We start from the raw sequence: 467534 nt of genomic DNA on the forward strand, positions 1-467534 counted from the left end.
TGTTTCCAGTAAAAAAGCAAAGATTCCTGGGGAACGTCAGAAATGGAGATTTGTGCAAGATTTGAAATTAGTCAATAAATCAGTTTTATCGTGTGCAGCAACAATGTCAAATCTGCACAACATCCTTTCTCAGATTCCTTCAAATGCAGTTTTTTTCCAGTGGTGAGCCTTTCAAATGCATTTTTCTCGGCACCCGTGGATCCGAAAAATCAGTTCTGGTTTGCTTTTGAATTTATAGTGCTCCTAAACTACAGACTGCTCCTAAACTACAGACTGCTCTTAAACTACAGACTGTTCCTAAACTACAGACTGCTCTTAAACTACAGACTGCTCCTAAACTACAGACTGCTCCTACACTTGGCATTCCTGATCCAAACAAACTGTTTGTTCAAACAGTGGATGAAAAGAAAGGCTGCAAGACATCCGTCCTGCTGCAATCACATGAAGGAAAATTGAGACCTGTTGCATATTTTTCAGCTAAATCAGATCCTGTTGCTGAAGGTCTTGTTGGTTATCTATGTTCAGTGGCAGCTGCAGAAAAAGCTGTTCTTGCATCACTTGACATTGTGGGTTATGCCAACCTCACCTTGCTGGTTCTACACTCTATCGTACGCTATCGTACTCTATATCGCACGCTATCGCATTTATCGCTATTTATCGCATTTTATCGTACTCTATCGTGCTCTATAAATCGCTATCATACGCTATCGCATTTCTATCGCATCTATCATCGGCCATCGCATTTATCGTACTCTATCATCGCACGCTATCGCACTCTATCATCGCACGCTATAAATCGCATTTTCATCGCACGCCATCGTACTCTATCGCATTTCATCGCACTCTATAAATACTCATCGTATATCGCACTCTATCGCATTTCATCGCACGCCATCGTACTCTATCGTACTCTATCGTACGCTATCGTACTCTATCGTACGCTATCGCATTTCTATCGTGCGCTATCGCATCTATCATCGCATTCTCTATAAATCGCACGCTATCGTGCTCTATCGCATTTCATCGCATTTCATCGCACTCTATCGTACTCGCATTTCATCGCACGCTATAAATCGCCATCGCACGCCATCGATCATTTCATCGTACGCTATCATCGCACGCTTATCGCATTTATCGCATCTATCGCACGCCATAAATCGCTATCGTACTCTATCGTACTCTATCGTACTCTATCGTACTCTATCGTACGCTATCGTACTCTATCGTACGCTATCGTACTCTATCGCATTTCTATAAATCGCTATAAATGCTCTATCGCACGCTATCGCATTTCATCTATAAATGCGCTATCGCATTTATCGCATCATAAATGCACGCCTATCGTACTCTATCGCACGCATTTCATCGCACTCTATCGCACGCCATCGCACGCTATAAATCGCACTATCGCACGCTCATCGCATTTCATCGCACTTATCGCACGCTATCGCATTACTCTATCGTATTTATCGCACGCCTATCGCATCGCTATCGCATTACTCGTATAAATTTTTCCATGACTAAGCCAAACATTAAGAACAATTTCTTAAGCATAATGTTAAATGTTTTAAAGTATTGAAACCTTTTATCTAGTATCCAAAATGTGCAAAAAATGTATTTATATAATTTATTATATTAATATAAATGCATTTTATTAAATTTATCTTGCCTATTAGGAATATAAATAGGCATTTGTGATCTAATAATAAAAGCAAAACATGGCTTTCTTGTTTTTGCAATAAATAAGTGAATACTTATTGTCTTCTTCATACTGTCTGCTAATACTTGTTTTAAATTTAAAAAATCAATTTATATCTAACTTTAGCAAAGTAGAATAAAGTAATTTAAACGTGAACTGGGAAATAAAAGTTTCACTTTTATTTTAAAAGCCAAACAATTCTTACAATTTTTTTATGACCACACAAGATTTACATTTCCATGAACCTCACAGACTAACACCATCTCCGTCAACCTTGTAAAACAGAACATGTCAAAAGTCCATGAGATGTGTGTATGGTCCATCAGTGTCCAGCTGAAGCACCTGTCTCTGTCCATATGTTCCATGTCTCACAGTGACCTCTGATTCCCTCCCCGTCTCTCCAGCAGCAGCCATCAGTTCTTTCTCACACAGCGAGATGAAGGAGCTGTAAAGCTTCAGTCCATCCTCTTTGTTGATGTTATTGTGGTACTGCATGCCTTTCCCTTTGGCTTTTCCACCCAGCGTGGCCTGAGGGACGATCAGCAGGCTACCAGGAAGCTCCAACAATGAAACCCTCTTTCCAGAAGGCAGCTCACACAACCGCAGGTTCAGCAGCGTGGACACTTGACACGAGGAGGAAGAACATGGGATTTATAGAGACGTTTACATTTCTTAATGGTTCAAATTTGGTAAAAAAAAGATTGAATAAAACTAACCCATCTTAGGTAGGATGTCATCTGTGGCTCCCTTGAAGAAGCAGATGTAGATCACCATTCCCCTGTTGATCTGAAAATTAGCAAGGATAATCTCAGATATTTGATAATATTCAGATGTTGCTATGGTGGCACACAGAGGTGCAGCAGCATCTTGAGCTGCCAACATTAAGCAATACTTTAATTTACTTGAGGCTGCTTTGGGCACAAGTTCAGTGCCAATTTTTCAGCTGAAATGCAGCTCAGCCGAGCTGATTGCCTTTGGAGAAAATCACACTGTTAATATATCAGAGACTGAAATCCACACTTGGTAGGATTTCAGGTTCTTGAGGACGATGGACTGGCACAGCAGAGTGCAAAGAGCAGCGGTCAAATGGAAACGGATTTGTTCCAAATGAATACAGAGATAAGAACTGTTCTGTTCTTTGCCTAACAGAAACCTGACATAACAACATGCCAGACTCAGCCTTCCAGATCAACGGTCTTCAGTTGTTCTGAGCAAGCTGTGACCACTGGTCAGTAAAAGCACGTGGAGGAAGAGCTTCAAGATGGTAGCATAGTGAATAACCACTTTCTTTTAAAAACCCTTACTTGTAAAAGCTGTGATCAAAGTTCAGAATAGACAACACTGATATGTCTAAAGCTTCATCTGATACAAATATACCCATAAGAGACAGTTTATAATACATACACACATATATATATATATATATATATATATCACCCCTCACATTTCTGCAGCTATTTAAGTTTATCTTTTCATAGGATAAGAGTGACAAAATGACACTTTGACAATGAAAAGTAATCTGTGTGCAGCTTATATAACAGTGTAAATTTATTCTTCCCTCAAAATAACTGGATATACAGCCATTAATGTCTAACCCGCCAGTAACAAAAGTGAGTACACCCCTTAGTGAAAGTTCCTTAAGTGTGGCCACCATTATTTACCTAAACTACCTTAACTGTCCTGGGCCTGGAGTTGACCAGAGCTTGGAATGCTTTTCCACTCCTCCATGATGACATCACAGAGCTGGCAGATGTTCATGACTTTGCTCTCCTCCACCTTCCACCTGAGGACACCTCAAAGATGTTCGACTGGGTTTAGGTCTGGAGACATGCTTGGTCAGTCCATCACCTTCACCCTCAGCCTCTTCAGTAAAGCAGTGGTCATCTTAGATTTGTGTTAAGGTCATTATCATGCTGGAACATTGCCCTGTGATCCAGTTTTCAGAGGGAGGGGATCGGGGTTTTTCTTTTACTTCCTCGACTTTCTGGTTTTTGCTGCCATTTTAAAGCATTTGAACAGCAGGACAGCCAATCATATTCTGCACTTTTTTATAGGTTTTCCCCTGTTTCATGAAATTTTTCATCAAAGAACACTCTTCTTGTCAACTTACTCAGACTTGGGCATTATAAATCCTAATGGCTACAAGTAGAAATGATTTTCTGTGGTTCACTTTGGCTGGATGAGTTGATTAATGTTGATAAAACTCATTTCAGCTGCTTGTATCCATGACCTCATTCATTCAGTCATGACCCAAAGCTCATGACCAAAGAAGACAGTAGGAATGTAAATTGACTGGTAAATCAGGAGGTTTGCTTTTTGACTCAGCTCTCTCTTCTCCATGACAGACCGGTGCAGCGCCCACTTCACTGCAGACACTGCGCCGATGCGATATATCGATATATTGCTCCATTTTCCCTCATTCATGAACAAGATCCCGAGACACTTAAACTCTTCTACTTGGGGCAGGACACCCCCCTGACCCGGATCAAGACAATGGCCTCAGATTTGGAGGTGCTGATCCTCATCCTGTCTGCTTTTCTTTTGCTTGAGTAAAATTATTATTACTCTTACTTGAGTAGATTTATTTTGCATCTAATGAAATAGACTTCAGAGACTGGAAATATCAGATTGCTGTGATGTATGAGCTAATGTTTGAGAATAATTACTGAACATTTTATACATGTCATTGTTTACATCCTTTTTGTAAACAGTAAAGATGTTTATTTTACTTGAAAGGTTACATAAAGGTTTATTTATGTATTTATAAAATAAAAGCTTGTTTAGTCAACCTGCCAACAAAATAAACCAATGCTAAACTCTTTTGGAGCTGGGGATGCCTCTGACTGACCACTTACTTACTTGCTGACCTCCACCAGTAAGCCAGGCAGACGAAATGCCTTGCCCAAGGTGAGTGGAGTGTTAATGATTAAGATATCCAGTTTCACAACAATTGGCTACTATTTTGTTTACCTTGAGTATAAAAAGTTGAACCATAAATTTTTCTAGTCTAATTTTGCTCAACAGTTTTTATTTTAAAATAAATACAAAATGAAATGTGTTTATTTTCCATTATTGAAACGATAACCCATAGAATTGCGTGTGCTGACACTGTTTAATGCTGCTTAATGTTTACATATTTGCTTAAGAATTTTGCACTGCCTCCTGTAAAACCGATTGTAACTTTACAACTGGTACTATACAGTACTATTGATTGATCATGTTTTTATATTTTCACATAATTGTTGCTGTCATATTATTTATTTAACATTATTTAGAGTGATTCTTCAATCCTGACTGGATATCAGTTCTTTATCTATTGGAAAAAGTCTGTAATTATTTACCGTTTCAATGAAAATGCGTCTAAACGTTTTCTTTAGGTAAATATTAGGGTTTCTATCCCTTACATCTAAATATTGCTTTGTGAGATTTGTACCTGCACGTGTTGAGCCTCCAGCTGTTCATCCGCTTCTTGAACCTGCAGTCTGGCGTGCAAACACTGCTGCAGCACCGTCCGAACCAGTCCGCCGCCTTTTTCTGCCATTTTTCGCCTTCCTTTACTTCCTCTTCTTCTTCTTGGATTTACTGGCGGTTGGCAACAAACCTTTAGTAGCATTACCGCCACTTACTGGTATGGAGTGTGGTTCGTGATAGTATATATATGTAAAATCAAATTATATGAAATAATTTAAGGGTTGCACAGTGGCGCAGTTGGTAGAGCTGTTGCCTTGCAGCAAGAAGGTCTTGGGTTTGATTCCCGGCTCGGGGTCTTTCTGCATGGAGTTTGCATGTTCTCCCTGTGCATGGTGGGTTCTCTCCGGGTTCTCCGGCTTCCTCCCACAGTCCAAAAACATGACTGTCAGGTTAATTGGTCTCTCTAAATTCTCCCTAGGTGTGAGTGTGTGTGTGAATGGTTGTGTGTCCTGTGTGTCTCTGTGTTGCCCTGCGACAGACTGGTGACCTGTCCAGGGTGACCCGCCTCTCGCCCGGAACGCAGCTGGAGAGGAACCAGCGACCCTCCTGATCCCATTAGGGACGAAGGGTGAACAGAGAATGGATGGATGAAATAATTTAGTTTTCTTTAAAAATTGAATAACTATTTGTATACGTTTACTCCCCAAATTCTTCCTCAAAATATCTAATAAATTAACTTTATCCTCAATACATTCAAACTCTCTCCTCATATCTTCTGTCTCTTTCATATTTATGACATTCTAATATAACATGTTCTACTGTTTTATATTTTTCACAGTGATCATTTGCCAGTTTTATACTTTTGTATTTTCAAAAGTGTATAATTAAGTCCTGCATGTCCAAATCTTAACCTTGTTATCACTCTTTCCTGCTTTCTATTTAGTCTTCCATTTCTTCTTTCTCCCACTATCTTTTGAATTTTGTGAAACCATCTTCCTGTTTTTTCTTCATCCCACCTTGTTTGCCATTCTTTCATCAGTTTTTCTTTAACAACACTCTTTCCCTCAGATTTACTTGTTTTAACTGTAAAACTAATAGGATTATGAATTGCCCTTTTTGCCATTTTATTGGCCCTCTCATTTCCTTCTACTCCAATACATGCTGGAACTCACACAAATATAACTATCAAACCCATATTTTGTATTCTGAATAATGTATGAAATATTTCTAATGAAATGTCCGTCCTACTATCTGATGGATTATATTTTAAACTTAATAATGTAGAGCTTGAATCTGAACAAATTACTGTTTTGTTTTTTTGTTTTTTTCCCCACCAGGGGGTCCTTTTTGTGGGTTCTAGTGTCCCATTTTTCATAGTAGGCTGACAGGAAAGGGGGAAGACATGCGGCAAATGTTGTCGGGTCTGGGAATCGAACCTGATGGCCTCCAAGCGTGGGGCGCGCTAACCTCTACGCCACCGGAGCACGCCCCCAAATTACTGTTTTTAATGGTTTTATGTCTTCTACCCATTGTAAAGCTAATAATGTTGCCAACATTTCTCCTGTCTATACTGATAATCTGTTTATAATTTGTTTTCCTATTTATCCAGTTATTTTTGATGCATCTGTATAGATTTGAATACATTTAAACATACATATATGTTTAAATGTAACTGTACTGAATAACCATCTACAATGTAAGATTTATCTAGTTTTTTTCCATTATTGACATTTCTACTGTTGGTTCTGGTAGAATCCATGCTGGTAAAATTGATATTGATGTTGTTTGAGTAATTAATTTTCTTTCCTTGTTTTAAATTGACTTTTATAACTTTATGTAAACATCAATAAAAGTAAACAGAAACAACCCACACGAGATCAACAAGGAGCACTGCAGTGTCCACATAAAAACATACATACAGCCTTAATACACAAAATTCAGACAGACATTCCCAGGCCTGGTTCAAAGTAGTCGAAACTGTCGGACAGACAAATGAATAGAAAGAAAAAAGAGAAGAAGGAAAAAAGGGAAAAGATTAAAAATACATAAAAAAATGACATTCTCTGTAAGAAAGATTGCAGTAGGTTCCAGATCCTCCAGAATTTGTCAGACCTTTGATGAAGATCATAGGTCAGTTTTTTGATAATAGCAGAAATTTGTGATATCCACATATCAACTGTAGGGGCCTGTGGTACTGACCATCTCAGTAGTTTACATTTCTTGGCCAGAAATGAGAGGATTACAAGCAAATGTTTAGTATCTGCATATATCAATATAGCCTAACCTTTAAGTTTCTGTCTGTTAGCAGTTAAACATCTTGCATTCCATTGTAATATGTCTTTTTCTATAGAAGCATGTCTGCTTCAGATATTTATGCACTCAGTTTAAAACTTGTAGTGCAGTATTTTAAACATAACTTTGCTTAAAAGAAAAGGGATTTATTTGATTTTGCTTATTCAAGTAGCTGTCTCTGTAAGAATTTTGTTTAACAAAAATTCACCATTCTGTAAAATTCCACATTCATTTAACACTACTGTCCCTTTATTATAGTATTCGAGAAATAAATCCCCATTTATAACTTTATGTCTGGTTCCTTCATTCTACCAGGCTATAGAATGATCTCGTGTGGGTTTTATACAATTATATATATATATATATATATATATATATATATATATATATATATATATATATATATATATATATATATATATATATATATATATATATATATATATATATATATATATATATATATATATATATATATAATAATAAATTAATTCCTTCTCACCCACGCTGGTGGTGATTCTTCTTCCTCTGAGCTCGGGTCCTCTACCAGAGGCCTGGGAGCTTGAGGGTTCTGCGCAGTATCTTGGCTGTGCCTAGGACTGCACATTTCTGGACTGAGATGTCTGATGTTGTTCCTGGGATCTGTTGTAGCCACTGTTCCAGTTTGGGGGTGACTGCCCCGAGGGTCCCGATGACCACAGGCACCACTGTGGTCTTCACCTTCCAGGCCCTCTCCAGTTCCTCCCTTAGGCCCTGGTATTTCTCTAGTTTCTGATGCTCCTTTTTCCTGATGTTGCAGTCACTTGGTATTGCCACATCCACCACAACGGCTTTCCTCTGTTGTTTATCCACCACGACTATGTCTGGTTGGTTCGCCCTCACCATTTTGTCTGTCTGGATCTGGAAGTCCCACAGGATCTTAGCTCGGTCATTCTCCACTACCTTCGGGGGTGTTTCCCACTTTGATCTTGGGGGTTCCAGTCCATATTCTGCACAGATGTTTCTGTACACTATGCCTGCTACTTGGTTGTGTCGTTCCACAACCAAGTATATATACATATATATATATATATATATATATATATATATATATATATATATATATATATATATAATTACATTCTGGCACTTCATTTTTTTAACTGTGTAATCTTTTGAATTTAGGTAATGTACGGTGGCCGTAATGCAGTCAAAATATGTAAACTAATATCCACGCATAAACTTTGTTAATTTTTTTTAAATAATTAAAACGAAAATTTAAATTCACATCACATCAGGCTAATGTACTGCTGTTTTACATTGTCGGTACAAAACTACAGCTCAGAACTCTGACCAGCTTCACTGCTTTTCTCTTTATTACTGTCGGTTCTTCATAGAAAACGACCATTAACCCTCTGAGGAATAAAGTAAATACTGTACATCTGTATATTTAAAATAGATTATTTATTTTTTTAGAAACATAAATGCCTAAATAGTGAGAAGTCTCGCTATTCTGGATGTCAAATTTATGACACCGAGGGGTACTGTCCCAATTCTCATTTTTTTTGCACGCTAGTAACCTGCGCACTCGAACTCTTCTGTCCACTTTGAGTCCATACTTCATAGAGGGACGTAGGGTGCAGTGGGAGTATTCTGACCGGGCCTTTAAGTGGAGTGGCCAGAGACGGAAGCTTGCAGCCGGATGCTCTTTTTCTCATCTTGGCAAGTTTCACAGTTTCGATCCATCCCGTCAGAGACACTAACACATAAGACAATACAAAAATAATAAACAAACAAAAATTACAGTAGGTAAATGAAATAGATTTAAAGAAACAAAAAACAAAACAAAAACGACAAACAAACAAATAAATAAATAAATAAAATAAAATAAAAAATTGCTGGCGCGGACATTAAGACTTTTCTTTTGAAAATTTTCTTACCGGAAGTCACAGGTTCACCGTTGCTACCTAAAGTCTTCACGGAACCAAATGCTAAAATTATTCATTGTTTAGTATCAATATATGTTACTTTTGACAAATTTGATGTACTTTTCGATTAAGAGAGTGAAAACTGTTCTACACGACAAAGATTTGGCTGAAAAATGATGAAATACGTGCTGGGATTTGATCTAAAGTTGCTTTCGGTGTTATGAAGATTGTTGTTGACCGGACGAAAGACGTTCTAAGGTGGGAATGGTTAACAGTTGGAAACTTCTACATTTGAATATAAAATGGCACTGCACACTAGCCAGGTGAAGCACTAGCTATTATGGACTCAAATTTGAGCTTTTTACCTTTTAGTTCTGTGCTCCATGGGTGGTACTATCATTTGTTGGTCAGTATTTTAAACATGGTAAGCTGTAGTGGAAGTTTTCTTGAAAATAGGGTTATATTAATGTTATTTGTCAACCAAATACATAGCATTAAGACCTCACCTGCCTTGCAGTTATAATATGTTTCACTAGTTCTACTTGTCTCTCTCTTCTTTCTTACAGATGCCTTCGTTTGGGTTTCTGGATAAATTGGAATATTTTTTTCAAACTGGAAAGTTTGGAGAAAATTCTTCTAAAAGTTTAAAAAAAGGAATCAAAGCTGCCTGCAAACGATTCATCTACAAAGGTACTCCAATTAGTATTTGGAATGGTGACAAAAGTGTAAAGTCAATGAATGAGGCATTGCATCTTTACCCAATTTATTCCAATATTAAGATAACACCTCAAATTAGATTGACCTGGATTGGTTAAAACTCTTTAACAAGTTATTTCTTTTTAGTTTAAATTCAAATTCATCATACAATAATTAGCAGAAACATATTACCAGAATGCGCATTATGCCATTTGACAGTGCTATAAATTTGTGACAGAGGTGAAGGCTGTTAAATGTTTTAATTTGATTTTGATTCAGTCTGTTGTGAGTTTCTTTGTGGCAAATTCATCTTTTGCAGTTTCTTGTTAATCTTTCATGAAAGCTAAGGTGACTCACATAAAACACTGTTTTCAACCAGCATTCTGTTAAAGATTCAACACAGACATGATTTGAGGAAAGTTTTTAAGTTGCTCACCAGTTTTCATAATGTACTGCTTAGGATTGATATCTCTCAACAGTTCTCTGTTTTATCTGCTCTTTACATCTACCTTAACATACAATAAATGAAAATTTTAAATGATACACCTCTGTCCACAAGCCAAAAAGAATTAAATCATTCAAACTAGCTGGGACTAAATCTGTAAAATAATCTCTCCTCCAGATGGCCTTTTGATGCGACCTTATCGAGGCCGCCTCCTTCGTGTTGTCAGAAGTGAAAAAGAGATTCGGGAGATTCTGACACGTTACCATGACGACAACAACCATGCCGGCCGAGAACGGGTAGTGAGAGAAATAATGGTGAGTGGAATAATGCGTCATTTATCTAAAACTGTAGTAAGTGTTAAAAACTTACTACTAGATTTTATCTTTGTGTTTTTCTAGCTGATGTACTACTGGGTTGGAGTGACGGAGACTGTGAAGAACTGGGTCAAAGCTTGCCCGGTTTGTCACAGCCGCCCTCCTCCTCCTCCTTTCCAACCAGCTGTTCTGTTCTGCCTGGTTTATGGCTGCGATGCCTCCAGCTACGCTTTCCCTGAGCTCACCTTTCACAGGTCAGACCTTTAAAAATATAACAAAACACTCTCCTCAGCACTACATTCCCTGATTCAACAGAATGTTAAATGTTCTTCATCAAAATCACACTTCAATTCAATTAATTACATTTCTAAAGAGGGATATTAAATGCATTCAAGTATCTTCAAAACGTTGCCGTGGATGTGGATCTTGTGGGATGAAATTGTTTCCAGTAGCAACCAGTCTTGTAAAGAATCTGAGAGGTCTCTGGCTGAAAACTGGAGCTGTATGACAACAATATTCCACAGCAACAAGTCCCTGAAGAGACCATCATTTGTTTTCAAGTGCAGCTAATCCACTTCATTTACTCTTTCTGCTCCTTTAAATCTCTGTCTGACCAGCTGCTTTGAAAACTGGGCAGTGAGATGTATTTAATTCATTCATCACTCATCATTGATATAATGTTGACAATAAGTCAAAGAGAACCATGAACCCTATACACAAAGCTGTGTGTTGTTTGTTAATTCAGTAAAGTTGGTTCTCCTTTATGCCCTGCAGGTTTCCTAAGGATGAGGAGCAGCGCAAGAAGTGGCTGCAGGTGGCTCAAAGGGACGAAGCCTCGCTACGCACCAACTCCTACATCTGCTCCAGACACTTTGAAATGTCCTGCTTTACACTCACTGAGGAGGGCCAGCTGGTGCTGTCTCCGGATGCTGCCCCAACCTTACTGCCTGTAACAGCCCATGGAAATGAGGTGACACTGTGGTGCTGGAGCATTTTAATCAGTCAGGGCAGATGACGCAATAAAATAGACGCTAACAATGATGAGAGAAAATCAGTTTGACTTTCCTTTATAGTTGTTTTATTGGTAATAATATTTTTATGGTCAAAATCGCTGAATTCATGTGCTGCTTGTTGAAATACAAGGAATCTATAGTGCTGAGCCCTGCAACTACAAGAGTTGTTGTTCTTCTACTCATTAAGACATTTGACAACAACTGGAAAATACAGAAAATAAGGCCTGTGTTCTGTCAGATCGTCATACATGTAGCACAAACCGACGACTATATGGATCAGAGAAGTAAATGCTGTGATTACAATGTGCTTTTATTTAATCAGCAACATAACATTAGAAGTTACAGTGCTGCTTGAAAGTTTGTGAACCACCCGAACATGGTCATTGTTTTCTAAAGAAAAATCATTATAATCATGTACAATAAACATCCAAATCACAAATTGTAAAGCAGACCTTCCAAATAAGGGAAACAAAGACAAAAATATACATGTTCTCATTATTTATTCAATCAAAGTATTTTATTGGTCAAAAAACAGCAAATCTGCCAAGTGCAAAAGTATGTGAACAATTTCAGTTAGTACTTCGTGGCAGCTCCTTCTGTAACCACAAACGAGTGTCTCACATCTGCTTTTTGGGATTTTTGTCCACTCCTCCTTGCAGAACTCTGCCAGTTGAGTGAGGTTGGAGGGACATCTGGCATGTACTGCCTCTTTCAGGTCTTGCCACAGCTTTTCTATGGGATTGAGATCCGGACTTTGACTGGGCCAATCCAGAGTGCCAATCTTCTTTCTCTTAAGCCATTCTTTGGCATTTTTGCTGGAATGCTTTGGGTCGTTGTCTTGTTGCATAATCCATTTCCATCCCAGCTTCAACTCCCTGACTGATGTCAGGAGATTCTAGTCAAGGATTTGTTGATAGTCCTGGGAATTGATGGTTCCCTGTATTATATGGAGTCGTCCAGGTCCGGAGGCAGAAAAGCAGGCCCAGACTTTCACAGTTCCACCACCATGCTTCACTGTTAGGAGGAGGTTCTTCTCTTTAAATGCAGTGTTTACTTTTCTCCAAACATGACGCCTGTGATTGTGGCCAAATAATTCAATTTTGGACTCATCCATCCAGAGAATGGACTTCCAGAAAACCTCTGGTTTGTCCAAGTGCTCTCTGGCAAATTTTAAACAGTCGGATTTGTTCTTTCTTGAGAGCAGAGGCTTCCTTCTAGCAACTCTCCCATGAAGGCCATATCTATTGATATTTCACCTGATTGTAGATGCATGCACATTTATCCCAGACGCTGACAGAGAGTCTGCAACTCCCTAGAGGTGATGCGTGGCTTGGCCTTTACCTGCATTATTATTTTTCTGGTGCTTCCTTGTGTGAGTTTTGATGGCCGTCCACTTCTGGACAGAGTTGTGGTGATGCCTAGTAGTGATGGTCTATCTGAAGCCAGGCTTCGAGGCTTGTACCGAGTAATAAGGGGGCGTGTCCGATGAAGCCCCGTTTCGAGGCTTGTGTCGTCTTGTTGAAAACCACGTGACTGGCAACAAATTAGGCCTCGCATTGCCTGGGTCACGTGACTGCTTCATTTTGCGTGTCGGTTTTCAAAATAAAAGCGTGATGAGCCGCTGCTTGATCGCATCAGTATTTGTCTTCAGTAGTGGCCAAAATAAAAGGAACCTTTTATAATTCATGTGTATTAATGATTTTGATGATGGCACTCATCAAAATGTAATGTTTGTTATTGGTTTTCTCAATGGTTGATTATGGTATATTTTGTGACTTTATATTTGTGTGTTTTTTATTATGTAAAGCACTTTGAAACTGCACTGTTGCTGAAATGTGCTACACAAATAAACTTAGAGCCAGCAAGAAGAAAAATATCTGAGATCAGGGAATACTTGAGATGATTCACTCACAACATTCTTAAATAACAATAATTAAACCCTTCACCTCAAAAAATTCTCACCTTCTTGAAATTTCCACTATTTCTTTGTTTTGCAAAAATATATCAGTCTTAAACAGCAGAAACAGACTTAAAGCTGTTGGAAAAGTACAATTCTGGCCTGGTGAGTAGAAATATGAGGGATCAGATCAGAGAGCCAATAGAAATCCAAGAAAAAGAGAAATTTTGAGAATTTTAGTTTTTCAGGAGGCAAATCAAAACTCAAAGAAAACTGTCTGCCCCAACAAGCTGCACTCTGAATACATTAAAACAAATGTCTATTGTCAAATCAGTCAGGGACAAAAGAAAACAGCCACTGACAGTAAACATATACCAGGATTGACTACAAATAATTTTAATAACTAAAAACATTAGTTAAATAGGATTTAATTAACTCTCCTGTTACTAAACGTGAGTTTGACAAAAACCTTTGTGACAATATTGCATTAACTAATTGTTTTTAAATATGTCTGTCTGAGTAACAAGGCTGTCACAGTTTGAACAGCAGATGTCACTAGTGAGAAATGAATGAAGCATCGAGTGATGAACCTTTGGGTAAAGCAATGGACCGGGAAGCTTCATGAGGCTTCATTTGACCATCACTAATGCCTAGTGCCCTCCATTTGTAAATGATTTGTCTCACAGTGGATGGATGAAGCTGGAATCTTTTGGAGATCGCCTTTAGCTTTCCCCAGACCAATGGACTGTCATCACCTTCTTCCTGATGTCCTCAGATGTCTCCTTTCCTCTCGGCATTGTTGATCTGGTCTTTATGCCTTGACACAACAGTGGTTTAGTTGGTTTCCTCCCCTTTTAACCAGTGCACCTCAAAACCTTTCTCAAAGATGTCTCATTTGATTGATCTGCTTAACTGATTACTCGAGCACTCAAATGTGTTTCACCTGAGTCTTTTACCTGATTGTCTTTACCAGTGCAGCTGTGGTTCATTTACTTTTGCAGATGCTCTGATTCCATGTTTCATTTAGTCTGCTTGCAATTCACACATTTCCCTCAAAACAAGCAAATGGAATCAATGAACATAACGCTGACATCTCGTATACAAAAACTGGTTACGAGAAAATAAGAAAATCATGGTTCAAAAAAAGAAAAATCTAAATTACTCAACTAGTTCACAAACTTTCAAGCAGCACTGCATATCGACATACACTTTAACAGCTGTATGACATCCCATCTCAAAGGTTAACTAGTTAGACCATCGAACTAACTAGTTAACCACAAACAGGGAGGTTTTAAATGGGGTGTGTTTTGCACAGTGTGTTCCAAGTTATTATGCAAGTGATATTTTCTCACATTTTCTTAAATGGTCAATGCAAATGATGGTGTCATGAAGTGTGGTGAGTGGTGGTGAGGAAAACACTGAGGACCCATGTTGGGATGAAGTATGATGATCTTTAATGGAGTCCAAAGTACAAAGTCCAAAAAACCAGGCAGCACAACTGAGCAGAAAGCTAAGGCTCAACGCTGGTAGCAACTGGTCAACAAATGGACAAGACGACAAACTAAACAACGCAACAGATAGACAGGTAAGACAAGACGAGACAAGGACCCGACAAAGACACAGAAATACAGGTAACATTAAATACACAGGAAGTAATCAGGGAACGAGACACACCTGGGAACTAATCAAGGGGAGGACAGGAAAACACAGAGACTCAGAAGATACAGAAACTTAAACACAAAAAAACTCAAATCATGACAGATGGTCAGTATAATTTTCAAATCATGAACTAATACAGTATAAATCAAATTTTACTGAACAAAGCTCCCATTGAGAACAGTATTATTTTCAACAAAAAAAAAAACCCTCAAAATGCTCTGTTCCAAATTATTTTGCACAGCAGATTTTCTAAATGTTTTCTGGATTCTAAAGAACTGCAAACATTCGTTCTTTGAATGTGCAGCATTAAGTGATCACATGTACTAAAATTAAAAGCTATTTCAATCAAAAACATCTTAACAGACCGAGTTCCATATTAACATAGAACCTTCTTTGATATCACGGAACAATTCTTGATCCATTGAACTTGAGAGTTTATGGAAGGTTTCTGCTTGAATTTCTCTGCAGGATGTCAGAAAACCTTCCCAGAGCTGTTTGATATGAACTGGATTCCATCCTCAGATCTTCCGCTTGAGGAAACTCCAAAGGTTCTCAATAGGGTTGAGGTCAGAGGTCATAGGAGGATGGTGACCACACCATGAGTTTCTCCCCTTTCATGCCCATAGCAGCCAATGACACAGTGGTATTCATTGTCATGCATAAAGATGATTTTGCTACTGAAGGCACAGATAGGGTTAGGTTAGGTTAACCCTAACCCTACCCTACCCTAATATCTAATGTTTTCATACCTTGTCATTCGGCACTTCACTATCTGATGATTTTGGTCAGCAGAGATCCTTTCTCTTTCTCATATTGCTTGAAACCTGTGGCCTGCTTAATAATGTGGAACATCCTTCTTAAGTAGATTTCTTTTAATTGATCTCACCAGACAAACTGATCAACCAGCTCTCTGACATTAATTATAGTGATTCAAAGAGTCCTGACACACAATACCATCTATAAATTTAATAGCACAACAAAAAATTTGATCTTTATGACACTTAGATCAAATTTGCTTAATAATTTGGAACACGGTGTAGTTGACTGCAGCTGTAGCCAGTCCCTGCTTTAAATACACTTTGAAACCATGACAATGCATGTATATCCATCTACTTATCATTGAAACAATTTATTGACTTATTTTTATCGTGTCTTGTTGACAGTTTCTCTAAATGTCGCAGAACTCTTAAAGCGTTTGCGTGGATACGTACTCATTGCATATATGTTATTCTGACAGCCTGTGATGATCTGACAGAACACCAGAATAAAACCATTCAAGGACTCACCTTCTTATTAATCATCTTCATTAAAGCTGCCAGATTTTTCTAAATGAAAGGAAAATGAGAGACAAACAAGAATATTTTTAAGACAAAGTGACAGTGATATTTGTTGAGAAGGACAGGTGGATGAACTTCATATGAAAATGAAGCAAGATAATACAAGATTTTCAATATTATTCAGAAAAGAGACATCAGCCGAGGAAAACACTAAAACAAAAAAAATTATTTGTTAGGTTAATCTACATCTATCTATATATATTTTGCAACATTGTTGGATTGTATGGAATAGATTAAAGCTTTAATCAGTTAATGTCAACACTGAAATAAAGGATTTCATGTTCGATCTTGGATTTATACATCCAGTTCTGGGGAAGTTGTGCCTCATTGATCCTGACTGTCACTGCACATCACTGAGTTTAACGATGCATTTGGCATTGGTGGGTCATTTAAGGATAACATTGATGATTGGTCCTTTCTGTGGTGTCACATTATAGCACAGTTCCTCAATGTTGACTTTGTACATAAAAACTGAACATTAACAATGGTAATAAAATTAAGACCTGGATTGGACTTGGGATAGGAATTCTTGTAAATCTGTATTAGGTAATTCTCCTTAATGTTCAGGTGTCTGTGGAATCAGATGAAAATTTCAGTTATTCCAACATATGGAAAGATGAACTCAAAGGAGCCGCTGCTGCTGCAGTCATCGACCACAGCGCTCATCATGTCAGTCTGTCTGAAGCAGCGCTGCAGCTTCAGGAACATCAGTACTGCCTGCCAGGCCCAGCACCGGACTGCAGGGCTGCCAGAATAATGAATGAACACCGAAGGAGGACAGCTGTTGAGCCAGGCTTCATTACTTACAACCATATTGCCAGGTATAACCATTGAATAATAACAGAGGACCGATGCAATGTTTAATTTCATTTGATCCTGTTGGTTTATCACCATACTGTAGGTACTTAAGCACCAGGGTACTACCTATGCAGGGCAAAAGAAGCAGGTCAGCTTTAAAAAGAATGGCCAAGCGTTTCAGTCTGATAGGTAAGTGGAGACAACACCAGGCTGGAATATGTGATTCATACATTATTAGAATTATTTCATTTTAGAAGAAGTAAAACAGGGATTCAACTTTCTGTTTCAGACGGACTGTTGATGTACACCAGAGTCTCTCCGCCTCTCAGAGTCCCACGCAGCAGAGAAGAGGTCAATTAAATACCAATGGATCAATCAGTATTGCGTAGGATTTATAACAGGAGGCGTTTCGTTAATATTACATAGTCAAGGTGTGCAGACTGGAAGTTGCTGTGGTATGATTTCAAATAGGCACAGAACTACGAAGCACCAGACTGCTAAAATGTGTTGTATATTTTAAACAAGAAATGTTGCAAATCCAGATACGCAATTATACAGCAACACAAACCTCAAGTCTGAATCAGAATTAATTAAATTGCTATAGTGCACGAAAGAAAGCACAATGAAATTTAAAAAATAGCAACTCTCAAAGGCAAGTTAAATGATTGAATAAAATAATAATAAATAAGTAATAATTCCAGCATTTACAAAGAAGTGTAACATGGACAAAGCTAAAAGCTGTCACGTCTTCCAGGTCAATTCCATCCTACAGCAGTTCCATGACAACCAGGGCCACTATGGGCAGGGAATCTGCCAGAGACAGATCTCTAAGCACTACTACTGGGGTAGCCTGAGTCGAGACCTGGCCAGCTGGATCTCCAGCTGCCAGACGTGTGTCAACAGATCTAAAAGGAAGATGATTCGCTGCAGTGTTTCCAAGTGCACCAACCGCTGTGGCCCAGTGGAGAGAAAACTTGGACTTATTTTCCACAGGTATGACTTCTCAGCAACACTAAAATCGGTTATTTCATTTATTTTCTTGGAAAAATCTTAACCATGTTGTGCTTTTCTAGTTACCTTCAAAGTAGTTGTTTTTTCTGTATTTTCATTGGTGTTTTTAAGCAGGTATTTTATTTACAATGTAACAGAACATTGATAAACTTGAACAGCAACAGTTAAAAAATAAAGTTGACTAAAAAAAGTAAAAAGTACTCTACAAAAGTTGGTTGGGAGGGAAATGCATACAAATCTTATCAGTACCAGGCAAAATGTTACCCATATCTGTAATCATCAACATGACACAGTCACATCTGTCTTCCATAGACATGGTTAGAAACAGAGCCCATCTCAATACAGCTCAATGTGCTAACTGTTTATCCACCATCATTGGTGGCCACAATAACTGGCCTTAGCATTCATAGCAGGTGAATGCTATAGATGGTTTGTTTGTAAACCATCTATAGAGTAACACACAGAAAGAGGGAGGGTATGAGCAGCACATACAGTAGGTTAAGTGACAGTGCTGAGATCTTCCTCTGATTGGTTGTTTTTGGTGGAGTTGTGTATTTCTGTAGGTGGCAGCAGGAAAAAGGCAAAGGAACTATTTGTTTTACAGAGTATCTGTTTAATGGTGTACTATCAGGACATAATGGTAGTTTTACAGGTATAACAAATATGTAACTCCCTCAAACAAACCCCAAGATGTTTATAAAAGTTACAAGCTGCTGCTCCAAAAGACCCAATTCTTCAGCTGATGCTCTGCTTTAAGGCCAATGGCAATTATTTTATTTAAAAATATTAAACTAAATTAAATAAATACAATTGATAGGAATGGGTTAATTATTTTTATTTTTAATGCAGATAATATTTTTTTGTTTCTGATAAAGCAACTCAAGTCTATTTTTCTTTAATTGTGCTTCTAAATCACAAGTAGTCCTATATGTTATTAATGACTAACACTTGGCAGTAAAGAACAACTTCTTTTTTTATTTCCTTGTATTTGACATCATTAGAAAGTTGACTCCACATTTCCAGAATCTGTAAATAATTCAAAATACCCAAGTAGATGTGGTCATGGCTTTGTCATGGCCAGTCACATTTACCAAACAGCAGCACTCATTAGTATGAACAAAGAAAAACAACAATATGTGAATTAAGAGACTAATATTTTTATTTCTGGTTGCATCATATATTAAGATATATGATGTGCCTCTCCTGCACCACAGCTGAATAGAATAATTAAGGCTCTGGAGAACTGATCTACACAAGGTGGAGGTAATTAAGTCATTTCATTCCAGTGTTTTGTACCTGTGGCACATCTAAAAACTGCAGGACTGCGGCCCTCGAGGCCTGGAGTTTGAGATCCCTGGTCTAGATGAACAAGTCTAGAAACACTGGTCTAGATGAACAGGTCTAGAAACACTGGTCTAGAAACACTGGTCTAGATGCACAGGTCTAGAAACACTGGTCTAGAAACACTGGTCTAGATGCACAGGTCTAGAAACACTGGTCTAGATGAACTGGTCTAGAAGCATTGGTCTTGATGAACAGGTCTAGAAACACTGGTCTAGAAACACTGGTCTAGAAACACTGGTCTAGAAACACTGGTCTAGATCAGTGTTTCCCAAACCTGGTCCTCAAGGCACACTGCCCTGCATGTTTTAGGTATTTCCTTGCTTCAGTGCAGCTGATTTCAATTGATGACTGATTAACAGGCGTTTGTTGAACTGCAATCAGTTGAATCAGGCACATTAAAGCAGGGAAACCTCTAAAACATGTAGGACAGTGTGCCTTGAGGACCAGGGTTGGGAAACACTGGTCTAGATGAACTGGTCTAGATGACGTTGGTCTAGAAACACTAGTCTAGATAGACTGGTCTAGAAACACTAGTTTAGATGAACTGGTCTAGAAACACTGGTCTAGAAACATTGGTCTAGATTAACTCGTCTAGAAACACTGGTCTAGATGAAGTTGGTCTAGATGAACAAGTCTAGAAACACTGGTCTAGATGAATTGGTCTAGAAACATTGGTCTAGATGAACTGGTCTAGAAACATTGGTCTAGAAGAACTGGTCTAGAAACACTGGTCTAGATGAAGTTGGTCTAGAAACATTGGTCTAGTTGAACTGGTCTAGAAACATTGGTCTAGATGAACTGGTCTAGAAACACTGGTCTAGATGAACAGGTCTAGAAACACTGGTCTAGAAGAACTGGTCTAGAAACACTGGTCTAGAAACACTGGTCTAGATGAAGTTGGTCTAGAAACATTGGTCTAGATGAACTGGTCTAGAAACATTGTCCGGCCCTCGGCTTGTAGCTAAATTTTTTATTTGGCCCTCCGTCCATTTGACTTTGACACCCCTGGTCTAGATGAACAAGTCTAGAAACACTGGTCTAGATGAATTGGTCTAGAAACATTGGTCTAGATGAACTGGTCTAGAAACATTGGTCTAGAAGAACTGGTCTAGAAACACTGGTCTAGATGAAGTTGGTCTAGAAACATTGGTCTAGTTGAACTGGTCTAGAAACATTGGTCTAGATGAACTGGTCTAGAAACACTGGTCTAGATGAACAGGTCTAGAAACACTGGTCTAGAAGAACTGGTCTAGAAACACTGGTCTAGAAACACTGGTCTAGATGAAGTTGGTCTAGAAACATTGGTCTAGATGAACTGGTCTAGAAACATTGGTCTAGATGAACTGGTCTAGATAAACTGGTCTAGAAGAACTGGTCTAGAAACACTGGTCTAGATGAACTGGTCTAGATGAACAGGAGGATTGCTTCCTCTGCCACCACTAGATGTCAGATGTAGAGAAACTTTTCAATGTATCAGGAAGAGCGGGATATCAACTGATTCGCTGGCTGGTGCTCTTGTAGTCTGTCATAGTCCTGAGTCGCTCACATATATTCTGTGGCTTGTTGTTAATAACAACAGTAACAACCATTGCTTCTCAATGCGTTGCCTGTACCTACGTTTGTCCTGCCACATTCTCGTTTTCAGATCTCTTTCAGGCTTTCCTGTAGGCTAGTTTGTCAGATGACTTGTAGGCACCATCACAAGCTCTGAGGAGAGACTGCACAGTTCCACCAGTCCACAGTTTAGGATTAGAAAAAAAACCTTGACTGTTTTAGTGGATAGGGCAGCATCAGTGCAGAACAGCGGATGTATAGCTCTCTACATCTGACCCTTTTTTGAAAACTTCCCAATAATTAAGCTCAAAATAGTCCTTGACTGAGGAGGAGGCCAAGTGGTGTTTTTGGCCCGGTGACATTGCACCACATTTCCACTAGTCCAAAATACCCTTTCTGATGGGAAGCCAGCCACAGGTACACACATATACTTTTTTTTGCCAATCTTTTCACATTCTGCAATATTTTTCATGGCCTTTGAAATAAATTTGTCATACTGCTACATTTTGTGGCAATGGGTTTCTGACACGTTTTACAAATTACTGTATTTTGTTCCACATCCTCCTTAGAAAATCCACACCATTACCAGATTACTGAACCAGTGCTGTTACTCTTCGGAACTAGTTCATCTTACTCTGTTTCTTTCTCATTTAGCCTCTTACCTGAAACGCCCACTGTCGCCATTTCTACTCCTCTCTCCGAATCTATATGCGCATGCTCCAAGCAGCATGTCAGGCAAAAATTTTCAGGTTGGGAGGGGGGGGGGGGGGGGGGTTGGAGGCATTCAGATTAATGATGCATTCATGCCATATCAGATAAACAACACTGGCTATTTATTCTCTATGGTTGTGATAAAGCCATTTTAACAATCTTAAATTGAAAATCACGTGATACATTGAGCATACTAGTTAGATCGTCCAGCCCTAATCCTAGAGACGCAATATTCAAGTCACAACGTGGCAATAGAAGCACAGTCAATTCTGCGTGATGGAGACTTTAAAGAAAGCCACTTTCCAGACATTCACATTAGTTTATAAGTTACATAACTTGATGTATAAATATCATTTTGGAAACCTAAATTATCATGCTCAGCAGCAATCAACATTTCTCCAACTTAGATCGGTGTTTCTCAACCTTCAACCATTTGTGTGCCAGCGCCCCCTTATCCACCATTCAGATCCCTCACCGTTCCCCATCAAAGAAGATGTAAGCTACTTGCACTGAATATTATTTTATGATTAATATTGCTAGCATTATTGTTGCTGTCTTGATTTGTTTCTGTACTTATCATCAAAAATCCTTAAAAGAGAAACACATTACTGAATTATTAGTTTCTAAAGAACAAAAAAGCCTTGGGAATAAAAATCTTTTTTAAAGGTATGTAAGAAAAATGCAGTGAAAGGGCATTCAACTTAAAATCAGCAGCCAATCAGAGTGGAAAACTTGTTCTGTGACATTTTCTGATGTTTGTTGCTAAGTCTTCCACAAAATGACCAGATAAGATGTAGAGCAATGCCAGTTTAAACTTTGAAATGTTGCAAAAAGACTGTGTTTGCAACATTAGAACATGGGTAGAATTGCAACTATATTAATCAGAACTCCTCTTCAGAGTTTCTGTCAGGTTCTAGTGGTGCAGCTCTGTTCTGCCTTCAGGAGAATGGGACATATCATCCATAAAATTTCACCCACATGGCATTTACTGTGTAAACCAGTGCTTTCAGTAGAAAAACAAAAGTTCCAGATCCCTTTAATGCCATACAAATATGAGACAGAAACATGGATTATATCTTTATATAGACCTGTCTGTTGATTTGTAAGTTAATAGTTTTACTAGACAGAAATTACACAGAACAAAGCTGGTTTTTAATCAAGTCCTAATGAGTCAAACTGAAAGTGACATGGAGTCACCTAACAGCATCATGACACTAACACTGAAACATAAATAAGTGATAAGTTCCTTACTGTTATGGTCTGTAAAATATCTTTCTTAGTACTAGATATGGTCCTAACAAACCCATGTCACAATATTATTCTACCTTTCATCTGAAAATAGTGTCAGTTTGTTCTTTGTCGGATTCTCTGTTTTCTTATACTAATTCACATCTAGTTTGTTGCTCCATTCTATGTCCTATGTCTATTTTCCTGTTTCTGAACTTTGCGCAACGTGCATTGTACTGTTATCCCTACGTGTTGGATACACCGTGTATGTTAACGCAGATTAACAGCAAACCAAACTCAATTTTCATGAGCCAGGAAGCCGAGAGTCTCCCGGTACAATTTTTTACAATTGTGAGGGAAGCTCAATAAAAGCATTGAGTGAAACTATAAACAGAACAGAAAATAAAATATGCATTAGCTCTAAATGCACAGAATAAACTTCTAATATCAGAAAACATAAATTTGAATTAACCTTAGCTGTTGTTAAGAAACAGTCACATTAGCAATCATTACTATGCAAAAAAACTTTTGGGACATGTCTAATTACTGGAATAAACACATTTAAAGAACGATCTCTAAATAAATGCTAATAAAACATATAACACCAAACACAACACAGATTGAACTTACAGCCATTTCTTTCGGAGGTGTTAGATAAGATTGACGACACAGGAGGCGAAGTTTGTACATTAATAGGCAGGCTTTCTCTCCACAAACACCTGTTCCTAACTGCCTCTGCTACCCACAATGCACTGCTATCTCAAAATTAGCCTTCAAAATAAAACACAGATGAACCAATACTATAGAAGTTTTTAAACTAAATTATCAAGACATATTTCTAACTTCTAGCTTTGGGCAGATCACTCCCCGCCTGGCATTACCGACGCCACTACGTTTCATCAGTCACTTCCGTATCTAAGAGCATAACAACATCTGAGATGGGACGCAAGTAAGTCTTAGAGATGCCCTGGAATGATGTCCTCACTTCCACCTTCCTGACTTTTCTGTCACTGGTGGAAAAGTGGTTGTGATGATGACCATTGTCCATTTGTTTCTGTGTACTTGAGTTTGCTTTAACAACACAATGTCACCTGGCTGAAGGTCACGGTGCAATCTATGCCACTTGTGTCTTTATTGGAGGGTGTTGAGATATTTGTTCCTCCAGCAACTCCAAAACCCATTGGCACTTGCTTCCACTGACTTTTGAGCATGTCTTTTCCACAAAACATTTCCTGGTGGAGAAGGAACTTGTTGCTTCTGGGTCAATATCATTGCAGGACAAAGTAGGAATGGTGAGGAAGGATCCGTTGAGATAGGAAACAAGGTTCTTGCATTGACTATAGACCATACTTCAGCCATTAGGGTACAAAGAGGCCTGTCACGATAAATCAATAACTCATACAATAAATTAAAACTATCAACGTCATTTTAATTATCGGCTTTATCAATCAATCAATCAGTCACATTTTATTTGTATAGCACATTTCAGCAGCAAGGCATTTCAAAGTGCTTTACATCAAATCAAACACAAAAACACAATGCAACATAGAATCAACAATCAAAACACAATATCAAGTCAGATTCCATCAATAAATTTGCAATTGATTATGTTTCTAATAAAACTCTAAACAAGTGGGTTTTTAGTTGAGATTTAAAGGAAGTCAGTGTTTCAGCTGTTTTACAGTTTTCTGGAAGTTTGTTCCAGATTTTTGGTGCATAGATGCTGAATGCTGCTTCTCCTCGTTTGGTTCTGGTTCTGGGGATGCAGAGCAGAACCAGAACCAGAAGACCTGAGAGTTCTGGAAGGTTAATACAACAGCAGCAGATCTTTAATGTATTGTGGTGCTAAACCATTCAGTGATTTATAAACTAACAACAGTATTTTAAAGTCTATTCTTTGAGCTACAGGGAGCCAGTGGAGTGACTTTAAAACTGGTGTTATGTGCTCTATCTTCCTGGTTTTAGTGAAAACACGAGCAGCAGCATTCTGGATCAGCTGCAGCTGTTTGATTGATTTGTTGGACAGACCTGTGAAGACGCCATTACAATAATCAATACAACTGAAGATAAACGCATGGATGAGTTTCTCTAGATCTGGCTGATACATTAGTCCTTTAATCCTGGAAATGTTCTTCAGGTGATAGAAGGCTGTCTTTGTAACTGTCTTTATGTGGCTCTGAAAGTTAAGGTCAGAGTCCATCACTACTCCCAGGTTTCGGGCCTTATCGCTGGTTTTTAGTTGTAATAACTGAAGCTGTGCATTGACTCTAGATCTGTAACTCTAGATCTATAACTCTAGATCTATAACTCTAGATCGTTCCTCTTTAGGTCCAAAAATAATAACTTCAGTTTTGTTTCTGTTCAGCTGGAGGAAGTTTTGGCACATCCACACATTTATCTGTTCTAAGCATCTGTTCAGTGATTGGATGGGATCAAAGGTCACCTGGTGACATCGTAATGTAGAGCTGTGTGTCATCTGCATAGTTATGGTAGCTAATATTATTTCCTGTTATAACCTGAGCTAGTGGGAGCATATAGATATTGAATAAGAGGGGTCCTAGGATTGAACCTTGAGGTACCCCACATGTGACCTTTGACCTCTTTGATGAGAAGTTTCCAATTGAAACAAAGAAAACCCTGTTCTTTATGTACGATTCAAACCAGTTAATCTCTGGACCGGAGAGTCCGACCCAACTCTCCAGTCCATTCAGTAATATGTCATGGTCAACACTGAGGTCCAACAGAACCAGAACTGTGGTTCTCCCACAGTCCGTATTTATATGGATGTCATTGAACACTTTGACTAGGCCACTCTCTGTGCTGTGGTGAGATTGGAAACCAGACTGGAAGGAGCCAAAGCAGTTGGTTATCGTTAGGAAGCTATTTAACTGTTTACACAATTTTTTCAATAACTTTGCTGATGAATGGGAGGTCAGAGGTCAGAGGTCGGCCTGTAATTCTGCATTAGTGATTTGTCTAGATTGTTCTTTTTTATCAGTGGTTTGATTACTGCTGTTTTCAAAGCCTGGGGGAAAACGCCTGATGAGAGCCATGAATTACTATTTGGATCAGATCAGTAGCAACAACAGGCAGAACTTTCTTAAAGAAATGTGAGGGTAGGACATCCAGACAGCAGGAACTGGAGCTGAGTTGACTTATAATTTCCTCTAGGGTTTTATAATTAAGTAGTTGAAATTGGGTCATTTTTCCTGTATTTGTTTTGTTTGGGTTCAGTGTTGGTTCTGACTTTATAGTGGATGTGCAGATTAATCCTCTGATATTTTTTAATTTTCTCTGAAAAGAAACTGGAAAACTGCTTGCAGGCAGCATTAGACTGAAATTCAGGTGGTAACGTGATAGGAGGGTTTGTGAGTCTGTCAACTGTTGCTAATGAAGCTGGAGCATTGTTAATGTTTTTGTTTATGACATCTGCAAAGAAAGCCTGTCTTGCATGTTTGAGTGTTAAATGATAGTAACGTAGTTTTTCTTTATAGATATCATAATCAACGTGAAGTTGAGTTTTACGCCATTTCATTGTCTTGCAGATCTAACTGTTTGTGCATTTCTCCATGGAGATTTCTTCTTACCAGACACAACCTTCATTTTAATTGGGGCAATAGAATCAATGATATCTGAAACTTTAGACCAGGGGTTTTCAAAGTATGAAAGGGTGAGCCCCCCTCCAAGGAGCACAATGCCTGCTGCGCCCCCCCCACACATGAGCTCCATGTCACAGTTCAGTTGCAATAACTCCCACCTTCAGCCCCGCTCTGGCCAAAACCAGTGATGGCATAGTTACTTTGAAAAGGTAACTTTAATCGGACTACTGATTACTCCTTGAAAAAGTAACTTAGTTATATTACTGACTACTTGATTTGGAAAGTAACTAAGTAACATTAAAAGTAACTTTTTAGTTACTTTCAGCAGCTGCTGACAACAACGCTCCGCCTCCTGTGAAAATCACATTGAGCTTTGCTAATACTTAATTGTCAGCTATTTTATAATGGTAACATCAACAATGTGTCTCCACTGATAAGGTTGAACTGAAGAGGAGATTGTACAAAAAAAACAAAAAACATGGGTAATTTGTGTGGTTCACTGTTGTATGGAAAACTCTAAGAAGGATTTTAAAGCCCTCTCTCCCCCCAGCCTCCAGATTCTGCGTTACGGCCCTGCGTTTGGTGTCAGCGCACAGAGCTCCTCCTGCAGCTCCACAGCTCAGATGGTTGCACAGATTTGTGACACTTACCGTAATATTAATAATTATAACGGTGCTAACTTGCCATTATAATTATTGCCAACTACGGACACGTTTATTCGTGGCTGTTTTCACGTTTATTGCGCTGTTCATATTGGTCTCGATGTTTGCGGTTTTCTGGAGCGCAACGTGAAGCTCGACGTCTTTCAGAGGTAATACATTAACTTGACATTAACAAAGACACAGCGGGACGGATCATCCGGAAAATGATGAACAAGGAGAGACTGAGTAAGACTCCCTTAATGACGGACAAATTCTGTGATTTATTGAGTCTCTGCTTATTTCCAACCCCAAATGAGTAACTTCACGTTCAAAAATGAGCCCAAAAAGGAGCAACCAGCAACTCGTAAAATTTTCAAGCGACTTTAAAAAAACAAAAAAAGCCCAAAGCCGCTTATAATAATCGGACTTGTCGACAGAAACTCAAACTAGTTCCAGTTTTTCCACCAACAAAATGCGCATCTCCCTCCATTGTTTACATTTCTGTCGCACAGAGACGTCATCGGTCACTCGACAAGACGAGTAGAGGAAATACGATTAAATAACAAAAGAAGACAGTAACGCACAGTAACGCAAAAATGATTTTGATAAGTAACTGTAGTCTGACTACTGGATTTGAAATAGCAACGCGTTAGATTACTCGTTACTGAAAAAAGTGGTCCGACGTCAGTAACGTTACTGACATCACTGGCCAAAACATCCTCTAAGGTGGGAAACATTTCCACTGATCCCCGCTCCACACGCGCACCCCACAGTACCAACTTTTTCCTAAATCCACAGAGTTGATCGTGTATGCGTAAAGACGCGTTTCTCTCACATCAGTAGACAGCAAGCAGATAGCTTTTCCGGTTTATTTTTTCCCTCGCACCGCGCCTCCCCTAAAGTGCTCTGGCGCCCCCCAGGGGAGGCGCGCCTCACACTTTGAAAACCGCCGCTTTAGACAGAAAATCATCTACCAACTTATCTACGTCATTACAGCTTAAAGATGAGGAGGAAGAGTAGATTTGATTAAATGTTTCTGCTGTGTTTTCAGTGAAGAACGTTTTGTGATGGTTGCTGTTTGTCCAAGTGGATTAAAGCAGTGGTCCCCAACCACCGGGCCACGGACCGGTACCGGTCCGTGGACCAATTGGTACCGGGCCGCGCAAGAAATAATAAAATATTTCCGTTCTATGTATTGAGTCTGGAGGAGCTTTTATTTTGAAAATCGTACACCGGATGCCGAGGGTTGAGTCTTGCGACAGCTCTTGCGCATGCACCCCCCCCCCCCCCGGTCCGTGAAAATTTACGAAGGCTTTGACCGGTCCGCTGTAATAAAAAGGTTGGGGACCACTGGATTAAAGGATAAACAACTTTCAAAGATAACAGGAAGTGATCCGACAGGGCGACATCAGTTACAGAGACATTGGAAATATTCACACCCTTACTGATAATCAGGTCCAGTGTGTGTCCTTGAGTGTGTGTTGCTTGTTTGACATGTTGTGTTAGACCAAAAGTCTCTAAGATATTAGAGAGCTTTTTAGCCCGTCTGTCTTGGGGGTTGTCAACATGAACGTTGACAACCCCCATCTCTTCTGGCCTTTTTCTCTTTCTGTTGATGACACTGAATGAGAAAAGGCTTAATTCCGGTGCTCTCCACTGACCCTCCGTTCCTTATATCCTCAGTGTAATGTCCAGTTCACACTACACCATCTTAGAGCTGTCAGCTGATTGTCGGTCCATTTTCAAAGCATGAGAGATCACACATTACCCGACAGAAATCCTAGGTGTAATGTTCGATCGTGTTCGATCGTGCCGTGTGGTGTCCAACAATGAACACAAAATAATGGCTACAAGTCCAGTTAACTAATTGTAAAACCAGGCATTAATCAATGCTTTACCTGCAATGCATGTGGCTCTAGTGTCAGTGTAACATCCTGACTGAATGAAAATCATTATAACCTATTTATGTCACGTTAACATAAAACAGCTGAGAAGTTACCGGGTTCATCAACTGTGTAGCAATTTCACTCCAACTCCTCCCATCGTCATTTCTATATTCTTTGCACAAAATGTTTTATAAACATTAATGTTGTTTCCACATATCATCTCCAATGTCCACTGGACTTCGGGTTGGGCTGTGTCAGCTGTTTGGGATTCCCCTCTGTAATTTCCCCTCAGAAACCAGGAGGAGAATCCGGCTTTCTGATTGGCTACCTGTCACATTCAACAGACTGCGTTAAGCCCCCAGTCGGGGAAAACCCCTGATTTAGATCGGAGTGGCCACAACGATCTACTGTAACACACCACACACTACAGGATGATCGGTTATGAAATCACAAGCGACAATCATAGAACGATCAACGTTCTAAGATTGTTGTAAGGGGAAAATGTAGGTGTGAACTAACGTGTAGTGTGAACTATTGCATCAGGTCAGGTCAGATGCGTCCATCTTCTCTATTTAAATCTAATGATTACTGAAGGGCAATATGGTATACAGACAAAATATTCTGCACTCTTTTGGTTGAATGCAGTATTTATTTCCTCTTTGGTATTTTTATTCAAGTACATTTTTGTTTTGTTTTTGGTTGTTTTGTTTATTTTATCAGTTCCAGCGTTAACTGTTCTTTTGAAAATAAAGTGTATCTATCTTTGGCAGGACATCACATGCATTATTACGTCATTTCCATTAAATCCGTGTAAAAAGGTCTTCAAACAATATTATCGTTTATCGCAATAATTTTGAGACAATTGATCACTCAGCAAAATTTGTTATTGTGACAGGCCTAGGTGCAAAGCACTTCATATGTCAGACAGGTGTGTTTGTTCAGCAGGAACATGGAATCCAGTATTCTGCAAGTTACACTCCAGTCATTCTTTCCCAGACACCACCCATGTAGGAGGCATGTGGGGGATTGAAATCCTATGTGCAACCGTTAGCGTGAAGATAGTTGACAATGTTCAGAGGGTTTTTGCTTGCTTGTGTCATTCCAAGCTCCACACTCGCTGCAATGAAGTTGGTACCCCTATCTGATCGCATTTTTTTTTTTGCTGTACCTTGTATTGCAAAGAATCTGTGTATTGGGTTTATGCAGCTGGAAGTGTCCATGGATTCTATGACTTCAATATGTACACCTCTTGTGGTCACACACGTAAAAGGTATTGCCCACCTCTTACTTTTTGCTGCTCCTCCTCGTGTGCGTCAAGTAGCCACTGACCAGGGGCCGAACACGTTTAACCCGACATGCGAAAATGGAGGACAAGTATTGAGTCTCTCAGGTGGAAGATCTACCATCTTCTGAGTCTCTAGTTTTCCCCTGAGTTTCTTTTACGTTATGCAATGGTGGATAACAGACGAGACCAGTCTTTTGCATCCACAGACCAGCTTGCCTAATTGCACTTTCTGTGAACTGCCTTCCTTGATGCACAATCATGGTATGATAGTGCAGGACAAGCAACTTTGACACATGATGTTTGCTTGGGAGAATGATTGGATTCTTCGTCCAATGAAGCATGTTTGAGGCGGCCTCCTTGACACCTTCTATGACACCTTCATCCATATAAGGGTCAAGAGTTACGATGGAGCTTGAGCTATGGACTATTTGATTGGCTTGGAGAGAAGTGTATTCATCAGGAAAAGCATTCTTCTGAACAGACTGGAGATTAAGGGGGGGTATTGGGGGGTATGCGCTCGTTGTAAGGACCGATGCCGTTGTTTCTTACAACGGGGGCAGGGGTGCGCGTTGTAAGGACCGAGGTCGATGCCTCATTCTGCGGCATGTTGTCGTGCAAGACGTAACCGACAGCATCCGTTTTGGGATTTTCAAAATAAAGCTCCTCCAGACTCAGTACATAGAATGGACACATTTAATTATTTCTTGGCCGGCCTGGTACCAATTGGTATCGGTGGTTGGGGACCACTGCTCTGAACCACATTGTGTCCATGAGCTGGGATTCAGGTATTGACCTGGTGGCTAGATCGGCTGGGTTCTTCTCTGATGTGACATAGTGCGACTGCTCATGGGATGTAGAGTGGCGTAGTCTGTGAACTCGATTATGCACGTAGACATAAAAGCGCTTTGCATCGTTGCACACGTACCCAAGAACTACTCTGCTTTCACAGTAGAATTTAACAGCGTTTGGTTTGTGGTCAAGTTCTTCCAGCATGAAGTCTGCTATCTCCACTCCTAGAACTGCTCCACAGAGTTCCAGGCGAGGTATTGTAGGTTCTGGTTGTGGTGAAAGTTTTGCCTTTCCAAGCACAAGTCCAACCTCACACTGTCCCACTGCATTGACTGCTTTCAAGTATGCTACTGCTGCAGTAGCCCAGCTTGAAGCGTCACAAAAAACACACAATTCAGTGTAGGTGGACTTGGAAAGGGAGACTGGCACATAGCAGCATGGCACTCTGAGGCTGCTCAGATCTTGGTGGGATAATTTTTATGTTTCCCATGTGTCCATTTTATCTGCAGGTAGAGGAGCATCCCAGTTTTCAACTCCATTTGAGAGTTCATGTAGCAAAAGACTGCCTTTTATTGTGACTGGAGATGCAAGTCCCAAGGAGTCAAAGATACTGTTAATTACTGAGAGAACCCCGCGGCAGGTGTAGCGTTTGTCTTTAACAGCTACCTTGAATGTGAATGTGTCAGTGTCTATGTTCCAGCACATTCCTAGGCTTCTCTGATCTGGTAAAGGGTCATACCAAGACTCAAGTCTTTGATGCCAGAGGCCAGATCTTCTGATTTGAAGGCTTGCATGACTGAGACACTGCAATTTTGTGAAGCTTGAGGTTGGACTTAGCCAGGGATTCAAATGTTCATTTGAGCAGATCGATGGCTGCTGATTTAGTAGGAATCGAAATCAATCCATCATCCACGTAGAAGTGTCTCTCAATAAAGTGTCTCGTATTTGTTTCAAACTTTGTCTCGCCTTTCTGAATGGCTCTTCGTAGGCAATAGATGGATATTGCCGGTGAAGGGCTGTTACCAAAAACATACACCTGCATACGGTACTCCTGCACCTCCTTTGACAAGTCATTGTCTTTATGCCACAACAACCTCAAATAATCTCTGTGGTCTGGTGAGACTAAAAATCTGTAAAACATTTGCTGGATGCCAGCAGTGGCTGCAATGAGCTCTTTCCTAAACCAAATCAGCACAAGAAGGAGGGTATTATTAAGATCTGGGCCCGTTAGCAGTAAGGAGTTGAGTGACACACCACACTGCTCTGCACTAGAGTCGAAAACTACCTATATCTGGACGGGCTTCTGGGGATGGGCAGGTACCAGCATTCAGTGTTGTCGACGGTGGGTGGAGCAATCTCTGCATGATGGTTCTTGAACAGCTTGTCCATAAACTCTGAGAATTGTTCTTTCATTTGGGGTTTGTTGTTTAGGTTGTGTCTCAGTGAGCTGAGTCTAGACAGTGCTTGATCTCTGTTATTTGGAAGTGGCAAGCGAGGGGACTTGAACGGTAAAGGAGCGACCCAGTTGTTATTTTCATCCTGATGAACTTCCTTTTCCATTATCTTTAGGAACGTCTCATCCTCAGAGGCTAGGGCACGCTGGTTGTCATTCTCTGTGCGCTCGAAAACTTTCTCTCCAAGCTTTTCTTCTGCTGCATGAAGTTTTGAGTTGTGTTTAACAAGGTTATTCTTGTGCTCCCCGCCGTAGCATGGTTTTTCTTTGAGGCTGATGCTATTAGGACAAGGAGTGAAGAGAAATGGACATCCATTGGAGAGAATGTGCGTTTTGTATATGTTGACAGTTGGCTTATGAGCGTTGAGGCATACTTACCCCACAATTACCCAACCCAGATCCAGGCACTGGGCAAAGGGAGCGCTGGGATGTCCATTTACTTGTTTTCGTGCTTTGTGATTTCTCTGCATAGTAAAAGTGCTATCTCAGCATCTGGATCATACTTTGGTATGAGAAGAGCGAGGTGTTTCAAATGAGCATGGGCCAGAGCAACTTCAGGCGTAGGTATTTCATCTCTATTAAACACTATCTCGTCACATTCAATGAGAGTCTTTTTTTTTTTTGTTTACCTCCTACAGCGAGTTCCTGTCGGGGAGCATATTGATGAGGAAAGGCAGACTGACGTAAACCTGTTACAACAACGGAAAGCTCCCTGTATACTGACGAGCGAGATTTAAAAGTCCTGGTACCACCGTTGCATACCGGACCACATGCAGCACCATGGGTGATACCACATCAACACTCTCTATTGTGGTATCACCCATGGAATGATTTCGTCATTTAAGTGGCTTCATTTTTCTTGGGGATACACAGTGATCATGATTTTAGTAATTACATGTTTATAAGAGCGATATGCCATTGTCCTTCCCAGGAAGCATGCAGCATCCAGACCAACATTAAAACACTTTTCCTGTGAACGCCCCACGGGTGGGCGGTACCACACCCGTTGAGAAATGCTAGCTTAGAGTAGCTCATTGATATATTAATATAGTAGCCAGGTAGTACAATAGTACTAGCTGGCTATAACGTCAAACATCCAGATGTTTTAAGTTTTATTTTCAAACATTATGAAGACAAAAAAACCTCAAAAACGTACAGAGCCAATCATGAGAATCAACACATTTACAGTTAAAACTCAGTTTCACACAAATACAAAGATGCTAGCATAAATATTTGGCTGTTTGTTACGACTGGCTCAAGGTCATAACAAAAACGGGAGACCATGCAGTGGTTAAAGTGCATAAAAGGAATATTTATTAATAATAACAACAATGGTTTGTGGATGTCAGTATCAGTGGTGTAATGCAAATGCATGGATGTGGTCTGTGAGTGCATGTGGAAGTGTTGAAGTGCAAAAAAAAAGACAAACTCAAATGTGCAAAAGGAAGGGAGCTGAGGCCTGGCACCAAAACACCACAAGCATCAAGCAGCAGAGTGGACACTGAAGGCGACCCAGAAGCTGGAGACGTCCAGGTTTAAATGCTCTGTCCTCCAAATTAACAAATCAGTAGCACCTGTAAAGGGAAGGAGCACAAAGACAGACAACAAGACACCTGCAACCAAGCCCATAAGGCCCAAGGCCGTAACTGGACCATTCCAGGTCGTTGTCGAGATAATTTTCTATTAATAGCGCCAGAAATCTTTTGATAAACATTACATTACCAAGAGACATGAAGACAATACTTTTATCTTGGCTTTTTTCTGTTCGCCCCTTTTTTCTCTGTCGCTGAAGGATAAGTCTGTTTTTGCAACATTTTTTTTCTTATCTTCAGCTGGTGCTTTGAATATGCACTCCACATTGCACGGCGTGGCCAGAGTAGGTCAAGGGCAATTTATTTTTTCTTTTTGCCCATATAAGAATTATTTTTACATGATCAAATATATATTACTGTAAAAAAAAATCCTAACTTTATAATGAAATTGTGTTTTTGTTAGTATAATAATGATATAGTATGGGTGTATCTCCATCTGAGATCCTCTTCTTGCAGGTTTTGCATGTTTCACTTTGTATTTTGTTGAATATTTCATAATTGATGTATCCAAAAGAAATTACTTGTGGGACCATATCTGCTTTGAGCATTTTTTTGTCTTTTGTTTCCCCCCTCTTTTTTTGTTTTATTTTTAAATTTTGATAATTTGATTGGTTGTGCTGTAGCTTATGCACACATACATACGGATTGTGGAAAAACAGAGGGACGGTCTGCCTTTGTTAATACGGAATGGGTGTAATGAGTTAATGGGGCCCGCTTTACAAATATATGTTGTAAACTTTGGATTTTGGGTAAAAAAATATCAAGTTTTTTCATGTAAACAGCCTCAAGTCCCAAGTTATTGATGTAAAAGTCCACATCTGAACATTTTTTCAAACTAAAATTAGAGGACATTTGGCATTATGCTATACTATACATATATAGTAGTTGGAAAACAAAAATCTGTTAACTTACCCTGCAACATCTGGGCCACCTGTTTTCCTTCAGCTGCAAGGCGGAAATCCTTCTCACCACATTTGCAGCCTTCCTCCCACTGCGCCCTTTTTTGGACATCTCAAAAAAATCGAAATCAGACTGTAAACAAAAAAAAACAAAAAACTTAGCTGTCTCTTCTTCTTTGTTATTCTTTTGTCATGGAAAAATAACATCTCATGTTGTGGTAGCACGGTAACGAAGAACAGCACAAAGCACATGGAGGCGGTGTGCTATAACCCCCACTGCCAGGAGGTGTCACCCAGACACAGACCAATCCGGGTCTGTGGAAACGGGTTTACTTTGTCATAGAGCCGATCCAGGCCGGGCTGAGTAGAGCAGATCTGCTGAAGTGGAAAAGAGGCAAAAGATAACAGTGAAATGATCAAACAGGGCAACATCAATTACAGAAACCTTAGAAATATTATCACCCTTAGTGATAATCAAATCCAAAACATGTCCTCGTTTGTGTGTTGGCTATGTAAGATGTTGAGTCTGACCAATGTTTTCAAGTATATCACACAGCTTTTTTGCCACTCTGACCTTGGGCTTGTAAGCATGGATGTTGAAATCTCTCACAATTATTGAACAGTTATAATAAATACACAGTTCCTCAAACCTCGGTCTAAAACCTTGGGTTTGATTTTAGACTGCTGCAAGTAGTTTTTCTGTTTTTTGTTCATTTTCTTTTAATCACAGACCTCATTTTGAGGTCATTCAAACTGATAGTCATGTTTTTGACCAGTGGGCTGGGATTCAAATCCAGGACCTTCTTGCTGCAAGGCAACAGTGCTACCCGAATTTCAGAATTTCTAACTTTTGTTTGGCCAGATCATTTGCTCCAATATGAACAGTATTCAGCTGATCAAAGGTTAGAGAGAGAGTATTTTTTTCTGTTATATGAGACACTGTGTCATTGGGAAAGGAGAGTACTTTTGTGCTCTTATTATTGCAATGACTGTTTCTGTTTATTGCCTCATCATCGACAATAAGCTCTTTTGGTATGTCTTCTGTTTTCTTGGTGTTCATTTCGGAGGGTGAATGTGTTGATCTTGCCTCATACCTCTTGTTGATGTGTGAAGGTGAGGTTTTCAGTGGAATTCCCATGCAATAAGAATGTGTTATGGCTCATGGGTTAGTATGGTTTCAGTTGGTTGCTTATTTTCTTTGGTGCAGCAAGTGTTGAGCTTGAATGTGGAGCAGTTGTTGATAACAGGGGGATATTATGGCTCAAAGCTGGCCATGGTGATTTGTATAAGTCAGGGGTTCTTCTTCTGTTAGTCATCTCATCAGATTCAAAATGTGAAACTTTTCTGTTGGCTTATCTCCAGAGAGTTCCAGGGTGTGGTGCATCCAACCTCTCTGTTGTCTTAAAGAAGAGTTGTTTAATTTCAAGAATATTTAAATCAATATTGACCTCTGACCGCTGAATCTTTATTTCAACTGATTGAAGTGTTTGTTGATGACACTGGTGTCTGGGACATCAGCAGTCCAAGACTTATCCAAGATTTTAAAATCATCCAAGATTTTAAATACAAGGTCCTGACAAGATGGAACAAAGTCTGGGTTTTGTGTATTTTTGACTTTTTGTCTTTAATTACTTGCAAATAGACCAAAGTCTTTAACATTTTCTAAAGAAATGTCCAAAGCCATTGTATAAAATCAAATGTTTGATCAGCAATGATTTAATCCTTGAAATTTATTGAACATATTGATTTTTCAGGGATGACAATTCACTTGAAATGACTGACTCTTCTACCACAACTGTCGATGTGACCAGTGCAACTAAAATGTAAACAGACAAATGTTTTCTTTTCTCCTGAACATCCAGGTTTCCTCTCCATAATCTGCCTCTGCTGTCTCAGTGGCTGAAGGCTTGCGGCCGGGGGAACTGGCATCCTCGGCTCTGGTCCTCCATTTGTTCTGCCCATTTCACAGAGAAATGCTATGACAGGAGTGGGGAAAAACACACCCTCCTTCCAGAAGCCGTGCCCACGCTAAACATCCACAACGACTCAAAGGTGAGACACATAGAGGCACAGATGTGACTAATTTCTTTCATCTGAGCACACAGCCTGTAACAGTTCTACTTCCATCATCTCAGGCAGATGGTTTGACCTCACCACCAGCAGGGGAGGAAGTATGTAGCCAAGTGGGGAAACTTTTGCCATAGATTGTATTATGTGATAAAATTTCAATAATAATGTTCTGTGTGAACAGGCCTTTTTTGCAAAATATAATGCAGTGGAGCTCTACATCAGCAGACGCATTTACCCTCCTGGACTAACCTATGTAGAGAAGAACACCTTCAGGAGGTTCTGCAAAAGATACACTATCATAGGTGAGGAATCACCGTCTCCAAAGATCATCTTCATCATAAGGGTCCTGCAATTTCCCATCACTCTTAGTGTTTTCCACATCTTTATGTTTACCTGAGATGATTTCCTGATCTATACTTACTTAAGTAAAAAATTTATACTGTGTAGAACAGCATCCAGTTTAGAGTCTCTCTGTTCCATTTTAGATAACTGACAAGTTACAGCTCTATCAAACCTACTAGATTAAAGATGTATCACTAAAAGTGGTGCCTTAATCATCTAAAGTGGTGTGCTGAATTCTTTTTCCCAGTTGCAATAGTCCATCTGGTGTAAAGGTTGTCAAACAAAATGGATCCCAGAACTTGACTAACCTGGACACGGGTCACTGGGTCCCCTTCTATAGTCAGGCTTGGAGGTGGGGGACATTGGTGAGTTCCTGGTGGCGGGGCTTTAACCCATCCCCATCTGGGGATTTAACCCGGCTGGGCATAGCCTGAAGAGGAAATATGGGTCCCCTTTCCCATGGGCCCCCCACCTGTGGGAGGGACCAAAGGGGTCGGGTGCAGTGTGGGATAGGTGGTGGCCGAGGGTGGAGACTGTGGCAATCCGTTCCTCGGCTATAGAAGCTGACTCTCAGGACGTGGAATGTCAACTGACACATCAGTTCAGGAGTCTGAACTGATGTGTCAGGTTGAGAGGTTCCAGCTGGAAATTGTCGGCCTCATCTACGCATGGCTGTGGTTCTGGAACCAATCTCCTTGAGAGGAGGTTGGACACTCTTCCACTCTGGAGTTGCTCATGATCAGAGGCTCAGGGCAGGAGTGGGCATACTTCTTTCCCCCCCATTTTGGTGCCTGTACATTGGGGTTTACCCCGGTGAACAAGATAGTAGCCTCCCTCTGACTACAAATGGGGGTACAGGTTCTGACTGTTGTTTGTGCTGACTTAGCAAACAACTTCAGATTGCCCATCCTTTTTGGAGACTTGGAAGAGGATATTGAAGAGTGGCCCTCTTGGGGATTCCTTTGGTCTGCTGGGGGCCCTCAACACTCACGTGGCAAGACCTGGAGGGATGTGGTTGGGAGGGGCGGCCTCCCTGATCTGAACCCAAGTGTTGTTCTGTTGTTGGACGTCTGTGGTTGCCATGGATTGTCCATAATGAACACCATGTCCTCCAGATCAATTTTAAAATCCTTAAATATTTGATCATGTATAACCAATGCAGACTAGGTTAGATAGTATACATCCAGCCTACTGCAAATAAATAGCTCATAATTTAGATTCAATCCTTTCATTTTATTACTTATAATAAAATGAATTATAAGTAATTCATTTTACTTATAATTCATTTTATAAGTAAAATGAATTATAAGTATTGATTTATACTTATAAATCAATATAAGTATATTGATTTATATATATATATATATATATATATATATATATATAGCTATGCCCTACCAGTAATCAGGTACCCTGCAGGAATAATTAGCTGGCCAAAGGAGGAGATACAGGCCACAGATGTTAAGACCCGGAAACTACTAACAATGCACGGAGGGTTCCACCCCAAATCCAGCACACTGAGACTCTACACGAACCGCAAAGAAGGAGGCAGAGGACTAGTGAGTGTGAGAACCACTATCCAAGACGAGACATCCAAGATCCATAGATACATCAGGGACAAAGCCTCAACAGACAATGTGCTCAGTGAATGTCTCAAACAATGGGGAACAGAACCTGAGGTGCCGGAGGAACCATCATGGGAGGACAAGCCCCTGCATGGGATGTACCACCGGCAAATAACCGAAGTGGCTGACATCAGAAAGTCCTACCAATGGCTGGAAAAAGCTGGACTGAAGGACAGCACAGAGGCCCTCATCATGGCCGCCCAGGAACAGGCCCTAAACACCAGAGCAATTGAGGCCCAGATCTACCACACCAGACAAGACCCAAGGTGTAGGTTGTGCAAGGAGGCCCCTGAGACAGTCCAACACATAACAGCAGGGTGCAAGATACTGGCAGGGAAAGAATACATGGAACGACACAACCAAGTGGCAGGCATAGTGTACAGAAACATCTGTGCAGAATATGGACTGGAACCCCCAAGATCAAAGTGGGAAACACCCCCAAAGGTAGTGGAGAATGACCGAGCTAAGATCCTGTGGGACTTCCAGATCCAGACAGACAAAATGGTGAGGGCGAACCAACCAGACATAGTCGTGGTGGATAAACAACAGAGGAAAGCCGTTGTGGTGGATGTGGCAATACCAAGTGACTGCAACATCAGGAAAAAGGAGCATGAAAAACTAGAGAAATACCAGGGCCTAAGGGAGGAACTGGAGAGGGCCTGGAAGGTGAAGACCACAGTGGTGCCTGTGGTCATCGGGACCCTCGGGGCAGTCACCCCCAAACTGGAACAGTGGCTACAACAGATCCCAGGAACAACATCAGACATCTCAGTCCAGAAATGTGCAGTCCTAGGCACAGCCAAGATACTGCGCAGAACCCTCAAGCTCCCAGGCCTCTGGTAGAGGACCCGAGCTAAGAGGAAGAAGAATCACCACCCGCGGTGGGTGAGAAGGGAATTTTTATTTTTTTTTTTATATGTGTATGTGTGTGGGACTGGGCTGGAAATGCAAAAAAAAAACCAAATATGCTCAGCCGGCTTTAAACCCAGACTAGCCCAGTCCGGCTCTGCAGTGCAAAAAGGGCTTGAGGGCCATTTCTCCACCCCACACCTCACACCAACTCATCCTTCCTACCCCTTGTTGCCATTAGTGATTAGTGGATTTTGTCATGTGCTGTGTACCAGGAACCAGGCCAAATTTCACCTGTGAGCTTCATTTTGACATCTGTGGTCCACATACACAAGGTCTCTTGCATGATGCATTAAGCTTAAAATTAATGCATCCTTAAGAGTCGGGACAAATAAAATCCACCTAGACTAATACAAGTAACAAATAATTGATACCAGTATTTTAGCTTCTCTGCTACAACACTGATGATTTGACCTGTTGACAGATGACAAGCTGCACATTGTGACAGGAGACCAGATGCGCTTGGTTCTGAGGAGTAGGCAGCAGGTTGAAACGGCTCTTTTGGACTTTCACAATGAACTTAACCACCTCAATGTCAACAAATGTCTCAGACTGCTCAACGAAAGGTTTTTACATGTTTATTTTTCCCTACATGTCAGAAAATACTTGTAGTTATCATGCAATCATTGTTCACAGTTTGATGTTTGACAGGTATTACTGGCAAACAATGAAGCCTGATGTGGTTCAGTGGATCAACAACTGTTCTCGGTGCAGCCTGAAGATTAAACAAAAGCCCTGTCGTCGAGCAGAGGCAGATAGATCTGAGACGCAGTCTCTGACTTCTGCACAACATTCCTCACACAGGTGATCTGGTTCCAGCTATTATATTATTGTTGAAGGCAGGAATATAAAACTCCCAACACCTCTGACAAGCCTAGAAAACTTCATTTTTACTGCATTATTCATGTACAGGCTGCTTTACAGGACAACAAAGTAAAACATAAAATACAGTAGTAAACATTTACGCATCTCATCAGATGCATTAAGATTAGGGGTTTATTGATACCAGTTTTTTTCAGACCAAGTATGAGTACTTCAGTTTAGGTACTCACCAATACCAAGTAATTAACGAATTAATACTCATAATCCACACAATAACTTTTGAAAACAAGTTCATTTTATTTAGAACAAGGTGGTTTAAAAAGGCATCTGCAAGTACCTAAATTGAAGTACTGGCTCTTGATCTGAAAAGACTATTTGTAGAATTTAAATCTACAGCCTGGCCTGAATTTTGGGTTAACCATTGGTTCATGTTCCACATGTTCCAGAGCTGTTCTAGCTGCCATGTCTGTTGTCGTCTCATTCCTGGTCTGGTAAAACTCACAATCACAGTAACAGTCTCGCAATAACACAATAACATTTCTACTTTACAAAACATAAAAAGCTTTGGAGTGCACCAGCTGAACCAGTGCTGCAGGATTATTCTCCCACTGAGGGGAGTGTGTGTGACAAAAATCAAGTAACATTCAGAGTCTTGCTGAATTCTGATCACTTCCGTTGGTGAAATGTTACGTGTTTCCAAAACTTTGTCATTGCAGAGAAACAGTTAAATGTGTTCAGCTTGGTGATGACATTATGTGGAATATCAAGACACAACCAATAATATGCAAATTAACACAAATGGTAAGCTAAGACTTGGTCAAACCAATAGCTGTCTTTTTCCTTTATTAGTCAATCAAACTTTAAAACACTCTCCATACTGTGACAACCTGCTTCTTGTACAGAACTGACTGCTTTATATTCCTCTCTCCTTTGGCCCCTACCATCCTCTCTCATTTTAAGATGAGCCCTGATCACGCCCAGTCTCTCCATGGATTGCCCTGATTGGTTCAAACGAGTTTCTTTCCTGTTTGTAAAGATGTCAGTTTCTCTCCAGAGTGTCGCATAGCAACAGCCACCTCCACCATTCTGTCAGCATACAGTCGCATACACAGAAGTCATTAAATTAAACCCAAGGCTGTTTTACCCCTCGTGTTTGTTAGCGTCTTTTGCGCTGCATATGGCTCTGGGTTGAGAGTTTTTTGCATTAGCACTTCTAGCCTGGTCCCAGCCTGCTCCCTGGAGCCCTAAGAGTTACGGTTCCAATGGAACCAGCCAGACGGGGCTGGTTTGGAGTCAGCTGTTAATTGGTGCATTGGAGAGGGATAGAGATGAGTTGTATTCCAGGGGCCTTGTGTAAAGTGTGCGTAAACTTAAACAATGAAACTGAACCTCATTTATTCTCACACTATCACACAAAATTAATAGAATGAAAATAAAAGTGGGAAATCCTCACTCAAATGTAAGTGGTAAATGTCTTCAGTTCTTGTCACATACCAATGTAACTGTCTGTGTGCCGAAGCTCATGAAATGCATGTTATCTGTGGGACACTTTCATTCTCACTGAAAACGAAAACGGGGTTTGGTCAGCAGATTAACTCCAAACATGTCAGGTTTGATTATTTTTAAGGCGGAAAAGACAACCACACATATATAAGTAGCTGCGGAAAGGTGTGCTGTGTAACTGACCCTTGACACTGCTGGAGCAGTGGACTCATCAGCTGTGTGTGTCAATCAATCAATCAAATTTTATTAGTATAGCACATTTCAGCATCAAGGCATTTCAAAATGATTTACATCAAATCAACCACAGAAACACAATGCAACATAGAATCAACAATCAAAACACAACAAGTAGTCAAGTTCCATCAGTAAATTTGTAATTGATTATGTTTGAAATACAATCCTAAACAGGTTGGTTTTTAGTGGGGTTTGCATCCATAAAAGGTTTACCTGTTACACCCCTATGGAACAAAATACCTGTTGCTATTTTTATTCCACTCACGCTCACACAGTTTAAAACCATGTAAACAGCCTTTCAAAGGGCTTCTAGCACCAGGATCCATACATCTCTTTCACTGAATGTCGAGCAGGGACTCCGCCGTCCCTCATGGATTTTAGTGCAATTCTATGGTTCCTGTTAGTGTCTAGAATTTACAGGGTTTGTGTTACGCGCAGTGATTCTCGGTCCCTCGCCGTGTTTCTTCGGCACGAGGCTCCATATACCTCTTTCACCTCTGTCACTGGTCTGAGCCGATCCCATAGATGGACGAGCCGGATGTGGCCATCTTGTGCTGGAGATCATAACAGAGATTCTATTTCTGTTCAGTACACATGGCTGTATGTGACACAGTCATATGTAACACAAACAGCTTCAGATCACTGAAGACCTAATGACAAAATATTTATGTTTAACATCATTTCCAGATGAGCTGAACTTAGCAGAAGTACTAAAACTAAGCAATAATTCATAAAAACTAAAGTGATTTTATTGACTTAGTTGGGAAAATAGTAAACATGAATTAATTATTATAATTATATTTCTCTGAACTTTGTTTTTATGTCCATCACCTGACTGTTTTTTTTCCATAGTGGGGATGGTGATGATGATGATGATGATGATGATGATGGTGACGATGACGATGATGGTGATGAATATGATGGCGGTGATAATGATGATGAAAGAGGCTGTATAGATGGGGTCGTAGAGGAGGAGCATACGCTGGAGTCCGTGGAGACAATGGTGGGTTTCTTCGTTCACCTTGATAAAGTAAAACTAGCAACAAATTGTACAGCAGGGTAGTGGTCTCTGAATGGCTACAATGATAAAAAGAAAGCAAAATAAAGGTGTAGTGACTACAATGACAATCTAATAACTCAAAGTGATCAAACTAAAAAGTTAATGTAACTCAGATATTCACTTGATACAGTAAAGGTTTCTGGTTTACACAGTTTCAGACAAATGTCCAAAATGCAGTTCTGTGTTGGTTTCTTCCAAGATTCCAGGAAAACTACATTGTACAAGTTCACAGGATTCTTTGCTGCTTTTCCTGCTCTGGGGCTTCATGTGTAAAAGAGTGTGCAGCTTTCATACCAAAAACTGGCGAACGGACAAATTGTGAAAAGTCCAGTGCCCAAAAATAATCAGATGTGTAATCAGGTGCGCAGGTATGAAAGGTGCACATACCTGCGCACCTTTACTTTATAAATCCCAATTTTGCGGTACATAGAGCGCAGCTTCTGGTCAGACCTGTCGCCACCCATAAATACATATTTAAATTAGTAGAAATACCTGGAAGGCTGTCACCACACAAAGCGGTAACCTTGGCAATGATCCTGTCTTTTAGCAATGTAAGTATTTATAATAATGGTTATTATACATTTAATTAAAATGTGCTTTCAGAGCACAAAAAATAAAAATAAAAATTCAAAATAGACAAAAAAAAGAAAAAGAGCTGTCCAAACGCAGGATTTAAAGAAAGATGGAGTGCCATAGATTTCTTTGCAGTGACAAGAGGGTGTGTGTATTTTATTAAATGGAAGAATCGTGTGTATAACTTGCAAATGTATAGAATGGAGGTGCCTTTCTTGAACCTGTTCAGCTGTCCAACTGTCTGCCAATTTGCTCTTGAACACAACAGATAGTGACGGTTCATTGCAGTGAACAAACATCAAGGCCACCTCAAGTATCGGATGTCACCTTTACTTTTTCTTTGGCGCTGGAGACACTCCTCAGCTATGTCAGCTGCCTTATTCAGATAATCTATGGGACTCTCATTAGCTCTGGGAAGTGTGCAGTAGAAGTCAGCAAGAGGCATGCATGAGTGTGTGATGTCACTGAAGTGTTTTTTGAGAATAGCATAAAGTGCTTCAGGCTGCTGTTCAACATTGAGCAAAGGGTCACTGTGTTTGTCTATCCTCACTACATCTCTGGCTCTTCCCATGAACTTGTCCATAATATATATATATATATATATATATATATACACATAGAGAGAGAGGAGTGTATTACCCCTCACATTTCTGCAGATTTTTAAGTTTATCTTTTCATAGGATAAGAGTGACAAAATGACGCTTTGACAACGAAAAGTAATCTGTGTGCAGCTTATATAATAGTGTAAATTTATTCTTCCCTCAAAATAACTGGATATACAGCCATTAATGTCTAACCTGCCAGTGACAACATATATATATATATATACATATATATATGTATATATATATATATATATACATATAAAAGTATATATATACATGTATATATGTTTTTTTTTTAACCCCTTCATATATGAAGGGGTTAAAAAAATCCTTTGTGTCAGGATTTTTTTCCAATTGATCACCTGTGGACAGTGATGGCATAGTTACTTTGAAAAAGTAACTTTAATCGGACTACTGATCACTACTGAAAAAGTAACTTAGTTATATTACTGACTACTTGATTTGGAAAGTAATTAAGTTACATTAAAAGTAACTTTTTAGTTACTTTCAGCAGCTGCTAACAACAACGCTCCGCCTCCTGTGAAAATCACATTGATCTTTGCCAATACTTAATTGTCAGCTATTTTATAATGATTAGATCAACAATGTGTCTCCACTGATAAGGTTGAACTGAAGAGGAGATTGTACAAAAAAACAGTACAAAAAAAAAACTTGAGTAATTTTGTGGTCCACTGTTGTCTGAAAAACTCTAAGAAGGATTTTAAAGTCCCCTCTCCCCCCAGCCTCCAGATTCTGCGTTACGGCCCTGCGTTTGGTGTCAAAGCGCACAGATCTCCTCCTACTGCTCCATGGTTGCACAGATTTATGACACTTATATTAATATTAATAATTAGAATGACGTTAGTTGCCATTATAATTATTGGCAACTCCGGACACGTTTATTCGTGGCTGTTTTCACGTTTATTGCGCTGTTCATATTGGTCTCGATGTTTGCAGTTTTGTGGAGCGCAACGTGAAGCTCGACGTCATTCAGAGGCGTAACCCGCCACTCATTAAATTTTCAAGCGACTTTAAAAAAATGAAGTCCAAAGCCGCTTATAATAATCGGACTTGGCGACAGAAACTCAAAATAGTTCCAGTTTTTCCTCCAACAAAATGCGCATCTTCCTCCATTGTTTACATTTCTGTCGCATAGAGACGTTGGTCACTCGACAAGACGAGTAGAGGAAATACGATTAAATACAAAAGAAGATAGTAACGCACAGTGATTTTGATAAGTAACTGTAGTCTGACGTTAGATTACTACTGAAAAAAGTGGTCCGACGTCAGTAACGCGTTACAAATTAACACGTTACTGACATCACTGCCTGTGAATCAGGTGATCAATTGTAATTTTCTCCAAATACAAAGTTGTTATTTGAAAAATGCATCAGTAGTATTGTTCTCTGATGTCACAGTATTTTTTTTTTTACCTGTCTACAGTAGAAGGAGGGACCGGGTCGGTTAGCATGCTGTTTTGTCTGTCGGCTATATTGGTTTTAACAAAAATAATTTCTTGCTTTTGCAGCTGATGGCCAGTAGAGAATCACTTCAGAATTCACTATGCAATACACTATTAGATAGTCTATTTTATGATGCATTAGTGTCCACGTGAGTGTCTGTGTGCATTTATAACAAAAATCCACAAGAAAGGGGAGGTGGAGGTGAAGTGGAGGTGCGGTGGAGGTGGAGGAGAGATGAAGTGGAGGTGAGGTGGAGGTGAAGGGGAGGTGGAGGTGAAGTAGAGGTGCAGTGGAGGTGAGGTGGAGGTGAAGTGGACGAGAGGTGGAGGTGAGGTGGAGGAGAGGTGAAGTGGAGGTGAGGTGGAGGTGAAGGGGAGGTGGAGGTGCGGTGGAGGTGCGGTGGAGGTGAGGTGGACGAGAGGTGGAGGTGCGGTGGAGGTGGAGGAGAGATGAAGTGGAGGTGAGGTGGAGGTGAAGGGGAGGTGGAGGTGAAGTGGAGGTGGAGGTGAAGTAGAGGTGCAGTGGAGGTGAGGTGGAGGTGAAGTGGAGGTGCGGTGGAGGTGAGGTGGACGAGAGGTGGAGGTGCGGTGGAGGAGAGGTGAAGTGGAGGTGAGGTGGAGGTGAAGGTGAAGTGGAGGTGAGGTGGAGGAGAGGTGGAGGTGAAGTGGAGGTGAGGTGGAGGAGAGGTGGAGGTGAAGGGGAGGTGAAGTGGAGGTGAGTTGGAGGTGAAGGTGAAGTGGAGGTGAAGTGGAGGTGAGGTGGAGGTGAAGGTGAAGTGGAGGTGAAGTGGAGGTGAAGTGGAGGTGAGGTGGAGGAGAGGTGGAGGTGAAGTGAGACCGAACCTCAGTAACTGAAACTGCAGCTTCAAGGAGAAGCTTTGTGGAAATAAGTGAAGCTGTGTGAGAGCAAGCGTTTAGGCACCCCACATGGTTGCCACAGGAGCTTGAAGGATTTGTCAGTCATGCATGAAAGACTGAAATCAGCAGTCTGTTTTTTGAAAAAAAATTTATGAGAGAGTAACATAATAAAATTATATAGGATTCAAAAAAAGGCGATTTTACATAAAATCTTTTTTGTGTAGCCAGAGTTAAAGAAATTTAAGTGCTTGTCGGTGACTTTTATTCTCATAAATGGTTCAGTGTCAGAGTCTTATTAAACAGTATTTTTTGGTGCATATGCTATGGCATTGTGATGCTTGTCATTGTAAGTTTCAAACTGTAAAGAGTCGTGCTAACAACTTTCTCTTGCTGGATATTCTGTCTCTAATCAGGTTTAGTAGGTTCTAATACATACAGTAGTTTGAGCTGGTAATCTATTCTGTGTTCTTGTCCTAACTGGTAATGAACATCTGATTTTATTAGTTTTTAAAAACTCATTAGAGCAGAGTTAATGTATCATCATGAAGCTGATACTTTTGTTTTGCCTCCTAATCCAGTCTCTGGAGACACCGCCATTCCCAGTTTCCTCCAGTACGCTTTCCCCCAATCCACAGCCAAGAATTCCCATACTTATCCATCTGAAAACTCCTTGTCAACTTCAGAACAAAGCATCTATCATTCTCCAACCCAGGATTCCCAACTCGACCTTTGTTGCCAGGATGTGGCCCAACAAATTGATGGCCACTGTACATTCTGACACATTCAGGAGCTGTGAGGTTCAATCCAGTAACCAGAGTCTGTCAAAGGATCCAACTGAACCCGAAGATCCCAAAGGAACAATTAGCTCTGAAAACATTATTAATGTGCATCATTTCATTAAAGAGCCGAGTACAGCTGGCACATCCTTCGTAGAGCCACATCCTCCTTCTGAACAAACTCAAACTCCAAATAACAGTCATGGACAAAAGACCAAAAAATCCAGAGATTCCCAGAGCCAGCGGCTCCACCAGTGTTCCGCAAAGAGAAAGAAAGGTACACAGGGAGACAGTTTCCTTCAAGGGAGTTCCAGCTGTGGTCTAGAGCCAGTTGTGGCCCCAAGCTCCAAACCCTGGCCTGTTTTCACCATCGCCAACTCTGCAGTGGCACAGGAAGCTCAACTACCTCCCAAAGTGGATGGGTAGGATACAAAACTACTCTTCTGCTGTATTTTGCACTTTTTTAGTGTCAAGTCATCTTTACACAACTTTCCTTTGCATTTGTGTGTATCAACAGTCCACCTGTGCGTCAGAAATCCAGAAGTCTTCAGGCCCGGACCATTATCCAGCAGTGCAGCCAGGCCAAAGTTAAGGTCAGACCAGCGGTAGATGGTACTGATGCTGATTGGGTCCAGGTGAGTGAGTGATTCTGTAATGGCTTCAAATATGCATAACATAAGTTTACATTTATGCACTGTTTTTATATTGACATTGATGAACACACACACACCTTCTCAGGGGTGTATTCATATACAGGCACAACTCCATAGTTTTATGTATAGTATTAACCATTTCAGTAAAACTTACATTTTTTACATTTTAGGTATTTTATTGTAAATTCAATAAACTTTGACAAATACGTCATTGTCAAACATTAGCTTCTGCTATGGACAGTAAACAATATGTGAAACTGCCTTAATACACAACACATCGGAACCAGAAAATGTGAAAAAACTATATATACTATGTAAATATACAATAAATATTATTATAATTATTTAATCATCTTTGTTTCTGTATAACATATTGTATTATATTGTATATGTATAAATATGTATTGATATTACTAAATAAATTACACACACAGACGTATATATTTTTCTTTTTTTTTCTTTAACACAGTTGTGTTAGAAATAATAGCAGTCCCACATCACTGTTTTTGTTGGAATTTCAACTTTTACACTTTAGAAGTTTTTTGAAGGTAAATGGTAAATGTAAATGTTTAGAAAACCAACAGGCATAATCAAAAAATAGCAGTGCTGAGTTCAGTTGGTGAGGTCAGTGATTGGGTGAAAACAACAGATATTAAACAGGTGACCCTCATGTAAAGACCAGAGCAACTGGAGCAGCTGGATGTGGATTTGTTTGTGAAAAACAGAGGAACATGGATCATTCAAGACAATGTTCAGAAGAAGAGTGTTCTTTGATCAAAAAATTAACAAAAGAGGGGAAAACCTATAAAGAAGTGTAGAAAACAATAGACTGTTCAGTTAAAATGATATCAAATGCTTTAAAATGGCAGGCAGGCAAAACCAGAAAGTCCAGGAAGAAAAAGAAAAACAGCTATTCAAATGGCAACGGCTCAGCCAATGATCAGCTCCAGGAGGATCAAAGAAGATCTGTGATTGGCTGAGTTCTGCAACAATCAGACAACATCAATCTGGAGCCAAGCTGCCAGCAAGAAGCCCCCACAAAGTGCCATTGTTAAAAACAGACATGTTATCAAGCGGCTACAATTTGCTAAAGAACATATTGACTGACCTAAAAAGAAATGGCGTAATATTTTGTGGACTGATGAAAGTAAAATGTTCTCTTTGGTTCTAAGGGCCACAGACAGTTTGTCAGACAACAAGCAAACTCTAAATTCAAGTCACAGTTAAACATTAAATATTAAATAACATTCTAAATGTAAATGTTAATAACATTATTAACATTAAATAATATCTACTCTATCTAAAGTCAACAACATTTCCCTCACAATTGACAGATTTTGACACATTTAACCTTCAGGTTAAAGGTCTGGGTGTCTCTTTTCACTCTCATATTAATAATAATATCCAGTCTGTAATATTAACTGACTTCATCCATCCCTCTCCCTGCACTCTGCTTTCTTTTTGGTCCAATTTCTCAAATTAATTACTGTGATTCTGCCTCGTAAATCAATCCGTAAACTACAACTGGTTCAAAACGTTCCCATTTCACCTCATCACTCCAATTTTACAACAACTTCACTGGCTTCCTGTTTTGTTGTTGTTGTTTTTTCAGAATTCAATTTAAAATCCTGTTGTTTGCATTCAGATCATTTCATAACCTGGCCCCTCATCCGTCTGATCTTCTGCACATCACCACCTGCTCACCTTCCCTTCCTTCTTCCTCTTCCATCCACCTCAGTGCCTCTTGTTTGTCTCATCACCATGGGAACAGAACCTTCTCTTACTCTGCTCCCCAACTCTGGAACCTGATATTGACTCTGTTCTGACCTTCAAAGCACAACTCAAAACTCATCTGTTCACGTTAACCTTCTCACTTTAACTGTCTACTTATTTTGTGCCCAAGTCACAAAACTGTTTAATTTGTGTTTTTAATGTTGTAAAGGGTCCTTTGGTATTTTGAAAGGCGCTGTCAAATAAAATGCATTATTATTATTATTTCCAGGAAAATAGTGTGTGTGTATTTAGCGAGTTATAAATGTGCTGATACTTCACATCAGCACATTTACATATAACGCTGATTGGAGCAGTCGACCACTCCAACATCACCTCAGTGACAATAGACAAGAACAGTCCATGTTCCTTATATATATATATATATATATATATATATATATATATATATATATATATATATATATATATATATATATATATATATATATATATATATATATATATATATATATATATATATATATATATATATATATATATATATATATATATATCTTATATATATATATATATCTACTGTCTGACCTGTCCTCCCAGAATCCTCTGGTCTTTAATGCATTTCTCTTCTCATTAGCTCTCTCTTATTAGACAGTATGGAGAAAAGTTAGCTAAGCCAAGAAAATAACAGTTACTGCAGGCCAACTTAGTTACATAAGAAATATTTCTTGGTTGTTTAAAAGCTGGTTTCTGGCCCCAAAGTCAAGAAATTCTGTTCATAAAATTCCATTATTATTCTCTCTCATTCTAACTTCATTGCATTGAAAGATGATGCCAATGGATCCAGTTTGTACTGTAAAACGGTTGAAACAAGTCCATGCAGGAAATGAATTATGGAGCTACTGCCACATTCAAGATGGTGCCAATGTAATGTAGGCGCCAGTGTTTAATGATGGGTCTATGCATTCATGTCTAGGTCTCCCACCTTGACTCCTTGGAGACTGGTGACCCATCTGAGCTTAGAGCACACATCACCCAGATGTCCATAGCTGCCTGCAGAGAATTTAGCTTGTTAGCTTACAAGGTGCCTCACAGGAGCTCATGTTGCAAACTTGGTCACTCCAGTTGAGTAGCAGTGCAGCACAATTCAGACACTCTTCATGTTTTGTTCCACAGTGTTGTAGAACTCCAAGAAACTCCTGAAGACTCAGTTCTTCAGGGAGCATCTCCAACCCTGTGCTTCCCTCTATGCCTGACCTTTGACCTGTAGTTTTCCTGCTCAGTAATCTGTTGTTAGCTTAAATATTGCCAACTCTGTTATATCCCAGTTAGTAAGTTTCTTTGGATAAGTGTTTACTTTATGCATAAATAAACTCGTTTTTTAATTGTTTTCCTTCCTGTTTCAGTTTTAGAAGATGCATTATTTTTTTTTATGATCACAAATGACTGTTGTGTCTCTCTGTAGATCGAACAGGGCCTGGTTGTATATGTGTGCTTCTTTCAAGGAGCTACAGAGGACGTCACGCATGAGATGGGTGAGATATCTTTCAAATTCACCTTTTTTCATAGGAATGAGTTGTTACTTTCTAACTTAAAGAATTGTCTTTAAATTTGATTTCAATTAACATTCTTTGTAGATCTGTGTAAAGAATATTATACTGTATCATTTTTGCTTGTCACTAACAGTCATCTTGCCTCAAGTGTAACTATTGAAACTTAGAAATGTTGACAGTTGCCTTAAACAAGTCCAGGTTTCATCCAGACTTTTTTTCTCATTAAGCGAGTTCATTTGTTTCCTCTTATTGATATAAAAGTACATTTCAATTGATTAACTGTTAAAAACGTCAAGTTTATAACAGAATTAATATACCAACTTAGTAATGTACCACTAAAAATGTCTCAATTGGCTTTAACTTTGTACTCACCCCTATCGTTTCCATATTTTTTCAACAGCCAACAAGTTCATGTCCACTAAAGTTTTTCGAAAAGACAGACACACTGTGTCCGTTCTTGACCTTCCTGGGAGTGTTTTACTGGTTCCCCAAGACTCCCTGGTTGGTCAGCCACTGGTCAATAGAAGAATGCAGTACAAAGACAGATGTGAACCTTGGCTGGGGGCTCAGCTTTTCTCAAGCCTAGTTGGAGCCTGCAGACAGCTCATGTCAGAATCAGCCAAGTGCACAAAGGAGGGCATGAAGGTGGAGCATGGAGTCTATGGGCAGAAACAAGAGATCAGCCTCAGGTCTCTGGAGCCGCTGTCGCTGCTCCTGGAGTTCTGAGGCTCACCTGGAACACATGAGACTTTCCTACAACTTCAATCCTGTCCTGAAGGAAATGTCTCTTCATTAAACCTACAGTCAAAACAATAGAGCTTACTTTGCTGAGCACTACAGAGGACTTGCAGAAAGAACATTATTAGATTCCATATCAAATGTGATCCTATCTTCAAAGCCTCTGTGCATCCTTGTAGTGTTCTGTTTTGTTTGGTTAAGCTGCACCGGCTGTGCTTATTGTAAAAAGCACAATTGCTCTCAAATTTCTGGCATGTCCAATGTCTACCTCATTGTTTTGCACATGGATCAACACAAAAAAAGGTTTTCAGAGGTTTAAAATACGGTGAGAAGTTCCAAACATCAAGTGAGGTAGAGAGAAATCCTAAGGATAAATGTATATTGTTCTTTATGTTCATACTTGACTATTTAGAGAAAATCACAATGTTCAAAATTTGTTGTGAAAATGAAAATACATTCTGAATTTATAGTTATTTACACCTACAAAACACAAATACATGACCCATGTTACTTTTATTAATCAACTTGAAATAAAATCCATTCTTGATTCATAAAGCTGCTGGTATAGATGCCAGGAACGGCTGCGTGTATTCTATTAAATATGAATATAAATATTCTGAATGAGAATAGAGTGGAATAAAAAAAACGTGAAAATAAATGACATTTTTCTTCATGAAATGTAAAACTTCTCTTAAAAGTTGAAGACACATTGAAGGTTGTACAATCTCTAATATCCATCTTACAGTGGGAGGAAAACAGTTTCTGATGCTGCACTGATTTTCCAGGTTTCTCTCGTTACAAAGAACAATAAGGTGTATTCATAAAACATCCAATCTGAAAATAATGAAAAACAAAATGTGTCCAGTTTTTAAAGGAGGACTGTATTTGAATAAAATACACATGGTGCCATTTTATTCTAGTAACCAAATTGCCTTCAGCTATAATAAAATGCTATAAACACTTTAAAAGAAGTTCCTCTTTAAAAATTATTTAGTGCTTTGAAATTGTGTGTATATCTCTTTAATGACCTCCTGGTCTTCAGACACTCCGCCTTCAGCACATCATCACAACGTTTCTCCATAAGCCGTTTAAAATATTCCCAGGAGCGTTGAGCCGACTTTTAGCTCCACCGCTAGCAGTGATGTCAGTAACGCGTTAATTTGTAACGCGTTACTGACGTCGGACCACTTTTTTCAGTAACGAGTAATATAACGCGTTGCTATTTCAAATCGAGTAGTCAGACTACAGTTACTTATCAAAATCACTGTGCGTTACTATCTTCTTTTGTTATTTACCGTAATCGTATTTCCTCTACTCGTCTTGTCGAGTGACCGACGTCTCTAGCGACAGAAATGTAAACAATGGAGGAAGATTTTGTTGGTGGAAAAACTGGAACTATTTTCAGTTTCTGTCGCCAAGTCCGATTATTATAAGCGGCTTTGGGCTTCAGTTTTTTTAAGTCGCTTGTAGATTTAATGAGTGGCGGGTTGCTCCTTTTTGGGCTCGTTTTTGAACGTGAAGTTGCTCATTTGGGTTTGGAAATAAGCAGAGACTCATAATAAATCCCAGAATTTGTCCGTCATTAAGGTAGTTCAGTCTCTCCCTGTCCATCATTTCCCGGATGATCCGTCCCGCTGTGTCTTTGTTAATGTCAAGTTAATGTATTACCTCTGAATGACATCGAGCTTCGCGTTGCGCTCCAGAAAACGGCAAACATCGAGACCAATATGAACAGCGGGTTCATATTAAAATCCTTCATAGAGTTTTCCAGACAACAGTAGACAACACAAATTACTTACGTTTTTTATTTTTTTTTACTGTTTTTTCTACAATCTCCTCTTCAGTTCAACCTTATCAGTGGAGACACATTGTTGATGTTACCATTATAAAATAGCTTACAATTAAGAATTGACAAAGATCAATGTGATTTTCACAAGAGGCGGAACGTTGTTGTTAGCACCTGCTGAAAGTAACTAAAAAGTTACTTTTAATGTAACTTAGTTACTTTCCAAATCAAGTAGTCAGTAATATAACTAAGTTACCTTTTCAAGGAGTAATCAGTAGTCCGATTAAAGTTACTTTTTCAAAGTAACTATGCCAACACTGACCGCTAGTCTGAGGAGCCAACGGGGAGTTTAGAGGGCGGCTGATCTGAGAGCCGGAAGCTGAGCTGAAAACTGCAGCGCAGAGAAACTTTGTGAAGATATGGGGTGTGAGAGCAGATGAGGCACCCCAAAATGGTTGCCATGGGAGATTCAAGCATCCCTTAAACGTGCTTTAAAGAATCAAAGAAACACTCCAGGTTTGTTTTTGATTAGGGAATATCAAGACAACACGACACAGAGGTTGATTTTTACTAAATACCAGAGATGGGACCAAATCAGGGTTTTGAGTCTCAAGTCTTAATCCTCAAGTCCCGAGTCTAAAACATGAGGACTCAAGTCCTTTTGAGTCTTTTCTCCCCCTTTTTTAACAATGTTGCAATTTTATGTTAAATGTAAATAATAAGCCATTTGTTTTTAAATCTATATTTATTTAAAATCTTGATTAAAAACATGCAGCTGAACACAAAGTGTAAAAAACCCCAGTAGACTACAGTAAACAATCTATTGTCCTGATGTCTTCAATAGGATGGACGGTGGTCCATCCTGTGATGGAACTGGACCCAGTTCATCATTATGATGGGCCCTGAGTTCAGGTCCAGAACCGGCTTTCTGAAACGGACCCCCGGCTCCAGAAGAGTATGGGGGGGCATTGGCTTATTTTGGGGGGTGTGAGGGTAAACTAAACAACCGTTTGCTTTTAATAGAATTGCATAAACAAATCTTTATGTAACTTTTCAAGTAGGATAACTGTTTATTGCAAATTAAACAAGATATAAACAGTGACATGTATAAAATGTTGAGTTATCCTCAAATTTGCATAAGCATTAGCTCACGTTGCAGAAATGTAATATTTTCAATTTCTGAAGTTTTTTTTAAAATGTAAAGTCAGTCTACTCAAGCAAGAGTAGTAAAAATAATATTACTCAGTACAGTAAAAAAAACTCTTAAAAATACCTTTTCCTCCCAAAACGTTACTCAAGTAAATGGAAACAGTTCTACCCACTTTTGAACATCAACAATACTAGTAGCCTATTGTTAACATCCAACAGCAGTAACCTGCTAGAACTGAGTGAAGCTCTTTGCCTTTTGCTGGTTTGCTGCCTGTGAAGTTCTGCACATCTTGGAGCTCATGTGTTTCTATATGACTGAGTGTAATGAATTAATGGGTCTACTTTATAAATATGTGTTTTACACTTTATATTTTGGGTAAAATATCAAGTCTTTTCAAGTAACCAGGTTCAAATCCAAGTCTGAAGATTTTTTCAAGTCAAGTCTAAAGTCTTAATATTAATCGATTCAAGTCCAAGTCATGTGACTAGAGGTCCCACCTCTGCATAATTTAAATTATGCTGCTTGTTTTGTATCAAATGAGTCTTCGTGGGTCAATGTTTACTCTCATAATATAACATGTAGAAAAACTTATCCCAGGTTTTTATACACAAGAATTCTGCAACACACAGACTATGATTTCTATGATTGCTGCATTGCTCCATGAGGAAAACTGGATTTTAGAGTTCGAGTCCCAGAAAAGTCAAGTAGTTCACTTCAGGAGATGCTTCTGACAGTCACAGAAATCTGTTAGAGCCTGTATTTAATCAGCTAAATGGTCACTATGAATCCTCAGCCATTGACATGAATGTCAATTTATTAACAAAAGCATACATACAGAATCCAAATGTTTCATTTTAGAAAAACTGGCAACCACTGCAGCTTTGACCTCTTAACCTTTTTTGACTCTGTCCTTTGAGCATTGCACTTTATGAACTGTGTACCTTCTTGTCTGGCCCTACATAAAGCACATCAGTCCCCCTCCCACAAACAGTCACACTCTCTTAGAAGGTTTCTCTGGCGCATTGTGGTGATAACAGTGATCCTGTTCTCTGACAGATCCCGAAGCTCATTGATGAGCTCCTGCACACAGGGGCTGGGCCAGGGGTGGCCGTTCAGGTAATCCCTCAGGATGAAGGAGCGTTCAACCAGGAGCTCCAGCTGCACCAGGTGTCGCAGTTTGTGGAGACTGAGGAGATCTTTCTCTGGCTCCCGGCGGAAAAATCTGCAGATGAGATGGGAAACATGTTAAAGGTTGAAGAACATAAAGCTGTTCATTTTTTAGGGATTGTTCAGATCACATCTAAAACAGTGAGAGGCACTGAATTGTGGGTCAAAGGGTCATTGAAAGGTCAAAGGTCATCCACAATGACATGGGATACTGATTAAGCCAGATACTGGATCATTGGGGTTACTGAGTTTATCCCTTGATAATTGTTGCTTTGATAGTTTTCATCACAGGAAGATTTAGATTTTTCTATGTCATCATCAAGATTCGATGGTCTGGTGACCTGTCCAGAGGTGACCTGTCCAGAGGTGACCTGTCCAGAGGTGACCTGTCCAGAGGTGACCTGTCCAGAGTGACCTGTCCAGAGGTGACCTGTCCAGAGTGACCTGTCCAGAGTGACCTGTCCAGAGGTGACCTGTCCAGAGGTGACCTGTCCAGAGGTGACCTGTCCAGAGTGACCTGTCCAGAGGTGACCTGTCCAGAGGTGACCTGTCCAGAGGTGGCCTGTCCAGAGGTGACCTGTCCAGAGGTGACCTGTCCAGAGGTGACCCCACCTCTCGCCCGTTAACCGCTGGAGATAAGAACAGCACCTCTGGGGACTCGGCCAGGGATGGATGATAATGGATGGATGTCATCAAATGTCACAGTTATTAGAAGACTAATGGAAATATTCATTTGAAGAAAAGTTATGTTAAAGCTTTCTGCTGCACTTCAAAATTCTTTAAGGGGCAGTATTGTGTATATCCAAGAACATAATGCCATCTTATAGCAAGTAACTGTTATCTTCAGTTGCTGTAAAATGCTATATTAAAAAAAGACATTAAAGAAATTTGACTTTGCAATTTGATGCCTTTAAATTGGGGCTCTGTCGCTTTAAGAAGCTACTCTTTCCGACCCTCCGCCTTTAGCATGGGTTCATAATAATGCTAGTCAATATGCCATTTACAATTACAACCATTCTTAGGAGCACTGAAATGAGAATGAGTTTGTATAATTAGCTCAGCAGACTCCTAGTTCCATGAAGCGTCTCTTAATTGCTGCTGCCGCTAGTCTGAAGGAGTGAATGAGGTGAGGGGTACTTTGTGAGGTGAAAGTTCCGAGAATGAGCTTAGTGGAAATAGGCACGTTTTTATGAGAGCAAGCATTTAAGCATCCAGAATGGTTGCCACGGGAGATTCAAGGATTTCTCAAACATGCATGAAAGAATCAAAGCAACTCGTCAGGTATGTTTTTGGTGGGGGAAAGCATTTTACCATGTTCCAAATTATTATGCAAGTGATATTTTCTCAGGTTTTCTTAAATGGTTAATGCAAATGATGGTCAGTATAATTTTCAAATCATGAACTATTAAAGTATAAATCAAATTTTACTGAACAAAGCTCCCAATAAGAACAGGATTATTATCCATCCATCCATTCTCTGTTCATCCTTGTCCCTAATGGGATCAGGAGGGTTGCTGGTTCCTCTCCAGCTGCGTTCCGGGTGAGAGGCGGGTCACCCTGGACAGGTCACCAGTCTGTCGCAGGGCAACACAGAAACACACAGGACACACAACCATTCACACACACACACACCTAGGGAGAATTTAGAGAGACCAATTAACCTGACAGTCATGTTTTTGGACTGTGGGAGGAAGCCGGAGAACCCGGAGAGAACCCACCATGCACAGGGAGAACATGCAAACTCCATGCAGAAAGACCCCGGGCCGGGAATCGAACCCAAGACCTTCTTGCTGCAAGGCAACAGCTCTACCAACTGCACCACTGTGTCCTCAGTATTATTTTCAACCTCAAAATGCTCTGTTCCAAATTATTTTGCACAGCAGATTTTCTAAATGTTTTCTGGATTCTAAAGAACTGCAAACATTCATTCTTTGAATGTGCAGCATTAAGTGATCACATGTACTAAAATTAAAAGCTATTTCAATCAAAAACATCTTAACAGACCGAGTTCCATATTAACATAGAACCTTCTTTGATATCACGGAACAATTCTTGATCCATTGAACTTGAGAGTTTATGGAAGGTTTCTGCTTGAATTTCTCTGCAGGATGTCAGAAAACCTTCCCAGAGCTGTTTGATATGAACTGGATTCCATCCTCAGATCTTCCGCTTGAGGAAACTCCAAAGGTTCTCAATAGGGTTGAGGTCAGAGGTCATAGGAGGATGGTGACCACACCATGAGTTTCTCCCCTTTCATGCCCATAGCAGCCAATGACACAGTGGTATTCATTGTCATGCACCTGAAGGTTCGGCTCTTCTTTTTGAACCATGAAATAAAGTGATCAGTCAGAAAGTCCATAAACTTTGCTGAGGTCATTTTCACACCTTCATGGACTCTGAAGAGGCCGGCCAGCTCTCTCTCTCTCTCTCTCTCTCCCCCTCCCCCCTTTGATCTTTATGACACTGAAGTCCAATTTGCATAATAATTTGGAACACGGTGTATAACATGATGGAAAGCTCACAAAGGCAATTTTATAAGCGCTCCAATTGTTTTTTTCAACATATGATGTTAGTTTTTTAGATTCCTTTAATTGTGTTCCACAGAAAACACAAGGTCTGTGTTTTCACTGATCTTGAAAATATGATTTTATGAGTTCTTACATTTTTTTCCCCCATTCTGTGAATAAAACTATAAGGTTCAATGTAGCAATAGTCAACATATTAATGATTTTATCTTTAAATATAATCTGCACATTAGTGAAGTGTGCATTTCAGTAGATAAGTAACAAGTGTCCACATGTTGCCACTCACCGTATCCTAAGAGTCTTGAGATGAGGAAATAGCATGGGGATCCGTCTGCAGAGGCTTCCACTAGAACGGTTCTGCTCAATGTCCAGGTGCTCCAGTCCTGGAACTTTAGGAGCAATGGAGTCCATGTCTTTCAGAGTTATGGCCACTCGCAGTGTCAGCCTGGTCACACTGGGTGGGATGGTGGTTGTATATGTAGCAAGGGAGTTCCCACCTTCAGAAATATTAGAACATTTCCTCTCAGAACCAACACAGTGATTGTGCCAAATTCAATGAAAACATCAAATTCTAAAATCTCCCATCAACAGGACTTTCAAAGACACCTGCTAATGGAACCCAGAAGAAAGCACCAGATTTCAGATAAGCCCAGGGTTTCTGTGTATCTAACCAAAAATGACATCAGCACATGATTCTAAAGAACTTCCCTTTTGCCAATTCACTTTGGCTGTTTCCACTTCAAGTTTGAGCTGCACTCTTCTAGGCAGAGGCCTCTGTTGTCTGAAAGGTGCAGCTTCCAGTTCCCCTACTAGCAGAGACGCCTGGACTCTCCACTGTTTCTCTATTTGAGGCTTCAAACTCCTCATGTTGTGGCTGCAGCTGTTCTGAGTGACAGCTTTCAGGAAACAACTAATGTGTTTTAGCAAGGCTGAGGTCTGGACAGTCTCAGGTCCACTGCATCAGCACGAGACGTTTACCTGGGTGGTGGGATTTTTACAGCATGATGCAAGCTTAGCTCTCTTTGTGTGGAATGACCCGACACAACCTGTGTGTTCTTTAGTCTGCTGATATAATGGCAGCCAGGAACACAGAGGAAGCAGTGAATGGACCTTCCAGCTGTTTTTATACCACAATCACTGGACACGCTGTGGGCTCTCAGCTGAGTTCTGTTACACTGACCAGCAAGCTACAAACATTTGATATTAAAATCTGAAATATTTTATATTAAAATGTATATAAAGAACATTTGAATATTGTGTACTTGTGATTTATCCATCCATACATAAATATCAGCATAAATAAACTGCAGAATGTAAAACATGCTGAAAGGCAGCAGAACTCACCGATGATGGTGAGTGACTCCAACTGTCGCAGAGGGGTCAGCCAGGACCGGAGTCGACACTCAATCCCTTCTCTGATGTACCTGTAGCGGACAGCAAGAGACCGCAGTGAGGTCAGACTCCTCAGAGCGTTTTCAGGGAGGATAGTCTCAGGATAGTCCACAAGCTCCAGACTGGTCAGCGCCGGGCCGCCGTACGAAGACAGTCCTGCAGCAGAAAGGAAAACGTTAAGTAGCCGATCCAGGAGTGCAGATTATGGCTTTAACACATGAGAGGTTTAGGAGTTTTTATCAATTGAAATAACTGAAGCAAAGTGATAGTTTATGTATTTTCCAGCTGGAAAATCTATCTATAAAACTGCTACTGGCTGTTATTGTTGTCCATCTGGTGAAAATGTATACAACAGTGGCCATGATGCAGTCTTATGTTAAGAAGGACTTCTGGTTTGATAAATATGAAGCTGTAGTTTTGAACCTGTGTCCTGGGAACTACATTGTGACGAAAATACAGGGAAAATATGACTTATTGTTGTTGCTTGTTCTCCAAATTAGTATATTTTCGCTATTTAAATGGGACTGAACGTACAGTGTATAATTCGGACTGTCACCTGAGAATCTATGACAGCAGGCATAAGGAGAAGGCACACCTGGCTGTTCTGGATTCGGTGGACTCAAGTAGTCGTCAGGAAGCGGTTCTGGTGGCTCCCCCTTCATCCCCCAGGAAAGGTGGATCAGCTTCTTCAGCTTCAGCAACATGGCGTGGAAGTCGTTGCGGGGAACAGGCCTCACCGTGTCCAGCCCGTAACCCTCACTCTGCTGGTGGAAAAGGAGGAAGCGCAGGTTGACCAGCTGGGACACAGTTTTTATAAACTCCACAGTGTTGGGCAGCCGCACGTTGCACACGCTCAGGTGTGTGAGGCGCTCCTGAAGGTGTTCCGTTAGGCTGTGGCCAAGCAACGCTTCATCCCAGGTAGCGTTCCGTACCCCGAGGTCCCGTAGGTTGGGAAATCGGGCAAGGTTGTCCATGTATTTCTCTTTATATTGTCGCCCGCCATCTACAAATACTATGGCCGTGAGCGACGGGAGGAACTTTACCAAACGTCGCCACTCTTTTCGCCGCAGGTGTCGCACAGCCACCCGGGTGAGCTTACGGTAATTCAACGTGTGCCAGAAGCCGTAAGTGTAGCGGCGAAGTTCGGACATCACCACAGTGTAGTCCTTCCATAGGGATGGATGGTCGATAAGCTTCTTTAAGTGCCTGCAGCAGGAGCGAACCGTGTGTTTTTCCTCTGTGCTAAGATAGCTAAACACATAAACCCAAAGTTCAGGTGGTAGCTGCGGTGGCCCTTCCATTACTTCATACACTCAACGTATAGAACAACTGTCAACAAACCTAGTGCGTAAATATACGGTTAATAATTTAGGCTTTTTAATGAATCGCTATTTTGAAGTTTTCGGCGAATTTATTCCAACTGCAGCCTTATGTTTACACCGGAAGACGGTCGATTTCTTTTAGCGTTACACTAAGAACCGTCCGGCGGCAAACATCCTATAGGGGCCGACCTGGAGAGTTGATACGCCCCTGTCCCAATACTCGCATTGTACCCTCCGCCCCTTTATGAAGTGTGTACTCAAAGTGAACAAGGGTTCGAGTGTGCAAGTTACAAGCCTGCACAAATTTGAGAATTGGTACCATGTGCTCTTCATGTCAACTTCGACATCCAAATTGGCGGACCGATCAGTGTTTAGGCATATGTGCTGCTAAAACTCACATATAGGAGATATTTGGCTGACCAAATGGGTTTTGCTATGACTTGTTGAAAATAGAACAAAATTTGATGGATTCACAGTGAAGTGAAATAAAAATTATTTCAGTTCTTTACATTTTAAAACACGGCGTGCTCTGTGAACTTTGCCGTATTTTTAATGGCATTTTTTTGTATATGTTGATATGATGATTTTGTCCCAAAAAATATATGAAAATATACAAATATTCAATTAAACAGCATAGCAATCTGCTATGAAATATCTGAAATATGATTCAGCTAAAGGTTAGCTGAATAGCCGTTACTTAAAAAGAGCCATCACTGATTATGCATGACTGTAGGGACAAAAAATGTTAATTCATGACAGTCATTTTCCCCCTCTACCCTGACAAGAAAACATTTAAGAATCATGATATCTTTAAATAAGATCCATATACCTTTCTTTTCCATCCATCCATCCATCCATCCATTTTCTGTACACCCTTCGTCCCTAATGGGGTCGGGAGGGTCGCTGGTTCCTCTCCAGCTGCGTCCTGGGCGAGAGGCGGGGTCACCCTGGACAGGTCACCAGTCTGTCGCAGGGCAACACAGAGACATACAAGACAAACAAACATTCACACACACACTCACACCTAGGGAGAATTTAGAGAAACCAATTAACCTAACATGTTTTTGGACTGTGGGAGGAAGCCGGAGAACCCGGAGAGAACCCACCATGCACAGGGAGAACATGCAAACTCCATGCAGAAAGATCCCTGGCCGGGAATCGAACCCAGGACCTTCTTGCTGCAAGGCAACAGCTCTACCAACTGCACCACTGTGCAACCCTTCTTTCTTTTCCACTCACACAAAAAATTAAGAAATGAATTTCAAAATTATGTATGACTTTTCCCTATTATGACTTTCTGCAAAAGAAATTCAACACAAATATCAACTCCTGTGCATTTTGTAGCAGATATTGAGACACTTTCTTTTAGATTGCAACTTCATAAGTATTTTTAGAAGATTATCAAAACTGGATCTTGTACAATAAATCTATTCTTTTAAGTTTTGGTATAATAAAAGGTGGCCTTTTGTCTTAAGGGGGTGAAGAATGAAATTAAGATATTAATAGTTTAATCCACTGGCTACATTTTTATTCATATATGCCCTTTTCTAAAAATCACCTCCATTTTTAGTGTTTTTAATCCATCCACCCATTTTCTTTTGCTTGTCTGGAGTCAGGTCGCAGGAGTAGCAACCTAAGTAGGGAGACCCAGACTTGTCTCTCGCCAACTCCTCCGGGGAAGCCCATGAACACCTCACTAGGGAGGCGTTCAGGAGACATCCTCACCATCTGGCTCCTCTCGTCATGGAGGAGCAGCAGCTCTACTCTGAGTAGACTGAGCTTCTCACCATGTCTCTAAGGAGAGCCCACACACCCTACAGAGAAAACTCATGTCAGCTGCTTGTCACCATGACCTCATTCATTCAGTCTTGACCCAAAGCTCATGACCATAGTCAACTATGGTCAACTATGGTCATCTACCCTCCAAGCCTCAAGCTAGGAGGGTAGATGACCAGTAAATCTAGTTTCACTTTCTGGGTCAGCTCTCTCCACCATGACAGACCGGTAATTAAAACTTTTAACTGAAACACATTACAATAACAAAAAAGCCTCATCTTTATGCCAATAACAGTGTAATTTAGAGAAAAGAATAAAACTTAGGATAACTTACTTTTGTGTGGGTAGCCACCTGGTGGTGATGCACTTAACTAAAATTCAAAAGGTCTGTTCTGTTTTAGTGCCATTCAGCATGCAGTGCATCTTTAAAGATTTCTCTTTAAAGCCTTAAAGTGCATCTCTCTATATTCACTGCATTCATGGGTCACATGTTTAAAAGTGGGCTTTTGGTATATTAACATCTGAAACTATATTGATAATGAATTATGTATCCCAAAAAATAAAAAAAGGAATAATAACATTTTGTTTACAACAAACCATAATTTCATTGTAGCTCTGGTGGTTCCAGATAAAAACAATGAAATGTTGCAACACATTGAGCCAGAGACAGGAAACACGGCATAATTTCATCCAAACGTTTCAATGTATTTTAATGATAATGTTGAACAGTCATAAAAACAACTTATTCTTGTGTCACGTCGACTACTGATCCTGGGAAACATTCCTTAATCCCTCTAATTACAAAAAAGAAGGGAAAAAATTTATGCTGACAGTAAACACAAATAAGAAAAAAAAACATCCATGAACTTCTCTGCAGCTGTTTCCCTATTTTGACTTTTTCTAAAAGAAGTTTAGAACATGAAATATGAAATATCTCAGTAGTCGCCCATGTTTAAATATGGAAATTCAGGTTTCTCTTCCCAACATAGCAAAAACAGTCCTGTCAGTTTCCTGGTGAAAATGTCAATATCATCCACCCAATCACAAAGTAGAAGAGAAACACTGGATATACCACAAGTGCCTTGCGGTTGGTCAGGTGGCTGTCAGCAAGGAAGGCTGTAGAAGCAAAGGTAGACCAGCCAAAAGATGCTGTCACCACTGCCAGTCGAACCGCAAAGCTCACGTTCCCTGAACCACTGAGCAGGACAATCCGGCACACAATGAGGGCCACTGTCAGAGGCAGGATGCAGTATCCCAGTACACACAGGCTCTGGAAGAAAGAGATTGTGCCACCCAGGAGCTTGGAGTTAAGAGTGATGACGATAGAGCCGAACCAAATGATGACAAAGACCTGGGATGAGAGACAATTTGAAAAAGTACAGTTGTAAGTTATTGGGAAACTTGTAAACTCAGAATTACATTCAAAACAACATTCCTATGGCCATGGGTACCTGGATTACATTGTAAAAAAGGGAAGCAGTAGTTGGAAAATATTTGAGAATCCCCCTTTGGTAAATTCTTATTTTTTGCTCTTATATGCTGACCAATAGTCAAACTTTTGTTTGCAACAGTCCCTGTGATAGTGAGTAGCCATATAATGGCTAGTCACAAATCTACACACACAGTACCATGAAATATTTTCTACTGTATTTTATCATATGTATGGTGAGTGTGAGATGCAGCACTGTTTTATTGAAACTTTCCTGTCCTGCCTGACTGGGGAGATTAGTTAAGAACAACTTTTTTTTTTTTTAAACCAAATCAGACTATACAGAATACAGACTGATTTCTATTGAAGCCACTAGTGAAGATGGATGAGACTAGACTTGATCAGTTACTTCCAATATCAGTGTTTTACTTACTAAAAAAAATCTCCTGCAGTTGTTTGACTTGCACCAAAGGTCAGGTGATAATACCTACAGTTTACATTGATTTTAACAAGATGAAACAGAAAGCTCAAGAGTGAATAGAATAGAATAGAAGTACTTTATTCGTCCCAGCAGGGAAATTACTTCGTAGTTGTAGCATAAAGACAAGACACAGTAACAACTAGTTGTAGATAAAATAAAATAAAATATAAAATGCAACTTAAGAGCAGTCCTTGCAGAGATTCAAAAAATGCAGATATGTAAATGGAAGCATATGTACAGCATCAGAGTAGAATCCATTTCACTGTTCTACTAGTCACTCTGATACATTTTTCTTGTTATAATATAGAAAGCTGTCCGTTTTAGAAAGTCATGTTTTTGTATTAGGTACTTTGAAACACCAATGGGTTCTGAGCACATGGTGTGCACATCAAGATGCATTTTGGGGGTTGAATCCACTGAATCCACATTGCTTGAAGTTCAGGGTGAAGTTTCCACATTATGAGTGACAAAAGTTATTCAACTATTTCACAATATTAGAATTTTTAGATCCACCTGTAAGAAAGCCTTTTGGTTGAGAACTGAATCATCTTAAAGAAACAAACAAGAAGTCCAGCTGTTTTCTATTTGAGAACAAGGATTGGCCTGACAATCTACACAAATCAAAAATAAATGTTTGAAAATAAAATTTTGTACAGCTTGACCTAATAATGATATCAACCTGGTGAAAAGAGGACAATAAAATTAACATTTTTTTTTTTTATCTTTGAATACTTTTATCACCTAATAATCAATTATTTTTAATTGAACTGAATCAGTGAGAACGCTGGTTTTTAAAAACTCTCCCTTTAGAAAATAAGCACAAAGACTTTTAAATGACAGTCCTGGTAAAGCTTTGGTTGTTCTAGATATTCTACCAGCACCTTATTCATTTGACCAAAGTTGAGTTCAGAGATGAATTTGTGTGGATAAATCCCAAACAAAGCATTGCTAAAACACAAACATGAGATAAACATTTACTGCTTTGATCAAAATATTTCCAGTGGTTGTGTGTAGCTGATGTCTGGGTAAGGTGAAAAATCCTGCTCCAAAAATTCAGTATCTGAATACGAGTTGATTCTATTGACGCTGGAGTTAAAGAAGTCAGACTGAAGCTTGGAGATCACACAACCCCTCCAGGAACCCCTCCACAACCCCCACAACCCCTCCACACCTCTCCAGGAAAAATGTACTTTACGGTAAATTGCTGTGATTATAATTTAACAATGAACTGACAGTGAGAAAATCTTCCATGGTGGTAGTATACTTCTGCTCTGTTTGGAACATGTTCAACTTATTCATAATATGCATTAGAGTCACAATTTCAAACTGTACTGACGTATAATTTCTGTCAGGGTGCCTAGCCATTTTGCGTGCCTGAACTTCTACGAAGCTAAAACTTCGTAGAAGTAACTTAAATTAGTTGCAGTCTCAATAAAGTAGCCTCATACATAGCTGAGCTCCTGTACATCCTCACTTCACCTCGTATGGAGAACGGCCAAGAAGAACACTTCAGAGGATTTATAACTCTGATATTAGAACTGATCGACTGAATGTTTGAAAAAGCTTGGTTACCTCGGCAAACTGCGGTCCTCCCTGGTCATCGCTGTCGGCCGCGCCGCCTTGAAGCAGCAGAGCCAACGTGACGCAGAGCAGCAGCGGACCCCACAGGTCCCAGTCACGCAGCAGAGCCGAGCTCCGCTTTGGATACAGCACATGAATGAACTTGTTACCCACGGCTCGGAGGTCACGCACAATAGTTTCCTTCACCGGCTCGTCCAATGTGGAAAACTCATCGTCTCTTGTGGATGGGCCGACGGGGACAGCAATATCTCCTTCCACTGGTATCTCTTCCGATATGGAGACGTCTGACAGCCCAGCGAACGGCCTACTGGCCTCCTCAGCCGACGCCATCTATTTTGCAGTCGAGCTTATAACCAACACCACGTTTACTCAAAGCAAGTTCTCTGAATGTATGCGAACCACAGCAGTGACTAAATGAGCTACTGTTCTATTAAAGAATTTAAGGCGTTGAACTGACAAGAACCTCACTCCACGTCCGCTAAGAATTGTTTACTTCCGTACTACGTCAGCTGAAGACGTGTGACTTCCGCACTACGTTTTGTGGTGCATTCGAGTATTCATGTTACTGTTCGATTCATACCTATCAAATCTCCCGTTTTGGCCGGGAAACTACCGTATTTTACCCTTCTGTCCCGGCGTGCTCTCACCGTTTGCTCTCGTATTAGCATTGTCCCGTAAACTTCCCGTATTAGAGTAATTACGTCGCAAACCCCCGACCCCCAATCTGACGGAAGTTACTCTTCTGAAGCCAGGCTTCGAGGCGTGTACCGAGTAAAAAGGGGGTGTGTCAATGAAGCCCCTTCTTCTTCTTCTTCTTCTTCTTCTTCTTCTTCTTCTTCTTGATTTTATTGGCGGTTGGCAACAAACTTTAAGTAGCATTACCGCCACTTGCTGGTATGGAGTGTGGTTCGAGATGGACTATCAATTTATATAAATACTTGTATACTCCTACACATACTATTAATAGATAAATTAAATAAATAAATTTCAGATTTATATATGCATACATACTCTCATCCATTTTTATACATATCTTTATAATCCACCCCTCTAGATCATGCACACATTCACACACACACCTACTATAATCAAATTCTTTGAAATAATTTAGTTTTCTTTAAATATTTAATAATTATTTGTATATGTTTACTCCCCAAATTCTTCCTCAAAATATCTAACAAATTAATCTTTTCCTTAATACATTCAAACTCTCTTCTCATACATCTTCTTTCTCTTTCATACTTATGGCATTCTACCATAACATGTTCTATTGTTTCATATTTGTCACAGTATTCACATTTTCCATTAATATGCTTTTGTATTTTAAAAAGTGTATAATTAAGTCCTGTATGCCCAAATCTTAATCTTGTTATCACCCTTCCCTCCTTTCTATTTCTTCTTCCATTTCTTTTCTCTCCTACTATTTTCTGAATTTTGTGAAACCATCTTCCTGTTTTTTCTTCATCCCACCTTTTTTGCCATTTTTCCATCAGTTTTTCTTTAACAACACTCTTTCCCTCAGATTTACTTATTTTAACTGCAAAACTAATAGGATTATGAATTGCCCTCTTAGCCATTTTATCTGCCGTCTCGTTTCCTTCTACCCCTATATGTGCTGGAACCCACACAAATATAACTATTAGACCCATATTTTGTATCCTGAACAATATATGAAATATTTCTAATAAAATGTCCATCCTACTATCTGATTGAATATTTTTTAAACTTAATAATGCTGAACTTGAATCTGAACATATCACTGTTTTTAATGGTTTTATTTCTTCTATCCATTGCAAGGCTAACAATATTGCCAACATTTCTCCTGTGTAAACTGATAACCCATCTGTGCTCCGTTTTCCTATTTTTAAATCGAATTCTGGCACCACAAAAGCTACTCCTATTTTTCCATTTATTTTTGACGCATCTGTATAAATTTGAATATATTGATAATAATTGTTTAAATGTATCTGTACTGAATATCTATCTACCATGTAAGATTTATCTTGTTTCTTTTCTATTATTGACATGTCTACATTTGCTTCTGGTAAAATCCATGGCGGTATTATTGACATTGGTGTTGACTTATTTCTAAACTATTAATCTTAAATTCTTTTGTTTTATTTCCAATATTCCATCCAAAACTCCTCATTTCTTTCTTTTCTTTTTCCCAACATGGACTTAAAATTTCCCAAGTTGGATGATCAATTTTATTGCTTTGTAAATTTAACCAGTAATTTATTTCTAGTTTTGTTCTTCTTAAGTTTAATGGCATTTCTCCCATTTCTACTTCTATTGCAGCTGTTGGTGTGGTTTTAAATGCTCCAGTACATAATCTTAATGCCTGATGTTGAATTATGTCTAATTTATTCAGATGTGTTTTAGCTGCTGAACCGTAAACTATGCAACCAAAGTCTATGTTAGATCTTATCATTCCAGTATAAATCTGCTTCATTGATTTTCTATCTGCTCCCCAGTCACTGCCAGCCAAGCATCTTAAAATATTTAAGATTGTTTTACACTTATCAACCACTTTTTGAATATGTATATTCCATTTTAGTTTTTCATCAAACCATATTCCGAAAAATTTTATACACTTTACTTGTTCTAATTCTTGATTATATAATTTTAATTTTATTTCCTTGTTTATTTTTTTTTAGTAAATATCATTACTTTTGTTTTTTCAACTGAAAACTTGAATCCCCATGGCAACGCCCATTTTTCTATTTCAATAATAACTTTTTGTACTTTCTTTACAATATGATCTACATTTTTCCCTCTTTTCCAAACAGCTCCATCATCTGCAAATAATGAACATCCTATTTCTTTTCCAATACCATTAAACACATCATTTATCATAATTAAGAACAGTAAAGGACTTATAATGCTTCCTTGCGGAGTTCCATTTTCTACTTTATATTTTTCTGAATACATTTCCCCTATTCTAACTTGTATTTTTCTATTTGTTAAAAAGTCTTTAATCCATTTAAATAATTTTCCTTTAATATCCAACATATATAGTTTAATCAATAATCCCTCCACCCACATCATATCGTATGCTTTTTCTATATCAAAAAATACTGCCACCACACTTTCTTTATTTACTTGTGCTCTTCTAATTTCATGTTCTAAACATAACGTTGGATCATTAGTGCTCCTCCCTTTTCGAAACCCACTTTGGTACTTTGATATATCTCCTTTACTATTTAAATAATAAACCATCCTATTGTTAATCATTCTTTCCATTATTTTACATTAATTGGATGTTAAAGCTATTGGTCTGTAATTTCCTGGGTTTGAATTTTCTTTTCCTGGTTTTGCTATTGGTATTATAACTGATTCCTTCCAGTTCACTGGTAGTTTTCCCTCCTCCCAAATTTTATTATATAATTGCAATAATATATCTTTTGATTTTTCACTAAGTTGTCTTATCATTCTATAACAAATCTGATCTTTACCTGGTGCTGTATTTTTTGTCTTCCTGAGTGCAGAATTCAATTCAGTTTTTGTGAACTCAACATTTAACAAATTATTTGTTTCTTCAACATTCTCTAATAACTCTTTATATTTAAGTTTTGTATTTTCTCTCCCTCTCCTTCCCTCTTCACTTATATTATTTGAACTATGAACTTTACTTAATGTTCTTGCCAATATTTCAGCTTTATCTTCATCTCTTACTATATTTATATTATCCATTTTTAATATAGGGTATTCAAACTCTTTCTTTATGCCATTCATTCTTTTAATTATTTTCCATATTTTTTCCATTTTGGTTTCTCTCCCTATTGTACTACAGAAATTCCTCCAATAATCTCTTTTTGCATTCTTAATAGTTTTTCTTACCATTGCTTGCTTTCTTTTATAATCAATTAAATTCTTATAAATAGGGTTCCCTTTTAATACCTTAAATGCTTTATTTCTTAACTTTATTGCTTTTTTACATTCATCTGTCCACCATGGCACCATTTTCTTATCATTTCTACATCCTGTTTTCTTTATTTAATTATCTGCTGCTTCCATAATTATTTTTGCAAATTCCTAAATTGACATCATTTATGTCCCTTGTCATATCTACTTTCTCTAAGTTTATTTGACTCAAATACCTAAATTTAATCCAGTCTGCTTTATTAAAATTCAGTTTTTTATTTACCTTTATATTCTTATTTATATTTAATCCTACTTTAACTACGATGGGATAATGATCACTACCTATTGTTGTATTTTTATCAATGAACCACTCGCATATACCAGCTAAAACATTTGAAACAATTGTTAAATCAATAACTGATTCCATCCCTGTTCTTACATTGATTCTTGTTCCCCTCCCATCATTAATACATACAAGATTTTTCATTTCCATTAATTCTTCTATAACTTTTCCATTTTTATCATTACATTTACCCCACAATGTACTATTTGCATTAAAATCCCCACACCAAATTACTTTCCCTTCCAAATATGCAGTTAACTCCTCCATTATTTCAATTGATAATGTTTTGCATGGATTATAAAAATTTATTATTTTAAATTTACTTTCTTGTTCCCATATTTCAACTACTATATATTCAAGTTATTTCCCTTCCCTAATACCTGATATTGTATCCCTTGTTTTATAAATATTGCACATCCTCCAACTTTTCTGCTCCTCTCACTATTATTTTCATTTTCTCAGTTTTATGCTTGGCTTGGTCACTGCAGTTGATAACATATGCTATAAATAGTATTAATTTTTCTACTGACACTGTGATATTTTCTTCTAACTGCACTTTGCTTTGCTGTGGGATTTGGTTCACTGTTTGTTCACTCTTTCTTGTTGTCTGTTCCTTCACATTTTTAACAGCTTCTGCATAACTAATGTTTTTAATTGTTTTAATCTGAATGATTTCTTTTGCCTTCTTCCTCACCTCACATCCTCCATACGTAACTCTATGTTGCCCTCCACAATTACAACATTTTTCTTGTGCTTCTTCTTTACATTCCTCTATTTTGTGATCTTCACCACATTTTGGACATCTCTGCTTCCCTTTACAAACTGCAGCTATGTGTCCATACCTTTGACATTTGAAGCAACAAAGTGGTGGAGGGATACAAGGTCTGACCTGAAAACTGAGATATCCTATTTTGATGTTTTGTGGTAAATCTTTCCCTTCAAATTAAATGAGAATTGACAAACTTTCTACTCTTTCTCCATTTATTGTTCTTGACAACCTCTTCAAGTTATTCACTTGTCCTCCTGTAATATTCTTCTTAATTTTCTCAAGATATTCCTCTAGAGGGATCCCATAAATCACTCCTCTAGTTTTTTTATTTTCGCCTACTATTTTTTTTTCCATCACAGTTTTTTTTACATATATTATCCACATTTAAAGCCTTATTTTTTTGTTCTTCATTTTTACAAACTACCAATAAATTTCCATCTCTCAATATCTTCACCATTTCAGCATCTCCGATTTTCTTTTTTACTTCTCTTGACACCACAATGGGGCTGATGTTATTCTGTTCTTCATTTTTTAGTTTTAATATTATTTTAACTTCCTCCCTCACAACTTTCCTTCTCACTATCCTTTCTTCTTCAGAGCTACTTCCTTCCAGTTCTCTTTTATTTCCTTGAATATCACTAATACTCTTTCCTTCGTTTATTTTTTGTCTTTCCCGTCCTCTCCCTCTTCCTCTTCCCACTGGCGTCCACCCTTCATATTCCATATCTTCCTCATTTCCTGTCTCCATTTCCATCCGAACCATTCACATACCAGCTTATGCCAAATCCGCCTTTTCCAACTCCAATATACGTTTTCGTTTTGCCGCGCTCACAACCGTCCAACCACCTCCGTGTCCACGCGACTGTCATCTACAACTGCCGTTTTCCAATGAAGCCCCCTTTCGACGCTTGTCTTTATGCTGAAAACCACGTGACTGGCAACAGCGACGCCTCGCAATGCATGGGTCACGTGCTTCATTTTGCGTGTATTTGGTTGGTTTTAGTGTGATGAGCCGTGCCGCTCCACGGGTTGTATTTGATCGCCCATCAGAGGAATATTTGTCTTCAGCAGTGGCCGAAATAAAAGGAACCTTAATGGTTGATTATGGTATATTTTGTGACTTTATATTTGTGTGTTTTTTTATTATGTAAAGCAATTTGAAACTGCATTGTTGCTGAAATGTACTACACAAATAAACTTGATTGAAATGGAGCCAGCAAAAGTAAACAATCTGACATCTGGAAAAACTTTGAGATGATTTGTCAAATGATTCTTAAATAACAATAATTAACCCTTCACCTCCAAAATTCTCACCTTCTTGAAATTTTCACTATTTCTTTGTTCTGCAAAAATTCTAATTATTAATCAATCAGAAAATAAGCAAATAAAAATAAGCTAAATAATCCAAATTCTCTGGGACGCTGCTGAGGGTGTAGAGCTGGTCCAGTGTTCCACGATCAGGACAAAAACCACACTGCTCTTCCTGAATCCGAGATTCGACTATCCAAAGGACTCTCCTCTCCAGGGCCACTGAATAGACGTTGCCAGGGAGGCTTTAGAGTGTGACCCCTCCAGACAGTCAGCAACTCTCACCACAGGTCAGAAAGTGGAGACATTGTTGGGTCTTCTTCACTATCGCCATGCTCATAGAGCTCCTTTTGGGGTCTGCATCTTGTGGACACCTGGAAACTTGAAGCTTTCCTTTTAAAGATTCCCCTCTCTCCACACATCTTGTGATGATGGTAATGTGCTGTAGGTCAGACCTTCACCTTTAGAAGGCAGCAATAATCTGTTCAATGATGTTGTTAATGATCAATTTATCAGCACATCACCCCACCAGCCTGGTGAAAGCATATTCACCTAAATAAAGTTTTAAGATTTTATTCAATTATTTATTGACAGTTTTACAGGTTCAGATTTTTCAACATGACAGAAATGGTGAAAGGAACAAACAAAAAGACAGAGTGAAAGAAAAATAAAGAAACAAAGAGAGAAAGAAGTTTTTAGTCATCTGGTATGTTCCTCTAGGCTCTGGATCACAGCAGATGCCACCTTCCTGTAAGCCTCAGCCTGGATGTACAAAAACAAAACAGAAGAAAACTTTAACACAGATAACTGAAGTTCCTCAAACTAAAAAGAAAAACTATTAGCAGATAATATTTGAATAACTGTCTGTTCATAAACAACATGTTTATGAACAGACCTACATCTTTATTTTTCTAATATTTGACTATGTGGATTTTATATAAAAGCAACATGAAAAAAGGAAGCAAAATAATAAGAATAGTATATAAGTAAGTAATAAGTAAAAACTATGTCCTGCTGTGTTTTAGAACCTGTAGAGTGATATGAAATCTCCTTATTCTGCCATCACTTTTTGAAAGTTACACAGAAGCTGGCAGCCTCATTCAGAAGCTGTCTTGGTGCATGAGGTTTTATTATTTTACTCAAACACCACCTAGCTTGCCGCTAAACATATTTTTGGAGAGCTTTCTAGTTCTGTCCAGTAGCAAGAAGGTAAAGTGAGAGTTTGATAAACAGAAAAGTCTTCTGACTTTGATAGGAAAGACTAGTATAACTTCAGTATAGTAATATTAGTAAACTGGTCACTAAGTGGTAGAGTAGTACACACACTTTGAATCAGCATGGATCTACCGATTACTTCTTGAGCAATTTCTACAAATATTTAACACTAAGAAGACCATGATGGGCATTAGTGTATACAATAATGGTTGGTTTAAATTAGTGAGAAAGACCCACAGTGTGTCATTAAAGGTCAGCAAAAAAAGCTATGCAGTTTCTATAGATGAGGGATTTTACCAAACTGCTACATAATTTTGGAGGAAATTTCACACTATTACTGAAACTAACTGAAGCAGTCGTATAAAAATAGAATAATGTAGAAACCTCTGGACTGTCAGGAGAAGAGACGACTATGGGTTGTCCTTTGTCTGACGTCTCTCTGATGTTTAGGTGAAGAGGGACGTCACCTGAGAGAAAAAAAACCTGACTTCTGGTTCTAAGACTTGGTAAGAACCAGAAAATTGCTTTATGGCAGAAAACAGAGAAATTTTACAACAAATCCACAAGCTTTTCATGAAATCTACAACATTTTCCAGAGAAAACCAAAAGTCACACCATCATGATCTGGCTATCAGGTTTTAAATGATGCTTTTGACCGTCTCACCCAAAAACTTGACACTGATCGTCTCGGCAAGTTGCTTTGCCCCGTTCGATCCAAAGATGTGGGTATGATGATGACAGTTGGGACACTGGAAGACGCTCATGTTCTGAACCAGACCCAGAACCTGCAGGAAGAAAACCTGCTGTCATCCAGACATTACCAACAGATTCTGTTTCTGGCCTGATAGAAAGATTACCGGCACGTTAAGTTTTCTAAACATCTCGGCTCCTCTGCGAGCGTCCAGCAGAGCAACATCTTGTGGTGTTGAAACGATGACTGCCCCTGCACAATGCACATAAACACTCTGGCAGGTTAAAAAAATGATCATACAAAGAGTCTTTTTAGGGTGTGTTTACACACCTGATAGTCCGATACACTTGGTTTGATTGGGGACCAAAATTTAAACATTTGTTACAATTTCAACTGCAGAGGTTCACATTCACACTGCACTGTCAAATGATCCAAACTAACTGAAAAACCTGTTCCCCCCATCGCCTGTAGGGGCACAGGTATATATATATATACAGTATATATTTCATCCTATGTGATGAATGCATATTCAGACAAACAAGGTAATTTAGTTTTTGTCATTTATTAAAGATTTAAAAATTGCAGCAGCTGCAATGTGCCACAGCAAATGGAAAATAAGCTGATAAACAAGTGTAAATAACAAGTGTTTCCACTTGTTGTTTACACTTTCTATCCAATGTGGATTTTTTTAATCAAATCCACATTACATTCTGCTTTTCTTTGCTCTCTGTGACAGCACGTAGATCCATTGCCATAGCAACCCACACAACATCTCTGTGAACCTGCAGGCACAGAGTAATATATTGACCTGGAGCAGTCTCCAGTCCAGTTTCATTTACACTGCCTTCCAACCACATCAGAGTTCACTTCAGCCGAACTGAGGCCGAGGATTTTAGGCGGATCAGAGGTAGCTTTTTTAGTCTGTTTTGGAATTTACATTTCCATTCACTCCCCCCAAACAAATTGGAGTTTCTAGACAAACAAATTCGAGTCTGATTAAAGCAAACTAAACAGGGCTGGTGTGAATACACCCTTAAAGGAGAACTGACCTGCAATGAGAATGTTCTGAGTGATGGACAGCTGGACGTCTCCCGTCCCAGGAGGCATGTCCACCACCAAGTAGTCCAGAGAGCCCCATTCTACCTAAAAATGCATTAGAAAATATCAATATTAATGAGTGACAGAATGGGGAAATAATAAATATTCTATCTAATTTTTACCTGTCTGAGCAAGCGCTCTATAGCAGACATTACCATCAGTCCCCTCCAAACTACTGGGGATGCATCCTGCACCAGGAAGCCCATTGACATACTGACAGAAGAGAGAAGTTATGTTAGAGAACATGTGAACACACCCACACATGGTTGACGTATATGTTCATCCACACAGGTGACCCCATAACTCTGTTTTTTAAAATTTAACCATGACTATTTTTAAAAGAAAAAAAACAACTCACCATGGGACACCATAGTTGATAAGAGGAATCATTCGATTATCTAAAAGGAAAGGGGAAAAAGCCCAACTTCATGTACAGAACAGAACATCTAATTCATTATCAACAAGGCTCAGCTAAACAACAGACCATCGTTGAGCTCTGGGTTTCCTTTCAAGTTCATCAGTTTGGGAACGGAGGGCCCATAGATGTCAGCATCCAACAGACCAACTGACTTAGACTGAGAGAGAAAGATCAGCTCCATTAACCCGACCTTAGGCATAGCGTGATCCAGCAGCAGAAAAATCAGTTGATTATTTTCTCATCAAATCCACATTTCTGACTGTTATACCCTTGTCTGTAAGTTTCATTTTAAATAAATAAAAAAAGACATGAGTGATATCTTACCTTGTCAATGGCCATTAATCCAAGAGCCAAGTTCACTGCAAATACATAAACACACTAGAACTGAGTTTTATCATAATCTTCTAAAGGTTTTATCTTAAAACCTTTTGTTTTAAAATAAAGATAAAATATTTACAATAATAAGTTTCCATAGTTCAAAAATATAAATTTTGAACTATGAATTCAAACTGAATTCAGTTAAATCAGAAACAAATTAAACAAATTTAATCTGTTCAGATAAAATTTGTTTAATTTAATCTGAAACATAAAAAACCCAAAAACAAATTCAATGTTTCATCTACACTGTTTCTACAACTTGTAGATGTAGAAAGAAACACACACACACACACACACACACACACACACACACACACACACACACACTCCTGCTTTTACTGGGAATAGTCATCAAGGTGCCAGATAATCATTGACAAAAACGTAGGTATTAAATTTTTCTGCAGAGCAAGTCACCAGTACCTGCTGTTGTCGACTTGCCCACGCCGCCTTTCCCAGAAGCAACAACAATCACCTGTTTGACGTCTCTGATGGGCTTCTGCTTAGGAAGACCTCTGGCCATTTGCTGTTTCTGCCTATCCTGCAGACCTTTTTTGTTCATCGACCCATTTGACTGCATCCCCAGAACCAGAAAAAAAAAACATAGAGAAACAGCATTTAGTTTCTATGCACCTCTAAGTAATTTTCAGAAATCAGGAAAAGCCCTGAAACACTGAGTTTCTTTAAATCAAAGCTAAGAACCCACATGTTTAGAGTTGCATTTGATTAGTAGTAAATGGAACATTTATCAAGATACTTGATGTGAATTTACTTGATGATTTTGCTGATGGCATTTGACAAAATGTAATATTTATGGATGTTACATAATTGGTTGCTATATTGTTTATATGATGTAAAGCACTTTGAACTGCTTTGTTGCTGAATTGTGATGTACACATTAACTTGATGTGACCAGTAGGGGGAGATGTTTTTAAAAGTTATGTACAAGATGTACTGGAACACAGACTGAATAGTAAGTACACAATATCTTATTAACAATTTTCTTTAAACATTTCTTTTTTTAAAAACATGGCTTCAGGCCTACTACTTGGTCCCTGGAAAGAAAAGGTGTATGGTGAGGACAACTCTTAATTATTCCAAAAAACAAAAACATGCAAAGCAAAAGAAAGCAAAGTAGTAAATCAAACCAATAAAAGGAAACAAATTAGTAATTTCAATAATGCACAACAAAGACAAAATGTAAAAGAAAATCACTTCAAGCAATGGAACAAATTGCTGTTGTCCAGTTTTAGAGCCCTTTCAACGGGGCTAGAGGAATCATGCCCCATCCACTAGCCTGCCCAAGCAGCAACAGGTTCAGTCAAGAGCGGCCCAAACAAACACCGGCAAGATAAGACAGCAGAGCATCCAAAGAGCTGCAGCTCCAAAACAATCATGCGCCCAGGAGTGGAAAGATAGCCCACCCAGGGAAGGAGCGGATCAGCAGGCAAGGACTATATGGACGGCGCACACCACAACAACCTCCAGCTGCAACCACCAACGCCAGCAGAGCAATGGATCTCAGATGAGCCGATTAAGCACACAAGCCACACAGGCAGCCAACATGTACCAGGAGAAACAAAGACACACACACCTTGCAGAGCTGGGTTCAACTACAAAGCCATCTGCCCCACGCACCAATCACAAATCTGCTTCTGGCTCCACCTTGTGCACAGAATGGGCAGGGTGGAACACCATCCCATCACATTGACTTAATGTCCATGAAATGTAAGATAGAAAACAAAATTGATGGCCTCCTCCCGGTGGGATGTGCCTGGAACACCTCATCAGGAAGGCGTCCAGGAGGAATCCTGACCAGATGCCCGAGCCACCTCAACTGGCTGCACCTCATTTCGGCTGCTTGTATCTGCGATCTCAATCTCGTCATGACCCAAAGCTCATGACCATAGATGAAGGTGAGAATGTAGATCGACCGGTAAATCGAGAGCTTCGCTTTTTGGCTCAGCTCTCTTTTCATCACGACAGACCGGTAGAGCGCCCGCTTCACTGCAGATGCTGCGCCAATCCGCCTGTCGATCTCCCGCTCCCCTCTTTCTTCATTCGTGAACAAGATCCCAAGATACTTGAACTCCTCCACTTGGGGCAAGACACCCCCCCGATCTATGGTCATGAGCTTTGGGTCATGACCGAAAGACCGAGATCGCGGATACCAGCAGCCGAAATGGGTTTTCTCCATAGGGTGTCTGGGCTCTCCCATAGAGATAGGGTGAGAAGCTCAGTCATCCGGGAGGGACTCAGAATAGAGTCGCTGCTCTTTCACATCAAGAGGGGCCAGTTGAGGTAGCTCGGGTCAGGATGCCTCCTGAATGACACCCAAAGCACAATAGGTCAGCATCCTCGGACGGCAACGCTCTCTCTTTGGGTAGCTGGATGCAGGTGGTGGAACAGCTGCATCCTCTTCTTCCTCAGAAGCTGTTTCTACAGATGGCTCAGGAAGATCCTGGTGTAGCTCCATGTCTTGGCCTCCATCTTCTTCTTCTAGTATGTTGTCCATCCAATTAGCCTGAGATTCATTCACTTTCGGTGCATTGTCTTGGTCAGGGAAGTCTGGTGTAAATGGTTCAGCATCTGGGTTTAAGCTGACAGCTCGGTGACCACTGTGCTGAGCAGGAGGAAACTGGCACACCAGCTCCATTTCCTCATCCCTCTCACTGTCTGAAGATTCTTCTCGTTGACAAAGATGACATGGAGATGTATTCGACTTAGTCTTTTTAGTCCTTTTAGTCCTTTTTGAGTCTATTTCTGGGTTGTCGATTGGCAGACTGTCACAAGGGAGCAGGAGGTTCCTATGCAGCACACGTCTTTTGCCACCTCCTTCTGGTACTACTTCATATACTGGGCTGATATCACTTCTTCTCTTCGTGATGATGTGCACTTTATCTTCCCAGAAGGATCTGAGCTTACCAGGACCTCCTCTCTCTGATAAGTTGCGTACAAGCACACGCCCCCCCCCGGCTGCAGGTCAGCTCCATAAACTCTTTTGTCATATCCTTTTTCTCCTCTGTTCGATTCACGGGTGGCAGTTTTGGTTGCGATCTTGTAGGCTTGCTGCATCCTGCTTTGCCAATCCTTGACATGCTCAGCATAGCTTTGCTGTGTTTCATTTGGCTGTATGTTAAACAGGAGATCTATCAGCAGACGTGGGGATCGCCCATAGAGTAGATAATATGGAGCAAAGCCAGTGGTGTCACTGCGGGTGCAATTATATGCGTGCACCATCTTACATAACGACTTTTTCCAGTCAGACTTTTGGGCACTTGTGAGCGTACGGAGCATAGACAGCAGGGTTCTGTTAAATCGCTCCACTTGTCCGTTACCCTGTGGGTGGTAGCAGGTAGTGTGGGACCCTCGCACGTGACAACACCTCTGTAGTTGAGCCATCAACTGGTTTTCAAATTCCTTCCCCATGTCGTGGTGGATTTTCTCCGGGAAGCCAAAGCGAAGGGCAAAGTCATCAAATAGCTTTTCCACAACTGTTTTTGCGGATTTGTTTTTTGTGGGGTCGGCCTGTGCAAAGCGAGTGTAGTGATCCATTATAACCAGAATATACTCATAGCCTTGCTTACAGGCCACTAGATGCAGAAAATCAATTGAAACCAGTTCGAATGGACGTGTTGTCACAATTGGCATCAGTGGTGCTCTGGCTGCTCTCTGTGGTCGTTTTGACTTTAGACACTCACACACTTGGGTCACAAAATGTTCTGTATTCTGCTGCATTCTGACCCAATAAAACCTGTCTCGGATCAGATTCAGAGTCCTTTTGACCCCCAGATGACCCATCTCTTTGTGTAATTCTTGAAACACTAACAGATGATGTTCTTTTGGCAACACTAGCTGAGACTTATTTCCTGCTTTTCTGTATAAGATCCCATCATCGCTGATATGCAGATTTCGCCACTGTCTCAAGAGCTCTTTGACATCTGCAGGCTCGGTTTTCACCACTCCTCTGGGGGGGAATTGATCTTGGCTTTTATAATGCATGACTTGCTTGATGAGAGGATCTTTCTTTTGACTTTCTCTGATTTGTTCTGGTGTTAGTGGGGCAGATAATGAAGGTGAAGATGCATCCCTTACTAAGTCCAGTGTGTTGATCTGAGCTGTGGTCATCCAGACAGATGGGGCATCTTGAAGCACAGTCACTCCCTGAATTGAAGCACTAATCACATCCTGAGTCACTTCTTCTGTACATTGCTGCAATAAGTCATTTATATCCAGTGGCATGCGAGAGAGGCCATCTGCGTCTGTATTGTGTATTGGTCGATATTTAATGGTGAAATTGAAATCTGCAAGTTGGGCAACCCACCTGTGACCCGTGGCACTCAACTTGGCTGTGGTGAGAATGTAGGTCAGGGGGTTATTATCTGTATATACAGTGAAGTGAGGTGCATGGTACAAATAATCTCTAAACCTTTCACATATTGCCCACTTGAGTGCTAGAAATTCCAATTTTCCTGAATGCATGTGATAATTTTTCTCAGGTGGGGTCAGTGTTCTAGGTCCATACCCGATGACAACCATTTTGTTATTCCGTCTCTGATACAGAACTGCTCCCAACCCTTCCTGGGAAGCATCAACATGCAGAATAAATGGTTGGGTGAGATCTGGATACCCAAAGATGGGAGGCTCAGTGAGTTTGTCAATAAGAGTGTTTATTGTCTCTTGATGGTTCTGTGTCCAGTGAATGGGAGTGTTTGATGGTGGGTTACCTTTATTTCTTGCAGTGTTGGTGTTCCGTCTGTCTTTTTGCCTTCCTGATGGTGGATTTTCAGGTTGATTTTCCGGTGGACTAGCCAGAAGCTGGTAGAGGGGCTTAGCTATTCTGGAGAAGTTTGGTATATATGTTCGATAATAGGAGAGAAATCCCAGCATTTTTCTCAGATCTCTACAGTTCTGGGGGTTCTCTCCTTCAAAGCTTGAACCGGTGCCACTTCTGCTGGATCCATCATGTAGCCCTCACCAGAGACAAGACGTCCCAGAAATCTCACTCTTCTTTTGAACACCTCACATTTCTTTGGGCTCAGCTTCACTCCATGCTTCTGGTATCTTTGCAACACAGTTCTCATGTGGTTGAGATGATCCTCAAAACTTGGGCTGTGAGCCAAGTTGTCATCCAGATAGGGCTGGCATATCACATCCCTTAAACCAATCAGACATTCCCCCATACTTCTTTGGAACTCTGCTGGGGCAGCACTCAAACCGAAGGGGATTCTGATCCACTGGTACAAACCCCAATGTGTTATGAAAGCAGTTAAGGGCTGACTTTTTTCATCCAGAAACCCTTGATGGTATGCCTTCCCCTGATCTAATACAGAGAACCAGGAGCTGCCAGTTAGAGAATCAAGCATGTCTTGGATTCGGGGAACAGGGTGGCGGTCAGGGACAGATTTTTTGTTTAATTCCCGGTAGTCACAGCACAACCTCAGACCCCCATCTTTCTTTCTCACACACACCACTGGTGATGCATATGGAGAACGTGACTGAGTTATCCAGCCTCTATTCAGTAGATCTTGAAGGTATTCTTTAACTTCCTGATGTAATGGCTTGGGAACTGACATATATGTTTTCTTCACTGGAGTGGTGTCATGCAGAGTGATTTGAAGTTTCAAAGAGGGAATTAAACCTATGTCATCTTCATCATAGGCGAATGCATGACACTCTTCTCTCAGTATCTGTCTCACAGTCTGTCTTTGGCTTTCCGTTAAGTGGCTGAGGTCAACTGGAGGATCCCACTGTGTTGGCGTCTGTTTTTCTGCTTTGCTGTTGATAATCAGGGACTGAGCTGCAGCTGGCTTTGTTCTGGGTGAAGGGTCATCTTGTTGTTGTTCACCAACAGTGATGTTCAACTGTTGTGCATTTACAGTATAAGCTGTCTTTACTGCTTCTAGGTGCCCCAGGACTGCACGCTGATGTAGAGTAACATTATACTTATTGGTGTTGGAAATTGGGATTGATACGAATCCTGAGCTTTCTGTAGGAACTGTCATGAGACCCTCCTCAACACTGACACCTTCTGGCAGCACAGAGTCCTCCCTGGGAACAAACAGAAGGTCCTCTCCTCTGAACTGAGTTCCAGTATTAACTTTAACATGGATGATGGTGATTTGTTCAGCTGCTAATTTGATTCAACTTCTCCCTGTGTGCACAAGACCCACATCAACCTGACTATCTGATGTCTGAATTAGTTTGACAATTGTCTGTGCAGTTTGGACAGTGACAGCAAAGGCTTCACACACATTTTGGATGACTTCAGGTTTCCGGTGTTTAAGTGTGTTGTCTCCTAGCACTTCCTTTATAACATTGTAGCCAATTATTGGCTGTTGTGTCGCACTGGAGTCACTTGACACAAGTACTGGTACCAACAGGGGTTCTGCTGAGAGGGAATCTTTACCCAGTCTAAATTCCACTTCCACCCAGCCCAGAAAAGGAATTTGTGTCTGATTTGCTGCAAGCCCAATAAGTGTATCCACCTCCAGTAGTTCATTCAGAGGTCTAACTCGCTGGTGTGGTAAGTGTAATTGTCTCCATTCTTCATTAATGAGACATGCCTGGGCACCAGTGTCCCATAATGCTTCTACTGGCGTGGCATCCATCCAACAATGAACAATGCATCTCTTACCTATGAGGTTCAGAAGTTTCTGTCTGCTCCATGGATTCATGTAGTGAGCTGTTGGGGTAGATGAAAGTTCTGTATGGGAGCCTGGTTTGTTTGTGCTGGGACTGAGTGTTTTGTGTGGGGCTACTGAGGGTCCCGGCCCAGCAGCCCTGTCCCGTTTCCCTGCTGTCCCCTGTTCTGACGGCAGCCTCTGGCAAGGTGTCCTCCTTGACCACACTTATAACAGTGAGTGCACATCTCCCCTGACTGTGCTTCTAGACAGGCTGGGCAACCTCTGGGTCTGCTGTAGCTACATGTGGTAGCTCTCTCTGTCTGATGTTTCTTAGTAATCTCCACTGTTTCCAACACCAGTTTCTTTAGTTCTAACATTTCAGCCTTCAGTCCTTCGATGAGTTTAGTTGTTCCTGCTTCCTGTTCTGTGTTTCGATTTTTCTTGGCCCCTCTCAGTACATCTTTGGTCATTACTGTGTCCCCTATCTCACCTCTGGTTGTAGCTTCTTCCATGGAAGGAGGTTGAAACTCATGTATGCCTCCTTCAACTCTCAGTTCATTTATTTTTGGGAACCTACTCATTGCACTTTTTCTCATTTTTTTTGTCTTTCTTGCTCTAAGTTTGCAGCTTCACTCACCCGCTCAATTAGGACCTCATCTGATACTGCAGGATTAGTCAGGTAAGGTTTTAGTTGGAATTTTACTGCATCGCTTAGCAGTCCTGTGTCTATGGAACGCAGAAATTTCCTTTGTATCAGTTCTGGGCTGAATTGTTCGCTTTCATCCTCTTCTTTTGATTTCCAGAGCATTTTTTCTTTCAGTTCTATAGCTCTAAATAAGAAATTCTGTGCAGATTCTTTTGGATCTTGTGAGATGTTCATCAGCTGATGAAGGAGGTCAGAGGAAGAGTCCACTTTAAAAGGGCTTTTTAGGACAATTTTCAGAGTGGACAGTGTCAGTCCTCTTTTGATTTCCAGCATCTCTCTCAGGTGAAGCCCTGGGCTTATGGCCCGTATGACTGCTTCCAGGATCTCAGTCTCTGAATATCCTTTCCTCTGCCCAGATTCAATTTGGTTGATCAGGCTCGTATAGGACAATTTATCCCTCTGACCAGCTTCTCCAATCTGCCCACAAATCCGAAACTCCCGCCTGAGGGTCACTTCTGGTATGTGAGGTGATGGAGCACAGTGTGGTTCAGTCTCCTCCATATGCACTGTCATGCTCAGTTTCTTCTCTAAAACCCCAATTTCCTCCTCTATACGCTGTCGGGCTTTGTTATGTTCTTCCTGGAATTCCTTGTACTTGACTTTTAGTGAGTTTAATTCACCTTCGTCAGCTTGTGTCTGTTCTGGTGTTCTGGGATCATCCAACGTCCAAGATTCCATTAAGGTGATTAAATTCTGGAGAAACTGTTGAAACGATTCAGGTTCTTCCTCATTTCCGATATTGTCCAGTGTTGTCTCTGCTAGTCTGATGAGGGAACGCCGAGTTTGGCCAGTAAACCCTCCTGAAGGTTCATCACTCTTGAGGTGTTTACAAACTAAAATTAGCTCTGACTTCGCTAACATAAGCAGCGTTCTGCTCACTTCGTCTTGAAGCTGCTCCATCGGTAGTTTCTCCTCCGTCTTCGGTTCGTCTCGTTTGGATTAGTTACTTTTAGCTGAACTCCTCCTGGGGCTGGCTCGCCAAAAATGTAACAGTGGCAAACAATCAAAAGAGAGATGGAGATTGAGTCCGCAACATTTTAATTTAATGATTGTTACAAAGTAACTTCGTTAGCGGTATCGGGTTTTTTTAAACAGCCGTTAGAACAGAAAAAAAAGAACACATCCACTTCCGTTCCACAACCTTCGTTTCCTAGCAACGGCGGAGTGATATTGACCCCCCTCCGCAACCACGTCAAACTGCGACACCACTAGTAAATAACACACACAACGAAACACAAAACAGTGTTAATAAACACAAAACAGTATCAATTTACCTCGACTATTCCATCAAAATGGCCTGTGTGCCACATAAATGTTAATTGTTTTAACATTTGAGATGTTTTACAATCATTATATTTACAATGTGTTAACATTTTTAAGACCTCTGAAAGATTAACTTAAGACATTTAAAGGATAATTAATGCCTTTTTTTTAATTGATGAATTCAATGGCTTTTAAGACTTCTCCAGGACCCTCAGGAGCCCCGATTCAGATTTTCTATCTTTTTTTGGAGCAGCTGACTCCCGAGGGGTAAGCGGTAGTAGAGGGAAACTTTAATCATAAAAGCTGCTCCAATGTTCAATATGATTGTGACAGCCTTCCATGTGCTCTCTTCCGTTTAGTCTTAGCAGATATATTCCTTTGTAATACATTTGGGTTCTCGCTCAAACACTTACTGGATGACTGAAAAATTCCACAGTATGCAAAACGAAGACAACTGTAGTATTATTAGTAAAAAAAAAACAGCAGATTGGCACATCAAGCTGATTACAGGAAGTGTACATGCTGCACCACCTTGCAACCACCACCGTCCAATGTTTAGAATTTCAGCAATGTGTACATTTGTTTTTCCATCCCCACATGGTTGTCATGACCTACAGTTGCATTCTGTTGCAGTAGGAAACAAACCGTTGACAAAAGTATCCTATCTATGTTGCTAAATTATAATATAGCTACAATGTGTAGCTAGTAGCTACAAGGCAATGCAGCCGCCTACAATTTAGAAACATCTGCAGTGCGCATCGGTTTCGACCAGTTAATCTAGCCACCAGTTAATTCATCACACTGGGCCTCAGCTCCAAGTCTGAGGATTTTCTAATTTTTAACTCCCTCTACAGATTCAAGTCTTTCCACAAGCGAGGTCACTCAAAAACTTTCCAATTACTTCCAGTCAAAAGAAACATGTTGGTAAAATTAAAACATGACTTTAAATTTAAATCTGCCTCAAGTTAAGAATAACTAGAGTGACTGTATGCGTTATATTCATACCAAATAGAGTATGGTTAAAAAAACACACACAATAAGAAGGTGGAAACTGATTACCTAAAATCACAAATGACTCCAGCATTTAGTTTTAGTCTTTTATAATCACCACTACCACTGTGGAGGAAGCGATAATCCAACATTTAAACAAATAAAAGCGAGACATACACATTACACTAACCAAATCAAAGTCTGTGTTGGAATTCATTCTTTTTTGTCTCTGGGCTCAACCAGGGTCGTTAGCAAGTTTTAGGACCAGAACCCCTCAGTGTAAATGACCTGGAGAAGTAATGAGATTTGGTTAGATATAAAAACAGGCTTCAATGCTGAAAAATGATCAAGCGTTACAAGCCATTCATGTCATACAAATGGAACAGCTACAGAGTTACATGCACCATCCAGCGCTGGGCCACACTTGGTTCACCTTGTGGATGTAACCAAGTGAAGCAAGGATTGTAGCGCAAGTTCAGCTTTTTATTCTTCTCTGCAATCTGTACCCTCCCTAAAGGTAGAGCTGTCTAATCACTTTCAGTCTGTTTACATATGACTGGAAGGGTTATGGATTAACTGGTGGCTAACTGGTTGAAACCTATGCGCACCGCAGATGTTTCAAAATTGTCAGTCAGTGACTGTGTCGATGCCTGTTGAATAATGCTACTTGTGTGACAAAACCCCTTGCAAAACTTTACTATAAATCCGATTTATAGTAAAGTCGCATGTGACTGTTGTTAATATCACATGTGAAAATTATGTTTCAAAACAGGTTTCTACAGAGCTGCGTTCAATGCGCTTAAAAAACACCAAATTTGAGCATAACCACATCAATGAGTAACACGACAATACCAATCAATACCAATCACATTCAGGTTGACCAGAATAAATGAATTTCAACTCATGAATACCTGCAATGTAAACCTAAGTGGCAAGTTTCTGCTTTTTGTAACCAGCACTGATCAGAAAAACATAAGTATTGACTCCCAAGTCCCTGTAATGTGAGTTGCTTAACACTTCTAGCTTAGTCTATGTTTTTGGCTCAGATCCTGCAACGCAACCGCACTGTTTCTGAACTTTTATTTTTAAGTGACATTACCCACAGTAAGTGTCACTAAACAATAAGGTTGGTGTCATCATATTTAATAAAATTTAAATCACATACCTGATGGTGTTGCTTATGTTGTTTGTGTCCAGAAGAGAGGAATATGAAGTAATGTTGTTAAGTTGTACTACAATAAAATCTCATCTAAATGATATAAAGTTAACCGCCAATGTTGTAGTTGGTGGTGATATCCAAATTGACAAACCAAAATTTAAATAATAATAAACATTCCTGCATTACTGTCAGACACCAGCAACAAATGATCTGTTGGAGAACACAGTATTACTCTGTGTTCTCTACTGGGAAATAGTTTGCAGGCTGGTGACGAGGGGAAATAAACTTAAAAACAAAACGAGCTGCATTAAGACCTGGATTAACTAGTGAAAGCTAAACGGGGTCCTCAATGCAGACGTTTGTAAAAAATTAGGTGGCCGTCTCATTTCCTGATCAAAACACAACAATCATAAATAAGCGGATTTGAAAATGTCTACTTTTTCTAAGATATCTTCAAAACATAGTAATTATTTGTATGTGAAGGAATATTCAAAAATATATTGAAATATCACCAAAATATACCACACTTAAAGAGGAGACTGTACTAAACAGTCAGAATTTGTACTATCACCCAGCATTGTTAGAGTACTGATGATTGTTTTACGTCTTCTTTGTCGTACATTGACTGACATGTTCTGCAAACTTATCAATAAATAGAAACAGTTCTGATAACATGCAAACTAATTCCTTGTTCATTTAATGGAAGCCACATTGTTTTGTTTTATACCTCAAGACATCTCTGGGCTGCAGACACATGCTGTGCAACATGAATGTGTCCTTACAGTTAAAGTTTGCCTGGCAAACCTGTTAAATAATAATAACTCCAAAAACGTTGGCACAAAGTGAATATTATTTTTTTAGACAAAAATAAACTGGTCCAAAAAGTGAATTAGACGACTCGTAACTCGTACCAGCGAGTTCCGCTAGCGCCGTTTTATCCATTAAACTGTAATGGCAAACATAAGTCCAATAATCCTACCTGTCATTGATCCTCATCCAACTTTTAGAATCTCAGTTTGAATGAAGATTTTAACCCATTTCTGATGTAAAAGCATATAAGACTATTGTTTTTTTCAGCATTGACTCTTATGGTTGAGTATTAGGGTCACTTGATGAAAAGAATAAAGAAGTTTAGTTAAATTATGAGAAAAACGATCAACAACAAAGAAGAAATGACATTGCCACATAAACCTGTGGTAGCCATGTCTTCTGTAAATGAACTAGGAAATAAACTGACGTTACAAAAACTGTGTTTAAAAAAATCTTTTTGCTATTGTTTGTGTGGATATCTAATTGAAATATACAATATGAGGGAGATGTGAAAAATAACATAGCCAGTCGATCTTTCTTAACATTTTATTTTAAATTCCTTGGCTCTCCAACATTTATGTTGCCTTTCAGGGATTAATCTTTGCTTTGAGATCTGCTTATAGCATCTTGAGATCTATTTCGATCTTCCTTGACGAGTTTCAACCTCTGAAGCAACACAGAAATCAGGACAAGTTTTGCGTAATTTATGGGTTTAGCAGATTCATTTAAAAAAAAGGCACAAACCATAGACAAATAAAAGTCTTTCTAATTAGCAGTGACGTATCTAGGCCTGTTTTAAAGGTGCTTTAGCAACCCTGAATCAGGTTGCCACCCTTCCCGTAAAATACGGAATCGTCCCATATTTGGCAGTTAAATGTGCGTCCCGTATTGAACTGATACATAACTGTCCAATAGCAATGCCTCTCATACGCACATCAACACTAAGTTTAACAATAATGACCAAAATAAAATACAGGAAATATTAAGGTCAGCTAAATGCTCGTGGCGGGAGCTAAAGGACCCCAGAACGCTACGGACCAACGCTGAACGTCACCGTTGCCTAGAGACGGACACTACATAGCTGTGGTGAGCTGCTCTTTTTAAAACGTCCTCGACCGATTCCATGTCTTTAGAAGAGGAAACGCTTTAAAAAATACAGATGTGAGTGAAAAGACGCGCATTATAAGCTTAATAATTTCAGAGAGGATGGAAACTGGAAATCGAAAGACAAAAAAATGATAGACAAAATGGATCAGGAGAGGAATTGCAGACCAATCAGAACCTTCAGAAACAGAAATCAGCATATCTTCATCCTCAATCATCTCCTGAGGCTGATATGGTACAGAACATTTAGTTATGATTGATTAAATTTCTTATTGTAATTTTTACTTGACTATTATGGTTTGATTATTTGCTTAGGATGTCGAGTTTGGATGAAATTTAATAAATAATAGCAATAGCCAGAATAAGTGGCCATTTAAAGAACAAATCATACGAATAGATTAACAGTAAATACATAAATATTTCCTACATTATATTACTTTCTGTGTGTTTTATTCAAAAATGTTGATATACAGTATTTTATGAATAACTGTCCAGTGGTCATTTAATGTATTATTTCACTAATATTTTATTAATGTGGTTTACTAGTTTGGATAATTTGACTTCCTATCAATGAAGAAAAAACATGATAAGCAAAAATACAGCAGACCTGCAGTCCAGGGCCGGTTCTAGATGGGGGCCAAGAGGGGTTCTAAAGGAATTATACTGAATAAATGTCTTTTTTAAATATTCAGTGGTAGATATTTTTTTCTTCACAATTTTCTTTTTAAGATATTGTTAAAAATACATTAAAATTATTTTTAATAAAAATAAATGTAATGAATTAAAAATTATAGTACTGCTCTTTCAACTGCTATATGGAGATGACCACACTTTCCATCTACTGAATCAGAGATCTGCAACCTGAATCTCTGGTGACAGAGATTCACATTATTAAATGATGAAATATGAACCTGTTTTTGTTTAATTCTTTTTCAAGTGTCTCCATTAAAACAGTCTGCACGGGCCCCTGTGGTAAATTTGGTCTAGAACCAGCCTCTAAAGAAAACAGTAAAGACCATTAAATATAGATTTTTAACCAGCTACAAGGGGCCAGACTTGTATCATCAGTGCCTTTATTCAGATGGCAATTTGCTAAATATTATGCTTAGTGATTTTATGCAATGGGCAATGCAGTACTTAATTAATTTAGAATTATTTTGACATTTATGAATGAAATTGTGTACAGCATTGGTTTATTTATTTGAAGAGTATTTTGTAGTTCTGTACAAAATGCTGTATATGTGCAAAATATTTGGATAAATAATGGGTTAGTCAGATCCTAGTCCTTAGCCTTGTTAATTACTGTTATTGGCCTTTTTTGAAGTTTGATTAGTGACTGTTATGTTTTGTAATTAATTTCCCAAATCTCTCTGGAGTCACTTAAATAAGGTCAAACTAAAGAACAGTACAGAATGTTGGAGTTAGGCTGGTTCTTTGTGAAGAAAAAGGTGTTTTGTCCTGAAACTATGATAGACTCACTTGATGAACTGTGAATTGAAATAGTAAAATCCTGACTCATAATTTCTACTTTTCCATAGATGGACATTCATTCTTTTTTAAAGAAAAAAGGCCAACAGCCATATAACGTTCAGATAAAAATAAGGGTAATGCAATGACTTTCAAACAAAGTTCAGGTTTATGACTAGTTTTCACATTGTTAGCAGGTATGATGTAATCTTGAGATTCTGATTCAAACTGACTTTATACACCTCTGGGAAAAATGTAAAGTTTCTCTGATTTTACTCTTTATGAGTATATGTTTGAGTAAAATGAACATCGTTCTTTTGTTCTGTGAATTACTGACAACATTTCTCTTAATTTTCTTTGTGAATGTTTGTAAATAAGCAGTTAGATTTAGAAAACTGCACCAACGAATATCTTCTCATGGGTCTTAGAATCCTGGGGGCTAAGCACCCCTAAAAGTCTGATCCTGGAATCACCTCAACTAATTAGTTATTCTCGAGATATTAATGGGTGTCTTAGAGAATTGGATAGTATTTTTGCAAAAAAAAATGTAGTTCTTTAAGCTTACTGCATTGTTTATATCCTGGTTCAGTAAATGGGTCCTAAAAAACCACGAGCACACAAATATCTGTCTTTCCCAGCTGCCGCCAAAAGTTAATTTAGCCACCAGTTAACCCAGTGGTTCCCAAAGATTTTATGGGCCCCTCTATGGATTACAATAAAATCCCCCACAAAAAAGAAAAAGAAAAATCAACTGGGCACACATCGTTCAAACCAGACATAAACTTAAACGCATATTTGGTTTTCAAACTCCACTGAAGTTTATTTCACACTTCAGGTTGCAACAAAACACACTACGAACCACCTTCACAGTTTTTGCGTAACTGATTTTTTCCCCCATTCATCCATACTTCCCTCTGCAATGGCACGGCGCTTCCCTTGGAGGTGGTGCCCCACACTGAATTAACACATAACACCGGCAGTCACACATAAACATGGTGATGTAAGCTGTAGCGTATGTAGTGTAAGCAGTTAAAAGAGGCTAAAAGAGATAGAGGAAAAGAGAGAATCTACCACAGCCTGTAAATGTTCAAGTCATATTAAAGAAGTGGTGGATTTTATGTCCAATTATTCTCCGAGTTTTTCATGTTATTCCTTGCGCTCTCCATATCCATTCAGCCAACGATGCTAATATAAGAAACCGTAAACTAACTGTAAGCCATGTTTAGCTTACGGTTAGCTTGCGCTTACGGTTAAGCGTAAATTAACCTCATAGCTAACCTCCCAGGAGAATCACAGACACAAATCTGACCTGGAATCTTTTCAGCTGCACACAGCAACTTGCTCCGTGTTTTATCTCGGTCCCGTTTCGGAAGACTGAAACTTTACTGCCTGATATCTTCAGTAAATGGGACAGTCTGGAGTATGTGCACAGAATCATGTTTAGCTCCGAGAGCTTTCTGCGCATCAGGTTTGCGCATAGTTCCCATGTTCAGCGTTTCTTTTTCTTTATTTTTTTTTTTTTTTTTTTTTTTTTTTTTTTTAAATCTTTATCAGTAATCGTCAAAACATCTACAACATCGACAGAAAGAAAATAAAGAACTGTCCCGGGGAAGAGACAGGGGGTATAACCAACAAAATTTTTTACAAGATATTAAATTTGTGTAATAAAATTACAGTTTTCATGGCTTTTGGATTATTAGATAAGATGATGGTACCAAATTAAATCTTTTTAATAAAGGTCTGTTTTTGCTGAACTTGTATTTGTGTATAAATTACCTAGCAACAAGTAGTAATTTAAGTATATAATGACACTGATGACAAACAAGGAGTCACAGTTCTTTTTGTCAAAAGCAGTAAAGCCAAGAATAACAATTTCATTACGGAGGCGAGTTTGTGGGAAAATAGAAAGTATAAAGCTCCTGATATCATCCCAGACTTTTTTGGTATAGTCACAGCTCCAAAAACAAATGAGTCATGTCTTCAGTTTGTGGCATAGAAAGAGCATAACATATCAAAAGTTTTTCTTAAATCTACACACACACACTGTTTATTAGGGTAGCATCTGTGGACAAATTTATAAGTGACTTCTTTAACTATATTAGTGGAAAAATAAAATTATAAGGTAGAGACCAAACCTTCTTTCAGTTAAGAAGGTTTGTTGTAAAAGCAACCCTGTGCTATTTTAATAAACAACAGCACAAGATCAGGAAATTATTTACTGTCAAAAAAGGGGACAAATTTTCTTGTTTTTGGAAGTAGACACCAGACTAATGTTAGCAATAGAAGTATCCATTATATTGTATAAAATAGGAACTGGCTTTTGATTGATAATGCCTTTCATAAGCATAACAAGGCTAGAGGGAATGGCATCATTCCTTAGCAGTAGTTGGAAATTTAAAATGAGACAGAAATTCACTGTAGCTGAACAATGACCATTGATTATTAAAATAGTTGTCTTACATACATTCTATTTTTTCCAGGTGTCATTGTAGAGCAACTTATTCTTTTATAGAATATCTTTATTATATCAGATCATATATTTGTGAGGAGAATAGTTGTGCTTATAGATGAGTTTCATAATTAAAGTTACAGAGTAAAAGAAAATCCAGTTCACCAAATTGAGAGAATATAAAGAGAGAATATATAATTAGGAATGAAATTCCCACATGCGGTGGGACATGACATGACAGATATTGTTTAATCCATCTGACTTTCAGAGTATTATTTAAGGTAAAAAAGTCCAGGAAATCATTTGGATTCATGATAACAGACTTTTTAATGTAATGGATTTTGTGCTTCAAAAGAAAATTGAATAATAACTGGTCAATCCTTTTACAGGTGCTGTTGTCTACAAAGAAAGGAGAGGCCAAATAAACCAAATAGAGAGGCCCTCTGCCTTAGACATCAGTGTCCTTCCCCTCAGAGTTAAATCTCTGTGCAGCCAGAGGTTTACTTATTTTTATGGTTCTGTTAACAGTAAGAGATAGAGAGTTTTCAACACATCTACTTTTATGGTTTTTGGTGAAGGTAATTCCTAAATATACAACATTTTGTTTACCTTCTTCCAACCATCTTTTTCTAGACCGAATGAAGGCCCCCTCTACTCTAACTTTAACTCTAACAATGACTCTTGGTTATTAAATAGCTGTCTTACATACATTATGTATATTTTGTCCAGGTGTCAATATAGTGTGACTTATTCTTGTTACTCTATATGCAGTGTTGGCATAGTTACTTTGAAAAAGTAACTTTAATCGGACTACTGATTACTCCTTGAAAAGGTAACTTAGTTATATTACTGACTACTTGATTTGGAAAGTAACTAAGTTACATTAAAAGTAACTTTTTAGTTACTTTCAGCAGGTGCTAACAACAACGTTCCGCCTCTTGTGAAAATCACATTGATCTTTGTCAATTCTTAATTGTAAGCTATTTTATAATGGTAACATCAACAATGTGTCTCCACTGATAAGGTTGAACTGAAGAGGAGATTGTAGAAAAAACAGTACAAAAAAATAAAAAACGTAAGTAATTTGTGTTGTCTACTGTTGTCTGGAAAACTCTATGAAGGATTTTAAAGCCCCTCCCCCCCCCCCCCCCAAATGCCCCCAGCCTCCAGGTTCTGCGTTACGGCCCTGCGTTTGGTCTCAAAGCTCAGCGCCCAGATCTCCTCCTGCAGCTCCACAGCTCAGATGGCTGCACAGATTTGTGACACTTATCGTAATATTAATAATTATAATGGCGTTACGTTCCCATTATAATCATTGCCAACTACGGACACGTTCATTCGTGGCTGTTTTCACGTTTATTGCGCTGTTCATATTGGTCTCGATGTTTGCCGTTTTCTGGAGCGCAACGCGAAGCTCGATGTCATTCAGAGGTAATATATTAACTTGACATTAACAAAGACACAGCGGGACGGATCATCGGGGAAATGATGGACAGGGAGAGACTGAACTACCTTAATGACGGACAAATTCTGGGATTTATTATGAGTCTCTGCTTATTTCCAAACCCAAATGAGCAACTTCACGTTCAAAAACGAGCCCAAAAAGGAGCAACCCGCCACTCATTAAATCTACAAGCGACTTAAAAAAAACTGAAGCCCAAAGCCGCTTATAATAATCGGACTTGGCGACAGAAACTGAAAATAGTTCCAGTTTTTCCACCAACAAAATCTTCCTCCATTGTTTACATTTCTGTCGCATAGAGACGTCGGTCACTCGACAAGACGAGTAGAGGAAATACGATTACGGTAAATAACAAAAGAAGATAGTAACGCACAGTGATTTTGATAAGTAACTGTAGTCTGACTACTCGATTTGAAATAGCAACGCGTTATATTACTCGTTACTGAAAAAAGTGGTCCGACGTCAGTAACGCGTTACAAATTAACGCGTTACTGACATCACTGTCTATATGACAAGAATGTAGTCATTCTTGTCTACATTCTTAGATGTTCTTACAACATCTAAGATGTTCATCATCTTAGATCAGTGGTTCCCAAACTTTTTCTGGGCCCCTCTATGGATTACAATACCCACCCCCCAAAAAATAAATTCAACTGGGCACACATCGTTCAACCAGACATAAACCTATGTCTGGTTGAACATAGGTTTATGTTCAACCAGAAAACAAACTCAGTGGAGTTTGTTTTCAAACTCCACTGAAGTTTATTTCACACTTCAGGTTGCAACAAAACGCACTACGAACCACCTTTACAGTTAAACACTTTTGTGTAACTGTTTTTATTTTGTTGTTTTTTTTTTTTTTTATTAATCCATACCGCTTCCCGCCCCACCCTGCTTCCCTGCAATGGCACGGCGCCACCCCTAGGGGGCGCGACCCACACTTTGGGAATCGTTAATATTTCATCTAAGATGTTCAGTAATTCACTGACTTCTGGGAAAGAGTGGCTAAGTTGGAAATTATGGAATCTTCAGTTAGTCATTTTTTTCTCTAGATATATCCTTACCACATTTTCTTAAATATGTTCCCATTTCAAATTCAGAAGTTCTCAGTTCAACCCCAAAACATTCTCGCTATCAGCTTTGGACCAGTATCTATTTATCCAAGATTCAAAGGTGTGGATAATATAATTCTATTTTAAAAGTGAGTTGTTCAGTTTCCAAAATGTGAATCTCTATTAACTGCTCGATTGAAAGTTTAACTTGATGTTTCTGGCACAGTGATCTGCAAGGGAAGTTGGAAAGATACTACTATTGGATATTTTTGATAAATGGTCAGACACCAGCCAGTAATCAATGTGAGGTTGGTGTGATCATTGCTTATTATGCCATGTGTATATTCTTTTTGTACTAGATTAAAGCATTCTATAAAAACATTTAAATAGCTATTAGTATTATTAGAGTAGCGCAGTGGCCATCTATCAAATGCATTATCAGGAGTAACATTGAAGTGCCCTCCTATTAGCATCCAGATATGTATTTAACCAGTGTATTAGACGATTTTCAAACTGGCAAAATATATACATATATATTTTAGTTTTGGTCTTTCTAAATTCTCCCTAGAATTTAGAGTGTGTGTGCATGGTTGAAAAAGTCTGAAAAAGGCAACCCACTCACCAACACTCTGACAGATCAGTAGAGCAGGTGTTAAATGGGCTAAACAACCATGGATGTGTTCAGGGAATCATTAATGATCGCAATATATACATCAAGCCTGAAATCAAAACAATGTAAAGGGCTGAATGTTCTGCTTTGTGGTTTTTACTTTTTTTGTGTGGGAAATATTTTTGTGGTTGTCTCATCCATCTTGTTCAGCACCTCTGCTATGTTGACATTTTTTCAGAGCCATTTTCTTGACTTACGGGGGTGTTCATCTTAGTTATCAACTACATAGGGCCACAGTGTTAATTTCTTTATAAATAAGACTGTAGTTATCAACTGTTGAGGAATTATTTTCTTCTGCCTAAATGTGAGAAGGCATAGTACCCAGCATACCATATAGAACAACTCTACTTTGGAGGATTTAAGGCACAACCTAAACCAATCAGAAAATCATTTTCTGCACTACTTTTCCGAACAAACAGAATTACTGGAATGATTATATATTTGATAATTGTTAAATATTTAGAAATAACTTACAGTGTCTTCAAGTGATCCAGATTTCAGCAGTTCGGCTTCTAAAAGCCACCCAGAAGTGTGACCATATAAGTCAATATTGGCCTCCTTACACTGGCTGCCTGTTTCCTATCAAATAGATTTCAAGTTTATTTTAACAACTTATAAAGTTTTAAATGGGTTAGCCCCTCCTTATCTTCAGGATCTTTTAAAACTTCATTCTGTGTCCAGGGGCCTCATGTATGAAGTGTGCATACGTACAAAAAAAGTACGCGCCATATTTTATGCACAATTCGGCATGAACTTTGCGTCAAAGTTTGCGTAAATATACACACTTTTTCCCTGGTGTGAAAATGTGTGGCAGCTACGCAAACTTTTTTTGTGAATAATATTATTATATATATTATATAGACCCTGCGACAGACTGGCGACCTGTCCAGGGTGACCCCGCCTCTCGCCCGGAACGCAGCTGGAGATTGACACCAGCAACCCTCCCGACCCCATTAGGGAAGAAGGGTGTAAAGAAAATGGATGGATGGATGGATATTATACAGACCAATTTACCTGACAGTCATGTTTATGGACTGTGGGAGGAAGCTGGAGAACCCGGAGAGAACCCACCATGCACAGGGAGAACATGCAAACTCCGTGCAGAAAGACCCCGGCCGGGAATCGAACCCAGGACCTTCTTGCTGTAAGACAACTGCTACCAACAGCTCCACTGTGCAGGCCATGGCTTCAAACATAAAGATGTAAAATTTGTATTATTTTGTGAAGAATCAACAAGAAGTGGGACACAATTTTGAGGTGGTATGAAATTTACTAGATATTTAAAACTTTTTTAACAAATAAAAAACTGTAAAGTGGGGTGTGCAAAATTATTTGACTCCTTTACTTTCAGTGCAGCAAACTCACTCCAGACGTTCAGTTTGGATCCAATGATCCAATGTTGTCCTAAATGACTGATGATGATAAATGGAATCCACCTGTGTGTAATCAAGACCTGTATAAATGCACCTGCTCTGTGATGGTCTCAGGTTGTGTTTAAATGCAGAGAGCATCATGAAGACCAAGGAACACAATATTGATGGGTAAATGAGGCGTCATGCATCGTTTCACCCATAGCAAAACTGTATTGATTAGTGATGGTGAGATGAAGCCTCATGAGGCATTGTACCACTTGAGCCAAATGGTTCGAGAAAGGGTTCATTTCTTGAGGCTTCATGTGCACACGACACCACCTACTGGCCAGGTGTACAATCACAGCCCGCTGTATCTTAACACATGTGATGCATTGAATTTTTGTCTATTATGGGTCTTGGGAATGACTTCACAAAAGGTGTACATATGTGTACAATAAAATATTGTTTGAACAATAAAATATTGATTGAATGTATTCTCTGTGTGTAATTATTCCCAAAACAGTAGTGTCATGTGATATGGCATGTTGTGTAATAATGTTTTTCTGTGACTCTAGAAAAATGGCATGAGCTTAATCAGGCAGAGGACAGTGAAAGTGCTTGTGGAACGAGGGAGGGGGTAGTGAATAGGCTAATGCTTGTGTAACTTGGATGATTTCATTCATTTTTATTAAGAAACAACAATTTCTCCACAGTTTTAGGTTTCAAACGATTTCTCTTTTTTGACACTACTTCTCCAGCCTTTGAAAAGACACGCTCACATGGCACAGATAATGCCGGGGTGCATAAATAAATAAGTGCAAGTTTGTACAGATTGGGGTACAGTGACCGATGATTATAGTATAGTAGCTATATAGTATAGTAATGAAATACCTTGGCTGGGTGAAGTTCCAGTTTCCTCCCTATTCTCATGCAAGGCACGGTAGTGTCTTAGCATGGATGAGGTGTTATTATTGTACCCCAACTCCTTGGTGCACAATAAACACCTCACCTTTACAGAAAATAAGAAACAGTGAAAAATACAGTTCCTCATAAGCAAACCTAATGCATCTGCAAATGTTCAGTTCACCTTACCTCTCGCTGGCTCCATCCTACTCCTATCCTGTCTTCGCGCTCCTAAATCTCCTATCTATCTATCTCTCTCCTAAACTCTCCAAACACCAAACTAACTGTCTCAAACTAAATAACCACTATCCAAACTCTGCTATCCAAACTATCAAAACTCTATCCACTCTCTCAACTGACCGCAACTCGCCTACAACAACCCACATTTTGAATGGAGCCTGTGGGGTTTATAAAGCTGTCAAACCGCGCGACAAAATCTGAGCCATTTCCCGAAGCAGTCACGTGGTACAGCCGGGCAGCGAGGCCTCGGACGTCATCGTTTTCGGCTCCTCCCCTAAATGAAGCAAGCCTCGATACGCGCTTTACGGAAACGCCCCCTCCATTACTCGACACACGCCTCGAAGCCTCGGCTCATCACGTAACATCACTAGTATTGATACTATGTTGATACTGTGTTACTGAATACTTACACCTGCTGGACATTAAAAATCCCTACAGGCAACTGAGTTGACAGACTGATTTAATGACCTAGTCTATACAATAAGATTTAAGTCATTGTATTTTATTGTATATTATATATTGTATTATGTCATATCTTCAGTTAAATTGAAAATATATTTGATATTCTTCGATACAGTCAATAAATAATGTGAACATGTACCAAGTGTACCACGATGGGAAAATTAAAATTGAAGTTATTTCTCAGTGGACCAATTCCATCACCTCAATGGGGAGACGAAAAACACTCCAGGCTGGGCATGATAAACAAATGGCTGATTAAAACCTGCTCTGCCAGCTCAGTGACCTTCATCGATAACCTCTGGATCTACTGGCAGCACTTTCACCTTTTTGGAAGAGGCGGACACAATCTTAATAAACATGGAATAAATATACTCAATGCAAACCTTTTTTATTTTAACAACAAGGACAGCAACGTCATCGTTGCTTCAGAAGAACAGGCTCGAGGACGTCTGATTAGGATGGCACCCTCTGCATATCAGGAGCCAAAACAAGCTGATACAACATCGACTGGAGACGGAGCAACTGGTTCCCTTCCTCCTCCGCCCCCTTCTTGCTCATCCACTCATTCACAGGATTCACAAGACACTTTTGGAGAAATGTCTTCTGGACCAGAGTTTCTTAAATTTACAGATGGAAGGAATCAACAGGTTCTACTTGGGACGTCTCTCCTTAGCACTCATGTAACAGACCTCACTTCATTTAAGCCACCTGCCTCTGATTTCTCAGAGGATCCATCACTCTGTGTTTCTGAGGTCTGAGGCCGGGGTCCAGATATTGTTTTTACACCAGTCTTCCCCAGAATGTATCTGGCCCCCTGGCACTGCAAAACAGGACGTTACCTGTCCGGATCACTACAAGAAATGTTACAAAAAACAGAAACATAAAATACAGCAGACCTAATTCAAACCTCAGACTGAAGAACTTTTGGCCTCCAAGTTACTAAAACTGGCTCTTTTAAATCCCAGATCTCTCTGTGCTAAAGCTCTATTAATCAATGATTTCATCACTGAGCATAATATCGATGTTATGTTTCTGACAGAAACATGGTTGAATGACAATAATGAACTGATCGTACTAATTGAATCTGCGCCTCCTAACTACAATTTGTTAAGTGAGAAAAGAAAACATAAAAACCCCACTTGGACAAACAGCAACCATCACAAAACGTTCTTCACTGAAAACACAGCAGAAACATTTAATCAAATCTACTCTTTTTCCTCATCTTTAAGCTCTAATGACGTAGATAAGTTGGTAAATGATTTTCAGTCTAAAGTTTCAGATATCATTGATTCTATTGCCCCAATTAAAATGAAGGTTGTGTCTGGTAAGAAGAAATCTCCATGGAGAAATGCACAAACAGTTAGATCTGCAAGACAATGAAATGGCGTAAAACTCAACTTCACGTTGATTATGATATCTATAAAGAAAAACTACGTTACTATCATTTAACACTCAAACATGCAAGACAGGCTTTCTTTGCAGATGTCATAAACAAAAACATTAACAATGCTCCAGCTTCATTAGCAACAGTTGACAGACTCACAAACCCTCCTATCACGTTACCACCTGAATTTCAGTCTAATGCTGCCTGCAACCAGTTTTCCAGTTTCTTTTCAGAGAAAATTAAAAAATATCAGAGGATTAATCTGCACATCCACTATAAAGTCAGAACCAACACTGAACCCAAACAAAACAAATACAGGAAAAATGACCCAATTTCAACTACTTAATTATAAAACCCTAGAGGAAATTATAAGTCAACTCAGCTCCAGTTCCTGCTGTCTGGATGTCCTACCCTCACATTTCTTTAAGAAAGTTCTGCCTGTTGTTGCTACTGATCTGATCCAAATAGTAATTCATGGCTCTCATCAGTCGTTTTCCCCCAGGCTTTGAAAACAGCAGTAATCAAACCACTGATAAAACAGAACAATCTAGACAAATCACTAATGCAGAATTACAGGCCGACCTCTGACCTCTGACCTCCCATTCATCAGCAAAGTTATTGAAAAAATTGTGTAAACAGTTAAATAGCTTCCTAACGATAACCAACTGCTTTGACTCCTTCCAGTCTGGTTTCCAATCTCACCACAGCACAGAGAGTGGCCTAGTCAAAGTGTTCAATGACATCCATATAAATACGGACTGTGGGAGAACCACAGTTCTGGTTCTGTTGGACCTCAGTGTTGACCATGACATATTACTGAATGGACTGGAGAGTTGGGTCGGACTCTCCGGTCCAGAGATTAACTGGTTTGAATCTTACATAAAGAACAGGGATTTCTTTGTTTCAATTGGAAACTTCTCATCAAAGAGGTCAAAGGTCACATGTGGGGTACCCCAAGGTTCAATCCTAGGACCCATCCATCCATTTTCTTTACACCCTTCTTCCCTAAATGGGGTCGGGAGGGTTGCTGGTGCCTATCTCCAGCTGCGTTCCGGGCGAGAGGCGGGGTACACCCTGGACAGGTCACCAGTCTGTCGCAGGGCAACACAAAGACATACAAGACAAACAACCATGCACACACACTCACACCTAGGGAGAATTTAGAGAAACCAATTAACCTGACAGTCATGTTTTTGGACTGTGGGAGGAAGCCGGAGAACCCGGAGAGAACCCACCATGCACAGGGAGAACATGCAAACTACATGCAGAAAGATCCCTGGCCGGGAATCGAACCCAGGACCTTCTTGCTGCAAGGCAACAGCTCTACCAACTGCGCCACTGTGCAGCCCATCCTAGGACCCCTCTTATTCAATATCTATATGCTCCCACTAGCTCAGGTTATAACAGGAAATAATATTAGCTACCATAACTATGCAGATGACACACAGCTCTACATTACGATGTCACCAGGTGACCTTTGATCCCATCCAATCACTGAACAGATGCTTAGAACAGATAAATGTGTGGATGTGCCAAAACTTCCTCCAGCTGAACAGAAACAAAACTGAAGTTATTATTTTTGGACCTAAAGAGGAACGATCTAGAGTTATAGATCTAGAGTTATAGATCTAGAGTTATAGATCTAGAGTTATAGATCTAGAGTCAGTGCATAGCTTCAGTTATTACAACTAAAAACCAGCGATCAGCCCGAAACCTGGGAGTAGTGATGGACTCTGACATAAAGACAGTTACAAAGTCAGCCTTCTATCACCTGAAGAACATTTCCAGGATTAAAGGACTAATGTATCAGCCAGATCTAGAGAAACTCATCCATGCGTTTATCTTCAGTCGTATTGATTATTGTAACAGTGTCTTCACAGGTCTGTCCAACAAATCAATCAAACCTAACCCTGATCCAGAATGCTGCTGCTGGAGTTCTGACTAAAACCAGGAAGATAGAGCACATAACACCAGTTTTAAAGTCCCTCCACTGGCTCCCTGTAGCTCAAAGAATAGACTTTAAAATACTGTTGTTAGTTTATAAATCACTGAATGGTTTAGCACCACAATACATTAAAGATTTGCTGTTGTTGTATCAATCTTCCAGAACTCTCAGGTTCTGGTTCTGGTTCTGCTCTGCACCCCCAGAACCAGAACCAAATGAGGAGAAGCAGCATTCAGCATCTATGCACCAAAAATCTGGAACAAACTTCCAGAAAACTGTAAAATAGCTGAAACACTGACTTCCTTTAAATCTCAACTAAAAACCCACTTGTTTAGAGTTTTATTTGAAACGTAATCAATTGCAAATTTATTGATGGAATCTTTTTTTTTTCCTTTTTTTTCTCCAAAGAGTTTTTTTGGCACTAGTGGCTCATATTTTAGTGACAGTAGGCAGACAGGAAAAAGGGGGGAAGACATGCGGCAAAGGTTGCCGAGACTGGGAGTCAAACCTGCAACGTCTACGTCAAAGACTAAGGCCTCCAAACGTGGGGCGTGCTAACCTCCTGCGCCACCACAGCACGCCAACTATCTTTAAAAAGACCTGCCAATTTGGGTTTTGGATGTTTTGTTTGCAACAGTGAATGGATTATTTGTAAGTGTACATGTGCAGCCATGACCTGGTGGGCAGATCTCTCAGTCAGTCCTCTATTCCTTCCTATAGGTGAATAGGAAATAGTGGATGATTTCCAGACCTTCATGGAGGTAGATAAGATCAGTGGATAAGATCAGTTTCTTATGTAAGTATCCACCGATTGCCGCTTTCCCCAAACTATGGAAATCAGATCTGATTTAGCTGTACACTCCTACTTCAGGTGTCTCCATGTGTAATTTTAACCAGAAGCTTCTTGTTGCAACTGTATTCTTTGTCAGGCTCTTGACCAGAGGTAGGTAGGGTATACCTAAAAATTGCACTCAAGTAAGAGTAGCACTACTTCAACATATTTTACTCAAGTAAAAGTACAATGTAGCTGTCCAAGTAATTACTCAAGTAAGAGCAGAAGAGTAATTGGTAAAAACTTCACTGACGTACTGAGTGACTGATCAAAGTGTTAATCACTTAATATTTAAAAATTACATTATCAGATGCACCAAAATATAAAGTTACCAAAATGTCAATAATTTATATAAGTGACAAAAAGTAACAAAATCAGGCAAAAGAAAAGTTTTTCCAGATTAGTTTCTTATAAAACTTAAGAAACTTCATCAAAAACCAAATGTGTTTGTCTGTGTCTGGTGAATATTTGTTTAAAACTTATCTGTCTTTCATCCAGTGATGATAGAGATAGAGAAATTTTACTCAAGTAAAATTAGCAAAACTTCATTATAAAATTTCTTAAGAAAAAGTAAAAACCATAGAGTAATAAAAATACTCCTAAAAGTTTTTTTAAAGGAACTAAAGTAAATGTAATTGAATGAATGTAACTAGTTACTACCCAACTCTGCGTATGACTATTCAGAACTTCCAAAGAGACTTCTCTTGGTTAAACATAAATATAATATGGTATGCGTATTTGTGCAGAGATAAGGCTGCAGTGCACTCACATTTTAACCAAATATTTTTTTCTCGTACAAGTTTCATTAAATTATAAATAACCAACTCTATAATTAGTAGTTTTACGCTATGAAGTTCCAATCGAATCCAGTATAACTAAGTTATCCGGTCTACTTTTATCACTGATAATTTGACTCGCGAACACAGTTTGTTGTATTTGCATGCTGGTGAAAAAGCCTTTACATAAATTACGTACAATCTGAACATGACGAGGGAGAGAGGGACAGGTGTGGGTGAACCGGGATGAAAAGGGATGGGCTGATATACGTAGACATACAGGGCGGGGGAGCAGGGAGCGAGTGTGTGTCGCCATTGCCGCTTGGCAGTGCTGTTGGGAGAGAAGGAGGAAGTCCGCAAAGCCAGCTTTCAGTTTTCAGTGGATACCAGGCTAACATGGACAAGAGTAAAATATGGACTTGTCGGTTGTAATGACCTAACAGTATTACCCCTCCGATCAAAGCTGACTTTGGAGTTTTTTGTTTTTTTTTGAGAACCCGACTGCCGACAGAAGAAGGGATATATATATATATATATATATTTTTTTTTTTTACCTTCGAATGTGGATATGCTTCCTTCTGTTTTCCGAGGTATATGGATCTAGGAGCCACCATGTTATTAGGTGGGTAGGGGAATGTATCTGAGCCGACTTTATGAGCTCACCCAGCACTCTCATTTAAGGACGAAAGGTACCGACACGTCTGTAACTTAGAGTATTCAAATAAACCAGTACCAGAACACGACCTGGTCCGGTTAACTAGCCTAGATTGTGTTTTTTACTCGAGCAGTCTCCCTCCGGGTTGGTGCTAACGCTAGCTGTTAGCTAACTCACTCTGCTAGGCTAACAGTGTTTAGCTAACGTTGTGAAAGGGGATTAGAGGTGTGTATTTTTCCTCTCTCCTAATTTTTTTTAGTGCGAGATCGATATTTTACGACTGTGGAGCAAAGCTGCAGGTCTGACTACTGAAGGGAGCTTTGTCGCATTATTCTAACTGTCTCTTATTTCCACTTTAATTCCAAAGGAATCCTCTCTAACCTGTTTATTCCTGCTCTAACACTTCTTTCCTCCGGTAAAACCATTGTCATTAAACCCACACATTTACCTTCTTTGTTGCTGTTTAGATAGACAATCTGAAACATTTCTAAAGAAAGTTTATACACTAATAAAATGTTGAGTTTAACAGACAAATTATGCAACTCTAAATTACTTACTGAACTAAATTAGTACAAGTTGAAGGGATGGTCTTTAGGTGGTCCAAATCTATCAACATTTAAAGTAAACATCTTTTCCCTTAGTTTGTTGTGAGTAGAGTATATTCACACACAAGCTATTTCTCACTAATGAGAAGTTACAATCAAAAATTTGAACTGAAAAAACACATAGTTTTGTTGCGGTAGTGAAAGGTAGTAAATTAAATTAGCTCAAATTAAGGCCAGTAAATGGCAGTAAGAATGAAGGCCAGTAACTAAAGGTAGTAAAAGATAGTACATTTTTTATCATCCCTTCATAATAGTTTAAATCTTCCATTGATGCTCACTTACTGTTTTAAGTTCGTTTTACTAAAATCTATAAAAATATTCTAACTACCAGACTGGCAGGACCTGAGCTGTCACTGATGGACTCCAAGCTGCTGTGCGCATGCGTTGTGTTGGAACCGCCTAACGCAAAGGTGGGCACTCCTGGTCCTGGAGGGTCGGTGTCCTGCAACTCTTAGATGTCTCCCTGGTGCAACACAGCTGAATCACCTCCCAAGTGTAGTCAGGTTCTCCACAGTTCTGCTAATGACCTCATTATTTGACTCGGGTGTGTTGAAGTAGAGATACATCTAAAAGTTGCAGGAGACCGGCCCTCCAGGACCAGGAGTGCCCACCCCTGGCACCAGTGGCACAAAAGGTGGCTATGCAGCGTATGCAACACATAGATGCGCTGCACTAGAGGGGGCACAAAAACGATGTGGGGAATTCTTTCCTAGTCTGCATTTTATGTTCTTAACAGCTGTTTGTGTATGAAAGGATCAATAACAGAGGAACACCACTGATTAGGCGCCCCTCCCCTCCTGCCAGCCGCTCTCCCTTCCCATACAGGTAGCTGGGCAGCGTCCCTTCGAGAACTCGCTGAGGCGCGTTTTTCTTTTCATTTAAATTTGTAGTAATGCCTCGACAACAGGGAGCTAAAGTTATAAGTTTTCACAACTTTGGCTTGATGATCCGAGATTCAAAGACTAGCAATGACCGAAAGGCATTTTGTAAAGTATGCAGAAAAAATAAAATCTAAATTTCACCTGGAACGACATGACGGAGATCAAATCAGACCGAGCGGAGCGTCCAGCATTCATCAGCAGCGGATTCCTGCATGGGTTGAGGCTCCACAGTGGAGCAGATCCCTGTTTCGTTTTTTGGTGCTAAATGAAGCGATGCATCTGCAAGCTCAAGCTCAGATACGAGCTAAAGTTTTACCAGCGACGCGACGGGAGCTGCAGGCAACAGACCTTGCTGACTCTAAAGCCAGTGTTCAGAGCTGAGCTGCTCTGAACACCGCAGCAGCTAAAGTAAGTTAAATAACACCAACTGCACGGCTAACAAACTGCAGTGTGAACAATCTCAAAATGAAAATTTCACTGCAATTGTAGGAAAAGTGGTAGAACTTTTACGTACAAGTTTATCATTCATTATTAGCTGATACCATTTAGGCATGTTTCAACTTATTGTTTACATCCGGATATTTTGCGAAGGCAAAAAGGCGATTCTTTTCCTTGCTCTCTGTAGCCGCGCTGCTGTGGTAGAACGGTTCCGGTAACTATATGAAACCTTAATTTAGAGCAGTGCGCCACAGCAATGGGAACATAACTCAGAAAAACCATCAACGAACAACTCAACACCCCAACCCACTTTCCATGTCGGCTAGCTACACACAGACTCGTTGCCATAGTAACAAACAGCTCCACTATATGTATGAGGATCCAACACCATAAAACCCGCAAATGTTTCCCACACAAAGTCCTTAACAGTTTCATGTTTTCAGGCTGGATGTTTATTTTGGGATTATAAAATGATCTGAACTCAGCACTGGTTGATTAGCTCATTTAAACAGCTGCTCTAATTGTGACGATAATCTGACAGAGTTGGTGTGTTGGTCACCTCGCTGCAGATGGACATTTGTTTATTTAAGCTTTTCAGTGACTTGTGAAATATGATACCCTTGAACCTTGTTATCGAGTTGTCCTAGTTTGACAATTGGTAGCAAACTAATATTCTATTGAGAAAAAAACATCGGCTTGTGAAATTGGAATGTCATTGCATTTTACTGATACTCTTAAAAAAACAAAAAATCTTAAGTCTTATGGACTTAAGGACTAAAAATAGTGCTTTCTGTTTTTAACATATGAGGTCTTGGTCAAGTTAAAGTGACAGTTAGACCTTCACGTTAGTGGGATAAACTTTTGTCTTACATGGGTCAGTGCACTGATTGCAGCTTTCTCTCAAATGGTAGATCATCATTTTTTGATTTTGATTTTAGCCAGTGCCATTTTTTTGGTTGAAATCTTGTTAAATATAGGAAGAAAGTCTGAGTTGGTAACAGTAGGGTCACTATTGATATCTACAAGCTTGCAGACATCACCTGGTAGGCTGATCTATTAGTCAAACCTCTCACTGCAGAGCAGAAGAGGAAAGTGGCTGATTTTTAGACCTTTGGTGAAGTAGAAAAGATCAGAGGATGAGATTGGCTTCACTTAACTATCGACTGATCACTGATCTCCCAAAATTGAGGAAATCGGCTCAAAATTGGCTTGATTTTGTTTTGGTAGTGTAGGGCAGTGGCTTGAATATGTCAGTGGATGTCACCAAAATGTTAGATTTGTTCTTTGAGTTGTGGAAGTTGGTAAAGTGTGTCCGTTGAAGAACGCCGTACTTGGCGTCTGTTACGGTGCACTGGCAATACAACGGTCAGTATTTGCTGTGAATTCTGAAGGTAAGCAATACTGACCGCCAGCTCCTCAATGTTGCCAAATGTTACTTTTAATGTCCAAATAGTTAGTTTTGTCTTTTCTTTTCTTTTCTTTTTTTTTTATATATGCTGTACCCGTAAACCAAAAAATAACTGCGTTAATGAGACTTATGTTGACACGGAGTATTTGCTGTGAATTCTGAAAGTGAAGCCGCTCCGAATAAACGGCCTGAACCACGATCTCAACCGCCGTGTGTGTCCGATTCCTGCCTCAAGTTTCCTTCCGACAGCAACAATTAAAGAAAACACAACTCGGAGTCTAAGGAACAGCGAGGTGTCATCTCACACGGACAGGGTTACAGTAGTAAAAATATTGTAGAGGTAGTAAAAAAGGTAGTAGAAAGTAGTAAATTCAACTCTGGGAATCCTGTATAAACCCTGAAACAGCACTGCCATGTCTTTTCATTCTGCTGCAGATTGTCGAGGGTAGTTCTGATGCTCTGTTTAAATGCACTGAGGGTTTTATAGTTCAAAGCTCGGCTGTTGTAAAATAATATTTTAGTAATTGATTACTCTATAGACTATTTTTACGATTATCTGAGGAATCAAATCTCTCTCTCTGTCTCTCAGTGCCGTTCCTACCAGTCGCTCCAAAACCATGACGATGCGATTCCGATGCCACAAATGCTGTCATTGTCCATCCATCACAGCGCAAGGTTCAACAATCCTCATTTCTCCCCCAAGCCCTCACAAAACATTGCGCAATTCAACAACTAATGATCTGGCCGGAACACGGTGCACTACATAATAAAACATCATTTAACAAAGCTTTGAGGCAGATGAATTTTAATAATTGAGGTACTCGAATCATTTGAGGAATCATTTCAGCCCTAGTTTAAAGTGGAGGTGCTTAGGGGCCACTGTTTTAAGGGTTTCCCTGTTGCTGCATGCCTGTCTTAAATAAATGGGTGATTAATAGGATTCTGCATCAATAGGAGGCATGTTAACCCTTTAACTGTCACCCCAAACACTGTCACATGCAGGTCAATGGGTCAGTCGGGGCACTGGCAGTTACTGAGGAGGTAGTAATTACTTGAATCAGGTGTGCTGTAACAGAGGCACATCTAAAACATGCAGGACTATTGGCTTTGTAGGTATTTGGGTGCTTACTTTCAAAGCAAGTGGAAATGTTTAACAGTTGGTGATTATGTAATGTTGACCCAGTTAAATCCAATAAGTGACACTTGTTCAAGGTTCCCCTCAGAAATCCTTAAGGTTGGTGGTGGGACTGTCCACCATGTTTTTGTGCAAAAACTAGTGGGTGCACTGATTTATTGGTGCTGATTTCCCTAATTTTGGGAGATTGGTGATCAGCCGATTTTTACATGTGAAGCCAATCTTATCTTGCTTGGCAAATGTGTAAGAATCAATCACTGTCCTCTTCTGCTCTCCTGTGAGACAGGTTTGACCGACAGACTGGCCAACTAAATTATGTCTGCACATAGGCCTGTCATGATAATAAATTTTGCTGAGCGATTAATTGTCTCAAATATTATTGCAATAAACAATTATATATAGCTTAATTATATATATAGCTCTCAAAACCAAAGTGCTGCAATTTAAAGTCAGAAAAGCGCTGATCAATCTCGTTTATTAACACAGTTAGTTTGGCAGTTAACCGAGGACATGAAAAAGCACCGGAAGATAAGGCCGAGATGAACTGACAAGCAGGAAAGTGGACGAGATTGTTTTTTTTTTTTTGTTGTTTTTTGGAAGGCTAAATTTTGTGTACTTAGCTCCGTGTTTGGTTTCAAAATGCCGACATTCTTTCACAACGGACACTGTCCCAGAACACAAAAGACATACTGGTTTTTCACCTTGAAGTACAAACAGGTATTCATTTTTCCATTGTTCATAAAACAGTCTTCCTTGTAAATCGATTTTTCTTTTCTTAGACATTTTGATGTTAGCTTGTTGAGGTTTCAGTTTTATTTGCTGGGAAAATGAATAATCAGCTTGAGGTGACTCTGCTGCACTCTAGTGGCGAGAAGCCGTAATGTTGGCTGGTAACAATCGGAAGGCATTATGGAAGATGTAGTTTGTAGTCAATTTGTGCTCAAAACCTATTTTAAGTCAATCAATGGGCCTATAAAACGATGGTAGGGGGAGAGGGCCACATAAAATGAAGTGGCCTGCTACGTCATTTTATGTGGCCCTCTCCTACCACCTACCACATGTGGCCTGCGGGCCTTGAGTTTGACACATGTGCCATAGATGGACGAGCCGGATGTGGTGATCTTGAGCTGGAGTGGTCACATGTGGCCTGAGAGGATAAGGTAGATTTGCAGTCGTGCCAGTCTGTTGGAAACAAACTCTTAAACGACTTGTGGTCCAATAATGGACATTGAGCCGTGCAGCTACTGCTCTGGTGGACATCCCTGCATCCAACATGCCAACGGCACGCTCCAACATAACTTGACATCTGAGGTATTATGAATTGTGACAAAATTTGACATTTTGGGGTGGCTTTATATTGTCCCCAGTCCAATGATTGTCCAGTTGTTGCTCATTTTGTCTCATCACCTGGACATGCCCCATCCATGCACTGAGCAAAAACAGCAAGAGCTAAACCAGCCTGTTACACCATCAGGTCGTTGAGTTAAATTATTTTTTTTCTTATTTGTTTGGCTTTGATGATAATCCGGGTGAGTGTTGGTAGATGTGTGCTGCTTTACCTGCTGCTTTAAACCTAACCCGCTCCGGACGTCCTCTTTTTCCTGAAGTGAGCCTTGATATAGCCATACTTTGTCAATTGCTTGTTTTATAAATCTCCTATTAGATTCGGTGTGTTGATGCATTTTGATATTCTTCACCTCAGAGGTAATTTTCCGCCGCAACACACAAACTTCCCCATTTACTCTGCTCATTAAAGTTCCTCACCACATCACTTAGGAGTTGCTGCTGCACGCTTTCACAGTGTGAAGGACCAGCCAGGCTCTCGCCACTGCCGAGGCTCTCGTGCAGTTCTTGCAGCCGTCTGCCAGTGGACACACACCGATGTCTCAGGCAGCTCTCCCTGACAACGCACAAGCGCAGTCGAACTGAATCGCAAATTCAAGTTATTGGGCTCTTTAGAGACTAACAAAGGTCAATCCTAGCAAAGTATGTATGATTTACACCAGTCTTACTCAAACTGTGGTCCCTGGATCATTTGTGGTGCGAGGGCACCCTATGGTGGACAGAAAAGAACTCCAGGACTACTTGTATGATCAGAGGAAGTTAAGTTATAGCAACTGGAATGGTTAGTGGTAGGAATCGTTACAGTTAGTCAGAACTGCTCTTTGCTTGGTAATGAATGATGCTCTGCTTTCAAATAAACAGCTATTATTATTTTCATTTACTTTTGCAAATGACTCAAAATGCCGAAGTGGTTGTGGCCGGTTAAATTGCTCAATTAGCACCACACTTCTATTAGGATGAACAAAGAAAAGTACATGAGAGACTAATATTTTCCTTTCAGGTTGCATCATATATTAAGATGTGTTATAGCGGGCACAATTTTGGATTAAGTGGTCTTTGACAGCTTGTTAAATGGGTAAACTGGTCCTCAGCATGAAAAAGTTTGAGAAACACTGATTTAGAGACATATGCAAACTGTGAGGGATTTGAATTTGCCATTCAGCCATACCCACATGCTCCCACCAGCAGCCAGCGTTGAAAGAAGGATTTATCATCATGTTATTCTAATTCATTAAGCACAGTTTGATATCTGCATGAAGAAGAAATTAAGAGAAAGAAAAATAGTAGGAAAACAGGTGGATTCCAGTTGGAAGGGGGCGAGGCTAAAGTGATGTCACCAATTGACCATTTGAATGTGATGAGCTCTGGTCTGTGATGATACAAATGAAGTTTGATGCAGCTGGGAGCTTATATGGGGAAGTTATTCCATCTTGATGTTTCATGGCGAATGTCCAGATTTGAGGCTTGACCAAGCCCATATGCTTTGATATAGGAAAGTTCCTTTGATAACTTTTGACCTTCAATGCCTCAAGACTGTGCTTACTGAGTTTGAAGCCTGGATCTCGAAAGCTCTAGGACGAGTTTGCTTAGATATGACGTCATTAAAATAGACAAAATGGCGACTTTTATCCAAAATGGCCAACTTCCTGTTGGGTTTGGACCATGGCTTGAGCTCAGTGAGTTTTGTGCAGCTTGGTACATGTGGAATCTAGAGCCAAACATATGGTGGTGGCATGACCTCATTTCGCCACACTGCCATGGCGACACCTTCCACTAAAACGTCTTAGCACTTTAAAGTTAGTGAGACCAACTTATCTGTCAGCTGATGCAAAATCATCTTGATTAGGTCAAGAGAGCCAGAGATGGAGCATTCCAAGTAAAAAAGTCACTTCATGTTCTGAGGGGACTGGGCTTAGAAGACGTCAGACTATGACATCATAGGATCGTCAAGGATCGAACCAGGTTTCGTTTGTTTTGGCGAGTACGCCAAGTTCGCTGTTCTGAACATATACAAAAAGTCTATTTTTTTGATAACTCTTGAAGCCCCATGCCTTAACTGCATTCTGACCTAGAATGAAGCCGATAGGTCGACATCTCTAGGAGGAGTTTGTTAAAGTTTGGCGTGACTAAAAGTGAAAAATGGTCAAAATTTGACCTTTGATACAAAATGGCTGCCCTGTGCATTTCAGAGGGGACCTCTGAGAGACTTTTTTTCTTGATTTGGGGGGGATCTACCTACATACCTAATAATTACGTCTCACTGTAATTGAAAACCACAAATTCTGAACTTTGTTGAAGTTTTAAATGTTGCCCGAGACGCTAACATTTGGCTGTGCCTAGGGGCGTACTGATTACCAGCACTGATTTCCATAATTATAGTAGATTTGTGATTGGCCGATACTTGCAAGAAGCCGATAGGGCTGAAATAATTCCTTGAGAGATTTGAGTACCTCAATTATTAAAATTCCTCAAGGAAAATGTATCTGCCTCTCATCTTCGTTTAATTGTTTTATTATTTACTACGCCGTAGTATATGATAAATGCGTCGTCTTTTGTGTTGCGCAGCATGTCGGGTCGTGTCGCATAAATACGCGTTGGGTCATTATTTGTGTTGTGCAGCACTCTCACTTCTGCCTGAGTTGTTGACGGGAGCTAAATGTTAGCAGCTTAACGTCCAATTTTCAAGTTCAGCCTGAGAGAATTTTATCGATTCATGATAATGTACGTGTTTTTGTCATTTTTCGGGGGACCAACAAACATCCTTAAAATGACGAGAGCGATGCTTTTCTTCTCCCGGAGCTGCAGGTTCAGAGCGAATGTCGGGGTTCAGAGCACAGCGGAATTATTTATACAGGTGAGCAGATGGGCTGAACAAAGCCCGCGGTTGTGCTTTAGATGCATAGCTTTACTGACTGACCGGAAAATAAATTTCATATCGTCCCGATCTCAACAAATGGGTGGAGATGCACACTGTGACGTTACATAGATGGAAAATGTGCTTCTGTGTTTGAAAAATGCAGGTGTCAAATGACGTCTCTATTATTGCTGAACATGAAAGCTATAAATGTCTGGGCAAGGTGTGAGTTCATCTATTAAACGGACTTAAGATGAATACATAAACCAAAAGCTGGAGTATAGACATTTTTTTAATAAGTGTATTTGTGAGCCTGCCTCTATTATTACATGGAATATAATTACAGATTTTTGTATCGCTTTTTTCCAGGTTAATTTAGAAAGTGAGCTATTACTGTTAGTAGTTAGTTTTCTAAACTACAGAAAAGTTATTGTTAGTATTACACCTCTAATATATAGTGATATTTCAGACAAAAGAAATTGCAGCATCCAGACGAACATTAAAACACTTTTCCCGTTTTAATTTAAAAGTTATGTCTATGCTGTTGCTTTCACACCACTACATCACTGACAAAACATATGCATAAAACCCTCAATAGGACATAAAATATTAGAAAACCAGATACCTATGACCTGAAAAGTGAATCCCAGTAACAAGGACATTAGCCGGTTTAACGCTGAACTGACGCCGAACGCTGAGTGCGGTGAAGCTAACTGTAGCAAGAGCTGCGCTAAGAAGCTAACAGAAACACTGAAGAGATTCAAATCAAATCAAACTTTTAAATCAAACAGCAAGGCATTTCAAAGTGCTTTACATCAATGGTGGTTTCAAATTCTGTACTGGTATTTAGGCCAAAGTGTTCAACTAGTCCTGGATCCTTTTAATACAAAATGAGCACTCAGTTTAAGTTCACTTTTTTGAACTTAACTGCACAAGTCTACACTTCATGTAAAAAGTCTCTAAATGGTTGCTGTTTCTTACAGATTTGGCACAAGTCTCACCCTTTGATTCATTTGACATTTATTACAGGTATTCCCCCTGAAGTACATAGCAATACTCTTCAGGTAAAGCTTTATAGTCAAACCAGATACAATTAGGGCTGAAACAACTCCTCAAATGATTTGAGTACCTCGATTATTAAAATTCCTCCAGGAAAATTTATCTGACTTGAAGCTTCATTAAATTATGTCTAATTATGTAGTGCACTGTGTTCCGGCCGGATAATTATTTGTGGTGGGCAGCGCTCTTACTTCCGCTTACGATCACAATTTTTGAGTGATCTACCTTGAGTAATCTGTGTAGTACTAATATAAATGTCAGTGGTATTTATTGCAGTACTTACTGACGAACTAGCAAAATTAGCTTAGCTAATGTAGCTTTTATTTGCAAGCAAAGATGGACATGTAGCCTACATGTATCTTACTACTAATTGTGCATTCACACCAAAAGCGTCTTGAGTGTCAGGCGCGTCTGGTTTCCATTCAAATTTTATGTGGAAGTGCGTTGAGGGCTGTTGCAGCGTGTTTCTGGCGTGGCAAGATTTGAACTGTTTGGAATGTTTTAAGCGTTTGAAGTGTCGAGTGCGTCCAACAGAAAACAATGGCTAGATTTGATGCGTCTGACACTCCCTTACATGCGCCTCCACAGAGACTTTGAATGTAAATACTAGATGTAGAGCAAAACATCAAGCTTCTGTATTCAAAGTGCACATGCATTGAACTTGAAGCTATTATTGACTCTCAAATCAATGCACCACTACTTTTACAGTCACCAAAACCTTGTTATTCACGTAAGCAGTTTGTATGTACTTGAATAAATCCGTTTAAATATGGGTTTTATGCATCTATGGATTTCAGCATTCCAGGATGTACTTCTCTTCATGCTCGTAGTATGAGACTGGAGGCAGCTTATAAACATCATGTGACATATTTTCTTTCTCTGTCTCACATGGGTCGATCCGAACAGCAGCAATTTTGTTCATGTATCTTTCTCTTGTACATTGATCAAGAGTATCCACATATTTTCTTTTTATTGGTCTCGAAGCCATGGGTCTGCTATTCTTTACACTGTGCTTGCCTGCTAAGATGGCACGGATCACTTCTGGCTCAGACTTGTGGGAACTATGTATAAGATTTTAGGTGTGGCATTGCCATCCACCCCCATTAACAATCCACTGTCCTGAATCACCACTAGGGTTTTTAATATACCAATTCGTGCAGGGAGACTTTTAGATAGATTGCCACCATTCTGTAAGATAATCTGTTTAGTTACTAGTGTCAACATTTGTTGGTTGTCTCAATGAGTTGACTGTGGTAGTCCTCCATTCTACTGATCACGCATTTAGAGTTCCAATATTGAGTGACGATGAAGAAGAAACAGATTGTTTTCACAAGTGTATGCCAAGGCTTCTTATAACGTTTACTGGTTATTTTATAATAAAAAATCAGAATGAATTTATCTTTCATTCTCATTGCAAAGCCAATTGTTTCTAGGTTAGTGGCAGTCAAAAGGCCAGACTTTCCTTCAAAACTTAGAATTTAGAAGACTTCTGGATCCAAGTAAAGATGTCTGACAATGTTTTTAATGTTTAAGTTCAAATGTTTGTTTCCAACAGATGTAATCAGATCCAAGTATGAAAAAAAATGTCTTAAGTGTTTTGTTAGTATGTCTTGTATATTTTTTTACCCGTTTTTAACTGATTGTTTTCAAATTTCATATCTTTCAGGAAGGTGATAAAAGAAGGCGTTGGCTGCTTTAACCTGGCTTACAGAAACATCTCTCCAAGGAGTGAAAGTAATTTGAAGAAAAAGATTGCGGAAAATGAAAATTTCCAGAGTCCTGACCCACTGAGTAACTGAACTGGAATGAAATCTTGATCTATTTTTCCTTATAGCAACCAAGTTAGCAATGAGTGGGCGTATATAATGGCCAAGAATAAGGATGCACGCTCCCTGACATTTTCCATTAGTGTGGTTGGCCTGTCTGGGACTGAAAAAGAAAAGGGCAACTGTGGAGTGGGCAAGTCCTGCCTGTGCAATCGATATGTGCGCCCAGATGCAGACAATTACTACTCTGAGCACACCTCAGTCCTCAGTACAATAGATTTTGGCGGACGTGTTGTCAACAATGACCACTTCCTATATTGGGGGGAGGTGAACATTCGGGGGGAGGAGGGTTTGGACTGTAAAATCCAAGTCATTGAACAAACTGAGTTCATTGATGACCAAACATTTCTTCCACATCGAAGTACAAATCTACAGCCATATACCAAACGAGCTGCAGCAACTAAACTCCAGTCAGCAGAGAAGCTTATGTACATCTGCACTGACCAGCTGGGCTTGGAGCAAGACTTTGACCAGAGGCAGATGCCTGATGGGAAACTGAACATTGATGGCTTTGTGCTTTGTGTTGATGTTAGTAAGGGTTGTAATAGGAAATTTGATGACCAAATGAAATTCATTAACAGCCTCTACTCACAAATTGTTAAGTCAAAGAAACCTATTGTTGTTGCTGCCTCAAAGTGTGATGAGTATATGGACCAGCATTTGAGGGATTTGCAGACCTTTGTGGCCAGCAAAAAAAATTTGATGTTAATTGAGACATCAGCACGTTTCAATGTCAACGTAGAGCACTGCTTCAATACCCTTATCCAGCAGATTGATAAAACAAGAGGAAAGCCTAAAACTATACCCTACCAGGATGCCTATAAAGTCCATCGACAGCTTGCTGCCTCAGTAACAGAAAGATTTGAGAAGCTCATGGTGCAAACAGTGAGGGACTATCATTTTACATGGAAAACGGTTATAAATAACCTGAGGGGTCAGCCAGACTATGATGAGTTTATCACCCTAGAGGGATCTCGAAAAGCTCGCTCCATGTTCACAAAGTACATTGCACAACTGAAACAGGAGCACATCAAACGCCGGCGGGAAGAGTACTTAGTAACACTTCCAAAAACCCTTAACAATATTTTCTGTAGTCTGGAGGAAGTTGAACACCTGTCATGGCCTGAGGCACAGACTATAGTCCGAAACCGGCAAGATTTCCAGTGTTGGTTTGTGGAACTGGATCATACACCATGGGATGAGTCAGATCACATTGATAATAGTGATCGCAGAATACCCTTCGACCTCCTTAATACCCCTGATGGGGAGAGAATTTACTATTCCCATGTCCAGCACTTGCTATCTGAGAAAAGAAGGGTGGAGATGAAAGATAGGTTCAAGAAGACTCTGGAAAGAGTTCATTTTATCAGTCCAGGACAACCCTGGGAGGAGGTCATGTGCTTTGTCATGGAAGATGAGGCCTACAAGTACATCACTGAATCTGACAGAAAGGATGTTTACTGTAGGCACCAGCAAGAAATAGTTGAAAAGGCCAAAGAGGATTTTCAGGAAATGCTATTTGAGCACGCTGAGCTGTTTTATGACTTGGATCTTAATGCAACTCCCAGTTGTAACAAGATGACAGAAATTCACAGTGTACTAAATGAGGAGCCCAGGTACAGAGCACTGCAGAAACTTGCCCCAGATAGAGAGTCGCTACTCCTGAAACACATTGGGTTTGTCTACCATCCCACTAAGGAGACATGCTTAAGTGGACAGAACTGTGTAGATCTGAAAGTAGAGCAGGTTTTGGCCAACAGGCTGGTACAGCTTGACCATGGACGCTCAAATCTCTACTATAGCAGTGCCAACATTGATAAGATCAATCTCTGCCTTCTTGGAAAAGATGGTCTCTCACAGGAACTAGCAAATGAGATCCGAGCTCAATCCACAGATGATGAGTACACACTTGATGGTAAAATTTATGAACTAGAGCTTCTTCCTGTGGATGTTAACTCCACTCTGCTGTTCAGTCACACATGGGTTGCCACTTTCAAGCCTCATGGCTGCTTTTGTGTGTTTAACTCTATTGAGTCTCTCAACTGTATTGGTGACTGTATAGGTAGAATCAGAGCAGAGATAGCACAGAATAGACGAGATCAGTTTGCTCAGCCACTCCCATTTATTCTCATTCTTTCAAGTCAGAGAGACAGTGTTTGCAAAAACATACCTATTCTAAGGCACCAAGGCCAGCAGCTTGCAAACAAGTTGCAGTGTACCTTTGTTGACATTCCCTCAGGAGCTTTTCCAAGGAAATTCACGGAATTCCAAATTAAGCAGGGGCTCAGGGCAGTGCTGGAAGGCCTTAAGCATAACTTGGATGTCTTAGCACCCCTACCATGTATTAAAGACATGGCTGAGACAGATCTTAGAATAGTCATGTGTGCTATGTGTTGGGACCCTTTTAGTGTTGACCTCATCCTCTCACCTTTCTTAGATTCACATTGCTGTAGTGCAGGACAGCAAGGCCAGAGCAATACACTCATTCTCGATAAGATTATTAGGGACAACCGGAAAAGGATCCAAGTCACTATACTCTCTTATCACTCTGCTATTGGTGTCCGGAAAGATGAACTTGTGCATGGCTATATTCTGGTCTACTCTGCCAAGCGCAAGGCATCAATGGCAACCCTACGGGCATTCTTGGCTGAAGTCCAAGATGTGATCCCCGTCCAGATGGTAGCGATAACAGACAGTCAGGCAGACTTCTTTGAGAATGATGCCATAAAGGAGCTGATGACTGAAGGGGAGCACATTGCCACAGAGATTGCTGCTAAGTTCACAGCACTCTATTCCCTGTCACAATATCACCGGCAGACAGAGGTTTTCACACCCTTCTTCAACGAAGTGCTAGAAAAAAAGTCAAACATTGAGAAGGCCTTCTTGCTCGACAGCTCCACTCGCGACTGCCCCACCAGTGAAGATGTTTTCCCCACATCACCTCATAGTCATTTGCCAGCTTACACCACCTATTATCCTGAATCTGATGATGATAATGAGGCCCCCCCACCTTACAGTCCAATTGGTGATGATGTCCAACTTCTGCCTACACCCAGTGAGCGGGCAAAGTACAGGATTGACCTAGAGGGAAATGAGTACCCCGTTCAAAGCACACCTGTTGGCGACCACGACCGCAACCACAAAGTGCCCCCACCAGTCCGACCTAAACCTGTGCTCCCTAAGCCTAATGTGAAGAAGCTCGACCCCAACCTGCTTAAAACCATTGAAGCAGGCATGCGAAGCAATCGCAGGATGCCTCGTGGCCCAGTCACACACACTGAAGATGTGGAAGCTTCAGACAACTATGCAGAACCTGTTGACACCCTGGTTAGGTCCAGAGGTTTCCACAGCGATGACATCTATGTTGTACCTGAAGACGCCCACAGCCGTCTGGTGAAAATTACACCTTCATTCCTCCATTCAGGAGGAGATGAGGAGAACGGATTTGATCGAAAGTCTCAAGCCATCAGGCGACCATCTAAGTACAAACATCGGTCTAAGATCCTCTTCAGCAAAACAAAGGCGTATCAAAGACGATTTCATTCTGATAGTGATGGTGAAGAGTTTTGCCCTGCCACACAGAAAAAGAAAAAAGGAAGAGCCCATAGAGGCAGTGAGGAGGACCCTCTTCTCTCCCCAGCTGACCCGTGGAAGATTGGTATAGATAATCCTGCAATCACCTCTGACCCTGAAGATGATAAGAAGATGAAGAAGAAGAAGGCATCAAAGACACTGAAGGACCAGAAAAAGGTGAGTCTTTCCTATTATTCAGCACTGGCACACAATCTTTTTTTTCATCTAAGTTTTTATTGGTTTTATAACAAATGAACAAGCGTTGAAACAGGCAGGTCGGTGCTTGTCGTATCAACATATCAAAAATAAAATATTGTATCAACAGTCACACGAGGCTGGGCCACACGAGGCAGTGTGTGGCCCAGTCACACACTGCCTCGTGGCCCAGGGTGTGACTGGGCCATGAGGCAGGGGAGAATTCTCAGGGGAACAAAACTACTCCCAACAAACAAAAAGTCAGTCACCTTAATGAGCTAGATTCATACTAGATGTCCAGAACCAAATTTACTCAAAATCTTAACATATTTATTCTAAGCACTTAATACATCTGTGTTATGAGGTTATGAGAGTACACAAAAGTATTGAAGCGTCAGTGCATGTCTCATTGCATAAGTTGTGGTATTCTTTGGGTATTAGTGCAAGCCACAACTGTCATTACTAACTTTGTAAAACGTTTTAGTATTTTCTTTTAATATCTACTGCGAGTCACAAGGTATGCAAACTTGGGCTTGTACAACTTGTTGATGGCCTACGCCGCAGTAAACTTGTTAAGATACCTCCAGCACCATTAAGACTCTAGATAAAAAATTTAGGTACCTGCTCTACCAGGAATATGCTCCCATGTGTCCATCAAACTGTTGAAACTAAGTTCGACAGAGACACTGGGATTTGGGACAGAGTACATCTAGTTTCTTCTTGACCTGTACCTCGCCACTGGAGGGTCAGGAAACAGCACCCTGGGGCCAATAGTGGATACTATTGGGCAGGAGAACAGTTCCCTCAAATTTGTGAGAGAATGGACAGCCTGAGCACTTTGAGTAACTCCGCTGTTTGTGCCTCTTCGTCAAGAAGGTGCGTTCCTCACACTGTGACCTTCTCTGGAACTAGAGGTTGATTTAAGATCACCTCTGTTCCTCCTGAATTGACCAACAGAAGGGATGTGAAGCAGAGGTGCAAGACCAGCACTGCCTCCCCTGCACACTCAGGTGGATACAATGGGGAAGAGTCCTGGGGAGAAGTTCCCTAGACTAAAACCCGGGGAACTTCTCAGCTCCCTAGATCAACAATTTGGGCATGTCAAAACCAAAAGCAGTGACTCCACTAAACCAGGTGCTGCTCCAGGGCTAAGTGAGGCAGCAGCGAGTTTAAATGGTTCTACATGCAGAATGTGACCCACGGCAGACCATGGTCTTGTACCAGCCACCTGCCCAGCTCTGCTTCAGAGCCAGTGCAGACTTAGCAACACTCCTCCCTGAAAGGCTCTCTGTTCTCTGATAACATCTGTGCTGGGCTACAAGGACATGTCACTTGCACACAAGCTCAACCTGAACAAGGGTCAACACTCAAAAGGTTGTGTCTTGGTAAAGAGTGAGGTTGCAGATCTTGGGCTTCAGCATCAGTCAGTCACAGCAAATGCTTGTGCCTCTGGACCGGTCCAAAGGCTTGTGCTTCATGAAAGCACTGGGCTTACTGTTATGACCAGCCCCTTGACTGAACCATTTCACATGTATCTGCTACACTATCCTGCTGCGTTCACAGCTTTACCTTCCCCTCTTTCCTTCAATCAGTGTCCTAGGTTTTTCTCTCCAGTTTCTGCCAGGGACTTTGCCTTTCCTCCAACCTCTCCAGCAATACTTCATCTTCATCTCATCAGCTGTCTGACCCCAAGGCAAAGATTCTCTTATCTGGGTAGCATTGTCTCTTCCAACTCTGTTACCAAAACCTTAACCTATATTACAGCCATTCATCAATATAATATGCATAAAGTCTATTTATTTAACCAGCATATGTTAAGTATTTGTATTACTAGGCCTGTAACGATAGCAAATTTTGTTGAGCGATTAATTGTCTCAAGAAACTATTGTGATAAACAATAATATTGTTTGAAGACCTTTGTACACTGATTTAATGGAAATGACATAATAATGCATGTGATTTCCTGCCAAAGATAGATACACTTTATTTTCAAAAGAACACATAACACTGAAACTGATAAACCAAAAATAAAAATAAAATGGATTCTCAGTCTCCATTAACCAAAATGTACTTGAATAAAATCACCAAAGTGTAAATAAATACTGGATTCAGCCAAAAGAGTTCAGATTATGAAGTCTGTAAACCATATTGCCCTTCAGTAATCATTAGATTTAAATAGAGAGGATGGAACATCGACTACCTGATGCAATAGTTCACACTACACGTTAGTTCCCACCTACATTTTCCCCTTACGACAATCTTAGACTGTTGATTGTTCTAAGATTGTCGCTTTCGTAAGCGATCATCCTGTAGTGTGTGGTGTGTTGCGTAGATCGTTGTGGCGCTCTGATCTAAATCAGGGGTTTTCCCGGCTGGGAGCGTTAACACAGCCTGTTGAATCTGACAGGTAGCCAATCAGAAAGCAGGGATTCTCCTCCGTGCTTTCTTTTTTTTTTTTTTCTCCCCACCCGGGGGTCTTTTGTGGGCTCTAGTGTCCCTTATATGACAATAGGCTGACAGGAAAGGGAGAGGCAGAGGGGGGGAAGACATGCAGTAAATATCGCCGGGTCCAGGAATCAAACCTGCGACAGCCGCGTCGAGAACTCAAGGCCTCCAAATGTGGGTCGTGCTATCCCCTACGCCACCACAGCACACCCACTCCTCCTCCGTGCTTTCTGAGAGGAAATTACAGAGGGGAATCCCAAACAGCTGACATGGCGCAACCCGAAGTCCAGCGGACTGTTGATTGTTGATTGGTGACCCTCTCACCTGTTGACGGCTCGAGATAGGGACAAGGGTGTAAGAAAATGAATGAATGAATGGATGGATGGATGGATGGATGGATGGATGGATGGATGGATGGATGGAGATGATATGTGGAAACAACATTAATGTTTATAAAACATTTTGTGCAAAGAATATAGAAATGACGATGGGAGGAGTTGGAGTGAAATTGCTACACAGTTGATGAACCCGGTAACTTTTCAGCTGTTCTTCATTAACGTGACATAAATAGGTTCTAATGATTTTCATTCAGTCAGGACTGACACTAGAGCCACATGCACTGCAGGTAGATTGTGGTAAAGCATTGATTAATGCCTGGTTTTACAATTCGTTAACTGGACTTGTAGCCATTATTTTGTGTCCATTGTTGGACACCACACGGCACAATGGAACCCAATTGAACTATTACACCTAGGATTTCTGTCGGGTAATTTGTGATCTCTCAGGTTTTGAACATGGACCGACAATCGGCCGACAATTCTAAGATGGTGTAGTGTGAACTGGACATTACACTGAGGATATGAGGAAGGGTCGGTCAGTGGAGAGCAGCGGAGTTGAGCCTTTTTTCATTCAGTGTCATCAACAGAAAGAGAAAAAGGCTGGAAGAGACGATAAAGGCGATAATGAAAATGACGTTGATAGTTTTAATTTATCGTACGATTAATTGATTTATCGTTTATCGCCACAGGCCAAGGTATCACTTTATTATTGTTTCTGTAAGGAAAATATTTCTAGCAGCAATGTGTAACCCACTAGAAAGGTTAATTCAATTATACCTGATGTATATACAGTACAGACCAAAGGTTTGGACACACTTTCTCATTGAACTCAATGTCCAAACCTTTGTTCTGTACTGTATATATATATAGAAAGTCGGGCCTGATCAGAAAATTCTAAATTTGAGGGAGCCTAGGTGTGAGCAACAACAGAGTGTGCAGTGTCTATAAAAGAGTAAAATTTAATATAATGTACATTTGTGGATCCACATTTACAAAAAAACCCAAAAAGCAAATATTGCGCGCTTTAAATTTTTTTTTTTATAAAATAAGCAACCCAGTCTCTCCAATGTATGAGCTGTTGACCAGCTGGTCACCATCTATCCGTTCACTTGGTCCTCTGGGCTGGGGCTCGCCATCCAAGTTCAGGAGAGGAGGGTCCTGGAGTCTCTGTGTGATGCACTTTTGGCCTGGAGTGCCCAAACAAAAAAAACCTGACCTGGAACAAGGCCAAAGTAAAGCATCTTAGCATATAAGACGCCAACAGAAGCAATCACTAAAGGCATACCCCACATTTTTCAAGACTTTTAGCACTTCTTATCTATATTTAGGAACATATTTATTAACTTATTTTTTTTTAAACTTTTATTACCTTTTAACTGTTATGGTAGAATAAGACATTAATTCAACATCTATTATTTTTTTTACTGGGTTACAAATGGGATAAAAACAAAACGGAAAAAACACAAATTCAATTATCGGCAAAACAAGTAAAAAGGTCTGAGAAATGTCTCTACAGATATCAGTTTAAAATGGTCAGACTAAACGACAATTAGGGCCGCACTGTGGCGCAGTTGCAGCACTCCTGGGTTCGAATTCCAGCCCAGGGTTTTTCTGCATGGAGATTAAATAAAGTAACACTTTATTTGACAGGGTGTGAATAAGACTGACATGACACTGTCATAAGCATGACATAACACCTGTTATAAACATGAAGGAGTCTTTATGAATGTCTATGACTGTTGTCATGAAGTGTCATTTGTTGTCATGAAGGCATAGACATTTATAAAGACTCCTTCATGTTCATGAAAAGTGTTATGTCATGTTTATGACAGTGTCATGTCAGTTTTATTCACATCCTGTCAAATAAAGCGTTACCAAATGTTCTCCCTAGGCATGCATGGGTTCTCTCCAGGTACTCTAAATTCTCCTGATGTGTGTGTGTGTGTGTGTGTGTGTGTCCGTCCGTCCGTCCGTCCGTCCGTCCATTTATTTATTTATTTATTTATTTATTTATTTATTTATTTATTTATTTTCTTACACCCTTGTCCCTATCTCGAGCCGTCAACAGGTGAGAGGGTCACCCTGGACAGGTTGCTAGTCCACTGCAGGGCAACACAGAGACAGACAGGACAAACAACCATTCACTCCTAAGGAGAATTTAGAGAGACCAATTAACCTGACAGTCATGTTTTTGGACTGTGGGAGGAAGCCTGAGAGGACCCACAAATCCATGCAGAAAGACCCCGGGCTGGGAATCGAACCCAGGACCTTCTTGCTGCACCACTGTGCAGCCCCCTCATGGCCCGACTATGTTTGTAAGATAATGGATGTATGGATAAATGACATTTAGTGTTTTATTGGTAAATGCATGGTTTAAAATTAGAAAACATACTCCTCAATTTAGGTAAACTTTACAGTGGTGTATCAGTGCTAAAGCTTGTTCATACACCTGACGGGTTTTTTTCTTGATGGACAAATCCATGATGAAGATTTATGGGCTAAGTCAGTGTGTAAATCAGCAGTGAAATGCCTTCTGGTGCCACATGACAGCCATGAATGCTGAGCATTGTTAGAACTATGATGCTATTGGATCAACAGATGAGAATGAAGTACAACTCTAGTAGACGGTGTTTATTGACTGTCCCGGCCAATTACAGAAGAGCAGAGGAGTATGGAGAAATCCAAGTTACCAGCATGATAAAAAGGAATTTGGTCTTGTTCTGTTCTCGTTTGAAAATGATTCAAATTAAATCCCAAATGTACAAAACCTGGCAGCACTGTGCAATTATTTATGAAAGTGATGCAAAGCAAAAGTGGAAGATTTCCTGAAAAATGAAGTATGCTTTCAAATCATGCTAATCTGAAAAATGTCAGTGTGCATTCTTTTTTCCAGCTCAGCACCTTGTGACTCCCCTCCCAGTTTTCATCACATCAACATGAATTCTCCTGACATTTCCTGTCTTCCTCCATCGCCCCTCCTATCTCATATATGTTAATACTGCTAAACACCACATACACAATGTCTTGTGCAAATACTCTCTCAAAATGTTCAGGATTTATGTTGCTTTAATAACATATTTTTTGCTGTCATGCTGCTCTCTGAGATTCCTTTTCTGTTATCAAACTTTCAACATTATCTCTGCATATGTTAAATGGTTTATTTTTTCAACTTCCTTTAATTTGACCTTCTTCCTTCTAAATGTATTTGTTCTGTCGCTCATTCTTGTCTTAATGTTTCTTATTGACCTGTTTTTTTGTGTCTATTTGCTTTATTGTTTAGTATTTCTTGATTCCTGTTCACCCAATTACCTTCCAGAAGTGTCTGAAATTCTCATCTACCTTTTACTTGTAGCCCAAATCGACCAAGCCCCCGAAGCCACTTTACCCACCCACTCGGAGAACCTGGGACAGCAACTACTTTGGTGTTCGCCTGCAGAATATTGTGACTTCAGAGCGTCCCATCCCACTCTTCATTGAGAAATGTGTTGAATACATAGAACGCACAGGTCAGCCACTCATTTTCTCATCTTTGGTCAGCTTTTTTTTGTCTACAGAGTTGATTTCTTCCGTTCTTTCAACAATACTTATGCATCTTTTTAAATGTTGATTCTTTCTACACGTAGAAACGCATTCCTATGGGTTTAGTTATACAATGATGGCTTCTTTCACATCATTGATTATTTGGCACTTTATTAAATGATCCCCATAGGAAAATTCCTCAGATAAGCACTTTTGAAACAATTTTGCTCAATATGACTTGGATTTAAGAAACTGATAAATACATGAGAACACAAACTTTTACAGAGAAGAGGTGTTTTCCTGAAGGAATGAAAAAATGAGTGAATGTGGAAATGTGGTTTCCTCATTCATACTGGAGTGGTTGTTGAATTGTTTGTTTTTTTTTTTTTTTTAGAAATGAAACAGACACAGACTAATATAATCAGCTTCTCAAGTGAAACCAGATGCTCTAATTACACCCCATGCTACTATTCTAGTATAGAGGATACACAGAGGAAGGTCAGTTTAAATGATAATTGAGGTAAAGGTCAGTGTTTTTATACATGTCACTTTACATGGTAAAATGGCTTGTACTTGTATAGCGCCTTATCAAGTACAGAGGACCCCAAAGCGATTCACACTATAGTCACACGCACACACATGCTGAAGGTGGCAAGCTAAAACTATCACTATTTTGTGACAATATAATTTGAGACGGAGAATATGTAACAAAATATCAATAGTAGCCATGGCTGCCCTGGGGCAAGGCTATCATACAACAGCAGGCAAGGTGAGTTTGCCCTGCTGATTGTGGCCACTGTCACCTCCATCCCCTCTGTTATTATTCTCTCTGGGATGTTTATTGTGTTGACGTTTTTTTTTTGTTTGTTTGTTTGGTTTTTTTGTCGTAAATAGTCCAAATCATGTCTGAAATCTTCATTTCTAAGCTGGTCTGGTGTTACTTTTCCTCCTGACCACAGAAATAAATATTTAAATCATTCATTCATGTTTTAGCAGTTTGATGTATTATGCATATGAATGTCCCCCGTAGTCTTTCACATTTAATGCTTTTATGAATTCTAAGAAGTAAAAGTGTTCCTTGCTAAATCTTTTCAAAGTTACTTTTTTGCCAGTCACAGTGGACTGACTGGCCATATCCTGACTCTTTAACTTCTTACTCAATTTAACATTAGCAAGAAGTTTTACCCTAACCCCAGCACTTTTACAGAATATCAAGTCAGGGTTCTAAATACAAATATGTTGTTTTAAGAATTCACCAAAATGCTCAAGTCTTTTCAAGTGTATTGACCAGTGACGTGCGGTGAGGTTCATAGCTGGTGAGGCACTGACGTCATCAGAATCAGATTTGCAAATAGATGCATAGATTGACAGCAGTTTACAGGTTATGTTTCACTTCTGCATCCTTACACATACAAACTGTAGCTCACAAAACACACATTTCCTTAAAAAACAAAACAAAATAAAATAATCCATGTCAAAAGTCGGGATAAGCGAGAGGAAAAAAATCACTATCTCTATTATAATCTATCGCTGCACTTGACTTGCTTCCCGAATGTTTAGCCTAGCTCGCTGTCACTTACTCGGCAGTTGAAGAGTGAACAAGACGAACGTCTGGGATCTTGAGCGCCCCCTGCCATGAGGCAAGAGAACTGCCTGCCTCACCTCGAACCTGTTCTCTGCCGTTTATAATCGCTCATTACACGAAACACGTTACACAAACACAGTTGGTGACAAAAAGCACTGTACATTATATACATAAGCTAAATTATTGGAAATAAGTTCACATATTAAATTTGTTTAAACCATTTTATTGACGCCGTACAGCAACATGCTCTCTCCGCTTAGCAGCCAGCGCAGAGCCAGGGGTTGCGCAATCCAAGGTGAGGCAGAGCTCGCTGCTGCCTCACCGGCATCGCTTCCAAGCATTTGAATGGGAAAATAAGAAAATTCAGCGATTTTGAACAAATAAAAATCGAAATTGGTGAAGCTACATGAAAAATAAATATTTTTTAGTACAAACCACCGAATGAATATATCAATTTAAATTACTTTATGATTATATATTTTCTTTCTTTCCATGATGGCAGGTGAGGCACTGCCTCACCTGCCTCCCCTGACCGCACGTCACTGACTGGGTTTGAAATTATATTTAGAATGGGGAAAGTTCAGTAGGATTTGCATCATTTTCACATTTCAAGGAGTATTCTAGAAACTCTCTAAGTATCTTATTTTTTACTCCCTCCCCACCAGGGGGTCTTTTTGTGGGCTCTAGTGTCCCTTATTTTAAAGTAGGCTGACAAGAAGTGGGAGTGAGAAGGGGAAGACATGCAGCAAACATCGGCCGGGTCCGGGAATTGAACCTGTGACGGCCGTGTCGAGGACTGAAGGCCTCTAAATGTGGGTTGCGCTGTCCCCTTCGCTACCACAGCACGCCCTCTAAGTATCTTTTAATGTACTTCTGAATGCAGAGGAACATTAAACCTGCTTTTCTCTACCAGTGTTTTATCTGGCGTGCTTTGTTTTTAATCAGAATTCGAATTTGGTGTAGTTTTTGGATAACACAAATAACATTAGCAAGCTGGAATCAGTACTGTATGATTTTGAATGATTCACCAAATCCATCGTTCAGTTCGCTTTATTTTTTTGTATTGACATTGTGACACCATTAAATCCGCCTGCTATTTTATATATTAAATGTTGTCAAGAAATCTGATATGTGTGTATGAGATCTGTCCAGGCTCATTGCAGAAAAACAGAGCATAAAAAGGCCTGAAGAGATTGTTGCAGCTTTGTAGGTTGATTAATGCTGTTTATCAAATGTGTATTCCCTATATTTACTTGATATGTAGTCCCTCTATTGATAAAGAGAAAGGAAAAGTTATAATGATGAACTAAAATCAAATAATCTATGGTTGTTAAAATGTAATGAATTGAGGTTTTACACAGGAGGAGAAATAACCCTTTGCAGCGACAGGAAGTGGTTAGAAGTCAGAGCGTGTGCGCTCTGAGTCCCTGTCAGTTGCAACAGGGAGCAGCAACAGGAAGTCAGCGAAGGTGCTTGCTGCCGCTGATTCTCCAGTTTTTAAATAGAAACGAAATGTCATTTGTCAAGGAAAAGTCTAAGTCAAGAAGATGCTGGAGATTTTAGTTAACAATAAACAAAGTTATCTTTAAAATGAATCATTTAAGAGGAATTTATACTCAACAGTAAACTTAAAGGTTAATAAAATAAATATTCTGTTTCCAGCCTGCAGATAAGAAAGACTATCTAAATATTGTGAGTAATTGAATAAGATTTAAGAAAACGCTTGTGGTGATGTTGGTTTGCTTATAGTAAACATTTACTCATGTATTAAAACTGTAACTTTGATGTCAAGTAATTAGAATTATGGATTATTCCTAGTTTCTTTTCAGAAAACTTGTAGTAAGCTCACGTTAAGTTACAACTGATAAATTATGGATATTATAATGAATTGGTAGATGATGAATTGGAGAGGTAGAATAAGTTATAAATGTGATTTGTACTCTGAACTTGAAATGGTGGAAGGATGCAGCTGCCTGATAAAGATCAGAGGAAGGGCGTGAGGTGTGAATGGAGCAGATCTCGGGTTGCAGGTGTCACAAGTGCATTAGTTCAACCGCCCACGTGGAAAAAGAGACACGTGGAGAGTTGGGGCCTGGATGGGACCATGGGTTGCGTGCGCAGAGGTTCCTTGTCTTGGTACACTCCCATGGAGAGAGAAAAAGGTATAAAGCCACGAGTCTGAAGAAACACGAGGTTCTTCGTCTCCGGAGCTGAGGCTCAACACAAGAGCGGCAAAAAGACCAGCAGAGGATTACGCCGATGGAACCAAGGAAAGCGAGACTCACCTCACTCTGGATTAACAAGGCGAAGATCCACCGACCCACTGCCTCGGTTCCTCATTGGATTTACCTACTCTGCACTCGACCCAGCGATTTCAAAATACATCGCACAGACTTGGGGAATTGAACAAAAGTCACAGGATCGATCAAGAGCTGTTCGGTTGGATATAACAGACAGTTCACCTTATTTCCATTCCGAGGAAGGATTTACTTTTTTAAAGATAAAGATTCCGATCAAGAGCTGTTCAGTTGGATATAACAGACAGTTCATTTTGTTTCATTTCCAAAAAAGGATTAATTTTTCACGGTCACAAGTGGAAGGATTCTAACCAAGGACTTCTGTTGCCGAGATCCAATTCCATCTGGGTAGGAGTATGAGTTTGCTGCACCCTAAAGCCTTATTTGATAGAAAGATGACAGTGTAGGGAGATTATTAGGAAATAGTTAAATTGATCTAAATTTTATTGATTTTCTTTGTATGTTAATCTCAAGTGAATTCTGTATGCCTGTCATTTACCCTGCTAAAGCTTGCTTAATAAACGCATATAATATAAAATTCTAATCAGGTTGTGGACCTTGAAATTAATTGAGTCATTTGAATCAAAGTTCTTCTATTTATAGTAAAACCAGTATACACGATTCTAGTAATGTGGTGGCTTCAGACTTTCCTTTGGTGAGTTTAAAATCATGGCCTTGGGACTTGATCAATCCTAGTCACTAAAGATTATCCAGCCGTTAACAAGTAGTCGTTACATTTTAGAAAGAATACTGCCGTTAACAGAAGTGGTTATTGAAACTATGCAGTTGTGAGGGCTACTCGGCTGACCGTTTCCTAACTTAAGAAGGCCATAACTTCTGGACGAAGGTAGTGAGAGCTGGACGAATTTCTTTCGCCACCAGTTTAAACAGATTATCTCAAAGATCTTGTTCAGGGTAAGACCCTGGTCTTAAGAGATTTTCCGGACCTGTTAGACAGAGAACTGGTCAGTAGTCAGCCCCGAGGAGTTGAGAGGAGAGGGCGAGGCTGGCTATTGCGTAGTAACAAACAATGTGCAGACATGACTTATTCTTATGCCTTATGCCTTAAATTCTTGCTGGGAACATAATAGCCATTCACTGCCCAATCATATTTATGAGTGTGAGCTTTTTAAATGCCAATTTGGTTCCATCTCTAAGATCTTCTGGCTGCTCAGCATAAAAAGATTCAGCTCTTTGAATCTCGGATGAGAAAAAATGTTGGACCGTGGTCCTTGTGTCTCTGAATAAATTTTAGGACATAGTATGTAACCTTTATAAAAAAATGTATTTTTATATACATATTTGTTAAAACTATCACTAATATGTGACAATATAATTTGAGACAGAGAATATGTAACAAAATATCAATCTCCTTTGTTTTCCTGGTGCATTAAGTTGTTTCTCTGCCCCATTAGCACATTTAGCAATCTGTACACAACAGGCTAAGAACCTCCTCCTGGCTCTGATTGGTTGTTTTTGATCTGGAGTGGTGCATTTCTTCAGAGCAATAGTAGTAATGCAAGGAGATGAAGGAACTTGATTCTTCTTTTTTTTTTTTTACAGATTATCTGTCTTATGCTATACTATTATGACATGGTGATACTTTTACCAAATAATTAAAAGATATATTTTTTGTAAATGTTATGCACTGCAGCTTTAAGATGTGGCTGATGTTGAAGTGCTCCATCTCTTAGAAATTGCTACATTTGGATATCTTAATCCATGAAACAGTGTTTTTGTTTTGGTTATGGCATTAGTTATTTCTCTTAATATGCGTAGTTGTTATTTGATGTCTTTGGTGGTTTTCTGTTTTTTTGGATTTCTGGTGCTTGCTACAAACTAATTTCCCTTTGGGATATGAATAAAAACTGAACTGAACTGATTATCCTCTCTTTTTACTGAGAGGCTGTGTAAAAGACATGGGAAGGTTTTCTTTCCACCTGACTTCCTCTTCCTTCATGGCTCTGTGAGGAGGAGAAGGGCCCACGGGATGCTGGCACTTCCCTAGATGAGCCAACATACTGGGACAACACAGGTTGCATAATCCAGAATTCTGCTGGAAACACACAACCACCAAACCCCATTACTTGTGTGTTAACATTATACAATGTAATTCACGGAGATCACAGACCCTGTGTGCTTTCACTTCCTATTCCTGAGAATAGAATTAAATGGCTGTAGTTTTACTTGCAGGAGACTCATAGATAAATCCAAGGGTGAACTACATGTCTTGATTATCTTGCATGCTGTCTGATTGCATTCAGTGTTCCTTCTTCAGGGGCCTCATGCATTAAAGAGTGCACAGTTTTCACACTAAAACTTGGCGTACAAACAAATTTTGAAAAGTGCGGTGCACAAAAAGATCCAGATGTATAAAGCCGTCCACACGCACGTGGGTGTGCATCTTTATAAATCCTAATTTGTGGGAAACGGAGCGCAGCAGCTGGACCGCCCTGTCGCCACCCAGAAATACATTACGTGGAGCAATAACCATGACAACGTCCTTGTTTGTAGCAGTATGAGTATTTATAATAATAATAATAATAATAATTATACATATTATTTAAAAGGTGCTTTCAGGGCACATATGGTCACCTCACAAAAATAAAAATACATTTGAAAGAAAAAAAAATCCAAAAAAAACCCCAAAAAACTAAAGCGATCTTGCAAATGTCTGTCTGAACAGCAGAGGGTTCAGCTGGAATGTAAAGACAGACAGTCCTTGGATTGGGGAACGTGGACGTTTATTCTAAATAGTAGAATCATGCGCATGAGTTTACATTTACAGAATAAAGATCAATTCTGTCCAACTGAAGGATGACTCCAGTGGCAACAGCTATAGTGCACGGCTCCTTCTTTAAATTTTGCTTAGAGCTCCGGAATGATTAGTTTGGATTAATCTAAACAATAATAAACCATCATCAACATTTCCCAGCAGATCAATATGGTCTCTGAACAATTGTTCCCTCTGAATCCTTCCACTGACGATGTCCTCCATCAGATACAAAACGCTCCACGATTACGCAGCTCAAACATGAGCCATGTAATTTTTGCGTAGCTAAATTACTGCCTAGCCAGGCTACTTAAATACGTGTGATCACCTTAAAAATCATCAAACCTGTTGATGATTTTTAATCAACATGTTTGAGTTAATCTGCTGATCCAACCCTGTTTTCACTTTTAGTGAGAATGAAATTACCCCATAGATACATTTTATGCGCTTCAGCGTTCAAACCAACGCATCACATCTTTGAGACAAAAACTGAGGAAAAGTACTATTTACATTCGAGTGAGATTTTCACATCCTTTTTTTCCCTTATTTTTGGTTCAGTTTTATCGTTTACGTTTAAACAGTAAAATATTATAATCATGAAAAAACATTGTGTTTGATCCCTCTTGGTCTAAATAACTGAATGGAGTCAGATTTCAGTGTATTTAGGTGAGATTTGGCGCTTTGTAGTTTGATATTGTTCACAAAAAACGTTTGCGTGACTGCCGCACATTTTCACGGCACAGAAAAAGCGTGCGTGTATTTAGGCAAACTTTGACGCAAAGTTTATTTTTATTCATGCCGACTTGTGCATAAAATATGGCGCCGCACATTTTTTGTGCGTACGCACACTTTATACATGAGGCCCCTGGACATAATCTGCATCAGATTTCTTTGATCAAGCATATATCTCAGATGGATTCTGGAGGCTGTGTGGGCGCTGAACAGTTGCTGCTGTTGTGTGAAACCATGCAGTCTTTTCTTAACTCTTAATGTTAATTGTATTGACAGGTTTATTACTGCTGAGTCTGCCGAGGTGGCCCAATGATATATCAGTGGGTCAATTTTAACCAAGACCCTTATTCTGAAAGAATTCTAACACTAATAGTAGCTCCTAATGATGTGATCTTAGGAAAAAATTTACAATTCCAAAATTCAATGATTTTTTTTTTTTTTTTTAGAATTGATTCAATCAATCAATCAAACTTTATTTGTATAGCACATTTCAGCAGCAAGGCATTTCAAAGAGCTTTACATCAAATCAAACACAAAAATACAATGCAACATAGAATCAACAATAAAAACACAATATCAAGTCAGATTCCGTCAATAAATTTGCAATTGATTATGTTTCAAATAAAACTCTAAACAAGTGGGTTTTTAGTTGAGATTTAAAGGAAGTCAGTGTTTCAGCTGTTTTACAGTTTTCTGGAAGTTTGTTCCAGATTTGTGGTACATAGATGCTGAATGCTGCTTCTCCTCGTTTGGTTCTGGTTCTGGGGATGCAGAGCAGAACCAGAACCAGAACCTGAGAGTTCTGGAAGGTTGATATAACAGCAGCAGATCTTTAATGTATTGAGGTGCTAAACCATTCAGTGATTTATAAACTAACAACAGTATTTTAAAGTCTATTCTTTGAGCTACAGGGAGCCAGTGGAGGGACTTTAAAACTGGTGTTATGTGCTCTATCTTCCTGGTTTTAGTGAGAATGCGAGCAGCAGCATTCTGGATCAGCTGCAGGAAAGATGGATGACAGACCAACAGAAAGGAGAGACATCCTTCATAAATGGATAGAGCTCTGCCATCATCAGGCTTTGCTACTTTGTCCTACTCTGTTTTTGTGTCCTTCCTGATTTTATGTTGGTCATTTTTGCCAGATTGATCAAATTTACACAAGCAGGCCATCACAGAGATTTGCTGACATTACAGTGTCCACATTAATATAAAATAGATGATATAGTAAAATAACTACTGTACATCATTTATCTGGTGATTTATCATGGCTTCAGCATGGTAAGAAGCCAAGATAAATCACCACACTAGGAGCCAGAGCATGTCACCCGGCCCCAAATTCTCTTTGTTTTGCCTCCGTCTTATGTTTGAAATTATATATGAAACTTGCTCTCTTTTCTCTCATCTGTTCTGTTTAAATGATAAACCTTCAAAATATTAGCTGCTTTGTAAGGCTCTTGTTGTGAACCACTCAGAAGTGTTTTTTGATCTGACTGACGTACAGTCAGTATAGTATACTATCAGGATAATGTGACCAGGGAGGTTTCATTCATTGTTTGGTTCTCTCCAGAGATAGTGAGTGATATTTGACACATAAATGGTGAGGTGAGAGAGAGAGGAAGAAGTAGGGGAAGGAATTAGTAATGATTAAATGGCTTTCTGACACTTCCACAATTTAAAGTCCATTGGTTGTTATCTTCCTCTTTATTTACTGAAAAGAGAGCTGGCATGGACATATGTTTCTGACGAGGAAGGGTTGGAACTGGACATTGTTCCAAATCACTGAATGGTTATATTAGGCCTTAGAAAACTTTTAAAAAGAGAAAACACTCCTTTTTTCCTTTTCTGTTTTTCTATTTACATCTTTTGTTGAAAATGTTTTTTTTTTAAATGTTTTTATCATGTAATATATTGATTAAATGTCAACAAACTAACTGGGGAGAGTAAAACTCTACCAAAGCAAGTTAAGGTTTCATACTGATTGGATATTGGCTGGGGTCTCATTCTCTGCACATTCTTTTCCAAGTATATGTGCTATAATGTGTGTTGTTGTGTGCCTACAGCTGGATTGACGTCATATCCAATGGAAACAGAGCAGAATCAGGCTCTTCATCACTAGTCATTGCGACCATTGATTCCAGTCTGATCCCTGATGAGACTGATCTATTATTAAACCTTTACCATCTTTATCTGTACAGCAAAAAGCTCATTTTCTGTGAAGTTGGGCGAAAGTAGAAGTCCGTTGTAGCTTGGGTTTTCCTCATAAGCCTCTGAGCAGCTCTGTAGTTATTTACTTTAAATTTCTTCTCCTGCCTGTTATTTAACCAGATAAACAGGATAATTAATTTTGCTGAGTTTAGACAAAGCCTCTATAGTGAAAAGTGATGCATGGAGGGGTTCCACTCTTTTTGTTAATGGGATCCAATAAAATGTTTGCCTGCTTATTTATGTTTCCAGTAGTTTGTGTCTAGTTGCTTCATTCTCTCTTATTTAGCTAGCAGTGCTTCTCAATTCCAGTCCTCAGGCCCCCCCTGCTCTGCATGTTTTAGATGTACCTCTACTCCAGAGCAGCTGATTCAAATAATTGCATGACCATCAAGTGCTTCAGAAGCCTGTTAATCACCCACATATTCATTCCAGGTGTGTGGCAGAAGGAAAACACCTAAAACATGCAGGGCCGGGAGGCGTGAGGACCGGAATTGAGAAACACTGCGCTAGAGGAAGCTAACCATTAGGGAAGCTCATTTTTAGTTATTACAACTAAAAACCAGCGATCAGACCCGAAACCTGGGAGTAGTGATGGACTCTGAACTTTCAGAGCCACATAAAGACAGTTACAAAGTCAGCCTTCTATCACCTGAAGAACATTTCCAGGATTAAAGGACTAATGTCTCAGCCAGATCTAGAGAAACTCATCCATGCATTTATCTTCAGTCGTATTGATTATTGTAACGGCGTCTTCACAGGCCTGTCCAACAAATCAATCAAACAGCTGCAGCTGATCCAGAATGCTGCTGCTGGAGTTCTGACTAAAACCAGGAAGATAGAGCACATAACACCAGTTTTAAGTCCCTCCACTGGCTCCCTGTAGCTCAAAGAATAGACTTTAAAATACTGTTGTTAGTTTATAAATCACTGAATGGTTTAGCACCACAATACATTAAAGTGTTTTATTTGAAACGTAATCAATTGCAAATTTATTGACGGAATCTGACTTGATATTGTGTTTTTAATGTTGATTCTATGTTGCATTGTGTTTTTGTGTTTGATTTGATGTGGAGAAATGCCTTGCTGCTGAAATGTGGTGTACAAATAATATTTGATTGATGATTGATTGATTGATTTTCATGAATGAGACGAAGTGAATTCAAGTTTATTCCTATAGCACATTTCAGGAACAAGGCAGTTCAAAGTGTTTTCCATCATAAAAACATCATGCCAGTTATGAAACATTACATTTTGTCACATGCCATGATCAAAATCATGAAGCAACTATACATCAAATATATTGATCAATCTTCCACTTACTACTAGTTAAGGACAACTCTGAACAGGTGAGTTTTTAGCTTTGATTTAAAAGTGTTTCAGTGTTTCAGCTGTTTTGTAGTTTTCTGGAAGTTTCTTCCACATTTGTGGTGAATAAACTTTGATAGATCTTTATCTGAATCATTTAAGAATAACATCTGTTTCCATGGTAGCAGCTTTCTTCGACAGGTCTCTGTATTTCTATCAGCTGCATAATTTCACATTGGTGCACTTTGCGCCACATCCAAGCTTGGATGTTGGATTGAGGATTGTTGGGCAGAAGTGGGAGCGAAGCATAGAAAGACAGGAGGTGTTGGTACTCCAGGTGAGGTCACTGGATATTTGCACACCCAGGTACCTGTAGCTGGAGACCTCCTCCACAGCTGGAGACCTCCTCCACAGCTGGAGACCTCCTCCACAGCTGGAGACCTCCTCCACAGCTGCTTATCCGATGTACAGGGGCTGAAGAGGATCCTTGTCCCTTCTAAAATCCACCACCATCTCTTTGGTCTTCTTCACGTTGATAAAGAGGTTATTTTTCTGCACCACTGCAGCAGGTGGAAGGAGCAGGGGCGCTGCCTGGAATCTTGGGCCCCATTTTGTAATTGACAGGGTCCCCAATTTTTTTTCCATTTCTATAAGAAAAAAAAAGACTTGTGGGACCCTGTCCAAGGGCCCCTATTGGAATTGTCCTAACTTGGTATGAATAGGTTTTTACTCTAGCTATTTACAGCTTTTGTAAATTTTGCTGCCTAGCCCCAAATGGGTGGGTTACGGTCACAGACAACTTGACTTCAACAAAAAGGAGACCTGGCTACATTGGCAAAAACAACTTGGGTAATTATGCAGCATCACTCCAAGTACCATGCATAATTACATTTATGCATAAGAATATTGTTCTTGTTCTTAAACAGCCCATTATAATGAGTGGTACCAACCATTTCAGCATTTATTTCTATGTGAGATAAAAACAAAATTCTCTCACTAGCCACTTTATTAGGTAATATATTGCTAAATATATATAATGTAACTTTTGTCTTCAGAACTGCCTTAATCCTTTGTGCTTGCTATGCAAGCCAGTGCATTAGCATTAGCCTTTGACCTAATGCTAATAGATAGGACTACTGAGCATTATACAACTGATTTAACAAGCCACTGTCACACATGGGATTAGTTTGGCCTTTGAGATGAACCTTACTTAAAGTTTCAAAATAAAAGCCTCAATATTCCCCTCAAGTTAGTGCACTGCCTGTGGTAGTGCAATAATATTAGTCTGAATTATCTTTTACTCTCAGGTTAGGGATTAGCCTTACCCTTTTAGCTTAAATGAGCTAATAGCTATTTTCCTGACTTATTGGCAATGTTTAGTATGCTGAATGGAGTAAGCCAAGTGTAGACAACATGCTAGTGATGCCCCTCATGCCACTGACAGCAATCATGCTAACACTAGCATTTTCACTAATTTTAGCTGATACACTTACTTTATCATACTAAATGGTGCAAGTCCACGTTAGTAAACATTTTTGTCATTCTCCTCATGCTATTGATTACACTGCAGCTTTCCTTAGCATTGATGCTAAGTTTTAGCATCAGAACGGGCACACTTTGGCAGGCCCCGGTTAAATTTCTTCAGGAATTTTCTAGTTCTCCCTTATTTCTCTGTCATTTTATGGGAAACAGCTTTAATCAAAACATACAGAAGTTAGAAACTTCCAGCTGAAAATGGAAGTTTTAGCTGGAAAGCCAAACGAAATTGGTTTAATTTCTAATTAATTTTTTCTCAATTATTATTGCTGGTAAGATTTCAAGAATATTTAGTGTTTAAACACGGGTCCAGCCTTTTGTCTTTTGCCAAATAAATTCATTCTGGGACCTAAGTCTGACTGTGATCCCAATAACTTATAACAAATGAAATTTAACAAATCCACTCAAATTACTAGCACTTCACCTGTTGGGGTCTGAAAGCACAGGTGCCTCACAAGGTCCTCCTGGTCTGCATTTGCAGAGAAATCTGTGATAGTTCATTAGTCAGTTGCATCTTTCTGATCCAAACCAATCAAGAGAACTCTGTGAGTTTTTTACCTTACGCCGGTCTGGGCATGCACATTTACAAAGATTTTTGTGTGGTTTTGCTACCCCAAAACAGACAGATCTTATGTCTCCTCCTGGGTGTGGGAGGATAACGTCTTCCAGCTTCGTTTGTTAAAATCATAGCGCATAACTAATCCAGTGTGCTGCATTAGTTGTGCCGCGCACTGCACATGTTACAGTCTAATTAACTTCTGAGCCTTTATTTATTTCCTCAAGATAAACTTTTGGCCGGCTCCTCTGTTTAGACTATAAATGGAAACAGTGTTGCATTCTCTCACATTTTTTATGTTCTTTATCATACATTGGAGGGTGAAATGAGTGGCGCCCTTTCAGCCAAAGGTTTTGAATGTGCTTCTGAACCAGACGCTCCAAAGTTTTCTGTCCATAACTCTTCAACATGCTGCCAGCTCCTGGTCAGCAAGACACATTTATTTCAGTGTCCATGAGATGATATTTTTTATTGACTGATTTTAGTTGCCTTTGCGATGAAGTCTTTGCGTAAAAACTTTGTCTGCCCATGTGCACCAGTCAAGGGTGTGAATTATAGCCTGTCAAAAAGAAGAACAGGTTTCAAATACAAAAAATATTCTGTTAACGTGACTCCTGGTCATAATACATAACATCCTGCTCACTTTCATCACATGTAACGTTGCTTGAACCCAGCAGAACTGAATTTTTGTCTGTTTTTGATGAGGAACATTGTCTGTGTTTTTGCAGGTCTAACGACTGAGGGTGTTTACCGTGTCAGTGGAAACAAGACAGACCAAGATAACCTTCAGAAACAGTTTGATCAAGGTAAGCTTTGATCTGTCTGGATATATGCTCACAGTCAAACCTATTTCAGACACTTTCAGTAACTGGAAACATTTAACAGACTGAAAGTAATTCTAGTTTCTAGTTTACACTAGTAATTCTAGTTTGTGCTATGGCTGAAAAATGTATCGCGATATTAGCATGTCAAATCAGTTAACATCAATAATTATTGATTAGGTTTTATTCACAGTTCCCTCTCCAGCTGTTGTACTAATTTCTCCATTTTTAATTTTTTTTAAGCAACTATGAAACATGGTGGTAAAAAGTTTTTGCTGGGCAGGTAGCTCACCAAAGAGTGAGTGAGTGAGTTAGTTGATGGCACCAGCCTTTCTCAGCTGGCTGTGAGAAGTTGAATTTCTAAAGTCATTTCCCAGCCTACACCCTCAGAATGTTGTCCAGTTCTAGATCAGGATTCAAATACCACGTAGCCAACCTCCTGCCCTGCCCCCTCTCGAAAGAAATGACAGCAAGATGGAATTACATATAAGTTAATATCAACCCAGTTTTGTTTATCAGACTGATACTCTGGTTAGTGCTGTAATATCCTGTATCCTGTTGGAATTCATTCTTTTTTGTCTCTGGGCTCAACCAGGGTCATTAGGACCAGAACCCCTCAGTGTAAATGACCTGGAGAAGTAATGAGATTTGGTTAGATATAAAAACAGGCTTCAATGCTGAAAAATGATCAAGCGTTACAAGCCATTCATGTCATACAAATGGAACAGCTACAGAGTTACATGCACCATCCAGCGCTGGGCCACACTTGGTTCACCTTGTGGATGTAACCAAGTGAAGCAAGGATTGTAGCGCAAGTTCAGCTTTTTATTCTTCTCTGCAATCTGTACCCTCCCTAAAGGTAGAGCTGTCTAATCACTTTCAGTCTGTTTACATATGACTGGTGGCAGTCACATATAAACATTGTTATGTAAGCTACAGCGTGTGCATGTAAGCAGATAGAAGAGGATATAAAAGATAGAGGAAAACACAGAGTCCCTAATAGCTCTTAGAGCTGGCTCTTTGAAATGAACGATGGGAACCATCTCCTCCCTGAGAGCCGTTGTCCGTTATAAGAGAAGAGCCAAGCCACACATAAACACAGGGAGCTGTCTCCCCACCGTTTTTCCCTTCTACTCTCTACTCTCACTCTTTCAGTGGCTCCGCTAAGCAGAGTCCGCTGTGCTCACAGCAAAACTTTGTTCTGATTAGCATTACAGCCTTGTGGCCAATTTCAGGGCCGTGCAGAGACCTTTGGAGGGCTTAGGGTTAGCAACAGCCAAGAATACTAATCAAGAATATAATATTTATTTATTTAAAACATGATATTAGTATAAAATCATGCACAAGAACAAGGAATGCAAAAGACATATTTTTTGTACCACAGTAATCGTAACATGCTCAAAAAGGAGCAGGAAGAAGTACAAAATGTCTGAACTTCTATCCTGTAAACTCATTCAATAGTTTCAGATGGGCCCTCATTAATAAATCAAATAAAAAATAAACAGGTAAATCAATTTTCCATGTTATCTGGGTTTGGATATGTCTACGTATATACACCTTAACCACACAGTCATATGCATTAGTCTCAATTTACAACACATATTAGTGCTATATTTCTATATAGCACTAATATCAGCCATATTTCTATATCTTGTGAAAATGACCTCCTTATATTTTCTTTTAAATTGTATTATATTTTGACTTTATTTTAACTCCTCCTTTAACTTGTTCCATAACTTTACCCCATGAATTGAAATCCAAAAGCTCTTTCTTGTTGTTCATAAACTACGAATCCTTAAGTTGAATTAACCCTTCACGTTATATCCCCCTTCTGTTTCATAAAACATGTTCTGTATGAACTCAGGTGGCAGTTTATTAGATGCCTTAAACATAATCTGAGCAATTTTAAATTCCACCAGCTCTTCAAATTTAAGAATTCTACATTTTAAGAATAATGGGTTCGTCTGCTCCTAATAACCAATTTAATCGGATCATATTATAACATTGTCATCCAATTTAATCTGTGTTTTCTCCGATAGGTATAATGTTGCTGTTGAGGGCTTTCTGCTGTGTTGATCTGATTTTGTCGTTTTTAAACAAACCAGAAGAGAGAAGGTTGCTGGATATGAAGTATGTTATGAAATAAGCAAATTTGCTGCTATTTTTCTAAATAAATTATAAACATTACTTACTTTGAATCTCTGTTGAGCCACAGAGCTGTTTTGTTGCCCAGGTCTTATGAGTTTTTCACATCGCTGCTCTTTATTGTCAGTCAGGTGGTCTTGTTGGGCTTCTGAATGTGTTTACATGCCCACTCCACTGCCACTGCTGAAATCTGTCCGACTGGAGCAACAAAAGCTAGGAAGAGAAGGCATTTGATAAGACGCAGTTAGAGGCATTGCGGTGATGCAAAACAAGAGGGTGCTGCGTGCTGCATGTTTTGGCGTGGAGTTCCAAGGACAGTCCAGTGGCTGCCGGTCCACTAATGCAGGGGTCCACCTCTCCTGGTAGCCATGTCAGTCAGCCCTGCTTTTGAGACATCTTGATTTATTTCATTATGTAATTGTAGCATGCTGCAGTTCAAATTTTATTCTATTCTAAAATTATTGTTGCAGTATTTCCGCTGATGTTTCTGTGATATTTTGGGAGCTCCAATGTCAAATGTCAATAGCATTTGGAACTGCTGCCGTGAAGGTTCTGCAGTAACTTCTATTCACAGCTGCTCACCTCCAGCCCAGATCCCATCAGCAGCGTTGTGAACCACCTGGTAGTAATGTTAGGTTAAGGTGAACAGGTGGTACAGGGTTTTGAGGTGCGTCGTGGTGACAGTGGCGGGATCGATTCTCTATATCAGAATATCTGATTCTGACCCACTTAGTCTGCCTGTAGTGAAACAGGCATTTAGTCCAGCACTGGGCAGCCTGATAAAATGAAAGTCAGACGTTTTCTCTGCAGCCAAACCATGTCTGTGTTTGGGGGTGAGGAGGGTTTTCCCGCTATTGTGAGGAAAATTTCAAAAAATAAATAGAAACAGTTTTTCTGACTGCAACACCAGATCTACGTTTTTATACCGAGCCCTAAAATGTTTCTTCTGCGTTACCTTGCAATAAGTTTTGAGTTCACTCGCAATATGCTTACTGCAATATTTGCTTGTGTATTTTGTATACACTCATAAATGTTAATTTCAAATTTCAAATGTATACACGTTTATAGAAGCTCAGTGTTTATTCTTAACTCTATGATGCAAAAAACTGATTTATTCACTGCATATTTTTGTCTGTTTGTGTAAGGTTGTGATGGAACTGTGCATGAAAACGGCCCTTTAAACCATTCAGACTACCAACATGAAAGAGAAACAATCAAAACTGTCAGACGATTTTGTTACCCTGTGATGATAACTCAGAAATAATCCTAATACTTTGGCTGTTTTTTTATTTCTTTCCTTCTTACAGAAAGTTTCTGTTTATATTATAGGTTTGTGGTATAAAACGTCAGATATTTCACAATGAGACATTAATATTCATGAAAAAACCTCACGAAAGCCTTATGTTATAGCAGAAAGTAAAATGGTACCATAAGAAAGGCCTGCAGTATTTAATTATGACGCATGAACTAATCAGTACATTATTGCGAGAGAACGCAAAATAAAAAACAAAAACATAAACATATCTCCTAGGGGGCTCCATATTTTAAAGGACTAACAAAAGGTCCAGAAAAAAGGGGTATTTATTCTAATTACTGGGAAATACAGCAAAAACCTAAGTAAGACGCTAAGGAAACGTTAACTTCGTTACTGTCGAACTAATTTGACTTAAGAAGCAACAGAAGGCCAATTGTTGAACCTAAAGAGGTAAATTTGAAACAATTTTTTGAGAGTTGCAAGACTTCTGTCAAGAAAACTGTGACACTGTAAAAGAAATTGAATAGAAAGTTAAAGTTGCCAACAGCCGGTGTTGCATCAATCTGCGTTTCCCCATCAGATACGGTTCATCCTGCGTCTCCTCGCCGCTCCACACCACCCAGGCGGGAAAATATGTGCTTGTTCAGCGCTTTTATCATCCGACTACGGATGTCGGACACCATAAAGATGTTGCGGATAAGTTGTCCGACTTTTTTCACCTTTTTGCAACTGCGCACTCATCAGACACACACATGTGTGTATACACACACACACACACACACACACACACGTGTGTGTGTGTATATACATATACATACAATCAGCAGTGTCTAACTTGTACAGCTGTACAAGCCCCTGCTTTGCCTTCGTTTCTGCTTGGAGCACTTGAGGTGACTGTGTTCAGCCGCTGTCAGCAGAAAACAAGAATGACTGTAGCTCTTACTATGCTGCTAAGAAAAATAATAAAGTTAGGTTTTCAAAAACATAGAGAGACAGAGAGAGAAAACGGTAAACCTGTCAATTTGTGACCCAGTTTTCCCCTATTAGTGGGCAGACTGTGAGATTATCAACCATTTAGCATAGTTAGCTTAGCTGCAGAATACTGCTTGCCTCCGTTTTACTAACATTTAATGAATTAAGGAAAAAAATTTATTTGTAAATGTCAGTGTTCTTTTAAAGTCATATAATGCAGTTTGAATAAAATGCAACTACATAGCATTTTGTGAGAAGTCAGGATTGCTTCCATGTATATTTTGCATTTTGTCTATGACTGTTACTCGTGGTGAGAGACGTTTCAGTAATCGAAAACTAATAGAAAAAATTTAAGCAACCAACTTGCATACTGTATGTGGACAGTTGCATGTAAAATTCATGAGCAGTAAATATTGTGCTAGTTATCAGTATTGGACAACAGAAAGCAAGGCAGTTGCAAGACTTTAAAAATTGTGACGCTTTTGTTGGGTCAGATAGACTCAAAAAATTGTAACAGCAGCTGCGTGGGGGGGTCCAATTAAATTTTTTGTCGTGGGGGGATGTGCTGTGGTGGTGCAAGGGTTAATCACAGCCCACATATGGAGGCCTTGGACCTCGACGCGGCCGTCGCTTGTTCGATTCCCGGCCTGGCGACCTTTGCCACATGTCTTCCCTCTTCTCTTATTACCCACTTTCCTGTCAATTAACTATCAAATAAAGGCCACTAGAGCCAATAAAATCTTAAAAAAAACCAAAACATTTTTTGTGGTGGGGCCCATGATTCCTGGGAGTGTCCCTGCATACAAGCAGACGTATTTTGCTGCCAGTGAGGAGACACAGCAAGGAACCGTTCTTGTGCGAAATGCTGGCAAATTCATTTGTTGCCATGTCATAGAGGGGGAATGGATTATTTCAGGCAGCTAAAATATATGGTTAAAATATAACCCTTTGGCAAATAAAGAGCAAATGTTGCCATAATTACAGGATCTGTTGTTGATGAGGAGAGGAATAAGCAGAGTTGCCGAAATTGTGAAAAAAGGAACTAGACATTTTCGTTATCCAATAATCTGTCATATATTTTACTTTAGAAGGGGATTTTCCAGAAAGCCTACACTCTCATCTTTTCAGGAAGTCTAATCTTCATGCTCTGCTGTCAGCCAGATTCCCTCCTCTTACATTAACAATGAAAAATTATAAATACACACAATGTGTTGGAAAACTGTGTTTGGTGACTTACTTTTTTATCAAGCTTAAGTGACAAAAGTAGGAAAAAGGCTTATTCTCCTGGCCATTACAAAAACAACATAAAACAGTGTAAGAAGACCTCCACACAAGACCTTGTTTGTTTATTTATTTTATAGTTTTGTTAGCTGACTAAACTGAATGTTACAACCTTGACATGATGATTATATGAGTTGTTTTACCGAGAAATGGATCAGAAGTGCCATGAAAATGAACAGATCCTCTCAGGCTGCAGTGCGCGCTCCCAACACAGGGGGGCAGAATTTTGCACAAGACCGTGTCTGATGGGAAAACGCTGATCAACATAACACCGGATTGATAATGCAGAGAAGCGGCTAGGAGAAGCGCAGGAGCGTTTGCAGCATATTGAGGATGCTACACTTGAGTTCCTGGAGCTACAGAAACAGTTTGAAACACGGCTTGTGGATCAGGACGGACGTTCAAGGAGGGAGAATGTTTGGATTCATTGATTTCAGGAGGATGTGGGGGACGGCGCCGGATCGATGACGGAATTTGTAGAGAACATTTTGAGAGAGAAACTGGGTCAGAAGCCTTTTTTACCTTCCAGATCTAGAACTCATTGGGCTCTAGATCTGCATTCCTACCCATCACCATCAAGATCTATAGTGGCAAAATTTATGAGCTTCAGAGTGAAAGAAGAGATTATAAAGAAGGCATGACAGAAGAAGGGATTCATGTACTAGGGGAAGAAAGTTTTTCTGGATCATCACTATGCCCCAGAGGTGCTGTAGAAACAAAAGAAATACACAGAAGCGAAAATAGTTCTGAAGGGGAAGAACGTATGGTTGCAGATGCATTCCTGACGAGACTGCATGTTTTCTACGAGGGAGATACGTTGATCTAAAGACGGCTGAGGAGGCAACCAAAGACATGGCAGAGTGAGGGCTGCAGGTGGTGGTAGAGCCGGCCAAAGCCTCCATGAGGCCCTAAGCAAAATTTGGTTTTGGGGCCCTCTAGTTCTAACAATGTGGACTGGCTGCAATCAACAGATCATTAGGTCATTCACACACCTGCTATAAACTTATTCCATGTCAGGCAGTGCTGTTTACATTATATACATGTATATAACTCAGCGACTTTTTTTGCTGTATTTAGTAGGGATGCTCCAATCAGGATTTTGCTGCCGATACCGATCACCTATCTTTACCGATCACCTGAATTGACTGTTTATTTTTTCCATTAGTTATAAATGACACTATGTGATCTGGCAAAACTAAAAAATGATCTGGTAATAAACTCACCTAATTAACGTAAACATGCAACAGGCACAATACAGAAAAAGAACAACTGGAAAACCTGCTACCAGTTAAACAACATTTAACAGTAAGGTTCTCTGTACCCTGAATTATACATGACTCAAATAAATCTCACAACACTGTCTATATCAAATAATGTTTAACAAAAGAGAGAAACATTCATCCAAAATAAACAATCATGGTTTACTGAATACAAAACTTCCTGAGAGCATGGCTAGCTGATTAATGCTGGCTCTGATTGGTTGTTTCTGATTGAGTGAAGTAATTCTGCAGAACACAGGAGGGGGGAGAGGAGATCGATTATTTATTTATTTATTTATTTATTCATAAATTATCTCATGTTTGGACATAGTGAAAGTTTTAATATGTGAAATCTTTGTTGTTGTTATTGTTGTTTGCGTTACATGCTCCAATTTAAGCAGACGTTCCGGGTGGAGCAGAAACAGCGTTCCGTATGAAATATTACTACCAGTAGAGCCTAGCGGCGGTTCAGCAAGAGGAGATCCATGTGCTCCATCAGCTCAAAGGCTTGAATTATTTTTCAGGTTATTTGTTTAGCTTTCTGATCATCATGCTAATCCGGGTGAGTGTTTGTAGTTGTGCGCTGCTTTACTTGCTATCTGGCCGCACCGGATGTAATTTTTTTCCTTGTGTTGAGCCTCAATGTAGCCAAACTTAGTCAAGTACTTGTTTTTAAAATGTCATATTAGATTTGTTGTGTTGATGCATTTTGATGGCAGGTTGGCCCCTTTTGCCCTTATTGTTTACATTGTTTATTGAACCTCTGGCCGAGATTATCAGGACTAATAGCAGCAGCTGTTGATCTGTACTGCCAGATCTTTAGCCCTCAACTTAAAAGCTGCGTCATATGAACGTCTTTATGTGGTTTCCATGATGAGGGATGTGAGTTTGAAGAAATTTCTCCGTCGTGCCTGCTGCTAGCATGTGCTTGTTTTAAATGAAAATCAGCACTTCTTTGATTTCCATTTTTGACTTCCAATGATTCTTTTTTTTTCTAAAGAGCCCCCTAGTGGTTGAAGAAAAATGCACGTAAAAGCTGCATCGGGCTATAAGCCGCATGGTTCAAAGCGTGGAAAAAAAATAGCGGCTTATAGTCCAAAACATACGGTAATTGAGTTGGAATCGGGGTTTATTTGAGCAAATGAATAGAAGGTGGGAAAGAAAATAATTTCTAAATTGTACACAGGATTGGAAAATCTGAAGAAAAGCAATACAATATGCATAAAAGTAAGATGGCTAACTGTGGACTGTCACAGGAGATCTGGGAGGAGATATCTGGGTAGCAAAGGAAAACATCTTGTTCCCTTTCATGGAGAGAGTTTGTATGGGAGAATATTGTAAGATATTTCATTACACCAGCACAAAGAAAATACCAAGATGCAAGATGTTGGAGGCAATGCAGAAAAAACAGAGTGGGTCACTGCCATGTGTTTTGGGATTGTGCCTACATGGCAGGATTGAAGGAATTGTATGGATCAGGTGCAGAGGGTGAGTATTTCATTTACATTTAACGTTCTGTACATTGGAAGAGGGATGAAAAGATTAACAAGAACAGCTAATAAATATGTGGATAGGATTAAGTTGGTAGTAAGTAAAAAAGCCATTACTAAGAAATGGCTGAAGGCAGAAGCTACTCAGAGGGAAGATGTAATCCACAATATTTATATTATGAAAAGGCTGAAATTTTCCAGATTCTAATCCGATGGAAAAATATAAGACTTATTTGGAAAATTGGTGGGGTTTTATTTTACCATGGAGATCAGACTTTGTTGAATAATGTTATTGGTTTGGGGTGCCCTTATAGTGCTACAGACTGTAAATAGTTTGCTTAAAGTTCATTTTCATTGAGAAGAGATTTAAAATTGGGGTGATGTGGAAGAGAAGAACAGACAAGAAAACTGGATTTTGAATTTTTTTCCTGTTTAGTAAGTGTATGGGTAGATTGGGTAATATACAGAATAGCAAAGTTGTTTTGTCCAATGCGGGTATAGAATGTATGTGCAGCTTCTTTTGGATGGTATGTTTAGAACATTTAGAAAACAAATTTAAGTTTGGATGAACACTTGTATGGAAAATTATTTTCAATACAATTTGCTAATTACACCCCCACCCTCCACCCCCCAACCCCCCAAAAAACATGGAGGCAGAAGCACTGAGAATATATTCAGTCATTATTAGACCAAGGGCAGCCAGACTAATTTAAATCTGAATTGTTATATTTAGCTAAATATATTGAATGGGATAAGCAGGTTTCCTGACAAACAAATAAAGAAAAATAGGTTCAATTCTCCTCCTCTCCTTCTCTGCACGTGCCTGTGGCCAATCACATGTGAGGATATGGCATCATACTATTATGAAAACAGAGAGGTGAGTCAATACAGAGAGGGGATACCCTCCAGCATCTGACTGAAGATTAAAGGTATTATGCAACAATATATCATTTAAATTTGTTAATTAAAGGTTTGATTTAAATATTATACAAATGTAAGAATGTCTGCTTTTATTAGGTACACCTTGCTGGTACCAGGTTGAACCCTTATTGCCTTAATCTTTGAGGCATAGATTCATCAAGGTGCTGGAAACATTCCTCACAGTCTGGTCCATATTGACACGATAGCATCACGCAGATGCTGCAGATTTGTTGGCTGCACATCTATGATGTGAATTTCCCATTCCCTATTGGATTGAGATCTGGTGACTGTGGAGACCATTCAACTTACTGTTGTGTTCAAGAAACCTGTCTGACACACTGTGGTCATAAAGGGATGGTTAAGGACAGCAGCAACAATACTCAGGTAGACTGTGGCGTTGACACGATGCTCAATTGGTACTTATGGGCCCAAAGTGTTCCAGGAAAATATCCCCCACACCACTACACCACCACCAGCAGCCTGAACCACTGATACAAGGCAGGATGGATCCATGCTTTCATCTTGTTGACACCAAATTCTGACTCTACCATCTGAATGTCACAGCAGAAATAGACTCATCAGACCAGGCAACGTTTTTCCTATCTTCTATTGTCCAATTTTGGTGAGCCCTAACCCTTCCCCCATTTATTATGATTGCCTTGAATCTCTGGTTTACACCTCCTTAAGTCGATAGATACAGTGAAGCCTTTTCTGGACACGCCATTTTTCCATGTTTTGTTGCAAAAAATAAAGCCTCTCTGCTGCTGTGTTATGTTTTTCTGTGTAGATCACAACATTGATTTTGGAGAAATGGACCTGGCAGTGAATGCTGTTGCTGGAGCGCTGAAGGCTTTCTTTGCTGACCTGCCTGACCCTCTGATCCCCTACAACCTGCACCCAGAGCTGGTGGAAGCTGCAAGTAAGAACCACAATAATCCAATAACAACTGACATTTCTGACAGCCTACTACTGTCAGAAATTTCAGACTACTACATTTCTGACTTCTATTTTAAGGTTTAGAAGATAGAAACCTGAAGAGGAAGATTTTATTGGATGTTTAAAGTTCAACAAACAGTCAGAAACCCAGAGTGTGAAAAAAATTCACACTACTAACTTGTTTGTAAAGTTGTAAAATGCAGCAGCTCTTGAACTAAACCAAACTCTATTCCTGTTAATGTGAGGCAAAGTGAAAAGCTTTTTCCAACATATGTGATTCTAAGATGGATAATTCAAATATAAGTATTATACTTGTCATGTTTTAATGTATGGAGGAGGATTAGGGTCACTGAAAAAAAACAACGAAAATAAACATTTCAGAGCTAAATCTCAGAATTCAAACTTTTTTCTTCCAAAATCTGAGTTTAAAGTGAATATATCATGCTTTTAAGTCCTTCATTTTCCCATGTAAATGATTCACTTATGGTCTATGAAAGTGGATCCATACCAACTACTTATAATATGGACCATAGTTTAAGTATAATATCCATGCATGTCAGATACCTTTTAAAATATTAAAGTTACCACAGTATGAATGACAACAATGCCTAAACATAATTAAGGTGTTAGCTAATGGAGCATCAAGAACGTCACTGAATTCACTTGCATGTGTTCCCCAAGGCAAAAACAAAACGCAATAATTCATTTCAAAACATGCAGTACAGTTATATTCTCGAGAAGGCAGCTGAAAGCGAGCACACACTGCTAACAGAGGCTGAAGGCTCAACGCTACTATCAAATCAATGCCCAATGTAGAGACAGGAGCTTCAGAAATCATCATGTGGATGCTGGTCTTTGTTTTTGTCAGTTTAATAAGTAAAGCAAAGAAACAAACAGTAGCAGCTGAACACAGTGCAGTTGACTGATGAGAGAAATAAACAACCGAGGAAATGGCAAAAATAAAAAAATAAAAATTAAAACATGCTGAGACAACTATTGCTTAAAACAAAACATCTCACATTTCAATTTCCTGTTTCAAATAAAACTCTTTCTGTTAGTCAGAAAATGTATTTGTAAATATAAATAGCTGATATTTCCAAGTCTGTCTTGTAATCTGTATTAACTAATTATTCATTTATTTCCTATGAAATCTGTTGCTGGTTTTAAGTCAAAATATTTTAGAACAGCCGGGACCTCATGATCAACACAAAATGTATGTCTAAAGTAAGTTTTGTTGTTATTTTAGCGTCATTTGGAGCCAATTGCTTTGCTGTGTTCATCGTTTCCATAGAGAGAGGGAACTGATGCCTCAATCTTGCAGTATTTTGTGAAATCCCTCTTGATACTGGAAGAGGTTGCTGAATCAGTGGTCAGTAAGTGCTCAACAAACGGGCTCTCTTGACTTATGTGCGTACATTCCCAAGAAAAATCAAATTTAACCAGACATTTTGAAGAGGCTGTCAGAAATTGTCTGCATTAATCAGCACTAGAACTGAACATTTTGACTTGTTTACTTGCAACTTTGGCAAAACTGAACTTGGACTACAAAATTGCTGCAAGGTAAAAAGTGTCGGATTAACAAGACTGAATAGCCATGACCACAGCAAATGTGGTGACGTCAAAGACAGGAAAAATATTAAAGTGAAAAATGAACAAATTGAAAAATATAACCCAAAATGAGTACAAAGATTTCTACACAGAACTGGCCGAGAATAATACATTTTTTTTGCACTCCTAGACAAAGTACACAAAAAATGAGTAAAAAAGGATTCAGGATTAGTTGTAAGAATAGATTTGATCTGTGACCGGTCCGGTAACAGCTGTTTAAGGTCCAGTCTTCCTGCGGTGTCTGTTGTGGTTTACATTCAATACTGTTTTTTTTAGCTCCGTTAGCATCCTAGCACTGCTTCTCCCATGTTTTTTCCAGTGTCTGTAGTGCTGTGTCCGGTCCGGTAACAGTTGGTTAGGGTCCAGTCTTGGTCTGGACGTAAACGGGGCGGCATTAGTGTCGCTGGTTCTACCGCTGCAGAACTTCTTTAGCATTCCAAAGACCTTCTGGTGCTGTCTGTCTGTTTCTCCAGGCATTCCTCACTATCAAGCCTGGTGTTCTGTCATAGGCGCTTTGTGGATAAAACTGTCCAGAGGACATTTGTTTTTAACTTGTGAAGGTAGCGCTCACCTGTTAAAGCCTTCGTTAGTTTTTCTTGTACAAATGACTTCTGGAGGAAAATGTTGAGAACATACATGTAGAAGTTGTGTTCTGCTCTCTCCCACTGCACTCTTCCTTTTTTTTCGTGTGGAAAGTCATCCAGATTCTCCTCACTTTTTTTTATTAGAGCCAACAGTGTTGTAGTGTAGCATTTAAGCTTTAAAATATGTAGCATTGCATTTTTATAGAACAATTTTTTTTGGTTTGATCCAGTCATCAAAATATTAATTAAATAAAAACCATAAGTATTTCACTCTTTACTGAAATAAAAATTTGATATTCATATCTACACTCACACAAACAAGCTGTTTGTAAAATGTCAGTTTCCCTGTGCCTGTGTGTGTGTGTGTGTGTGTGTGTGTGTGTGTGCGTGTGTGTGTGTGTGCGTGTGTGTGTGCGTGTGTATGCGTGTGCGTGCGTGCGTGTGTGTCTGTGTTAGAACTCATGGACTACATTGAGCGGCTAGAGATGTTACGAGAGATTGTGAAGAAGTTTCCTTCCATCAACTACCAGATCTTCAAATACATAATCACACATCTGAACAGGTAAGAAAAGTTTCACACAGTGAGAAACACACAAAGAGATCAAGAGATGCAAACAATAACATGCTCTTAAGAAGCTCAGGTTAAAGACCATTAATTAGACTAAGTTAGATTTTTATGCATCTGGCATTTCATAGAGATCCTTGGTATGGAACTTCAGCACCAGGTGTGAATCCAAACAAGTCAACTGCTCTGTGTCATGTATGTTAATCACATCATGTGTATCATGTGTGTCATGTATGTTAATCACATCATGTATGATTAACATAAACATCCTCTGAACCCGTCCCAGAGGTGTCCTGGTTGTAGCTGAACATCAATGCTTGATTTTTAGCAGAAAGCCAGTGAGCTGCTGAAGGTTCAACTTTGGTCACTTCCTCCTGCTTTGCTGCCCCCTGGTGGCGATCTGGGGGAAGTTTTTAGCTGCTTCCATTTTCTCAAATATTTTATGCATCCTTTACACTTTCTTTGTGTGTGTGTGTGTGTGTGTGTGTGTGTGTGTGTGTGTGTGTGTGTGTGTGTGTGTATATATTTATACACACAAAATCAAGATTTATGTCAGTAATTCGATTCAAAAAGTAAAACTTGTGTTTATTACACACAGACTGATATATTTTGAATGTTTATTTCTTTTAATGTTGATTAGAACTAGCAACTGTTGAAAACCCTAAATTCAGTATTTAAGAAAATTTGAATATTTTGAGAAGGTTCCATATTGAAGATATCGGTGCCACGCTCTAATCAGCTAATTAACTTGAAATGCCTGCAAAGGGTTTTAAATTGTCTCTCACTTTAGTTCTGTAGGCTACACAGTCATGGGGATGACTGCTGACTTGACAGGTAATGTTGATGCCTTGCAGCAAGAAGGTCTTGGGTTCTTTCTGCATGTGTGGGTTCTCTCCAGGTACTCCAGCTTCTTCCCACAGTCCAAAAACATGACTGTTAGGTTGATTGGCCTCTAAATTCTCCTTAAGTGTGAGTGTGTGTGAACCTCGTTGGTTGTTCTGTCTGTCTTTGTGTTGCCCTGCGATGGACTGAGATTTTAGGACTTGCCCTCCTGTGTAAGGTGTCAGTGGCCATCTATCAAACAACTAACTGTGCCACTGTGCAGCCCAAGAAAAAGCAAATAAAAGTAATTCAGTTCCTGTATTTTGAATTGAAAAATAAGCATTTTATTTCCCAAAGTATAACAACAGCATCCATTAGTAAAACCTTGTTTATTTCCACCAAAGTGGAGCTAAAAATCATTTTAATATTATGTAAAAAAGCTCATGCTCTTTCTGCTGCATCAATCAATACAGTGTAGGGCTGATCTGGCGATTGATTATTTAGTGATTTTTAATTGGACAGCAAAACATAATAGACTTTTTACTGAATTTGAACCAGGTTGTTCTAAAACTTTGCAAGTCTGTTAATTTTGAATTCTAAATTAGTCGAAGATTATTTCAACAATCAATTAATACGATTAATCGTTTCAGCCCGAGTGTCAGCTGGTTACCTTCGTATTGTAAATGTTACCAAATAAGTCCTTATTGCAGGACAACAATATTAATGATGAATGTTTTGGTAATAAACAGAAATGTTTACTTTAGCAACACAAACCTGCTGTTTTATTGCAGTTGGTATCAATTGTCTCTCTGATCAAGAAGTTGCATGTAAATAAAGGTCAGTGCCTTTGTGTTTTAAATACAGTCAGACTGTATCATTTCTGTGCATTATCTGTTTGATAAACATTATATAATAATCAGTGATCCCTATGAGAGGCTCCATGGCCAAAAACTTACAAACTCTCTTGCAGGTACCATCAGCCTCTCTTAAAGAGTTTGATTGCAACAGAAGTTAACTTAAAATCTCAGTTTCTGGTTGGACCCCAGGAAGGAAAAAGAGGGTTTTCACGGACAAAAAATAGCTGCGACAACTCAGTGAGTGAGGCAATGAATATTTTAAATAACATTGTTAATGTTCCTGCAGTAGTGTTAGCATTATCAGAAGTGTTAGATAGAAGCAGACAGCCAGCATCAGAACCCCCATCTGTCACTGCGGTAAAGTTAGCCTCCTTTTTGGAAATGACAGTAGAGCCAACCTGCTCTCTAGTTTGATGTGAGCGACAGCACAAGTTACGGTGCCCTCCTTTCAAAATAAAAGCACACCTCTGGTTTATGTTTGATTCACACTTTCAGCTTCTTTCCAGCGGCTGTAGAAGTTTAAAGCTTTGTGTTAAGTCATTTGCAAAAAGAAATGATGTATTTGAAAAGAAATTAAAATATATTGTGTGGAAAAGGAATTCTGTAAGATACACATGTGTAATCTCAATCAAAATTAGAGACATTTGACAGGAAAAAAAATCTTTCTGACTCCATAAACAATGAGCTACCAGTGACTTATCTGACTTCAGGGTGACACAGGGACAGATCCTGGAGATGTTTCTTATTATTTAATCAGCATAGACAGGAACATTCTACTGCTTCACCTCTGCTGTTAGGTTTAGTGCAGTTTTTTTCTTATTAGATCATTTTTACCAAGTTTCCAATTCTTGTTGGATCGTTCCCTGTGTCCCTCTGCCACACATACATTTGGTGCTAGCAGCAATTATTTGTGTATAAAATCAGATGGCTGGTACTTGTTTGTTCTAAAGGTTGTGTTTTGTGGATTTGTTCTCTGGTCAGGGTGAGCCAGCATAGCAAGACCACCCTGATGACGGCCGACAACCTGTCCATCTGTTTCTGGCCCACCCTCATGCGTCCTGACTTTGAGAACAGGGACACGCTGTCCACCACCAAGCTCAACCAGGCCGTCATCGAGGCGTTCATCGTGCAGTGCGACTATTTCTTCCATGGGGGTGACGTGGCCGAGACCTCCAGCAACGAGGGAACACCCCCGCCACATTGCCACAACATGGTGGAGGCTCTTCTGCCCCTGCAGCTGCCCCCCCCTCTGCAGCCCCAGCAGATACAACACACGCTGACCCCTGACCCCCTGATTTAACACACCAATAAGTATTCTGGGGCATCGGGAGTTCAGTATGTGCTTCCAGCTGCAAACATGGAGAGATGCTGGAGGTCCTTCTTCTGCTTCACATCAGTGGCTGACGGCGGTGCAGCACATCATAGCTGTTCCTTTTTTTCTCATATTCTTTCAGCTTTGGGTTCAGAGTGGTTGGTGGGATGTTGGACCAGTCCGGATCTGGGAGATGGGCTCATTTTGGAAGCTCAGTCTGGGATTATGGAATTGCACGTCACATTATGGATTGCATAATTTAGATTAAACTGAGTACAGTGAGGAATGAGCTGATCTAGGCACATAATGCTAGTTCTTCATAGGAATCAAACCTAGTTCAAGAGTTTTTCAAAATATTTGGGGCAAAGACTCCATCTCTACCCTCATGGAAAAGCACATTAAGTTGTTTTTTGTCCTGTTACAGGCCCAGCCTCCTGATGCCATCTGGGCACCACTAAAGGGAAGGTAAACATTACAATTTATACTCTCATCTGGAGACCTGATGAGAGTATAACGATAATGACATCCACACACCAAGGGATTCTAGTCTTCCTGCAGATTCTGGCACAGGAAAACAGTTTCTGACTTCGGGTCAGTGTGGGACATGTTTGAGTCTCAACCTGTGAAACTAAAAGAGGATTCTGAACTTTAAGCCGTGCACCTTTAATGTTTTCAGGAGGTAATGGCTTTTCAATACTAAACAATTCCTTTTCCACTACACAAGCCTAAAGGAGCCCTTAAAGGACAGCCCATGCACGACTAGTGTCAATGGTCCATGTTGCAATTCATGTTGTTTGCTTGCTTTATCCTGTCATGTTTTTTTATATTTTGGTAACATCTGATTTCTATCCATGTTGTGTGTGTGTGTGTGTGTTTGCTGTTGTGAAACAATGCTGAAGTGTTGGATGACTTATCTGTACAAACTTCCATGTAGTTGGCGTCCAGGCCTCTTCCAGGGAGGACGGGTTCTGAAGACTGGTGTCACTCTGTCCAGGAGAATCGGACTTAACTTCTCATGCTCAACTCTTCAGTTTCTTAAAGAGACAGCTCCCCGTATCTTCTTGGCGTTGTCACCGTATTTCCTTAATTTCTTTATTTCTCTTTGTCTGAAATTTGCATGTTTTTACCACTTTATAAAAAAAAGACAACTATACAAAATGAAGTGAAAACCTTTAACACTAAGATCCCTTGATAGGATCCCCACCACTTTATTTGACTTTTTAAGGGCAATATTTCAACAAAACAAATCTCATTTGCATTAGATTTTTGTTGTTCCTGGAGGAAATCACATCTTTAATATCATATTTTTTTTTGTTAAATAGTTTTCCTAAATAGAGGAAAGAAGTATATAAGTCTATATATAAATATATAAGTCACAAGTTTCTTAAGTAACAAACTACCACAGGGTACTGGATCCTAATCTGTCACAAGCTATGATCATACATGATTATTATGGTGAATGTTTTCTTTTTTATTTGTGATGTGAATGTGAGTTTGTGCACATTTGGGGTGAGAAAGGAAGGTGGTGTTAGGATGGGTGGTCGTACTGGGTCAGTACAACTCAGAAAAAGAAAGGAAGAAAGTCTCAATCTTCATCTGTGAAACAGCAAATCTTCTTTCCCAATTTAATTCATCCTGTGGGTAAAATAGTTCAGAAATCTACATCCTTGCCTTCCTTTGGCTACAGGATGATAAACATTTATTATAGCTTATTTTCTCAATCTTCTGTCCATCTGGATAACATGTTTTTGCTGCTTGATATAGATATTATATTACTCTTTATTTTACAACTCAAAAAATTCTAAAATTGTATTATAAATCTTAGTTTTTTTATTATTATTTCTTTAACATTTTCTGTAAAGAGTGCAATTTTGTGGTACTTTACCCTAACTCTACTCTATATTTCAAAGGGAAGCTTCTAATCCAAAAACAACCACTAATGCTTAGTACAATGTCTGCAAGGATTTCCAACACTGATATCGCCATAGTTCTGTTTTTATGTTGCTCATCTGAGGTACAAAATGTCTTTGCAAGAAAGCAGTTTAACATTTATTGTTATTGGCCTATATTCATTATATAAAACATTCAGCTTTTTTTTCTTTGTTCCCCAATAGAAATCAAATAGTTTCAGAGGTCTGGCTGTCACTCCAGATGGTTAATGCTGATAGGTGTTCATCTTTTATCTCATCCAGTGATTGAGGGGGACTATAAAGCATGTATTAAATCTGTGAAATATCTTTCTGTCCTTAGATACTTTTTGACTAGGAAAAATTCATTTGTAGCCAATGTTTTTTATTTTTACCATTTTAAAATGTACAACTCATGTCCTTTAACTAGTTGATTTTGTTTTCCTACGGGATCATAATTCATGAGTCTCAATTTGGATAATTGGTAGCCTGGTAAAAACCAGCCCCTTGTTCTAAGCCTCACTTCATCCAGAGGGTCTAGACTCTAGACTCTCGACTATCGAGAAACTATTGCTACTTTGTTGAAGTTGTAAATTTTACCCAATCGCTAACATTTGGCCATGACGTTTGTGTAGCTTAATGAAATTTGCATACGCTGTAAACAACACTAAGGGGAGTAAGGCCACAATATCTTTGCCAGCAATAAAATCTATTAAACATTCCTCTTGTTCCGACTTTATTTGCTCAATATTTGGCCAACACAAACTGCATGGTTTTGTTTGCTCCCTCCATTGCAATTGCTAAACTACAACCCCAAGTTACTAACCTGAACACACCATTCATTTCTCTGAATTATGAAGAAGTGCCACATTAAATTGGCCCAAATTTTTGTAATGTTGGGTGACGGGCGATTTAGCGATACTTGCATGAAAAACTGTTATCCACCGATCTTATCTACTACTTTCACAAAAGTCTGAAAATCTGCCACTGTGCTTCTGCTGTGAAGTAGGACTGGCTGACCCGCCCACCAGGCAGTGGTTATTGTGGTTAACAATAATTACCTCACTGTTAACTTTGTGACTGTAATGGCTTTTCAGACAAAAAGCAGGTTTTGACCAAAATTGGAAGATTGTTGATTGGCCAGAAAACTACAATCAGTCCACCTTTATGAAAGACATGATTGTATTAACTCAAAGGCTTTTTAAAGTAAAATATAGTAAAAGTATTTCTGAGCAGCCACAGTTTTAAAAGCTGTAGCAGCTTCTGCTTTTAAAACCAGCTGATGTTTTCCTGAGGTAAATTAAAAACATAATGGCATACGTAAATATATTTTATTGCATTTTTAAAAAATATTTTTCATCTGTCAAACTACTTTTTTGTTGTTGCCATTAATGCTTTGTAATTTTCCCTCCTGTATCAAATTGATTACCCCAGATTATCATGGGAAAAAAATGGTAAAAGATTCAGGCAGATGTGTTCACGACTGAAATTTCTCCATGCCTAGTACTTTAAGGCTGTTCTTTTAAAATATGCACCTTGGATAGTCCTACTGTGCTACTCAGTAGAACTATCTAAATCAGTGGTGTCCAAAGTGGGTCCTGGAGGGCCCACATCGTGTGTTTCAGTTCTCTCCCTGGTGGTAGTAAAACCTTCTCAGCATGTCAGTGTTCTTCTTTGGCTTTCTAAGGAGCCATCATTGGATCCAGGTGTGTTAAACCAGGGAGGGAACTAAAACATGTGGGATGCCGTCCCTCCAGGACCGACACCACTGATATAAATGAAGATCCTGAAATGTGCTGAATATTAATTCAGACAAGGGCTTTTTGATGCCTTCAGACAGAAGTGCCAAAAATTTGTATGGACAAGTTAAAATATAAGAGGAGACAAACTGTGAAGATTGAAGAAAGTGTGAAATATTGCAAATGTTTTGGTTTTAATTTGGGACCAGATCTGTCATTAAAGGGAAAGAAGCTAGGCCAGAAACTGGTTCTTTTATAGGACACTTTGGATTGTGTGTCTGAGGGGCTAAAGAAAAGTTCAAAATCCAAGTTTCCTAAAATGCACTGGTATTCATCAGCATGTAATAAATATGGCATATTGCTGGACTAGAGGGGATTTTTGGAGTAAACAGAATCACTCCTATTTACTTAAGGTTTTTTTCTGGGGCTGGGTGTCATCAACTGCTAGGTATTAAAACGCTACATAATGAGATGTTTATCTGTAGTTTTCAACAAATCAGTTCCTTTTATTTACCGTTTTGTTACAATTCCCCTTTCAGTCATACCAGTGTACAAACTACTACTACAGTCAATAAAATGATTTTCAGAAATAAAGAACATCTTCAACAGATTTTCCCAGCTGTGTTGTCTCAATTGTTTTTCACTAAACCAACTACAAAGTATGATGTACAACTGTGGCGTTCAGATTGATGGTCAGACTTTAATGCCAGGCCTGCTATCAAAGAGAAGATCTGATCACTGCTGACTGGAAGCGTGGTTGATCAGAAACCCCTGATGGAATTTTGTGTTGCGTTTTCTGATCTGTCCCAAAATTTCACTAAAAGATATTCACCTGGGATTGCATAGAAATCAAATATTTTTGTCACTTTCCACATAAAATATTTGTTTTCAAGCCTGTGTAGCTTGTAATTTTGCAATATAATGGTATTCATATAATTCAGTGTGGCAGATCATGAGAATATCTGAGATATAAACAAGAACATGTTTATATCAGACATTGTCTCTGAATACTATGTCTAATCATTGTATTCAGAGACTTGTAACAAAGTGGGGAAAAACCACTTTTTTCCCCACTTTGTACTTGGATACAGATTTTGTACTTTGATATAAGTACAAAGTTCTTAGATAAAGTCTAAAATGTCTGAATTGTACAGTACAGAACAAAAGTTTGGACACACCTTCTAACTGAATTCAATTAGAAGGCGTGTCCAAACTTTTGTTCTGTACTGTATGTTCAACTTTATTTAAGCACCTCAGAATCCTGAGACAGGAAGGCTTTAGTGCTTTTAGACTAGAACATGTCTAACTAGAAAATTCCTGAAGAAATTTAACTGGGGCCTGCCAAAGTGTGCCCGTCGGTTTGGACCCAGCGTTCTGATGCTAAGAATTAGCATCAATGCTAAAGAAAGCTGCAATGTAATCAATAGCATGTGAAGAATCACAAGAATGTTAAGTAAGCTGGACATGCAACATTCAGTATGATAAAGTAAGTGTATTAGCTAAAATGAGCAAATATGCTAATATAAGCATAAATACTGTCAGTAGCATGTGGGGTATCATTAGAATGTTTACTGTCATTTACTTACTCCATTAAGTATACTAAACATGGCTAATAAGTTTGAAAAATAGAAAATAGCTTATTTAAGCTAAAAGGCTAATGCTAATGAACTGCCTTGCTGTGCAAGGCAGTTCCCTAACCTCGGATAAACAGATAATGCAGAATGATATCACTGCACCGCCTCGTGATGCACTGTCCAGAGGGGCATTTTGAGGCTTTTATTTTGAAATTTGCAGTAAGCTTCATATTAAATGCCCACACTAATCCAATGTGTAAGAGTGCTTTGGATAAACCAGTCACATAAAGCCAAAAAGAGCAATTACATGATGTAAAAATTCCCAAGGCTTTTATTTTGAAATTTTTGTTAAGCTTCATTTGAAAGGGTCAAAGTCATCCCATGTGTAACAGTCATTGGATTAAATCAGTCATACAACGCTCAAAAAAGCAATGACCTGATGTAAAAATTTTCAAGGGCTTTTATTTTGAAATTTTCAGTAAGCTTCATTTCAAAGGGCCAAACTCATCCCATGTGTAACAGTGACAGGGTTAAATTAGTTATATACAGCCCATAGCAGCAAGTTTTTCTAAAGGCCAGCTCAGTCCTCCTCTGTTTTAACTGAACTAGTAGTTCGAACTACAGTGATGCGTATTTGTAGTCCTCAGCAGCTCTCCCTGCTCTGGGTTCTGCCATGGTAAATAATCCTCTCTGCCAGCTGTGAGTGAGACATCCAGGGGAGACAATTCTCTGTTTGAGCCAGCCAGTTTGACTAAAAAAGCATTGCAAAAACTGTTTCTGCTCGGGAACCGTAATACATATTCAAAAACCGTTTGAAGCATATGAGAGGGCTATTTGTCGTCTCACATAGTCCCGCCATTCATATCTCTACCTCACTCACAGTATTAACAGCGATGAGATAAAAAAAGTGTGTGCCAAGGTCTGAAATTTATCAGAAATACATGGAAGTGAATCAGTGAGATCTGTCTGCTACCCTGGCGCATGACTTTGCTCTGAAGCACCTGGAGAGAAAACTGTAAGCGCTAGATAATTTTTGAAAACATTTGACCGGAGCAGGCACGCGTATCAATGTCATGACCAAGTTTGATACCAATCATGCAATATTTGTGAGCGTGAGGGCGAGTTAAAAAATGATTTGGGGTCAAAATGTCGCTCTGACTCTCACTCTAGCGGAGCTGACCTTCACCTCTCTGATTTTTCCAAAATCAAAAACTTTGGGTCGCTTAGAAAGAAGTTGTGGACAAACCATAATACATATTGACGGTTGTCTTCACTTTAAAAGAGATCACGGACGTATCTACAAAGTGAAGTTTGAATGGCGTTTCTACATAAAGTTATGACGACACAGAAAATCCTCAAAAATAGGGTATTTTCAGGATTTACTGGTTGCCTCGTCCCCTTGACGACGAGACCCGCACCTGGTGAGCTCGTTAGTGATTTTGGGGTCGTTTTTTGCTTTTTACGTCGCCATGGTAACTCCAAATCCCACCAAAAGTAATAGCTCCCCTCCCGGGATCGAGCCGCACGTTTTGATACCACTTTTGTGGGTGGGCTTGCAGCGGTACGAGCCGCATTCCGGTTGACGGAAGAAAAATAAATAAATAAAGAGACATTCTATTGGGTGTAGAACAATAGGTGCCTGCCATGCAATGCATGGAGGCAGTGACTGACTTGCTTCGCAAGTCAGTCACTGCTCTCCTTATGCATTGCTATGGGCAGGCCCCAATTATTGTATTTAAAGAAAGTCACAGTAAAGAGGGGAACAACTTTATCTCAGCAAAATCACAAAATGTAGAGTTTTAAAAACAGATGTCTGGATTATATGTTCAGCCTTATTAACCATGTATGCAACTCAAAATGCTGAAGAAAGGTTTTAGACTTGTGACCAGTGTTATTTCCATGGAGTCACTTCTGTATTCAGCCTGAAAGAGCGAGTTTATGGGAACGAGAGAGCAGCCCTGAGCCAGACAGCCGAGCAACTGATCCGCCTGTAAACACTGTCCTGCTTCACCAGAAACATGCAAAACTAATAAAACAAAATAACACTGAGATCTTAAGGAACACGGCCATATTTTTCTAAAAGCAACAACTTTGAACCTGAACAGTCAGCTCAACTGGAACACGGACACCAGAACTGCTCTACTGTGGGGTTGTTGTGCTTCATGCTTCAGAAGCAAAAGGCCTGAACCGTAACCTCCCCCGTTACTTGGTCTTTGTTTGACACAAACGACAATAAACACACATAATATACTTGAAAATAAGGTAAAAACATTGTTCGTTACAATTGATGAAAAATGTTTAGATACTTAAATAGCACATTTTACAAAAATAATGTCAGAGAATATTGCCTACTAGCATAAGCTAAAGCTAATGTTAGCCACAAAGTTTAAAGAAAGTAAACCTTTAACAGCTTACTTGTTAGGGCTTTGGATCGACATACATCATTAATTGTTACCTTGGACAAGCCCTGCAAGCGCCAAGTATAAAATGCCATTTTCAATAGACCGGAAACGATTGAGCCGCTTTTCATGAACGCGGACAGTGACGTGAAAAGAGCCCATTCAGCGCAATGAGTGGCAACTTTTTTTCATTGCAGATGCAACATATGTCTCCCTGTACAGCTAGCTTTGCTAACATCACGTCTACATAGCTTACCTTTTTAAAGCTTCCTTAAGATGATAACAGTTGGACTTAGTCCCCACTGCCTGTGAAAGCAAATTGCTGCTGAATTAACATGTCACCAAATCTGATGATTTATGTAGCGGAATTAGTCTAACCGGGCACGTGCAGAGGGAGCGGGAGAGGGGAGGGGGTGAAGGGGGCTTGAGCCCCTTCCCCTTTTATCCTCGATGCCCCTAGTGTCCTTTTTTGAGTTTTTATTTTCTTAAATTCCTTTTTTTTTTTTTATTTTTTAATCTGTGCATCAGGATGACAGCTTGTGCCCCTCAGCAATAATATTTAGCTAAATATAATAATTTAGCAAAGTAAACTAGTCTGTCTAATAATGACTGTCATTATCTTTCCCATATCAAATTATGGGAAAGAATATTTTTTCATACATTGGTTTGTGAATAAAAACGTAGGTCTGAAGTTGACGATAGAAAAACTTTTTCTATTTATATTTTCATAATTGTCCTCGCAATAGTGGGAATAAACCTGCCTAACCCTAAACACAGAAATGCTTCACTGCAGAGAAAACTTCTGACTTTAAGTTAATCATTCTGCTAAATGCCCAGTTGGCTACAGTTAGTCTGAGTCGCTCCACCGACAGATATAAAGAACGTCTGTCTTTATATCAGACATCCTGATATAAAACATGGTACAGTAACTGTCACCATGAATCGTAACGCAGCTCAAAGCCCTGGTACCAGTACCACCACCTGGTACCGGTACCACCTGGTACTGTTCTCTGCTTCTCCTTAACGTTTCTACCAGGTGGGTTAAAGCCGCTGCTTACTGGATCTGAGCTGGAGGTTTGCAGCTGTAAATAGAAGTTACTGCAGAACCTCAAGTGTTAAAGGAAGATTTGGTCCAGAGCTTTTAGAGTTCATAAAATAAACATCAGAGAAAATACTGCAGCAATAATTAGAACCGCAGCAAAAAGCCAAACATGCCACAATGAAATGAATCAAAATGTCTCCAAAGCATCGGCGGACTGACATAGAGGCCACTGGGGGATTCCAGGTAGAGTCCAGGTAGATTCCAGGTAGATTCCAGGTAGAGTCCAGGTAGATTCCAGGTAGAGTCCAGAGATGTGCATTGCAGAGGCTGTTCATGCAGCGTCGTCCCGAAGTAATAAGTCTGTGAGAGGGAGACCAGGTTTATTGGCCGAGTTTAAAATCAATAACTGATTACTGGTTGCTTGATGTGATGTATTTGTAAAAAAAAACAAACACAAAGATTACATCATATTGTAGCCATGTGTTAGAATGGCCCTAGTGGCTGGATTAAATAGGAGTCTTGAGGCAGAGAAACAGGCAATTGTAAGCAGGGTGTCTGTGTGTTAAATGTTGGTGAATAAACACCCAGTGCACTAAGATCTCAGCAGCAACCATCATGCAATGTGGCCAACATGCAGCCTTTTATAGTCCATGGCTGCTCTAATTAACAAACCCACCAAGGAACAGGGTAAAACAAAATACATACAAACAAACTTGACAAAAATAACCAAATCTTCAGAATAATATTAGCAAATACTATTCATCTTCTTCTGCTTATCCGGGGTCGGGTTGCGGGGGTAGCAGCTTCAGAAGGGAGGCCCAGACTTCCCTCTCCCCAACCACTTCCACCAGCTCCTCCGGAGGAATCCCAAGGCGTTCCCAGGTCAGCCGAGAGACATAGTCCCTCCAGCGTGTCCTGGGTCTTCCCCGGGGCCTCCTCCCAGTGGGACGTGCCCGGAACACCTCACCAGGGAGGCGTCCAGGAGGCATCCTGACCAGATGCCCGAGCCACCTCAACTGGTCCCTCTCGATGTGAAGGAGCAGCGGCTCTACTCTGAGTCCCTCCTGGATGACTGAGCTTCTCACCCTATCTCTAAAGGAGAGTCCAGCCACCCTATGGAGAAAACCCATGTCGGCCCCTTGTATACGCGATCTCGTTCTTTCGGTCATGACCCAAAGCTCATGACCATACATGAGGGTGGGAACGTATATCGACCGGTAAATCAAGAGCTTCGCTTTTTGGCTCAGCTCTCTCTTCACCACGACGGACCGGTACAGCGCCCGCTTGACGGCAGACGCTGCACCAATCCGCCTGTCGATCTCCTGCTCCCTTCTTCCCCCATTCGTGAACAAGATCCCGAGATACTTGAACTCCTCCACTTGGGGCAGGACACCCCCCCTGACCCGGAGAAGGCACTCTACCCTTTGCCTACTTCATTATTTAAAATTACCAATTTTTTTTTTCAATTACTTCTTCTAAAATCCCTCCATTATGATCATCTTGACCTCCTCATAAAGTACTATGTGCTTACAGCACAGGACTGCTTACAGGTACTGTTCTATAGAGCTGAATACATTTCAGGTTTTCCTCCTCATCCTTTCTTTACACAATACTTATTAACCATAAACATTAAACTGCTATGATAGCTTGATTATGTCTGGTTTTGTATTTAGATTATTAATAAAGCTTTTAAATTCCTGACCATTTGCTATTACACTGCAAGCGTTCCATTGTAATTGTAATTAAAATTATGTGACAATTTGAGAAGCTCAGATGATTCTTCTCCATGTCTAAGTTCATCATGGATTTTTTTCCCCCCCAAAATAAATACTTAACATTAAATAACTTTGTAGCTGCCTTTACAATAATAATCTTTAATTTTTCAATTTCAGTTCTTAATTATTCTGAACAGTTTATGATGTATGCAAGGAAAGGAATCTATTTTTTTAATGTAATATTGCATTGACTATTATAGACCACAGTTCACATTAGTGGCTACTATTAAAGCTGACTAAAACAATAAAACAGTCATGTTTACCCAGGACAGTTTGTTGTTCTAGCACAGGGGTGGGCACTCCTGGTCCTGGAGGGTCGGTGTCCTGCAACTCTTAGAGTCTCTCTGGTGCAACACAGCTGAATCACCTCCCAAGTGTAGTCAGGTTCTCCACAGTTCTGCTAATGACCTCATTATTTGACTCGGGTGTGTTGAAGTAGAGATACATCTAAAAGTTGCAGGAGACCGGCCCTCCAGGACCAGGAGGGCCCACCCCTGATTTAGCAGCAGCAGGAGAAAGAGGCAGACGAAGACAGACGTCACAACGCAATTGGCATCTTGATAGATGGTGACTTGCTTAAAGGTGCTGGTCAAAAAGTTTTAATATCATGAAAAAGTTGATTTAAATCAGTAATTCCATTCGAAAAGTAAATTTTGTATATTTATTTGTTACATACAAACTGATATATTGAAATTGATTGTTTCTTTTAGTGTTGATCATTATTAGTGACAAGTAATGAAATCTCCAAATTCGATATCTCAGATAATTAGAATATTCTGAAAAGGTTTACCAGTGAAGACCCCTGGTGTTACACACTAATCAGATAACTCAAAACACCTGCAAACATTTTTAAATGGTTTCTCAGTCCAGTTCTGCAGGCTACACAATCATGGGGATGACTGCTGACCTGACAGTTGTTCAAAACATGACCTTTGACACCTTGCACAAGAGGCCAAGACACAAATGTCATTGTTAAAGAGGTAGACTGTACACAGAGCTCTGTGTTCCAAGCACATTCATAGAAGTGAGGGGAAGGAAAAGATGTAGAAAAAAGTGGACAAGCAAATAACCACATCCAGGAGAAGATTGTGAAATAAAATCTTCTCCACATTTAGAAATGTGGAGAAGATCCACAGAGAGTGAACTGCAGCTGGACTCAGTGCTTCAAGAACCACCACACACATATATGCAAGACATGGGTTTCAGCTGTCACATTCCTTGTGTCAAGCTGCCCTTGAACAACAGACAGCATCAGAAGCATCTTGCCTGAGCTAAAGACAAAAATGACTGGACAGCTGCTGAGTGCTCCAAAGTTATGTTCTCTGATGAAAGTAAGTTTTGCATTTCCTTTGGTTGATTGTAAGGTGATGTTTCACAGTGATGACTTGAACTTAACCATTTTGTATTCTTGGTAAATACCACTTGTATCTGTTGAGCTTGATGTGTTAAAGTGCATGTCACAATTCATCAATGTAAGGATTTGAGTTTTTCTGTGTTTATTTAGTGTTCTGTATCAGTTGAGTTTCTGTGTTGTCCTGTCTACCCTTGGCTGATCCCAGCTGTGTCTGGTTCCCTTGATTACCCTGTGTATTTATACCCACCTGTGTTTCTTGTTCTCTGTCAGGTCCATGTCTAGACTGTCTAGTTATTGCTTGTCTGCTGTCTATTGATTACTGTTTACCAGTTGCTACCAGAAACTAGTTTCTTGCTTTTGCTCCTCTGTGCTGCCTGGATTTTTGTGTTTTTCATCATTAAACCACAATCATCTTCAACTACCTGGGTCCTACCTCGTTAATCCTCACCATCTTCACCCACCTCATGACAATAAATAAAAATTTAAAAAAGAGAAGCACATTATTTAGCAATTTAATGCAAATTGAGTAGAATAATCTTGGATTCCTTAGAAAAGAACCTTTAGCCAATCTGAACTTAACTGCGTTGCTTGATAACAACTATCAATTTGTAGTGGATGAATTTGACTATTAATCCGTCTGTATGACTGGACTAAGTAAGCCATGATGCAACAAGGACTGTGAATTGGAACTATATAATTAAACTGAATTTAATTAAAAATTATGATCCAAGTCTTTGCCAAATTTCACAAGTAGAGTAGATCCCAGCATCTAACATTGGTTAAATGCAAAGCTTTAAATTTTTGTGATGGTTATATTCACCACAGAATATACAATGTACGATGAATATAAGCACCACTGTTGAACTGGAAGGGGGAATGTGCTAAAGCATGACCTGTTTCTAAATTTAGTACCTTGAAGAGGTTTCTGCTAAGCCCTGGTATGGCTCTTACTTCTCCAGTGACAGCCCATCCCAGCCAGGATTCCGGCATGCCTCAGGACTGTCAATCAGGTTTCATTACCAACAGCTACAACGGTAACTGTTCATCCACTTTGGAGTTGATTACTGCCTGGACGTCAGTCTGACTGTTACCCTGTCTGAAAAACATCATTTTTCTGTATGTAAGTACATGTGAGGTTTTCTGTTAGTTCTAATTATTGGGAGGGGGAAACCAGCTATTGGAAGACATCAACAATTCTGAACCTCTGATTGTAAAGTTGCTAAAGTAGCTTCTGTGTTATAAATTGTGGTATTGCTACCATTATTGGTACTTCCTAAGAAGGACGGTTTCTCAGTGGTCTTTTTGAACCTGCAGAGCAGCTGTCAGTTTTCTCTTTATTAAAATGTCCCTTGATCTTCCTCAAGGACTCATTAAATGTTTGACAAGACTGATCTGAAAACATCCACGTGTTCTCTGTTACTATTCTTAACTGCTTTGAGCTTAGTGAGAGCAACACTATCTCATTTTACTGCGATCAGAGGGAAAGCACTTAGTTCCTCTAAATAGAATGGAACCAGGACCAATCACTACATCAAATGTTTTATGTTTTTTCATGTATTTTGAAAAGGAACATTATCTCTGTTACTACAGACTACAAAAGTATAAATAAGGATTATCTGGTTGTTTGTAGATCAGCAAATTCATAATTATGTCTTATGACTGGACAATATTTTGTTCCAGCTTTCTGTCTGTTATTTTGTAAAACTAAAGACTGGACGGCGAGCATCTTGATGCATTTACATCTCAACATGTACTCGTTTTGATGCCATTCTAGACTGGATCATTGTAACACAAGACTTGCGTCAGACTGTTATTTTAGAAGGGAAAAATCATTCACCTTTTAGGGAATCCGAACATATAACTGGACCTGTTATTGCAACAATTATATAACTATTGACTTTGGACAAAATCAGCGATTCTTCCTTGGGTCAGTTTACACAAAAAAGACTAATTAGATTTACGAAAAATCAAATTACAGATCAAGGATTAAAATATCACATTCTATTTTTATCACTTTTAAAGAAAAACATGGTTTAGTTTGAAATAGAAAAATATGCTAGATTTCCCTCAAATAAAAAATGTATACCTTCATTTAAAGTGTCTTAAATGAAGGTATGAGTACTATGATACTTTCAGACATAAAGCATATACGTGTACAATAACATCTCTGTTTTCATGAATACACAAACACACACATCTACTAAAATAACCTTTCTGTATATTTCTAGATGCGAAACTGTAAGCAAGACATTGCTTAATATTTTGTGGTAGTGAATTCCTTTTAATGCATTGCTCTGAAGATTGTACTTTGGCTTAAACAAGTTTTACATTTTGGCAATGTAAAACATAGTCCAACTGTGTGCCTTGTTGAGTAATCTTGGCGATGTTTCGCTAAATGATAGCTAAAGAGTAGCTTTTGGTAAAACACTAAAGAAAAAAATATAAAGTACGTAATTCGCCCCCCTCTTTCCCCCCCGGGTCTCAACAATCAGTATGACAATGGCCACCCTACCCTCCTAATAAGTGCATTGCTAATCTCTGCTTTTTTGTCAAGTAAAAAGATCAAAGGCTGCTAGATATTATCAAAATCCTACAGCTTTTCTTTTAAGATTAATCAAATTCTTTCCAAATGGAGAGTGTCTGCCAAGTCTATCAAGCAATGGTTGGGAGAAGGTACCTTTTTTCCCAATAGAAAATAATGTTTTTTTGCAGTTACAATACTGTATGCTAGAAGGCATCACTGTGGTACTTTGAGTTTCTCCAGCTCATCAGACGTGCCAAGAATAATCAAAATTAGATCCGGTACCACCTGAACTCCAACAATTGTGGAAAGAAACTGGAATATTCCACAACAGTACTCCTGTAGTTCAGGGCAAAGGGCATAACTGTGTGATAGTGTAGCTTCAGTGGATTCACAATGGTATGAGATGTATCTGGGAATATTTTATGCAACCTAATCTTGGAGTAGTGTAGCCGGTGATCTTAACCCCTCTTTTGGGGCTCTTTTTTTTGGAGATTGTTTGGAGAGTTCTCGAAAAGGACTCCCCCAAAATGAATTCAATATATCTCAGGAATACACAAGGTGAAGTAAAAGGTATGATTAAATGTAATACTCAAGAAACTTTTCTGGAGTATTACTCTACAAGTCTAAAAATCAACATTTCTCTTACTAAGTAAGAGCAAATAAACATAGCATATAGTGATAGAATTAATTTTGTGGATGTGAATTTTCTTTGAAAGTATGCCAATCCAGACTCTCTACCCATCCACAGTACAGGCTCTGATCATTTATTGTACCAAATTTCATCTCCCCCCAAAAATGAAGCATAGAAATTTTGGAAAGGGATTGCTTGATAAAAGTCTATGCAAATGTAGGGCAGTAGTTTAAATATGTCAGTGGATGTCACCAAAATGTTAGATTGTTCTTTGAGTTGTGGAAGTTGGTAAAGTGTGTCCGTTAAAGAACGCCATACTTGGTGTCCGTTACGGTGCGCTGGCAATACAACGGTCAGTATTTGCTGTGAATTCTGAAGGTAAGCAATACTGACCACCAGCTCCTCAATGTAGCCAAATGTTACTTGTAATGTTCAAATAATTCGTTTTGTATCGTTTTGTCTTTTTCTTCTTTTTATGTTGACACGTCAGTATTTGCTGTGAATTCTGTTGGGTGGTCCGAATAAACGGTCTGAACCACGATCGCAACCCGTGTGTGTCCGATTCCTGCCTCAAGTTTCCTTCTGACAACAACAATTAAAGAAAAACACAACGCAGAGTCTAAGAAACAGCGAGGTGTCATCTCACACTGACAGGGTTACACAAACATTCCAACCAAATGTGCTATTTTGGCACATTTGGGCACCATGTGTGTGGTTACAAATTTCTTTAAAAAAATTTTTAAAATCTTTTTTCCCCAACTTATATCCAACTTTGATTTTTCTATTAATATTTATTGCATTTAATAACATGCTTTTTGAATTAGAGTAAGAAGCTTCCAACACTGCAGGCCAACTTATCTGGAGCCCATTGGTTGATTTGGATGATTGACATAACGTCAATATCCAATAGCTGGTTGCACTGCTTTGGGTGGGTTGTGTGCCCGAATTCTCAGCTTTGCTCTGCTCCTTTTGGGTCCTATGTCTTTTGGGTCCTTTAAGTGTGGGATGAGACCTCGCTGTTCCTTAGACTCTGCGTTGTGTTTTTCTTTAATTGTTGTTGTCGGAAGGAAACTTGAGGCAGGAATCGGACACACATGGGTTGCGATCAGTGATGTCAGTAACGCGTTAATTTGTAACGCGTTACTGACGTCGGACCACTTTTTTCAGTAACGAGTAATCTAACGCGTTGCTACTTCAAATCCAGTAGTCAGACTACAGTTACTTATCAAAATCATTTTTGCGTTACTGCGTTACTATCTTCTTTTGTTATTTAATCGTTATTTCCTCGACGCGTCTTGTCGAGTGACCGACGTCTCTATGCAACAGAAATGTAAACAATGGAGGGAGATGCGCATTTTGTTGGTGGAAAAACTGGAACTATTTTGAGTTTCTGTCGCCAAGTCCGATTATTATAAGCGGCTTTGGGCTTCATTTTTTTAAAGTCGCTTGCAGATTTAATGAGCGGCGTGTTGCGCCTTTTTGGGCTCATTTTTTAACGTGAAGTTACTCATTTGGGCTTGGAAATAAGCAAAGACTCATAATAAATCCCAGAATTTGTCCGTCATTAAGGTAGTTTTAGTCAGTCTCTCTCTGTCCATCATTTCCCTGATGATCCGTCCCGCTGTTTTTTTGTTAATGCCAAGTTAATGTATTACCTCTGAATGACATCGAGCTTTGCGTTGCGCTCCAGAAAACCGCAAACATCGAGACCAATATGAACAGCGCAATAAACGTGAAAACAGCCACGAATGAACGTGTCCGTAGTTGCCAATAATAATAATGGCAAGTTAACGCAATTCTAATTATTAATATTAAGATAAGTGTCACAAATCTGTGCAGCCATCTTAGCTGTGGAGCTGCAGGAGGAGCTCTGTGCTGTGACACCAAACGCAGGGCCGTAACGCAGAACCTGGAGGCTGGGGGAGAGGGGGGCTTAAAAATCCTTCTTGGAGTTTTCCAGACAACAGTGGACCACACAAATTACTCGTTTTTTATTTTTTTGTACTGTTTTTTTTTTTTTTTACAATCTCCTGTTCAGTTCAGCCTTATCAGTGGAGACACATTGTTGATGTTACCATTATAAAATAGCTTACAAAAAAGTATTGGCAAAGATCAATGTTATTTTCACAGGAGGCGGAGCGTTGTTGTTAACAACTGCTGAAAGTAACTAAAAAGTTACTTTTAGTGTAACTTAGTTACTTTCCAAATCAAGTAGTCAGTAATATAACTAAGTTACTTTTTCAAGGAGTAATCAGTAGTCCGATTAAAGTTACTTTTTCAAAGTAACTATGCCATCACTGGTTGCGATCGTGGTTCAGACCGTTTATTCGGACCACCCGACAGCGCAGCGGCTTCGCCTTCAGAATTCACAGCAAATACTGCCGTGTCAACATAAAAAGAAGAAAAAGACAAAACGATACAAAACTACCTATTTGGACATTAAAAGTAACATTTGGCAACATTGAGGAGCTGGCGGTCAGTATTGCTTACCTTCAGAATTCACAGCAAATACTGACCGTTGTACTGCCAGCGCACCGTAACGGACACCAAGTACGGCGTTCTTTAACGGACACACTTTACCAACTTCCACAACTCAAAGAACAATCTAACATTTTGGTGACATCCACTGATATATTTAAACTACTGCCCTACATCTACATTTCTGGTAGACCCTCATCCAGGTGGACTTTGACAAAGTAAGTTACCTACAATTCATCACTGCATGTGATGATCTGAGTTAAATTTTTTTTTGTTTTTGCTAAGTGTTTCATTCTATGCACAAATTGTTGACATTGTGATTGTATGAATGTGTTTTATTTTATGGCTGAAGATCCAAAAGAAAATTTCCACCTTGATGGACAAAATAAACAATATATCTGATCTTAGACTTTCTTGAACACTTATGGGTTTTGGGATTTCCCCCAGAAAATTTTCTCAGCCTGGTGGTAGGGGTGCCGAGGAGGTCCACCGTGTTTTTTAATTAAAAGATGTTAAATAAACAGGAAATGTAAAAGTGCCCAAAAAAATGCTAATATTTTAATAAAGACTACAGATAAATAAATGTAACATTTATTTATTGAGATGACCAATACTGCTAAATTTGATGTAATGGTTTCAGCATACATACATTAAAATGTTTAACATTTAAATGTAAGATTTTAAGAAGCTGGAGAGTTTATTTGTAAAAAAAAAAAAAAAAAAAAAAATCAAAGAATAAAGGTAATAAATAGCACAGTTTATTACCACAGCTACAACCTGATGCTCTGAGTTTAATCTTTGAGTTTGAGTTCTGTTTGTTCACAAATACAAATTAGTAAACTGCATTTATAACTGACTGTTTTTACTTTGGCCAATTATTTTTAGTGTAACTTAGTTACACTAAGTTACACTCCCTCCCCTTTTTCAGATTTCACAGAAGCTGTTAGAGGTGCTGATGTTTTTAGCAACAAGAGGGGCCCCTAAGTTAAATTCTGTTCCAGACCTCATACAGCCTTGGACTAGTCCTGCGGATGAGTCAAATCCACTGCATTACGCGCAGAGATGCGCAGTAAATGGGAGATTTAACCTGCATGCTGAGGTTAGCATTGGTTCATTAACCACTAAAGGACAACATACATAAACTTTGCAGAGAAGACAGAGCTACACGCTGGGCAGCGTGTTGAGATGTAAAAATTGCATAATTGTTTGTTCACAAAGATAAATCATTTGTCAGAATCTGTGTTTTTCTCTGTTTATTTTTAGTTTCTGTGTCTTCTGAGTCTCCATGTTGTCCTGTCTCCCCTTGATTGTTCCCAGGTGTGTCTTGTTTCCGTGACTACCCTCAGTGTATTTAACCCCACCTGTGTTCTTTGTTCCTTGTCGGGTCCTCGTCTCATTTTGGTGTGTCGTCTGCAAGTGTGTGCCCAGTCCGTCATCTTTGTCCTTTTGTAGTACCAGTTGCTACCAGTGTTGAGCCCTGGTTTCCGCTCAGCCGTGCCGCCTGGTAATAGAACTGTGAATCACGAGCTCGACCCCAGAAGACACCGCAAGCTCCTATGGGAACAGTCCAGGTAGGAGCTCCTATGGAGCTCATTGCACTGGACATTATGGGACCACAAAATTAGACTGAGCATGGAAACCGCTATGTGCTTGTGATACAAGATTACTTCACAAACTGGACTGAAGCATTTCCTATTCCAAATGAGGGAGCTGTGACCATTGCCGTTATCGTTGCTAGTGAGTAGGTGTGCCGCTATGGAATCCCTCAAGCGCTACACAGTGACCAGGGACGCAATTTTGAGTCTGAGGTGTTTCAAGGGATGTGCAGCTTGTTTGGGATAGACAAAACTCACACAACATCATCCAGGCCGCAGTCAGACAGTCAGGTCGAGCGTTTCAACACCAACCTCCAAAAGATTCTGGCTACTACAGCTGCACACTGCCATTGCGATTGGGACCTGATGATTCCTTATGCTGTTATGGCATACAGGGCAACCAAACATAATGCTACAGGCTTCTCTCCAAACTTTATGATGTTGGGCCAAGAAGTAAGGGAATCAGTGGACCTTGTCACAGGTGTGCCTCCTGAGCCAGAACACCAACCCACTGCTCTTGAGTATGTGCAGCAGATGCGGGAACGGTTGCAGCGGGCTCACCAAATCACTAGAGAAGCACTGGGGGACTCAGTCACATATGCAAAGAGACAGGACGACAAGAACTGCTGCCACTCACAGTATAAAGTTGGAGATCCTGTTTGGTACCTCATTAAAGGGACACGATATGTCAAGAACAAAATCAAAAGGTTCCTCCCATCATATGAAGGACCATTCTTCGTCTTAGGCCAACTAGATGACCTTGTTTACCAGATACAAAAGAACCCAAGGTCCAAGGTGAAAGTGGTCCACCATGACCAGTTAAAGCACTACCGCAGCCTGAAGCCCCTGGACAAAACATGGGTCTTGGATCAAAGTCCATGCTGGGAACCTACCGAGGTTCCACCACCAATCTTAGAGGAGGACTCGGCAGACTGACCTGGACCAGCAGGGCTTGTTCTCTGATGCAACCAGTAGGGCTGCTGGCTATTCTCTGCTGCCTAACTCAACTGCACATATCCCAATCCAGGTGTGTTTTTCCTCCCCCTCCCATGTCAACCATAAGGATGGTGGGGGTGCGGTAGGATATTCACCTCCTCTGGGCCAGCTGGTTTGATGGTCGGCGCAGAGCACCAGACCGGTACAGTTCCAAGTTGGACCATGGACTCAGTTTAATGTCCCAGGTATCCTAGTGTCCTGCAAAGTTTGCTAAAACTATTCAACAAGGCCACATGTGTCTATTTTCTTTATTACTGTTCAGTTGTTCAAAGAAAATTTTACTGAAGAGCAAATGGTTTAATCTAAAAGAACATGGTTTGTTGTATGTTTTTCATACCTGATAGAGTTCAGTTAGTGTCCTGCCTGGTCATCATAAATGCCGCTGTGTAATTTCTTTCCTCCTCTATGGCATGTAATTTGGCATGTGGCTTAATTTTGCACATGTAGGTGCACCTTATATGAGCTAATTCTCTCACTGGAATATGTGGCTTGATGCTATACCTCACCTATATGTAATGGTGATTGACACAGTTATCTCTTGTTAGCTATAGGGATTGCATATCAGTTTTATGCATTGTAAGCCTGGAGTGGAATTATTGCTTAATTGCCACCCAGAGTGGGGGTAGTGTTGGGTAACGTTCCTCTACTGTCTGTGGTGATTAGCTCAGTGAGTATTGTGTTGTGTGTGGATGAGTGAGATGTGACAGCAGTCCTCCGGTTAGAAGGGGGCGCTGTGTGCTGAAACCAGCATGTTTTAGGAGCGAGTGAGAGACGGTATGTGTGGCAGAGTAAGTGTGGATGATTACCGGACTAAGAAAAGTTTTTCTTAATAACTGCTGCTCCTTCATCTATTAGCCGGAGCTATTAAAGTTAACCCCCAATCACCTCCGTGCCACTGCGTGGTCCAAGTTCAGGGCGAGAGAGGGAGTTAACCCCGAAGTAGAGACTTCGGCCCTGGAGGAAGGTCTCCCGTGTCTTCTGACCACAGTCAAAGGACTGAGCAGGAATGGTTAACACGTGTTTATGACCCATCAGCATCAAATGCAGGCCAGCCGATAAATGAAGGGCATGAGGGGAGTAGTTGTGAAGGTGACATGCACAGTTTTGTGGCTGTTGACAGAACATGACTGATATTGCACATCTCAGTAACAAGTCATTTCAAGTCCTTTCATCAATTGTTAAACAAGTGATAAATTCTTGTTTGTCATTCAATCATCAGTACACATCAAATTTGCTCAGTGTTCTATTCACTAGAAATGAAAGGCAACCTTAAACAGAAGGTGGTTTAACCTCAATATAAAATAATGTGTTTTGATGTTTCATTTATGGCATTTTTTTCCAGATTCCAATGCCTAATTTTGGCTTCATGTTTCATTCTGAAGATGAAGTGCAGATGAACCAGAAGACCTAAATAGTCTGGCATGTGCTATTTCATCAGCTGTTTAACAAAGTGATCACTTTTCTTAAATCGTTTGAGCTTCTCTGTATTTTCTTGGTCTCAGAAGCTTTACTTGCTTCTCTGCCAACAAGCTTATGTCTCATCTGATGCTTCTCAATTTCATCTCTTGTCTGAAATCTGCCTGCTTATTATTTCCCAGACCATTCTGTCACTTCTAGGTTGATGTTGCCTATAAAGCTATGGAATGTGATGTCACTAATCTAGGGATATGAGCGCCATCTTCAGGGGCCAAAAACATAGCCGACAAAAATGATATTCACAGATATTTTTGAATCCATGTTACTTAAAATTAATTAGCAATGGTTCGAACTTGCTGCGTTATTGAATGTAATGTCCGATCACACGACCTGACTTTAAGTTAATCATTCTGCTAAATGCCCAGTTGGCTACAGTTAGTCTGAGTCGCTCCACCGACAGATATAAAGAACGTCTGTCTTTATATCAGACATCCTGATATAAAACATGGTACAGTAACTGTCACCATGAATCGTAACGCAGCTCAAAGCCCTGGTACCAGTACCACCACCTGGTACCGGTACCACCTGGTACTGTTCTCTGCTTCTCCTTAACGTTTCTACCAGGTGGGTTAAAGCCGCTGCTTACTGGATCTGAGCTGGAGGTTTGCAGCTGTAAATAGAAGTTACTGCAGAACCTCAAGTGTTAAAGGAAGATTTGGTCCAGAGCTTTTAGAGTTCATAAAATAAACATCAGAGAAAATACTGCAGCAATAATTAGAACCGCAGCAAAAAGCCAAACATGCCACAATGAAATGAATCAAAATGTCTCCAAAGCATCGGCGGACTGACATAGAGGCCACTGGGGGATTCCAGGTAGAGTCCAGGTAGATTCCAGGTAGATTCCAGGTAGAGTCCAGGTAGATTCCAGGTAGAGTCCAGAGATGTGCATTGCAGAGGCTGTTCATGCAGCGTCGTCCCGAAGTAATAAGTCTGTGAGAGGGAGACCAGGTTTATTGGCCGAGTTTAAAATCAATAACTGATTACTGGTTGCTTGATGTGATGTATTTGTAAAAAAAAAACAAACACAAAGATTACATCATATTGTAGCCATGTGCTAGAATGGCCCTAGTGGCTGGATTAAATAGGAGTCTTGAGGCAGAGAAACAGGCAATTGTAAGCAGGGTGTCTGTGTGTTAAATGTTGGTGAATAAACACCCAGTGCACTAAGATCTCAGCAGCAACCATCATGCAATGTGGCCAACATGCAGCCTTTTATAGTCCATGGCTGCTCTAATTAACAAACCCACCAAGGAACAGGGTAAAACAAAATACATACAAACAAACTTGACAAAAATAACCAAATCTTCAGAATAATATTAGCAAATACTATTCATCTTCTTCTGCTTATCCGGGGTCGGGTCGCGGGGGTAGCAGCTTCAGAAGGGAGGCCCAGACTTCCCTCTCCCCAACCACTTCCACCAGCTCCTCCGGAGGAATCCCAAGACGTTCCCAGGCCAGCCGAGGGACATAGTCCCTCCAGCGTGTCCTGGGTCTTCCCCGGGGCCTCCTCCCAGTGGGACGTGCCCGGAACACCTCACCAGGGAGGCGTCCAGGAGGCATCCTGACCAGATGACCGAGCCACCTCACCTGGCCCCTCTCGACGTGAAGGAGCAGCGGCTCTACTCTGAGTCCCTCCCGGATGACTGAGCTTCTCACCCTATCTCTAAGGGAGAGCCCAGCCACCCTACGGAGAAAACCCATTTCGGCCGCTTGTATCCGCGATCTCGTTCTTTCGGTCATGACCCAAAGCTCATGACCATACATGAGGGTGGGAACGTAGATTGACCGGTAAATCGAGAGCTTCGCTTTTTGGCTCAACTCTCTCTCCCGACCCCGTTGGCCCCTCTCACAGGTGGTGGGCCCATGGGAGGGGGGACCCATGTTTCCTCTTCGGGCTGTGCCTGGCCGGACTCCATGGGTAAAAGCCCGGCCACCAGACGCTCGCCGTCATGCCCCCCCTCCAGGCCTGGCTCCAGAGTGGAGCCCGGGTGACCCGCGTCCGGAGGAGGGAACACGTAGTCCAAGGTTTGAATCCATCATTAGGGTCTTCGATCACACGACTGAAACGGTAAAAAGATGGAAAACGGACTTTCTTTTCACTGTTTTCCCGCCTGGAAACAACAGGAGGAGGCTAAGCTATCGGAGCTAATGAAAAGGAGACGAATGTCCTGGGTATCAGCGGTGAGACGTCCTGATTTTGCGCTCTCCAACATCCCAAGATATCTACGAGTTTGCTCCAGACATGTCCATTCTGGCGAGTGTTTAAAATCGCTTTGTTGTGTCATAATGTTTTGCTATGATTTTGTCCAGGTGTACTCATGTTCAGTTACGTTGAGTTTATTTAAATGGGTAAACCTTGTTCAGGTCGGGCTTATATTTTTACGTAGCATAGTCCGAGTTTTGTCAGCAGACAACAAAGTTATTCCATTATTGTGAAGTAAACTTTCTTCAGATTCACAGTATTAATATTGACGTGTGTTCCGATATATCCTCTTCAAGGCAAACTGACGTATAAAATGGATTACCTCAATCCAGACTGGGTTCCTGCGCTGAATCTGGGTCACTGCGAAGTAAACGCCACAACATCGGACTGACATACATGTCAATTAAAGAGGAAGAGGAAGAGAACAAGACCACGATGGATAAACAAGTTACAGAGACTGTTTTCATTATTTACCCCAGAAGAGGTAAATGATGAAAACACAGTAGCGGAGGTTATAGAAGAGGAGCAAGTTAGAGAGGCTGAGGAGGAACCTCCAGGAGAGGAGCTCAGCAAGGCTGCACATTCTGAAGAGGAACATGAACCATTTGTGTTGAAATAAATATGTGTTCAGTTGGAAGTGGCTGTTTTCTCTCATTTCATAATTTAATACGGTAAACATTCATGAAACATTTGATTCAAGCACTTCAAGTTGCATGTAAACAGGTGATGAAATGAATCAAATTTTAAGTGAAAAATTGATATTTAAAATATTTCAGGTAATAAATATACATGTAATGAAATATTGTTAAATAAACATTTATGTGATTAAAGTAAACAATTATATGATCAGACATTTTGCAGTAAACATTTAATGTAAACCAGATGAAAAAGCCCATCTTTAAACATTTAATGTGTAATTAAACATTTCAGAGTAAACAATAAAGGTGACAAGTAAATGTTATGAACTAGATCACACTTTATGGAAATATTTGTTGTATTTAACATATTTCAGGTAAGACGTGAACATATAATAAAATAGATCCTAGAATTTTATGTAATTGAAGATTACAGGTAACAAATGTGATGATCATCTTATGTAATACATTTTAACCCTGGTGGCCGCGGTAACTAAGCATGAAAGCTTTGCCGGTAATATGAGCTGCCGTGCAGCGTGCAGGGCGCATCAATGTTTGTTTTAATATGTCTTCATAAAGAAATGGTTATAAAAAAGATTTGTGAAGTGGCTAGTAAAAGAAAATTAGCTTTACAGCGACCTTGAACGGTTCAGTTCACCACCCAAACATTTATGCTAGTGTCCTTGTCTGAAGCTGAGTTTTAACTTGAAATTAGTTGATTCTCATGGTTTTGTATATTTCTGAGTTTCTTTTGGCTTCAAAACGGAGTGTTTGGTAACATAATATAAGAAAAATTCTAACTTCTCAATGTTTGATACTGCCTAGCAAAAGGTTTTTACATCAGCCTACATTGCTGCTATATTAATTTATCAATGAGCTGCTCTAAGCCTTTGTTTAGTGATATGTTGTTTGTTGCTGATCATTTATGTGACTAAAACAAACAATGTTTTTACATCAATTCTAAGGCATGTGAAACTTCTGTTAAAATCATTTGAAGCCTCAGAATCAACCCAGTACCAGTCCACATTCTCAGGGAAGAAAAACACACCTGATGTTAATTACATTTTTAGCTATGGGAGTTACGCTTAAGAGAAATTAATTTAATCAAATCAGTGTGTTGTGAGTCATGTTTATTGCTTGTTGCCTCTGCTTTAAGTTGACCGGTATGCATTGGTAAGTTGTTTCATTTTTACTGTTTCCTGGTGACGAGATGAAACCAATTGTCAATAAATCTGGTATGTGTGCGTGAGATCTGTCCAGGCTCATGCAGAAAAACGATCATAAGAAGGCCTAAGAGACTGTCGCAGCCTTGTATGTTGATTAATGCTGAATATTAAATGTGTATTCTCTGTATTTACTTGAGGTGTAATCCCTGTATTTTAAAAAAGAAAGAAAAAGGTTGTAATGATGGCACCAAACGACTGAAGATGTGAGAGTAAAGGATGCAGCTGTCTGATAAGAATCAGATGGCTTCTTGCTTGCTCGGAGTCAACCGCCTACTCGGAAAAGGAGTCGGGTCCTACGTGCTAGAGCTACGGGACCAAATCCAGGTCACATGCAACTTATTTCAATCTTATTTCAATCTTATTGTTTGAAGATACTTGTATGGTTAAAGTTAGTATAGAATCAAAGGAGAAGCATGCTGTTGCTGACAGGATGTGAGAAGCATGCCTGCTGCTGACAGGATGTAAGGGTGGTGCAGCTGCTTGCTGCTGCGGCTCAGGAAGTTTCCAATAGTCACAAATGTCACAAGTATGCCTGTTGCTGTTTCTCGGAAAGTTCCAAGTTACAAGTGTCACAAGCACATTATCTCGCAAACGGGTCATTGTGACCCAAGTTACAAATGTCCTAGGAACGTTATTGTGCAACCTTCAACAGGTACACTCCCATAGATAGGGAGAAAAGTATAAGACCATGAGACCAAGGTGATACGATGTTCTTCGTCCCCGGCTGAGACTCGACACAAGTGCAGCAAGAAGACCAGCAGAGGACCACACCCTGGAACCAAGAAAAGCGCCTCACAAGGAGGACGACAGAGCACCTCACGCCGGACAGAGGACAAGATCCACCGACCCACTGCCTTGGTTCCCCATTAGATTCCAACACTCTGCGCTCGACCCAAGGATCTCAAAACACATTGCAACAGACTTGGGGAACTGAACGAAAGTCACAGGATCGACCAAGAGCTGTTCGGCTGGATAAAGCAGACAGTTCATTTCGTTTCGGTTCCAAGGAGGATTTATGGTTCAAAAATAAAGACTCTGACCAAGGACTACAGGGACTTCTGTTGCCCAAATCCAATTCCACCGATGGGTATGAGTTGTGCCGCACCCCAAAGCCTTATTTGATAGATAGATGACAGTGTAGGGATGTAATTAGGTAAAGGTTGATTTGATCTAAGTTTTATTGATTTTCTTTGTATGGTAACCTCAAGTAAATTCTGTATGCCTGTCATTTTCCCTGCTAAAGCTTGCTTAATAAATACATATATTTTAAATTTCATATTAGGTTGTGGACATTGAAATTAATTCAGTCATTTGAATCACAGTTCTTCTATTTATAGTAAAACCAGTATACATGATTCTAGTAATATGGTGGCTTCAGACTTTCCTTTGGTGAGTGTAAATAATGACCCTGGGACTTAAATCCTAGTCACTAAATAATATCTAGCCGTTAACAAGTGCAGTTACAACAGGAAGGAAACTACCGTTAACAGAAGTGGTTATTGAAGCTAAGCAGCCGTGACGAATACTCAGTTGATTGTTTCTTAACTGAAAAGGGTCATAACTTCTGGATAGGAGGTAGTTAGAGCAAGACGAGTTCCTTTCGCCACCGGTTTAAATAGATTATCTCTTATAGATCTTGTTGAGGGTAAGACCCAGGTCTTAGAGATTTTCCGGACCTGTTAGACAGAGAACTGGTCAGTAGTCAGCCCGAGGATTTGTGAGGAGAGGGCGGGGCTGGCTATTGCATAGTAACAAACACAATGCACAGACCGTTAGTGTTGAGAGGGATTACAAAAACTAAAGAAAGACTAAGGAAACTAAATAGTAATGTGCAAAGAACAAAATACAAGAAACAAAGTGAACTGAAAAGTACATACCTATATGTAATTATAGTAATAAGTAATTGTATTCCTATGTATTTTCCAGAGCTACAGTATGCTGTCAGGAGACTGTTGATCAGAAAGGATGTCATCAGACTTCTACTCGAGCGATGGATTATTGGAGAGGGGGTCCATCCCCCTGGACATCGACAACGTCCACATGGTTCTGCAAGGTCAGTCCATCTTTGCTTAAACATTTTGACTGCTTGTTTAAATTCAAGGTTTATATGGCAGTACAATTGCAATACACTCATTCTATTCTTTCTAATCTTTCTCAAGTTTAGAAAGAAACTTTCTCAACTTTCCCTACGACTGAACCACAAGTATATTGTATTTAAAATAAATTAACCTCTTAACCTGCACCAGAACGCCTGCGTGCGGTTTTTCCATTGTATTTTCCATTATATTTTCCGGGGCTGAGATTTAAAGGTTTAAACTCCATTAAGACACTTTCATTGGACCCTAGAGCCCCCCTTATGATTGACACCGCATTCGACCAATAATGTTACGAAATGAATTCTTCTGAGCCAATGGTATCCAGAGAACGACTTGAGCTCATTTTGACATGTCTGTATAGAGCTTTGGAACGTGACGTCACTGCTGTAGACGGAGTCTGCGGCAAAGGATATGAAGGGAATCAGTGCCATCTTGAGGGGCCATAAACTTAACCGGCAAAATCGACTTTCTCGCTGATTTTTTGAATCTTAAAATAATAATTACTTAAAATAATTTAGCAATGGTATAAACCTGCTGTGTTATTGGATGCAATGTCCGATCACACGACCAAAACAGTAAAAAGATACAAAACAGACTTTTGTTTCACTGTTTCACTGTTTTCCTGCCTGGAAACAAAGCGAGGAGGCTAAGCTATCTGAGCTAACAAAAAGAAGACGAATGGCCTGGGTATCAGTGGTGAGACTGTAAACATTTATGTGATTAAAGTAAACAACTACATGAAAGAGATATATAGGCATCCTTCTGTTAAATTTTAATCAGAGTTTGATGGATTAAAGATCCTAATCAATTGATTTTAATTTCCGGTGTCAAATTACCGCCCATCCCCCATTCACCCTTCCTCCCCCTCCTCTGGGTTATGTCAATGCAGCACATTGGTTTTTGGTGAACTCTTCCCGTCCTCTATGAGTTTGAATGAACCAATAGAAGCAGAGACAGGGGGTTCGGTCTTTAGTGTTTCTACTATAAGTAATGTCAGAAAAATCAAGCACTCTACTTGTAACAGTTGTTCAAGAACTTTACAATGAATGGAACTAAACGAGTTCATACTGCTGTTGAGAAAAATGGACCTACCTCCTCTGCAACATCTGATACGGATTCGAAGTCACCTAGCCCTGAGACATTCGCTAAAATGATGAGGTTAACTCCGTTAAAGAATAAATACTTGCTTGCTGAACAAGAACCTGTTGTATATGAGATCCCAATAGCAGTGAAACCAGATTTGGGCCCTGTGATGGATAAACCTGCAAGCTAACCTTCATCGCCTGATGCATTTGCCTCAAACAATGCGGATAAAAGAGAAATAGCGACAGGCGGAACATCTCTTCTATGTGAGACCCCAATATCCATCTATGACAACTCAAGGTTTGGAACGGATGCCCCCAAGAAATCTGCATTTTATTTGTGTCGTGTGCAGAGCCCAGTACTTGGATCCCTCAAGGCAGACTGGTCTTTAAAACCTCATGGTCTATGGGGGTCATGGGGTTATGTTTTCCATTATGAGACTGGAGAGCTTTACCTGTACCAGATGGACAAGAATGAGGAGCTTTCACCGATATCAAATATATGCAGCCTCACCTATAATGACTGGGCAGTGCTAAGGCTCGCAATTCCTCGTGCCAATGAAGATATGGAATTGGCCATAGAACAAAATACAAGAGAAGATGAATCTGACTCTCGATCTGCAAAGAAAACCAGAAGATGGTGTTTCCCTACCGATACTTTAAATTGGAAAGGGAGAAATTCTCTTCAGCACAGTGTGGGAATCGAAAACTACTGAATCTGGTTGCTGGTTCTTACGGGCAGGTAGACGGAGGGGGGAGAGCATGAATTCCCCAGATCTGTTTGTGTTGGAGGCTTTCAATGTGGAGTGTGGTGTATTCAGAACCATGCTAGCTCTCCCATTTGATGCCTGGTCTGAGAAAATGACGGAAGTCGGGGATCGGATTTCTGAACTGTTCCGAAAATCTTGCTGCTGGCTCGATATTTTGTCAGTGAAGAAAACGCTGACATTTTCTGTCCAGCCATCCTCTTCTGGCCCAACCCTCTTCTGAGGACCCGCCCCTCTACCCTATATATTGAGAGGGCTGCAGGGACTTCTGACACCAAGCCTTTAGAATGGAAGAAGTAAGGAGCTATGGTCTATGGCAGTGGTTCACAATTCCAGTCCTCAGGCCCCCCTGCTCTGCATGTTTTAGATGTGCCTCTATACCAGAACAGCTGATTCAAATGATTGCATGACATTTCTGCAGCCACCAAGTGCTGCAGGATTCTGTTAATCACCCAAAGATTCAATCCAGGTGTGTGGCAGAAGGAAACACCTAAAACATGCAGGCAGGGGGTCTGAGGACTGGAATTGGGAAACACTGGACTATGGGGATCAAACTGGTCCGAGCCCAGTTTTTCTACAGAGACCCTCTTCAGTCCTCCGTCTCCTGGAAGCTACTACATGGATCCGTATTATCCGCCTTCTCCTGTTTTGTACTCTTCCTCATCAGCATCATCTCCTCACCCTCTCCTTCAAGTTTTCTGATACTGAGTACCATACCTGAAGAGCGGTCATAATATCCTGTACAACATAATTTACAGGTTACAAATACTAAAAAACATGCATAAGAATCATGACCAATAATAATAAAAAAACTTTGTGTCAGGAAAATAAAGCTAGGGAAGCAAACTTTCACAATTTAGATTTACAGATTCACAAGACAGCTACATTTTCAACAACTATATAGATTTAGAATAACAAAAAACATGTAGGCATAAGTATTGCATTTTTACCTGCCTCAGGCATTGTTGGATCATTCTGTGTAGCTTGATGTAGTCGTAGCATCATGTAGTGTGATAGTGACAGAGTGCCACATCAGCGTTTGCAATACATTTTGCATCTTCAATGGCAGGAAACATCATTTTTACATCAGTTGGATGTTAAAAGTCTTTTATCTAAACATCTTATGAGCAGGTTTTTATTGTTTCCTTATTTATTGTTTCCTTAAAACTATTTAAGGAATGTTGATTTCATCTAAAATTTTAAGGGATTATAGAGGATTTAAAGCTAATAAAACAATGAAAATGTACTACATGGCCTGCATTTGAAGCTGTAAACCACTGCAGGGCAGGCTGTACACTGTGGTGGAGATATTTGTCCTTTTAAAGACTTGTTCCAGGATCTTTGACACCTTTGACCATTGCAGCTGGTCCAGGCCACATCAAATTCTGAGAGGGGATACACGAGACAAACAAATTGTTTAATTATTCCCAATAAGAAGAAGATTCAAGGATATTTATTATAGTCATTTAAACACAGTAGTTCCTACAAACAGGGGTTTTGATATCCTATTGACACCATTTTGTAAGCAGTGAGATTTCATGTCTTCCAGACTCTGTCTTAGGCTGACATACCTGGGTTTCTGGCTTTTTTCTTTGTGATTTGAGACACATTATAGGAAAGATACAGGTACCAGATTGTATAACAAAACAACTCTTGGTCCTATGCAGTATAATTGACTGTGGTATGATTACCAGATAGTAGATGAAACGTTGATCATGTGTCAGGACAGCACACTGCCCCGGCAGCTTCTCTATTAGGACATAAATAAAAAATACAAAACAGGATATGATTTAGCACTTGCTGTTGAAATCATACATTTGAATGAACTGCGAAAACATGAAACATTTTTTCCTAAACAAAGACTTTTTAATAACTAGTCTAACTCTCTCTGCTTCTTTTGAGACTCGACCAAACTTCTTCTTGAACATCACCGCTATGCCTGCTCCCATGCAACAGTCTTTACTGATGCAGTGGGCCAAGGATTCATCGTGTGGACAGGAGAACAAATCTCCGGTGACATACTTCAATGTCCAGTTGGTTGATCGATAGAGTTTCTCATTGCACGGGATGATCTTTAACTGCAGCGGTATGTAGTAAAATGCAATTGGAAGAAATTTTTCACATTTCTTAGTTTTCCATCAAAAGCATAAAACATTGTTCACCATTTCTCTTCAGTGCAGTCAGTCACTTCATGTGATGTTGGCACATGGTAGCCACTGACCTGAGTGCTTCAATTACATAAACTTAACCAAACAGCAACATTGTGCATACATATATGCACAATGCTGCCAGGAATATTTAATCTTCTCATATCTGCCACTGGAGTTTTTCCTGGCACGCAAAGCGTTTATCTCGTATGGTCTTGTGTGATTTCCCATGATCTTGCTCGTTGTCTTCAGTGCAAGATCAGTCTGACTATAATGAATCATGTTCTCTCAACATGATAAAATTTTATAAATGTTAAGTTGTTGAATTTCTTTATCCAACATGATTTTATCACGTTTTCGTTTGAAAATTGAAATTATTGTGTTAAAAATACATGATATTCTTTTGTTAATGTAATAACCCCCGAAGTTCTTTGTTTTGAGTGATAGATGCTTCACTGTTGAGTCTCCAGTCCAGTCTGTTGTCAAGATAAACACTGAGGTATTTATTTTCCTCAACCACCTCCCTTTTTTCTCCCATGATGGAAATACCATAGGTTTTGATCTAATCCTGTTTGTCCTGAAACCAACAATCATCTCCTTTTTTTTTTCACATTTAAGATGAGATGATTGTTCCCACACCATGCCACAAAGCGGTCCTCCAGCTCTCTGTGCTCAGCCTCTTGTCCATCTCTGACACCTGGCAACTGTAGTCATCTGAGTATTTCTATAGATGACAAAAGTCAAACTTGTGCTGGAAGTCTGAAGTGTAGAGGGTGAAAAGGAATGGTGAGAGTACAGTCCCCTGTGGAGCTCCTGTGTTGCTGACCACCTTGTTAGACAAACACTACTTCAGTCTCTCAAACTGTGGTCTGTTTGTGAGGTAATCATAGATCCAGGTGATTGTTGAGGCTTCTATCTGTGTCTTTTGGAATTTCTCACAGATCAGATCAAGCTGAATTGTGTTAAATGCGCTGGAGAAATCAAAGAACATGGTCCTTACAGAGCTGCCTCCTTTGTCCAGATGATGGTAGGTTTGTTGAAAAACATGTATGATGGAATTATCAACTCCAACTGCACGGCAACAAGCAAACTGCAGGGGGTCTTGATATGTCCTTGTCTGCTTATTCAGGTGGGCCAACTGGAGTCTTTCCAGCACCTTCCTGATGTGTGATATCAGGGCAACAGGTCTATAGTCATTGATGACTGATGGGTGAGTTCATTCACTGGTTGAAGATATGTGGACAGGTTCGGAGGAAATGACCAATGTAATTAACCATACCCAGGAACCTTTGCAAATCTTCGATGTTCTTTGGTGCCCTCATCTCTGATGGCAGCAACTCTATCTGGGTTTGGCCTAATGCCGTCTTTGTTTACAACATGGCCTAAAAAGTCCAATGTTGACTGAGAGAATGTGCACCTTTTTTGTTGCGGTTGGACTTTTCTCACCATGCTGCTTTTTTGTTTAATTGAAAACCAGGTTGTCATCCATATAAACATTACAGCCGGTTGCCCTTGTAAAAGGTCTGGGATTTTCCTTTGAAATATTTCTGGTGCAGATGTGATGCCGAAAGGCAATCTTTTAAAACAGTACCTCCCTTGTGGAGTGATGAAAGTCATCAGTAGAGCGCTGTCCTCTTCCGAGGGGATCTGCCAAAATCCGCTAGCAGTGTCCACGCTTGAGAAGACCGTGCTCCCTGCAGGCTTGGGGAGAAGATCAACAATAGCAGGCAGATTGAATTTTCCCCATTCCACACTTTCATTTAGCGTATTTAAGTCCACACAAATTCTGATTTTGCCATTTTTCTTTACAACTACCACCATTGGTGCGCGCTGTCTTGTTAGCTGGGTGACTTTTTCTATGATACCCAGCGACTCCATTTGTTTTAATCATCCATCCTCACCACCAATATCCACCACTTCATAACATTTTCCATTTAAAGGTTTGAACTTCATCCATAGTGCTAGATTGCATTTGGTTTGGTTCTGTTCTTTAATTAATTCCCAGTGGTGCATTTCAGAAATAACACTGCACCTGACTGATTGTGAACTGTCAATAGGACGGTCTACAAGCAAGGGAACCTGTATCGGTGCATTTTAGGTGCAGATATATTGGCTGTATTGTTTACTTGCAACTGTTTTACAACATAGTGGCTCCACATGCTCATTGGTTCACCACGGTCATTCAGTTTGAATCCAAAGAGCTGTTACTTTTGGCTATTAAACCAGCGTTTCCCTGGCTTGCGCCTTCTCACTGGGTTTCATGCTACACTCTGTGATAGAAGACCAGGAGCCCGACAGGTAACAGGTAATAATCACATGGTGACAGAAAACAGTGCTGAAGAAGAGCATACAATGTAATTTGTGTATGTGAAATTTCTAGCTTATACACGCGACGTGCACACACGGGTTAGCGACGCTACACAGAAAAATTGAAAATGGTTCAACTTTTGTCGCTATCTGTCCTGTGTATTGGGTTCACCCCAACTGGCAGAAAACTGAGGCTTTCGCGCCCTGTGTGTTTAGCTATTACCAAGGAAACGAGAGGGGAAGGAGTAAATCTGAGCATCAGAGAGAAGTTTTTTGTCATCCAATCTCATCAGTAAAAAGAGGGAGACAAAAAACAAAAAAGCAAGCAATATTTTTGCCCTCATTTCATTATTGAGCTCATTTTAATTTATTGTGTGATGAATTGATTTATTGTTGACAGACCTAAAAGTAAATCAGCAATTAAACATTACAGTTCACTGGTGTATTCACAGTTGTAAAGTGAGAGTTAGAGGAACCTAGAACCTCGCCCTGGAGAGGTTCTATTACAGGGGTCACCAACACGGTGCCCGGGGGCACCTGGTCGCCTGAGGGGACCTTGTTCTAAAAATAGCCATTGTCATTAGAGAGCACTGCCAAAGTAATGATTTAATTTAATGTTTTTACACTGAATAAATAACATTTGTTTATATTTAGATTAAAAATAAGTAAATTACAAAAAACGTTTAAAATAAATTGCTTTATGCATAAAACTCTTTTCCATAGTTAAAGTTCAGAACTGCGCAGACGCCTGCAGGATTTTATCGGAGGGCAGCAGCGCCTGCAGCTGTACGGCTGCTCCCACTCTGCCTACCTTAAGATTTTCCCTGAAGTAAAAAAGGAAAAGTACAATTTCTGAAATTTTTTATTAACGAACCCTCTTTACAATTAACAAAATTGTGGAGAAAAAAAAAGATCTTATGTGTCAAACCATCTTGTACATAGCCAAGTCTGAGTCTGTGGGGGTCAAAGGGCACCCCAAACCTTAAATCTTATTGGTCAGTTTGCTTTTGTTTATTTGGCGGTTTGGCATTTTTTCTGTAAGCTAAAAATGAATGAGCAGAGTTTGAACCTCTCGTAGTTCTAAGAGTGGTTTGGATCCCGGTGGAGCTTTTTACCGTGTTGGTTCTGGCGGGTCGCCTGTTTATGAGCTTTTTTGACGTTTCTTGAACTGGAGAGCTGATGGGTCACCAGTTAACTGACATCTGCTGCTCTTCCTCGCGCTAAAACTGGAATAAACAATTTAATCTAGTCGAAACGTTCCCCAATTAATCAAACATTGTTGCTTTGCTTCACCTTCTCCTCCTTTGAATATCCAGCACAACCTGAACCTGGGAATCAACATCCTCCTTTGTCTGTGGATCTCACGGCTTCGCTTCCATGTCTTTATTATTTAGCATCATTTTTGTGTAAAAAAAAAAAAGAAAGGGTGCACTGCTTTAGTGGTTTAGGTTTGTGTGGCTTTTGTGAGACGCGCACATGATGGAGAGATGTTCTATTGCAGGTCAGGTGCAGTGATAGTTTTGTACCTTCCGATCTGTCGGACATTTTTTTTTTTCCAACATCTGCTGATGTCAGCCAACAGGTGACCGTCAGCTTTTAAGTTTGCGAAACCACAAAAAAAACAACTAATAAACCGGCGACCAGCCAGAACCACACACTGTAAAAAGCTCAGGTGGGATCTTAGAACAACGAGAGGTTCAAACTCCACTCATCATTTTAAGCTTACAGAAATAAACTGACCAATAAGATTTAGGCTTTGGCTGCACTTTGAGTCTCACACTGATGTGCTACATACAAGATGTTTTGGCACAAAATCTTTTTCTTCTCTACAATTTTGCTAATAATAAAGAGGGTTGGATAATAAAAAATATAATAACTTTTCTTTATTTAAAGGAAAATCTCAGTGCCTCCAGATGTTCAGCTGCAGCTGCAACAATCCAGACTCTCAGTCACTTGTGGTCAATTTAGAATCAGACTGAAAAGCTCCAAAAGGGAATCAAACTTAAAACTCTGACCCTAACCCAATTAACCATATCTGCCATGGTAAATTATTACTGATAACTATTATGAGTAGTCCGTGACATTAATATGATCAGGCAGCATGTAATCATATATATATATATATACTATAGTTATAAAGGCTGAGCCAAGAAAATTTATGTCTGTATCAAACAAGTAGGCCTTCGTGTTGCTCTGTTCACTATTATTGAGACGACCTCTCACCAAAAGTGCCTTTAGGCAGACTCTTCCTGTGTTTTTCAAGATGGCTACTAAACTACTTCTATAATCTATGATGTATAACAAGATAGATTGAAATGTTTAATATATAATTAACTGTGTCCATTTCTCTCTCAAATGAATGTAATTACTTATTGGTTGAATGCTCTGTCAATCAAAAAAAGGAGGGGGGCGCTCATGGCTGCCCAATAAAAGCATCATAATGGACACCAGCAGAAAATACTATGGAAAAACGGCACACGGGCCTTTCAGTGCAGGTAAAGGGGTTAATAGTATCAGTCAATATTTGTTCAATTATCCCAATAAATCTAAATAATTTCACAACCTTGAATTACTGGAAATACTTTATACATTTCAAAAATGCTTCAACAATGACTTTACAGGACTTTTAATGCCTTCACAATCATTTATTTCAATAAAACTCATATATAGAGTTAGAAATTGCTTGAGATTGAGAAAATGTTCCTCAATCGTCCATAATGCTTTGCACAAATAGAACAGATTAGCAAAAAGAAAATATTTACAGCAAATTAAATACTTATCATTAATAAATGTATTAAGCATGGCCCAAAGCCATTCACAGGCATCTATATAAAGCTTTGGTTGAAGATTCAATTCTGTCATTAACTTACTTTCTGTGAGAAAGTAACTATGCATTTCTTTTCTTTGGCAGTGGAACAAGAGCAAATCCAGAAGAGAACTTTCACCAACTGGGTCAATGCTCAGTTGGCAAAGGTAAGATTGCCTCCTCACTCTAAAAGCTGTTTCAACTGACAAACCCAACAGCTTGTTGTACTTACTGAAAGACGGACGAAAACGCTTTTAGTTATTGACTAAATTCAAAGCATGTGAAATTAGGGCTACCAGCTCTGAACATTTAAAGACCGAAATGTTCCCCTTCGATGTGTCGTGGAAAAATCAATTTCCAAGCACTGTTCAGGTAAAATCACTCAATCAGGTTTATTCATATATTGTGCACAATACAGAGAGCTTGTAGGGCAATCAGTAATGAAGCAGGTCTGGATGAAAAGCTCTGCCAGGCAGAGAAACACATGAGTTTTATACAAAGGGATAAGGAATCCAAAGCATGGGAAACAGACTGGTTCCCATGCAGCTGTGAAAAACAACATCCAACCTTGTACATGTAACCCAAATAGTGAAAACGTGGTGGGAATATACAGTAGTTTAAACTTAATTAAATTGAATGGAGAACATTTGTGGATATCAGTTTTCAAGTCCTATCCCATAATATCAGATGGGTTTAGGTTTGGACTTTAACTAGGCCATTTGAACATATGAATATATTTTGATCTAAGTCATTCCATTTTAGCTCTTGCTGTATATTTAGGTTGTTGTCCTGTTGAATCGTGAACCTCCACCCTAATCTTAACTTTCACAGCCAGTAACAGGTTTTCTTTTAAGATTATCCTTCATCCATCTTCACATCAGCTCTAACTAGCTACCCCATAGTGGCAGATTTCCTCCCAGAGAGCATTGTTTTTCTCCAACAGACTATTCCACTGAAGACACTTATCTGCTCTATAAAGCAGCAATTTGTTTAGTTAATTAGTAAAAGTAAAAAATAGTTCCAAACTGGATGAGACAGTCTCTTAATTCAAAATAAAAAACAGAAACAATAAATTCTATTTATTTTAAGCAAAGGCTGAATTCTGATTGCTCCTGTTCTATTGTCACATTGAAGTAAAATCACCAAATTATTAATAATTTCTACATATTTCAATTTGATTTGAATCATAAGTTGTCTGAGAAACGAATATTTTGTAACCAATGTAATGAACCTTAAATCAATCTGCAGATGTTTCTTAATTTTCTATTTAAATCATACACCCAGTCATATTTATTTTACCAATCCTGTACCCTTCTTTTAAACACTTTAAAGTGATCAGTTTAAATGAAAAAGAAATCCTGTTTTCAGGATAAGAGAAAACATGTTAGAATAGGCCATGATGAAAAATCAAGTTCGCTAAAGACCACAATTTCTGTTTTTATTCATTTTAAATCCCTCTTTTACTGGATTCCAAAGTATTTATAACCAATAAAACCTTCCTGCCATAAAAATGTATAAAATGTGTAGTGTGCTCCATGTAAATCTGTCCTGTTTTTTATCATCCCAATTTTAAAAATAACCTGAAAAATAAGAACAAAATTACCAAATTTTTGCTTCCAATTTTTATTATACCAAATAAATTTGAAGCAGTTATCAATGAAGCAAAACTTCTAAAGCTTCAACACAGCAGATGCCACCCTGTTTGTTTTCAATCTTACCTGTAAAATCTTAAGTAAAAAGCCTCCTGCTGTACAAACAGATGATTTTGCTTTAACTTAAATTTTTATAACAGAGTATAATTTATGTAATCATTGTCATTTTAGATATCTCTGTTCAGTATTTGTCTAAATAAATGTATCCAATGCAGGTCACAGATCCACATGTGTAATGCTTAAAAATTTCCCCCTTTGATTTTTTTTTAAACCATATCACTCACAAGTAGTTTTATTACTTTTTCCACCTTTTTGAAAGATTTTCTGTTTAATCAAGAAACGTCAGAAATATAAGACCACTCTGTAACTCTCTCTGGATGTATCCCCACCGTAATTATAAACAAAACATTTACTGTCTCTACATAGTTTAAAAATAAGAAAAGTATTACTACATCTATTCACTACAGTGACATTATATTTACATAGTGCTTCTAAAAACCCATCAAAGACTCCCCACAATAAACTCATTCCCTCTCAATCACACTCAAGGAGACTCGTTCACATCTTCTTATAAGAAGATGCAGGATGTAACTCCTGCATCAGACTGACCAGAACCGGTTGGGTCTGTTTACTGACCCCTCAGGCCCCTAATAAAACAAAGAACACAACTTCATTCTCAGTATTTTAAGGTATTTCTCATATCGGTTAATCTTACCAAAATAGTAATCTTACAAAAATAATGCTTTACCAAATAAGCAAATATTTATTTTATGAATCATGTTTCCCCACATTATTATTATTATTATTGTTATACTTTATGTTTATTGACTGTGTTTCATTTATCAAACACATACAGAACACAGAGCGGAACAACTGTCGAAAAGAAGAATTACTGACATTCTGACAAAGATGAACAGATACAGGATGAAAAACAGCATACACATTTACATCCCAATCTTTGGGTTTTTTGAGCAGCGTTTAAAGTGACAGTATAAGAGACCTGATTCAGTTATTATTTTCTAGAAATCTAGCCAATTTGCTCCATCTCTTTTTGTAAAGGTCCGCTTGCAGTCTCAGCTTGAATGTTAATTTTTCCATTTTGTGGGTTTCGTCCACCAGTTCCAGCCAGTTCTTTAGCGTTGGTGGGTCAGGTTGAAGCCATTTCCGAGTGATCAAATTTTTGGCTGTAGCACTGAAGAGTTTTATTAAATATTTGTCACACATGTTCAAACTTTCAGGAACGGCTCTGTGCAGGAATAACATGGTGGGTTGTTGGAGTTTAAGATCCAAAATTGTTTCAATCTTCTCCAAAACTTCTTTCCAATAAGACTTGATCTTTATGCAGGACCAGAAAATATGGGTGTGATTTGCCTCTGTGTCCCGCATCCTCTCCAGCATTTAGAAGCATTTGGGTTTCTATAAAACTGCTGCTTTAGTGTTCTAAAAAATGGTAGCAAGTTTTTCCAACTGAATTCCCGCCAATAGTTTGAGGAGGAGGTTGAAGCAGCGGATTCACATATATTGTTCCACTGTTCTTGTGGTATTTCAGTATTCAACTCCCATTTTTTTCTAACAATCTGTTGACATTCCTCTGGACCCCAACAACCCCTGATAAAGTTTGGAAATGGTGATCTTGCCAGGTTGTGAAACAATTTGAATTATCTCGTTACGTGGTAGTGTGTTTTTGTCCAGTATCCTGCAATAAGCAGTTGTTCCTTTCTGTGACCAGTTTTAAAAACTGGAATCTAATTGGTTAGAGGTAAAATCTGAGTCAAAGGCGGCCCATCTGAGAATTTATATTTGGTTATCCAAGTTTAATTCCTTAACCACTTCAAACCAGGTCAAAAGGGTAAATGGCACTAGGGGATGTAATGTTTTCCAGCATGCTGCTGCAAGTTTCTGATCCCCAATCAGAGCTTGTATTGGAATGTTTCCAACTTGGTTTCTAATTCTTTCCATCCAGCCTCATACGTATGGTCACTCCACTGTGCTACTGTTTTGAGTTGAGCTGCAAGGTAATAATCATGAAGATTTGGGAGTGACAACCCCCCTTTTTCTTTCCTAATTGTAAGAGTATTGTATCTAATTCTGGGTTTCTGTCCCTTCCAAATAAAACGAGATATCAATTTGTCCCACTCACAAAACTGAGAATGAGGGATTTTAATAGGCTGTGAAGGACCGAGTTAAAAATAGGAGGAGCCACAGGACAAATCAGAAAAATAGGGTTTTTTATTTTAACCCAAAGATTACAAACGACAAGATAAACTGAGCTCATAAAAGAGGTCAAAAAAACAAAACTGAACTCAGGCAAAAATGTAAACAAACTGGCTGCACAAACAAACATAACTGACCTCCCAAAGAAATGACACACAGGGGTTTAAATACTGGCTGATCAGACCAATTAAGACACAATAGGGGTAACTAAACAAAATACAATTACAAACAACACAAAACAAATAACAGTACAGCTAAGTTTGACTAAACTAAAGACCTAAATGAAAATCAAAATTAATAAACTTTAAATACTAATATTTACTTAAATACAAACTTATCTAAACAAAGAAACTACAAATTCCCTCTGCCAGCAGGAACTAGTGGTTCAGTCCAATCAGTATTTCAGCCTGCTGAGCCCTGGCCCCCATCCTTTGTCTGGCACTCCAAGGCAGGTAAGTACCAATGGGAAAACAAACAGAGTTAATCTTAGGCAAACAAAATTAACTTTAAGTTGACATAAATACATATGTTAACTAAATGTGCGCGCTAACAAATAGAACAAATGTATCCATCCATCCATCCATCCATTTTCTTTACACCCTTCTTCCCTAAATGGGGTCGGGAGGGTTGCTGGTACCTCTCCAGCTGCGTCCCGGGCGAGAGGCGGGGTCACCCTGGACAGGTCGCCAGTCTGTCGCAGGGCAACACAAAGACATACAAGACAAACAACCATTCACACACACACTCACACCTAGGGAGAATTTAGAGAAACCAATTAACCTGACAGTCATGTTTTTGGACTGTGGGAGGAAGCCGGAGAACCCGGAGAGAACCCACCATGCACAGGGAGAACATGCAAACTACATGCAGAAAGATCCCCGGCCGGGAATCGAACCCAGGACCTTCTTGCTGCAAGGCAGCAGCTCTACCAACTGCGCCACTGTGCAGCCCCAAATGTATCCAAATCAACTAATAAATGTTTTTATTGAAACTAAAGTGTTGTTGTTTATATGAAAAATAAACTATGCATAAAAGTTACCGACAGAGTGTGGCCAAGGATTTGGCCATCACATAGGCAGAGAAATAAAAAGGTCTAATAACTTAGTTAAAGTTAATATAGATCCCGACCACTGTGTGAGGTCTTGTTTAATTCCCCTATTTACAGTTTCAAAATTTTATTTGTACAAGTCATTCAGTCAATCAAATACACCCAAGTATTTGATTGTTTTATTAGACCAATCGATAGGGATTTTATCTTTAAGCTCAACCAATGGGTAATAGTCAAAACACATAATCTGTGTTTTATCCATATTAAGTCTGCATCCTGAGTGGGTGCCAAATATGTCTAGTAACTTTAAGACAGCCAGGATAGATTGCTCTGGGTTCGAGAGATATAGAAGAACATCATCAGCATATAGTGCTATTTTATGTTCTCTTGAATTTCTTAATATACCATGAATATCATTGTTCTCCCTAATTGCCTGGGCGAGAGGCTCTATGTAAAGTGCAAAAAGAGTTGGGGAGCGGGCAGCCTTGTCGAGTGGATCTCTCCAGCTTTATTGTGTTGATCCTAGCTGTGGGTGACGCATATCATGTTCTAATAATATTGATTGTGGTAAGTAAAAAACCAAATCGTTCCAAAACTAGGCTTCACTAAGCTCCAACATCCTACAACCTTTTTTCTTCCATTGTAGGAGGAATAGCCCTATTCTAACTAGGGTCTTTAACTAGATATTCTTAGAATTATTCCCACATTATTCTCAGAAGGGAATCTCTGGAATCTACCTGGAGGGAATAATGTGGGACATGAAGAGGTGCGGTTCGTTGCCAACATTGGAGGAGAAACATGAGGAGCTAAGGTTCTCTGGCAGCACAGTGGGTGACATCCATGGCATGAATTGAGAAGACGAGGAACTCAGGTCCTGGAGTAACTCTGGTTAGGAAGGGATCCAAAGCACCACTAGAGGATATCTATGTGGAAAACTACAGGCAAGTATAAACATGAGAAATGCTAGGAAATTTAAGAGACATAGCTCAGAGAGGCTCCGAGTACCAGAACAGTTTAACACTCAGGTACTGGCGACTCACTCCTCTTATCGCCACACTGATGATGGTAAACAACTTGCAGGTGTGTGTGGAATCCAGGAGTAGGACCCGCCCTCCAGAAGATTGTAGTCTCCAGTCTCCATCTGGCAGTCAGGAATGAAGGCAGTAGAAAAAAGCCAAAACTCCATTTCCCAACAACATGAATCTTTCACAACATGTATGAGGGAATGGATTCAGAACCTCCTGAGCTGATGTGAATGTGTATTCTTTCTCTTTCCTGTAATATGAAATGGTTGTTGGAGAGGGAGGTGGTAGGAGTGAATTTGTAGGTGTTTACTATACATTATGTATATATTTGCAGTCCTGTTTTTAGTTTTTTTAATACTTTAATTTTTTTCTACAAAATGTGAAAGAATTTATTTAAATACAAAACACTAAACATTCATATTTGCCAAGATGAGCTAAAATATGAGGTTACAGATGATAAACTAGGAGCAATTTGGGAACTGTGGTCTGAGGAGCTTGCTGTTATGACTTAAACATATGACCTGTATGACTTTATTTTGTGACAGCGGAGGCCACCATCAACCATAAGAGACCTGTTCAATGATTTCCGGGATGGTTCCAAGCTGTTGGATCTGCTGGAGGTGATGAGTGGTCAGTCCATTGTGAGTACTGTCTCTGCTCAAAACTTATAAATTTCCCACCTCAAAGCCAAAACATGTTCTAAGAAATCCTTTGACTTGATTTTGTTTTTCAGAATCGGGACAAAGGCAGAGGATTGTTTCAAAACAGGAGCAACATTGAGAAAGCAATTACCTTTCTGAAGAAAAAATCGGTAAATGAAAAGTAAATATATATTCAAAGTTGATGCTGAGAACTTTATTATTTGTCATTCATAAACATTTATGATGACACATGACAAAAATATCAAAAATATATAACATAAAATGACTGTGTCAATGACGGTTGACACAATCAACTGAGCAAAACGAAGGAATGGCATAATTTGCATGCCATTTAGCTTATATATAAGTAATGATGTGAACCTGAAGAAAAAAGTTGTGGCATCATGACTAAAGCTAGAGAATTATGTGGTAGTGGTCAAAACATCGGGAATTCAAAGTTCCATTTTTGAAGAACAAACAATGACTTCACAAAACAGATGCTTCATTGACCCATTATAAAATGACCAGAACTGACGTGGGAAGTTTATTTTGTGCAGTGGTCTGTACGGTGGCCCTGAGGTGCAAACTACTGCAGCATTAACAAAGCACAATTACGAATTACAAAAGCAATGCAACATTAACAAAAGCACTACAACATTAAGGAAACGGAAAGGGTATGTTCTCGTTGGAGACCTGAGAGATCGCTGATTGGACGACGGTGCTTTTGAACCGGAAGTTATGGCTTGAGCCCGTTGTTATGATAGCCAAGGGTGTAGGTTTGGTCTAAGTTTTGGTGGGACCTTAAAACTTACTGACAATCCACCCCCCACCCCCGCACCGACCATTTTTGACCAGTGGTAACCTGGTTTGTATTCACACGAGCTTAACTTAATTTAAAACTAACACTTCAGATGCCATATTTACTGAGATAATTTCACAGTATATTACATATCTGAAAACTAACACCTCACCTGGAGCCCTGAAGCTCCAGCCACCTCTCCATCGTTCTGCTCTGCCCCTTGCTCTGCTGTCTGAGCATCCTATGTGAAAAAATATTACATAATTAACAGACCTATTCTACCTCACATTACGTGCTGATGTAACCGGATCCCTTCTGCGTTGTGCTGGTTATTAGTTGTTAGTCAGGCCGTGACTCTGTTTGGCTTTCATCGATTTATTCTGACGAAAATATCCAACAGAAAAACAATTGTTACAAGCTGCCCGCTCCAAGTCCTACACAAACAAAAATACATAACAGAAATTAACTTAATAAATCTACAAATAAACTGGAAGTATTTAGATAGAAAGTAAATAGGACACACCTCTCCCGCAGGACAACATGACAAAAGGGGCGGGCCTAAGGGACGCAAACATTTTAAAGACAAAACCATAGAAGAAGAAATAAAAAGGAGGGGCTACCGTTCTTAAAGTAACACATTCAAAACAATGACAGCTTTTCGGTCAGGTAGAGAACAATACAAATAACCAAAAGAAAGATATTTTGTGTAATTATAACATACAACTAGGTTACATTGACCTTACTAAACACTGGACTTTACAACAAATGCGTTGCGTGATAGATATCTAACTTATGGGTCCACTCACTGTACTTACAGCCGAGGTAGCGAAATAACTTCTAATGTCTGTCGTCCTTTTCTCTTTTGGTGGCGACATGGTCTCGGAGACTCATAATAAATGTCAAACTCAGAAGGAGACGCGTTCACTTTCAGCACCATGGACCAAGCTTCCGTTCCACGTGTGGCCAGCTGGCCGCCGCGTGTTGCAGCCAATCAAAGAACGTAGATCCACGTTCTTTGAGCCAATAGCGGCATGGGTCGTCATAGTTCATAACAGCAAATTTTAAAATGAATGCTACCACTGCGTAGTACATTGAAATGTTAAAATAATCAATGTAGATTTTCGTTTATTTATTTTGTTTTTGTTAAAAAATACATGTTTTTTTTAATTAATATGGCAAAAATTGGTTGGGACTATTTTATATCCCTTGAATATTGGTCGTGACACGTCACGACCGTCCATACCCAAACCTACGCCCATGGTTATAGCGTCCGCCATATTGAAAGTGGCTTATCTATCAGCAAGCTAATACAAGTAAATAGATTGAACTTTGTAAAGTGCCGTTTCAAGTTAATAAATGCCACTGACACAATCTCTCATACATTATTATTTATTTTTTTTATAGATTTAAAGAAACAATTTGTGAAATTGGGAGATGTGGAATCTGATTGGCAGGAGACTGTCTGTGGAGTACCACAAGGATCAGTATTGGGACCAGTTTTATTTAATCTTTATATAAATGATATCAGTAAAGTGTCCAATGTATTAAAATTTATCTTATTCGCTGATGACACAAATATTCTAGCCTCAGGAGACAATTTAGAGCATCTTCTCTCAACAGTCACTTCAGAGATTAGTAAGTTAAAGATATGGTTTGACCATAACAAATTATCCCTAAATTTGGACAAGACGAAATTCATGGTCTTTGGGAACTGTTATAAAAATACTGAAATCCAAGTTCAAATAGAGGACGTAACTCTAGAAAGGGTTTTTGCTAATAAGTTCCTCGGTTTAATAATAGATGACAAAATCAGTTGGAAACCTCATATTCAACATTTACAGAGTAAACTCAGTAGAAGTATATCCATATTGGCTAGAGCTAGACATGTATTGAATGCTAAATCACTTTATATTCTATATAACTCTCTGATTTTACCATATCTATCATATTGCTGTGAAGTGTGGGGAGTTAATTACAAGAGCTCTTTACATCCGATAACCGTCCTACAGAAACGAGCCATTAGAATCATCCATAATGTCGGTTATTATGAGCATACAAACCCGCTCTTCATAATATCCAGAATTCTCAAATTTGACGAGCTTGTAGAATTTAAAATGGCTCAATTTATGTTCAAGGTATCTAAAAAGTTGTTACCTGAGCACATACAGAGCACGTTTTCTGAAGAAGGGGTGTAACTTTATGGGTCACTCAAACTTCAAGATCCGCAATTTTAGAACAACAAGAAAAAGCTTCTGTATTTCAATTAAAGGTGTAAAGTTATGGAATAAGTTACATGAAGATTTAAAACAAAGCAATAGTTTAACACAATTCAAAAGAAAGTACAAAGAGGTAATTTTCAATAGATACACACATGGGGACAGAAAGCAATAAGGTGTGTATTGAAGATAACAACTTGGTGTAAGGGTTTAGAAAGATAAACCAGCATAAAATGGGAAAATGTATAGGTAAATATTAGTAACTGTTACTTCTGACTGCCACTTTGATTTTGATTTTTTTTAATGACAGTAGGACTCTAAAGTCTCAAGTGTTTAGGGGTAGGAGTTTATAAGTTCTCACTTCTTCCTACCCCATTTTGAGCATGATATGTTAACTGAAACTAAAAATCTGTATTTTCTCTTCTTTCTTATGCACTTCTTGTTACTGTGCACTATTTTATTTTTATATTTGTATCATGTTCGAATAAATTTCATTTCATTATTATTTATAATGCAATGCAATTTTAATGCAATATGTAAACAAACGTGTGTGCCCTTCTGTAACTACTGGCCTTCCCTAGAGAGTCACAGATCGAACATTTTGGGTTTAATTTCTGATCATGGACTGCCGAACAAGTTTGATGTGCAGAGACAGATTTTAGCTGATTCTGATTTATCTTAGAGTGTAATTATAAAAAATATAATAGTCCTGAAAATATTTATTTCTAGACCTCATGCTGTTTGTGGATATTTCTCATTTTCTGAAGTGTGGAGTCAAACTTGTGTTACTTATTTAATAACTTTAAATTTGACTTGATAAAGTCCGAAAAGACTTTGAATTTTACTTATGCTCCATTAACTTGGAACTTCATGTGGACTTGCTCCACGGAGCTGCAGTTTCCAAACTTGTGCATCACAGAACAGCCCTCCCCTGTGTTTCCCCTTCAAACTAGCCAGCAGCAATTATAAAACACCTGGTGGAAATAAGCATTTATGCTGAGTTCAATAATACAAACTACTTCTGGTAAAAAATGTTGTTAAAGGGTTAATAGAGGAGCAATGTTGCGATGACTTCCTGAAGGCTGCGTGTCGGAAAGAGCAGGAGTTTGTTAAAGAGACAGAGACCCAGTTTCAGGATGTTGAATTATTAGTCCGATTTCTTTTAAGTCATATTTGATATGTGCAGCATTTTTATAACAACTGAAGGCAACACAGTTACTTGATTGTGCTACAAAATGGCACTAAGTGGTGGAAAAACACATGGAAGCACTTTACTCTTTAAACTATTCTTGAATCAGTTAGCTAGTAATGTCTAGCCATGTTATGGTAATTTTCTATATTTCCCAGACTAAAACAACATAGATTAGACACAAATAACATTTTATCTGCTGCTCAAAATACAAGGTGATCAAATTGCTCCAAATTTCATTAGGTGGCCTTAATTATGTATAGAAGGTAGCAACATTCAAGGATTCAAGGATTTTTTTAAATTGTCATACCACCTTGATCTAAAATGACTTAAAATCCACCACCATCTCCTTGGTCTTCTTCACGTTGATGCAGAGGTTATTTTTCTGCACCACTGCACCAGGTGTTCCACTTCTTCTCTGTATATGGACTCATCACTGTTCATGATGTGTCCCTTTACTGCTGTAAAAGTGTAATTCAAAATCCCTTGGTGTGATTCATGACTAGCCTCTCGAAGGACTTCATGACTGCCGATGTTAAGGTTATAGGTCAGTAGTCATTCAGGCTCATCACTGTGGAGCAATTGGGGACAGAGACAAAAATGGCAGTCTTTAAGCAGGTGGGCACAAATGACAGTGATGTGTTGAAACCTAAGACACCCTGAAAAAAATGACTCTTTGGATGAACATAAATAATCATGGAAAGGTTTTCCATCTGATTACTTTGCTTTATTTCAGAACCATGTAATTCTGTTACTCCTATTTAAATCAAATGTGTTAGGTCAACTTAATTTATTAAGGTTATTTCAATGTAAAGGAATTGTGTTGGCTCAACTTAATATATTATGGTAATAATTTAAATAACATGAGTTGGCTTAACTTATTTTATTACGGTTATTCTATTAAGTTTTGGCTGAACTTAATATATTATGGTTATTCCAATTTAAAGCAAATGTGTTGGCTCAATATAATTTATTAAGGTTGATTCAACTCATTTACTATATTTGGACCCAATGTAATTTAAAAGAGCCAGCCCAACTAATTTGCAATGGTTTGGACCAAATTATTTACTTGACTAACATTAATGGCAATTTAGTTGAAACCAACTTTTTTTTTTCTCCAAAGAGTTTTTGCGGCGCTATTGGCTCATATTTTTTTGAGACAGTAGGTAGACAGGGTGAGGACATGGCAATGGTCACCGGCAGGAGGACATGGCAGGAGTCGAACCAGCAACGTCTGCGTCGAGGACTAAGGCCTCCAAAAGTGCAGTGTGCTAAACCCCTGCACCACCACAGAACACTGGAGAAACCATCTTATGTTACAGTGATACCTTCACACTACTTATTAAGTTGATCCAACTCATAAAAATTAAGTTGGCTCAACAAACATGCTTCATGCTGAAAGAAAACTATTTAATCGTGTGAAAATCCTTTCCATGATTTAATTATGTTAATTCAAAGACTTTTCTGAAAATAAGTGTTTTTTAAAAAAAAATACTTTTTTTACAGTTCTTAAATGCTGAAAGAAATTTAAGAACTGTTTCAGTGCAGTTCTTAAATGCCAATAGTGCCCTGCAGAGAAAAACAAATATCTATAGTTTAATGTGTAACTAAAACCTCTTTGAAGTTTTCCCAGGCACAAAACAGTTATGTCTCATAATCTCTCGTGATCCCCTGATCTCGCTAGACCCTCTTCAGAGGGAAATGAATCTGACTAAATTGAATCACATTATCTCAACTTGAATATGTTATTCAAGTTGAGACAAAAATGATTGTCTCGCGTGAACTCACGTGATATCCTGTATTCTCACTCGGCTTCAGCACAATATCAGTCTGACTATAATGAATCATGTTATCTCAACATGATTAAATTTCATAAACGTGAAGTTGTTGAATTTCTAGTTTATCCAACATGATTGTATCACGTTTTTGTTTGAAACATGAAATTATTTAGTTAAAAGTACATGATATTCTTTTGTTAATCTGATAACCCCCTAAGTTAATTTTTTACAGTGCAGCCACAGTTCCTTTGTACCCAGCTTGGGTTAGGTTGTTGGGGCCTGCAGCCTTACGGGGCTTGATTTCCAGGAGGGACTTCTTTACATCTGCTGTGGTCACCAGGTGGTGGTATTAGTCTGGTGCTGAGGGAGTTGTTAGGATCCTCAAAGTGGGCGTAGAACTTAAGTGCATTTGGCAGTGAGGGGTCCCTTAAGCATTGTGAACTCCTTATGATGTAGTCAGTGATGCACTTGATCCCCTTCCATATGTGCTGGGGGTCGTTGGTGGTGAAGTGACCTTGAATTTTCTGGGCGTATGCGGCTTTGGCCCTCACAATCCCTTCAGCCAATTCTTTCCTCGCTTGTCGGAGTGCTGATGCCTCGCCTACCCTGAACGCAGCATCCCTGACTTTCAGAAGCTCTCACCTCAGCACTCAGCCAGGGTTTCTGGTTCGGGTAACAAGTTACAGTCCTGGTGGTGGTGACATCATCAGCACACTTGGAGAAGAACAGAGGAGATGTATTCCTCCAGGTCCACCCCTCCTTCATAAGTTTCTGCCTCTCTGAAGACCTGCCAATCTGTACACTGAAAACAGTCCTGGAGAACACAGGCTGTATCCCTGGGCCACACAGTGACTGTCTTCTTCGTTGGTCTAATCCGTCTCATCAGTGGACGACATGCTGGCGCCAGCAGGATGGAGATGTGGTCGGAGAGGACAAGATGGGGGCGAGGAAGAGCTCTGTACGCACCGTGAATGTTAGTGTACACACAGTCCAGAGTGTGTGGGGTAAAAACTGGTAAAAACTGGGCAGAGAGTCCATCAGTTTCACATGGTTAAAGTCCCCCGCAACCATGTAAAACACCTGTGGGTGTGTCATTTGCAGTAAGATAATGGTGTCATGTAGCTCCTTCGATGCTTCGTTGCCGTTAGCAACCGGAGGGATGTAAACAATGGGGATGAACACGGCTGTAAACTGCCGATGCAGATAGTACGGCCGACATTTGGCTCTCATGAGTTCTATCGCCTCAGAGCAGCAGCTTTTAACCAGTCCACAGTTTGTACACCAACCTTCATCTTAAACCAGCATTCAACCTTAAACATCAACTTCCTGTTGACATTTAAAACTTATACAAGAATGAGTAGATGAAACTAGAAAAGAATAAAATAGCATAGAAAATTTGCAGCATGTATAGGTTCTGACTAACATGTAAATCCAAAATATATATTATATACGGGCTATATTAAAAGCCCATAAGCTGGCTATTAATATAGATGATTATCACTGCAGTCTGCTTACTATAGTAAAGCTCCATGGTGGCATTACTAGTACTTCCATTACAAAATTTCAAGTTTGTACAGGTAAGTTTTGGTTAATTTGGAGATTTTTCTGTGTGAAATGAGATGGAACAACTTGGTAACAAATTCAATAACTGAAATTAGACCAAATTAAACTCACTACATATCTGAAAATACCGAAGAGCTTTGGTCTATATCTTCTGACTTTCATCTATTGTTAAGACTGTCAGATTTCCCAGAAATTGCCTGGTTTCAAATCATGAAAAATTAGATTAGTTTTATATTGCCTGGTTGGATGTATCTTATACCTAATCTTACCATTCCTATTGGATTGTAGTGTCAGTTTTCAGAAAATATTTAATTATTGTATTGATATTCTAATGAATAAAATGATTTCACCTGTTAAAATAACAAATACGTATCTCTCTTTCTCTTTAGATCAAATTAGTCAACATAAACACTCCTGATATAATTGATGGCAAACCCTCCATCATCTTGGGTCTAATATGGACAATTATTCTTCAGTATCATGTAAGTTCACTTACGTTTATTGCTTTTACTTTTTTGTTTCTTGTTGGGCATAACTTATTTCATCTATTTGATATGATCACAGCACAAAAAGGAGTTAAGAGCTTTTTATTAGCTAAGACTTAAGTCCCAATAAAAACAGTCAAAGGCAAACCTTTATGCATTGTCCAGATTTTGTCAAAGCTTTATTGGTTTTGTGTTTCCCAGATTGAAGAGTTGGCCTGCTGCCTCTCATTTGATTCCCGTCAGTCGTCCATGGAGTCTTTGGCCAGTTTGGACAGTCGCTCCATGCTCTCGAGCCGCTCAGCTAGCAGTAGCCCGGTTCCTCCCAAAGGCTCTCCTTTACACAGCCGCTTTCGAGTTTCTGCTAAGAAAGCCCTGTTGCTATGGGTCCGAGAGCAGTGCCACAGGTTAGTTAAGTTCATTGGCATTACTGTTCAAAGACGCATTTGTATTTTCTCTGTTTCTGCATTCATAATCAATCATATCGGAGCCATGTGAATTCTTTCTGTCAATACAAGGTGATACATCTCCTCTTATATTGTCAAGCTAAAATCAGAAGTTGATACATATGCACACCATTCTCAGAATTTGAACTGAAATTATTTAAATCTGCTGAGCTGTATGTCACTGTAAAAAATTTAAATGAATACAACTTGATGATTAGATGAAATTGAAAAAGGTGTGACTGTAAATGTTTCCTTTACAGGGTAACTTGGTGTTACCATGAAGTTAGCCTAAGTCAAACCTGGCCTTAAGTTTCTAATTCAATCTTGGTTTTGAGTGAAAAAATTATTTTTCTAGTTTTATATATTTTTCCCTCAGAGCTGGCTGTTCAGTGAGCATAAAAGACTTCAAGGCAAGCTGGAGGAGTGGCGTGGTCTTTCTCGCAATCCTGAATGCCCTCAGACCCAACTTGATAAATCTTTCCAAAGCTAGAACCAGGAGTAACAAGCAGAACCTTGAAGAGGCCTTTCACGTTGCAGAGACTGAACTTAGGATTCCAAGACTGCTGAACCCCAATGGCAAGTACTTAAATTTGGTGCTTTTAAGTGTTGACATTTAATATTTGCTAATATAAAACACAACATCCCACAAATTGAATTCTTTTCAGTGACTCTTTACAGAGATAAGGGTAAACTGTGTAAAAAACCCCACCTACAATTGTTTTAGGAGAATCTGCACCCTGGCAATATAAGCCACACTGTGATCTTCTGCTTTTGAATGTTGACGCAGTTACTATTGACATTAATGTCATCTGCTGCTGCAGCATATGTATTACACCTTTATTCCCAGACCAGGTTTAAGGGCTTTAAGTTAATATTGACCTGGCTTTGTGCTCTGGTAACACACTTGTGTACAGGCCCATCATGCTCATGGAGTAATTTAGAGAGGAAACAGTTGAAAAGTTTAAAACATTTATTCTTCCTCTGTCAACAAGAAAAGAAAGAGAGACACGTGCAATACACTTAAGCCGGAAACAGTGCTCACTAGTGGCCCCACTCTGGAGTTTCTGGTGAAGTACTTAATATTCAAAAGTACAAATTATGTTTTCTAATATCAGTACATTGCTATATTGTATTTTGAATGCTTTTACAGTGCCTTGTAACTGCACCACCTGTAAAAAAAATTCTGCATAACATTGTGGACAGCTACTTTCATTATTACTTTTTTCATCTGTCCCTACAACACTGTAAATAATACCATACTTAACACAGAAACTTTCAGACATTGTACTAAGACATGACCATGGGTGCACTGGTTTCCCTATTTGAGTTTCTCTTCTGTCTCCATTAATATTTGAATCTGGAAACTGAACTCATGGCATTTAATAAGGACGACATAATTCCAAATCCCAAAATTTGTAAGTGTTGCACCGATAGCAGTTTTCTGGCTGATCACTGATCTTTTAAAAGCCTGATTTACAGATTCCATTTTTGGGTGATACTGATTGTTAATTTTTTTAATGTTGCCAAATATAGCAAGAACATTCATAACAGTGGAGTGACTATTGTTAACTGCAAATGTTCAGATATGACCTGGTGGGCTGGTCTATCAGTCAAACCTCCCTCATATCAGAGCAGTAGAGAACAGCGGTTGATTTTTAGACTCTGCCCCTAATTTTAGTAAAAAAAAAAAAAAAAGCAGCAATGACAGACTACAAAGCTGTGCCGAGCCAGAAGGAACGAGAGTCAGGTTTTCTAGAAATGTAGTGCAGTCAAAATATTTGTCTTTGAAATGCAGTGCACTTCTAAGTTCCGTCAAAAGTAAATACTCAAGTAAAGAAAATGCACTTAATTGCAATACTCAAGTAAATATTTTCCACTGTCCACCACTGATATAACATCAGAAGAACCATGTTGTTAAAATAAAAGATGACTGAAGTAAATCTGCCAGGGATTTTTGAATAACTTTGGCCTCAGTTTTAATGTTGATGATATTGTGATTTGTTTGTTTTATCCTGTTTTCAGTTTTCAGTGTCATCAGTGAATCTTCAGAGAGGTTTTTTATCCCTTGTATATGTCATTTGTACAGAGTCTAAATAAAAACTGATTTAGGAAATGTTCTCATTGATTCCAAATAAATCAGGAGCACTTATTCAGACTGTTGCTAAATGTTCTGAGATGTTCTCATTGAGCCTTAGGGAGAGCTGAATGATGATAGAAAGTCTGCTGACTCTCTTGTTTGTTCATATGACCCTCATACAAATCCCTCATTTGTTTCCTGATCTGATCTCTGATCTGCCTGCTGCTTCATTACCATGGCAGCATTTATCCACATTTTTTACAAAATAGGGATCTACTTCCCTTCCCCATATTTGTTCCCAGAACTAAACTCCTCATACTTTTGAGTTGGTTGTAAACCTCTGAGGGTGGTGTTATAGTGAGGCTGATCATGGAGGTCTATGATGTTGATGCAGATGTGGATGTCAGAGATCCAGATGAGAAATCCATCATGACCTATGTCGCTCAGTTCCTGCAATACTCTAGAGATGTGACTGCCCAAGAAGATGAGATACAGGTCAGTGTTTTATGTTCTTTTGATTAAAGTTCTCATACTTAGCATCCCGCTGGTTTTCCCTTTAGACATGACTTTTTTCTTTGAGTTTGTTCTAACCCCTCCTTGTCACCTCTTTCCTTCTTCTACTTGCCTTTTCCCTCCTTAAACACAGTACCTGACTCCTCTAGAAAGCCCCTCACCTATCAACGTGCCTGTTCACTACACTCCTGCTATTTCTGATTCACCTCTTCAACAGGTACAACAAACCATCAGATCCTGCCTCTGTCTCTCTTTTTCCCTCACACTGTCATAATTTCAGCTGTTTGTCATGCACACAACACTGTGCATCAGCTGACTTGATAGTCATGTGTCTGAATTATTTCCCTCATGTGATTTTCTATAACATTTTATAATAGCATAATAGCAACTACTGTAATACGCTAATGGGCTAAACTACATCATGATATAAAATGAGTTGAACAATGAGGTTCTTGATCAAGTTGTTGTTTTTTAAATTAGTTGTTTGGAATATGTAGAGTGAAAATGTTTTTAAAATCATGAGATGTCTACCCTTCTGTGGTTTTGTGAAAAATAAAAAGTTGGAACTGTAAAATATTTTTGCAACAGACTGACAGCATTTTATCTGCATCTCTAATTTTATTTGGTGCATTAAAATGAACAAAGCTTAGTGCTTGGCTGCCAACTGCTTCAGCAAAACCTGGTTATCAGCTAATTGAATCACACCAAAAAGCAAAGTCAGGATCCTAAAAATCAAAACTCCAAACAGTTTCCCTCAAATCCTTGGCTGGGCCTAGAAGTTCTGTAAAAGGTGAATTGTTGACAAAGGGCCACTTTTACTGAGTCTTATGGAGACCCAATTCAGTCAGAATTAATTAAATCAATAAGTAAGCATATTGTTAACTGGCTTCTTTATTTAAGTGCTTTTACAATAATGACCTTATTTAAATGTATTTATATATTTATTTAGTCACATAATTATTTATTCATTTTATACATATTTATAAATTTTTTATTCATTCATTTATTAATTCCTTTTCCCCTTTCTCTATGCATTCCTCTTTTTAATTTCCAAATAAGGAGGGCTGTGTCTTAAGGCTTCACTTCTGCCAGTTGGTTGGTTAGCTTCACACTGTACTTGACTTCATTAAAGATGGCGACCAAATTTTTTTTTTTTTTTTTTTTTTTTTTTTTTTTTTTACAAAACTATTGCTATAACTCTTGACTTTATTATCTTTGGTGTGGACACTCAGACCATAGGTGGTGCTACACTTTTTTGTCATCCATCATTTTGACTGACACTGTCAAAAATATTCTGTCATAATTTATTTTTATTCTTGAATTTTTAAATGATATTGACATGTGCTATGCAGTTTCATTTAAATTTTATGCAGTTTATTAATATTCAACAAGTTGAACAGACAATCCACATCCTACCACACAAAAGGCAGAAGAATCAACACATTTTCACTCCGAACTCATCATATGTGGACATTTGGTCAACTTCCCACTGCCCAGACTGCATTCAGGGGGACTTCAGCAAAGTGTTTTACCCACAATTCATGGCTGCATGTGATGTTTTGGATTAAAAGGCACAAATATAGCAATGTGTTTTTTTGGATTTATTGAAAATAAAATAAAAAATAATTTGATGGGGCACACATCATATTATTTACTATTATTAGTACTATTATACTATTATTATCATTAGTTTGACGAAAGTAATCACCCTGACATGAACAGACACACATTCAACATTGTTGCTGTCCAGCCAGTGAAGGGTGACATCATATTTTATGGTTGCATTCATACGGTTATGGAGACATGGAAAATGTTTGTGCTGTGTGACTTTAGCATCCAATGCCAAATAGAAATGTTTCCCTATTGGGGATGTTAATTGTGGACTACGATCAGAGAGGATTTCTTTGGGAATGCGTTGTAACTGGAAGATATGTTTAACTAGGAGTTGAACAGATTGGAAGGCTGTGGGAAGTTTTCTGAGTGGAATGAGATGACATGATTTAGAGAAGTGGTCTAAATGGTTAGGATAGTGGTCATACCTTTAGAAACTGGGAGTTCGGTGACGAAGTCGATGGAAATGTGTGACCATTTGGGGATGGATAGTGGTTGCAGAAGACTGGATGGAGGTTCATGGGATGGTTTGTTTCTAACGCAGATGGAACAGGTGAGGACACGTTCTTTTATATCTTTGTGAATGGATGACCACCAGAATCTGCGCTTAGGTATTAATATTTTTCACTGCTGATGTAATATTCTAATCTTAAATGCTATGTGTTCATTAGGCGTAACGAAGAATTGTTCGACACACACACAAAAAAAAGCTTTCAAGGGGCGTGCTGTGGTGGCGTAGGGGAGAGTGCAACCCATGTTTAGAGGCCTTGAGTCCTCGACGCGGCCGTCCCAGACCCGGCCGACATTTGCCGCAGGTCTTCCCCTCTCTCTCTCCCTTTCCTGTCAGCCTACTGTCATATAAGGGACACTAGAGCCCACAAAAAGACCCCCTGGTGGGAAAAAAAAGAAAAAAAAGCTTTCAACACCTGTTTCTGTAATTGCTTTATAAAAATGGGTATATTTGTGAGCTGAGTTACTGAAATATATTAACTTTCCACTTATTGATTAAATATGAGTGTATTTGGAAAATAAACATCAGCATTAGCTTAGCTGGGCAACCAAAGGACTCCCGAAGCTTCAATCGGAAGCGGCCGCTTCTTCCAAACTACAAAAAATCTGACGGTGAATCTCTGAGTCAGAGCCACTAACTGAAACGCATGTTCTGTCCAAGGGTCCACACAAAAAATAAAGTCATGAGTTATAGTATTATTTTCTAATAAAGTTGCTAAGCTTAAGCTCACTGATTAAACTGGTGGTAGGTTGCCATCTTTGTTGAAGCCAAGTCCAATGTGATGCTAAAGAACCAGATGGTACTAATTAAAGTTGAGGATAGGTATTTTCTTTATGTTTTTTCTGTTAATTGTCTGTCTGTGTTGTCAAGTCCACCCCTTGATTGTTGCCAGTTGTCCCTCCTGTGTCCTGATTGCTCCCTTGTGCATTTAACCCCACCTGTGTCGCATGCTCCCCACCGGTTCCTTGTAAATTGTCGCTTGTTCCTGTGTTGTGCTGTTTCCAGTTGCTACCAGTGTCTGAATTTCTTGCTTTTTTGCTCTGTACTTTGTGTACAGTTATCATTATTAAAACCATCACTCCTTGAACTTCAACCCTGGGTCCTTCTGTGTCCATGCTCACCTCAAACAAAACTTTTTGTGACAGAAGGATTCAGCCAAAACAAAGGAGGTATTCGACCTGAGTTAAGTTGGCCTCACTACCTTCTTCAAATCAGACAAAATTGGTGTCAAACAATTGTGATGAAAATTTTTTCGTTTTTGCCGCAATCATTTTAAAGATATAAAGAAATGTTTCTGAGGTCATCAAAGGTCAACTAGCATTCCCACCTTCTTCAGATCAGACAAAATGGGTGTCAATCAACTCGACGCCGTTTGTGCTGGTTTGTGCAGCACAAATTTTTGTTTCGGCTGCTTTGGCTTTGAAGATATAGAAGTTTAAAGGTTGAAAGGTCAATCAGCCCCCCCATCCATAAATCCATTTTCTTCCGCTTATCCGGGGTCGGGTTGCGGGGGTAGCAGCTTCAGAAGGGAGGCCCAGACTTCCCTCTCCCCAGCCACTTCTTCCAGCTCCTCCGGAAGAATCCCAAGGCGTTCCCAGGCCAGCCGAGAGACATAGTCCCTCCAGTGTGTCCTGGGTCTTTCCCAGGGCCTCCTCCCGGTGGGACGTGCCCGGAACACCTCACCAGGGAGGCGTCCAGGAGGCATCCTGACCAGATGCCCGAGCCACCTCAACTGGCCCCTCTTGATGTGAAGGAGCAGCAGCTCTACTCTGAGTCTGTCCCGGATGACTGAGCTTCTCACCCTATCTCCAAGGGAGAGCCCAGACACCCCACGGAGAAAACCCATCTCGGCCGCTTGTATCCGTGATCTCGTTCTTTCGCTCATGACCATAGATGATGATAGGAAAGTAGGTCGACCGGTAAATCGAGAACTTCGCTTTTTGGCTAAGCTTTCTCTTCACCATAATGAACCAGTACAGCACCCGCTTGACGGCAGACGCTGCGCCAATCCGCCTGTCAATCTCCCGCTTCCTTCTTCCCTCATTCGTGAACAAGATCCTGAGATACTTGAACTCCGCCCCCCTGACCCGGAGAAGGCACTCTGCCCTTTTCCTGCTCAAGACTATGGCCTTGGATTTGGAGGCACTGATCCTTATCCCGGCGAACCGCTCCAGCGAGAGCCGCAGATCACGACCTGATGGAGCCAATAGAACCACATCATCTGCAAAAAGTGGAGATGCAATCCTAAGGCCACCAAAACGGATCCGCTCAACACCTTGGCTGCACCTAGAAATTCTGTCCATAAAAGTAATGAACAGAATTGGTGACAAAGGGCAGCCCTGGCGGAGTTCAACTCTCACCTGAAATGAGCCCGACTTACTGCCAGCATTGCGGACCAGACTCTGATACCGGTCATACAAGGACCTGACAGCCTGTGTCAAAGGGCCCAGTACCCCATACTCCCGGAAAACCCCCCACACGGCTCCCCAAGGAACACGGTTTAATGCCTTCTCCAAGTCCACAAAACACATGTAGACCAGTTGGGCGAACTCCCAGGCACCCTCCAGAGTGTAGAGCTGGTCCAGTGTTCCTTGACCGGGACGAAAACCTCACTGCTCTCCCTGAATCCGAGATTCAACTATCCGATGGACCCTCCTCTCCAGGACTCCCGAATAGACCTTGCCAGGGAGCCTTAAGAGTGTGACACCCCTATAATTGGAGCACACCCTCCGTTCCTCTTTTTTGACCACCACTCCAGTCTGCCAGTCCAGGGGAACTGCCCCCGATGTCCATGTGATATTGCAGAGTCGCATCAGCCAACACAACCCTACAACATCCAGAGCCTTAAGGAAGTCTTGAACTTGAGATGAGTGAATCTCATCCACTCATCTCAACCAGACCCCCACTTTAATAAAATCAAAGAATATAGGTGTCAATCAACTTGGCTACATTTGTGCTGATTTGTGAAAATTTTTGTTCGTGTTGCTATCATTCTGAACATATTAAGATAATTGTTCTCTAGGGGTCATCTAGAGGTCAACCCCTCCCCTGACCCTGCTCACATTAATATTTATTTATTGATTTGCACTAACTAAGCTCAGCTGTGTTGGTGCTTGTTTGCAACAAAAAAAATCATTTGTTCTGTTTTGGCTTTGAAGATATTAAAGAAAGTTCAAGGGTCAAAAGGTCAACTAGCCTGCCTTCTTTTAAAAACAGTTTGTGCTAGTTTATAATAGTTTGTGCACTGATTTGAAGTAGTGAAAATAAGTGTTGATGATGACTGTCAATCATGAAATTGTGCTGGAAAAAGCTCACTATATAGCTAGCACATGGAGTCCAGGGGTCAGCAACCCAACATGGTGTAAGGGCCATATTGGACCAGAAAAACAATAAACAAATCTGTCTTGAGCCGCCAAAAATTAAAAGCCTTATATAAGGCTTATAATGAAGGCAACACAGGCTTTAAGTGTTCATATTAGCTATTTTAGCCTACTATCAAAATGCCCAAGTGTGTACATTCATGAGCATTTATGATTAAATGTTTATTTTCCTTGCTGTGAGTCCTGGAAGGAATGACACACTATGTGTCTATTCTGTTTAATGGTGCTTTACGTTTACTTCCCGTTACAATATGAATGTATTATGTTTTGTTGCACTGATACAATTAAATAAATGCAATAAAGAAATCAGATTTTTGATTTCATTTTATTGTGAAGATTCAACAGGGAAAGATATTTTTGGAACTCGAAAAGTCTGCTCCCAAATGCAGTTTGCATAACAACGATCGCTCTTTGTAAATAATCACCGTTAAGTGCGTGATCAAAAAAACAACATAACAGAATGTGCTTATGGTGCCCCTTATGTGGGCAACAAGCAGAGTGCAATAAAACGCAACCTGCAGTCATAAAATAAAAGAGTAGCCTTTTGAAAAGGTAAAGTATATAAAATTAAATTAACACAATTTAAGTTTGATTTCTGTACAAATGCCATGCAAGTCAGTACAACGGTAAAACATAGCAGCATCCTCTTCTCTTTTGACACAATTAATGCAGCCATCCTTGGACTGAGGATGTTAAACACAATAATATCGCCAAGTGTCATTCTAAATATATACTGACAAAAATCACTAATCAATTTATAAAAACAACCACCTTGTTACTAAATATATGTGCCTAAGACAGGATTGTGTTCTTACCTGTTTAATGTAACTTCTGTGTATGGACATCACTGGACAGCTTCTCAACATCTAGCATGCAAGATATAACTTTAATCTTGACACGACAGCTAATACAGCCAGCCTTCCATGAAATGTCTCTTCCGACTCCCGACATGGAGGAGATTGATCTTTTCACAGATTAGTTTCATAGCAAGCTATCAGAACATGGCAACAGCTTTATCAAATATGAAAAAACACATGCTTTTTATTAAAGTTATATTCTGCATCTTGAACAAAATGCAACTATAGAGCATTTTATGAGAAGTCTGGATTGCTTCATGTATATTTTGCACATTGCCAGTGACTGTTGCTGGTGGAGAGAGACATTTCAGTAAGCAAAAACTAATAATAAAATAAATTAAGCAACCTTTTTGAATGCAGTATGTGGACTGTTGTATGTAAAATTCTCTAGTGAATATTGTGATCATATCAGAATTGGACCAAAGAAAGCAAGGCAATTGCAAGCGTTTAAAATTGCAATGCTTTTGATGAGTCAGAAGACTTAATAAATTGTAACAGCAGCTGCGAAGGGAGGGCCCAATTTAATGTTTTGTCTTGGGGCCCAAGAGTCCTGGCGGCGCTGCTGTTTGAAGGGGGTGTACTGTGAGGATGTTGATTTTTTGTATACGTTTGTTTGTTAATCGTCTTTCTTTGTTGTCAGTCCACTCTTTGATTGTTACCAGCTGTCCCTCGTGTTCCCTGATTACTCTGTTGTGTATTTAACCCCACCTGTGTCACCTGCTTCCCACTGGATCCGTATTGCAAGTTCTGCCAAACTAGTTGGTTTGGGTCTTTTGGTAGTGATGGGCAAATGAAGCCTCATGAAGCAATGAAGCTTCCGGCCCATTGCTTTGCCCAAAAGTTCATCACTCGATGCTTCATTCATTTCTCACTAGTGACACCTGCTGGTGAAGCTGTGACAGCCTTGTTACTCAGACAGACATATTTAAAAACAATTAGTAAATGCAATATTGTCACAAAGTTTTTGTCAAACTCACGTTTAGTAACAGGAGAGTCAATTAAATCCTATTTAACTAATCTGTTTTAGTTATTAAAATTATTTGTTGCCAATCCTAATGACTGTTTTCTTCTGTCATTGACTGATTTAACAGTAGACATTTGTTTTGGTGTACTCGGAGTGCAGTGCTTGTTGGGGCAGACAGTTTTCTTTGAGTTTTGATTTGCCTCCTGAAAAACTTTCTATTGGCTCTCTGATCTGATCCCTTATATTTTTACTCATAAGCCAGAATTTTACTTTTCCAACAGCTTTAAGTCTGTTTCTGCTGTGCAAGACTGATATATTTTTGCAGAAAAAAGAAATAGTGGAAATTTCAAGAAGGTGAAAATTTTAGAGGTGAAGGGTTTAATTATTGTTATTTAAGAATCTTGTGAGTGAATCATCTCAAAGTATTCCCAGATGTCAGATTTTTTCTTCTTGCTGGCTCCTTTTCAATCAAGTTTATTTGTGTAGCACATTTCAGCAACGATGCAGTGTCAAAATGTTTTACTTAATAAAAACACATAAATATAAAGTCATAAAATATGCCACAATCAACCATTGAGAAAACTGGTAACAAACATTACACTTTGATGAGTGTCATCATCAAAATCATTAATACACATGAACTATAAAAGGTTCCTTTTATTTCGGCCACTTATGAAGACAAATACTGATGCGATCAAGCAGCGACTCATCACGCTTTTATTTTGAAAACCGACACGCAAAATGAAGCAGTCACGTGACCCATGCAATGCGAGGCCTCGTTTGTTGCCAGTCACGTGGTTTTCAGCAAGACGACACAAGCCTCGAAGCGGGGCTTCATTGACACGCCCCCTTATTACTCGGTACAAGCCTCGAAGCCTGGCTTCAGATAGACCATCACTATCTTTTGGTACAGCATGGATGTGTTCCTCTGCTTCAGAACTAAAAACAGCCAGTGACATTAGAAGGGTTCATATGACTTGCATATGAAGCCTCTACTGAAACCTTATATTTGTAATTTATAATACTTCCAGGTGACACCTGATTGCAATGCACAGGAAGTGACTTGTTGGCTTGTCCAGGCCTTTGATGAGCTGTTGGAAGGATGGAACTCCACAGAAGGAGAAAGCTACTCTGAGCGATACCATGTGCGTTTCTGGGCCAGAGCGTCTGCACTGCTGAGTTTAATATGCCTTGTGAAAAGTTTTCAGACCTTTTGTAGATTTTCACTATTCATTTCACAATTGGGATATATCAGTATTAGTACCATCGATTTTAAAATGGTTTGACATTAATAATTGATGTTTGTTTTCATTAAGTACAGTAGTATGAGGTGCTTAACCAAAGTAGAAGAGCAATGCCAAAAGGGTAGAGAAATGTATACTCTACATAAAATATAAGTTTTCAACCATTACATATCGCATATTGATATGCTCAAAATCCATATTGGTGTCTCGCTAGACATAATATTTTGCTAGGTATTTCTTGTAAACACGATGAAAACCATGTATGATTTTCCATCTACTTCACAGTTCCAAACTGCACTGTGTTGGTTTGTCATATAAAGTAATCTTAAATGCACTGAATGTTGTAGCTCAAAAGAGACATGTGAAAAAATTCAAGGGGTATGAAGACTCCATAATAGCAAATCAGTGCAGTGTTAAGCTCTCTGTTACATAGCTTACTTTCTATGATTTGTGTTTTTTTCTTGAGTTGATCTGTCAATAATGCGTCTAACAGAGGTTTGTGTTTTCTTTAGGTTTTTCAGACCTTTCTTGTGTCCTTTAATGAGCAGCGTAGGCCCATCATGCCTTTACTGACGGCAATGAGACGCACTCCAAACATAAGCCAGGATCAACGGTCTCTTAGGGAAGCATGGGATTGCCTCAGTGAAAAGGTTCTGTTTGGTTCTCATATAATTGGAAACATATTTGTTTCTTGTACATTGCATAAACTTAGACATGTTGATTTGAATTAGGTTTTTGCAAATCAAAATAAAAACATATGGTCTACCAGTCATAAAAACCCTGTAGCCCTCTGTAGTTTAACATCAAAAAAACTGTCTTCATGTTCTGTTTTCATCCAGCTGCGAGAATATAAGGTGGAGTTAGACAGGAACCTTCCTGCCCCTCTGGATACTGTAGCTGGATGGTTGCTGAGAACAGAGGGAGCTCTGGCTGAAGAACAAGGTGACTCTCAGGATCATGATAGTGCTGCTGATGAAGCAAGGGAGAAACAGGAGCTTCTGAAGGTAACTAATCAACTAGAGGAGAGAGAGAGAGAGAGAAACAGAGTGAAAAAGAGACAAAGGGACATTGCACATTAAAGGGACATTGCACCAATTAGGAGAAACATGACAGAAATCTTTTCTCAATTTTTGAAGCCAAGGTTAAATTGCAATGGAATAAAAAATTCCTGACAAAGAACACCCTTGTGTCACTCGCCTTAAAACACTATATTAAGCACTTAAGCCTCCATCCATTTTAAGCACACTCACTATGCCACTTTACAGAACCTGGATCATAGCTATGAAACCTGAGTTGAAACCAAAAGCAGTCAAAGTTTGCCACAAAGTTTCATAAGACCAATTATAGCAGCTCCCCAGTTATTGAATTAGTTAGCCAGTTTCGACGGGTGAATTTCCTCTTTTTTATTTTCCTTTTACAGGTGATTATGATCCAAGTGATCACCTGGTCACCACAATCTCCTTGTCACAACAGTCACCGTGAAAACTAAAAGATACAAACATTAGAATACAAACGCAAACGTACAATACAGTACAATAAACAAACAAAACGTACCTCGCTGCTTTCACCGGGGAACACCAAATGTAGATTCCATTATACCAAACAATTTGATCATTCAAGTCCTTCATTGTCAGAATGATTAGACCAGCCTTATAAAGCCTGCCCTCATTGACTACGGCAGCCCGTGAGGTACACACACAAAAAAAACAAAACCCAAACATTACAAAGTGTAAACACTATCAGAACAGACAAACATCCATAAACAATCTGCAATAAATTTTAATATAAAAATTCACTCTAAATAATTTACAATAAATAATTTATCTGGACAATTTATTTTAAATAGTTCACTATCTGTTACACCAATATCTAATCCCATGAACTGCAGATTTCCAAAACATCTCTGACTAAAGTCATATTATCACTTATCAACCTGCCGGACAACAATACGTCTGGTCTCCATGAAGGACTAAAGCCATCATGTCCTGGCACCCAGGACTTTGGAAAAGATCTAGTAGTAAATCTCTCTTCTTTGGGAGCAGAGTAATAACTGCCCTTCTGCAGCTCAGAAGCAGCCAACTTCTCTGTAGATGATCCGCCATATCCTCACCTATCATGGACCATCAGGACTTGTAAAAATTAACAGGAAGACCTATTCATTAGTAGGGGATATACAACTCTTTAGGCTCATCAATGCAGCATGTAATTCATGTAGAGTAAGCTGAGCCTCCAGTTTTTGATTAACTATAGCATCCTCTTCAGGAAATCCTTTGAAGAAACCATCGCTCACATCAGAAAAGTCCAAGATCGCAGAACCACTATCAGACTTTAGAGAGTAAACAATCTTTCTTTCCCCATTCCTTTTTTTCCAGTCCAAAGAAGTGAAATGGAGCAGCCATCTCTGTTTTACTCAGGAAATATGATCTGATCAATGCTCCTTTGGCTACTGAGGTGACAGAAGCCTTTATAGATTTTAGGAAATTTAAAAGCCCTTGGTTTTCTGTAGATGCTGTTATACCCTGCAGTTCTACCATCCAAGATCCTCATAGATCTGGTTATGTCTCTAGTGACATTAGGAGTGAACTGTTGACACAACTACTTGATTTAACATTTACCATAATCCCACCACTGTTGGGCACAAGAAAATTTTGATTTGGATGGTTTGTGATGAACCCAAAAATATTCGAAAGCTGTTCTAAAAGTTCTATCATTTAAAAGATCTACATTATAATATCAGCAGGTTCTCCATATATGAACATTTTTAGTATATACAGAACCACAAACCAGACAATGATCAGAAAAACCACAGAAGTGATTATTTGGCAATTTTTAATATTCAAATAATGTTTAAACAAATATGTATGATCCAACCCTGCCAGGAATAAAAGATTGTCTTTAGAATGACTCTATATTCTCTCTAATTTCTGTTGAAAACTCTGCACACATGTCAATGGTCAGCAGCTGTAATCAGCTGTGTAAGCCTGAGAGGATTCAGAATGAGATTTTTGGTGGTCCCTCTCTAGTAGATGTAATAATCTATTTTCAGTCCAATCCCCACACAAAAACAAATATTAATTTTCACTACAATCATCCTCAATTATTTCCTCTGCTTAGCAAGAAATAGGCAAGAAATTCACCAAAAACACCATCCCCACACCTCCACTACAACTTCACTCATGATCGCAATACCAAGCCCCCTTCATCTCTATTCCTTCCCTACATCCCTTCTTCTAATCACTCTCATTATCAGCAAGTTTCTTGAATCTACTTTATATACATTTTTAAACAATAGACTTGACAAAAGCAGCTCCTTTTACTGGCACCATTCAAATTTAATGTGCCTATATTAAAGGCACACAGAGGCACAGAAAAAACAGGGATGTACAGAATATATGTCTAAACATCTTCATCAGCAATAAGTGTTTGGGTTCTGACTTTGAAGTTTGAGTTTCGTTGAGTGATTGTGCGATCTGTTAACACAACAACAAAGTTTCCAGTTTTCTTTGTCAAACCCTGAGATTATAAATCTGTTTGTTTGAAAACAAACCTCTTACGCTAAGAAATTAAGAAGTATTCAGGAAAATACAGATTCTGCTGATCCTGTCACAAATACAAGTAATTTTCAGACTCGAAACCACTCTCTCCTGCTTTAATTGCCCTCTTAGCTCCTAAAAATGTAGAGCTTTTCTTTTTCTGGGACAGTTTTTAAAAATCTTCATCAAATCTGCTGTCATTCTCAACTTCATCAGTGTTTTGTTACCCTGAATTGGCATCACACTTTTCACAAACTGGTCTTTATTTATTTTCCTGTCTGTTATATCAACATCTCTTGAATTATCATTGTCATTAGAATGATCACAGTTTGTAAAAGACTGCATATTGGAGGGTTGTTGCTCTGCAGCCACAACAGCAGTGCCTCCACGGTCCATAGTCCCATCAGCAGCAGGATCCTCACCAACGACACCAGAATAAACACTGGCATTGCAGCCCGCCTCAGTGGCAGCAGAGCTGCTGGTGGCGTCGCTGCAGTGGAGCTGCCTACGAACCCAGCAGCCTAACGGCAACCACCTTCAGCTGCATCATTCACCAGCTGTCTATGAGCTGGTGAATAATGCTGAGCTTTTCTCGAGCTTTCCTGGGCAGGATTGATTCTCCACTACAACCAAAACATTTCATGTTCTCAGAAGAGAACCCATCTATTGTGAAATTGAAAAATAAGTCAAGCTCATTAGCTGTGTCCTTAAGTATCCTAAATACCTGTCTTCTGGGTCACACCACATGTCCAAGGAGCACAGATTTGCTTCACCCATAAAGCACCACCTTTATGGGTGAAGCTAGCTGGTCGTACTGTGACAAATACTTGAATAGAGATCATTTTTAATAAACGGGGACACATTTCAGATGATAATCTTTTTGGCTGGACTAACCAGAGGAAGAACCAGTGTAAAAGTGTCAAATGATGATGACTCTATCAAATCACTCACTTAGATGTACTATTAGTAAAGATAACAATCACTCCATTCACACTGTCACAATCCAGCACTCCTCCTACAGCTAAAGCAGCCTTCTTTGCTGAACAGCTAATCATTGGTATGAGATTGACAACATGCCAATGTGTCAGCTTTTCAAACTCCGCTCCACCCTCAACAGAGGGCATAATGCCAAATCAAGCCTCCTGGAAAAACTACCAGGCCAGGCTGGAGCAATCAAACTAAACTAAGATCAATCAACTGTGTTCAGAGAAATGTGTTCAAAACACTGCAGCAAAAGACCCCCCACAATTCATTCATTCTAACACAGATGTGTGAGTGTTTTCCTGTCTTTGCAGATTTGTTTAGAGGAGATGCCACAGCAATTGAAAATCTTCCAGTCCTTCCAAAACCTGGATGACATTGGAAACATGATGGTTCCATCAGACAAGATTGAAGAACTAAAGAGGAGGTTCATTGACATTCATGTGCACATTTTGAAAGTTATAGTAGGTCTTAAAAGTGTACACCCCTTGTTAAAATGCCAAGTATAAATAATATGAAGATCGAGATGTTTATAAATAGTTTTACAACTATTCCTCTCATATCATGTGACATGTATATGATAAAATAATTTTGATTAATTGTCAGTTTTGAATCTAATCAAATTCTAATTTTTCTGACATATTCTAATTTCCATGCTTTAAAGGGGCAGTATTATGTAAAACCAACTTTTCTGAGCTTAACATCATGTCATAATGTCCTCATCAAAAAACATGAATGCTGCCTTGATTTTTCATGCATGATTGGGAAAATCCTTTAATATCAATCAATCAATCAAATTTTATTTGTACACCACATTTCAGCAGCAAGGCATTTCAAACTGCTTTACATCAAATCAAACACAAAAACACAATGCAGCATAGAATCAACTTTAAAAACACAATATCAAGTCAGATTCCATCAATAAATTTGCAATTGATTACGTTTCAAATAAAACTCTAAACAAGTGGGTTGTTAGTTGAGATTTAAAGGAAGTCAGTGTTTCAGCTGTTTTACAGTTTTCTGGAAGTTTGTTCCAGATTTTTGGTGCAGAGGTGCTGAATGCTGCTTCTCCTCGTTTGGTTCTGGTTCTGGGGGTGCAGAGCAGAACCAGAACCTGAAAGTTCTGGAAGGTTGATACAACAGCAGCAAATCTTTAATGTATTGTGGTGCTAAACCATTCAGTGATTTATAAACTAACAACAGTATTTTAAAGTCTATTCTTTGAGCTACAGGGAGCCAATGGAGGGACTTTAAAACTGGTGTTATGTGCTCTATCTTCCTGGTTTTAGTCAGAACTCCAGCAGCAGCATTCTGGATCAGCTGCAGCTGTTTGATTGATTTGTTGGACAGACCTGTGAAGACGAATGACAACACTCCACTTCACTAGCGAGGACCACGCCACAAAGATATGAGTTTAAAGATTTATTGATGAAAGAGAGATGGATGGAGGGATAAGAGGAAGAATGATCTTAATTTGGTTATCTGGGGAGAATGATTGAGGGCTTGGGATGTGAAGACTCTGCATGGGGGTGTGGTTTTTGAGAAACGGTTCCTCTTATTTTTCACGAGCCAACATAGCATCCCCAAAAGAGTCTGATTGATTAGAGATAGCCTGACTGGATGCTGAAGAGGAGGCTCTTATGCGAAAGAATGGGCAGAATAAGGTTTGATAGAGTTGCCAGAATTGACTGAAATTGCTTGAGAACCAGACTTTAGTGGCTGGATTACGGGATTCTGAGATGAGGAGTGGACCTTGAGATGCTTGCTGAAATTCTGATCTGAACATAAAGATTGGCTCATATGGGTTGAGCCAATCCATCCTAATTCCATCCACTTGAATTAGGATGGAAGAGATAAAATTCATAAGAGAAAGCAAACTGATCAGTTGACTTCTCTGAAGAGTAATATCTAAATATTATAACGGTGAATGATGATACCTGAAAAGCATGGGTGAATGAATTTATGTTCTTGAAGAGATAGAACAGGGGAGTCAGTTGGATATTATTGAAGAGTGTGGAATTGGAGATGGGTGAGTTTCTGAATCTGAAGCAAAGAGTCAGAATTTTGAAGGAAATGATAGAACATCGAGGATGTTCTGAGTTACTGGGATGTGAGCTGCTCGAACCTGGAACCGATGCTAGACTGAGAGCTGAATGAGTCTGAATAAACGAGAATAAACTTCTTATGCCATTCATGTCCCCAAAAGATTCTCTGCCATAACGATGACGTTAAAAAACTGCCAGAAAAATGAATTCTTGGGGCCATTTTTGCTTCAACCATTTGTCTCTTGTAGGAGTGATTGAGGATGAGTGAGCCTTGAGCAGAAGAGATGCTGGTTGCTATTAATGACCACTGGAAATGCAGTATACAAGCTGCTCTTTTCTGAATAAAATGCTGGTAAAAAATGTTTTTAAAAGGTTTATAGGGAAGCAATGTTGTGAGAAGATCCTGAAGGCAGATTTTCAGAAAGAACAAGTGTTTTTAAAGAGACAGAGGTCCAATTTAAATTTATATTTGTTAAATATCAAAGTAAAATTTCTTTTAAGTAATATTTAATATATAGCTATTCTTTAACAACTGAAGTCGCTTGACTGTGCTACAAAATGGCACAATGTGCCTGGAAAAAGCAGTATGCTGTATCTTTAAATAAAGCAGTACTTTGCAGGGAGTTCACAAAGGATCAATATAATCTCATTGCAATTCCACTGCATTCTAAACACAACGAGGCTCGTTGATGGCTTTGACGAAACAAATAATGTTTTGGAATGGCCAAGCCAAGATTCAGAGTGATGACCTCTAAATGATGCCCTACAATGTGATGCATCTACACACTTAACATTATTATTGATTTTCTCCTTCATTTATTACAACAGATGTATATGCACATATATAAAACATTTTGAAATGATATCTGTCGTATTTACTGGAGGATTAGTATGGAAATGATGCTCACGGGAAGTAGCAGTATTTCACTGTAATTTGAAGTTTTTTGGGGTTTTTTGCTAATCTATATTCATAATAGAAATTACATCTCTCTTTTTGATTATTGTACAATATTATGTAAAAATAATAGACAGACACAAAGGACATGCCCATGGGTGGAAATCTGGGGGTTTTCCCATGGGGGAAAAGTTGAGAATTGTCCCTCCCATAGGGAGGGAGATACAATTGAAAATTATTTAATCAATTTGAAAAGGCAAATGATACAAAGAACAAAATAAATCCAATCATCTAAGAAAAAAATAACTGGTGTGCTCACATATTTTATAGCCTAAAATCTCTGACGAAAGTCGGATAGAGAGTTGCTAACATGTAGACAAATGGCCCTTTCTAGTTCAGAAGTTGCACCCATAATTCACTCAAAGTCTCAATAAGGTGGATATTGTGGTCTCATTTTTATATCACAAAATTTCAAAACTTTGACAAGGGGAACATAGACTTTTAAGAACCACTATAATTGTACACTAATATACTAATATTACAATATTATGTCATCTATAATATACCACTTTAGTACAGACTATTACTAAACCAATAAATTGATCTGCTTTATTGTCAAATTTCCCTGGTACGTTTCTTTCACAACAATATCAGATTCACCAATGTGAGAGTGACTGCTAAGTATCATGGGATCAAGCTGGAATACAGAGAGTATCGGCACACAGTATTGGATTTATTGGGACAAATCACGACCAAGCTCTGCATCTCAAAGAGACTCTTCGTTTCTCCTGAGGCCGTCACAGTGTTGCTACAAGAATGGGACGTAAGTTCTCATTAGGCTTGGTATCTTTAACAGAGCACTTGATGGATGCATTAATGTCTTGCTGATACTAATCATAGCATAGATTTAGACATATTTTCTTTCAAAATGCAAATAAGTCACCTGTTATATTTTTTGTATGGCTTCAGACAATACCAAAAGACACCCAGCAACAAACACATGCACAAGTGGAAATTTAAAGTGTTCAAATCAGTCAGGAACATAAAAAAAGAGAACAAGTCCTGAGTTTCCTGTTATTGACAGCATTCACACTTCTACTATTGTTGCTCATACGAGTATCATCCCTGACATCATCCAGCACTGATGGACATAGGGACTGAGCAGTAAATACAGAACAAGTGTTTGTTGAGAATTGACCTTTTCACAGTTGGACAGACCAGGGTCAGAAGACAGGGAATCAAGATCCAGGTCAACCGGTTCCAGATTTCAGGGTCAGACAGACAGAGGGTCAAAAGCCAAGAGGTCCAAACCCAGTGGTGTAGGTCAGAATCAGGGACAGAAAGGGCAACTGGACAGAATAGAAGAGACAGACAGGTTAGTAACCAGGCAAATTGCTCACGTAGCTACAGCAGGCCAGAGGATGTTACCGCTGAGGGTCTCACAACAATCTGACACCGTGCAGGAGGAAGATCTGTTCTTATATGGCCGCAGCTGGAGAACAGGGTGATGATGATCAAGTGTGAGTGGTCACAGTTTAGCACCAGCTGTGACCAGTTCCCCCCTTCAAGGCACCCTTCAGGACAGCCGACGGCGTCCACAACAACTGTTGAAGTCATGGATGATCTGAGGGTCCAGGATAGCAGACCACGCCACCGACGGCGCACATTCAGATGACAGCGAACAGTGTAAACAGGCCCACCATCCACAATCCTAGGCGGAGAGGGAGGCGGGGCCCGGGAACAGAATCAACACGTGGGACATGTGGAATGAGGGGTGGCAAACGGGTCAAGGTGTCAGGTCTTTAGAAATATGTTTCTTGTGGACAACCAAACCTCCTGACCAGGTTTGTAACTGGGACCTGTGACAATTGGCCAACAGTTGATAGTGTTCAGTGGTCCGGGAGAGGGCTGCATGGGTCCATCGCCACAAACGATGACACCGGCAAAGATGATGGTGCACAGATGGTACTGAGAGTCCCTGTTCCTGAGAGGGAAACAGAGGCGGTTAATACGCCAAGAACATTTCAAACCTGGTAAGGGAGTTGTGGGAGTATTCTACCCAAGGTAGATGCTGAGTTGTTAGTTATGATACAGCGCAGGGCTGCCTCCAATTCCTGGTTGACCCTCTCAGTCTGGCCGTTGGTCTGTGGGAGGAAGCCAGATGAAAGGCTGACTCCTAAGTGGCTCTTAAGGCTCAACAGAAGGCATGCCAGACCCTGAATGGCAAACAGGTCAAGGAAAGTCCAACAATAAACAACCCTCCAGTTACTTGTGCCCTCTGCCTGTCCCAGGATGACCCTGGTCACAAATTTCATTGTTATAGACTGGGGCGCCCAGTCTATAACAATGTCTAGGGGTACACCATGTAACCGAACCACATGGTGCACCAGAAGGTTGGCATTTTCCATGGCAGTCGGCAAGTTGGGTAATACTACAAAATGGGCAGACTTAGAAAACCGGTCAACAATGGCTAAAATAACAGTAACCTTCAGATGGGGGAAGCCCTGTAACAAAGTCCACTGAAATTTTTGACCAGGGTCATCCTGGGACAGGCAGAGGGCACAAGTAACTGGAGGGTTGTTTATTGTTGGACTTTCCTTGATTACAGGTGGTGCAGGAGGAAACATACTGACAGGTGTCTTGAGCCACAGATGACCACCAGTAATGGCTCTGCAATAAGATGTACCCCTGGATGGCAGGCAAACTTAGAAGCATGGATCCACTGGAGAACCTTTGGACAAGCACTTTCTGGAACAAACAAATGGTTGGGAGGACAGTCCACCAGGGTGGGTTGTTTTGGTTGAGCCTGTCTCACCAGCTGTTCAGTCTCCTAGGAGAGTGCAGCCACCACACATGAAGCTGGTAAGACACTGTCTGGTTCCTTTTCTAGAGCCTCCGGTTCAAAATGATGAGACTGCATTGGGTTGTCAGTTCTTTGAGCCAGGTCGGTAAGTCAAGACAAAGTTGAATCTTGAGTAAAATAATAACCATCTGGCGTGGCGTGGAGTTAACTTTTAGGCAGACTAAATGTAGGACACATTTTTCTGATCAGTCCAAACTACAAACGGTTGTGTGCCCCTACTCCAGTGGTCGATGCATCCACTTCCAAAACAAACTGCCGGGATCTGGTTGAATGAGGACTGGTGGGGAAGAGAACAGTAGTTTAAGTTCCTTGAAGGCCACTGCTGCCTCTGGGAGCCATGTGAAGGGCTGCTTGATAGAAATGAGTCAAGTTAGTGGCTGGGAAGCAATGTTGAAGTCCATAATGAACTTACGATAGAAATTCAAAAAACCCAGAAAATGCTGGAGTTGCTTACGTGTATTGGGTTCTGGCCATTCCACCACTGCCTTGGTCTTGGCAGGATCAGCTTTGATTTGTCCATCCTCAATGACAAACCCCAGGAAGTTAACTGGAGAGACCAGTTTGAAGACGACTCTGTCATTCTGTGACAGTCAGGTGTGTTCCACCTATTTGCTTGGGTTCGTCACAAGGGGGCGCTGGAGCCCGTGACTGGGCCAGCGGAATGACAGGGGTGGTGCTGCTGCATTCCACAATGGGCAGAAACAGCAGAGGAAGCACTGAAGCTGACTTGCGGGGCCGATCCCAGAGTCACTCACATAGCCTGTTGTCAAGACAGATAGACATTGAGATTAGTGAGTTCACGTCCTTGGCATCATCACTGATGAACAGGCCATCCTTCAAGGCATCATTTAAGGCTTAATACACTCCTTTGAGCACCTCGTTCCATTTTGTGTCGACAGCCAGTGTGCAAAACTCCACTGAGAACTCAGCCGCACTATGGGAGCCTTGGCAAAGTCTAAGCAGATGTTTAGAGGCAGCTATCACCCGTCCCCAACATGATCCAGGTGATCGAACACCTTGCTTATTTCTTCAGAGAAATGTCCAAAGGTAAGGGAAATTAAAGGTATCCATCCATCCATCTTCTTCCGCTTATCTAGGGTCGGGTCGCGGGGGTAGCAGCTTCAGAAGGGAGGCCCAGATTTCCCTCTCCCCAGCCACTACTTCCAGCTCCTCCGGAGGAATCCCAAGGCATTCCCAGGCCAGCCAAGAGACATAGTCCCTCAAGCGTGTCCTGGGTCTTCCCCGGGGTTTCCTCCTGGTGGGACGTGCCCGGAACACCTAACCAGGGAGGCATCCAGGAGGCATCCTAACCAAATGCCCGAGCCACCTCAACTGGCCCCTCTCGACGTGAAGGAGCAGCGGCTCTACTCTGAGTCCCTCCCGGATGACTGAGCTTCTCACCCTATCTCTAAGGGAGAGCCCAGCCACCCTACGGAGAAAACACATTTCGGCCGCTTGTATACGCGATCTCGTTCTTTCGGTCATGACACAAAGCTCATGACCATAGATGAGGGTGAGAACGTAGATCCACCGGTAAATCGAGAGCTTCGCTTTTTGGCTCAGCTCTCTCTTCACCACGACGGACTAGTACAACGCCCGCTTGACGGCAGACGCTGCGCCCATCCACCTGTCGATCTCCCGCTCCCTTCTTCCCCCATTCGTGAACAAGATCCCGAGATACTTGAACTCCTCCACTTGGGGCAGGTTAAATTAAAGGTATAGTAGAATCAAACCCTAGCACCCAGGCTGAAGCCTGATTCCTCAATAGTGCCATGACATAATTTATCTTGGATAAATCGGAGGCAAAACCATTGGTTGTTGGTCAGATACCATATGTGGTGTGTGGTGTTAATGTTATGCATAGTTAAAGACTACAAATGGCCACCTGTGGTGACGTCATAAAGGGTCAGGCTTAAGTAGTCCAGGTGATGCTGATTGTGGTAATGAAGTCTATGCTGGATGTTTGGTGATCCGGGAATAAACCGATAACGATGATACAGTTTGACTCAGCGCAGTTTTCTTAAAAACATGACATGGTGTCAGGAGTGCTGTAAATCATCGGAGGCTGCAATTCTACTGGAGACATGGCTGATGACAACGTACAAGGAGTCGCTTCATGTGCAACGTTCAGCATCCAGCCGCCGGAATCTTTCGACTTCACAAAGCCGCAGGAGTGGGCCAAGTGGATACGGCGATTCGAACGGTTTCGTTTGGCAAGTAACTTGAATTCTAGTTCTCAGGAGAATCAAGTTAACACGCTCATTTATTGCATGGGAGACGAGGCAGATGATGTTCTGCGAGGATTAGCATTACCAACTGACCAAAGAAACACGTATCAAGGAGTTCGTGATGGATTTCAAGCTTCCTTCGTTGTTAAGAAAAATGTCATTTACGAGCGAGCCAGGTTTAACATGCACAAACAAGAGGAGCATGAAACCGTAGATGCCTTTGTTACTTCACTGTATGTGCTAGCAGAACATTGTAGTTATGGAGCGCTACATGATGAACTGATTCGTGACAGACTGGTGGTGGGATTGCAGGATAAAAGATTATCTGAGCGTATGCAGCTCGACCCAGATTTGACACTGGAAAAGGCCATTAACTCGGCGAGACAAAGTGAAGAGGTGAAACGGCAGCAATCCTGTCTGCGTAGTGGCATCAGATCGGAGACAGAAAATGGAAAATCTGTCGACAGGGTGTACAAAAGCAGTGCTAAGCATGCCAAGGCTAAATACCAACCTAAGTTGCACACTACTACAAATAATAAAAGGGAGATTTCTCAATGTTATAAGTGTGGCTGCTCTCCATCCCATCCCAAACTTGACTGTCCAGCAAATGGGGAAAAATGTCATTTATGTGGGAAAAAGGGACATTATAAGAGGGTGTGTAGAACGCTCAAGACTGTACATGCTGTTGAAAAAGATGACTCTTTGTTTTTAGGCAGTATTACAAAGGGAGATGAGCCTTGGAGGGTGAATGTTGAAATAAATAAAAGAAACATCTCATTTAAGATTGACACTGGTGCTGATGTTACGGTCCTGCCATACGCCATGTACAAAGACATCTATAGAGACAAGAGTTCCCCCCTTCTGAAAAAAGCTACCAGGCAGCTACTGGGACCAGGGAGAAATGCACTGGATATTGTGGGGGTTGCTGAGTTGTTAATGAAAAAAGGAGAAAAAGAGATACAAGAAAGTGTGTATATTATGAGACACCTGCAAACTGCACTTTTGGGTAGACCAGCCATTCAGAAGCTGGAGCTTGTAGCTAGATTAAATGAGATAACTGCTGAAACATTAAAAACTAGCTATCCAAAGCTATGCAGTGGCTTGGGAGAGGTGAAACAGCCTTATGCCATCAAACTGAAACCAGGAGCTCAACCATTTTCATTAAAGACACCCAGAAGGATTCCACTTCCTTTGATGGACAAAGTCAAGCAAGAACTGTCCCGTATGGAAAGTTTGGGGGTGATCAGTAGAGTTGAGGAGCCAACTGATTGGTGCTCAGGAATGGTGGTTGTTCCTAAAAAGACAGGGGCTGTATGCATATGTGTTGACCTCACCAAGCCGAATGAGTCTGTGTGCAGAGAGAAGTATATTCTTCCCTCTGTAGATGAAACACTCGGTAAGCTAGCAGGAGCTAACATTTTCAGTAAATTAGATGCTAATATGGGGTTCTGGCAGATCCCTTTAACGGAAGATACTGCAAAATATACAACTTTTATTACACCTTTTGGTCGTTATTATTTTAAACGGCTACCCTTCGGTATTGCTTCTGCCCCTGAGCATTTCCAGAACAGAATGGTAACAGAGGTTACGGAGGGATTAGATGGTGTAGTTTGCCACATGGATGATGTGTTGGTGTGGGGGAGAACACAGGAAGAGCATGATGCTCGTCTGCATACCGTTCTTGGAAAGATTCAAGAAGCCGGTATTACATTGAACATTGATAAATGTGATCTTTCAAAGCAGAGTGTAACATTTTTGGGTCATATTATTTCTGTTAATGGAGTCAGTCCTGATCCAAATAAAACAGAAGCTGTGAGAAAAATGAAAGAACCAAGAAATGTGAGTGAACTAAGAAGTTTCCTTGGAATGGTTAACCAGCTGGGGAGGTTTATTCCACAGTTGGCAGAGCGAGACAAGCCTTTGAGGGATCTCTTGTCAAAGAAAAACTGTTGGATATGGGGAGTTGATCAAGCTAGAGCATTTCAAGAACTGAAGGAGTTGCTTTCATCCCCGCCAGTGTTAGCCATGTATGATACAAACCGGGAATGTAAAGTTTCGGCAGATGCGTCAGCTTATGGTCTGGGGAGTGTGCTGCTCCAAAAGTGGGGTCAGGAGTGGAGACCTGTTGCATATGTGTCACGATCTCTAACACAGACTGAGCAGAGATATGCACAAGTGGAAAAAGAAGCTTTAAGTCTTACTTGGGCTTGTGAAAGATTCAGTAATTATCTCATTGGCAAACATTTCCAAATGGAGACAGATCATAAACCACTTCTGAGTCTTTTGAGTTCCCAGATGTTAGATGATCTTCCGCCACGTATTCAGCGTTTTAGAATGCGTCTCATGAGATATTCCTATTCCATCTCATATGTGCCAGGGAAACATCTGTGGACAGCTGACACACTGTCACGTGCCCCTATGTTAGAAAACTTATCAACAACTGAAACAAAGTTGGTTGAAGATTCAAAAATTTATGTAGATAATGTGATCCAAAACCTGCCTGCAAGCACTGGCTACCTTGAAGAGCTGAGACAGGAGCTGAAAAGGGACAGTATATGTGCACGTGTGATGCAGCTGTGTGAGGAAGGATGGCCTACACATTACAACAGTGAACCAGCACTCAGACTGTATTGGGCTGAAAAGGCATTTCTTACAGTGAATGATGGTCTTTTGTTAAAAGGAGAAAGACTTGTTATTCCTTCAACTATGAGAAATGATGTGCTCATGAAACTACATGAGGGACATCAGGGAGTGGTGAAATGCCGAGAACGAGCACAGCAGTCAGTGTGGTGGCCTGGACTGAGCCAGCAGCTAAAAGAACTGGTTCTAAAATGCCACACCTGCAACAGAGAGAAAGAAAATCCCACAGAGCCATTGATGCCATCACAGTATCCAGACAGACCATGGCAAAAACTTGGGGCCGATCTGTTTACTTTGCAAGGGAAAAATTATATTCTGGTTGTGGATTATGCATCAAGATTTGTGGAAATTGCTCAACTAAGTCCCACAAGATCAGTAGATGTGATTCCTCACCTGAAATCTATGTTTGCACGTCACGGCATTCCAGAAGTAATGATCACAGATAATGGTCCTCAGTTTTCCTGTGCTGCTTTTGCTACATTTGCTAAGTTATATGGATTTAGCCATATTATAAGTAGCCCAAGATATCCACAAAGTAATGGGGAAGCTGAACGTGCAGTTAAAACCATAAAGAACTTGTTGAAGAAAGCAGCTGATCCATATCTAGCCTTACTCGCCTACAGAGCAACACCACTTTGGAATGGGTACAGTCCAGCAGAGCTCCTTATGGGAAGAAGGCTTCGCACGACTGTGCCAACACTTCCATCTTTGTTGAGGCCAGTTCTTCCAAAAAGTAAGATCATTGCTCAAAAAGAAAAGGAGAGAAGGTTAAAGGATGCAGAGAGATATGATTCACGCCACAGAGCAAGAGTTCTTAGTAAACTTACTCCAGGACAAGGCGTGTGGATTAAAGATCAAGGCACAAGCGGAGCAGTGGTTACCAGTCATTCTACTCCACGGTCATACATTGTGGAAGGACCACATGGATTGATTAGGCGAAATCGTCGTCATTTGGTTACCATGGAGCCTTCGACAGAGCCAGAAGTACCGGAAGGTGATGTTGTTGCAGAACAAGTTCCACCGAGTTCTGAGGAATCTTCACAGCAGAGCTTTCCTGAACTTTCACCTACTCCTAGAACCAGGTTTGGGAGACGGGTTGTGAAACCAGATAGACTGAATTTGTAGCTAAGGGAAAAGAAATGATTGATGTAAATGTTATGTTAAAAATTTAAATATGTATTTCTATTTATTGTAGCTTTTTCTTCTAGCTCTAGGTAGAAACAGACCTTCCAGCTATAGAGGCAGAATAATCCTCTAAGGTCTGTTGAATCAATGGTAGTCCACCCATTGATTCTAGAGAGGGGAGAAGTGGTGTTAATGTTATGCATAGTTAAAGACTACAAATGGCCACCTGTGGTGACGTCATAAAGCGACAGGCTTAAGTAGTCCAGGTGATGCTGATTGTGGTAATGAAGTCTATGCTGGATGTTTGGTGATCTGGGAATAAACCGATAACGATGATACAGTTTGACTCAGCGCAGTTTTCTTAAAAACACGACACCATACAGCATTGTAACAGAAAATCTGGCATTTTGACAGCTCACCTGAGAATGGTGGGTGATCAGATTTATATGGAGCTCAAGAAGTTACTGGAGTGGGGACAGCAGGAGGTTCGGCCAGTGAGGAGGCGGGTTATGGAGCAGCCGAAGCTTCTGATGACCCTGGAAAAGAGGTAAGCATTGAGGTTAGTTTAGCTACCTGTGAGGAGAACTGCGAAATTTCCAGATGGAGAGCTTGGCTGGCTGTTTCCAGTCCAGAGAGCCGATGTCTGTTTTTCCCTAGCAAAACGCCTTGTTGGCCTATGATGTCCCTCAGGGATGCAGTGGATTCCTGTTCAGTCGGGTTCATGTTGTTTGGTCAGATTGGTCTGACACGATCTAGGCACTGATGGATGCAGGGACTCATCAGTGAATACAGAGCAGGTGTTTATTGAGGGATTAGCTTTTTCACAGTCAGACAGACCAGAGCCAGGGACTCCAAATCCAGGTCAGCCGGTTACAGATCTCAGGGTCAGACAGACAGAGGGTCAAAAGCTAGGAGGTCCAAATCCAGTGGAGTAGGTCAGAATCAGGGACAGGAAGGGCAACTTGACAGAAGGGAAGAGACAGACAGGTTAGTAACCAGGCAAATTGCTAAAGTAGCTACAGCAAGCCTGAAGGTGTTACCGCTGAGGGTTTCACAACAATCTGACGCTGTGCAGGAGGGAGATCTGTTCTTATATGGCAGCAGCTGGAGATGATGATCAGATGTGAGTGGTCACTGTTCAGTAGCAGCTGTGACAATCCCAGATTCCCTGCAGTCAGATTGCGTCTTTCCAATCCTAGATCAGTTTTCACCACATAATAATTTCTCTTCACCCCAGCAACTAGTAAAGGTTCATCCATCCATTATCTAAAACGCTTATCCATGTAGAGTCTAGACGGGTGCTGGTGCCTATCCCAAGCAGTCAACATCTGAGAGGCAGGGTTCACAGGGGGCAGGTCACCAGTCCCTTGCAGGACACTCATAAAGGTGTTTGTTTTTTGAAGATGCACCAAACAGAATGCTGAGGCCAATTTCTTATTGTTTTGGAAAGTTTTGATTGATTCTCTTTAACAGAATATTATATTAATAACATATACTGAATACTTTTTACTCCTTTTTTAATGGTAGGAGCAGTGGTGATGTCACACTGTGTGAGAAAGCAGTTGCTAAGAAATAGAGCTTTACTAAAGGAACTACTACTGCCTTTACCATTTTACTTTTCTGTAGTATTGAAAATAATGCTGGTTCAGTGCTCCTGTTTTTTTGTATCACTCTTTATTGTTAAAACTCCAATCAGTTCTGGGAGATGTACCTTCACACTGAGTAAGGTTCTTTCACATGAAGAAACCTATGGAGGTTTCTTCATGTGAAAAGGGCATTTTCCTTCATGCTGTCGAAACATGCAACTGAAAACACTGTGAGAAATTCCTGAAAAGTCAATGTCAAAGTTACAAGCAGTCATTCACTGCTGCTAAATGAAGGAGGAAATCCTCCAAATCAGTGACTTTTTGTAATCTGCTGGGTTTCTTTAGGTAGAAAAAACAACGTGATTGCATTGTTTTATAGTTGGGATCAATTGAAATGTATGTATGACTGGACTGAATTGACTTAGTTTTTCTTTTTTTACAATTGATTTGTGTTTTTTTATATATAGATAAACTGATTTAACTGTTATATTTTAAATAACACTGAATTAAAATATATCACATTCTAAACATCCACCACAAGCAGAAGTTGTGGTGTGCTTATAAAAACATTCTACTTCTGTTGTCCTTAACTTCATTTGAAACAACTAAAAAATCTATCTAGAATTTTTGGGACTCTGGATTAACAATGTAAATATTTTTATACACATAGATTATCTACTCAAAGATGACTTTGCAAGCATGAGACTACATTTTGGCCATATATTGGGAGAAAAGGAAAAATCCCCATTTTTAATTTTTTTTATAAATCACAAATTGGTTCAAAGAATCTGTGATCAGAGTAGAATATTTCAGTTCAGGATTTACTGGTCAATATTTTTCAGATTTCATGCTTGTTTGACTCTAGGTCCATTTCACTCTGACCATGTTCAGAGTTTGGCAGTGTTGCAAATGTAATCTGCTGCTGTCATGGTGGTGCTTCGAGACAGACTTTACTTTAAAGGGAAATTGTGGACCTTTAACATAGCGAGATGTAATGCTACACACCTAATGTCTGTAACTACGGTGGCCCTGAGGTGCAAACCACTTCAACAAATTGAAAAACAACAACATTGACGAAGCACAATTACAAATTACAAAAACGCAGCAACATTAACAAAACGGATGAGGTATGTCCCAGTGGGAGACCTGAGAAATCGCTGATTGGACCATAGACATGAATAGGTAGACTGAGTCCTATGTTATGTCGCCGCCATCTTGAAAGTGGCAGTGGAGTGAACAATCCCTATTTCATGTGCTGGCATTCATATTATAGTGAGTCACTATAATATGAATGTCAGTGACATTCATTAACTTAAAATATTTTGTAGAATGGCGCTTTATGAAGTTCGGACCATTTACTTTTATTAGCTTACTGGCAGCTACGCCACTTTCAATAGGGTGTATCGCAGCAATGTGAGGCATCTACTTATTCAAGCAATACCTTCCGGTTCAAAAGCAAAAAAGTAGTATTGTCCAATCAGTGATTTCTCAGGTCTCCCACTGGGATATACCTCTTCCGTTTTTTCAATGTCGTTTTGTTTTTCAATTTGTTGAAGTGGTTTGTACCTCAGGGCCACTGTATGTAACTGAGGTTTATTATAAACTTGAAATTGTGTTTATACAGTATGTGTATTACAGTATGTGTATTTTGTGTGGATAAGACTTGATGCCATACTAGATTTGTAACCCTAACCCATTTTGATGATCACAGGAAATGAACAAACAGGAACTCCCCTCTTTGCTTGAGGCTGCACTTTGCAAGCTAAAGCAAATTTCTGAGAAATATTCAAGCAAATCTGCTCTCGGTAAGTAAGAACTAATAGGTGGAACATGGGATTTTTTCTGGAAGTATTTAATCTCTGTTGATCTTTACTTATCAGCTCCCGATTACCACCATGTAAGTCAGCAGGTGAAGCAACTTGAGGAGAACACTGCTGTTGTTTTGGAGGAGGTGTCATCTGCCAAGATCCTGATTGGCCGGATTCTGTCTGCCTGGAACTCATACATTGACTGTTTGAGTTCACTTCAGGCTTGGCTTGAACAGAGCTCTGCAATGCACAATCAAGGCAGAATATTAATGGTATTACACTCAAACATTTAGTTTGGAATTATGACAGAGTCAGTTCAAACCAAATGACAGGCTATTACTTGAAGTGAATATTAGATCTTAAGTTAGGAGGCACTGACGAGAACTATGTATCCACTGATAAAGTATCCACCCATCTATTTTCTGTTCACCCTTGTCCCTAATGGGATCAGGAGGGTTGCTGGTTCCTCTCCAGCTACGTTCCAGGTGAGAGGCGGGTCACCCTGGACAGGTCACCAGTCTGTTGCAGGGCAACGCAGAGACATACAGGACACACAACCATTCACACACACACTCACACCTAGGGAGAATTTAGAGAGACCATTTAACCTGACAGTCGTGTTTTTGGACTGTGGGAGGAAGCCGGAGAACCCGGAGAGAACCCACCGTGCACAGGGAGAACATGCAAACTCCATGCAGAAAGACCCCGGCCGGGGAATCGAACCCAGGACCTTCTTGCTGCAAGGCAACAGCTCTACCAACTGCACCACTGTGCAGCGCTCTGATAAAGTATCATTAGCACAATTTGGTAGCACAATGCTTTGCGGTCTGACTGAAAACGGATTATATATTTTAGTTTCTGATCGGCTGATCAAGACCAACTGAGCCAAAAACTGTTTACAGCTGGCTACTGCATCAGCACCTGCACAGATGTAGCAGTAGAAATCTATTTGGATTTACACTGTAAAAAAATATTCTGTAATTTTACGGTAAAAATGGCAAAATATCAACAGTTCCTGGCCATAATATCTGAAACATTTGATTACCGTAGAAAATACATGGAATTACTGTAAATCAACACTGCAAAAAACCTCAGTAAATATTTTTATTTATTTAATAGATATATCTGATAATAATAAATCATGGTGCTACCAATATTTTTGTGACAGATTTCTGCTTGTCCTGCATTGGTATAGAATGGTTTTCTGGAAGCAATGCATCACAAATAAGCACTGTCCAATCCAACAATACGTATCAATTAGCAGGCATATAAAAGACATAAAAATAATTAACTATAGAAGCTATATACATTAAGAAATTGTATTTAAGCCTCAGCGCTACATGAAGCTCATTTCGAAATGAGCTTCATGTAGCAAGTTAAAAACAATATTTTGCAACATGTAAATCAAGTAAATTAAGTCCAATGTTAGGTCTATGTAAACTAAACAGTTTACATGTCAGTAAATATATATATACAAATGGTTATGCTCTTAGTTGCCAGAGTGACACAATAACGGCTTCATGAGCTTAGAGGTTCAAACTGCCGAAAAAAATGATGGATTCCATCTGCTAAAATATTTCTTGCCATCTTCAATGTCCTTTCTGCAAACAGTTGAGATAAGCTTTTTGTGGTTTAACTACGATTTTACATTGTCATTAAAACAAATCTTAAAATTTGTGTTTTAGTCTACAGCTCATGTGACCATACCAGCCAGAAAATGAAACGTTAAAACACTCAACAGTTATCTTGTAATAATAACAATAATTATAACATTTTTTGAAAGTTCACAAGTGTAAGTTTTTTTCTTTCCTGGTGTGGCTTATTTTCAGGTGCACTCAGTAGTCTGGAAATTGTGATACATGTTTGACGCATTCCTTACTTTAATTAATCTAACACTATGTAAATAATTATCTCAAACACATAAGAACAGAGTTTACAGTTGCTTATAATCTTACCAGCAGCTGGACATACAACTTTAACATGACCAGCAGGACACTTTCTTTTCCATTGGTACAGTATTTCTAATTTCTGCTGCTGCATGGTTTTCTACAGGTAACATCTGAGTCGATGAGTGAGTGGGGCTCTAGGCACGCCCATTTAAATGAGCTGGCTAATTTCCTGATAGAGTCAACAGACCCTCAGACCAGTAGAGGTCTGGCAGAAGAGCTATGGAAACTCAACAAGCACTGGGCAGAGTGTGTCAAAGAAAACACTTTGGTAAGTCATTCAAGAAACAAAATGTGATTTGTAATGTTCTAGATTCACATATTTGTTTTTATCTTACAAATGACTGCTGAGAGGGATCTTGGCTGCATTTTTACTGATGAAGAGTTGTTGAATGTACTTTCAAATAATGGAAAATCTATTAAAGAATCGAGAGGGAAATGTACGCACTATAAGATTTTATTTCACCCCATCCAGGCTCCATAGAATGGGCCTGCTCGCCAATAACTTATGCTGGAAATGTAAAACGGAACCAGGAACTTTTATACATGCGACATGGGAGTGTAAATGCATCTACCCATTCTGGAAAGAAGTGTTACAACTAGGGTGACCAGATTTGGGTTTCTGAAAAGGAGGACACTTCTTTTTGTTGGGGGCACATGCGCCAACGGGGTAATCACAATGCACTGTAAGCTATGTAATGTGTTTTAAGGCAGTTGACCAAAATCGCGGACGATTTTTAAATTTCCCCCCGGACAATTTTTTAGGTCTGAAAAGTAGGACATGTCCGGGAAAAAGAGGACGTCTGGTCACCCTAGTTACAACACATTGGAAAGTGGATATTTGTGGGGATACCCATGTCACCAAGACTTTGCTTATTGGGAGATCAAACAGTGATGCCTAATATGTCAAAACACCAAAGCACAGTGGTGCAGGTGGGGACGGTCACGGCTGCCAGAATAATCCTCAGACTAGGGAAATCCTCAACTGTTCCGAATATTAAAAACTGGTTGGAGTTGATGTTGGAAATAGTGTCATATGAACAAATGCTGCCCAAGTCAAATAATGTTACGACCCGTCTAGGCGTGGCCAGATCATAACATAAAGGATCCATCCTCTTCAGATCCCAAGCAACCAACACACACTGAGTTGAACATTTTACAATTATATTTATTTTAAAGAGATGTATTTTTTCAATTGAAATGTTACAAATGGAGCGTATGACTTCAGAATGAGCTAATGCCGAAAACAACAAACAAAAGGAAACTATCTGAATATTAATCAACTTACCTAATTAAAAGTAAATAAACCAAATGACAACAACTTACCTCCCTAACTAAAAAAAACATGAGAAAACTAGGGAAACAGAAATGGCAGCTCACTCCTACAAACTCCAGAACGTTACATGATTGAACAGTTGGTCGGTTGGGATGAGCCGAGGATGGATGGCAGGACGTCCGCGTCACCAGCTTTTATATCCGTCACCTCCGGAAGCGACCAATCGGACGTCCCCCGTCGTTCTCCAGGCACCAATCAATAAAAGGCACCTGCACACTCATTTCCATAATGAAGTTAAACGACCCCAGTCGTAACACATAGAAAACTTCACAAAATCCTGGAACAGTTTTCTTTTCTGCAATACTGGGACAAGTCAATTCCTGTGATGAACTGCTGTTTTGGAAAGTATTGACGAGTGATTATTTCTGTTTACTGTGGTTGTTTCTGCTAACATCGAGGATATTTGTACGTGCCATTTTTTATTTATTTATTTATTTTTTTGTGAAACTTTTATTGATTAGATATGCGCTGACCTGGCGGTATTGTTTTGTTTTGCTCTGTTCTATTTGTGTTTTTTATTTATTTATGTTATTAGGGGACTTGGGAGTTGGGAGAGGTTGTATAGATGTATGCCTTAAAATAATAAAAACTTTAATAGTTACAAATGAAGGCTGAATTGTGTCACCCAGGGTGGCAGAAACATGTGCATGTTGTGCTTTCTTTGAATTTTTTTTTTTTTTCATAACTTCATTACTGCCTTTCTGGAATGGAAGGCAGTAATCTTTGGATAACTGTTTCTTGTTTTGGATACTGTGTACTTGGACAGATTACGAGGGTGTCTGGGGCATCTGCAATATGAGTTCGCCCTGCAATTAATGGGTTGCCCTCATTGTTTGCATCCCTGGGCAAGACACTCAACCCACCTTGCCTGTTCATGTTGTTGCTTCTGTCAGTATTTACGAAAAGAGTTCACCAGTGTTATTTTGGTAGCTGTTTACATTCCACCCTCAGCTATTGGCGATAATGCATGTGATGACATCAGTTCCATAGTTGCTAAGATACAGACAAAATATCCTAATGCATTTGTGGCAATGTGTCCAGGATGCATATGTCTCCAAAACAAGACCTCCTCTGTGGAAATCGGATCATAATCTTGTTTTTCTCTGCTCTGGATTCAAACTCCTTGTGAAGAGACTACCTATTAGGAAGATTACTGTTAGTACAGGAAGTTGGTCACAGGAAGCGGAAGAGGCCCTACAATGTTGTTTTGAAGCAACTGATTGGAGTGCTATTTGCCAGGGAGATGGAGATGACATCAGTGCCATGACTGAGTATTTGACCAAATACATAAACTTCTGTGTAGACAGCGTCATCCCTCTACAGGCCTACTCTAACATCCAGCTGGCTTAAAGAGCCAAGCAGGACACTCACATCTGATGCAGTCTGACCACCTGTCACTGTTTTTGTTTCCTGCATATACACACCTGAGAAAATCGGAACGTAACACGATGAGAACCATCACAAGCTGGCCTGACGATGCCTCTCTGCAGCTGCAGGATGGACAAAGTCCTATCAAGACCTGCACTGGCAATGTTACAGGGAAAAAAATATCTGGATCTTCCCAAACAAAAAAGCATGTTCTAAATCTTCTGCAGCCTTGAACAGTTTTAGTTCCAGGAGTAACATGGTTTAACTACAACCAAGAGTGATGCGTGGGAGACAGAAATTTCAATTTCCCTGCAGAAAGGTTTCTGTCTGTCCGTCCGTCCGACCTCTCACACACACTCTGTCTTCTCAGGAGAACACAACAGCACCCCTTGCAGATTTGCCAACAAACTGTCAGGATCTCCAATATTTGATAAGAGAGGCTACTCTGATTCTGAAAGAGCCTCTAGAAGCAATGGCAGGTCCTTTGAGAGTGCGCAGGAATCACTTACAGGTCAGACCAACAGAGACATCACCCGTACATTGCAGATAATGTTCATTTGCTTTCTTTTCATTTTCTAACAAGATTTCCTCAGCTAAAATGTATTTCCCCACCATTAGCTCATGCTAAAGAAGATAAAAGAAGTAAATCTTGGGGCTCTTGAGCCATCTGCAGAATGGCCACTGGATCAGCTTCAGAAACTTAGACATGCTATACCTGAAGTAAGAATGAGTATCCTTGCATTTGTCTTTTTGATATTTTTCCAACTACAGTATGTTTATTTTTGTAGTTTTCTTTCATAAATATTACATATGACAAGCACAAATATGTTAAGATATCACTCCCCTTTACTATTTTTGCCTTAGGTAATGCAAACCTTATTTGAAGCTGAACAAGTTTGTGCAGAGCTCCAGCATAGTGTGTCTGGGTTGGACACAAGACTAGCTGAACTTCTACTCTGGGAAATGGAGGCCAGGGAGCTGTATGAGGTGCTTAGAGCCAGAAATCAACAACAAAATCTACAGGGACAGGACCCAAGAGCGAGGGTATGATGCCCCATGGAACAAAAATGTATTCTACCCTAAGGTCTTTTTTGAGAAATTTATGCTTATGCTTATTATGCAACATTTCCATTTGCAGGTTGTCATTTCCCGAGGTCTACAGCTGGAGGGCCAGGTGGTCACAGAGGAGCAAGACCTGCAGGTCATAATTATGACTATGCAGAAAACTACGCCTATCCAATACCTTTATGCCTCTGCAATGCAGAAACGAGTTCAAAATGCTGTTGCCCAGTCCCAGGCCAGTTGTTTTTCCACAAATGCACATTGACTTACAGGCTACGAACAGATGTTTTCCTAATGTATGTGTTCTATTCCAGGAAGCTATTGGCTTGCTCAGTAGTCTCAGTGCAAGAAGGGACAAAAGTAGAAGCCCCCCAGAAGCCAGTCCTCTATCAGAAAATTTAATTCAGGCTAAAATAATGCCTCAACACTTGAGGCTGTCAGAGACAAAGATGCCAACTCATCAGTCAGAGACAAATGGCATTTCAAATCACAATGAAGAAGCCTCTGTGCCAAAGATAGTTGTACAACAATACAGAGAAGAAAAGATAATGTCTCCATCAATGCCAAATACCTATGCACAAGTTGCAATACAGATAGAGAGCCAAATTCGGACTTGCCAAGAAACCAATGCACAAAAACGTCAGATAATTCAAGATACTAGTCAGATACCTCAGCAGCAACCACAACAGGACCTTAGCAAAAAACATGAGCAAGAAAAACAGCAGCCATTTAAATACAAACCAGAGCAAAAACTAGTAGAGAACAAAGAGCAAGTGTTGAATCTAGAACAACCACAACCATGTCAGGATAAGCAAGAGCAACAAGACGGTCTTGAAACAATTTGCCAGTTTAAAGTGAAACAACACACACTCCCAATTGTAAAAGAAGAAACACTTTTTAAACAGGCAGCTGAGGAGATTTTATGTCAGCAACCAGCTCCAAAGAAAAAATCTCTGAGTTCACAAGAACTTCAAAGCAGAAAGGCTCAGGCCATCAAGAACCGTCCATGGCTTCAGAAAGCAGCCCATCCAGAAAGAAAAAGTCCAGCTCCTTCTCAAAAAACCCCTGAATCCCAAGTGAAGGTGACTGCGCAAACACAACAACAAAAAGAACAATACCAGTCTGCAAGGGAAGGGCAGCAACAAAAGAAGCAGTCTCAAGACAGTAAAAAACAACCACACCCACCTGTTAGACAGATAGAACCTGATTCAGGCACCAACAATAAATCTCAGATCCAGTCTTATACAAAATCACATGTCATAAATCAGTCAGAACCAAAGGTACAGGCTAATCTTCAGTCAGTACCCCAGGTTCAAATCCAGTCCAGAAGTTTGGTTTACTCTTGTGCAGATGGTCCACAACCACCATCAGCCATGTCCCAAACCAGAATCAGTCAGTCACAGAAACAAATACTTCCACAATCCCACAGTCATGGTCAAACAGGTGTCCTTTATGGACCTCATCTTCCCTTGCATATCCCTGCAGGGACTACAATCAGACCCACATCCCCTTATCAGGCATCTCCACCAGGTTTTATCCAGCTTCCCGTGCCGTCCCACATTCAGCTTCGTAGTCATCCACAATCTTGGGGTCCTGTTAGACCCCCTTCCCCTAAGCCACCAACAACTGACAGGCCTGAAACCCAAGGTCAGCAAAGTATGACTCTGTCTCTCCCTCCACCCCAGTTGAACAAACAATCACAGCTTTTTGCTCATTCAGTGTGCCAACCTCAGATCCCAGCAAATTTGGGAGATCAAGCTCCTGCACCACCTCAACCTGTGGCTTATTCTCAAGCCATTTCCCAGTCAATTACGCAGGCTCAAACCCATTCTCAGCAAAGAGCAAACGTTCAAACTAATACTTTTTCCATTGACCAGGCTCAGAATATTATTGGTCCACATCAACCTCAGCCACAAATTTGTCATGAGGGCCAACATGTAGTCCGTTATCAAGATCATTCAGCTACAGATCCCACAACTCTCAGCCAGTCACCAGCCTTTCACCAAGGTCTTTATTCTCCATGCCAACTGCAAGCATGGCCACAAGTTAGGCCTGCAACCCACATGTCTGTTCAGCATCTTCAAGCTACAACTCAACCTTTCCTTTGCCCTGAGATTTATCCTCAGCCTCGGTTTTCAGCTCAGCAGTGTGCAGAAAACCAAGAGCTACAAAATCAAGCCATTCCACAACAAAAGCATCCAGTTTCACAAATGTGTTGCCAGCAAATTGCTCAAGGTTCACATTCTGGGGAATATTCAGCAGCTCATGTTTTGCCACAGTGGCCACAGCAAACAACTCAGATCAGCTCCCATGCGTATGTGGTGGATCTATCCAGTACTCAGCCTCAAATTAGTCCCCAGAGAAATACTCAAGCCTGGACTCAAACAAATCCCCAAATAAGTTCCCAGAGTCACGTCCAACAGAGTCCCCAGAAGAGAGCTTATAATATAGCACAGAAAGAACAAGGCCTGATTCAGCAACAGACCTGGTTTCAGCCGCAACCACAGCCCCATACTTATCACCAACCTCCATCTCAGACATATTTACCAGCTCAGCACCTTCTCCAAAGGCAACATCACTCTCAACCTCAGATTCAAACTCAAATACCTCTACCACCATCACCACCTGACCAAGCACAGTCACAGTTCTCTACACAGTACCAAATACACAATCTTCAAGGCCAGTCCCAAACACAGACCCAGACACAGCTACAAAGTAAACCTCCTGCTAAGAATAATCAGCCTTCGTCTAATCCTCTCTTTCATCAGCTCCCTCCCAAATCCACACACTTCCAAGTCCTGTCGCACCCAGTGATTGAAATCAAAAGTGTGACACCTCCCCAGGCCAAACCTCTGGGTCAGGCAGAGTTGGATCCAGCAACTCTGTTTGAATTGTTAGCTCAGCCAAAAGGACAATCATCAGCCCAATTAAAAACAAAACCCATAAGTGACCCCATTCCACTAATTGCTACAGCAACAACGATACTCAATGTAGAAACTTTGCAAATCAAGAAGGAGCAGACACCACAGGCCCAAGTTTGCTCACCATCTGCACCTGGTATTGTGTCTGCCATAGAACCTATAGATGAACATCAGGTGGAAAAAAGGTCTGTGGTTCTGTCTCCCGAAAAACCTGATGTAGAATCTACACAGCAGTCCAATGTGGTGACAAGAACTTCATCACAACCAACAGCTCAGTCACAGATTCAACGCAGTGTTCAATCAGTAACTGAACTTAAGGTGCAATCATCGCCAGTACCCAAGCCTAAAGTCCAATCTTCACTACAAACCCAGCAGAGTGCTCATTCACCAGAGTTGACCAAGTCCCAAACTTTGACACAGTCCAGGGTTCAATTGCCCCCTCAGACAAGTCAACCAGTGTCAGCACTTATTTCTCAGATTCATGTGGAATCTCTGAATCTCTTCACTAAACCATCCTCACTAGATCAAGTGCCTTCCCAGGCCTACACAGAGGCCTACGTGAAGGCCCAGGCTCTGGCCAGTAATCACTTCGAGGAAGCCAAGCATTGCCTGCAAGCGCATATCATGGAAACAATCTCTGTCTTCAAAGACAAGTGCCTGACATTTGAGGAAGCATCAGTAAAAGAGGTGAATAGATTTTATTTGCTTAACACAGCATATGGTTAACATATAAAAACACAGATTATTTTAGTGAGAATATGTTGTTTTTTCTCCCTGTATTAAAAAAATATTTTGATCTTTTCAGTGTGTGCAATATTAATTTTGCAAAGTCAGCTAGGAATGTTATACTTATTGGCTAATATATTCCAGTTGAGCTCTGCATATAAATGAGATATTCTGTTTGTTGGATGAAATCTCACACAGCCCATGTCAACCACCTGAGACCGATTACACTGTCCAAGATGCTGAAAGTCTTAAAGAGAGCTGGAAGCACAAATAAGTACAAGAAAACTGAAGAAATCATGAATTCAATTGATATAGTCATTGCAATATTCAGCAATAGCATTGTATAACTTTCTAATTTCCCTGTAGCCCTAATAACCCAAGTAAAAATCTGATCAAAGCAATGATGATGTGCTTAGTTTGTCATAAGCAACTGCTCCATATTTGTTTAATAAATGGTGGCTATGTAGAAACTGTGCACTTTTAAAAAAACTCTCTTTGAGTGTACAAGAAATTTACATAACCAGGTAAAAGGTATGTCCTGATTTGTAAAAAAAAGAGGGATTTTTTTTTCAACTAAGGCATATCAAAAATATGGTTATATCACATTTATTGGTATAAAGATTTAATTAGCATAAAGATTAAAGTCACTGATGAGACTTCCCTTCATTTTTCCTCCTGCAGGCTCTTGACCCAGAGTTACTTGCGGAATTCCTGAGAGCAGCCAAGGGCATGGAGGCTTTCTGTACTCCGTCTCAACTCAAAGAGATGGCATTATTTACTCAGTCTGTCCAATCACAGTGGGAGGTAGGTTATAACAAGAATTGCTCAAAATCTTCATTGTGATTTTAACCCTCCCACAGTCTTAGTCTGATGCTCAGGAGGAGACCGTCACACTGAGGAGACCATCAGTTCAAAAAAACCCTCAAAAATGCATCAAGGGCACAGTCAGACCTTGCACAGAGCAAAAACTTGTGGTGTCCAAATGACTCTGGTTGACTCCCAGAGTGTTAAAAACCAGAAACACTTCTGTTTCTGGTTTTTAATTAATTTTTTTTTAATGATTCAGTTGTTTAAAAATGTCTTTTGCCAACCTTTTTAGCCCAAAATAACTCATAACAGTGTTGTAATTTTATCTTTTTATAACACCTAAACACCAAAATAGTAAAAGTGATATTTGGGGACTTCCGGTTATGGCGGCCACGTGAGAAGACGTACCGAACTTTGCCCTGCTGCTTGTTGCTTTAATATGGGAAAAATAACCACTGTTCACAAAAGATTTATGCCTAAAAAAAGGATAATTTGATGTACAATGCCTAGCTTGACCAAACAACACAAAGGGAATTCGAGGCATCCAAGCAAACAAAGCTGTTTGACCATAACCTCTATAGAGAAGCTTGCAAAGCTAACAGAAACATGGCTGCACAAGAAGGGAAAAGCGAGTCTGAAAATAGAAAGTTGGATCAAATCCTAGCCGCATTGGAGACATTAAGAAGTTAGTTTTCTGCGAAACTTGATGGAGTGATGGTGACACTACAAGATGTAAAACAAGAAATGAAACACTATGATGAACGTATGTCACGAGTAGAGGACCCTATTTCCACCACGGAAGATGAAGTGGCTAACCTACAAGCTAACGTGAGCGCCTTGCAGGCTGAAAATAAATTGATGGAGGACAAATTCATGGACTTGGAAACAAGGTTTCGCTTTAATAACTTAAGGCTTGTGAATTTGCCAGAAGGTGCGGAAGGTCCAGATTTATGTGCTTTTTTGAAGAAGTGGATACCGGGGGCGTTGGGGAGTGAGGCGCTGCAGCCCTTGATGAGCTTGGAAAGAACTTACAGATTAGGCCCAAGAGCACACGGCGTTTCCCGACCAAGAGCCTTGATAATGAAGTTCCTCAACTACCGAGAAAGGCAAGCCATCATTCGAGCTGCACGGGAAAAAAAAGTACATCTTCTACAAGGAACAACACTTCTACCCCGACCTGGCAACTGGGCTTCACCAGCTGAGGAAAAAATTCTATCCGATCTGGGAGGAGCTGCGTAAATTGGGCATTTGCAATGGAGTAACTCACCCTGCAACACTTCTAGTGACTTATGAAAACAAAACATTGGCATTCAAAACACCTGGGGAAGCAAGTGAGTTTCTCAAGAAGATCCGAGAGAGCTCAGGACACACAGAGCACTAAGTTAAGAATGAAGCCTCAGATGATATGTAAAGAAAAGTGCACAAATAACTGAAATCCATTATATGATATCTTACAGTTCTCGTGTACTCATGCAGTATACATGTCTTGCTTTGCATTCCAATGCGTCGATTTGGTTTGTTATATATTTATGTTCCTAAGTATGTTACATACTCCTAATATTCCTAATTTTGTAACAATAAGCATTTAAGTGTAAAATTGTCCTTTAAAAGGTTTTTCAGTTTCAGTGGGCAGGGTTCCAAAATCTTGTTTAGCAGCAACAAGGATATTTCCTGTGGAATAGGCTAAGAGTGGTTCTGCTGATCCTCACTGGTTGTGGATTGGTTCCTGGCAATAAGGGGAGTCTAATGGATTGGGGTGGGACTCTCCCAGTTTGGGGAAGGGAAATGGTGGAAGGAGTTTTTTACGTTTTGTGTGCTGGATGTGTGTTCTGACTTCCGGTTTTGTTGTGTCTCACATTTCTATAATATGAAGCAATCCACTACTTTTGTTACTTTATGCCTCAAACCATAAAATTTTATTTTATTTCATGGGAATGCAGGGGTCTTCAACGCCTCCAAAAAGTCAAGCAAGTCTTGAATAGATTGATTAAAATTGTATTTCTTCAGGAAACGTATCTTCTTGTTGAGAACATATGGCTCTTAAAGGTAAAGAGGAGGTGAAGGGGCAATATATATAGGATACCGTTCACATTCCATTCTAGAGGAGTTATGACTCTAATACATGAATCGGTGCCACTGCAAATTAAAAACACTAATAAAGACAAAAGAGGATTCTCCAAGGCTCCCTAATGTCAGAAACTCTAATTTTAACTAATATATATGGCTCTAATGTGGATGACAGTAATTTTTATAATGATTCATTCCTCACCCTTTCAACGCTTACAGGATCACACATCATGGGGGGGACTTTAATTGTGTATTAAATGCAAATATGGACAGATCAACTGGACTAGATTAGTCGCATAACAACTGTAGAGCTGCAATTCATAGAGTGATGAAGGAGCTGAAGTTGCAGGATGTTTGTTTTTAGAATTCAAGATTGCTACTATGACAATATTGTAATTTCAGATCATGCTCCATGTTGTTTGGTTTATAAATATAATAAATTAGAGGGAGGTGCCAATTCCAACATAAATGATTACAAGACAAAAACTTTGAACTATTTAGGAAAACAAATTGATGAATTCTTCCAGGCTAATACTACAGAAACAACAGCAAGAATAAAATGGGAAGCATTTAAGGCCTTCATATTATACATATTACTAGTTATACAGGGTCTAAAACAAAACAAACTGAAAAAACGAGAATACAATTAGAAGATAAAATAAAAGTAATTCAAGCTAAAGTAAGTAATTCCTTTTCAACTAGAAAAGGAATTATTGATCTTGAGAGCAGAATATGATCAATATTCAGCTTCAAGAGCTGCATCAAGTCTTTTGCGACTCAGGCAAACATTCTATGAACAAGGCAAGAAAGCAGGCAAGTTACTGGCATGGCAAATAAAACAGTTAGAAACTAAACAACCAATAACGTCTATTATATCAAATGAACTAATCTTGCAAGACCCCCAAGAAATTAATGCAACTTTTAACAACTACTATGAAGAATTGTATAAAGCAGAAATAAACATAAAATTAGAAAACAAATCAATTTTATTTATTTTTTTAAATATACCTAAATTCTCAGAGGAAGAAAAGGACAAATTGAATCTAGAAATTATGAAAGAAGAGTTAGGGCTGGTTATTGACAATATAAAATCAGGGAGAAGAGAAGGACCAGACGGCCTTCCAATGTATTTACATAAGACCTTTAAAGACAAGCTTTTGACCCCATTATTAGATATGTTTAAAGAAATTTTCCATTCAAATTATTTCCCCCCTCAATGAATACTGTTATGATTATCCTTTTGCCGAAGACAGGCAGAGCTCCAAATAAATGTGAGAACTTTAGTTTACTAAATTCTGATCTGAAAATAATCTCCAAGCTGCTAGCACAACGTTTACAAAAGGTTTTACCAAATCCAATTGACTGAAATCAAAACGGGTTTATATTGGGGAGGCAAGGCTTTCATAACATGAGGCGACTATTAATCATAATTCATTATAATAAGGATACCTCAGATTCTTTTATCACTAGATGCCCAGAAGGCGTTCAATAGGGTTCACTGGGAATATCTTTTTTCAAGTTATGGAAAAATTCAATTGTGGAAACAATTTTGTAAAATGGGTCAAAATATTATACAATAATCCCTCTGCTGAAATAATAACAGAAACATATCTAAGTCAATAAAGATCAATAGAGGCTGCAGACAGGGATGCCCATTGTCTTCTTTACTGTTCACTCTGGCAATAGAGCCTTTTGCTATTGCAAAATGCTCACACCCTCATCTCACTGGAATCACTGTTGGACCTACACAACACAGGATTTCCTTGTTCGCAGATGATGTGATCTTATTCATATCAAAATGAAGTCGATCAGTACAAATTATTGTGGAAATAATTAAATTATTTAGTGAGATATCTGGATACAAAATAAAAACAAGTCTTCTATTAATGAATGCAAATGAAAGAATTAGCCCATCTTCAGATGTATTCCAGTTTAAGATAGTTACTGAATTTAAATATTTAGGAGTACACATCTCTTCAGATCTTGAACAGGAAGCTGCGACCAATTACAAACTCATTTTGAATGAAGTAGATAATTCATTTGAAAGATGGATGCCACTACCAATATCTATGATTGGAAGAATAAATATCAAAAAAATGAACCTATTGCCAAAGTTACTGGATGTATTTCAGAATGTTACTCCTCTGCCTCCTCCTGAATTCTTTTCACAAATAAAGATGTTATGTTTCTTATGGAACAACAGGAAGTCCAGACTCCGTTTGTCTTTACTGTACCTCCCTTATGACCGTGGAGGCTTGAAGTGCCCAAACTTTCACTTGTATTATTACGCTGTGCAGTTGAGGTTTTTGATGTTTTATTGCAGTAATCATTCTCCTCATTGGACTGACATGGAGACTCAGGATTTAAAATTGACTCTCCCTTCATATTTATATTCAAGTTCAATATTAAACCTTCTGAAACACATTAAAAATACATTTCTGAAGAATATGATAAAAGTATGGAGAGATGTAAAACATTTTTAAATGAACCAAATTCTGTCTCTGTTCAGTCCAGTGTGAGGTAACCAATTTTATGTACCTGGAAAAGCTGAATCAACATTTAAAGCATGGAAAGACAAAGGAGTCCAAATGATTCAAAATCTTTATGTATCAGACTCAGACATACTAATGAGTTTTCAGGATCTGCAACATAAATTTCACCTAGATGGGAAACATTTCTTTTAATATTTCCAACTCAGAAACGTCATAAGAACGAATCAAAATAATAATGAGTTGACAAAACCTGCCAAGTCAACTTTAGAAAAAATGTTAACAAAGGACAGTTTGAAGAAAGGCATCATATCAGAGTTTTATCACTCAATGATGTTACATACATCTGAAGGATCTCATGATAGACTTCAGGCTTGGAAAGAAGACTTATTGCTAAAGTTATCTGAAGAAGATTGGCTAACAGCATATAAACTGGCCCACACCAGCGCTATCAACACAGCTCTTAAAATGATTCAATTCAAATGGTTAATGCGGGTTTATATAACACCAGTGGACCTTATAAGGTAAAATAGGGAGATACTTGATGTATGTCCAAAATGTACAGAGGACAGAGGAATTCTGGTTCACTGAATGTGGTGTTGTAAGAAAATTACACTGTTTTGGAAAGAGGTAAAAGATGTAATTGTGAAAATAATTTCCAAGCAAATAATTCTTGAGCCAAAGCTGTTTGTGTTTGGACTGTACCCTGAAATAAATAATTATACTAAAAATGAACAAAGATTTATAAAGTTAAGTTTGCTTAATGCAAAAATATGTATATCGATGTTTTGGAAAAAGACTCATGTGAGAGGCATTTTGTTGTCCTTTTGTGTTTTTTATTTTATTTTGACTTTAATAGTAATACTACTACTGCTGTTGCCACACTTTGCATACTGTTCAAGATGTTTGTTTAAACTGCTAAAATTCTAATAAAGATATTTTTGAAAAAAAAATATATTTATTTTATTTGGGGCGACTCTGGCTCTGTGGGTATCTTGTTATCTTGTGATCAGAAGGTTGTAAGTTTGATTCCAGCTTCCTACTGCCACCTGTCATTGCGCCCCTAGGCAAGGCACTTCACCCCAAATTGCCTACTGATCTGCGTATCTATGTATAAATGTGTGTGTGAATGGCTGAATGTGACTCTAGTGTAAAGCACTTTGAGTGTTCAAAATGATTGGAAAAGCGCTATATATGTTCAGTCCATTAACAATTTCCAATGACTACGGATCTTAGTCTATCTGCTTGCTTTCACATCTCATTCAGGCTCCTTGCATTCCTCTAAGGAACTTATCAGTGGGGATTATGGTGAGTTAGCTCAACTATGGCTTGTCGTGAAAATGCTGCTCTTTTTAACATCGGCCATGATTTTGTTAGTAGACGAAAGGATGCATGTAATTATTAAACGGGATCAATCAAATGATTATTTGAGTTACATCAGTGCCAGCTGCTCCAGTCCTTCAGTGAAACTAAGAGATGGAGAAACGGTGGAGCAAGCCTATGGAGACCACACATTGGTTCATACCACAACTCAGCATCAAGAGGGGGGAATGGGATTTTCTTATGTTAGTTTCAGTTATTTTTGTGTGTTTTCATGTGGGCTGATTAGCCAGTATTTAAGTTTCCCCTTTGTCTCATTTAGATATGTCTGTTTGTTTGAGTTAGTGTTCTCAGTCCGAGTAGAATTAAATCTGTTACTTTGACCTGTTTTATACACCCAACTTTGTCATTTTTATTATAAATCTAACTTTAGTTTTGGGTTAAACCCCCCCCAAAAAGCTTATTTTTGCCTGACTCATTTTTTACTGCTCAGTCCATCACACAGCATTTCTGGTGCTACTTATTTGAGCTGGAATGTTTCTAGTTAAAAAAGGTAAGACTATGATTAAAAGAAAAAAACAGTTTGGTTAAACCATTACAGTGGAGAGCTGATGATGGAGAAAGATTTGACTTTCAGTAGTGAGACTGAAGGACTCAACACGTGAGGAGGAATGAAACGTGAAAGGCAAAAGTTTTCCACCACTTTCCGCCACAGAGCGCGACAGTTGAACGTTTTTCAACTGTCTTGTGTTGTGTCATATTGCATATGCATGTCTACATTTAATAGCTCAAAATTTCACATGCACAAATTTATCTGATCACTTGCATTATAAGATAAGATAAGATAAGATTTATTAGTCATTGTCATCAACAGATTACAACAAGATTAAGACCGTGCTTGACTTGAGTTAAAGTGCAGGTTATATACACACATACACAACACAAAATATAAATATACATAAATAAAAAGATAAGAAACAAACAGTACAAAACAAAAAATAAATAGACATCAGAAGATGGTTGCAGCGCCTGGAGGTGTCACAGAGTAAACATGACATGATCATCGGGTAGAAACTGTTTTTAGGCGATTTGTCCTGGTTTTTATTGCTCTGTATCTCTTGCCTGATGGCAGCAGCTGGAAGAGACCATGGCCAGGGTGTGAAGAGTAATTTAAAATGTCCAGAACTTTGTTGCGGAGCCTGGAAGTGTAAATCTGTTTCATGGTGGGGAGGGGGCAGCCTATGGTTCTCTCTGCTGCCCTGACATCCCTCTGGAGCGCCTTCTTGTCCGAGGATGTGCTGCTGCCGTACCAGACACACAGACTGTACGTGAGCACACTCTCTATGGAGCAGTGATAGAAGGCCTGCAGCAGGTCTGAGGGGAGACAGTTCTTCTGGAGGATTCTCTGAAAGTTCAGTCTCTGCTGTGCTTCTTCAGCAGCTCCTTGGTGTTGGTGCTCCAGGTTAGCTTGTCCTCCAACTCCATGTCCAGAAACCTGAACACTGGGACCCTCTCCACACAGGTCCCACTGATGGTGAGAGGATGGATGTCCGTTTTGTTCTTCCTGAAGTCGATCACCAGCTCCTTTGTTTTGGAGATGTAGAGGAGCAGGTTATTGACTTTGCACCACTCTGACAGTCGCTTCACCTCATCCTGTTCTCCAGCTCCACCTTCCCATCTGAGATGAAACCAACAACAGTCGTGTCATCTGCAAACTTTATGATCTTGTTGTTGAGGTGGTTGGAGACACAGTCATGAGTGTAGAGGGTGTCGAGAAGTTAGCTGAGCACACAACCCTGTGGCGATCCAGTGTTCAGGCTCAGAGCAGTGGAGGTGTGGGGGTCCAGTCTGACCCTCTGGGATCAACCTGTTAGGAAGTCCAGGATGATGGGAGCCCAAGGTTTACTAGCTTGGACACCAGACGTTGGGGGAGTATAGTGTTAAATGCTGAGCTGAAGTCCACAAAGAGCATTCTGTCGTAGTTCTCCTACTTCTCTAAGTGGGTCAAAGCGGCATGAAGTGCTGTGGATACAGAGTCCTCTGTGGACCTCTTTGCTGTGTAGGCAAATTGGAGAGGGTTCAGCTCAGCAGGCAGGCGGGCGAGGATGTGACTCCACACCGGGCTCTCAAAGCACTTCATGACGATCGGTGTGAGTGCCACTGGACGGTAGTTGTTCAGGGTGTTGATGTTGGTTCTTTTAGGCAGGGGGACAATGGTAGAGGACTTTAGGCAGAGAGGGACAGTGGCTTGAGACAGGGACTAGTTAAAAATCTATGTGAAGATTCCAGCCAGTTGGTCTTACCTGCCTCACCTCACACTCCTCTACTGTGAGAGCAGAGCTGCTGTGGACAGGCAGCTGTGATGGAGCTGTGGTAGGTGTCGCCTCAAAGCTGGCAAAGAAGATAATCATCTCCTCTGCCAGGAAGTGGTTCCCTCCGTGCATGGCTGGTTGCTGGGTCTGTAGCTGGTAATGTGCTGGACACCCTGCCACACCTGCCTGGTGTTGTTGCTCCTGAGCTGCTTCTCTATTCTCCCTCTGTATGATGCCTTGGCTCGGCAGATGCCTCTTCTCAGGTTGGCTCTGGTAGAACTGTAGAGTGCTTTGTCCTCTGACATGAAAGCAGCGTTCCTGGCTTTCAAGAGGCCCCGGACCTCCCTAGTCATCCATGTTTTCCTATTCGGATAGATCCTCACGAGTCTGTTCCTAGTGACATTGTCCATGCAGAACCTGATGTAGTCCAAGACTGCTGAGGTGTGGTTTTCCAGGTCCTGATGTGCAAAAACCTCCCAGTCAGTTCTTTGGAAGCAGTCCTGTAGTTGGGGGTGGGGGGTATCGTCAGGCCAGATGGTGACAGTCTGGGTTGTGATGGGGACACGTTTCCGCAGGGGGGTGTAAGCAGGGATCAGTAGCAGGGGCACGTATCAGACTGGCCAAGGTGTGCTAAGGGTTTAGCCCTGTAGGCCTGTCTTATTTTATCAATGAAATCAGTTTTTATTTGTGCAAGATCATCAATGTAAAAAGATGCTAAAATGATTACATTTTAAGTAAGTACTCATCTAATGCAACAAAAACAATCATATCTTAACTGTTTGTTTAGCCTGTGTCAAGAGCTATTCTTGCAAGTTTTAAACTGATTTGTCTTGTCACTGGCCTCAGTCTCAGATTATTCTTTGTTTAAAACAGAGAAATGCACGCAACTGGCCTTTTGTAAGACTCATTTATCCCATGAGTATGTATAGCTTCCAGTCACTCTATATGCATGTGTTTCTACCACAAGTCATACCGGTGTTAAGCTCAATGTTTTTAGAAATCTATAGAACTAACTACTTTGGGGTGAAATCTGTCACTTTTTTATTTTTTTCATTTGTTCTTTATGGTGTTTTATGTAGGAGAGCACTTTGAACTGCCTTGTTGCTGAAATGTGCTTCACAAATAAACTTGACTTGATTCTTGTTGTATGTGATCATTCCCCAGGCTTGCTTCCCAGCTGACTTTGCAGAAGCTGGTCAGCAGTTGGAGACCCTGAAACAGCTGTGTGGCACTCTGAGTCCTGAGGACACTCATCACCTGGCTCAGACACAACTCCTGGAGTGTGAAAAGAGGTTGGCTGCCATTCAGTATCAGCTTAGTAGACATCAAGATTAATCACAACCTGATTCTCTGTGATGTAATGAAAGGGAGGATAGTAATCTGAAAGCTATTTATTGTGTCTCATACTGTTAAATTAATCTGACACACTGGTTTGAGCTGTGTGTAGAACTTCAAGAGCAGCAGGAGGAAGGTTATCAGCACAAGTTTAAAGGCAATGACAGGTTCTTTATTTTTCAGAAACAAGATCCACTTATTTCCTAGGTTAAGATGTGGATGTGAAGCTTTATAGTCTTCACATCTACATGTGAAGATATGAGAATTATTCCCTCATATCTTGCATATCTTATATATTCACAGACATATAAGATATGCTGACATTTATTCATAAAAGCATGAAATTACCTCATATGATCTCAGCTTAATTTAGAAAAATAGACAAAAAATAATTCATTGACTTTCTTTGGATATGGAACAGTTTTTATAAACATTTCTATTACAGCATTTAAAAAAAATTAAATTGGGTATAACTTAATTCTGGTGTTTATTATTGTTTTATTTTGAAGAGTTCATCAAGGCTCTGGTGAGGTTGGGACCACACAGAAGGGATCTAAAAAATCTAGTGAAAAGCTTCCAGTTTCTGGAGAGGTAAGACTAGAGAAAACCTTGTTTTCTGTTAAAAGACCTTCTGTTAGCAGTAAAATTCCAGTGAACAGGTTAATATTTGACCATTTGTTTTTTTTTAAATGATGGAAAAACCTGATGGCTGTCCTTCATTTTCATGAATTACAATTTACACATACTTGGTGCAGATGCATAGAGTACATCACAGAGGCAACTAAATCAATTCATAACAAATCAATTCTGAAAATAATCTCTGACATGGACACAGAGTTAAATGCCTCTTGCTGACAGCGCTGGAAGAGTTATGGACAGAACAGTTTGGAGCACATAAGGCAACAAATATAGTGCTGCTCTCAATATCTGTACTCTTTTATAACATCCATCTGGTACCTCACCATATTCTCAGAAGTGAAAACTCTTGCAATAATACGTGAGTAGTAGGAAGATGTACATACATGACTGAACATCTTAAGACATGCCGAATACAAAGCAAATTTGACTGTTTGACATGAGACAAAAAGGATCAGGGTAAAAACCTCTGCAGACACATAGAACTCAGAAAACCAGAGGTCAGAATCACAGTTTATCCAGTCATTATGTTATGATGGACTCAGTTTTCTACTGTGCTTTTAGAGGAATATTATGGTTTATTGTGGAGTTTAAATTATTAGTACAGTAGTATTAGTTTTATTTTTAATAAAACTGTAGTGTTTATTTTAGAATTACAGTAAAAGAAAATCCATAAAAACTTTCACATGTAATTAATTGGCAATGTGTAATTTTCAGGCAGAGCAGGTCGAAATATTTTGTTATTGTTGAAAGCCGCGTTAGAAAAATAAAGACATCTGAAAATAGTTAATCAGTTTTTGTAGATATAAGATATACCTACAAAATGTATACAATATGCCATGACTGGTTTAAAACATGATTCACTTTATGTTAAGTCAAATGAAATATGGTGGCCCTGAAGTGCAAACCACTTCAACAAATTGAAGAACACAACATTAACAAAATGGAAGAGGTCTGTACCAGTGGGAGACCTGAGTAATCCCTAATTTGACAGTATGGTACTACGTTTTGTTTATGAACCAGCAAAATGTAGTGTTGCTGCAATAAGTCATAGCGTCCGCCATATTGAATGTGGCTAAAGCTAATACAAGTAAACAGACCAAACTTCATAAAGCGCTGTTTTACAAAGTATTTTAAGTTAAGGGATGTCACTGACACATTTTCTCTCACCCACTATTATATTTAGGAATCAAAAAAACATTGAAGACAACATTTCAAACTTTTTGATGTGATTATTGAATTGTTTTGGGCCACAATGTTTACATATGATACAACTGATTATGAAAAGTCCTTTTTTATATTGGCTTTGGTGAACACAGACAATGACACACACACACACACACACACACACACACACACACACGCTTAATATGAGTCCACAAACTGTCGCTATTGCTTCTACATTGTCTTCTGTGTTTGTTTATTCTAAATTCATACATGGTATGTTGGGTTTTTATGGGATTTTCTTCTGGAATCGGAATGTTTGTGAGTGGAATCGGTGTCTGGTGTGTTGCTCCTGTCATGTGGCTGGATACATGGACCAATCGGACCTGTTGTACTTTTATTGGCTCGTGTCGTGTGTGGGTCTCTCTCTTACTCTTGCCGCTATGGTAACATTTAAACCTTCAAAGTAAGATACAGAAACGCTGCAAAAACAAACATTTTACTTTCATGAACAATTTAACTCACAATAACCACAAACTAATGGGAGCCCTGACCTTTATTTTCTCTGCAACGAGACGGTTCCATCTGGGAGTGATGGGGAAACAATGACACTCGAAGTGTTGCTTATGCTATGCTCGCTATGTGGCGAAGCAGTTTGTAGGGTTCGTTGCCTCATTAGCGAGTTGGTCTCCACATATTATGTAGTGTGAATGTGGGAGTCACCTACCAGGATAAATCCATTCTCCTGTCTCTTCTCTGGGCCTTTTCCCCTTCGCAAAGAAACTTTCTGAAGACATCTGATCCGTTTCTTACTCATTTTGCTGCCTGTGGGTCATTCAGGCTTGAGCCTCTGCCCCTTTTATCCTTGAGGCCCCTAGCGCCCCTTTTGAGCTTGTTTTTTTCTTTTTTGTGTTATCATATTTACAGGATTTGTTGTTTGCGAAGAGAGTAATAAGCACACTTATTCCCATGTTATGGAGGGGGAACAGATTATTTCAGGTGGCTAAAATATTTGGTTTATTATTTTTTCTGTAATGGCTTTGACATGGATTGGAACTAAAAAAATAAACACACATTTTTATGTGTGTTTGTATAAATACAAATTTCCTTGAGATTATACATTTGTATTTAAAAACATTAGTTCAGTTAATTTCTGCTGTATTCACTCATCCTGGAGTGTGTATGTCACTCCATCCTATCTACGTGGGGACTTGTGCGGTTGTGCACCAGACAACAGTGGACCCCTGTCGTTCTATACAAACCATGTGGGGACCTTGATTTGTAGTGGTGATTTGTATTAATCTGTGTTGGCTTCTTATTTTAGGTAATCCCTTTTCAGGTTTTACTTAATATAATTTAATAAATTTTATTTTTTATTAACTCAGAAAATCCTTGTGTGATCTCCATTAATGTTACCCCACCAAACGAGCCAGGTGGACGTAACAATACTGTTACTTTATCACTAATTCTTTTATTTTCCATAATATTTAAATCCGGTGCAATAAACGCTATCCCTACTTGATTATTTGACATTTTTGAAGGTTTTGTATATACTTGGATATATTTTGAATATTCTTTATTTATATAATTTTCCACTTCATTCTTTTCCATCTCTCTTCCCTTTTCCAACTTTAAGCCAACTTCAGCCTGTTCTAATATCCATGGTGGGATGGCAGGATAGACAACTACCAAACTAATTTGAATTTTATTGATCCCAATTTCTTTTATTTAATTTAAAATTACCCATCCAAAACTATTTGTATTTTTCTTTTTCTTGACAAGGTTTAAGTGTTAAATATGGAGGATAATTTTTATCATGACCTTTAATATTCGCCCAATATATTCCTGCTATTTGTTCTCTTCTGATCTTCATTGGCATCTCAACCTGTAGAGCCGAGACTGGAGTTGTTTTCATCGCTCCGCAGCATAATCTTAACGCTTGATATTGTATTTTGTCTATCTTTGCCAATAAATTACTTGAAGCTGAATTATATAAAAAACATTCATAATCAAAAATAGATTGAATTAATCCAATATAAATCATCCTTAATGTTTTCCCATCAGCTCCCCATTCTCTGCCTACTAGACATCTTATAATATTTAAAATTCTTTCACTTTTTACCACTATCTTATCTATGTGTATTTTCCATGTGAGTTTTTTATCAAACCATATCCCCAAATATTTAATTTCTTCTCTCCTTTCTATTATACTCCCATATAATTTGGTTCCACATTACTACCCACTCTCTTTTTTGAAAAAACAACACATTTAGATTTAGATATTGAAAACCTAAATCCCCATTCTAACGCCCACGCTTCTACATTATATAATGCTTCCTGCACTTTCTGTTTTATAAATTCAATGTTCCTTCCCCTTTTCCAAATAACACCATCATCTGCAAATAGTGAAACACCTAAGGATTTATCTATATTATTAAAAATATCATTAATCATTATACTAAATAAAATAGGGCTTATAATACTCCCTTGGGGAGTTCCATTTTCCACTTGGTATTCTGAGCTAATTTCCCCTTCTATTTTCACTCTAATATTTCTTCCCATTAAGAAATTTTTAATCCATCTACACATTTTACCCTTTATGCTTGTTACGCTTGTTTTAATTTAATCAGCAACTCTTCTTTCCACAACAAATCATCCAAGAACACTGCTACTATCACACTCTCTTTATTCATTTGAGCTCGTCTAATTTCATGTTCCAAACATACTGCTGGATCAATCGTACTCCTTCCTTTTCTAAACCCAAATTGGTATTCTTTAATCTTCCCCTTGGATTCTAAGAAATATATTAACCTATTATTTATCATTTTCTCCATAACTTTACCTAAACACGACGTTAGGGCTATTGGTCTATAACTTTCAGTTAAATATGGATGTTTCCCAGGTTTGCATATAGGAATAATAATAGCTTCCTTCCATTTATCAGGCAAAACTCCTTCCTTACATTTTTATTCGATACATAGATCATTTTGAATTAATTCTATATTCTGCTGCTTGTTGGTTTCACGTCCTAATTTTTCCCTATTATTTAGATTCTCTGTACTATGTATCTTAGCGAACATCTTTGCTAATACTTCAGCCTTACTTTTATTGTCTAGATTATTTCCATTTTCTTTTATTATTGGAAAAGATAACTCTTTTCCATTCCCTGACATTTTTTAATAGTATTCCAGACCTTATCTAATGCTGAATTCTTCCCCAAAGACTCACAATACTTTCTCCAATAATTTCTTTTAGCACTTTTAATAACTCTCCTAACTTCTGCCTGTTTTCTTTTAGTTTCAGATTCTGAAAGTTTATCATTTTTTTAAAATAACTTAAATGCCTTATTTCTCTGTTTAATAACTATTGAACATTCTATTGTCCACCAAGGAACTATTTGTTTTCCTTCCTATTTCCAGTACTTTTGGGAATACTTAATTTAGCTGAATTTATTATATCCTTGCTAATTTCTGAATTACATTTTTTAAGCATTCTTCACTCAAAACTCCAAACATTTGCTCTCCCAAACTTCCACCTCCCCTCAACCTTTGACTGATCCTGTTTCATAACTACCCCTATATTAATGATTATTGGGCAATGATCACTTCCCATTGTATTTTCTATCATTATTTCCCATCTGCATACATCAGCAATAGATTGAGATACCAATGTCAAGTCAATAGCAGACTCTTTATCTCTTACAATATCCACCCGAGAGCCTTCTCCATTATTTAAAACAATTAATCCTTTTTCTTCTATTAACTCTTCTACAATCTCTCCTTTATAGTTATCTTGTTCACCCCATAATGTGCTATATGCATTAAAATCCCCACACCACAGTATTTTCCCTCTCCAACGTTTTAGGATTTCTACAAGTTTTGATTTTTCTTATTGTTTACAAGGGTTATAGAAATTAATTATTTTGACACTCCCTTCATTTGTCCATACTTCAGCAACAATGATTTCTAAGTCTGACACTATTTGTACTGGTATTTGAATAAATGTTATGTTAGTTTTGATAAATATAGCACATCCTCCATTTTTACTTTCCCTGTCTTTACGTAGAACTGAATAACCGTTAATAATAAACTGTAATGATGGTTTGAGCCAAGTTTCTTGAATACATATTATGTCCGGTTTTGGATTTAATTTACTAACGAAACCTTTAAATTTTTGTTCATTTGCTACTAAACTTCGAGCATTCCACTGTACTATTAGAATTATGTAACTGTTTGAGACGCTTCACAATCAGCTGACCCTTCACCTTGTCTTAGCTCATCATGTATTTTCTCCCAAGATAAATCTTTTACCTTAAAAAAATGTGTAGCTGCTTTCACTATAATTTTAATCTTCTCAGTTTTATTTCTTGCTTGTTCTGCACAGTTAATAATGTACGCAAGAAATGGAATTAATTTATCTAACGTAATATTTCCCTGATCATTATTTGTCACTACTATCTTTTCCTGATTTTCATTCAACTTATTATCATTACTTTTCACCTGTTTCACTGCCTCAGTATAAGTTATTCTCTTCTCAGTCCTAATTTTTTGAATTTCAGCTGCCTCTTTCCTTATATTGCATCCTGCATATGCTGCAGTATGATTTCCTCTGCAGTTGCAACACTTGACAGGATTATTTCCACATTCTCCTCCACATCTGCCACACCTCTGCTTCCCTTTACAAACATTTGCAACATTTCCATATCTTTGACATTTATAGCATCTAATGATGGAACATATTGTCTTACGTTATAACTCAAATATCCAATCATTATCTTATCAGGCAGAATTCTATCTTTGAAGACCAATAGTACAGATGTATTATCCATTTTCTTTCCATCCCTATAAGCTTGTAGTCTCTTGATTTCTGTAATTTCTCCTCCTTTAATCATTTTCTTCATCTCTTCCAAGTTTTCTCCTACAGGGATTCCTGAAATCACCTGTTTTACCCCTTTTACCTACTCAACCACCTTTCTTTCTATCACTTCCTTTTTACACACCATTTGTAGCTTAAGAGCTTTATTTCTTTGTTCAGCATTTTTACATATAATTAGTAGACTCCCATCTCTTATCACCTTAGCCAACTCTACCTCTCCAATAGCTCTCATAAGTCCATTCGACAAACTAATAGGACTTACCCCCATCAAATCCTGCCCAGTTTTAAACTTTAATATTACTTTAAATTCTTCCATCATTGCTTTCTTCCTTATTTCAGTTGTTTCCTCTTCATCTTCATCTTTTCCCATTACCCAATCCTTTTTTTCCCTTATCACATGGGAAGAAGGAGTAACCAATGGACTCAACTCTTATAAGTCTCTCTCCCTTGAGCTTCTTCTTCTTTGTGGTTTTTATTGGCAGGTGACATCTAACGTTAAGATGTATTATCGCCATCTACTGTGCTGGAGTGTGGACCAGAGCATCTCCCCCAATCTAAATTCTTACATATAATCCTGTTACCTTCAAAAATGCAATAACTGCTTTATTTATTTTATGTTTAATTAAAATCTTATTAAGCTTTAATGTTTCTATATCATATTTCCTAATTTCTTGTTTTAACTTCTCTCTACTTACTGTATATTTTTCACAATGAATAATTACATGTTCTACTGTTTCCACATCCATACCACATTCACAACTACCTGTTGGATGTTTACCTATCAAATGTAGAGTTTTATTTAATCCAGTATGTCCAAGGCGCAATCTTGTCATTACTACTTGCTCTCTTAGATTTTCTCCTATTATTTCCATATTTCCTACTTTCTTTTGTATATGAAATATATGACGACCTTTAGTACCTTCTTCCCACAATTGTTGCCATTCAGATTTAATTTTGGTCTTAATAATTGATTTTATTTCAGATTTACAATACGTTATTTCCATAATTCTACTTTGTTTCAAAGACACCTTAGCTAAATGATCTGCCATTTCATTCGCTTCTATATTTTTATGGGCTGGTATCCACATAAACCTAATCTCTACTTGAGTTTGTGTCATTCTAAATATAACTTCATAAATTTCATATACTAACTCCATACCACTTTCAGATGAAATATTTAAAATAGACATTAGTGCTGATAATGAATCTGAACATACAAGAACTTTTCTTATTTTATTTTGCTCTACCCACTGTAAGGCCATCAGTATCGCTAACATTTCCACTGTATATACAGCTAAATGGTCAGATGTTCTTTGTTTCATAAATATATCTAGTTCAGGAATAGCATAAGCAAATCCTGTTTTATTTGAAACTAAATCTTTTGAACCATCTGTATATATGATTTCTCCCTTGAGCTTCCACAAACACTGTTTTTTTAAAGCCAATTGGCAACACAGCTGCACGTAAGTGGACCAAGCCACAATTAAACAGGTAAAAATGAAACAAAGTCTAAACAGAAACAAGAATAATATTATTAATCTAATTTACAAACTCAACACAATGAAATAATGTACAAAATAAACCCTGTAAAACAAGATAACTCAAAAGTTACTTTAAAGAAAAACAAACAAAGCAATAGAAAACCCTCTAATTGGTAGATCCCAGCAAGGTAATCAGTGACATCATTCAGCCATTTAACAGGAAACACTGGGCCGGCCACTCCCACACTTCTGACCTGCTGCAAAGCTACAAGGGAGAATGGTAAGAAAAAAAGAAACACAAATACCAAGAATATACTTTGAAACAAAATAAACAAATTCAACCAATAATTCAAAAGTGGTAGCTTTAAACTAAACATATAAATAGATGGAAACTGCAACATAATACTAACACAAACAAACCCGGGATAGTAAATGAAGCAAGGTTGCAAACTAATGTTTAAATTTAAGCATTATAACCCATTACAAAAAAAATTAAAGTATCAAAATAATAATAAGGGACAAGTGGTGAACATACACTGAACCACTTTGTCACAATCTCTGGCAGTGCTGTTTACATTACATACATGTATGACAGGATACATTTATTGGCCAGCTGATTTATTGGCCAGCTGATTTATCGACCAATTGATTTCTGGGTGTCGATTTCCTTAATTTTGGGGGGATTTTGGTCGGTCAATACTTATATGTGAAGCTCATCTTATCCCCTAATCTTATCTTCATCAGCAAAGGTTTAAAAATAAACCACTGTCCTCTTCTGCTCTGCAGTGAGAGGTTTGACTGACGCACCGGCCCACCAGGTAGATCTGCACGTTTACAGTTAACAATATTCACCCCACTGTTGCCAACTCAGTGACTTTCTTGATTTATTTAGCGACATATCAGACATAAGAAGAAAATCATATCAACCAAAATCGGCAGGTCAGGCTTTTTAAAGCTCCGGGGATCGGCCAGAAAACTGCAGTCGGTGCAGCTCTACACATATTCATGACATTCTGTGATTAAATAAATTTCTCTTAAGCATTACTCCAATAGCTAAAAATGTAATTTATACCAGGTGAGTCTTTCTCCCCTAGAATGTGGACCGGTACCAGTACTGGACTTCATCAACTAATTTAAAGGTTAACTCAGTTTCACACAAAGACCTCGCATAAATAAACTGGACCGTTCAAGCTAATTTTCTATTAGCAGCTTTTTAAATATTTGACATTACATTACATTACTAAGACACATTAAAACAAACCTTTACCTTGGCTTTTTTCTTTCTCTTTTCTCCCGCCCTGAAGGTTAAGTCCTTTTTATATTGTTTTGTTTATGTTAAACCTTGGCAAAATGACCAGGATTTAAAAACAGAACAAAAACACAGTTCTATTAGAGAAAAACTTAAAAACCTCAAAACACAACACACCTGCGCAGGGGAGAGAATGTGTGAAGCCAGACACTGTCAGACAAACTCTCTCTGTACATCGGACAGAACATCAGTTTTTATACACATCTTTAGACGCCTAGGTGGCGCAAAAACAATTCTTGGAAGTAAAAACAACACCTCTTAGAGCAACGGTCACACAGTTAAGTGGAACATCATGACCCAATTGACCAATGCACACAGTAAAGTGTGGTTTCCTGTAACCGCTTATTCACTTCACACCCCGAGAGTTCCACAGTTTAGACAGGCGGTTTAGACACTATTCTATCTTGGTCAGCAGCCAGGTGTCTGCACAAAGATAAGTTGCTGGGCAGAAATGCGTTTAAAAGATGGAACAAGCTGTGACACCTTTAAGGTGATATAGAAAATCCTGCACTTTGTGGTTGGTGTTTCCTGTCAACGTCTTCCTCTAAGAGGAAAGTGCAGCTCTGAGCAGAGAGGCACTGTAACCTTAATAAGTAAGACACATATAATAAAAATATGCTTAATTGAATGAATAACCTGGTTAATACAAATGATAACAGTGAAAATAATTATTTTGGTTAACACTTACTTAACTTCTGAAAGGAACTTTGGCTATTTGGATGCACTCTGCATATTGCACGGCAGCTCATGTTACCGGCGAAGTTTGCGGTACCTATCGCGGCAAGAGCATCCATCCATCCATCCATCCATTTCCTGTTCACCCTTGTCCCCTAGTGGGATCAGGAGAGTTGTTGAACACAGAGACACACAGGACACACAACCAGTCACACACACGCGCACACGCACACACACACACACACACACACACACACACACACAGCTAGGGAGAATTTAGAGAGACCAATTAACCTGACAGTCATGTTTTTGGACTGTGGGAGGAAGCTGGAGAACCCGGAGAGAACCCACCATGCACAGGGAGAACATGCAAACTCCATGCAGAAAGATCCCCGGACCGGGAATCGAACCCAGGACCTTCTTGCTGCAAGGCAACAGCTCTACCAACTGCACCACTGTGCAGCCCTGATTTCTACATACATTATCAAATATATATATTATTGTAAAAACAAATCACTTCATGGTGAAATTGTGTTTTTGATATTATAACAACAGAAATTATTACTAAAAAAAATTAAAAATCAGCTACACTTAGTGGCCCTGGGGCCCTAAGCAGCTGCTTAATTTGCTTATGCCTTGGGCCAGCCCTGCTGTGGAAATAAGGCTAGATGTGTTTATTTGTTTTATCTGTGATGGAATCTGCATTCTCTGTTCTACATGTTGAATATTAATTAAACAAAAAAATTTGATTGGTAAAAATATATGACAGAATTTTTTATGACACCATCAGTCAAAATGATGGACAACAAAAATGTCTAGTGCAAACTCCGCTCAAAAAATATCCAGTGAGGTACAACAGATAAGACATGTCATTCTATCATTGTGGTGCAGGTGTCCCAGGTTATAGTTCAGAAAACGGTTGAGAAGAAGACTGACATTGAGAAGCAAGCATCTGTGGAAGAAATCACAAAGAAGGAAGCTTTAGAAAGGTACACTATATCCCAATTTTTCAGCACTAGAATGTTTTTTATTTGACTATGTTGCTGATTTTGATATAGTAATATTTAGATAATTGTTTTATTTCATCTCATGGAATTTCCAGATATGAAACTTGCAAAAGAACTCTGCAAGCTCATCTGGCTAAAAATGAACAGAACTTTACGGATGTTCCTTCTGACTTAATCTCCCTGAAAGCCCTGCATACACGACTCCAAGAAATACAGGTACATGTCAGAAAATGACAAAACAAACAGACCAATCACAGTGATGAGTTAAGGAATTTGACTTGAACTATTTCCCTCCACAGTCTCTGAGACAGGAGACTGAGTTACTGTGGTCTGAGTATGCAAACCAGTTTTCCCAACTGAGAGGGGACTCTTCGCTGGAGCAAGAGAAGGCAGAGCTGCTGGAGCTCTGGCGCAGCCAACAGACAAACCTTCAGAGGAGAGGCAGCTCACTGGGTGCTGCCCTCAGACAGATTGATTCCACAGAAAACCACCTGGTGGACTTTAATGACCGCCTGGACCGCTATCTGAGACAATCCAAAGATATTACTGGCTTCAGCTTGGCCAGCACCAACATCCTTAAAGATATTAAGGTCAATATCCCTTGTCAACCATTCAGCTGTGCAAATGCTTGGGGGAGTGGGGAATATGTATGTTTTCCATTTGTTCTCACAAGTAGGAGGGGGAATTCCCTATCAGAATTCACACAAGGAGAGTCCAAAGTCAAAGCATTCTTGACCTGATATTTACAGTCATAATCACTAAATCAAAATATTAAGTTCATTTATGCAATATCTCAATCTATCAAGTAGAACACCTTATATGGATTAATTACACACAAACTGTCAACCAACTTAAAGGTTGATATTTTGAAAAGCTACTTTAAATTGAACAAACCTCAGATTCCAATTTACAAATTTATTAAATATGACTGTATGTGGTATGCATATTATTGTATTTGATCTTAACTGATTTAAAAGGTAAATGGCAGCACTTTCTGATTTTAGGGGAAGCAGCTGTAGTTTGACACATTCTAATCAAATGGGAACAGGTCTTGTTATGTGTTTTCATAATTAATCAACACAAAACTTTGTCTCGTTTCACCAAAGGAGCTCCATGACAACATTCATAGTGAGTTGGATCAGTTGTCCCGACTGGACCCTGAGTCCAGTGACCTGGACCCTGGAGAATGCTTCCGTCTGACTCGAGAAGTCGAGACTCATAAAGCCAGCCTGGATCAGCTCCGACAGCAGGTCCAGAAGAGCGAAGCGGCAGCCCGTGCACTTGACCAATTTCTCATCTCACTACGCAAGGTGGATGATGACATATCTGGGGTCCAAGGTACCTCCTGCACTGAGTCTGTGGTCCTGCAGGACTGTCGCTGCAAACTGTCTCTGATCAGACTGAGCATTGACAGTCTGAAAGAAAAGGCACCTCAGCTGGACCTGCTCCTGCAAGGAGCCAGGCTGACTGTAACTAGGGATGGTTCCCCAGCTTCCTGTCTTGACATGGTGGCTGTACTGCTGAGAAGCCTGGAGGAGGCTGACAGTGGACTGGCCAGCCAGCAGAGAGGCCTTCAGAAAGAGACTCAAAGCAAATCTTTTGGTCTAAGGAAAAGGATAACACTTGGAGAGCTGAGGAAGCTTCAGGATGCGATTGAAAAACAAGGCTTGAAAGAGCCCACCATGCCTGCTGCGCAGCACAGGTAATTCATAATCTAGTTTCATTTGGATTTCATGTTAATATTGGTTTTTGCACTTAATCTTAGGACAGTTCTCCTGATAAAGTTTATTCTTCCCTACTGAATTTCTTTTTTTCATTGTGGTATTGTTGCTCAAAATAGTTAGAATTATTTTAATATCCTAAGCTATGATATGTGAGACAGAAAAATAAACAAAATAAAGTAAAAAAAAATCCAGTGTTGAAATGTTGAAAACATTTGCCAAAAAAAACAACAACAAAAAAAACGGTGCTAGAAAGAAACTTTATTGGTGAAAACAAAATTATTTGTGGTGTAATTAATGGCATTCCATGAGATGAGGATTTAGATAAATCAAAAAGAAACATTTTTGGTGCTCTGGCAGAAGACTTTAAGGAATTAACAAAAGCTGATAAAACATATGACAATATTACAGTGGAATGCAAGAACTTTAATTGCAAACAGACAGGAATTTAAAGTTTATATAGATGAACTTGAAGAAAAAACAGAGATTATATGTATACAGGAAGCATAGCTAAACCCAAATCTAGATTTTGTTATAAAAGGTTTTAAGAATGGATAGAAAAGAGGGAAGTGGGGGAGGGTGTATGATTTTAGAAAGCAGGGAATACAATATCAGATTTTAGGGGAAGGTATAGAATTGGAATATAGTGTAGTTGAAATATGGGGAACAGAAGGAATACGTAATATTATTTTTTATAATCTTTGTAAACTACTGACTTTTGAAAAGATGGAGGAATCTTTTGGAAGGGAAAGTTATATGGTGTGGGGATTTTAATGCAAACAGTACATTGTGGAGTAAATACAATAATAAAAACAGACAAGTTATTGAAGAGTTAATAGACATGAAAAATGTTGTATGTCATAATGATGGGAGGGGAACAAGAATTAATGTGAGAACAAGAACAGAGCCTGCAGAAAGTTGAACATTTGTGTCTAACTCAATGGCTAGAATTTTGTTATGGGACATTAAAATTACTGCAGTTGTTACTGATCACTATCACTATGTTTTGACATAAAGAAAACCTATGACATGTTGTGAGTAGAACGATTTATTAAAATATACAAACTGGCTATTATTGTCAAAATGTTTTATTGGGTTGGGACTTTTATCAAATAAAAAATTACAAGTCAAAATAGGCCAAAAGTTTTCTATGAATTATGCAATTGAATATGGAAACAGAGAGGGAACAATAATGTTTTTGCAATGATACATGTGTTTACAAAACTCAAGAAGCTGTTCACTTTTTGCAAATGAGTGCAAAACATGCACTCATGTGGAAGAGGGGACAAAATGCAAACTTTATCACTACAACAATTCAAGAAACTATTGATAAAATTGAGAAATGGCAATTTCAAGGAGGATTTAAAACAAAGATTGCAATATTTACACACAAAAACATACAGGACATCAAAATTAAGTTGTATAGATAATAGAATAAAATAAAATGGATAAAGTTTTTAAGAAAATGGTTTGAGAAAATTACATGGAATATATATATACAGTCATCCCTTACAAAAAAATCACATGTGATCACATGTGGTTCACACATTTCCACATCTGATCACATGAAAATCATATGTGATCACATGTGATTTTACCACGAAACGTTCCAAAATCACACGTATTCATGTGCTTTCACATGTGATTCACATCATTCACATGTAAAATTTGTGTGAACAACATGTGATCACATGTGATTTTCATGAGATTTTTTTGTAAGGGATGAAAAAGTTTGGGCACCCCTATTAATCTTAATTATATTTATCTCTAAATATTTGCATGTATGGAACAGATATTTCAGTTTGGTACAACCAATGACTTATAGACACAGTAATATTTCAGTATTGAAATATTACTGTGTAGACTAAAAGTAAATATGCAATATACATTAAAACAAAATTTGACAGGTGCGAAAATATGGGCACCTCAGCAGAAATGAGACATTAATATTTAGTAGATTCTCCTTTTGCAAAAATAACAGCTTCCAGTTGCTTATTGTAGCTTTTAATGAGTTCCTGGATCCTGGATAAAGATATTTTTGATCATTCCTCTTTGCAAAACAATTCCAGATCAGTTAAGTTTGATGGTCGCCCAGCATGGACAGCCCGCTTCAAATCATCCCACAGATGTTCAATGATATTCAGGTCTGGGGACTGAGATGGCCATTCCAGAACATTGTAATTGTTCCTCTGCATGAATGCCTGAGTAGATCTGGAGCGTTGTTTAGGATTCATCCCTGGCGTAACTTCAACTTCATAACTGATTCTTGAACATTATTCTCAAGAATCTGCTCATATTGAGAGAAAACCAGGTGACCCTCAACTTTAACAAGATTCCCAGTGCCGGCATTGGCCACACAACCCCAAAGCATGATGGAACCTCCACCAAATTTTACAGTGGGTAGCAAGTGTTTTTCTTGGAACGCTGTGTTTTTTTGCCACCATGCATAACGCCTTTTTCTATGACCAAACAACTCAATATTTGTTTCATCAGTCCACAGGATCTTATTCCAAAATGAAGCTGGCTTGTCCAAATGTGCTTTTGCAGACCTCAAGCGACTCTGTTTGTGGTGTGCTTGCAGAAAAGGCTTCGGTCACATCACTCTCCCAAACAGCTTCTCCTTGAGCAAAGTGCGCTGAATTGTTGAACGATGCACAGTGACACCATCTGCAGCAAGATGATGCTGCAGGTCTTTGGAGGTGGTCTGTGGGATGTCCTTCACTGTTCTCATCATTCTTCTTCTCTGCCTCTCTGATATTTTTCTTAGCCTGCCACTTCTGGGCTTAACAAGAACTGTCCCTGTGGTCTTATTATGTTCCTCACAGTGGAAACTGGCAGTTTATATCTGTGAGATAACTTTTTGTATCCTTCTCCTGAACAACTATGTTGAACAATCTTTGTTTTCAGATCATTTGATAGTTGTTTTGAGTTCCCCATGATGCCAATCTTCAGAGGAGATTTAGATTGGAGAACAACTTGCAACTGGCCACCTTAAATACATTTTCTCACGATTGGCTACACTCGGCTATGAAGTTCAAAGCTTAATGAGGTTATCAAACCAATTTTGTGTTTCAGTAAGTCAGTGAAAAGTAGTTAGGAGTATTCAAATCAATAAAATGATTAGGGTACCCAAATTTTTGCACCTCTCAAATTTTGTTTTAATGTATATTACACATTTTCTGTTAGTCCAACAAACCTCATTTCAATATTGAAATATTACTGTGTCCAACAGTGATCCCTTGTTTTGTGCGGGGGTTACGTTCCAAAAAGAACCCATGATAAGCAAAATCCGCGAAGTAGGAGCCTTTACTTTTTTAACGATTATTAAACAATGAAATACTCCATAATACATTTAAAACAAAGAACAAAACCTTTTTTTACAGGGCCAAGCAATTTTATAACAAATAAAAGTACTGTATAAATGTTTTCCTTTTTTTTTTTTTTTTTTTTTTTTTTTTTTTACAAATTACTATATTGAAAGAATAATTTTAATCATCAATACGAAGTGAAGGCTTCAAATTGCGGATATCCGTTCCACCACGACCTGAGTCATTGGATTAGAACGGAAAAAAATGATTATGAAAAAAAACACAAAGTGCAGTTGGACAAATAGTGATTCCCCTGTATTTATATACTCCTCCTGACTCCGCTCTGTCGCATTTTTGTCTTCTAAAGCCCGCAGTGCAGGTGTGTTTGTTCGGGAGAAGAACATAGTTATCGGCAGTGATGGCATAGTTACTTTGAAAAAGTAACTTTAATCGGACTACTGATTACTCCTTGAAAAAGTAACTTAGTTAGATTACTGACTACTTGATTTGGAAAGTAACTAAGTTACATTAAAAGTAACTTTTTAGTTACTTTCAGCAGCTGTTAACAACAACGCTCAGCCTCCTGTGAAAATCACATTGAGCTTTGCTAATACTTAATTGTCAGCTATTTTATAATGGTAACATCAACAATGTGTCGCCACTGATAAGGTTGAACTGAAGAGGAGATTGTACAAAAAAACACTACAAAAAAAAAAAAAAAAAGTGAATAGTTTGTGTGATCCACTGTTGTCTGGGAAACTCTAAGAATTTCAACCTCCCCCCCCAAGCCTCCGGGTTATGCGTTACGGCCCTGCGTTTGGTGTCAAAGCGCAAAGAGCTCCTCTTGCAGCTCAACAACTCAGATGGCTGCACAGATTTGTGACACTTATCTTAATATTAATAATTATAGTGGCGTTAAGTTGCCATTATAATTATTGGCAACTACGGACACGTTCATTCGTGGCTGTTTTCACGTTTATTGCGCTGTTCATATTGGTCTCGATGTTTGCAGTTTTCTGGAGCGCAACGCGAAGCTCGACGTCATTCAGAGGTAATACATTAACTTGACATTAACAAAGACACAGCGGGACGGATCATCCGGGAAATGATGGACAGGGAGAGACTGATTAAAACTACCTTAATGACGGACAAATTCTGGGATTTATTATGAGTTTCTGCTTATTCCTAAATCCAAATGAGTAATTTCACGTTCAAAAACGAGCCCAAAAAGGAGCAACCCGCCACTCATTAAATCTGCAAGCGACTTTAAAAAAATGAAGCCCAAAGCCGCTTATAATAATCAGACTTGGTGACAGAAACTCAAAATAGTTCCAGTTTTTCCTCCAACAAAATGCTCATCTCCCTCCATTGTTTACATTTCTGTCGCATAGAGACGTCGGTCACTCGACAAGACAAGTAGAGGAAATACGATTAAATAACAAAAGAAGATAGTAACGCACAGTGATTTTGATAAGTAACTGTAGTCTGACTACTGGATTTGAAATAGCAACACGTTAGATTACTACTGAAAAAAGTGGTCCGACGTCAGTAACGCGTTACTGACATCACTGTTACCAACACACATTAGAACACACCTTTATCTTGTTTTTTTTCTATTCCTTCACTTTCTTTTCTCTCTCCCTGAAAGATAAGTCCTTTTTTGTTACATTGTTTTGCTTACTTATCTTCCACCAGAACTTTGGAGGTTTGGATGCACTCTGCCTGGCAGCTCATATTGGTGAAGTGAGGTACTCTAGCCACCATAAAAATAATAAAAAAATACATATAAAGATTGATTTCGGCATACATTATCAAATATATAATTTTAAAAAGAACTATATATTATATTATTAACAAAAACTGCGTGTTTTTGTTAATATAGTCACATAGAAATTATTACCAATAACAATAACAACAAAAAATCTCTTATCCCCACTCGTCACTGTTTCTGTAAATTCCTCATTGGAGCCCATGAACTCCATGTCAAAACTAGTCGCAAAACATACAGAAGAAATATCATACTGTGCAAACCAAAAAATGTAAATTGCTAATTCACTGCCTTGACATTGCCTAGATAGTTAGCAGGAATTATCTAACATTGAGTAATTAAACACAGTTACTGCTCCAACCTCCCATTCATCAGCAAAGTTATTGAAAAAGTTGTGTGTAAACAGTTAAATAGCTTCCTATTTACTGCTTTGACTCCTTCCAATCTGGTTTCCGGTCTCACCACAGCACAGAAACTGCCCTCATAAAAGTGTTCAATGACATCCATATAAACACGGACTGTGGGAGAACCACAGTGCTGGTTCTGTTGGACCTCAGTGCAGCTTTTGACACTGTTGACCATGACATACTACTGAATGGACTGGAGAGTTGGGTCGGACTCTCCGGTCCAGTGCTTAACTGGTTTGAATTGTACATAAAGAACAGGGATTTCTTTGTTTCAATTGGAAACTTCTCATCAAAGAGGTCAAAGGTCACATGTGGGGTACCCCAAGGTTCAATCCTAGGACCCCTCTTATTCAATATCTATATGCTCCCACTAGCTCAGGTTATAACAGGAAATAATATTAGCTACCATAACTATGCAGATGACACACAGCTCTACATTACGATGCCACCAGGTGACCTTTGATCCCATCCAATCACTGAACAGAGGCTTAGAACAGATAAATATGTGGATGTGCCAAAACTTCCTCCAGCTGAACAAAAACAAAACTGAAGTTATTATTTTTGGACCTAATAAGGAACGATCTAGAGTTATAGATCTAGAGTTATAGATCTAGAGTCAATGCACAGCTTCAGTTATTACAACTAAAAACCAGTGATCAGGCCAGAAACCTGGGAGTAGTGATGGACTCTGACCTAAAGACAGTTACAAAGACGGCCTTCTATCACCTGAAGAACATTTCCAGGATTAAAGGATTAATGTCTCAGCCAGATCTAGAGAAACTCATCCATGCGTTTATCTTCAGTCGTATTGATTATTGTAACAGTGTCTTCACAGGTCTGTCCAACAAATCAATCAAACAGCTGCAGCTGATCCAAAATGCTGCTGCTCGTGTTCTCACTAAAACCAGGAAGATAGAGCACATAACACCAGTTTTAAAGTCCCTCCACTGGCTCCCTGTAGCTCAAAGAATAGACTTTAAAATACTGTTGTTAGTTTATAAATCACTTAATGGTTTAGCACCACAATACATTAAAGATCTGCTGCTGTTATATCAACCTTCCAGAACTCTCAGGTCTTCTGGTTCTGGTTCTGCTCTGCATCCCCAGAACCAGAACCAAACGAGGAGAAGCGGCATTTAGCACCTATGCACCAAAAATCTGGAACAAACTTCCAGAAAACTGTAAAACAGCTGAAACACTGACTTCCTTTAAATCTCAACTAAAAACCCACTTGTTTAGAGTTTTATTTAAAACGTAATCAATTGCAAATTTATTGACGGAATCTGACTATGTTGTGTTTTTATTGTTGATTCTATGTTGCATTGTATTTTTGTGTTTGATTTGATGTAAAGCACTTTGAAATGCCTTGCTGCTGAAATGTGCTATACAAATAAAGTTTGATTGATTGATTGATTTATAACTTAGAAAAAGAGTGCAACGCTACAATATTAACAGATTTTTTGTAATGTAAATTGATAGGTATAAATTATTAGCTGTTCATCCGCTGAGCCCTGCTACTAGCCTGCATGTTCACGCTAGTCTTCTCTGTGCGGGAGGGGTTGATGGGGGGAGAGCATGCTATCGTAGCAGAGAGCAAGAGGGCAGAGCTTGGTCAAAATTTCAGGCCAAGTCCACTATTTCAAAAAAGTGACATACTGTAGCTTTAAAAGGAAATTAAAGACTTTACAACTAAATCTTTTAAATGAATAAAAATAAATAATTGTTTAAGAAAATTATATTTTGAGAACCTAACTCAAGTCACAAAAATAATTTGGCAATGGAAAGAAATACTATCTATAATAATAAAAAATGTTATTCTAGGGGAAGTGGGAAGAATGACCCTGGTTCTTTACAGTTAAAACATTACTTTATAGCTAATATTTTACTACATAGTATCAGTTATATAGTAATGCATTTTCTGATAAAAGCTTATTCTGAGTGTGACATGTTGTACTTTAAAAAATTTTTAACCCTAATATGTTATATTTAGAGCCGGCAATACTCATTTGACTGCCTTTTATGGATGTGTCAACAAGTTTTGGTGAGAGACTAGAATAAAATATTCATCAACATTGAATTTGCTTGCAGAAGATGATTTTTCACCATCTTAACTGGAAAAGAATAGCTTAGCTTAGATTTGTGGTGGACATAACTGAAAGTTATGTTTTCTGAAAGTATCTCAGATATGTTAGTAATTTCATCTGGTGAAAAACACATTTCTACTGATGAAATATGCTGTTTCTTTACATATAAAAACACTTATGTTATGAAAGCCTCAATTTCCTACATCATTCCTAAAACCTGTTTGACTTCTAGGCTTCGTGCTCTGATAGACTTAGAGGGCCAGCTACAGATTCAACAGTCTGAGGTTCAGAGTCTCCGGGAAATGAAAGATCTACAAGGTGAAGAAGAGAACCTCCTCCAGGACCTGGAAATGCAGTGGGAAGAGACTCAGAGAGCTTTCTTTGAACAGTAAGGCAAGAATACAAATCGTAAACTGTGTAAATCCAACAAACCATATTTTCCTACCAATCCATTGCAACACAGACAAAGTAGTCCAGTACATCCATTCAGATCAGTCAATCGGATGAGAATTGTGTTCTTTTAAAGGTGCAGTATTATGTAAAATTAACGTTTTAGAGCTTCATGTTATAATGATATTATTTTTGATGCCTTCAAGTATGTTTAAAAAGTCTTTTAATCTCCCGTGGCAAACATTCAGCTGTGCAAGACGCTTTGGAGGACTGAGCGCCCCCTTCGATCTTCCTTGGAGCCACCGTTTCCAAGCTTCCATAGAACCCCTCCTCTGAAACTGCCTCACTCAGCTCCTGAGTGAGGCAGGAGCTTGTGAGGCAGTTTGTGTGAATGGTGCCGCCATTCACACAAACTGGACGATCTTGAAGATGCTCTTCCAGGCGGCTCAGACTTGCCAGCAGTAATTACCAAAGACTTGGTTCTCAACCAGATCACTCAAATACACTTCAAAAAGTGTACTTGGGCTATAGTTCATTTTATGGACTTTACACTAATGTCACTTATTAATTTTGCTTTAGTTATGGCAACATACATTCAGTTAACTTAAAAGATACAAATATTTAGCCTAAAGCACTAGCGGAACAAGTCAGCACGGAACAAGTCAGCGTCAGGGCGGGGGGCGAGGCTCATGACTGGGCTGTATACCCAGATAATAAATCTCATGATAATTTAACTTTACAACATAGACATGCCCGCAACAGCAGAGCTTTCAGGTTTCATCACCAGAGAGGCGACTATGTCATTCTGAAATCCATCTGACATGAAGTACAACATACCAAGAGAACAGAAACATCAGGCTACTAGTCATTAATAATGAAACAACACAAATTCAAATCAGTTCACCACCACGGATAGCAATCGGCTCATTTTCATACTTTAGCAATTTTATCTTACAGCCTGACGCCTGGTTGACTCATTGAACCCAGCACGCAGCAGCGCACATTAAAACGTGTACACAGAGGCATGTGCCGCATGCACAGTGTGCACATCATGCATCGCTGGATGTTTGTAACTCGGCGCGGATTGTGCGCGCCGCCATTCACACAAACTGGACGATCTTGAAGATGCTCTTCCAGGCGGCTCAAATGTAAACCTTGACTGTAAATGGCAGTCAAGGTTTATATTGACTGCCAAACGTGCTCAACCTGAACTGTTAAAAGCGACTATAACTCATCTTTCAGTCCCAGACATTACCATAAAGAGAAAAGGGGATGTAAACAAGGAAGCTGGGCTGATACAATTTACAGTTAACTCACACTTTGCAAATAATGTCTGAGTTTTTGCCTGTAACGAGTCTGGCTCCTTCGCTGGGCTGGCAGTTTTGGCGGGTCTGAGTCGCTGCCAACAAAAGAGTCCGGTTCATTTCCAAGACGAGGAACAAAATATGCGTCCAGTTTTTGGCTTTTCCTTGCTCTCTTTTTTCCATCCGTTTCACTTTGCTGCTCCATGGAGCTCCACTCTTGTTAACTTAGTTCGTACAAATGTTCTAGCTAGTTTGCCATCTGTTGCCAAGTGACTGATGATGATGTTGGTGGACGGCTGATGACAATCTTTACCCAGAATACACTTGGAGACAATGTGGACGATCCACTTGTAATTTTGTGTGTCATAAAGTTAAATATATATAAAGCCAGTCATGTAGCACAACATTTTATTCAATATTTTACACCCACTATGTCACTAAAATCAGTTGGTCATATAAAGTTTTTAGCAACAATGAGTCAACAATGACTGGGGCAGCCTACTATGTAATCGACTGGGGTACATCATACTCAACAAGAGTTGAGTAGAGGCTCGCCTTCTCCAGCTCTCATCAGATGTGATAAAGGGTTGGATTCCTTAAGTCATATTCTGCTTCCCTTCTAAGTCCGGGCCGGGGGCAGTGTCCCATCAGTCAAAGAGGCTCCACAAGTTCAATTCTAACCCCAGTACTCAAACACTTAGAAAATATCACCAATACCCACTTTATACCCAAGTGGCACACAATGACCCCTCTACGGTTCAAATCGTAATACACAAGCTTCATCCAGTGGAGATTACATGTATTACAAGTCCCACCAAATTACAATGTATGATCCCAAGTGGTCCATTCAAAGTAATACCAGAGTGGCACTGTTCGCTTTCCCTGTCCCTTAGGAGCATGACATGTCATGGCACCGTCAAATAACATTGAAAACCTCTGCCACTTCGGTTGCTCACCCTAACCAAACTGATACTCTCTCTCATCTTGCACCCGTAGAAAGACCCAATATAACAAAGTCATTCGACTTTGATTCTACTGCACCTGTCAAAGCTCTTCGTGTTTTCTGGGGTCTGAGGGACTGCTATTTCCTGTTTTGGAAGTAGTTTTTCTGAATTCTAAGTTCATTCAAATTCTTTTTCTGGCTTCCAAGAATAGGAGTCTTTCAGCATAATAATCTAAAAAGTATAATATTGGTGCAATTCCTAAAAAATAAGCTAAAGAGTGGTCTAAAGTAATCAGTAGTCCACAATTTCTAAAAATACTAATAAACTACAATCATCTAAAAAGTATAGTATGGTCTAAATCAGTGTTTCCCAACCCTGGTCCTCAAGGCACACTGTCCTACATGTTTTAGAGGTTTCCCTGCTTTAATGTGCCTGATTCAACTGATTGCAGTTCAACAAACGCCTGTTAATCAGTCATCAATTGAAATCAGCTGCACTGAAGCAAGGAAATACCTAAAACATGCAGGGCAGTGTGCCTTGAGGACCAGGGTTGGGAAACACTGGTCTAAATAGTGAGTAATTCACAATTTAGAGTTGTTTCTTTAGATTCTAAGTTTGTTCCTTTTCTGGATTTATAGTGAGTACTCCACAGTTTCTAAAAAGCAACAAAATAAAAAGAGGAAAATACACTTTAGGGAAGTGTGTACATAGCAACATTCAGACGAAACAAAGACATGAGTGAAAGGCCGTGACGTAACAGAGTGTATGTGTGTGTTTTGTAAGTGTTATGATTATAATTTATTGATTTGGTCAGACATAGGATAGAAAACTGGCATTGAACTCAGTTTTGTATACTGAGTTAAAGTTTCAAGTAAAGTTAAAGCAAATGGTTCCTTTTAAGTTAATTTAAGTTGGTTAATCGAACACAAAAAAGTAAGATGTCATCACTGAACCAAATCAATTAAGTGAGATTAATGTAAATGATTTGATAACACGAATTACAGCAAAATACTCTTTTTAGAGTAGGATGTAGGATGGGCTGTTGTATATTCTGAACCAGAAAACGATGTTATGTTCCTTTTTCTACTGGCTCTACTGGACCAGGCTCCACTCTACTCGGTCTACTTTGCAAGCATTTCCACTAGTGTTTTTTCCCAGCGTGGTACCTGTTTTTTGGCTTTGGAGTAGAGTCTGCCAAGGCTGACGATAGGTACTTCAATGTAATGTAAACATGCTGCTGATCACTGCTTGTCCGTGGGCATAGTCAGATGTAAGAGCAAGGATCAAAGAAAAACAAAAGATACCATACTTGAAACTTGCTACAAGAAGGAAGCAATGGAATCCTCAGAATCTACAAGCAAATGTAGAACAATGAGATGCTGGCTTTTCTGTGCAACAGAATTCAATATTCAGAGGCAACTTGATTCAGCAATGAGGAATGAGTTCTGTTTGTTGACGTAGCGGAGAGAATGGAAAGTTGCATCAGTGCAACATTCAGATGAATGCCTGCACTTCAACTCTGTCAGAACATCAGTCAAAGGTTTTAAAATTAGCTAATATTTCATCAGCGCATTAGGCACCTGTGATCCCTTCTTCAGAAAGGTGAAAGTCTCTAGACATCTTGAAGGTAAACAACAATATTGGGAGTGTGTGAAGGTGGATACTGGCATTGCAGGACTGCAGGCCCCCAGGAATGCCCACACTGACGGTGTGCAGCGACAGTTTACAAACATCTAAAAACACATTGAACTACTGTTGCATGTTGTTAATGTCAACATGCAATAATTCCAACACCAACATGTTATTTGCAACACCCTGGCTAAAATTTGTGCATATATTTATCACTGTATTACAAGCTTTATATAGTATTTGAAATACAAAATCAGCGGAAGTCAGTTGTCCTTATCGCTGCATTCGCTGCAGCAGCATTCCTCACACTTGGCCTATTCTTGAAATAACAGAAATATCACAATTAGGATATTAAAATGTCTCTTCTTTTGTCTTGGAAAAAGAACGACTCGCATTCATTCACAGAATTATGAAGCACAGCACACGGCTAGGATTCCACCCCATGGTGGTGGGTGCTCAAAAGCCCCCACCACCATGGGATGCCGCACCGCTGAAACTTTGGAGTTGAGTAGAGTGGGGCTGCTGAAGAAGAGCCAGTGGAAAAGGGGCATCAGAAAGATCTTACAGGACTGGTAGACACCCAAGCCCATTTTTTTTCAATGAGTTGAAGCTGACGAACTGAAGGAAAAATCTTTGGTACATGCTATTAAAGTTAAAGTTTTTTACATTTCTCTATGCTCTTCTACGTACATTTCTGATCACACGTTTGGTTGAATGTAATGTAATTGCAAAACCCTTTGCTGTGTTTGTTTTTGCAGGAAGAAGCAGTGCAATATTCTGCTGGAGCTTTTGAAGAAGTTACAAACCTGTCGCAGCCTTCTGAGCACCACTATTCAGAAAACTGAGCAGACCATCAGCGATCAGGCTTCTTATATTGGAAAAGACAACTTGCAGAGAAGTATGGCAAAGGTGAGTCCATGAATTCTAGTAATGCATAAATTACTTTGCACCATTCCGAAGATAACTGCATCGTGTTCCCTCCTCCAGGTGTCTGATATGAAGGAAGAGTTGGCTGGTCTTGGTGAGACGATAGACGACATGAAAGGTGCTTGCAAGCGGCTTCAGTCAGAGCTGAAGAAGTTTCCGGATTGCACTGATGCTCCCTTTGAAGTTGAGGCAGACACTTTGCTGGACAGCTGGCTTGATGTATGGAGTTATGTACCTAAACATATGAAGAGCATTTACTGATATCACTATAATATATTTGCTGGCTGCATAATTTTCCTTTTGTGTCAGTGACCTACTCTAATCAGAAACACTAAACAAAATCTGCACACATGCAGACATATAGTACAAATGTAACTGAATACATTCTTGGAGGTCTAGAACAAAACATACCAGATTTTTCACAGTAAAACCACACAATACACTGTCTCCATCGAGCTTACCTTGCCACTATAACACAGCCCAAACCAGCTCTTTGTTCAAAAGGTTTGAACCTCGTGTGTCTAATGGGCTGGTCCAAAGCAGGTCTACAAGTGCAATGTTTAAGCCGGTCTCGAGGTGAATACATCAGCCTCTAACCACCTAGCATCAAACCCCACTTCAGCTGTTGCCCTGGTCAGACTGAGTAGCCTGCAGCAGGTAAAACCCCCAGGCACGCCCGTTAAGACAAGCTTTTTCTTTCATACAACTTGCACTTGGATTTGGGATTCGGAGTGATGCTGGCAGGTGGAGACGAATTGCAGAGGGACTGATGACGGATTCAATTTTGTGTGGGCCAATGAATCTGGGAGACAGGTTTTTACACATGGATTTCAATGGAATGTCATGGGTAGATAACTAAACCTTTTGACCAGGAGTATATGTCGGAGTCGGGGTTCCTTTGCAGTCACCAATGAGTTTGTTCTGTTCAGCGATATTATTGAGAGCGATGATTGTACTTTTCCAGATGTTGTTTTTGCAGTGGATCTGATATTGGACCGAGCTGACTGAGATGTCCTTTTCATTAGAGGGAAACAGGGGTGACTGATAACCTAGGGAGACTTTGGATGGAGAGAAGCCAGCTACAGGAGAAATGTGGGTGTTATGAACATACTTGACCCATGGAAGGAATTGGCTCTAGTCTGAGGGGTTGGTGGAGGTGAAGCATTGGCGCATTGAAGGTGAAGACTAATTCTTGATTAATGCGTTCGGTTTGGCCATAAGACTGTGGGGGATATCCGCAGGTTAAGGTGACTTTGGCGCCAAGTGCTGAACGGAAGTGTTTCCAAAACTGAAAGGTGAATTGTGGTTCACAGTTTGATGAGATCTCCTGAGGGATTCCATGTGGTCAGAAGACGTGTTTGATGAGAACCTGGGCTGTCTAGAAGGCTGTAGGGAATTTTCTGAGAGGGACTAGATGACATGACTTGGAAAAATGGTCGATGATGGTGAAGAACTGAACAGGCATGGACATACTCCTTCACATCCTTATGGATTGACGACCACCAGAACATACAATTAATGTGAGCAATGGCGCGACTGATACCTGGGTGAGCGGAAAACTTAGATCAGTGGATCCAATGGATAAGATGAGCATGGACTGAGGCTGTACATAGACCTTGTTAAAAGGGCTGGAGCCAGGATCAAGTTATACACACACAAAATAAAGTCATATCACAATATATATTTTGATGGGTGGAGGTAACAATGTATATGACGATATGATTTGTGTAAAACTTGAGAGAGGAAAAGAAAATCATATACTAGTTGAGTGGAATGTACTCTTCCTTACCATAACATTTGCTGTGCAATTGATCGTAGTGGTAAGACTGCAGGAAAGGGTTAAGAAACAGGGTCCATTGGATTCAGTGAGCTTTATCTTGTGTGTGTGTCCCACGGGGGATGTGCTGACTTTGGCTGTGCTATTACACTTTGTCTGTCTGACCGTGACATTTACTGCTCTCCTCTGAGCTTCACGCTAAGACCGGCAGAGGTTAAACACATTCAAGCTCCAGGTAATTGATGTTTATGCACTTGTCTTTGTAACAAGCTCTTCCTTTATGCTCTCAGCCATGCTGTTTCACACTTGCTTTGTTTTGATGCAGCTGGTTACATCATCAGTAACTATTACCATGGTTAGCATGTAGACTAGAAAGGCCAAATTTCTATAATTTCTACCGTATACCATTTATATCACGTATTACTAATGACAAGCTTTCATGTTTTCATACATACATTAGAGTCAGACAATTTTTCCTTTTGATGTTTTTGCAGATAACTGAAAAGACAGATTGCTATATGGATAACCTTCGAGTGGGATTGGAAATGTGGGAGAAGCAGCTGATGCTTGGAGGAGAAGTGGACGACTGGGCTCGATCTAAACTGGCCCTGTTTTCAGAAGGAAATCCTTTCAGCAATGAACAACAAGTTCTTGCCATGAGAGTAAGATCTCAGTCTTGAAGTAAAACCATTTCTATTACTTATTTTCTCCATTGACTAAGATGCTTCTTGTTTACAGGATGAGATTCAAACAAATGAGGAGAATATTGAACATTTTCATAAGAAGTCAACTGAAATTCAGGAGATCCTGTTGAGTCAGGAGGCTCCTTTAGAACTACAGGTAAGTGATACCATGATATTCTTTCCCTCTTGTTGCTTGGTCTTTTTTAGAATAGTGCACTTGGGCCTTTTCTCTAAATTCACTCGTTTTGTAAACATTCTAGGTGATGGAGACCCAGCTCAGGAAGAGAATGGAACAGGTGAAGGAGTCATTCACTGACTGCACAGATGTTTTTGAGGAGATCAGAGCTGTAAGAAAGCATCTGTCAGAGAAGATAAAGGAGTGTTGGACAGGTATGGAAAACATCCAGAATTGTCTGAGTACAATTGAGGCTTCAGATGCAAAAGCAGAAACCCAAATACAGGTAAATAACTTGTTAAATATTAAAATTGTCCTCACAAATGAGTGAGATGACTGATTAACACGATCCTCTGCCGCTCATCAGGACCTAGATGCAGACCTGAGTTCTCAGGAAGAGCACGCTGAAGCTGTGTTGAAAGAGGTGGGCTTGTTGTCCAGTGTGCCCAGTCCACCGGTACTGGAGGAACTATCTAATGACTGCAGCAGTCTAAGAGAGGCCATCGCGCATACCAAAGACATAATCCGCCTGAAGAGGGAGGAAAGACACCTGTTCAAGGTCATCAGCGGTCAGTGGAAAGCACAACAAAATTATAAATGAGTATAGAGCAAAGCTCCTAATTCTTCTATTGAACCTAGTTAACTGTCAGGTTTACACCCTTATTAAGGACAAATTAAACAAACACAGGAAAGACAAGGGAGTTGGATTTTTTTGCACCCATGACGAGAGACAGACAGAGATGTGTTTTTCAGTCACAAATCTCTTACCACTCTAAAAACACGTGTCCGTTCTCCCTTTTTATTGCTGTTAGGATCCCTGTCACACAGAGCGTTGCAATTCTCAAGGGGTGGGGAAAACACTTCAATCACATAATTGCAACACAAGTGTCAATAACTGTCTACACACATGGTATCTACACACTAGATTCTTTTGTTCCAGACACAGGATAAAACAGAGCAATTTGTACATCTTCTCGGCGACAGTTTTATAGCTATTTAACAGGTCAAGAAGGCCGAGGTTTCTGCTGACCAATAAACCCTGTTGGAACCTGGTTGTCACTGCTTTTGTTCAGAGAGGCCTTCTTGAGGAAACAGTAATACAACAACAGAGAAACATTCTTTAGGCTAAGATAAAATAAAGCAATAAACGTGTATATAAGACAAGAACATTATATAGGTAAAACTATAAAGCTGCAACAAATATTTGATAATAATATATACAATTTACCTAACAGTAACAATTTACACGGGACCCTTCTCACCAACACATAAATATCTCCCTTATTTATGTGGAAGTTATTTTAGCCAAATAAATCCTCTGGCAATACATTTAAATCCAACCTCAAATTCACACATCTGTTGCATAAACATAGAAACAAAATAAAAAAAAACACAGTTGATTTTATCCTGAGTTGTCTGGGAGTCTCTCAATATGGTACCAGAGTGGTTGCCATGTTTTGTAAAATATGTTGGCAGAATCATGCACAGCAAGTCTCTGTTGTTCAACCTTGAGCAACTTTGAGAGCAAGTCCATTGTTTATGGGGAGGGGTGTATCTTTTTTTCCATGATAGAAATATGAGTGGACTGGCAATCAATGTGGAAAAGGCTACAAGTGAATCTTGCCAGGTGGAAACACCACATACCAGAAGAACAACCCCAAATATTGCAGTGAAAGCATTTGGGGGAATATTAAAATTCCATGACTCTGACTGGGTCTTAAAAACAGTTCTCCAGAAAGCCTGCAATTTTTGGCATTCCCAGAACATAAGTGGGCTTTTCTTGCTTTTACATTTTGGGCAAGCCTTGTCTGACCCTGGAAACAACTTTGCAAGTTTACTGTTTGATCCATGAAGCCTATGAACCACCTTAAATTGTAAATTGCCAAGCGTAATACAAATTGATAATGATGGATCAGCCTAGTTGCCTGTGGCCACTGTTATTCTCAATCCCATCTCCAGCTGCCACTGTGTCATGGAAGAGATGACTTTAACAATTGTCTGGATGAGAAGAAATAAGAAATTTATTAAAACCTTGTAAGGTGAGAACAGAAATACAGTCAAATGAGTCTGTCAAGTCTTCTCTGACTAACAGTGGATCTGGCTTCCTTTTATAAGTTCTGGTCAGCATGTGAATCCCTGCTTGTTATGTACTATGACGGTTTTACATAGACCAGCCAGAGAGACTTTGAAGAAATTTCAAAATATATTCTTAATTTATTACAAAAAAGTCCAAAAATTATTCAAAAAGGATAAATTGGGCCCAAAACTGAGATCAACATAACTACAACTCAGGGCATCAGCTGGAGCTCATCTGCATGATTTCAGCTACAGGTCCAGAGGAAACTGGTAACTCAAAAAGAAGAAATTAATTTGTTACATTTAACAAAAAATACCAAGAACTGACAAATAAAGTTAATAAATGGGTGCACAGCAAATAGTTAACTAAAGAGTCAGTCTAATGAAAACTATTTTAAAGATAAAAATCTAAACTACTCAATATGTAAAGTAATATTAAGGAAGAACAGATTACCATTTCTGTCTCTGTGTGACAGTAGAGACAGCTGTACCAACAATTCTGTGGAGCCCAACTCAAATGGTCTTGCCATTTGTCTATTGTTAAGGAAAGGGGGTTGTTCTTTAATGCTAAAGGGTGCAGATAAATCCTGGGTTAGGGAAGTAACACTAGAGAGTCTCCAGGATCAAGGCATCCCCTGCTGTTATATGGCACTATAGAAGTCTATAGGAGAGCAGCTTGACCAATTAACACATTTTTGTACAACAGTAATCTTAACATGCTCGAAAAGGGGTAGGAGGAAGTAAAAAATCCTACCCCATGAACTCATACAATATTTTCAGATGGACCCTATTTAATAAATCATATCGAAAATAAAAATAAACAGGTTAATTCATTTTCCATTTTATCTGGGTTTAGACCATCACGAGACAGGTTAGTTTTACCCTACTGATGATGTGTTGTTGCTATAGTAATCCTGCTCAGTACAAGAGGAACCGCAGGTTCAGACATTTGGTGTATGTGCTTGGCTGAGGAGCCAATGGGGTGAAGCTACCATCTGTGAGATTATGACTGAACACTTCTAAGTCAGAATCCCGCCTAGACGTAACGATACCATAGTCCCCGATCGCTTCAGTTGGTCTCCGATACCCTACACCGGTCGGTGAGGAGAACCTTCTGTGACTGGGCCAGGGCGTGGCCGGACGATGGTCACCGCTCTCCAATCACGCACAGCATGTTCATGGAGAACGTGGTGCTAAATGACTTGCAGGCGACCTGATTCTGGGTCAGGGTTTCATACGTATATACTTATGTCTAAGTACAGTATATACATCCAAACATCCATTTAATACATATGATTGTAGTTTGTAATTTCTTACTAACTGTGGGAAAATCTGGTGTGGTTCTGGCCCAGGTGAGCTTGTTGATTGCCTTACCATGTTGGCTAGTTTGTAAATGAAACTATGTGAGAAATGGTGTTTTATACCCACTCTTCACAGGTCTGTCCAACAAATCAATCAAACAGCTGCAGCTAATCCAAAATGCTGCTGCTCGCGTTCTCACTAAAACCAGGAAGATAGAGCACATAACACCAGTTTTAAAGTCCCTCCACTGGCTCCCTGTCTATTCTTTGAGCTCAAAGAATAGACTTTAAAATACTGTTGTTAGTTTATAAATCACTGAATGGTTTAGCACCACAATACATTAAAGATCTGCTGCTGTTATATCAACCTTCCAGAACTCTCGGGTTCTGGTTCTGGTTCTGCTCTGCATCCCCAGAACCAGAACCAAACGAGGAGAAGCAGCATTCAGCATCTATGCACCACAAATCTGGAACAAACTTCCAGAAAACTGTAAAACAGCTGAAACACTGACTTCCTTTAAATCTCAACTAAAAACCCACTTGTTTAGAGTTGTATTTGAAACATAATCAATTGCAAATTTATTGACAGAATCTGACTTGATATTGTTTTTATTGTTGATTCTATGTTGCATTGTATTTTTTGTGTTTGATCTGATGTAAAGCATTTGAAATGCCTTGCTGCTGAAATGTGCTATACAAATAAAGTTTGATTTGATTTGATTTGATTTTGATTTAATACTAAGGTTTGGAACTCCAAGGTTCTTGCACTTCCACTGGTGCCCCTTAGACTCTTGGCTCCGTTGTCGCTGGCCACTAAGCTCCAGGCTTTTTTGTCGTCAGGCCGTCCTGTAGCCCTTGTGAATTTATACCTAACACCCTCGGAACTCCAGCTTTTTTTTGCCTTTAAAAATCTGGTTGCTTTACCAATCACTAAGAAGAAGAGTCGTACTGGAACATTTGTATTTTGATAGTATTTTTAGTTTTTGTTTTGATTATTTTCAGTGTTTTCAATATTTAGAAAAATGTAGCTGAGCATTCTCCCTAACAATAAAGTACAGCATTTTCTGCCTCATCCTGCACATTTTCACTGCTAATTTATGGCTGATCAGAGACTAAATATGTTAAGACATTCATTAATAAATATAGACAGACTGTAGAGCATTAACATGTATAATCTGACATCTATATTGGTGTTACAAAGATACAGAAAGGAGCATGCTTTAACTGCCTTGCTTACTGCTTGTGACGCAGCACCAATAAAGGTGAGGCCTAGCACATCACTGCCTTCTTCTTCTATGTATTTGAACAGGAAATGTATATTTGATCATAAGATGATAAAATCTTAAAGACAGCAAAATTAAACAGATTGATTTTCTGTTATAATTGTTAGTACTATTTCTGCTTCACCTGACTGCATGCCACTTCTATCTACCAAAGTGTGGTATATCTAATTCCAACTATGTTGGGTTCACTGTGGAAACACCTTTGGCTGGTCCATTTTCTTAGAAGGTGATACATAGAAGTACTAACATAGAAGTAACATTTCTGGGAGGTCAAGTACCCTCCAAGGGACTGTAAACCCGCTGACATCACAGGGTATTAAGTCCAATCGTTGCCTTGGAAATTAGACCAAATGCGTAACTGTGACACTCATTATGATTAGTCTCTCACTTAGACGGAACACTGATTGCACTAGAAGCTGCCAAGTGCCAAACAGAGCTAAACTACATTGGGAATCATACTCATTTATGATAAAAGGAAACCCACTTTAAAACCAACTTCAACCACAAGTTAACTTTAGCTGATTTACAATCCTCTCTGCCCCCAGTTTGTCTGATTAAAACCATAATTTGGGGACCACTCATGTTGACAATGAACACAGACCATCTGGTCACTGTAACACTCAGTACAGTAACACTCTGTCTGCAGAGTGTTACTGATGTTATCAGGTACACTCTGCCTGACTATCTTGCTTCTTGTGTTGATTTTTTTTTTTGGTCCCCAGATGAAAGAAAATTGTTTGAGGAATGGTTCCAGGATTTGCAGCTGTCTGTCAATGAGTGCTTTGAGAGTCCTGAGAGCAGATCAGATGTGGAAACATCTTTGCAAAAACTAACTGTAAGAGAATGAATAAGATGGTGCCTAGATGCTGTAAAGGGGAAAGGGTGGATAGCTAAAGCATCTTGTGTGTCTTCTCATATCCACCAGGGATTCATAAACTCAGAAGATACAGAGAGACGTCTGAGGCAGCTCAATGATCAGCTGGAGAGAGCTAAACAGCAAGTTTCTTCTCAGCAACTCTCAGAGTTTATCAACTGGCTGAAGGAGCAGCAGGAGGAAGTGGCTACATTTAGAGCCCACTGCCAAAGCAGACAGGAGCAAATGGAGTCTCTCCTTGATGACTTAAATCAGTAAGTTCCTCATACAATTTCTTGAATACTAGTTTGGTCCAAACTAGTATTCAATTACGACTTGAAATTATTTCTTGAATACATTTTAACTTGAGAAACAACTTACAATGTTTCTCACCATGTAACTTGTCATGGTGAAGAACATTGTCTGAATTGCAGAGAAATGATTACCGTACTTTCACCCTAATCCAGGCTACAGAAGCAACATGAAAGACTCTGTGAGTGGCTGCAAGACAAAGAAAAACAATCGGTCGTGCCAGAAAATGTGAAGCTTCTCTTCAAAGAACTTCAGGATGAGAGGTGACTTTCTTTATGAACACAGCTAAAGCTGTTCACATGCAGAATTAACAAGAACAGAGTCAGCACTGCCTTTGGAAGGTTGGAACATCATTGCACAAGATTATTTAGTTTTTTTCTTAGTATTTACTATTTTTCTCTTTTTCTCCTAGTACTTTTGCCTAGATAATTTAAAAATGTAACATGAAATATTTCTAGTAAGATAAAACAATTTTACAAACACCACTAGTTCACAGAGCGGCCCCTTTCTGCATCACTGAAAATATACTATAGTCAAAACGTCTGCAGGTTAGGAGACAGAGCCATCTACAAATGAAACTAGACTTACTGGACCAAATTACACCATATCTCCTTTACTCCATTAGTTCACAAACCTTTTGTACACTCCTAAAAAAAGTCAAATTTTGACATTTATTATTAGACCCTAAAAAGAAGTTCTATTCCCCCACCCTTAATTCATGATTGAAATTATATAATTTCTAGTTTGTGATCTGCTGATTCTGATCACAAGGTAGAAACAGTCTGATTGTATTCACCAAACGATTCTCAAAGTTCAATTTTAAAAGCTTTTTTATTATGGCAGATTTCTAGGGACTACTATGCTGATTGTACACCACTGCAAAAAATTATTTTGCTAACTTTTGTTATCTAAGAAAGGCAACAACAGTACAAGTAATGTCATGAAATTACTTTTCTACATATTTCTTACTTATTAAAGTATCTTTTTCCAATCATTTCATGTTGCCTTATGTTTCTTTGTCATTAGTGTTAGAGGGGTAGCCCTCAGTGAGCTTTTGGCATCAATACGCAGGCAGGGGGTAAGAGCTGAAAACATCCTGAAAGACGGGGACAACTTGTTACAGCGCTACAGAAATTTGGAGACTCGGCTACAGAAACAGGCTACAGCCCAGAGTGTCCTGGACAAGGAATACAACAGGTTCAATTCCCAGGCAGAGAGCATCAGAACCTGGATAAGTGACTTTACACAACCACTGACCACTCCTAGCAAAGATAACACGGAGGAGATGAAGCAAAAAGCACTGGTCAGTAGAACCTGATATGTTCAATAAAACACCCATTTCTTATCTTGTATTTGTACACTCCAAATTTTTTCACTTTTCTGCTTGGTCGTCTTGTTTTTTGGTGATTGTTTTACTGAAAAAGACAATGTAATGCATATAAGTGTTCATAAAGCCTCTAAACACAATTACTTGAAAACTGTAAAGGGAAAATATTTGAGCTTGGCAGAATTGTATGTTGTTCATACTCAAATGGAAGACTTTTTTCTGTATTATCAATGTGAAACTGGTGAGAGAATTACAACAGCTTCCAAAAGGAGATAACATTTCAGGATCTGACCTTCCAACTATGGTTGTTCTAAACGATTATTTTGGTAGTCAAGTAATATATATTGATTATTTTGATGATTAATCGAATAAAAATGTTTATAAGGTAAAGCATTGTTAAACACTGACATAATAGCAGTATTAATATTGGATATCGACATTAGCCCAAATTTTTGTATTTGTGCATCCCTAACAATTACTTTTCTGTAGTTTAGGTCAGTGTTTCCCTATTCCAGTCCTCAGGCCCCCTGCCTGCATGTTTTAGGTGTTTCCCTTCTGCCACACACCTGAATCTTTGGGTGATTAACAGGCTCCTGCAGCACTTGGTGGCTGCAGAAGACGTCATGCAATCATTTGAATCAGCTGTTCTGGTATAGAGGCACATCTAAAACATGCAGAGCAGGGGGGCCTGAGGACTGGAATTGGAAACCACTGGTTTAGGTAATTAATCTATAACATTAATAGCACATTTTTTAAGTTAACCTGGGAAAAGTGATACAAAAAGACTTAAAAAAAAAAGGTCTATACTCCAGTTTTTAATTTATGTATTCATTTTCAGTCATTTTAACCCAGGGGTGTCCAAAGTGGGTCCTCAAGAGCCAGCATCCTGTGTTTTAGTTTTCTCTCTGATTTAATGCATCTGGATCCAACGATGGCTCATTAGAAGCCTAAGAAGAACATTGACCTGCTGAAAAGGTTGTTACTATCACAAGGGAGAGAACTAAAATATGCAGTATGCCGGCCCTCGAGGACCGACTTTGGGCACTCCTGGTAACCCCTTAGCCCTCGCCCCATAAATCACCAAAAACGACTTATATGGTATACCCAAATAAAATCAGCTGCTGTTCTTGAACAATTTGGAGTATATGGAGGAATTTGAGGGTGCCTACTTCTGCTCATAGTCGAACGGGAACAGATTTTAATGCACATCTGCAGAACCACAACAGCGTATTCACATTGTTACAGAAACCCCAAATCTCTTGTCTTCTACTTCTGATATCAGTTTTTTGTAGAGTCCCAGCTCTACTGGTTTGTATTGGGAAGCCTCCAACCAATGGTGTTGCTCTCCTCCATTTGCATGGCAAATATGGGACCGTTTTACACTGGATATGTATTAGAAGTTCAGAGAATTAGGAGTTGACCTCCTGTAATAATTAGAGACGTCTTGACCGCAACATTTGCTCCATTTCAGACAAACTATTAGTTAAATTGTTTGTTCCTTATCAGTCCAAACAGCTTACTTCCCAAGTCATATTTTGGTCCAGCTTTGAACGCAAGGGAAGGGAGTATGTCAGGTCAGTTTGACCCAGTGCATTTGACACAGTTAATTTCTTTTAGGTGAAAACATATCTTAGTGTGAACCAACCAAACAAATTAATTTTTAACTATTAATTATGTTCCTCTACAAGTACATGCAGAAGCTTGGTCTCTTTATGAAGATAACAAGTTAATTTTAAATTTTTGCAGTCAAAAATATTTTAACTGTAAGTAGTTTGTAGCTATTACGTTTGTAACACACAAGAAATTTAAAAGTTTTGCTTCACCCAGATTTTTAATTTTTATTTCTTGTAAATGCACAGTGAGTGTTGAATGTATGGACTGGGAAACCTTTTCAGTTAATGAAGTAATCAGCTGAGTACCCCAGCAGCAGTATGACTCCATAAACCACTCTTGTTAATGGTAGCTCTCTCCCTATCAACAATGGGCACTTGTTACAGACTAGATAATTTTAGTAAGTCAACATAAGCCCCAAGGTCATTATTTCATAAACAGTAAAGAAACGTCTGAAGCCACCACGCTTCTAGAATCATGCTCATGGGTTTTACATCAATCAGAAGAACCATACTCGGTAAATGACTCAATTAATTTGACTGTCCACAACTCTTAATGTGGATTAGGAGTTGTGGACAGTCAAATGAATCGACTGTCCACAACCCTTTTAGCTTTAGCTATTGAGCTTTAGCTAATGACAGGGGTAAATAACAACTAGAAACTTCCTGAAGAAATTTAACTGGGGCCTGCCAAAGTGTGCCCGTCAGTTTGGACCCAGCGTTCTGATGCTAAGAATTAGCATCAATGCTAAAGAAAGCTGCAATGTAATCAATAGCATGTGGAGAATCACAAGAATGTTAAGTAAGCTGGACGTGCAACATTCAGTTTGATAAAGTAAGTGTATTAGCTAAAATGAGCAAATATGCTGTCCGCGGAAGAAGTTAAGAATAATAATAAAGAGACATTCTATTGAGTGTAGAACAATAGGTGCATTGCATGGCAGGCACCTTGCGAAGCAAGTCAGTCACTGCTCTCCTTATGCATTGCTATGGCCCCAATTATATTCAATTATCAAAGACTACAGGGTTAACATAAAAATTTTTAATCACATTTAAATCTTTTCTATCACTTTTCCCTATACTGAATTATTTAATTAACAGAGTAAGGCTTTGGGGTGCAGTTCAACTCATACCCAGATGATGAATGATCTCAGCAATAGAAGGTTTTGGTGTTCTTGGTTTGGGTCTTGTCTTCACAGGACAAAATCCTCCTTTGAACAGAAGCAAAGTAGAACTGATTGTCACCTTTTGACAATTCAGTCCTTCATCACACAGTAATATTTGTCCATTCACCAAGTCTGTTGCAGCAAACTGGAAATCCTTGGATTGAATGCAGGACGGCAGTCTAATCAGTAACCAGGGCTGTGGGCTAATCGGTCTTGTCCCCCTTATGTAGTACAGAATCTTTATCTCTCCGTGGTTCTAGGACATAGTCCTCTGCTGTTCCTCGGTCTGCATCTTCACGTTTGCTCAACTTCAGCACCAGACACTAAAAACCCTGGCTTTTATACTTTCTCAGCACTGTGGTTGTGTATGTGGTACTAGCCTGCATGACTTCTTGAACATTTGCACTCTGTCCATGGAAAGTACCCAACCCTTCCAGTCAGGTCAACGTCTGGCTTACTTCCCTCTTTGTTTGTCAGCTCGGCTGTTTGGTTTCATTTCTTTAATTGTTGCTCTTCCTGATTCCGCTTTTCGGAGCTCCCGTGACTTCCCGTTTCCTTCTGTACAGGCCTTGAGCCCTCGCTCTAGTCATATCAGCATGAGTTACATACTTGCACATCTCTCACAATTTCATAATGACTCTAATCACAGCTCTGTATGTGCTGTGTTTTCTCTAATTCATCATACTTTAAAACTTCATTGAAACAGTCATCAACTGAAATACACGTTTACTTAGTATATAATCCCCATGAAACCTACGTCAATTCTAATCCATAGTTATTCTACATTAACTACACGATTAATCATTAATGCTTACCCATTATCATTCCTTATATGTCATAATCATCAATTAATCAAAACCAAGGTTATTCATGTTATGTTTTATAATCATCAAGAAATCAAATAAACAAGGTCACCCATATCTCCCAGGATTTTATGATCTGTTTTCTGCAACGACCTGGAGAGATCTCATCTATACGTGTCAGTTTTCACAACACTTATAATTATATAAATAAAATAGCATATCTAGGGGGCAAGAGGGGGACTAGCGTACAGTCAGTATAAGTCTCTTTGACCTTCATCATTATTATATGAATTTGTGTTAATCTTACACGGCAAAATTATTTTTTAGTTTGCGGTTGAAACAACATCCCACTTTAAAATGTAAAAGTCAATTTTAATCTGAAATGTGTAACATAAGTGGTTTAGGGCTCTATTAACACCTTCTTGTTTCCTCCAGGCTGTCCTAAGCTCCAGACCAGAAGGGGACTCTAAAATCAACAGTCTCCTTGGAGCAATGGAAAGGCTGTGTGAACAAGAGGACATAGATTTCAGGAGGAAACATGATTTTTGTTTGCTGGTTAGAGAGACGGAGGATCAATGGAGGAAGGCCCTTCAGGCTGCTGAGGAGGCCTTCGATCAGGCAGAAACAAAGGTCAGATTAGAAAAACTTCTAGACACTTTCCAAATCCACACTGAAAATTTGGAGTCCTGGATCAAAAGCCAGTATGACATTTTGACTTCTCTGGGTCCTCACATGGAACTGGAAGAAAAACTCAAAATTTCAAAGGTGTGTTGGACTTCCCTGTGAAACATTTTGAGAATTTGAATTAAAAACACCCCAGAAATGTTTACGTTTTATATTTGTGTTTACATTTGCAGGGCTAAAATATATTCAGGATACATTTTTAATCTAAAAAAAAAAAATGTATTGTCACTATTTATACATGGTTGAAATTTTATTAGGTCTATGAGGTAACAGAAAGATAAGGACATAAATAACTTGACTATACTTGACTTTGACTATGAGATCTTAAGGCTGAGTCTGACCAACAAGTGGTAACCATCAAGAGATGGCTGGTGGTTCCACCAGAGAAAGTCGGGATCTCAAACCCGAGCAACCACCCACCAGGACTCCAGTGATCACTGGTGGGCTCTCCCTTTTAGCCGAGCGGGGCAGGCAGTGATGAAATGGCCCGTGAAGCCACAATAAAAGCATGCCCGGGTTTCCAACCGCCACTGCCTCTCAGTGGGGGAGATCCTTGCTCGACCAATCTGCATGGGTTCATGCATGGGAGTGCGTTCGGGGAGGTGTCCTGTACAGGACTGTTTGAGAGAAACACAGGTTTAATTTCCTTCCTTTCCCGGGCCCTCCCCCGAATCCAGTTGTTGATCCTGATGGGCAGGTAGTTCAAACCCTCCAACTTGGCGGGTTCGTCCCTGCAAACCAGCTCATCTTTAAGTGTGTCATCGAGAGCCTAGACAGGCTCCTTTAAGAGCTTCGCCATTCCAGCCAGACACGGCGGCTAGAATACGAAAGTCTATGGCAAATTCAGCTACTGAATGGGAAGCCTGCTTCAGATTCCAAAGCTGGTAGGAAATCTCAGTGCTGGATTCGGCATAACTGAAGGTTTGCTTAAACTCGTCGATGAAGGTGTCAAGAGGCGTTTGAGCGAGCGCTGTGAGACTAAACTTAGCTTCTCCCCATTTGAGGGCCTTTCCCTTCAATAGTCCAACCATATAAGCTATTTTAGCGGAATCATCAGGGAACAAGCCTGAAGCTCGGGCAAAAACAATGGAACATTGCAGGAGGAATCCACCGCACTTCCCGATTTCACCTGAATAATGTTCGGAAGTCGGGTGGGGGGGAATAGGGTTAGGGTTAACCCTTCATGACGAGCTAGGTGGTCGGCAGAGGTTAGTCCGGGTCTTGTGTGCGGACCTGCTGGGTCAACATGGCTCAATGATATTGTCATGTTGGATTTTAGTTTCCTTGTCCACATGCAAGTGCGCACAGAAGAACAGACTTTACTGTAAAAAGGGTTGTCTTTAATCAGTCTTAGGATTGTTCAGGAAAGAAAGGACATGAGAAGGGAACGAGGATCCAGGTAGGTTCGGGGTCCGGGAAGGCAACGGTTCGGAACGGCATGGTGAGACCAACCAGCGAGACACGCTCGACCAGCAAAGATCCAGGCTCAGTTCCAGGAACGTGATCATGGTCTGTGAGGTAACAGAGAGATAAGGACATACATAACTTGACTATACTTGACTTTGACTATGAGATCTTAAGGCTGAGTCTGACCAACAAGTGGTAACCATTGAGCGATGGCTGGTGGTTCCACCGCTTCTTAAGAAGCCAGCCGCCGATTACCGGAATCCACTGCAGGTGTGTCAGGCTGTCAAACTCCTCCGCGTATCTTGTCTGTGAAAAGAACCCTCACTCCAACCTGAATCCTGACAATTTCAGTGTTAAAAATTTTGGCATAAAAAAAATTTACTTTTCAAAATTCAAAAATAATATTTTCAGTCTACTCATTCAATTGGCTCATTCTTGATGCCTGAAATTCAGTGTCTGAAAAGTTTGTGTAAAAAAAATAGAGGCAAGTTTTCTTCAAGTCATAGACAGAAGCAAAGGATGTCAGATTCCAACACTCATCCAATCCATTTACACTTTCTAAATCACGTGACGTGACGCTTCAGGCTTGTGTGGTGGCACTTGTATGGGCCTTACCACAGGGTCAGCTTTTCATTAGCTGACGCCCATTCTTAAAAAGTCACATGCTTGGCTGTCTAACAAACACACACTTCCCATTAGCTAAGTACAGCATAATTGCAGCACTGATACAACTTCTACACCTTGAAGCCTGTCTGCTACACAGTCTTACATTAGCTGAACAGATCAATATGCAATGTGTTCTGTATCTGACATACACTAAAGATTTTATTTTAGCAGAAAAGGCTTTGGACTAAACTGTTACTCATGTTAGCTACTCTAGCACCAAGTACAGCTGGTCAATCAACCATCGCTGTGTTCAGGGACCCGCTGATTAAAAATCGAGAAATAAGTATCAAGCCTGGAAACTTGATATCGTAACGGACTAAATGTTATGTTTTTAATGCAACCGCAGGCATTTGCCACGGTAACAGGTGTGCTTAAACTTCAAAGAGAGAGAGAGAGTAAAGTGGTTTTGAGATGATCACCTGTTCGGGTTATTTTACCTTTGTTTACCTTTGCTGTGGTAGGTAGATAGATAGATAGAAATTTATTGTCATTGTCACAAGAACAACAAAATTTAAAAATTTACAGCTGCTGTAGTTTTTAAACATTGGACTAATTACCTTGTTCGTTTGTGAGTATATGTCATTCACAGCAAACATTAAGTAGAGCAAATATATTTCATAAAATTTTTACAAACAAATGGCTTCTACCGCAATAATTATATAAAATTAAATGAATTATATCCCAGCTTCAGAAGATTTGCCTTTACCTTTTCAGAGTTCTTTGGTTCTTCCTATCAGTCTGTAGCTTCTCATATTGAGGTCATCAAACCAAATTTCAGATCCAAATTTCAGATCTACTGTAACTGTACTATAACCTGCTGGCTTCAGGTTTGCAACCAGCTTGTGACTGAGAAACCAGTAACCTCCTTCATGATGACATGAACTTGTTAGTTCCTCTGTCCATTGTAGTAGCTGACATATTGTGAAAATCCAGTAGAAATGATGCACTACTGGAGTCATGTTTACATAGAAACAACGCACCGCAAGGGTTTGTTTTTGAGACTGGCGGTCGCGTGGGTTGGTTGTGGGTGGAGCTTGGTAAGGTCCATTGAAGGAAACCTATCACGACGTGGTCCTGGAGGCTAATGCTAACTTAACGGTGAGTTAATGCTTTTATTTATTTTTTTTATCGAATAGTGTTTTTTGCTCATGAAGTTTCATACATTATCTTACAGCGTGACTTGGTTTGTGTACTAAATTGGGTTAACAGCTAATGCAATCAATCAATCAATCAAATTTTATTAGTATAGCACATTTCAGCAGCAAGGCATTTCAAAGTGCTTTACATCAAATCAAACACAAAAACACAATGCAACATAGAATCAACAATAAAAACACAACATAGTCAGATTCCATCAATAAATTTATAATTGATTACGTTTCAAATAAAACTCTAAACAAGTGGGTTTTTAGTTGAGATTTAAAGGAAGTCAGTGTTTCAGCTGTTTTACAGTTTTCTGGAAGTTTGTTCCAGATTTGTGGTGCATAGATGCTAAATGCTGCTTCTCCTTGTTTGGTTCTGGTTCTGGGGATGCAGAGCAGAACCAGAACCAGAAGACCTGAGAGTTCTGGAAGGTTGATACAACAGCAGCAGATCTTTAATGTATTGTGGTGCTAAACCATTCAGTGATTTATAAACTAACAACTTTATTTTAAAGTCTATTCTTTGAGCTACAGGGAGCCAGTGGAGAGACTTTAAAACTGGTGTTATGTGCTCTATCTTCCTGGTTTTAGTGAGAACTCCAGCAGCAGCATTCTGGATCAGCTGCAGCTGTTTGAATGATTTGTTGGACAGACTTGTGAAGACGCTGTTGCAATAATCAATGTGACTGAAGATAAAGGCATGGATGAATTTCTCTAGATCTGGCTGAGACATTAGTCCTTTAATCCGGGAAATGTTCTTCAGGTGATAGAAGGCCGACTTTGTAACTGTCTTTATGTGGCTCTGAATGTTCAGGTCAGAGTCCATCACTACTGCCAGGTTTTGGGCCTGATTGCTGGTTTTTAGTTGTAATAACTGAAGCTGTGCACCGACTCTAGATCTATAACTCTAGATCTATAACTCTAGATCGTTCCTCTTTAGGTCCAAAAATAATAACTTCAATTTTGTATCTTTTCAGCTGGAGGACGTTTTGGCACATAACTCACTAAAACCAGGAAGATAGAGCACATAACACCAGTTTTAAAGTCCCTCCACTGGCTCTCTGTAGCTCAAAGAATAGACTTTAAAACACTGTTGTTAGTTTATAAATCACTGAATGGTTTAGCACCACAATACATTCAAGATCTGCTATTTTTGTATCAACCTTCCAGACCTGTCAGGTCTTCTGGTTCTGCTCTGCATCCCCAGAACCAGAACCAAATGACGAGAAGTGGCATTCAGCATCTATGCACCACAAATCTGGAACAAACATCCAGAAAACTGTAAAACAGCTGAAACACTGACTTCCTTTAAATCTCAACTAAAAAAACCCACTTGTTTGTTCGTGCTGTGGTGGCATAGGGGATAGCGCGACCCACATTTGTGGAGGCCTTCAGTCCTCAACGCGGCGGCCACGGGTTCAAGTCCTGGACCCAGCCGACGTTTGCCGCATGTCTTTTTCCCTCTCCTTCCCCCTTCCCTGTCAGCCTACTTTTGAATAAGGGACACTAGAGCCCACAAAAGACCCCCTGATGGGGAAAAACAAAAAAACAAAAAAACAACAACACCCACTTGTTTAAAGTTGCATTTGAAACGTAATCGATTATAAATTTATTGATGTCTTCAGAGGCTGATAATCTCCTCATTCAGCTCCTGGATCACTGTTGAAACTTTGAGTTTTATGTCAAATCTACATGAATTAAATGACAGAAACTAATTTTCTCACTGCATCTTTGATTAATTTTGTTCAGCTGTAGACTCTAAGTCTCAGTCCAATCAGAATCGGGTATTGTGTAGTTGGTGCTTTTAATCAGTTGTCAGTTAATTAAATCCAAGTATATGGAACACAAACTGTCACTAAAATCACTCTGTCCCTCTAAAATCTTTCAGAAAACTATAAAAGTGCATTGAATCTTATCAAATTGTATTGTTTACCAAACATTGTGATATATATTGTATTGTGATCAGAATATCATATCATATCATATCGTATCGTGAGATTATTTTAGCGCTACACCCCTAGTTGCCAGACCTCTGTCTGACAACTAGTCTAGACAACTGTCTGACAACATACCTCAATTTGGAAAAAATTGAGGTATGTCAAAGAACAAGTCGCAAATGTTGAATCATTAGTGTCATGACAATGGTCACATTACTGGACCCTAGCTTCAAAACGCTTGGGTCCAGCAGACCCACCAGCAGATCTTGAGTTTTTATTTTTATTTTGTAATTTTCTAGTGACACATTTGTGCTGCTGTATTTTTGCTGTTGGTGTAACATTATCTGTAATGAGTCTTTCCTTTTTTCTTATTTATAGGTGAACTGTGGTCTCTGCTAGATACGACGGTAGACCAGAAGAGGCATAGCTCCAGTGCCATGGCAGATGCCATCTTTGAAGTGGAGCAATACCTTGCTGAAATCAACTTAAGGAGACATGAGGATCCATTGGAGTATTGGCATACACAGAAACATGTGCATCCCCAATTGCACTGAAATGTATGGCACTGAAGTTCCTGTGTTAACCTGCATCATCAGCGCCTTGTGAAAGAGTTTTTTCCAAGCAGGGGGAGGTCATCTGCCAACGAAGAAACCGTTTAAATCCTGAAACAGTGAAAAAAAGTCCTGTTCTTAAATAAAAACATTTAAACCAAAAATTCAGAAATTTCAATATTTTCTTTGTTTGATCAGGAGAGACATCATTCTCACACAGCAAAAACTGACTAAAAGCCTTTGGAAGAGGCAAACTCTATGTGTATTTTAATATTAAGAGTCAGAAGCAGAAATCCCAGAAGGAGATCATTTTAAACAAATTATGTTTTTCAGAAAGCAAGTTTGAAGCACAAATCATACAGAAATAACCTTGCTTTTTTACACTGAATTTATAGAGAAATTGAGGTAGATGAATCTGTGGAGACTGAAAATCCATCCATCCAGTTTCTGAACACCCTTTGTCCCTAATGGGGTCGGGAGGGTTGCTGGTCTCCAGCTGGGGAGAGGAACCAGCTGGGGGAGCACACACACCTAGGGAGAATTTTCCTCCCACAGTCACATTTGACTGTGGGAGGAAGCCGGAGAACCCGGAGAGAACCCACCATGAACAGGGAGAACATGAAAACTCCATGCAGAAAGATCCCGGGCCGGGAATCGAACCCAGGACCTTCTTGCTGCAAGGCAACAGCTCTACCAACTGCACCACTGTGCAGCCCTAGACTGAAAATATTGTGTTTAAATTTGGAAATGTTAAATGTTTTTATATGCCAATTTTTTTAACACTAAAAAGTTAAAATGAAAAACAGCTATTTTAAAATGTGACCACTTTGAAACAGTAGTGTGAATTTTTAACTTGAAGTGAAAATAAATTAGATTTCAACCATGTAGAAATAATGACAATGCAATATTTTTTTGTTAAAAATGTATTCTGTATACTGAAAAAGTAAGCACAAATATACAATATAAAAAATTTTATAGGCATTTTATATTCAAATTCTGGTGACATATTCAATACAATACTGTTGTAGATTAAATATTTAGATTTAAGTTGTTTATCCTTTGTTTAGGCTATTCTGAGCTCCAGACCTTATGGAGAGTCAAAGCTGCATGATTTGAGGCAACAATACCAGATCATCAGTGAGAACCAGGGCTCAGATGGGAACAAGAGGAAAGAAATTTGTAGTGCTGTCAAACACGCTGAGGAGCAGTGGGAGAATCTCTTACATGATGCTGAGGTGGCTGCAAAGCACGCAGAGAGCCAAGCTGGCTTTGAGAGGGAGTTCAAGGCTTTCAGAAATCTGGATGAAAGCTTTCAGTCCTGGATGAGAGAGCAGAGGCAGAAACTATTGGGCCTGGGTGGTCACATGCAGTTTGAGGAGCAGTGGCAGATCGTTCAGGTAAGTGAGATTGAGTTATTTTCTATTTGATTTTGTTTGTATTTAGTGTACATTATATGTGCCACCAGTAATTTTGCTACTAAAGTTTTTAGAGCCTACTCATGGGAACATTTCCTAAACTGTTGGTTAACTAGTAGTGTTGTAATGTTCATATCATAGGATGATAATTAAGTACCACGACTTTCCTCACTTCTTGACTTAGATTTGAATATTGGATACAACTGGCACTGTTCCAACTCCTTCAAATTTTCTTTAGTGCTCTGGTACTAGGTTTTCATCTGATAGTGACAGATTTCAGATGTGGATAAGGTTGTCAAAGTATAATTAAAAAGATCTTTTTTTCTATCAAAGCTAATCAGTTCATTCAAAATCAATACAAACTGAACCATTTTCATCTCCCCAGATTGGTTAATAACCTCTGACCGACAACCCCTCTCTTCACTAGTCTGAAGGACAAATATTAGTCTTGTTTGGAGGTGATTTGCCTATGAGGAGGATGCAGAAAAGCTCCCTTTGGGTAGAACAACCCTTGTAAAGCATCTTGAAGGGTTAGATATCTGATGTTTGAAATGCAGCATGACAAGTTAATACAGTTTCTCCATCTTCAACAGTGAAGCAATTATCTGTTTCCCCTCCCTTTTACATGGAGTGATCAATCTATTATTAATTACTCTTTTCCGAGGCACACAAGATTCGCTCGGGCCGTCTCCTGGGTATAAAAGTCAGGAGACACTGGCTTTTATGTGTTGTATTTTATGTGTATGTGTTGGGAGCTGGCAGAACTGACTTGAAGCTTGCTTGGGGCTTAGCTGACTTTGCCTAGCTCCGGTTTCAGGTTGGCTTCCCTGCCTTACTCAACTGGCTTTCTTTTGGAGCAAAAATTTTAAACATTAATCTCCAGTAGACTTTCAGCTGAACGTCCACTAAACGTCTGCGACAGCGTTTGTCAAATGTCAAATTGAAATGCCATAAAACATTCGGCAAACATTTTTGGTGGACTTTCCGCACATATTCACAGTATATCAAAATAAAATGTTATATATCTTTTTGTTAGATCTTTGGACATACTAATTTGGCAGCAATTTTTATTAAAATTCAAGGTATCCATATGTCTTCCATTTACTAGGGAGATTAATCTAATCTTGTAACAAATTGGAAAATCAATTACAACCACGTAAGACACCATCCATCCATTGTCTTACACCCTTGTCCCTAATGGGGTCGGGAGGGTTGCTGGTTCCAGGCGAGAGGCGGGGTCACCCTGGACAGGTCACCAGTCTGTCGCAGGGGAACACAGAGACACACAGGACACACAACCATTCACACACACACTCACACCTAGGGAGAATTTAGAGAGACCAATTAACCTGACAGTCATGTTTATGGACTGTGGGAGGAAGCCGGAGAACCCGGAGAGAACCCACCATGCACAGGGAGAACATGCAAACTCCATGCAGAAAGATCCCGGGCCGGGAATCATGTAAGACACTTGGCAAAGAATTTATTAATTTTACAGTATTAAGATAAGAAAAAATTTGATAAAACATTTATTGTATTATACACATGTGTGAAAAATACAATAATAAAACCTTTCTTATAACAAAGTAAAATGGTACATAATCAATTTTAGTACAGCAGGCTTTCAGAAAAGACATTTGTAGTAAGTCAGCATTTAAAAACCAGCCACTGCTTAAAAATATGATATTAAAAGATATGTACAGAATTGACGTGATGACACATGCGCAAAATAAAAGAAACAAAATGCAACCTTGACCCTTCTTAAAAAGTGTTTTTGTGTTCTGAATCTGGTCCTTGGTTCTTTGGTACAGCCCCTGAAGAACAGACAGAATGAGATTTGTATTATAGAGAATTTTTTCATAGTTTAATAAAACATCATATTCTATTGGCTACAGAGAAACATTCACAACATAGTACACCTATAGGATTATATACAATTACGTAGGTTGACGAGTACCTGAGCTTACACTTACTAAATATTCAATTCAAATTCAATTCACAAATACTGTAATACGGTCTGTATTACAATGAATTTGAAGAAGCCTCTGACTGAATATACTCTGCCTTCCAAAGATATTTTCATGAAGGGAATGGTCAGGGTTGTCCATAATATTCATGATTTCATGAAGAATCCTTCTTTGGATTATCATCTCAGTTGTCCCAAGAACAGAACCAGCCTTATTTATCAGGCTATTGAGCCTTTTGAGGTCCTTGGCTTTGATGCTGCTACCTCAACTAATGATGGCTGAAGAGATGACACTTTCAACAACAGACTGATCTGTAGCATCTTGGTGCAAATCTTGAAGGATCCGCAAGAAGTACAGTCTACTCTGTCCTTTCTTGAAGCTATAAGAAGGCTTCACTGTTTTATTTCCAGTCAAGCTTGTTGTCAAGGCAAACACCAGGATATTTATATTCCTCAACCACCTTCCCCATGATCGAAATAGGGTTTGAACTAACCCTAATCCTGAAATCAACAATCATTATGACAACTCGTTCAAGCATTTTGAATATTAAAATGTACACAATTATATTGTGCTTAAATGTTGTGAAAAGTGAGACAATTCAACAGAGATCCATCCTACATTTTGACCAACATGAAAAAGCAATTGCAAATGTAGGAAAAAGCAGAGAATTGTACATAATAACTTATATAATATACAAAAGGTCTTCGTTCGATATACACGTACTACAATGAGTTAAAATTTCAACAAGTAGTTTTGAGAATTTAAATTCTGTTTTGAAAAATGCACCAAATGGACTAAGAAAACTATAAATATGAACTGAAACATTATGGTTTTACAGCAGATTGGTTTGTCTATTTATTTGACCAGTTCTTAGCTGTTAATTTGATTTAATCATACAAATATAATTTTAATTAAATCTTTTGAATTTATTAATTCTTTTTTTATGTGTTTTTCTTCTCCAAAGTACTTTCAACAGTGGTAAAAAAGCAAATTTGCCTTTTTTTTCCCATAGGCTGTCATAAGTTCCAAATCAGAAGGAGAATCCAAGCTCCTTGACCTCAAAATGCAATCAGCCACTCTGTGTAAGCAACTGGAGAAGAGCAGGAAAGCAGAGGTGGAGCAGCTGGTGGCACACACAGAGCAGCTCTGGGGAGCACTTTTAGAGACAGCCCAGCAAGCTGAACTCCAAAGTATTTTGGACGACTTTGATTTCCAAAGACAAAACACTGACTCCTGGATAGAAAATAAACAGCAGAATCTTCAGTGTGTATTCAGTTACACTCCATCTGAGAAGAGATGCCACACAGCACAGGTCTGTTTCAAAGTAACTTACAGATATGGAAAAAATTGTTGGTACCCCTCAGTTAATGTAAAATAACCTACAATGGTCACAGAAATATTGAGTGGGGGTTAATCACACATTATTTTAAGCATTATATTAAGCACTGTTAAGAATAGTGGGTTGACGTAAACTAAAGAAATAAAGCAGCGATGATGATGAAAGTGTAAACCTGTCTTCTATAAATATGCTCTGCCAGTGAAACGCTCAGAGCAACAGAGAAGCTTGCTTGATTAAAAAGAAATAAAATAACGCTTTTTTAGTATTTTCCTAAAAACAAAAACAAGCAACGCTTAGCCTGGTTGGGGGCTAGTAAAGCATGGGGGGCCGCCAGGCTTATAATCCTGGGGGAAGTCCTGGACTGAGATGCTAATTTCTCTCTAGAATCCCTTGAAAGTCTTGAGATTTTGTTATATGTTGCATAGATTCAAGGCACCCTGTGCTGGATGCAGCAAAGCAGCCCCAGAACATAACGGAGCCTGCTCTATGTTTCACGGTAGGGACGGTATTTTCTTGATACATTCATTATTTTCCGTCTGTGAACATATGATGTGGCTTGCCAAAAAGTTCAATTTTTCTCATAGGACATAATCCCAGAAGCTTTGTGGCTTCTGATTTAAGATGTCCCTTTGGTCACATTATTTTCAGGGCTACCATGATTTTTTTTTCCAGGTCTGTTTCATGAGTTTGTTTTTTAAAACAATTCTCTTGAAGCATGTTTGTAAAACAGTGTCTGACTTTCATTTGTTCATTATTCATCCTTTGTCAGATTCCAGTTATTTCTGTGACCATTGTGTGTTTTTCTTTAGTTGAACGAGGGGTACCAACAATGTTGCCCATGTGTCTATGCTGTAGCATTCTGTTTCTGGAAGTGACATGTATGATTAACTGTGGTTTAAATGAGTTTAGATGGATAATGTTATAAAGTGTCATTTTGAGAGTTCTGCAAAAGTATTCATAATCCTTAAAACATTTAACATTTTATTAGATTAAACCCAAAAACTCAATGTGTTTTAAAATGAAAAACCAAGGAATATGAAGTCAATGAGCAAAGTAGAAGGAAAATGGTGCAAACTATTCAACATTTTATCAAACAAAAATCTGAAGTAAGATAATAGTCAAACAAGTTAATTCCTTTTTTAAGGCCATTTTGAGTTCCAGACCTGATGGTGACTTTAAGGTCAACAACCTCAGGAGACGAGGCCAAACTCTCTGTGACCACCAGGGTGCTGATGAAGGACAGAAACTCCAGGCTCAACAGACTGTTAAAGACATGGAGAAACAGTGGCGGAAAATCCTCCAAGATGCTCAGCAGGTCGAAGCTGCAGCAGCAGCTGAGATAGCTCAGGATATCGAAAGGAGGAGTTTGGAGGTGAGATAATTGTGTTCAGATTTAATCTCTCTTTTTAAAACCATGATTAGAAGAGCTGTGTTTCTTAGTGATCTACAAACTTCTGAGTAGAAGCCTTGAAAATCTGTAACATCTGTCTGATGGTAAAGACAGATGAAAGTCTTTATGTATACTGAACCTTTCATATTTCTGCATCCATCTACTATGTGGTGCATTTGCTGAATCTTCCAAATCATCTTTAATTCAGTAAGATTTCTGCAGGAAGTCTTAAAAGTTTGGCTGAACTCCAACCCTGAAATCCAGATAGGAGATATTGTCACTTCCTGTCTGCACTGTAAAATGTAATAAGTTCACTTTACTTAAAAAAAGTTAGGAAACCGATTGCCTCAAAATCTCCAAGTAAAGTAGCTAATTCATTTTAAGGTGTTATTGCTATAAATAACTATGTTTAGACCACTCAGATAATGCCAGTAAACGTGAGTGACTTTAACTCAAAATCATTAGTAAAGTTGACTATAAAATGTCAATTATGACTACTTCCAATTGTGAGTATTGTCAATTAAGCAGTACTCATAAAAATAAGTTATACTTACACGTTTAAGAGTTCACATTACTTGCAAAATATCAGGAAACCAATTGCCTTAATATGTTCAAGTAAGATGAACCAAAAGTGTTACGTTATTGGAACGAAGAGCCAACAGACAACAGTTTGAATGGAAAAAAATGTTTAATAATTAAACGAGTTTACCTTAAATACAAGTTTCTCAAGTGTGGTTACATACACACTAACCTGGAAACAAAGTTTTCCATAGACTTTTTTAGGGGAAAAAAATGACATGACTTTTTTTCTAGGGTAGCCTTCAATCTAATATTGAAATGAAATGAAATGAAATGAAATAAAATTTATTCGAACATGATACAAATATAAAAATAAAATAGTGCACAGTAACAAGAAGTGCATAAGAAAGAAGAGAAAATACAGATTTTTAGTTTCAGTTAACATATCATGCTCAAAATGGGGTAGGAAGAAGTGAGAACTTATAAACTCCTACCCCTAAACACTTGAGACTTTAGAGTCCTACTGTCATTAAAAAAAATCAAAATCAAAGTGGCAGTCAGAAGTAACAGTTACTAATATTTACCTATACATTTTCCCATTTTATGCTGGTTTATCTTTCTAAACCCTTACACCAAGTTGTTATCTTCAATACACACCTTATTGCTTTCTGTCCCCATGTGTGTATCTATTGAAAATTACCTCTTTGTACTTTCTTTTGAATTGTGTTAAACTATTGCTTTGTTTTAAATCTTCATGTAACTTATTCCATAACTTTACACCTTTAATTGAAATACAGAAGCTTTTTCTTGTTGTTCTAAAATTGCGGATCTTGAAGTTTGAGTGACCCCTTAAGTTATACCCCCCTTCTCTTTCAGAAAACGTGCTCTGTATGTGCTCAGGTAATCTTTAGATACCTTGAACATAAATTGAGCCATTTTAAATTCTACAAGCTCGTCAAATTTGAGAATTCTGGATATTATGAAGAGCGGGTTTGTATGCTCATAATAACCGACATTATGGATGATTCTAATGGCTCATTTCTGCAGGACGGTTACCGGATGTAAAGAGCTCTTGTAATTAACTCCCCACACTTCACAGCAATATGATAGATATGGTAAAATCAGAGAGTTATATAGAATATAAAGTGATTTAGCATTCAATACATGTCTAGCTCTAGCCAATATGGATATACTTCTACTGAGTTTACTCTGTAAATGTTGAATATGAGGTTTCCAACTGATTTTGTCATCTATTATTAAACCGAGGAACTTATTAGCAAAAACCCTTTCTAGAGTTACGTCCTCTATTTGAACTTGGATTTCAGTATTTTTATAACAGTTCCCAAAGACCATGAATTTCGTCTTGTCCAAATTTAGGGATAATTTGTTATGGTCAAACCATATCTTTAACTTACTAATCTCTGAAGTGACTGTTGAGAGAAGATGCTCTAAATTGTCTCCTGAGGCTAGAATATTTGTGTCATCAGCGAATAAGATAAATTTTAATACATTGGACACTTTACTGATATCATTTATATAAAGATTAAATAAAACTGGTCCCAATACTGATCCTTGTGGTACTCCACAGACAGTCTCCTGCCAATCAGATTCCACATCTCCCAATTTCACAAATTGTTTCCGGCTCTTTAAATAACTCCTCATCCAGTCAGAAACTACTCCCCTAATTCCATAGCGTTCTAATTTTTAAGTAGGATTTCATGATTTATTGTATCAAAAGCTTTCTTTAAATCTATAAATATCCCTACTGCCAGTTTCTTACTATCTGTTGCGTTGGTTATTTCTTCTATTAAGTCAGTTACGGCCAGCGATGTTGACCGGTTTGTTCTGAATCCATATTGACTGCTGATAAGTAGCGAATGTTTTTCTATGAATTGTTCCAGTCTTTTCTTAAAGAGTTTTTCCAGGAATTTAGAAAATTGTGGGAGAAGAGAAACAGGCCTGTAGTTAGTGAAGAGGTGTTTGTTGCCAGTTTTATACATTGGTTTGACCTTTGCTATTTTCATTTTGTTGGGAAATGATCCTGTTTGAAATGATAAATTGCAAATATAAGTTAGTGGTTTAGAGATTCCTTTAATTACTATTTTAATAGTTTTCATGTCCAGATCATCACAGTCAGTGGAAGTCTTATTTTTACAGTTATTCACAATGTTTATGATTTCTTCTTCTAGTACAGGGTTGAGATATAAGGAGCTGGGATTATTCTCAATTAGATATTGCTGAGTTGCAGTTTTTGTAGTCGGTATTTTTTCTGCTAATTGGGGTCCTATATTAACAAAAAATCTATTGAATTTATTGACGACACTTTTCAAATCAGTAATATTCTGTTCATTATCTATAAAATAGTCTGGATATTTGTTATTGTTAGCTTTTCTAATAACTCTATTTAAAATATTCCATGTTTCCTTAATGTTGTTTTTATTCCTATCCAGTAATTTATGATAATAGTAGAGAGACTATATAGGACGGCTTTAGTCAAATTTTAATCGGGAGTGATTAATGACCCTAATCATTTTAATTTCCGGTGTATTACCGCCTCTCCCCCATTCACCCCTCCCCCCTTCCGGTGTATTACCGCCCATCCCCCATTCACCCCATCAGTTATGACATCTGAGTTTTAAGAATAATACAATTAAAGAATGAAAAACATGAGTTTTAAGAGTAATATAATACGTGTTAGATAATCTAGATTAATATACAATATAATATATTTAAATAGATTTGGGATATTGTATTTACCTCCGGTTTCAATCAGAATATCTTCCTGAGACGTGAAGCGGGAGATGCGGTCCTGTTTTGAGGTGGGACAGAAATCCCTCAGGATAGTTCTCCTGACCTCTGGGTCAACACACATGGCGGACAAGGAAACTCTATGTCTCAGAAAAACACATTTTTCAAAAAGTTGGCATTTTCTCAGCTCTCAGAATTTGGGCGGGAGAGCTACAGAAAACCATTTGTGTGCGTGCGTGTGCATGTGTGTGAGTGTGTGTGCGCATGGGTGTCCCTGCGTAAGAGTAAACATATACCTCTAAAGAAAACCTAGAGTTTAACTGTTTTACTGCATTATTTATGGTAGCACGATTAGTCAGTGCTGACTGAGTTTGTGATTTCCTTCATCACTTAAATTTGGAACTCTTATAGATTTTTTTTTTTTTTTTTTTTCTGTCACACTTGCTAGTGTGATACATGTCCGTAAAAGTTCCTCATCTGTAATTTTATTTCTGGGGAATATGTGACGGGGACTAAACAGGCCTTGGTGAAGCTACTCATATGTATCTTTCAGCTTTCCCTAAAGTTGAAAATTTTTTACATTGCACAACCACGCTCCAAGAGTTGCTCCAACATGGGAATTATTTTTATTTCTTTATTTTTTTTTTATTTTTTTACCTTTATCATTATTCACTACTTTTGTCTCTGAGTTATATGCTGTATGTTTCTTGGCCCTAACGATGCTTTCCCTTCATCCATTATCTTACACACTTGAGTAATCCTGTGAATATAAGAACCTGTAGTATTTACTAGCAGTCATATCGCCTGAGTTGTTCCACCTAAGTTTTTAATCAGTTCACTCTTAACAACTACTTAATTCAGTTAAACCTGAATTGATTCGTGTTCACAGAACCAGTTTTGCAGCTACAATCTGAACTAGTTCTTGCTCGTTAAGCTAAAAATAAAGCAGAAAGCACACTATAGGTCATGCTGTGATTAGTTATTTAGTTATTACTAGTTTATTGTAGTTAGGGCAGATATAATAAAGTTATCTATGTTGACAGTAATGAAAAAAGTACCCGGTCCGCCATAAAATGGCTTATTGTTACAAATAAAACGACTGTTTCACAAAGAAGTGCTTCGCAGCCATTATGTTGTTTTTGCTCAAATAAATTGCATTTTAAAATGTTTTATCTAAACTGCTGCTCTCATTCATGTATTTTAACTGTTTAATCTACAATAAACAAAACGTTTTAATGAAAAGCATTTTTGTAACTGCGCTTACCTTTTACCTTCTTATTACCATTAAGTCAGTCCTTATATCGAGTTGCTATATTGATATAGAACACCATAAGAATCCAATTACAATCCTTTGAGTCTGACAATCTCAAAGGGAAGTGAAGGCAAGAAAATATAACAATAAAAAGTTCAAATCTGTAATTTTTGAAGATATCGCAAATGCCTGCATAACTAAAATCCCTGTAGTACCTGGATTTCTATCGATTTATTGAATATGTAAATATTTATGAATGGCCATTCAGGTTTTATATAGTTTTTTTTTTTCTTTTGGTGTTTGTTGCACAAATTTAAATATATGAAGGATATCAACCAACAATTCAATCAATGAATTTGTGTTTTTTTCTTAAATACTCTCTCTCACGGTGAATTGCTTACATCTTCTGACAGCTAGTCCAACTTATGATAACATTGACTAGGTTTGCTATTGGTACACTTTACCTAAAAATAAAAATTAAACATACTCACTACACAACCGTGCTCCAAGAGTTGGTCACAATATGGTGAATTGTTTTGTTGCCGATAAAATTATCTACAGCTTTTGTTCCTTGGTCCTAATGATGCCGTCTGTTCACTAATGTTCACTAACAGACAGTGCGCCTCTTGTAATTGATAAGCTTATAAATGATCAATGCAAAGCATCAGTTAAAGAAGATCTATCAGTCAGATTAAGTCAAATTTCATCAAACTCAGAGCAATCAAAATTCTATTTCTCTGAAAGGTAATCTTTCCTTTTCAGGGACTGTATGAAAGGAATCATTGAAATATATTATGAAATATACTATGAAATATTTAATTTGCAGAATCCCCATAATAAAACTTCAATTGTGAACTGAATGATTACATTGCATCTAGACACAAAATAATCAACTGTTAATTAGTAATCGTACTATGTAAATGACTAACAAGATCTGATCAGACAAGAAACTTGACCACCTAAAGTGATTTCTCACATTGAACCGTCTGACTTTCTGTAGCCGACTAAATTTAACCTTACCAAAGTTTTGCCTTAGAGCAAACAGGTACTGAGATTGAAGCGTGGATCAGACCTTCAGCCATCTGCTAAAGCTAGACTCCGCCTTCCTCACTGTAAAATAAAACATCAGACTTTAAACAAAAAAGTTCAAGTGAACATCGTTTAATTATTATCAACTTATTGTTTGTACTCATCTTAAACAAGTGGCAGGAACGTTTGGTTAAAAAATAAAGCTTTACAAGTCAATCTATTTAAGTTGAGTCCATGCAACAACTAAAATAAAAAGTGAACTATTTGAAAGTAGCGAGGATTTTGGGTGGTAAAAGTTTAACATCTTAACACATCCAGACACTACCTCATTTCTGCTCAAACAAACGGAAAAATTTTGAACAGTACAATTATGTCAAATAATGAGACCGTGTCTTTAATCTATGTAACAAATATATTGCTGCTGCTGCTGCTGTAGGCAGAAAATAAAAGAAGTTTTGCAGAGAATAACATTTTGATGAGTTTAAAAACTCATTTTGGATGAGTTTAAGAATATTGTTTGCCAAAATCACACAGTGTAACTACACATGTCTTTTATATGATGCAGTAATTGAATCTTTTAAGGCAATTGGTCTGCATAAATTTAAGTAAATACAACCTATTTTCCTGCTCCACATACTTAGCTAGCAGTTTGCCAATTAACTTCCCAGTCTGAACTTCTGGGCAACGTCTTGATTCAGTCAAATCTTCTATCCTAGATCTCCTGAACTCCAACATTCTTCTACATATCGGTACATATGTGAATGTTTAGCTTGCTGGTCTTCAGCATGCTTTGAATGCAGTATCTGGTTTCTCTTACTTTAACCCGCCCAACTTGCACCTGATTGGCATGTTAGCCTTTTGATTCCCTCCCAGTGAGGCGGTGCTTCACAAAGCAAACTGTTTGTCAAACCGTTGATCTGCCTGGTGGCTGTTTCAGAAGATGAGGAAACACGGTGACTGAGTTTTAGACAGTACTGGTCAGTTCAAGCAGCTGCTCATGTAGCTGCTCATGTAGCTTTTTTTTTTTTTTTACTGGATGGCAGTCCTAAAAGTATATATCTTTAAAATATGAATAAATACGTACAATTCCATAGTTATTTGATCCAGCAGTTATAGAAGTTTGGTAATAATGCAATTCTGGCATTGTGCTTTCTTAATGTAAGTATTTCTGCTACTGGACAAGAAATAGTGTTAAAAGAGGATTTAGAAAGAAAATAGTTGATATTTGTATTTACTGAGAGCAAGGCTGTGACTAGTTATCAGGACAGAATGAGAACTGAAAAACTGTTGGGTTAACAGGAACAACTGATGTTTGTCTGATCTGTAAGGAAAAAAGAATCAAAGTTTCAAAGTTTAGTTTGCTTTACATCGTTATTCTTTAGCACACAAAAATGATAGAGCACTTAATAAATTCAAAAAAGTTGGTCACTTACATTATACTCATTTAAACCAAAAAGGAAAGGTTTTAGTGATACTCTACAATTCAGAGTAGAATTCAGTTTTTAAAGAGATACAAATTTTTTAAAGTTTTGACAAACCTTAAAGTCTCTTCAGCTCGTGGCGCCGTTTCAGTGAAGTTAGAGTTCATGGAGAGAAACTTGCTGTTCTGTTCAGTCAGCATGTTGCCGATGTCAGAAAAATCTGCTGTCATGTTATGAGCTGGGAAAAAAATCAACAATCATGTTTGCAAAAAAAAAAAAAAAGAAGTGGCATCGTATTTTCACCTAAGACTTATAAAATAGTTTCATGATTTTGGTTACACCTGTAGAATTTAAACTGAGGTAACACTGAAAAATAAATTGTTTGGTAAATAGTTTGAAAAAGAGGAGATATTAAAGACACGCTAACCTAAACGGCTGCAGATGCAACCATTGCTGAAAATGAATCAAACTCATGTAACATGGTGTAATGTTTCACCTCTCTGCAACACTTTGAGACACCAAGCTTTATTCTTTTTTAAACCCTCGCTATTTGATCAGTAGAAAAAACAGAAACATAACATTTATTCATTTTACATCTGTAAGATGACTAGAAAAAGACTCACTGTGTACACTGAGGCCTATGAGTTCAGCCAGAATTAAAACATTCAGGATTCCCAAGCATACGACCACACATAACATACATACTAGATTTCTCTGTAACTTCATTCTGACCTGTGTGATCAGATGCAGTTTGTCCAACAGGTTCCATATTGACGTAAATTTCCTCCATCGCTTCAGACTCTGTGTTGGATTTTAACATTGACTATAAAATCCACTGCAGTCGTGGAACTAAGTGAAAAAACTGTGAAAAAGAGGCAAGAGGTCTGGTGTTCAACATAAAAGTAAACGTAGTTTAGAGATAACAACCAGATAAAGAAATTTGTGAGCACAGATTCAGTATTATTTTCTTAAATACCTTACACAACATAAAATTCTTAAAAGTTTCAATAGTTTCATAAGTTTATATCTGCTGATTCGATTCTGTACCAATGAATATTTATTTCTCTTTTCTCTTCTTCAGCTTGGTTAATCCTACTCATAATAAACACATTAGACTTTTCTATGGGTGAAAAATAAGATGATGCAAAATTAAATATAGTTTTAAATCACTGATATAAGGATGAAAAATACATCTGATGTTGTTATGTTCCTGCTCCTTGTGTCCAAAAATATTTCCTAAAGACTAATAAATTGTTGGAGCAGATGACCGGTTCCCTCCTTGGTCATGTGGACCCAACAGTTTTTCAGTTCTCATTCTGTCCTGATAACTAGTCACAGCCTTGCTCTCAGTAAATACAAATATCAACTATTTTCTTTCTAAATCCTCTTTTAACACTATTTCTTGTCCAGTAGCAGAAATACTTACATTAAGAAAGCACAATGCCAGAATTGCATTATTACCAAACTTCTATAACTGCTGGATCAAATAACTATGGAATTGTACGTATTTATTCATATTTTAAAGATATATACTTTTAGGACTGCCATCCAGTAAAAAAAAAAAAAAAGCTACATGAGCAGCTACATGAGCAGCTGCTTGAACTGACCAGTACTGTCTAAAACTCAGTCACCGTGTTTCCTCATCTTCTGAAACAGCCACCAGGCAGATCAACGGTTTGACAAACAGTTTGCTTTGTGAAGCACCGCCTCACTGGGAGGGAATCAAAAGGCTAACATGCCAATCAGGTGCAAGTTGGGCGGGTTAAAGTAAGAGAAACCAGATACTGCATTCAAAGCATGCTGAAGACCAGCAAGCTAAACATTCACATATGTACCGATATGTAGAAGAATGTTGGAGTTCAGGAGATCTAGGATAGAAGATTTGACTGAATCAAGACGTTGCCCAGAAGTTCAGACTGGGAAGTTAATTGGCAAACTGCTAGCTAAGTATGTGGAGCAGGAAAATAGGTTGTATTTACTTAAATTTATGCAGACCAATTGCCTTAAAAGATTCAATTACTGCATCATATAAAAGACATGTGTAGTTACACTGTGTGATTTTGGCAAACAATATTCTTAAACTCATCCAAAATGAGTTTTTAAACTCATCCAAAATGTTATTCTCTGCAAAACTTCTTTTATTTTCTGCCTACAGCAGCAGCAGCAGCAATATATTTGTTACATAGATTAAAGACACACGGTCTCATTATTTGACATAATTGTACTGTTCAAAATTTTTCCGTTTGTTTGAGCAGAAATGAGGTAGTGTCTGGATGTGTTAAGATGTTAAACTTTTACCACCCAAAATCCTCGCTACTTTCAAATAGTTCACTTTTTATTTTAGTTGTTGCATGGACTCAACTTAAATAGATTGACTTGTAAAGCTTTATTTTTTAACCAAACGTTCCTGCCACTTGTTTAAGATGAGTACAAACAATAAGTTGATAATAATTAAACGATGTTCACTTGAACTTTTTTGTTTAAAGTCTGATGTTTTATTTTACAGTGAGGAAGGCCGGAGTCTAGCTTTAGCAGATGGCTGAAGGCGTCTGATCCACGCTTCAATCTCAGTACCTGTTTGCTCTAAGGCAAAACTTTGGTAAGGTTAAATTTAGTCGGCTACAGAAAGTCAGACGGTTCAATGTGAGAAATCACTTTAGGTGGTCAAGTTTCTTGTCTGATCAGATCTTGTTAGTCATTTACATAGTACGATTACTAATTAACAGTTGATTATTTTGTGTCTAGATGCAATGTAATCATTCAGTTCACAATTGAAGTTTTATTATGGGGATTCTGCAAATTAAATATTTCATAGTATATTTCATAATATATTTCAATGATTCCTTTCATACAGTCCCTGAAAAGGAAAGATTAGCTTTCAGAGAAATAGAATTTTGATTGCTTTGAGTTTGATGAAATTTGACTTAATCTGACTGATAGATCTTCTTTAACGCATACTGATGCTTTGCATTGATCATTTATAAGCTTATCAATTACAAGAGGCGCACTGTCTGTTAGTGAACATTAGTGAACAGACGGCATCATTAGGACCAAGGAACAAAAGCTGTAGATAATTTTATCGGCAACAAAACAATTCACCATATTGTGACCAACTCTTGGAGCACGGTTGTGTAGTGAGTATGTTTAATTTTTATTTTTAGGTAAAGTGTACCAATAGCAAACCTAGTCAATGTTATCATAAGTTGGACTAGCTGTCAGAAGATGTAAGCAATTCACCGTGAGAGGGAGTATTTAAGAAAAAAACACAAATTCATTGATTGAATTGTTGGTTGATATCCTTCATATATTTAAATTTGTGCAACAAACACCAAAAGAAAAAAAAAAAACTATATAAAACCTGAATGGCCATTCATAAATATTTACATATTCAATAAATCGATAGAAATCCAGGTACTACAGGGATTTTAGTTATGCAGGCATTTGCGATATCTTCAAAATTACAGATTTGAACTTTTATTGTTATATTTTCTTGCCTTCACTTCCCTTTGAGATTGTCAGACTCAAAGGATTGTAATTGGATTCTTATGGTGTTCTATATCAATATAGCAACTCGATATAAGGACTGACTTAATGGTAATAAGAAGGTAAAAGGTAAGCGCAGTTACAAAAATGCTTTTCATTAAAACGTTTTGTTTATTGTAGATTAAACAGTTAAAATACATGAATGAGAGCAGCAGTTTAGATAAAACATTTTAAAATGCAATTTATTTGAGCAAAACAACATAATGGCTGCGAAGCACTTCTGTGAAACAGTCGTTTTATTTGTAACAATAAGCCATTTTATGGCGGACCGGTACTTTTTCATTACTGTCAACATAGATAACTTTATTATATCTGCCCTAACTACAATAAACTAGTAATAACTAAATAACTAATCACAGCATGACCTATAGTGTGCTTTCTGCTTTATTTTTAGCTTAACGAGCAAGAACTAGTTCAGATTGTAGCTGCAAAACTGGTTCTGTGAACACGAATCAATTCAGGTTTAACTGAATTAAGTAGTTGTTAAGAGTGAACTGATTAAAAACTTAGGTGGAACAACTCAGGCGATATGACTGCTAGTAAATACTACAGGTTCTTATATTCACAGGATTACTCAAGTGTGTAAGATAATGGATGAAGGGAAAGCATCGTTAGGGCCAAGAAACATACAGCATATAACTCAGAGACAAAAGTAGTGAATAATGATAAAGGTAAAAAAATAAAAAAAAAATAAAGAAATAAAAATAATTCCCATGTTGGAGCAACTCTTGGAGCGTGGTTGTGCAATGTAAAAAATTTTCAACTTTAGGGAAAGCTGAAAGATACATATGAGTAGCTTCACCAAGGCCTGTTTAGTCCCCGTCACATATTCCCCAGAAATAAAATTACAGATGAGGGACTTTTAAGGACATGTATCACACTAGCAAGTGTGACAGAAAAAAAAATAAATAAAAAATCTATAAGAGTTCCAAATTTAAGTGATGAAGGAAATCACAAACTCAGTCAGCACTGACTAATCGTGCTACCATAAATAATGCAGTAAAACAGTTAAACTCTAGGTTTTCTTTAGAGGTATATGTTTACTCTTACGCAGGGACACCCATGCGCACACACACTCACACACATGCACACGCACGCACACAAATGGTTTTCTGTAGCTCTCCCGCGCAAATTCTGAGAGCTGAGAAAATGCCAACGTTTTGAAAAATGTGTTTTTCTGAGACATAGAGTTTCCTTGTCCGCCATGTGTGTTGACCCAGAGGTCAGGAGAACTATCCTGAGGGATTTCTGTCCCCACCTCAAAACAGGACCGTATCTCCAGCTTCACGTCTCAGGAAGATATTCAATTGAAACCGGAGGTAAATACAATATCCCAAATCTATTTAAATATATTATATTGTATATTAATCTAGATTATCTAACACGTATTATATTACTCTTAAAACTCATGTTTTTCATTCTTTAATTGTATTATTCTTAAAACTCAGATGTCATAACTGATGGGGTGAATGGGGGAGAGGCGGTAATACACCGGAAGTGGGGGAGGGGCGGTAATACACCGGAAATTAAAATGATTAGGGTCATTAATCACTCCCGATTAAAATTTGACTAAAGCCGTCCTATATAGTCTCTCTATAGTCCTTTTTACATGTTTTTATAATATTAGTTAACTTATTTTTATATTTCTTATATTTGTTTTCTGATTCAGACGTTCTATGTTTTAGAAATTCTCTATAATATTGAATCCTTCAAATGGCCCTCAGTCTTTAAAACTTTGAGAATCCCTGCTTAAATGTCTTTGTTGACTGGTGTGAAACAAAAACTCAATTCTCAATACTAGAGCCCAACATTTATCATAACATTGATAAAGTAAATAGTGAAGTAGTGAAGTGAAGTAATGTTTCTCCTCATTAACATAAAACCATTTAGTAGTCTGCAAGTGCAATGATGCTCTCTCCAACAAAAAAAGAATCAAACAAGAAATAAAAATCACTTTTCCAATAAGGGTAAAGGTATCAACGTTGATCCATAATGTCACATCACATTCACTCATTGCATCAGAAGATTTTTGAGTGATTGTATTTTTGGTTTTAGGGATTTATGTCCAAGTGAGAGAAGCACCCTTTGGATGAAGTCAAAGGTGTACTTCAGTTGTTGAGGGTACTCCAAATTCAGAGTTTAAATAAGTCCAAAGAGCAAGCACATGGCATGTGGAAGATTCCCAAGATCATTCATGACAAGACTTCCTTCCAAAATGATGGCAGTACTTGAAGACTGGAGGTGCAGTGAGTCAGTGGAGGCCTGCCTGTCCTCAGGAATGATGGTCAGGATCCCAATGGGGGTGTGAGACACGTCTGGGTCTTCGCAGACCCAGGTCTTGTGTGACCTTTTTCCACAGGTCACACAAGAAAACGACTTTTTACCTGTGTGAACCATTATGTGCTGAGTTAAATTCCGTTTTTGACTAAAACTTTTTCCACATGTTACACAAGAAAACGTTTTTTCATCAACACCACAATTACATATCAACGTAACACTTCTTCATCATGGCTGCTTCTCCTACAGTAAGCCAGTAAGTTTTAAGGTCCCACCAAAACTTAGACCAAACCTACGCCCTTGACTCCAAGTTCGGGTTACTTGCTGCTGATGAGTTTGATTACTTGCCTCAGTAGAAAGTTGTCTTTGCTAAGTTTAAGTTAGTATAGTCAACAGAGTAAGCTGGAATGAGTTAAGGTCACTTTTCTTTTAGAGTAAGATATACTTTTACATTTTACAGTGTGTGGTGAAGGATTGCTGATGACTTGCTGTATAAACAGCGAGGGATAGAAAATCACCATTCTGCCACACCCGTATGCTCCAGCCAATAGCCAGCTTTGAGAGAAGGATTCATAATTTGTTTTTCTGTATCATTTAGATCTATCTGAATCATAGGTGGCATCCTGTTGTACGAGGGTGGGGCTATAGTGATGTCACTATATCACCATGTGAATATGATCAGTGCTGATTTGTTATGACACACAGGACATGTCATAATAATAGCACCTTCATGGCAAATCATCAGATTTTGAGACTTGGCCACGCCCACATGCTTTGATGTATAAAGAAGATTTTGATAACTTTTGATTGTCAATGCCTCAAGACTATGCCAAGTGATTCTGCATCTCAAAAACTGTAGGAGGAATGTGCTCATATACAATGTGTGTAAAAAAGATAGAAAAAGACAAAATGGCAGCACTGGTCCAAAATGGCCCACTTTCTGTTAGGCTTGAACCAGGGGTGGTGAACCAGTTAAGCATTAAGAGCTAAATTAAGCTCATCATTACCATAAAGAGCCACAAAGCAATTTCAAGATTAGCTTTATACCACATTGCCTGCTGAAACAGTTTTTTCCTTAGTCCATAGTGCTTTAGTGAGACACCAACAGTGTTAAATTTTTTCAAGTGTCTTTGGGTTTGTGATGTTATAGCTGCTCGAAGCAACTCTTTCACATGTGTTTTTAGTAAGAACATTAGACTCATCTTATTTAAGCATAGTAAAAACTCATTCATAGACATACAGAAAACGTTTGAGCTTTGTGGAAGTGTCTAGTGTAGGACATTTTTGAAACGCATAGTACAATTTACTTCTGTACTCAGATTTGTATGTTTGAGGTTGATAGGTATTTCTCAAACCTTCAAAAAAGACAACCACAGACAACGTTTTAGTTTTCAATCAAGTCTTTTGCAAAAGGAGAAAACATAGCAAACCACTTCTCCAAGGTGTTCACCATGCATTCTGACTCTCTGCATCAGAACAAGTCTTTTTATTACAGAACAGAGCAGGAATGGAATGTAAAGGTAATAACTCAAAGAAGATAGAGAAAGATAACACAGGAACTAACACACAGGCCCTTTAAGGAGTATCCCTAGATTAGAGAGCAGCTGCAGCTTCAAGGTCTAGGGAAAAAGCAAGTTTTGTCTTTCACACAGTTTAACAAACTCTTCCTTTCTGGGGTGTGAATACTAAACCTATAAATGAAAAACAAATTAGTTAACCTACTAATGTAAGAATGATAACAATACATAATTATCCTAACAGAGGTTGTGATCTCTATCATTTCCATATTTTACACTGTACTTTAAGCAATATTTTGGTGTAACAAACCAAGGTCATCAATGTCCCCCATTTAGCTCTCTTTAAAAGTCTTACGCAGGCATTCATATAAACAGGAAAAATCCGAACTTCAATCAAAAATTACCTACTTTTTTGTGTAGATCATGACGGCAAGAGATTTTTCTGTACCCACTTTCTTCCATACTGTCACAATGATAGATACTGAAACATGGTTTCAGTATTTACAACCCTTAAAACCTTTTAAGGGTTATAAATCCTTATATATAAATAGGTATTCACGTAATACCTACATGAATAGGTATTACGTGAATACCTATTCACGTAAAACCGTTTGATTTTACGTGAATAGGTATTCGCAACTGACTCAGCATTTTCTTCTGATATTGAGTATGATTTGTCATGTCTCTAGTCTAAAGTCAACTTTCCCTATTTACCAGTCACCTTCCCTCAAGATCCAAGCAAATCTGATCTGTTTCAGCATGTGATCCGACAGAAAATCTGGTTGGATGATAAACTCAGCAGTTAGGACACGTGAAGTCAAAATGTGGCCTCGCAGACTTATAGCAGTCTCTCCTTGAGACTGTATCTCCAACTGTACAATCAAGATAGACATGAGGTCTACTTTGGTCAGCGCTACGTACTTTTTGTCTACATTTTTTTTTCCTGGAATTTAATGACTGAGGTGAATGCTCTTTGTGAAAAAAATATCTCACTGACGCATCTATGTCAGTGAGAGCCAATTGTGGTACTTCGAATGAAGTTTGCAGGAGCCTTTGGCCTTTTAACAGTTTACGGGATTGTTTGGTGGCCTGAAATTGTTTTCAGGCTCTTCCAAACCCCACTGATGTTGCTATTCTCTAGCTGACCCTTCATCTTCTTTTTGTAAACTCCCCTGCCCCTCTTTATTTTTTTTCTCAGTTTTTACTGCACAGCTCTCAGTCCTCACTTTTTCCTGATCGAAAAGCTCTCTTCCTATGCTTGATGAGAACCTTTATTTCAGGCTTAATCCATGGCTTGTTTGAGAAACATTGTACCTACCTGATGGGTGCAGTGTTCTCCACACAGAAGTTAATGCAGTCCATCATACAGTTTGTGATCCCCATGAGGAGCACAGAGCTCTTCTCTCACAGTGGGACTGAAACAATCCCTCAGAGCTTCTTCAGTCTCCTTAGAACACCTCTTCACTCTGTGTGTTACAGCTGGTTCTCTGTGTACAAGCTTGGGGTTCATAAACCAGCAGGAGATGAATCAGGTTGTGGTCTGAGACCTTAGGGTAGGGACAGGTAATGAACTATATTCCTCCTTGATGTTGGCATAAAATAAGTGGAGTGTTGTCTCATTGCCCCTGATGCAGCAGGTTAAATACTATGTGAAGTTGGAGAGAGTGGGGTTCTTGCAGTGTTCTATCTATAAAGTACTAAATGGTCTTGGGATAAAATACATTTCTGTAGGTAGAACATGCCCACTCAAAATGCCCTCTAGTGTTTTGAACACATACAGTCTATGTATGTTCCTTTCTAAGTCTTCAGACTGAGCCAGGCTGTTGAGGTTCTGGAACAGAATGTGTTACTTGTCCAAACTGTTGGTTCTTTTAACTCTGGATGGAAAATGTATTTGCTTACAGAAAAATTGGAAGAAACAAATTTGGCTGTAAAAGTCTGAGATTACATATTTGATTTGGTTTTAAAGTAGCATTTTAAAAGGTGTTTCTGTAATTCAATGCTTTTAAGTTTTAATTACTTTTTAAAAGCAAAGACATAGGGATCTTTGGTGTTCTGACTGTTCTATCTGTCTGGTGATGTGTAAAGCACTTTACCTTATGTATTTTTGGTGCTGTCTGCATAAACTGGCCTCACATTTGACTTGGGATTTTCAGTGCTCACAGTGGAAAATGGTTTAAAATAGATGTTGGATAACAAATATGTCCACACCAATCCATATGAAGTGCTGTTAAACCATTTCAGATGACTTTTTCAAAAATAATCCTTTTTATTTTTTTTAGATGAGAGAATTGGATACCCATCAGAGTAACACTGATTACTGGATTGAGGGGCTCCAACAACAAATGGTGTCCCTGGTTAACCAAACTAAACCTGAGGACAGACTTCATGTAGCTCAGGTTAGTTAATAGGTCTCGAATTAAGAAGTTTGTGTGCCTGCTGGCTTAAGTGGTCACCATCTTATTACTCTACTACTTTGCATGTCTTGAATAAGAAAACATGTTAATGTTAGTGAAACTGTTTGTTGTGGGTTACTTGGGTTGAACTTGGTCTCTTTTGTCTAAAAGTGGTTGGGTTATTATACAGATTTGTTGGAAGTACAAGTCCTGCCTGTGATTAAATAAACTTCTCCAGTCCCAGTACATGAAAGACAGTATTAAATCAAATGGCTGCTAAAAATAGCTGCCATTTAAATACCACACCCTTATTACAATTAAGCTTTAGTGACATTGACGACAGTATTTATAACATACATTTCAGAGAGATTTGAACACTGGTGTCCCTGTAGTGAACAGCAACTGAGGCATCTGTGTCTCAGTGCAGACTGGATTTTATCCATGCTTCCCCCATCAAATATCAATCCTATCCAAAAATATTTTATTTACCCCAATGGGAAAATAAATGATGTTTAAAGTCATATCATCCAGGTATCTTCAAAGAGTTATGAATAGTGATGCTGTGGGAAGGATCTCAGATAGTGACTTGTCTTCCAATGAATTTAAGGAGCTTCTGACTGACAGTATCCTGGACAATCTGCTGAGCTTCATCACTGTCATGACATGTTAGCAGTTCATGTCAGAGCATCAAAGACGGTATCATGTCCTGGATGTCACCAGCCATTGTTGGCAAACTGTGCCAACAACAGCTGGCATAGTTGTGCCAGCTCTAGCTGCTGTGCCAGCTTTTACTGCTCCTCTTTAAGCCTTTGCCTGACTGTATAATCTAGTTCAGGGGTGGGCACTCCTGGTCCCGGAGGGCCGGTCTCCTGCAACTTTTAGATGTATCTCTACTTCAACACACCCGAGTCAAATAATGAGGTCATTAGCAGAACTGTGGAGAACCTGACTACACTTGGGAGGTGATTCAGCTGTTGGATTCAGGTGTGTTGCACCAGGGAGACATCTAAGAGTTGCAGGACACCGACCCTCCAGGACCAGGAGTGCCCACCCCTGATCCAGAGAGTGTTGACATTTAGAATGTTGCCCTGAGGCCAGGCACTCAATTCCAAAATACCTGCAGTTCAGTGTATAAATGTGTGAATACTGTGAGTGCAGCTGAGTTAATGTGACTGTAAACATTTTTGGTTGCCTGTGGGTGTGAGTTTGAGCAGGCATGTGCAGGGGGGGTGGGGGGGCTTGACCCCCTGGCCTTTTTATCCTTGATGCTCTAGTGCCCTTTTTAAGTTTTTGGGTTATTTTCCAAAAAAATGTTTTTTAATATTGTTCTTTTTAATCTGTATGTCAGAAAGCCTGTTTGTGCCCCTCAGCAATAATATTTAGCTAAATAAAATAATTTAGTAAAAAAAAAAAAAAAACTAGTCTGACTGCCCTCAATCTAATAATGACTCTCAGAGCCTCATGTTGTTCAGACATCGGGTCTATCTGTGTCTTCTATCAAATTATGGGCAAGAATATTTTTTTTCATACACTGGTTTGTGAATAAAAACGTAGGTCTGATGTTTGATGTTAGAAAAACTGTTTCTATTTATATTTTTATAATCGTCCTTGTAGGCCTGTTGCGATAAAGAGAAATCGATTAATCGTAGATAAATTAAAACTATCTACGTCATTTTAAGTATCGCCGTTATGTCTCTTCCGGCCTTTTTCTCTTTCTGTTGATGACGCTAAATGAAAAAAGGCTCAACTCCGGTGCTCTCCACTGACCCTCCCTTCCTCATTTCCTTAGTGTAATGCCCGGTGCACACTACACCATCTTAGAGCTGTCAGTCGACATTAGTCGACAGAAATCCTAGGTATAACGGTTCCATCGGGTTCGATGTGCCGTATGATGTCCAACAGTGGGCACAACATAATGGCTACAAGTCCAGCTAACTAATTTTAAAACCAGGCATTAATCAATGCTTTACTACAATCTATCTGCAACGCATGTGGCTCTAGTGTCAGCGTAACGTCCTGACTGAATGAAAATCATTAGAACCGATTTATGTCACGTTAACGAAGAACAGCTGAAAAGTTACCGGGTTAATAAACGTAGCGATTTTGCTCCAACTCCTCCTCTCGTCATTTCTATATTCTTTGCACCAAATGTTTTATAAACATTAATGTTGTTTCCACATATCATCTCCAATATCCGCTGGACTTCGGGTTGCGCTGTGTCAGCTCTTTGGGATTCCCCCCGGTAATTTCCCCTCAGAAAGCGCGGAGCAGAATCCAGCTTTCTGATTGGCTACTTGTCACATTCAACAGGCTGCGGTAATGATACCAGTGGGGAAAACCCCTGATTTAGATCGGAGGGGCCACAACGATCTACCATAACACACCACACACTACAGGATGATCACAAGCCACAATCTTAGAACGATCAAAGTTCTAAGATTGTCATAAGGGGAAAATGTAGGTGTGAACTAACGTGTAGTGTGAACTATTGCATCAAGTAGTCGATGTTCCATCTTCTCTATTTAAATCTAATGATTACTGAAGGGCAATATGGTAAACAGACTTTATAATCTGCACTCTTTTGGTTGAATGCAGTATTTATTTACACTTTGGATTTATGTTATTTCGTTTTTATTCAAGTACATTTTTGTTAATGGGGACTGAGAATCAATTTTATTTTTATTTTTGGTGGTTTTGTTTATTTTGTTTAACAGCTCCAATGTTGGGTGTTCTTTTTAAAATAAAGTGTATCTATCTTTGGCAGGAAATCACATGCATTATTAAGTCATTTCCATTAAATCAGTGTAAAAAGGTTTTCAAACAATACTATCGTCTATCGCAATAGTTTTTTGAGACAATTAATCGTTCAGCAAAATTTGCTATCGTGATAGGCCTACGTCCTTGCAATAGCGGGACAAAACCCGCCTCGCCCCTGAACACAGTGTACAAAAGACTGTTAATTATTTGTTTTCAGCCCTCTAGTTTAGGTTTTCTTTATCAGTGTTTTAGATGTAGTATTTTATTTCAGCCACTGGGTGGCTTCACGTTCATATTTGTTACATCTTGTATATGGATCTGAGCATTGAGTGGTGCGGCTCTCAAGGCTGACTTCTTTCTATTGCGTGTGTCCAATGAACGTAAGTAATATTGTTGTTGGTTTAGTTCGGTTTCGTAAATGTCTGAGAGCTGTATTGTACTGTGTCCTGTCGAATATTATGGTCGTTTAGTGCTGTTTACGTGTATTATTGAGAGCTAAAGGTTAGCTGTTAGCATTAAGCTATTGAGCTCGTTTAATTGATGCAGCTGTTACCGTTTCCAGTTGAAACGCATTGTTTAATATTATTATTTACATTTTCATAGTCAGATATTAGCCAGTTATTAGTCTATAGTAATGTTTAAAGACATTTATTCATTTCTGGATATTTGGTTTATTTGTGAAATGATTTACAGACAAATTCTCATAATTTTTCTTTGTTTATCTTTGTAGAAAACCACACATACACACACACACACACACATACACACTCACATGCACCCATCACACGTGCCTTTATATGTATGGCTGAACCTCACAAGCTAATTAAAAGGAAGTAAAGCTCAATTCTGGACTCGGACATTCTTTTCTTTCACTAACTCACCTGGACATATATATCAGCTGTTCTAACCCGACACCCTGGAGTAATTGTTTATTCCATACCCAACATAACCGAATCAGCCTCAGTCTTCATTACAATTCTGGTCCTTCGAGCCGGATAAGCAACCACTACAGTCAATATGTCAAGGTCATATGAGAGAAATGTGAGAGATGTAAACCGCCCGCAAAGATCAAGGCAGATACCATCATATCTCCAGAATTATGAGGTCAGCCATACACCAAGGCACCACCTTACTGAAGAGGAGCAGCCATCTTCATCTGAACTGCTCAGATATCTTAAAAGCATGAGAGAGGAAAGCGACCAACTACGCAGAGAGGTCCAGCGTCTTACAGATATAATCCAACAATCTCCTGGACAGGCATCAAAACCTCAGTCACAATCCAAGCGCAGGGAAGAGGACACATCTACTACACCAGCACCTACAAGTAAGCCGACGTCATCTAGTGGTCACATAAGCCCAAGTCAGGCAGTAAGTGCCCCATCGGTGATTCATGATGTTCCTTCATCTCCACAAAGCCACCGACGTGACCACACTGAAGATCTCACACTTCGTACCGTCCAGCAAGAAGTCTGCACCATTAACGGTGCCACTGTCTCCTTCTCAGTTGCTCCTGCTTCACAGCCTAGTAAGTCATACCAGGTCAACAAAGCTTTCACAGCCAAACAGCTAAACTTAGCCTGCCATACCTACCCAGTTGAAGTTTTGAAGGAAAAGTATCGCCATCTCAGAGACGTTCCACTGCCATCCATTAAAGGTGCCCAGCCATTGCTGCTGATAGGGTCAGATTACCCACATCTAGTTACGCCGGTGGAACCAGTACGTCTCGGTCCACCAGGTGGGCCTGCAGCAGTTCGTACCAGACTAGGATGGACTTTACAAGGCCCCACAAGTCTGTTATGCCATCAACTGTCTCCACAACAGTGCCTCTTCACTAAGTGCAATCCACCGGAAGCAGAGCTTCTAAGTCATGTGGAAAAGTTGTGGCAGTTAGATACGCTGCCATACAGGAGCGAACGGTTGATTACCAGGTCAAGAGAAGATTTGGAGGCAGTTCGCATACTAGAAGATAAGACCACCAGAGTAATGGTTGATGGTGTGAACAGGTATGCTACGCCATTGTTATGGAAACGGGACTTCCCACCTCTCCATGCACCTAAAGAAGCTGTCTTACCACAGCTGCGTGGGACAGAGAAACGGCTGGTAAAAGACCCGGAGAAAGCTACCATTTACTCCAGAGAAATCCACAAGCTCATTGATGCTGGTTATGTCAAGCCTATAACCCCAACCAAGGCAAAGGAGAGCAACTGTTCATGGTTCATTCCACACCACATTGTTCAACACAATGGGAAGTACAGAATAGTCTTCAATTGCTCCTTCATCTTTAATGAGCAGAGCATCAATAAGCACCTTCTTCCTGGGCCCACACTTGGAGCCAGTCTTCTGGGAGTACTCCTTAGGTTCCGAGAGCACCCCGTGGCTATCAGCAGTGATGTGAAGGGAATGTTTCATCAGGTGCGCCTGCTGGATGAGGATAAACCCTTCCTTCGTTTCCTGTGGAGAGATGTTAAGGTGGACCAGGAACCTACTATCTATGAGTGGCAAGTGCTCCCCTTTGGTACAACGTGTAGTCCATGTTGTGCCACCTTTGCACTACAAAGCCATGTCCAAAAACACACTGCACCAGAAGAGGATGCCCGCCAATCAGTAGAACGTTGTTTCTATGTTGATAACTGTCTGCAGAGTCTTCAGTCAGAGAACCAGGCCAAGCAGCTGGTGAATCGACTGCATACAGTACTCAGGGAAGGTGGATTTGAGCTCAGAGAATGGGCCAGCAATGTTCCTGCTGTCATCAGACACCTACCGAAAGAATCAAGGTCAGAGAGCAGCACACTTTGGTTCACACAACAAACAGCTAACCCTCAAGAACGCACACTTGGATTGTTGTGGCAGTGTAAGTCAGACACGCTCTGCTATAAGCAGCACAACCATGACTGTCTTGAACCAACTATGCGCAACATCTACCGTCTTCTTGCCCAACAATACGATCCTCTGGGATACATTATTCCATATACGACCAGAGCTAAGATCATTGTACAGCGTCTTTGGGACAAGAAGAGAGCTTGGGATGATCCCAATCTCCCTGAAGATCTGCTCCAAGCTTGGAAGTCATGGGAAGAAGAGCTTCCCCAGTTGTTCCAGATCTCCTTACCCAGATGCTACACTGACCACAACACAGATTGTAGTACCATCAGTCAGACCATCCATGTGTTTTGTGACGCATCTGAACGTGCTTATGGGTCAGTGGCGTACCTGCGTAGTGATAACGGGGATGGAAAGGTACAAGTTGCATTCTTGGCTGCCAGATCCAGAGTTGCTCCAAAGAAGCAGCTATCGATACCTCGACCCAAGTTATGTGGTGCTTTAACTGGAGCACAGTTAGCTTCAGTGCTGCTGAAAGAACTCACCATCAAGATCCAAAATGTGATGTACTGGACTGATTCCACCACAGTACTCAACTGGCTCAAATCCAATTCCTGCAGATATAAAGTGTTTGTAGGTACAAGGGTTGCAGAGATACAGGAATTATCAGATATCAAATCCTGGCGCTACATCGATTCTGCTTCCAACCCAGCAGACGATATCACCAGAGGGAAAACTTTAGCCCAACTGACTGAAAAAAGTCGTTGGAATCATGGACCATCCTTCCTTCTGCAAGCATCTGACCAGTGGCCTGAATCACCAACTGACCACCTTATGGAGGAAATGGAGGAATTGAGGAACCCAGTATTCTGTGGTTTAACTAACTTCCCACAACTAACTCTTCCTGACATTCAGCAGTTTAACACCTTTCAAGAGCTCCTAGAAGCAACTGCAAGAGTACTCGATGGAGTGGCCAGTGACAAGTCTCCCACTGCTGATGACTATCACAAGGCTGAGTTAGCTCTTTTCAGACAGGCTCAGGTTGAGAGCTTCCCAGAAGAGATGATGTTACTCAAATTGGGAAAAGCTCTTCCATCTGCCAGTAGAGTACTCACACTCGCCCCTGAATATGATCAGACCTCAGGTCTAATCCGTGTTGGAGGTAGGCTCCGCCGATGTGAAAGCCTAGGCCCAGATGTGCGCCATCCCATTTTACTCTCGTCCTCTCACCCTGTCTCCAAACTCCTGATCCAACATTATGACAAACAGCTAAACCACCCTGGAGCAGAGCGTGTTTTTGCTGAGCTGCGAAGAAAATACTGGCTACTTAGAGGGAGAGAAGCCATCAGGAAGCACCAGCATAACTGTGTGGACGGCAGGAAATGGCGAGGCAGCCCTCAAATCCCAAGGATGGCAGATCTTCCACCCTCCAGTTTGAGGCTTTACAAACCGCCTTTCTATTCCACAGGGGTGGACTGCTTTGGTCCAATGATGATAAAGGTGGGACGTCGCAACGAAAAGAGGTGGGGCATCCTGTATAAGTGCCTTACCACCCGAGCTGTCCATCTAGACCTCCTCCCAAATATGGACACCGATTCCTTCCTAATGTCACTCAGACGTTTTATATCTCGAAGAGGAAAGCCTCATGAGATCCTTTCAGACCAGGGAACTAATTTCAAAGGTGGAGATAAAGAACTTAAAGAAGCCTTCAGTGCCCTGGAACAAGCAGTGAAGGACCAACTTGCTGCTCAACAGATTCACTTCCGCTTTAATCCCCCAAATGCTCCGCATTTTGGTGGGTCTTGGGAGCGAGAGGTTAGATCAGTAAAGAACGCTCTCCGGATCGCTCTTGGAGTTCAGTCAGTGCCAGAGGAGATGTTGAAAACAGTCCTTATTGAAATAGAGGGTATTCTCAACTCCAGGCCCTTGGGCTATGTTTCATCTGATCTGGCTGATCCAGATCCAGTCACGCCCAACTGTTTGTTGATGGGGCGGCCGGACTCCTCCCTTCCACAAGTGGTCTATCCCGAGTCTGAACTTTTAAGTCGAAAAAGGTGGCAACATTCTCAGGTTTTAACAGATCACTTCTGAAAGCATTACATCCGCCACTTTCTTCCGACATTACAAGCCATACAGAAATGGCAAACAGAAAAGGATGACATCACTGTAGGCACTATAGTGCTGATTGTTGACCAACAGACACCAAGAGCCCTCTGGCAAGTAGGAACAGTGACAAGTGTCATACCTGGAGCAGACGGACGCGTGAGGACAGCTGTGATTCAAGTTAAAGGCAGGACCTACACTCGGCCAGTTGTTCGCCTCATAAAGCTGCCTGCTTTACCTCCAGATGATTAAGACACCTACTGGTCAAATTTGAGTGTCAAATTTGGGGGCGGCTGTACAAAAGACTGTTAATTATTTGTTTTCAGCCCTCTAGTTTAGGTTTTCTTTATCAGTGTTTTAGATGTAGTATTTTATTTCAGCCACTGGGTGGCTTCACGTTCATATTTGTTACATCTTGTATATGGATCTGAGCCTTGAGTGGTGCGGCTCTCAAGGCTGACTTCGTTTACTTCTTTCTATTGTGTGCGTCCAATGAACGTAAGTAATATTGTTGTTGGTTTAGTTCGGTTTCGTAAATGTCTGAGAGCTGTATTGTACTGTGTCCTGTCGAATATTATGGTCGTTTAGTGCTGTTTACGTGTATTATTGAGAGCTAAAGGTTAGCTGTTAGCATTAAGCTATTGAGCTCGTTTAATTGATGCAGCTGTTACCGTTTCCAGTTGAAACGCATTGTTTAATATTATTATTTACATTTTCATAGTCAGATATTAGCCAGTTATTAGTCTATAGTAATGTTTAAAGACATTTATTCATTTCTGGATATTTGGTTTATTTGTGAAATGATTTACAGACAAATTCTCATAATTTTTCTTTGTTTATCTTTGTAGAAAACCACACACACACACACACTCACGTGCGCCCATCACACGTGCCTTTATATGTATGGCTGAACCTCACAAGCTAATTAAAAGGAAGTAAAGCTCAATTCTGGACTCGGACATTCTTTTCTTTCACTAACTCACCTGGACATATATATCAGCTGTTCTAACCCGACACCCTGGAGTGATTGTTTATTCCATACCCAACATAACCGAATCAGCCTCAGTCTTCATTACACACAGAAATGCTTCAGCTGCAGAGAAAACTTCTGACTTTAACTTAATCAGGCTGCTAAATGCCTGGTTCACTACAGGCAGTCTGAGTCGGTCCCACCGACAGATATAAAGAATGTCTGTAACACACGGTACCGGCTGTCACCGCGAGTTGCAACGCAGCTCGAAGCCCCTGTACCATCTGGTACCGGGTGGTACCACCTTTTGACTGCTCGCTCTGCTTCTCCTTAACGTTTCTACCAGGCGGGTTAAAGCCGCTGCTGATGGGATCTGGGCTGGAGATTCGCTGCTGTAAATAGAAGTTACAGAAGCTCAAGTCTTAAAGGAAGATTCGGCCCAATTAGAGCATTTAGACTTCACAAAATAAACATAAGAAAATTAAAGCTGCAAGCAGCCTCGTGCGGCCCTCGCAGCAAGCGCTGCTCCAGCATACTGGCCACCGCGGGGGCTCCAACCACCGTTTCCAGAGCCGGCGCCCATTCGCCACAGCAGGAGCTGTCACGAATCTTCCCCGCCAGATAGCCTGCCAGGCGACAAACATGAATGCGTTCGGAAGCGCTCCCAAATAACTCACAAAATATCTGGTGCAAATCGGTCCATGTACGGCGGAGACATACAGCAGCTGATGGATTAACCTAGGGGGCGCAGTGGATCCAAATTATATTTCAAATCAAATCAAATCAAACTTTATTTGTATAGCACATTTCAACAGCAAGGCAGTTCAAACTGCTTTACATCAAATCAAACACAAAAACACAATGCAACATAAAATCAACAATAAAAACACAACATCGCCATTTGGCCACGCCCATACGGTTCAGCCAGCATTGACAGATGTCATCACCTTATCATTTTAAGTGAGTTTGCACTGGCTTGAGCCTATATAAATAACAGAGAAAAAGTAAGACATACAGCAGAAAAAAAGGTGACTTCCTGTCAGAAGAGGGCGGTGCTAAGGTGATGACAGAAAGACCATCACAATGTGAACAGGACTGCTCTGTAGAGGTACACATGTGTACCAAGTTTCATAATTCTATGTCAAAGCATGGCTATAACATAGAAAAAGCCACGTTAAAAGCTTTTTACATAGAACATTTAAAATATTCTAGGGGGCGCTATAGAGAAATTAGGCCACGCCCACTAAATTATAATATGGGTTTCTGTCAGGGGGTGGATAAGGATCCATCCTAGTGAATTTGGAGCAGCTCGGGCCAAAACTGTGGAATTCAGAGCCAAACCTATGACAACGGCGTTAAAGGTTACTTCGCCACGCCGCCACGCCCACCTGTTCCATGGAATCCGGTCAGGGCTGGAATTCACAATACACCAACATGTATTCTGTCTGTAGACACAGTTTTATGTTGATTAGTTCAAAGGTGTAAGATAGCAACCGTTCCCAGTAAAACATGGCACTTCCTGTTCTCCGGGGGCGTGGCCTTAGTGATGTCATCATTTGACCACCATTGAGCCGTTTTTTTTTGTTTTGTTTTGTTTTTGCGATGACCTTAAATTGGCTGCAAGGTATTTATTTTTCTCTGCTTCTGTTTTCAGCATTGTCTGTTTCTCAGCATCTAAGTATAATTTGATCCAAAATTCTTTTAAGGTGAGATCAGAGGTAAACGTAGAGATACATGTGGTAGAAGAACAAGCACTTTTTCATCACATATTAATGAAATATTTACTTAAAACAAGCCTCTATATCTTGCTGTAGGGCTACTTTTAAGTTAGTCTTATTTAAAATGTGCCAAGATTGGCTCTGATTGGTTGCATTTCTATAGACAGCAATAGTAACTCAGAGAGAAGGATGTTGATTTCTTTCCCCACACATTATCTGTCTCAAATTGTGACAGTTTTAACAAATAAGCAAAAATTTATTTTTTAATAAGTTACATACTGCAGCATTAATAAATCATCACTTAGGATCCTAATTTAATATTTATTTGCTGTGGTTTTGTTTCTTTGATATTAAAACGTAATACTGAAGCTTTAAGCCACATGTGTCAAACTCGAGGCCCGTGGACCAAATCCGGCCCGCCGAAGCTTTATATGTGGGCCTTTAGACTCTAGACTAAACACTAAGCGTGGTTAAATATTATGTTATCAATCAAATCAATGCAGTTTTTATCTGTTTACTGCCAAATTATATCAATCAGATATAGATAGATATAGATTTCTCTATATAGATATAGAGATCTATCCATCTATATCTAGATTATCTATATCTAGATCTATCTATATCTATATCTATCTTTATCTATATCTAGATATATCTATATGTAGATATAGATATATCTATATATATAGATATAGCTATATATCTGAGCCGTCTGCCACTAAATTTTACAAGTTTAACAATAAAACGACACATTATTGTTTGGAGTTTCTTAAAATCTTTTGGGGGCGATTTGCAGCGACCAACAGACGTGACCGACATGTTTTAGGAGATGTGGGGGGGGAAACCGGAGCACCCGGGGAAAACCCAGGCAAACACGGGGAAAACATACAAACTCCACTGTGCTGCCCATCTTTTTTCCAATTGGGTTGGGAAGGGATCTATTTTATAGTTTGTCAATAGGGAAAAACTTTTTAAATTTGGTCTTGACGGAGCGTGGCATGGCGCCCCGTTCACAGAGGCTACAACCTTCACTTGTTCGATTCCTCGGTTCCTCTCTAAATATCAATATCGTCTTCATTCTTCTGTTTCTTTTTTGGCTTCTTCAATTGCAGCATGTTTCGTAGTTTTTGCCAAAATGAAGTTTTAGATTTTCCCTTTTTACCGTCCTTCATTGGTTTAGTGTCTGGATGGTCCAAATCCTCCAGGACGGTTTCTCTAGCGATCTTGGTCTCTTTTGAGGTCCCTGGAGAAACCTTACCAGGCTGTTCTGGTAAGGTTTCTTCAGGGAGTTCCTCCTCTGAAGAAACCTGTGGACTCGACACGTTAATCAGGTCAACTTGGCGTTGTAAGTCTTCCTCCTTCTCTTGGAAAACGTCGACATGTTTTTGTTGGAAATCTTCTTCCTCATCTGTCAGTGTGTCGGCCTGCACTAAATCCTCTCTTACTCTTTCCAGATCTTTTTTCACAGTGATGATCTCCTCCTGGTATTTTTCTGCCTGATGTTTCAATGCAGTGACTTCTGTTTCATAGCGAGATTTTAGCTCCACGTACCAAACCGTTGATCTTCTCCAACTCAGACTGGGCACTTCTTTCCTTGTCTAGCAGCAATTGAACCTCTTCTCTTGTTTTGTCTAGGAGGACAGCGTTCTGAGCTCTTGTATTTTCAAGAAGCACTTTGTCCTCCTCTGATTTTTCCATATGTCTTTCTCTCTCCTGGATTATTTGCAAATTAAGTTTTTCGATTTGGTGTTGCAGCTCTGAATGTTGTCTTTCAAGGATAATCTTTTCTTGCTTTTCTCTTGAAAGAGCAGCTTCCTCCTGCTCCATCTTCTGCTGGTATTGTTCCATGTCTCGTTTCAATCGAGAAACATCACTGTCGTATTCGCATTTAAGCTCATTGTATAAACGTTTAACATGAAATAATTCTTCCTCCAAAGGTTTTTTGCTGTCTTGCAGGAAGAGCGTCTCTTTTCTCGATTTTTCCTGGAAGACAGCGTTCTCAGCTCTCATGGTTTCAATAAATTCTGTTTCCTCCTCCGATTTCTTCACACGCGTTTTTCTCTCCTTACTAATCTGAAAAATAAGTTTTTCAACTCGATATTCCAGCGCAGAATAATTTACTTTGTGGATCAGATTTTCTTTCTTTTCTTTTGAAAGAGTGTTTTCCACCTGCTCTATCTCCTCCTGATATCTTTCCACATCTTCGTTCAGTTCAAAAATGTCACTTCCATATTTATATTGGAGTTCATCGTATGAAATTTTGAGCTGAGTCAATTCGTCCTGCAATAGTTTCTCGGTGTCTTGCATGTATGTGATCTTTTGTGATATTTCCTGGAGACCCTTCTCAGCTCTCGGGGTCTCCAGGAGCCGTTGTTCCTCATTCAGCTGCTCTGCATTAAACGTTTGGGTCTCACCCTCCTGCCTCACCAGAGCATCGTCTGCTTCATACTTGGAGCTCAGCTCCTCATAGTAAGTCTCCAGTTCATCCAGTTCTTCTTGGAGGGCCTTACTTTTTGCTTTCTCATCTTGAATTTCAGATATAAATGCTTCCTGGCTGAGGAGGTGGGCCACCTTTAAATCCACATATTCTTGTTGTAAATGCTTCATCTCCATGTCTTTTACATCCTTGTATGCCTGGGAAGCAATGATAACAGCTTTAATCACTTCTGGATCGCTGTATCTTTCTAATCTGTCAAGTTCGCTCTTTGCGTTTTCTGCCTGGCTGATAAGCATTTCTTTAACATCCGTCTGCCTGTTTAAATGGACTTTCATTTCTTCCAACTCCTCCTCCAGGCGGGCCAGTCTTCGGTTTTCTTCAAACCTTCTGGCTCTCTCCATTTCCAGAAGGTTGCTCAGTCGTTGGATTTTCCTGTGTAAGTTACTCGGGTGTCTGCCTTCGTGGTTGTCCTGGACTTCCCTTCTCCTGTGGGATCCCATCGTCTCACTCTGGTATCTTGGCGTATGATGAGACATTTTCTCGTAAATACAATCACTAAAATCGTTGATCGGTAAACTTCTTGAAAGAGCTTTGCGCACGTCTGAACTAGTCAGTGATATTGCAAGCAATGAAAAATATGCAGAATTGTGTTGCATACAGTTCTGCAGTTGATGACATCACAGTCTGCATCGCCAGTGACATCACAGAGTCTTCTATTGCTGGCGGTGTGACATCATTCCACCACCAAATATCTCACTCTTTATTCTTGTTTACATTCAAAATAGTCCAGGGTTCACTTGTTTTTATCCCAAGTATCAGGGCATCAAACTCATTTCCATTTGGGCCAGATAAAAAAAAAATCAGGATGTCCTTAAAGTCTGTTGGGCCAGAACGTATTGATAAAAACCAATTCAGTTGTTAAAATATCAATAAATAGGTGTTTCAGCATTCAGTAAGTGTTACTAAAAATAACATAATATTGAACATCTTTTCACACTAATCAGTCCGTGCAGGATTGTTTTTGTGGTTCTCTGCAATCGACATCACAGATTTTGTGGTGCAAATTTAGAAATATTTGTAATTCGTTAGGAATGTTTGCGATCTTTCAGCTAATATATGATGTTAAATGCGACCTTTTATTAATTGCTCTATCAGTCATGGACTATAACTCAACATCAAGTCAGGCTGAAACAGCAGTCACTTGAACCCAAATGGTTTTGGCCATTTTTGAGAAAGAAATGTTGCAAAAATCAGAAAGAATTGTGGGGATTTGTTAATTTTTGTGTGAATTTTGCAGTTATTTGTGAAAAACCGGAGGAGCCTATTGCTATAATTTGGAGTCTAGAGGGTTCAAAATTAAAAAATTTTAAAACAGTCTCTATTAAGTTTAACTGTTTTACTGCATTATTTATGGTAGCAGAATTAGTCAGTGCTGACTGAGTTTGTGATTTCCTTCATCACTTAAATTTTAAACTCTTATAGATTTTTTTTTCCTGTAACACTTGCTAGTGTGATACATGTCCTTAAAAGTCCCTCATCTGTAAATTTATTTCTGAAGAATATCCTACAGATACTAAACAGGCCTTTGTGAAGCTACTCACATGTATCTTTCAGCTTTCCCTAAAATTTAATTTTTTTTTACAGTGCACAACCACGGTCCGAGTTGCTCCAACATGAGAATTATTTAATTTCTTTTTTTTTTTTACTTTTAAAATTATCCACTACTTTTATCTCTGAGTTATATGCTGTATGTTTCTTGGCCCTAATGATGTTTTCCCTTCATCCATTATCTGACACACTTGAGTAATCCTGTGAATATAAGAACCTGTAGTATTTACTAGCAGTCATATCGCCTGAGTTGTTCCACCTTGGTTTTCAGTCAGGTCACTCTTAACAACTACTTAATTCAGTTAAACCTGAATTGATTTGTGTTCACAGAACCAGTTTCACAGCTACCATCTGAACTAGTTCTTGCTCATTAAGCTAAAAATAAAGCAGAAAGCACACTATAGGTCATGCTGCCATTCACAAAGAAGTGTTTTGATATGTGAACTTGGATTTCTATCGATTTATTGAATGTGTAAATATTTATCAAACTGAATGGCCATTCAGGTTTTATTTAGGTTTTTTTCTTTTGGTGTTTGTTGCACAAATTTAAATATATGAAGGCTATCAACCAACAATTCAATCAATCAATTTGTGTTTTTTTTTTCACAACTATGCTCCAAGAGTTGGTCACAATATGGTGAATTGTTTTGTTACCGTTAAAATATCTACAGCTTTCGTTCCTTGGTCATAATGATGCGTCTGTTCACTAATGTTCACTAACAGACAATGCACCTCTTGTAATTGATAAGCTTATAAATGATCACTGTGAAGCATCAGTATACATTAATGAAGATCATATCAGTCAGATTAAGTAAAATATCATCAAACTCAGAGTAATCAAAATTCTATTTATCTGAAAGGTAATCTCTCCTTTTCAGGGAGTTTAGACTGTATGAAAGGAATGAATGAAATATACTATGAAATATTTAATTTGCAGAATCCACATAATAAAACTTCAATTGTGAATTGAATGATTACATTGCATCTAGACACAAAAGAATCAACTGTTAATTAGTAATCGTACTATGTAAATGACTAACAAGATCTTCTCAAACAAGAAACTTGACTACCTAAAGTGATTTCTCACATTGAACCGTCTGACTTTCTGTAGCCGAATAAATTTAACCTTACCAAAGTTTTGCCTTAGAGCAAACAGGTACTGAGTTTGAAGCGTGGATCAGACGCCTTCAGCCATCTGCTAAAGCTAGACTCCGGCCTTCCTCACTGTAAAATAAAACATTACACTTAAAAAAAAAGTTCAAGTGAACATCGTTTAATTATTATCAACTTGTTGTTTGTACTCATCTTAAAAAAGTGGCAGGAACGTTGGGATATAAAAAAAAAAAAAAAGCTTGATAAGTTATTTACGTTGAGTCCATGCAACAAATAAAATAAAATACAAAGTGAAGTATTTGAAAATAGTGAGGATTTGGGTGGTAAAAATTTAACATCTTACATCCAGACACTACGCCATTTCTGCTCAAGCAAACGGAAACATTTTGAACAGCATAACTATGTCAAGTAATGAGACAGTGTGTCTTTAATCTATGTAACAAAATATATTGCTGCTGCTGCTGTAAGCAGAAAATAAAAGAAATTTTACGGAGAATAACATTTTGGATGAGTTGAAGAATATTGTTTGCCAAAATCACACAGTGTAACTACACTTGTCTTTTATATTATGCAGTAATTGAATCTTTTGAGGCAATTGGTTTGCATAAATTTAAGTAAATACAACCTATTTTCCTGCTCCACAAGCAAGCAGTTTGTCAATTAGCTTCCCAGTCTGAACTTCTGGGCAATGTCTTGATTGAATTGTTGGTTGATAGCCTTCATATATTTAAATTTGTGCAACAAACACCAAAAGAAAAAAACCTAAATAAAACCTGAATGGCCATTCAGTTTGATAAATATTTACACATTCAGTAAATCGATAGAAATCCAAGCTCACATATCAAAACACTTCTTTGTGAATGGCAGCATGACCTATAGTGTGCTTTCTGCTTTATTTTTAGCTTAATGAGCAAGAACTAGTTCAGATGGTAGCTGTGAAACTGGTTCTGTGAACACAAATCAATTCAGGTTTAACTGAATTAAGTAGTTGTTAAGAGTGACCTGACTGAAAACCAAGGTGGAACAACTCAGGCGATATGACTGCTAGTAAATACTACAGGTTCTTATATTCACAGGATTACTCAAGTGTGTCAGATAATGGATGAAGGGAAAACATCATTAGGGCCAAGAAACATACAGCATATAACTCAGAGATAAAAGTAGTGGATAATTTTAAAAGTAAAAAAAAAAAAGAAATTAAATAATTCTCATGTTGGAGCAACTCGGACCGTGGTTGTGCACTGTAAAAAAAAATTAAATTTTAGGGAAAGCTGAAAGATACATGTGAGTAGCTTCACAAAGGCCTGTTTAGTATCTGTAGGATATTCTTCAGAAATAAATTTACAGATGAGGGACTTTTAAGGACATGTATCACACTAGCAAGTGTTACAGGAAAAAAAAATCTATAAGAGTTTAAAATTTAAGTGATGAAGGAAATCACAAACTCAGTCAGCACTGACTAATTCTGCTACCATAAATAATGCAGTAAAACAGTTAAACTTTAGGTTTTATTTAGAGGTATATGTTCACTCTTACGCAGGGACGCGCATACGCACCGACTCCCACACACACGCCCCCCCCCACACACACACACAGATGGCAGGGGCCAGGGGTCAAACCCTTTCTTTCAGAGCCTAGGGGTCAGCACTGCCACACACACACACCCGTGGATGCTGATACATATCTCTAGTTTTCTTACCTCTGTTTAAAACTAGAGGTAACTACAACATCCCAAATCTATTTAAATATACTACACTGCATATTATGTAATATTCTGCTTAGTAATTATCACTTATTGCTTTTCATACTTTTATTCCCTCACACATGGAGTATGTGCAACACATGGTCGCACAGAAACACAGATGGCTTTCTGTAGATCTCCCGCGCAAATCCTGAGAGCTGATAGTCAATAAACATGGTGATCAGAGGTCATGAGAATAAACCTTTAAATTGTACCTACCGGATCACACACAGATGGCAGGGACCCTCTCTACGGAAATTCCGAGTCGGAACATAAATCGCAGGGACCCTATCCCGCGCAGATTCTGAGAGCAGATAGTCAATAAACATGGTGATCAGAGGTCATGAGAACTATCCTGAGGGTTTTCTGTCCCACCTCAAAACAGATGGCAGGACCGTATCTCCCGCTTCACGTCTCAGGAAGATATTCTGTGTAAACCGGAGGTAAATACAACATCCCAAATCTATTTAAATATACTACACTGCATATCAATCTAGATTATCTAACACGTATTATGTTACTCTTAAAACTCATAATGTTTTTCATTCTTTAATTGTATTATTCTTAAAACTCATAGATGTCATAACAGATGGGGTGAATGGGGGATGGGCGGTAATTTGACACCGGAAATTAAAATCAATTAATGATTACGGTCATTAATCACTCGCCGATTAAAATTTGACAGAAGGGTGCTTATTATGTCTCTCTGCTCTGTACTAACCTTTATGTTATTCTCCCACATCTGTGTTAAAGATAATTTGTCAAGTGTAATGTTGAGTCAATAAGCACCAATGATGCTTTCCACACATAATTGGTAGCCACACCTGGAATCATTCAGCTTCTCATTGTCCAAATTGACAGTAGTTAATTTGAACAGTCATATTGCAACATAACTGTCTATCAATTGTTCTGCCACATACATTTAATACATGTAAACTAATGAAGTATAAAAACTAGTGATGGTCAAATGAAGCCTCATGAAGCTTCCCGGTCCATTGCTTTACCCAAAGGTTCATCACTCGATGCTTCATTCATTTCTCACTAGTGACATCTGCTGTTCAAACTGTGACAGCCTTGTTACTCAGACAGACATATTTAAAAACAATTAGTTAATGCAATATTGTCACAAAGGTTTTTGTCAAACTCACGTTTAGTAACAGGAGAGTTAATTAAATCCTATTTAACTAATGTTTTTAGTTATTAAAATTATTTGTAGTCAATCCTGGTATATGTTTACTGTCAGTGGCTGTTTTCTTTTGTCCCTGACTGATTTGACAATAGACATTTGTTTTAATGTATTCAGAGTGCAGCTTGTTGGGGCAGACAGTTTTCTTTGAGTTTTGATTTGCCTCCTGAAAAACTAAAATTCTCAAAATTTCTCTTTTTCTTGGATTTCTATTGGCTCTCTGATCTGATCCCTCATATTTCTACTCACCAGGCCAGAATTTTACTTTTCCAACAGCTTTAAGTCTGTTTCTGCTGTTTAAGACTGATATATTTTTGCAAAACAAAGAAATAGTGGAAATTTCAAGAAGGTGAGAATTTTTTGAGGTGAAGGGTTTAATTATTGTTATTTAAGAATGTTGTGAGTGAATCATCTCAAGTATTCCCTGATCTCAGATATTTTTCTTCTTGCTGGCTCTAAGTTTATTTGTGTAGCACATTTCAGCAACAGTGCAGTTTCAAAGTGCTTTACATAATAAAAAACACACAAATATAAAGTCACAAAATATACCATAATCAACCATTGAGAAAACCAATAACAAACATTACATTTTGATGAGTGCCATCATCAAAATCATTAATACACATGAATTATAAAAGGTTCCTTTTATTTCGGGCACTACTGAAGACAAATACTCCTCTGATGCGATCAAGCAGCGGCTCATCACGCTTTTATTTTGAAAACCGACACGCAAAATGAAGCAGTCACGTGACCCATGCAATGCGAGGCCTAATTTGTTGCCAGTCACGTGGTTTTCAACAAGACCACACAAGCCTCGAAACGGGGCTTCATCGGACACGCCCCCTTATTACTCGGTACAAGCCTCGAAGCCTGGCTTCAGATAGACCATCACTAATAAAAACAAATTCTTTAAGAAATATTTCATTCATTTCTAATGGTCTCTGTGGTGATATTTCTCCTCCTATTTCTAGGCCATAATGAGTTCCAAGGCTGAAGGTGATTACAGAATCCAGAAGCTCAGGAGTCTTTGTCAGAGTGTTTGTTCACAGGATCTTGGCAAACAGAAAAAGCAAGACCTTGAGCAAAGATTACAAGACAGTGAGGAACAGTGGGCAAGGCTGCTAAAAAATGCTAAACAAGCAATGAGTGAAGCTGAAAGGGAGTGTGCTCTGGATCTCCAGATCAGGAACTTTGAAGCCCTGAATGAAAGCATCGGCAACTGGCTAAAAGAAAGGCAGAAGGATCTCATGTCTCTGGATAATGAGACTGATCTAGAACAAGTGATAAAAATGTCTCAGGTATGTATAAGGTTCTAGGAGAAAAGTACTTTTGCAAACTACTTATTTTTAAAAGATGATTTTTAAGAAAGGGATATTTAAAATCCTCCATCATTTATACGTCTATTGCTTTCCCTGAACCAGTTCCTTAAAATTCAATTGTTATTGTTTGACAAGCTCTGCTTCATATTGATTCCTACGTCAGTGAATTTTGAATGTCTACAGAAAGCTGCAAGTGGTATCAATCAGGACCATTCTAAACACAAAGTGGACTTTTGTAAAGCAAATAAGGAGACATGATTGACACACAAGTAAATGTACTGCTACAATATGCATGCACAGAAAAGTAACTGTGCATGACTGTAACTGTACGTTTTGAGAGTTTTGCAAAACATAAAAGGAAAAAAAAAGCAGTCAGGTCAAATTTATGGGTTACTGTAGTTTGGCCTACTCAAGGTCCAAATTTAATTTATCTGAAAATTCCAATAATTTCCTCACACACACACACCCACACACACCCGTGTGTACACACAATGAAAGTTTTCTTTGTCTGTATGCTTTATTAAAACATGTACGGTATACTAATTTAAACTCCTTACATTGAAAATATGTTTTATCATTAGAACATCCTGAGCCTCAAGCCTGAGGGAGACTCAAAACTGTCAGAACTGACGAGACATAGCCAGAGTTTGTCTGAGCAGGAAGGCAGACAAGAAATTTCAGTGTATGCACAGCAAAAGGCCCAGAAGGCAGCACAAGACTCAGAAGAACTTTGGAAGAAAGTCCTGCAGACAGCTGAAACCACTCTGCTGAAAGCTGAGGTCCACTACTCACTCTCCAGAGCAATGGGAGCCTTCCGAAACCATGCAGATAACACTAAAGGTTGGATTAAAGACCTGGACAAACAAGCTGAATGTATGCAAGGTGGGATGCAGGGCAGCAAGGCTCAGCTAGAGGAAAGAATGAAAACTGCACAGGTATGATATCCATAAGAACATTTTGGAAACAAAAGTGACTTTTGCTGCAATGAACATTTTCTTTCATGTTAATTTTTCATTCTCTAACTTTTAGCACAAAAAAGATGATTACCGGTAGTCAAAGAATTTTTTATTAACTTAAAATGTTTATTGGGAGCATCTCAGATATGAATGTGTGGTTTTACAATGATTTGTGTATATCAGCACAAACTTTGTGTGTAGGTCATCTTGAACTTTAAGTCAAATGGTGAAAGTCAAGTGGTGGAGCTGAAGAGGCGAGCACAGAGTCTCTGTGACTATGCAGGCCTTCCAGAAGATAAGAGGATGGAGGCTCAGCAGATTGTCCAGGATGTAGAGATTCAGTGGGGGACAGTTTTGCAAACTGCTGAAGAGACCTACAGGTACAAAGCATGTTTTAGAATAATTTTAACATAATTTCAATAAAATTCTTTTTAATTTTTGTGATTTTGTGCTGGTGTACTGATAAAATCAAGGAAACATGGTACTGAAGATAATGGTCCTATTCTGAAATTTAGACCTCATCTTTTCTCAGCAGATATTTTATAATGTTGTGATAATGAAAGGTACTGAAAACTTACAAACTGAATGTAAAGTAACATAATCTAAACACATGAAACAACAGCAATAGTGGCAGGCAAACAATATTGAGCATCACAGGTGGGTCTGACACTGAGCTGAGGAAATAAGGAGCTTGAAATGCTGGGAAGGTGATTACTAGACAAGGGAAAAGTCAGAATACTTACTGGGCAAAAACATTAGGCTGCATTGAACGAAGGGAAGCTGGCTCTACATAATGACTGAACACACAAGTGAAACTTAAGAAAACCACAACTAACAGAACCAGACCACAAAAGTCAAATAAAACAACAAAAACTAAAACCATAACCTAAATCAACATCTTGTGTATATTCATTTAGTTTTATTGTGACTGAATTTTTTTCCTCCTGTATTGATAATAAGATTGTCTTTTAATTGATGCTCATATTTTAGGGTGGCCCTGAGATTAGGGGTCTCATAGTCGCCTAATAGAATCTGGCCAATAAAGAGTATTAATATTGTTATTGGTGTCAGGATCTGTTCCTGTTCTATGTTTATTTTGAGTTTCTGTGTCTCCGTGTTGTCATGTCTTCTGGCTCCCCTTGATTGTTCCCAGGTGTTTCTTGTCTTCTTGACTACCCTCTGTGTATTTAACCCCACCTGTGTGCTGTGTTCCTCGCCGTGTCTGTTCAGTCACTGGTTGTCAAGTTTTTGAGCGCTTTTGCATCCACTCTATGTGCTATCTAGACTTCGTGTTTTTTGGATTCTCTGGATTACTTGTTATCATTAAATTCATCACCATTCATTAGTGATGGTGAGATGAAGCCTCATGAGGCATTGAACCACTTGAGCCAACTGGTTCGAGAAAGGGTTCATTTCTTGAAGCTTCATGTGCTCACGAAACCACCTACTGGCCAGGTGTAATCACAACCAGCTGTATCTTAACACGTGTGATGAATTGAATTTTTGTCTATTATGGCTCTTGGGAATGCCTTCACAAAAGGTGAAGAAAAAAGAGACAAAGAGAGAGAGATAGAGAGAATATATATATATATATATATATATATATATATATACATATATATATATATATATATATATATATATATATATATATATGCAGAGAGAAAGAGAGAGAGAGGGAGACGCAGAGAAAGGAAAAAACAGAAAATCCTATCCTGTCCCACAGCTATCTTAAAAATCCTGATATAAAAATTAGTCTAAAATCATTAAATATTGATCCCAGAAAAATAAATAAATAAATAAAGGGGGAAGGGAAAAAAAATTCATTTAGATCAATACCTTGCTTATTCCAGAGCAAATCTGCTTATGATGTGATGGTATTGGAGTTCAAGGTAACTCGAGTTAAATCAGGTGGTGAAAACTCATGTATCCTTAATATTAGAATTAAAATTAAAAATAGGATAGCTGTGGGACAGGATAGGATTTTTCTCTCTCTCTTTCTTTCTGTCTGTATGTATCTATCGCTTTCTCTCTGTCTATATCTATTTTTTATTTTTCTGTTTCTGTCTATCTCTAGATCTATATATCTTTCTCTCTCTCTCTCTTTGCCTCGTCTTTTTTCTCTCCCTCTTTCTGTATCTGTGTGTCTCTCTGTCTCTTTTTTCTGTCTCTCTCTCTCTCTCTCTCTCTCTCTATATATATATATATATATATATATATATATATATATATATATCCAAACTCTGCAATCCAAACTATCAAAACTCTATCCACTCTCTCAACTGACCGCAACTCGCCTACAACAACCCACATTTTGAATGGAGCCTGTGGGGTTTATAAACCCCGCGCCAAATCTGAGCCACTTCCCGAAGCAGTCACGTGGTACAGCCGGGCAGCGAGGCTTCGGACGTCATCGTTTTCGGCTCCTCCCCTAAATGAAGCAAGCTTCGATACACGCTTTACGGAAACGCCCCCTCCATTACTGACACACGCCTCGAAGCCTCGGCATATCACGTAACATCACTACCATTCATCTTACCTGGGTCTCAGAATCTGCCTCCACCACCCACACCAGCAAATCATGACAATTGATTGTCATGAGGTTTTGCTTAAAGTTCAAAGCAAAACCTCAAAAAAAAAAATACAAAACCAAAGTTTGAATTCTGATTTCTTTTTGAAAAAAAAAAATAAAAATAGAGCATTAAGGAACAAAATTAAACCAGATTTTCTAGCATATGGGCTGTAAGTGGTCACTTCCTTTTCTGTTTTAAGCAAAACTAGTATTAGTGTCATTAGAACTGTCAGTGTTACAAAAACGGCCCAGTCCCTCTCTGGGTGAGGCGTATCCAAATGACTGTCAACATTTACAGATCCAGATTGCGAGTTCCTGGTCAGGGCCCATCAAACTGTTGACCAGTTTTTCTTGGTCACCACATGGTTTTGTTCCTGAAACATTACTTGGAATGTTTCATGAAAATTGGGGAGTTTTTTCATCCTTCTTGCTCGATCATATTTGATCCTGATTTCTGACGTTCTCTTATCTTCCACCTACTACCCTGCAGACAGCTTCAAGGTGTTATGGACCGCCTGCTTTCTTGGAAGTTTAATCAGGATCAGGCTGAGGCCCTACTGGCTGAGATCCAGAAGCAGGCATCCAGCCTTCCACAGATATTCACGTGGCCAGGCTTGGGAGACCGAAGACAGGCTGTAGAGCAGGCCCAGACCCTCCTGGAGCAGAGCACAGCCTTAGCCTCCGTATTCTCAGATGTGCATTCACAGGTAAATACAAAGAATTTAAAATATTTTAGTTATTAGAGAACAATTCTAAATATGTCTGCTTTTTTAAGGCTGAGGACCTGTATGAAATCACACAAGACCAAGTTTGGATTGAACCTTCCTGGAGAGCCAAGGAGGAGGCCATTCCTGCCCTGCTAAAACAGCTAACTGTGAGAATAAGAAAAACAAGAGAAATGTGACTGCAGCTGTTGTTTCAATCTAAACATGAATTTTTGTTCTCAGGATGTGGTAGCAAACTTGGAGCAAGGTATTGTGATGGAGCGGCAGTGCACTCTGCTTATTGAACAACATGAAGCAGCTCAGGACTGGCTGAGAGAGCAGGTTAAAGGCCTGGGACCCCCCCCTACAGACAGATCTGGCCTTTACAATTCTGTCAACACCCTAAAGGTTAACACATTTAATCTTCACAGTTTAAGTTGGAATACTAAGTCATCAATGGGTCGCATTTGGAATAAGAACTACATTTCTTAGACTTTAATTTGTGGGACTAAAAGACTGAAGAGTCTTGGCCAAATAACTTTGTAGTGAAGCATGTGTTTAGTGCCTTTTTTAGTTTGTAAGTTTGTTTGCATGTGTCTTCAGAATACTAACATGCATTTAAATATATTTTATGTGAAGAGTCAGTGTTTAGAGTTTTAATGTTTCTTCCTCATACACTACACCAGTGTTTCCCAATTCCAGTCCTCAGTCCCCCCTGCTCTGCATGTTTTAGATGTGCCTCTATACCAGAACAGCTGATTCAAATGATTGCATGACATCTTCTGCAGCCACCAAGTGCTGAAGGAGCCTGTTAATCACCTAAAGGAGGTAATCAGGGAACGAGACACACCTGGGAACTAATCAAGGGGAAGACAGGACAACACGGAGACACAGAGAACTCAAATCAACCCAGAGAAAAAACCCAAATCCTCACAGATCCAGTCCGGAATCACTTCAGTCATACTCTATATTTCCAATGTTAGAGGAGAAGCATTTCTGTCAACATGTAACAAACAAAAAAACAAGCAAAATCCTTTGGGAATGTCCGACTTTCCAGCATGTTTTCACAAATGCTTCATCTTGTCAAAGTACTGTCACTTTTACTTTATTAGAATTCTGACAGTAAATGAACAGAGGGGACACAGAACTATCAGAGGCTGTCATTCAGCATTATCTTATGTTAAGTGACAGATCAGGTTCAGGCCGAACAACAAAACAAAAAACACAAAACATCATTATGTACTTACATCACCATCATCTACAGATTTGTGCTGAACAGTATGAAGTGAACCTTCTTTAGTCCAAGTATTTTGGCAAATCGTGCTGTGGGCTGTTGGTAGTTTTCAGAGGACTACAATTTTCTTTGGCAATATTGCAGGGATATTGCAAAGAACATAAATCAAATGAAGCCACACTGGTCCGTTCTCCGTGACTGAGAGGAAAAGCATAAACGCATGCTCTATTGCAGCTGAAAACGCAGCATTTTCCTTTTACAGAAACCGTTATGCAGGGTAAATCCAGTAAAACAACTTGGCATTATTTTCCACTGAAGTGGATGTAGCCCCACTTTTGGGTATGGCTTGGATTTGCTATGTTCCAAAATTGTGACAACAATTTGGAAGTTTTTGAAACAGGTTGTATTGCAGATACCAGTAGGACATTTACTTATTCCCAAAGAACAGCTGGGTGTTTTTGTTTTGTTTTTGACTGTTTCTAGAACCATTAGATAACCAAATGGAAGGACACAAACATGTGAAAAGTTAATTTTTCATAACAGTGAACCTTTAATGTTTCAAGCCAGGTCCAAAACAATAAATATGTGTTGTGTCCGGGTACAGTTTCTTTGTAAAGTAGTAACATTTCAGTCATGTGGTACAAGTATTTGTACCACATGACCGAAAAGTTACAAATATCTGAACCAAAACATAGTTCAGATATGTGCTACTGAGTAATTACTCACCTCTTTTTTGAAAGTGCCAAATGTGCCTGAAATGCGTAGGCCAAAAAGGACCCATAGATACATCACTGGTCAAATATTTCACATATAAAATTAATAATAATAATAATAATGAAATAGATTGCCAATATTCCTCAGCAATGCCAATTTTGAGTAGCAGAACAACCTAATAATTCCAGCGTAACTTCATATTATGGCATAATACCGTTTTGTCTGGGTGCTCAGATCTAAAGCCAGACAGGAAGAACCAAAGAGCTCTGGAAAGGTAAAGCCAAATCTTCTGAAGCTGGGATATAATTCATTTAATTTCACATGATTATCGCAGTAGAAGCCATTTGTTTGTTAAAAGTTTATGAAATATATTTGCTCTATTTGATGTTTGTTGTGAATGACATAAACTCACAAACGAACAAGGTAATTAGTCCAACGTTTAGAAACTACAGCGGCTGTAATGAACCACAGCAAAGGTAAAATAACCCGAACAGGTGATCAAATAAAAACCACTCCTACCTTTTTACTCTCTCTCTCTTTGTAGTTTAAGCACATCTGTTACCATGGCAACCGCCTGCGCCCCGCAAGCCAAGCAAAGATTAAGTTAAAAACATAACATTCAGTCCGTTACTATATCAAGTTTTCAGGCTTGATATTTATTTCTCCATTATTAATCAGCGCTTCCCACAGCGATGGTTGATTGACTAGCAGAGCAGGAGTTTAAATTACCTAGTCGGTCCTTGAGTCGCCTTTTTTTTTTTCTTTTTTGTTAATGGAACAGAAACACGCTGAATTACGCAACACCTTGTTGAAAAAATAATTTCTGAGAATATAAATTTTAACACATTTGATTTTTCTTTTTTTAAATTACCATTCTTTAATGAAGCTACAAACATTAAGGATCTTAGTGAATATTTTGATAAGAGTGTCAGAAGAAGAAGTGCTGGTCTCATCGTCTTGGCGGCGTTCAGTTTGTCACCTACTGTCAAGATCAACTCAAAACATCTTGGGATCGATGGAACATCTTTTTTTAGATGTTTATTTTACCATCTTTTATTTTTCACTTATAAATGAAGAATCCTGATCAAATCCGGTTCTGGGGTGGCTTGTCATCAAAAGGTAACCCTCTCCTAACTGGCTGTAGCTTCTCATATTGAGGTCAAAGTTCAGATCTACCATAACTGACTGACACCTGCTGGCCTCAGGTTTGCAATCAGCAACCTCTTCCTAGGGCTAGAATCTCACTGAGGAAGAAATTGCATTAGATTTTGTATCACTTTATTATTTCTGCTATAACTGATGTATATTTGCATATAAAATAAGTCAATAGAGTTTCATTTGCAATTTTTATGTCATGAGGTAGATCTCAGCTGGCTGGTGGGAGAAAAAGTAGATCTTGGTCTCAAAAAGTTTGGGTACTCCTGCTACAAATGTATCTTTACTACACATTCTGGTATTTGTGCATTACTTGTTCCCGATATTTTATCTAATAAGTCTTCTGCTGTCCATAACTTGGAGTTTCTATACACGGTAGAAAAGCATTTAGAGACTATTGTCACTAAAATGAGAAAAAAAGAATTCCTAGCTTTCTCCTCTCTTTCTAGAGACTAATCTACTAATCAGATTGATAGATTGAGTGATGTAGGCTGCAGTCTTTCATAGCATCACTGATGGATATGATTATACTGACAGGAAGTAGCTTATTATTTTGTGTCAAAAATACAGTGAATATGTTATTGTTGCCATAGACACTGAAAGTGAACAAAGCTGTTTGCAATACATTATTTCACATCTGATCGTTGAAGTTGTATAATCTTTGGCCATGTGATACTGATGACCTATTATGCCTAATAACAACATCAATAATAATAAGAATAAAAATATTAAAAATAGATTTTATTTATGTAGTGCTTTTCTTAAAGCTCAAGGACACTACAGGAATCAAGCAACATTACAAACGGAGCACTCAAGTACATCAAACAAAATATATAAAAGAGGATGTTAATCATACCTTAAAAGCTGTTCTAAAAAAGGTGTGTTTTGAGAAATGATCTGAATAGGTCTGAACTGTCATGGATGTGTTTGTAGAGGGAGTGCCATAGGATGGGAGCAGTTATGGAGAACGCTTTATCACTTTAGGTCTGATGCTTGGGTGTTAGTGGTAGAGACATGAGGAGTGGAGGCTGTGTTAAGCAGTGTAATGGGGGACAGGTTGGTTAGGCAGCATGGGGCTTGATTATGGAAGGCTTTGAAATGGATGCGCTGAGAGACAGGGAAGCAGCTTCTGGAGAACTGGGGTGATGTGGTCACAGGAGAAGGTATAGCTAAGAAGGGGAGTGATGGATGGAGAAGTAATATTTTTTAGATGAAAGAAGGCAGTTCCTGTCAGGTTCAAACAACCTAAAACATTCAAACACCACACAAATAGGAGAAAGACAAGAGAGTTTTAGATTTACTTGCGGCAAGGAGAACAGACAGGAGCGTGCTTCAGTTACAATCTCCCACCGTTCTAAGCACGTTCTACTGCACCCTTTCTCTTTATTTTCTTAGGGCGGTCCCTAGTTACATAGCTTATTCTGTTATCTTGAGTTAATTACAAAGCGTTGCTGCTTCTTCTGTTCTGCTTCTGTTCTCTTGAGTCACAGGCGTGTTGGACCTACGGGCTGACATAATGCAAAGTGCAGAGTTCAGTTCCTATTTGCTTCCTTCTGTAGCTACAATGCAGGAACAGGTGATCTCACAGAACAATGGGAGCTGTTGCGCAACCAAACAACTTCACACAACAAACACAGCAAATATAAGATAACATATACTAAATATTTCTAGCAGTTCTGCAGCAATGGAGGAGCTGCCTCTATTTCCATCTATCCATCCATTTTCTAACACTCTTGTCCCTAGAGGGATCGGGAGGGGTGCTGGTGCCTATCTCTGGCTAATATTCTGGGCGAGAGGCGGGGTTCACCCTGGACAGGTCGCCACTAAGTCGCAGGACAACAGCTGCCTCTATTTATGTTGTTAAATGGTTGTCTATTTGTGAGATATGACTGTAAATAGAAAAAGTGATGCCGGTGATGTTGAGGGAGGATTCTATATAGGAAAGAAAAATGGTGTGACTGTTGGTGAGGTCTAAGAGGACAAGAATGTTGAGATGTCCAGATTTGAGAAAAGGAGGAGATCAATGGTGACTTTTAGTAGGGCTATTTCTGTGCTGTGAATTGAAGTCAGAATGAAATGGTTCATGCAAGTAATTGGAAGTAAGGTGGGTTTTCATTTGATTGGCAACAACACGTTCCAGTATTTTAGACAGAAAGGGGATGTTGGTCAGATCGTGTCAGGGTTTAGTCCAAGCTGTTTGAGGATGGATATCATAGCAGCAAGTTTGAGGTTTTGGGGAACTGAACTAGAGCTGAAGCAGGGTGATCATGATGATGATGATGATGTCACTGATAAGTCGATAAACGACAGGGAGACAGTTATTTACAAACACGGATGGAATGAGGTGGAGCTTTGCATGCGTGACATGAGTTTGGACAACTCCACTGGGGTCGCAGGAGAAAACTGACAGGAACAACCTTTTTCATCAAATATAAACACAATAAACCCATATTCACAACTGTTCTTACAGAATTTCACCTATGTGCATTTAGGAATGGGTACCTTTGACTCTTGAATTGATTTGGTATTGATATCCGGTACCATCTGTGATGGTACTCAACATTACCAATTTTTGGTACTAACTATTTTCTTATTTAACATATTTATTTCTAAATATACAACATTTAACAAAGATATCAAGACAACATCCAACTATCTATATAGTAACATCACAAATGTTTGACAAATTTCTTTAAAATGAAAACTCTTCAGAGCAACTAAAAGAGTGTTTTGTCGCATCAAACAAATTAAAATCCAGCTCCATGTATTCCTATTTGTCTTTTTCCATCACTTGACTCATTAATGTTGCTGTCGCCATCACCAAATGTATTAAACATTTGTTTGTCCGTGTTGCCAGCTACAGAGGAAGAGTTGCTGATAGATGCAGGTGTGCTAGCAGAGGCCAATGCAGGAGTGGTAGGTCTGAGGCTGTGGAAAGATATGCACACTTTAGAAAAATCTTGTGTTTAGCCAGGTGCTTTCTCAAGTTATGCATGCTTTCAACACTGGCCTTGTACCTCACATCACAAATATTGCAAAGAGCATAATTTGCATTGGATTTTGAAAACTGGAGCCATACATTTGAGCATTTTCTAACGGCTAAGCTTACTTATAGTCACATGAAAAAGTTTGGGTTCCCCTATTAATCTTAATTATTTTTATTTCTAAATATTTGGGTGTTTGCAATATCTATTTCAGTGTGATATATCTAGTAACCAATGGACACAGTAATATTTCAGTATTGAAATAAGGTTTATTGGGCTAACAGATAATGTGCAATATGCATTAAACCAAAATTTGACAAGTGGAAAAATTTGGGTACTCTTATTATTTTTATTGATTTGAATACCCTTATCTTCTTTTCACTGACTTACTGAAACACAAAATTTGATTAATAACTTTACTATGATTTGAAATTAATAGCCAGATGTAGCCAATCATGAGAAAATGTATTTAAGGTGGCCAGTTGCAAGTTGTTCCCCTATTTGAAGCTCCTCTGAAGAGTGGCATCATGAGCACCTCAAAAGATCTATCAAATGATCTGAAAACAAAGATTGTTCAACATAGTTGTTTAGGGGAAGGATAAAAAAAGTTATCTCAGCGATTTAAACCGGACAACCCAGAGTACCCAGACTCAGCTTCCACAATATAAGGCATGTTGGTGGGATTGAGGAGGTCTTCAAAGTATTCTGCCCACTGGCCCACAACATCCCGAGTTGAGGTCAGCAGCACACCATCCCCACTGTAGACAGTACCCCTGCCCCCTCCTGAGAGGGGGCAGAGGTACAGCATGGAAGTCATGGAAGTCTTCCTCCATGGCCTCTCCAAACTCCTCCCACGCCCGTGTTTGTGCCTCAGCAACCACCCGGGCCGCATGCCGCTTTGCCCGCCGGTACCCATCGGCTTCTTCCGGATTCCCACAGGCCGAAAAGGCCCAATAGGACTCCTTCAGCCGGACAGCATCCCTCACCGAAGTTGTCCAAAGGGTTCGAGGGTTGCCGCCACGACAGGCACCGACAACCTTGCGGCCACAGCTCAGATGAGCCGCCTAGACAATGGAGGCACAGAACATGGTTCACTCTGACTCAGTGTCTCCCACCTCCCTGGGACGTGTTTGAAGTTCTGCCAGAGATGGGAGTTAAAGCTCTGCCTCACAGGGGATTCCACCAGATGTTTCCAGCAGACCCTCACAACACATTTGGGCCTGCTAGGTCTGACCGGCATCCTCTCCCACCACCGGAGCCAATTCACCACCAGGTAGTAGTTAGTGGACAGCTCCACACCTCTCTTCACCTGAGTGTCCAAGACATATGGCCGCAGATCCGATGAAACGATGGCAAGGTCGATCATCGAGCTGTCCTGGGTCTCCTGGTGCCAAGTGCACATATGGACACACTTATGCTTGAACATGGTGTTTGTTATGGACAATCCGTGACGAGCACAGTAGTCCAACAACAGAACACTGCTTGTGTTCAGATCGGGGGGCCGTTCCTCCCAACCACACCCCTCCAGGTCTGACTGTTATTGCCCACATGAGCGTTGAAGTCCCCCAGCAGAACAAGGGAGTCCCCATGAAGGGCACTCTCCAGTACCCCCTCTAAGGACTCCAAGAAGGGTGGGTAATCTGAGCTGCAGTTCGGCCCATAAGCACAAACGATAGTCAGGACCCTCTTGTTCACCGGGGTAAACCCCAATGTACAGGCACTGAGATGTGGAGCAACAAGTATGCCCACTCCTGCCACTCTCACCTTGGGCAACTGCAGAGTGGAAGTATGTCCAGTCCCTCTCAAGAAGACTGGTTCCAGAACCAGAGCCATTCGTCGGGGTGAGACCAACTATTTCTAGCTGGAACCTCTCGACCTCACACACTAGCTCTGGCTCCTTTCCCACCAGAAAGGTGACATTCCATGTCCCAAGAGCCAGCCACCAAGAGGGTCGGACTGCTAGGGTCCCCTCCCTCGGCTGCCACCCATCTCACAATGCACCCGACCCCTTTGGCCTCTCTCACAAGTGGTGGGCCCATGGGAGGGGGGACCCATGTTTCCTCTTCGGGCAAAGCCCAGCCGGGCTCCATGGGTAAAAACCTGGCCACCAGATGCTCGTCATCATGCCCCCCCTACAGGCCTGGCTCCAGAGTGGAGCCCCGGTGACCCGCGTCCGGCCGAGGGAATGCCGAGTCCAATGTTTTTAATCATCATTGGGGTCTTCAGACTGCGCTTTGTCTGGTCCCTCACCTAGGACCTGTCTGCCTTGGGTGACCCTACCAGGGGCATGAAGCCCCAGACAGCATAGCTCCCAGGATCATTGGGGCACTCAAACCCCTCGACAACAATAAGGTGGCAGCCCAAGGAGAGGACATCCAAATATTTCGAGACAAAAATAATTAAGACTAATAGGGGTGTCCAAACTTTTTCATATGACTGTAGTTTACTGAACCAGCTGATGTCATTACGGGCCTTTGTGTGCTATGCTGCATTCAGGACAAGTATGGAAAATCCCCTAATCATCCTCCATAGCGAAATGTACCATTTGATTTTATGTGATTAGGTTCTCTGTAGTACTGAAAGAATTTGGTTGGTACTTATAAAAGTATAAACGAATTCGGTACCTATTCCTATGCGCAACCTTATTCCAGGCCTCCTGGTCTAACATTTTTGTTTTTTTCTAGGCTTTGCTCCTGACAGTTGATAGGGAGCAGAGAGACATGATGGAACTGGATTCTGCCAAAGACTGCTTGTTGAGCCTCTGTACACCTGAAGGTCAAGATGCTATCACACTGGAGGTTCGCTACCTCCATGAACTGTGTGCCAAATCAGAGCATGAAGTCAGGAAGCACCTGACAACCTGTGAAAGGCGGTTAGAGGAGATGGACTGTGAACTGGCCCAAATATCCCAGGAGTTAAAGGAGAGAGCGGCTGCCCTGCAGTGGGAACTGCGCTCTCTGGACCAGGCATTTAGTTACAGTGAACCTCAGAACAACATAGCTCAGCTTCAGCAGCACTGGCTCAGCCTTCAGGTATTGTCTGAATTTTCTTTCAAAATGTTTTGCTGAAAAAAAGGCACCTTCTAAAATAATTGTTTCTCTCCCACTGTGCCAAGTGTTGAGTAATGTGGCTTTTCATTTTTCTATCAGAACTGTGAGAACTCACTGCTGGATTTAGGTGTCAAAGTTCAGGACCTGTACCAAGAAGTAAAATCTGCACCATATACCAACGAGTTACCTGCAGAAATTATCAGTTTGGTTGAATCTTTATGCCAGCAACATACCAGGTACCATTATTACAAACACCTTTTCCTGACATTTCAACAGAGCTGCCAATCATAATGTGCACAATTATTAGGCAAGTTTGAGTTTTGACCATTTCATCATTTTTATGCATATTTTCCAACACTGAGTTGTACAAACCTGAATGCTTATTGAATAATATAAACATATCTGACGTGTATTTGTTCAATGAGGGAGAGTGGGAGCTAAGGAGATCAACACTATATCAAGGTGTGTACAATTATTAGACGGCTTCTTTTCATCAGGCAAAATAAGCTGTAAAAGAGACTTAAGTGACTCTGAAAAGTCCAAAATTGTAAAAAGTCTTTTAGAAGGACTCTTGAAATTGCTAAGATGTTGGTTGTGATCACAACTTAGCTGGAGTACCCAGTAATGTTAATTACATACATTGAAAAGACATCCTACCTACATTTAAGCTCTGGGGCTGCTTTGTTACCTCTGGCACTGGAAACCTGGTGAGCAAAATGAACTTGATAAACTATCTGGAAATCCTTGGAAAAAAATCCCCACTGTCTGTGAGGAAGCTGGTGTTTTGGTGACACTGGAGAATCAAACTCGATGTCCTGAAAATTCTCTAGACTGATCATCAATGGCTGCAGCATATAAATTTGGCTACGAAGAGTACACTAAGATTGATTAGGAGTAATGCCAGAAGCTACTGCCTGGTTTATAAATCCTATTTTTAGCAGGTCATACCTCCTGAATGATACAGCCTGAATTCATCATTTAACCTTTCATTGTGGTTCATTAGAGTTTAAAAGTAGAATACTTTGGTCCTTGTCACTCTGCAGGACCAAATTAGAGGTGTCATCCTTGGAGCAGAAGTCAGAGACTGATGGTGTTCTTTGAAGAATGATGAGGTTCCCTTATTCTAAAACTATAACGTTTACTGATCGAGACTTTCTATATATATATGACTGAGCTTCTCACCCTATCTCTAAGGGAGAGCCCAGACACCCTATGGAGAAAACCCATTTCGGCCGCTTCTACATGTTATATATATGTGTGTGTGTGTGTACACATTTCTGTTATACCGGGTGGCAGAAACATGCTACATTCACTGACTCTGATTTCTATTGATTAAATGGAAGCAGAAAAAGTATTCCCTCCTCACATTATTTATTGAACCTACATTTTTTTTTCCTGAGTTGCACAGACACTTATTTGTATTGTATGTTTGAATGATTACAAGATCAATTAATAACAACTGCACTACATTTTCTTTCTCTGCATTGACAGTTTGGAGTTTAGGCTAAGTGACCACCAAGGGGCCTGTTCGACAAACACAGCTCATTATCTGAGGGACTCTATTTCTATTATGCAACAGTGGACCCACAGCAACCCTTCAGATTTAGTTTCTTCTGTGCAGGTTTTCTCCTTGTCTCTCAATCACGTCACATATTTTACTGTTAAATTACTGCTAATATTCTGCCTCTCCATCTATGCTATCATAAAATATATAATACATAAAATATATTACACAGATATGTGAGCAAACGTTAATGTTTTTTTCCCCCTCTTGGTTTCAGATGGCCAGAGACGAAGTTGAAAATCTGCAACACAATCTGCATGAAGCACTTTCTCATCAACAATTTCTAACAGCCTGCCTGACACAAGACTTGTTTGAGAAGTTTAAGAAAGAGTGCTTAGAGACTCTTGAACATGTAGATGCACACAAGAACTTTTTAAATCAGAGCTTGAAGGTAACTACATCATAGAATTGTGTTTCCAAATCAATGTTTTGTAAGATCAAGAATGTTTGTAAGATCTTGATGTTTGTAAGATCAAGATCTTACAAAATTAAGACTAAGAAACATGGTGGTTCTTACTTTAAATAAAGTAGCTTAAGTCTAATACACAAAACCTTAATTCAGTTTTCTCTGTTTTATTGAAGGAAATTGAACAGAGAGGCAAACAACTGCCTGATACTCGGTCCTTGGATATGTCTCGTGTAAAACTGGTGGAAACAAAGAGTACTGTTGTGGCACCACCTCGTAAGAACAAGAGTTTCCATGAGAAACAAAGTGCATCCTTACCCAAAACGTCTACATCTGTTATGGATGAATTATTGGTTCAAACTGAGGAAATTCTAAAAACCAGTTTGAAACCAGCCTTGGAAGTTTCAAAAAGTGCTACATGTGAAGAAATTTCACTGATTCCATCCAGAAGAAATTCAAAGTGCTTAGAGACCGAAAAAGAACTTGTCTATACTGAGGTGGAGTCAGACATGAGGAAAGCTATAAACACTCACTGCAGTGATATCGGTAGCAGTGAACCTAAGATCAAGTTTGAACCAAGTAGCATTGAGGCCAGGGGTCAAATTTTACTCTCAAACCCAAGTGATGCTAAATTGCAACAGAACCAGGACTATTTTAAAATTGCACCATCTGGAGTTACTACTGTTGAAAAAAATACAAGTGTTGTGTGTCCACAGTTTGTTCAAGGGTACCCTGAGATAACTCTTTTAAGACAAAAAGAGGTTCAACCTCCCAGACAAAAATCAATTAGTCCAAAGTTTTCCTCTAAATATCTTGAACAACAAATGGTACGAGTAGTGCTAACTGAACTCAGCCATGGGGAAGAATCAAAACATATACCAATCATAAGAAAATCAAAGACTGCCGTCCCAGCTGCAACTTGCATGAAAGTTGCTTTTGATAAATGGAGTACAGAAGTTGACCCTGAAGATAACAAAACACCTGTTAGCTTGGAATCTTCAGATTTGCACAGAGAATCAGAAAAAAGTGAAACCTCTGAAGAAGAGAAAGATAAACCTTCTCCAGCCAAAAGAAGATTAAAAGGTCAAGAAACACCAATAGAGCATATCTCCAAAACATTGGCAGAAAGCCATCCCCATCCAAACAGTGACAAGTCTTTACAGAGTTCTAAAGAGCAACAACAGGTTTTAGTAGAAGAAACTGAAATTATACCAAGTTGTCGGAGGTTTAATCTTGAAGTTCAGTTGGAGTTAAATTACGCTGCCAATATAACACCGAGTTTAGACCCTGATGATACCCAACAAGAATCAAACTTTGCCACAGAAACCTTTATAGACAGTCCTTTTTTGTCACCCAGAAGAAAATCAGAGAAAACAGAACTGTGTATTGTACAAGCCTTTCAGATGGATGAGGCTGAAGGTAATACGTCTTTTCAGTTTGAACAAAATAATAATGAATCTATGGCTCAAGGATCTTCAGATGAGCTCAAAGAATTAACTGACTCTTCTCTTAAGGACAAAGGTAAATTTTCACCAACTAAATGTATCTCAGGACCATCAAAACCTTTGCAAGACACCATTGCAAAACATGAACAGGATAAATTAATGTGGCCTGAAGGACAGAATCCTTCAGAAGAAACAGAGACCATTTTAACAGAAATAGCAGTCATACCAATTAATAGTGATGTTTCGGTATCTGTTCAGCCGGCCACTATGGGAACCTACAACCTGGAGTCTAACGAAACAAAAAAAGAAATTGGAAGTGGAAAAGCTACTGATCAAGAAGAACATGAGCCTGTCCTAACCACAAGGTCCAACAGTCTTGTAAGTTATCGAGACCATTTTAACAAGAAGAAGGCACAGGGAATGGAAAATGATCAGATCAGATCAGGGGAAAATGAAAGACAGACTGAAGTACTAGTAGTGGAGTCAGTTAACCTTATACAAAACAAAAGATTGTCAGAATGTTCAAGGCTTCCTCTAGAACACTTGACTAATGATCAGGTTCCATCAAGTGAAAAGCATGATGCTGAGAGGTCAAGGCCACCATCCACGGAGCAAACAGATTTTATTTTGGCAGGAACTGAGCTTAGACAAACAGGAAAAGATGTAACAAGGGTTGAGCCTTCAGCAGGTCCAGAGTTACTATGTGCTACTGAAACACACACTGATGTAGTCACAACACATCTTATAGAAAAGCATAACATCATTGTACTTACCATGGCAGAAAATAACAGCAAGGACATTGAAACTGTGGCAGAAGACATCAGCTCAGAAAAAAAGAATGCTTTCCAAGACCAGGATCAACAAGAAAAGGAAAAGGCCACAGTTGATCTAGACACAGGTGAAAGATTTCTACAGTTATTAGATAGTTCTTTCCACAAAGTAGAAACCTGTGTTTCAGCTCATGCTAACGGGTCTAAAGCAGACATTTCATACAGTTCAAGTATACCATGCAAAACATTCGACGCCTGGCTTCAGGAGTCTGAGCACAAGGCCAAAGAGACTCTTCATCAAACTACTTCTCAATCTTCAGAAAGAGATTTGGACATGGTTTTGGAAGAACAATGCCTGGTTTCTTCTGATACTACAAATGTTTCCACAGCTTTACAACCAGAGATTATAGCTGTTGAAACTGGTGCTTTAGAGATGAAGGAAACAAGGAAGGAACTTAACACAGAAAGAGATTCTTCAACTCAGCCATCAGATACACTAACTACTGATCAGGAGGAATATGAGTACTTTACAACCACAACACCAAAAAGCTTCGTTGTTACCCCAGAAACCTTTCACAAGGAGGAAACACTGGTGACGAAAGCTCCTGATCGTCAGATAGCTGAAGCTACTATTGAGTTGATGTATTTTAGAGGCCAACCAGAACTTATAGGTTCAGTTATAAATGAACAAAGTCCAGACAAAACTGAGCCACAGAATCTAGGTAATAGTGATAAAAATAAAACCCAAAGTCAATGTGAAGAATCACCTTCAAGAACACAAGAAGACAGAGGACCATTTTCAACTTCTGTAGTGGGACTAACACAGATTTCATTAACCAAACAAAAGTCAGAAAGTCTCAAAAACATTGATGAAATGAAGGTATCTGGAACAAAGACAGAAAATGGCAATATAGACAACCAAACTGTTGTACAACACAGTGTCGTAGCTGAAGAAACTAAAGTTCAAATTCTGGAAGATGAGACTCTACAAGGAATGAAAGCAGCCACAATCATTCTTGATACAAGGGAAAAATGTATGGGTAAAGCAAGTTATCTGCGCCACGAGTTGGACACTTGTGCATTAAGCCATCATGCTAAAGAGAATGAGGAAGACATTTCAGCCATTCCATTAAAGTCATGTCAGGAGTCTGAGCAGAGAGTCAGAGGTTGTCCACAACAAACAATTGCCCAGTCTTCAGAAAGAGATCTGGAAACTGCTTCCAAAGTGCACCTTTCTTTTTCCTCTGGCTCTATACATCCACCAAATATAGCTAATTACATATTAAATTTGTGGAAAAACACAGACAAAATTGAGAAGAGATATTTGATTCTTGATGTGCCTGCAGCTGCATTCAATAGGATAAATGAGATAGAGCTAAATCAACCTGATACAGAGTTTCAAGGCAAATATATTTCCAACAGACATAGCTCTGCTGTTTCTACACTTGCTTTATCTCAAGAAGAAAGGACTGAGCTCACAGAAATACACTTAACAGAGAATGAAAATTTTAAACTGAGAGGAACTGTGAATGAGCAAAAAGAGTCTGAACATAAGGCATCACAGAAAATATATGAGATGCTTAAGGAAAGTTCTGTGCATGTAGTCAAAGAGATCAAGGAAGAAGTGTTTGCTCAGAAGGAACCTGACTGCATTCTAGATCTAAATATCACTAGCAGTCCTGAGGTCACTGACAACACATGTGTCACAGGAGATGAGACAATTAAGGAGACTGTTGAAAGCATTATCCAAGAAGATATTACTGAAAAAACCTCAGTTGAAATCAAGGCTCCTGGTTTGGAAGCAGCAATGGTACACATGACAGAACCTATAGAAATAAGCTTTTATGAGCAAGACCAAATACATCAGATTGAGACTAGACTGGCAAAGGAATGCAGTTTTCCAGTTAAACGTCCCACTCTTCTAACTCATAACGGTGATGCAAAATCTGTCACCTTAGAGAGATCTCAAATACTGACCGAAGTCTGTATTCTACAGCTAGATATACAGAGCAGCCAAGAAGAGAGTGATCCCACCTCTATTGAAGAAGAAAAAGAGACAGTCATAGATATTGATCGAACACACAACCAGTCTGAAAAATATATAGAATCTCTCAACCCAGAGGAAGCTACATCTACAATGAGTGAGACAGAAATTCAAGACAGTAGTAGCCAAATTGTAGGTAATGTTGGTCAAGCTAGCTCTGTTCAACTCACCTCTTTTGGTTATGAGTCAGTACACTCAGAGGAAACAAGAGTCATTGAAATATGCTTAAATGACATAGGTCACAGAGAAAAACAGACAAAGATAGAACTTTTGAGAACAAAAAATGAAAAGGCTGGGCCTGGCAAAAGGCATAGTTTTATGAAAGATCATCCTGAAATGGCAGCAGAAACACCAGATTATTTTTCTAACAGTCTTGGAGAAAAATCCAAAGAGTCAGAGAAAACTCACAAGGAACCTGAAGAACAAGAAGCCCAACAAGCCAGTGGGCAGGAAAAGATGTTTGTCAAAGTAGAGGAGCCAGACATAGATGGAATAAGAGCGGAATTACAACAAACTCACTCCAGTGTGTCTCAGGATGACTCCTCACAACCATTGTCCTCATGTGATGCGGACACTGTACTTGATGACAAAAGAACCTCTGAACAAGGTCATTTCAATACAGAAGTAATGAATAGGCAAGACATCTGCAGAACCATAGAGGAAAGTCATGGGGATCTGTCCCAGAAACTGAATGACAACTCTATTACAGAAAAAGGAAAACAGTTATTGATTTTACAACCAGAAACTCAGGTGCAAAAAACCACATCAGTGGTTACAATTGCAAAGATGCCAAAGACTGATCCAAATGAAACATGTATACAAGGCCAAAGAGGGATAGAAAAGCAAAACCTAATTTCCATAGGTGTTTACCCTGAAGAGATGTTAATGGTAGATTTAAAACAGCAAGCATTCTTTGAAGCAAAGAAACCTGAAATAGATAATAAGGAAAAAATTCAAGATTACAAGCAGCTAGAATCCGGAAATGGTACATTACCTGAAGTAGATAAAGATCCTGGTGTTGCTGAACAACCATCTAAACTGGTAATACAAGACACTGATGTTGGACCAGAGACCTTTCATAAGAACTTTATTGAAAATGCAGAAATCTTTGTGAGTCCTTTTGACGTCCGAATTGCAGACACTGAAAAGCAGCTAGGAATGGTGCCATGCATAAACACTGACTCAGTAAAAGAAAGCCAAGATGCAGCACTAGCAAAGGTTCAGCAAGGGTTTGAAAGAAATGAAGAAGATGTTCAAGAAACCTTTACAGAGCGGTTCATGTCTCAACCTAGCTTGGTCCAAACGTATAAACACTCAACAGATGCAAAAGAAAAGATTGAGCAACAAGTGACAGAGACTGAAGAAAGTACAGTCAGAGCAGATCTACAGCTTCAAACTCCTGATGATCAAGTAAAGCTTCAGACTGTGAACTTGCCAAAGGTAAGTTATTCTATTATAGGCATCAGTATTTTATAAGGAACACAAATCTTAACCCCCAAATAGAATACACCAACTATCATGGTAAGAAAGAAATATTGGCGTTGAAGTCAGGCTACTTACATCCTCCAGGGTCATGTGACACATTATATAAGATGTTGTGTTGGAATCTTATAAACCTCATTACCAAATTGAGATGTAACTGATAATGAGGTTGTTATTGTGGCTTTCTCTGCTGCTGTATGATATTTTAGCCATTCAGTTAGAAAAGGTACACTCACTGGCCACTTTTTAGGTACACCTTTCTAAGACTGGGTTGGACCTCTTTTTCCTTCAGAACTGCCTTAATCTTTCATGGCATAGATTCAACACGGTACTGGAAACATTCCTCAGAGTCTGATCCATATTGACTTGATAGCATCATGCAGTTGCTGCAGATTCCATGATGTGAATCTCCCATTTCACCACATCCCAAAGTGAACTGCCGCTCACTGAATATTTTCTCTTTAGTCAAAATTTTACATATATATTTATGAATGCTCATATGAGGCCTTTTCATTTTTATCTTTTGGAAATAAAGTGATCTAGCCTAGCCATTGGGTTCTTATGCCATTCCGCTTGAATCTCATCTCCCTTCCTTGCTCTGTCTGGATGTGATGGACTCCTCCAGTAGAATTTCAACTGGGTCAGTCACCGGAAAGAAATAGCAGTTGTGACTGATGATGTCGATTTTCTGTGCTAATTTAGAAGTGTAGTCTGCCTGTAGTTGTAGTTTAGCAATGGGAGGAAGTTTCCAGTCAAAGTTGTATACCCCCAGGAACTTAGAGCTGCTGATCTCCTTTTGTCTTGTTCAATCAATCAATCAATTTTTATTTGCATAGCACATTTCAGCAGCAAGGCATTTCAAAGTGCAAACAAAAACACAAAGTCACACAACAATCAAAACATTACATTAACTCAAGTTCCATCATTAAACAGCTGGGTTTTTAGTCAAGATTTAAAGGAAGTCAGTGTTTCAGCTGTTTTACAGTTTTCTGGAAGCTTGTTCCACGTGGTGCATAGATGCTGCTCTGGAATACTTATAGCTGACTTAAAATATGGGGGAACAATGGTCTGGTACAGTGATGTATTAAAGATGTCCTTGAGCACATGGGCTAGCTGGTTCCCAAACTCTCTGATCAGCCTTCCTTTAACGTTGTCAGGAACGTTCCAGTGCATATCCGTGCATTCACGGAAAACAGCAACTCCGTCAGAAAGCTGACCACAGCTGGGTGGATTTGCTAGTAAAAGACAAATATGGCTGACGCAGACGAAAAACGAACCAGTTTTTGGTTCGTTTTTGGTCTGTGCCTTTTCTAGTGGAAAAGCGCTTTTAGAAACCCAGTAAATATACACAAACTTTTTACTTGTCTTTTTACTTGAAAATGTGTGGCAGATAAGCACAAGGATGAGAAAACCTCACTTGAATGTAAATATTAAAGTTCTTACGTTTGTGTCACATAAAGATTGGTCTGTGCACCAAAACATATAAAATGCATGTTATCTGTGGGTAATTTCATTCTGACTGAAAAATAAAAGTGGGTCGGATCAACAGTTTAACTCTAAACATGTCAGATTTGATTATTTATAAGGTGATCAACGTGCGCAGACAATCAAACGTAAGTAGCTGTACAAAGGTGGAACATTTTGGCTCTGATGGAGAATATCACCAATAGAATGTTTCAGAGTCCATTTGATCAGAGGCCATATTGATCTGCTGGGAAAAGTTGATGGTGGTTATTGGGCCATAGTTATTGCTTCAAATGGTGACAGCCTTCCGGGTTTTTATACAAATTTATGGGTAGCGACAGGGTTGACCAGGAGCTGTGCTCTATTCCCACAAATTGGGATTTACAAAGAACAGATCTGCACAATGTGTGTATACACGGCTTTATACGTTAGAATTATTTTGGTGCGCCAATTTGTTTGTACACCAATTTTTAGTGTGAAAGCTGCGCACTCTTTTATATGTGAGGCCCCTGGAGATGTTGGTAGTTGTTTTGAACATAATCCCTTGGTTGACTACCGTATTTTCCATACAATGGAACACATGATTTCAGTTTCTTTTGAGACTTCTTTGCATCCCTTACCAGACTTAACCTACATTGAACATTCTGAAAGCCTCAGAAAGTTCTTTGCAACTCACTATGGGGTTCACAGTCACTTCAGCAGTTTGGAGTACCAAGCTAATTGTATGGGATTTAAACAGGAAAAATCTCAATCAAATAAGGAGAAATAATGTTCTAAAATTATTGAACTTACTTTAAGATTTTGAGTGGATTATCCTAATATGTTCACTGAAAATAAAATTTTTATGACATTTTACAGAAAATTTATGTTGCTTGAATTTTTTCATACTGTTTAAATGTATATTAAACATCTAAAAATATAAGAAAAAGAAAACACAGACTGCTGAAAGGTCTTAAATCTTTCATGCTGGTTTAAATTAGCTAAGATATATATGGGGGCTTTGGCACTGTGGTATTAGTAAAACGATGTAGTTTTCATAAATGTTGGTTTATATTTTACAGCCAAATGTATGTTAAGTGCTTAAAGAAAATATGACTGAATAATTAATTTATTGTTTGTTTAAAAATTTATAGATTGGTTCAAGTGCTGAAGAAAAGCTGACAGAATCACTGGGCGTTGAGAAATTCTCATCTGATATTGCCCCAGTAACCTATTTGGAAGAACTGGCTGCTCAGGAACATGGAACAAGGCTTACTAACAAATCAGACCTGAAAGAATCAGAGAGTACCACTGCAGATAAGATTTTCACAGAGATACAGCAACTCTTAGGCACCAAAATCATCACTCCGCTCATAGAGGTACTGTGATTACAGTCTGTCGGTGTTTGTTCCTTGAACTAGAATTGATCAAATTGTTGCTTATTGTTAACTTATGCAAACAGGAGTGAATTTAAGACTTTTCTAAGTCAGTTTCAACAACGTTTTGACTTTTTTCAAGGTTAAACTACACAAGAACGAACCAGAGGATCTGATCATACCTACCAGTCATTTTGATCTGCAACTAAGCAGATTAGCATCTACTGTTTTTCACATTAAGAACAGTCCCACTGAGCTTAACCCAAAAGCCATGGCCCTGCAAGTGGAGGAGGTTCAGGTGAGATTACACTTGCAAGATAATACATAAATAAATATATACATGCATATATTGAACAAAGATATAAACGCCCCATGTCAAATATACTATATAACTATAGTATACATATATATATATACTATTATAATATAGTTTTTTGAACATTTTTGTTACACAATATATAGAGAAACTCAAAATATATTTTGAGTAATTACTGATCTTCATATCGGCATTGATAACATCGTGTTATGGCCTTCGTAGTGGATTGACAGTCCTTTGAACATGTTAGGGGTCTGTTTGAGGACTTTGCAGAGCATTCAGGTTGGCTTCTCGTAGGCGGTTACGAACAGTTTGAGGTGTGATGCGTCTGTAATGCAGACCAATAGACTCATCAGCTGTGTGTGTCACTGGTCTTAGCCAATCCCATAGATGGACGAGCCGGATGTGGTGATCTTGAGCTGGAGTGGTCACATGTGGCCTGAGAGGATAAGGTAGATTTGCAGTCGTGCCAGTCTGTTGGAAACAAACTCTTAAATGACTTGTGGTCCAATAATGGACATTGAGCCGTGCAGCTACTGCTCTGGTGGACATCCCTGCATCCAACATGCCAACGGCACGCTCCAACATAACTTGACATCTGAGGCATTATGACTTGTGACAAAATTTGACATTTTGGGGTGGCTTTATATTGTCCCCAGTCCAAGGATTGTCCAGTTGTTGCTCATTTTGTCTCATCACCTGGACATGCCCCATCCATGCACTGAGTAAAAAAACAACTCACTGAGTAATGCTCAATGATTGCAAATTGGATTAAAATTTATACACAAATCAAGAGAAATATTCCTTTTCTACAATAAAATGTCCGCAAATGCTAATTTACAGTTTTTAACTTTGTATGGCAACAAAATTTTCATGGGGCATTTATATTTTTGTTCAGTATATATACACTGAATATATATATATATATATATATATATATATATATATATATATATATATATATATATATATAGGGCTGCACAGTGGCGCAGTTGGTAGAGCTGTTGCCTTGCAGCAAGAAGGTCCTGGGTTCGAATCCCGGCCGGGGATCTTTCTGCATGGAGTTTGCATGTTCTCCCTGTGCATGGTGGGTTCTCTCCGGGTTCTCCGGCTTCCTCCCACAGTCCAAAAACATGACTGTCAGGTTAATTGGTCTCTCTAAATTCTCCCTAGGTGTGAGTGTGTGTGAATGGTTGTTTGTCTTGTAAGTCTTTGTGTTGCCCTGCGACAGACTGGTGACCTGTCCAGGGTGACCCCGCCTCTCGCCCGGAACGCAGCTGGAGATAGGCACCAGCAACCCTCCCGACCCCATTTAGGGAAGAAGGGTGTAAAGAAAATGGATGGATGGATGGATATATATATATATATATATATATATATATATATATATATATATATATATATATATAGAGCCATCTTCCACACGTGGGCAATGACAGTGAGGCCTGGAAGGGCGTGGTTCGGAGAAACGGCCCCACCCCCTGATCTGAACTCGAGTGGTGTTCTGTTGTTGGACTTCTGTGCTCGTCACAGATTGTCCATAACAAACACCATGTTCAAACATAAGGGTGTCCATATGTGCACTTGGCACCAGGACACCCTAGGCTGTAGTTCGATGATCAACTTTGTCGTCGTTTCATATATATATATATATATATATATATATATATATATATATATATATATATATATATATATATATAATATACATACACTGACGCAAGAACGTAAGAAGCTTGAATCTAAAATCTAAAGCTTGAAGTAAGTCTGATCTTCCTTTTGTTGAACAGCAAGGGTTACAGCTTGCACAGCTTCAGATTTCACTGCTACCCCAGCTGAGAGAAGCAAATGCTGAGATAAAGGACATTTTGGATCAGGAGGATCAGTGGGTCACTATGGCACAAGATGCAGCTGCCGTTATCCAGAATAAACAGGCCCAGTTACAACTTATCACTGATTACTGCAAGCAAAGAGAAATGACAAAAATGATGATGGATCAGCTCACTGCAGAACTACATATCATGAAAATGTAAGTTATGCTGACGTCTGTGCTTCTTGAACATTTTACTTTCATAAAGCAGTGCAATTTCCTGTTTGACTTAAATGCCTTCAATTAGTCAGTTTGGACCTGTTTTTCTCTCAGACATTCTGAAAAGCTCAAAATTTTGATCAGTTTTAATCCACCAAGCATTTACTATATATTGCTTGAAGATGAAACCGGAGAAGTCTGAACAAGTTTGAGGTGCTAACTTTAAGAAACTAGATATGGGATTGCTTAAACATTATTAAGCAAAAAGGGCCAAAATTTGTCCCTTGATCCCAAATTGCCACCTCCCTGTAAATTTAGGGCATACTTCCAACAGACTTTTTTTCTTGCTACCCACCAAATTTCAGATCTCCTATCTTTTGTTCAGGGGGTGCTGTTGATCAGTCTGGCCTTTCCCACTTTTGATGATATTAAAAACACTTAATTTCAAATGGGGGACAATTTTGGGTATAGCTTGGTGAGTTTTTAAATATGCTTATGCCCCTGAATTTTCATTTTTGGCTGTAAGAAAAAGAATTCCTTCAAGGGCAATAAGCCTTCACAACACTTTCACTTCTTGTGTCTTAAAATAATGGTTGGATAGGCAGTTCTTCAAACGTGTCCTAAAAACCTCAAATTCATACAGTTTTTTTTTTATATTAAGCCATTCCATTGTTGTGCTGCTCTGACTGTTATTGAAGATTGACCATATGTAGGCCTGTACTTTGATGACTTGGTATTGCCGTAGTTTTAACCTCCATGTTGGGTTTTTCTGTTTACCAACTTACATATATAGCTTAATATATGATATAGATTGCTTAAACACTTTTAAGCAAATTTTGAAGAACTATCAATGTTTAATATATTGATGTCATCTGACTGGTGTCAGACTGGTGTTCTTCACAGTTATTGATTTTGGAGGATGGGAAGTTGTTTGGTCTAGCTAGAATTTAAATAATATACATAAATATAGCGGAATTTAACTTTAATTGCTTACATGAATGTAGGTAAATTTGCTTTTGAATTTCTGAATAAAATGCATTTGCAAAATTGTAGTAACTCTTTTGCCATTCAGATCCCCACAGGAGAGCTGTTTCAAGGAAGTAAAGCGACTATGCTGCTTCCAGAGACGTGTGGAGGAGAACCGAGTGACACTTGGGGAGCTGCTTATGACACATGCAAAGATTTGTCTCCACCTTAATAGATTGGATCAGGAAACTGCAAAGATTGAGCAAAGTATTCTGCTAGAAATGTGGAGGGCTCTGGAAACAAATGTTGAAAAACACCTTTATCATGCAAATGTCCATTCTCATTACATCAACACTCTTCTAACAAATCTGCATAGTCTGCAGGAACATGTAAATCTACTCTGGAGCGACCTTAAAGCCAAGCGTTCCCTACCTATTAAGTGGAGTTGCAAGGAGGCACAAATCGTGATGGAGTTAAATGCTGAAATTGAAGCAGCCAGGCAGCAATACCTCCATTTACAGCAACTATCAGAAGAATTACTACACGGCTCCCAATGGAAGAGAGAATTGGAGGAGATAAACAACAAGCTCAAGGAGATTAAAAATGTGCTTTGCCTCGCAGATGAACTGTTGTTATCTCAAACAAAAAACAGCAGCAACCCCATCATGGAGAAAATAATCACAGTAATTAGAGATGGCCTTGCATGGGCCAAGCAAATGGAGAGTGGCATTGAGGGTAGAAGGAAATGGGTGCATATTCTTCCTGAAGACGTTCACTGGCAGCTCAGCGATCTAAAGAAGATTCAGTCTGAAGTAATGGCCAGACAGGGCCTACTGGAGTCATTGGTGGAGGAGGTGACAGAGCTGCTTCCACAGCTGGATCAGGCTCAGGAGGTACCATTTGTACATATTTCTTTAGAACACCTTGAAGAACTATCAAAATTCACCACAGACAAGCTGTCCAAAGCTATAAAAGAGTTGGAGTCTGGGCTCCAGATGAGAGAAAAGTTATCTGAGCAGATGGCTGATTTAGACTCTTGGATTGTTGTCTACCTACAGACAGAGGTATCAAGGTGTGCAAAAAGTGAACCTATAAGTTACAGTGATTTGGATCATAAAGTTTGCCAGGTCCAAAAACGCCTAGCAGAGGGAAAAAAACAGGCAGCAATCTGTGAGGGTCTTTTAATGAAGAGTAAAGACATTGCAGTAGAACTCAGTGTAACAGAGAACTGTCAGCTTTTTGACAAGATTAGAAAGCTCCAGGAAGAGATCAATAACATAATCAACCATGAGAAGGCCCAAAAAGAGGAGATGGATCAACTCATCAAGACTGTACAATCAAGAAAGAACACCTTTGTCAGTATTGAAAAAAGCTTGAGGCAAATGTCAGTCGAGATGAGCAGACTGAGGTTGCCGATAAAAAAGGATGCCTTGCAACTCTTAAAACCTCTTAAACTCCTCCTTCTGGAGCACAAATCCCAGGTTGACTGTCTGATACCATGGACTCCTCAAGAGCAGGTGAAGGAAATAAATTATGTCATTTTAGAACTTCAAAATAAAATTGCATCGATTGAAATGAAATCCAGGGATCATGAGAATTACCTGAACATAAAGCAGGTATTGGGGATTCTGAAAGAGAACCTTCAGCATCAAATTAATTTGACGAGAGAGAATAGCATGGTAGAGAAGTACAAAATATGCCACAGCCTTCTCATCCAATTTTCTTTAATGAAAGGCTTGCATGAACAGGCTAGCTATGATCTTGAGTTGATCTCTGCAGACCTGTTGCCCTCACAGCTGACTGCGGAGCAGCAGAGGCTTAAAGAAACTGAGGACATCGTTGATACTTGGGAAATCACTCTCTTCAATAATCTCAGTCTCATTGAACTGAGTGTGCTCAAAGAATTGGACCTTGAATCAATGAGGAACTCGACTCAGGATTTTCTCTCAAAAACCCTCAGAGAGCTTCAGAGAACCTCTTTGTTGAAGCCCAACCAAGTGACAGTTGACAAGGAATATCAGCGATTTCTGTCTGTAAAGAAGGTAGTAGAGTTACAAATGAGAGCATTTCAAGTGTTAGAGCAAAAGAAGGGAAGCAATAAAAGGAGGCAATACAACAAGTTGATGGACTTGAAGAATTCCATCCTGAATGAATGTGACTCAAAAATGGTAAGTTGTTTCTATTTCTATTAGAACTGAATAATACTTTGTCTACTACTATGTTTAAATATTTTATACATGAAGGATTTGTTGGAATTTCAGTGTGTCCAGAAGGAGGTTTGTATGATGGGGCAGCTGTTAGGACAGCAGCAAGATTGACACATTAGCAAATGTGTTAATCTGCTTTTTGTGTTCACCTGAGTATGTTTTGAAAAACGTTTACTCAGAACTCTTACTGCAGCATTTTGGGTCATCTGAAGGCTTTTAACTGTATTTGATGAACTTCCTCATTATAAAGAATTTCAGTAGTCCAGCCTTGAAGTAACAAATGCATGGACAAATTTTTCAGCATCAACCTGGACAGGATATTTTCAAATTTAACAATACTCCAGAGATGAAAGAAAGCAATCCTAGAAACTTATTTAATATGGGATTTATGACATATCCTGATTAAATGTGTAAGCTCTCTGGATCACACTTTATTAATAGGCCAATGTAATGCCACCCAGATCAAGTAATTGACTAAGCAGGTTCTTTTTCAAAATTTCTGCCTTGTCAGAATTTAAAAGAAGAAAGTTATTGCAGATTCAGTTCCTCCAGATTAGAAGCATGTAGTAGATAAATTTCGACCACCAATTGGTCGCAATTTTGCTGATAAACATACTGGAATTATTGACAAATGGCATTATGTCAATAGAGTCGAAGACACCATTAAAGACTTCATTTAGGCTATGATCCTCAATGTCAACATGAAGGTTCACATTGAAGAACTTTATCACTATAATGACCTTATTAGCATTTAACATTAAATCTGATAACAAAATGTGAGATATGATCTAAAAACTGAGAGTAGGAGACTGGTGGATGATATGAAGCAACAAGCAAAAGTAGTTTTAATGCTTTGCAACTAAAAATGGGGACACTGAAGGCTCCCACATACTCGGGTGTACCGTGCACATTCCCTGAATTGCGCGGACTCTGAGTGTACTGTCCGCAGATGATTGAGATTTCATACTCAAGCATACCGATAGCCTAAAATCCTCTGACGAATTTCTTTATTTCCCACAACCCTATTGGATACTGGCAGGTTTGATGAGCTTGTTGGGAGCTTAGCCTTACATCTTCTCTATCAAGGAAACCTTAACACACCTGACAGTGTAGGACAGAGTGGCAGTCAGACTGCGTGTCCTCGCCACTGGGTGTGCTGGCTCTCAACCTTATCAACTCAGTGTCACTTACAGAACAGTTTGATGTGAACACTGTTCTCCACCAGGTAGTTTACTGTGAAACACTAAGTACTCGTACACGGTGGCGCAGACATGTCCTGCAGACTTCCACTTCGAGTCTGTCTGGAGTCCGCGTGAACCTCCGTGGAGTAAAGTATGCCTGAGTATGTGGGAGCTTTAGGGTTAGATGTTTAAAAGAACTTTAGATATTAATAGGCATAGGATTGATAAATAAATCTGAAAGAAGATAGTTACTATTCCTTCACCTTGACCTGTACTCATTTATGCAAACATAATTCTCCTACTGCAATAAGGTCTGTGCGACAGAACAAATCAGTCTGATTATGACAGATCAAATCATTAACTGGCAAAGTTTTTGAGAGATGTTCAATAATGTAATTGTTTTATTTTTCTACTCAGAGTTATATTTATTTTTGAGATTTTTATGATTTTATTTTTTTAGGTTACTCTTTAATCCATTACATTTTGGCAGTGGGTAAGACAGTCTTGACTCTGGTGGATGGGTTATAGTACAAGCTGCAGAGTGTATACCTCAACTCTGTTTCCTGGTCTGGACCTTGGGTCTTAATGTTTTGGTGGACTAATAAATTTGGTCAGCTTTCTAGAAAGAAGATATGCTCCATTGAATGTGTCATGGATGCAGACTCTGGATCAGACTGGTTTTTCCTCAAATATATGCCAATTATCAACGCAGCCCACATTGTTTTCAAGACACCACCTATATAACCAGTGGTTGAATGACAGCATCAAGCTAAATATGCACCAAACTAGCTTTGGTGACCGATTGGTGTAACCGGGTGTCATTAATGCTGGCTTATTCTTAGCCAACAGTTTCAGGCAAGAGTTGATGCTACCCATGGCAAATATTTGACTTTGGTTGCTGGTGTCTCTAATGCCACTTTTCTGACTATGAAGCTACCAATTACCAGAATCTTCTTCTCAGCAGGTGTGTTGTTCAGTGGGAAAATTCTGTTAGAAATGCAGACAAGTTGGCAGTGACATATGGGCTGGCTTCTGGAAATATGCTATGTACCATGACTCAGCCGGCCTGAGATCCTCACAGTACTGGTTCCACTGAAGGATTGCTGTTTATGTTGTCAGCTGCTGGCTAAGGGGCCTAGGCTATCTGCTGGTTTTTCAACAGCTCAAAGCTGGGCTTCCAATTCCGACACCCTTGCCTCCAGAGCTACAAAAGCTACATTTATTATACATACTACTATCACTCAACAAGACTCTTGAGTGATAATGTAGCTAAATAATCTGACACACAGAGCAAGAGACAAGAGGACACCCACACAAAGATGTAGAGACACCAGTATAAACAGAAGAATAAGGCATAGCAGCACTGATGCTGAGCTAGTCCATCCATTTGATACATTTTGTGCATCAAAGGGATGTGCACAGGTTGTACACCAAAGAATGCACAAGTTGTTAGGATATTTTATATCTTAAAAACTGAAACCATAATATCAAAACCTCTTAATTCCGCAAGTTTTCTTTGATGAAGAAATTGTTTGATCTGAAACATTTAAGTGGGGCAAAAATGCAGTAACAGAAGCATTTAGGCCAGGGGTCTCAAACTCCAGTCCTCGAGGGCCGCTGTCCTTCAATTTTTAGATGTGCCACAGGTAGAAAGCACTGGAATGAAATGGCTTAATTACCTCCTTGTGTAGATCAGTTCTCCAGAGCCTTGCTACTGACCTAATTATTCTATTCAGGTGTGGTGCAGCAAAGGCACATCTAAAAGTTGCAGGACAGCAACCCTCGAGGACTGGTGTTTGAGACCCCTGGTTTAGGCAAATGCCTTTTCATGGAACAGCAATTGTACAATTTTGTTTTTCCAGGGCGCTATGTTGAAGACAAGAGATTGCCTGAGAAGCTACACCCTTGCTGTCAATAAAGCTGTCCAGTTTCTGCAGGACAAGGAGGTCTCTCTGCTGCCTCTCCAGGGTTCTACTGGACCATGTTGTGAAAGGATAGAAGAGACACAACATACTCTGGCATCTCTTCAGCATCAATTTCAGGCCTACATTGAGGAGCTTCAAAAGCAGGCTGTTGTGTTGACTAGCTTATCTTGTCAGAGGGTAGGACAGCTCCAGGAAAGGATTCTGAGCCAACTCCTAGTTAGAATGTCAACACTCCTGGCACAAGGACACATACAACTAGAAAATCTCCACAGGTAAATTGGGTCTGACTGCTAATGTCATAGGATTAATAAAATGTTATAGCTGCAAATTATAAAATGTAGCAAGTAAAACTATTTATACAATCAAACTATTTATATGATTTTACTCAGCTCCAAATTTTATTGTTTTATTTAGATATTATGTGACACCCTAATGAAACAAACTACGTGGTTTACCAGCAGACCTGGACCTGCAGAGAAAGATGCTGAACAAAGTATTTTGTTGCTCTATAATGTCAAAAGCATTTGCTCACCCCTTTAACAATTGAGTTCAGGTTTTCTAGTCTCTTTTGAGGCAAGACTTGTATAAAATGCATCAGCTAAGCATGCAGCCACCTTGTACAAACAGCTGTGAAATTTCCTCATTCCGCTGTAAACTGTGAAAGTGATTGGGAATGACACCAAGTTGTCCATGAATTGGTAGATAAAGTAACATTACAGAGTGGTGATTCTGAGACACAAATTGCACAAGGTTCACCAACTTTTGTCAAAGCTCCAAATTTCATGTTGTATTCAGATGGGTTGAAGAGTGGTGTGTAGAGATCTTCATTGAATGGGTTTTCACTGCTGAACAGATGTACAGGAGTGAGTTTGGTGCAGGAGAACTGTAGACCAGGTATCATATCCGATATCAGTGTGACTTCACACATGTGTTTATGGGAAAAGTCAGTCAAAAATTTGTAAACACCAATAAACATTGCAGAAAGCCTTCCCAGATTAGCTGGAGGTGTTAGGGTGTCAAACTGTTTCCAGGTTCATGATTGGGTAAAGTCAAGTGGGCAAATACCTTTGGCCATATAAAAGTATGACCAAAATAATCAGTGGGACTTCATGGAAATACACACTGGATTGCGAGATTTATATTTATTTTCAGTTGTTGAAAAGTACATGTCTTTTTCCTTCCAGTTCACATTTATAACTTACTTTGGATTGTTTTATCACCATAAATATCAATAAAATGATTGACATGTGAGATTGTTTCTTGACAGAGTACAAATGTTCAACATTTGCTTTAAGTCAAAGAAGTTTGAGCAATGAGTAATAAAAATTGCAAACATTTTATAGGTGTGCAGAGCAGCACAGAAACCACACAAAGTCTCGAGATGAAATCCTTAAGAGAGTTGCTAATTCAGCAGACAGACTCCTGCAGCAGACCTCTCAGAAAGTCACTTGCCTTGCTGACTGCACTGACCAGGAAGAAAGGCTCACAGTATGTATAAACTTTTTCCCCCATAAGATTGGATTCTTTTCAAAGTTCAATCATGTATGTTACAAGTTCTTGCTACCTTCACTTATTGTCCAAGCATAAAAGCAAAAATGATTTTACAAAGTTATGATTTGACTCAGTCACATTGAAACTTCACTTTGTTCAGGCACTGTCTGAAGAGTTGGAGTCCATCATGAAGTGTATGGAAAACATGAGGGAGTGGTGCTCAGAAATGAGCTGCCGTGGAGGCCGGGAGGCAGCTGTGACCACCATCTGGAGATGGGTATCAAGATTATATCGCTGTGTGCACAAGTTAACAGAACGCAGTAAACAGAGAATCGCAGAGTGGCTCGAGATTGCCAACAGTGTAAGGAAACCAAATAAGTATGTTCTTAAAATTCATAATTGTGTTATTAATAATCCTGATAAGATGGAGGTTCAAGAGGAGCTTTGGAGGGTTTCAGATGGGATATGAGAATTGTGGCATAGGATGGGCTATCTTTGTTGACTTGAAGAAAGTGTTTGATGACTTTAACCTCTAGATTAACAGCAGCATGAAGTTTTAAGAAAGTATTTTTTTCTTTTGCATAAATCTGCTTAAATAACACATTTTCTGAAACTTCTGTCAATGTTGTTTGTGCACCCCAGCGTTCTACACTAGGTCCTCTGCTTTTTTGGTTTTATTTTGATAAGATCCCTAAAATGTGTCCACCTCATGTAACTTAGTCAGATGCAGATGAGACCATTTTATATGTATAGGCAAAAACAAGGATCAAGTCCCAGACATACTGTCAAGGTTTACAGGTTATGTTATAATTAGTTGTAATAATGGATTTGGTATCTCCATTTAAAAAATAACTAATACAAATTTTCAGAATGAAGTTTAGTTTGATGCCTATAAATAGGATAAACATTTAACCTACAGAGGGATGACAAATATAACAAAAATTTATATTTTTGTTATATATAAATTTTTATAAATAACTATTTATATATAAATTGTTATATCTTTATGTATAAATATAACAATTTATATATTGTTATTGTTGGGAATGGGCTGCACAGTGGTGCAGTTGGTAGAGCTGTTGCCTTGCAGCTAGAAGGTCTTGGGTTCGATTCCCGGCCCGGGGTCTTTCTGCATGGAGTTTGCATGTTCTCCCTGTGCATGGTGGGTTCTCTCCGGGTTCTCCGGCTTCCTCCCACAGTCCAAAAACATGACTGTCAGGTTAATTGGTCTCTCTAAATTCTCCCTAGGTGTGAGTGTATGTGTGAATGGTTGTGTGTCCTGTCTGTCTCTGTGTTACCCTGCGACAGACTGGCGACCTGTCCAGGGTGACCCCGCCTCTTGCACGGAACATAGCTGGAGAGGAACCAGCAACCCTCCCGACCCCATTAGGGACAAGGGTGAACAGAAAATGGATGGATGGATTGTTGGGAACCTGGGTTCTTTGTGGTTTTTTCTTTTTTGGTTTCACTATCTATCCACCAGATAGCGCCAGATGCTGCTCCTCCTGGCAGCGTGTGTCAGTCTCCTACACACCTGTTCTTCATCTTCTCATCATCTCTGGAGTTTAAGAAGAGCTGACTGCCAGTTCTCGGACGCCTGAGTGTTTGCCAGCAATGGTAGTCAGAGCCTGCACCAAAAGCTACTAGTTGATTCCTTGATAAACCCCCGTGTTATACCTGCTGTTGTTTTCCTCTTCAGGTGGAATCATCAAGACGCAAAGTTTCCTCTGTGAGAAGTTTTTTCCTCTGGTTTCCTGGAACCTACCTCCTCATGACGCCATGAAAATTACCCACTGGTTGCCCGAGGTCCTTCCCTGTTTCTTCAGTTGGACCAAGCCATTTTCTGAGAACCCTGACAGGCAGTCGGACCGCTCCTCTGTCTCCAACCGCCAGAACTTACCTGTCCGCCCTCCACTGCAGCCTCTTCCGCTCCTTCCGGATAAACTCATCCGAGCGAACTTAGAAGAAGACCCCTCTGTCAAATCTGAACCCAACCCAGCATGATTCCCTCCCAGGCCAGAACCGCCAGCTCCACAAGTAAGATCAATCCATTTATGAATCCCTGTTTCCGTTTTCCTACGCCCGTAAACTCACCACCTCTCTGCTGTCTCCATAGTGTGCCGCCTACTCCAAGAGCCGTTCCCTGGAAACTGTTTCCCTCATCCATCTTACCTGAATCTTTAATAAAATATCTTTACTGAATATCGGTTTCTTCTGTGGTGCTCTGCATGTGGGCAAAAAGATTAGAATCTAACATGACAGAACACTCAGGCTAAACTCCAAGCCCAGCAGACGCCATTAGAAGAACTTTTCTGAGCAACATTCCCTTTTACAGTCTCATGAACTGCTTTACAAGAATTAAGTAACCGACAGGCCGAGACAAATCGGCACTTCGGGGAACTAACAAATTTCCTCCAAAGCTCTGTACCACAACCACCAGTTCCCAAACCAGCCCGAGATACAGATCCTGATCCACCAGATCGTTCCACATTTTCGGAGATCTGCCCACTGACCCCTGAAAAATTCTCTGATGATCTAGACAAATGTAAAGGTGTCATTCTACAGTGTTCTATCAATTTTAATCATTCACCTCAATGTTTTGCCCATGATAGTGCCAGGATTGCATACGTTCTCTCCCTGCTGTCAGGCTGAACGTGAAGCTGGGCTCAAGCCAGATTTCCATCACCCACCAATTATGGCTACACCTTCAAGGAGTTTTTAAAAGAATTCAAGCAAGTATTCAGCCAAGATCATGATAAAGCTTTTAACTCCCTAGAGTTATGGAGATTAAGCAGGGACAGTGAACTGTCGCTGATTTCGCTATCGATTTCAGAATAAAAGCGGCTCCATCCAACTGGAACGCCGGCGCACTAAAGAGTGCATTTTTTCACACCCTTAATGAATCGATAAAAGACGAACTAGCCACACTAGATGAACCAGAGACCTTAGAAGACCTAATAGACATGACCATTCATCTCAACACCAGAATCCGCTCCAGAACTAAGGAAAGAAACTGTAGAGAAACCCCAGTCAGAATTTTCACCACTTCTTCATCATCTCAGTCTGTTCCTTCACCACAGAGTTCCACAGACGCAGAGCCTATGCAGATTGGTCACACCCGCCTAACTCTGCAGGAGCGACATAAGAGAATGACCTCCCGCTTATGTCTCTATTGTGGGTCCCCAGGTCACTTTATCGTCCACTGCCCCATGCGTTTAAACCCTCAGGTCCGCCAGTAGAGGCAAGGAGGTTGGCAGACCATCTTCTGATTGAAAAGTCTCCTCGTCTGTTGTTACCAGCTACCCTGATTTATGGTAACCAGTCTCTCTCGTTGCCAGCCCTTGTCGATTCAGGCTGCAAACAAAATCTCTTAGATTCAACTTTAGTTCAGCAGTTATCTATTGAAACCATTCAGTAATCTGTTCCTCTTCATGTAACTGCTATAGATGGTCAGACTCTCCCTCAAATTTCTCACCAAACCAACCGTTTGCATCTAGTCACTTCTGGAAACCACAGTGAGCTAATTTCTTTTTTTGTTTTCCCCACAGCTAGGTCTTCCATAATCCTTAGTTTCAATTGGCTACGACAACATAACCCTCACATCAACTGGTCTGATAATCTTATAGAATCCTGGTCCACCTCTTGTCATCAATCCTGTCTCTGTTCCACAGTTCCTCCAGGCCCATCACCAGCAGAATCTAAACTAGCAGACCCTCCCGACCTGTCCTCAATTCCACCCGACTGTCAAGACTTGGCTACGCTTTTTTGGAAATCCAAAGCTCTCTCTCTTCCCCCACACCGTCCCTATGATTGTGCCATTGACCTCCTTACTGGGGCACCCCTTCCTTCCAGCCGCCTTTATAACATTTCCCTACCTGAGCGAGAAACGATGTAAAGATACATTAATGACTCTCTACCTGCAGGAATCATCCACCCGTCCTCTTCTCCATTGAGAGCAGGGTTTTTTTTTTGTGGGAAAGAAGGACGGCTCCCTCCATCCATGCTTTGACTATCGGGGTTTGAACCAAATAACCATTAAAAACAAATATCCCTTGCGTCTGTTATCCTCAGCTTTTGAGCCAGTACATGATGCAACAATTTTTTCTAAGTTAGACCTAAGGAACGCGTACCACTTACTCCGCATTCGTCAAGGGGATGAGTGGACGACAGCACTTAAGAGCACAGTCACTTCAAATATTTAGTAATGCCTTTTGGCTTATCGGACGCTCCAGCATTTTTCCAAGCACTAGTTAATGATGTTTTGAGAAATTTTCTGAATGTTTTTCTGTTTGTGTATTTAGATGACATTCTCATCTATTCAAAGGCCGTCACAGAACACTGATGCCATGTACGCTTGTCCTTCAGCACCTCTTAGAGAACAAACTGTTTGTGAAAGCAGAGAAGTGTGAATTCCATACAGCATCTGTCTCATTCCTTGGGTTTATTCTAGAGGGCGGAGAGGTAAAACCTACAGAGGAGAAAATTAAGGCTGCTTTGGACTGGCCAGTTCCTGAGACGCAGAAACAGCTGCAGAGGTTTCTCGGGTTCGCAAACATCTACCGTTGATTTATTCACAATTACAGTCAGATGACCTTACCTCTGATGGCCTTAACATCTTCCAAGGTTAATTTCAGTTGGACCCCACAAGCAGACGGAGCCTTCAAGAAACTCAAAACCCTTTTCGCTAGTGCACCTGTACTCATTCTGCCAGACCACAATAAACAGTTTATAGTTGAAGTAGATGCGTCAGATACAGGTGTGGGGGCTGTTTATCTCAAGTTTCTGGTTCTGATAACAAGACTCACCCATGTGCCTTTTTTTCTCGTAGACTGTCCTCACCGGAGCAAAACTATGATGTGGGCGATCGAGAAAATTGACCCTGGTGGAGTGGCAGCACTGGTTGGAGGGTGCTGCACATCCCTTGGTGGTGTGGACAGATCATAAAAATCTTGCTTATCTCAAATCTGCTAAAAAACTCAATCCCCATCAGTCCCGCTGGTCACTATTCTTTTCCAGATCCAATCTTGCCATCTCTTTTCGCCCCGGTTCCCGTAATGTTAAACCTGATGCATTGTCCCGCATCCACTCTCCAGATGAGGAGGATAAGGCTCCTGCCACGATTCTACCTCCCAGTTGCACTGTAGCTGCGGTCACATGGGAGATAGAGGACCTGATCAAACAAGCGCAACAATCCAAACCGACCCCTGATTCCTGTCCACAAGATAAGATCTATGTTCCCTCAACAGTCCGAGCCCGGTTTATACACTAGATTCATTCATCCAAGTTTTCTGCGCACCCTGGCATAAGTCACTCTATCGCTCTCATAAATCATAGATTTTGGTGGCCATTCATTCACAAGGATGTAAAAGAATGTGTTTTAGCTTGCTTGGTCTGTTCTAGAAATAAGCCATCCCACCCACCTCCCTCGGGCCTCCTCCAACCCCTACACATCCCCGGACATCCCTGGTCCCACATTCCCATTGATTTCATCACCGGCTCACCTCAATCTAAGGGCATGACAACCATTCTCACCATAATCGACCATTTTTTGAAAGCCTGTCATTTAGTTCCTCTTAGAAAATTACCCACTGCTAAGGTTTCTCTGTCCTCATGTTTCCATCCACAGACAAATGGTCAGACCGAACGCATGACTCAGAAACTGGAATCAACTTTCCGCTGCTTCAGACTCACAAACCCATCTGACTGGAGCCAATTCCTTCCCTGGGATGAGTATGTGCATAAGAGTCATGTATCTGCCACCACTGGGTTGTCACTGTTTGAAATTTCCATAGGCTATCAACCACCGCTTCTCTTCTCAGAAGAAAAAGACTTTGCTGTAACCTCACTACAACACCACATCCGTTGCTGCAAAAAAATCTGGAGTAACACTGTCCATGCCCTCAACCGCACAGCTGAACAGAACAATCGGCAATCAGACCGCAGAAGGATCCCTCCTCCCACCTACATTTCGGGTCAGAAGGTTTGGTTGTCCTCACGTGACATCCCGTTAAATTACATGTCCAAGATACTGTCCCCTGGGTTTATCAGTCCTTTTGAAATTGAATCTGTTATCAGCCCATCTGCAGTCTGCCTCCATCTCCAAGCCTCTATATGCATCCCAGCTTCCACGTTTCTCAAATCAAGCCCATCCTGACCAGTACTCTCTGCCCTCCTTCCGAGCACCCTCCTACCACCCATGACGTGGATGGCCATCCGGCCTATTCTGTTCGCCGCATCGTGGACTCCCATCGGCGAGGTTGTGGTTGGCAGTACCTCATCGACTGGGAGGGCTATGGTCCGGAGGATAGTTCTTGGGTTGCTGGCTTGTTCATTTTGGACCCGTCCCTTTTAACTGATTACCATCGCTCTCTCCATTCTAGTTCCTCTCGGCCGCCAGGTGGCGACCGTTGAGGGGGGGTGCTGTTCGGAACCTGGGTTCTTTGCAGTTTTTTTCTTTTTTGGTTTCACTATCCATCCACCAGATAGCACCAGATGCTGCTCCTCCTGGCAGCGTGTGCCAGTCTCCTACGTTCCTGTTCTTCATCTTCTCATCATCTCTGGAGTTTAAGAAGAGCTGACTGCCAGTTCTCGGACGCCTGAGTGTTTGCCAGCAATGGTAGTCAGAGCCTGCACCGAAAGCTACTAGTTGATTCCTTGATAAACCCCCATGTTATACCTGCTGTTGTTTTCCTCTTCAGGTGAAATCATCAAGACGCAAAGTTTCCTCTGTGAGAAGTTTTTTCCTCTGGTTTCCTGGAACCTACCTCCTCATGACGCCATGAAAATTACCCACTGGTTGCCCGAGGTCCTTCCCTGTTTCTTCAGTTGGACCAAGCCATTTTCTGAGAACCCTGACAGGCAGTCGGACCGCTCCTCTGTCTCCAACCGCCAGAACTTACCTGTCCGCCCTCCACTGCAGCCTCTTCCACTCCTTCCGGATAAACTTATCCGAGCGAACTTAGAAGAAGACCCCTCTGTCAAATCTGAACCCAACCCAGCATGATTCCCTCTCAGGCCAGAACCGCCAGCTCCACAAGTAAGATCAATCCATTTATGAATCCCTGTTTCCGTTTTCCTACGCCTGTAAACTCACCACCTCTCTGCTGTCTCCATAGTGTGCCGCCTACTCCAAGAGCCGTTCCCTGGAAACTGTTTCCCTCATCCATCTTACCTGAATCTTCAATAAAATATCTTTACTGATTATCTGTTTCTTCTGTGGTGCTCTGCATGTGGGCAAAAAGATTAGAATCTAACATGACAGTTATATTTATATATTGTTATAATAAGAATTGTTATAATCCTTGGATTATAACAAGGACAATCCTTGTTTTCCAATTTTATATCATCAGCCTGCCAGGAAGTGTAAATAGAAATGAGCCTCTCTTGCTAAATTATACACATTTACATGATGAACTGTCCATAACTATGTTTGTGCAGTGTCTTTAAAAGATATAGAAAGCTAAAGGTAAATACATGGTATGCTAATGACTGGATTTGCTGTTTAGATCGAGAGAGCCTCAGCTGTTTTGAAGAAGGTGGAGGCAGAGCTTCCTGATGCATCTGAGATGAAGGTATCCACTGAGGAGCTCCAGGAGCTGCTGCAGTCTTGGGAACAGTACCAGGAAAGGCTGGACTGTGAACATCGAGCCCTGTCTGCTCTGGAACTACGCACAGCCAGGCTGTTGGGTGTCCCCGCCCATCTGGAGCAGGCTCCACCCCTTCCACTCTGTCAGCGCCTCCAGTTGATGCAGGGCCAGTATAGAAGGTATGTATTATGTATATTAATGCTGTATGCATCTCTACATTTTGGGAAAATTGTTAGTTGGTGTTGTAAAAGGCTAGGTTACCATAAGCCCTGCTACATTTGGGACATTGATGATGATGATAATTTATTTCATACAGACATTTCGCCAACAAAACATAATAATAAAAAAGACTTCTGTTTCTTAGTGTAAATACAATACATTACTATCAAATTTACATAATCAAATACATGTAAATACACCTCTTATTCTGTGACTGAGTCTGAAAAGGAGTATGATAAAGTTATATAATCATACTCTTTTTCCATTCATTAATTCATAGCATAAATAGTCTGTTTCCAGTATCCTTTCTGCCAGGCAGAGACTACACATGAGTTTTATACCAAAGATAAAAAATTAACAACAAGGGGTGACACAGCCTGGTTCTGATGCAGCCATAGAAAACAACCTCCAACCTTCTACATGTAACCCAAAAAGTTCTTTTGGTGAGAGTTCATAAACATTTATATAACATGACTAGCAGATGTGACCTTATTATAATTTTTCCATCAAACTTTCCAAAAACATACACAATAATAATAATAGTAACAATAATTATAATATTTCCTGAACCAGATGGAAGTAATACACACACACACATATATATGTATATATATATATATATATATATATATATATATATATATATATATATATATATATATATATATATATATATATATATATATATATATATATATATATTTACACACCCACATATTTTTACACACACATACACAAACCTGCACCCAATTGCCCTAGTCATCCACAGTGCTGTAATTCCCAGCCAAATTCATCATCCCTGTTCATCCTTATACTTTTGAATAGTAACCATTTTGAGTCTTTTCTTAAAATATCTCATGCTTGGACTTCAGTTATTGCTAGATCTGACACAAATATTTGTATTTAGGTAGTATGAATTTGCATCGGTCCCAGACTAAGTAGTGCTTTCCAAAATTGCTAATTTTTAAAGAAAAGAAAAAGGACCTGCAGCTGGACCTGCCATGAAAGATGGTTTTAAAAACGGTAAATGGCCTGTATAGCGCTTTATCAAGTCCAGAGCAGCCCAAAGCACTGCACATTATATTCAGTCATTCATCCATTCAGATGGTGATGGTGGATTGTACTGGATTGCAGTCACCATTGCAAGGAAGCAGTCCGACAGAGGGGAGGCTGCCATGCACCGGCACCTGGTATTATAACAAAGTTCAGGGGCCTCATGCATAAAGTGTGTGTGCGTACAAAAACTGTGCTGCGCCATATTTTATGCACAAGTTGGCATGTATAAAAATTAACTTTGCGTCAAAGTTTGCCTAAATATATACATACTTTTTCGCTGGTGTGAAAATATGTGGCAGCCAAGCAAACTTTTTCTGTGGACAATATTAAACTACAAAGCGTCAATACCTACCTAAATGCACATTCAATGTTATTTGGACCAAGATGTTTCAAACACGTTTTGTCATGATTTTAATATTTTATTGTTAAAATGCAAACAATAAAACTGAACTGCATTTTTTTCTCAGACAATAACCACACACACAAAATAAAGAAATTTAAAATGAAAGGATGTGAAAACCTCACCCGACTGTAAATAGTACTTTTTCTCAGTTTTTGTCTCAAAGATTGGCCTGTGCATCGAAGCGCATGAAATGCATCTGTGGGGAAATTTTATTCTGACTGAAAAAGAAAACAGGGTTGGATCAGCATATTGACTCCAGACGGATTTGATTGTTTTTAAGGTGATCAAGATGTGTATAGTAATCACAAGTATTCAAGTAGCTGCGTAAATGTGGAGCACTTTGGCTCTGATGGAGGACATCATCAACGGAAGGTTTCAGAGGGAGATCATGCTGATCAGCTGGGAAATGATGATGGTTTATTAGCATTTAGATTGCCCTGATCGATCATCCTAGAGCTCTGAGCAAAACCTAAAGAAGGAGCCGTGTGGTACCAGCTGCAGTCATCCTTCAGTGGAGCCGCCCGCTTTGTGAATATGCCTTTATGGACAGAAAGCATCTCTATTCTGTTAATGTACAAATGCACATGATTCTACCATTTAGATTAATGTCCACTTTCCCCACACAATGACTCTCTGACTCGTTGTCTGTCTTTAAATCTTGCCTGAAACGTTGTTCAAACAGGCATTTCCACAATCTCTTTATTTATTTATTTGGATTTTTTTTTCTTTTCAGGTATACAACCATTCTACAAATTACTCAGTTGCCTTTTATAAACTATTTCATAGAAATGTATTGTTTACATATTTTTTTTTTCTACATAGGATTAGTTGTGTCAAAAAAAACGGAACAGACTAAATTTCAAAATATTGGAAAAATTAATTTATTTCAATGAAAATTTGTAGGGAAAAAAAAAAACATTCCACAAGCATCCTCATTCCAAACATGTTCACTTTCACTTTCATCACTTGGTACATGTTCACATTATTTTTTGACTGTATCGAAGAATATCAGATATATTTTGAATTTCACTGAATATATGACTTAATACAATATATAATATACAATAAAATACAATGACTTGAATCTTATTGTATAGACTAGGTCATCAAATCAGTCTAACTACGTTGCCTGTAGGAATTTTTAATGTCCAGCAGGTGTCAGTATTCAGTGACGCAGTATCAACATAGTATCAATACAGTTTTGCTATGGGTGAAACGATACGTGAGGCCTCATTTACCCATAACTACCTTTACCTGTAACATGCTTGCTTATAATTGCTTTCTAATCTCCTGAGACAACTGTTTCCTTTGCTCCCGCTGGTCCATGTTGAGTATGGTACATACAATGTCACCAAACAGCACAGTGACTACCTATAGCCCTATATGTAGGCCCACTGACTGATTACAAGAATGTAGACACCTGTGTTGCCAATTAGTGGGCACACCTTGATTTAACATCTATCCATCCATTTTCTGTTCACTCTTGTCCCTAATGGGGTCGGGAGAGTTGCTGGTTCCTCTCCAGCTATGTTCCAGGCAAGAGGCGGGGTTCACCCTGGACAGGTCGCCAGTCTGTTGCAGGGCAACACAGAGACATACAGGACACACAACCATTCACACACACACTCACACCTAGGGAGAATTTAGAGAGACCAATTAACCTGACAGGCATGTTTTGGGACTGTGGGAGGAAGCCGGAGAACCCGGAGAGAACCCACCATGCACAGGGAGAACATGCAAACTCCATGCAGAAAGACTCCGGGCCGGGAATCGAACCCAGGACCTTCTTGCGGCAAGGCAACAGCTCTACCAACTGCACCACTGTGCAACCCTAACATGTCCTTGTGGTCACATTATTTTCAGGGGAACCATAATTTTGGTCCAAGTCTCTTTCGTGAGTTTATTTTTTAAACTAATTCTGTTGAAGCATGTTTAAAAAACAGTGTCTGACTTTCATTTGTTCTAGCGATGGTCAAATGAAGCCTCGTGAAGCAATGAAGCTTCCCTGCCCATTGCTTTGCCCTAAGGTTCATTACTTGATGCTTCATTCATCTCTCACTAGTGACATCTGCTGTTGAAATAAGCCTTGTCTGTCTTTAAATCTTGCCTGAAAAGCCTTGTCACTCAGATAGACAGACTTAAAAAAATTAGTAAGTGCAATATTGTCACAAGGTTTTGCTAAACTTATGTTTAGTAACAAGAGAGTCAATTAAATCCTATTTAACTAATCTTTTTTAGTTATTAAAATAATTAGTAGTCAATCCTGATATATGTTTACTGTGAGAGGCTGTTTTCTTTTGTCATCAACTGATTTGACAATAGACATTTGTTTCAGGGCATTCAGAATGCAGTGTTTGTTGGGTTGGACAGAATTCTTTGAGATTTGTTTTGCCTCCTGAAAAACTAAAATTCTAAAAATTTCTCTTTTTCTTGGATTTCTATTGGCTCTCTTATCTGATCCCTCATATTTTTACTCACCAGGCCAGAATTTTAATTTTCCAACAGCTTTAAGTCTGTTTCTGCTGTGCAAGACTGATATATTTTTGCAGAACAATTTCAAGAAGGTGAGAAATGTGAAGTTGAAAGTGTTAATTATTGTTATTTAAGAATCATTTGAGAAATCATCTCAAAGTTTTTCCAGTTGTCAGATTGTTTACTTTTGCTGGCTCCATTTCAATCAAGTTTATTTGTGTAGTACATTTCAGCAACAATACAGTTTCAAATTGCTTTACATAATAAAAGAACACACAAATGTAAAGTCACAAAATATACCATAATCAACAACTGAGAAAGCCGGTAACAAACGTTACATTTTGATGAGTGCCATCATCAAAAATGTTAATATGCATTAGCTATAAAAGGTTCATTTTATTTCGGCCACTGCTGAAGACAAATACGCACCCACTGATACACAATCAAATACAACCTATGAAGCGGCACGGCTCATCACACTTTTATTTGGAAAACCGACGTGCAAAATGAAGCAGTCACATGACCCATGCAATGTGAGCCATTGTTTGTTGCCAGTCCCGTGGTTTTCACCAAGACGACGCAAGTATCGAAGCGGGGCTTCATTGACACGCCGTACACACCTTGAAGCCTAGCTTCAGATAGCTCCTCACTAATTTGTTAATTTTCATAGAATTTTTATTAATTATTACTTTTGTCAGATTCAAGTTAGTTTTATGACCATTGTGGGTTTTTTGAGGGGCATCAACAGTTTTGTTCATGTGTGTATGTGTTTTTTAATTGTACATCTTTTAAAGTCAAGATTAAAGCTCTTTTCAAATTCATACCTCAAATAATTTCATATTTTTTCATGTAACAACAAATTAGTTTGACTTGATTGTGTTTTTCTTATGACAGACCAATGGAAACTGCAATGTACTTTTAAAATGAAAGGAAACTCTGGATAACCTATGTGTGCCAGACACTGTTGCAAACAACAGTATCTGGCAATTTGCCCAGAAATAAATGTTTCCAGTTTAGTCAACCATGAAGCAGGGTAGAGACATTGGCCAAGGCTAGTTTGGATAGCTTTTCTCCTCAATAAATGAAATCAGCATTTGAAGACATTTAACATTCTGTGATTATAAACATTGTTGAATGACCTGACACATGAAAGGGGCAGTATTGAGTAAAATCTACGTTTTTGAGCTATACTTTATATCATGTTAGTTCTTAATCATTAACTAAAGCTTCCGCAAAACAGAGCAGCTCTCACAGTAGCATGGTGCTTTAAGTGTGTGAATGTGTATATGAATACGTGAATGTCTGAATGTAATGTGGAGCACTTTGGGATCCTCTGGACTTGATAAAACCCCGTTTACCATTTCACCAAATTAATGTATGAACAAATCGAGAAGGAGATACATTAATTTTAAAGGAATTCATACTGAGATTGATCTACATAGAGGTGACAGTACTAGATTTTAGGTATGGGTATCCTGACAGAGTACGCTAAAGTTTGTTTTGAAAAAGGTTCCTATTTCTATTAATACTTTTGTGTCACATTGTGTGTAATGTTGTTTTTGTTGTGTATTTTCAGTGTGGGACAGAAGAGCAAGGAGGGTTTACTTGCAGCCAGGCTGGAGCTGGATGAGAGGGAAAAGATCCGAGAGGAGCAGCAGGTTGTCCATGTGTGGCTTGAGGATGTAAAGAGTCTGCTGTCAAAGATGGAGCAGAGTAGCAGCACACACAAGCTACAGGTAAGAATTAACTCTGAAACAGCTACATACACACAGCTGCTTTTCACTGTTGCAGTTTTTACACTAAACCAGAAGTGTACTTTATTCATACATCTGTGATATAGGTGGTCTGTTTTGAACATGCTTGACAAACAAAGCTTGATTCTGATTGTGAAAAATAATTATGTAGCCTAGCTCCAGTAATAGATCACTCAATCTCTCTCTTCATCTCATTTTATGGAAACTTTGGGGTTCTAAGAGTTCCGTCGCTAGGCCTGTCGTGATAAACAATAAATCAATTAATCGTACGATAAATTAAAACTATTGACGTCATTTACATTATCGGCTTTATCGTCTCTTCCAGCCTTTTTCTCTTTCTGTTGATGACACTGAATGAAAAAAGGCTCAACTCCGCTGCTCTCCACTGACCCTCCCTTCCTCATCTCCTTATTGTAATGCCCAGCACACACTACATGATCTTAGAGCTGTCGGCCCATTTTCAAAACGTGAGAGATCACATATTAGCTGACAGAAATCCTAAGTATAACGGTTTCATCATGCCATGTGGTGTCCAACAATGGGCACAAAATAATGGCTACAAGTCCAGTTAACTAATTTTAACACCAGGCATTAATCAATGCTTTACTACATTCTACCTGCAGTGCATGTGGCTCTAGTGTCAGTCCTGACTGAATGAAAATCATTAGAACCTATTTATGTCAAGTTAACGAAGAACAGCTGAAAAGTTACCGGGTTCATCAACTGTGTAGCAATTTAGTTCCAACTCCTCCCCTCGTCATTTCTATATTCTTTGCATGAAATGTTTTATAAACATTAATGTTGCTTCCAAATATTATCTCCAATGTCCGCTGGATTTTGGGTTGCACCATGTCAGCTGTTTGGGATTCCCGTCTGTAATTTCCCCTCAGAAAGCAGGAGGAGAATCCTCGCTTTCTGATTGGCTACCTGTCACATTCAACAGGCTGCGTTAACGCTCCTATTCGGGGAAAACACCTGATTTACATCGGAGTGGCCACAACAATCTACCGTAACACATCACACACTACAGGATGATCGGTTATGAAATCACAAGCGACAATCATAGAACGATCAACGTTCTAAGATTGTTGTAAGGGGAAAATGTAGGAGTGAACTAACGTGTAGTGTGAACTATTGCATCAAGTAGTCGATGTTCCATCTTCTCTATTTAAATCTAATGATTACTGAAGGGCAATATGGTTTACAGACTTTATAATCTGTATACCATATTTTGGTTTGAATGCCGTATTTATTTACACTTTGGTGTTTTTAGTCAAGTACATTTTTGTTAATGGAGACTGAGAATCCATTTTATTTTTGGTTGTTTTGTTTATTTTATCAGTTCCAGTGTTATGTGTTCTTTTGAAAATAAAGTGTATCTATCTTTGGCAGGAAATCACATTATTATGTCATTTCCATTAAATCAGTGTAAAAAGGTCTTCAAGCAATATTATCATTTATCGCAATAATTTTTGAGACAATTAATCGCTCAGCAAAATTTGTTATCGTGACAGGCTTAGCCGTCGCCCCTTTTCTTCAGTTTATGTTATGTTTCCTCAGAACTTTGTGTTATGTGGCTGACTATGGAACCACTAATCTTTTGTTCTGTTGTACTGGTAGATCATTCAGTTGGTTATTAATATCATGTCAGCCATGACTACAGACAAAATAAACTTGCATGTTTCTCAGTCAAGGTTTAAACTATTTAGCCCCATTTCAAACATACAGTTAATCTAGAGGTAAAGTACATTCTATAACAATTCTAGTGGTTTAACATAAAAATAAGTAGATCACCAGGTTCTAAACATAGTTTGATCTGAAGTACACAAATTGTAGATTCCTCCATTTATCTATAAACTGATCCTTCATTGAAATTAAGAGTCTTACTGCACAAAGTGTCACGATCTTGGGTTGTTTGACGTTTGATTGTGGATTTTTATCATTTTGTTGTTCCTTAGTTTTTTTTTTTCTATTTGCCTTGTTTTCCACTTCTGTTCTTCCTTAGTGATTCTAGTTATGTTTTTTCTTGTTTCTAGTTATTTTCTATTGTTCTACTTTCTCATGTTTCTTTAGTCTATAAGTCGGAGGTGTCAAACTCCAGTCCTCAAGGGCTGGTGTCCTGGACCATTTAGATGTGCCTCTGCTGCACCACACCTGAATAGGATAATTAGGTCATAAGCAAGGCTCTTGAGAACTGATCTACACAAGGAGGCGGTAATTAAGCCATTTCATTTCAGTATTTTGTACCTATGGCACATCTAAAAACTGCATGACACCGGGCCTTGTGGACTGGGGTTTGACACTTGTGGTCTAAGTTCTTCTTAGTCTTCTTAGTGTTAATATTCCCTGTTCCCCTGTATACAATCTCAATCTCCTGTGGCACTTTTCTCTCTTCCTCTCCTTCCACTCACACCTGCAATCAATTAGCTCATCAGCCCAGGCCTTTTGTTAAGTTCACAACCTCCCTAATATTTAGGCCTCACAAGTCCATTACTATTCTCAATTATGATAAATGATGTTTTTAAAGATATTGAAAAATAAATGGAATGTTCACTTTTTGCAGAAGATGGAGCTGTTTGGAAAAGAAAGAAAAATGTCAATTTCATTGTCAAGGAATTACAAGAGGTTGTTATTGAAATACAGAAATGAGCTTTGCAATGGGAATTAAATCCGGAGAGACTCAGACGAAGAAAGAAAGCGATTAGAAAAGTTTATTGACATGCATGAATTAAAGTTCTTTAGCGCTCGGGCCCCGGCTGAGGACATCAAGCTGTGATTTGCAAAAGCTTGGATGAGCATTCCCGATACTGATTAGGAACGTCATCCCCCACAAGGAGGCTTAGGCCAGGGACAAGGTTGGGGATTATCAGCTGGGAATAAGGAAAGAGGGAAGGAGTTACACTAACTTAGTCTGCAGGGCTAGAAGCAAAAACTGAAGAAGGTGATGTTACAGTAATAGGAGAGATGGTGTGAAGAAGGATGATAAAGGCCAGCAGGGGACACAGCATGGCATGGGATAAAGGGATGCTGGTGATGAAGGTTAGCAGGAGACACTGTGGGGCAAGGGCTGCAGGTAGAAAAAGGCCAGCAGGGGTGATATGATGATGCTATGGAGTGATATTGCTGATAGGGAATGACATCTCCCAAAGTGGGAGCTAAGGCCACAGCCGAAGCCCGGAATTAGAGACAGGAAGTGAGAAAGGCAGAAGAAGCTACGCTAACTCTGGGCTTACAGGATGGGACTTGAGGAGTAATTAGAAGATGATGTTACTGAGATAGCGGAAAGTGATGAGAAGCTGGTAGATGAAGGCGAGCAGAGGTGATGTGGAGATTCCATGAAAAGATGTGTTAGCTGGTGGAAAGAAGGTGTGTGTTACTAGCTGTGTGTTACTGAGATAACAAGAAGAGGATGGGAGATTGAATAGACTAGAGACTGAGAAAATGACTGCCTGATATATATGTATATGTATATATATATATATATATATATATATATATATATATATGTATATGTATATATATATATATATATATATATATATATACATACATTTATTTATTTATTTTTGGTAGAATATATTTATATATATATATAAAACCATCATGAACTACACTCCGTAACAATAGGTGGCGGTATAAAAGTTTTTTCCTGGTTGGGTTTCTTTGGATTTGTTATGAGTTTTTTCCTGGCTCCTGTGATTTTGGTACATCTTGATTTTTCAGTTTTTTTCATTATTTAAAGATGATCCATGCTCCCAGCTCTAGTCTGCTTTGTGGTTCAACAACAAACCCACATCCCATGACACAAAGTTAGTTAGGTGTATATCACGCACTGATTATTTTTCTGTCTGTGTGCTATTTTTTGTAGCCTTTCTTTGCACATCCTCAGAATCTACAAATTATGGATCTGGTCAACTGGTTTCTCAATGCAAATGGTAAACATTTTCTCTACAAGAATACTGGGCTAAGGAGGGTCTACTTGCCCTGTGGGGACATACCTGGCGGGATACATTTTGGGCTCTGGGGATGTGTATAAAACTTTTTGTCTGTCCATGTTATACCTGGAAGATGTGGAGGGCTTGTATTCATTTGGATTCATGATAACAGGATTTCTGCTTTTTGGAGTTGGTGGATACCTGGCATATTGACAAATTTGGAAGATGTCGGCAACTGTTCTGGTCCTTATCAAGCTACCTGATCAGTTTGATGGATTGGGCTGATTAGTGAACGCTCAGACAAACATTATGTGAGGAACTTCAGGATAGGCTGAGCATATGGATCTGTATGTTTTGTTTTACAACCTTTCACTTCAGGAAATCATAGGGAACAGGAGATAGGCAGAGTTATTTTACATCCACTAGGATTACCTAGGAAAAAAAGAAGTTAGTACAGGCTGAGAAAAACAAAAATCAGGGTGCTTAAAAGGGTTTACATTTCCTCTGAATTTATACATGGTACCCGAGGATACACAGGTGCCATCGGTCAAGTTAGAAAATGTGATAATATCTCTAAAAGGCTTTCTGGAAGCGTCCATCATCCAAGGGAAATCCTTCTCTACTACAGTTAATTTCATAGTTCCACTATTTCAGCGCTTCTCAATTCCAGTCCTCAGGTCCCCTTGCTGTGCATGTTTTAGATGTACCTCTTCTTCTTGTTTTTTTTATGGCGGTTGGCAAACAGCTTTTAGGTGCATTACTGCCACCTTCTAGACTGGAGTATGGATTAGATGTTAATTCACTATAACCTTCCCATAATACCTGTTCTCCTTAGAAAACTAAAAATACTATTAATAACTACACCCCCAGACGATCTTTGAAGCAAAATTCTAATATCTAATTTATTTTTATTCCTACTTAAATCTCTAATTAACTCCTCCCTTTCCTGAACATACTTACTACATTCTAAAAAAATATAAGATGTACCTCTACTCCAGAGCAGCTGATTCAAATGATTGCATGACCATCAAGTGCTGCAGAAGCCTGTTAATCACCTACATATTCACTCCAGGTGTGTGGCAGAAGGAAAACACCTAAAATATGCAGGGCAGGAGGGCGTGAGTACCAGAATTGAGAAACACTGCACTATTTGAAAGGGTTTCTAAGGTGGTTTTCAGATCCATGGGAAGTGGAACCAACAACGTTTGTACAGTGAGAGCATGTGGAATGATAGAATTGATGAAACAACTTTGACTGGTGATTTTCCTAGCTGTGATCCTGGTTCCTTACCATCAGACATTGTCGACATCATTATGATGATTGATGCGATTAGTTGTTCTCCTTTTCCTGTGCAGGACAGAGGTTGCAGGCAACTTTGTTGTTGTTTGATTAATGTATTCTGCTGTTGGTGTAATGTTTTTTTCTTATTCTTCCTTGTAATCCAGTCCCAGTTCAGTATGGGCAATATAAAATCAAAGCTATGATCAAGGCCCACCGTACCTTCCAATTTCCATAGAGCTGCATCATGCATTCTGTTCTCTCCTCCTTTCTTCTGGTGCTTGAATCCAGTCCTGCACTTCACTCTGCCCTGTCACTGGCAAGTGCAGGTGGTTGGATAGTTAGAAGCTCCTCTAGGAATGAGATTCTGGCTGCGCCTGGTCCAGATACCCTCGCATCTCATGTGGCTCCTCTGGTGGATCCCTTGAAAAGCCTTTGCACTGTGTGGCGTGGACCAGGTGTCCCTTCCTTCAACTTTTACAGCAATGTGGGTCACCAGTAGGATGCGGTGACCCACATCCTTCTGTTGTCTTTGATCAGCACACACTGGCCTGGCTGGAATAGATGCAGGGGTTTCTCAGCTACTAGGGGTAAGACAGCTTTCACAACCTGGTTAGATAAAGAGAGAGACCTTGACACAGATTTACAATATTCCACCATGCTGTGTTCCATCAGGTTGGTTGTTAGTACTGCTGGATCTTTGTAGGTTTCTCCTTCTGTTGGCTGCAGGTCTGCCAAACAAGATCTAAAAAGGCAACTTCAGAATCTGACCAGATAGCATATCTTACTTTATTAATTCCTGCATTTGACCTGGAGGAGGACCCATCAACATACAAAACCATGTCACATGAAAGGAACATCTTTTAAGTCAGATCTGGGACTACACACAACATTCTAATATCACCGTCACTTTTGACAGTAATATTAGGTAAATCCAGTAGAATGGATACCTCAACCGTCTAACAGAAGAGAGATGAGAGGTTTTTTGTTCAAGTAAAAATTATTGAAATCGAATGAGGAAGGAAGAGCTGTGGTGGTGAAATCAGCTGCACAGTCCGTGTGCACATCAAAGCACAGGTGCATGAATGTTTAAACACATTAATAGAATTTGAATAGAACACATAAGGAAGGAACAACATTTTTGACCAGGTTCAGAGAAAATCCTGTTAGTTTATAAATTGTGGAGTACTTAGCAACCCAGAACAAGAATCAAACATTGAGAAACAACATTTAGCTTTCTACTTTACTAATCTAGAACAAACATAGAAAATAGAGTCTACTTAGCAACCCAGAACCGGAAAATTTTAAAGCATAGTTTTTCTTTTGCTGTGCCCAGTGATGGCATAGTTACTTTGAAAAAGTAACTTTAATCGGACTATTGATCACTCCTTGAAAAAGTAACTTAGTTAATTTCCAAAACAAGTAGTCAGTAATCTGACTAAGTTACCTTAAAAGTAACTTTTTCGTTACTTTCAGCAGCTGCTAACAACCCTCCTCCTCCTGTGAAAATCACATTGAGCTTTGCCAAAACTTAATTGTAAGCTATTTTATAATGGTGACATCAACAATGTGACTCCACTGATAAGGTTGAACTGAAGAGGGGATTGTAAAAAAAAAATAAAAATAAAACGTGAATAATTTGTGTGGTCCACTGTTGTCTGGAAAACTCTAAGAAGGATTTTAAAGCCCCCTCTCCCCCCAGCCTCCAGGTTCTGCGTTACGGCCCTGCGTTTGGTGTCGCAGCGCACAGATCTCCTCCTGCAGCTCCACAACTCACATGGTTGCACAGATTTGTGACACTTATATTAATATTAATAATTATAACGGTGTTAAGTTGCCATTATAATTATTGGCAACTACGGACACGTTTATTCGTGGCTGTTTTCACATTTATTGCGCTGTTCATATTGGTCTTGATGTTTGCAGTTTTGTGGAGCGCAACGCAAAGCTCGATGTCATTCAGAAGTAATATTATTAACTTGGCATTAACAAAGACACAGCGGGACGGATCATCCGGGAAATGATGGACAGGGAGAGACTGAGTGAAACTACCTTAATGACGGATAAATTCTGGGATTTATTGTGAGTCTCTGCATATTTCCAAACCCAAATGAGTAACTTCACGTTCAAAAACGAGCCCAAAAAGGAGCAACCCGCCACTCATTAAATTTGCAAACGACTTTAAAAAAATGAAGCCCAAAGCCGCTTATAATAATCGGACTTGGCGACAGAAACTCAAAATAGTTCCAGTTTTTCAACCAACAAAATGCGCATCTCCCTCCATTGTTTACATTTCTGTCGCACAGAGACGTCGGTCACTCGACAAGACGAGTAGAGGAAATACGATTAAATACAAAAGAAGATAGTAACGCACAGTGATTTCGATAAGTAACTGTAGTCTGACTACTGGATTTGAAATAGCAACGCGTTAGATTACTCGTTACTGAAAAAAGTGGTCCGAGGTCAGTAACGCGTTACAAATTAATGCGTTACTGACATCACTGGCTGTGCCTGCTTTTCTTTTATTATGCTTGTGTTTCATGTAAAACACTTAGAACTGTCAGGTTGCGGAGAAAGTGATATATACATGAAACTTCTTTTAATTTTGTTTTACATTTTATTTACACAGTTTCCTCTGTTTTTTTTCAGGAGCTGTACAGACAACTGTGTGCCCACAAGAGTTTATTGCAGCACATTATGGAGAACCTTAAAATAAAATATGCTGTGGTCCCTGTTGAGATTGACAGCCAGATGCAGAAACTCACTAAATCACTGCACTACGTGGAAGAAAAGGTACACGGAATGTCTGGAATTATTCAAAGTTGAGAAATTGTTGGCCCTTGTGTGTTATTTGGTACTGTGAATAGTATATATTTTCAAGAAAATGGCCTTAGACTATAAATGGTTAACATCATACAGTTATGCTGCTTTGTCTTGGTATGTTCATCTATCGATCTGTCCATTCGTCCATAGTAGTTGATCATAAGTAGGGTTAAGACTGGCACTCTCTAAGTCAGGGGTTGGCAACCCAAGATGTTGAAAGAGCCATATTGGACCAAAAGACAAATCTACCTGGAGCCGCAAAAAATTAAAAGCCTTATAAAAGGCCTGATTTTTAGATCGGGCATATTCAACATTGTCTTGGCCCAATTATTGCAGCCTGTGGGGTTTTCTCTGACTGGAAGCAAGAACACAGCCTATTGAATGTGACAGGTGGCCAATCAGAAAGCGAAGAGACGTAAGCATGGACCAATCAGTTGACATGGTGCAACTATGTGGAAATATTTATTGGGGCCTATTACTCTACACCCAATAAGGTGTCTCTTTATTATTATTATTATTATTATTATTATTATTATTATTATTATTATTATTATTATTGGGGCCTGCCATGCAAAGCAATGGCAGAGCGTTTTCTTTCTATGACATACGGTTTTCTGTCAATGTGCTTCATAGTACAGTCATGCATTTTCAGGAAAAACACAGCAGCATAAACACACATTTGGATGAGTCACTTGAGCACTGGCCATTAATTACCATAGCAACGGCCCCCAGGTGTCAGAGACTGACAGACATTGGTCTGGAGCATAACTTCTGATTGGTTGACAGAAGAGGAAGGGGGAGGACATTGTAAGAGCTAAGCAGCACAACGTGTTCAGCTGTGTTCAACAGAAGTTGGGGAGAGGATAACGCTCTCAATGTTTTCCTATGGGATTTAAACTCATTGTTTTTTTAATAGGCCTGCAACGTTTTCACACTCTCCGGGAGTTGGTGAGTAACGAACTGACTGGGTGTAGTTTAATAAAGTTAATAAAGTTTATTTGACTGGTTTATCCACAGCACTGTTGGACATTGAATTAGTGTGGCCATTTAAGATGAAGCTTACTGAAAATTTCTAAATAAGAGCCTCAAAATCACACTCAAGTTAGTGCACTGCTGCAGGTGGTGCAATAATAGTATTCTGCATTATCTTTTTTTTCCAGGTTAGGGAACTGCCTTGCAAAACTAGGCAGTTCAATGGCATTAGCCTTTTAGCTTAAATAAGCTATTACCTATATTTCTGACTTATTGGCCATGTTTAGTATACTGAATGGAGTAAGTACAGTACAGACAACATGCTAATGATGTCCGACATGCTACTGACAGCATTTAGGCTTATGTTAGCATTTTGGCTAATGTTGGCCAAAATGCTAATGTGCATTTTAGCTTACTTTAGCATTTAGCTACATCCAACCATCCATCCATCAATCTTCTTCCGCTTATCCGGGGTGGGGTCGCGGGGGTAGCAGCTTCAGAAGGGAGGCCCAGACTTCCCTCTCCCCAGCCACTTCCACCAGCTCCTCCGGAGGAATCCCAAGGCGTTCCCAGGCCAGCCGAGAGACATAGTCCCTCCAGCGTGTCCTGGGTCTTCCCCGGGGTTTCCTCCCGGTGGGACGTGCCCGGAACACCTCACCAGGGGGGCGTCCAGGAGGCATCCTGACCAGATGCCCGAGCCACCTCAACTGGCCCCTCTCGACGTGAAGGAGCAGCGGCTCTACTCTGAGTCCCTCCGGATGACTGAGCTTCTCACCCTATCTCTAAGGGAGAGCCCAGCCACCCTACGGAGAAAACACATTTCGGCCGCTTGTATACGCGATCTCGTTCTTTCGGTCATGACCCAAAGCTCATGACCATTGATGAGGATGGGAACGTAGATCGACCGGTAAATCGAGAGCTTCGCTTTTTGGCTCAGCTCTCTCTTCACCACGACGGACCGGTACAGCGCCCGCTTGACGGCAGACACTGCACCAATCCGCCTGTCGATCTCCCGCTCCCTTCTTCCCCCATTCAAGAACAAGATCCCGAGATACTTGAACTCCTCCACTTGGGGCAGGACAGCCCCCCTGACCCGGAGAAGGCATTCTACCCTTTTCCGGGTCAAGACCATTGCCTCGGATTTGGAGGCACTGATCGCCATCCCAGCCGCTTCACACTCGGCTGCGAACCGCTCCAGCGAGAGCTGCAGATCACGTCCCGATGAAGCCAAAAGGACCACATCATCTGCAAAAAGCAGAGATGCAATCCTAAGGCCACCAAAACGGATCCGCTCAACACTCTGGCTGCGCCTAGAAATTCTGTCCATAAAAGTAATGAACAGAATCGGTGACAAAGGGCAGCCCTGGCGGAGTCCAACTCTCACCGGAAACGAGCCCGACTTACTGCCGGCAATGCGGACCAGACTCTGACACCGGTCATACAGGGACCTGACAGCCCATATCAAAGAACCCGGTACCCCATACTCCCGGAGAACCCCCCACAGGGCTCCCCGAGGGACACGGTCGAACGCCTTCTCCAAGTCCACAAAACACATGTAGACTGGTTGGGCGAACTCCCATGCACCCTCCAGGACCCTGCTGAGGGTGTAGAGCTGGTCCAGTGTTCCAAGACCAGGACGAAAACCACACTGCTCTTCCTGAATCCGAGGTTCGACAATCCGATGGACCCTCCTCTCCAGAACCCCCGAATAGACCTTGCCAGGGAGGCTTAGGAGTGTGACCCCCCTATAATTGGAGCACACCCTCCGGTCCCCCTTTTTGAACAGGGGGACCACCACCCCGGTCTGCCAATCCAGGGGAACTGCCCCCGATGTCCATGCGATATTGCAGAGTCGCGTTAGCCAACACAACCCTACAACATCCAGAGCCTTGAGGAACTCCGGGCGGATCTCATCCACCCCCGGGGTCCTGCTACCGAGGAGCTTTTTAACCACCTCGGCGACCTCGACCTCAGAGATTGGAGAGCCCAACCCAGAGTCCCCAGGCTCAGCTTCCAAAAGAGAAGGCATGTCGGTGGGATTGAGGAGGTCTTCGAAGTATTCTGCCCACCGGCCCACAACATCCCGAGTTGAGGTCAGCAGCACACCATCCCCGCTGTAGACAGTGTTGGTGCTGCACTGCTTTCCCCTCCTGAGACGCCGGATGGTGGACCAGAATCGCCTCGAAGCCGTACAGAAGTCTTTCTCCATGGCCTCTCCAAACTCCTCCCACACCCGAGTTTTTGCCTCAGCAACCACCCGAGCCGCATGCCGCTTCGCCCGCCGGTACCCATCAGCTGCTTCCGGAGTCCCACATGCCAAAAAGGCCCGATAGACTCCTTCTTCAGCCTGACGGCTTCCCTCCTCGAAGGTGCCCACCAACGGGTTCGAGGGTTGCCGTCGCGACAGGCACCGACAACCTTGCGGCCACAGCTCAGATGAGCCGCCTCGACAATGGAGGCACGGTACACGGTCCACTCAGACTCCATGTCCCCCACATCCCCCGGGACGTGTTCGACGTTCTGCCGGAGGTGGGAGGTAAAGCTCCGTCTCACAAGGGATTCCGCCAGACGTTCCCAGCAGACCCTCACAACACGTTTGGGCCTGCCAGGTCTGACCGGCATCCTCCACCACCAGCGGAGCCAACTCACCACCAGGTAGTGGTCAGTGGACAGCTCTGCACCTCTCTTCACCCGAGTGTCCAAGACATACGGCCGCAGGTCCGATGAAACGATGACAAAGTCGATCATCGAACTGCGGCCTAGGGTGTCCTGGTGCGAAGTGCACATATGGACACCTTATGCTTGAACATGGTGTTCGTTATGGACAATCCATGACGAGCACAGAAGTCCAACAACAGAACACCACTCGAGTTCAGTTCGGGGGGGCCGTTCCTCCCAACCAAGCCCCTCCAGGCCTCACTGTCATTGCCCACGTGAGCGTTGAAGTCCCCCAGCAGAACAAGGGAGTTCCCAGGTGGAGTACTCTCCAGTACACCCTTTTGGGACTCCAAAAAGGGTGGGTAACCTGAACTGTCGTTCGGCCCGTAAGCACAGTCAGGACCCGTCCCCCCACCCGTAGGCGGAGAGAGGCTACCCTCTCGTTCACCGGGGTAAACCCCAACATACAGGCCCCGAGATGGGGAGCAACAAGTATGCCCACTCCTGCCCGACGCCTCTCACCTTGGGCAACTCCAGAGTGGAAGTAAGTCCAGCCCCTCTCAAGGAGAATGGTTCCAGAACCAGAGCCATGCGTCGAGGTGAGACCGACTATTTCTAGCCGGAACCTCTCAGCCTCACACACTAGCTCCGGCTCCTTCCCCACCAGAGAGGTGACATTCCACGTCCCAAGAGCTAGCTTCCGCAACCGAGCATCGGACCGCCAGGGTCCCCTCCCTTGGCTGCCACCCATAACACAATGCACCTGACCCCGTTGGCCCCTCTCACAGGTGGTGGGCCCATGAGAGAGGGGACCCATGTTTCCTCTTCGGGGCTGTGCCCGGCCGGGCTCCATGGGTAAAAGCCCGACCACCAGACGCTCGCCGTCGTGCCCCCCCTCCAGGCCTGGCTCCAGAGTGGGGCTCCGGTGACCCGCGTCCGGGTGAGGGAACACGTAGTCCAAAGTTTGAATCCATCATTGGGGTCATTTAGCTACATATATGCTACAATTAAAATTTAGCTAATTTTAGCAAAATGCTAACATAAGTAATTAGCTAATGCTAGATTTAGCATTAGATAATTGCTAAATTTAGCTAATCTAAGCATTAGCAAAAATTAGCTAAATGCTAATTTAGCCAATTAGCTAATTAGCTAAAATGCTAATTAGCTAAACTAGCATTATGGCTAGTATTAGCAAAAATGTCAAACGTCTTTGCTAATGCTAATGTTTAGCCGAAATGTTAGCATTTTGGCTAATTTTAGTTCGTATGCTCACTTTGACACGCTGGATGGCGCGAGTCTGTGTCAGTCAACGTTCTCGCGATTCTCCTCTTGCTGTGGCTTTCTCTGGCGTCGATGCTGAATTTCGGCGTCGGAACGCCGGGTCCGGACCGACGGGCACGCATTGGCAGGTCCCGTTTAAATTTCTTTAGAAATTTTTTTTAGTTATTATTATATGGTTCTTCTTCCGTCACCCTGACTGCAGCTCAGACCGCTGTGTGCACCCCTACAAAAGTGGTATCAAAACGTGTGGCTTGATCCCGGGAGGGGTCCTCTTATTTTTAGTGGGATTCTGAGTTACCATGGCGACAAAAAAAGTATAAAACGACCCCCAGAACACTAAGGACCTCACCAGCTGCTCCATTGTTGTGTATGTGGCCAAATCCGTATTTTTGAGGTCTTCCTGTGTCGTCATACATTCACTTAGAAATGCCATTTAATTTTGTAGATACGTCCCTCATTTCTTCTAAGGTGAAGACGGCACATCGATACCATTTACAGTTGGTCCATAAATTGTCTCTAGTTTCCCCAAAAAAATCTAAAAACTTTGGGTCGCTTAGAGTGGAGGAGACACGCCTTACAGTGAAGAAACTGAGTGCCATTTTCAACCCAAATCATTTTTTAAATCGCTGTCACAGCCACAAATATTGCCCTATTGGTATGAAACTCGGTCATGACATTGATACGCGTGTCTGCTCCAGAAAAATGTTTTCGCAATTTCTCTAGGACTTATGGTTTTCTGTCAATGTGCTTGAGAGTACAGTGATGCGACAGTATTTTCTGCCTCTAACAGAGACTTCTCTGGCTGCATGACTCACTCCCAGCTGGCAGATGAGTCATGACAGTTAATTACCATAGCAACAGCTCTCAGCTGCTTGGGGCTACAAATACGCATCACTGTAGTTCTAAGGTGGAGAATTAGTGGAAACACAGGAGGAGCTGCAATTTAGAACTACTTGTGTGGTAGTGCACTGCTGCAGGTGGTGCAATAATATTATTCTGCATTATCGTTTTTCTCAGGTTATAGAACTGCCTTGCAAAACAAGACAGTTCATTAGCATTAGCCTTTTAGCTTAAATAAGCTATTACCAATATTTCCGACTTATTAGCCAATTATTGTTAATTATTATTAGTATGCTGAATGGAGTAAGTAAAGTACAGACAGCACGCTAGTGATGCCTGACATGCTACTGACAGCATTCACGCTAACATTAGCATTTTGGCTAGCCTGTTAGCCTAAATAAGCTATTACCTATTTTCTTACTTATTAGCCATGTTTAGCCATGGAGTAAGTTAATCATGGACAACATCCTAGTGTTGGCCCTCATGCTACTGACAGCATTTAATCTTACATTAGCATTTTGGCTAATGTAAGCCAAAATGCTCATGTGCATTTTAGCTGACGTTAGCAATTAGCTAAAATGCTAAATGCAATTTAGCTAAATGTTAAAATTAGCATGTAGCTAAAATTAGCATTTAGCTGAAATTAGCAAATACTAAAATTAGCGTAAGCTAATGCTAAATTTAGCTAATCTTAGCATTAACAAAGATTAGCTAAATGCTAATGTAGCTAATTAGCTCTAAAATGCTAATTTAACTAATTAGCATTTTAGAGCTAATTAGTTAACATTAGCTAACATTTTGACTAATATTAACCAAAATGCGAAATGTCTTGGCTAATGCTAACATTTAGCTAAAACATTAGCATTTTGTCTCATTTTAGCTCATACACTCATTTTAACACGCTGAATGGCGCAATTCCATGTCATTCCACGTTCTCGCGATTCTCTTCATGCTGTCGATCGTGCTGCAGCTTTCTATGGCATCATTGCTAACTTTCAGCGTCAGAACGCCGGATCCAGACCATCACTTTGGCAGGCCCCATTTAAATTTCTTCAGGAATTTTCTAGTTCACATATAGTATGTTGGGGATTTTGCTGGATTTTCTTCTGGAATCGGGATGTTCGTGAGTGGAATCGGTTCATGTGTGGTGTGTTGTTGCTGCTGTGTGGCTGGACACGAACCGATTGAACCTGTTGGACTTTAATCGGCCCTTTGTTCACAGAAGTTTGGAAAATCGGCCGAGAATTCTTAAATCGTTCCAGTGTGAACCAGACTTAAGACTCACAAGCCCCATTCCTCTCATCTCGTCTCGACCACTGCCTTAACGCTCTCTGATTCTGGTTGCTATGGTAACATTTACATATCCCTTCACAATAAGATACTGATGCGCCACAAAATGGAACATTTAATTTCATGAAAATTTTAACTCATGAAAACGACTAATGGGAGTCCTGAGCTTGTTTCTCTGCAACAAGACTGTTCCATCTGGGAGTGATGAGAGACAATGACACCTGAAGTGTTGCTAATGCACAGGGTGCTTGGTCTCTATATGGTGAAGCGTCATTCCCTCTTTAACGTATTATGCAGAGCAGGCTTGGAATGTGGGAAAATCCTACCGGGATAAATCCATTCTCTTACTCTTCTCTGGGACTTTTCCCCTTCGCAAAGAAACTTTCTAAAGACATCTAATCTGTTTCTTACTCATTTTGCCGATTCTGGGCTCAGTGTTGGCATGCAAGACGTAACCAAGAGAATCCGGTTTAGGGATTTTCAAAATAATTGAAACTCAATAACTCAACCCCCTGGGGGTTGGGGACTACTGCTTTATAGTACAAACCACAAGGTACCAAATAGCAATATAAATAATTTTATTATTATATGATAAAATAATGATATATGATCTTTATTTTTGCACTGCGACAGACTGGCGACCTGTCCAGGGTGTACCCCGCCTCTCGCCCAGAACGTTAGCTGGAGATAGGCACCAGCAACCCTCCCGACCCCATTAGGGACAAAGGGTGTATAGAAAATGATTGGATGGATGGATGGATCATTATTTTTCCATGACAGGTGCCTCACTATGATGAACCAACTCAGTTCAATGTGTTCTAAACATCATAAGTCATTACCAAGTGATTAATTGATATAGACTTTTTTCAATCTTAATTTTTACAGAACACAGTTAATAATGCTGTTGCTGACATCATTGAGCATTACTTCAGAAGTATTTTTTCTTTTTTTTTCTTACAGTTTTTGTAATCTTGCGAGTTTTGGAAGAATCCTGAAATAACAAAAAGACAGCCAAAGAACCAATTTGTTTGCATTACATTGGGGCACATTTCCTGTTTTGAGTGAGTGAACTCGAGTCATTTGACTTCAGAGCAGTGGTTCTCAATTATTTTCTGTCATGCATCCACTAGGGATAATAATTTTTTTTATGAACCTCCTGGTGCCACCCACATACACACCTACCCAAGCACTAAAAATTAATATACTATTGTAAATTTGTGGGCTGCCATCTTATTGTGGTAGAGGGCTTTGAGTGTCCCAGTGGTCCTAGGAGCTATGCTGTCAGGGGCTTTATCCCCCTGGTGGGCCACCCAAAGCAGCCAGGTCCTAAGTGAGGAGCAAGACAAAGTTCAGCCCGAAGGCTCCTTATGATGAAGAAGATTATTGGAGACAGTGTTCCCTCATCCAAACCACTGAGGCCCCACTCCGGAGCCAAGCCTAGAGGTGGGGCACATTGGTGAGCGCCTCGCGGCTAGGCTTTAACCCATGGATCCTGAAGAGGAAACTTGGATCCCCCTTCCTGTAGGCTCACCACCTGTGGGAGAGGCCAAAGGGGTCAGGTACAATGTGAGATGGGTGGTCACCAAGTAGCGATCCAATCCGCGGCTACAGAAGCTGGTTCTTGGCACATGGAATGTCACCTCTCTGGTGGGGAAGGAGCCTGAGTTAGTGTATGAGGTCGAGAGGTTCCGGCTAGAAGTAGTAGTACCACAACGCACGGTTATGGAACCAGTCTCCTTAAGAGGGGTTGGATACTGTGAAGTTACCATTGTGAGAGGCGCAGAGGAAGAGAGGGCATACTTGTTGCCCTCCATCTTGTGGCCTGTACATTTGGGTTCACACCAGTAAATGAGAGGATAGACTCTCTTCACTTATGAGTGGGGGGACTGACTCTTGTTTGTGCTTATGTGCCAAACAATAGTTTAGATTACCCACTCTTGTATTATGGTAGGAAAATCCCACGAGGTAGCACAGATGATCAGAACACCGGAAAGGTGGTTTGAAAATCCATTTTATCTAAATGGGTAATGGGACAACTCTGTTACCGGTCAGTTTTACACTTAAAACCATTTGTAATGGAGTACGTCTTTCCACTGATCATGAAACGTGTGCAAAAACAAGAGAAGACAACTCAAGTAGCTGAAGAATAGGAGTCAAGTTGGTTCGTGGCCTATCCCTGCTTTGGATCTTGATATTTGTTCTTGTTTGATCAATGAGGTGGCAGAGGCAGTGGAGAGGAGTGGGGCTGTCCACAGGCTGGGGACGAAGCTCTCTGATGTCCAGGTCGGCCTGAGATCTGTTCAGAACAGAATGAAGGAGAGAAGCCCCACAGTGACTGAAGCAAAGATCACACAAAAGGTAAGTTAAAGTGAGAGAGTCGGGAATGGTGTTGGAGATCCACTCTCTTCATGGGTCACATTATTTTCTTCAAGTGAAATTAACAGACTTATTGCCATAAAATAGATAAAGATGAATTTCCCCTCTTGCTCCCCTTGCTCTCTGTAAATGTAGACACATTTTTCCTCTGCTCCCTTCCTGCCCTCCTTACTCTGTTTTTGCAAAATTACGGATATGGTCAACCGGTCTCTCAATGGGCACAGGAGAGCCCTCTTGTCCTGTGGGGACATACCTGATGGGATCTACCCTTGACTTATTCATGATAACAAGATTTCTGCTGTTTGGAGCTTGCGGATACCTCGCTTATCAACAAATTTGTGACGGACTTGGCCGAAGTAGACTAACAGTCAGACTGTTTGTGTGGACAGAGACGCAAGTTGGATGCGAGTCTTGCTGAGACTCGCAGCCCATCTGAGGACTCTAATACTCACTAACAGAATGGAATTGATCTTGGAGAAGATGCTAGTTTTGGTTCAGTGGAGTGGCCACACTAATTTGGATAATTGGGAACTGAGATGTATCGTTAGACTTAAGGAGAGTTGGAAATTTATAATATACCCGATCTAAGACACTCTGTATCTGTATTGGCTTTTCCCATGTTGCCTGGAAGGGCTGCATATTTCAAATCTCCTTGAAGATATGTAAGCATAATGCTCCTTCCCACCTCACCCCCTCCTGTTATCCATGCAACTGTAGAGCTGAGTGCTCCCAAGGACATCATGCCTTCATAACAACATCTTATCAGACTTGTGCTGGGAGAATGAGCAACGTGGTTTCATGGCCCTGTGATATCACCACCTTCACTCATGTCTTAATTTTTTCTGAATGTTGTCATGCGCTCTAATGTGTCCTTTTGTATTTAATTTTGTTAGAAACGGTGGAGTAGCCTACTCACTTTTAACCCAGAAAAGGAATTAGAACATACTTGGAATCCAGAGACTCTAGTTTAGTCACTCTTTACCTTATTTTTTAGAAACTGTAGAGTACTCACTGTTTAGACCAGTGCTTCTCAATTCCAGTCCTCAGGCTCCCTTGCCCTGCATGTTTTCGGTGTTTCCCTGCTGCTACACACCTGGGTTGAAGCAGGTGTGTAGCAGCACCAATAACAGGCTGCAGAAGCCTGTTATTGTTGCTAACAGGCTTCTGCAGCACTTGATGCCTGCAGAACAGGTAATGCAATCATTTGGATCAGCTGCTCCAAAATAGGGGCACATCTAAAACATGCAGAGCAGGGAGGCCTGAGGACTGGAATTGAGAAGCACTGGTTTAGACCAATATTATAATTCTTAGTTAAATTTTTAGATTATTAAGCAGAGAGAGGAATTGGAATGAACTTAGAATCCAGAAAAACTACCATAGCAACTACTTTTTGGACTCCTATTCTTCCAACCCAGAAAAGGAATTAGACCAGACGATACTTACTTATCGTACCCCACTGTGTACCCTACCTCTCACCCAAAATGTCTCGCTAGAGATGGGCACTCCTCCTAACCCCACTAGGAACAAAGATGTAAATAAAGTTTATGGATGGATGGATAGATACTTACTTATCTACTTACTTGCAAAACTAGATAGGAGTATCTAGTCTTGCAACCCAGAACAGGGATTAGTAAGAAATTTGGAATCCAGAAAAAACTACCTTAGCAACTACATTATAGACTTCTGTCCCTCCAACCCAGAAATGGAATTAGACCAGACGATGCTTATCTAGCAACCCTGAACAGGAGTACCTAGTTTACATACTTTAGGTTAACATTGGATTCTTTTTCTTTCCTTTGGTTTGTTATTTTGTTTGTATTTCATTTTAATTCCTGTAAAGCACTTTGCCTTGTTGCTGAAAATGTGCTATATAAATAAAATTATCTTTATTTTTACCTTGATATGATTTTGTTGACTGTTTAGTAAAGTAATAACTTTACTTTACTAAAGTCCCATAGAGAAATGTGCAGCTATTTTTATATACCAAATATCTGTCATAATAGCTTTATGATTTTATCATAATATCTGATCAGTTTCATTTTATGTACAAATTAACACTATAACAAAATTGTAAATAAATGTAGCTATGTCTGTGCTCAGCGTGTATGGGATGAGCTGGATGTTTGGCACTCCCAACTGGCAGCTCTCGAAGTGGAGATGCAGGACTTGGAGAAGCCAGAGGAGGTGCTGATCCTCACAGAGAAACTAGTGGAGGTGCAACAGCTTCACTCCCAAGTAGCCAAAGAGGCAGAACAGAGAACAACTCTACTCAGCAAGGTGAGAAGGTGCCTTCTGATAACCTGTTAGCCTGCCTATTGACTCTTTTGTAAAACGTGATGACATAAAGTAATAATGAGTAAGTTTAAAATCTCACTGTTCTGTATTTATGTAACTTTGCAGTTTATGTTCATACCAGCATTACAGTTAAATACATTAACTTACAACATATTTATGCTTTTTGAACTTTCTGACGTTTGTACAAACTTCATTGTATCTTATTGGGAGTTTATATGATAAATCAACAGAATGTAGTGCAGGGCCGTGCAGAGACCTACACTGTAAAATGTAAAAGTAAAGTGTACTCAAAAAGAAAAGTGACCTGAACTCATTCCAGCTTACTCTGTTGACTATACTAACTTAAACTTAGCAAAGACAACTTTCTACTGAGGCAAGTAATCAAACTCATCAGCAGCAAGTAACCCGAACTTGGAATTATGAGTGAGCAAAACGCATCTGCATAACCAGCAGAAAACTCGGCATCATTCGGCAGCTCTCGTTGAACGCACATGCGCATTGGACACTGACGAGTGACGACGTGTTTGAAAGAAACGCCAAACTGTCAACAATACGGCGGTTGCTGCAGCTAAGTTTTGTCACGGTAAGTCCCACTGTTTTTCAGCAAACTTATATTCGTTATCTCGGCCGTATAATTCATCCGTAAGTCCAGGTTTTGAGGTTAACTTTATGTGTAATGATTTAGCGATGCCTGGAACTAACGTTAGTCGAAAATATCATGTTTATGTAGTGGCAACAAGATGGAGCGGCAGAGCAAAAAAGCTGTCCAAAACAAAAAAAGGAAAAGGGATAAGGATAAAGATGTTGGCGGGTTAAAAAAGCCGCTGTACTGTTATAGAAGGCTTATGATGAGTAGACTGCCATAGGTGGGACAGCTGTAAACTGTAGGAGAAGCTGCCATGATGAAGAAGTGTAGGGTCACCAGATTTGGGTTTCTGAAAAGGAGGACACTTCTTTTTTTGTTGGCGGGGGGGTAGAATCGTCGGACACACATGCGCCAACGGGGGGTGGAGATGGGGGAGACGGGGGGTGGGGGGGTAGAACCAGCGGTAGCACAAGAAATCGGTAGCACATGTGTGTACATGTGCTAACGATTTCTTTGCCATACAAAGAAACCTGGAATGGAGTAGTGGAACGGAGTGGCAATGTAATCACAATGCACTGTAAGCTATGTAATGTGAGGCAGTTGACCAAAATCCCTAACGATTTTTAAATTCCCCCCGGACATTTTTTTAGGTCTGAAAAGTAGGACATGTCCGGGAAAAAGAGGATGTCTGGTCACCCTAAAGAAGTGTTACGTTGATATGTAATTGTGGTGTTGCTTCTATTGTTGTCAGGACTGCGAAGACCCAGACGTCTCTCACACCCCCATTGGGATCCTGACCATCATTCCTGAGGACAGGCAGGCCTCCACTGACTCACTGCACCTCCAGTCTTCAAGTACTGCCATCATTTTGGAAGGAAGTCTTGTCATGAATGATCTTGGGAATCTTCCACATGCCATGTTCTTGCTCTTTGGACTTATTTATACTCTGAATTTGGAGTACCCTCAACAACTGAAGTACACCTTTGACCTCATCCAAAGGTGCTTTTCTCACTTGGACATAAATCCCTAAAACCAAAAATACAATCACTCAAAAATCTTCTGATGCAATGAGTGAATGTGATGTGACATTATGGATCAACGTTGATACCTTGACCCTTATTGGAAAAGTGATTTTTATTTCTTGTTTGATTCTTTTTTTGTTGGAGAGAGCATCATTGCATTTGCAGACTACTAAATGGTTTTATGTTAATGAGGAGAAACATTACTTCACTTCACTACTTCACAATTTACTTTATCAATGTTATGATAAATGTTAGGCTCTAGTATTGAGAATTGAGTTTTTGTTTCACACCAGTCAACAAAGACATTTAAGCAGGGATTCTCAAAGTTTTAAAGACTGAGGGCCATTTGAAGGATTCAATATTAGATTGAAGGCTACCCTAGAAAAAAAGGCATGTCATTTTTTTTCCCTAAAAAAGTCTTTGGAAAACTTTGTTTCCAGGTTAGTGTGTATGTAACCACACTTGAGAAACTTGTATTTAAGGTAAACTTGTTTAATTATTAAACATTTTTTTCCATTCAAACTGTCTGTTGGCTCTTCGTTCCAATAACTTAACACTTTTGGTTCATCTTACTTGAACATATCAAGGCAATCGGTTTCCTAACTTTTTTTAAGTAAAGTGAACTTATTACTTTTTACAGTGTATGTAGGGGCAGGGGCTCAAATTTAAAAAAGGGCCACATTGAACAAAAACACTGTACAACAACATACCAACAACCCATATTTATCAATAATCTACCTGATCCTACTACATCATTGCCATCACATGGGGAAATTCAAAGTATATATCGTCTAAAATTTCCCCAACAGGTATAAAGTTGCTGTTTCTGCTGCTGACAGTCCTGGAGGGCTGAGTTGATTTGAGAGTGCAGCTGTTAAACAGACCAGAGGAGAGTAAGTTTCTGGTTATGAAGTTATGAAATAAGCAAAATTGCTGCCATTTTACTAATTAAGCCCTAATAATATCTATTTAACCTCTAGAACAACCTGGATGCAGAATGATTTATAGATCTAAAAAAGCTCAAAGAGTTTTGATGTTAGCAACTCTGAGATCTACAATAAAAGACTGGAATATCAAGATAAAGAAAACTCAGTAGCTGCTGGTAGGGGCCACTTAGGGGCCTCCAAACATTCAGGGGCCCCTAGAAATTGTAAGACAGGCCATAGATCTAAACCTGTAGCATTGTTTATAGAGAATGACAATGTTATTATATTTTATTTAATGCATTCAGCTGAGAAAAATAAATAGTACATTTAGGATTTAATTAGGACGTTTACTTTGTAAAAGTTTAAAGAATCATCTTGATAGTTTGATTGTTGTGTTACCATGGCTATAATATGGTGTAATCTTTGTGTTTGAATTGGGTTTGTTCACAAATGCATCACAGCAAATAACCAATAATCAGTGATTGATTTTAAACTCTGCCAATAAACCTGGTCTCCCTCTCACAGATTCACCTTATCGATATTTAAACATGTTAGTGATGCTGAGGTTCTTAGTAGGACGGGTTCTGGAGGGAGGGGGGTTCTGTCTAAGGCCCCATTTACCTTGGGCCGGCTCTGCATGAGCAGCTGCTGCGATGCACATCTCTGGAATCTACCGGGAATCTACCGGGAATCTACCTGGAATCTACCTGGAATCCTCTGGTGTCAGTCCGCCGATGCTTTGGAGACATTTTGATTCATTTCATTGTGGCGTGTTTGGCTTTTTGCTGCGGTTCTAATTATTGCTACAAAATTTTCTCTGATGCTTATTTTGTGAAGTCTAAATGCTCTAATTGGGCCGAATCTTCCTTTAAGACTTGAGGTTCTGCAGTAACTTCTATTTACAGCCGCAAACCTCCAGCCCAGATCCCGTCAGCAGCGGCTTTAACCCGCCTGGTAGAAACGTTAAGGAGAGGCAGAGCAAACAGTCTATATAGGTACCCGCCACCGCCCGCGGTCCCAGATGGTGCCACCGCCCGCGGTCCCAGATGGTGCCACCGCCCGCGGTCCCAGATGGTGCCACCGCCCGCGGTCCCAGATGGTGCCACCGCCCGCGGTCCCAGATGGTGCCACCGCCCGCGGTGCCAGATGGTGCCACCGCCCGCGGTGCCACCGCCCGCGGTGCCATCACCCGCGGTGCCAGATGGTATCACCCGCGCGGTGCCAGATGGTATCACCCGCGGTGCCATCACCCGCGGTGCCAGATGGTATCACCCGCGCGGTGCCAGATGGTATCACCCGCGGTGCCAGATGGTACCACCCGCGGTGCCAGACTGGGGCTTCAAGCTGAGTTGCGACTTGCGGTGACAGCCGGTACCGTGTGTTAGACATTCTTTATATCTGTCGGTGGGACCGACTCAGACTGCCTGTAGTGAACCAGGCATTTAGCAGCCTGATTAAGTTAAAGTCAGAAGTTTTCTCTGCAGCTGAAGCATTTCTGTGTTTAGGGGCGAGGCAGGTTTTGTCCCGCTATTGCGAGGGCGATTATAAAAATATAAATAGAAACAGTTTTTTTAACGTCAACATCAGACCTACGTTTTTATTCACAAACCAGTGTATGAAAAAAAAAAAAAAATGATTGCCCATAATTTGATAGAAGACACAGATAGACCCGATGTCTGAACAACATGGAGGCTCTGAGAGTCATTATTAGATTGAGGGCAGTCAGACTAGTTTTTTTTTTTTTTTTTACTAAATTATTTTATTTAGCTAAATATTATTGCTGAGGGGCACAAACAGGCTTTCTGACATATGTTTGTTACTGTGCAATAGCCAGCCCCACCCTCTCCTCACAACTCCTCGGCTGACTACTGACCAGTTCTCTAACAGGTCCGGAAAATCTCTAAGACTTGGGTCTTACCCTGAACACGATCTAAAGAGATAATCTGTTTAAACTGGTGGCGGAAGAGATTCGTCTAGCACTAACTACCTCCTATCCAGAAGTTATGACCCTTTTCAGCTAAGAAACAATCAACTGAGTAGCCCTCGCAGCTGCATAATTTCAATAACCACTTCTGTTAACGGCAGTTCTCTTCCTATCGTAACTTGCACTTGGTAACGGCTAGATAATATTTAGTGACTAAGATTTAAGTCCCAGGGTCATTATTTTACTCTCACCAAAGGAAAGTCTGAAGCCACCACATTACTAGAATCATGTTTACTGATTTTACTATAAATAGAAGAACTGATACAAATGACTCAATTAATTTCAATGTCCACAACCTAATCAGAATTTTAAGATATATGTATTTATTAAGCAAGCTTTAGCAGGGAAAATGACAGGCATACAGAATTTACTTGAAGTTACACCATAAAAATAAAATCAATACAATTTAATCAATTTAAACCTTACCTAACCTCCCTACCCTGTCATCTATATATTATATGAGGCTTTGGGGTGCGGCACAAACTCAAACCCAGGTCAGATCGGGTCTCGGCAACAGGAGTCCTTGGTCGGGATCTTTCTCTTGAAAGTGATCCTCCTCAGAATTGAAACAAAAGGAACTGTCTGCTTTGTCCAGCCGAACAGCTCTTGGTCGATCCTGTGACTTTTGTTCAGTTCCCCAAGTCCGTTGCGATGTAGGTTGAGATTGTTGGGTTGAGCGCAGAGGGTTAATATCCAATGAGGAACCAAGGCTGTGGGTCGTTGGTTCTCGCCCTTTGGTCCGGCGTGAGGAGCTCTGTTGTCCTTCTTGCAAGGAGCTTTTCCTTGGTTCCAGGGCGTAGTCCTCTGCGGGTCTTCCTGCCGCTCTTGTGTCGAGTCTCAGCGCCGGGGACGAAGAACAACGTATCACCTCGGTCTCACATTTTTATACGTTTCTGCACTTGTGGGCATGTACCCCAGATAGAGAGAGAGAGAGCAGGGGTGCTGCTTGCGTTTGCCCGCCTCTACAATCAGGCCCCAACCGTTGTGGGAGATTGCACACCACTCTGGTGACATTCGTGACTTGGGTCATATTGACCCTGTTGCGAGATAACGTGCTTTTGACACCTGCGACTATTGGAAACTTTCTCAAGTGGCAGGCATACTTGTGACCTGGCAGTTGCACAACTAAACCCACTCTCATGTTCTGACATTTGCAGTTTGCACCCACCTAAGCCTTCCTTCTCTTTCTTTGATTCTATACTTTTATCCATATAATTAACTTTAATCAATAAAGTTTGTTTTATATAAAACATCAATTCATTACATTAGATTATTTGATTTTGGTTCATCGTTACAGAAAACATACTAAAATACAGAGATTACACATTAAGCAATCACTATTAATCAACAAACAAAGCTGTAGCAGTCTCCTAGGCATTTTTATAGAAAAAGAACATCTGTAAGCACATCCTCATGACTGCGCAACCAGGCCCCAACTCTTAGCTCAGGCCTTCGCCCTGGTTACTGTTGAAGGTTGCGAAATAATGCACCTGTGACACTTGTGACACGTAGGACACGACTCCTTTTCCGAGAAAAGGAGCAACTGCATCCTCCAAACTCACATCTTCGCACCGAGAGTTGCTAAAGTCGCACCCACACCCCACTTTTGCTCAACAACCTGTTTCCAAATAAGGTGTTGACCATCTCTGCTCTCCTGTTAGTTCCTCTTTCTCCCTTAACCTTTCACCTACAATCTACCTCCAACACATCAGTGATCTTTAATTGCAGTTACACCTTTTACACCATTTCAAGTTCAGAGTAAAAATCACATTTATAACTTCTTTTACTTCTCTGATTTATCATCCATTTATAATGTTATGATAACCATAATTTATCAGTTACTCTTATTATAATCTTAATGTGGGTTATTACAAATGTTTTCTAAAAAGAAACCAAGAATAATCCATGATTCTTATTATTTGATATCAAAGTTACAGTTACTTGTTTTACTTGTAAGAGTACCCACTAATGCAAGTGTAAGTGTAAGTATTATTACAAGCAAACCAATATTAATATAAGTATTTTTACTTTGAATCTTATCCAATTACTCACAATGTTTAGATTTCTTTCTTTAAAACTTTCATGCTTTGAGAAAAGTAATAGTCTGAACTATTTTTATAAATCTGCAGGCTGGAAACTTACTTCCTCTTTTTCCAGGAAACTGCTTTTCCTGTTTCATGACTCTCTCTGTCTTGACTATGATTTCTTATGATTAAATAGAAAAAAGTAGAATTAAAGCAAAGTTTGCAGGAGACAGAAACAACACACACAACCAGATTGATTTTATTGACATTTAAGTCTAATGTTGGGTCTAGATTTTACTTGAATAATTAATTTTAAAGATAACTTTATTTATTGTTACTGTTAAACTAAAATCTCCAGCATGGGGAAGTGGGATGATCTCGGATTTTCTTGACACATACAGATTAAAAAGAAAAATATTTTAAAAAAATTATTTTGAAAAAACTCAAAAAGGGCACTAGGGTATCAAGGGCAGGGGCTCAAGCCACCTCCCCTGCCTCTCCCCCCCCTCTGCACTTGCCTGATGTAGTGCATGATTTGGAAAGTAGAAGGAATATGAATCCTCTTTTGAGACCTGAACTTTTTCTGGAAGCATTATTGTTGCTAATTAACCCTTTAAAGCCTGACCCATCAAAAAATAGTGAGAAAATTCCGATTTCTTAGAATTTGGATCTTCATGAAGCCTTAAAGCAAAATCTGAAAAAATTCTTTTGCCATGTCATTTATTTTATGATGTATTTTTTGTATCAGATTTGATACAGCAGGCTATTCTTAGAACTTTTGGCTCACAACAATGTGAGTTGAAGATGCAAAAACAAATGTTGCCTATAACATTTGGAAAATATGGAACACTTTATAAAGTTTTTCTTAGTTTTTTTTTTTTCCACCAGCAACTTTTTAAAGGTATTTATTTCACATCGTGGTAGGAATCAAAAAAAGTTTCTGTCCTTGTTCAGGTAAAGCTGTACCTTACACTTTTTACAGTAGATGTGTGCAAAATGATTTCAAGAACAGTACTTGCATCTCTGTTGGGCTTCCTATGTTGGAAAATGATTAATGTCATTCTTTCCCACATCAAGAGGTACACTGCAGCTACAGGTGCTGTTGAAGTAGCTTCAGGAGAGGAAACTGGTCTATCATACTTGATTTTGACATTTCTTGCACTTGTAGGAGAAGTGCCAACTAAAACATTTTAGGTTGTAGCTTAAGCTAATCTCTTCTGTAGAGGTTTCAAGCATTGATGATGGTTACTGTAACAGTGAGCCACTACATGTACATGCACCATCTTCGGGATCTAAAGCTGATCTTCAGAAAGGCTGATAATACATCAAGTGGAGCAACATCTCTCATGAACTCATTTGATTCAACTTGAAACTTGGGCTGAAAACCCTTATATGAGTTTTGGAATGGCTGGAAGACTGCTTCAAGAGGAATGGAAATTAAATGAAGAGTGGAAGAGGGTGTATGGACTTCAGAGTGAACCAGGATAACAACCTAATTGTTATCTAGTATGACAGGTAATGAACCTATTTCTTCATTTGTTGGCATTGAACCAGTGGAAAATGTTCTGCAATCCCCTGGAGCCTTTCATCAGTAACCCAAGTGCTTGCATATATGCGTGGAATGATGTAACACCTGTTCTTTGAGCCTTCCTCAACCCTGGTAATGGCATCAATGTACGGAACTTGACAGTATTTTCTCCATTTCTATTATTTGTTTTTCACATTAGTCTTCACTGATTCATTTCTGTCCAGGGTGATTGTCTGGACCTCAATTGCCATGTTGTTCTGGTTCACACTTTGATCATGATAGTCTTCATCAGAGTTGGTATCTGAATATCTTTCATCATGCATGTGAATCACATGCTTTCACATGTGATTCACATCATTCACATGTAAAATTTGTCCAGTCCTCATCATCTTCTCCTAACTGCTCTATATAGCTTGAATTGTCAAACATTAACATGATGATGCTATTCAAAGTATTTTCTCTCTCTCTCTTCTTCTTCTACTCTTTTTTAAAATGTAAAATATATATAAATAACTACACGATACACTATAACATTATGGTTTTAGAATAAGCACTATTGTGAAAAAATATAAATAAATAATTTTCAAATGACATTTAATGATGGTTATTGAGTAAACAAAGGTTTGTGGCTGAATTGTGGCTGGTATGACATTGATTACTTTATAAAAGTATGACATTAATGTTCAGTGACAAAGCACCTTAAATACCTGCAGTATCAAATATGATACACACTTTTTAACACAATTTAAATGTAATAGATAACAAAAACATTTCTAAGTAATTGTGCATTATTTCAAAACAAAACATTACTTTAAAGAAATGAATAACAATGTATGTATTATTTTTACTGTAAGTTGTCTAAAATTGGCAAATACTTTCCTGGAAAAAGCGAATGACCAATCTCATGCGAGACGACATTTTGAAAAAAAACAAAAAAAAAACGCTTCTCTGCCTGGTTTGCAATGATATTCCAGTAGATGGCAGAATACAAGTCTCAAATTGTATACAATAGGTTTTTGGGAAAATATTGATCATGGTATAAAATACAGAGACCACAGAAACTTATGCATCATTTATGATACAAATGGCGATATCGCTGCACATATCAATCTCAGCTATGTCACACAAATATAACTTTGTTTTATGGTTACATTTAATTAATACAGCAAAATTAAAATGAATGTGTTCATTAATGTCACTCAAATAACACATGGGTAGGACATGTTGGCGACTGCATTAGAGCTTGCATAGGGCTATATAAATATGCAGAACCTTCATGTTTGTCCTCTAGTCATCAGTTTACTGTGACATTTGCTGCTATCTCCCAAGCATCCTGGTGCCATGCTGGTAAATGCAAAAGACCATTACAAGAGACAGGAGATAGCTTGGGGTATAGCGGCAGCAGAGGGAAACCTGTCATTGTTTCCTCAAGGAATGCTTTGCAAATGTCACAGTTAAGACTTTTAAGACATGCATATTAAATGTGCAGCTATTCACATAAAGTATTTAAAATACGTTATGCCATAGGATATATTCTTTGCAGACAAAGACAAGAGAACAGTAGTTAATTGAGAACTTTATATGCTCTTCTGTATGCAGATCAGAGCATGTTTACTTAGGAAATATTAGAGCAGTTTACCATGCAATTCTCTGTATTCTCAATTAACTAAATGGGGGAGGGCCATTAGAGAAGGAAAAGTGGAAAAGACAGAATTATTAAAGTAGAAGTTTAAAGTATACCGTTGTCTTTCCCGTTCATCCACTTTCCTTAGAGACTATGAAATGACCTTTCATTCATTGTCAGAGACTATACTCTTACAAAAAAATCCCATGAAAATCACACGTGGTTCACACAAATTTTACATGTGATTGATGTGAATCACATGTGAAAGCACATGAATACGTGTGATTTTGGAACGTTTCGTGGTAAAATCACATGTGATTCACATGTGAATCACACATTTCCACATGTGAATCACATGTGATTTTCACATGTGAAAATTACACAAAAAAATCATGTTTGTGAAATGTGTGAATCACATGTGGAAATGTGTGATTCACATGTGAATCACGTGATTTTACCATGAAACGTTCCAAAATCACACGTATTCATGTGCTTTCGCATGTGATTCACATCATTCACATGTAAAATTTGTGTGAACCACATGTGATTTTCATGGGATTTTTTGTAAGGGATGTAAGAGTGGAAATACCTTTTAAGGAATTGTTTTAAACAGAGGAAATCTGGCACCAGTTAAGGTCAGTCTAACCTAAAAACTCCCAACTTTCCCTTGTGTGTGAAGCCCCAAGTTGGACCAGAGAATATCTGGGAAGTAAGCTTGTTTAGACCGATAAGATTAATAATTGGCTTATTTGGCACTTCTGAAAGGAAGCAGGTGTGAGGTCTGAAAGCTTGAATACTTTCAGAAAATTCCCAATACACACTCGATACAAAGACAGCCAAAAGTCCTACGCAAAGCATACGCAAAACACGAGCAGCAATATGATTGGTCAAAACTTACCAAGCCACACCAGTGAAATTGAGATTCTATAAAAAACAGGTTGTACCTGAGAATACTTTGAGATTTTGGGGACTTCGATGTCAAGTTGATGTAACTGCAATATGATCTGTGGAAAAGTGTAATAAATCTCCATCAGCCGCTAAGGGACTCGTCTCCTAGTATTATTTTTTATTTATAAAATATAATTCAGTGTTTAGACCCTTTCATTCTCTTACACAGACAGCAAACAGGCCTAGGTGAGGATACTTATATGTATCTTTCAGCTTTCCCTAAAGTTTAAAGTTTTTTACATTGCACAACCACGCTCCAAGAGTTGCTCCAACAAGGGAAATTGCTTTGTTTTACCTTTAAAATTATCAACTACTTTTGTCTCTGACTTATATGCTGTATGTTTCTTGGCCCTTATGATGCTTTCTCTCCATTCATTATCTTACACACTTGCGTATGTTCACTACACCTGTAGTTGTTAAATTTTTCATTACAAAACCTTATAAATGATCAATGTAAATCATCAGTCTGTATTAAAATATTTAATATAATTCATATTATTTATTTATTTGATGTTTTGATGTGTGCACTTGGATTTCTATCGATTTATTGAATGATGGTTTGTGTAAATATTTATCAAACTGAATGGCCATTCAATTTTTATATAGTTTTTTTTCTTTTGGTGTTTGTTGCACAAATTCAAATATATGCTGGCTATCAACCAACAATTCAATCAGTGAATAGGGTTTTATTTCTTAAAAACTCCCTCTCACCGAGTCTTACTTACATCTTCTGACAACTAGCCCAACTTATAATAACATTGACTAAGTTTACTATCGGTACACTTTACCTAAAAAAAATAAAATAAAATAAAACATACTCACTTCACAACCATTCTCCAAGAGTTGATCACAACATGGTGAATTGTTTTGTTACCGTTAAAATTATCTACAGCTTTTGTTCCTTGGTCCTAATAATGCTGTCTGTTAACTAATGTTCTCTAACAGAAAGTAAACCTCTTGTGATTGATAAGCTTATAAATGATCACTGTGAAGCATCAGTATGTGTTAAAGAAGATCATATCAGTCAGATTAAGTCAAATATCATCAAACTCAAAGCAATAAAAATTATATTTCTCTGGAAGGTAACCTCTCCTTTGCAGGGAGCCTAGACTGTATAAAGTGAAAGTTAAATATGAATAGCCTCATCAAGACCTGCTTGGTGCCTGTAACATATTCTTAAGAAATACATGTACAGATGAGGAACATTTACTGAAATGTATCACACTAGCAAGTGTTACAAAAAAAAATCTGAGTATGGTTCTTACAGATTTAGTTTTTAGAATGGAAATCACAAACTTGTAGTCAGCACTGACTAGTCGTGCTACCAGCTAAACTGCAGGTTTTTAGATGTTTGTGTTTTAGAGGTATGTCTCACTCTTACGCAAGGGCGGGGGCTTTTTTCCTCTCACAACTGCCCCACACATACACACACACAGTCACCCCTCTCACCTTCACGCTGCCCTTACAAAAAAAATCCCATGTGCATCACATGTGACTTTCACATGTGATGTGGTTCACACAAATTTTACATGTAAATGATGTGAATCACATGTGAAAGCACATGAATACGGGCTGCTCAGTTGGTAGAGCTGTTGCCCTGCAGCAAGAAGGTCCTGGGTTCGATTCCCGGCCCGGGGTCTTTCTGCATGGAGTTTGCATGTTCTCCCTGTGCATGGTGGGTTCTCTCCGGGTTCTCCGGCTTCCTCCCACAGTCCAAAAACATGACTGTCAGGTTAATTGGTCTCTCTAAATTCTCCCTAGGTGTGAGTGTGTGTGTGAATGGTTGTTTGTCTTGTATGTCTCTGTGTTGCCCTGCGACAGACTGGCGACCTGTCCAGGGTGACCCCGCCTCTCGCCCGGTACGCAGCTGGAGAGGCACCAGCAACCCTCCCGACCCCATTAGGTACGAAGGGTGTACAGAAAATGGATGGATGGATGAAGCACATGAATATGTGTGATTTTGGAACGTTTCGTGGCAAAATCACATGTGATTCACACATTTCCACATGTGATCACATGAAAATCATATGTGATCACGTGGAAATGTGTGATTCAAATGTGATTTTACCACGAAATGTTCCAAAATCACACGTATTCATGTGCTTTTACATCATTCACATGTAAAATTTGTGTGAACCACATGTGAACACATGTGAAAGTCACATGTGATTTTCATGGGATTTTTTTGTAAGGGATCTCTCACATATTCTACATGTACATGTATGTGTACAAATGAGGAACATTTACTGAAATGTATCACATTAGCAAGTGTTACAGAAAAAAAAATCTAGAAGAATTTAAGATTTAAGTGACAGTTTTTGGAACGTATGCAGGAAATCACACACTCAAAATCAGCACTGACTAATCGTGCTGCCATAAATAATGCAGTAAAACAGTTCAACTGTAGGTTTTCTGTAGAGGTATGTGTTTACTCTTATGCAGGGATGCACACGGACCCACAAATGGCTTGGTGAGCAAAACCTTAGGTAATTACAAGATTCTAAACTTCTCTAGGAAAGGTGACATATTTTACATTATTCGCTGAGGAGACAAGTCGTTCAGACCACTAGCACAACCCTGTTTTCGACCAAATACAAAGTATTGGGGGAGAGGAAGCATTTTTTAGATTTTATTCTTTTATTCAATAAAAACAATCCTCAGCCATGGTTTAAAGTAACTCTGCAAAAAAAAAAACTTGTTTTTCAGGTCGAGCACAAAGACAGCTGAGGTGACAACTCTAATTATTTATTATTATTAAAGAGCAGGACATATTTGTCTTCCAGGTCCAGTACAGACAAAGGGAGCTGAGGAGACGATGTGTTCAGACCAATTACAAAGTATTGGGGGGAGAGGAAGTCTAGACCACTAAAGAACAGCATTGGGGTGTCTTTCAGACTCACCAACAGTACAGGGCTGTGATAAAGAATTATAATAAGTCATCAAAATCTGCTCTATCTCATGACATTAAGCACCACCACCCGCAGCGGACAGAGGTGTCAAATTCATTAACACATAAACCTCTCATCCCTCCTCTCATACCTCCTCCCTCCTCTTCCCCCATATTCATATTCATAACCTGTCTTAAACTTTGATTGAATGGTGTACCTAATCTCTATTGCATTATCATCACTTGTTTTGTGGGTAGTGTTAAAGGATGAATTTCTAAGTTAGCTTAATTTTGGAAAAAGCTTGGCTCTCTTCCTTATGGTCCCGGATACCGGGCTCTTCCGGCGGGCGGCGTGTGGCAGCAAGGAACAACGATGCGTGATGACGTCACAGAGTTACAGAGTTTAATCTCAAGGGAAGCAACGTATGAGTTAACAAGAAAACTGCAGAGTTACAGAGACATACATTCTTTACCTGAGACAAAAGAATTAAAAGAAAAAGGGACAAAGACAGAGAAAGAGAAAGCAAAGACATGTCTTCGGAGAAAGCTGATGCCGAAGAAGGCAGAATAGGGCAGCAATCTGAATTATTATTATTGTGTTCAATCTCTTATAGTGAAGGTGTTTCTCTCCTTGTTAATGTATTCAATTAAGGCGTACCCCTGGTTCGACCAACCAGACGCTACCTTTGACGCCAATAAAACTTAGAACTTTCCCTAATTTCACGCTAAGATCAAAGGCCATTTTGGTCTCCTGTAAGACAAAGGAGCAAGCAGCTGTATCCTGGCCCCAGGGGCTTCTAAGGCCACCTGAGCAAATAGAACCTTAACATAAGACTTCACATATACCTGTGAGTTTTGGAGTGTCTCGTTCACAAAGTTAAACTCAGTAATTTGGTTTAAGGAAAGATTACATTCACAGAACCTAGTTTTGGCTCATCTGCACTCAGCATCTCCAAAGATTTGAATCTTTGCCTTATCACATAAATCCTGAATCATTTTCTAATACTAAACAACACATTTTCATTCAAACAATTTCCATTTGATTCAGATATTATCACAAATAGTACCATTTTCAAATACATTCAGCATTCACCATTCTAAACTTATATAATACACTTTGGTTAGATGTTAATGATTTCAATATTCTATGTTGTATTTAGTTTAAACATGCCAGATGTGGTTCTGGAAGACCTTTGATGTTCTGTGACCCAAACAGGCTTCTGCCCTGCAGTAGATGCTAATTTCTGCCCTGCAGTAGATGCTAATTTCTGCCCTGCAGTAGATGCTAATTTTATGGCCTCGTGGGCCCTGATAACACAGCAGGAACCTCCTAAAAGATCTCCTTTTATCTGCATTTGGCTTCCGTCTCCGAATACTTACCGATAGAGTAGTTTTAGTTTCAAATCCCTTACCCCAAAATTAAGAATTTTGTTCAAAATCAGACTGTCCATTATAACCTTTACACCTGGGGTAAGATTAGTTGTATTAAGCACTAAAAATAATCATTTTTCTTTAACAGTAGCAAGATTTTGTTCATTTTGAAAGATAATCTACTTTTTAGCTAAATTTGAATGTTATATAGGCAACATCAAAGTTTGTGTTTGTATGCAATGCAATTGTAGTGTTAGTAGTTTGTGCATGCTCAATCATATCTGTAGGGTGCCATGAGCTGTCTGCCCTGCCACATGAGTAAAAAAATTATTTTCCTGTCAACTCTCACAACCTTCCCTGTCTCTACTGAAGAAAAGCATCCTGATAATATAATGATGCCACCATAATATGCGGATGATGGTGTTCATGTGTTTCTAAACACATATGTGTTTCTAAACCATATGTGTTAGAAACACATTTAGTTTGTGTTTCTAACACAAAGAGGGTAAGAGCAGCTGAGGATCATAGATGTATTAGAAAGGCTACCATCTCAACAGCGCTCCCTGAGATAGGCCACACTTTTCTAATGTCCTGTTTCAAAATTATTGTTTTCTTCCCATTATACAGTTATGGTTCCCTTTGTGTTGGTTTGTTGCATAATATCCAAATAAAATACAGTGATATCTTTATTTGAGAATTTACAAACGCATTTCCTTAAATCCATATCAAGAAAAGCTGGAGTGGCTCTGGGCTACTGGGGGAAAGATTCCACTTTTTCTTATGTCTTTGCCGTGTTTGACTTACTTATTACCTTAGCAGATGGTTTAAGAACTATGCTTTACTAGACTGTGTGAAATCTATACTGTGAAAGTTATTAACCATGCAAAGTTGTTGTTTTCTTCATCAGATACACACATGGCTTCAAGAACATCAAGAGATGATCAAGAGCTCCAGGTGCTGGATGACTGAGGCTCAGTCATGGCTTGCTGCTCCCTGCACATACACCAGAGCTAAATGTCTGAGGAGCCACGTCCATGCTCTTCAGGTCATTATGCATTGCTATGTTCTCTCCTTTCTCCCCTTCTCCTTTTTTTATGAATACATTGTTGTCTCATAAGTAGTCCCACAATGTAAGAGATATGTTTTTAGAGTGAATTACTGTCCATTTGGTATAGATTGTGTTAGGTGATGCATCGCAGATCCGGTCGACACTGCAGAACTTCAGCTCAGTCCTAGAGGAAATGTCACAGGTTTGTGATATCACCGTACTCCACGACCAACTGCTGGAAGCAGATCACAGAGTGTCAGAAGTTCATGGCAGCTTCACAGTCCCCCTGTCTCAGCTGGAGCACGCAGCTGCTGTGAGTCTGAGATTTTATTCTTCCTGTACATTTAGGTGCCGTCATGTAACTCGACATAAACAATACATTATCCTCAAATTGCAAATCCTCTGGAGAAACTTTAGGCTTTTATTCCAATGGATTCTTTTGCTGATGCAGTGGACCGCCTGGTATTTCCGAGGATTAAGAACCACAACCGCCCTGCAAGTAGCTAAAGTCTGTCAATTCTTGAGACCCCTTCTAAAAACGCTAACTTCCTATTTCAATAGTTCAAAAACCAAATACACCTTAACATGCATTGATATACATTCCTTTTGTCCTCGTAGGTGTAAAACTGTGCCAAGGTATACAAATTTTTCAGGCTGATTTTTTTAAATATTTTAGATATGTACTATGAAATGTTCTGTGCACTCTTGGTGTCAAATAAAAACAAAACAAAAACATGACAGAAGGATCCAACTTGAGACGATGAGGTTCGCAAGGTTGCCACCCACGGACCTGCCATGATGGTTTCCTGATTACCCCTTTTCTATTTAATCCCACCTGTGTTCCCTGCTCCTTGTCGGATCCTTGTCTCAACTGTCTAGCTGTCTCGTGTTGTGTTATTGTCTACTACTGCTACCAGCATTTGAGTTCACTGCCTTTATGCTCACCTGTGCTGCCTGAACTTCTCTGTACCCTTTGTTGTTCACCATTAAAACTACCATTATTCTCCATAACGTGGGTCCACTGTGTCTAAACCCACAAAATATGACAGAGATACAGTAAAGTGTTGTTGACAAGCTAACCCACCACTGTCAGGCAGCCAGACCTCCTACGGCTGATGAGCCTGTCTCATGGAGGTCAGCAGGGAGTCTCACTGCCCACTCATTCTTGATCCCTATGAGGACATATCTCCTGTATGTCTTTATGAACACCTCTGACAATTAATTGTGTGTCTGTAGTCTGGAAACATAACTAGTTTCTGTATTTTACCCAGTCTGGTGTTCCTCTTTTGTGGTTTTGTGACCTGTTGGTTTAAGATGTTGCTTTGTATTATTAATTTTAACGACTTACTTCTGAACCTAATTATGGATTGGTTCTACGAAATAGCATTCATCTAAATAGCCTAGAGACAAGAGAACTCTACCTTTCAAATGTAACATACTCCGTCTCATCAATCCAAATAAATTAAACAATTTGCTGGCTCTACTCCTTTACACCTTACTTTTTCAGTGTTAAGCTTGACTCTTCACCACAGAATAAATTGGACTTTTGTAGATTATTTACTTCATGCTAACAAAATTATAAAACCTATGTACAAATCTTAAAACTTTTTAAACAAACCTGGCCTTATTCCTCACCACGTTTGATTGGATCATGTTAACATCAAGTGTCTCTGTATAATACACTAATCATTTTTTAAAAAGGAAGAATAAAAATAATTACTCTATCTACATTACTCTGTGAAAAAACTTTCTGAATTTTCATTATGAAGAATAAGGAAGTTAGATTCAATTATAAAACATAAGATTGTTAAAGCACACACACACACACCCATAACTGATGGGTTATGATAGGTTTTTTGGCATGATGTGCGGTGGATGTAGGTGGTGAGGCAGATGCTTGAGGCCCACGTAAGAGAAAGAGATGGTATTTTAATAATAAATAATGCTCCAAACAGTCCAAAAGATTTCTGGCAGCACGGCTGAGCAGAAGCCAGGGCTCACATCAGTAGCAAACAGAATAATATTGTGGAAAATGAACAGGCAGAACAGAATGACGTGACAAGAGACGTGGACACGACAAGGAACAAAGGACACAGGTGGGGTTATATACACAGAGGGTAATCACAGAACGAGACACACCTGGGAACAATCAAGGGGAGACGGGACAACACAGAGACTCAGACACACAGGAAACTCGAAATTAACACAGAAAAACACGGAACATGACATTACCCCCCCGAGCCCCCCAAGGGGTGGCTCCAAGACGTCCAACAAAAAAAAAGTCCAAGAAAAACAGAAACACAGTCTAGGGTGGGTGGAGGGGCGCCAGAAGGAGGGTCAAGAGTCCAAAAACAAACAGAAAACAGCCTAACCAGCGTGGGCGGAGAAGCGGGATGCGCTAGGGAGCTTGGGGGACACACTACGGAGCTCGGATTAAACGCTAGAAGACGAGAGAATACAAGATCCGTTAACTGGGGCCAATAACCCACTAACTGGGGCAGGAAAACCTACTAACCGTGCCAACTGTCGGCCTGGAGACAGGCGGGCCGCCTGGAACCCCATCACAATGGGGACAGTGGCAGGAGCAGTCTCTGGAGCAGGGGCTTGAAGCTCGGGGGAGCCGGCTGGAGCGCCGAGTGGAGCGGTTTCTGGAGCTGGAACAAACAGAGCATGGATTTAGGTGGCCGTGGAGACTGGGGCAGAATGTTTTCTGTGGAGGTACTCTTTGTATGACTCAAAAACTAATTCCAACAGAAAAAGGTCATTTTTAAACGTGTCATAAAGAAAATGAAAATCCTCCTTGGAATCAATTCTTCCAGACTGAAAAAAAGAGAGCTCGGAAAAGCAGGTGGCTGATGACGACCTGGATTTTGCTGAGGTCTGTTGCTTTTTTTGAATACCATAGTCCGACTCCAGACCCATCTCCTCCAGCAGCAGCGGAGAAGGTAGGATCTCCACATCTCGGTAGAGATCCCTCTGTGCCAGCTCTAGCTGCTGCTGGATTCAGTCCTCTTGGTCCATGTGGGCCAAACGCAACCTCACCTTGTCGTGGTTGGGTCCTTCTATCATGATGTGCGGTTGATGTAGGTGGTGAGGCAGACGCTTGAGGCCCAAGTAAGAGAAAGATATGGTATTTTAATATTTTAATAATAAATAATGCTCCAAACAGTCCAAAAGATTTCTGGCAGCACGGCTGAGCAGATGCCAGGCCTCACACCGGTAGCAAACAGAATAATATCGTGGAAAATGAACAGGCAGAACAGAATGACGTGAGAAGCGACGAGGACCCGACGAGGAACAAAGCACACAGGTGGGGTTAAATACACAGAGGGTAATCACAGAACGAGACACACACAGAGACTCAGACACACAGGAAACTCGAAATGAACACACAGAAAAACACGGAACATGACATTTTTATGTTAATTACAAATATAAATACTTAGGACTATGAGAATCTATGTCTGCTGTTTCAATGTGTTTGCCTTTCAGTGATGTTAGCAGTAGGAAGTGTGTCAAATTAGAAGCAGCCTGGAACCAGAGTAACCACTGGAGGATTAACTAGAGGAAGTAAGAGTCATTAACCTTTGGGTCCTGGGACCCACACTCGAGGAATCAGCTGGATACTGAGAGGGACATTTCAATGCTTAGAACAGATGGTTGATTGACTGTGTGTTTTGCCGCTGGGTTTTTTGTTTGCCGCTCCTTCTATGCAAATGATTTGTAACTTAAACCACACCTCAATGTAATAAATATGCAATTGCAAAGGAGCACGTTAGAACTGGTCCGGAGACAGAGATAAGGAGATGTCCCTGGGCAGAGTTCTCTGTTCAACTGTAAGAAATTTAACCGTCTCCCTTATTTTTGTCCAGCAAGATTGTCAGGTTGTAGATCTGACACCCACACACAAATACTTTCTCAAATACACTATCTACAACAGTGAGGAAATCCCAACTTTTTCAATGCTCAGTCGGCATGAAGACTCACTGGTCCAAAGCACTCAAAGGTCTCCTTTTTGTGCTTTTACAATCTCCTTTAAATTTTTACTCAAGATTTACGCACAACAAAACAGCTGAATACCTGCTCATAAACCCCAATATTGAAATATTACCTTACTGTTCGTTTTCTTAATTAAAAGGTGGTTTCTGTGGGGTCTATTATTTCAACACAAGCTAGTACTCCTTGTAAGGAAATGCTGGTTAATACAGCAGTTGGTGTAAAAAATTGCTAAAAGTGCTGTTGGTGACAGCCAACTGTCGTGACAATTGCTATATCAGTTGTTAGTGATGCTATTTTGACAATAATAAACAAGCCGAAAGCTTTGAGCCAACTCTCGCCTCCCTCTATTCATCTTTTACACTACATAAATGCTAAAACAGGCAACAGGCATCTCTACATGAGGTGGTAGCTTAATAATTAACTTATTATTAACTATATTAAATTGCTTAATCTACTTCCAGTGTTAATTTTCAGAGCGAACTCTTCCTGAATACTGTTTTTTCAAAGTGTTAGTTAATGTATTACAATGAAAATAACTAGATTTGAGGTACAGATAATAATATGGCTATGATAATGTTATTGGATGTCTCAATCTTCAAGATCTTTTTACTGGATTTTATCTTTTATGTCCCCTATCAATTTGACTTTGCCTTTCCCATTACACTGACACTGATATACTGTGTTTTTAAAGGAGATGGAGGCCATGGAGAAGGAAGTATACAGAATGGAGAATGATGTCGCTGAGATTAAGACCCTGCTCTCTTCCCCAGAGACTTTTCCCAGCCCCAGAGAGGATAATCTCAAAGTGAGCTCTCCAAACAGACTTCTATACAGATCTTTTTTTTTTTTTTCAGGAACATCTAATTTTTTATCTGTTTTCCAACTGGTGGTTCTCATGTGCACAGAATATTAAGCAGAGGATCCAATCAATGAAACATACAGTAGCAGAGATTCAGAAATGCAAACCAGGTCTTTGTCTCCCTGAGAAGGCTGAGGAGAGACTGACTGTGTTTAATGTGGTGGAACAGCTTCAAACTCTGTTGCTTGACCTGGAAAAGGTTTGTTCACTATGCTGTCAGCTGAATTCACTTAAAGAGTCTTACCTGAAGGTTGTGTTTTATTTTTGCAGAAGGTCCTTGCCCTGTTCAGTCAACAGCCATCCACTCCAAATCAAGCCAAGGTGGTACCAGCAGTTCAAAACTCCATGTCTGAGGTATGTTGAGTGTAAAATGGTAAATGGCCTGTACTTATATAGAACTTTATAAAGTTCAGAGGACACATAGGACATTACATCCAATCATTTATCTATTCACACCTATCCTCACCTGTCCACACATTCACACACCTGGTTTGCTGTTCATGACATGGCCACAAGATGTGCCAGTTATACAAGCTTTATTACTTTTTCAGTTTCTATGTCAGTTAAACTGCCAACAGTTAACATTAAATTTAGATTACTATTTATAATTACCAGATTCATTCATTGCAAAGAGCATGGTCAGCGATACTCTTGTCACTGCGTTTTTTATAAACTGATGTATAGTTATATGTCAATATACACTCACCAGCCAATTTATTAGGTACACCTTGCTGGTACTGGGTTGGACATCTTTTTGCCTTCATAACTGCCTTAAACCTTTGGGGTATAGATTCATCAAGGAACTGGAAGCACTCCTCTCAGAGTCTGGTTCATATTGACATGATATGAACCACGCAGATGCTGCGTGATGCTATCAAGCTAATGTGATTCCCATTCCACCACATCCCGAAGGTGGTCTATTGGATTGAGATCTGGTGACTGTGGAGGTCATTTGCGTTCAGTGAACTCATTGCACAATCACCACCAGCCTGAACCATTGATAAAAGGCAGGATGGATCCATGCTATCTTGTTGTTGACGCCAAATTCTGACCCTACCATCCGAATGTCACAGCAGAAATCAAGACTCATCAGACAAGTCACTGTTTGACCACAGACAAACAGCGACTTGTCTTGCGAACTTTTAGGTAGCCATGGCAACAATAAACAAACAGCAAAAGCGCCGTTACAGGTTTTTCATTGTCTCTCCCTCTTTAGAAAAACAACACAGTATAAAAAAAAGTAAACAAATAAAATCAGAGTACTTAACTGGGGCAATTTAGTTACAAAGGAAATATTTCTCTGTTGTTTAGAAGTTTGTTTCACCACCGAAATGCACAGTACTGGCCAGAAAGTCAATAAATTCTGCTCGTAAATTAAAATTTTTTTATCTTTAATTCTTACCTGTGAAAGGCAAAGGCAGTGGGTCCATTTTGTCCTGTAAAACAGTTGAAACTAGTCTATGCAGCACGTTCTCTCCACTGCCACTTTCAAGATGGTGGCGACATAAATAGGACTCAGCGTATACCTATTCGTGCCTATTTTCCAATCAGCAATTTCTCAGGTCTCACACTGGGACATACCTTTTCCATTCTGTTAATGTTGTGGTTTTGTAATTTGTAATTGTGCTCCGTTAATGTTGTGTTTTTGTAATTTGTTGAAGTGGTTTGCACTTCAGGCCCACCGTAGGAAAGAGTAGAAATAATATTAGTCAAGTAAAAGAAAAAAGTACTATTAAAACTATTCTTCCCAAAAAAGTTACTGAGGTAAATGTAGCCAATACTATGCACTTTTGAACATAGATAGCAAAATTAGTAGCCTGTTCTTATTAACAAGGTCAACGTAATATATTGGCATTAGCTAAACATTATTTAGCTAACATTGCCCGTATTGAACAGGACTACGTACTCAGCGCACTAGGCTTGGGGAGAAAACTGTGCAAAGTTCTTTGTGTTTTGCTGTTTTGCTGCCACAATTCTAACACTGGAAAAGTCTTGAATAGTTCCCCCCCAAAAAATCACTTAATGAATGTTGGCATTTAAATAATAAAAATATGAAAAGGCGAAATAAACAAAGAACGAACTAAATCTGCCATTTATCTCAGAAAAAAGTAAGAATTAATTTTTAGGTTCCCCCTGCCAATGTTAGAACAATAGTTCAGTCCAGCTTGAAGGAGGAGGAACAACAGCAGCGCTGTTGGGCACAGGCTCTGTCAGGGACCTGAGTGAAGTTGGCCTCCCCACCTTCTTCAAATCAGACAAAATTGGTGTGGAATGTTTGCGCTGGTTTGTGCAGCAAAATTTTTTGTTTGTGCCGCTATCATTTTGATGATCTAAAGAAATGTTTCTAGAGGACATCAAAGGTCAACCAGCCCTCCGACCTTCCTCAAATCAGACGAAATGGGTGTCAATTAATTCGACTACATTTGTGCTGGTTTATGCAAAATGTTTGACACCAATTTTGTCTGATTTCATAAAAGTGGGGGGGCTGGTTGACCTTTTGACCTTTCATTAATATCTTCAAAGCCAAAGCAGCAAAAACAACAATTTTTGCTGCACAAACAAGCACAAATGCAGTACAAATGTTTGACACCAACTTTGTGTGATTTGAAGAAGGTGGGGGGCCAACTGCACTCAGGTCTGTCAGAGCCGCTGAATTGAGGAGCTACTTGTTAGCTGTGGCTCAGCAGCACAAACATAAACCCTCCAGTAAGTAAATACTTAAATCAAAAGACATGTAACACCTACTGCTCGATAAGAAGAAATACATTAATAATAAAAATCAGGCTGCAGTTTCTTATTTTATTACTTTGGCTGAATCATGATAAGTTGCCTCATTAGCAAAACTGCTACACTGCTTTCAAAGACTTAAGCTTTTTTGTCGAAGGTAGCAACATCTCATTCATAGCTCTTTAACTTTTAGTTAATTAGAAGAGTTTGAAAAGGGAGGGAGGGGCTGTGCAAGTGACCAACAGCTCAGAGTGTAGGATCCGAGAACAGACAGTGAGAAATACAGGCAGCTTTCAGTTTTTTCTGTCTTCCACATAGAGCCTTTAAAACCACAAAATAAAATTGAATATTTTTCTATATAAACTCTGGTGGTGCTTTAATTGTTATGTCCATCCATCCATCCATTTTCTTACACCCTTCGTCCCTAATGGGGTCGGGAGGGTTGCTGGTGCCTATCTCCAGCTGCGTCCCGGGCGAGAGGCGGGTCACCCTGGACAGATCGCCAGTCTGTCACAGGGCAACACAGAGACATACAAGACAAACAACCATCCACACGCACACACACACCTAGGGAGAATTTAGAGAGCCCAATTAACCTGACAGTCATGTTTTTGGACTGTGGGAGGAAGCCGGAGAACCCGGAGAGAACCCACCATGCACAGGGAGAACATGCAAACTCCATGCAGAAAGACCCCCGGCCGGGAATCGAACCCAGGACCTTCTTGCTGCAAGGCAACAGCTCTACCAACTGCGCCACTGTGCAGCCCAAGATCTTCTCTCTCTGATAAGTTGCATACAAGCACACGCCCCCCGGCTGAAGGTCAGCTCCATGAACTCTTTTTTGTCATATTCTATATTTCCTCTGTTTGATTCACGGGTGGCCGTTTTGGTTGCGATTTCCTGATCTTGCGATCCTGATTCGCCAATCTATAACATACTCAGCATAGCTTTGCTGTGTTTCATTCGGCTGTATGTTCAACAGGAGTTCTATTGGCAGATGTGGAGGTCGTCCATAGAACACATAATATGGAGCAAAGCCTGTGGTGTCACTGTGGGTGCAGTTATAAAAGTATTTTACATAACTACTTTTTCCAGTCAACGTAAGGAACATAGACAGCAGGGTTCTGTTAAATCGCTTCACTTGTCCGTTACTGTATGGGTGGTAGCAGGTAGTGTGGGACCCTCGCATGTGACAAGACCTCTGCAGTTGAGACATCAACTGGTTTACAAATCCCTTCCCCATGTCGTGGATTTTCTCCAGGAAGCCAAAACAAAGGGCAAAGTTTTTCAACAACTGTCTTTGTGGATTTGTTTTTGGTGGGGTCGGCCTGTGCAAAGCGAGTGTAGTGATCCATTATAACCAGAATATACTCATAACCTTGCTTACAGGCCACTAGATGCAAAAAATCAACTGAAACGAGTTTGAATGGACGTGTCCTCACAATGGGCATCAGTGGTGCTCTGGCTGCTTTCTGTGGTCATTTTGACTTAAACTCACACACTTGGGTCACAAAATATTCTGTGTCCTGCTGCATTCCGACCCAATAAAACCTGTTTTGAATCAGATTCAGAGTCATTTCGACCCCCAGATGACCCATCTCTTTGTGTAATTCTTGAAACACTAACAGATTATGTTCTTTTGGCAAAACCTACTGAGACTTATTTTCTGCTTTTCTGTATAAGATTTAAGATCCCATCATCGCTGATATACAATTTTCACCACTGCCTCAAGAGCTCCCTGACATCTGCAGTCTCTGTTTTCACCACTGCGGGGGAATTGATCTTGACTTTTATAATACATAATGATGAGAGCGTCTTTCTTTTTGACTTTCTCTGATCTGTTCTGGTGTTAGTGGGGCAGATAATGAAGGTGAAGATGCATCCCTTACTAAGTCCAGTGTGTTGATGTGAGCTGTGGTCATCCAGGCAGATGGGGCATCTTGAAGCACAGTCACTCCCTGAATTGAAGCACTAATCACATCCTGAGTCACCTCCTCTGTACATTGCTGCAATAAGTAATTTATGTCCAGTGGCATGCGAGAGAGGCCATCTGCGTCTGTATTGTGTTTGCCTGGTCGATATTTAATGGTGAAGTGGAAATCTGCAAGTTGGGCAACTCACCTGTGACATATAACTTGGCTGTGGTGAGAATGTAGGTCAGGGGGTTATTATCTTTATATACAGTGAAGTGATGTGTGTGATACAGGTAGTTTCTAAATCTAGGAATTAATTCCAATTTTCCTGAATGCATGTGATGATTTTGCTCAGGTCAGTGTTTTAGATCCATACCCGATTACAACTTTTTTGTTATTCCGTCTCTGATACAGAACTGCTCTCAACCCTTCCTGGGAAGCATCACCATGCAGAATAAATGCATGTTGGGTGAGATCTGGATACCCAAGGATGGGAGGCTCAGTGAGTTTGTCAATAAGAGTGTTTATTGTCTGTTGATGGTTCTATGTCCAGTGAATGGGAGTGTTTGATGAGAGGTTACCTTTATTTCTTGCAGTGTTGACGTTCCACCTGTCCTTTTGCTTTCCCGATGGTGGATTTTCAGGTGGACTGACCAGAAGCTAGTAGAGGGGCTTAGCTATTCTGGAGAAGTTTAGTATACAGTATATGTTCGATAATAGGAGAGAAATCCCAGCATTTTTCTCAGATCACCTACAGTTGTGGGGGTTCACTCCTTCAAAGCCTGAGGTGGTGCCACTTCTGGCGGTTCCATCGTGCAGCCCTCACCAGAGATCTCACTTTTCTTTTGAACACCTCACACTTCTTTGGGCTCAGCTTTACTCCATGCTTCTGGTATCTTTGCAACACAGTTCTCATGTGGTTGAGATTATCCTAAAAACTTGGGCTAAATTGTTATCCAGATAGGGCTGGCATATGTCATCCCTTAAGGCAGGGGTGGCCAACCCTGGTCCTTGAGAGCCGGTGTCCTGCAACTCTTAGATGTATCTCTACTTCAACACACCAGAGTCAAATAATGAGGTCATTAGAAGGACTCTGGAGAACCTGACTGCACTTGGGAGGCGATTCAGCTCTTGGATTCAGGTGTGTTGGATCAGGGAGACATCTAAGAGTTGCAGGACACCGGCTCTCGAGGACCAGGGTTGGCCACCCTGCCTTAAGGCTTAAGCCAATCTGACATTCCTCCATGCTTCTTTGGAACTCTGCTGGGGCAGCACTCAAACCGAAGGGAATTCTGATCAGCTAGTACAGACCCCATGGTGTTATGAAAGCAGTTAAGGGCTGACTTTTCTCATTCAGAAACCCTTGATAGTAGGCCTTCCCTTGATCTAATACAGAGAACCAGGAGCTGCCAGTCAGAGAATCAAGTCTTGGATTTGGGGAATGGGGTGTTGGTCAGGGACAGATTTTCTGTTTAATTCCTGGTAGTCACAGTACAACCTCAGAGCGCCTTCTTTATTTCTCACACACACCACCGGTGATGCATATGGAGAACGTGACAGAGTTATGCAACCTCTTTTCAGTAGGTCTCGAAGGTATTTTATAATTTCCTGATGTAATGAGGGATATATTGACACCCATCTGCAACCAACTCAAATTGAGACACAACTACTAAATAGCACACACAAAAAAACACAAAACAGTATTAATTTACCTCCACTGTTCCAAAATTGCCTGTGTGCCACACATGCACAGGGTGAACATGCAAACTCCGTGCAGAAAGACCCCAGGCCGGGAATCAAACCCAGGACCAACTAAGCCACTGTGCAGCCTCCCACTGATACAACAAACAGCAAATAATGATTCATTTTCACAGTTTCCAAATGTACACAAAATAAACGTCAGAAGTTCATAAATGAAACCTTATTTCATACATGAAATCTCAGTCTGCGACAGACTGGCGACCTGTCCAGGGTGACCCCACCTCTCGCCCGGGACGCAGCTGGAGATAGGCACCAGCAACCCTCCCGACCCAATTAGGGACAAGGGTGTATAGAAAATGGATGGATGGATGAAATCTCAGTTTCAAATATATGGGAGACTGAGTCTACCATGATGTCTACAATGAGGCTAGATTCATTTTAGAAGCATGGTAGAAGAATTGTTGCCTGCATGCAAAAATGTATTTCCTCTCATATGCCAGTTATTTAAAATGAAAATGTCTTCTTTTACATGTATAATTCTAATTTACACTGTAAAATATTTGAACTTTGTTTAACTTGAAAAAGAAAGTCTACCTGCTGCCTTGCCTTGAATATGCAATTTAATTCAACAAGAAAATTGGTTTAGTTTAAACTCATTTTTACTCAAATTATCAAGTTAAAAAACTACTTATTTTAATGTTGAATAGTTTAAACTCTTGTTTCTAGTTGCATGAACAAATTTTCAGATCTGATAATGAATTTTAGACATCAAATTGAATTCCAAATATGTGAACACGTCATTATCCACATGCAGACTATCAATTGTATTAATATATTGCATTTTCCTTAATAATACAAAGAGTGATGTCAATGTAACCCACTTCCATCTTGCTCATGGTCATATTCTTTGTGATTATGACTTTTATTTTGAAAAGTTTAAGTATTCCTACTTAGATTGAATCCAGCATATTTGCTGGAGCACCAAAAAAGATGCACGGAATATGGTAGCATGACGTTAGCAAGTGGCTGTAGAAAGATAATTTAAGTTTAAAGAATTCATTTACTAACATCATTTCTACCTCAAAAGAAGGGTCAGCCAGCGAGGTATGTTTATGTTTTTGTACAATTTTTTGTGTTGTTATTGTACTCATTGCACCATCTCACATAAGTTTATGTTGTATTTTAGTTTGACGGTGGTGTCAGTGTCAGTGGGACACATGTGGAGTTGTACCAAGAACAACTATGAAGATTTGCATTAAAGCTGACTTCACACCAGTAGTTCAATTAACTCTCTTATTGCTGTTAAGAAGAAGTGGAAGTGATATGGAGGTTTGACAAAATTTATAATAAAAGTCAACACAACTTGCTACTGTAAGTTTATCTTTCACAAACTCACATTTAGGTCCAAAATCTAAAACGCACTAAATTTATTTGACTTAAAGAATAAGAGATAGTAGACACAATTGAATGCGGCTCAAATGTTTTACAGTGTACCTGCTGAAAAGGACATGTTTGGGGTTAATATATGTTTTTATTTTTCATTGGTTGTAGAAACCAGAGTTAAATCAATCTGTAAAAAAGCTGAATAAATTCCTGACTAATGTAGAATTTCAAGTTTGGTTTAAGATACTAAAATTGATAAATCTTCCTTAGAGACACAAGTTTCTTGCACCTTTGGTAAATAACTATAACACAAAAAATATATTTTTTCAGTGCCGTAGCATAATTGTAAAGATCTAAACGTTAGTTCTCTTCAAATTAAAGATGGTGACTCAAGTTTCAGACTCAAGTCACTCTTCTGTCACAAAAAGAAAGACTACAGACTTGGTGTGGACCTGCACTGTACACTGAAAAAAATACCTCTTTGGATGAACATAAAAAAAATATGGAAAGGATTTCCACCCGATTACTTTGCTTTATTTCAGCACCATGTAATAGTCTTACTCCTGTTTAAAGCAAATGTGTTAGGTCAACTTAATTTATTAAGATTATTCCAATGTAAAGCAATTGTGTTGCCTCAACTTGTTACTATGGTTATTCTATGGGTGATTCTAAATCAAACGTGTTTGCTCAACTTAATATATTCTGGTTATTCTTATTTAAATAAAATGAGTTGGCTCAAATTACTTTATTATGGTTGTTCTAATTTAGACCGAATGTGTTGGCTCAACTTAAATTATGGTTATTCTATGGTTGATTCTAATTCAAGCGTGTTGGCTTAACTTAATATTTTATGGTCATTATAAGTAAAATCAAATGAGTTTGCTCAACTTCATTCATTGTGGTTATTCAAATTTAAATGATATGTGTTGGCTAAACCTATGTTTTAAAAGTTCATTTAACTCAGTTGCCATAGTTTGACCCAGTGTAATGTAACAGAGCCAGCCCAACTAATTTGCAATGTTTTGGACTAAATCATTGATTTTACCTGATTAAGATGAATTCAAATTTAGTTGAAACCACCTTATTTCACAGTGGTACCTTCACACTACTTGATTACGTTGATCCAACTCAGGACAATTAAGTTAGCTCAACAAATATGCTTCATTCTGAAAGAAAGCTATTTAATCATGTGGAAATCCTTTCCATGTTTTTTTTCCAGGCATTTTTTTGAGTGTACACTCAATAATTAGAAAACGTACAACAGAACTGTATTTTCAACATTGTTATACATTGTCTTTTTACACAGCACAAAACACAGCCGAGTTGGACATTGAAATAAAAAACAGCAAAAAAATGGTCACAGTTTTGATTTTCCAGCCAATTCTTCACAACATAAAACGTGCCAGTATATTTGCTAAACTTAGAGAACTGTAACAATTTAAATGTTTTCTACTGCAGACTTTAAACACTGATTTTCCATATGAAACTTTCCTTAACTTATCGAGTTTCTCAGCGGGAGAGTTTTATATTGAGAACTTGTGCTTTCTTTGATAAGTTCTTTCCATCCAAGTTCATAATTATTTTCTGTAGCACTTCAAAGGTATGCTTGAGCTATTGAGGGTAGCTCAAGTTTAGCGTGTAGATTAGCCCCAGCAGCATCACTATTGCAAACGATACACTCCCCAAGCTGTTCATAACCTCCATCTCTTCCACGACATTCCCAACATCCAGATGCACATTGGCAGCCTCCGCATCCTCTAGTCCAGTGTTTCCCAACCCTGGTCCTCAAGGCACACTGCCCTGCATGTTTTAGGTATTTCCTTGCTTCAGTGCAGCTGATTTCAATTGATGACTGATTAACAGGCGTTTGTTGAACTGCAATCAGTTGAATCAGGCACATTGAAGCAGGGAAACCTCTAAAACATGTAGGACAGTGTGCCTTGAGGACCAGGGTTGGGAAACACTGATCTAGTCGAATGACAAAGATTCTGAGGAGAGTCTCGGCTATGGCTATTTCTGCATCTTCATCAACGTCCTATGGGAGTTAGGGTAGGATATTGGGGGAGAGAATTCACATGTAATTAAATAAATAATTAACACTGAAATTGAAATTGACTCATGGACCTTAGTTGTTGAAAGTATTTTACCAACTCTTATAACCTCTTTTGTAAACACAAAGAGAATTTAACATACCATGTACTCTTTCGCCAGCTTCTCTGGATCTTCATTTAGGTACGCACACAGACCTTTGAGGATGCACTCTTGTCTGACTTCAGTAGTGTCCTCCTAAATATGCAGATCAATAAACAATGAGAACAATCTCAAAACTCCAGCAGTATAAGTTCACACACTTGAAAACATAGCTAAATTAAAAAAAGTCACAACAAAAGTGATCAGTGGCTTGCAGTCTATTTGAAAGATATTTAAAATTATTATCCCTTCATCATGCCATGACTAAAATGAAGTTCCACATTTTATTTAGATATCTAACTGAAGCTGTTAGATAAAGACTGTTTAAATAAAGACATAAATCTATCACTGAAGAAATATGTGAAAAGTAGACAATTTTCAACACAGTTTATATCCCTCTAGTTAAATGACATATGTGATGCTCAGTCATTTCTATAATAAAGTAGTTTTCAGTGATACTTTTATGTTGACATTACACCTGGGTTAAGAGTGCCATGATTGTCTTGATTTTTGTCCCCTGAACTCCACCTTTCTTCGCATATTCCCTCATTAGTCTCCACTTCATGTACATAGCTAAGTACTTCTATTTTTCTGTCATTCCTGCACTTTATATTTAATATTGTATTTTATTTATTCTGGAGTAACCTCAGTGGAACCTCAAAACATTGTCCTGAGCCGTATGCAACGGAATTTTGTTATGTATACACCCCCTGTGCATACAAAATGACAATAAAGTCAGTCTAAGTCTAAGTCTAGGTTTGCAGAAAGACCATCAAGCACAGAGAAGAATGTGGATTCCAAATGGATTGCTGTGATCCTCTTAAACTCCGCACTCACCTACAAAAACAGACAGACAAAACTCAGTTTGGCATGGTACCATCATCTTTAGTACATGAAATATCAGGTCTGTTTTAGAGACATAGATTCATAGTACATGTGTTTATCTATACATGAGCTTCTTTTGTCAGAAGGCCAACTAAGGCTGCAATAGTTGGCTTTCATTAAATCCACATCAGTTTGAGGAACTTGTCAGAAGCTTATCAATATATATTGTGACACACTGCATGCATTTCCGAAAACACATTTGTTGTTTGGAAACATTAGCATTCCTAACTATATCTGGCTTGAAATCTTTCAACGTATATTGTCTGTGTTTTCTGTTCTTGTGAGAATGAAATGTTCCATATACATTTGTTGCAAAATTACAGCCCCCAAACATACAACTGACTGTTTCATGACTTTTCAAATGTCTGTTAATGTGTGAAAAATAGACCTTCACTGTAGGAAGATCACTACATGGGCACAAATGACAACTGTATGATGACAATTCTTGCAGCTCCTGAGTGTTTTGCTTTTGATGGACTCTACTTAAATGAATATGCAAAGCATTCCATGTCTTAAAAGTACATGGACAGTCTATGTATGGGCATGGGTAACGTGCATATGCCGGTGTTGAAGTCTAAAATGTTTTAGCAGGTCATATCTACGAGACAGAGAGAGACTACAGTCCTTACAATTCCACATCCCCACGCAAATAAAGACAAATAAAACAGACTGGCCAAATACGAGTTTAGCTGAACCCTAGCTTTATAAGCGAGCCAACACTACATTCAGTCACTTTAGGTCTGGCAAAACTTACTATTAGCCACTGAAATCTAGAACTTGATAGCCAATGACCCCCTTCACCAGTACTTAAGCAGGTGGATAAAAGACAGGTGATGTTCTGAAAGAGATCAGAAAATTTTCAGTCATTAAAATATGCAATTCATACTGAGCTGAGTTGTATCTTTTAGTACAAGTCCCTTGAATGCCTCATGAATATAACCACTGGACAAATGCAAGTGCGTATGTGCAGGACAGTGGTGAATTGAACATAATAGAAAGCAATAGTAACATAGGTCAAAATGAGCACATACAATCAAAACAAAAAACCTCAACATTTCAAAATTAAACCAATGAACTTCAATATTGTTTCTGAGCTACAATTATTTGGGAAATAAAGAAAACAAATAAGAGTACCATAAAAAAAAGACATCTTTAGAGCAGAGGAATATGTATTTAAAAAAAGAAAGCTCAAGTCTCTTCATGGAGTAGTAGGAATAATGGATAATCCACTCAGAGTTTTAGCCTGAAAAAATATACTAGAAATCCATAGCTAACAGGTATATTTAGGCACATTTAACAAAGCTGTGAAAGCAAAGGTTTCTGCAGGTTTCACCAACTGAATTATAAGACTTTTTAATACCCTAATAAAAAAGTACCTTTGTATCATGATACAAAGCATTCCATGTCTTAAAAGTACAAGAGGGTGCAGCATGCTTAAATACGTGCGGACCACACGTATTTAAGTAGCCTGGCTACACAGTAATTTAGCTACGCAAAAATTACATGGCTCATGTTTGAGCTGCATAATCGTGGAGCGTTTTGTATCTGATGGAGGACATCGTCAGTGGAAGGATTCAGAGGGAACAATTGTTCAGAGACCATATTGATCTGCTGGGAAATGTTGATGATGGTTTATTATTGTTTAGATTAATCCAAACTAATCATTCCGGAGCTCTAAGCAAAATTTAAAGAAGGAGCCGTGCACTATAGCTGTTGCCACTGGAGTCATCCTTCAGTTGGACAGAATTGATCTTTATTCTGTAAATGTAAACTCATGCGCATGATTCTACTATTTAGAATAAACGTCCAAGTTCCCCACTCAAAGGACTCTCAGATACGCTGTCTGTCTTAAAATCCCAGCTGAATGCACTATTCTTCAAACAGACATTTGCACAATTTGCTTATTTATTTATTTTGTATAATTTTTATTTTTGAGGTGACATTATGTGCTCCCAAAGCACCTTTTAAATAAAATATATAATTATTATTATAAATACTTATGCTGCTTCAAACAAGGACATCCATCCATCCATTTTCTGTTGACCTAATTAGGTCAGGAGGTGCTGGTTCTTCTCCAGCTACGTTCTGGGTGAGAGGCGGGGTCACCCTGGACAGGTCGCCAGTCTGTCGCAGGGCAACACAGAGACATACAGGACACACAACCATTCACACACACTCACAACCTAGGGAGAATTTAGAAAGACCAATTAACATGTCATGTTTTTGGTCTGTGGGAGGAAGCCCGAGTACCTGGAGAGAACCCAGGGAGAACATGCAAACTCCGTGCAGAAAGACCCCAGGCCGGGAATCAAACCCAGGACCTTCTTGCTGAAAGGCAACAGTGCTACCAACTGCGCCACTGTGCAGCCCCAAACGAGGACATTGACATGGTTATTGCTTCACATTGTGGCAGACTTCTGGGTATTTATACGAAATTGCATATGTATTTATGGGTAGCAACAGGGCGGACCAGCAGCTGCACTCTATTTTCCACAAATTAGGATTTATAAAGGAAAGATGTGCAGCCACGTGCGTGTGCATGGCTTTTCTGTATCCAAATTTTTTGTGCACCGCACTTTTCAAAATATGTACATATGCCTGGTCTTCAAAGACTTGAGTTGGACTTGAATTCTTGTGATCATGTTTGATGTTTGATTTTAGAATAATAATAATTATTTAGCAGCATGAAATTACCTACCTACCTATGATCTTTGACCATTTCTTTTTGTAATGTCTCTCTGGACATTCGAGAGTTCTGGTTCTTGTCTTTTCTACAGCTCACCCCATAAGTGTTCTATGGGGTTATGTCTGGGACTGGAACTAAAATTACAATGGATAAAGGTTGGTTCTGTGTCCATAAAGCCTTACTGTGGCCTTGAATCATTGTCATGTCAAATTATTCAAAGGTGGCCTGTTTTCGGTTTACTGATAATCCCCTCATTTACCATGGATAGAGGTGAGGTAAATATGTCTCCGCATTCAGCTCAGGGGTCTCGTGTATAAAAAAAGGGTGCAGCTTTCACACTAAAAATTGGTGTACGGACAAATTTTGAACAGTGTGGTGCTCAAACAAATTCAGATGTATTAAACTGTGCACATGCACATGACTACCCACCTTTCTTTTATACATTCCACTTTACATAGAAATAGATCGCAGCTGCTGGTCTGCCCTGTTGCCACCTAGGCCTGTCACAATAAAAAATAACCAGAAAGGACGGGGGGAATCCGCACTTTCTGATTGGCTACCTGTTACATTGAACAGGCTGTGTTAACGCTCCCAGTTGGGGAAAACCCCTGATTTGTATCGGAGTGGCCACGACGAACTACCATAACACACTACGCACAACAGGATGATCGCTTACGAAATCGCAAGCGACAATCTTAGAACGATCAAAGTTCTAAGATTATTATAAGGGGAAAATCAGGGCAAAACATTGTGTAGTGTGATCTATTGCATCAGGTAGTCGTGTCCATCTATTTAAATCTAATGATTACTGAAGGGCAGTATAGTGTACAGACTTCATAATCTGCACTCTTTTGGTTGAATACAGTATTCATTTACACTTTGGCTTTATGTTGTTTAATTTTTATTCAAGAGTGTTTTTTGTTAATGGAGACTGAGAATCCACTTTATTTTTGTTTTTGGTTGTTTGGTTGCCCATCAACCCTGTCAGGACAGGTTTCAAATTTGAAAGTCTAAAAAAAAAATACGGAAAATATTTTGTTAATGCGACCTCTGGGTTTGATGCTTCTTGGATTAAATAACACTGACTGGAGTCAGATTTCAGTGTATTTAGGTAACTTTAGAGGTTTTCTAGTTTTTTATTATCAACAAAAAAAGTTTGCATGGTTGCCGCAAATTTTTATGACAGGTATAAAGTGTACATTTACGCAAACTTTCACAGCAATCTAATTTTGTACATGTCGACTTGTGTGTAAAATATACATATGTATATTTCTTGTGCATATGCATAGTTTAAATGAGGGTCCGGATGATGAACTGCTCTGAGCTCTGGTAAAAGCCTGGGAAACTGATTTAGAACCTAACCCTACTTTAAATGTCTCCACAACTCCCTCTGTAACCTGCTGTGTTTCTTGGTCTTCATGACAATATTTGTTCTCTAATGGTCTTGTACATACTACAGAGACCTTCTTGTAAAAAAAACACAGCTGGAATGTTTACTGATTAGCTGGCTCCTCAAGAAAGTTTGTTGCACTAACTGTTATTTCAGGTCATCAAATTACACACTGAATCCAAGTGTAACTCATACTTTCTAGATTTTTCTTCGTCAAAGTTTTGAAAACCACGTGGGGAATTTTTATATCAGAGTTCTTTACCCCTTAGTGTTGATTTGTCACATAAAATTCCAACAAATACATCAAAGTTTGTAATTGAAAGGAGAGGGAAGAGGAAAAATATTGATTGTGAGATACACATTAGAAATCATTGCAGCTGTTCATTTAGGAAACTGTTCATCTTGAGTGGCATTAGTTGCTTAGGTTTCCTGGTTTGCTTTTGACCCTAAGCCCCCACTTCTGTCTGACTCTTCACAAGAGCATGTCTCCATGTCAGCAGCATGGTGAGCTCCCGGTTGAAGAAACTACAGAGAATAAAGGCAATGAGGAGCTGAGCTTGGAGGAGGATGGAGGAAGTGTATTTTGGTGGCTCTGGGAATCTTTCCTGGGAGTTTCACCTGAGGTAAAGAAGATTGAGGGCTACAGTTTAAACTCTCTGACACTACAGTATTTCTCTGTACTACTGAACTCTTTGGTTAAGTTCTTCTCACGTTGGTGGTCTTTGTCAGCTGAAGGTCAGCTGCCACACTGAATATGGGCTAGACGTAACATTGACAAGGCTGTATGTTTAGGAGAAATAATTAAGAAGTGAGTGAAAACAAGCTTAAACAAATGAGAGCTCACACAATACTCCTAACTGTCCTTCCTCTGAAAGCTGCATGATTAAACTCTGTTCTGGGTTTCTTTGCTCTCTTTGTTATTTTCACCTGTTCCAAAATCTGCACTGACATTAATTCCTTCATTCATTGCTTGTACATCTCTTCTGTCACTGTAGTTTACAGTTGCATTGTTTGAAGCATGCTGCACAAGCATCAGTTCTTTTTTTTCTTCCACTAGATGGCACTGTCAGACAGGGATTGTAATTTGTTCAACTGACATTCGCTGAAGTTATGGTGAAGCCTCTTTTTTTTCTCCTGGTGTTTAGAAATCAGAACTTGTTGTCTCAGAGGAGAAGGAAGGGGTGACTGGCCTAGGTCCTGGTCAGACTGCTGAGGATGGGAAGGTAACATTAGATCATTCTTTGTCCTTCTAACTGGTTTCAGCAGGACATATGCAGTTATCAAAACTGACCGATTACATTTACATGACTACAAAAAATTGAAATGCACTACAAAAAATTGAAATTGAAATTCAGCTTGATCAGTTTAAATCAGTCCACTACTGGACCAGAGTATGAAGGCTGAAAATTTGCTATGGTTTGAGTTTTTAATCTCTATCATTGTTGACAGACTTTCTGCCCTGTTACAAGTGGCCTTAAGACATGAAGAGTTAGACTTGGCAGGCTGACCCTTTAAGCTGATTTGCAAATACATGAACTGGTGTTGTTGCTAGAGTGTGTGATGTTGCCATTACAGATAGTTTGTGAAGCCAATTGACTGAACTGTTTAAGCTAATTTTTATTGCTGATGTAGATGTCCTTAAATGGCCATTTGTAGACAAAATTACTCATTAATGAGCTGTTAAAATACACATACAAAGTTTTCTCTGGATTCACCGGGTATTTCTTGAAATCAAATACTATTGAACATCTTTTCACATTGATGTAATTTGCCACTATACTGCTTTGATTTAATTGCTAAGATAATATTTAAACACAAAACTGTTATCTTGAAAGTTCTATTTATGGGTCTGTCACATGGTTTAAAAGATGGCACACAACCTTTGTGGTGTGAACATTTGAATGAAATCATTTATTGCGGCCCAGTCTGAAAGAGACACACTGTACCGCACAGAGACAGAACCTTTAGCCTAGGGTAAAGGCTCTTACAATCCTTCAGTGCTGGCTTGATTTTTGAATGCTCACATGTTTGAAATAATTCCAGCTTTATTTCAGATGTATAAGTGGGCAGATCTGAGAGGTTTGTCTCTGTGGGTTTTGTTAAGGGAACTGTTTACATTTTCTGTGGAATACACAATGAGCTAAGCAAACTGTGCTGATAAAGGTTATATAGACATTAGCCACTACAACATAATTACTATATTGTAAAACTTTGTTCTACAAAAACTTTCAATCTCTTACACACAGTGTGATATTACATTGGTTCCTTTTATAACGTATTTAATGTTTGCTCACATCAGAAAGATTAGAAATACATATTTCAAATCATAATTTAAATCTAACACTGATAGACAATTTTATTAAAACTAGAAGTTAGAAATCAGCCTGAAATCTTCTGTCGGTGCATCTCTAATGATAAGCTGACATAAATTTAACTTTTAACACCTGGCCACAAAGTGATAATAATAAACAACGTATGAGAAGATTTTTAGGTGTATTTTGACAGATTGTCTGATCCTATACATGTTTCTTCAGGATATTGAGACCTCAACTGACACTGCAGAAGCAAGTTCATCTGAAGCTTTATCAGAAGCTCTGGACACAGTGAGAACCCAGTCCCTGTTGGTAAACACAGCCTCCAGCATCAACATCTCCCAGTCTGACGCTAGGCCCCAGCACAGATGTGTAGTTTCCTAAATATGGAGTGTTACAAACACTGATTATAGCTTTTCCTCTCAATGTCTCAAAAATATATGATGTTCCTGAATCCTGAGAGACAGCTTTTATTACACTAGTATCTGTGATTTGTCATTTCCCTTCAGAAACCTGTTGCAAACCTTCCAACATTTTCTTAGAAGCCCTGTTATAGGTCAATCTGATTGTATTTAATGATCAATAAAACTGCCAAACATCCAAAGATTGTTGGACCTTTGGAGCTCTTTCTTGTTAATTTTTGTCATATTACATTGATATTTTCAAGAATTAATTTTTGTAAAGGCTTTTAATCCAACTCAAGCTGAATGTAGAAAACTGTTCTGCATTTAAAATCCTTCTTGCATTCACAGAAAGGTTTCTTTTTGTCTTCTGACGCAAAAACTCATGGTTTCTCTCAATTATTAAAAAAACAACTTTTGCTGGAAACCTTTTCTACATCTTACACATTCTTCCACTTCCAAGCCTCTGGCCTCTCTCTTTTCTTTAAAATTTCCATGATTTAATTTTGTCTCCATTGGAACTTGCTTCTGTTTTTGTTTTTGTTTTCTTAATGCCAACTGTCTTTGAGTCTTTGACCAAAGCAGGGCTATATTACAAAAAGCCTCTTTCATTTAGTACAGCACATTACATACTACTGTCTGGAATAGTGTGAAACATGGCACATCTATAACATTCAATTGTTGAAGCTCACAAGATAGGACAATTGGGGATATTCACAAAAACTAGTAATTTTGGGAAAAACCTGGAATTCAGTCATTTTCATGCTTTTCACAATTAAGAGTTTTCTGAATTTGAAACTGTGTTTTAATCCGGTAAGGAGTTCTTTAATATTTTAGTAACCAACTATTGCCAGCTACCGCATTGTAGAGTAACTTTTAGCCAAGACTTTCTAATTAAAAGGCAGTTTTAAGTTTATCCTTACACCTCCCTGATCTGTCAATGTAGAATTAATTAGAATTCCAGAGTTCTTATAGAGAAACATGGCCATCAACCCTGTCAGGGCAGGTCATAAGTAATGTGGACATCCTCTCTGAAGAGGACATTTGGCTTCATTTAAAAATTTTGTATTTTGGAAGTGGACTGAAATAGAAGTAGATGTGTGCCAGAAGACTTCTTGTTTTCCAAATTTTCTGTGTTTACATGAAGGACAGAGGAGCTGGCATACAGCAAATGCCACACATTTCTGAGGATGGTATCTGCAACAGGTGTTTAGTGGATCAAAGGTTTCTGTTGCACCTGACAAATTAAGATCCTGTGATGGAGGAATGGTTTGTTGTAAGTCTACTCTTTGATGAGATGGAATGTCAGACATAGAGAAGAGATTCATGGAAATGTATTTTAGACATAATTTTTATGATGTTATCATAGATAGCTTACAATACTAAAACCATTATGAATTTTAACCTTTTCATTTATTGTCTGCTCTTAGAGACTAGCAGCTACAGAGCTTTTTTGATATGCATCTAGTTTGTGAATTGATACAGAGGAATATGCTATTTAATTAATCAAATACTTTCTCAGCTAAGTTAACAGCTCAGCTACTGCTCTTCCAAACAGATCCCTGATTTAAGACAAACCAGCTGATAGATTTTCTCTGCTTTTATTCTTATGGAAATGACTTATGTGATTGTTGCCATGAAAATGCAGTGGTTTCACTTGATAACTGGTTAATAAACAGCTGTTGGCACTGATATATAAATTGTTGTTTTTGATGACATGCAGATTTCAGTTGACACAGCAGAAACGTTTTGCATTACATGCCTGTGTCATATCCTGCTTCTGTTCAGTCGTCTTCAGGTGTTTCTGTGCAAAACCAAATGAAGAACATAAATGCGCTTCAGTGACCTACTCATCAGTGTCTTCTTTTCATGTGTCAGGAGCTTTTGAGACAGCACTATAAAGTTGTGCAGACTGTTATACTTGCAGACAAACACACACTTCACACACATCCTGGAGATACTGCAATGGGGAAACTGTTAAATATATAAGTCCTAAAAACCTGAAGAAGCCTTCTATCAACACATTTTTATTCACACTGTCTGACATTACATTCAGAATACATTTTTACATAAAGCGTATTCAGCCCTTTGGACATTTAACCCTTTTATTGTTTTCACAATCAAGTTTTTAAAAATTGGCTTTTTTGACAAAAGCCAATTTTCACAAAAAATCCTTTGATGCCAATGTGAAACTGATTTCTACAAAACAATGACAATCAAAAAAGAAATCTGAACGCAAATATTGACACCCTTTACAGTGTGTGAACTTCCTCTGTCTCAATTCAACAGAGGTTCAGCTGATTGGTGCTACTATTCTTGCAATGAGTAGAATGGAAATCACATAACTGTGACTAACTGCAGAGGGTATGAAGACTTTTGACACTGTAGAGCCACCCACGCTGATTCCAGCCAAAGCTGTCTACTTACTCATTTTATGTTAAATATTTTAAAGTAACTGACATAATTTTGTGGAAATCAGATTTCATTTTGAAATTAAAATTCTTTTTAAATTTTGTCCAAAAAGCCAAAATTAATATCACAAGGAAAACATAGGCACTCTAGGTCAGTTAGCATTATATATATATATATATATATATATATATATATATATATATATATATATATATCAGTACAGACCAAAAGTTTGGAGACACTTTCTAACTGAATTCAATTAGAAGGTGTCTCCAAACTTTTGGTCTGTACTGTATATAAATGCTTTTATAGAGCTGTTTTGTTTTTGATTGTATATGGAGTGAAAACAGTCTCAAAATACTTGTACGTGTGTAATACTGGATTTGTAAACTAAAAAGAAAATTTCTCCATGTACTTTTTTAACTACAGCCTCACATCTGATAATTACGATTTCAAACCTTCTTGTACACTGACAAATGTTAATAAGTATGCACGAATTGCCTGATACACACAGACTAAACTGCATTTATGCACAGATCCGGTTATGAGTGCATGAGTATTTTTCAGACTCATGTCGCACTCCAACAGCTTCAGATTTGTGCATAAGTGGTGCATTTAATTGCTGTTGGAAAGCTGGGTAATATGATTTTTGCTCAGTCTAGTGTTTTCATCCTCTGAACGTTTGTCACTGTGCTTGTGCCAAAGTGATAAAGACGTTAATTTGTTGGAAAATGGAATATTTCAGTACTTTTTATGATATTCCAAAATTATTTTTAGACATATTGTGCATTTTTGAGCGGTACAGATGACGTAACTGTCATGATTTGCGGTGTATGAGGTGGTGAGGTAAACGCAGTAGACCCAGATGAGGTAAGATGAGGAGTTTAATGAATACAAAATAAACAGAAAACAGTCCACAGACCTGGCAGCACTGTTGAGCGGAAGGCTAATGCTCTCTACAGGTAGCAACAGGAAAATTTTCTATGGACGAACTGACGTGACGTGACGTGACGTAGACGTAACAAGACGTACCAAGACGTAGGACCCGACAAGACACAGACACACAGGTGACACTAAATACACGAAGGGTAATCAGGGAACGAGACACACCTGGGAACTAATCAAGGGGAGACAGGACAACACGGAGACTCAGACACACAGGAAACTTCAAAATAAACACAGGAAAACACAGAACATGACAGTAACGTGGCTAATAAAATGATCAATAGGTGGCAATCCAAAAACCAAGACTGAGCGTCTTGTGTACTCGTAACCAGATCTGTACAATGCATTTTTGTCTGTGTATCAAGTGACTTGTGCGTACTTATTTAACATTTGTAGTGTTATTGCGCCACATCCCCCCTTCTCTCTACTCACTCTCTACTTCCTCTTCTGAGAGGGGAGATGTGGTACCAGCTCTCCATCTAACGGGTTAATCGAGTTTCCTAAATCTGCTGAGATTTACCCTGTCCAGAACTGAAGTAAACTCTGTTTAAGCTGGCATCGAGAAACGATTGGCCTGGTTTCTGACGACCTCCATCCAGGTGTCCCAACCTTCTTCCCCCTGTGAATTAGCCAGACTGAGCAGCCTGCAGCCAACTAGTTTCACAGAGCACACCTGTTAACTCGTTCTCTTTTGTTACAATTTGCTCTTGTTACTGAACCAGGTAGGTTTTAGTGACTCGGGCTAGTCCCAAGGATGATGTTTTAAATTTGGGCTATCAGGAACCAATAAACATTTTCCACCTCTTCCTCTCCAGAATCGAACATCATATCTATTTTACAACCATCAAAGAACTTTAAGGTGACTCATTAATTGAATGTCCACAACATCTTTTAGATTTTCTTTATGCTAAATATTTTATTAGTAAGGCAATTTTGCAAGGGTCAGTACAGCTTAATTCAGTAGCAGAAATAATCAAATAAGAAAAATCAATCATCTAGTCTATCTTTCCCTAATGCTGACACTGAGAACTAAAAAGGGAACCTTTGAGAGAGACGGACGGAGTTTGGCTTTTCGAACCCCAGACCTGGCCTGATGATGAAGGAGGTGTTGCAGCAGTAGGAGGATGTTGGTCGACGAAGGCAGGGATCTCTGTAGGCCTGATGAGCTTTCTTCTCCTCATGGATGGTGAGGTCACACAGGACTTGGGTGCTGGCAGAAAGGAAGGCATCAGTTCTTCTTCTTTGTCTTTGTTCTTTGTTCTTTGTCTTTGTCTTTGCCTTTGTCTTTACCTTGGTCTTCATCTTCGTCTTTGGGGTCTGAACCCAGCTGATGAGAGAAGTGCAATTTGAAGCCACATGTTGCGGGGCAGACGGGTTGGTCCCCATGAACAGGACAGTCTTCGGCTCTGTGGCCCCGGCTCTTCTTCAGCTGCAGAGTTCTTTGTCCATCTCCATCTTGACTCGAAGCTGCCTGGAGGATCCAACCAAAGTTTCCTCTTTTACACCCACCTTTTATAGGGTTCATCCACCCTTTTGGTTCATCTGCATTGGCTATAGCACTGTTGCTGTGCTTATTTCATTGGCTGACTACTTGGACAGATGATCTCAGATCCATCACTGTCTTAGAGACATTGTGTCCTGATGTCTGTACTAATGTCTCAGGTTGCTCAACAACCTGTTTCCAAATAAGGCGTTGACCATCTCTGCTCTCCTGTTAGTTCCCCTTTTTCTCCTAACCTTTCACCTACCATCTACCTCCAACACATCAGTGATCTTTAATTGCAGTTACACCTTTTACACCATTTCAAGTTCAGAGTAAAAATCACATTTATAACTTCTTTTACTTCTCTGATTTATCATTCATTTATAATGTTATGATAACCATAATTTATCAGTTACTCTTATTATAATCTTAATGTGAGTTATTACAAATGTTTTCTGAAAAGAAACCAAGAATAATTCATGATTCTTATTATTTGATATCAGTTACAGTTACTTGTTTTACTTGTAAGAGTTCCCACTAATGCAAGTGTAAGTGTAAGTATTATTACAAGTAAACCAATATTAATATAAGTATTTTACTTTGAATCTTATCCAATTACTCACAATGTTTAGATTTCTTTCTTTAAAACTTTCATGCTTTGAGATAAGTAATAGTCTGAACTATTTTTATAAATCTGCAGGCTGGAAACTTACTTCCTCTTTTTCCAGGAAACCTGCTCTTCCTGTTTCATGACTTTCTCTGTCTTGACTATGATTTCTTATGATTAAATAGAAAAAAGTAGAATTAAAGCAAAGTTTGCAGGAGACAAAACAACACACACAACCAGATTGATTTTATTGACATTTAAGTCTAATGTTGGGTCTAGATTTCACTTGAGTGATTAATTTTAAAGATAACTTTATTTATTGTTACTGTTAAACTAAAATCTCCAGCATGGGGAAGTGGGATGATCTCGGATTTTCTTACCAGATTTGGGAGGTTGTAATTTAAAGTTTGTGTGTAGAAATTTAACATTTGTAGAAATTGTAATTGTGTGTGTACTTTTATTTTATATTCATATTTTCTTAATATTTGTGTATGCATTTGACCAAATATTTACAAGGACCCAGAGTTATGCACAAATTTTCTTTTTACGGTTCACAAATCATGTTTCAAAGATACAACTATCCAAAGTTACACACAAAGATGTAACTTTGGATAGTATTACACATGCACAGATATTTTGAGACTATTTTTATCCCATAATAGTCCACTCAAGCTTGTTGTCCAGCCACATACCAAGATATTTATAGGTTTGCACACGTAGACCTCCTCCTCCCCTCCTATCAGAACTGGTCTTGGATCAAACATGATGTTATTCATCCTGGCAGGCATCCACTCTCATTCTCGTAAGTTTTTTCAGAAGTGCAAAGTGCTGAATCATAACAAAAGGCACTCAAAAAATCCAGGAATAAAATTCTATGAGTGCCACTTCCTTTTTCCAGGTGTGAGTCAGTAGAAGTGGAGCGCACATAGGAACTAAACATGTTAGTTAGCCATGTCTCTTTCAGGTTGAACAATCTGCGCTCACAATAAATCAGCTGATTCCCCGGCACGGATAGCTTATCCATCTCAAATTTGATAGTGACTGAGTTGACGTTTCCCTTGATCATGGTGAGAAGTGAAATGAGCACACCACTGTATAGTTATGAGTAAAGACTCAGGGGTCTGTTTACTTTCAATATCTCAATACTGATAGCAAATAGCTCTATACCAGGTTTAACTTGTACCTTCACAGTGTTATAACCGCACAATTTAATATATTTTTTGTGATTTTATGTGGCAGACCAACACAAAGCAGTGCAAAATTTTAAAGTGGAAGAAGTGTTTGATGATTTTCAAAGATGTTCACAAAAGTTACTTCCATTTGCATTTTGAGTCTTTTGATCAAATATTCTTAAACTCGTCTGCAAACAATTTTCTTAAAACACAAACAACAATAAAACAGAAGAAAAACTAACAAGTATTAGTTCAGAGCACTGTATATAACAACTCTCTTTTGCTTCTTTTCTGAGGATGAGGACAAAAATTTATTTTATGAATTGATAATTTTAGTTTTATTAAACACACTGGGATAGCTGCAGTTCAGAGATGATTGTCCAGGATTAATCGACTCTTATTTTCATGACAGGAATTAGCCTTGACTTGACTAATTTGTGTCAAGTCATGATTAATATTTGACTTGAATATTTTATCTATTTAACTCTGACCAAGTGGATATTAACTGCAATTATGGCTGGAACTTTTATCATTGTGCGAATGTAGCCAAAGATAAGATATCTATGCTTCTGTTGCTGTAAATCAACAGAAGCAGAGGCCAAATGACTTCCATGTCCAGGCCTGAGTTTATTTTCTTTTAAATAATTCTGTTGAAGCATGTTTGAAAAGCAATGTCAGACCTTCATTTCATATTCATAGTTTTTCTTTATTCATTATCACCTTTGTCACATTTCTGTGACCATTTTGGGTTTTTGGAAGACACTACCAGTCTCAGTGTTAAGGAACATAAACACATCCCTCCTAAAAGATTGAACATGTTTCAGTTTGTCATGTTTACATCCCAAATACACAGCCAGGCAGTTTTAGCTGTGCCTTCATCCTCCTCTATATCTCCTGCTGCTCCTTCCCGCTCTCCCCCTCCAGTGTCTTAACTTCCTACCTCTGCTTCTCTGGATCTTTCGTTCTACAAAGTCTTCATCACCACAAGCATTGGTCTTTTTTAGGATTCTAACAGCAAATTGGAGGGTGGAATATGGAACCATATAGGAGCCACATAGTATTCTTGTTCATATTTCAGTCTGAAAGACTCTTCCAGCTTCTGTGTGGCAGAGTTTACACTGTAAAACATCTGAAGTTTATTTTATTTATTTTAAGTTTTATTTTAAGCTGAAAATGAAAGTCCACCTGCTGCCTTGAAAATGCATTTTAAGTCAACAAGAAAACTGTTTTGGTTTTAACTCTGAAATTAAAATTCTTGAAGTTGATTTAACAAGAGGAAAGTTGTCTAAACATTGTCCATCCATCCATTTTTTCTGCTTTATCTGGGGTTGGGTCGCGGGGGTAGCAGCTTCAGAAGGGAGGCCCAGATTTCCCTTTCTCAGCTCGTTCCGGGGGAATCCCAAGGTGTTCCCAGGCCAGCTGAGAAACATAGTGCCTGGGTCTTCCCCGGGGCCTCCTCCTGGTGCCTTTGATCACCTGACCAGGGAGGCGTCCAGGACGCATCCTGACCAGATGCCCGAACCACCTCAACTGGCTCCTCTCAATGTGAAGGAGCAGCGGCTCTACTCTGAGTCTCTCCCGGATGACACTGTCTCTAAACATTGTTTTTAAGTTAATTTATCTTGAATTGTGAGTTTTGACTTAATGCTGCAATTTAAACCAAATAATTATTTCACAATATGCAAGAAAAAACAGTCTCCCCTCACCTAAATAAAGAGCACATATTTCTCTATTTTACATTATCAAGTTAATATAACTACTTATTTTACTATAGAATAACTTAAATTCTTGTTTCAAATTGCATGAACAAATTTTCTGATCTGATAATGAATTTTATTAAACATCAAATTGAATTCTGCTCAAAATCATTTAGTGTGAATAGAACATTATCCTGGGTCAACTGTAAGTTGCATTAAATAAGCCTTTGCCTTAATAACACGCAGGGCTTGTATCAATGTAACACACTTCCATCTCACTCACAATACAACACAGGATACAAAAACATGCCACTAAGCACTCTGGGAAATAGTTCCTGTTTTTTTCTTCTTTCAATTAATTTAAGCGCTAACCTCAAAAGTTTATTTAACTCTTGGTGGTTTGACAAAATTGATAAAAAACTAACACAATTTACTAATGTGAGTTTATCTTTCACAAACTCACATTTAGGTTCAAAATCTAAAATTCACTAAATTTATTTCACTTAGAGAGCAGAAGATAGTAGACACAACTACATGTGTCTCAAAATGTTTTACAGAGTAGGAACATAAACACATACCTCCTAAAAGATATAACATATTTCAGTTTGTCATGTTTACATCCCAAACCCAGAGATTTGAAATCATTGGCAGGCTTCCCAACAGTGGAGTTCTTTCTCCAACAAGTCATTAGGGATGAACCTGCAGGTACTCTCCATCTATTGTCACCCTTCTAACAATCAGCTGAGTCACAAAACACTCCTCTTTCAAAAATATCACCACTCTATTATTCATTCTTGAGGCACTAAATTGATGTGGCCAACAAAATCAGCAACAGCCAGGAGAACTGTTTTAACTTAAATTAATAGATTAAGTTGAATCAGAATCTCATTCCCATGGCAAAGACGCCATCCCCGCAAACAGTGTTGTGTAAGCACTAAAAAACCCAAAATGAAGATATAGAATCAGTCCAAATAAAGAATATTTGAAAAACAATACATGAAAGAAAAGATCAAAAATTGTTAGAGAAAAATCTTCTCTATCTCTCAGACTCACAACATACAGCCCAGTGTTGCCAGATCTTGGGAGAGAAACAAGCAACCAGCTCTATTTAAAGATTTTAAGGCAGATTTACACCACAGTTTGTGGTGTTGTGCATGTAGCACAACACCACAAACTATGTACCATTAGAGTTTCGCTTTATTTTAGGAGCTATTTGTGGGACTTTAGAACAAAACATACCCAAAAGTGCAAATAATGAATAAACTTGGGAACACTAATTCAACCTAGCTGTCACCAATGCAGAAAGAAAGAAAGTAGGGAGTATAGAAGGAAAGAGAGAAACAGAGAAAAAGCAAAGAAAGAAAGCAAGAAAAAAGAAGCCAAGGAAAGAAAGGAAAAAAGAAAAGATGAAGCAAAGAAAGAAATAAATCTAAAGAAGAGTTAATTTTTCCTGCAAGTAGTCTCTTGCTGAGGCTGATGTGGAGGGGCACTCAGCTCAGAAGAAGTTGGATTGCCTTCACAGTCATCTGCTTGCTTTGGAGGACAGCTGGCTGCTTCCTTCATCTGAGGTAAGCCCTTCATTGTGAGAGATGAGGAGCTTGATTATCACCTTTCAAACAGAAAAGAAAAGAAAATTCTGTGTTCTTGCCATGCTTGATTATCGCCTTCTTTGAACATAAGCCACTTTGTTCTCCCATTGGTGCTATGGAAGCTCCTGCAGGGACTGATTAGACTTTGTGTGTGTCTTTGACTTCTCTTCAGATGTTTCTCTCTCCCTTCTCATGCATGCTTTTTTGTGCACAAGACTCTCTCTCTCTTTCTCTTTGAAGGTGATAGACTCATCTTTGTAGGGTGGAGATGGAACAGCAGGACATATGATTGGCACAAAACACCTGAAAGAGCTCCAAAGCCCCATCAGACATCTGAGAGAGCTGGAACGCACATCTGCCGAGCTAGCAAATCAGGTGAGGATTTGCTATTAGGCTGTTAATCATAAAATGGAAAGAATCCCACATTCACGGTCTGTTGAATGTGGGTAATGTTCTTCTCAGGACCAGCGACCACAAATGAGACTGAGTAAAGTTTAAACTTTTTCCACAATTCAATCTTTTATACAAATTCACAAGCAATCCAAATATCCTAAATGAAGTCTCATTATCCACACTTCTTCTCCAATTTGTTTGTTATTCAGTCACTACTGATGCTTTATGTTTTCTTTTATTCCTAGCCAGTTTGGCCGAACCACCTTTCTGTTGACCCCTCACACACCTCCCCACCTCATCCACAAAGTTGCCCATATCAGAAACTGCCACTGCTTTCAGGTTCTTATTGATATTATATTATTAGAAGAAGTATTAGAAATCCTCTAGTTGCACTATTATTACATGGCATTTTTGATTTAGTGAACATCAATAAGTTAACAATAATTATATTTTTTTTTTACCCATTTTACTCACATTAGAGTTAGATGAAAGCAAATCTTTGCAAAGTTATGCTTCTGCAATAAAAAATACATTTATTTTTAAACTTTTGTCTAATTTTTATCAGTTAATGACATATTTGTATTATGGTCCTGATTTGTTTTTATTTTTAATTACATTTTTTTTTTTTTTTTGTCATGTATCCCTCCCGTGTCATCCTTCCCCTTTAATTGGTTTCAGCTTTTTGTCATTTTCTTGATTTCCCCCTGTGTGAATATATTCCTCTGTGTAACTGTTTCCCTGCTGGAGCCTTGTATCTTCTCTGACCCTGTGTTTTTGGACTATTAAATTACTTGGAGATCTTCCATAACACTTACCAGATTATGAAAATTTGTCCTTTTCTATATTGCACAGAAGTAAAATCAGCAACCTCAGTGTTGGCTTATTCTGTTTTTTTGTTTTTTTTTGCCATAAGATAACTATAAACAAATTAGTAAGAAACAGTTTAATTCCAAAATAGGTTTACCTTCAATTTAACGTTCCATTTTTTTTCTTCCGGTCCTGACTTCATCTGCCTGAGACGAGGAAACAATGGGAGGAGGACTGCATCTGGTCCGAGTCTGTTCTGAGAAATATTGAGACAACATTTTCCAAGATGAAGTAGGAGGGTAACTATGACGAGACATTATCACAGAACTTTTGTATCTATAAGGTACTTCTTCATGAATGTGTTCTTTCTGACCATCTAATTTAACATCAGGCAGCAGACTGGAGCACAGCTAGCAATCTTCCATTAAACTTATTTGGAGTATAGTGGGAATGCCAGCCACGCTCTGCTTTGTGTATTGCACACAAAACCTAATTGGTTCAATTAAATCAAGCCGAAAAGGGTTGTTTTGTGTAGGGGTACATGATGTTCCTGAGCCCTGATGTGTATTTTTAGTGGTACTGAGAACACTGGCTACATTTCAGTTTTGCTTCTTGTATCCTCTTCTTTTGCTTATAATTGGCTGTGTGTGTCATGTATGACAGATAGAAGCAGATGGAATTCTGCTTCTATCTGTTTGTTAAAGACAAGCACTCAGTCTGGATTTGCACATGTGGTGGAAATTGTTGGTACTCCTCTGTAAATGACTAAAAACCCACATTGGTCACTGAAATAACTTGAAACTGACAAAAGTAATTTGCTGAAAATGAGCCAATGAAAATAAGACATTGCCTTTGATATGTTTTCAACAGAATTAAAAAAATAAGTTAGTGAAACATGCCTGGACAAAAATTATACCTCTAGAAAGGATTAAAAATACCTTAGGAACATTTTGAACTGATGCTTGTCCTCTAAGCATTACAGGTGTCTTCAAGCTTGTAAAGAGTCAATCTGCCCTTTTAAAGGGTGACCAGTAGTCACTGTGCTACTTGTTGATATGTTATGTACCACACTGAACATGGATCACAGGAAGCAGAGGAGAGCATTGTCCCAGGAGGTCAGAATGAGAATTACAGAACAGGATGTTAAATGTAATGCAATCAGGGGTGGAAATTAGCACCCGAATGGCCAAATGTGGGTAAAAGTATGATGTGGCATGTAAATTGGAGCAACGCACCCGCCACCATAGTGGGTTGACAACTTGAAAAGAAAAAAAACCCACTACGTTCAGTTTGAACTTCTGACCAGGGCAGAACTGACCATCTGAAGGAAAGACTGATGCACATGCTATATACAGTACAGACCAAAAGTTTGGACATACCTTTAATTGAATTCAATTAGAAGGTGTGTCCAAACTTTTGGCCTGTACTGTATGGGCTGTCATAATCTAAGAAGAAAAATATATTAAATTAAATATAATTTAATTTAAATCAACCCATTGGTTGATTTTTTTGAAGCATTTTGGGCTTATCCAATGAAATCCCTCAGTCCTCCTTGGCCTTCTGCTCCCCTCCGGGATTAGCAGCAGTTCAGCTAAGCAATCCAAGAAAAGTGAGCAGATGCGAGATAGGGTGGGCCAGAAAACTACAAAAACAAAAGCCCATTTAAAAAAATGTGTCAAACTAACCGATATGTTTACCACACAAACTTTACTGGAGCAGACTCCTTCTCCTTCACCACAATCAAATTTCAGCATAATTTGCTTTAGTATAACTTTGAAATGCTGAGTTGCAATAAATCTGGTTGTTTGAAGCTGGAACCAGTTCAAAATTTTGAGTTTTAAGCTTTTTTACTGTTAGTGACCAAAAACGCTTTATCTCAGCGAGAGAAGCCAAAAATGGACACTTTGTGAAATTTCAGCATCACAATCAAATTTCAGCATAATTTGCTTAATATAACTTGGAACTGCTGAGAAGCAGTAAATCTGGTTGTTTGAAGCTGGAACCAGTTCAAAATTTTGAGTTTTAAGCTTTTTTACTGTTAGTGGCCAAAAACGCTTTATCTCAGCGAGAGAAGCCAAAAACGGATAGTTTGTGAAATTTCAGCACCACAATCAAATTTCAGCATAATTTGCTTTAGTATAACTTGGAAATGCTGAGAAGCAGTAAATCTGGTTGTTTGAAGCTGGAACCAGTTCAAAATTTTGAGTTTTAAGCTTTTTTACTGCTAGTGACCAAAAACGCTTTATCTCAGCGAGAGAAGCCAAAAACGGATAGTTTGTGAAATTTCAGCACCACAATCAAATTTCAGCATAATTTGCTTTAGTATAACTTGGAAATGCTGAGAAGCAGTATATATGGTTGTTTGAAGCTTGTACCAGTTACAAATTTTGAGTTTTAAGCATTTTTACTGTTAGTGACCAAAAACGCTTTATCTCAGCGAGAGAAGCCAAAAATGGACAGTATATGAAATTTCAGCACCACAATCAAATTTCAGCATAATTTGCTTTAGTATAACTTGGAAATGCTGAGAAGCAGTAAATCTGGTTGTTTGAAGCCTGTACCAGTTCAAAATTTTGAGTTTTAAGCTTTTTTACTGTTAGTGACCAAAAACGCTTTATCTCAGCGAGAGAAGCCAAAAATGGACAGTATATGAAATTTCAGCACCACAATCAAATTTCAGCATAATTTGCTTTAGTATAACTTGGAAATGCTGAGAAGCAGTAAATCTGGTTGTTTGAAGCTGGAAGCAGTTCAAAATTTTGAGTTTTAAGCTTTTTTACTGTTAGTGACCAAAAACGCTTTATCTCAGCGAGAGAAGCCAAAAATGGACAGTTTGTGAAATTTCATAACCACAATCAAATTTCAGCATAATTTGCTTTAGCTAACTTGGAAATGCTGAGAAACAGTAAATCTGGTTGTTTGAAGCTGGGACCAGTTCAAAATTTTGAGTTTTAAGCTTTTTTTTAAATTTCAGAAATAAAGCGTTTTTGGTCACTAGCAGTAAAAAAGCTTAAAACTCAAAATTTTGAACTAGTTCCAGCTTCAAA

General features: G+C 39.5%; 7 protein-coding genes and 3 long non-coding RNA genes across 24 annotated transcripts; 5 read left to right on the forward strand and 5 right to left on the reverse strand.

Moving 5' to 3' along the window:
• Positions 1-1863: 1863 nt before the first annotated feature.
• dtd2 (D-aminoacyl-tRNA deacylase 2) lies at positions 1864-5287 on the reverse strand. Its single transcript, XM_044143506.1, has 3 exons — positions 5133-5287; positions 2416-2485; positions 1864-2322 (listed from the first exon to the last, which is right to left on the reverse strand). The coding sequence occupies exons 1-3, from the start codon at positions 5238-5240 to the stop codon at positions 1991-1993; spliced, it is 510 nt and encodes a 169-aa protein (XP_043999441.1). The 5' UTR covers positions 5241-5287; the 3' UTR covers positions 1864-1990.
• Positions 5288-9298: 4011 nt separating this feature from the next.
• Positions 9299-53941, forward strand: LOC122845596. 3 transcript variants are annotated; one of them, XM_044141867.1, is made up of 19 exons: positions 9299-9567; positions 9876-9999; positions 10628-10764; positions 10849-11018; positions 11539-11734; positions 17238-17491; positions 17572-17657; positions 17758-17819; positions 18223-18461; positions 37322-37511; positions 37595-37630; positions 37711-37831; positions 40830-40971; positions 41057-41209; positions 43817-43967; positions 48101-48720; positions 48816-48933; positions 52148-52217; positions 52636-53941. In XM_044141867.1, exons 2-19 carry the CDS (start codon positions 9876-9878, stop codon positions 52959-52961), a joined length of 3195 nt encoding a protein of 1064 aa, XP_043997802.1. In that variant the 5' UTR covers positions 9299-9567; the 3' UTR covers positions 52962-53941. The 3 variants fall into 3 exon arrangements, with proteins under 3 accessions (XP_043997802.1, XP_043997801.1, XP_043997800.1); XM_044141866.1 differs by lacking the exon at positions 9299-9567 and adding an exon at positions 9631-9715; XM_044141865.1 differs by lacking the exon at positions 9299-9567 and adding an exon at positions 9635-9733.
• Positions 53942-54837: 896 nt separating this feature from the next.
• LOC122845597 lies at positions 54838-62520 on the reverse strand. Of its 2 annotated transcripts, none has more exons than XM_044141868.1 (4): positions 61550-62520; positions 60946-61149; positions 59888-60098; positions 54838-57131 (listed from the first exon to the last, which is right to left on the reverse strand). In XM_044141868.1, exons 1-4 carry the CDS (start codon positions 62292-62294, stop codon positions 56879-56881), a joined length of 1413 nt encoding a protein of 470 aa, XP_043997803.1. In that variant the 5' UTR covers positions 62295-62520; the 3' UTR covers positions 54838-56878. The 2 variants fall into 2 exon arrangements, with proteins under 2 accessions (XP_043997803.1, XP_043997804.1); XM_044141869.1 differs by having other exon boundaries at positions 54839-57131; positions 61589-62518.
• A 2264-nt stretch (positions 62521-64784) lies between these two features.
• On the reverse strand, positions 64785-68532 carry yipf6 (Yip1 domain family, member 6). Its single transcript, XM_044141870.1, has 2 exons — positions 67574-68532; positions 64785-65442 (listed from the first exon to the last, which is right to left on the reverse strand). Exons 1-2 carry the CDS (start codon positions 67910-67912, stop codon positions 65095-65097), a joined length of 687 nt encoding a protein of 228 aa, XP_043997805.1. The 5' UTR covers positions 67913-68532; the 3' UTR covers positions 64785-65094.
• A 5891-nt stretch (positions 68533-74423) lies between these two features.
• Positions 74424-93274, reverse strand: nubpl (nucleotide binding protein-like). 4 transcript variants are annotated; one of them, XM_044143003.1, is made up of 12 exons: positions 93098-93273; positions 87439-87536; positions 78087-78237; positions 77613-77647; positions 77355-77445; positions 77229-77268; positions 76993-77083; positions 76822-76915; positions 75939-76024; positions 75746-75866; positions 75466-75548; positions 74424-74628 (listed from the first exon to the last, which is right to left on the reverse strand). In XM_044143003.1, the coding sequence occupies exons 2-12, from the start codon at positions 87463-87465 to the stop codon at positions 74566-74568; spliced, it is 882 nt and encodes a 293-aa protein (XP_043998938.1). In that variant the 5' UTR covers positions 87466-87536; positions 93098-93273; the 3' UTR covers positions 74424-74565. The 4 variants fall into 4 exon arrangements, with proteins under 4 accessions (XP_043998938.1, XP_043998937.1, XP_043998936.1 ...); XM_044143002.1 differs by lacking the exon at positions 87439-87536 and having other exon boundaries at positions 77613-77666; positions 78139-78237; positions 93098-93274; XM_044143001.1 differs by lacking the exon at positions 87439-87536.
• A 12316-nt stretch (positions 93275-105590) lies between these two features.
• arhgap5 (Rho GTPase activating protein 5) lies at positions 105591-160036 on the forward strand. Of its 3 annotated transcripts, none has more exons than XM_044143099.1 (7): positions 105591-106004; positions 117361-121270; positions 127424-127577; positions 141308-141385; positions 151511-151642; positions 154308-154413; positions 157077-160036. In XM_044143099.1, exons 2-7 carry the CDS (start codon positions 117560-117562, stop codon positions 157393-157395), a joined length of 4500 nt encoding a protein of 1499 aa, XP_043999034.1. In that variant the 5' UTR covers positions 105591-106004; positions 117361-117559; the 3' UTR covers positions 157396-160036. The 3 variants fall into 3 exon arrangements, with proteins under 3 accessions (XP_043999034.1, XP_043999031.1, XP_043999032.1); XM_044143096.1 differs by having other exon boundaries at positions 105591-105937; XM_044143097.1 differs by lacking the exon at positions 105591-106004 and adding an exon at positions 107254-107864.
• A 10144-nt stretch (positions 160037-170180) lies between these two features.
• On the forward strand, positions 170181-453601 carry LOC122845669 (nesprin-2-like). Of its 7 annotated transcripts, none has more exons than XM_044141999.1 (77): positions 170181-170317; positions 184888-185014; positions 194272-194333; positions 200651-200746; positions 200839-200916; positions 208681-208773; positions 208978-209180; positions 209596-209795; positions 211691-211791; positions 211943-212026; positions 220164-220277; positions 220889-221026; positions 221216-221380; positions 225205-225317; positions 228485-228653; positions 239984-240077; positions 240153-240352; positions 242133-242297; positions 245101-245241; positions 245349-245450; positions 245595-245774; positions 245869-246027; positions 246107-249400; positions 250121-250243; positions 259599-259726; positions 260279-260360; positions 270801-270898; positions 271012-271132; positions 271216-271506; positions 272023-272618; positions 280437-280592; positions 285230-285380; positions 285459-285617; positions 287670-287837; positions 287914-288015; positions 288119-288319; positions 288401-288602; positions 293416-293528; positions 293619-293821; positions 294014-294121; positions 294885-295161; positions 299200-299529; positions 306219-306548; positions 309546-309845; positions 311017-311244; positions 327851-327967; positions 347389-347715; positions 348318-348671; positions 348894-349072; positions 351755-351971; positions 352040-352138; positions 352212-352376; positions 360740-361087; positions 361205-361341; positions 362597-362726; positions 362887-363060; positions 363252-368774; positions 371414-371638; positions 371778-371933; positions 373742-373980; positions 375053-377114; positions 380197-380531; positions 381603-381747; positions 381911-382111; positions 389256-389515; positions 395063-395222; positions 403103-403246; positions 412535-412675; positions 414794-414970; positions 430796-430933; positions 431064-431249; positions 435627-435740; positions 435841-435993; positions 436065-436148; positions 451167-451292; positions 451815-451892; positions 453204-453601. In XM_044141999.1, the coding sequence occupies exons 2-77, from the start codon at positions 184927-184929 to the stop codon at positions 453363-453365; spliced, it is 23562 nt and encodes a 7853-aa protein (XP_043997934.1). In that variant the 5' UTR covers positions 170181-170317; positions 184888-184926; the 3' UTR covers positions 453366-453601. The 7 variants fall into 7 exon arrangements, with proteins under 7 accessions (XP_043997934.1, XP_043997935.1, XP_043997937.1 ...); XM_044142000.1 differs by having other exon boundaries at positions 451170-451292; XM_044142002.1 differs by having other exon boundaries at positions 311098-311244.
• On the reverse strand, positions 318103-319645 carry LOC122845670. The gene is made up of 3 exons (XR_006373098.1): positions 318855-319645; positions 318349-318469; positions 318103-318131 (listed from the first exon to the last, which is right to left on the reverse strand). It is a non-coding gene; the product is annotated as an uncharacterized LOC122845670 (long non-coding RNA).
• Positions 386436-388908, forward strand: LOC122845671. Its single transcript, XR_006373099.1, has 3 exons — positions 386436-388366; positions 388449-388786; positions 388866-388908. It is a non-coding gene; the product is annotated as an uncharacterized LOC122845671 (long non-coding RNA).
• Positions 439167-441101, forward strand: LOC122845672. Its single transcript, XR_006373100.1, has 3 exons — positions 439167-439341; positions 440849-440936; positions 441031-441101. It is a non-coding gene; the product is annotated as an uncharacterized LOC122845672 (long non-coding RNA).
• Positions 453602-467534: the final 13933 nt, after the last annotated feature.

Source organism: Gambusia affinis, linkage group LG16 (assembly GCF_019740435.1).
Source record: "Gambusia affinis linkage group LG16, SWU_Gaff_1.0, whole genome shotgun sequence".
NCBI classification, from domain to species: domain Eukaryota; kingdom Metazoa; phylum Chordata; class Actinopteri; order Cyprinodontiformes; family Poeciliidae; genus Gambusia; species Gambusia affinis.

Coding starts and splice junctions, on each gene's coding strand:
- arhgap5 (XM_044143099.1), top strand. CDS start 117,560: ATGGCCAAGAATAAGGATGCACGCTCCCTGACATTTTCCATTAGTGTG. Junction 127,578..141,307: donor TGAATACATAGAACGCACAG/GTCAGCCACTCA, acceptor GTGTTTTTGCAG/GTCTAACGACTGAGGGTGTT. Junction 154,414..157,076: donor ATAATCACACATCTGAACAG/GTAAGAAAAGTT, acceptor TTCTCTGGTCAG/GGTGAGCCAGCATAGCAAGA.
- LOC122845597 (XM_044141868.1), bottom strand. CDS start 62,294: ATGGAAGGGCCACCGCAGCTACCACCTGAACTTTGGGTTTATGTGTTT. Junction 61,150..61,549: donor CTGCTGTCATAGATTCTCAG/GTGACAGTCCGA, acceptor TTTCTGCTGCAG/GACTGTCTTCGTACGGCGGC. Junction 60,099..60,945: donor GGAGTCACTCACCATCATCG/GTGAGTTCTGCT, acceptor ATATTTCTGAAG/GTGGGAACTCCCTTGCTACA.
- yipf6 (XM_044141870.1), bottom strand. CDS start 67,912: ATGGCGTCGGCTGAGGAGGCCAGTAGGCCGTTCGCTGGGCTGTCAGAC. Junction 65,443..67,573: donor GAGGACCGCAGTTTGCCGAG/GTAACCAAGCTT, acceptor CTCTCATCCCAG/GTCTTTGTCATCATTTGGTT.
- LOC122845596 (XM_044141865.1), top strand. CDS start 9,650: ATGGACTCAAATTTGAGCTTTTTACCTTTTAGTTCTGTGCTCCATGGG. Junction 18,462..37,321: donor CTTGGACTTATTTTCCACAG/GTATGACTTCTC, acceptor CTGAACATCCAG/GTTTCCTCTCCATAATCTGC. Junction 43,968..48,100: donor TGGAGTCCGTGGAGACAATG/GTGGGTTTCTTC, acceptor CTCCTAATCCAG/TCTCTGGAGACACCGCCATT.
- nubpl (XM_044143001.1), bottom strand. CDS start 93,253: ATGCGCAGAAAGCTCTCGGAGCTAAACATGATTCTGTGCACATACTCC. Junction 77,446..77,612: donor GATTAATGGCCATTGACAAG/GTAAGATATCAC, acceptor TTTCTCTCTCAG/TCTAAGTCAGTTGGTCTGTT. Junction 77,084..77,228: donor ATCAACTATGGTGTCCCATG/GTGAGTTGTTTT, acceptor CTCTTCTGTCAG/TATGTCAATGGGCTTCCTGG.
- LOC122845669 (XM_044141999.1), top strand. CDS start 184,927: ATGTCATCAGACTTCTACTCGAGCGATGGATTATTGGAGAGGGGGTCC. Junction 288,603..293,415: donor CCTGTTCAAGGTCATCAGCG/GTCAGTGGAAAG, acceptor TTTGGTCCCCAG/ATGAAAGAAAATTGTTTGAG. Junction 389,516..395,062: donor ATGCAGGGCCAGTATAGAAG/GTATGTATTATG, acceptor GTGTATTTTCAG/TGTGGGACAGAAGAGCAAGG.
- dtd2 (XM_044143506.1), bottom strand. CDS start 5,240: ATGGCAGAAAAAGGCGGCGGACTGGTTCGGACGGTGCTGCAGCAGTGT. Junction 2,486..5,132: donor TGGAGGCTCAACACGTGCAG/GTACAAATCTCA, acceptor GCTAATTTTCAG/ATCAACAGGGGAATGGTGAT. Junction 2,323..2,415: donor TGACATCCTACCTAAGATGG/GTTAGTTTTATT, acceptor CCTCGTGTCAAG/TGTCCACGCTGCTGAACCTG.